Raw genomic sequence first — 576,716 nt, 5'->3', positions numbered from 1 at the left:
CTGTACTGGCCAAGAAACCACAGATTAAGTGCCACTTAATTTCTCTAAGCCTTAGTTTCTCCATTCATTTATTCTTTCGTTCATACAATCTTTGGTATTTTGTGAGAAACTAATGTTTTCCAGGTAGTGTTATTAGTGTTGGAAAATGGTTGCAGCAGGGTAGGGGGGTGGGGTCGTGGTGGTGGTGTGGAGACAGACTAGGATCCACTGTCATAGAAATTATACTTGAAATTGGGAGGGGCAGATAAGAAATATGTAATAATGGCACACTATCAGTAGTGATAAGTTTTATGAGGAAACAAAAACAAGGTGTCTAGGAGGATGGGGACCATGAGACTGGAGGTCCAAAGAAGAATTCATGAAGGAAATGATGTTTTAACTGGAATCTGAGTGACAAACAACAGCCCGTCTGACAAAGATGTGGCAGAAAAGCACACTTAGCAGAGGGAGGAACAATAGCTCCGGTATGGAACCCATTTTGGCACTGCCAAGGAACAGAAGGATGACTGTAACTGGATTAAAGGGAATTAGGATGAGTTATTGGAGATGAATATGAAGTAGACAGAGCAGATGCTGAAGGACCTGGCAAACTGTGGAAAATAGTACTCTTATTCTATGAGTAATGGAAAGCTATTGGAGAATTCTAAACAGAGTACTGTCATAATATGCTTTACTTAAAAAGAAATTATTGCTCTGGCAGGATGAATAGGAAGTTGAGTGTGAAAGCATGGAGACCACTTAGTAGTCTAGGACGATGGCTTCAGGGGTCCAGGACAACACAGCGGAGCTGGAGACTGGTAGTCAGATTCGGGATACTCTTTGCAGGTAGAACTGACAAGATGGACTGGAAACTGCAGGGGGTAAAAGATAGAATAGAGTCATTCAGGGATTGCTCCTAGATTTTGACTTGGGCTACATACATGAGGTGTCATTTACCAAGGAGAGACTAAACCCACACCCTGTACTGTCACAATCTAAGCAGAGGCAACCCTGAAAGTTGTGGAAGTGAAAGTTGCTCAGTTGTGTCAACTCTTTGTGACCCCATGGGTATAGTCCATGAAATTCTCTAGGCCAGAGTACTGCATTGGGTAGCCTTTGCCTTCTCCAGGAGATCTTGCCAACCCTCGGATTTGTGAAATCTGTATTTGTGAGGGATTTGAATGTGGTGAATAAGAATTTGAACTCTGGAGGCACACTTAGGTTTGCATCCTGGCTCTGCCACTTCTCAATGTGTGTCCTTTGACAAGTTTACTGACCTCTCTAAGGCCCAGTTTTCTCACCTGAAAACCAAGCAGTAGAGAATGCCTGTTAATTTGAGGATTTAATGATGATGAACGGAAAAGGCTGAGTACAATCTTGGGGCATTATGTATTCAAAAATGCTGGTGTGCCAGTCATTGGTGTCATCATCCCTTGGGCAGCGTTCTTCCCTTGAAGGAGCATCCCCCTCCTTAGGCTTTTCCCTGCTACCGTTGCTTCTCTCTGGTTCTCCTATAGTCCCTAGTGGTGTCACCCCTAGACTTCTCTCCCCCTCACAATGCTTTGTTACTCCTTATCAGAGTTTGCTTGTCCCACACAAACCCACTCCAGTATCCTTGCCTGGAGAAGCCCCATGGAAAGAGGAGCCTGGCAGACTGCAGTCCTTGAAGCTGCAAAGAGTTGGACATGACTGAGTGACTAAGCACAGCACATTTTGTGTAAGGGAAAATGCACTGAACTTGAAGGCAAACATCTCGTTCACTCACACATGAGCTGGGACTTCAAATTTTGATAAGCAAAATTAAAGAATTTAATAAATCCTTCTGAATTTGGAAAGCTGAAATATTAAGAATTTAGGAGAAATTTTGTTTGTATAAGGGAAGAGCTATTATTTACCATTCTTGTAGTGAAGTGAAAGTCGCTCAGTCATGTCCGACTCTTTGCGATCCCATGGACTATACAGTCCATGGAATTTTCTAGGCCAGAATACTGGAGTGGATAGCCTTTCCCTTCTCCAGGGGATCTTCCCAACCCAGGGATCAAACCCAGGTCTCCCGCATTGCAGGAGGATTCTTTACCAACTGAGCCACAAGGGAAGCCCATTTACCACTCTTACCATGCTAGACAATGGACAGGCAGCACAACCTTGAATACCAGTGAGACCAAAATGGCCCTATAAGCTAGAGCTTAATTGCAAGGCTTTATGCACAGCAGACACTGAGCAAATACCTCATCATCTGGTTTAAAGTAAATTTCTGTGAATGTTTTAGTGTCTCTTTGCACTGCACAATTGAATAATGATTGTAGAGCAGATAAGACTAGAGATATTCAAACAAGAAAGGTGACTTCCTCTGTATTGTTAGGGCAAATTTTATCCTCTTGCTCTATAATTTTAATTTTCTCAAAGCCTTGAGTCAACATTATTTAACATCACAGGCTTAGATTGTTTTGGCACATTCCCATAATGAATCACTTATCTGCATAATTTATAATAATTTTTACTGTCTTGAAAGAACAAATGGTAATTAAATGAGGTTCTATCATTTATCATGCTTTTGAGATTTGGTCAGCATGAGTGACAGTTAAGTCTTGTTATTGTAGCTACATCTCTGCTTACCAAAAATTCCACTTTAGTTCCACCCTGATCTAGTGACTACATCACAGCTAAAACAATTAGGCACATTTCTTGGAAGTCAAATGGGGCTTGGAACAAAACTGAAAACTCTTGGAATTTCCATTTGAATGTTAAATTCAAAATATAAATGATTTCCTTAGAGTAACTACCAAGAGTGGAGAATGACAGGAGAATTCCTTACCTAATTAGGAAATACTTTTTACAGCTATAAATTCTCTAGTTTTAAAATTAGACTGGTTGTTAACCTATGGGAACTGGTTGAGTCATGTGAAATTCTAATACAATAGAATCTGGATCTTTTCTTCTATATTTAGCCACACTCAAATACATTCTTTTTTATTTTTACAAGCATACAACCCAGCTTAGCAACCAGTAATTACTGGGTAGGATAAGAGACATACAGGGTTTTTCTTAGATTGCAAGAAGGGCTTTGTCTATACAATTTTGATTTTCAGCTAATGCGTTCTAAATGAAGTCAAAACTTGATACTTGACGTAGCTGATACGGTTCACAGTGCAAAAAAACTGAGCCTTTATGATCATTCACTTCCCCCTTAACCTTGATCCACCGTCTTGAAATTCACGCTGTTTCTCATGGCAGTTCACATTCTTTTTAGAGGGAATAAAATACCTTAGTGGGAATTTAAAAATATTTTTGTGACCTATAATTACTAGTGGGAGAAAATTTAATGCATGTGTCTTGATGAACCAATGGGTCTTTAGCTTTGTCTTTATATAAGAAAGATCTGAAACATGTATAATATCATATAAGAAATGAATTGCCAGTCCAGGTTCGATGCAGGATACAGGATGCTTGGGGCTGGTGCACTGGGATGACCCAGAGGGTTGGTATGGGGAGGGAGGTGGGAGGGGGGTTCAGGATTGGGATCACGTGTACACCCGTGGCGGATTCATGTTGATGTATGGCAAAACCAAGACAATATTGTAAAGTAATTAGCCTCTAATTAAAATAAATAAATTTAAATTAAAAAAAAGAAAAATCATGTATTTTAGGTAAAACTGAGATGGTCTTAGCTTCTATCAATTACAGAATAGATAGCAAATATACTCAGACATGGACATATACAATAAGATCTTTTTGAAAGAACCAAGCATTTCCTACTACAGTAAGAGTATAATTTAGAATTATTTAAACTGCTTTATGAAATGGCTGCATATTTATTCAACTCATTTATACTTCATGGTAAGGTAAGTTAGCATTTAAGGACAAAATATGATTAACGGTCAAATAAAGGAAATGGGACATGATAATATTTCCAGAATATAACAAAGTCTTCATGAAAGCTCTAAATGGAAAAATATATACTTTTGCATTTTAAAATAAATCAATCTTGATCTCATGGGCAAAATGTATTAAAATTTCATAAATGCTTTTTTTTTCCAACAAGGACAGTTGCTCCCTTGTTGATTCTCATCTAATTATTTTACTCAGTATTGACAGTGATTATTTCCCACCATAAACAGAGGCTCACATGTCTGTGACTAAATCTCAAATTTGGTAGCATTATGGAGAGCAAAATGGAAATGATCCTAAAATTGGGTGGCATGGAGAGTAATTCCATAAAACCATCTTTCAGCTTCAGATGGCCCAGAGAACAGATAGACTTCAGTGACTTTCATTCTTCAGTCAAATGAATATGCAGTTTGCTCATCAAAGATATTTCTATTACCTAGTCATTTAAAAAAGTGGGACTAGCATTGCTTGACACAAACTTGGGAGCAAAAGCCACCTTACTGAACAAGTAATGGTAATTAATTAAACCTTTTTAACCTGAGACACGACTGAGCGACTGAACTGAACTGAACTGAACCTGAGACATGGAGCCAGGGTAAACAGCAAGAAAAGGTTTTAAGAAGGAAAAGCATTAAAAAATATGCACTGGAAACAAAATCAATTCCATATTAAATCACAAGATAACTCCTTCAATGGAAAACATATTCTTTTTTGTTTTTCCTAGCTGGGAAGTATTATAGACCTTAGTTTATAAGTTATAGCTTATAGTACATTTCATCTAAAAGTGACTTATCTCTCGTTGACAAAGATGTTTTCTGTTTTCATTATCAATCTGTTCTTCTTTATAGGTGTGTATGTCCTTAAAATTCTCAGCCTTTAAAAAACTTTCTCAGGTTACTCAATCAGCCAGAAGGAAAAGACATTTCCAATAAGTTTCTTTCCCACCACCCCTCCCCACCTCAGCCCAGCTCTCAGTTCCTGGTACCCCTTATGCTGTCTTCGCTACCTGGGTTTTCTCACATTAGTGGTGCTCTCAACAGATCTACTAGCTTTCCGGCAGACCAGGAAGATTTCCAGGCCTGCTGCCTTGGAAGTTAGATTAATCTGGTTTCAGATATTGGTCCTGCCACATTTCAGCTCAGAGGCTCTGAATAAGCTACTTTTAATCTCTGTGCTTCAATTTCTTCCTCAGTTTAAGTTTACCTCACTGTAAACACTTTAAAGACTAAAAATATCTGACTGATAAATTTTAGCCATTTTAAGATAAGTTTTATTATTTTGAGGCATTTACCTGCTCCACCTAAAATAGCACCATATAGGGGAATAAATAATAATAATGATAATAACATTCATTGAGCTTTTACTATGTATTAAGCTGTTCTAAGTGTGTTAGGTGTTATTAACTTACCTAATTTTTATGACTCTTAAGTTGTTCTCTTATTATTACACTTATAGATCAGGAAAGTGAACCTCAAAAAAGTTAAAAACTTGCCCATGTTCACATGGTTAGTAAATGGTAAAGAATTAAGTCCAGGCAACCTATAAACTGCTGACATACAGAGTTGTGAAGTTTTAGACTAGAAGTCAGCAGACTTAGGGTCAAGCTCCAGGCTGGTTAGTTGTAAGCTATCTTCAACAATTCTGCATGTCTCTGCATTTCAGAATCCTCATCTCTAAAATGAGCATGTGTTCCTTATCTAAAGATTTAAAAAGGGCAGTTTGAAGTACCTGATTAGTTCTCCCAAGTGTAGATTGTAATTATTACTTTCAAGTAATGTTTAGGAAAGTGTTTCAGAAACTCTGTGAGAGCCATTTAAATGTAGATATGCTGCTGATGCGGAGAAGGCAATGGCACCCCACTCCAGTACTCTTGCCTAGAAAATCCCATAGACGGAGGAGCCTGGTAGGCTGCAGTCCATGAGGTCACGAAGAGTCAGACACGACTGAGAGACTTCACTTTCACTTTTCACTTTCATGCATTGGAGAAGGAAATGGCAACCCACTCCAGTGTTCTTGCCTGGAGAATCCCAGGGACGGGGGAGCCTGGTGGGCTGCCGTCTACGGGGTCACACAGAGTCGGACACGACTGAAGTGACTTAGCAGCAGCAGCAGCAGCATGCTGCTGATGATCACAATGATTTCCAAAAGGCCTGATGACTGCAAGAAATTGAGAAACAAATTCAGGCTAAGGTCATCTTAGCTCCTGGGAGCTTCAGATGCTGTCTTCTTTGTTAATGATGTGGTATTTGGGGATATTCCTTACCACTCAACTCAGTAGCAAAGAACTAAGGTTCCTGAGATCATTCCACTTAAGCCAAGATCTCTGTCTACTGGAAAAAAAAAAAAAAGTTGTCTGAGACATGTCTTGGTGTGTCAAGACATGATGATGAGAAGGTCTTTCTATGGGGAACTGTTTTATACATCACTATAACTAGAGTAATCTTGGCACAATGCAAATCTGGGTGCACCATCCCCCGGATTATTATCCTTCAGTGTGTTCCTTGTTTTGAAGATAAAATCCAAAGTCCACATTCTGATCTCCATGTTCAGCAAGGCTGTCTGGTTCTTCTTCACAGCACACTCACCTCCTCATTTTCTGTGGTAGCCACTCTGGGCTTCTTTTAAACCCTTTTCCCCACAGGGCCCTTACATGAGTAATTCTCTCTGCCTAGCACATTCTTGCCCCTAGATTTCCTTCTTTTAGTTAACTTAGCTCAGGTCTCTCTACCTCAGAAAGTCTCTCTACCTCTCTACCTCTCTGATCTTCCTGATGAGGTCAACTCCCCTGTTATAAGTTTTTACCGGACCTTGAAACTCTCCTTTACATTCTCAAAACAACTGTCAATTTATCAATTTATATAATTTATGTCTCTGTCCTTCAACAGACCAAATGTTCCAATAAACCTATCAAAGGACCAAGCCCTTTGTAATAAGTATTAATATGTGTCAAATGCACAAGTGAGTGGGAATATTCCTCCGCCTTTAGAGGTTTTTTCATTCTCATTTGAAAAACAAATAATTGGAGCCAAGCTCCCCTGCTTTTCATCCTCTTGAATATATGACTTTCTTCCTGGAAATGGTAGAATTTGGAAAAGTAAAGAAATATATACAAAGCTGTCCAGGATTTAAAAAAAAGAAGAAGAAAGCAGAAAAAGCAGAAGAAAATGGATATTTTTTCCTTTTGTATAGAAACAGTTGAGAGAGGAAACAAAGCAAAATGTTTAAAGAGAAGGTAAGTAGATTAAATTATAGTGACTTCCAAGAAGTTGTCAATCAAAACTTTGTTGTAAGAAGAAACTGGAACAAAGGGAGCCGTACACATAATGGGACTGTGGATTTTGATAAGAAAATGTAAGAGGAAAGAACCAGAGCTTAATTCTATTTTTTTTTTCTTTGTATGGCTTTTTAAATTGGATTTAATATTCTGTCATGGTTTCTGTGTTCCAGAAGAATGTCTTTCAGGAAGTTGTGTTTGTGTTTCCTTTGCTTTAACAGTGGCATCACCAGGAGGTTGTATGGCACAGTGGAGTGGGGGAATCAGGTCTATGGGTAGCCTGCCTGGCTCTGCCACTCACTAGCTACATGACTCCTGGTAAGCTACTTCCACCTCTGGAAGCCACTTCTTCCATCCACTAAATGGGGATAATTAATGTACCCATCTCATGCAGTTATTGAGATGCACCAGGGAGATGATGCTGCAGAGTCTTGGTACACTGTTTGGCACACAGTAGAAGCTTAATAAACATTAGATGCCACTATTATTGCTGGCAGTTCAAGACTGTCTTTTAGTATTCTCGTCTGGAAGCCTTGGCATGGTCTGGAGCGCATTGTGCTGCATGGTGGCCCTGGCTCCTATTTCAGCAAGTGAAGTGTAGAGCAATCAGCAAAGCAACATACTGTCTCACTCAGAAGAACTGAGTGAAATTTCTCACCACAACAAACCAAGCAGTTTGGATACAATGGAAGATGCACTGGTTTGAAAGGCGATAATAAAATTAAGAGCTACCATTTATCAAGCACCTACAACAGGCAGATATCATCCAAACCACCTGATATCTGTAATCACTAAGATTCACAGAAGGTGTGAATTTTCAGTCCATTTTTCTAGATGATAAAAGTAAGGCTCAGAAGTTAATAGATTTATTTTCCTAAGATAACATGACCAACTAGTTAGTGAAAGCACTTGAGTGCTGCCCCAGATGTGCAAAATCTTGAGCTCTTTTTTGTAATTTTCTCACTTTAAATGGACTTTGATATGCTCTCTGTGCCTGAATTGGACCATCACCAAGACCACCAATGATTCCCTCTTAAAGGTAAAGTCAACAATTTTCCCTTCAAAGTAGACTCATGAGCAGCGTGAAAATGTATTATTTTGACTTCCTTCTAGGAAAGTAAAATAGCCTAATATTTTATAAAGTTATGAGTTTAAAAACAGAAAAAAACCCAAAATATCATTTTTGCCCAGTTACTTGGAAATCAGGCAATTATCACATCATTGCTCAGGCTGGTAATGAAATTAAGATAAAGTTTCATCAAAATAGCATATGCAATTTTACAGCAGCAGCAGAATGGATATAAATATGAGCAGATGTGTCTGAGTCTCTGGGATTTATAAATACAGAAACATTGTTCCCATTTGGGGTAAAAAATCATTCTTCACTCTGAATATGAGAACAGTGCAGCTCAGGGCCCTGGCAGGGACCGAGCAGGTAGGGAGACATAGCTAAGCCTGTTCATTCCCTGCAGCTTCCAATGACAGACACTCTTACTTGCGAGAACCTCTTTATTTATGGTGGCAATGATATACACTGGAGAACTGAGGTCAAATGGTGAACCAAGTATCAAGCCAAACAGAGGGATTTTCTAGGTGATATTATACTTTGTTTTTTCTTTCTTAGGCAAACAAACAATGTCATGCTACCAATGTTTTGAGTTCAAAACTCAGATAGGTTTTGGGGATCCAAGTCTGTTCTATATCACAGAAAGGGTTGCAAATGATTTATCTAGAAATGATTTATCTAGAAGTGTGCTTTGCACCTCCACCCCCATCCCACCCTGCAACTTGTTTCCCTAGAAAAGAGTTATCTGCTGAGCCATTAGTAAAAAGCTTGGTTATGCTCTAACCGAGAAGGAAGGTAAAGAGAAAGAGGTGAGTTACTTATATCAGGACCCTTGAGGGAAGGTGCCAGGGGACCAGGAGATATCAGTTATGCTCAGAAAGGCCAAAAGCACAGAGGTCCAGAGCACAGGCTCAGAAGGACCATGGATGGCTCAGCTGACTACTTCTCCAAGCCATCTTTTCTCACCTCTAAGATGGCATTTTGTGTATCTGGCCCCAGTGTGCACTGGAGAAACAGGAGTAGTGTTTACACGGATGCCCAGGGATAAGGGGTGTGTGTAAAAGGTAGACTTCCTTACCAGAGAACATTCCCGCTGCAGGCAGTCTACCTTCCCTGTCTGGAGCCTCCTTCAACTCTCTTGAATAGGACTTTGGCAGAAGATCAGAACAGCTGAGTCATCTTCAAGGAGGAGTTTTATCACCACATACACTCTAAGGCTTCCTCCAGTGGAAAAATACCCAGTGCTTTCTGCAGCAGTCCTGAGTGCAGGGGTGGGAGAGTGGGGGCTTGAGTGATGGTGGTGGCTTCCTTCTTGTCCCCAAGCCCCAAATAAATAAGTCCCTTTCCCTCTGCTATGCCTGAAGTGAAGGGGAGCCAGGTCTGTGGTGGCTTGGCTCCAGGCTACAGGGCACCAACACAGGCACCTCCAAATTTGTCTCTGTCTTGCCTGAGAAGCATCATTCACCAGCCAGGCTTCCTATCCAGTCCTCTCCTGGCCCCTGCAGAGAAATGGGAGCTCCGGGAAGAACATGCCCTGCTAAGAATATAAGCCCTTGTAGGTCATGAAGAAGATGTGAGTGAGGTTCTCATCTCCTTCATGAAGACTCAAAGCCCCAGTGCTCAGGCCCTCACCTTCAAATTGAAATCTCTTGCCTGGCCCTCTTGCCTGAAATCCAGACTCCTAACAGCTGTCTCCTTGAATCCTCCACTGGATCGTCTAAAAGGTGTTTCAAACTTAACAAGCCCACCACCTCCTAATTCCTTGCCCCACCTCATGGAAACCTTCCTCTCATCATGCTTAGGTATGTTGCTTGCTTTGTCTAGTTGCTCTGGCAGAAAACTTCCTTCTATCCCTTTTTCTCTTCTCATCTCAGCACGTCTTGTTGGTTCTACCTTTAAAACTTTTCTAGAATTTCATTACTTTTTTTCAACTCCACTTTTCCCATTGTGATCAAAATCAACAGCATATCTCACTTGGATTCTGCCCTCGCCCCCTATCCCATTTCTTCCTCCCTCTATCCTGCATCTCCTAATCTACTCCCAACCCAGCAACCAGAGCGATCCTTTAAAACACATATCAGACCATGCCATTTTCATGTCCTAATCCTCCTATTCTGATTGGACCAGGAGCTAGTCTTCACCATGACCTATAAGTTCTTCACAGTCTGGCCCAGCCTTCCATCTATGGCCTCTTCTATCACCCTCAGCTGCTTACTTCCCTCAGTCACACGGACCTCCTTGCTCTTCCTGGAACACAACAAGAGCACAGCTTAGCTTCTTCTCTAGGACCTCTCCATTTGCTTCTGCCTCTCACAGAAACACCCTTGATCTTTTAACCCTTTCCAGCCTTTACTCAAATGTCTTCCCAGACCATTCTTCTCAAATCACCATATTTCAAATTGCAGCCCCCACCCTCAACACCCCTTACTTTCTTTTCCTGCTTCAGTTTCCAACACAGCACTAACCATCATCTGTTGGATAATGAATTTATTTCCTAATTTATTTACAGCCTCTCTATTTATAAATGAGAATTTATTTCCTTATTTATTTATAGCCTCTCTACCTGTCCACTGAGATTTAAGCTGAATGAGGGTAGGGCGTTTTGTCTTATTTTGTCTACTGCCATATTCTTGGCGCCTGGAACAGTGCCTGGCACGTAGCAGGCGTAGCAGACATGCAATGATTATCCCTGGAATAAACTTTTTAAACTCTATGAAGATACATTGCAAAGTGTAAAGTGCTATTACACGTGCAAAAGACTTTTGAATTCAGATGATTCCAGATCTATACAACTTATCTGCCCATTAACCTATCATCTATCTTTGCTTTCCAGCTTTAGGTACATTTATAATAAAAACAGTGTGAGTGAAAGTCGCTCAGTCATGTCTGATTCTTTGTGACCCCGTGGACTATACAGTCCATAGAATTCTCCAGGCCAGAATACTTGAATAGGTTGCTATTCCCCTTGTGGCTCAGTTGGTAAAGAATCTGCCTGCAATGCGGGAGACCTGAGTTTGATCCCTGGGTTGGGATGATCTCCTGGAGAAGGGAAAGGCTACTCACTCCAGTATTCCGGTCTTGAGAATCCCATGGACTGTATAGTCCATGGAGTTGGAAAGAGTCAGACATGACTGAGCAACTTCCACTTTATATTTTATAATAAAAATAAATATTCACTTATCACCTTGAGAGAGTTCCTCAAAGAGTCAGAAAGAGAGTGTCAGTGTTACTGGTGAAAGAAGTACCAATTTCCAGGTCCTAATATACAGCCCCAGTACTTTTTCTGGTGATGCTGTTGCTCTCTGTGACTCTGTAGATGATAAAACATTCTAAGAGGTTTGATTGTTGGCATGGTTGCTCTTCCATGAGAAAGTATGTGCACAGGACAAAGAACTTAGGAATTCAGAGTAACATACACCAGGCATCAAAATCTGCCTCAACTGTGCTGATCACAGGCATTTTACTGTCATTTTACCTCAGTGAAAATATAAATATAAGTATGTGAATATACACACAATCCCTGTGTCATGCATGGTACTATGTCAAAGTTTTCACACTAAAGAGGAAACTGAGGCTCAGACTTCAAACTGCAAGCTCAATGTGCTCATTATGTATAGACAGAAGAGCTGGGATTCAAACTCAGATGACATTTACTTCAGCACTTATTCCTTGTTCCTCTAAACATGCCACCCAGTATCCTGGAGAACTGACCAGCTGTGGAATCTTCAAGCAATTTTTACTGTTCTGGGTCTGTTTTCTTGACTATATAATCAGGGGTGATTTAACCCAATTAAGAAAACCTCATTTCTTAGGGCAAGTTTATAACTAGTATTCATTATCAGGACAAAGAAGGGAGATAAACTTGTCAAAAGGATTGACTATGTCTCTGTTTCCCATCAAATCTAGTGCTTGGCAATATCCAGAGAATTTCCAGGACTGCTCTTTGTGAATTCTTTATTTTCCCAGTTGGTCTTGGACACCAGATCAAGCCAAGCTGTCTCACTGTTGGGGGCAGACAGCAGAGGGGTTGCCTGCAACTCTGCAGTTGTGACTGTGGACGTGACCAGGCAAACGCAACCTTCTGCCTTGTTCCCTGCATGGCTTAAACTGTGGGCCTAGGCCTTATAAAATAATAGTCTTTAATGTCATCTGCAACCTTGAAGGATGGCTTTGCGAGTCTGAACTTCCTTTGTAAAGTCATAAAAATCAAGTAAGTAAATTTTGTAAACCAAAAAGAGATGTGAACAAGAGATTTGTAAAAAGAACATGTATGTCCTTTGGTACTTGGGCTTGTTGTCTTGCTTAAACTTAACAGCTTGTAAGTCTATCCCATTGGCATCTCAAGAGGAACTGTGAACAGAGGCTCCTGGGTCCTCTGTGGAGACATGTACCACAGGTCCTGTAGTGTGAGACTTAAAATGAACATAATGCCCTTCCTTCAAATCTGATGAAATAAGGAGAGTCTCTAATGGCCTCACTTTGCTACAGGGAAAAGGTCCTCTTCAACTTCCGAAAGTGGATTAAATGGACCAAATGCAGTTCCTGCTTCCCCTGAATGGTAGGTTTCAGTTTCCTGCCAGCCCATGGAATTACTCCAACTGGCCAATTACATCTTCTCATAGGAACCAGGGCCACTCCATCTTCTTGACACTACAAAGCCTGCCTCCTGTAGTCCCTGACTATTCACTCAGTCTCCAAGCACAGCTCCCACGTGGCCTGTTTGGCATATGGTATCTTCCACCCCAAGACTATAAACGTAGGAGCCTGAACTGCGGTCAGTCTCATCTGTCCAGCGTGGGGTGTCACGTCTTTGGTTATGACCATAACCTTTCTTTCACCAATGGAATCAAAAGAAGGTACACAAAACAGGTATATTTCATGATAAAATAATTCGTCTTACTAAGTGCCTTTAAGGACAAGGTAGGTTGTTCAAGTGTGAAATGAAGAAGTGTTACATGATGGCTTTGCCCCAAGTTAAGAAACAAATTCCTAGGCTCTCAAATTTATGACTTTCTAAACTATATTCATGAAATTAAAAGATGCTTGCTCCTTAGAAGGAAAGCTATGACAAATCTGCTGCTGCTGCTGCTGCTAATCATTTCCGTCAATGTCTGGCTCTGTGTGACCCCATAGACAGCAGCCCACCAGGCTCCCCAGTCCCTGGGATTCTCCAGGCAAGAATACTGGAGTGGGTTGCCATTTCCTTCTCCAATGCATGAAAGTGAAAGTGAAGTCGCTCAGTTGTGTCCGACTCTTAGTGACCCCATGGACTGCAGCCTACCAGGCTCCTCCGTCCATAGGATTTTCCAGGCAAGAGTACTGGAGTGGGGTGCCATTGCCTTCTCCTCTAGACAGCATATTAAAAAGCAGAGACATCACTTTGCCGAGATGGTGAAGGACAGGGAAGCCTGGCGTGCTGCAGTTCATGGTGTTGCAAAAAGTCAGACATGACTTAGCAACTGAACAACAAAACTGTATTTCAATATTGTATATATCCTGACTTTATGTCATTTAAAGGCTCTTTTCCTAGCTTCAGTTTTTCATGAATAACAGTAGAAGGGCTCAGGGTATCACTCAATAGCTTTGACAAACACACACTAAATGTAAGTCAGGAATCACTTGTGTAAAGTTAATTGAGTCTTGTTTGCCTGTAACACAAATACATTTGCTCGGTTTATAACTTCAGTTTTTGTGTCCAATAAGCGAGTCATTGTTCTAGATGGTAAGTCAGGCCCAATTAAATCGATTTAAAAAATACAAAAAGCTGGGTAAGTATTCCACTGATCTACTTAAATTCTTTCTTTGAAAGTCTTTCAAAAGCTATAGTAGTAGAACTATAGTAGTATAGTTCTTTATAGTGCAGCACTATGAGTTACAAGTACAACAAACAATCCCAGAATTTGTCAGCTAAAACCAACAAATATTTATTATCTCACAGTTTCTGTAGGTCAGAAATCAGGGTGTGACTGAATTGTGTGCCTCTGGTCCAAGGTCCCTCCCTCCCAGTTTGTAGTCAAGCTGCCAATCTGGGCTATGGTTGTCTCAAGACTGGATCCACATCTATGCTCACTCCCACTGTTGTCAGCAGGCTTCATCCCTTGAGGGCAATTGGTCTGAAGGCTGGTCACATGGGCCTCCCCCTGGGATGGCTCACAGCAAGGCTGTTCACTTTTCCCATGAGAGTGAGACAGAGTGAGCAAGACACTTTTTTTTTTTTTTATAACTTCACCCCATATATAGCCTCCTGTCACCTTGCCATATTCTATTCCTTAAATGTGAGTCGTTAGGTCTAGTCCACACTCAAGGGAAGAGGGTTACACAAGAGTATGAATACCAGGAAGGGCAGCGGTACAGGGAGTCATTTTGGAGGCTATTGGCTGCGAATACATTGCAGGTATAATTGCATGCACATTTATAGCATATGTGATGGCAAATAACCTCAAGAACTTTAACCACTCCAAGGTCCTTCTCTGGCCACAGGAGCAAGCCTGGCTCACAGATGGGACAGACCAGAGTGCTGGGGAGATAATGCCTCCAGGAACAGACTGCAACCAGTAAAGGATGGGAGTCATTGAATAAATATCCCAGGAAACTGGTTACATGGCTTCTTCGATGCTGGAAGCACTGAGCTCTAATTCCCCAGGGTGGTAACCTGTTTGTGAAAGCACCCTTTACTAGCTTCCAGGCATCGTCTCATCCCTCATCACCCACAGACCTATTTCACTATCTCTCCTTACTGGTACTTCTGCAGTCACCTCTCAAGTTACTTAATTCTAGTCCTTGTCTCTCGCACTACTGCTAATAACATTAAGAAAATCTTAAATGTTAAACTTTTCTTACACATTTCAGAAATACCAGAAGAAATCACTAAAACAGGAATCACACAGCTATTTAAGCTGTTCTTTCTTCCATTTAGTATTTATTTGTTGAGCAACTACCACACACGTACAACACGTACAATTGAGCACCCCAAATTTTAAAGTCAGTTCCTGCACTTCATGGCCTGCTTTGAAATGACAAAAAAAGGGAAATTATAATTTATTTTTAGTTCTTGTGTTAGTTATAGGCTTGAGAGAAAAATCTATAGCCTGATAGTGTTTATATTCACTAACTTGGTGGATTATCTATGTATCTGATAGGTATGTGTATATATCTTTGTACCGCCTAACACACATGTTGCAGGAAATACATGTAGCATTTCTTCAAACAGTTATTTGTTAATCTCAGCTTTCATGTGTGTACTCCCCAAGGTCCAATCCATTTCACTTCTGAAGAGTTTTTGGACAAAAAAGTAATCAAGGTAACCATTAGGGTCACCATGCTCAGCAACCTTTCTGCCATATCTGTCACCAGCGGAGAGCTGGTTATGTATAATCATGCCACTGGGAGCGCTAGAAATAAAGTGAATAAAGAAATGGATGGCCTGAATGGGAGTGGAGTTTAGGTATATTCTCCCCTAAATATACATACTCTGTATATATGATACAGATACATGCATATGTATGGCTGAGTCCCTTTTCTGTCCACCAGAAACTATCATAACACTGTTAATCAGCTATACTCCAATACAAAAAAAAAGTTTAAAAAAAAGAGATGGATGGATGGTGTCTGGTCTCAGCCTCACAGGATGAGTGACACATGCTAGAATGCTCTTCAGTTCTTCTGTAGGCAGGAAATCTGGCTTTAAAGCTTCCTACATCTTAATGGAGAATGTCCATGAGGAACTAAGTGGCAGGGATCTTCTTGAGTAACAGACAATGATCTGAGTCACATATCAAGGAAAGCAGTTGTCTCAGATAAACTATCATCACCGACAAACAATCTCCTCAATCAGAAATTCCTCATTTGTAAAACTTCCCAGAAACATCCTACCCCTATTCATCAACGCAAGAGGTGCCTGTGACCATTGCACTTGTCCACTCAAAAGACGATAAATAAAACTAAAATCCTTCAACAACTACTCAAAACAATTCTTAAAGCGAGATGTATTTCCTTTCAGCTCAATGTATGCCTATGTCAAGCTAGTTGTTTTGAGAGTTGGAATTTCCACAGTAACAGGCTCTTTGTGGAATGGAGAATGTCTGCTCTCTTCCACTTGCCTGACTCAACATGGCTGAAAGGATTTTCCTGCGAGGTTTAAAGAGCATCCATCCTTGAGCTGAGATGGAGAATGAGACATTTCAGTTTGAAGAGGGTAGCTGTCTTTTTTCAGAAGTGGCAGAGCCTCAGCTATCATGAAATGGCTTTTTCACCCATGTTTGGTGTCAATATACAAAGATTGCTCGTGTGTGGAGAGTCTCAGATTCATTCGAGTTTATGCCATCCCTTTTACAAAGCATTTCAAGTATGGAACAAGAAGCCAAAAAGGGAAGGATGTATTCATGGTGGCTGCCAAGGAGTGTGTTGGCTAATTATTGTACAGAAAGTATAAACTTTGTCATCTGATGAATTTGAACTTGAAGAACAACCGGGCCATATTTACATCTGCATTGCTTTGGCAATTCTCTCAAAGATGCCAAATGTCAATTTCCTCATCTGTAAAATGCTGATAACGATACCTACTTAGTGATACAGGCTATAACCTTTCTGTCCACAAGGGAAGCTGTCTCCAGATTTTTATATATTTATGAGAGATTTTATTAATAACTGGTCTGGAACATGCCATTCTGTATGTGGCCAGTCATATTACAGCAGCCTTGAAAAGAATTGATTAAAGGCAGTTTATCTGATCTAGTACATTAAAAATGGATTCAAAATGGAGAATGGCTTATGGAGAAGAAAAGATTCCTCTCATCATCCTATAGAAAAGTTCTCTGATTTCTACATGATGAGTCACAAGAAATTTGCCTGACTTGACTTTACATCTCAAGCCTGTTTTAACTCCTGGGGACTTGAGTGACCATCTGCTACTTTTGCCTTTCTGGCCCCATGCCTCCTGCAATCTGGTGAAGGCATCTCAATTGTATTTTGGAGACTCATCACTCTCAGACCTTAAAGGGCTTTAATTCATTTAAGCTTGGTTTCTCTTTCTTACACAGAGATTACTGTCTAACATCTGGATGATAATAAAGATACTATGAAACACCTGTCGAGCACTTTTTATGTGATATAGTTCTAAACACTTAACAAGTTTTATATTTCATTTATTCTTTACAAAATACCTATGAACTAGGAACTATTATTAAGTCCCGTATCCCAGGTGAGAGAGAATCAAGGTGAGGTGTCTTTAGGAAAACCACCCATGTCTATATGGTATGTAATAGAGGCAGAATTTGAACCCAGATCTGTGTGATTTCAGAGTCATGATATTTACCTCAACATTATGATTAGTAAAAGGAACAAATGTGCAAATACCTTCACATAATGGATAATTTATCCAGGATGTAAAGAATTACTCCAAACCACATTCTTTTTGATTTCAGGGGAAATTCCTAATTCTAATCTGAGTTTTTTCACCTAGGGTGGTCTTGTGGCTAATAGGACGAGAATGCTGGCAATTCTAGACTTTGGTCATCATGTGAGCAGAGAAAAACTGATTCTAGTTAAAGGCCATGCTTGAACTTCAGCATTCTCTTGTGTCTGTGAAAAAGGAAGCACGGGGAGAGAAGAGGTGGAGTATTTATGGGAAGATGTGGGCAGCTTGTTGAATTCTAGTGGTTTAAAAGCATTTGCTTTACATTATTGGGACTAATTGAAATAAAAGGTTCGAGGCTCCTGAGAGTTGACTCATTCTCATCATCCTAATATTAGATGAATTGAGTTCCATGTGGTTGATGGTCTGTACCAAATTTCTCAGTGTTGGCTGACAGCCTCAGAAAGATCTGTTCTTTTTTTTTTTTTTTACAACGTTTCAGTGAGTCATTCCACACACACTGTCGGTACTGATTCCCGAGGGGAGGTGGAGAAGGAAGGTTTCCAAGCTAGAGTGAAGGGCTTGGAAATTCACTGGGGAGCAGAAAACCACCAGCTGCACTCTTATCCAGAACAAACTTGGGGCACAGGGTCCTGCCTTTCATTACTGAGCACCATGTTTATTAGTCTGGACATTGTACTCTTGGAACAATCATACAAATCATACAGTCTCCAAAAGTGAAAGGAAGTGGGTTTCTTTTGTTAAAAATCCAGCTGATTCATCTTAACAAACCACACACACACACATTGGAAAAGACCCTGATACTGGGAAAGATTGAAGCCAAAATGAGAAGAGGGCAGCAAAGGAAGAGATGGTTGAATGGCATCACTGAGTCAATGGACATGAACGTGGGCAAACTCCGGGAGACAGTAAGAGACAGGGAGGCCTGGTGTGCTGGAGTCTGTGGGGTCGCAAAGAATTGAACATGACTAGCAAATGAAAAGAGAAGGCAATGGCACCCCACTCCAGTACTCTTGCCTGGAAAATCCCATGGACGGAGGAGCCTGGTAGGCTGCAGTCCATGGGGTCGCTAAGAGTCGGACATGACTGAAGTGATTTAGCAGCAGCAGCGAATGAAAAACGTGTGTGTGTGTGTGTGTGTGTGTGTGTGTCTGTATCTCCCATCCCCAAAACAGGTTCTTCCATAAATGAAAGGCAGTTTGGCATACTGAAAAAAGTAAGTGCTTTAGAATCAGACACTTCTGAATTTAAATCACAGCTCTGTCATGTATTATCTGGATTTAGACTGCTTAAACTCTTGGAGGCTCAGCCCCCCTTTTCTTTAAAATGGGGATGATCTTTACATTCATGTACTTTTGTGGACATTAGAAATAGTATACTTTAAGTACCCAGTACATAGTAGAATCTTAAGAAAGCAGCAGCTCATGGCATTTAGCTTCTCAGAGACCTGTGAGTATTTCTGACTCGGTCACTTATCAGTAGGTTAGATTTGGACAAGTTCTTTCACCTTCTCTCAGTCTCAGTTTCCTAGTCTACAAAATGAGGTAATAATACTCTGTAAGATTATTAGTGGATTGAGTGATGCATTATTAACTACTGTAATTACTGCCAGTAATTGTAAATCTCTTTAATTGTGTTAAGCCCTTTCATATAATGCATATAAAGCACTTGATATATTTCCTACCACATAGTAAGCAATGAATAAACATTAGTTACTATTAGGTTAAATAATATAAATTGCTATTATTCAACCATTTTGACCTACAAAGATGGCAATTTCACATGGCTCCACTGAATATTATTCCTAAAGGGTAGCTGTAATTTCCAAGATTCCGTGTCTAGTAACCTGGTAGCCAAAATCACTGCAGATGTAACTGCAGCCATGAAATTAAAAGACGCTTGCCTCTTGAAAGAAAAGCTATGACAAACCGCAACAGCATATTAAAAAGCAGAGACATTACTTTGCCAACAAAGGTCTGTCTAGTCAAAACTATGGTTTTTTTCCAGTAGTCATGTATGGATGTGAGAGTTTGACTATAAAGAAAGTTGAGCGCTGAAGAATTGATGCTTTTGAACTGTGGTGTTGGAGAAGACTCTTGAGAGTCCCTTGGACTGCAAGGAGATCCAACCAGTCAGTCCTGAAGGAAATCAGTCCTGAATATTCACTGAAAGGACTGATGCTAAAACTGAAGCTACACTACTTTGGCCACCTGATGCGTAGAACTGACTCATTGGAAAGGACCCTGATGCTGGGAAAGATTGAAGGCAGGAGGAGAAGGGGATGACAGAGGATGAGATGGTTGGAGGGTATCACTGACATGATGGACATGAGTTTGAGCAAGCTCCAGGAGTTGGTGATGAACAGGGAAGCCTGGTGTGCTGCAGTCTATGGGGTCACAAAGAATAGGACAGGACTGAGCGACCGAACTGAACCTAGTAGCTTATATGCTCTTGTTGTGTTTCAGCAGTAGAAACCTGGGGTTAATTACTACTTTTCTTTTCAATGCTTTGGGCAGCAATTGATTGAACTTCACAAGAATCTAATCAATTCACCAGGTTCTGGTGAACTTCTCAAGAGCTTAAGAAGCCAGGTCTCCCTCCTAGTGTTATGGGAGTGGGAAAAAAAACACTAGAAAGAATGGCTAAGCTGGAAAGAATATATGTGACCTGGCACCAGGTTATGTCAACTCAAGTTTCTTCAGCATGACACTCAGGTTCCTGACTCTCAAGAATTCCCGAACTTTGTCCTGCATGAGAAAAAAATCATTACACAATGCTTTGACCTATAGCTTGCAGTGAATAATCCTTGGTTGAGTATGATCTTCAAGGTGTCCAAAGAAAACTGTTGTGATGTTTGGAATCACTCTGTCTTTATCAGAACTGTCATATGATAATCAATGTAGGTCAACTTGGAGCTCACTTATAAGACTAGTTGGGGTGCTAGAAGACCAGGCAAGAGGTGATGGTGATTTGAACTAGGGTGATAGCATTGACAATAATGGAATAAGGTGTCATCATTATGCATCTAGGAGGTAGGACCAGTAAGACTTGCTGCTCATTCGAATATGGGCGATGAAGAGAAGAGCCAACTCAGTTGGGCATGGAGTAAATGGTGGTGCCATTTTCTCAGCTGGGAAAGACTGAGGGAAGGCAAATCTTGGAACCAGAAGTAAATCTAGAGTCCTATTATGGCTGTATTAAATTTGAGGTGGCCTACTGGAGATCTAGGGCTTCCCTAGTGGCTCAGATGGTAAAGCGTCTGTGTGCAATGCAGGAGACCCGGGTTCAATCCCTGGGTTGGGAAGATCCCCTGGAGAAGGAAATGGCAGCCCACTCCAGTATTCTTGCCTGGAAAATCCCATGGATTACGGAGCCTGGTAGGCTACTGTCCATGGGGTCGCAAAGACTCGGACATGACTGAGCGATTTCACTTTCACTTTCACTGGAGATCTAAGTGGAGACACATCAAGGATGTAGTTGAAGATAGAACATGTGAGCTCAAGGCATGTGTTGGGGCAGGGGTTTATGGAACACCACTCTGTTCTCCATTATGCTCTATTCTGGGAGAGAAACAAAGAAATATGGTCACAGAAAGTTTGATCAAGAGAGAAATAACAGGAAGAGAAAGCCAAGAGATTTATAGTCTGAGGACAAAAAGAAATAATTGAGAGAAAAAGACCAAGCATCCAAAAACTCTTGATTTGAGCTCAATGTACAAGGCATTGTGTTGCATGTTTTTACACACAATAGCTTATATAATGCTCACCAAAATCTATATTACTGCTGAGAAGACCAAGACTCATAGAATTAATTTAACTTACCTAAGAATCATAGCTAGTTATGGGGCAGAGCTGAGACTTTGAACAAAATCTCCCTGACCCTAATGCCTAGATTCAGTATAACTAAGACGTTCATTCCTCCTTGTCAGTGAAATACTTTGTTAACAACCAGTAAGGCTTCAGAAAGACAAAGATTTTCCAAGGCCTGCAGAATGCCTGTCCACAGATCATCATCCACTGGAGATCATACTCTTTTTGTCTGCAGAATACAAACCACATTCAGAGGGAGTGGGGAAAAATGTAAAAAGAAGACAACAATTCAAGGTAGAGCTGTTTGTTAAGAATAGGGAGCTGAGATTTATTATTATTATTATCATATGTCATCTCTATGTATTGTGTAACTACTTTTTGTTTTTATTTCTAGCAATGCTCCCTGTCCTTCCACTGAGAATTCTCTGATAGGCATTTGGACTAAAATTGTCCTTCCACCCATCCTAGGCAGTCAAATATAGTTCACATATAATTGCAGCATCATCTCAGCACATGGCTACTTCTTGTTCTGATTCTTTAGCAATATCTCTCTGGGAATTCATTGACTTACCTAAATGGAATGTTCAGTCTTTAAGGCACCATTGGGTTTGGGGATTAAATGGTGTTGTCATGGACTGGAAGACAACTGGCCATGTCCAGATCATATGCTTTCCCTTGCAAGTGTAAGGTAGGAAAGCTTCTGAGATTTACATTTCCATTGGTACCATATGGGGCAGGGGAGGGCAGTTTCCCAACATGAAAACAACAGAGATCTATTTCAGCACTTAGATTGGATGGAGGCCATTGGAGTTACTGTTGTGGTTACTAGTACCACTGCTGTTTTTATTCCAGCCCCAGGGCAGTATTCAAAGCCACACAATAAACCTGAGATTAGCAGTCAGTCCTGGTTTGATTATTGACATAAAGAGGGTTTTCTTTTCTTCCTCTTTTGACGAGTTACATGAAGCCTGAGCTCCAAGCAGCTCTGCAATCAGTTTCTGAGATCTTATCAAAAGGATGACAAATCAATCTGGAAAACAGACCCATTGAAATGTCTGAACAGATTCAATCTTCTCTATGACCTAATAATTCAACTTTCTTTTTAAATCCAAGACTAGAATTGTGGGGAGAAGTTGCTGCTTTTCCACTTGAGTCTAGGAAGGCAAAACAGATTTCTTTTATCTGGAGGATTTAGTGTTCACATAATAATTGCCTTTTGATACTTCTTATCTGGGTTTCTTACAAGACTAGCCTGAAAAACTAGGTAGTTAATTTAAGACACTGTTTATAACTTTGATACGCACAGTGCTCAAGAACTGCAGAACTGTAGCTCTTAGATCTGGCTTTGAAGGTATATTTTGTTTGGTATGCAAAATGTTTTACTAATTTGATGTAGTTGCCAATATTTTAAAAGTAGATGATTTCACAGTTTTTAAAAATCCAGATTTCTAGTTAATAGAAGATGTGGCAACAGCAGGTCCACATTCCCGTAATCAGTAGTCAGCAGCAGCTGACTGGCAGCTGCCTCTATAGTTGGGACATAGAGCACTTAGGGATGCATCCTGCTGCAAGTAATTGAAGCTTAAACCACAGGGACATCTATTGTTTGCTTAAGGCATCTGAAGAGCTTTGGGGGTTTTATTCAAGAGCTTTAACAATGCTATCTTTCTGGTATCTTTCTACTTCCTTAACTGTTTAAATAGGAGAATCATTCCTATCCCACCAGATTGTTTAAGAATTTAAAAAAAATCACGAATGTTAAGTCCTTAGTTCAGTGCCTGGCACAGTGGGAGAACTCAATTGGTATTAGCTGTTGCTAAAAGAAAGGCAATGCCAAAGAATGCTCAAACTACCACACAATTGTACTCATCTCACACGCTACTAAAGTAATGCTCAAAATTCTCCAAGACAGGCTTCAGCAATACATGAGCCATGAACTTGCAGATGTTCAAGCTGGTTTTAGAAAAGGCAGAGGAACCAGAGATCAAATTGCCAACATCCGTTGGATCATCGAAAAAGCAAGAGAATTCCAGAAAAACATCTATTTCTGCTTTCTTGACTATGCCAAAGCCTTTGACTGTGTGGATCACAATAAACTGTGGAAAATTCTGAAAGAGATGGGAATACCAGACCACCTGACCAGCCTCTTGAGAAACCCATATGCAGGTCAGGAAGCAACAGTTAGAACTGGACATGAAACAACAGACTGGTTCCAAATAGGGAAAGGAGTACGTCAAGGCTGTATATTGTCACCCTGCTTATTTAACTTATATGCAGAGTACATCATGAGAAATGCTGGGCTGGAAGAAGCACAAGCTGGAATCAAGATTGCCGGGGAGAAATATCAATAACCTCAGATATGCAGATGACACCACCCTTATGGCAGAAAGTGAAGAGGAACTCAAAAGCCTCTTGATGAAAGTGAAAGTGGAGAGTGAAAAAGTTGGCTTAAAGCTCAACATTCAGAAAATGAAGATCACGGCATCTGGTCCCATCACTTCATGGGAAATAGATGGGGAAACAGTGGAAACAGTGTCAGACTTTATGTTTTTGGGCTCCAAAATCATTGCAAGATGGTGATTGCAGCCATGAAATTAAAAGACGCTTACTCCTTGGAAGGAAAGTTATGACCAACCTAGACAGCATATTAAAAAGCAGAGACATTGCCAACAAAGGTCCATCTAGTCAAGGCTATGGTTTTTCCAGTGGTCATGTATGGATGTGAGAGTTGGACTGTGAAGAATTGATGCTTTTGAACTGTGGTGTTGGAGAAGACTCTTGAGAGTCCCTTGGACTGCAAGGAGATCCAACCAGTCCATTCTGAAGGAGATCAGCCCTGGGATTTCTTTGGAAGGAATGATGCTAAAGCTGAAACTCCAATACTTTGGCCACCTCATACGAAGAGTTGACTCATTGGAAAAGACCCTGATGCTGGGAGGGATTGGGGGCAGGAGGAGAAGGGGATGACAGAAAATGAGATGGCTGGATGGCATCACTGACTCGATGGACGTGAGTCTGAGTGAACTCCAGGAGTTGGTGATGGACAGGGAGGCCTGGCATGCTGCGATTCATGGGGCCGCAAAGAGTCAGACACGACTGAGTGACTGAACTAACTAACTAATAGTCTATCAACTATTGTGCAGTAATGCTGCATAAAAAGTCACCCAACTCAATGGCTTATAATACTAAGCATTTCTTTTACTGGCTCACAGGCCTGAGGGTTAGTTAGAATGGTTCTGTGTTACGCTGTCAGTTGACTGGGCTTGGGACCCTCAAGGTGATGGTTTGTGTTCAGTTCTGCTTATCCTCACTGGATCAATGCCTACCTGGGGATGTTTCTTCTTATGATGAATTACAGGAATGTAAGAAAGCAAACCAAAGCATGATATCATATAAGATACTAACTGCATATCCACTTTCTATTGGATAAAATGAGTTGCAATGGCCAGGTCAAAGTCAGTGGGGGATGAAGTGTTCCACTCAAAGCAGGGAAGTAATATTTGCTGAAAATAATCCCACCGATTATAATTTGGAAATCTGGCATCCAAGTAAAACAGCACTTTCTTTAAGTGTCCACCTAACTGTCTTTGCTGTATCCTTGTTTGCTTCACAATGGCACCACCATCCCTTCTATAGCACAAACAAACATTTTATGCCTTTTCTGAATGTGTTAATGGGATTTGGTTACTTTGAATTAATTCACACTAGGGGTTTCCTGGTAGCTTAGCAGTAAAGAATCTGCCTGCCAATGCAGGAGACGTGAATTCGATCCTGGGTCAGGAAGATCCCCTGGAGAAGGAAATGGCAACCTACTCTAGTATTCTTGCCTGGGGAATCCCACGGACGGAGCAGCATGGCGGGCTACAATCTATGGGGTTGCAAAAGAGTCAGGCATGACTTAGCAACTGAACAACAGACAATAAAGGCAATAGTATAATGTGTTACCTCCTCCCAGGAGTATTTGCATTTTAAGTAAGATCTAGTGCAAGGAAAAGGCAATGGCACCCCACTCCAGTACTCTTGCCTGGAAAATCCCATGGATGGAGGAGCCTGGTGGGCTGCAGTCTGTGGGGTCGCTAAGAGTCGGACACGACTGAGTGACTTCACTTTCACTTTTCACTTTGATGCATTGGAGACGGAAATGGCAACCCACTCCAGTGTTCTTGCCTGGAGAATCCCAGGGATGGAGGAGCCTGGTGGGCTGCCGTCTATGAGGTCGCACAGAGTCGGACACGATTGAAGCAACTTAGCAGCAGCAGCAGCAGCAGTGCAAGGAGAAGGGATAATCCCACGGAGTGAAGGGGTGATGCTGGTAAGTTTTGTTGCTATAACACCTGGATGTAGGAGCAGAGATATCTGTGGATTAGTGAGACCCAAGGCAGTGTGGCAAGGCCCAGCAATAGATCATACAAAGCTCCACTGCTGGAAAGCTATTCCTCTGTAGTGTTGCCAAAGAGGTAAACTGCTTACTAAGATAAATCTCCTGGGCTTCTTGGGCTGAGAGGAGTCCTTGAGAAGAATATTTATTTGTCATCTTTTGGTTTCTTATTTAATTGGAGTCACATATCTTCTCTAAAGCCGTTTATAAACTGTACCACATTCTACTGATGCAAATTCTGTACAGACACTAGTTCTGTGTTTGAGTTCACATTTATACTTTTCTATTATAAATTCAGGAGAATACTTTCCATGGAAATTAATGGGAAATTCTTGCCAAATAGCTGTCACCAGTTAGTGCTTTTACTGTGGTATTAGTAGTAATGTACGCTTTACAACGAATATGGTTCATATGATATTTTAAAATCACATGATGAAAAAAATCATGGAACTTTGACTTATTTTTATGCTCTGACTCTGTTTTGGCATCTCTGATGCGTTTTCTGGGGAACACTACATTATCATTATGAGATGCTTGCTTCAGTGAGCTGAACCATCTACTTGGTCTGATATCAATCCTGAAGTTCTCATACGTCACTCAGAGGATTATACAGTTTCACAGCACCGTATTCTGTAGCTCAGGTATGTTTTAAATTATTTGGTCACAGGCATGAATATTTTTTTGTGTTTGTTACAAAGCCAGACAGTATTTCAGGGGCTTTCCTCCTAAAAGTTTACTATTTTACTCCCCAAATATTTGTCAACTCTGCATTAGACCCTGGGTGCATATGGATTTAGGAGTTCAGTTATTTGTAAGTGACCCTGAAGAATGATATGATAAAGGAATTTTTAATTTTCCTAGGACAACAAATATGAGTTGAATATGGAATGAGTTACCTAGCTGGTAAATGAACCTCATTGAAAACCCAGCATATACATTATATTAAGGGGCTTTGTTATTCTCTATTTGGTGTTGCAGAAAGCAATTGCTTTCCTAAGATAATTTTTAAAGCCTTTTTAAAAAGTAGTAGCTAATGTATATTGAGCATTTGCAAAGTGCCAGACACTTAATCTAGGTACTCAAAATGAATTGTCACGACATAATTTCCCAGGTGGGGGAAACAAGACTTACTCAAGAGAGGTCTTGTCAAGTTCACACGTACTAAGTGGTGGAGCCTGGATTTGAACCTGGGAAGTCAAACTCTGGAGCCCTCCTCCTTCTAGCATTTGTGGTAGGAAGGAAGAGGTTTACACAATTCAGAGTTCTACTCTGGAAATTCCATGTATTGAAGCTATTTAAGAGGAGATGTTATATTTGGTAGTGAGGCAGATCTCTCCACTATTGGGAAAGCAAAATCGAGTGATTTGTGAAATTGTTTCAGTGAGTGCTCCAGCCAGTATTTATTTTAATAGCTGTGCAAATGACTTTAGTCCCATATTTATAGAATCATTAAAGACTGTGGGGATTATTTATAGTTTCTGTGCTATGCTTTATTGCATTTTGTGGGCAAAAATATAATTCACAGAGATATGCTTGAGAATTTGGTGGTTTTCAAAAGCCTCAGAATATATCCCACTGGACTTTCAAGGGCTGTTGTATTAGCATCATTATTTTTTGTTTGTTCGTTTTACACTATAGAGTTTTCCCACACAATGGTAAATATAAATGTAAAATTTGTATTTGTATTTTACTTAGCACAGGGAATATAATGTCAAATTTCTAGCACATAGCAGTTGGTCATGTATTTGAACCCAGAGATTCACAATTTGTGCCTCAAATGTGAATCTTTAAGACCACAGCATGCAGAAGTTGAGCAGACAGGCAGGGCTACCCTGTGTTTAGAATTTGGAGGGATAAATGAAAAAGAACAGTGAAGATTCAGAGCTTGAGGGTTCAAGACAGCTAGTGATAAAAAAGGGAGTGTTTCCAAAAGTGATGCCTCTCCAAAAAACTCTAGTGTTGCTGTGATAATTGTTAGGGCTATAAAGGAAGTATTGGACAAGGCAGAAAAATAGCAAGACCATGAAATAGTCAGACAAAACTCTAATACTGATCTTTTTTCTTTCTTTATACAAACTTGTTATCTCACTGAACATTTATCGATACCTCTAGCTCTTGCTCTATAGCCCCCTTCTTCTGATTCCAATACCTAAGTGTCTTCTGGGGAATGAGTTTTCTTCCACTGCACGCCAGTTCGGTGCAGCTGTCATTGCGGGTACACCACTCTCTCCTTGTCAGGGGGCAGACCTGTAGCCCAAATGTTCTAAATCTTTAATGGCATGACAGAAAGGCTACAAAAGCAGCTGGAGATGGTTCATTCCAGCTTCTTCAACTGATGAGTTTGTCCATTTGTTCCTGCTGTCAGGATTCTCAGAGCATCACTAGTTCCTGGCAGCCTTTTCTCTGTCTGGTTCCTCAGCCTTTCCCTTAAGTCTGAATGTTTTCCTCAGAACTCTCAATGGCTTACTTTGTGCTCAAGTTAGACAGATCCATCAAGTTCTGTTGCTTGCAAACTACGACTCCTAACTGAAATTGTTGGTTTTACTATAATTTAGATGTAGAAGAAGGGATTTAATGATATGCTTTCTTAACATAGCTAATCAATGGTTTCAGAAGAATAGCATTAGCAAATTCTCAGGCGAAAAAAATGCAGCACAATTGTTTTCAGGAGCTTTTCAACTGTGTACGTTCCTCTGCAATCCAATGGATGCCTAGATTCTAGAACTGAAAACACATTTCTAAATTGATCTCTCCCTGGTGGTTCTAGCAAGAATAGAATCAGATACTCTGAATGTTTCAGAAGAGCACTCTGAACCCCTCCTCTGCTATATATGTGTATATATTTGTTATACATTAACATATCCTCCAAACTTAAGGTTTTGTGTTCTTACTATATGTTCATTATTCAACAAGTATTTTTCTTTTTTCTCTTTATGTCAGGGAACAAATTATGATGCTACTGTTTATTCTTGGTTTCTTCTAAAAGTCCATGGATCAGTTTAGGGGGTGGTAATGAATAGAACACAAAATGGGATCATCTCTATTGGGCCATCAGATTGCCAAAAATAGACACATTCTGCAATTATCATCAGAATGACTTGTTACCATTTGAAAGTAGATGAAGAACAGAGATGCCAGTTATTCATCACATTCAAATCCCAAGAAACAGTTTTCTATGCATTCAATTTTGAGTAAATCATTGGGTCTGGGTGGTTTTTTCTCAGTTTTTTCTACTCCTTCCTCATTTCTTCTCTGCCAAACATCTAATCATGCTGAGATGCATCCTGCATAATAAACATACTCTTTGCACTTTCAACGACTATTTTAGTACAATAACATTTTAATATCAGTCTGTTCCTTCCCCACATCCTTCTTTGGAATAACCATATAGCATGATTTGGGCTAAATGCTGTTTTCAAAGTTAATGGTAAAAGTAGTAATAAGAGTAATAAGGTCTCCATCCTCTGCTTTATAGATGAGTGCATGTGTAATCATTCCCATGTCACATGTTGAGGAATCCATTGTAATTTAAGGCTTGGCTTGATTCCTTCAGACACTTGACTGGAACCCCTTCCTTGACGTAATCTGAAGGCAACTACTAGAAATTAGTATCTCAAACAACAATGAAAGGACAACACAGGAATTGTAGAATTGGACATACTTAAGTGTTTGCTTAGGGTTTCCCGGGAGGATGACTCTGATATAAGGATTAGAGTGCTGCCCATTTATAAGGAAAGTGATCACAGGAAACAGAGGAATAGGAAAGAAAGCCACTGGAGGAAACTTTCAAAAGCCAGTTACCTTGGTGGACAACTGGAATTTTGATACTTTGGGAAGGATCCTGAGAGATGGTGTAGAACAATGAAGAAGAAGGAAGCTGGGGTATGTATTTACCAATTCCCCAACTTACATTGGTTGAGGGCAGTCTTAGGAGCATTCATTCTCCAGTCTTGTACCTGGAGAAACCTGAGTGAAGTGTGTTCCCATGGCCAGGCAAAACCCCTTAGACATCCAGAAAAAACTATAATTCAAAGAGATACATGTACCCCTACGTTCATAGCAGCACTAGTCACAATAGCCAAGATATAGGAACAACCTAGATGTCCATCAACAGATGAATGGATAAAGAAGATACAGTATGCATATAGAAGGGAATACTACTCAGTCATAAAAAAGAATGAAATAAGGCCATCTGCAGCAACATGGATGCAACTAGAGATTTCCATAGTAAGTGAAGAAAGTCAGAAAGTAAAAGACAAATGCCATATGATATCATTTATACATGGAACTTAAAATATGGCACAAATAAACCTATCTATGACAGACTCAGAGTTATATAGAACAGACTAGTGGTTGCCAAAGAGGAGGAGGTGTGCAGGAGGGATGAACTGGAGTTTGGGGTTAGTACATGCAGACTACTGTATATAGAATGGATAAACAACAAGGTACTACTGTATGGCACAGGGAACTAAAATCCTGGGGTTAAACCATAATGGAAAAGAATACAAAATATGTATATATGTGCATAACTGAGTCACCTGCTGTACAGCAGAAATCAACACAACAATGAGAGAGTTTCATGCATCACGTGGAGAAGGAAATGGCAAGCCACTCCAGTACTCTTGTCTGGAGAATCCCATGGACGGAGGAGCCTAGAGGGATACAGTCTATGGGGTCACAAAGAGTCAGACACAACTGAGTGACTTCACTTTCACTTTTCAACGTTCATGCATTGGAGAAGGAAATGGCAACCCACTACAGTGTTCTTGCCTGGAGAATCCCAGAGATGGAGGAGCCTGGTGGGCTGCCATCTGTGGGGTCACACAGAGTTGGACACGACTGAAACGACTTAGCAGCAGCAGCAGCATGCATCACAGTGAGCAGCCTTCACTGTGAAGAGATAGGTACTATGGGCAGGGCCTTGATAGCATCATTTATCCACCGTGCAAAGCTCAATGCAAAGGAGGTCAGGGTGGATGCTTTATGAAAAGACTGGATTTAATACTGCTTATGCAGTATGCTTTGAAGGGAAAGGCATTCATTCTTGCTCCAAAATTTCTGTTTCTCCAGATAAATTCAGAGGTTTCAATATTCTAGACCTACAGCCATTAGAGAATAATTCTTTCAGGTTAAGCCAGTGGGACTCAAAGTAAGTTCCCTGAACCATCTTCAAATTTTCCTGGGAATGCTTTATAGAAATCCAGATTCCTGGTTCTTAACTTCCAGACTGAATCACATCTCTGGGTGTTGGAGAACAGAAAGCAGCTCCAAGCGATATTTATGAACTCCTCCAGTTTGAAAATACCTGAGTATTCCCCCCTTGCCTAATGACCTTAGCATTGAAAAAATGAAAATAGTTTATTTTTTACCTTAAAATATTAATACATACTCAAACCATATATATATATATATATATATATAAGTCAGACCTGTCTTATTTCACTTCTGCAGCTGCAATCCTTACCTAGCACAAGCTTGTCACATAGTGAATACACTACAGATACTAGTCAAATAAGTGAATTCTTATAATAGAAACTAGAATGCAAGCATTCTTGGTGATTGAGTGACTCACACCTCAATGTGTATAAATTTGTCAACTCTTTTCCTCTAAGGAAGGAGGAACAGATGCTATAATAGAACACTGAGAGCCAGAGGGAAGGAATTGATAAAAACAGAATAAGGATTAGTTTTCCAGCTATAAGATTATCCATCTGCAAAATGAGGATATTGTCAGCATCTGATATTCTTGTCTGTCTGATGTCCATTCCTTTGCTACTTGATCCTTTACCCTGATATTCCTTTGGGAAACTACTCCTCTTCCATATACAGTCCATGGTGATTACGAAGGTCTGTCTTCAGTGTGATCAACCACCTTTATTCATCTCCCAGATCACAAGTGATTGATTCAGGAATTGATTTGTGATTCAACTGAGATCAGTTAGATTTTAATCCAAATTGCCTCTTTAATTTCAAAGAGGCTTTCTTAATTTATAGAGGAGGGAAATTAAATACTTGTTAGCTTTGCTCAAATGGTAGGATGTAGGCCTGTAACTGGTGTTGGCCATCTTTATCATCACCTGGGAGATGCTACTTCAGAATGAAACCAAAAGAAAAGGAAATAGAACCAAGAGTTGGAGAGGGTCAGACTCACAAGTATATAGTTGGAGCTCCTGGATCCAGCCATGCCTGAAGCTCTTGCAATTAGTGTGACTTGCCACTCACATGAGCCAATGGTGGTTATGGTCTTGACACCTGAAACAAACAAACAAAAATTCCTTACTGAAAAGAGTTTGAGATGAACTGATATCCAAAGGAGTATCACCAGATTGTCACTGAATGTCTACAGTTGTCTGAAAGAGTTAGGTCTGAACCCATGCCCTACTACTTCTTATCTAGGTGAAATCTGAACTGTTACTTAAGGTCTTCAATCCTCAATTTCATCTTATTATAGAGAACTTGGGGTATTATTTCCCTCATTGGGTTGTGAGGATTATACAGACATTAACAGTAGCCATGAAAGTGCAAATAAATGGTAGAGTTACGAAAGTTCTTTTATAGGGATTTTTATCACTTTTGGACATTCTTGACCACCTTCAGTTACCTAAGACCTCCTGATAATTCCAAAAGCCTCCGTTAAATAGTATTAATCATGAATTAAGTCATGTTCCATAGGGAGGGAAATTTTTTTCTGAGAGTATTCAAGAGATTGGCTAAGCTCTTTTTCTCCTCATTGCCAGATCATTTGAGGCTTGAAGGGAATCTACTGGACTCCTGCAAGGCGTCTGATGTTCAATATGATGAAATGAGGAAAGTGTAAATGTGAAGATTGTAGCAGACTGTACTTTCCAAAGATTGACACAGCAAAATCTCTCATTATACGTGTTCTTCAGCCTTGTTAACTTGCTTGCCTCCATCAAGAGGTATAATCTAATTCCTCTCCCCTTCAATCTGGGCATTTCTTAGGGATCTACTTTTACCACAGAATACAAAAGAAGTGACACTGAAGCTGAATCTGAAGTCTGAAGTGAGCACTTGTTTTCCAGATGCTTCCACTTGGGATAGTATCTTACAGAACTGAACTGCCATACTGGGAGAAGCCCATGCCACATGGAAAGCCTACCATGTAGGTGCAGTTCATGGTCCCAGCCTTTGAATCATTCTGGTCCAAGTGCTAGGCACATGAGTGAAGATAGTTCTAGATGCCTTCAGTCTCTAGACAATGCAGTCATCTCCTAGCCCCAAAGTACTTTCAACTATGGCTGCAAATGTTGTAAGCACAAAAGAGCTGTCCCTGTTATCCCCTTTCCAAATTCTAGACTCGGAATCTGCTGTTTGTTTACACCACTAAAATATGAGATGACTGCTATTCCTTAGCAATAGATAACTAGAACATAAGGGACAGCATAGCCATCAAGGAGCACCCTGTACCTTGAAGATATGATGATGTTCATGATGATGCTCACTGGACCAAAGCTCTGTCAAACAGGACATATATCTATAGTGGAAAACATTAAACGAATGATAAATAAACTAACAAAATCCATTAGAATAGAACTCAGAACATTAGGTTGTTAGAACTGTTTGTACTTCTGATGATCAACCACCAGAACTCTTTCATTTATGAGAGACTCTCCCCAAGAATTGGTATTGTGATGGAAATATTTCCTGTTCAGGAGCCAAGACATACAAGTCTATACGTAAATGAATGATTTAACTAGCAGATGGTAGAGTATCGCCAGAGCCCTGAACTCAGTCAAACCTGGGTTCAAATATTTATTCCCACCCTAGTAGCTGAGTGATCTGTTAGAAACCTTTTCATTATACTAATTCATTCACTATACCTTTTCATTATACTTCAGTTTCCCCTATGTGCAAAGTGGAAGTGAAAGTCGCTCAGTCATGTCCAACTCTGCAACCCCATGGACTATACAGTCCACGGAATTCTCTAGGCTAGAAGTGGGTAGCCTTTTCCTTCTCCAGGGGATCTTCCCAAACCAGGGATTTAACCCAGGTCTCCCGCATTGCAGGTGGATTCTTTACCAGCTGAGTCACCAGGGAAGCCCAAGAATACTGGAGTGGGTAGCCTATCCCTTCTCCAGAGGATCTTCCCGACCCAGGAATTGAACCGCGGTCTCCTGTACTGCAGGCAGATTCTTTACTAACTGAGCTATCAAGGAAGCAGGAAACCATATATACTTCATAGACTTATTTTCAGCATTAAATGAGAAAAAGAAGCACTTAATATATTGCTATGTACATAGTAAACATACCAAGTCTTAACTATTAATGTTATACCCACTGTGTTGAATGTTGTGTTCAAAGCCACTTGAAATTTTTTTAATATATTCAACATGCAGAATTCTGTAAATGTTAGGTGTACACCATGTTACTTTGATGTATTTATATATTGCAATATGGTTGCTGTAATAATGATATTTATCACATTACATACTTATAGAGCAACATTACTGTGTATATTCAATATACTGTGCATTAGATCTCTATCCCTTATTTAGTGTTTGCTGCAAGTCTGTACCCTTAAATACCATCAGTCTTATCCTCTAACCCTTAGTAACCACCATTTTACTCTGCTTTTGACTTTTTAGATTCCACATATATGATATTTATTCACATACATATTCCAGTGTATGATATCATACAGTGCATGCATGTTATTGCATGTGGCAAGATGTCCTCCTTTCTCACAGCTGAATGATCTTCCATTGTGTGTATATAGCTCATCTTTTTTATCCATTAGTCTGTTGATGGGCATTTTAGGTTGTTTTCATTTCTAGAATATTGTGAATAATGCTGTGATAAACATGAGAATGTATATATCTAGTCAAACTCCTGTTTTTATTTCCCTTTGATATTTACCTAGAATTGGAATTGTTGGATTCTAAAACATAACTTATAGTAAATATATTAACAACTTTTTACAGATGACCAGAATAAGGACTCTAGCTAACATTCATTGATATGCACACATGCCATGAACTATACCAAGTTTCTTTACAAGAACTGCCTCCCTTAATTATCACAACAATGCTATCACTCAGGGACCATTACATTCCATCTAAGAGCAAGAAATTGAGGCATTAAAAGTGTAGGTACCCTGCTCCAGGTCACACAGGGATTAAATGGTAATCACACTGCAGACCAATAGCTCTTGATCACTCTGTCATATTACGTTCCCCTATTGGACACATGTCATTTTACTTTTGAGGTGAGGAGTTTTCTTTTATGTCAAGACACCACCATATTGCACTACCAGCATTTCCATGCTTCTACAGAAACTTGAGGTCTCTGTACTTTGCACTTTGCAGAAACACTGAGGTGTTGAGCAGGTAACTCCCTAAGGCATGCAACAGAATGGTCTGAAGAAAGGGAGAGATAACTGAACAGGGAATGAAGATAGATTCATTTGGGTTCCTCATGGGTGATTCAGCATTTTCAAGGTGAATTTAATATGGGAAATGTTGCCAGTTCCCATTCACTGAAGACTTGATGCCTGATGCCAAAACCACTTAAGTGACTCAGGAAAATCTATCCATATCATTTTGCATTGGATGTGCCTTTTAAGGATGGGATTGGTCTTTTGCTTTGATCTTTGGCATGCTAGCAAACATCTTTAATACTTTTTCAAGGATCTTCAGCTTAAATTCCATTTCCTGCCCTACAGGTGAAGCAGTTAAAAATATTCACCAGACTCTCCCTGCTCAAAGAGTGGTCCATAGACCATTGGGATCAGCATCTTCTGGAAGCTCTCAACATGCAGAATTTTAAGACACCCCCCCACTAGACCTACTAACTCAGAATCTGCATTTTAATAAGATACTCAGGGGGAGAATTCCATGGACTGTATAGTCCATGGGGTTGCAAAGACTGAACGACTTGCACTTGGCACTTTGCAAGACACTCAGGAGATTCATATACACATTTAGGTTTCAAAAACACTGTTCTAACACATATTTATTGAAAACCTATTTTTAATAAATAAATTTAAAAACTCTTATTGTTTTAGGCTTTAAAGAAGCTAATAAAATTTATGGATTCATGGGAGGGAATTTGTAAGAATCAAGTAAAAAAAAAAGTTTTAGTAAGAAAATAAGACAAGAGTAGCTAAGCCTCCTGTGAAACTTTATTTAGCATGACTGGGAAGGGCTACTCCAAAGATCTGAGACCCAAATGAATGGAAGAAGTAGATGTGTAAAGATAAGGGGGAAGAATACTAAGGCAGAAGATAAAAGCAAGTGCAAAAGCCAGGAGGGAAGAATGAGCCTAGAGTGTCTTGAAAACTGAAGGAAAGTCAGAGTACTGTGTGATTGCAAAAGCAGTAGGAGATGAGGTCACTTACTCACAAATAGTCACTGAACAACAGGCAGTGGTAGGAACTGTCCGAGGTGCTGGAGATGTGGCTGTCCACAAAACTAAGGCCCCATTCTAAAATGAAGATCACATTCTAGAGACTGAGCCAGACAAGTAACAAACAAATGTGAAAATACGTGACAAAAACTAAAGACGGGTATGGGGATAGGGAGTTAAAGAAGGAGTCTTATTTTAGAGAAGGGATTGACAAATTATATAACATGAGCCAAATCCAGATGTCTACCTGTTATTGTAAATAAATTTTTTTGGAACACAAGCATATTCATCATTTTATACATGTTCCATACATGCTCTCATACAACAATGAAAGAGTTGAGTAGTTGTTACAGAGATGATATGGTCCCCAAAGTCTAACATATTTACTGTCCAGACCTTCACAAAAAAAAGTCTGTTTTAAATGACAGAGTGTCTGGGTGGTGGGGTGAGGAGATGGCTCTCTGAGAAAATGATAGTTGAGTAAAGAGATAGTCAGGACCCAGGTGACATAGGGCCTTTTAGACCACAGCCAAGAGTTTATGTTTCAAGTATTACAGAATGTCATCAGGCAGTTTTAATGGGGGGTGGGGGGGGGTAAATAATCTAATTTATCTTTTAGAAAGCTCACTAGAAGTACACAGGTTCAAAACCATAGCTGGGATTCTGCCAAGTTTTCTCAACCAAGGCACCTGGAAATGAGAGCCAAGGTGCTTTCCCTCTGATCTTGGCTCTGTCTAGATGATGTGGATTTTTGACCAGAATAAAAATCAAAAGATGATTAATGCAGAGATGTCCCATTTCCCACCCTTGTGTTTTGTGACAGCATTATAATTAATAGGGCTTTGTACAGTTCCTCATGAATGACTGATTTGGAACAATTCTATGAAAGGGATGTGGTAATTTAGCACCATTGCATGTCTACAGAAGAACAAAGCTGCCCTTATTTTTAGCTTAATGCCACGATTACTTTTGAATATCTTGGCTGCCTTTATTCATTCATCTATTCAACAAATATTTATCAAGTGCCTATTATGGACAAGGCCCTGCATTTGGCAGGATAGATGAAAGGCCTACCTTTGAAAGGTCTTATTTAGTGTTTCCAGAAAGAAAGACGAGGCAGCCACAGGAAAAACTGCCAAGCGACTATTCCATTCAAAGGAATGAAAGAAATGTGGACTCTCTAAAAGGATTAGGGCTTTTCTATTAAAAAGAAGAGGTTGAAAGGGGGTATAATTGAAACCACTCCAATCCTGAAGAGCATGGACTTCAACAAATCCAGAGATGTTAAAATGATGGTCACACAACAGGATAAGATGCTAAGAGTTCATATATCTGACATTTAGGTAGCACTTAGTGATTTTCAGGTCCTGGAAAATGCATTCACTGATTTAAATCTCACAATAATTATTGGTAAGTATGATGCAACAAAGAAACAGAGAGCATAAGTAATTTACTCAAGATCATATGATCTTAAAAGCTCACTAGAAACCCACAGGTTCAAAACTATAGCTGGGATTCTGCCAAGTTTTACTCAACCAAGCCCCCTGGAGATGAGAGCCAAGGTGTTTTCCCTTTGATCTTGGCTCTGTCTGTGGTGAAGTGAGGTGGTGCTGAGGCTTGTAGTGGTGAGGTGAGGACTAGAAACCAGGGCTGCTTGACCCCCAAGCTGATATGGAATGTTCCTCATTCAGTTGTTCATATCGTAGGGAATACTGCTAGATTCAAGAAGTTTGGAGGATGAGGAGAGGGCAACTGGAAGTTTTCTATCTTTACTTTTTAAAGCTGATTTTCAGGAAGATAGCTCTCTCTTCTACAGCTTTCTTCTTGGTACCTTTAACAGGGAATGAATGTTGACCCCGTGTGGGAATCTTTATCCTGAGTGGCAAAGAGAATTTATCTGCGTACAAACCACTCCATTCTCTGGCTCAGCACTGAAAATCCTGAAATTCCTCCTACAGATCCAGTCTAAAGGTAATTGAAAGGTACATGTTGATTCTAAGCTTGATGAAGAAAGTTTGAGAAGGTGATGAATAATAATGCTAGCTAAAATGTGTTGAATGTTAAAATGAGGTTGATTTTGTGCTAAACTTCACATTATGCACATTATGTGCAACAATCCTATTAGTTAATTATTACAGTTATGCCTGTTTTATAAAGAATCAAGGATTAGAGGTGTTGACTGTAATTCTTAGGTGACAGAATCAGGACTATGTACTTCTGTCTGGATATAAACAAAGTGCACTGAAGCACTCTCTAGTGGATTAATGTAATTTTCTCTGTTGCTGACTGCATACATCATCCACAGACACATGTCAATGTGAGTTTTTAACCTTTAATTCAACTGACTTTCTGGTTCTCAGCAAGACAGCCAAGAAAGAACACAAATGAGAGCTGGTAATCTCTCTGATGTGCAACTCCTGATCAATAGCTCCTGATATGCCTTCTGCTGTGAACTGGAGCCATGCTTACCTTTCCATCAGTGACTTGGGAAATGTGTTAACCTGAATTATACTCCAGAGGAGGCAATGCCCATTGCAACTCCAGATAGAGCAAGACATAAATAGGTGAAAAACAGCTTAATAAATTCCAGTCCTACCATTTTTATTAGTGTTGAGTCACACAGAGAGAGAAGGGGCAGAGCCTTTCATGGCTTTGCTGTAAAGAAGCCACTGTAAAAGTCATTTCTGTAGACTCCTTTTTATCAGGATTTTATGCTATTGATGTAGTGATAGATTTGTCCTGATTGGCTGATTGACCCATTCATTCATTTATCCATCCAACTATTTTTTAAGCCTAACTGTGTTCTAACTTAATATTCCATTTATCAGGTCAGTGACCCTAAAAGTGTGGTCCCCAGATCAGGGGCCTCAGAATCACCTGGAAACTTGTTAAAAATGCAGAATCCCAGGCCTACCCTGGACTATCAGAAGCTGAAGGCAGGGTCCAGTGATTGTTTTAACAACCCTCAGTCTATGATGACATATGCCATTCATCCCTACTTCAGACAGGGCAATTTGGGATGTACTTTATCTAAAGCAAGAGAAAATCTTAGAGAATAACAACTCCCAACAATGAAAAAAGTAGCATCCATTCTTCATAAGGCTCACCTTTATTCATTTGTTCAATCATTTACTCAACAATATTTACTGAGCATTTACTACGAGACAGGTGTTGTACAAGGTGCTGGAAATACATCAGTGAATGAGACAAACAATCAGAAAAATAGATTAGTTGCAATTGAATTAAGTGCTGTGAAGGAAAGTTATACAGATTTTGTGACAGTTTTTAATCTGGGGACCTAAACTGTTTCAGAAGGTTCAGGAGTGCTGCCCTAGAAGGTAACTATAGTCTGGGATCTGGAGGGTGAACAAGAATCAGTGAAATAACGAGCATTCCCATCTGGAAAACAATTTAAGTGTTCTTGTCAGGATGCTTTATCTAGGTTACAAAGGAGGCATAGACGGAAAGGGATTTGTGCCCAAAGCAGAAGCCATTGGTAACTTCTCGGAGCCTTTTGCCACCTAAGTATTTAGATTCTGGTTACATCCATCAAGGGAGTAAGAACTCAAGGCAGGATTCAGGCCAAGGTTAGATCATCTTTTGTTTGTTTCTAAAGGCAAACCTTGGAATAATGACCATGGTCAAGTAATCAATAGCTAGGTTCTTAAAAGACAGAGTGTGCTGTGAAGATAAAGATGATTTGCTTTGACTTTCTGTGTCATCCGGTTCCTTGGTTATTGGAAGTGCCTGAGGACAAAGACAGGAGCTTGGAGACGTGATCTGGAAACACAAAGTCTAGATCATGCAGAGACATCGCTAGCTTTATTTATTTCAGAGCAAGAGTGTTGAGAGAGGAAGAAGAAAAATAAGTGGAAGAAACCCTAACTTTTATATACTGCTTGCAAAAGAGAGACCAAGAGAATGAGGATTATCATAATTTGTGTTCAGGAAAATACATGGTATTGACTAGGAATAAAATTGTCCCATTGGAAGTAGAATGATCCTTATGTCAGATACAATTGAAACATCAAGGCGTTCTAAATCTTTGTGCAAACTCAGCCCATTATTCTGCTAATTCTGTTACACCTGGGGTCAAATGATTCCCAGTGCAATCGTAGGTGACTAACATCTGTTGCAACTGAGCCTGCCAATGTGGTCATAACTAGCACTGTAATTACTCAGGATGGTCATGGGGCTTTTTCTTGCAGCTGGAATCATACTAACTTCACCTCAGTACCTTCACTACTAACAACTGTCGTGTAGACAGGGGAATCTTACTGTCAAGTGGCAGGTTGACTTTACAGACATTTAGTTTCTTAAAGGCAAGTAAAATGGCATCTTTCTCTCTGTATCTTTGTGCCTAGAACAGGGCTTGACACTTTGCAGCCAGAGAAATTAGGGAGAGGACGACTTGTGGGGATGAATCTGGGGAGAGAAGGAATTAAGGGAGGGAAGAAACCGGATCTGAGCTCTAGATAGATGGATTTTCAACTGGCTACTTATTAGACTCACCAGGAGTGTTTTTGGTGCATTTTAATTTTTTGCTGAATAAAACTAGCATAAAGAGAACCGTCCGCATCCTTAGCGTACACACATTAAGAAACAGAACATCATCAGTATCTCAGAAGCTCCTCCTATGCCCCTATTCAGTAATTACCGATGACAAAGGGGAAACATTCTCTGGACTTTCAAATGAGTTTTGGCTGTTTGGGAAATTTACATATTGGCATTTTCAGAATATACTCTGCTGTCTGGTTTCTCTCACTCAACATTAGGTTTGAGATACTGGTTGGTATACTCATATGTTCATGTTTATTATGTTCCTTTGTATGACTGCAAAATTTATCTAATCTTATTGGGCAATTGGTTTTTTGTTTTTGGCTATTTTGAATAGTACTGTTGTGAACAGTTTTGAGGATATATTTTGGTGTACACAGGGATATTTCCACTGAGATATACTTCTTTTAGGAGTGAAATTTCTAGGGCATATGGCATGTGTAAGTTCAGCTTTAGTAGCTATTGCCAAGCAGCTTTCCAAAGGAAGTATATCGCTGTTGTCCACATTCACCTGCAGTCTAGAAGTGTCTGGTTGTTCCATATCCTCCTCTACCCTTAGTTTTGGGCATCTCTGTCATTTTCACCTTTTTGGCAAGTATGTAGTCATATTGCTTTGTAGTTTTAAGGTGCACTTCCCTGATGAATAACAAAGTAGAGTCCTTTTACCTGTGTTTACTCATCCTTTATAAAACCACTGTTTCAAATTTACTGCTCTAGTCCTTTGCCTAATTTTCTATTGGGTCTTCTGTCTTTCTCCTTCTGATTTGTGGGAGCTCTTAATACATTCTGGGTATGAGTCACTGATAGATTTATGTATTATAAATATGTCCTTCCACTCTAGGGCTTACTTTTAAACTTTCTTGTTGCTCTGTTTTGATGAACAGAGTTCTTAATTTTAATAGTCCAATTTATTATATTTTTCTTTATGATTACTGCCATTTTATAGTGTCAATTTACAAATTTTTATCTACTCTATGGTCATAAATACTTGTTTCACTTTTTCTTCTAAAACTTTTATTACTGTACTTTCTTCATTTAGTCATGAAATCCATTTGGAATCAGCATTTGTATACAGTGTGAAGTAGGGGCCAAAATATATGTTGTTGTTTTTTTTCCATTAGGATATCCGGTTGATCCAGTTTCCTCTAACTTTCCCAACTCACTAGTCTTCCTTTGTTATAAATCAAATGACCATACATGTGTTAGTCGTTCAGTCGTGTTCAACTTTTTGCAACCCCATGGACTATAGCCCACCAGGCTCTCTGTCCATGGAATTCTCCAGACAATAACACTGGAGTGGGTAGCCATTCCCTTCTCCAGGAGATCTTTGCAGACAGATTTTTTACCATCTGAGCCACAAGGCTCCCCAGATGGCACTTACAGTAACAACAACAAAAAAAAACCCTGTTTGCCAATGCTGGAGACACAAGAGACCCTGGGTTTGATCTCTGGGCTGGGAAGATACCCTGGAGGAGGACATGGCAACCCACTCCAGTACTCTCACCTGGAGAATCCCACGGACAGAGGAGCCTGGCAGGTGACAGTCTATAGAGGGTTGCAAAGAGTCTGACACGACTAAAGCAACTTAGCCCGTACTCAGCACACATACATGTGTACGTCTCTTTCTGGACTCTATTTTGTTCTTCCTATTTGTCTGTCCATGTGCCAATACCACACTAGCTTAATTTTGATAGAAAACAAGATTTATTATGAGCCTGAGCGTAAGTCCTACATATTTTTTTCTTCAAGATAGTCTTGGTTACACTTGGCTCTTTGCATTTCATTACAATTTTAGCATCAACTTTCCTATTTCTACACACACATACACACACACACAACCTGCTGCAATTCAGATTGGGACTGCATTAAAACGTTGATCATTTTGGGGAAATTAACAACTTTAGAATGTTGTCTTTTTTTCTACTCATGTACAATGTGTATTTACTTCAGTTTTCTTGTATAGTGTTTAATAGTTTTTTTTTTAAATAGTTTTCAGTAATAAATAGTCTTGCAATCTTTTGTTAGATTTATTCTTTGGTATTTGTTACAGTTTGATGCTATTGAACATAGAACCTGGGCTATTTTTTAAACAATGCTGAGGGTAGGCCTCTATGTCTAGAGATGCTGATATAAAAAATTTGAGATGAGATCCCATCCTTGGTGTTTTAATATACAGCCAAGTTTGAACACCTGTGCTCCAGATCCAGCCCTCTGCCTGCTCTCAGCAGGCTGGTTAACCTTTGAGTCATTATTTCATTACTTGAAAACATGGAATAAGAATATTTGCCTCACCAAATCAAGAGTGTTCTGTATTTATAATTTAGTGCTCCACGTAAAACTCAGAAGCATAATTTGACCTAGATATTTTTAAAGGATGAATGACAAGATAAATTTTATTTACAAAATACAGTAAAAGCAAACTAATCTGAGGTTGATTTGATCACATTCTCCTGAGACTGACAAAGTCTCAAGAATGAAAATTTTCATCATCAAGGCAATGTAATTCTTTTCTTACTCACAGGAGAGCCCTTCACTATTTCATTTAGAACTTGTTCACTATTATGTTCAGAACACTTCTAACACACCAAGTGATCTGGATTTCCAGACTTTAATAGATGAGCAGAGAGAGGCAAGAAGAACAGACCAAAAGGGAAGACCACCAGAAATAAAATCATGGGCATCAAGGTAAATGGCATAAACAGCAAAGAAAGGTGAGCTCAAAGGACAGCAGGCTGAAGCCACTTAGTATAAGTTTAAGGGAAGCACGAGTCAGGAATACTTGTGAGTATTATTTTGTTATGCACAGTCCTATAACAAATTATCATTATTTAAGCTCCAACTCAGCACAAAAATGCTGTGGGCTTTTTTTTTTTTTTAGGATAGTAGGAAAATGCGTAACACATTTTAGAGGTTTTCAAAAAGAATGCTTAAAGTGAAAATTTGGCACTTTCGCTATCTGAAAATACAATGTATTTTAAATGTTAAATATTTATCTAATATTTAATCTCTTTGAAATATTAAATAAATGGTATTTTCATTGACTACTCCTCTATGGGCTTCCCTGGTGGCTCAGCTGGTAAAGAATCAGCCTTCAATGCAGGAGACCTAGGTTCGATCCCTGGGTTGGGAAGATCCTTGGAGAAGAAAACAGCTACCCACTCCAGTATTCTGGCCTGGAGAATACCATGGACTGTATAGCCCATGGGGTTGCAAAGAGTTGAACATGACTGTCCCTTTGGGGAGATTCAAATTTAGCTATTCTGTTCAGCTATGGGCAAAGGTAAGCACTTTTCAACCCTTTTCATTTTATTCCCCAGGGTATGGGGAAATGATATTAATTATCATCCACACAGCTCTGTCGTGGAGGAGGGGAGGGAAGAGGAGGGGCATCTCTGAAGTGGCTCCTTGATAAGTAAGTTTTCCAGATTTAACCTTTTGCTTTACGACCTTGTTTGCCATTTGGTTAGTTTACAGCTTATGGTTACAACCCTGCCTGACCCACACCTTTGATTTCCCTATGTTAACTTCAGGAGCAAATTTAGAAGCAAAACATTTCCATGGGGATTTGAATTATTCCTTTCTGCAGTTACATTGTACCAATTTCTGCTCCAAAACCTCTGTGCCCAATCCTAAAATAGAATGATCGATACTGCTTTTTATCTGTGAAAATAGACGATCAGTTCAGTTCAGTCGCTCAGTCATGTCCAACTCTTTGCGACCCCATGAATTGTAGCACGCCAGGCCTTCCTGTCCATCACCAACTCCCGGAGTTCACCCACACTCATATCCATCAAGTCCATGATGCCATTCAGCCATCTCATCCTCCGTCATCCCCTTCTCCTGCCACAATCCCTCCCAGCATCAGGGTCTTTTCCAATGAGTCAACTCTTCCCATGAGGTGGCCAAAGTATTGGAGTTTCAGCCTCAGCATCAGTCCTTCCAATGAACACCCAGGACTGGTCTCCTTAGAATGGCCTGGTTGGATCTCCTTGTAGTGCAAGGGACTCTCAAGAGTCTTCTCCAACACCACAGTTCAAAAGCATCAATTCTTCAGTGCTCAGCTTTCTTCACAGTCCAACTCTCACATCCATACATGACCACTGGAAAAACTATGGCCTTGACTGGGACAGACATTTGTTGGCAAAGTAATGTCTCTGCTTTTGAATATGCTATCTAGGTTGGTCATAACTTTTTTCCCAAGGAGTAAGCGTATTTTAATTTCATGGCTGCAATCACCATCTGCAGTGATTTTGGAGCCCAAAATATTAAAGTCTGACACTGTTTTCACTGTTTCCCCATCTATTTCCCATGAAGTGATGGGACCAGATGCCATGATCTTCGTTTTCTGAATGTTGAGCTTTAAGCCAACTTTTTCACTCTCCTCTTTCACTTTCATCAAGAGGCTTTTGAGTTCCTCTTCACTTTCTGCCATAAGGGTGGTGTCATCTGCATATCTGAGGTTATTGATATTTCTCCCGGCAATCTTGATTCCAGCTTGTGCTTCTTCCAGCCCAGCATTTCTCATGATGTACTCTGCATAGAAGTTAAATAAGCAGGGTGACAATATACAGTCTTGACGTACTCCTTTTCCTATTTGGAACCAGTCTGTTGTTCCATGTCCAGTTCTAACTGTTGCTTCCTGCATACAGGTTTCTCAAGAGGCAGGTCAGGTGGTCTGGTATTCCCATCTCTTTCAGAATTTTCCACACTTTATTGTAATCCACACAGTCAAAGGCTTTGGCATAGTCAATAAAGCAGAAATAGATGTTTTTCTGGAACTCTCTTGCTTTTTCGATGATCCAGCAGATGTTGGCAATTTGATCTCTGGTTCCTCTGCCTTTCCTGAAACCAGCTTGAACATCTGGAAGTTCACAGTTCACGTATTGCTGAAGCCTGGCTTGGAGAATTTTGAGCATGACTTTACTAGCGTGTGAGATGAGTGCAATTGTGTGGTAGTTTGAGCATTCTTTGGCATTGCCTTTCTTTGGGATTGGAATGAAAACTGACCTTTTCCAGTCCTGTGGCCACTGCTGAGTTTTCCAAATTTGCGGGCATATTGACTGCAGCACTTTCACCGCATCATCTTTCAGGATTTGAAATAGCTCAACTGGAATTCCATCACCTCCACCAGCTTTGTTTGTAGTGATGCTTTCTAAGGCCCACTTGACTTCACATTCCAGGATGTCTGGCTCTAGGTCAGTGATCACACCATCGTGATTATCTGGGTCGTGAAGATCTTTTTTGTACAGTGCTTCTGTGTATTCTTGCCACCTCTTCTTAATATCTTCTGCTTTTGTTAGGTCCATACCATTTCTGTCCTTTATTGAGCCCATCTTTGCATGAAATGTTCCCTTGGTATCTCTGATTTTCTTGAAGAGATCTCTAGTCTTTTCCATTCTGTTGTTTTCCTCTATTTCTTTGCAGTGATTGCTGAGGAAGGCTTTCTTATCTCTCCTTGCTATTCTTTGGAACTCTGCATTCAAATGGGAATATCTTCCCTTTTTTCCTTTGCTTTTCACTTCTCTTATTTTCACAGCTATTTGTGAGGCCTCCGCAGACAGCCATTTTGCTTTTTTGCATTTCTTTTCCATGGGGATGGTCTTGATCCCTGTCTCCTGTACAATGTCACGAACCTCCATCCATATTTCATCAGGTACCCTGTCTATCAGATCTAGTCCCTTAAATTTATTTCTCACTTCCACTGTATAATCATAAGGGATTTGATTTAGGTCATACCTGAATGGTCTAGTGGTTTTCCCTACTTTCTTCAGTTTAAGTATGAATTTGTCAATAACGAGTTTATGATGTGAGCCACAGTCAGCTCCTGGTCTTGTTTTTGCTGACTGGATAGAGCTTTTCCATCTTTGGCTGCAAAGAATATAATCAATCTGATTTCGGTGTTGACCATCTGGTGATGTCCATGTGTAGAGTCTTCTCTTGTGTTGTTGGAAGAGGGTGTTTGCTATGACCAGTGCATTCTCTTGGCAAAACTCTATTAGCCTTTGCCCTGCTTCATTCCATACTCCAAGGCCAAATTTGCCTGTTACTCCAGGTGTTTCTCGATTTCCTACTTTTGCATTCCAGTCCCCTATATAATGAAAAGGACATCTTTTTTGGGTGTTAGTTCTAAAAAGTCTTGTAGGTCTTCATAGAACCTCTCAACTTCAGCTTCTTCAGTGAAAATAGATCATATGAGACCATTATTCAGCACAAAAGAATTCAGAGCACATGTTACTCACTGAGACAAACCAGCCCCAGACAAGTGTCCTCCAAACATTTGGGGAAAGCCCCAGGATCCAGGTGGCAGATGTTGCTATTTGCTTACAGGCAAGTTAAAACATCTGTAAGAAGCCAGATCTTTGAGCATTTTTCAACCTGAGCTCAGCAAACATTTATTCTGTCAACAAACATTCATTCAGGCACTTGCTCTGTGTCTGCTGCTGCCGATAGTTGGTCAACAGAAAGGCTCTGACCTGCAGGCTTGTTATGCTGGGAATCTGATAACTTGTATTATTACTCTTTCCTAATATTAATATTATAGGGAAATTTAGTCAACATTGAAGTCGCTCTATTTTCTGACAGAAAGATGCTTAATGTATTAGGGGACCTGAGATATGGTTCCTCAAAAGATTTACCTAGCTGTAATTCGAGGTGGCCAGTGGTGTATAACTCAGGCCACCTGCGTTTTTGATGATGAGCCTAGACCTTGGGGCTTGACTTCTGAGTTTAGGGAAAAAAGTGTTGACTTTTCAGAGACTAGGGGTTCCAGTTTTGGATAATACTCTTACCTATCCAGACTGAAGTTACCTCATTTAAAATAAAGGTACTAGGTCAGATGCTTCTTCCATTTCCTGGCTCACATTCTCAGGTATTAAACTCCCTGTATTAATTCATTGGTACTTTAAATGATTTATCACTTCATCTATAGTGACCCTGGATAAATTTCTTCCCCTTTTTCTGACTTCACTTTTTCATTTATAAATCAGAAAAATATACTGGTGTTGCTATAAGAGTGTATGACTTAGAAAGACAGAATTCTGACCAAGGAAGTTCAAGGAAGGTAAGCCTTCTTGTTCGGTGGCTTGCATCCGGTACTGACTGAATCATGGAGCCTGTGGCCTGGTGCATTCAGCTCTGCCTGCATTGACTGGGTTTGGGCACCATTACAGCTACAGCTGTGCTACCCAGGAAGTTCAAAGGTGGTTAAGGGGGAAAAAAAACAAAAACAAAACACAAATCTCTTCTGTCGGCAGTCTGGCTAGACTTAGTCTGTTCTTGACCAACAGAGGTCTGAGCAATACCTAAAACTCTGGATAAGCACTCCTAAAGGGAGCTGAGAAGGGAACTTTCAGCAAAGATGCCACCCCTCCCTCTCTAAAAGGCTGAGATGTTTTTCTAAACAACCTGGTTAAGGTTTCTTCTTTCTGTCTCCTGCCCGCTGTTCCTTCTCAGGGTGTACTTGGAGCAAAAAAATGGTACTGAGGCAATCCAAAAACTAAGGGATCAAAAAAAGCCATTTTTCTGTAGAATTTTTGAAAAAGACTAGAGAAGACTCTTGAGAGTCCCTTGGTCTGCAAGGAGAACAAACCAGTCAATCCTAAAGGAAATCAACCTTGAAAAGGACTGATGCTGAAGCTGAAGCTCCAATATTTTGACTACCTGATGAGAAGAGCCCACTCATTAGAAAAGACTCTGATGCTAGAAGAGATTGAAGGCAGGAGGGGAAGGGGATGACAGAGGATAAGATGGTTGGGTGGCATCACCGACTCAGTGGATGTGAGTTTTAGCAAGCTATGGGAGATGGTAAAGGACAGGGAAGCCTGGCATGCTGCCGTCCATGGGGTCGCAAAGAGTAGGACATGACTGAGCGAGGGAACAACAAGAGAAAGAAAAAAACAAACCAAAACACCCCACAAAATGGAGGAACAGAAGGCCTTTTGAGATTCTCCATTCATTGAGGTCACAAAGTCCATGGTGTTGCAAAGAGTCGGATATGACTGAGCAACTGAGCGACACAAAGAAATTAATAAACAGAAACCTCAATTAAAACAGAGTCAAAAAGACAGAAGGGGACGCTCTCATGCACCACAGGAAGAAGGAAGACTTCCTCTTCTTGCCTGGCAAGAGCTTACCCAATGATAGACTGCCGCAACTTAGCCACTGAGAAGCCATTCTACTTCAAACTCTTCATTCCTCCAATGAACACTTTGCTTTCTGTCGCCCTCCCAACTTCCTTTCCCATTTTTAAAAAAGAGTTCTCTGCTGGGTGGGTTTGGAAGAGGTCAGGGTGGACTTCCATATGGCTCATGATTACAGACCTCAGACTGCAATTTTTTATTTATCTTGAATAAAGACATTTTTGCTGGTGAAATAATGGGCAGTCTATTTGTTCTAGAAATATTGAAATGACATTCTTGAAATGACAAAATTATAGAGATGGAGAACATACTAGTGATTGCCAGGGATAAGGAAGAGGAGAAGGGAAGGAGGTGGTTATGGTTATAAAAACAGCATGAGGGAACTTTATGATGGCACCATTCTGTATCTTGACTGTGGTACTAATCTTATGAATCTACACTTATGAAAGGATTGCATAAAAGTAACTATGCTGCTGCTGCTGCTGCTGCTAAGTCGCTTCAGTCGTGTCCGACTCTGTGCGACCGCATAGATGGCAGCCCACCAGGCTCCCCTGTCCCTGGGATTCTCCAGGCAAGAACACTGGAGTGGGTTGCCATTTCCTTCTCCAATGCATGAAAGTGAAAAGTGAAAGTGAAGTCGCTGAGTCTTGTCCGACTCTTAGCGACCCCATGGCCTGCAGCCCACCAGGCTCCTCCATCCATGGGATTTTTCAGGCAAGAGTGCTGGAGTGGGATGCCATTGCCTTCTCCGAAAAGTAACTATACACACACCCAAATTTGTTGTTTAGTCGCTAATTCACATCTGACTCTTTTGTGACCCCCATGGACTGGAGCCCGCCAGGCTCCTCTGTTCATGGGACTTCCCCGGCATGAATACTGGACTGGGTTGCCATTTCCTTCTCTAGGGGATCTTTTTGACCCAGGGATCTAACCAGTGTCTCCTGCTTGGCAGGTGGATTCTTTACCACTGTGCCACCTGGGAAGCCCCACACACACTCAAATAAGTATATGTAAAACTGGCAAATCAAACCTATAGATTGTACCAATATCAATTTCATGGTTGTGGTATGTACATAAGATGTTACTATTGGGGGAAACTTGGGGAAAGACTATATGGGATCTCTGTATTATTTTATACAACAATATGAATTATCTCAAAATTACCTCAAAATTAAAGGTTTTTCTAAGTATATTTATATTGTGTGGATGTATTTCTCTCCCCCTCTCTCTCTCTCTCCATATATACATACATATATATATATACACCCAACAAAAGAGTCCGAAATGCAGTACTTGGATGCAATCTCAAAAACGACAGGATGATCTCTGTTCGTTTCCAAGGCAAACCATTCAATATCACAGTAATCCAAGTCTATGCCCCAACCAGTAATGCTGAAGAAGCTGAAGTTGAATGGTTCTATGAAGACCTACAAGACCTTTTAGAACTAACACCCAAAAAAGATGTCCTTTTCATTATAGGGGACTGAAATGCAAAAGTAGGAAGTCAAGAAACACCTGGAGTAACAGGCAAATTTGGCCTTGTAATACGGAATGAAGCAGGGCAAAGACTAATAGAGTTTTGCCAAGAAAATGCACTGGTCATAACAAACACCCTCTTCCAATAACACAAGAGAAGACTCTATACATGGACATCACCAGATGGTCAACACTGAAATCAGACTGATTATATTCTTTGCAGCCAAAGATGCAGAAGCTCTATCCAGTCAGCAAAAACAAGACCAGGAGCTGACTGTGGCTCAGACCATGAACTCCTCATTGCCAAATTCATACTTAAATTGAAGAAAGTGGGGAGAACCACTAGACCATTCAGGTATGACCTAAATCAAATCCCTTATGATTATACAGTGGAAGTGAGAAATAGATTTAAGGGCCTAGATCTGATAGATAGAGTGCCTGATGAACTATGGAATGAGGTTCATGACATTGTACAGGAGACAGGGATCAAGACCATTCCCATAGAAAAGAAATGCAAAAAAGCAAAATGGCTGTCTGGGGAGGCCTCACAAATAGCTGTGAAAAGAAGAGAAGTGAAAAGCAAAGGAGAAAAGGAAAGATATAAACATGTGAATGCAGAGTTCCAAAGAATAGCAAGAAGAGATAAGAAAGCCTTCTTTAGCGATCAATGCAAAGAAATAGAGGAAAACAACAGAATGGGAAAGACTAGGGATCTCTTTAAGAAAATAAGAGATACCAAAGGAACATTTCATGCAAAGATGGGCTCGATAAAGGACAAAAATGGTATGGACCTAACAGAAGCAGAAGATATTAAGAAGAGATGGCAAGAATACACAGAAGCACTGTACAAAAAAGATCTTCACGACCCAGATAATCACAATGGTGTGATCACTGACCTAGAGCCAGACATCCTGGAATGTGAAGTCAAGTGGGCCTTAGAAAGCATCACTATGAACAAACCTAGTGGAGGTGATGGAATTCCAGTTGAACTATTCCAAATCCTGAAAGACAATGCTGTGAAAGTGCTGCACTCAATATGCCAGCAAATTTGAAAACTCAGCAGTGGCCACAGGACTGGAAAAGGTCAGTTTTCATTCCAATCCCAAAGAAAGGCAATGCCAAAGAATGCTCAAACTACTGCACAATTGCACTCATCTCACACGCTAGTAAAGTAATGCTCAAAATTCTCCAAGCCAGGCTTCAGCAATATGTGAACCGTGAACTTCCTGATGTTCAAGCTGGTTTTAGAAAAGGCAGAGGAACCAGAGATCAAATTGCCAACATCTGCTGGATCATCGAAAAAGCAAGAGAGTTCCAGAAAAGCATCTATTTCTGCTTTATTGACTTTGCCAAAGCCTTTGACTGTGTGGGTCACAATAAACTGTGGAAAATTCTGAAAGAGATGGGAATACCAGACCACCTGATCTGCCTCTTGAGAAGTTTGTATGCAGGTCAGGAAGGAATAGTCAGAACTGGACATGGAACAACAGACTGGTTCCAAATACGAAAAAGGAGTACGTTAAGGCTGTATATTGTCACCCTGTTTATTTAACTTATATGCAGAGTATATCATGAGAAATGCTGGACTGGAAGAAACACAAACTGGAATCAAGATTGCCGGGAGAAATATCAATAACCTCAGATATGCAGATGACACCACCCTTATGGCAGAAAGTGAAGAGAAACTCAAAAGCCTCTTGATGAAAGTGAAAGTGGAGAGTGAAAAAGTTGGCTTAAAGCTCAACATTCAGAAAACGAAGGTCATGGCATCCGGTCCCACCAGTTCATGGGAAATAGATGGGGAAACAATGGAAACAGTGTCAGACTTTATTTTTCTGGGCTCCAAATCACTACAGATGGTGACTGCGGCCATGAAATTAAAAGACGCTTACTCCTTGGAAGGAAAGTTATGACCAACCTAGATAGCACATTCAAAAGCAGAGACATTACTTTGCCAACCAAGGTTCATCTAGTCAAGGCTATGGTTTTTCCAGTGGTCATGTATGGATGTGAGAGTTGGACTGTGAAGAAGGCTGAGCGCCGAAGAATTGATGCTTTTGAACTGTGGTGTTGGAGAAGACTCTTGAGAGTCCCTTGGACTGCAAGGAGATCCAACCAGTCCATTCTGAAGGAGATCAGCCCTGGGATTTCTTTGGAAGGACTGATGCTAAAGCTGAAACTCCAGTACTTTGGCCACCTCATGCGAAGAGTTGACTCATTGGAAAAGACTCTGATGCTGGGAGGGATTGGGGGCAGGAGGAGAAGGGGACGACAGAGGATGAGATGGCTGGATGGGGCATAACTGACTTGATGGACGTGAGTCTGAGTGAACTCCGGGAGTTGGTGATGGACAGGGAGGCCTGGCGTGCTGCGATTCATGGGGTCGCAAAGAGTCGGACACAACTGAGCGACTGATCTGATCTGATCTGATCTGATTACACATCTACCTTAAGAAAGCAGGACATTATCATTCCTTTGATGGCCCTGCAGCTCTCTTTCTAATGCCAGTTTCCCTTTCTCACTTCTAAGAAGAAACACTGTACTTTGTTTTTTTTTTTAATCATTTTCTTGCTTTCCTTTATAATTTGAACCTATGGGTATATACAATAGAGACTATACCAGTACTGGTTGTAATAACCAAAAACTGGATATCAGTCCAAATATTCATCAAAAAGAAAATAATAAGTTTCAGTCAATTCATACAAATGGAAAATAAACATGATTGAAATAAATTAGTCACATGAATCAGCAAGATGATTCTCAAAAACATAATTTTGGCAAAAAACATGTAGCATTTAGTATGAAACTATTTATATAAAGTATAAGACCTATTTGAAGCCAAACTATATTTTAGGATAAACCAAATTACTATTTTACTTTGTAAACTGAACTATCAAAAAACCCTAAAGCTTTGGGAGAATACAGGAGAATTTCAATTGTCTCTAGGATCATCACAGCAGTGCCATATCAATGGCCTTTAGAACTTCTTTTGGTGACCCTAGTTCCCTTCTAGAATCTGCTTCCATTGCCTGGTGAATGATCTGAAGTGAAAATAGTGTCACTTCCCCCATTTCTGAGACATCATTTGAAAGATGGTGTTGGCTGCCATCTGACTGGTTCTGGAATAATAAAAGATCGCCTGAAATTCATCTCATGAAGATCTTAAGAGAATCACCTTATTTTGCAGAGTTGCTGAGAACCTATGTAACCCATCATGTGGTTTATATAAATAATCACAGTTATTTTTAAGTGGGCAAGGGCTAGGGAGTACCCATGCTGATACATGCAGATTGGTGCCATTTTTAAAAAATCAGTTGATTGATTTTTCCTTTCCTCTGAGAATATGCATCTATGTAGCCACAATTCCCCCGATGACTGATGATCTAACAGGAATACTAACAGAGCCCTCATTCCTTTCCAGGTACTGTTCTAAGACTTCAGATATGCTGAGTTGCTTAATTCTCACAACGACCCTGTGAGGGAAACTGAGGCATGAGGGGTTAGAGAATCTACTCACGATCACAGGACTGGCTTGGGGAAGAGTTAGGATTCCATCCCACGCAGTCCACATTCACAAGAACCATAGGCAACTATTGCTACAAAGCTGAAGATGTACATATTTGCATTTTTCATGTGTAGACGTATTTCAGAATAGAAAATGGAAAAAGTCAACCTAAAAGGTGAAAAATCTGAAATACATTTAAGGAGCATGGCCTTATAATTCTTTAGCTCAATAAACTCATTCTTTAAGTAGCATTTATACTTACAGAGATAAAACAGGAAGAATTGCTAACCAGGGCTATTTTCTTATGGGTTAGACTCTGGCTATATGTTAGGCTTAAGATTTCACCAAGGAGCAAAGAACCACACACACAAACACAAAATTGATCCTTAATAAGCTCAGGGAAAATAGTTTTCAATGAGTGTGTATGAGCAGAAGCAATAGTGGCCAGTGTCTCTATTTTTAATACCCTCCCTCCCCTTTTTCTCCTCCTTTCTTTCTTCTCCTCCCTCTCCCTTCTTTTCACCCCTCCACCCTCCCCACTTCTGCCCCCTCTTCTCCCAGTTGGTGCTTAAGTGCAGCCAGAGTTAAGAACACTGCACCATCAGTTAACTGTGCTTCTCGAAGAAGAGATCCCTGAGTTACCAGAATCAGAGTCATCTAAGATACTTGTTAAAAAATAACAGTCACGGGCCTCCTGGGTCAGAATCTCTTACATTTGAGCATCTCTCTTTCAAAATAAGCACTATCTTGAAGTGAGAAATAGTCCCCAGCTACGGGCAGGCTATATGCTGCTGCTGCTGCTAAGTCGCTTCAGTCGTGACCGACCCTGTGCGACCCCATAGACGGCAGCCCACCAGGCTTCCCCATCCCTGGGATTCTCCAGGCAAGAACACTGGAGTGGGTTGCCATTTCCTTCTCCAACGCATGAAAGAGAAAAGCGAAAGTGAAGTTGCTCAGTCGTGTCTGACTCTAGAGACCCCATGGACTGGAGCCTACCAGGCTCATCCGTCCATGGGATTCTCCAGGTAAGAGTACTGGAGTGGGGTGCCATTGCCTTATCTGGGGCAGGCTATATAGTAACGTAATAAAAACATTTCCTTAATTCTAGCTAAGATTGATTACCTTGTCCTATATTTACAGCCTTATGAATTTATTCACCTGAAATGACTGATAGTTTCCTAAACCAGATTCTAGTCATTGTTTTGTATTTTTCACATTAATTGGCAACTACTGTATATTCTCTATTTATTTAGCTTCTGGTAGATAATTATTGAGCACCGTACTGTAGCAACTGGCTGTTTCAGGTGCTGGGGATACAATCCAGTGAAACACATCAAGGTTGTATCCCTTGTGGAGATCTGTTCTATAGATGTTTGGGAAACAGACAATAAAGTGAAAAAGAAATGCTGGAATATTAGATTTTACTAAGTATATAATGAGAATTCTCCATATAATGAGAAAGTTACTAGTGCAAGAGGGAATAGTTGCTGTTCTGGAATTGGCCTGCACTTGCTTCTGTGAGCTGATTGTTAAATTTCAAGGAGCTTTTTAAGCTGGTTGTTAAACACAGCCTTTATTAAAATTTTAATTATACAAACTTTAAATTGAACTAAAAACAGAAGCAGTAAGTACTCAAAAACTTTGTTTCCTAATTACTGCATAACCTCAGTAGACCCAATGGGTTATGTAAGGTGTTCTGTCTTACTGACTCCACCTTCAGGACGCCATGTTGGTAGCTTTGAAAGAGGACAAGGTGAGAGAGAGTATGTAGCCCACAGAGACTGGCAGAGGCCATAAATCGGGGCTTTCTTTATTGTTTTGCTGATTATCTAAAACTTATGTTATAGAGAGAATATTAATAATGCAAATTCAGCTGAAAATGTCTTGAATCAGTAGCTGTTTCATTGGGTTAGCACCCAAAAATGGAACAAAATATTCTTTTCGTACAAGAGAACTATTCTCCAACTCCACACTTTCTGTTGACCAGGCCATTGGTATTTTATTCCCCACTCCCAAACAAACTCCTCCAAGTTCTGAATTCTTTGAATTATCAAGAAACAAAACTGAAACCCCTGGGGAGAAATGCTGATCAGCTAGGAACTGACCTCTCCTCATTTCTCTCTGCAGTCTCTCCCTTGGCTGGGGCTTCAGTCCCCATTATAGTTTAATAGGCTGGATCTGACAGAGCTCAGTGCTGACATCAACAAGACTTGGATCGTTTCCTGTTCCTGCCATCATCAACCCTCTATATTGGAGACTCCACCAGTCCTATCCAGTGCCTCCTGCAGATGGATTTCATTGACCACACCTGAAACTATCCCCTAGGAATGCTACATCTTGGAAGCTTATACGTGTAGAATGGATAGGCAAGGTCCCACTGTAGGAGTACTGTCCTACCCCACAGAGAACTATACTAAATATCCTATGATAAACCATAATGGAAAAGAATATTTTAAAAGTTATATGCATATAACTGAATCTCTTTGCTGAATAGCAGTAATTAACACAGCATTGTAAATCAACTACACTTCAATTAAAAAAAAAAAGAAGAAAAGAATGTTACATCTTGGCCAAATATATTGAGCTGCCACAGGACTTCCTCTCATGTTCTATCAGTTTTTTCCAAACTGTTCTCAATTGTATCTTTCAGGGAAGGTTTTTGTTTGTTTGTTTTTTAAATCTCTGCACCCAGGAGTGCTAGAACACAGGAAATCAAGACATAGAAACCAAGGTCTCTAATGTCAGGGGTTTTCAGGTTGGGTTGTTAGACAAGCTGTGTTTGTATATAAGTTCAAGATTATTCCAATGGTAGGATTTAGTAGGACCTATTAGAATTGTGGTTCAGAAAAGTGCCACTCTGAACTAAAACAATCAGAATCAGTCTAAATATGGATTTGATGAAAATCAGAGCTTCAATTGGAATTCACCTCCCTATACGTTTAGGAAAAATAGTCAAGCAAGAGAAACAAGACGTAATGAGCAGAGAGGTCATGAGCATGGCGTTGCTAATACCTGCATCCCTGCATATGATGGAGGGGCCATGGGAAAAGGGAGTCAGGAATGGCTCCTGTTCTCTAATCTTTTTCTTTGCCCCTCCATCCTGCACTTATTTCTCATCTTGTATTTCTGCTTCCTCAAGGCATCAAACAGGGGGAATTATTGTTGAAATTTACCTCTCCAAAATGATGAAAACAAAATAAATTTCCCTGAAGCATATAAATCATCTTCTTCCACTTCACTGCCCCTCTCATGCCAAGAGCATAGAATTTAGAGACAGATTCCAATCCAGGCCCCTTCATTTCCAGGCCAAGTGACCTTATGGGTGTTTTGTCTTCTTTTATCTTTCATTCTCTCTGTATCTCATATAACTTGCCTATAAACAGGGATTCAGAACACCTTCCTTGCAGAACTGGAAGGACTGAATGAATCCAAGTTATGACATCTATCATGTTACTATGTCTGTTATGGCTAACAGACAGTGGCCGCAAATGTCAGCTTTTCTACCATGATTTTTTCTATGACATTTATCTTTGAATTTATTGTTAGAGGCGATTTCCCTCCTGCAACCCCTCTGAGTCAGCTTTGTTCTTCCAAGTCTTGATTCTTTTGGTGTGGAATCTGTTAGATAATTGATAGATGGTCAGTTGACACTTGGTGAAGAAATGAGTGAATGGGTGGATGGAATAAGGACCATCCTGAGCTCTTGTTTCTGTAGAAAAGGTCCAAGGGAAAGTTGTGTGTTACTGTGCTTCATTCTTGGGTCCAGTTACCCCTTTGTCTTTTCTAAACTGTAAGATCACAGCAGGCCTTGATTACTATTCCTGCTCTAATATTGCAAGAATGGCTTCTGGAACACTGGCTGGGAGTAAATAGCAGAACTTGGCTTTGAGTTCTATGAATAAAGGAGTTCTGAGCACTGTTCTAACAGTATTCGATGACATTATTTCTCCCATTGTAGGCTGTTTCCTGCATCCTCAGCACTATGTATTGACTGAAAGAATCTAACAAGTGTATTGAAAAGAGAAAAATAAAATCATCGTAGGCTGGGTCTCCTATAGAGCATAAGCAGAGTGTAGGGAGGGCGGGCTATGTGGGGAAAGGAAGCAGATATGGAAGAAGGCAATTTGGACAAGGGAAAATAAGAATGAAAAGAAAAAGAACATTATGGTAGTGGGGATAAAGGAGAAATATGTGAAAAACGCTCTTTTGTCAATTCGTAGACTTTCAGGCCCCTAAGGGAAGTTCTGAAAGAACTCTTTTATCTGAATGTTAGGAGAAGACCTAACTTTACTCTGGACACAGAAAGGCCAGATGACAGAATTCTCGGGGTTGTAAGGAACTGTATGTTCTAATGGTGTGACCACCAACAGTGTGACAGAGTCTTCTCCTCTGAATCATTGCCTAATAGGAATCTGAGCTGAACTTGCTTGCCACCAAAGGTGTAGAGCTCACTACATACAGTAGACGCCCATTTCCTACTTCCTATGATTACTTGTCCTTCCCTCTGCTTAAGTGAAATTGACCTCTCTGCCATTTCCACATGCTTGCCTTGTAAGCAAGCTCCAACTTCCTGTTGTTGAGGGACCTTTGGAAAGTTACAAGTTATGAGTTTTAGTTTCTCTATCTGTAAGATCAGTATAATGGTTTTTAGTTTATCCAGTTATGGTAAATAAAAATAAATAAATAAATAAAATAATAGATTTAAACCAATGAGCATCCTCAGGTCCTTCCATGGTTTATCTGCTGTTTTCCAGGTTTCTCCCCATGCTTAAACTCTTTCAGCTGAAACATTATCCTTCAAGGTCCTTCCCAGTTCTCAGACTCCATTTTAATTATCTGTGACCATTTTCCTTTCTCCTCTAATGTTTGCATCTCCTATACAGATAACTCAGAATTTTAAGAATGTGAAAGGATTGCAGTTAACCTGCTCTATGAATTCAGATTCCCTCCTATTAAGTTAAAGATCTCAGAGCTACTTTTGCACTCTCTGATAGAGATCCCAAAATCCACAGAAGCCCTAAGATCCTTTGTGATACCCAAGACAAGCCTTGTAAGTAAGTTTCTTGTCTGCTAAGACCTGCCACCTACCAACCTGGAGTAGCCTGCCTCATTCCTCAGTCTCTCATCACCCTTAATGAGAGGGTTCAGTTTGTGAATCAACAAGGTCTAATGAATTCATAGTAAAAAACTGACACCAATAATGAAGGTCCAGTTGGCCTTTCCTATCTGTGAGTTCTGCATCCAGGGATGCAACCAACCACAGATGATAAATACATATATATATATATATATTTTTTTTTTCTAATTATAGAAGTTTCCAAAAAGCCAAATTTGAATTTGTGATGTCCCAGGAGCTATACACATAGTGTTTACATTGTATTGAGTATTATAAGTAATATAGAGATGACTTACATTATAGGAAAGGATGTGCATAGGTTTTATGCAAATACTACACTATTTTATATAAGGGACTTGAGCATCCATGGATTTTGGTGTCCTTGGGGGTCCTGGAAACAATCCCTCCATGGATAACAAGGAACAATTGTGTGTGTGTGTGTTCAGTCATTTCCAACTCTTTGTGACCCCATGGACTGTAGCCTGCCAGAGACTGCTCTGTCCATGGGATTTCCCAGGCAAGAATACTGGAGTGGGTTGCCATTTCCTTCTCCATGGATCTTCCTGACTCAGGGATCAACCTTGCCTCTCCAGTGTCTCCTGCTTTGTATCAGGATTCTTTACCACTGAGACACCAGGAAAGTCAAACAAGGGACGATTATATCTACATAAATGTGTTTTATGTGGATATAATACATAATCTGTATAAATGGGCTTATTTCCTCACCTGGTCTAAGATTACTAAATAGAAAGAACAATGCCCAGCTCAATAGATGTTAGCTACTGGGCTCATGGTCACTATCATGTGACTACTGTTGTTTTCTTGACATTGTCATCATTTTATTGTTTTTCCCAGTGGGTATCTGTGATGTAATTAAAATGGACTACTTGCTTTTTTCCTAACAGTATCCCACACCTCAAACCTCTACCTTGCTCGTGTTTGTTCTGTTTGTAATATTTTTCTCTTTCATCATCACCTGTCAAGATCTTTCCCAACCTCCAGGGTCTGTGTCATATAAACACACCCAATTAAGTTGGTTTTTAAGTCCTCAACTGCATAATCTATCTCCTTATCCTTTGAATCCCTAATAGCCTTCAGGACATCTCTGTCTGAATACAGTCATTTGTGTTCTTGATTTTGGATGTAACCCTTGAACAAATCCAAGGTTTGGGGGTGTTGATCCTTCTTGCAGTCAAAAATTCACATATGACTTTATAGTCAGCCTTCCATGTGGCAATTGTGCATCCTCAGGTTCAACTAACCATGGGTCATGTAGTACTATTGTACATATTTACTGAAAAAAAATTCACATATAAGTGTATCCACACAGTTCAACCCCATGTTGTTCAAGGGTAAATTGTGTTAGAACATAGCTTATTTAACTTTGAGGAATGTGTCTTTTTTATAATTACATTCCTAGCAGTGCCTAGCATTCTGACAGCTACGTCTTGGGTGTTAAATAAATGAGTGTAAAATTGAAGAGGTTAGATGCTAACAAGATACCATCATCTTAAGCCCCTTTACATACAATTGATTATTTATCACAAATAAACTAATTAGCAGGCAAATCATCATGGAAGGTAATTTACATCCCTGTTAGCAGAGTATGTTGCCTTTAGGGACTCTTGGTAAGGCATAGGCTCACTTAACAATCGTATTTGAGGTTGCCTTTAGGGAAATGTATATCCAAGAAGATAGATTTCTGCTTCATTGGCTTCCCCAGGGCTCGAAAATCATACTGCCTTCCTCCTCTCTTTTGGTCATGGGATATTTGCACTGAAAGATCCAAGATGATTTGCCACACAGAAGTGAATTAAAACTGTTTTTGATAATAATAAGGAGTCCTTGCTTGGGTAGGGGGAAGTTGAATTTATAAAGTGGTTTCATAGATGTTATTGTACACTATCAAATGCCAACTGAATAAACTGAAAATTGTAGTTTAAAAAAGAGATTAACAAAGTTTACCATTTCTATTGATGTATCAGATAGCACTGAGTAAAATGTTTCTAGTGGGTTATCAGTAAACCATCACTCTCCAGACCTAAAGACCATAGAGCCCAGTGGTATCTTGACTATAACTACAGTTTATCCATTTAAGTACTCATACTTATTTCTTACGCTTTGGCTGAGATGAAAGCCCGAGTGTGACTAAAGGATTGTCAGACAACCTCAATACCTAATGACTGATATTCATTCCTGAAAGCCAGAGGTAGGGATCATGTCTAATCCAGCCCTAAAATATGCTTTTTCACATTAATCTCCTAGGTCAAAGTTGTTTCTGTAGAAGTAGCTGACACACTGTGCTTTTTGAAAAGTCCAAAGGGAACACAGGGTGTTTATGGCTAGAAGCTCAGACCTGAATGGTACCTAAATTCTAAGTTCAGTTCTATTGTTGGATGATTTGTCATTTTCAGCCAGGTCCCACCAGGATCTGCTGTAGCTGGAGAAATTGCCATCAGATCAATACTCATGCTGCAGGGTTTCAGGCTGCAGTTTCTATAATCCAGGGAGAAGGAGGCTCAGAGGGTTTCTTAAGTCCCATTGAAGAGAGGGAGATCTGGAGAAGAGGGGTATAGCTTGTAGAGCCAGGAAGCCTTCTGACTCAGAAGTGGTAGACAAAATTCTTCATGCCTTCATATTAAGAGGTACTCTTTATGGATTATGTTATTATAAAGAAATGGATGAAATTCCCACCATAATATGCCTTCTGTTCCTCTGTAATTCAAGTAGACCCACTTTTAAAAATGATATGAACAGAGCCTTCAAGTACATTAGTAATGTTTTATTTGAAGTGACTTAGCATGCACGCACTGGGGAATAAGTACATAATTTTCTTTGTACTGTGTTTTCTATCTTTTGGTATATATTAAATGTCACAAAGCATATTTTAAAAGAAAAGGGAAAAAACTGAGGTATGGAATTCTGTGTCTGTGTGTGCTCAGCTGCTCAGCCATGTCTGACTCTTTGAGATCCCATTGACTATAGCCCACCAGGTTCCTCTGTCCATGGAATTCTCCCAGCAAGAATATTAGAGTATTGCCATTTTCTACTCCAGGGGACCTTCCTGACCTAGGAATTGAACCCATGTCTCTTGCACCTCCTGTATTAGCAGGTGGATTTTTTACCATTTAACCACCTGGGAAACCCAATGTATTCAGCTAGTAAGTGGTTGACTCATGATATTGCAATATTTTTTCCTTTATACATCAATTCCATTTCTGGTGATATGGACCCAGCATGGGATAGAAGTGAAGCCTGAGGGTCACTTAAAATTACATGACAATAAGGTTACCACATAGTTAGAGCAGTATAGCAACAAAATGCAGAGAAGACTATGGCACCCCACTCCAGTACTCTTGCCTGGAAAGTCCCATGGATGGAGGAGCCTCGTTGGCTGCAGTCCATGGGGTCACTACAAGTCGGACAGGACTGAGCGACTTGACTTTCACTTTTCACTTTCACTAATTGGAGAAGGAAATAGCAACCCACTCCAGTGTTCTTGCCTGGAGAATCCCAGGGACAGCAGAGCCTGGTGGGCTGCCCTCTATGGGGTCACACAGAGTCAGACATGACTGAAGCTACTTAGCAGCAGTAGCAGCAGCAGCAGCAGCTACAAAATGAAAAGAGGCTTATCTGTCAGCCTTGCGTGACTGGACCACATTGCCTGAAGTAAACCGAATTGTTAAAGTGAAGAATCATATATACTCATAGGTACACCACTATTGTTTAGAATCATGTGTTGGTATTTCATACACTGAGAGCCTTCCACTACTGGAGGAGTCTAGCCTTTCCTGGCTATAAAGGAGTTCCTGCTGGTGATCTACTCCAGTGCAGAGAAACAGAGTGAACTCAGAATGGAGAAAAAGGTTTTAGTTTCACACCCAATGGGACATGGCAGTCAGTTCTTAGAGCCCTCCTGTCTCTTCTAAAAGGTTCAAATGCAGTGAAATATAGGACTCTGATGAATGGGGGCTCCTTCAAGGTTTTAAGCATAATTTGTATATTTCAATGATGGCTAAAGCTAATTAAACCTTTTTTTCCTTCTGTTCCTAAGCTCTTTACCTATATTATGTCATTTAATTTTCCCAACAGCCATATGTGATAGGCCCTGTGATTGTACTTATTTTACTGAAGAGGACATCAAGGCTTAAAGTGAAGATGGCTACAAGTAAGTTCAGTCTTATATCCATTTTCAAGTTTGGGACTTGAATGCCTTATTTCTTATTTTTTTTTAAAGCAAAGTACAGGGGTGAGATTTTACTGAAGATATTGATTTGGCCTAGGTTATTTCTAGGCTAGGTTATTTCTAGGCCTATGTTATTTCTAGGCCCCATTTCTCTAGCTATCACTTTGTTTAAAAGAATAGGTTACTCTAGAGCTAGGTCTTTGCCCAGTTCCCCCACAAATCATGTCAGGTCAGTATAGGGGTGAGTGATTTCCTCGAAACAGTCTGAATATTTAACTAAAGATGGGGATTGATGAATTATGGGCAGACAAAACAGTAAGATACTACACATACACCTTTTCTTTAGAAAGATCTGTGCACTGCTGGGTACAAATAGGACTCATTCCCTTCCTGGGGCAGAATATACATTCTTCCAGAAGGGAGGCTTGCCAGCCATCTGATGGATGGGTCTGCTGCTTTCCAGGCTGTTTGGAGGTCTGCAGTAGCTGCTGATTAGAAAAGTCCCCTCTTACATAACAATGACACCTGGTGCACTCATGTAAGAGCACGAGGGGGAGTTTTCTTCCCCTTTCTTCTTCATCCTTTCTTAAGGATGCAATTGTTTCTGACAGGCAGTGTCATCTGCGGTGAGAGATGTCACTTGTGACTCTCAGTCCCAGCAGACAGCTGCACTCAAGGAGACTGCTAGCCTTTGATGATGCTACTGATTCTTACCTAGAAAAGCCAGAGCACTGAAATGTTAGGGTTCAAGAGATTTTCTGAGTGAAATATGTAAGTAAGGCAAGGGCTCCCAGTGCAATCACACACAACCCACATACTTTCCCTGTCACCAGGCATTACATGGTGTTCGACTCATTTGTTCAAATAATGTTCAATGTAAACTCCAAGAGGAGAAACTTCGGGTCTTGTTGTTTGCTCTGTCCTTCTAGCACAGTGCTGGGCAGGCAGTAGAAGTTTATAAAGTATCCGTTGAATGGTTGGGTGAATGACTGAACACAGGAATTTTAAAAGAAATTTTGCATTTGTGTGAGTACATTGTGTGTGTGTGTGTGTGTGTGTGCGCGCGCGAGACTGCAGTCTGTCATTTTCATCTGTTGCTCATATAGGAAACTGAGGCATAGCTGTTAGAGAATTCGTATAAAGCCCAACAAGAAATTAATACCATGGCTAAAATACAGGTTATTTAGCACTATTTTTGAAGTCTTTTATGGAAACTACTCAGCTAGTTCATATATCTTCCCTGTGTACAGGGCTTTCCAATCTATTTGTGTCTTAGGTCATTCAATATATACTCACTGCAGAGTTACTATCTTCCAGACATGATTACCTTATTATTTTGTTGTGGAAACTCACAACTAGTAGGTATTATTCTTCAACCTACAAAGGAGGGATATCCTACAAAAGAAGGATATATATTACCTTCACAGGTAATATGGCTTGTCCATCAGCAAGAAGAGCCAAGGACAGCCAAGCAGCACATGAGTTCTCCCGCTCCCAGGTCTGACGCTCATCTCCACTGGGAAATGGTACTTTGTGATCTTCTGAGTATGGGGTATTGTTTGGTCTCATGAAGTATCAGTAACTATGTCTAGTGAACTTGGTGTCTGACATGCCCATTTACTGGGCTTTGATGATGCATGGTTATAAAACAAGAGCAGTCAGGCACATTATTTTCCACAGTTATGACGGATGCTGGAACTCAGTCTAGACTTGGTGCTGATTTCTCATTCATCCTTTTCAGACATAAGTTAATGAAATGGAATAGAAAACTAAAGGTCACAATAGGCACAATTCTCTTTGGCTTTTGAGATCTGAGTCACAGTTTTTCAATGACTGATTTTCTGGCAGAAATACAACTTCTGATTTTGATCAGCTCATCAAAAATAAGGACAGGAGAATAACAATTTTCTAGTACAAAAAGGATGAGATTTCTCTATTAATACTGCATTAATACCTTCTCTATTAATACCTCATCTGAGTTTTTTTTTTTTTTCCTGATGTCTCAACCCTTGGGGGTCTGCCTTCTTAATCAAGAATATTAAGAAAAGTATTTTTGGACTCTGAGCTTCTGTTATTATACTTCACAAATTTTCTTAAATGTGTATGCTTTAGGGACTTTCCCAGTTGGCACAGTGGTAAGGAATCTGCTTAGAGTTTTAAATCATGAATGGTAGAAATAATACTGACAGCAACATGGATAAATAACTATAATTTCTTGAGTCTAACTAGTATCTTTCTTCCAGTGAGGTAAAAAAAAAAAACCCTATGACTTATTTTTCATGTACTTTGCTTATTTTCCATGTGAGCTAATTAGGATATGGAGCATTTGAGAAAATTTCAAAAGGACTCATTTTAAACACAGAGGCACATCCCTAGATTCCCATCATCTCTATTCTACAAGGCTGCTAGTTTTTGTTACACATTTTTGGATATAAGGAATAGAGTCTTAAAGAAAACAACTCAGATAAGGCGAGTGGTAAACTACCATAAGGGCATTTTTGGAGGATAATTAATACAACAAGAAAGATAACATGTAACCTCCATGGCTTAGATGCTTTGCTTTGTTTTATTTTCCATGGAGCAGGGGTCTTGTTTTCATTCATCACTATATCCCTAGTATGTAGAGGACTATCAAAATTAGAGACACAACATATATTGGAATGAATAATAAAAAAATAATAACTTGAGTGAAGAAAGGCTCCCATTGATTACTTCAGTTCAGTTCAGTTGCTCAGTCATGTCTGACTCTTTGCGACCCCATGAATTGCAGCACGCCAGGCCTCCCTGTCCATCACCAACTCCCAGAGTTCACTCAAACTCACGTCCATTGAGTCGGTGATGCCATCCAGCCATCTCATCCTCTGTCATCCCCTTCTCCTCCTGCCCCCAATCCCTCCCAGCATCAGAGTCTTTTCCAAGGAGTCAACTCTTCGCATGAGGTGGCCAAAGTACTGGAGTTTCAGCTTTAGCATCAGTCCTTCCAAAGAAATCCCAGGGCTGATCTCCTTCAGAATGGACTGGTTGGATCTCCTTGCAGTCCAAGGGACTCTCAAGAGTCTTCTCCAACACCACAGTTCAAAAGCATCAATTCTTCGGTGCTCAGCTTTCTTCACAGTCCAACTCTCCCATCCATACATGACCACAGGAAAAACCATAGCCTAGACTAGACAGACCTTTGTTGGCAAAGTAATGTCTCTGCTTTTGAATATGCTATCTAGGTTGGTCATAACTTTTTTCCCAAGGAGTAAGCGTCTTTTAATTTCATGGCTGCAGTCACCATCTGCAGTGATTTTGGAGCCCCCCAAAATTACTATGTGCCAATTACTATGCTAATACCCTTTCATGAATTAGTTTATCTTTATTACAATCCAGTGAAGCTAGAACTATCCTTATCCCACTTTAAAGGCAAGGAAGTGGTGTCATAGTAAATTTTAAAAAGATAGCTCAAGACTGAAAAGTTGAAGACACAGGCACTGAGCTGAGAATATAGTACCACAGAAAGTCAGACTCCCTATGACTAGTAGAATCCAAAACCAAGAACTGCTGAAGTTCAGTCTGGTGAGAAATGGAATTTGAAAGGCACTTAGTATTATCTCAGAGCTTATCTTTCTCTTCATTTTTCTCTCTCCCATGGACCACATGGTCTTGTTATTTTTGCTAATTTTCTGTTTGCCTTGCACTCTTTTTTAAATTTAGTTGCTTTATTGGAGTATAATTGCTTTACAGTGTTGTGATAGTTTCTGCTGTACAATAAAGTGAATGAGTCTGCCATATGTACACATATATCCCCTCCCTCTTGGACCTCCCTCGCACCTGTTCCAACCCATCGCCCTAGGCCATCACACAGCCCTGAGCAGAACTTCCTGTGCTTTACAGCAGCTTCCCACTCGCTATCTATTTTATAGTAAAGTGTCTTGTACTCTTGACTTGCTATTCCTTCCCTCCTCTCTGAATTTGTTTTCTGTATTTCATGACTTCTGCTTCCTTACGGATCCTGCAGCTTCATCACTTGTAATTACCATGACTCTTGCATCCTAATTCTTCCTTAGAGAACTAAATCTTCCTTATACCTTCATCTTTAGGAGGAAAAAAACTATTTAATACTATAAGCTATAGTTCCTATTGCCAACAATATTTGTTAATTCAGGCTGCTACCAAAAGTTTAAAAACAGGACCACAGATTGAATAGCTTATAAACATTGATTTCTCACAGTTTAGGAAGCTGAAGCCAGGATAGCTGAGTTCTGGTGAGAGCTCTCTTCCAGTATGGTGATAGCTGAATGCTTGTGGTATCCTCCCATGGTGGAAAGAAAGTAGTGAAGCAAACTGTCTTGTGATTCTTATAAGGGCACTGCTCCCACTCAAGGAAGTCCTGCCCTCATAATATCATCTAATCCTACTTACTTCCCAAAGGCCCCATCTTATAATACCATCACACTGAGGGATAGAGCTAAATTTGACATATTGTGAGGGGACACACACATTCAGTCTGGAACACCAACCATCTCTTGTTGAGTTTTATAATTAAAGCTGGTGACAGCAAGAATCCCGTTAATCCAGTTCACTGGCTACCTTTACATTCAGTGTGTAACCCAGGCCCTCTGGCTGGGGCTTGGGCAGGCCACTCACTATCCTTAGAACAGAGCTGGTGCCAGGCCTCTAGAGAGTTTGGGTGCTGTCTAGAAATTTACATGTCTCTAAGACAGTGTTTTTTGGGGGGTTTTTCATCAGTTGGGACTCTTTTAGCTGAATAGCACTTTTAAAAAATGCAACTTAAAAAGCCAGTTAAAAAATGAAAGCAAATATTTATGCTCGATTCAGAGTACTAGCAGTGTTATCCAGTGCCAGCATTTTTCTCTCTTTTGCTCTCAGCTCAGCTTTCCTGTTAGTGTCACTCACTCTCACGCATATAACCCATGGAAGCTGAAAGCTTACATTTTACCATTTCTAAGTTTAGCTAAAAGACAAACTATGCCTCTATCCTTCAACAATGCAAAAGCCCTAGCAAAAGGAACCCAGATTGTATCTTCATGGCTCAGGGTTATGGGTTATGCACACATTCCTGATCCAATCTCAGTGGTCAGTATGAGCATGGAGGTGATGAAATTCTCCAATAGGTCAAAATGAGTAATTTGCTAGAGATGAGTTATAACCATACCACATCGATAGGATGGACTCTAAGTGGATTGGGGGATTATTCAGAGGGAAATCAGGGGGCTACCCTCAGGAGAAGAGTGAACAAGTGCTGGGCCCACAGATTTCCCAATTACAGCTTAGGATGCTGTGCTGGGTTTTAAAGCTGAAAGGGAAGTAGTAAAAAATCCATGCTTTCTATTCTAGGTCACTAGTAGCCTCATCATGATTGAAATCAGGAGAAATAAAGAAATTTCCTCACTTCCCAAAGATGGTTGAATGGATTCTGCTGCCTGTTACAGGAAGAAAACAGGGTCCTTTAAGGGCAGAATTGTAAATCTCAAGGAAGGAAAGATAGAAGAACAGAAGGCTGAGGTATGAGAAGAGCCAGATCATCTGTAGGAAATGGATTTTTTAAAGTTCTGGTTTCATTCTTGATTAGTTGTGTGACCTCATGCGAATAACTTAACTTTCAGCATCAGTTTCTTCATCTGAAACATAATGGAATTGGATTAGTTGAGCGTTCTACTTATCTTTGAATTTAATCTGTCCTTCTTACTACTAGTTAATTGTAGAGCTTTCTTGTTTACTAATATAGGCACTGGAAACCTACATATCCTACTCTAAGCATTGCTGCATTGTTGCTGCATTGCACAAATTTTAATTTACAGTGCTGTTTTAATTTTACTTTATATCAAAATATGCTTTAATTTCCCTTGAGATTTCCATTTTGATTCATAGATTACTTATAAAGGTGTTATTTAATTTCCAGATAGCTGAGTTTTTTCTAGATATCTTGTTAATAATTTCTAATAATATTGTTGTTGTAAGAGAATTTCAATCTTACCACTGGGTCATAAAAAAGTCTCAATATATTTTACAATGAATGTGCCATGTGCATTTGGAAATCATATATTCTGTAGTTGTTGGATACAGTATTTTATAGTATTTTTTAAAAGATTTTTTTTTTATGGGGACCATTTTTAAAGTCTTTATTGAATTTGTTACAATATTGCTTTTCTTGTTGATGTTCTGGTTTTATGGCTGTGGGGCATGTGGGATCTTAGCTATCCAACCAGGGATCAAATCCTCACCACCTGCACTGGAATGTGAGCTCTAAACCACTGGACCACCAGGGAAGTCCCTATAAATATTTATTAGATATAGTTGGTTGATAGAATTGTTCAAATTTTCTCTATGCTTGTTGGATTTCTTTCTTTTTTTTTTTTTTTTGGTCTTTGTGTTCTGGTAATTCATGAGACAGGAATTGTCCATCTCTTTCCTTAGTTCTGTCAGATTTTGCTTTGTATATCTTAAAGTTTGGAATTGGATGCATTCAAATTTAGGATGTTTGACTTCTTGATGAGCTGACCTTTTTTAATTAGCTAATTTGCCTTTATGTCTGGTAATACTCTTTCTTGAAGTTGACCTTGTCTGATATTAATGTAGTCCTTACAGCTTTCTTATGCTAAATGTTTGCATAATCTATCTTTTTTAACTCTCCCAATTGGCAGTATTTCTTTTTCTCACTTTGCTTCTTTAAAAAAATTTTTATTTACCTTTGTTTTTTTAGCAGTTTAACCTCTCTGTGTCTTGTAACAAGTACCTTTTATCTTGCTGACTACATTTGTGGGTTGATGTTCATCAATCTTCAAATATTTTTTTCTGTCTTATTCTCTCTGCTTTTCCTGGGACGCCAGTTACAAATATGGTGGATAATCATTGATAGCAATTCACAGATTGCTCTCATTTTTTAATATGTTTTACATTCTTTTCCTCTTTAGGTCGATGTGGGTAACTTTTCGTGACCTATTTCAAGCTTGCCAATCCCTGCCTTTGTTGTATTTGGTCTTCTGTTAAACCCAAATGAATTTTCTACTTCTGACATCTTTTTTTTTTTTTAACTTTCTAACATTTCAATTTGGCTCTTCTTATAGTTTCTACTAAAATTCCCCATCTGTTCACTTACATTGTCCACCATATCTTCTAGATCTTTAATCTATTTTCATCATTATTTTAAATTTTCTGTCTTATAATACCAACACTTGGGTCATCTCTTTGTCTTATCTGACCATCAATCAGATGCTCTTGCTTCTTCAAAACTCCCACATTTTCTACTATGTCTTACACATTGTATGTAAAAGACCAGCAGAGATATAAGTAAATGTTTTTCTCCTGAAAATGTATGTTCTTTATTCTATGGGGCTAATCATGTTGAAGAGTTGACTCATTGGAAGAGACTCTGATGCTGGGAGGGATTGGGGGCAGGAGGAAAAGGGGACAACAGAGGATGAGATGGCTGGATGGCATCACCAACTCGATGGATGTGAGTTTGAGTGAACTCCGGGAGATGGTGATGGACAGGAAGGCCTGGCATGCTGTGATTCATGGGGTCGCAGAGTCAGACTCGACTGAGCGACTGAACTGAACTGAACTGAATCATGTTGGAAGCTGAGTCAATCTCATCTATTTAGCTTTGGCGTAACTTTAATTAACTACCGCATAATTGCACTCATCTCACACACTAGTAAAGTAATACTCAAAATTCTCCAAGCCAGGCTTCAGCAATATGTGAACCGTGAACTTCCTGATATTCAAGCTGGTTTTAGAAAAGGCAGAGGAACCAGAGATCAAATTGCCAACATCTGCTGGATCATCGAAAAAGCAAGAGAGTTCCAGAAAAGCATCTATTTCTGCTTTATTGACTATGCCAAAGCCTTTGATTGTGTGGCTCACAATAAACTGTGGAAAATTCTGAAAGAGATGGGAATACCAGACCATCTGATCTGCCTCTTGAGAAATTTGTATGCAGGTCAGGAAGCAACAGTCAGAACTGGACATGGAACAACAGACTGGTTCCAAATAGGAAAAGGAGTTCGTCAAGGCTGTATATTGTCACCCTGCTTACTTAACTTATATGAAGAGTACATCATGAGAAACGCTGGGCTGGAAGAAACACAAACTGGAATCAAGATTGCCGGGAGAAATATCAATAACCTCAGATATGCAGATGACACCACCTTTATGGCAGAAAGTGAAGAGGAACTCAAAAGCTTCTTGATGAAAGTGAAAGTGGAGAGTGAAAAAATTGGCTTAAAGCCCAACATTAAGAAAATGAAGATCATGGCATCTGGTCCCATCACTTCATGGGAAATAGATGGGGAAACAGTGTCAGACTTTATGTTTTGGGGTTCCAAAATCACTGCAGATGGTGACTGCAGCCATGAAATTAAAAGACGCTTACTCCTTGGAAAAAAAGTTATGACCAACCTAGATAGCATATTCAAAAGCAGAGACATTACTTTGCCAACAAAGGTCTGTCTAGTCAAGGCTATGGTTTTTCCTGTGGTCATGTATGGATGTGAGAGTTGGACTGTGAAGAAGGCTGAGCGCCGAAGAATTGATGCTTTTGAACTGTGGTGTTGGAGAAGACTCTTGAGAGTCCCTTGGACTGCAAGGAGATCCAACCAGTCCATTCTGAAGGAGATCAGCCCTGGGATTTCTTTGGAAGGAATGATGCTAAAGCTGAAACTCCAGTACTTTGGCCACCTCATGTGAAGGGTTGACTCCTTGGAAAAGACTCTGATGCTGGGAGGGATTGGGGGCAGGAGGAGAAGGGGATGACAGAGGATGAGATGGCTGGATGGCATCACTGACTCGATGGACGTGAGTCTCAGTGAACTCTGGGAGTTGGTGATGGACAGAGAGGCCTGGCATGCTGTGATTCATGGGGTCGCAGAGTTGGACACGACTGAGCGGCTGATTTGATCTGATCTGATCTGATCAGAACTTTAATTATATTTAGTTCACATGAATATAATATAATAAAGAAGGCAGAGCATCAAAGAATTGATGCTTTTGAACTGTGGTGTTGGAGAAGACTCTTGAGAGTCCCTTGAACTGCCAAGGAAATCAAACCAGTTAATCCTAAAGAAAATCAACCCTGAATATTCACTGGAAGGACTGATGCTGAGGCTGAAGCTCCAATACTTTGGCCACTTGATGCAAAGAACCAACTCCTATTGAAGATTGAAGACTGAAGGCAGGAAGAGAAGGGGATGACAGAGGATGAGATGGTTAGATGGCATCATCAACTGAATGGCCATGAGTTTGAGCAAACCCTGAGAGATGATAAAGGACAGGGAAGCCTGGCGTACTGCAGTCCATGGGGTCTCAAAGAGTCAGACACTGAACAATAACAAGTTCACCTGAAGGAATTTCCCTTCAGGAGAACTTGAGATCCGAGTACGGCCAGTCATCTTGAACCTCTGTTTTACAGTCTCTCTGAGCATTTTGATCTCAAGTAAGTTCTCTCTGTTCTCAGCACTGCGTACTTGGGGGATTTCTCTTGTCCCTCCTGCCCTACTCCCAGTCTTTGGAGGACCAACTTGTTCAAAGTCTGGGATCCTTTGAATGATTTTCTGTCAGCTCTCCTGCACGACTCCCAATCCTCAGCATCACCCCCTCCAGCATTTAGTGAAAGCCTATGGGAAAGAACTGATGGATGGGTGTAGAACTTCTCCATGGTTGAGGCCTCTTAGGATTCTCATCTCTCCTAGTAGCTCGCATGCAGCCAGAGGCAGTCATTAAAATTTGTTAGATGTTTGGCTGGTTTATCTTAATCCATGTTTTCACAGATTCCTCTCTCCTTCTCCCACAGTTCTACCAGAGATAAAATAACTATTTGTTTTCTTCTCTCTTAGGATAGTCTTATCACTTTCTGGAATTTTAGTTCATTAAATTTCCTTGCACCCTCAGCTCTGTGTAGCTAATCTAAGAAGTCCCTTTAGGGTCATTTTAATGATAGCTTTTCAATTCTGAAGACACAGGAGATCTGAATAAATGGTTGAAGACCAGATGAGCACTATCTATTTGTATCATCAGAACCTGTCTCATAACTCCCCTTTGGTGCAGTTTTTTAAATAGTTGAATAAAAGACTCAATTACCAACACAGCAGCCAATGGCAAAAAAAAAAAAAAAAAGAAAAAATGGTGATGGAAGGTGGCATACCAATAGTCACTGAAGGCAGTCCCAAGCTGGGGTTCAGCAATGCTGAAGCATATTGTGTGTTTATGCTACTTTATTTTTGTTGCTATTGTTGTTTTCTGCAATAAATACTACTGTATTTGAATAAAACAATGTCTTCCTGAAGTAACAGATGCTGAGATGGTTACTTTTGCTTTTTTAGAAAATGCATAGAAGGAAAATCTAAGCTACAGTCTGTGGAGAGGATGCAATTCACCAAATATCAAGTAGTCAGGTCATCAGTGGAGACAGTGTCCCTGCTGGGCTTCTTCACTCTGAGTCTAGCTGTTTTGGATCTGCTGTGATACTGATGTACAGGGAAGAAAGGGAAAAAACACTTTGTATCCCAATGAAGTGAAAGACAGAGGCTGGACTGAGATTTCAGTCTTAGTGAAGCAGTCTCTTGCTTACTCCAGAGCTCGCGCCACTCAGTATCCTAGGTCTAACTGAAGTTCCTAATACTATGCCCTGTCAAGTCCCCCAGTTTACACAGACATAAGGAGATTCCACTTACTTTCAAAAAGTCTCAGCTTTCTAGCACATTCTTACATCTCTCAATATTGGCCTTATATCATATGAACACTTAGGTCCTTAAAAAGTCTATCCAATCATCTACAAGTGCAAATGGATGATAGGAAGTACAAGGTGAGTTTGCAGTGGAATTGATTATTTGTTCAGCTGATATCAATGGAAATCTACTGAGTCTCTACTGCACTCATGAAAAACAGATCATGTTTGACAAATGTGACTGGATTATTTTTATACATTTCGTCTACTGCCTGATAAGTAGGAGTGAGGGAGGTGGAATATTTGTAAAGTGCATGACACTGAACCCACCCAATGGAATGATTCCTAAACCTAGCAACACTTCCTTTCTTGGAAGAGTGGAAGTCACTAGCACAGGGCTTAGGAATAGAGGCTTTGAAATTAGATTTTCCTGAGTTTGAATCTTGACTGTAGCATTTATTGGGGAAAATGTTTGTGCCTCAATTTCCCAGAGTAATAGAAGCACTTATTATCCACCTACCTCCTGTTATTCTCTTAAACACATGGTATTCATATACAATTCTCCACACTGCTTGGCATAGAGTTGGTGTTTATGAAGTGGCAATAACTATAATATATGAAGAAAATTAGATCCTTGACTTTGTTGTTGTTGTTGTTCAGTCACTAAGTCATGTCCAACTCTTTGAGATCCCATGGACTGCAGCACACCAGACTTCCCTGTCCTTCACTATCTCCCAGAGTTTGCTCAAATTCATGTCCATTGAGTCAGTGATGCTATTTAACCATCTCATCCTCTGCCACCCTCTTCTCCTTTTGCCTTCAATCTTTCCCAGTACCTGGACTTTTTCCATTAAGTCCACTCTTTCATCAGGTGGCCAAACTATTGGAGCTTTAGTTTCAGCAACGGTCCTTCCAATGAATATTCAGGGTTGATTTCCTTTAGAATTGACTGGCTTGATCTCCTTGTAGCCCAAGATACTCTCAAGAGTTTTCTCCAGCACCATAATTCCAAAGCATCACTTCTTTGACAGTTGTCTTTAAGATCCAACTCTCACATCCATACACGACTACTGGAAAAATCAGTAGTCGTGTTTGCCAGCTATACAGATGTTTGCCAGCAAAGTGATACCTTTGCTTTTTGATACACTCTCTAGGTTTGTCATAGCTTTCCTTCTAAGGAGTAAGTGTCTTTTACATGGCTGCAGTCACCATCCAGTGATTTTGGAGCCCAAGATCCATAATAGAAGGCCTCAAGAAAACCCAACAGGAAGTATGGTAATAATTCTGAAGGACTTTCTCCAGCTGTACTTGTATATTCATATTATCCTAACCTGACGGTCTGAATGATTATTTTTTCTGCCAGTACAATTGACTAGTAGTGATTCAGTTGCTCACAATCTTATTGTTCAACTCTGAAATTCATGGTAGGATTTAGCAGGAGTACATTGTTTGCTATTCTATTTAGTTTTTTTTCCACAATTCAGTATTAAATAGAATTTATACCGAGAGGGAAATGAGGATGAGAGAAATTCATCTCTAAAGTTCCCTGAGTGTTGCTGTGAAACTATCTGGAATTCAAAGTGTTACTGTGGATAACTGACAGCTGAATGTCTAAAGTTACAGAAATGGGAGACAAAGTCAAGTGACTTTTATTTCTCAGGAGGGACTTCCCAAGATCTCAGCTTCTCAGTCTAATATTTATGCTTAAACTCAGGTAGGAATGTTTCTAGTGTTTATTAGTAATGGATCTTACATAATCATGCCAAATAGAGCATACAAGTACAGTTATTAATCTTATCTCTGGTTATTTAGCTTATTTATTTCCTTACCTCTCCTTCCCGTTACCAAAAACAAGAGGTAAAAGGCAGAATAGAGTGATTAAGATAAGCTAAGAGGTTGAAGTCAGACAGTTTGGATTCAAATCTTGGCTCTGCCTCTTGATAAACACTATGTCTCAGATTGCCCAACTGAAAAATCAGGGTAATGCTTATTTCACTGGGTTCCTATGAGTTTAAAGGAGATAAAATATGTACAATATGGTGTTTCATATGTTTTGACTTATCCTATTAACTCAGAATTGAAAGCTTTAGCATATAGATTCTCCCTCTTGAGTCTAAAGATGTGTGAAGGTCTAAAAGTGAGGTGGGGTGATTGTGTGCCATAAACCACATTTTTAAAGGAGCCTCTATCTATCTTGTTACTTCCACCCATATATACAGGGTGGATGTCACTTGCTGCTGCTGCTGCTGCTAAGTCGCTTCAGTCATATCTGACTCTGTGCGACCCCATAGATGGCAGCCCACCAGGCTCTCTGTCCCTGGGATTCTCCAGGCAAGAACACTGGAGTGGGCTGCCATTTCCTTCTCCAATGCATCAAAGTGAAAAGTGAAAGTGAAGTTGCTCAGTCGTGTCCAACTCCTAGCGACCCCATGGACTGCAGCCTACCAGGCCCCTCTGTTCATGGGATTTTCCAGGCAAGAGTACTGGAGTGGGTTGCCATTGCCTTCTCCGGCGGATGTCACTTAGGGCTTGCTAAACAAAAATAAAAATGACCAATTTGGAGGCAAGTGACAAGAGAGCACTTCCTACTGTTTTTTGTTTCTTAAGTTCAGATTGAGTACAAGCCATGTATAAGAGCCTCAACACCTGCAAGATATCATGAATGTAAATGCTAGGATGAAATAGTGCCAACTCACTAGCAGCTGCCCTGGTTGAGCCAAATACTGATCATTGAAGGTTCAAGGCTGTGAGAGGCATGACAGGAGTTGCTCTAGGGTAAGAAAGTCATTGGCTCCAGAGCATCAAGTCAGCAATAGTGTGCCTATCCTTCCATCAGTGGTGCCAGGAAGAGCCAAGGGACCAAGAGACTACTTGTGGCAAATATCTACAATCAAGATATTTCACTCTGTGAGCCCTTTTGTGGTTCTTTATCATTTCTATACAATAAAATCCCTTACTTCAACAACTGAAATTTGGAAATACTGGCTCTATTGTGGTAGTGACATGAAAAGTTAGATGCCCAGAATGATAGAGTGGAGTCTTAATACTCATGTGTGTCTCATTTATCATTGTAGCCCTCTGAATTTAGCTTAAAGCTTAAAATAGGGGTGGATCTTTAAAAAAAAAAATTTCCATCATCTCTTGCATACTCCCTTATCTGTTCATGTATACAGACTATCCAATGCAATTTATAATGCCCATTATATAGATGGGGATATTGAGGCCCAGAGAGGGGAAGGGAATTGCTCAGGATCATATCCCTATTCAGTAGTTGAGCAAGACTGAAGTCCCTTGAGTGCAAGCAACAGCAATCCAATGTACTGACTTAAGCAACAGACACATAAATAGTCAGACAAGTAAGAGAGTTACTGGACAACTAATGAGCTGAAGGAAGAGGTGAAGATCCCGGCTTTGGGAGAGACAGGATCAAGTATCTTCAGTGGGCTTGGGGGCAGGAACTCAATAGTAGTCTCTCCAGGATTCTTCCATTGGGTCCTTCAGTCTTAGCCACCTCATTATATGTGGTTGCCCACAGTTCAAATTATTTGAGGGACAGACTTGATTTGTCATCAGTTATTGGGACTTCCACCTAAGTTGTAGTCAGGAACTCTGGACCCCATGATTGATTTCACACTAGAATGACCAGGGTCAAAGGCAGTGGAAAATTCCCAAAGGATACTGATAAACCAGAATGAAAACCATAATATGCATGAAACAAGTGTAAATTACACATTTAAGATAAGAAACTCTTTTTCTGAGGTGAAAAATTCAAAAATATATAATTCTTAACTTTCTAGAAAGTTTAAAACAGTTCCTTTCTTGGTATGAAATGGTTTCTTTAGTGTAGCTGCAGTTTGATGGATGCTGATCAAGGCTCTTAGGCCACCTCCAGCTTTTCTTCCTGGGACATGGCCTGTTTCTGTATTGGAAGTTAGGAAACTTACTGTTCCAGGACTTAACCTACATCTATAGAATGACTCAGATGTGGTGGAAAAGGCACTCAATGTATAATATCCTACCTCTTAATGAGCTTTTCAATCACTTGAAAAATTGCATTTGCAGGATTTTTAAATCATATATTGGACAGAGCAAGGGTCAGCCTGTAGTAGAACTGTGATGCAAGGAAAAGGCACCACTGCCTAAGAATACGGAAGACAGGGTTAGGATTCTATCTCTGACATTTGCTAGCTTGGATGCTGCTGGTTGACCTTCCTTGGCCTCCGCTTTTTTTTTAAACCTATGTAATGAGGATGTTGAAGTAGATACTTTCTAAAGAACTGGTAGAACAAGTGAATGAGAAATTGAAGAAATGTATTAGAACTTAATAAGACTGAACTCCAGGATGAGCCTTACTTTGATTCTTTCAAACACAATTACCAGATATGTAAAAATAAACAAGTTAGACATTAATCAAGTATTTTTAAACTTTTCTTCATTGCATTTTTTTCTGTCTCCAAGTTGTCTTTTGTATGAAAATCATCACTATGATATTACAGCCACTGTTGCCTACCCTGTGATGAAGGTGCGATTGTTTTGAATGCCCAAGTCATCTTGGATGCCCCTTCTTTCCACGAGTCCTTCCTAAGTTGTAAGTCATTTGGACAATCTGGTGGATTTGGACACCAGATGAATAGCAGACTGCCCCACCTCTGACCCCCATTTTAAAAATTACTTAATCAGGACAAGAAATTTTAGGCATTAATGGTTTTGGTGAAATTCCACTCAGATAACCAATCTTAATGGAAACATTGAACAACAAGTAAGCATATTTTCTGAACAAAAGAGTTTTTTAGAAGTATTCTGCAAATATTACACATTTCATTCCTTTTTTTATGTCTAATTTAATTTCTTTGCTGGAGCCCCAGACAGTTTAATAGCCGTATTTTGTTAATTTTATTCATACTCCCTGTAAGGCAAAGAGAAAGATAACCACATCATATGTCATCAGCTCCATGGAGAGTCTCCTTGAATAATCCAGGCACGCTACTGGACTCTAAATATAGAGTCTGGATCCTTCCTCTCAAGGATACCACAGATGGTAGGGTTGGGAGAAGAGCTTCTTTTCATTTTCCATTCAATGACTAGTTTATAGGTGTCATCAACACCTACCTGTGAAGTTGGCTAGAACCCAACTTCACCTCTGCATAATCATGTCCAAGTAGGAGCCAAAGTGCTGTTGTGTCAGCTGTCAAAATCAGGTTAGGGCAGAGGTAAATCAGATATAGGAGACAGATTTGTTGCAAGTATTTGTTATGTCTCTAAATCATCTGCAACTCTAAGAAAAGGATTCCCATTGGCCCTGGTACTAGCAAAAGAAAGTCACTCAAAATAACCTAATGATCAGGCTTATCTGCCAATTTGATATGATTAGACTCCAGAGGATAAATGTCTGTAACTATTGTAAGAGAGAATTATGGACCCTTTCTCTGTGAACCACAGTCTTATCTTCATCTTCCTTCTTCCAGGCAGTTCTGTTGAACATGTAAATATTCCCCCTGCTGTGATTATTATTGCAACTGAACAGAGATGCTCTATTTTCAAGATGCTGATACAAGAGGATCAGAGAATCAGGAGCAATGCACCAGGTAAGACCTCCCCATTGGCAGGTGCTCGTTCAGGAAGTAGCAGCAGTGGGTCTTGTTCTGGGGACAAAATTGAAATTGTACTTTCTTGTAGTCAAGGTTTATTTTCTGTTACAAAGAACACACGCAACCCCCTCCCCCCCTAAAATTAGCTGAAACATGAAGGGCATTATAGCACAAAGGTTCAGGAGCATTTTACGAAACACTGTGGTTTTAATTATGATCTAGCCTCTAGAGACTGGGCTCCTGTTGAAGCTGATGTCGTCAGCCAAGAGTCACAGCCTAAGCAGCACTGCCGCTGTAACCCATCATTAAACAAACCGTCTCATCAACAGACAAATCTGAGCTGTGATCACACCCTAGAAGCATCTAGAATAAAGGAAGTTCTTCAGAATTCATTAATTTTCTCTACCTAATCCCAATGTTCTATGCATTCTGCTATTTACACATCTTTCTAAGAAAGAAAAGTACCTCTGACATAGGGACTCTTAGAGTCTTGGGAATACACATAATACATAGTCTTTGGAGATGATCATGAAAGTTACCTTCCATGTTTAGGGGCTTCCCTCGTGGCTCAGACAGTAAAGAATCTGCCTGCAATGCAGGAGACTGGGTTCAGTTGCTGGGTTGGGAAGATCTCCTGGAGAAGGAAATAGCAACCCACTCCAGTGTTCTTACCTGGAGAATCCCATGGACAAAGGAGATTTGTAGGCTACAGTCCACGGGGTTGCAAAGAGTCAGGCACGACTGAGAGGCTGACAAGCTATACTTTGTTTAGCCCTCCACGCAAATAAATATCACTCTGGATCACCTCAAAGAAATAATTCTGAGTAACAGAGCATCACTGGAAGATGGCAGAGATCAGTTTCCTGAACTAGGATAAACAACTTCACTCTTCCCACCCATATATCTTCTAAAAATTCTTTATATACAGTAATGCAAATGAACTAAGAGCTATTACATATCCTGACTAAGTCTCACACGTAAATTGTTGAGCAAAAAATGCCAAACATGATAAAGTACATACTGCATGGTTCCATTTACATAAAATTGTAAAATAGGCCAAACTCATCAATGGAGATGGAAATCAGGATCCTGCCTGCTCCTGGAGCAGGGTACCAACTGCAGGGGATGCGACTGGGCTGGGAATGGGAGCATAGGAATGACCTTCTGTTTCTTGGCCTGGATGCTGGTCACATGGGCAAGTTGAGTTTGTGGAAATGCATCAGCTTGTACATGTATGAACCGAGCATTTTTCTGTACATATGTTCAATTCAGTTCAGTCGCTCAATCAAGTCTGACTCTTTGCAACCCCATGGATTGCAGCATGACAGGCTTCCCTGCCCATCACCAACTTCCGGGGCCTACTCAAACTCATGTCCATCGCATCGGTGATGCCATACAACCATCTCATCCTCTGTCATCCCCTTCTCCTCCACCTTCAATTTTCCCAGCATCAGAGTCTTTTCCAATGAGTTGGTTCTTCACATCACGTAGCCAAAGTATTGGAGTTTGTATGTATCTATGTATGTTTGTATGTATGTATGAAATATGTATGTTATATTCCATATAAAGTTTCAGAGGAGGTAAAATTCCTTTGTAGAAAAGCAGAAACTAAAATTTTACTGAGACCTTTATCATAGCCATTCTAAACTTCCACACCTAGAAAGAAAAAGCCTGAAAGGAAACATCCCAAAACGTTAACTGTGATTGGCTGACTCTAAGTAGTGAAAATGTGGATGGATTTTTTTTTTTTATAGTCTTCTATACTGTTTAGGTTTTTGGTAATATATGTGCTGTATTTATAAAGACATTGTCACCAAAGTTTTAAAGCTGATTAAAACTAAGTTTTTATACAGACACTTTTATATAAAAACAAATCAATTTTATTAAGGTAGAAGTAAGAGAACTCAGTCCCAGAAAATATAGGAAAAGAAGCCCTGTGCCTACAAATGTCCATTTTAATAGATATGTCAAAGCAAAAAGTGGCCATGAGAATTGAGGGACCTTGACATTCATTTTATGCCCCATAAAAACTATTTCCCAAGGGCAGCTTTCAGCTTCTATTGATATCTTGAGCAAGATTCATGAGGGAGAGAGACTCAGTAAGTGTGGAAATGATCATTTCATGAGCTTTGCAAACCAGGATACAAGTGTCCAAGGACCAAGTGATAAATTGAGTGATGAATGAGATTTTAGACCAAAGCTCAGAGATCCTCAACTCCAGGAAACTCATCTCATGTTCTTTAGTACTTTTAACATTTCTGACAGTAGTAAAATTGAACAAAACTATTGATGTGTCTGTGATTGGAATTTTAAGACATTCTTTCATTTCTCCTTGAAGTTCTAGAAAAGTGAAATTTTTCAAAACGGTTCAACATCTCAACATTTTTGACCAAAGGAGCAATAAAAGCTTCTCGAGAGTTAAAGAGAAAAAAAGGAATGGTGATCTGAGCCTCTATTCTGGTCTCTAACTATTTCCTGGGGTGTTGCCAGCCATGGACAACATCAAACACATGAAGAAAGAGGAGAAGCCACTGGGAAAGAGGGGCCAGTGCCAAGTTGGCTAGCCAGGTGCATATACTTTGCTGCATTTTGGAGACAATTTTTAAGGGCTTCATGGGTACATCCACCTCCCTTAAAAAAAAGAGGTAACTCTTCAATCAACAATGAGCTAACCAATAATACTTATATTCTGTACACACACACACACAAAGCAGTTCACGTGAATGTATATAGGAGCAGTTGCACAGCGTACCTGTGAGAACACAGGCTCTGGAATCATTCTCCTTGGATTTGAATCTTTATACATGTGTGATTCTGGAAAAAATATTTATCTGAATCTCAGCTTCAGCTATAAAATCTGAGTAACTTTTATTCCTTCCTTATTGGGGGATGATGAGGATTATAAAAAAACTACACATGTGCCAGTTATCCATATACTGCCTCTCAGCTCGCAATTCACCCTTCAGTACCCACTTTGTGATAATGGATGAAATTTAAGCATTTCTCCTTTACAGTGAGCACAAAATTAGGCTTTCTTAGTAGAGAGCTCTGGAGAGACTTTCAGGAGGAAACAGGCTCTCCTGATGGTTCTAACTGGCACTCACCGGTATGGATGGGCTGATACCTGGTGAGGTTCTGCCTCTGTGGTGAGCCTAGAATGTGTGTTCCTCAAGGACCTAGCAGCCCTAGTTAGCATCACCTTCCCTGGTCCTTGCCACGGGACACTGACATCTATAGTTTCTGCCCTCACCTCCCCAACTCCTTCTGCAAGCTTGCATGACCCGTTACTAGCTACACCCGACCTTGCCCCCAGAGTTGCTTCCTGCTTGCCCAACAACTATGGACCAGCGCTGGCCCAACAAACCAGGGAAGCTTCCTACCACCTGGTGAGCTGCAAACTAGACCTTCTCCAGTGAGGTCTGAACCTCAGCCTTGGGAAGGGGGCCAAGTCTGTCTTTGGACAGGTATTTTCCCTCAGCTCTCCTACCATATTCAGTTATTTTATATCTTATAGTTACTCTTTTGTCATAGGAATCAGCAAACTTTTCCTGTAAACCACATAGTGATTTAAAACAAGGAAGCTTAGGGTCAACAAAATACAACCCCAGAGTCCAGTGTCGGAACAGGCCTGTTTTTATACAGCCTGTGACCTATGGTTTGATATTTTTGAAGATTTTGGTAAAGAAGAGGAAGAAGAAGAAGAAAGGGTAGAGGAAGAATAAGGGGAAGAAGAAGGTCCCATGACAAAATTTCTTCTCAATGGATGTTTAACCTTCCCTGGATGTGTGTCTTTCTCTCTCTGTTCTGTGTGACCCACATATGAAACTCAGTTCTCTTTCCCTGATTTCCATGAAATCACTTTTGGGGTTTCAGTGGGCATGGAGGACATACTCAGACTATGTACGCTACAAGGGCAGCCAGCAAAAAGCAGACACAGTTAAGTGTGCTCACATGTATTCAGTCTATGTTGGGTTTGAACCTTTGATTAGTTGGCTCAGGTTAGCCTATCACATTGATCAATGTCCCCTGGACTCAAACACTGGGAGGGAGTAAAAACAGAGCCTTGTCAAACTGGGTAATTGCCAGGTTCAGTTGGGGCAGCTCCAGTTCTGTTATCCTGATTAGATTCATTTTCATAGACTGACTCTCTGCTGGTTGGATATCTTCTCTATGTTTTCTGGCTATATCTCATACTTTCTTAACTTTAATATATTGCAAGTTTTCTTAAGCTAAAATATGTAAAACTTGGCCATCTGAATGTACTTCAATGGGTTAAACAGATACTTGTAGTTAGGAAGCAAACTTTTTAGTAAAAGAACAGAGTAGTAGTCACTGAAGGTGGAAAGGGATGCAGCAGATAATTTAAAATTGAATTTCCTTTTCAGGACTGAAATTCTTTAAACATTTCTGCTAATTCAAACAACAAGCATCAGTCTTCAGCCTAATTTCTTGACTTTCTGTTTCTATTCATTCTTTACTTATTGAAATGGAAACTGAAGTCATTCAGTCGTATCCGACTTTGCAGCCCCATGGACTGTAGCCTGCCAGGATCCTCCGTCCATGGGATTTCCCAAGCAAGGGTACTGGAGTGGGTTGCCATTTCCTTCTCCAGGGTATCTTTCCGACCCAAGGGATCTTCCCGACCTTTACTCATTAACCTCCAGCAAATAGGAAAAAAAAAAGTCTCCTACTTTATCACAAAGTAAAGTTCATCTCTCTCTGAGTCAACCTCCAAATTCACTTTGGGATCTCTCTTACACATCTGGAGATTCATTATTGCTCTCTTTTCTCATCTAGAGATAAATTAATGTGTTCAGCCAACAGAGAGACTTCTTACCCAGATAGAAAAGCAACAGAGGCCGTGGCATACACGAAGATGCACCGCCCAGCTACTCTTTCAAGGAAGGATTTGCTGTCTAGCAGTGAGAGAACAGGATCAGCAGACAGCCCCTAGATTTTGGCTTTTTCAAGGTTTCCCTCAGTTGCAGAGATCTTTCCTACATGAGGTCATGTCCTTCCTGGGGAAGCCTGCTGAGAGTGATTCAGCAAGTTGGTGATATAAAGGGCTCCCATCTTGGTGATCAAGACACTCTGAAAGGCAAAATGTGCACCAAAACCTGCCAAGGCAAAACCTGCCAAGTTGGCAAGTCTTGTGAGACCTGCAACACAAGCTGACTTCTTTCTCTACCCAACCTGGACCTCTTCCTCCCTTGCAGTAGTGTTGTTACCCAATAAAAATCTTGTACCCCAAATTCTGACTCAACACCTATTTCTAGAGAACACAACCTATGACAGAAACTTATATTCCCATTAACACAAAATAATCCATATTTTACCAACACATTCTTGAGTGCCTATTATATGCCAGGCATTGTACTAGGTAGGGGGTTCACAATATGATACACAAAAAATGATACACTGTGGTTCTGCCCCAGGGAGCTTGAGGGCTTATGGAGGAAACAGACAAAACACAAATGAATGAATGTGCATGGGGTGGATGAACTAGAAATGTTTCAATTTATGTTGCAGTTCACTGGTTCATATTTTATTTACCTTCAGTAAATTGACCCAATCCAAATTACTTTGGATCTTTCAATAGAACTTGCTTATAGAATATTATACAGCCAGCTGTCACTGGGTTTTCTTTCAGTTAGGTGAGTTCTCTCTCTGCCTCCTTATTCTTTATTAAGAAAATCATTCAGACTGCAGCTTTCTGGTTTTAGACATCCCTATTGGCAACTGGAGCATCTATTTTAGAGACATAATTGAAAAGACTGAAGAATGCACTGAGTACCTTTTATTTGATAGATGTTAACAAATAAGCCAAGAGAGCTTGGTCAAGATTTCTGGAATGCCAGAGTTTCTAATTACAAGGGATGGTATTTATTTCCTGCCTTAAACAACAGCAAGGTTTTAGTCAAGGTGATTTAGAAGAGATTAGACAAGGAGGTAGATGCTTGGAGCATACTGAAAGAGAAAATTGGTTATTCTGCCATTAGCTTTTACTCTGCAAGGCTTTTAGCTTCGAAAACACTTTAATATTGACTTGGACTTTTTCTCCCCTGGGAACTGGGCAGGCCCTAGTACGAACACATGCAGATTGGTTGTACGTTTTCTCATTAAGTGTTATCTTTCTTAAGCTCCCTATTGGCAAATTAGTTAGGTTTGAAGAGTTATTGTATTCAAGCCATCATGGATGCTTTGGGATTATGATGTAACCCAGAAGTATTAACCCCCTCATTTGGGTACCTAGAGTCTTGGCAAAGCTTCTTAGCTAGCCAATGTTTGAAGTTAGTGTATAAAAACATTAATAGCTAATTGTTGAATGTTCATTATACGCTAAGCACTGGCCAGGGACACAATATACACATTTTGCCATTCCATCCTCACAAGTATCCTACAAGATAGGTATTATTATCATCTCCATTTTATAGATGATTAAAATGAGGCTTGGATGTGTTAAATAATTTGCCTAGAGACAAAGCTAGTACATGGTAAAGTCAATCTAAACTGCAGTGTGCCTGAATTCAAAATCACAATTACACTCCTAATAAAGTAAGGTCCAATTCATTAAGAAGCCTCTAAATCAAAATTTATAAGGTAACTGTTTCATATTCAAAATTCATGATATTCTGTTTACACACTACTTTCAATACTGTTCTAATCAGACCCTGTGTCTTGAATAAAAATGGCTTGGTCCAGTCCATTTTAATTCAGCTCACCAAAAGATTCATGGAAAAAAAAAATAAATAAAAACACTGAAATTGTTAGTCACTCAGTCATGTCTGACTCTTTGCAACCCCGTGGACTGTAATTTGCCAGGCTCCTCCATCCATGGGATTTTCCAGGCAAGAGTACCGGAGTGGGTTGCCATTGCCTTCTCCGTAATTATACTATAATGAACACCATTTCTTTGGGTATGATTCCATCTTTCAGGGGACACTGCGATGCACATATCCACAGAAATAAGCCACTAGTAGTCATTTTTGAATTGTATAGCCTTATCTGAAGATACAGCTGGTTAGTCAATTGATTGACATTAACCCAAGGTGGGCCAATCAGACTATCTTCCTTGGAAATTTTGTATATCCTATCTCTGTCCTTGTGAGTGGCTGAACCAGTAATATCTAAACTTGGGGACTATGGGGTGGCTGTAAATTTGTATGTAACAAGGAACAAATAAAATCCGTCTGCATCTAAAATACAAATAATACTAGCATACAAAGGAAAATAGCCATGAGAAATAAAGAGAAAGTCATGAAAGGTTTTAAATTTTTGGTTCCAGGCCAGTTTCATAAATCCTGGTTATATTTCCCAAGTCATTTCTTTATTCTCAGAATAAGTTCCCATTCTTGGTAAAAACCAGCCAAGAAACCAGAGTGGTTTCTGTCACTTGTCGTCACTGACACTTGACTATTAAGAGACCAAGCTTCATCTTGACCAGAGCTACCATATAATGGTGGTTTGCTGCACAACACAAGGGGGTAAGAGTCAACCAAAGATTGCAGTATATAACCACATGCAGTGGACCCTGATTCTCAAAGTCACTGAGTCCTTTTGACCAACTTATTTCTTATGTTCAACCCAATTCATCAAGTATTGATTGAGTCACATTTCTATGCCAGAGACTGCACTGGGCAGAGGATACAAAGATTCAAAATAAATTTGCCACAACTTAGGAAAGCAAACTGGAGAAGGCAATGGCACCCCACTCCAGTACTCTTGCCTGGAAAATCCCATGGACTGAGGAGCCTGGTAGGCTACAGTCCATGGGGTAGCTAAGAGTCGGGCACGACTGAGCAACTTCCCTTTCACTTTTCACTTTCATGCATTGGAGAAGGCAATGGCAGCCCACTCCAGTGTTCTTGCCTGGAGAATCCCAGGGACGGGGGAGCCTGGTGGGCTGCCGTCTATAGGGTCGCACAGAGTCGGACACGACTGAAGCAACTTAGCAGCAGTAGCAGCAGCAGGAAAGCAAACAGATAACAATCATATCATTTTGTGATGATACAGAATAATGTCTAAAGGGAAAGTCACTAACTCCCTCAGGGAGATCAGGGGGACTACGTGGAGGAGGAATACTCGGACAAGTTCCAGGTTGTGGGAACAGCAAGTGTGGAAGTACGAGTAAGTGGAAAGCAGAGTACATTTGCAGAGCTGTGGATGGTTTGCAGTTGCTGAAGGTAGAAGGAAAGTTAGGCAAGGGACAGAGCTAGAGGGAGGAGCAGGGGCCAAATCACAAGGAGCAAAGCTTGTACCTTACGCTGTAGACTAAGGCTTCTCACATTGTAACAACATACAAATCACCTGGGAATCTTGCTAGAAGGAAGGTACATTCTGATCCAATACCTCTGGGGAGTCTGCATTTCTAACAAGCTCTGTGGTAATACTCATGCTTCTGGGCCACAGACTACACTTTGAGTAGAAGCAATGAACACTGAAGGCAATGAAGTAGGGAATATTTGGGGATTCCAGAAAGACTACTCTGCAGTACCGGGATGGGCCTGTTAGGTGGGGAAGACTTAAGGAAGAGACCAGCTAGGGCGGTATGTCAAGATTCACATGAGAAATGGTGAAAACAGGAATTAGATTTACTGTGTCATGTGCTAGGAAGCAATAAAAACAGTTATTCATTTTCCTGATTATTCTGAATCAATGCTACAGAATGAAGAATTTTAGATTTACATCCTTAAATAGCACAATATGTCTGCTGAGTGTTTACTTCTGTATCCACGGCATTCTTAAACCCATTTCACAATATTTTTCATTTTAACCTGCAAAATCAATTCTACTCAATCAAATAATTTGCTATCAAGGGGTCCTTTCAAGTGGGCTGGATCTGGTGCTAAGAAATGCAAAGAAGATATGCTAAGATTTGTAAGGAGATGCATTTTTCACAAGGAATTGGAGGGCATTGTCATTTTAACCAGGCTCTATGCACTGCAAAAGTGACATGGCACCTTGTTTTGCTTAAGAATTATCTGCAGCACTTATTAAAAATGCAGACTCTTCTCCTATTCTTCACCTTCCCTCATCCTTATTTTAAGCAGTTTATGTGGATTCAGGTACCCACATTTTAAACCAGTACCTCCAAGAGAATCTGATGCAGGTGAAATACTCAAGAGAAATTAAGAAATGCCAATCTAGTTAATTTTAGGAAAAACTAATTGCCTTCCTATAAAATTGCTGTCATTACTTATTACTAATACCACCAAACACCCAAGATGATCGCTACCTCCAAGAAGTAAATATTCTCTATGAGTTAAGTGACCAGGAAATTGTATATTTCTCTACCCACCATCCTTATTCCCATGCCATGCTTATATAGGCACTTGTATCTGGCAAGATCCACACAGCATCACCATTATTGGTAACCCAAAAAGTAATTTCAAAGGTGTTATAATACTCATTACTTCCTTTGATTCAATGAAGTAGGTAATACAACTCCAACTCTCCACGTCTATGTAGAAAACCTCAGAGATAGTATGGGTCTTGTTCAGCATCACATTGCTGGTTAGGAGAGTAAACACTGCAGCAGAATTCTGTCCTATCTTCAAAACAAATTCAGGAATCAGAACTTCTTATGATCACCTGCCTCTCCATGCATCCAAGAAGAACTGTGGCTCTCAACCCTGGCTAATATCAGAACCATCCTTTGAGCTTTCATTCACCTTGATGCCAAAGACACACTCTAGACCCAGGTGGGAAACAGGCATCAGTATTTTTAAAGATCTCCAGTGATTCTAATGTGCAGCCACATTCGAGAAGCTTTGATCTGGAAACTCTGGCAGAGGAGGCTTTGCTCTGGTGCTAATGAAGCTTAAGTCTCAAGGATCTCCACCTCCATAAAGACTGTTTACAAAAGATGTGTATTTAAATTTGTATTCATGATTTATTTTTTTCTCAAAGAAGGCCCCTTGAGTCAGCTTGGGTTCTCTGAGATATGGACAGCAAGAAAGTTTACTGAGGAATGATAAAGGGGAGACACTGTTGGCAACCCTGATCCCTGACCTTGCAAAGGTAAATGTGAATGGAGTCTCTATGGACACATCGACACCACACCCCTCATCTATAAAGGTTTCACACCTCAAGACCTAGACCTGCCCCTTCCTTCCTCTGGATTCCTGGCTGAGTTGGGAAAGGAGTGAATTCATCCAATAGCACCAGAGTTAACATTGAGAATTTTCAGCAGCAATTCACAAGCCACATGCACAACCTCAATTTTTCTTTTAATTTTCTGAGAAAGCTTGGCTGTAATGTGCAAGTGTTTTCTCTAAAGTGAATAAACATTGAGTGAATAAACACCACCAAACGGTGATCAGTCTGCCAGTCTGCTGTCTTCAGGGACCTACCATGAAGAAAAACAGGTGATACTTGGATTTATTCATTGTTAGTCACATAACGGTTTTCATCAAGTGTTTTTCTATATTCTAAACACTATGTGATATATAGTGTTCTGGATTCAAGAGCTGGTTCCTGTTTTCATGAAGCTTATATTCAGTAAGGGGAGCTAAACCAAAAGCCAGTGACTGTGTAAATAAGTAAAATGATGACAGTTTGTAACAAGTGTTTAAGACAGACGCAAAGTGCCTTGATAGAAAGTGAGGGACTAGGAGCTGTCTTAGATAAGCTTGTTTGAGAAGGCCTCTCTGAAGGAGGGGATATTTAAATAGAGACTTGGATTTTGGGGATTAGGGTAGGATGAACACAGGGCAGGGGAATGCTCCAGGTAGAGATAAACTCTTGGTTTGTTCTAAGTGTTATTCTAAATCTGGGTTGTCTAGAGCACACTGAGCAATGTGATCCTTGGCACAGAATGAGTTTGGAGAAGTTTGAAAGTTAGACAGACCTTATAAACTATGGCAGGGAATCTGGACTGTATTTTAAATGTAAGGAGAAGTCATAGAAGGATTTTAGGCAACATGGCAGTGCTGTTGGGAATGAGGTAACTGGATCTAATTGCTGTCTTAAGGGGATGGTTTTGGCTGTTATGTGGGAATGCATAAGGGGGGCAAGGGGGAGCATAGAGACTATTTCGACTGCATCTTGAGATTTGGCATTGGGTAGATGACCTGGGGGAGTGGGGGGCATATTAAATGCTTCCTGTATCATTTTTCTGCCAAGTAGCTTAAAGAACAATATCAAAGGTTTAAATCTATTAAGACATCGATTTCAGAGTGTATTTGAGGGCAACTTTAACAAATGATATCTATGAGTTCAGCCATAGGACTGGAAAAGGTCAGTTTTCATTCCAATCCCAAAGAAAGGCAATGCCAAAGAATGCTCAAACTACCGCACAATTGCACTCATCTCACACACTAGTAAAGTCATGCTCAAAATTCTCCAAGCCAGGCTTCAGCAATATGTGAACCGTGAACTTCCTGATGTTCAAGCTGGTTTTAGAAAAGGCAGAGGAACCAGAGATCAAATTGCCAGCATCCGCTGGATCATGGAAAAAGCAAGAGAGTTCCAGAAAAACATCTATTTCTGCTTTATTGACTATGCCAAAGCGTTTGACTGTGTGGATCACAATAAAACTGTGGAAAATTCTGAAACAGATGGGAATACCAGACCACCTGATCTGCCTCTTGAGAAATCTGTATGCAGGTCAGGAAGCAACAGTCAGAACTGGACATGGAACAATAGACTGGTTCCAAATAGGAAAAGAAGTTCATCAAGGCTGTATATGTCACCCTGTTTATTTAACTTCTATGCAGAGTACATCATGAGAAACGCTGGACTGGAAGAAACACAAACTGGAATCAAGATTGCCGGGAGAAATATCCATAACCTCAGATATGCAGATGACACCACCCTTATGGCAGAAAGTGAAGAGGAACTCAAAAGCTTCTTGATGAAAGTGAAAGAGGAGAGTGAAAAAGTTGGCTTAAAGCTCAACATTCAGAAAACGAAGATCATGGCATCCGGTCCCATCACTTCATGGGAAATAGATGGGGAAACAGTGGAAACAGTGTCAGACTTTATTTTTTGGGGTTCCAAAATCACTGCAGATGGTGACTGCAGCCATGAAATTAAAAGACGCTTACTCCTTGGAAGAAAAGTTATGACCAACCTAGATAGCATATTCAAAAGCAGAGACATTACTTTGCCAACAAAGGTCTGTCTAGTCAAGGCTATGGTTTTTCCTGTGGTCATGTATGGATGTGAGAGTTGGACTGTGAAGAAGGCTGAGCGCCGAAGAATTGATGCTTTTGAACTGTGGTGTTGGAGAAGACTCTTGAGAGTCCCTTGGACTGCAAGGAATTCCAACCAGTCCATTCTGAATGAGATCAGCCCTGGGATTTCTTTGGAAGGAATGATGCTAAAGCTGAAACTCCAGTACTTTGGCCACCTCATGCGAAGAGTTGACTCCTTGGAAAAGACTCTGATGCTGGGAGGGATTGGGGGCAAGAGGAGAAGGGGACAACAGAGGATGAGATGGCTGGATGGCATCACTGACTCAATGGACGTGAGTCTGGCTGAACTCCGGGAGTTGGTGATGGACAGGGAGGCCTGGCATGCTGCGATTCATGGGGTCGCAAAGAGTCAGACACGACTGAGCGACTGAACTGAACTAATCTGATCTGATCTATGAGTTCCTATCACAAATTAAAAATGTTTTCATCATTGTATTAAAACTCATTTTTTGTTCTTGACTCTTTCCTAGTAGAACTTGAGTTAGACATTTGTAGTAAATATCAATTTACATTGCAGTATTTATAATTGCATAAGATATTTCCTTAGTTCTGCCTCAAACCAAAGAAAACCACTTTAATTTATTGAGCTCCTACTATATGCCAAAGCACTGTATGAAGATAGATATAGACAGACATAGAGAGATATATAGTTACCTTTTTGGATGAGGAAAACTAGGCTTAATTGACAACATGGCCAAGACCATACAACTTACATGGCACAGAGCTAGGACTGGAACCATTGTCTATCTGATTTCAAAAGCTTGCTTTGAACCACTAAATATACTGCCCAAATATCATGTTGTATCCATTTTTTCCTTGAACTATAGAAAGGAGGGCTTTTCATGTCAACATGGAAATAAAGTAACTCTTTAAAGGATTTCTCAGTCCAAAATCTGATTCTGTGTGTGTTAGGAAAAGTCACACTTCTGGGGGTGAGATGTCTGCCTCCATAAACTGGAATTCACCATCAGAGAATCTTACTTGCTAATCTTATCACACACTGGCTGCCTTCTGAAACCAAATCAACAGCCCTAGAAATATCCCTCAACATCCCACTTGTGAAAATGTGAGCTGCTTAAAGTTTACATTAAATCCTTCCCAGAGCTACATTCAATTAAAACATGATGGTTCACTTAAAACATGTTTCTTATTATTCCCTAAGTAAAATCATCTCCCTAAACATACCTTATATTTGTATGGTACATCAGCTTGCTTTATATCATTTGATCTTTTATGGACAACTAACACAGGGGTTGGGCTTACCCAGTGGCTCAGTGGTAAAGAATCTACCTGCAATGCTGGGTTCAACCATTGGGTCAGGAAGATCCCCTGGAAAAGGGAATGGCTACCCATTCCAGTATTCTTGCCTGGAGAATCCCATGGACAGAGGACCCTGGCCGGCTACTGTCCATAGCATTGCAAAGAGTTGGACGCAACTGAAGTGACTGAGCACGCATGCAACACAGGGGCTATCATCCTCTTTTTAACAGATGAGGAAACTAACTCTCAGAGTTGAAATGGTTCTTTAAAGCAAGATTCTAGATCTAAAGAAGGGTAAGAGACAGGAGGAGGACCCAGGCACTATGACTGACTTCACCACTTTTACAAATATTAAAAGTAAAGAAGTTTCAAAAGGCTCTAAGCCATTATTATTTAATAATGTCAGTTTTACATACAGACTTACCCCGTATCAAGAGGAACTTTAGACCTGCTGGGGAAAGGGCTGGCTGGAAAATGTCTTTTGGTATTTGCAAGAAGGGTATAAATATCATAAATGTGAGGCTTTTCTATACTTAGCCGCTTCTGGCAATATTACTATATTGATTTCCTGTCATTGTTTCCATCCCTTGTTCCTTTCATTCACAGCTGGCCCTCTGTCAAGGATTCTTTTCTTCCCATGCTTTAAATTCCATTCTGTTCAAAACCAGCTTGAATCAAATAGAACTATGAAAGGTGCCTTATGGACAATAGAGGCCATGCTGATGCTTTGATCTTCAGTGGAACACAGAAGGAGCTGAGGATGTTCAGACTGCAAAAAAGTCAGACAGGGTAAAAACCTATTATTCAAATAATGGAAGGGATCTCAAAAAGAAGTGGAACCAGATCTATTTAGTGAAGCCCCAAAGATGGTATCAAAAACCACACGGAAACCATTTCATTCACTGACCCGTCTAATAAACTGAGAGGAAAGAGTCACAGGATGCAGTATTTTAATATAATTTCAGGATTTACAAAAGATTGTCCTGAGGAAGTGACATTTAAACTGAGACCCGAAAGATGCCTTCATCACAGCCCTATGAACCGAAGGAATATGCATGTCAAGCAAAGTGAACAGTAAAGGTGGAAAGAATTTGGTACATTCAAGGACCTAAAAGGAAGTTAGTAGCCTAATTAGAAAGGCAGACACTTGGAGGAGAGACTGGAAGGAAGTGGGAGTCACACTCTGGAGATAGGCTGCGAGAGAGCAAATTGATTTTAGCTGAGAGTAAATAATAAAACTCTGTCACTCAGATCTGTCTGAAAATGAACTGGGCTACTGATGAACAAGGGTTGCAAGAAGCTGGGCGACCCTCAAGGACAACATTAGTTAAAGATGTGAAGCAGGAGACAGGGTAGAAGGCCGCCTATCTTTCTACAGTTTAACATGCAACAAACTTGGGGGTTTTCGATGCTGTAAACAACAACAAATAAATAGTGAGTGGGTAGATCCATGGTGGGAGGTGAAGAGGTCAAAATGAAATGGTGGCGGTGAAGATTAGGGAATTGAGGTCAATGCTCTTCACATGGGAGGCAAATTTCAGTTATGAGATACGGGCCCTGTAATATCATAGTCTGTGGCTAGGAAAATGGACTGCTGTCTGCTTCCTGCTGTAGCTGTATGCTTAGCGCAGCATATTTGCTGAATGAATAAATGAATGGAAGTCCCTGCAATGCTGGTATGCTTACTGCTGCCCCTTAGTTGTTACAATAGGACAATCACTCAAATTCTATGTATAAATTCCGGGCGATGCCTGAGAAAGGCAGAGGGAAGGGGGAGTTAATCAGCTCCTAAGTGTAGTCTGTCCATAAACCCTTCACTGCCAGGCAAGAAAAATCAGCCGTCCTCCCTTTTCACATTTCCCTGAGGCTCAGCTCTGGTCATTTCTTTTCCTTCAAGGCTGCCTGTGATATTCATTTGACCTGATTTCTTCTGTACAGCGTGGCGGTTGAGGATTAGTAGGCTTGTCCTTGCCTGAATTGGAGGAGCTGGCTGAGCCTTCCCTGATGGAGAACCCCACCTCCACCATGAACAGCTGCCTGCTTTATTGGCTCGGGCTGCAGACCATCACTGACAGGTCAGCTGCAGCTAGCAGACAGCTCTGTGCTAACCAAAGACCAAGAAAGAAACCCTGGGCAAGGAAACAGTGCCTGGCAGCACACACAGCAGTCTTCCTCTTCTGCGCCAGACCCCAGGCATTCCGGAGAGATCCCTGCATGATCCAGAGCTCCTAGAAATGGTCTGTTAAGAACAAGACTCACTGCCCAGTACACATTAGGGCATTGATAAGACAGTCTCCTCTGATGGTTTCCTGAGGTTCACCCTGTGTCTACTAGTTTCAGTTTGGGGCTCCCTGAAGCTGGAGGCTGCAGGGGATGAAGCTCCCTCATGGTTACAGGGAGAGAGATCACAGCCATGCTGTAGAGTGGCCTGGAGCCAGAGCCAGCTAGTGGCTCTTAGTTATTAATTGCCTATGAGGTGCCAGGCACATATATCATGATTGCAGTGAGCACCGTGATGAGCCACCCATGTCCCTCTGCAAGCTGTTGCTGCAGCTGCTGAAAGTACCCTTAGCAGACAGATTTCTCTCACCAATTCCTTTAGGACTTGCCTCAGCTTCAGAGAGCTGACTTCTCCAAGGTCATGAGCTTTCCTCAGTGATGGATCAAGGTGACTGTGTAAAGGCTGGACCAAGTCGGCCCAATGCAGGACAGCTTTGATGGGTCATTTTGTTTCCAGAGTTTCCTGTGGGGTTGGTCCAGGCTGGCACTGGACCTGTATGGCAGCTCCACATCACCCTCTGCCCAATTCTGCTTCCTTCTCCTCAACAGGGGTTTGTCCCAAGCACCCTCCTTAAAAATATCTCACATGTTCAACTTTGTCTCAGAGCCTACTTCAAGGAGAAGCCAACCCATGAGAGTTATAAAGGGTAAAAATGATTGATGAGTGATTTTTCTCCATCTTGCATTCCCCCTCTGCTTCTCTGTGACCTTCGCTATTCATTTAACTTTCTTGGATCCTGTGACTGAAAGGCAAATCTTAAATGCACAAAATACAAAAGAATGAACTACACATTCCCTTACAATTGTAAGATCCCCAATTTTTTACACAGTTAATAATTTAAAAGTTTTCTCCCATACTGTGATATGATACAATTGCTGTTTGTTTTACTATCTTAAGTGATGCCTACATTATATAGTTGGATCATCACTAGTTCTTGTAAAATATGCAGGAAGGTACTGTTTTCCAGTTCACATTTGGAGAAACTAAAGCTCAGAGAAATGAAGTCATTAGTGCAAAAATACTGATGCTTAATTTGCCCAAAATACAAACTTATATCTCCTGAAAATTCTCCTAATACTTATCTCATGCTATTACTCCAATTTTCTTTACTCTGGTGTCCTTATATCTATTTCTGTGTAACAAGTTACCTTAACCATTAGTGGTTTACAGAAACACACATTTGTGATTTCCCACAGTTTCTGAGGGTCAGGGAGAGGCCTGGATTGGTGGTTCTTGCTCAGAGTCTCTCCTGTGGTTACAGTCAGGATGTGGGTTGATGCCACAGGCATAAAGGCTGGACTGGAACTGGAGGACCTGCTTCCAACATAGTGGCTGTTGACTGGAGGCCTTCATTTCTCACTGGTTGTTGATAGGAAGCTTCCATTCTCCAGGAATAATATGATTCCTGGAGTCAGGAAGACCTGCTGGAGAACAGATAGGTTACCCACTCCACATTCTTGGGCTTCCCTTATGGCTCAGCTGGTAAAGAACCCACCTGCAATGCAGGAGACCTGGGTTCAATCCCCGGGTTGGGAAGATCCCCTGGAGAAGGGAAAGGCCTGTATTCTCCAGTATTTTGGCCTGGAGAATTCCATGGACTGTAAAGTCCATGGGGTGGCAAAGAGTTGGACACAAGTGAGTGACTTTCACTTCAGAAGTCACACATGATCATTCCTCCCATATTCTGTTCATCTGCAGGATTCATTCAGTCCAGTGAATCCTTTTGTTCAAGGGGAGTAGAATTAAGCTCCAACACTTGAGAGGAGAAATGTCAAGGAACTGATGGACACATGTTAAAACTGCCAGTCTTGCTGTTTGGTTGGTTTAAACATTACCCACTAACAGGGAAATTTAAGCCACCATAAAGAACCAGACTGTCAAAATTGTGCTGCATGAGAAGTTTTCTCAGGTTTCACATTAGGTGGCAATTTGATGACCTTTTATTCCTTGGCTAGAGTTGGATTTTTAAAAAAATTAAAATAATTTGATAATAATGCAATGATGAAGAATAACCACTGTTTTGCCTGTGCAGGATCAATTCTTTTTTCTAAATTTACTTGGGAACCCCCATTTACCTCTCCTGATCCAGGCAGAACTGGCAATTGGAATTCACTTCCTTTAGGTCCAGAGATAGTCATTGTGACCCAGGCCTGGCCAATCAGCATTTTTATTACCCTCCTCACACACTGTTTCTGGGACAGACACAAAAATCATGTGGGCTCAGTGATAGCCAATGTACAAATTTTGTTGGAAATATTGAAAGCAGATTTCTTTCTATAGGGTTTGGTAGGCTCCTGCCATCATATACAATGCTTGTTTGAGAGTGAAGTTGGTACCAAGGCAAAATGGTGCCAAGAAAGAGAGAAAGAGAGAGAGAGAGCGAGAGAGCAAGCTTCTTAATAATATCATTATTGGCATCTAGAAAGTCCAGCATTAACTCAAGCCTGCTCTATGCCTGGATTTTTAAAGCCATAAGCCAATAAAATACCTACTTTTTTTTTTTTTTAAGTTACAACCAAGAAGTTCTAAGAGAATATCATAACATTCATCTCTTAGAACCTTATATGGGACAACTGACTGGTTCAAAATTGAGAAAGGAGTATGACAAGGCTGTTTACTTGTCACCCTGTTTATTTAACTTATATGCAGAGCACATCATGACAAATGCTGGGCGGGATAAGTTATAAGCTGGAAATAAGACTGCCAGGAGAAATATCAACAATCTCAGATATGCAGATGATACCACTCTAATGGCAGAAAGCAAAGAGTACCTAAAGAGCCTCTTGATGAGAGTGAAAGAGGACTATGAAAAAGCCGGCTTAAAAGTCATTAAAAAAATCTAAGATCATGGCATCCGGTCCCATCACTTCATGGCAAACAGAAGGGGAAAAGTTGGAAACAATGACAGATTTCCTTTTCTTGGGGTCTAAAATCACTGCAGATGGTGCCTGCAGCCATCAAACTAGAAGATGATTGCTTCTTGGAAGGAAAGCTATGGCAAACCTAGATAGTGTATTAAAAAGCAAAGGCATCACTTTGCTGACAAAATCTGTATAGTCATGGCTATGGTCTTTCCAGTAGTCATGTCCAGATGTGAGAGCTGGACCATAAAGAAAGCAGAGCATCAAAGAATTCATGCTTTTGAACTGTGGTGCTGGAGAAGACTCCAGAATCCCTTGGATAGGAGATCAAACCAGTCAATCCTAAAAGAAATCAGTCCTGAATATTCATTGGAAGGACTGATGCTGAAGCTGAAGCTGTCATACTTTGGCCGTCTGTTGAGAAGAGCTGACTCATTGGAAAAGACCCTGATGCTGGGAAATACTGAAGGCAGAAGTAGAAGAGGGCAACAGAGGATGAGATAGATGGATGGCATCACTGATTCAATGGACATGAACTTCGGCAAACTCCGGGAGATGGTGAGGGAAAGGGAGGATTGGCGTGCTGCAGTCCATGGGGTTGCAAAGAGTTGGGCACGACTTGGTGACTGAACAATGACAGCAACATCTCTTGTTGAGTATTTATAATATGCTAGGACATATGCTAAGACCTAAATATCATTTCATTTATCTCCTAAAGTGATAACATTTTGAAGGAGATACTATCATTTTCCCTTGAGAAGAGGCTCAGTGAAGGTAAAATGTGTCAATCATCCTTCAAGGAATAAAGAAGTTGGAATTTAAGCAAAGACTTGTGTAACTAGGCAGCCACAATCTCATCTCTGTGCTGTCCTGACCAATTTAACATTGGGGGATTTTTAAATATTTACTGAACCAATTAGTTCAGTAAGGGTAGTAATTACCACTGATCACTCAGAGCTCAGTCTGTGCTAAACTTGCATGCATTGTGTCATTGCATCTTCACATTGACTTTAGGATGAAAATACTGCCATGTTCATTTCATAGATAAGGAAAGTCCAGAACAGTTTAGCATCTTGTCCAATGTTACACAGCTTGTAATCAGTAGAGATGGATTCTGACCCAGATATATTTGAGGAGAAGCCACACATACTCAGTTTAGTATCAGTAAAGATTTAACAATTAAGAGTCTATGGGTACTTTGGAAAGAACACTAGGGTCCAGTTTAGGATTTTTTGAAAGACATTTTCTCTCATTCTATTAGGGTGACCAACACATCATGGATTCTCCATGATGTTCTCATTTTAAAAACTGTGAGTTACACTGGTTTCACTATCTTGCAGAGGAGTGGCAAATGGGAAGACCAGGATGTTTGTTTTCGACTGGCAAACAGAAAAAGGGAATTGGGGCTGTGAGCTCCTTGCCATCCACTGTTCTTAGACAGAACAGACCCAGGATTCAGGGAAGGTAAGAAACCAGGGGAAACCTGCTACCTTAGCTACCCATCCATATGATAAGCTTAGAAGGCTGGACCTGGGATGTTCCAATCAAAGATGTCTTGAGCATCTGTTCCCATATACTCTGAGCCTAAAAGATAATGCTTTAGTTCCTCAGCAGTTTTAGTCCTAGCAGTCAATGGCCTTTGTCAGTAAACGCATCTTGCAAGGTGGGAACCTTTCTTTGAAAGAGTTGTGTGTAGTAGGCAGAGAGCAGGTCATGGGGTCTGGTGTCTTAGGTTTGCACCCAGCTTAGCCACAGCTCCTGTGCTACCTCTGGGCCTTGGATTACTTCACCCCTAAAATGTTGTGGGTAGTGACTATCTAAGAGTTTTGCAGTGTAGATTAATGAGTTAACAAGCTTTGTATGTTGAAATAATTCTAAATATAAAGGATGCTGTTAATGCTAAGTTTCATTATATATCACATCTCCTTGAAATCAGTTAATCTTTGTAGCTTAGGTTTTCATTTCTATTTTCACTACTCACACTACTGAAGGATTCTATCCAAAGACAGAATTTACAAACAGCTCCACATGATAGGCGGAAGGACGGTCCCCCCAAAACACTCATATCCTAATTCCTAGAATTTAGGGTTATGTTATGTTACATGCCAAAACTGGTACTCAGCTGACATTAACAAGTGTCCTTGAATGTGGAAGAGAGAGGTGGCAGAGTCAGTGTCAGGGTGGTACAGCATGAGAAAGATAGGATTGGTCATTGTTCACTTTGAAGATGGAAGAGGAGTCACAGCGAAGGAATATGGGGCAGCCTCTAGGATTTGAAAAAGACCAAAAAAAAAAAAAGAATTCTCTTAAGAGCCATCAGAAGCCAATGCATCCCTGATGACACTTTGATTTTAGCTTAGTGAGACCCATTTCAGATTTCTGACCTCTAGAACTGTAAGATAATACATTTGTGTTAAGTAAAAAACTTTGTGATAATTTATTATAGCAGCCACAGAAAACAAATAGACTCTAAAACCAAGATAATCCAGCAAGAAATATACATAGGGTTCTCACATGAAGTGAAGCAATTGTCCCTTGTGAGGTGGGTTATTTACTCATGTTTCTCTGGGCAGCCTGAGAGTGAGCCTTTTAAGAACTTAAGACATGGTGTTTGATGGATGTGTCTGCAGCATCTCCCCTGGGTTGTTGTAACACACAGGAAGACACAGAGGTGGACTCTTCAGAGGTGAAACTTAAAAAAATTTTTTTTGCCAATTTCACTTCTGTATATCTTTCCAAAGTCATCTAAACCGCTCTTGGTCCCTGTCTCTAGTTTTACTGGAATCAGTATTTGAAGATAAATGAAAAGGCAGCTAGTGTTTCTTATGGGTTGGTTTTTGTTTTTTTTTAGTTTTCTTTTTTATTTATTTATTTTTTAAATTTTATTTTAACTTTACAATATTGTATTGGTTTTGCCATATATCAAAATGAATCTGCCACAGGTATACATTTGTTCCCCATCCTGAACCCTCCTCCCTCCTCCCTCCCCATACCATCCCTCTGGGTCGTCCCAGTGCACCAGCCCCAAGCATCCAGGGTTGGTTTTTAATGAGATATTTTTTTCATTCTCTCTGAAGAAGAGGCAGTCCAGCAAAATGGCAGAAGGGCTGCAATTTGCAATTATACTGGCAAGATTTAAATCATGCCCCTACCACTTTACATGCTCTGTGACCTTCTGCAAGTTACAAAGCATCTCCAAGTCTGTTTTCTCATTGAAAAAACTGGGTTAATTAAGAGTAACTCCCTGGAGACTTAGGCATGTTCAACAGAATGATAAAGAATTGTGCATGGTGCCTGCCTCATGGTAAGTTCTCCAGAAATGTTAACTGCTACCATTCATTGCCCATTCCTGATCCAAAAGAAATGAAGGAAAGAAAGCAGCCCAGTATGCAGGGGAGGGCATGGAACAACTAACAAAGGCTGAGAGTGGAACTCAGAAAACCAAAGGGGCTGGCCAAACACTGACTCAGTTGTTGACAGAGCTTTGGGATTTGGCTGACTCACTCTTGATGAAACTGTGCTCACTCTGCCAGTCTTCCCAGACACCTCGAAACCTGTACTTAGAGAACATCCCACAAGATGTGTGTGTATAGTAAATATTCATCAAAACTCATTTGCCACCCTGGGTGCTAGTTTACTGGAGCACATATTACCAGAGGCCTTCACAGCATTAACAGGATCCAAAGGTTCTCTCTGGAGTTGCCTCATTTAGCGTGCAGGACAAGGGCTTTGAAGTCAAACAGACCTTAGTTGAAATCCTAAGTGGCTCTGCCACTTCTCAGCCGCCCTGTTTTCTTCATCTATGAAAGGGAGATGTTACCTTCCCCTCAAAGATGTTTTCAGGATGAAATGTGATATGCAAATGACAGGCTTGAATAGTCCAAGATGGTCTTTGTCGTAGTGGTTCATGTGCTATTGGTATGGATTATTTGGGTTCAAAAGACTTGATTCCAGCACTAGCTCCACTGCAAAATATGACCTTGGGGAAATCCTAAACCAATTTTGAAGTTGTTTCTCTTTCTGTACAAACAGGATAATAAAGTGATACATCTACTTTATGGGGCTGTTATGTATGTCAAATGAGATAAGGCTTGTATATAAAAGCCTTTTTTCTTTTTCTTTTTTTCTTTAAGTCTTATGTTTGGAGTCAGAATATAAATTTTCCAGGTTGTGCAAAAAGGTTCTGATGTGCCCCAGTCCTCTCTGTTATTGGTCAGCCTCCACAAATGGAATAGCCACCTCAGAGCTGTGCTAAAGTGGTGAGATTTTAGCACTTAGATCTTCATGGATAATGCCCTATGGGGTTGAGCTCAGTAGACACAAGCTGGGGAGGTCATATGAGGGTAGAGAGAGGTACAATCAACAGACAATTGCTACGCTTCTGTGTAAACCAATAGGATTAAGTTTCTGGATTCCAACAGTAGAGCAGGGGCCATCCACATAAGTAACACAAAGGCCAGAATATCCAAGAAACTAACCCCATAGGGACCAGGTACTAAGTCACTTATTTTCCACCAATAATCCAAGTTCATCTGCTCATCATCAACTCAATGGACCTGAGTTTGAGCCAACTCTGGGAGATAGTGAAGGACAGGGAAGTCTGTTGTGCTGCAGTCCATGGGGTCACAAAGACTCGGACATGACTAAGCAACTGAACAATAACAATCTACCCAACCACATGATCAAAGAGAAATCATTCTTCTGATTTTCTAGCAGAGAAAGGCCCAGAGATGGTAAAGCAAACTATCTATGAAAGAGCAAAGAGTAGATCTAGGATCTTGACCCAGATGTGTTCGGGCTCCAAAGCTGATGTTCTTTCCACACATTCATGTTGTATCCCTGGAGTCCCAGTGTGATGGTTTCATGACTCTTCTGATACCCAGGTCATACTGGACATCAACAGAATCCAGCAGCACAAACAGCATGCTTAAACAATGAAGTCAGAGGACTTTAGGGGACATTTGGAAACTTTGATCCTGTGGGAGCCTTGCGATAGTCTCAGAACTGCTTACTTACCAAGTTTCATTGATTGTGGTGTACAAATATTGACACACTTCTCATATGGCATTTCCCAAGGCATATTGCATAAGATATTATGTTATTAGTAACAATAAAACCCATAACTACCACAGGTAAACTGAAATTCAACAAACTACTACATTTAAAATTTACTGAAGGCGCCAGTTAAATGCTGTTTTAAAAACTATCATATTAAATACTGAAAATGTCCTTTTGAACTAGAAACTACTATTTTTATTTTATAGAAGAGGAAATCAAGTCTTAGAAAGGTAGATTATCATTTTGAAAAAAATAAGTTACATTCTCAAATATATTTTGGAATCCTTTAGTTAATCCACACTGTGCTGTTTCTATTTACTCCAGGACTTCTCAGGGCTTTTAATAGACTCTGAGAATCCTCAGGATGGGGATACTTATTCCGGGATTGCCAGATGTATTTGACACAGATTGCTTTCTCTACAGGACATCTCTTTGGCTGCCCTAGGACTGCTAGCTTGTCTGCTCCCCCTGGGAATCAGGTCTCCTGTGTTATCCTCATGCCATTCCTTATCTGATCATCTTGAAAAGTCATGAAATTCTTTTCTTTTTCAGAAGCTCTTCTTGTTTATGGACTCTGAGAGGGGTGGAGGGAGGTGTGAATTGCTTTTTATAGAGAACTGAGTCACTGATAGTTTGGACCTAACATATGAGACAGTAGCTGTCTGTTTTCCTGAAGAATTGCAGAGTTTAGTTCTGAAACAAGGAGATGAAGTCAGCTTTCCATTTTGCAAACTGCAGAAGTATTCATGGGTAAGAAATAAACTGGAAAATTTGGTTTGCAAAGGTTGCAATGTAAATGATGACAAAGTTTAAACCTGGAGGAAAAGTATAGGGATGTGTGGGGTTTTTATCCATTCTTAATTTACCTTATATAATATTTACCAAATAGCTAGGAGCAGTATGAAAAATAGGAGTGTGTGGGTTCCTTGCCCTGTAAGACCTTATGATTAAAAGTTTACATGCAAAAATCAGTAAGACAGGAACAAGATTTTATTTAAACTGCTTCCATTTTTAGTTTTGATATATTTCTAATTAATGTAAAACTTGGGGATTCCCTGGTGGCTCAGAAGATAGAGTCTGCCTACAATGTGGAAGACCTGAATTTGATCCTTGGGGTGGGGAAGATCCCCTGAAGAAAATGGCAACCCACTCCAGTATTCTTGCCTGGAAAATCCCATGGACGGAGGAGCCTGGCAGGCTACAGGCAGTGGGGTCACAAAGACTGTAAAACTTATCTCCTTATAAATCAGTCGCCTTGCCACTTATTAACTTGTAAGTCAACTTCCTCCTTTTGAAAATCACCCCTAAAATTCCAAGGAATACAGAAATACAAACTCGATCTTGGATTAAAACACCTTTAAGTTAAACATGTAACTCCCAAACTATAACATATGACAACAGAAGTTAGATGTAGGCATGGTAAATGAGCAAGCAGAGTAGTTCTTTACTCAGATGTCAGATTGCACTGAAGAATCTCTCAAAAGCTCAGGAATTGAAGGCACCTGGTTTTCCAGACTGTGGCAGTTGGGCAGTGGCTGAAAACAGGGACACATTTTGAAAGTTAGTATAAGAAGCAATTGTATCTGCAGGTCCCAAGACCTCTACCTTTAAGACCCTTCACAAGATGAAAGAATGGATGGGCCCTGATAGAAATGAACCAAAGAGGATTCAGACTTGAGGACCCTGGCTGCAGAGGAGTGTAAGATATAATTGTGCCACATTTGAAGGTAGCTTCCAGGGATATTTGGCTTATTCACACGTAAGCCAAATGTGCTTCCAAAGACAGAAAAAACAAAAAAACAAACATATCACTCATGGATAAAGTCATTGGAGATTAACAATAAGTACATTTACAATTAACATTAACAATTAACATTACATTAACAATAAGTACACCATGTACATTTCCTAGGACAACTTTAACAAATTACCACAAAACTAGGTGGTTTAGTGTGACAGAAATTTATTCTCATAGTTCAGGAGGCCAGAAGTCCAAAACCAAGGTGTGGGCAGGATTGGTTCCCTCTGAAGGCCGAGGGAGAAACCATGTGCCCCCTCTGAGGGACACATATGAAGAAGTTAAAGGGCAGTGCAAAGCAATAAGCAATACAGTGATCAATTAAAGCATAAAATGCACTGTTTAAAGCTTGGGCAGTAGAAAAAATGAATGTTATGAAATTTGCAAGGACTAGAAAACATGAGTATCCAGATTCAAAGACCCTACTAGGAATACATCACAATGGTGACGTACAGACCCATGCTGAGGTGTCATCATATTTCAGAAGATCAGGGATGAAAAGAAGACCATTAAATTATCCAGAGTGGGTGGGATACAATTCATATTAAAGAAAATGTAATCAGAAAGGCCTCAGGGAGAGTTAATAGACAATAAGAGAATAGCTTAAAACTTCTGACAAAGTTATTTTCAACCTAGAATTTTACACCTTCTTAACTATCAATCGAACAAAGTTAGTGACTATGCTTAATGACTACATTATTATTATTTAGTCTCCTTAGACTGTTTTCCTTTATTTCAGCATTTCTCATTTCTCAAACAAAGCTAGTGGAGGTGATGGAATTCCACTTGAGCTATTTCAAATCCTAAAAGGATGATGCTGTGAAAATGCTGCACTCAGTATGCCAGCAAATTTGGAAAACTCAGCTGTGGCCACAGGACTGGAAAAGGTCAGTTTTCATTCCAAACCCAAAGAAAGGCAATGCCAAAGAATGCTCAAACTACTGCACAATTGCACTCATCTCCCATACTAGCAAAGTAATGCTCAAAATTCTCCAAGCCAAGCTTCAACAATATGTGAACCGTGAATTTCCAGATGTTCAAGTTGGATTTAGAAAAGGCAGAGGAACCAGAGATCAAATTGCCAACATCTGCTGAATAATTGAAAAAGCAAGAGAGTTCCAGAAAAACATCTACTTCTGCTTTATTTATTGACTATGCCAAAGCCTTTGACCGTGTGGATCACAACAAATGGTGGAAAATCCTTCACAAGATGGGAATACCAGACCACCTGACCTGCCTCCTGAGAAATCTGTATGCAGATCAAAAAGCAACAGTTAGAACTGGATATGGAACAACAGACTAGTTCCAAATCAGGAAAGGAGTACACCAAGGCTGTATATTATCACCCTGCTTATTTAACTTATATGCAGATTACATCATGGGAAATGCCAGGTTGGATGAAACACAGGCTGGAATCAAGATTGCTGGGAGAAATATCAATAACCTCAGATATTCAGATGACACCACCCTTATGGCAGAAAGGGAAGAAGAACTAAAGAACCTCTTGATGAAAGTAAAAGAGGAAGAGTGAAAAAGCTGGCTTAAAACTCAACATTCAGAAAACTAAGACCATGGTATCCGGTCCCATCACTTCATGGCAAATAGATGGGGAAACAATGAAAACAGTGAGAGGCTTTATTTTTCAGGGCTCCAAAATCACTGCAGATGGTGCCTGCAGCCATGAAATTAAAGGATGCTTGCTCCTTGGAAAAATAGCTATGACCAACCTAGACAGAATATTAAAAAGCAGAGACATTACTTTGTCAACAAAGGTCCATCTTGTCAAAACTATCATTTTACTGGGAGTCATGTACAGATGTGAGAGTTGGACTATTAAGAAAGCTGAGTGCTGAAGAATAGATGCTTTTGAACTGTCGTGTTGGAGAAGACTCTTGCAAGTCTCTTGGACTGCAAGGAGATCCAACCAGTCAATGGTAAAGGAAATCAGTCCTGAATATTCATTGGAAGGACTGATGCTAAAGCTTAAACTCCAATACTTTGGCCACCTGATGCTGAGAACTGACTCATAGGAAAAGACCCTGATGCTGGGAAAGATTGATGGTGGGAGGAGAAGGGGACGACAGAGGATGAGATGGCTGGATGGCATCACTGACTTAATGGACATGAGTTTGGGTAAGCTCCAGGAGTTGGTGATGGACAGGGAAGCCTGGCATGCTGCAATCCATGCGGACACAAAGAATAGGACACGACTGAGTGACTGAACTGAAACTATCAATCAAATATAAGGATGCAGGGGTGGGACACTTTTAAGACTTTCCTCTTTCAGTGCACCCTTTCTTCTGTGTTCCAGCAAAATGGAAGAATGGACTAAGCTAGAGGAAAGGAATCCAGAAAAAAACCCAGATTAAGGAAATTTCAAGAATGTTACCTAAGAAAAATCCTGGGGTTCAAGTTGTGCTAGAGAGATGGCAGCATAGATTAAAATAGAATTTAGGGAACAAGTAGAAATGTCTTCAAGAAACTATTGAAACTAAGAGATTCTAAGTTTGTCATTTAAAAAAAATGTATTGAAAAGTGTTTTGAAGAGTTATTACAAAATGTGGAGAGATTTCTTCGATTTACATAAAACAGAGCAGTAAAAAGAAGTTAATTTTAATGCAGGTGAGAAAAAAGTGGGATAAGAGATTAAATGTAATTATGGTTACATTACTTCACTGAACAGTGAGAAATATTTACACAGACATAATGGTAAAAGCACTGAAGTGTAGTTAATCAAAATTGTGATGTAATCATATTGAAAGGGGTAGAAGTAGGGGAAATGAAATCTAATAGAACTAACATCATCCATCTAAAGAGGAAGTGAGTGGACAATGCTTGAATTTCAGAATTCAAGAAAAAGATGTGTAGGCATATTTTCTTTTTTAAAAATATAGGGAAATAAGCAGAAGAAACAGCTAAAGGTTTTTCAGTAGGTGCCCCTGGGGAGGAGATCAAGCGATAGTAAGTCAATGTGTCCTGGCTGTGTTGAGTATGTCCTGGTGATTTGGGGTTTCTGGTTTTGTTCTTTGAGTCCCTGCTCTTCTTCCAATCTGTGAGCTGCCTCAGTTTTCTTCACTGCCACATAATCCAAAAATTATATATTCTGTTTTGCATAATACACTTTGAACTGAGATTCTGTTACAACTAAGAGTCCAAGCTATCTCAGTGATAGAGGCGGATCCCATTAATGTATGCAACCTGATGACTCTTGTTAAAAAATTAGTTCTGATTTATGTCTAATGTACAGTCTATTCCCTGTCCTGAACAGACCAAGCCCTTATAATGATACAAAATTAACCATATTCTGCATCTTTCCCAGGCTTCTCTTGCATCGCCTCCAGTTTCTTGTCACACTTTACACACACTCAACTACTTTTAGTTCCCTACCATGTACTTCCTACCCCAACATGCCCCCAACCCACCCAGCATTCTCTTCTAAATTGCTTTCTCTAGAACCTCTTTCCTTTATATATATGGTTAATTCTTCTTCTTCAAGACTCAGCTCAACTGCTTCCTTCCATGGCCTTCTCTGGTTTAGTAGGTTGGCTTGGATAGTACTCAACTACACAGCTCAGTGTCAGCCCTTCAAACATTATGCTGTAATTCTGTGATTCTGATTCTGTATCCTTCTTTAGACAGGAAGCTACCTAAAGATTAGAACTGTGTATCAGTCATTGTGGTACCCACAGCTCTCATAGCAGTTGTTCAATATATGTGTACTGTACCAACCAGCTCTGCTTCTGTCTACATGGAACATAGATAAATGTGATTATCTTGGTGTTTCATGTGCTTAAAAACACCATCTCTGAATGGTGGCTTAAAACAACAACCATTTCTTTTTTTATGACTCTAAAGTTCAGTTCAGTTCAGTCGCTCAGTCGTGTCTGACTCTTTGTGACCCCATGAATCGCAGCACGCCAGGCCTCCCTGTCCATCACCAACTCCTGGAGTTCACTCAGACTCACATCCATTGAGTCAGTGATGCCATCCAGCCATCTCATCCTCTGTGAGCATGGCAAGTGGGTACAGCTTGTCCCTTTTTTATGTGGTGTTGGCTGAGATCACACATGTGGCTTCATTGAGCTAGGAATTCAGCAAGAGCTCAAACATTTAAGATTCACCCATGTGTCTGGTGTCTTGGCAGGGCTGGCAGGAATGGCTGGGACTAGCTGGACCTCTCTCTCCCCAAGGATCATTTAGTGGCATCACCTGAGCTCCTTGACATGGGACCTAGATCCCTAAGGAAGGAAAGGAAAGTCGCTCAGTCATGTCCGACTCTTTGCGGCCCCATGGACTGTAGCCTATCAGGCTCCTCCATCCATGGGATTTTCCAGGCAAGAGTGCTGAAGTGGAGCTGCCAAGAGTCTTAAAGCCTCATTGTTCATAATTCACCTTGTCGCTTCTGTTACCTTCTCTCAGTCAAAGCAACTTGTAGGCCCAGCTCAGATTCAAGGAGGGAGAGTAGGTTCCCAGGGGAGGATTGACATGACAAGCCTGGGAGAAACTGTTGTCATCCATCTTTACAGACAACCTACATTTTATAATTTAATCATTATGGGTAACTAATTTCATTCATACATTTCTGAGCAAAAACATTCATTTTTGTGGATAAGTGTCTCCCTAGAAAAGTCAAGAAGTGTGACTGGTGAGGAGGCACCTTGTTTTGCATATGTGATTTTAATTTCAAAGATAAAAATAAATGGTTCAGTTGTGATATTTGAAGAGCCATGCTCAGACATAGTGCTGATGTTTTTTTCTACAAATTACGAAGGGATAAGTTGCTTTTGTAGAAAAATAATGGAAGAAGAAGGGAGCTTATGTGGTCCTATGATAATAAACTTTTCAGTAAAAATGACCTAGATGATATTTCTGAAAATATTAACTGTCCTCAGCCAAAACTTAAAATAATGTTCATCTTTAAAATGATCCATTATATGTAGCCATTCTGTCTCGGGATACATTTTTGCACATCAGTGCTTTCAAGAATATGGAACTCTCAGAGAATAATAAATGGATATACCTGCATTTTAGACATGTCCATTACACTAATTAAAATCTAGTATGGCCACAGCTTTTAATTACTTTTTATCATTGTTGCAGTCAATGAAGCTCATTTTATTACCCACTATAATGTCTCACTTGTAATAAATCTTCATAAAACCTGAAAAGAGTTTTCATTTCTGAATTCCAGAGATAGGCCTTCCTGTCTAGCTTTGCTTGGAGCAGAATGCATAAATAAGCCTTATTTGCTTGTTACCTGAAAAGATAAACAATGCAAATGAGACTAAATGGAACTATGCTTTTTCCTATCTCTATTTGAATATCCTTTTCTACATTTCATTGTATTTTGAAATCTTTGTTGATAACAATTTATCCCTCAAGAGAGACAAGTCAAAGCATTTAATGAGGCTTAAGAGAGCTAAAGCAAAGATCAGAATTCTTGAGTTCCAGTTTTGGTTCTGCCACAACCTTACTGCTCTTAAGCCTTAAGTAAGTCCCTTAAACAAACAGAACCTTATTTTTTTTCCAGTTGTATCTAAGAGATGAACTCATCTGCTCTGCTTTCTTCACAGAAAAGACAAAGACAGTGAAAGAGCTTGGCAAATTATAAATCTCTAAGGAGATGATATGAGGAAACACATTGGTGAAACCATAAATGAGATGGCAGAGACCATAAAGACTGAAAGGTAGATTGAGTCATTCATTATTTACTCATTTAATATTTATTGAGTGGTAGGCACTGTGTTCAAGGCTGGAGATCAGTGGTAAATCAGACAGTTGAGGTTCTCCCCATCCTTGAGGAACTTGCAGCCTGATAGGAGAGACATATTGAACAAGAAAGCAAATAGTTAGTATCTCTGTAATAAGTGCTAGAAAGAAGAGGAATGGGACAGTGTGAGAGAAAGAAATAAGGACAGTAAAACTTCCTGCTAAGGGAAGTTGAGCCTGGAGGGTGAGATGGAGTCAGACTGGCAGATAAAGGGGTACACAGGCAAGTCCTAAGTAAAAAGCAACTCAAGGAAAACAAATATACCTAGATGATCCTGAGGAAGAGAAGAGAGGGCAGGCACAGTTAAGAAATATATAAACTATGAAGGGTTTTGGCTCCTAAGGGACATGGAAAGTGACTGAAGGCTTTTAAGCAGGAAAATGATGGGATCAGATATTATGCTTTACAAAGGTCCCTTCTGCCACTGGGTTGTAAGTGTCAAAAATGGAAAGAGGAAGTTCCCTCAGAGGGCCAGAAAAGTGAAGATGTAGCATAGTTCAGGGGCTAGCAGTAGAAATCTTGGGGATTAGATGAATTCGAGATATATATTGGAGGTGAAACTGACAGGATTTACTGATAGAATAATTATAATTAGAAAGGATTCCAAGATTTCTGGCCTGATCCATTAGAAGGGTGGTTCTGCTGATTATAGAAGTGAGGAAGCTGGACCAACTTTGTAAAGGAAATAAAAACATACCATTGTGGCATGTTGAAATTGACATTAAAATGGAGCTATCAAGGAGGCAGTTGGCTAAAAAAATCAAGATATGGGTTGCTGCTGCTGTTGCTAAGTCGCTTCAGTCATGTCCGACTCTGTGCGACCCCAGAGACAGCAGCCCACCAGGCTCCCCCCGTCCCTGGGATTCTCCAGGCAAGAACACTGGAGTGGGTTGCCATTTCCTTCTCCAGTGCATGAAAGTGAAAAGTGAAAGGAAAGTCGCTCAGTCGTGTCTGACTCCTAGCGACCCCATGGACTGCAGCCCACCAGGCTCCTCCATCCATGGGATTTTCCAGGCAAGAGTACTGGAGTGGGTTGCCATTGCCTTCTCCGAGATATGGGCTAGAGAAATACAAAAGTTGTGAGTGCAAATCCACGCTTGTAAATGACTAAGCATCTTCTGTCATAGAGTGGGTGAAAGGCCACCAATGCAGGCCATTGCTCTGCTGCCAAGCTTAGTCATGCCATCCTGTGACTGGCTGGGTAAGTGGTTTTCTTTTCAGGTCAGGATCAGGTCTTTCACATTTCCTCCTGGATATTCCTATTCAATCTACAAGTCCTATCCATATACAATTGACTTGAGAAGAGACAGTTATCAGACAGATGAAGTCACCCTGTTTGTGAAGGAGTCAACTGGTACAAGTTCTCCTACACTTCCTTCTTTCAGAACCCAAGAACACTGTGCTAATAAGTGATAAATAGTAGTTACTAGTAGTCCAGGCCTAGGGTCAGTTCTACTAAATACCTAGCTTAAAGCAGAGGCATGGAACACAGATGTCCAACATCCTTCACTTGTTTGGCCTATTAAGTCTGCATATTAGAGTGGTACATAATTATAACTTTCTGCATTTCTCTATCTATAGTTGGTGCTTTCTAATCTTATAATTAAGGTAAACAGAACTGATCTCAATAGGAATACACTATTGCTTTCTTTCCTCCTAATCTAATAACATTTGTACTCTCCTTTTCTTTATTATTGCTGATGACTTTCAATGATGAAACACTGTGTCTGATAGGACTCCTGTGAGCCACTCTAGACTTGACTCCAAGTGCCAGCACTTAAAAGCTCTCTGATCTTCAGCTTGTTACATATCTCTTGGTCTGAGTTTTCCCACTTGTTAAATGATGCCAACTACCTTCTACCAAGTAAATGAAATACAGCCTTAACATGATGCTTACGGCAGTGTTTTAGGGATTTATGATTGTTATTATTACTGCTGCTGCTGCTGCTAAGTCGCTTCAGTCGTATCCAACTCTGTTCAACCCCATAGACGGCAGCCCACCAGGCGCCCCCGTCCCTGGGATTCTCCAGGCAAGAACACTGGAGAGGGTTGCCATTTCCTTCTCCAATACATGAAAGTGAAAAGTGAAAGGAAAATCACTCAGTCATGTCCGACTCTTAGTGACCCAATGGACTGTAGCCCACCAGGCTCCTCCATCCATGGGATTTTCCAGGCAAGAGCACTGGAGTGGGGTACCATTGCTTTCTCCGTGTTACTATTACTAGACAGACCTAAAGCACTAATTAGTCTTGGAGCTGCACATCCCAGGGTCTTGAAGTTCTGGTGAGGAATACAAAATCATCAGATTAACAACCATCATTGAATACTGTAAAAGTGGGTTGCTATAGTGATAGAAGTGTTGCTGACCTTGGTGGGCATGTTGAGGAATGTTGTGCTATTCAGAGGAGTCTAGTTTGTGCAAAGTTTTGTGAAAATTTCTACCAATGAACTAATCATGAGGCATTGTCTACTCTCAAGAAGGCCCTAAGTATCTTGAAGTCAGTATTATTTTCTTGTATCTACAAGTTGGATTGGTGTCCAATTTACCATGTTACCTCAGTAGGCTACAGCCATGAGAGATGAGGATAGGTTTGGGGTTGAGGGCGAGGGACAGAAAAGTCTTGATACTTATATGCTATAGAAATAAATAACCGACAAGCAAAGAATATGTGACTGTAGCAAACTGCATTTGGAGACAGTAAAACGCTACCATAAATGACTTGCTTTGTGTTTTTAATCATGCCTTATTCTTGTCTAATGATTTTCCATACTTGATGCCATTTATTCATATAAGATCCTCAATCATTTCACAAATATTTAAGGAGCACCCATTCCATACCTGACACTGAACCTCACTCCAGCTCTGCTAGGTAGACAGGGAAGGTTGGGGAAACTGAGTCTCAGGAGGTGACGTATTTTACTTATCAGTGTCAGGCCTGTTGAGTGCGGTTGCTTGGTTTTACCCTCAGGAGCTATTTCTAATGCCTTTGGGACTTAGGAGAAATGGAATATATTGGACCCTTGGAATTCAAAGTTACCATTTCTGGCTTTGACTATTTGTGAACAACCTGAAGCTCCCTGGCTTGTAGCATGTGCATATATTTTCATTTTACTGAAGCACGAGCCTGAATCGCCGCACGGCTGCTGTGTGGGAGTGTGTGTACTGTACATCTGTTGTTTTTGCCTGCCTGGCTCCTATCCTCCATTCTTCAGTAACAGCTCTGGGTTTACTCTGAGGCACTGTGCCTCACTGTGCTGGATACTGCAGTAGAGGGAAGGTCAGCCAAGAACCCTGAGAAGGGTCTGGGTGTGTGACTCGAGTTCAGTCAGTTGGACTCTGTCTTCTAGGAATTTGAAACTTGAAATAAGAGATGTAAGGATGGAAAATAATTCCATTCCATCATGATATCCTGAAAATACTATCTATCCACTTCCATTATTTTAAGTAGGGATTACCAAGCTTTCTCTGTAAAAAGCTGGCTAGCAAATATTTTAGGATTTATGGGGCATTGTGTCTCTGTTTGGGCTTCCCAGGTGGTACTAGTGGTAAAGAACAGGCCTGCCAGTGCAGGAGACATAACAGATGCAGGTTTGACCCCTGGGTCAGGAAGATCACCTTGAGGAGGGCATGGCATCCCACTCCAGTACTCTTGCCTGGAGAATCCCATGGACAGAGGAGCCTGGTGGGCTTAGGATAGCAGAATCAGACACAACTGAAGTGACTGAGCACGTACACATGCATGTCTCTGTTTCAACCACTTGACTCATAGCTTTTTCTTTTTACTCTGTGATCTCCACACTTTTCCTTCTCAAAAAATTGTTTTTTTCTATTCCATGCTGTGTGTGTGTGTATGTGCTCAGTCGTGTCCGACTCTTTGAGACCCCATAGACTGTAGCCCACAGGCTTCTCTGTCCATGGAATTTTCCAGGCAAGAATACTGAGTGGATTCCCAGTTCCTACTCCAGGGGATCTTCTTGACCCAAGGATTAAACCCGCATCTCCTGCATTGGCAGGCAGATTCTTTACCACTGCACCACCTGGGAAGCCAGAGTTAACTTCTGTTGCTTGCTACCAAAGAACCCTACCAAGGAAGGTTGAGTCTCAAGGCTAATGAGTGAGCCTAGCTGGCTTCCCAACATCTACATACCAATTGAGCTTTCTCTTTATGCCTCCTATCAAGTTTATGGAATAACAATTGAGAAGAAAGAAAAGAATGCCATAGCAAAACGGTTAGGCCTGTTAACATAAATTAAAAAAAAAAGGGGATATACAAAAAAAAAGAGGATGCTTTGTCAGATGCTTAAGATAAGTTAAAAAACAGAACATTAAATCTGTCAGTGGTTCAATTATATGACTTGAAATAGCCTTTTATAATTAAAGAAGAAAAGGTGGGTTTATAACATTGTTTTAGTAAGGATTCCAAAGAGATTTTTTTTAATGATCATAGAGACATTTAAAATGTTTTTAAAAATTAACATATTTTTAAAAATATATTAAGGTGAGGTTTACTTGTGGTTTACTTGTTTATTCCTGAGCCTTTCATGCTGCAAGATGGTAAGTCTGTACAAAGCATTGTACATTGTGAATCTGGAGTTACAAGAGGATCTCAGAGTGATTAAGAGTGACAAGAATGCACTTCTGTCAATACTTCTTTCTGTCTCTGTCTCTTTCTGTTCTAACCCAAAAGTAAATATTGTTAAGCATTCTATTTTGATGTAACAGATAAAAATGAAGCTTTTTTTTTCACAGTCTGGCATTAGAAGGAATATAAAATGAGCACTGTCCTTGCCTTTAAATAACTGTCCCTCTAGCTGAGATGAGGCTATTACCCATCCATGAAATTTTGAGCAGTGAAAAGTGGCCAGGTCATTTCGACAGAGAACGAATGGGTCACTCAAGGTTTCTCTAACAGTGCTTAACTGCGGGATGCAGTAAACCTAGCTTCATCTCAAGCAACATTAGAAACCTCGCATCCCAGTTCCTTTGATTCCCACAGGAAACGTGAAGGTGCAGGAGAGCTGGGCAACTCTGTCTAAGGTCCTACTTCCGATCCTGGTGTCACTGCAATTAGCAACTGGTGCTCCTGATTCCCATTCTTAGTAACCTGAATGTATTTATTCAACCTCTCAATAATCCTACGACTTTTTCCAGGTTATCGATGAGGAGACAGGCACTCACTGCAAGGTAATTTGTCCAGGGTCACCCAGTTAGAAGAGGTAAAGGCAGGTTTCAAACCCAGGCTTTGTGTTCTAGAATACCTCTGTCAAAGTACCGATACCAAGAGTTTGAGTAGCAGTATATGATGCTGCCTATGACTAGACACAGTCAGTTTTGAGATATGATCTAGACAGAGAGTCTACTGAACGTAGATTCCCTTTTATTATAAAAATATTGTCCACTTTGATCGATGTCTATTAGTTTTATTTTATAGATACCTACTATGTGTGGGATATTCTGCTGGGTGTTCTGTAGACACTCTATTTGATTGTTGCAGTGGCCCTGCAAAGGAGATACTAATTTCCTCAGTTTGAGAGAAGGAACCTGGACTGGGTTATCTGAGAACACCTTAACAGTAAGTTGAAAAATATATATTCACACAGAACTCTAGTTGGTTCCAAAGCCTTTGCTGCCGTCCAAATCTGAGTCTGGCTTCTTTAATGCTATGCTCCAACTTACTGAGCATTTTCTCTACTTCCATCCTTATGCCTGTGTTCAGAAATGAGTCGGATATTCTTGCTCAACAAATTGCATCCTATTCTAGCCAAGTAGTTCAGCCCCTCAAGGTTCTCCATAGCCAAATTAACCAGTATTTGGAATGGAAGTCAGACAACAAACCCCAGGGTACTGGATTGAAAATTACAATCTAGCTGGGTTGGTGGCTGAAAAACTAATGCGAGACACATAGATAATAAACAGCAGGTTTTGGCCGGGGAAGTGAGGCATTAAATAATTGAAGCCAGTGAAAGTGGAATGTGGGGCCAAGTCTAAGCAGCTATTTGTGAAAGTGAGAAATGGAATATCGATGTTTGGTACCAGTACTGAGAGCTTTCCGGTTAATTACATTCCTGGGTGAAGTCAGAGACAAATATGATACTTACATTTTTCAGGGAACAAAATAATTTTCCTTCATTCACTGGGAAATTGGTTAACTCTCTAGCTCTCTTATTGTCTGTAAAATCTGCAACAGCATTCCATGTATTGTGAAACACTAGATTTGTGGCCTTGACGTATCCCACTTTTATTACAAATTTACTGACTTGCTGTGTGCCAGGCAAAGATGCTTCTCAGAGCTCTTAATAGTGCAACAGTCACAGGGACAACTAGTTCTAACACATGAAAATTACTAGACTAAGATCCCATTCTCTCCCCTATCAATTACTACCTTACACAGCTTTTTTCATAATATTCATCAGTACTGAAAATTATGTATTTATTCGTGTATGTGCCTGCTGTCTCTCAAAACAGAATATAGCACCAATGAAACAAGGATTTTGCTTCTTGCTCTGGTCCCAACATTTAGAACTGTCCCTGGCAGGTGACAGACATCAGTGCTAAGTGAAATGGTGGCAACCGAGGATGAGGTGACTCAGTTTGTCCAGCATGGGTTGAGGAAAGCACCAGAGTGGGCAGAGCCTCAGAAGGTGCACCAGGATTGATCTATGGAGGAGTAAGTTACGAGCATTGTGGAGAAAACGCAAGGTAGAAACAGATAGATGGGTGCATGAAACTGAATGATGTGTTTAGGCACTGAGGATACAAAGACTGAGTCCAGGAGAGTAACTAAATAGTATACAGTACGGACAGATGTCGCCATATACAACACACAACGATGATGCAATGGGTTAATCCCATTCATCTGCCCCACCTGGCTGAGACCCACTGACTTCACCTACTTCCCACTTTTGGAATCCAAAGGTACTTTCTCAATGAAGCCTTCAGCACCTCTGGCTGGGCTCTAGTGTGTTAACAAACCACGCAGCTCTCTTTAGCTATCTCCATTCTATTTCCTTCAAACGTGGATACATTAACTTGCTAGACCTATCTTATGGTTCTAGCAAAAGAACTTTTAATTGACATTCCCAGTGGCAGAGCTGAAATGAATCGCTTTTGATGGTGAAGGTTTTATTAACCTAAGATAATTAGGTAGTGTTTGAAAGGCTCTGAAACAGCCTATGCAGTCTCCAAATATGTCATAATCCATCATGTGTCACTTTTTGGCTTGCACTCTTTCTCTTTTTGCTTTTTCACCAGCACTGCTGTTTGAATGAGTGCCAAGCTGTTTAGAGTTAAAACTCTTCGTTGCAATTAACAGAAAACAACAAAAGCTCAAATTATAAAAAGGGGGAATTATTGCGAGAACACTGTGTTAATGTTGTGAGAACATGGAACTCCAGAGCAGCTGGGCCTCTTAAATGACTTGAAAAAGAAATGTGAAACAGGCAGTTTTAATCTCTTAATCTCTGTCTCTGTCTCGCTCCCAGCCCTCCCTGCTCTATTGTACCTTTGCCTCTGGCTGTCTCCTTCAATGCCTTTGTTTTTTTCCCTTCATTTCTTCCCTTTCCCTCTCTCTCTCTTTCTTTCCATCTCTCATTGTTTTCCCTTTCACTGGCTGTCTTTGTTTTTCCATGTTCATAGCTAAGTGTTCCTTACAACACTCCAGACTATACTTGTCCATTTAAGAGACCAGCTCAGATGACTGGTGAATTTCCTAAACCTCTCACGTTTCAAAATCCATACAAATGGGGATCTGATTGGTCCAGCTTGGTATCACCCATGGTCCAAGCAACTGTGAGTAGCCAAACAGTCACATGATACAAATATGCCTGGGGAGTTGGTGTGCAGAAGTCCTCCGAGGGTAGGGAGAAGAGTATTTCTCAGAGAAAGGGTATCGCCACACACTGAACGTATAAGGTGAAAGGTATCTGCTATTTCCAGGCACTGAGTCTGAATAAAAATTGATGGATAAATTCATATTCTTTTTACACTAATGCTGGCTGAACAAGAAAGATTGATGAGAGATTCTATTAATATAAGAAATTTTAAAACCTTGTGTAGACTGATTCTTCCTTGGGAAAGTTGATCAAACTTCTCAAATGTCAGGCCATTTAGTACATTGGTAGACTTCAAGTTCCTAGGCTACCAAATGCCAGAGAAGTGTCTTTAGGCAACCAGTTGCTTTAGTGGGAACAAAGGTACCCATGAGCTGATAAGCAAGTGTTCATGCCTAACAGTGTCTCTTTGCAAAGTGGTTTCTTTCCTATCTTTGGCTTGCTCATGTGAAATGAGATGCACAGATGTGACAATCCAAGTTCCCTTTAGTTCTGGTTTGCAGTGATTCCCAATGGAGGTAATAGAGGCCCCGCAAAGCCTGGGCTGCTGTTGGAAGGAGCTGCCTGCCTAACCATAGCTCACATATACACGTGTGCTTAGCCAGGTCCTCTGAATTCTCCTCAAAGCCACTGCAGCTGAATTTGGGATCCTGTTTTGCGTTTTGTTTTTTCCTCCTAGGTAGTCTAAAATTAGATTTGCCGACTTTGCAGCTCCTGTCAGATGTCTGCTTCTCAAAGCAGAGATTTTTCAGACTTTTAGCAAAAAAACGTTCAGCTCCCACGGACTGTGGTTACCTTTTCATCTCTCTTGGCAGAACTCTGAACGACACATGGTTCTCTGAGTCAGGACTCCTGGGTCTCTCCCCCAGCTCTTAACCATGGAGGTCCTGCACCAAAGGACCCAGCTCTCTTCTATAGGAGCTGTCAGCATGAGAACCCTGCACTGCAGACAAAGTCCACGCTAATTAAGCTGAGATTGGGTGTGAATGATTTTACCTGGAAATGACAGAATTATTCAAGTGTGGTTGTGATTATGCTCAGATTTGTCTGGGCATTTGGTGGAGGGTGTAAAAATAAAGATGAAAGAGTAAGGGTGCTGCTTTAGTGAGAAGACTCCTTTAATTCTCTTCCCTCCCGTGGAATGGTTTCTCCATTCACTCACTCACTGAGTGCCATGTGCGTTCTAGTTCCTGTATGTTCACCTAGTGCTCTGCTGGATGCTGGGGAAGCTGCAATGTAGACATGCGGCTCATCCTCCAGGAAAGGAGGACAGGCGGGCAAACACATGCAACATCAGTCAGGGGGCTGTGGTCAGGAGTATCTGGATTCTCTCCTGGTCTTCTCTAAATGTTTGGTGGAATTCACTAAGCCATCTGGTCCTGCTTTTTCTTTGTTGGGAGGTTTTTTGATTACTGATTAAATCATCTTGTCATTTGTCTGCTCAGATTTTCTATTTCTTTATGATTCAGTCTCATTAGCATGTACATTTCTAGGAATTTATCCATTTCTTGTAAGTTAACAAATTTGTTGATGTATAATTGTTCATGGCAGACCCTTATGAGCTTATTTATTTTTGTGGCATTGTAATGTCTCAACTCATTTTTATTTTGAGTCTTCATTTTCCTTAGTTAATAGAACTATGCATTTATCAATTTAATCTTTCAAAAACCAACTCTTGGCTTTATTGATTTTTAAATTGTTTTCCTATTCTTGATTTCACTCATTTTTGTTCCAATCTTCACTATTTCTTTCCTTCTGCTAACTGTGGGTTAGTTTTTCTCCTTGTTCTAGTTTCTAGAGGTATAAAATTCAGTTGTTTAACATCTTTCTTGTTTTTGTAATGTAGGCATTTATTGCTTTTCTCTTAGTACTGCTTTTGCTATAGCCTGTAAGTTTTGATAAACTGTGTTTTCATTTTTGATAAAATCATTAAAAGAAAATCTGAGAGAAAGCTTCATGATGACGGCCTAGGCGATGTTTTCTTTGGATATGATACCAAGAGCACCAGCAACAAAAACAAAAATAGGCAAATGGAACTACACTGAACTGTAAACCTTCTGCTCTGCAAGAGAAACAATCAACAGAGTGAAAAATGGACCCTATGGACAGGAGGAAATATTTGCTAACCAATCTGGTTAAGAGTTAATAACCAAAAAAACAACTCTTATAATTCAATAGCATAACAACAACTCATTCTAAAACATTGACAAAGGACTTGAATAGACATCTCTCTAAAAAAGAATATGAATGGCCAACAGATATATAAAAAGATGTTCAATATCACTAATTATCAGGGAAATGCAAACCAAATGAGCTATCATCTCATACCTGTTCAGATGCCAATTATCAAAAAAACAGAATACAGTAAGTGTAGAGAAATTGTAACTCTTGTACATGGTTGGTGGGAATGTAAAATGTTATGCTCCCTAGGGACAACAGTATCTAGGTTCCTCGAATGAAAAAATAGTACTCCCATACTGTCCAGCACTCCCACTCCTGGGTATATATCCAGAAGAATTGAAATCAGAATCTTGACGAGATTATCAGTATTGTCATGTTCATTGTTCATTATTCACAACAGGGAAGAAACAACCTAATCGCCCACTGACAGATGGCAGGGCAAAAATAAATTGGTATATACACACTATGGACTATTATTGGCCTTAAAAAAAGAAAGAAATCCCACTATATGTGACAATCTGGATACACCTGGAGGATACTATGCTAAGCAAAATTAGCCAGTCACAGAAAGACAAATACTGCATAATTCCACTTATATGAAGGATCTATAAAATAGTCAAACTCAGAAACAGAGCAGAACAGTGGTTTCTAGGGTCTGTTGGGAGAGGGGAATGTGAAATTGCTTCTCAATAGGTATAACATTTCAGTCATACACAATGAATCAGTTCTAGAGATGTGCAGTATTACAACATCACACCTACAGTTAACAATACTTTTAAGTGGTTTGCACTTAAAATCTGGTAAAAGAGTAGATCTCCTATTAAGTACTCTTACCACAATAAAAAAAATAAATCCATTTCCCTCCAAGGAAATAAAAAAGGATTTAATGTGACTTTCTACCACTCTTAATTCTTGGAAGCCAAAGGCCTCACAGCCTTATGAATGCTATTCTTCTAAGAAATGAAGGTATTCTTCTGGGAAGCTCAGGTCTTGCTCTTTGACAGATCTTTCTGACTATTTCAGGTTTTTCAAAGGCCCACGAAGAAACCAAGAAGAGCTCAGCTGAGTCTCCTAAGAGGCCCGCTTGTCATCTTTGAATTCAGGTCAGTGGCCCTTCCCCTTTGCCCTGTGGCATCCTCAGAGCCTGAGTGCCCTGCAAGATGACCCTTGCGTCTGCTCCAGGCTGTTATTCCAAAGACTTTCTTAAGGAAATACAAAGGCCTCTCAGAAGTACCATCCCTCCTCAGCGTGGTCCTGAATGCAAATTGCTTTTTAGGCAAGGAGAAGCTTCTGGCTAAAAAGGAAGAAGGCTCTGCATTCAGGACACCTGGACTCGGCGTCCCTGCTCGGGCAGCATAACCCTTGTCAAATCCTGCAGCCAATCTTGGTTTTCTTTCCCAGCCTGGGGCATGGGTGGTCAGCCCATCTCCTGAGCTTTACCATTGTTGGACTTTGATTTTAAACAGACCTGAGTTTAAATCCCTACTTTAACACCCTGGTGACTCTGGAAAATTCTACATAAAATTGTTTTGCCTACTTTCTATTTCATGTTAAAATAGTTGCATGGGTTTTCCACCAAATTTAGTTGGATGCTCTGACTTAAGATTTAAGACAGATCACATGATCACAAGAGCACACTCTATATCCAGGGTAAGAAATGACAAAAAGGACAAACTGAGAAGGTACTGTGCTCCACACACTGTACCGGGCACTTGATGTGTAGTGTCTCTTTTATTCTTCAGAAGCTTAGGAGATAGTTACTCTCATTATCTATTCTTTGCAGAGAATGAAGTAGCAACTGAGATTGAAAACCCTTGTTAGCACAGTTGTACAAGTTGGAAACTGGCCGTAATTATTACTAAAGCTGCCTGGTAAGTAACTGACTCTAATTATCACAGAAGAAATCAAATAGCAGCTGTCTGTGCAAAGGGCCATGATACAGTTTTGGTTTTGTGCAGATTCAGAGAAGACTTTGTAGGAAGACAATGACTGAGGTGAAACCCTAAGATGGGGTTTTGGGGCTTCCCTTGTGGCTCAGCTGGTAAAGAATCTGCCTGCAATGTGGAAGACCTGGGTTAGATCCCCAGGTTGAGAAGATCCCCTGGAAAAGGGAAAGGCTACTCACTCCGGTATTCTAGCCTGGAGAATTCCATGGACTGTATAGTCCATGGGGTTGCAAAGTGTTGGACACAACTGAGCAACTTTCGCTTTCTATGAAGACAAAGGTATTGAGGCATGCACAGGGGAGGGTGCCTAGAAGCAACAAGAACGGCAGAAGCAAAGACATCAAGGCATACAAGCGCAGGATATGTTTGGGGAAACAGAGCGATCCCAGATTGCTAAAGCCATTGCAGGGAAACAGCAGGAGTCCTGCCTGGGATGCCAGCAGGTCTCCCATGTTGGGGAAAATCTGAAATTTATCTTACGGGTCACAGGCCTCAAGCTAGTAGGCCTCTGGTCACATCCAGCCAACATATGTTGTTCATGTGGGCTACCAGAGCTATTTTCTCTTAAATTTTGAATTAATTACTAACATTAAAAAGATATGTTTTCAGATTTTATTTATCCCCATTTCTAGATTTTCCAAAATGGAAATATTTGACCATATTGATTCACCCTTCAGTTTGGGGCAATGTGGGGTAATTAGAGGTTATCTAAGAATGATTAATTATGTACTTATTGTCTACTCCTCTGCTGGAGCAAAGAAATGTATGAATCATTCCTGTTTCCTTTAAGGAACTGTCGCTCTAGGGCTGGGCTGACTAGTATGGTAGACACTTGTCACATGTAACTATTTAAAATGAAATTAAATACAACTTTAGTTCCCTCAGTCAACACTAACCACACTGCAAGTGCTTGGTGACCGCATGCGGCTAGTGATCATTATATCCAACAGTACAGATACAGACATTCCCCTTACAGCAGAAAGTTCCATTGGACAGCACTGCTCTAGAGAGCAGCCAGGGCTGACACACACGAAGTGGTCAGAAAAACATACAATATAAAATACCAACCAGCTTGGATGGTGCTGGAGAGGTTGGGAGGAGGTGGAAATTCTCATGGGCCGTATTGAGAAAGAAACTTTTTGGAGGGGGGTTGACTGAGGATGGGTAAGATTAGACTGGAAGAGAGAAACGGGGTAAGGTATGAGTAAGAATAGAAGGGGTTTCTATCTGTTAGGAGTACTTTGGCAACAGATGATAGGATGAACAATGAACAAGAATTTAAGTTTACTTTTCTTATATAACAAGACATCTGACACTGGTTTAGGGACCCAGTGATGGCAGGGCAGTGTCTCTGATATTCTCATGGTCTTAAGTGTTCTCATGGTTCCTAATTATTGGAAGTTGGATGTTGGAGATCTAGCTTTCATGCCTTTAATCAAGGTAGGAAAAAATGAGGAAGGAGGGTGTACCAGCCAACTTCCACTCATTGGCCAGAGCAGGACAATGTCATGTCACATGTGGAGGAGCACTGAGGCTTTAGGACAAAGAAAGTTGTCACTGGCAGTTCAATAAAGCCATCTGCTGTCTGCCACAGCAGGGGACTGGGGAGGCATGCTGAGGGAAAAGGCAGTGGGCTGAACCCAGATCATACTTCTAAACCTCCCAAATTTTATCCCTTTATGATACTTAAGGCCCTTCTTGAGGTGGCCCACAGTTCATGATATCATGAGATCTCTGAAGCCATCCTTTCATGCTAAAGTGAAACAAAAAAACCAGGTGAGAAATGATGCTGACTGTAACTCAATCACAATAGTAGATTGCACTAGCTTTCTATTGTTGCTAAAACAAATTACCAAAAATTCAGTGAATTAAAACAACACAAATTTATCACCTTACAGTTCTGTAGGTTAGAGATCTAACATAAGTCTCACTGGACTAAAATCAAGATGTTGGCAGGGCTATGTTCCTTTCTTGAAGTTCTAAGGGAGAATCCATTTCCTTGCCCTTTCCACCTACACGGTGCCCACATTCCTTGGCTCCTGGTCCCTTCCTTTATCTTTCAAGCCTACAAAGTTGCACCTCTCTCTGTTTTCCTCCTGTACTCACATCTGACCTTCTCTTTTGCCTCTCTGTTTTACTTTTAAGAAAGTTTGTGATTATGCTGGGCCCATCCAAATAATCCAGGATAATCTCCCCCTTTTAAAATTTATCTGAATAGCAACCTTAATTTCATCTACAACTTTAATTCCGCCTTGCTATGTAACCTAACATTTTTACAGGTTCTGAGATTTAGGATGTCAACATCTCTGGGGACTGGGAAGGGGGCATTATTCTGCCTGCCACACAGATTTTGGCACAAACTAATTGGATATTAATCCAGAAATTCCACTTTTAAGAATTGCCTAAGGATACAAGGAGAGGGAGATAAATGTATATGCATTACAACTTACTGTGCAGATATTTACAACAGCAAGAATTCAAGAGGAAAAGCAATGTCCATGAAGAGGCTGGTGTCAAATTATGGTCCAGCTGTAGGATAGAAAGTTCTGCAGTCATATATGTTTATCGATACAAATGGAGTCAATATGTCAATGTCAAGTGAAAAGCAGATTATAGAATAATGATACGGTATTAGCCTATCAATACTAAATCTATATGCACACAGAATGTATGTATATACATACGTTGAATGACTACTAGTGATTATTTCTAAGAGTGGTATATTTGAGAAGCAAGAGATTTTTACTATTTTTAGAATGATTTTTTTTAGAACGATAATATACATTCAGAGAAAGATTAAGTAATGTCTTTCTAAAGAGAAAAGCTTAATGTTGTAAAAAAAAAAACTTTTGTTGTTGTTGATCAGTTGCTAAATCATCTCCAACTCTTTGTGACCCCATGAACTGCAGCATGCCAGGATTCCCTGTCCTTCACTATCTTCCAAGTTTACTCAAACTCATGTCCACCGAGTCAGTGATGCCATCCAACCATCTCATCCCCTATCTCTCCCTTGTCTTCTTGTCCTCAATCTTTCCCAGTACCACGGTCTTTTCCAATGAGTTGGCTCTTCGAATCAGGTGGCCGAAGCATTGGAGCTTCAGCCTCAGCACCAGTCCTTCCAATGAACATTCAGGGTTGATATCCTTTAGGATTGACTGGTTTGATCTCCTTGCTGTCCAAGGGACTCTCAAGAGTCTTATCCATCACCACAGTTTAAAAGCATCAATTCTCAGATGTATAGAACAGTCTTTTGGACTCTGGAGGGGAGGGGATGATTTGGGAGAATGGCATTGAAACATATATAATATCATATAAGAAAAAAATCGCCAGTCCAGGTTTGATGTAGGATACAGGATGCTCGGGGCTGGTGCAGTGGGATGACCCAGAGGGATGGTATGGGAAGGGAGGTGGGAGGGGGGTTCAGGATTGGGAACATGTGTACACCCGTGGCAGATTCATGTTGATGTATGGCAAAACCAATACAATATTGTAAAGTAATTAACCTCTAATTAAAATAAATAAATTTTTAAAAAAAGCATCAATTCTTCATTGCTCAACCTTCTCTATGGTCTAAATCTCATATCCATAAGTGACTAATGGAAAAACCATAACTTTGACTATACAGACCTTTGTTGGCAAATTGATGTCTCTGCTTTTTAATGCATTGTCTAGGTTCATCATAGTTATTCTTCCAAGGGACAAGCGTCTTTTAATTTTGTGGCTATGCTGCAGTCACCGTCCACATTGATTTTGGAGCCCAAGAAAACGAAATCTGACACTGTTTCCACATTTCCTCCATCTATTTGCCATAAAGTAATAGGACCAGATGCCATGATCTTTGTTTTTTGAATGTTGAGTTTTAAGCCAACTGTCATCTTCAAGAGGCTCTTTAGTTCCTCTTCACTTTCTGCCATTAAAGCGGCATCATATGCATATCTGAGGTTGTTGATATTTGTCCCTACAATCTTAATTCCAATCAAGTTCTGGATGAGTTCTGAATTATTCACCTGCTGGATCAGTTCTGAATTATTCACCAGTAGGTACTTCTACTGATTCTTTTATTTGGGATTCAAACAACAGGGTCTAAATGAAAAATAAGATGTACATCTGGGAGCCATTTTGTTTGTCTACATTCAAAAATCACAGAGAAATCATTGCTACTTTAACTATCTCACTCTTCTATGTTTTTAAATAATCTTCCAAATGCTGTTCTCATTTGCTAGCCTAAAACACAGAAGCTCATTCCACTCAGAATCTTGATGTTCATTTGCTCATTTCTCACCTACAAGATAGACTGTAAACTTTAGGTAGCTTGATATTTTGATTTCCAGGTGTCTTCAAAGACGTGTTTACCATCTCAACAACCAAAATTTAGCAAGAGCCTACTATGTGCCAGTTGTGATGCTGTCATTTCTGGTTCATGTGAGATGTTCTTATTTTCTTTTCTTAAACCTCTTTGTTGCATGAGGTGGTTTGAATGTATTTCCCTTTGCAAAAGTACATATCCTAATTCACTTAGCATTTCCCAAACTTCATTGCTCAGTATGGGTGCTCTTTGTAGTATAATATATAGGTGCTCTAAAAATAACATTCATTTTTTCTCTAATATGGGTGCACACACACAAATATACATACTGCTGAGTCACTTCAGTCGTGTCCGACTCTGTGCGACCCCATAGACAGCAGCCCACCAGGCTCCCCCATCCCTGGGATTCTCCAGGCAAGAACACTGGAGTGGGTTGCCATTTCCTTCTCCAATGCATGAAAGTGAAAGTGAAAGTGAAGTCGCTCAGTTGTGTCTGACTCTTCACGACCCCATGGACTCCTCCGCCCATGGGACTTTCCAGGCAACAGTACTGGAGTGGGGTGCCATGGCCTTCTCTGAGTATATCATAATAAAAAGAGGTATGACTTGGGAAATGGTGTGCCATTCCCATGATCAAAAGGAACATGCAAGGTTGCATCCAATTCATCACTGCTCTTAACCTGTAAACTGATGCTTAAGACACACTTACCAGCTCACTCTAGACTGATATACCACTCTATTAACAGTCTCTGGTCTCTGTTATGTATCTTATGCCTTATAATTATAACATATTTGTGATATTTTATTACATATTAAACAGGATAATCAAATGTTCATTGTTTTCTTTCCATAGTTACTTCATCTGCAAGAACATTTTAATCTTGTCATGAATTCTAATACATAACCATCTGACAGTCCATCAATCCATTATAATTTTAAAGGAGCACGATGGTCAAATCTTGAATTGTTGGCTATAAATAAGAAGTGTCAAGTTTAAGAAGGATGATGATATATGTATGTATATGAGAGTCATGGAGACATTCTCATAACACAGTACAGTGGTATGCAAGCTTGAACACAGACTGGCCACACCTAGGCAACCTCTGCTAACATACAGATGCTTGGACTTTAGCTCACATCTAATAAGTGAAAGTTTTCCATGCAAGGAATCCTTGAATTTATATTGTTCAAAATTTCTCCATGATTCTTCCACAGTATGTCCTACAGTATGACCTTGTTTATAATCCACAAGTATATTCCATTTTATTACACTTTATAAAGGAAATTATGCAAGATGAAAAAAAAGATTTTTACTATTTTGAAGAATATAGTAAACTGATGAAGCCTTTTGAGTGAACAAATAAAATGTAGCTCTTTTTGGAAAGCACAAAAATGCTTATTAACATTACAGCATGTCTAATTAATACTTCTTATTGAATGGTATAGCCTACAACTTAGGCCTTAATCGAATTCTGTTTAAATTATCCCATGCAACTGACATGCACCCATCTCGGAAACAAAGAAAGAATTAATTAGAGAATATAATCTTTGTTGGTTTTATAAGTAAATACAGCCCCTTTGAAAAGTGGTTTGGCCTTGTGTACCAAGAACCTTAAAAATGTTTATTATCTTCGCATCAATAATTTTTACTGCTAAAAAGATCCCCTAGGGAAATAATCAGAGAAGAGGGCAAACATATTTAAATAAGGCAACTTCATTTGTAATATCACAAAGTGTGAAGTAACCAAAATGTATAAGTGTGAGGGGATATTTTAACAAATGATCATGTGTAAACATGCTAACACTATGCAGCCATTACAGTTATATTTATGACATTTGGTAACAAAGGAGAAAAATGCTGCACAATCTAATACTGAAGCAGAAGCTTTAACACTCAAGGGATGCCTAAGGCTGCCAATTTTGCTAGACATAGAAAAGATGTCCAAAAGAGCGGCTGGATTTTGTTCATTTATGTAGGAGGGGGGGGCATACACTAGAGAGAAAATGCAAATAGGTTAAATAAAATGCAGCGGGAAGGGAGGAAGGAAAGGCATTAGGTGAATAGAGGATCCAGAGGCCACCGTGCACCCTCATTCTATCACACACACAGGCATCTGAAGGTCCAGGCTGGTGTTTCTCAGCCTTGGCTGCACACTGGAATCATATGAAAATCCTGATGCTCAGGCACCATCAGGCTTCCCTGATGGCTCAGCAGTAAAGAATCTGCCTGCAATGCAGGAGACTAGGGTTCGATCCCTGGGTTCGGAAGATCTGCTGGAGAAGGAAATGGCAACCCTCTTCAGTATTCTTGCCTGGGAAATTCCATGGACAGAGGAGCCTGGAGGGAAACAGTCCGTGGGTCACAAAAGAGTTGGACATGACTTAGTGACTAAACAGCAGCAGGCCCTATTAAGCCTATCAAATTGGAATTTCTAGGAGTTAGGACCCAGGTATCCATATGTTTTAAGCTAGGTGATTCTGATGTATAGCCAAGTTAAGAACCTGATTAAAGAGAGTTCACACGAAGGATTACCCTTGTGCATTGTGAGGAAAGGGAGTAATTAGGTTACAGCACCTCAGATCTCTTCTCCTTCCAACCTCTTAATCCCTCAATAGAGCTTTGATAAAGTCCCCTGAAACTTTCAGTGACAAACTGCTTAAACTAGCATGAACTTTGTGCTGGGATAGACAGGAAGGAGGTATCCTGTAGCTTCCCCCTTTAGAAGAGACCTCCTTTCCTTGAGAACCCGAGATTGGATGTTGACCCAGGCAGATCTTCTCTACAGTCCCCTCCCAAAAGACAGCTGGAGACACACCCTGGGGATTTAGCCAAGCTAAAGGTGACATAGCCACCTTCTCCTTTGCTTTAGTAGAAGAACTGAATAAGACAAATGACCCTGGTGTCAGCAGAAAGAGATATTGGGAAGATGCCTCAGCCACAAATACCAAGGGAAGGAAAGAAGGAAAGACAGAAGGAAGGAAGGAACTAAAAATGATTTTCAAACAAAGATTCATTGTTTTCCTAAATTAGGATCTGCAAACTGGCATCCCTAGGCCCCATCAAACCCAAAATTATGTTGTGTTAAGCACACGTTTACAAAAAACTTGAATCTGAACCTGTTAAAAGGGGTGTGCGATCTCCAGCTCATCTGTCAGTCCTTACTACTACATCGAGGCCACTTCATACACTCGTGTCACACGCCTGGCCTCAGCACACTGAGTGATCCATGACCACTAAACTCTGTTCTTTAGCAATTTAAATTCTGGATTTCTCTTCAAAGGTTGACACGGAACACTGATCAGTGTGACAGAGATTTCAGCCAAGAACCACCTTCTGTATCCTCTCCTTGAAGGATCATGAACACAAAGTTGGATCAACTTGTGAATTATTGGCCAATGTTATTCTGAGAAACAGCTTTCCATTTCTGCAGAAACTAACCCAAACTAATTAGAGGATTCACCAGGGAAAGAGCCTGTGGCTCCATCTGATACCATGCCATCAGAGCACCAGCTGCTGAATTCTTCTCTTTTGGCCTCAAGAGACTGAGCAGCAGATCATCAACAACCATACTGTGGGGCTAAGACAAGAGAGGAGCTGGCCAGTGTTCAGGTCCCCTGCAAGGGGAGCCATCATCCCCCACTTTTTCCTTTTGAGTAGAGGTCCACAGTGAAAAGGAATACACCTTCCATTAAGTGACATGAAAGTTTGTAACTGTTTCTTTCGTTTTTTGGAAAATCCATAGAAAGGAAATGTAAAACTTCACTTTCTTATTTGCCCTTCATTCAATAAATAGAATTCAAAATAGATATTGTTTACAATGTTATCTTCCTACCAATCCCAGAGCACTGATTCATATATAAGAAGAATTCAAATATTAGCTGAATGAACGAATGAAGGAACCCATCCTTGGCCAAGCCTATGTAGTCAAGTATCTATACCTCAGGGCAACATCTGATATGTTCTGTAGCTGCTACAAATAAAATCTGCTACAAACAAAATCTGCTGGGTGTTTAGAGAAGAAAGATTCCTTTTTATTAAAGGAGGTTAGGAAATATTTTTAGAAGAAATAATATCTGAGCTGTTCCTGAAAGGATAAGGAAGATGCACATTCCATCAAGAATAGAGAAGTTTGGAATATTTTGATGTAGGAGCAAGAGCGAAAGGAAATTGCTATGTCATTAAAGGGAGTCCATTTCAAGTGGGAACCAAAATTTCCTAAGTAAATGAAGGAAAATTTGATTGGAGATTTATCTCAAAAATGAAACAAAAACTTAAAAAATAAGTAATTTATATTTTATGCTCTGTCAATTATAATCACAGCAGTTTGCTAAGTGAATAGACAATGGATTGGGGCTTCCCAGGTGGCGCTAGTGGTAAAGAAGCCACCTGCCAATGCAGGAGACATAAGAGATACAGGTTTGATCCCTGGGTCAGGAAGATCCCCTGGAGGAGCACATAGCAACCCACTCCAGTATTCTTGCCTGGAGAATCCCCATGGACAGAGGAGCCTGGGGGGCTACAGTCCATAGGGTTGCAAAGAGTCAGACATGATTGAAGTGACTTAGCTGAGTCAATGTACACAAGCAGATAATGGATCAAGGCTGGGGTGTGCATGTGATACTTTTGATACAATTATATGATATCATGAGATGACTGACCTCTTTCACTTTATACTTGACTTTCACAGATTGGCTATGAAGAGATCATATACCTTACAGCTTTGATTCCCTTTTGAAAGCATCACTACAGAGACTTTGATACATTCTCAAGTAATAAGGATCCCTTGTAGCTGACTTTGGGATATAAGAAACACATTGAGAAGTTGTGGGTAATAAGGATGGCCAGGTTGACTGTGGCCTTGAACACTGAGACGATAAAGTGGGGCTTTATTTCCTTAACGGACAATAGGGAGCCAAAGAAGGCATTTGCACGTGAAAGCAAACAAAGCCATTCTTCAGGAAGATTTGCCCAGCAGTGCTAAAGAAGATGGGTTGCTGTGGAGGCTACAGGTGTGCCTACAGTCAGGAGACTGGTGTCATCCATCAACACTCATGTTTCCTGATAGAATGTTTGTCTATGGGGAAAGGCAAAGATTCCTCGTTTATCAACGCTTTCTGTCCTCCTTTGACTTCCACTGCAATCGATGGCGATGCATGCATTCATTTATCTTTGTAGGATGAGAGACATTTTTCAGAGCCATTTGCATGTTTTAAGCATCCCACACAGAGATGAATGTGGTTGGCAATTTGGAACATATTGTTTGGATTCAGCTCCAGAATCAGGCCTGAGGGAAGAAGGGTTAAGTAAGAAGGAAAACAGCTCCCTCTCATCCTTTACCACAACAATGAAAACACAAAATTAATGTTTCGTCTTGTGATATTTGCTTTAGAAGGTTAACTAAATGAAAAGACTAGATCTCTATTTTAGGCTAAAGACTCAAGTAAGTCCCTGAGATGAAGAAGAACCACATATAGAGCTGTTATTTTCTAAACCTCTTTCTAAAGCAATTTATTTAATACAACTGCATGTTATGCTTTTAGGGCCTTGAATGGACTGACATAAATGATGTCCTTTTTCCAGAATGTTACATGGAAATATTTTCAACTATGGTAGTTTTAAAACTGTGAATATATCCATTTCTCCCTTCATTCTTTCTTTCAAAGCTCCTCAGCCCTCAAATACACACACACACACACACACACACACACACACATCCACGAAAGCACACACCTACTGGCAAAACGCAGGATATATTCTCAGAACAAGATAAATGGTGGTTCAGTAGAAGGAAGTTAACACCTTCCAAATAAGAATTTCAGAAATTAAGCTCTTATTCTCTCAATTATAAGTTCTAAACATGGGTACTTAGCCACCTATGAACCAAGAAAGGGTCTATTTCCTTCAGCAAATATTAACAGTGACAGTGAAGGGAAAACAGGGTAATTTCCCCTCTTGAAACATCAGTGTTTCAAAGGATATTGCTAGCAGGTAGAAGGGCCTCACATCTTTTGGCCCATCTCACTTTCTAAACCTTTCTGGGCTAAGAGATTTTGAAACAGTTTTACAGCCTCCCTACTACAATCAATACTAAATCTTATGAAAACCAGAAAAATCCTAAAATTGAACATAAAGATGATTTTTTTGTTTTTAATCAGGTCCTCTACCCTAAATGCTTAGCAACCTTTTCCTAGCAGGATGATGAAGGCAGAAAGCACATTTCCTCTCCCCATATCAGGCAGGCAATAATGGTATTGAGAATCTAGTGCATGTTGGCAATGCTCTAGCCATGAACCAGGCAGAGGTGGCTGCTCTCAAAATATTAACTTTCCTGAGGGAGGAGAAGAAAAAAGAAATGAATGCAGTAAATTTCATAGCTGCTAAATGCTGTGAAAAGATAAAAGCAGGAGCTACTTCCTGCCAGGTCATCTGGGTAAACCTCCTTGAAAAGGTGACAGCTAAGTGGACTTAATTGGGACTTGAATTTCTGTTTTGGAGTCAAAGTCAGGTTGAGTACATTGATCTAGGGTTTTTGTTTTCCCAAGATGAAATCCTCATTTCAAAAACCAGTATTTAAATTCTGTAACCTCACGTCAGAAGATCCAGGCTTCCCAGGTGGCTCAGATGGTAAAGAATCTTACTGCAAAAATGGGAGACCCAGGTTTGATCCCTGGGCTAGGAGGATCCCGTGGAGAAGGGAATGGCCCCTCACTCCAGTATTCTTGCCTGGAGAATTTCATGGACAGAGGGGCCTGGAGGGCTACAGTCCAAGGGGTTGCAAAGAGTTGGACACAACTGAGTAACACACACACAAAGGTCCATCCTTTCCACCTTCATGACATGGAGCAAACAGGGAGCTTGTGCTTTCACAGACCTCTTTGTAGGGTAAGAAACTCTCTTACCAGTTTTTACAGCAAAGGTTAAATAAACGAACAATGTTGTGGGATTTATTATTCCCATGTTATGGATGAGGAAATAGACTTCAGAAAGGTTAATGGCCAAAGCTTACATGCACAATAGGTAGAACAACGTTGGTAGCTTAGTATAGTGTTTCTTGAAGGTTCTAAAGGTTCTCTGTTATTTTCAGTTGCTCAGTTATGTCTGACTTTTTGCGAAACCATGGACTGCAGCACGCCAGGCTTCACTGTCCTTCACCATCTCCCAGAGCTTGCTCAAACTCATGTCCCTTGAGTTGGTGATGCCATTCAACCATCTCATCCTCTGTCATCCCTTTCTCCTCCCGCCTTCAATCTTTCCCAGCATCAGGGTCTTTTCTAATGAGTTGGCTCTTTGCATCAGGTGGCCAAAGTTTCAGAGATTCAGCTTCAGCATCAGTTCTTAAATGTTGATAATGTATTAGTTCTCTATTGCAGCATAACGAATTACCTCCAGTTTTAACAATTCAAAATAAACACTATCAGGGACTTCCCTGGGGGTCCAGTGGCTAAGATCTGCTCTCCCAATGCAGGGTCTGGGGTTTGATCCCTGGTCAGGGAACTAAATCCTACATGCTGCAATTAAAGAGTTCAAATGCAACAACTAAGACCTGGCACAGCCAAATAAATAAATAAAAATAAATATATTTTTAAAAAACCACTATCTTCCCTGTCTCTCTGAGGCAAGGCCTCTGACTTAGGGTCTCTCACAAAGCTGTGATCACAGTATCAGCAGGGCTGTAGTCACTTCAAGGCTTGACTTTGCTTCCACCACCACTTACATGGTTGGGACATCTCATGGGCGATTGGCCAGAGGTACCAGATCCTGCCATGTGAACCTCCGCACAGCACAGCTTGTTTCTTCCAGAGCCAGGACTCAGAGGGATGAGAGAGCTAGGATGGAAACTGGAGTCCAATCACGGACGTGATCTATTTGTTCACTTTTGCCACATTCTATTCATTAAATCTGAGTCCCTTAGTCTGATGCACGCCAAAGAGGAAGGGATTACACAAAAGGCGTGGTAACAGGGAGGGGTATTTGGGGGCTATTTTAGAAGCTGTCTACCCAAAAAAGTTATTTTCAAAGTAGTATATAGGTCAAAATATATTTTTCATTAGACAACTATTTAAAAATTCAATACTATGTTTAGCAGTACACAATTAAATTGAATGACTTATCAAACTAATGATTAGAGTTTAAGAAATAACTTTATTGTTAAAAAATGGAAAAAGAAAAAACATAAAATCAATAATCATTCTGACCTGAAATTGAAAGATTCAAACTCACAAGGGAAATTTGAAACCTGAAAATTATTTTTTTCATTATATTACATTTAACATCTTCAATTTAATTCCATCAAAATAAAATTATCCATCAAGTCATGTCAATTTGGATTGTATAGGTTGATTGTATTCGCTGCCTCTATTTATAAACTTCACAGCAACACTTCAGGTCAAGTTCTCAGACTGGCCTTGCTCTACAGCTGAGGGGGCATATGCACCAAGGTAGAGTGACTTGCTCAAGGTCAACATTAAAAGCTAGAGGTTAACAAGGGAAATCTGACACCAGAGCCAAACTCTCAACAGTTTTGGTGAGATCCTGACATCATAAGGAAAATAAACATTTTAGTTAACATAGGTTGCCAGCTCACTTGAGAAGGGACTGCGCCACCCGATATTTGTCGAGGCGCAATGGACCAGAAGTAGGTGCACTCCTTTCTGCTTCTACTGCCCTTTCGTCCAACAGAACCCACTTTGCTAGAGCTAAGAATTAAGGAAACATCTTATATCACACACGTATCCTACATCCAACCGTCCAACCATCCATCCATCCACCCATTTACACTTCCAACACTCCTGATTCATCTACACACCTACCCACTCATCCACCCACTCACCCATTCATTTTTCCAACACTCCTAGTTCATGTGCCTTAAATCTGTGTTTCTGAAACTGCAGCCATTAACACTGTGTTCTCAATATTTATGGTCATATCTACACACTAGTTTCTCTATTATAAGTAAGTGGCTCCTCTGACATTACTCTAACAGCTCTGAAACTGAGGGCTTTATATGCAAGTTTATTTTTCTTCAAATACACTTTAAAATAAATTCAGAGGAGTTAATTTTTTAAAAAGGGAGTAGGGAGTTTTACCTACCACAATTGCCTGACTTTGGGACTCAATTTGCCCCTGTCCTAAAGTGTTCAGAAAGAGCAGGGGGGAGTGGAGGTACCCTTTGTTTTTATTTCAGGACCTCCCCCACATAGGACAGAACAGGGGAAGTATGTGGATCCAAAGACCCAGCTAATCCTGAAGCTCCAGGGAGATAAATGGGGAGGGGGAAGGGGAAAGGATTCTCTCCCTCCCCCATCTACCTACCCTCCAGTCCTGTGCAACTGACTGGTTTGAAATGAGATTGTTTTCCTGAATACCTGTGGGACCATCCTTGAGTCAATATTTCATATTCATTAACTAATGAACAGCTGGACATGGGTAAGCGTTTCTGTGAAGCCCGCTTCCCAAGCTTGCTCAATCAATACCCTCCCTGGATGGTTCCCCTTCCAGCAGCGCATGTGGCTCCTTTCTAAATGTTCACTGCTAGGCGTGGACCTGATGCCCATGTTGGAGCCTCTCTGCAATATGTGTATTTGGGCTGTTGTGTGTATGAGAATAAAGGGAACATTCACGACTCAGATCTATGAAGATCTTTTTGAAGGCTTAGGAGAAGCTTCCCCCTGCCCCCTGTCCCCCTCTTTCTCTTGGCTGCCCTGTTCTGTCTCCTCACACCCTCTTCTCCATTTCTCCCCCCTTCCCCCTCCACCTTCTTTTTCTCCACGCCAGGATCCTATCTTTCCCTCTTCTCTTTATCTACATCTCTCCTTCCTCTTTGTTCTCAATCCGTTTAATTCCATGTAGTTAAAAAAAAAATAATAGGCCTGCTTATCAGATCTATCCTTATGAAGGAGACTATTTGGAACAGCCAGAAAAGGGGCTAGTTAAAATGATCCCTTAGTTACTGGAGTTGAGGGAAGGGAGTTTGAATGCCTACCTCAGAGTTGCAATACAATTTTTTTTTTTTTAATTAAAAAAAATTATTTTTGCTGCATAGAGAGGCACGTGGAACTTCCCCGACCAGGGATCAAACCCATGCCCCCTGTGCTGGAACATGGAGTCTTAACCACTGGACCACCAGGAATTCCTGCTGTATAATACTAAATATGTTCACAGACATATGTTTGGCATATAGAAAGTGCTCTATAGAAATTTTATTATTTCCTTATTCATACTCATTAAACAAAGATAACTCTCAGCACCCTTTTCCACTAAACCAGTGTGACACTTCGATTCGATTATTTGGAAATATACCATGTTTGACAGATACTAAGTTTTATTTTAGGCTTCGCCTTGTTTCTTAGAGATGACTTGGGCATTCCTGCTCTTTATCCCCAATCATGGAGATCTGTAGAATAATTTTAGCTGCAAAACAGACCCTGCTTTGCTTTCCTGTGTTTGAGAAAAGGCATTCATTGTAGTATTGTAAAGTGTGTTAGAGCGATGGTTTGCTGCTACTTAGATATTCTTAGGGTGCCCCCTTCTGCTCCTGACAGAAGTGCAGATAATTATATCTTAGTCTAGAAAGTCAGATGCAGTTATTCTGTATTAACAAGGAGAGGGAAGACAATATCCTTGGCATTCTAGAAGCAGAAGGAAATGTATACAGAGCACAGACTAATACATGGAAATATATTACCACTCTAATTCAAGTTGATTCCTGTTACTTAACCCTGAGTTCTACCTAATTCATGGATTTTTCATTGGGCGGCCTTGTGGATTATTAGTCTCTCCCACACCTGAGCCCTGATTCTAGTCTTGTTTTCTTCCTTTGATTTATTCTGGAAATTCCAGCAAAGAAGCTGATCTTTTTCAATAGTTTTTCTGCTGTTTCAAACAAGGGCATTTGTAGTGCCTAAGGCCTGGCAGGCATCTAGAAGCACAGGCCATTGTAAGAGGCTGGTTTCTCTTACTGGTACTTTTTCATATACGGAGACAGGGAGAAGTCTCAGGGAAAGAGAGTGCCCAGAAATCTGGGCAGCATCTGAGTTGAGTCAGCAACCTGCTGAAGCTAGGAAAAAACCCTGATATGGGGACCAGAAGTATCCAGCTGGGGCCTGGGGCATGGGGACTCAAAGGGGAAGAAGGAAAAAAATCAGGGTCTCAGGTGGGCAATTGTTGCCACTTTCACTGGTATTTACGGCTATAACTGAGGCTGAGAGCAGGTGATTTACAGCCTGGTCAGCCAGCAGTTAACTGCAATTCAGAAAGTCCTCACTTAAGCCACTTAGGTTGCTTCAAGAAGGGGCCTCGGCAATCCACAGCTATGTCTGAGCAGCTGTACTACATCATGGAATTTCGTTCCACTCAGATTTGTTTAAAATATTTGAGATATAATTTTGGTAGAGATAAATTTATCCTCTTTAGCACACTGTTCTATGAACTTTCATAACCACCACACATTCATGATATATAACATCTCCCTGAATTCTCATGCCCCTCTGTAGACAGATCATAACCCCACCCCTGGCCCCTGGCAATCACTGATCAGTTTTTTGCCTATTCCAGAAAATCAGATGCAGCCTGTTGACTCAAGCTTCCTTCACTTAGCATAATGCTTCTCAGAGTCATCCACATAGTGTGCTTTATTAATTTGTTCCTTTTTTCTTACTGTGTAGCAGTCCACAGAATGGCTATGCTACATTTCATTGATCTCTTCAGAGGCTGAAAAGTATTTGGTTGTTCTAGCGTTTGATGATTATAAATAAAGCTGTCATAAACATTTGTGTACAAAACCAACCCAGAGGCATTCTCATTTGAATCATAAATTCTATAATTTCACAGTACTCTAGGACTTCATAGTAGCCTCCTCAATATGTCAAATTATATATACACACACACAGGCACGCATGCTCAGTCACTTAGTCATGTCTGACTCTTTTTGACACTATGGACTGTGGCCCTCTGGGCTCCTCTGTCCACTGGATTTTCCAGGCAAGAATATGGGAGTGGGTTGCCATTTCCTATTCCTGAGGATCTTCCCAACCCAGGGACCGCACCTGCATCTCTTGCATCTCATGCATTGGCAGGCAGATTCTTTACCATTGCGCCACCTCGGAAGCCCTGTATACACACACACATAAACAAAAACATACACTTACTATTTAAATAACATGAATATATCCATATATGCCTGCTACTTAATATGTTAAATTATTAAAAGGTTTTCAGCTATTCACTCCTGGAACACCCAGTCCATGATTATCAAGAGCTATCCATTTGAGTTTTTGACCTCATTCATCGACTTTTTCCCCCAAATATTCTGTTCCCAACTGGTACTCACACAAAGCAAGTAATGTAGCAAGCACTCCCCTTCCTTTTCATCCCAAATCACACTGGTCTGGGCTGACTTGCTAAACCCCTGCACTGCTCTAGCCTGGGGCTGAGATGTTTCATCTCTGGTGTCATGATGATGAAGAACTTGCTGTCAATGCTTCCATGAAATAAAGAAAAACTGGCATCTTTCTTTAACTTTTACCCAGGAAACTACACATACATCTGCTGGATTTCTTTTTGAATACTTGCTGTTTAACACAGAGACCCAGATTTCCTATCTTTTTTAGATATCTAAAGAGAATGGGAAGTGCTGTTATTTCAGCTGTCATGCCAGCCAATTAGCTAGGACAAAGGCAAAAGCTTCCCCACTGGTAACATGATTAAGCTTCTTAGTTTTGTCCTAGAAGAAAAGCTGGCAATCGAGCTAAAATAAGCAGTTTCACAAAATTCACATCCCATGTGTGATGGCTGTAGAGTACGGACTTCAACTTACTGTCTGTTTCTTGATAGCCAGAAACAGTTCAGCTTTGTCCTTCCCTACTGACAGTCCCCATAGCACTTCCTGACTGCTTAATGGAGGAGGAACATTCACCAGAGAGAATGTTCTTTCGTATCTGTTCCCAAGCACTGGGTTCCTCTTATGCATTTTGGGGGACTGAATGGCTAAAGTCCTGATTACAAGTGAATCAGAATTGACCTTAAGTGTCTCAAGAAAAAGGAAAATAACATGAATAGCAATAATAACTGATAGCATTTATTGAACACAGGCTACTTGGCTGATGGTGGGCCGAGCACTAGGTATTCATTACAGTATTAATTACTCCCCAAAACAACTCCATACATTAAATACTATTATATTATCCCCTTTCTACCAATGAGAAAACTCAAACTCAGAGGTTAAATAGCTTGCTTAAGAATGGATACTTAGCATGTGGCAGAGCTGGGATTGGAACATACTTGTATTTGACTCCAAATGTATGCTGTTAACCACTACATTTCAATGCTCCTTGAGTCTGTCCAACATCCCCACAAATCTTATATCTATAGGTAATAGTGGAATAGATATGGCCTATATACTGGGCTGAAGGAGGCACAAGCTGGAATCAAGATTGCCGGGAGAAATGTCAATAACCTCAGATATGCAGATGGCACCACCCTTATGGCAGAAAGTGAAGAGGAACTAAAGAGCCTCTTGATGAAAGTGAAAGGGGAGAATGAAAAGTTGGCTTAAAGCTCAACATTCAGAAAACAAAGATCATGGCATCCAGTCCCATCACTTCATGGCAGACAGATGGAGAAACAGTGGAAACAGTGGCTGACTTCATTTTTCTGAGCTCCAAAATCACTGTACATGGTGACTGCAGCCATGAAATTAAAAGACACTCCTTGGAAGGAAAGTTATGACCAACCTAGATAGCATATTAAAAAGCAGAGACATTACTTTGTCAACAAATGTCCATCTAGTCAAGGCTATGGTTTTTCCAGTAGTCATGTATGGATGTGACAGTTGGACTGTAAAGAAAGCTGAGTGCTGAAGAATTGATGCTTTTGAACTGTGGTTTGGAGAAGACTCTTGAGAGTCCCTTGGACTGCAAGGAGATCCAACCAGTCAATCCTAAAGGAGATCAGTCCTGGGTGTTCATTGGAAGGACTGATGTTGAAGCTGAAACTCCAATACTTTGGCCACCTCATGCGAAGAGCTGACTCACTTGAAAAGACCCTGATGCTGGGAAAGACTGAGGGCAGGAGGAGAAGGGGACGACAGAAGATGAGATGATTGGACAGCATCATCGACTTGATGGACATGGGTTTGGGTGGACTCCAGGAGATGGTGATGGACAGGGTGGCCTGGCATGCTGCGGTTCATGGGGTCGCAAAGAGTTGGACACGACTGAGTGATTGAACTGAACTGAACTGAATGTTCAAAATTGGGCTGAACTGAACTGAACTGATATACTGGACTGAGTATTTTTATTTTCTTAAATTCTTATTCATGAACACAGGTAGTCCCCACTATGCCATTCTGTGGAGTCCACTTGCTGTCTGTTCTGTACTTTTTCCCCAATGCATTCTTTTAATGATATTGTCTTTAAGTCTAGATATTACAGACTCAGGATGACAAATGCCTTTAGGTTAAACTTTCACAAAGAACTTTCTTTTAGATAGTTTTAGACAGCTGGCATTTAATGTCTGAAGTTACATGGAGTTGAATTCTGAGGTTCCAAGGAGCCAGAGATGAGAAGGGGACGTACACATGCTGAGAGCTTTGATGTGCCAGGAACTAAATACAAATGTTGTCAAGCCTCAGTTCCTTTCCCAACAGTATTTTCAGTCAATATTATCACTCTTATTTTACTGGTGGGGAAACTGAAGCTCAGAATAAAGAATAAATTCACCCAAGGTCCCTCAGCAAATATGTAGTGGGTCCATGACTTAGACTCTTGCTTCTTTTTAATTTTTCCTTCTTGACCTACATTGGGCTTCTGCCTGAATTAGAAAAAGAATGCTGACTGTAACTTCCTCAAGGTGTTTATTGCCAGAGGAGTGGCAGCATTTTGTAGGCAGCTTTCCAAGCATTTTGAAAGATTTATCTGCTTTCTGAGATGAGAAAACATTAGGATCTAGATGTGCTTTTAAGATTGGTCCAAATAGGATGGAAAAACATGCTGTCTAAACAGAAGAAGCAAAATGGGCCAGTAGAAGGCAGATGGGCTTGAGTAAATTGAGATGTGTCCAGGCGGCATCTCTCCTATTTTATCATGACAAAATTTCATCTGGAAGTCTACATTTTGTGTGTGGATTAGGTTCTAAAACTAACTAGTAAAAGAGAAAATTGCAGGGAGCCCTAAATTATCCTTAAAAATTCCTGAGAAAGGAAAAATGGTTACTGAACAATCATCGTGGGTTCCCTTAGCTTGCTATGCTCCAGGATTAGAACAACTTGCTCTTCCTTGAGGGCAGTACAAGGCAGAGAAGCAGGTCTGTGTGAAGGGGCTGTGTTGCATGAACACTGCTTCTCTGAATGGCTGTAAGAAGTGCACACCTGGAGAGATGCCTGTGGGTGTCTCCCAGCTGAAACTCCTGCTCAGGCAGCACCACCTAGAGGGAGGCATCTTCCCTCCTGCTGTGCCCCATTACCTTGTTTGAAAGGCTGCGGTCTAGGTGCTGAGTCACAAATGCAGAACACGTATCTGTGTGGGGCAGCAATGACAGAATGAGTGGAAATTGACTTCCATAAAAGCAGTGATAAGGACTTTTAGCAGCCTGGATGGTAGAAAGAGTGTAGACAGCAGAACATGACTTTACTCTCTTAAGTGGGTGGTACTGATTAGAAGATACTTTCTATTTGCAACCAGAGATTGCAGAAGGGAAGGAGATGGAAGTAAAAAACCCCAAAGCAGGTATTTTCAAAGTCATTTTCTTAATATTTTCTTGTTTAAAGGAAAAAACTCCTTAACCAAGAACAGAAAACTTAATAAAAACGTCAAAGGGGTTATTTTGTGGTAATGAAGGAAACCATTTACATGGCACATGGGTAACGAATGAGAACATTAAACTTTATTGGGTGTTATTTTTAGAGTTTATTGCACTGATTAGCATTACTCAGAGAAGGTATGTGCTACAGAGACTCCTGAATTAGACTGTCTTTTTGGGGATCTTTATATTACTTATTAATGTTGGGATCAAATGCTGTGTCAGGAGTTTGTGTAAGCTTTTCTATAAGCCCCAGATGGCATATTTCAAGGGAAGGTGGGCTGAGAGTAAACACCACTGACCACCTCCTGGCTATGTTGTCCCTACAACTGTGTGGCTTTGGTGCTGTCTCTGGCTATCTGTGCCCTTGTGTGTGTGTGTGTGTGTGTGTGTGTGTGTGTGTGTGTTAGTTGTAATTCTCCAGGTAAGAATACTGGAGTGGGTAGTCATTCCCTTTTCCAGGGGATCTTCCCAACCCAGGGATCAAACCCAGATCTCCTGCTTTGCAGGCAGATTGTTTACCACTGCGCCAACTGGGAAGCCCAATGCCTTAGTTTATTTCTGAGCAAAATGAGCATTTTGTACCAAATGACTCCTTGAATCCTTACCAGGTACAGTGTTATTTGCCTTTGTAACGAAGGCCAACATTTTGAAGTTTGGAGCTACCCATTTCAAATTGCACCTGAACCCATTTGAAAAAGTATCAGAATTCCTTTGGTTCAGACATTTTTTTCCCACCCTCTGCTTGTAAAATTGCTTGAGGGCAGATTTCTCAAGGGAAGCTCAGATGGGAGAAAACAAAGGAAAGGAGATTTGAGCTTCACAGGTTGTCTGCAGCTATTCCCCAGCAGGCTACGTTCTCAGGGAAGAGAGTAACAGCAGAGCAAGCTTTTAACTTAGAATTGGGTAGAATTTCCTGGTTTCAAAAGTGGGTTGAGAGCATGAAAATATTTTTTTTTAAATCTCTCTGCATGTCCAAAAGTGCATGTATTAGGCTCGTAACAGGTAGTCTCACATATTCCTGGTGTTCGTTTGACCTAGGGGTACTGCATGATCAAACATATTTGGGAATTCGGGTTCAACTCTTTCTTTACTGTAGAACTTTCCAGAGACTTCAACATGTTAATACCCATTATGACTCTGCAAGAGGAAACACAAAGAAGCTTAGTATTTCCAAATCTTCTTGGACCATGGAACACTTTTAAAATGTGTTCTCAGAACTAGTGTTCCATGGAACACCATTTGGAAACAGGGGTTTTAGGTGTCCAATATTATCGAGCACAGAAAGCATGATTCCTATAATCCGGCGTAGCTGAAGGAATACACTGATTTATCTGGGTAGCTGTTTTGAAAGGTCAGTGATTTGTAATGTTGTCTAACTAACTCTCACATATTTCCAATACATTTAATGAAAAAAAATTCAGGTGGCCATAAAAGCACACTGGTTCTCACACAGTACCCAGTCATTATCGCCTCACTGCTTCAAAACGCTTATTTAACTCAAAGAGAAAGACCTTTAATATTATCTTCCAGGCCCAGTGTGCTCTGGCTTGATCTGAACTCCAACTGGTTAAACACCAGTCTTATTTCACATGCTGGTTTTCTGGGGCTGGCCATAACAAACCACCACAAACTGAGAGGCTTAAACCAACATAAATCTATTCTCTCCCACTTCTGGAGGCTATAAGTCAAAGTCCTGGCAGGGCCACCACCCTCCCTCTAAGGCCTGTAGGGGAGGATCCTCCCTGCTTTTCCACCTTCTGGGTGTCCAGGTGTTCCTTGCCTCATGGTAGCTTATCTCTAATCTCTAGCTCTGTTTTGACATGGCCATTTCCTCTGTGTGTCTGTTTCCTCATCTGATAATGACAACAATTTCACTGGATTAACTAACAACAGTTAGTTGACCTGTTTGACAGTTTATCAGCTTGACCTGTTTAACAGTCCAGTTTGACCTGATCTCAGCCAGTGACATCTGCAGTCACCCTATTTTCAAATAAGGTCACATTTTAAAGGTATTAGGGGTTAGGACTTCAGTGTATCTTTTTTGCGGGGGGGGATACAATTCAACCCACAACATCTTTCTCTCTCCTCTGTTAGGAGTCTTCATCAACTTCTTGAATTATGTAGACATGTCCCCCACACCCCACATCCCGACACCTTTTCACAGGGTCATTTCTCCATTTCCTAGCCTCCCACAACACTGTCCATTTCATTCCCGTCGTTCTCTATCTGTGATGACTGTCTTCACATCATCTTTCTCACCTTCCTTCCTCATGGACAGGGGCCATGTCAATTTTGCATCCAGGTGTTTCCCTAGTATGAACACAGTTTCCGGCACAGCTTAGTGAAAACTGTGCCTTCATATGCTTACAGTAATGTATCTGGATAGACAAGTGAATCACTGAAATCAATGCAACCGGAGCTCCTCTGAACAAACATTCCAGAGAGAAGCCTCTTCTCTCTTTTCGTGTATCACCGTCTAAAATGAAAGAAACAGAACCGCCCTTGGTGTGGTTTCTTCTCATTCACAGTGGTGGAGGGTATGCCTCTGGAATTCTGGAGTTGCTGTTAAGCTCCAGTCCTTGTTACACTCGATTCTTACAAAACAGTGAAATAACTGTCACACTTCTGTCTCTTGAATGCATACTACTGTCTGTAGCCCCTTTGTGGAGCATTTGTATGTTCTTCCCTTGACAGATGCTTGAAAAGGGAAGATGTATCATATTCATTCAGTGGATCTCTGAGGAAAAGTGAGCGCTGTCTGATTGCAAAAGCGGGCTTTGTATTTACAGACTGTATGAGCAATAGCTCTGTTTCCTGCCTGGCAGGAGTACATAATGTACTATCTACCGCAGTCAGAAACTCATCTGAAATAAGATGCTGCACATCTTTCAGAAGAATTACTGGACAAATCAGACCACAAGCCCCAAAAGCATGTTAAATATGGTGGTGACAATCCACTGGAAAGTTTGGTTCAGGAATAAGGGTTTTATGGTTCTCCTGATGGTTGAGAAAGTTTATATCAAGGGAAGGATTTGCCAGAAACAAGCTTGAGTGGTTTTCTTCTGTCCTCCCTGCCACTGAAGACCCTTCTCTTAAATTCATAGCCCCTGTTCCATTTTTTTTTAACTCTAAATTCCTGTTTTTTTCAAACTGTGGCCCATATACAATTGATTCACCTAGTGAGAGCATGTATAAATCTTAATTCCACAAGTACATTAGTTTTCAGAAGACAAGAGATGGTTGTTTTAATTAGCCTCACATCTAGAGTGATACTCTTCTTTGAATAAAAACTGCATCCAAATAGATGTCATACCAGGATCTAATTATTGCAAAACTGGCATGGGGTTTAAATTACTTGGAAAACATTAAATGACTTATCTCCAGAGTTGGTGTGAGGAAAGATGTGGGTTTCTACATTTATATCATGAATTCCCTAATGCTGCTCTCAAATCCAGCAGAGAAGGGGTTACCATTTCTCACTCTGGGGCACATATGGTCTTCTTCATTAGTTAAAAGGGGTATCCTACCACATGTCATCTAGTTTGTCCTTCTAAAAACAAGGAGTTGCCTGGCATTTTTTAAAGTATCTTTTCAAAAAAATTCAATCTAAGTATTTGGGGAATGACTAGTACTGATTCTTCTAGATAAGACTAGCAAGTTATTTCTTAAACAATGTCCGGGGATGCTCTGCTGAAAAAGTATTCTGTACTCAAGTAATCCTGGGAAGTCCTATAAAGGCTATTTTCCTCTTGCAGGATTACAGTCCAGGTTGCTGCATGAGGTCAGGGACTATGTCTTTCATAGTCATTCTATACCCCTTGGATCAGTCTGAGATTGACAGACAGTAGTTTGGCAAGAAATATGGATTCAACAGAATAATAAAGCTCAGAAATAGTTAGCCTACTATTTCCCCCAAAAGTTTGACCAAAGAATTTTCTTTAAAGGGAACACTGCAATAGAGGAAGAGCAGAACTAATACCATGTTGAAACTGCCTCCCTCATTTTTTAGGGGATCTATTCTATTACTTGAGCCCTACATGTCAAGAGTTAAACATCAGAAAACAGTAGAGAAATGTTCCTTGTGCTCAAGGAGCTCTGAAGAAAGTTCCCATCCCATGGTCCCAAGTTTACCGTTGCTGTTGTTTAGTCGCTAAGCTGTGTCCAACTCTTTGTAACCCCATGGACAATAACCTGCCAGGATCCTCTGTCCATGAGATTATCCTGGCAAGAATACTGGAGTGAGTTGCCATTTCCTCCTCCAAGGGATGTTTCTAACCCAGGGATTGAACCCACATCTACCACATCTCCTGCAATGGCAGGTGGGTTCTTTACCACCGAGCCACCTGGGAAGCCCTAACTGAATACTTATTTATTTGCTTAATATCCCTCTTTTGTATAGACTAGAAGCTCCACAAGACATCGATGGTATTGATCTTGCTCAGATCAGATCAGTTGCTCAGTCGCGTCCAACTCTTTGCGACCCCATGAATCGCAGCACGCCAAGCCTCCCTGTCCATCACCAACTCCCAGAGTTCACTCAGACTCACGTCCATCGAGTCAGTGATGCCATCCAGCCATCTCATCCTCTGTCATCCCCTTCTCCTCTTGCCCCCAATCCCTCCCAGCATCAGAGTCTTTTCCAATGAGTCAACTCTTCGCATGAGATGGCCAAAGTACTGGAGTTTCAGCTTTAGCATCATTCCTTCCAAAAAAATCCCAGGGCTGATCTCCTTCAGAATGGACTGGTTGGATCTCCTTGCAGTCCAAAAACCTGTGCTTGATGTTTGTTAGACATTTGTTGGATTCATTCAGATTTTGCAATTAAATGGGGCTTAGAAAATTCCACAGAACTCATGGTAGCTAACAAATGTTTTTTTCCCCCTAACAGGACACTGTTTTTCCTGAGGGGGAAAAAAAAAAAAAAGTCAAACATCACTGGGGAAACCATTTTACTAATTAAAATAGAGTCAGTTCAGTTGCACCTGATTCACTAGCGAAAATTATTTTCTTTATACGTCTCTGGTCAGCATTGGTTGTTAAATACTGTAGTCACCCACACTACCTAACTATACACTGGGTGCTGAGAATAAAGCAAAGACTATTTTTAGTGATCACTTTCCTTCAGGAGCAAGTAATCTAGCTGAAAGCTAAGTCTTCATGGAAATTAAGACTGATCAGGGCCAAGAGAAATTTCATTCTGTCTAAGGGAAACAGATTGCTGATGAAAATCATCTTATACAAGTTCTCTCCTTTGAATTCCTTATTTTCTCTGTATCTCAGGATCAGTTTTGAAGGTTGCTCTAAATCATGTTTGCTGCGACTAAAGTAGATTGATTGGTCTGGGTTCCTACAAACCTTACTTATTTTCCTCCCTCTTTTCCTTCCTTCTTAGTCATTTTCACAATCACCATTGCTGCCCTTTTAATCAGCTGTTCAGAAGACTGAACAACATGAGGTGGCTGAATAATGATGGAGAGAGGAAGGTGAAACCACTTAGGCTTTTGTTAAAAAGCCATCTGTCTTGATTTTCTGTAAGTTGTTTATTATTCCTTTCCCGTTTTCCCCCTCTTCCTTTTATTTCTTTTTAACCTTTGTTTCTTTCCATTTTTCTGTATGTGCTTCCTTCGAATTTTCTTAGTAAATATCTGAAACGTATTTTAGCTGGTGCCTCTACCCAACAATATACTGTTTTGTGGATTTTCAAGTGTTTATATGCCCAACAAATGATCCCAGCAAAAATTCACTGTTAAAGATGAATCATTAGCAAATTCATTAAACTAGAATTTTGTTTACATTTCATCTGACAAATCCCATGTAAGATTCTCTCTCTTCATCAGACTTTTTTTTTTAATAGAAAAATTTCTACCTAATACTGAAAGCTGTAATCAAGTCAATAGATCATCTGTTGTTGTTCACTTACCAAGTCATGTCTGACTCTTTGCGACCTCATGGACTACAGCTGGCCAGGCTCCCCTTTCCTTCAGTATCTCCCAGAGTTTGTTCAAATTCATGTCAATTGAGTTGGTGATGCTATCTAACCATCACATCCTCTGCCATCCCCTTCTCCTTTTGCCGTCAGTCTTTCCCAGCTTCAGGGTCTTTTCCAATGAGCAGGCTCTTTGCATCAGGTGGCCAAAGTACTGGAGCTTCAGCTGCAGCATCAGTCCTTTCAATGAATCTTCAGTGTTGATTTCCTTTAGGATTGACTGGTTTGATCTCCTTGCTAGCCAAGGGACTCTCAAGAGTCTTCTCTAGCACCACAGTTCAAAAGCATGAATTCTTCTGTATTCAGCCTTCTTTATGGTCCAACTCTCACATCAGTACATGACCACTGGAAAAACCATAGCTTTGACTAAGTGAAAAGTGAAAGTGAAAGTCGCTCAGTCATGTCCGACTCTTTAGGATCCCATGGAGTATATAGTCCATGGAATTCTCCAGGCCAAAATACTGGAGTGGGTAGTCTTTCCCTTCTCCAGAGGATCATCCCAACCCAGGGATCAAACTCAGGTCTTCCGCATTGCAGGCAGATTCTTTACCAGCTGAGCCAAAGGGAAGCCCAAGAATACTGGAGTGGGTAGCCTGTCCCTTCTCCAGCGGGTCTTTCTGACCCAGGAATTGAACCAGGGTTTCCTGTATTGCAGGCAGATTCTTTACCAACTGAGATATCAGGGAAGCCCTAGCTTTGATTAAATGGACCTTTATCAGCAAAGTCATGTCTCTGCTTTTTAATAAGTTGTCTAGGTTTTTCATAGTTTTTCTTCCAAGAAGCACGCATCTTTTAATTTCATGGCTACAGTCTCTGTCAGCAGTGATTTTGAAGACCAAGAAAATAAAATCTGTCACTTTTTCCCCATCTATTTGCCATGAAGAGAAGGGATCAGATGCCACGATATTGTTTTTTTTCAATGTTGAGTTTTAAGCCAGCTTTTTCACTCTCTCCTTTTACTCTCATCAAGATGCTCTTCAGTTCCTCTTCACTTTCTGCCATTAGAGTAGTATCATTTGCATATCTGAGACTGTTGATATTTCTCCCTGCCATCTTGATTCCAGGTTGTGATTTATCCAGCCTGGCGTTTTGCATGATGACAGGCTCAGGGAGGATGCATAGAAGTTAGATAAGCAGAACGACAATATACAGCCTTGTTGTACTCCTTTCCCGATTTTGAACCTGTCCCCTGTTCCATGTCTGGTTTTAACTGCTGCTTCTGAACCTGCATACAGGTTTCTCAGGAGACAGGTAAGGTAGTCTGGTATTCCCATCTTTTTAAGTATTTTCCACAGTTTATTGTGATCTACACAGTCAAATCACGCCAGTATTCTTGCCTGGAGAACCATGTACAGAGGAGCCTGGTGGGCTACAGTCCATGGGGATGCAAAGAGTCAGGCATGACTGAGCAACTGAACAACACAGTCAAAAGATTTAGCACAAGCAATGAGGCAGAAGCAAATGTTTTTTCTGGAATTCTCTTGCTTTCCCTATGATCCAACAAATGTTGGCAATTCGATCTCTGGTTCCTCTGCCTTTTTTAAACCCAGCTTGTACATCTGGAAGTTTTCAGTTCACATACAGCTAAACTCTAGCTTGAAGAATTTTGAGCATTATCTTGCTAGCATGTGAAATGAGCTCAAGTGTATGGTAGTTTGAGCATTCTTTGGCATTGCCCTTCTTTGGGACTGGAATCAGATTGATTACATTCTTTGCATTTGAAGATGGAAAAACTATAAATCACAGGAAATCTGTAGTCAGCAATAGATCATAGGAAAGTTGAGAAATTCAATGGAGAAAAAATGCTACCTCATATAAGAAAAACTATAATACCAGAAGGGAACCACCTGAGGGGAACTTTAGCCAGAGTTTGTTTTGTACTGGAAATACTCCCAGTTCTATAAATTCATATTTAGATTCTGGAGAATCCTCAAATCACCTAGTTTTGTAATTTTGTCTTTTTAAAGCAGTGGAACACATTTTTCAGAGACAGAATTAAGAGTAAGAAAACAGACTGGAGCTGCTTAGGCAAGGAGATGGGTACAGGACATCTGATATGCCCATTTTCCTTCCTCCATGTCCCCTTGGGAAATTATAAAGTTCAGCAGAACTCATTTAAAAAACTTCAACTTTATCCTACTTGTAGATGAACACCATACACAAAAATAAACTCAAAATGGATTAAAGATCTCAACGTAAGACCAGGAACTATAAAACTCCTAGAGGAGAACATAGGCAAAACACTCTCCGACATACATCACAGCAGGATCCTCTATGACCCACCTCCCAGAATATTGGAAATAAAAGCAAAAATAAACAAATGGGACCTAATTAAAATTAAAATCTTCTGCACAACAAAGGAAACTATAAGCAAGGTGAAAAGACAGCCTTCAGAATGGGAGAAAATAATACCAAATGAAGAAACTGACAAACAACTAATCTCAAAAATATACAAGCAACTCCTGCAGCTGAATTCCAGAAAAATAAATGACCCAATCAAAAAATGGGCCAAAGAACTAAACAGACATTTCTCCAAAGAAGACATACAGATGGCTAACAAACACATGAAAAGATGCACAACATCACTCATTATCAGAGAAATACAAATCAAAATCACAATGAGGTACCATTTCATGCCAGTCAGAATGGCTGCTATCCAAAAGTCTACAAACAATAAATGCTGGAGAGGGTGTGGAGAAAAGGGAACCTTTTTACACTGTTGGTGGGAATGCAAACTAGTACAGCCACTATGGAGAACAGTGTGGAGATTTCTTAAAAAACTGGAAATAGAACTGCCATATGACCCAGCAATCCCACTGCTGGGCATACACACCGAGGAAATCAGAATTGAAAGGGACATGTGTACCCCAATGTTCATCGCAGCACTGTTTATAATAGCCAGGACATGGAAGCAACCTAGATGTCCATCAGCAGATGAATGGATAAGAAAGCTGTGGTACATATACACAACAGAGTATTACTCAGCCATTAAAAAGAATACATTTGAATCAGTTCTAATGAGGTGGATGAAACTGGAGCCTATTATACAGAGTGAAGTAAGCCAGAAAGAAAAACACCAGTACAGTATGGTGCTGCAGCTGCTAAGTCACTTCAGTCGTGTCCGACTCTGTACAACCCCAGAGACAGCCTCCCACCAGTCTCCTCTGTCCCTGGGATACTCCAGGCAAGAACACTGGAGTGGGTTGCCATTTCCTTCTCCAATGCATGAAAGTGAAAAGTGAAAGTGAAGCCGCTTAGTCGTGTCTGACTCTTAGCAACCTCATGGACTGCAGCCTACCAGGCTCCTCCGTCCATGGGATTTTCCAGGCAAGAGTACTGGAATGGGGTCCCATTGCCTTCTCCACCAGTACAGTATACTAACGAATATATATGGGATTTAGAAAGATGGTAACAATAATCCTGTGTGCAAGACAGCAAAAGAGACACAGATATGTATAGAACAGTCTTTTGGACTCTGTGGGAGAGGGCAAGGGTGGGATGATTTGAGAGAATGGCATTGAAACATGTATAATATCATATGTGAAACGAATCACCAGTCCAGGTTCAATGCATGATACAGGATGCTCGGGGCTGATGCACTGGGTTGACCCAGAGGGATGGTTTGGGGAGGGAAGTGGAAGGGGGTTCAGGATAGGGAACGCATGTACACCCATGGCGGATTCATGTTGATGTATGGCAAAACCAATACAATATTGTAAAGTAATTAGCTTCCAATTAAAATAAATTTATAATTTAAAAAAAACTGACTTCTTGGAGTTTTTAATTGATTAATTCATTCTACAAATATTTATAGAGTATCTGGCAGTGCATTATTTGTTAGAATACAGACACCAATCCTGCTCTTATGAAACTTATAGTCTAGTAGGGGAGACATATGTCTAACAAGGAATACACTTACTTAAAATTCTGGCCTGTCCAGGAAACTGAAGTTTGGTCAATGTGTCCAGAGCACAGAGAAGGAAAGGGACAGCACAGAGTCTGCAGAGGTGGGAGGTCATCACATCATACTCGGCTTTATACGTCATGGAGAGAGTTTGGCTTTTGTTCTATTTGAAACAGAAAAGCTTCTGAAGGGTTTTAAGCAGCTACCCAGTGTAAAGTCTATTTTAATAGAACCATCTTGCTACTTGGTGTCAACAAGAGTGAATAAAATAAAGCTCTATCAGGACAGGTTTCATCTGGTTTGTTTACTATGATAATCAAAGTGCCTGGGTCAGTGCCTGGTGCATAAAAGGTGCTGCACAAACCTTTCTTGAATGAAAAAAGTGTCAGTAATTTGGAAGAAAGCCAGAGTGAAATTCAGAAAACCAGTTAGACAGATACTGCCAAAGTCAAGGTGAGAGGTTATAGAGCCTTAGATCAAGTTTACATTGAGAGAAAAGGAAAAAAGTCAACAAAATTAAGGACTTGTTTAGAGAGAGTAATATTATGTCTTCCTGGCGGACCTGCTGCTGTAGTTAAACAGGAAGAAAGAACCAAGGATAATTGAATCACCATGTGGCTAATAACTGATCGTTTGATTATTCGGTAATGGTCTCTCAGCTTGAAGGTCGCCGTTCTACATTCTGCCGTGTGGTTCTGGGGCTGAGACTGAACAAAGCACTTTTCTACTTTCCCAGGCTTTCCATCCAACTCTGCCAATAGCAAGTGTGACAGAAAGATGGAAGGGCAGGAAGAAAGAGAAGGGCCTGGGTCCTTCCTGTAGGTTTTCTGCTCCCATAAGTCATTGCAGCCTCCACCTTCTTGACCCCAGCAGAAGCTCTTCCTGCCCATGGCAGAGGCTAAGCCAGGTGGCAGCTTTTGAATACTCACAGAACCAGCCTCATCGCCCTCGCCTTGGAGTCACCACCACACCAGCTGGTACTCCCTTCTCTGGTGTCTGAGCTTTAACTCTAATTTAATGAACTCCTTATGGTAAAAAACTTCTTGTTTAATAGACATTGTGTGTCAAGCTTCTACCATTTTATAGAAAAACCTTTAAGCAAAATATTATTCCTAATAAAGGAAGTAACAAGGAACAGTTGTAAAGCATGGCCTTGGCTTTTCTAGATCAAAGAGCTCGACTCCTAATACAGTGTACTGCAAAGTCTTCAGATGATTCATGGCTCAGCCAAACCCGAAAGGAAGGTGATAAATGGCAGAATCCAAGAATAGAACAACATCATGAAAATTTAGAAAGATTGATCCAGAGGAAGGAAGAACTGATGTTATGCCTTGAGTTTGAGGAAAAAGGTCTATTTCAAATTTCAAAATGATTCTCTTCTCAAAAGCCTCCTCAACTTCTGTCTTGTGATTTTTAACTCAAGGGGTCAGGGGGCATCTACAGGTGGCTAATAAGAGACCAATCACATTTTTTTTATCTTGATGAGCAAAAGGCATTTCAAAATGAATACTGGAAAGTTTTTGTTGCATCTGTGTGGTCAAAACCCTGGGTAGGGCAGGCTAGCTTTAGGCATTGGTAATAACTCCCAAACCTCAGTGGTTAACACATAACAATGTATCTCTTGATGACACAAAATTTGCTGTAGATCAAGCACTTCCTCAGGCTGCTGTACCCATGTGATGACTTAGCAATCTTGTGTCTCCACTTTCTGAAACCTAGGCTCCACACAGAAAAGTAAGAGGCTCCGGACAAGCACAGGGAGGATTTACTGCTTGAGCCTGGAGAAGACACAGATCCTTTGAAAGTTAGACTCCCTAAGAAGATTCTTAGATGGTGATTAAAATGCAATAGGATTAACAAAATATGAAAAGTGAAAGTGAAAGTCACTCAGTCATGTCCAACTCTTTGTGACCCCATGGACTAAACAGTCCATGGAATTCTCCAGGCTAGAATACTGGAGTGGGTAGTGTTTCCCTTCTCCAGGGGATCTTCCCAACCCAGGGGTCGAACCCAGGTCTCCCGCATTGCAGGTGGATTCTTTACCAGCTGAGCCACAAGGGAAGCCCAAAATACTGAAGTGGGAAGCCTATCCCTTCTCCAGTGGATCTCCCCAACCCAGGAATTGAACCGGCGTCTCCTGCATTGCAGGTGGATTCTTTACCAACTGAGCTCCGAGGGAAGCCCCTAACAAAATATAAATGCTGCCAATAAAAACCCACACAGAGTTAGGGTCGAGTCTAAGAGGTGAATGCTGTCACTTAACAATCTTCCTAAAAGGTAGGAAAAGAGATTTTTCTGTTTGAAAGGGAAGATCTGGGATGCACAGCAGAGCACATCTGTACTGAATGGGATGAGTAGTAATATAAAAAATAAAATCAGAGAGACAGAATATTACATATTTTTTGCAACTTGGAACAAAAATCGGACAACAGTCACTTAACTGAATATATGTGTATTTTTATCACATTAAGAAGAGGTAGGTGGTCTAAGCTGGTATCACATTCCCTGCTACCAGGGCCTCAAGATACTTTTATCTTTTGCTTCTCTATATGGAGCATGTATCCTCATGGTCATGAAATAGTCACCCTCCCTGTGGGCATTCCATTCCTAATTAATGTAGGAAGAAAATGGGTAAGGGTGAAAGATGCATGCATGCTGAATTTGTCCTTTTCTTAAATGATGGGGGGAAAAAGCTTTCCCAGAAAGACCTCACCAGAAGTCTTCCCCTTATATTTCATTATCCATAAATTGGTTGTCTGGCTACTCCTAATTCACATGAGTCCAGGGAGTTGAGAGTTTGTGAAGAGCTCATGCTGTCACTGATAGCATCAGATTTCTGCTCATAAGAAAGAAGAGCCCATTGATAACAGCACTGGATAGCCAACCAGCATTGTATGTCACGGGCAGGGAGACACCAGATCACGGAGGACCTTGGCATCCACAGAAAGGAGTTTAGATTTTACTCTGAATGCAAAGGGTAACCACGGATGGATTTGAAGAACAGTGCACGATTTAGTTTACACAGGCAGTTAGAGAGAAAGAGAGGGAGAGGGGAGGCTATCTAGAAGGCCTAAGGTCTGAGGTCACAAGGAACATTAGATGGCTCAGGTGAGTGGCTCAGCAGTGCACATGGGGTTTATGATGAGTCTCTGAACTTGAACACATGACTGGCACCTTGGGCAGATAAACTCATTCTGCTTAGAATCTTCCTCCTGTGGGGAGAGAAAGGATCCTAATAGGTAAACAGGGTGTCAATTTGATCAGTCCCTTTAACAGAAACCTGAGCTGGAAGCTGGAAGCTAGCCTAAGTCATCATGCCCCACTTTCCTCCGGGCAGATAAGGAATCATTATTTTTATTTTACAGATGAGAGAGTTGAAGCTGTGAACGACCATTGTTGTTCTTGTTTAATTCCTTAAGTCGTCGTGTCTGACACTTTTGCGACCCCATGGACGATAGCTTCTGTGAGCGACGGAAATGAACTGGACCATAGCCAACCAAGTTCCTCTGTCCATGAGATTTCCCAGGCAAGAATACTGGAGTGAGTTGGCATTTCTTTCTCCAGGGGAATCTTCTCAACCCAAAGGTCAACCCACATCTCCTGTATTGGCAGCTGGAATTCTTTACCACTAAGCCACCAACAGAAGCCCAAGAGTGGCCATACCACCTCTTTAACTTATGATTAAAGGCAATTCCAATGGTGGGGGCGGTATGTGAGTTCAGTCCCTGGTCGGGGAACTAAGATCCCACATGCTACAGGGCACTTGAGCCCGTTCCACTAGAGAGAAGCCTGTGAGCCGCAACGAAGGTCTCCTCTGCCACAACTAAGACTCGATGCAGCCGAATATTTTTTAAAAAACCAATTACTTGAGTTTGTTTCTGAATCTGAGGTTTGTGACACTTTGCTAGGTATCACATTTGTTCCCTCCCTCTACTTTTCTCCTTATTTCCTTTCTCCTTTATTTTCTCCTCAGTTTACTACACTCTGAAGATTTTCAGATTTCCCATTCAGTACCTTTTTATGGATTAAACTCTAACTGAAAATACTTATAAACAGCAAAGAGGAGAGAACTCCCTGGTAACCTTGTAAATATAGAAGAAATAAAAAAAGTTCCTGTAAGTTTTTCCAGTTGAAAATAAACAAACGTAGGCCATCTGGCACCACCAAGTGGCGATTCGTGGAATTGCATGGGTAAAAGTAAAACATTTTTTGCTTCCTGCCCACCTGAGCCCTGCTGCGTGTGTTAGTTGTTCGGTCTGTCTGACTCTTTGCGACTTCATGGACTGTAGTCCACCAGGCTCCACTGCCCATGGAATTGTCCAGGAAAGAATACTGGACTGGGTAGCCATTCCCTTCTCCAGTGGATCTTCCCGACCCAGGGACGAAACACTGGTCTCCTGCACTGCAGACAGACTACTGTCTGAGCCACCAGGGAAGCCCAAGACCCTGCTAGGATACCAGACAATAGCTTGATTGCATACATCTTGGAGTGATGATACTTCATAAGCCTCCCTGAACTGTGGGATTCTCTCATGTAGATTTGGAGGAGAGGAAATAGTCTTTATAAGATGGGGGAAAGGATCATTGCTTTACATTTTTTCTTTGACTTGAAATATTCTTATTTCCATACATGCTGAATCCCAGAGAGCTTCTTTGATTTATCAAAGGTCCCATATCTGGTAAGCAGGAACATTAGGATTTGATCACTCCTTCCTGGCTCTTCATCCTGTGTTCTAATAACTAAGGTACCATAAATGATTGTTAAACATAGACAACATTGGCCAGAAGGAATCATGCACTTTGAATCATAAAATCAGTCCTGACAATAGGTTAGGGATAAAGATTGGGACTTCTCTGATTCCTGTATCATTCACTGGCATTCTTTAGTAATTAGTAACCTCTACATGATAGGAACTCTTCAAAATGTATTTTGAATAAATGCATGAATGAGTCTCCTTTCTTTTCCATCCATTGTAGCTGGAATGGAAGCAAACCATGTTCCGCTATTCTGCAGATGATCATGTCCCCAGAATATTATTAACTCTGTTTCCACTGGGCTTGTCTCACAGGTGTTTCCTTGACATAGGAGAACAACTGTGGAAATACCATGATTACAATGTTTGATTCAAGCAATCAGTCAAAAGCTTTCAATATCAGTCCAGCCCCTCAAACTGCCAGGTTGTTGGATGATGTCAATTGATGTTGCAGAAAAAATAAGTCTGAACAGTTCTGTAAGTATGGGGATGGCTGTCAGAATCCTGTCATTATCTCAGTATCTTAACTTTTGAGAAAGCCTTTTCAATAACTGGCAGGAGATTCAGTAATGGGACCTTAGCCGTAAAAATTTAATAGTCTCAATTCTGGCCTAATCCTAACATGGCCCACCAATGAGTCTTATATGATTGCATCGTCTTTTCTTTTAACCTCAGAGCCTTAATCTTTCTTCAAAGAAAATTCTGCTGACTTATCTTTCTCCTATGCTTATGTGTCTGTTTAGAGTTCTCCACTTTCATTGTATCAAACAACAGGGTAGCATAGTAGAAATAGGTGACATTTAGAACCAGAGAGTTCTGGATCTGAATCCTGGTATTGGGACCTTATGGATTTGTAGCTTTGGGCAAAAACCTCAACCTATCTGACTTCAACAAAAAATTCAGTTCAGTTCAGTTTAGTCGCTGAATCATATCCGACTCTTTGTGACCCCATGAACTGCAGCACACCAGGCTACCCTGTCCATCACCAACTCCCGGAGTCTGCTCAAACTCATGTCCACGAATCAGTGATGCCATCCAACCATCTCATTCTCTGTCAACCCCTTCTCCTCCTGCCTTCAATCTTTCCCAGCATCAGGGTCTTTTCAAATGAGTTCTTTACATCAAATGGCCAAAGTATTGGAACTTCAGCTTTAGCATCAGTCCTTCCAATGAATATTTAGGACTGATTTCCTTTAGGATTGACTTCCTTGCAGTTCAAGGGACTCTCAAGAGTCTTCTCCAACACCACAGTTCAAAAGCATCAATTCTTTTGTGTTCAGCTTTCTTTATAGTCCAACTCTCGCATCTATACATGACTACTGGAAAAACCATCGCTTTGACTAGATGGACCTTTGTCAGCAAAGTAATGTAAAACAAATTAGTGGTATTCATACACTGAAAGTAAAAACAACAAATTAGGAGTATTCATACACTGAAAGATTAAAGATGCATAATGTATCAAGCACAACATCTGATGTATACATACACACATACATTACATACCAAATACACAGGTGCAATTTAATCATTATTACCACTGTTATCATTAAGGTAATTTCCATCAAAAAGAGTTATCTACAAATCTACTTTTTTGAAATTGGCCTGGGTGCATAAGGTCATTAGAGTAAGTATGTCTCTTTTGTGTGCAGATATTTTAGGTCAGGTAAAAGATCAAGAGAGGGTATTTTCCCCTCAGTACTATCATGTAACAGGGGAACTAATTAGCTTCTATTTGTGATCTCTTGGGTCATCTTTCCGTGTTGTGCACAGTTGTAATTCTTCCACAGTGTGGAAGTTTAAACTATATTAACAGGGAAAATCTGCATGGATGTGTGATGATATAAAAAATATCAACTGTACTTGTAGTATCTGTCTGTTGGAGAATGTACATTTAGTTCAAGTATGTATGCATTCAGTAGCACTTTCATTGAATTAGTTCAAGTTAATTAAACTCATGATTAATCATGACAGCATTTTTATGTTTTTGTAAACCAGTCATATGCTTACCATTAGGAATGTATTGACTCAGTCTAAGTCAGTGCTGAGTACATGAGTTCTCAGATCCTTCATGGCAATACCAAGGTCTTTTATGTGTCCACAGTCCCTGGAAAGGCCTCTCCGATTTGGTCTAAACCTCACATTTTACAGTCAAAGCTACTCTGAATTAGAGGTGTGAAATGGCTTACCCCTGGTCATATGGTTGGTCCATATCAAAACCAGAATTTGGGCCACATATCTAAAGCCTTTATGATACACTGATTCTGCCATACTAAAGTTTCTCAACTTCGATCTCTCTTACAAACACCTTCAAAATTCTCCCCATATTTATCACTATTAATATTATTCACTTAATATTTTTGTTCTAATCAAATTTAAGATTGCTCACTCCTTAAAACCCAGACTTGTCCTAAGAAATATCCACTGGCTTTAAAACTGCCAGATTCCATCCCCCCCCCCACTCCAAAGACTCATTTAATATGTAAATATCAACATTTCTTTGTAAAAATGAGTTCATGTACCATCTTGCATCATCTCAGAAGCCACCTGTGGTACACTGACTACCCAGTACATAACTAGCCCAAATACATCACTGCCTCCTTGGAGTAGAAATTTCTGTTTCTCTTTCTTTTTAGTACTTTTTTCCCTCTTGCACATTTCAGTGAGCACTCTGGATAATTTTGTAAAGACAGAGCTTTAAACTCTTATGAATTGAGGCATATGCCTTCATGCCCCAGAAACGTAATCTAAGATATATCTGAAATAACACCTGTCTCTAATGTGAATACGCACATGTCTAGGTTCTGCTCCTTCTAACATATTTGCTATTTATTCTTCCTGTTTTGAGAGATTCTGAAGGAAGGATTCCAGTCTGCTACAGTAAATAGAGCATGAAAATCCAGTCTGGCTTGAATTTTATCCTAGACATTAACCCTATCTCAGCTTTTGCAGGCTATTCCTACTGGTTGTGAAAGAAAGAAAGAGTTAGTTGTTCTGTTGTGTTCAACTCTTTGCGATATCATGGACTATAGCCCGCCAGGCTCCTCTGTCCATGGAATTCTCCAGTCAAGAATACTAGAGTGGGTTGCCATTTCCTTCTCCAGGGGATCTTCCCAACCCAGGGACGGAACCGGGTCTCCTGCATTGCAGGCACATTCTTTACCTTCTGAGCCACCAGAGAAGGTGTGGCCAATAATTAACCTTTATTTCCCCTGCTAAGAACACCTTGCTGCTGCTGCTGCTAAGTCGCTTTAGTCGTATCCGACTCTGTGCGACCCCATAGACGGTAGCCCACCAGGCTCCCCCGTCCCTGGGATTCTCCAGGCAAGAACACTGGAGTGGGTTGCCATTTCCTTCTCCAATGCATGAAAGTGAGAAGTGAAAGTGAAGTCGCTCAGTCGTGTCTGACTCTTAGCGACCCCCATGGACTGCATGCAGCCTACCAGGCTCCTCCATCCATGGGATTTTCCAGGCAAGAGTACTGGAGTGGGTTGCCATTTCCTTCTCCAAAGAACACCTTAACCTACCCTTTATTTCCCCTACTAGGAACACCTTAACCTTAACGAGAGGATACATACATATCATGTTTCAACCTTAAATGGGGTTCTAAACATAAGCATTCACTGGATACATTTCTCTCTGTATTGCCATCCCAAGGGCTGTATATATATTCAGCATGGGAGAGCAGATTGGTGATGTGCAGGCACTTGTACTCTGACTGTCTGGATTTAGGTAAAGACTCATCTACTTCTATGCTATGCTATGCTAAGTCACTTCAGTCGTGTCCGACTCTGTGCGACCCCATAGACAGCAGCCCACCAGGCTCCCCCGTCCCTGGGATTCTCCAGGCAAGAACACTGGAGTGGGCTGCCATTTCCTTCTCCAATGCATGAAAGTGAAAAGTGAAAGGGAAGTCACTCAGCCGTGTCCGACTCTTCGCGACCCCATGGACTGCAGCCCCCCCAGGCTCCTCCGTCCATGGGACTTTTCAGGCAAGAGTACTGGAGTGGATTGCCATTGCTTTCTCCGGAATTATAGCTAAAGGAACTAAAACTTGATAATGCAGTATTCCCTTCTCCATCCTCAGCATTCCCAAAATTAAACTTTTTATAAGATGGTTTATAGAAAATGATGTTGAATTGATGGTCAGTTCACCTGGTTCGAGTCCTAACTCTACTACAACTATAGAGGCCTTGATCTAGTTTCTTTGGGGGGCTTATGTCCCTCATCTGTAAAACAGAAAGTATTATCACTAACATCCTATAATTGCATCACTCAGAATGACAACAAGGTAGCAATTTAGGGAATATTTTAATCTGAGCAAGTCATTTGATTACACTAGGGGAAAAAAAAAGAAGGCAAAACAGTTTCCCAAAGAAAACTTTTTCTCTTAACATTTCCATGTAGAAAAAAAAAAAAAATCCACATTAAAAAATGTTTTAAACTCTGATTCTCAAAAAAAAAAAAAAAAAAAAAAGACTGACATATATACACTACCAAGTGTAAGACAGACAGCTTCTGGGAAGCTGCTATATAATGCAAGGAGCTCAGCTCCACTTTGTGATGACCTAGAGGGGTGGGATGGGGATGAGGACAAGAGGGAGATTGATGACGGAAGGGAGATATATATATATATATATGTGTGTGTGTGTGTGTGTGTATACTTATGGCTGATTTGCATTGTTGTATGGCAGAAACCAACACAAGACTGTAAAGCAATTATCCTCCAATTAAAAATAAAAAAAAATCACACAATTTAAACAAGTTTTGTTCAAAACTCAAAATTTTGATTTACTACCCTCTAGTGGAGACTAAGAGCCAATGTTGTTCATTCCATTTGAAAGTACATCCATATCTTTGTGCATAGGACAGGAGTAAGGGAAGCTTTGTTAACGCTGTAATCATACACAGCCCACTTCAAAGTATAATCCAAAGACCTGGGTCTTCAGAATTAACCCAGCTTCCCAGAATCCACTCAAGAGCAACTTAACCAAACTCTTTGAGGCTGGGGTCCAGGGGTCGGCATGATTAACAGAGAACTCAGTTGATTCCTAAACTCACAGGAACTTGAAAACCGATGTTCTAGCTTCCTGAGAGGCATGGAATAGATGCGGGCATTATCATGAATCTAGTATATAGGTGGGAAGTGAATCTCTAAACCTTGAGGAGAGATTCAAATTAAAATTCTCTTTTCTTCCTCTCAAATAAGATGAAAATAAGTATCATCAGTTCCCTGTCAACTCCAAGGTAAGGATCATGTTCTTTTGCCCCTCACACAAGGCCTTACATGGTCCAGACCCTACATCCTCAGCCATGAAGACCCTGGTGATTCTGTTGCTCTTTGCCTCTGCCCCCATATTAATACTACTGCCACCATTAAATTCCACCTAGAACTCTTTTAAATCCTAAATAGAGTCTAGGAAATTGATTCTGAATTTTTAAACATGCTATTCATTCTACATGAAACATACCTTCCTCCAACTTAAATTTGATTGGAAATATCATACCATTTTTCGTTATCATCAATGAAACTGAAAAGGACAGTGCTACACGAAATTGAGATCAATGGCAGGAGCATCAAGAAGTTGTTCTGTGAACTTCATTTATTCTATCCCTTCTCCATATGCCATTTTTTTCCAAGCGTTTGCTGTGTAGGTCTGTCCACAATATTGTTGGCTAATGGCAGTGATTATTCCACTTCCCAAACATAAGGCTGACCTCAAGCCCCTTCTTTTTTACCTAAGTTCAGAAATATTTGGGAACTAAAGATCAAAATGTCAACTTTATTTCTGACAAAAGCTTGGTTGGAGACAGTAGCGAGATCTCTGGATACCACTGGAGGGAAGATTTAGGACTACAGAACCAAGAACTTCTGCCTTGCATGTTACAGGGTCAAAACAACAGAAGATGGAAGAAAAGAATTCATATTCTGATGTAGCAGTCTTTTAGTAGCTTCAGTTCAGTTCAGTTCAGTCACTCAGTCGTGTCTGACTCTTTGCAACCCCATGAATTGCAGCACGCCAGGCCTCCCTGTCCATCACCAACTCCCGGAGTTCACTCAGACTCATGTCCATCGAGTCAGTGATGCCATCCAGCCATCTCATCCTCTGTCATCCCCTTCTCCTCCTGCCCCCAATCCCTCCCAGCATCAGAGTCTTTTCCAATGAGTCAACTCTTCGCATGAGGTAGCCAAAGCATAGGAGTTTCAGCTTCAGCGTCATTCCTTCCAAAGAAATCCCAGGGCTGATCTCCTTCAGAATGGACTGGTTGGATCTCCTTGCAGTCCAAGGGACTCTCAAGAGTCTTCTCCAACACCACAGTTCAAAAGCATCAATTCTTCGGCACTCAGCTTTCTTCACAGTCCAACTCTCACATCCATACATGACCACAGGAAAAACCATAGCCTTGACTAGATGGACCTTTGTTGGCAAAGTAATGTATCTGCTTTTCAATATGCTATCTAGGTTGGTCATAACTTTCCTTCCAAGGAGTAAGTGTCTTTTAATTTCATGGCTGCAGTCACCATCTGCAGTGATTAGTAGCTTGGCTTGCCCCAATTTATAAAATGAACAAAAGCTGTCTCTAAGAAGGGTCTGCTCTATAGAAAGTCTGGAGCTGCCCCTCTGTGGAACTGTTAAATAAGAAAAGTCGATCTTCTAAGCTCTGAAATGTATTTTTCAATATCTATGCAAATGGTGACTTGCCTATAGTCAGAGTTCCTGTTAACAGAGTGCATTATGTTCTGCTCTGGGTCAGTTGGTCTGTGCTGATGGCTTGTTTCTCATAAAATATGCTGTTTTTACAGGAGAGAGTAAAATACGGTAGTTAAAATTTCAATTATTAATAGGATAATAAAAAGCTATTTCGTTTTTTAACAAAGTTTTTATTGATGTAATTGTAGGTTAACATGTACTTGTAACAAATAACATAGAGCAATCCTTAATTCAATTTGCCTTACTGTTTTTCCGGTTTAGTTTCTCTCTCATGCAGATTGGGTGAGTCCTACTGCGTCCTCAAGTTCACCACTTTTATCCTGTGTCATCTCTTCTCTTGAGCCCATCCAGTGAATGATTCATTGGTGCTGTTGTATCCTCGAGTTCTATCATCTCCATTTTAAAAATAATTTTATTTCCCTGCTGAAACTTTCTATTTTTCCATTTATTACAAGAGAATTTATAATTGATTGCTAAATCATTTTTATAATGACTGCTCTAAAATTCTGGTCAGATAATTCCAATTCTGAATTATTTCCATGGATGTTGCCATCTGTTGGTTGTCTTCTCTCACTCAAGTTGTGATTTTCCTGGTTCTTGGGACAATGGAAACAGTGAGAGACTTTATTTTGGGGGGCTCCAAAATCACTGCAGATGGTGACTGCAGCCATGAAATTAAAAGATGCATGCTCCTTGGAAGAAAAGTTATGACCAACCTAGACAGCATACTAAAAAGCAGAGACATTACTTCACCAACAAAGGTCTGTCTAGTCAAAGCTATGGTTTTTCCAGTAGTCATGTATGGATATGAGAGTTGGACTATAAAGAAAGCTGTGTGCCAAAGAATTGATGCTTTTGAACTGTGGTGTTGGAGAAGACTCTTGAGAGTCCCTTGGACTGCAAGGAGATCCAACCAGTCCATCCTAAGGGAAACAGTCCTGAATATTCACTGGAAGGACTGATGCTGAAGCTGAAACTTCAATACTTTAGCCACCTGATGCGAAGAACTGACTCATTGGAAAAGACCCTGATGCTGGGAAAGAGTGAAGGCAGGAGGAGAAGGGGACGACAGAGGATGAGATGGTTGGATGGTATCACCAACTCAATGGACATGAGTTTGAGTAAAATCCAGGAATTGGTGATGGACAGGGAGGCCTGGCATGCTGCAGTCCATGGGGTTGCAAAGAATCGGACACGACTGAGCAACTGAACTGAAGTGAACTGAACTGGGATGACATGATTTCAAGCTGTAACGTGGACATTTTGTCTACTATGTTAGAACTCTGGGTCCCATCGAAATCTTCCATTTTAACAGGCAGTCATCCATTCAGGTGTCATTTACAGGTCTTGGATTACTCTGTGGGTTGTGAGCCTTTGTGGTGTTACTTTGGTCTGCTTGGTTTATGTTGATATTGTCAACAGCACTCGTTTTCCACCTGAGGGAAGAAAAACCCTACCTGAGCTGCATTCTCTTGTTAGATCAGGGATTAGGATACAATGGGTCTGGGTCATCTGCCTCTGTCAGGGGACACCTGCAATTATTTTGTTCCTTAAGTCCTGAGAAAACCATCTCACCTTCCTCTTACAAGCATGTGCTATTTCCAGGGTTTATATTTCTGTGGAGTGGGAAGGAGCAAGGAGAAACTCTTCTACACATCTTGCCCTAACTCGAAGTCATTCTATTTCATTTTAAGAAGGAAAAAAGCTCCATTTAAACAAATAATTCCATTTTTTTTTCTGTGAGTCAGTTTCAATCTGCCACAGAGAAGAGGCAACATTATTTAGCCTTGCTGGTTTTGACCCTTTTACTCCTCAGCAGTTCCTTCTTTTCCACTCTCCGTCTCCCCTGACCTACCTCCCAGTGGTATCGAATGTAAGCATGCGCACGCACACACACACACACAAAACCTCTGTGTTAGGTTAAACACAAAGGCAGCTATAAAACAGGGAGTTTTAGGTACCAGCAGATTTGTAGTACTATTAAATGAATTCTGTGATTTCCAATAAGAAGAGATCTGACATTCATTCACTTAATTTTAGTGCTGATGAGGTTGTATGTTTCAACATTCTTAGAGGTTATTTGTATTTAATAGGGATCAAAGTGAAACAAAACAGACCCCTAAAGGCATAATTTCAGAGAGCAAAGGAGTGAGTATGTTATTTCACAACAGTGAGTTTTCAAAGGTGGTAGAGGATAATTCAGTATATTTGTATCTTGGAGGAAGTTATGGTATGTTTAAAGACTGGATTCTAAAATTATCACTGCTTTGTTATGTTTTAAATCATAATATTTAATTTAGTTTGAACTTTCAAAAAGTTTAAGCCTTTCAGAGTTTAGATGTTTAGGTGTGATCAAAACCAAGATTGAGAGACATTGTTCTAGAGAATCAAGGGAAACAGACTATCTTCCTATGGGACTGACCAAATTAGGCTGTGAAGTGTGGGCTCCTGTCCGTTGAGGGTAAGCTGTGGTATGTGTTTTCCAGCTCTCTATAGATGTGGACTCAACATCCGTCCTTGTGGACACTTTCATCTAATACTCTGGCACCTTTCCTTCAAATCCACCTTCTCTACCCCGTAATAGGTGTTACGCAGGTGTCTTACCATTGTTAAGCAATGGTTTAATGCTTTAAAGATTTATAGAAAAGTATTATGAGGGGGACTTAGCTCCTTAAAAACCTCATTTCTTTCCTTCTATCCCTATTGGGCTAAAGAGATTCAGTTTAATTAGGCCGGAGTCATACATACATGTTGTTGTTGCTGTTCAGTTGGTAAGTCGTGTCCGAATCTTCGTAACCCATGGACTGCAGCACATCAGGCTTCCCTGTCCTTCACTATCTCCCAGAGTTTGCTCAAACTCATGTCCATCAAGTCGGTGATGCCATACAACCATCTCACCCTCTGTCTTCCCCTTCTCCTCCTGCCTTCAATCTTTCCCAGCATCAGGGTCTTTTCCAATGAGCCAGCTCTTCACATCAGGTGGCCAAAGTATTGGAGCTTCAGCTTCAGCATCAGTTCTTACAACGAATTTCCTTTAGGGTTGACAGGGTTGATTTCCTTTAGGATTGACTGGTTTGATCTCCTTGCAGTCCAAGGGACACTCAGTCTTCTCCAGCACCAAAGTTTGAAACCATCAATTCTTCAGTGCTCAGCCTTCTTTACGGTCCAACTCTCACATCCGTATATGGTTACTGGAAAAACCATAGCTCTGACTATACAGACCTATGTGAGATGAGGCAGGCGTTTATTTATTCCATTATATCTTACTGCTTCACTGCTCATGAGTGTTTTTAAACTATTTTAAAAAAAATATAAAAAGGATTAAGGCCATATCTTGCAAAGCAATCAATACTGGCAAGAGAAGAATTTATTTATTTAACAGGATACAAACGTGCAATCTTATTCTAAAAATTTAACTCATTTATATTTTTCACTTTTTTGTATTAGAAGCATTCATCCCACTTTAACAGGGCACTCACCTCCCTAGTCTACACTCTAGGAGAAAAACAAATGATTTCCCTCATCACACGATAATGTTAAAGGGAGTTTTTCCTGCACTCATTGAAAGAGAAACAATTTTTCCTATGGCTTATGATTTGTGCTCTGGATGTATGGTCCCCTGAAGTCTAGAAGGAAATAAAAGAAGAGATAGTTTTTGTGTGGAAGGATAAACAAGATGTGGAGGTGGTTCTGGAGGTGGAGAAATTAAGTGAGGTGACTGATAAATACAAGTGACCTCACCATATGGCACTTGTTCTAGAAGGCACTGTCTGATAACCCAGGACATGTCCAGTGAGTGAACCAAGAGGAGGATAGTTGTAAAGGAAACATGCTCAAAGGTCCATGACCCACAGAGTCTTGGAGGCATTACTTGTAATGCAGGCCATGCAGCCTTTGCCAGTTGGGACTCTAGTTTGCACCAGATGGAAACCTTGTTCGTGTCCTACCAGTACATCACCAGCTAATTTTCCCACAGTGGTAGCATTCCCCTATGCCATGAGACTTTATACTGTCTCAATCCAATGATACCCATGCGTCCACCTCTAGATAATTCCAAGGACTTCTGAAAGATGAATTTCTAAAGCAGGACAGGGATGAGTATGGACCCTACTTAGCCCATGTACGGTTCAGTGTGAAGATGTTAAAACATCTAGGCTTTCCATAGGCTGTAAGGTGGTACTGATACGAGGTTTCATCATCACTCTTACAGGGCAGAGATAGAAACAGTGGCAGTGTCAAAGGTTGCTTGTGCCTTCGCAGGGCTGGGGCCGGGACAGGAAACAGGATTGGCAAACACAGGAGGAAAAGAGATCTGGACTTAATGTCTACTCGGAGCACCTGACCTTGCCTGAGAGCTATTTCCTGATCTCCAAGGTAAGAGATTTCTGATATTGTTCAGTTCTGAGGAAGACCTGTACTTCAGGGATGCCTGGACTCATACCAACCTCAAAGTCAGTCTAACATGATGTCTGCCATTTGGGGTAACTATTTCCCTTGCAAGTGATTGGTTTGAGAAGGAGCCTACAACACATTCCTAGTTAATTAGAGATGAGGGTTACACCACAAGGACTTCTAGAAATTCTTCCTTTGTTTTAAAAAGAGAGATCTTTGGAAGAAATAAGTTCCCTTCTTCCATTTCCTCCATCTTGATATATATTTAGGTGGACATGCTGGAGACTGCTGCTGTCAACTCATGATCATGCGGAGAAAGCAAGAGATATAAGAAGAATTTAAGCTGGAGCAATAATGAAGTCAAGCCACTGAGTTCACCCACTCTGAAATGGCCCCATTTTTAGTTCTGATATTGATAAGAAAATAAGTCTTTCTTAGTGTTTAAGCCGATTTTAGTTGAATTTTCTGTTACCTCCAGCCAAAAGCATACCAAATGAATTCATTATTGATGAGAAAATAAATCCTTTGCATCATTTCATGAGCTCCTTATGGATTTATGATCAGCTAAGTGTAGCATGGTCTTCTTTCTGGTAGTGGACTATTTCTCCACCCGCTTCCAGGTGGTTCTGAGACTGCATAGGTAACACTCTATGAAATAATCTTTCTGTAATCACCAAGCACTTTTTATTTCACTGCAGTCAATATAGGGAATAAAACTGAGGAAAGGATTCTCCACTCCCAATTAGATTCTGAATTCATAAAATATTATATAAGAAAGTAAAAGGTGCATACATGCAAATTAAAAACCAGAAGAGAGAAATACTCACTTTCAGAAATGCAAAGCAAACACAAAATCAAAGAAGTGATAAGGGGCTTAAGTGAAAATGTGTTAGGGTCTTATGAGAAGCAGGTACAGGCTCTAGTAGCTGCATGTGGGGGTTTGGATGCCTGTGCATAGAAGGTAGTGTAGGGCACAGATGCTAGTCACACACGAAACCAGAGTTTCGATATCTGCAACAAGTCAGCACTCACAGGGACAGGCAAACGCCATCCCTGCCAGGTGGGGGAAGGAGCAAGGAAGCTTGAGTTTAGAAGAAAATAACCCAGGAAATTCAAACCCATTATCACATGAATGAGCAGGTCCAAATTCATATCATCAGTGTGGAGCAGAAGTTCCTAAACGAGAAATTAACCCAAAAAATGGATGTAGAATAACTGAAATCCATGAATTCTCAGAAGAAGCAAAGCCAGCCTAACCCAACTAGGAGAATTCCACAGTTCAGGAGCGCCAGGATGCTGGGGAACTGAGTCTCTACTAAAGATGAGCACCCAGATGAAGATTCCATGGAAGGAAGTGAATTACTGGGATGGAGAATAAGATTATGCAACATAAAGAAAAAATTGTACATTAAGAACAAGAAATGATGGGCCTGTCTAAAAGAGGTTTTAAATAATTATTTTTTAAATGTTTACATAGGAAAAGTGAAAAGAGATAAAGCAAGCACAAACCGTATAGAAAACAGATGTGCAAAATGAGAAAGGATACAATGGAAATCTTTAAATGATCATCATAAAATCATCACAATTTTAAAAAATCAATTAACTGGTTGAACAACAGTACAAATACATACAGAAAAATAATGTATATATTGAAACACAAACCTAAGGAACTGACCTAGAGTGTGGAAGAGAAAAACAAGAGAAGTTGAGGCATGTAAAACAGGAAGATGGGCTCTAATATATGCTTGATAGAAGTTCTAGGATAAAATAACATGAATGTGGGAGACCCAAAGTTGCAAGAGAAAATGGCTGAGATTTTCCAGGATTGAAAAAAAAAATCACCTAAGGCATCCTAAGCCTTAAGGAGCATCCCAAGATCCATTTAGGACAAACAAAAACAAATTCATGTCTAAAAGAATCACTGCAATAAAACTTCAGAAAATCAAAGACAAGCAAAATTCTTATAAGCTGCTGCTGCTGCTGCTGCTAAGTCGCTTCAGTTGTGTCCGACTCTGTGAGACCCCATAGACAGCAGCCCACCAGGCTTCCCCGTCCCTGGGATTCTCCAGGCAAGAACACTGGAGTGGGCTGCCATTTCCTTCTCCAATGCATGAAAGTGAAAGTGAAGTCACTCAGTCGTGTCTGACTCTTCGCGACCCCATGGACTGCAGCCCCCCAGGCTCCTCCGTCCATGGGACTTTCCAGGCAAGAGTACCAGAGTGGGGTGCCATTGCCTTCTCCAGTCTTATAAGCTACCAGAGACTAAAAGACATATTCCTACAAAGGAATGACTATTCGACTGACTAAAGACTTTCAGTCAACAGTAAGAGCTAATATTTTCGAGTGGTTGCTGTGGGCTGGGCAGTATTTTAAGTATCTTTCATTTAATGTTCATAACAATCTGATGGGGAAAAAATACCCTTACTATTCCCACTACACAGATGAATACAGAACAATGCATTAAAGACAGTGGAATAATATATTCAAAGTGGTGAGGTATAAACAATTCAATCAGTAATTCTGTCTCTTACTACACCTTCTTCAAGAGAGGAGCGTGAAGGTTGTTTCTTTCCTGACATACATTTAATAATCCATAAACATTTGAAAGTTGAATAATAATACAAAAAATGTGTTAACTATAACCATCCCAGAAGTGTCATACTGGGATAAGTTCATCAGCGTTATATATATGGGTGGTGTGTGTGTGCAGTGGCGAGGCAGCAACTGGTGGTGAAGATATATTTTTAAACAAATCTTTGCTTTTTCACTGCCCGACCAGATTGGTTTAAAGAAGTTATGCATTAAAATATTTGGATTAAATTAGAACAGTATGTCCTCTCCAAATATCCTATAGCACAAAAGATAGTTTTCTATATCAGTAAAAAGAGAGCCCTTTAAGTATTTGAAACCAAAGGAATCGAGTACAAAGGACTGCTTACTCAGATGATAGAATAGCTAGGGAACCGATCAGTACTATGAAGCAACTCTGCATTTAGCAAAAGCAAGAGAGCTATTATCAGCCTAGGGCTGGAGTGAGAAAAGTAGGAGGTGGCTGTATCAGAGCTCAGGGTCCCTGGTGGGCCTTTCTGATGAGAACTGAGACCATGGAAGGAATGAACATCTTCCAGGAACTGGAGCCACACAGGTATTGCAGCCATCACTGGGGTTGCCACCTGAAACAGAGCAGAGGGGTAGGTATTTTGACTTTTTCCCTTCTGGTTCTCCATGCTTCCACATAGAGCCTTCCATTAGCTAAATCCATCCACAAGCTGAAAGCAAGACAGCCTGGGAAACGTAGTATCCTCCAACGCACAACCAAGGAGAGAAGGGCAGAGAATGAACAGATCTGAGAACAAAAGCCAAGGGATGGATTCAGCTCACCCAAGCTGATGAATTCAGGTTAAGTTGCTGCAACGACTTTCAGCATAAGGGCAGATAAGTGTCAGAGGCCTCTTTGGTGTCTGCAGTGCTCTCACACTCTCCCATCTGCCTGAGTTCCTCCACTTTAGCTGGCTCGTCAATACTGGCTTGAAAATGGCATGTGCATTTTGTATGTGAATGACTAAACAGACTCCTCTTTCAGGCAGAGGCATTGTTTCCTTCCAATCAGAGTCCTGTTCTACAAGCGAAAGGGAACTTCATTTAAGACCATCCATATATTGAGCTTTGTGTAATGCATATATCCTCTCAAACCTGCTATGCCTAGAAGCTAATAGCGGAATGTGAAAGTAGCTTTCCGGGTTGAAACGGCTTTTCTCATTTGTATTCTAAGTAACTCATTGAGGCAGACATCAAAACCTCCTCTTACTTCCATTTATTTTGCTCAAGAAAATTTGCAGTTCACATGACTGTTCTGCTTCAAAGAAATAAGAAATCATCAAAATACAAATTGCCTGAACTATCAAGGCAGGAGCTCGGAAAACCTAGCAGAAGGAAGAGAAATTAGGGCACATTTGAAACAGAAATGAAAAGGGTTTTTGCCATGGCTGTCTTCAACTAATACCTCCAAAGCCCAAGTAGAAAGAATTTTGAGAATTCCTTACTTCATGGAAATTTCATCCTTTCTGAAATTTCATTTTTGAGTAAGTGAACCAGAAAAGATGTCAATGTTAAAAAGCTGTATTCATTTGGAGCTGATGAATAGAAACTATAACATGATTTTTCTGGAATCAGAATTAAGCAATAACTAGTAGTCATCTTCATCTACTCTCAAAAGAAAAGCCTTTGAGTGAAGAATATGCAAGGAATCAAACAAATAGTGTGATTTTTTTTTAAAGATATTGGCTATAATTTAAGCAAAATTTTTTTTCCTGTTCATCTTTTGATAGAGGTGAATCATTTAATGAAATATCACTATTATTTCTGGTGGGCGTTTTGAGTGATAGAAAATATGCTACTTTTGGTGGTGATACAGTTAATTGTTAACTAACCTGTCCAAAACTGAGGTAGATTTTATAGTGTCCCAATTTTTAAAAACTTTAGTGCTATCATTAGGCAATTGTTTTTACTTTTGAACTGCCTGTGTTTATAAATTCTCTATTCAATGTTCAGTGTATAGAGTTATTATCACTTGATCACTTGTGTAAGAAAGCTTTGTTTAGTTTGTGTCTGTGTGTGTGCCTGTGTCCATACTTCATAAAGAACATTAGCACCCTCTTCTGGATGACTTTTGAGGCTATAAAAATATTCCTACAATCTTTTTTCATTTCTTCACAATGAACAGCTTAAATATTCATTAAATTTGCTCCTGATTAAAGCACAACCTCTAAGTAATTTAATTATACTGTATATTTCAGAAACACTGATAAGTACTAGCATCAAAAGACATTTCATCGCTAAACATTACTCACTAGGAATAAGTGTTGGCTTATGAAAAGGGAAAAAAAATGCTGCTTCTACATTTCTCAGAATGAGTATTTGCAATGATTTAAATATACAGAGCTATGCAAGGAAGAAGGGAACCAAGGACAGGCAAGGAGCGCAGACTGGTACATTCTTCTCCCAGCTGTCAGGGCTTGAAGAAAAATGGATGCCCTCCTGTGCTTTAATACCAGCCCCTGACACAATTAAATTTTCTTTTATTCTACTGGATGTTTTTGAAGACAATCAGACACCTTTTAAATTAGACTTCCTGGAATCCCCCAACTGCTCCTGAAAAATATTGTATGAGGCTGATGATAGAGATGTATCTGAACTTGTTTGACTCATTCATTCATTTACTCACTCATTCATGCTACAAATATCCTGTGAGCATCTCCTCCTAGAAGGCACTCTTCCAGGCACTGAAGATGCAGGGAACAGATTCAAGTTCCCGACCTCACAGAAATGACATTTCTAGTGAGGAAAGATGGCTACAATGCAGAAGTAAGTGCATAATGCAGACAGGCATATGTCTGATGATACATTCTATGAAAAAAAATGAGGCAGGCTGAAGGGGATCAGAAGTGTGGAAGTACAGTGGCTGGGTATTTTACAAAGTGGCTGGAAAAATACTCACTGATAATGTGACATTTGAGCAGACACTTGAGGTCAGTGAAAGTTTAAACCTCATGGATATTTAGAGAAAGAGTATCCCAAGAGGATGGACGAGTACAGGCAAGCCCTCTGAGGTTGGACCCTTCAGTTCAGTTCAGTTCAGTTCACTCAGTCGTGTCCGGCTCTTTGCGACCCCATGAATCGCAGCACGCCAGGCCTCCCTGTCCATCACCATCTCCTGGAGTTCACTCAAACACATGTCCATCGAGTTGGTGATGCCATCCAGCCATCTCATCCTCTGTCATCCCCTTCTCCTCCTGCCCCTAATCCCTCCCAGCATCAGGGTCTTTTCCAGGGAGTCAACTCTTCGCATGAGGTGGCCAAAGTATTGGAGCTTCAATTTAGCATCAGTCCTTCCAAAGAACACCCAGGACTGATCACCTTTAGAATGGACTGGTTGGATCTCCTTGCAGTCCAAGGGACTCTCAAGAGTCTTCTCCAACACCACAGTTCAAAAGCATCAATTCTTCGGCACTCAGCTTTCTTCACAGTCCAACTCTCACATCCATACATGACCACTGGAAAAACCATAGCCTTGACTAGACAGACCTTTGTTGGCAAAATAATGTCTCTGCTTTTGAATATGCTATCTAGGTTGGTCATAACTTTCCTTCCAAGGAGTAAGCGTCTTTTAATTTCATGGCTGCAGTCACCATCTGCAGTGATTTTGAAGCCCAGAAAAATAAAGTCAGCCACTGGTTCCACTGTTTCCCCATCTATTTCCCATGAAGTGATGGGACCAGATGCCATGATCTTAGTTTTCTCAATGTTGAGCTTTAAGCCAACTTTTTCACTCTCCTCTTTCACTTTCATCAAGAGGTTCTTTAGTTCCTCTTCACTTTCTGCCATAAGGGTGGTGTCATCTGTATATCTGAGGTTATTGATATTTCTCCCTGCAATCTTGATTCCAGCTTGTGCTTCCTCCCTTAATTCCCCTTAAATATTTCAAATGCAGTCTAGGGTCTCAGCACATCACAATAGTTAAGAGCCTGTATGACTTTGGAATTTGAAAACTGGGATAAGTTCTGTACATTAGCCACTGACAAATGACTTGAAATCTCTGAGACTTTCTTATCTCACCTATAAAATGGGGATTTATACAATTTCCTTCTTCCCGGTGTTACTGTAAAGCTAAATGACAGTGCAGACAAAGATTAATAATGTAATTGGCATTGTAGTGAGTTCAATAAATGTTAGCTATGACAGGGGAAAAATGCTTCTCAGGGACAATTGAGTTTTCTTAATACTTATGTATTAATATGGATCACAAATGTTGAACTGAAATTCTCTTGTATATATTAGTTCAGAATTATAACATGAGTAGAAAAAAATTGTTTCTGTATGTTCCTGGACAAACTGTTTTCCTTTATGAACCTTACATTTTGCAAAATGAGGAAATTATATTAAACGGCTCACTGCAGTCTAAAGCCTTCAGATAGTATGAAAGCTAATATCCCTGTTTGAAAATCCCTGAAAATGAAATTTTGTATTTACTTCTGATAAGGACAACAAGGGACTTGATGACCATCAGGCTTGCTTGAGGCTGAATTATGAAGCATGGAATTCGGTCGCTAATGCCACTGCCTGTAGAGTGTGACAGTCAAGCCAAGGTACTATCCCAGAAGGCTGTCAAATTCACACTTACGGAGTAATGCTTTCCTGAAACTCTTGTCCTTTAAAGATATTTTCAAAGGGCTCCATCATCCGGTCTAAATACAACATTTGGACTATTTCTAGGCTCAATGGACGTGAGTCTCAGTGAACTCCGGGAGTTGGTAATGGACAGGGAGGCCTGGCGTGCTGCGATTCATGGGGTCGCAAAGAGTCAGACACGACTGAGCGACTGATCTGATCTGATCTGAGACCCCTTCCTCCAGGTTAATTCTCTTTCCAAGTTTCCAAGTTCTTTTCATAAATTATCCTAAATATGATTAGTTGATGGGTTACAGGACTCTGGGGGCAGAAGGAGAAGGTAGCAGAGGAAGGGGCCCATCTATAGCCATTTCCACAAGGAAAATGTGCTCAAAAAATGAGTTGAGGAGTCAAGAATCCACTCTATTCCTTGCAAGGCATTTTTCTCCATGTTTGAAAAGCTAAGGGTCATACAGCTCAGGCTTCCTTATTCATCCTTATAATCTTTAAACGGGATTAAACAGAAGTAGTCAGAGCATTGAAGGGACAGAGGCAGAGTAATGTACAGAGAGGCCTTGGCATTGCTAGTGATTAAGTAGCAGATCCAATAAAATTTATTCTGAGAAATGCCATATCTCATAACACAAACGTCCTTCTTTTTCCTTTGCAGAATATATCAGACCTCCGAATCTGCTAATGCTGATTCTGCAACTTACTCAAAGTTGACTTTGGGCAAGTTTTCCAACCTCTCTGAGTGTTAGGCTCTATTTATAAAAAGGGGGTAATGATAATGAGCTAGCAGCACTGCCTGGCACATAGCATGGCTTCAGGACATGGTAACAACTATTATCAAGATAAAAGGGAAAGGTGGTGGTTGTACAGAGTTACTTAGATTGTAAGGTACTTTCTAGCTAGGAGACAGGATGCTGATTTTGTTAAAAAATAGTAAGTATGAAGCTGAAAGGGCTTCCCTGGTGGCTCAGTGGTAAAGAACACACCTGCCAATGCAGGAGACTCAGGTTTTGATCTCTGAGTCAAGAAGATTCCCTGGAGAAGGAAATGGCAACCCACTACAGCATTCTTGCCTGGGAAATCCCATGGACAGAGAAACCTGGTGGGCTACAGTCCACGGGGTTGCAAAAGAGCTGGACACGACTTGGCAACTAAACAATAACAACAAGAGCAAATAGAAAACCTAAGAAATAGAGGTGGAAAAGATCTGAAGACAAAGAAGTCAGATATTTTAGATGTTACATGATTAAGGTGTTGAAAAAATAATCACGCAGTTGGCAATCGGTCCTCATTCAATGCTCCTAAAATTCTTACATGTCTTACCTTCTCTGTGGAATTCTTACTGCGAGCAAACCTACTCTAATGGAAATTCTCTGAGGCAGTGACAACACGGGACATATGAAATGGATGTTCTGCAGCACTTGAATTGAGACCAAAATCCATTGTGCTAATTAGTTATTGGAATATTGCATAATGACATGCTCAAGGGCCACTCATCGGCTTTGTAAGCTGTCTCACATGACTCTATCAGGTAACCATTGGACTAAATGCCATTTTGATGAGAACTAGCTCTGTGTTTGCAGAGTGGAGACATCATAACATTTTTGGAGCATAATTATTGCCTCTGGGTTAGTGACTCAGTTTTTCACCTCCAGACTTATTTTGCTCCTAACCCTCCCTGTGTAATAGTGACTCAGTTGAGGTCAAATGCAGAAAAGACTGGGAAGCAGTAGCTGCATTAAATTTTATACAATCTGTCTCCCAAAACAAACATCAAGCAATCAATGTATAACTCTTGAAAAAAAATTCTACTTAAACACTTTAGGCTTATTTAACACCATCTTTTCATGTCCATAAACTATAAGCACTTGAAGGGATGCAGACTATTATATATATGATGGTTAAACAATAAGGTCCTGCTGTAAAGCACAGGGGACTATATTCAATATCCCATGATAAATCACAACTGAAAATAATATGAAAAGAATATAAATATGTAAAACTGAGTCACTTTGCTGTAAAGCAAAAATTAAATACACCATTGTAAATCAACTATACTTTGGTGTTTTTTTTTTCCAAAAAGTGAACAAATAGAAAAAATAAGCAATTGAAAGAACACAAGGTACAAAAGGCTAGAACATGTATGAGAATACATTCAATCTCTCTTTTAATTAGAGACATGGAAAATCATAAAATAAAGAGATAATACTTTCAGCTAACAGGTTGGGAAAATTTTAAATAGGTGATAAAAAACTAGTGGATAAAACAGGCACTTGTACTCAAGATTATGGTCTTGTAGCCTTTCTGGAGGCGAGATGTAGTGATGTCCATTAACGTTTACAACACACTCGCCCTTGCTCTTTTTTCCAGGGATTCCAGTGTTAGGATTTTTATTGTCAATATTATATTTGTACATACATTTTCAAGCTATACAGGCAAGGATATTTATTGTAGCTTGTAGCTGAGACAAAATATTACTACCTATAAAGAGTTATAAATACACATATATGAGATAACATTTGGCAATATTATCTCTTTGGGGAGGGCTATTTGCTTGAATTTCTTTCCTCTCTGGTGTACTGCATGCCTTGCTTCAGAAATCAAAGGGCAGAGTAGAATGAAATGTCAAACAAGTAGAACACATTTGGCTTTTGAGTTTCAAAAAGTTTCAAAAGCCTTGACCCTGATATTTAGAAGCTTCTACAGTAAATGAGAAAAACTTATCTGTCTCTCCATAGATAAAAAAACTTCCTGGTTTGGGAAAGTGAGGAAGTCAGAAGGGGAGCTTGAACATAAGTTGCTACATATTATATAAATAACTTATTATTTGTATAATAAAAAAGGTGGAAAGGAGCTTCCACAGAAGGATGAGTCTAGTGGTAGGAAGTAGCAAAAGCCAGATTACTTTGCTGAGTCTTAGAGAAAAGAAAATCTGCTTCTTAGGTAAATGCTTAGAAAAGACCAAACCCTTTCCCATCCCCATCTCCCTTTTAAGAGTATCCTGACATAGTGTTCAAAGAGTAAGGATGGAATGGCTGCCTGGTGCAACTAAAAGATGGGCCTGAGAGAGTCTGCAACATCTCCCCCAAACCACGGCATGGTACAATAATCCCTTATGTGTGAGAGTGGCACAGATGTGTGCAGGAGATTCGAAGCATCTAATGGGACTGGGGTGGGACTCAGGGAAGATCATCAGAGATCTATATGGATCAGAGATGGAGGACCAGATGGGACAAATACACCTCAGCATCTGTCAGCATGGAAAGTCAACAACCAAAGACAAGACTCTGTAGCCACAACCTCTGTTCTACATAAGCTTCATAGAACTCCACTAAATGTCAGACAGAATTGGCAAGGATTAAGTTTGGACTATGCAGGGGAATAGAATCCTAAAATAAAATGAAGCTGAACTAAAGAAAAATAAAGATAACCGAATGTCTTCCTTGTTTGAGTTACTGGGATGAGAGAGTCTCTCACTTAATACACCATGAAGTAATATGTATCTATTGAAAATAATGAGGCAAGTATATGCACTCTGATGTGAAAGATCTGCAAGATAAATTTTAAATTAAAAAAGGCAAAAGAAAGAGGATTTGAGCAGTGTGCATTCCATTAGCATAAAAATATTATATGTTCTAAATGTTCCCAGGATATTAGTAGAAATGATTAACTGTGATTTGCTCTAGAGACTAAAAATCTTCATCTGATACAATTATATAAAGATTTATTTTAAACCAAGAGCTTATATTATTTTACAATACATATTTATCATTTGTAATAAAATTTCCTTTTTATCTTTATGCCATGTTTTGTGATCCATTACATTTAATTAGAACTCCATTTATGTAGCCTTTATTTCAACAATTTGCAAATATAGGATGAAAGTATGTCTTCAATATCTTTTGAGTGTAGCATAAAGCTGTGAAAGAGAAATTTTTTTTCCAGTGAGAAGGAATGTTGCCATGTATCTTAAGGAAAATTACCCTCTCTCCATCATTTCTGTAAAAGTTGATATGCAAACTTTTCTCACCACAAAGCTACAGAAAACATTCCTAAAAATGTGTCAATAACCAGAATAAGGATGCATGATTCAAAGGGCTGGACAAAGTCACACATTTTCATATACTCTAGCATGCAGTCAAGCATGCAGGTCACAGACCCTGAGAACAGCATCAAAATTTACATATGTAGTTAAAGAATAGTTCTTTCAAAGTCATTTGAAGGAACAAATGACTACAGTTATTTTAAGCCATAGAAAACATTCAGTAAGTCATTTTTTGGGGGCACTGCATTCAGAGTTTATGGCACATGTTATGAATGTCCTAGACATTCAAATCATCACTCTTTAAGGATAAATTTAAGTATAAATTTTAATAGCAGTCAAAGGTCATTTGGACTCAAATATGGTGAGTAAGGCAGTCACTAGATTTAGTTAATAAACTTACAGTAAAAAAAAGAAGTGTGGTACAACTGCAAAACAACATGATTGCTCTATAATCTCTGAAGGAAAAAATGCCTAGTCCCCAAAGAAACTTGAATGTTTTAAAAACTAGGGCATCCTTTAAACAACTGCATTGCCTTCCTACAGACTACTGTAAATTAATTCTGATGAACACATTTTAGCCTGTTAAAAACCAACTTAATGACTTATAGTAGCATTCTCTACAGTTATTTTACAACATGGAACTACAAGATTTTTAAAGCTCTATTTCTAAATACATTAGATCAGCATTTAAAATGGGTCATGAAACTAATTTAGTGGTTGGAACCAACGTTAAAAATACAGAAGAGGAACTTCCTTGGTGGTCCAGGGGTTAAGACTCTAGGCTCCCAATGCAGGAGGCTCAGTTTCGATTCTTGGTCAGGGACCTAGATCCCACATGCCACAACTAAAGATCCTGCATGCCACAATTAAGCCAAATAAAAGAAATAGAAGACCACCACCAGAGTGTCTCAAATGCAGTTGGTGTAGATATGATTTTATCAAACTGTTTCTGTTATGTATTTTTAGACAAGCAGTCATTATTCAGCAAAAACGTATTCACCAAACACAATACACCTGTCAGCCATCTGGACCGCCAGCTAGTCCTCTCTCACCTAGATAATCTCTAAGGTTCCTTCAACCTTAACATTCTCTGGAATATTGAAGTGCAAGTTTAATCACCTTTTCTACATTTTTTTAGATAATTTTTAGTGATTACTGTGTGCTCACCTCTGCAAGTTATGTCAGTATTTCACTTAATATTTGTTCCAATTAAAACTGCTACATAACAAACCATTCTAAAACACAGTGGCTTAAAACCACAACAATCACTTACTCAACTGACCCGTTTTGAGCTCAATCAGCAATCAGCAGAGAACGTCCATGTCTGTTCCTTGGTGTGTCAGTTGGAGTAGCTTCCCCGGGATTGGGGACTCCACCTTCAGGATGTGTCACTTCACGGCTGGCAAGCTGGTGCTGGCGGCCAGTTGGGAGCTCAGTCATGGCCAAGGGCAACAAGACACCATTCATTTAATGAGTATCCAGGACTTCTTCTCGCCATGGTGGATGGGCTCCTAGAACAAGCATCCCAAGAGATAGTAAGTGGAGCTGCTAGTTTCTTAAGGCTCCAGAACCTGACATTGGTGAAGTGACTGTAAAGCCTAGATTAAACAGGAGGAGGGGCTTCCCTGATAGCTCAGTTGGTAAAGAATCCACCAGCAATGCAGGAGACCCCGGTTCAATTCCTTGGTTGGAAAGATCTGCTGGAGGAGGGATAGGCTACCCACTCCAGTATTCTTGGGCTTCTCTTGTGGCTCAGCTGGTAAAGAATCCACCTGCAATGCAGACCTGGGTTCAATCCCTGGGTTGGGAAGATCCCCTGGAAAAGGTAAAGGCTATCCACTCCAGTATTCTGGCCTGGAGAATTCACAAACTGATATAGTTCATGGGGTCGCAAAGAGTCAGACACAACTGAGCAACTTTCACTTAATTAAATAGGAAGAAATATTGACTTTAATCCTTCATGAGAGAAATGTGTAAAAATTGGGGGGGCGGGGATCATGTTTCAAACTGCCACATCTTCAAAAAACCACATAAGGTATATTTTCTAGTAATACATCCCAGTATTATAGATAATGCAACAGACACAAAGAGTGATTCAGTAATTTTCCCCAAAGTCACAGTTTTTACAGGTCACCTAAGACCTGAGCCCAGGTCTTTCAGTCTCTAAAGCCAGGATCCAGGTACTCCACTGTTTTGTCTCTTCCTGTGATTAGTGCATAAAAAACACTACATCCTTCATAATTTATAGCCAGAACTTGTTGCTTGAGGGTAAAAGGCCCAGGAGTTCCATGAATTGAGAAAAACATGGGTAGGGATTTGATCTAATAGTGAGTAGGTGAAAGGTGAAGGAACTCAGTGATCTCTGGAAGAAATATGGGAAGATAAGCAGGCACAGCATCAATACGATGCTTGAATTGAAGCATAATAATACATGAAAAAGTCACTCTTAACTTTATAACCTTTTTGAAAAAATTATTCCAAATAGAGATACACATGTCCCTTAAGCATGCATTGAAATTCTTTGAGCCTTTAAGAGGAAAAGTGCTCTAAGTGAAAAGTAATTTTATTATAAGCCAAAACAACCTATCAGCATATAGCAGGAGTAAGTGTGTTTTATTCTTGTTTCCAGAACTGAATACTAAACAGGGTCTAGTATGTTTTTTTCTGTGATGTGAGATATAAGTGGTACTTAGATATTCAACATGAAACTCAATTCCAACCTTTGAGAATAACCCTTGCTCTCTAACAAAAATACAAAAATATTTAAAATTCAGCAGAATGCAAGACACATTACTGTCCCGTTGACAGAACAAATTCCTTCCTAGAAGGAAAACACAGGAGTCATTCAAATTCATAGAAATAATTTAAATGTGTTTTCAAGTGTTCAGGGTATAGTGGCAGTCTGGTTTTCAATGACATTCTTTAACTTCAAAAGGTGTGCTTTCTGGTTTTGTTTTGTTTTTAAACTTTTTAACCTTAAGATACAATGTAAACACTGTTTTCATTTTTCAGTCAGTAATAAAAATCTTGGCCTCTGTGATGTTCAATACACTAACATGTAGAGAAGAGGACAATGTATTTGATCACCAGATTTTCACACTCCATCTGCACTGCTGGGACAATGCTTGTTGCATTCCTTCTTGCAACCTCAATATTTAATATTGCATTTATTTTAAGCATACATTTAAGATATAATTGTTAACTGAATAAGATATTCCATTTAAGAAACAATATTTACTCATAGTCTATGTCCACTTAATTGATTTAAATCAAATTCATTAATATTTAAAAATACATTTTACCTTGCCTCCCTTAGTTGTTATAGAGCAGCAGGAACATTAGAGACCATCTCTCCTAAACCTTTGTTACAAATGAAGAAATTGAGCCTAGGATCACAGAATCTATCAAATTTGGCCAAAGTGTGTAAATGCTGCAGACACAAACTAGGTAGAGCCCCATCCAAGTGAACAAGGACTTTTCTGTTTTCATTATCAACATGAAAGGGAAACATGACTACCACTTAGCAAGCCAAACATGAGCCAATGTTCTCCCAGGTGGGATGTGGCCTGGAAAAGAGGAGAATTTATCACATATACGAATTCAAGTGTTTGTGATTTCTTTTCTCTTTTTCTTTTTTTTTTTAGCACCATTGGCCTTAACATTATTCTCATTATCTTTACATCCCCCCCTTTTTTAGTACAACATTCAAGTATGGAAGAGATCAGGTATCTGTTGTGTTTATTACCATCGTGGCTGGTATCTGGTAGCATAATAGGAAAAAAAACAAATATAAAGTTGCATTGTTACAACATCTCTGCCCCTCAGTCTCACTTGTTCCAGATACAGTAAGTCCTCTATATACAAACAAGTTCTGTTCTGAGAGCACATTTATAAGTTCATTTTGTTTGTAAGTCCAACAGAGTTAGCGTAGGTATCCAACTAACCCAATTGGCTATATACTGCTGCTTTCACGTTTGCCTCCAGACATACTGTGCTTCAAATAAAGATACTGTAATACTGTACTCTATACAGTTGTCGTTGCTGAGTCGCTCTGTCATGTCTGTCTTTTTTGCAACCCTATGGACTGAAGCCCACCAGGCTCCTCTGTCCATGGGAATCTCCAGGCAAGAACACTGGGGTGAGTTGCCATTTCCTTCTCCAGGGGAGTCCTGACTCAAGGATGGAACCCACATCTCCTTCATGCAGGCAGATTCTTTACTGCTGAGCCACCAGGGAAGCCCCACTCTATAAAGTACTATAAAGTACACAAAAGCACAACCACCTGTAAAGGATATATGTATGTGACAATGTACACCAGACATGTGAACTAACTTATGTGATTAGACACGTGAACACACATTCACATCTTTCAAAATTTGCAACTTGAAGGTTCGTACATAGAAGACTTACTGTACTGGTTACATCTGTGGAGTATGGCTTCCCAAATCTGCTCAGGAAGTACAACACCTAGGGAACCATGAAGATAGTTTCATTTACTTTAAAATCAGTAGAAGAAAAGAAACACAATCCAGATTGAATTATATTCATCTTTATACCAAGAGAGTCACAAAATACAATCATTAATGTTTTTGTAGAGAAAAGGCTCATGAAGGCAAAACTTCCTGGGGTCCATGAAAATCCTGATGTGGTCCTGGGCTCTCCTGGCTTGCTTTAAGAACTGGGGATGCTATAGAAGTGCACCAACTTCACTGAAAATCTATAGGCAGGAACCTGGGGCTCAAAGGGTGTCCCAGCAGTTGGAAGAAGTGAGCTGACATCTGGCTCCCGTCTGAGAAATATCCTGGGTTACCTAACGGTGGAGAAGTTAAAGCCAGTGGTTGAAACCATGGAAACTTTTACTCAGTTTTGCCATTTTGATGATTATATGGGACCGACAAGTCTACATCTTGGAATGAAGACAATTACGAATGACCATCTAACATTTTATTAAAAGAGCATCCAGTCATGCTTGAGGTTTGTTTCAGGGGCCTGAGGGAACTCCCCACCCAGGCACCATCAAATAAACTTTAAAGGGGTTATGGGAAGGGAAACAAAGCAAAGCAAACCTCAGCAATTTGTGCAGTATCATTCATTTCAGCAAAAATATTCTGATGTGGTTAATAACTTTAGAAATGGTTTCACAAATTCAGATTTCCTGCCACTTGAATATTATTTCACACCACAGAATAATCATTCTTCATGAAAACAAACAGATAAAATGAGCACAGAATGTAACTCATGATTTTACATGTGAGTCATTAAGTAGGGGGAAAGAGTCCTCGAAGAGTTTTTATAAAGAGGAAGGTGCCAGTCAATGATAACATGAAATCCAGGCAGCAAAAGGAGTGGCCTGGGTGGAACTGAATAAATTTCCATTTCATGTTGTAAATTGCTAATCACATTAATCAGTCCATTCTTGATACATACAAGACATGCGTTTTATTGTGATCGTTTATACAAAAACAGTCATGGAAAATACGGAATATTTTTAAAATTTAGAGAACTTAATATTGGCAAGAGGAGCAGGGGGCGACAGAGGATGAGATGTTAGATGGCATTACCAACTCAATGGATTCATGAGTTTGAGCAAGCTTCAGGAGACAGTGAAGGACAGGAAGCCTGGCATACTATAGTTATGAGGTCGAAAAGAGCTGGACATGGCTTAGTGACAAAACAACAATACTGAACCTGTTTTAATATTGGGGAGTTGAGCAGAACTGTTTAGCACTCAAAATGAATGTCCCAAATATACTATTTTTTGAAATATCTTCACTGTGTCAATCTTCAATTTCTAGATGATTTTATTTGTGTGAAATATTTGTGAAAAGATTTTTTAAAAGGCTGGGAGACCCAGGTTCAGTCACTGGGTCAGGAAGATCCACTGGAGAAGAGAATGGCTCCTTATGCAAGTATTCTTGCTTAGAGAATTTCACAGGAGCTTTCTGGGCTACACTCCATGGGGTCAGAAAGAGTCAGACATGACTGATCAACTAACACCTACATCCACCCACACACACACACATAATAATACCAAATGACTAAAATCCATTTATATATTTAAATCTATTCTCCAATTATAAGAATAAATTCTATTTTCCTAATAATATAAAGACATGATTTGCTCATGATTAAGGAAATTAACTAATGATGGATTTTCCTCACCAATGCTTGACCACGGAGAGGTGGGTGTGAGTGTACAAGTTGAGATGAATATTCAAACAACTGCTTTTACAATATGGAAAGTCACAACTTAGAAGTTATAAGGCAGGCATTCCTTTATGGTTCATTTCTTTAATTACTGTCTATAATGATCATTTCTCAGATACAAAGGAATTTTAAAATATTTGCAGATGGAAACACTGCTGGATAAGCCTTTTATAAGGATCTTCTTGAGTAAAAATAACCAACTACTGTAGGCTGCAGTCCATGGGGTCGCTAAGAGTCGGACACAACTGAGCGACTTCACTTTCACTTTTCACTTTCATGCACTGGAGAACGAAATGGCAACCCACTCCAGTGTTCTTGCCTGGAGAATCCCAGGGACGGGGGAGCCTGGTGGGCTGCCGTCTATGGGGTTGCACAGAGTCGGACACGATTGAAGCGACTTAGCAGCAGCAGCAGCAGCCCTTCACAGAACTGATACTCTAAGTCTATTCCATCTTATTTGAAAGTATTCCATTCAAACTTAGTTTACATCGTTCTACATATATTTGTCACCTAACAGGTGCTTCAGTTCAGTTCAGTCACTCAGTCGTGTCCGACTCTTTGCGACCCCATGAATCGCAGCACGCCAGGCCTCCCTGTCCATCACCAACTCCCAGAGTCCCCCAAAACCCATGTCCATTGAGTTGGTGATGCCATCCAACCATCTCATCCTCTGTTGTCCCCTTCTCCTCCTGCCCCTAATCTTTCCCAGCATCAGGGTATTTTCAAATGAGTCAGCTCTTCAAGGTCAGGTGCCAAAGTATTGGAGTTTCAGCTTCAACATCAGTCCTTCCAATGAACACCCAGGACTGATCTCCTTTAGGAAGGACTGGTTGGATCTCTTTGCAGTCCAAGGGACTCTCAAGAGTCTTCTCCAACACCACAGTTCAAAGGCATCGATTCTTCGGCACTCAGCTTTCTTTATAATCCAACTCTCACATCCCTACATGACCACTGGAAAAACCATAGCCTTGACTAGACAGACCTTTGTTGATAAAGTAATGTCTCTGCTTTTTAATATACTGTCTAGGTTGGTCATAACTTTCCTTCCAAGGAGTAAGCGTCTTTTAATTTCATGCTGCAGTCACCATCTGCAGTGATTTTGGAGCCCAGAAAAATAAAGTCAGCCATTGTTTCCACTGTTTCCCCATTTATTTGCCATGAAGTGATGGGACCAGATGCCAGGATCTTAGTTTTCTGAATGTTGAACTGTAAGCAAACTTTTTCACTCTCCTCTTTCACCTTCATCAAGAGGCTCTTTAGTTCTTATTCACTTTCTGCCAAAAGGGTGGTGTCATTTGCATATCTGAGGTTATTGATATTTCTCCCGGCAATCTTGATTCCAGCTTGTGCTTCCTCCACCTCACCGTTTCTCATGATGTACTCTGCATATAAGTTAAATAAGCAGCATGACAATATACAGCCTTGAAGTACTCCTTTTCCTATTTGGAACCAGTCTGTTGTTCCATGTCCAGTTCTGACTGTTGCTTCCAGACCTGCATACAGATTTCTCAAGAGGCAAGTCAGGTGGTCCGGTATTCCCATCTCTTTCAGAATTTTCCCCAGTTTATTGTGATCCACAGAATCAAAGACTTTGGCATAGTCAATAAAGCAGAAATAGATGTTTTTCTGGAACTCACTTGCTTTTTCAATGATCCAGAGGATGTTGGCAATTTGATCTCTGGTTCCTCTGAAGCCAGCTTGAACATCTGGAAGTTCACATGAACCATGAACTTGCTGAACTCCAAGCTTGCTGAAGCCTGGCTTAGAGAATTTTAAGCATTACTTTACAAGTGTGTGAAATGAGTGCAATTGTGCGGTACTTGAGCATTCTTTGGCATTGCCTTTCTTTGGGATTGGAATGAAAACTAACCTTTTCCAGTCCTGTGGCCACTGCTAAGTTTTCCAAATTTACTGGCATACTGAGTGCAGCCCTGTCACAGCATCACCTTTCAGGATTTGAAATAGCTCAACTGGAATTCCATCACCTCCACTAGCTTTATTCATAGTGATGCTTAAGGCCCACTTGACTTCACATTCCAGGATGTCTGGCTCTAGGTCAGTGATCACACCATCGTGATTATCTGGGTCATGAAGACCTTTTTTGTACAGTTATTCTGTGTATTCTTGCCACCTCTTCTTAATATCTTCTGCTTCTGTTAGGTCCATACCATTTCTGTCCTTTATTGAGCTCATCTTTGCATGAAATGTTCCCTTGGTATATCTAATTTTCTTAAAGAGATCTCTAGTCTTTCCCATTCTGTTGTTTTCCTCTATTTCTTTGCATTGATTGCTGAGGAAGGCTTTCTTATCTCTCCTTGGTATTCTTTGGAACTCTATATTCAAATGGATATATCTTTCCTTTTCTCCTTTGCTTTTTGCTTCCCTTCTTTTCACAGCTATTTGTAAGGCCTCCTCAGACAGCCATTTTGCTTTTTTGCATTTCTTTTCCATGGGGATGGTCTTGATCTCTGTCTCCTGTCCAATGTCACGAACCTCCATCCATAGTTCATCAGGCACTCTGTCTATCAGATCTAGTCCATTAAATCTATTTCTCACTTCCACTGTATAGTCATAAGGGATTTGATTTAGTTCATACCTGAATGGTCTAGTGGTTTTCTCCACTTTCTTCAATTTCAGTCTGAATATGGCAATAAGGAGTTCATGATCTGAGCCACAGTCAGCTCCCAGTCTTGTTTTGCTGACTGTATAGAGCTTCTCCATCTTTGGTTGCAAAGAATATAATCAATATGATTTCGGTGTCGACCATCTGGTGATGTCCGTGTGTAGAGTCTTCTCTTCTGTTGTTGGAAGAGGGTGCTTGCTATGACCATTGCGTTCTCTTGGCAGAACTCTATTAGCCTTTGCCCTGCTTCATTCCGTACTCCAAGGCCAAATTTGCCTGTTACTCCAGGTGCTTCTTGACTTCCTACTTTTGCATTCCAGTCCCCTATAATGAAAAGGACATTTTTGGGGATATTAGTTCTAGAAGGTCTTGTAGGTCTTCATAGAACAGTTCAACTTCAGCTTCTTCAGCATTACTGGTCGGGGTGTAGACGATTACCGTGATATTGAATGCTTTGCCTTGGAAACGAACAGAGATCATTCTGTCATTTTTGAGATTGCATCCAAGTACTGCATTTTGGACTCTTTTGTTGACTATAGGGCTACTCCATTTCTTCTAAGGGAGTCTTGCCCACAGTAGTAGATATAATGGTCATCTGAGTTAAATTCACCCATTCCAGTCCATCTTAGTTCGCTGATTCCTAGAATGTCAATGTTCACTCTTGCCATCTCCTGTTTGAACCACTTCCATTTTGCCTTGATTCATGGACCTAATATTCCAGGTTCCTATGCAATATTGCTCTTTACAGCATCAAACTCTGCTTCTATCACCAGTCCCATCCACAACTGGGTGTTGTTTTGCTTTGGCTCCATCCCTTCTTTCTGGAGTTATTTCTCCACTGATCTCCAGTAGCACACTGGGCACCTACCGACCTGGGGAGTTCCTCTTCCAGTGTCCTATCTTTTTGCCTTTCATACTGTTCATGGGATTCTCAAGGCATAGGTGCTAGACACTGAGTTTAGCAATGAATGGGCCACAAATATGAGGAATCCATATTTTCTACCTTTAAGGAAATCCTTTATTCATGCAACAAACAAAACATTTCATGCAAAGATGGGCACAATAAAGGACAGAAATGGTATGTGTAATGGTATGTGTAATGGTAAAAGCAGAAGATATTAAAAAGATGTGGCAAGAATACACAGAACTGTACAAAAAAAGACCTTCATGACCCAGATAACCACAATGGTGTGATCATTCACCTAGAGCCAAACATCATTGAATGTGAAGTCAAATGGGCCTTAGGAAGCATCCCTATGAACAAAGCAAATGGAGGTGATGGAATTCCAGTTAAGCTATTTCAAATCCTGAAAGTTGATGCTGTGAAAGTGCTGCACTCAATATGCCAGCAAATTTGGAAAACTCAGCAGTGGCCACAGGACTGGAAAAGGTTAGTTTTCATTCCAATCCCAAAGAAAGGCAATGCCAAAGAATCCTCAAACTACCACACAATTGCACTCATCTCACACGCTAGCATTAGCTCAAAATGCTCCAAGCCAGGCTTCAACAGTACATGAACCATGAACTTCCAGATGTTCAACATTATCAAAAAAGCAAGAGAGATCCAGAAAAAAATCTACTTCTGCTTTATTGACTATGCCAAAGCCACTTACTGTGTGGATCACAACAAACTGTGGAAAATTCTTCAAGAGATGGAACTAACAGACCACTAGACCTGCCTCCTGAGAAATCTGTATGCAGGTCAAGAAGCAACAGATTGAACTGGGCATGGAACAAGAAACTGGTTCCAAATTGGGAAAGGAGTACATCAAGGCTGTATATTGTAACCTGCTTATTTAACTTATATGAAGATTACATCATGAGAAACGCTGGGCTGGAAGAAGCACAAGCTGGAATCAAGATTGCCGGCAGAAATATCAATAACCTCAGATATGCAGATGACACCACCCTTAACAGCAGAAAGCAAAGATGAACTAAAGAGTGTCTTGATGAAAGTGAAAAAGGACAGTGAAAAGCTTGGCTTAAAACTCAACATTCGGAAAACTAAGATCATGGCAGCTGGTCCCATCACTTCATGGGAAATAGATGAGGAAACAAGGGAAACAGTGAGAGACGTTATTTTTGGGGGGCTCCAAAATCACCACAGATGGTGACTGCAGCCATGAAATTAAAAGACGCTTGCCCCTTGGAAGAAAAACTATGACCAACCTAGAGAGCCTATTAAAAAGCAAAGCCATTACTTTGGCAACAAAGGTTCATCTAGTCAAAGCTATGGTGTTTCCAGTAGTCGTGTATGAATATGAAAGTTGAACTATAAAGAAAGCTGAGTGCTGAAGAGTTGATACTTTTGAACTGTCATGTTGGAGAAGACTCTTGAGAGTCCCTTGGACTGCAAGGAGATCCAACCAGTCCATCCTAAAGAAATCAGTCCCGAGTGTTCATTGCAAAGACTGATGCTGAATCTGAAGCTCCAATACTTTGGCCACCTGATACAAAGAACTGACTCATTGGAAAAGACCCTGATGCTAGGAAAGACTGAAGGTGGGAGGAGATGGGGATGAAAGAGGACGAGATGGTTGGATGGCATCACTGACATAACGGACATGAGTTTGAGTAAACTCCAGGAGTTGGTGATGGACAGGGAAGCCTGGTGTGCTGCAGTCCATGAGGTCGCAAAGAGTCAGACATGACTGAGCAACTGAACTGAACTATTCTGAGCTGGATCTCCTGTGGGAGTTGGAGACAAGAGTTAGAAGAATGTCAGCCAAAGTTTTGCCCATGTGGAGGTTGCACAGTCTAGTGTGAAAGCAAATACTGGAAAAGAAATTTAAGCATAACTGTTGCACAGAAGTACAAGATGTTATAAGAGCATATGATAGGGGCACCTAAGGTGTCTGGAACATGAGGTAAGGCTCTTATGTTGACAGCAGGCACTAAATTAATATCTATAATAAATCCAGAGGATTATAAGTGGTAAAAGAAACATTTTAAAGAACAAGGAACAAGAGTGACCACTTGTAATTGGCACATGACTAAAGATGGTAGAAATCTGAAAGCATTCCTAGAGTCAACATCATTTGAATTGAGCAAAGAAAGGCATTTTATTAGGGCATGGTTTAAGATAAACTGACAACTCCTGAAGCAAACTGCAAAACATAGCGATGTGAACAAAGTACTACTGTTACTAAAAACGCACGTCTGTGTGCCCTATGAACAGTGAGGCCAATCAATACCAAAACATTAGAAACTGGAAGAGAGAAAGGTGTACAGAGGGTCATGCAAGGAGATAGGTGGCTCATGTCTTAAAAACCCCAAACTCCTTGAAAACTTTCAGCAAACCCCTTTCATAGGAAAGGTGAGGAAGGAGGGTGGCTAGTTGTTGCCAACTTCTTGGTGTCAGAGCCTTTGTTCTTGAAGTCAGGTTACTGTCAGGTGACAATGTCCCCGTAAGCCTCCACCAAACAAATGTTATGCTCTGTTCTGACAAAAAAGGGCCAGGTCCCTCAGGTACAACTTTCACTCTCTGAGGTCCCGGTCCTGACTGAGAGGAGGCAGGTCTCAGCAGGCGGCTCCCTTAAGGTCAGGTCCCCAGATGTTGTCCAGCTATAATCACTAAAGGAACCTAATTGCCCTTGGACTCCTCAGTTCAGTCGTTCAGTCGCTCAGTTGTGCCCAACTTTTTGCGACCCCATGGACTGCAGTATGCATCCATCACCAATTCCCAGAGCTTACTCAAACTCATGTCCATTGAGTTGGTGATGCCATCCAATCATTTCCTCCTCCTCCTGCCTTCAATTATTCCCAGCATCAGAGTCTTTTCCAATGAGTCAGTTCTTTGCATCAGGTGGCCAAAGTATTGGAGCTTTAGCTTCAGCATCAATCCTTCCAGTGAACATTCAGGACTGATTTCCTTTAGGATGGACTGGTTGGATCTCCTTGCAGTCCAAGGGACTCTCAAGAGTCTTCTCCAACACGACAGTTCAAAAGCATCAATTCTTCGGAATTCAGCTTTCTTTATAGTTCAACTCTCACATTCATACATGACTACTGGAAACACCATAGCTTTGACTAGATGGACCTTTGTTGCCAAAGTAATGGCTTTGCTTTTTAATAGGCTGTCTAGATTAGTCATAGCTTTTCTTCCAAGTAGCAAGTGTCTTTTAATTTCATGGCTGCAGTCATCATCTGTGGTGATTTTGGAGCCCCCCAAAAATAAAGTCTCTCACTGTTTCCACTGTTAACCCATCTATTTGCTACAAAGTGATGGGACCAGCTGCCATGATCTTAGAGTTCCAAATGTTGAGTTTTAAGCCAACCTTTTCACTCTCCTTTTTCACTTTCATCAAGACACTCTTTAGTTCATCTTTGCTTTCTGCCATAAGGGTGGTGTCATCTGCATATCTGAGGTTATTGATATTTCTGCCGGCAATCTTGATTCCAGCTTGTGCTTCATCCAGCCAAGTATTTCACATGGTGCACTCTACATATAAGTTAAATAAGCAGGGTGACAATATACAGCCTTGATGTACTCCTTTCCCAATTTGGAACCAGTTTCTTGTTTCATGTCCAGTTCTATCTGTTGCTTCTTGACCTGCATACAGATTTCTCAGAAGGCAGGTCTAGTGGTCTGTTATTGCCATCTCTTGAAGAATTTTCCAGTTTGTTGTGATCCACAACAAATCAAAGGCTTTGGCATAGTCAATAAAGCAGAAGTAGATTTCTGGAATTCTGTTGCTTTTCGATGATCCAAGGGATGTTGGCAATTTGATCTCTGGTTTGTCTGCCTTTTCTAAATCCAACTTGAACATCTGGAAGTTCATGGTTCATGTACTGTTGAAGCCTGGCTTGGAGAATTTTGAGCATTACTTTGATAGCATTTGAGATGGGTGCTAGCCTGTGAGCTGGTGTCCTCAAGCCACCCAAATAGGCAGGGGCAGGTCCCACAGACTGCATTCCATGCAGACAGCTGCTACTAGGTCCCTAAGACAGGGCTGACAGTGATGTTCACTGCCGCCTCAAGACCTGGCCTGGACAGTGGGCAGTGGTAGCAAGGGCTCTGGAGCCTTGCAGAACACAGCCCCCAGCCATTTTCGGGGGGAGGCCTAGGTGAGAAGTGTGGGATCTAACTCTTAGCTCACTATCTGCCTGATGACTACCACTTCCCTGACTGCTGACTGAATCCTCTCACTAAAGTTGCTCCTTGACAGTTGGTAGCTTGTGGGTGGGGCCCACTGGAGCACTGACCAATGGCTGAGCAGGACCAGTAAGGTTCACTCCTTGACAGTTGGTTGCTGTGGGCAGGGCCAGGGCACTGACCAATGGCTGAACAGGATCACTAAGATTCACTCCTTGACAGTCAGTTGCTTGTGGACAGGGACCACTGTGGCACTGGTCAATGGCCGAGTGGGACTTGTTGCCTGGAAACTGTGCAGAGTAATGGCACATAGTGATGGCCATGTGCTAAGGGCTGTGCTCAGCTACACTCTGTTATACTACCTTGTAACACATCTAAGGTCAGACAACTCTATTATTTTCCAAACTTTACTTTCATCTCTGGCTCCATGGTGGCTGGCTGCTCCTGCTCCTGTCATCACATATGAATCTTAGCCAGCAGGAAGAGAGAAAGGAAGCAGACTGGTACAAAATGACAAGGAAAAGTGACCATGATAAAATTTTGGTTGTGTAACAATGCATATGGTATTATCTCATTTCTATAAAATATAGCATGTATACTATTTGAAATATATATAATGTGTATATTATGTTTTGGGTATATATACATATATAACATGCATATATGTTGGCTCAGTGGTAAATAATCCACAAAGAGTGTGTGAGTGCAGGCAAAGATGCTTCAGTTGTGTCCAACTCTTTGTGACCCTATAGACTAGCCCACCAGCTCCTCTGTCCATGGGATTCTCCAGGCAAGAATGCTGGAGAATCTGTTAAAACCGGCATCTCTTGTCTCCCACATTGGCAGGCAGGTTCTTTACCACTAGTGTCACCCGGAAAGCCACTAATGTAGGACATGTGGGTTCAATCTCTGTGTGAGGAAGATCCCCTGGAGAAGGAAACAGCAATCCACTTTAGTATTTTTGCTTGGAAAATCCAAGGACAGGGGATCCTGGTGGACTCTACTCCATGAAACTGCGGAAGAGTCAGACAGGACTTAGCAGCTAAACAACAACATGTATCTCTATACAAGAAGAGTGTATATTCCTCTGGGCAATGGAAGTAGCAGGCAGAAAAGAGGGATTTCTACTTTAAGTAGTTATATCTTGAGAAACGCTGGACAGGAAGAAACACAAGCTGGAATCAAGATTGCCAGGAGAAATATCAATAAACTCAGATATGCAGAGGACACCACCCTTATGGCAGAAAGTGAAGAGGAACTAAAAAGCCTCTTGATGAAAGTGAAAGCGAAGAGTGAGAAAGTTGGCTTAAAGCTCAACATTCAGAAAACGAAGATCATGGCATCCAGTCCCATCACTTCATGGGAAATGGATGGGAAAACAGTGGAAACAGTGTCAGACTTTATTTTTCGGGGCTCCAAAATCACTGCAGATGGTGACTGCAGCCATGAAATTAAAAGACGCTTACTCCTTGGAAGGAAAGTTATGTCCAACCGAGATAGCATATTCAAAAGCAGAGACATTACTTTGCCAACAAAGGTCCGTCTAGTCAAGGCTATGATTTTTCCTGTGGTCATGTATGGATGTGAAAGTTGGACTGTGAAGAAGGCTGAGTGCCGAAGAATTGATGCTTTTGAACTGTGGTGTTGGAGAAGACTCTTGAGAGTCCCTTGGACTGCAAGGAGATCCAACCAGTCCATTCTGAAGGAGATCAGCCCGGGATTTCTTTGGAAGGAATGATGCTAAAGCTGAAACTGCAGTACTTTGGCCACCTCATGCGAAGAGTTGACTCATTGGAAAAGACTCTGATGCTGGGAGGGATTGGGGGCAGGAGGAGAAGGGAATGACAGAGGATGAGATGGCTGGATGGTATCACTGACTCGATGGATGTGAGTCTCAGTGAACTCCGGGAGTTGGTGATGGACAGGGAGGCCTGGCGTGCTGCAATTCATGGGGTCGCAAAGAGTCGGACATGACTGAGTGACTGAACTGAGCTGAAACTATGTGAAATTTTATATGTATTACTCATAAAAATATCTGTAAACTAAAGAAAAGACAGGCTACCAGAAGTGTTAATATGCTTATATTTCTCTCCATAAACTTTTCATCAACACAAGCATACACATTAAACCAAAAAATGATTACCTTTAATTGATTTTTATATAGAGGTAAAAACCATCAGATAAAATTACATTTTTCTCTTGGTTAATTAATGATCATGCTAAGGAAAAAGTAATCCAACATTCATTTCAATAAATGAAAACTTTCATAAACATGCTCCATTTCTTATTCTACCAGTGAGCATAATAGGTCCTTGGCTAGAGAAGTAATAGTACCAAGTAATTATTAACATTTTTTTAAACTACAAGATGTCAACCAAGCATTGCTAGATCTATCATATTTTTAAATGAAGACTTATTTTAGAGCAGTTTCAGGTTCACAGCAGAACTGAGCAGAAGGAACAGAGACTTCTCATATACCCCCTAATCACCCCCCAACAAGCAGAGTCTTTCCCATTATCAATTTCTACTATCTTAGTGATATAATTTTTGCAATCAATGAAGCTATACTGACACGTCATAATCACCCAAAATCCACAGTTTACATTACGGTCACTTTTGGTGCTGTATATTACATGGATTTAGAAAAATGTAAAATGACATGTATCCATCATCATGGTATCATTCAGAGTGTTTTCACTGCCTTAAAAATCCTGTATATGCCACCTTTTCATCCCTCCCTTCACCCTAACTTCTGGAAACCACTGTTGTTTTTCCTGTTTCCATAGTTTCACATTTTCCAGAATGTCATATGGCTGGAATTATACAGTATATAGCGTTTTTATTGACTCCCAATGTTGAAATATACATTTAAGGTTCCTCGATGTCTTTTTATGAAACAAGAGCTCAATTCATAAAATATCAAGCATGTTCCTATCACATTATTATAGCATTTAATGTCCTATAACACTAAGATATCTTTTGGATATATTGAAAATAAACGAGAACGGTGCTTTTTTTGAAAACAAACGATGCTCCAAAAAATATTACTAGTAAAACTGAAATGAAAAAGACATAGAAAGATTGAGAATGTAGAATGCATAGGAATAAACTTAACCAAGGAGGTAAAATTATGAAGTGCTGCTGAAAGAAATCAAAGAAGACATACACGAATGGAAAGACTTATGTGTTCAAGGATTAGAATCCTTACTAAGGTTAAAAATGTCCACAGCACCAAAAGCAATCATACAATCAATGTAGTCCGTATTCTAAGCCCATGAGCACTGTTCACAGAAACAGAAAAAAAAGATTTTTTTTAATTCATATGGAACCATAAAGACTTTAAATAACCAAAATGATCCTTAGAAGGAAGAACTAAGCTGAAGGTATCACACTTTCTGATTTCAAAAATACATTACTAAGTTTCAGCAATTAAATAGTTGGTACCCACATAAAGACAGATGCAGACCAATGGAACAAGAGAGTCCAGAAGTAAACAAAGGTATACACATTTACCTGATCTTCAACAAGACTGTCAAGATTACATAATTGGGAAAGGGCAGTCTCTTCAACAAAAGGTGTTGGGGAGACTAGTTATCCGTGTGTTCTAATCACAATTTAAAAAAAAAAAAAGATGAGAATGCAGGTAATCAGTTTCCTAATATCTAATCAGGGAATTGGGGTTGATAATGAAATAAAAGGCTCATTAATATCTCTAGGTTCCAGTTATGGTCTGAAGGATGAATATACTTTGGGCATATATACTTTGGGCAATCAGAAGGTATAAAATAAGTTCAAACTCCTTAGAATTACTGGCTTCAAATTTGGCTTCATTTCCATTTAGTTGTATGAATTTGGGCAAGCAATTCATTTGTCCATGCTTTAGTTTCATTATTTGTGAAATATGCACAATAACTAACTCATAGTGTTATAAAAAGCTTATCATAGTGCCTGGAACCTAGGAAATGCTCAAAAGAAAAAACTTACAATGAGGCTGTGATGGTATCTGTTGATCATGGTTTGGGGGGGAAATGCATTCATTTTCTGTCTTCTCTCCCTCTTTCTCTCTTTTTTTTTCTTCCTTCCTTCCTTCTTCTTCTTCTTCTTTATTTTAAACCTGTCTTCTATTTCTGGCAGACAGCCTATGTAATTGTACCTTTCTTCTGGGTATTATTTGCCAAGCAGGTGTAAAAGTGCAGTGCAATATAATTTAGTAAAACCCAATTTTAGGTATTAGATTTGTGCTTCTCTCTGTGCGAGTGTCTCCAGCAGAATCCTCGCACAGCTGTCAAGCCATGTGAAAGAACGTAGGCCAACAGAGCATATGACCATGAAGGACCAAAGAAGTCAATTTTCTAATGTCTCATAGTTGACTTAATTTGTTTTTTACTTAAAGGTTTAGATTAGGATGGAATAAGTAAATGTATTCTTATAATTACTAAACAGGGTAAGGTTTTCTTTTGCCTAGTTCGGGGCAGATGCAAAAGCCATTTTGTCATATTGCAACACAAGGTCTAGAGACCATCTGGAGAATTTATGAAAATGGAAAGGATGTAGTACAATTTGGATTACATGCTTTTAATAAAGATATGAGAGAATCCTTCTGATCTTTACTATCTTCATCATCTGTAAGTTTTTTACATGTAAATATTTCTTTCTTAAAACAAGAATAAAATTATTAGAGACTGCAAACACTGCCAAATAAAACTATTTTTAAGAAAATCATAAATTCCTTCCAAAACTCCACTCACAAATATAAAAAAAATTAAAAAAAACACTTTCATATTGAATTGCTATTTTTTAGGAAGTATATCCAGAGAAGGCAATGGCAACCCACTCCAGTACTCTTGCCTGGAAAATCTCATGGACAGAGGAGCCTGGTGGGCTGCAGTCCATGGGGTCGCGGAGAGTCGGACACAACTGAGTGACTTCACTTTCACTTTTCACTTTCATGCATTGGAGAAGGAAATGGCAACCCACTCCAGTGTTCTTGCCTGGAGAATCCCAGGGATAGGGGAGCCTGGTGGGCTGCCGTCTATGGGGTCGCACAGAGTCGGACACAACTGAAGCGACTTAGCAGCAGCAGCAGCAGGAGGTATACCAGGAAGACTTCCCCTAAAAATGTTTTGAATGACCTGATATTTCTAACCAAAAAGAGAAGAATCTGAGTGAAAAAGAAATAAGAATTCTGAAAAGAAGAAAGAAAAGAGAAGAAAATGAATGACTTTTCTAAAATGCTTACTGTAAGTAGTGGTTGTATAATTACTTGAGGTACAAATATCATAGACCATCTCCTTACCACGGGGGTAGGTCATATTTCTTGGCCATTCAGCAGCTTTTGTATTAGATTCTTCTGCATGATTACCTGTGTTAACTCATTTATTCTTTCTTACAATGTGATGTGGGTGGTATAGATATTAACATCATTTCACAGATAAGCAAACTGAGTGACAAGAGTTGAAGGAACTTACGAGGTCAAGGTCATACAACTGGGAAGTGATTGAGCCAGAATATAATGAATTCAGTCGATCTGTTTTCAGAACTTGTGTCATTACCTCTTACACTGGATTCTTGCCTGGGGAAGAAGACCATAGGCAAAATGTGTCTACTCCTTGAGCTCCATTTCCCTCATTGAAAAACCGCAGTGAATGTATGAGTTTGTGGAAACAGGCGAGTGATCCGAGGAGAACATCAAAAATGATGAGCACTTTGGACAATACAGCTAATGATGAAAGATGAAAATAATTAGAATGACTGAGCCTTTTAGAGGCAAGGAATGTTTCTACTTGTGTTTGTGGAATACCAATAGTAGTAGTCATAGTAGCAGTAGACAATGGTGCCCATCTTTACTTTCTTTCTGCAGAGAAATTTTGTTTATGTTTCAGCAAGAAAAATATTTTTGCCTAAAGCCTGTGACTTTTTCAAATTTGCAACAGAAAACTGCATATCATCTTTTTCTTGAAAAGTTATGAGGTTGCGAGAAAAAATCATGACTCTGCTGTTTACCACCCATAAAAGCTTAGCTGAGATTTTTAATTTCTTGGAGGCTGCATTTTCTTATCTGCATAAGAAACAGTAGTACATACTTACATGGTTGATGAGGTTATTAAATGAGTTATGCTTATAGGGGTGCTTAGCATTCTGTCCAGAAACTGCTTACTATTTAACACACAATCATTATTATGATTACCATTACTATTAATTCCTGTGGTCAGTGAGGAATCCTTTGACATGAGTTTCAGTCCAAGCTGAGTGCCAAAGAATTGATGCTTTTGAACTGTGGTGTTGGAGAAGACTCTTGAGAGTCCCTTGGACTGCAAGGAGATCCAACCAGTCCATTCTGAAGGAGATCAGCCCGGGATTTCTTTGGAAGGAATGATGCTAAAGCTGAAACTGCAGTACTTTGGCCACCTCATGTGAAGAGTTGACTCATTGGAAAAGACTCTGATTCTGGGAGGGATTGGGGGCAGGAGGAGAAGGGGATGACAGAGGATGAGATGGCTGGATGGCATCACTGACTCGATGGATGTGAGTCTCAGTGAACTCCGGGAGTTGGTGATGGACAGGGAGGCCTGGTGTGCTGTGATTCATGGGGTCGCAAAAAGTCGGACACGACTGAGTGACTGAACTGAACTGAATGTGCATGTGGTAAAGCCTGGTCATACTGACACAGATACCTGTTTTTTTAAAACAAAGGTGGAAGTAGAAACAGCAAAAGCATTTTGTGATGTGAATCCACCTTGGCCATCTACCCTTGAAATTTTATATCAGTCCTTATTGTTAATTAAGAATGACTCCATTTGAAAGCTAAAAATTCCATAGGAACCCTATGGAATCTTATATTGTCATGAAGTTTTAAGCCAAATAGAAGCACACACATCATTAGATGTTATTGCAGCCATTTAAGACTGAGACATAAGTAAAGATGGTTTTACCTGATCATTGTGTGGAAATATAATCCTATATTTATTGTAAAATTAGAGATCTTGAAAATGTTTCCACACTGTCTCCGGTCCTGTGTACCAGTGACTCTATGCAAACCTAACACACCAACAAATGTTACACAGATATGCTATTGGCTTTTGCTTTCACTCTCACTAGTTAAGAAAAGATTTGGAAAGATCAGGTTAGCAGCATGAGCAGAGGGTGAAATATATAACAAATTTAATGACTTCCATTCATTACTTATTTCCAGTATTTTAAATATCATAAAACATGGTATTTCCTCCTGCACTAAGTTGCTATGGATAAAATTTTAAATTAATTTTTCTTTTTTGCCAGAGACATAGAATGATGAAACCCAGGTATGTTATTCCCTGAGGATGAGATTTAATTTGCCTGAATAACTCAAGTCCATCTACAGAAGTTTGGTACTTTGTAGGGTTTTGTTTTTGTTTTTTGTAGTTTTTGATTCAAAATTTACCCTCTTTGAGATTCAAAAAAAATTTTTTTTAATGTTATTTGCCTGTCTTATCAAATACTGAGCTTGCACAAACTGGGTTTATGGTTTCTCTCACTACAAGGTAAGCCCTGTGAAGGCAGGGATTTTGTCAAGCTGTTTACAGCTGACACAGAAATAATAACACAAGTTGGCAGGCAGTCCTTACTTGTCCAATGAATAAGTCAAGGTTTCTCAACCTTGGCAACTATTGACATTTTGTTTGATTCTTTGTTGCAGGCAGCTGTCTTCTGCATTGAAGGATGTTGAACATCATCTTTGGCCTCTACCCTCTAGATGCCAGAAGGTGCCAGTAGCAACTCCCCTCCCTAGCTGTGACAACTTCAAATGTCTCCAATTATTGCTAAATGTCTCCTGGGGGAGGCCAGGGCCCACAATGCCCTTTATCGAAACTACTGCAGTAATGAATTGTTTTGACATGTCAAAGGAAATCTTCATAACTATAGGTTCCTAGATGAAAGCAAAAGAAGCATTTGGAAGCTATTTGATTTGTATAATCAATGCTGACTGCTAAGTCGCTTCAGTCGTGTCCAACTCTGCAACCCTATGGACTGCAGCCCTTCAGGTTCCTCTGTCCATGGGATTCTCCAGACAAGAATACTGGAGTGCGTTGCCATGCCCTCCTCCAAGGGATCTTCCTGACCCAGGGATCACACCTGGGTCTCTTATGTCTCCTGCACTGGCAGATGAGTTCTTTAATCTAGTGCCACCTGGAAAGCCCTAATATAATCAATATAAGCCACTAAAATGGATCATTTATTCTCCACCAAGTTAACAGGATTGTTGGATCATTTCAAGAGATTTGTTATAGTAAAAGGGAAATTATTTTTCATCATCATGGGGCAGAGGAGAAGGGGTCACTCTCAGTTACTGACAGTAATACTGTGGCAGTCTTTTTATCATCTCTCCTATTGCTCCCAATCTTTAGTTCTTTAAGGAACCTAATATTATTTCCATATTTGAATATAGAGGTTCTAGCCCCAAAATTTACAAAGTATTTAACATTGTAAATAGAATATGGAACTCAGGGTTATTTTGGTGATGCAGCTGTTGGCAGCTCATACATTTCTGGAACGTGAGAAGCATCCTCTGACAATGTGCAATTGTTGTCTAAGCGACTACATTGCCATTTGCCATGATTCTGGTTTCCTTCACATGGTGTTTGGAGGACTTGGAAAATTTGCCACCATATTAGCAAGGAGGAATGTTGGGTGTGAAGAGAGAGGCCTGCGGGAATAGGCTCAGTGATCACACTTCATCTTCGCCAAGTTCTCAGCTCAAATGAAATGCAAGTGGGTGGTATTTTAAATAAATCAATCTCTCTGTCTGAAGAGATACACATGTTTATATGATTTTCTAACCTGGATATGCTATCCATAAAAGAGGGGATGGAGGTGATGCTAGATGAGGTATTTAAAGCACTTAGCACAGTGGCTGGCATGTAGTGAGAACTGAGTTGGTACAAGCTATTATAATTATCATCATTATTAAACATATGCAGGAGGCATTATACCTCATAAGCTACTTGACTATGACGGAAAGAGCAATGATGCAAGGACAATGAAGTCATACAGGATGGAATCTTGGTTCAGCTACTTCCTAGCTGTGCACACTCTAGTGTGCACTCAATCAGCATAATTACGCTGTATTGTATTAGCAGTAACAACAGACTTCAATATCTAAGTTGCTTGCAACTCTTAATGCCTTTCTTGCTCAAATCCACGTCCATCAAGGTCCAGCTGCAGCTCAGCTCTACATCAATCTTATGCCAAGACCCAGATTGTGAGAATAGCCTCTGTGCAATGAATACTTCAGATTCATCATGGTAGAAGGAAATTAAAAACATGGCAAATCATGAAGGGGTTCTTATGATTTCTGCTTAGAAAGGTAATCATAACTTCTGCCCACAATCATTGGCCAAAACAAACAACATGGCAACTTCCCAGTTCAAAAGAGCAAGGGTATATAGTGGAGGAATACTGCAGAGAGTACCAAGATGGTGCCACCATCGACCACCCTCTTACGTGGGCCTCGGAGGCCTCATCTTTGCTTCTGCAACAGTGTTAGCAGTTGGAAATGAAACTAATACACTTGGAGATGCTATGATGTGCCAGACTCTGCTCAAGATATACCTACAAAATCTCATAGAGTCCTCAAAACAACCAGTTACATTGACATCGTTGGTTCCATTTGACAGATTTTTTAAAACCAGAGGTCTTGAGGAGGTTAAGTAACCTCACACACAAAATCATATACAAAAACTGTAGGACCCAAGCTGAATATTTGCAGTTGCATAATCACTTATTTTTGAAATAACTTGTTTCTAATTGTTTTAGACTCTATCTGCACGTAGGAAGAGCAGTAGGAACAAAACTGGCTGGCTGCAGATGGTGCAACTAGCCCTTTGGAGCTCTGACTCACTAACTCTAGTTTTTCTCCAACAAAATCCATGGGCAGGGGTCATCTACCCTGGCCACTCTTTTTTACCCAGTTTTGGCCTGCTGCCTCCCCTTCTCAGACTCCAAGCTATTCATTTCCATCTTTCTCCTCAACTCCTGAAAATTAATTACTCTCCCTCCTTCTTTCCCCCACCCCAACTCCAAACCTTTTTGGCAAATCTTTGTAGTAAACAGATGGGCTATCTGTGTTGCTGGGAGACCACTTGATACATGGAACCCAGTCCAAATGCAGTGAGAAGGAAGGTGACGTATCACCTACAGGGTGGAATGCCTCAGAGTGCTCAAGACTCCTCCTCCTATTTTTTTTTTAACTGAAAAAAAAAATCTGGCCCCCTTGGGATCTCACTAGGGGTCTAACCCATGGCCTGTGGTGGTGGAAGGGCAGAGTCTTAACCACTGGGCTATCAGGCAAGTCTCCTTTTCTATTTTGAATTAAACTCTGGCTTCATTCTCCACATTCCCCTCATGGGTCTCAATTTCCTCATCTCTAAAATGAGAACAATAGTAGTTACTACTGCTAACTACTACTAATAGTAACTATTACTACTAATCCATGGGGGTTTTGTGAATATTTAATGAAATAATGTTTATCAAGCTCATAACACAACTTCTGAAAGAATTCAATTGTTTTGTTGTTACTATTGTTGGCAGGCTCAGCACACTAAGGGAGGAAGAGTGTATGAGGTGAGATGGGGAGCACGCAGTCCTGTTTATGATGGATTTGGGGAGCTTAATTTGAGGACTGTATTTTAGGCAGAGGATCTCAGTTGAAACAGCATGAGTTTTACAGAAACTTGAATTCCAATCCCTGTTTAGCATCTCATGAGCTATGTTCCTGTGTATAGTTCAGCCTGACGAAATCTATTTTCTACTTTTTTTTTTCTTTTTTTCTACTTCAAAATTACAGGCGTAGTAATTTGCTCCAGACCTGACACAGTGGCTACGGGACTACCTGCCCGGCGTACTGCCCCATATTTTTATAATTCATGCATTTCCAGTCTCCCCACCAGCCCCCTTCGCCTTGACCTGGCCCCCCGCTTATCCCTGAGGGAATGGGCAGTATTCACCCTATTCTTACATCTCTCCCGCCACCTGGCACTGCTGGGCCACGCGAACATTCCATGAAGGCTCCGGGGCACGACCAGGTCGGCGGTCTGTCCCTGGTGTCCAGAAGTTTCCAGAACGCACACACCTCTTCACTTACGGTGTGGGCTGCTTGTTTCTTACCTGGAACCCAGGTCTTCAGGCGGGGGACCATTCTGCTGAGGGTGCCAGCCGGGTTTTACCAACCTACAGCCCCAAAGTTGCCCTGGAGCCTAAGGGTACAGGGCGCGCCCGCGGCGACGCGACTCCAAGGTCGCCGTTTGGCCTCGCCCACCTTCGCGCCCTAGGGCCCCCGCAGCTGGCCAATCGCAGCCTCCCCCGGGCCGCGGGGCGGGCTCCCCTCCCCACCTCCGCCACTGCCCCGCGCCCCCCCTCCCCGCCGGCCCCTCCCACCCTCGCAGACAGTGCACGCCGCGCCCGCACACGCAGGCTTCCAGAACCCAGCCTCTGCGAGCCCGCTCGGGGCACTCAGCTCTCCACCGCCTCGCTCCCCGCGCCCTTTCCGAAAAGGGGCTTCTGGCCCTGGGCCCTGGGGCCGAGGACGGCGGTGGCCCTCGAACTTCATTTTCAAAGGCGCCGCTGGGTGAGAAGCCCGAGCGAGGCGAGCAATGGATCCCGTGAGCCAGGTAGGACTGACTGGGCAGCGCGGGTGATGCCGCGCGACCCCCGGGGTTGGATGCCGCGTCCCCCAGACCCTTCCTCATGCTCTCTCTCGCTCTTTCTCTCTCTGTCTCGCCTTCTTGGTCCACAGCTGGCGTCAGCAGGTACCTTCCGGGCGCTGAAGGAGCCCCTTGCCTTCTTGCGAGCCCTAGAATTGGTGAGTAGCGGGCTATGTGCGGGGAGGAACCAGCAGGTGAGGAGAGGTCGGGTGGGGTGCTCTCGGCTCGGTTCTGCTCCAAGCCTGGGAGGCCAGCCGCTTCCTTCAATCCTCCTCTCTCCTCAGGTGCCATTCCAGGATGGCGGGGACAGGATGGAGGGATCCGGCTTGGAGGCGGGAGCGTGGACGAATTTTTACAGGCGCTTAGACGAGGTGTCATCTCACAGGCGCGCAGGGGCTGAGGAGAGAAGCCTCCTGGGGAGACCAGGAGGAGAGCAGATGGAGGCGCTGTCGCTGGGCTCTGGCTGCTCACCTGCATTTTGCGGGGCTGAGGGCGTGAGAGGAGGGACCTGGGGCTGAGCGAAGTAGGAGACAGGGCTTGGCCAAGCTGGGAAAGTTGGTGAGCGCGGCAGCAGCTCTCCGCCCCGCCTGGGATACAGGAAGCGCTTTGATCCACGCTCCAGCGAGAGGGAAGCTGAGAAGCTGTGAGAGATAGTAGCGTTGAAGGCAGGACTTCTTCCTCCTGTCTCAGAGTTTCTCTACTCTATCCGCTCTTGAGGGCTTTTCGGATTTCTCCTAGAACCTCCCAGCCTTCTTTGGAGCTTTATTCAGCGCCTGGGTTTTAGGAAGTTGTATTACTCTCATGTTCTGTCCCCTTAAAAAAGAACTTGATAGTCCTAGGACAGCTTATCAGAGGAGTAAGGCGCAGAAAAGCTACCAACGGGGCCACAGGGCTTTGTTAGTATTGCCGGCTTGGATGATCGTTATTCAGAGTGAAATCTGCGGGTCACACATTCTCTCTTGCTAGGAGCTCTGAAAGGCAAGCGAGTCTATCTGAACAGAAAGTTCAAAGCCCGTCATGTAGCATTAATCACAGGCCCTATCAATGAGGAGCTAGGAAGTTATGTAAGAGCGTGTTCCGTCCTCCCAGATCTTAGCTCCAAGGGCCAGTATCCGGGTTTGGCAACACAACAGTGTTACATGCTTACATGGTTGATCAGGGTAATCACAGCTGCCTTGTTTGTAAACCTGTTTTAAAATGCATGAATCTATCAACTGGACATGGCATCAGGACAGCGTTTGGAAGGCTTGAACTAGTGGTTCAAGGATGGCTTTTCTTAAACTGTTTTCCTCACAGCCAGGTTAAAGCATGCAGGACTGATTCCAGGCAGCTTTCATTTGACTTTCTCAGACTTCTGTCCACGCTCATTCATTTAGCCATTCAACAAACATTCTCTGTGGAAGAGTGGGGTTTTTTTGCTCAGTGGAAAGGCTGCATTGTCAAGCCATTGTCTCTCAAAACAAAATTGAAAGACCTGCTATCATTTCTGACACAATCTCTCATGGTCTCACACTGTCGCTGTCACCCACCTGAAACATTAGTTTGTATTCCCTTCAGTCCTGTTACAATGTTATTTCATGTCACTCCCCCTACACACCCTCAGTGAGTGTATTTCCAAGTGTGAATGGTTTTGTTTTCAATGCACATTTCTGGAAATCAAATAAAAATATTGGAAAGGAGGGTGCCCAGAAATCTGCATTTTTTAGCAACTTCCTAGGTTCTTAGGCTCATTAAAGTTAGAGGACCACCACCCTAAGCTATACAAGGTCCCCCCAAACTCCAAAGCACCTTAATGTTCTTGTTATTTTTCTTCATACTGTATGGAGTCCTGTCACAGCCCAAGCCAAACACAAATGTTTGTCTTTCAACCTCAGCTTAAATATTACCTTCTCAGTGAAGATTTCTCTCATAATTGCTTCTTTCCCTCTCCTCTACCCCAAACTGAATGATTCACCCCATTCTTTGAGCTTCCATTACATCTTTTATTTTTTATTTTTATTTTTTTATTACATTCATTTATTCATAAGAATTTATAATCCTGTCTTATAGTTATCTTTTCTTGATGTGTGTGTGAGAGATATATTAACTTAATTTTTTAAAAATTGAAGTATAGTTGATTTTCTCTCTTCTTGGCCTCTAACTCTTTATGGAAGAAGGAATTTTGCTTATAAATCAATGATTAGCTCTCATTTGTGCTAGAGAACCTGAGTAAGGGAACAGTAAAACCTTGAAAGTTCATATACGTTAGTTGATTGCCACCTTTTGAATGAGCTAAGGTTCACAAATGAGAGCAGGGAGATAGAAGGTGTGGAAAAGTGTATCAAGGTGGAGAAAGGGAAATATCTCTTCCGTGCATGCCTTGGCTGAAGAATCACTCGCAGGTCTTTGTTTCCTGTGGAAAATGGTGACAGTGAGAGAGAGTTCTAGCTTTGGAAGAAAATTTGTTCTGTTTGTCTCAGTGTTCCCCACAGGTGCCTTTGTATGTGATAAGCAAAAATTGTTAATTGAGGATGACAAAGCACTAAAAACATCCCTGTTCCTCCTGTTCTGTGCGGGAGCAGCTTCTCTGTGGGAGAAGCTGGTAGTCTTGGATGTATTTGAACAACAGTCCTTTCAGTTTTCAATATTTGTGCTGTAAAAGTAAAAGTGTATGTAAAGATCTGTGTTCAAGCCTATTTAATGCAACGTCCTTTGTAGGGGAAAGAACAAAACAATTAGTAAATGTGTTAATAGGAAAATCATTAATATATGATTCATGCATGCTGTGGAATATTATACTGCCATTGTAAAGGTGAGTTCAATTAATATGTGTTGACCTGGAGGTCAGCATGTGCAGTTGTGTTTGATAAAATTATTAAGTGCAGAAAAATGAGTTTCATTCTTATTATTTGATGAAATTGCTATATGGAAAAAAGTAGCTTTCAATTTTCCTTCTTTTAATCAACACGTGGAAAATATATTCACTCAGATTTCAGACTAATGGATAGCATGTACTTTTTTTGTAAATATAAAAAAACAAAACATAACTTTGTGAGCATGTGTGTGTGTGTGTAATTTGTATAAGCATAACATTGATATTTTTTCCCCAAAGGGTGTAATTTGAGGTTCAATGAGGAGACGAGAGTGTGAAGGAAAGCTGTGTTCTGCAGAAAGAATCATGGACATATATCCCTTGACCACAGTTGTGTACATGAGTAATTTAAAAAATAATTCATATTTGAAATGACTTCCTATGGATTGACCGTGTGAAGCAATATTACTTCTAAAGACATCTTCCACTTTGAGATTTATTGCCTTGGAGAGAAGCATACACTTTATTGATGTGTCCTTTGCTTAGGAAGGGCTCATAGATATAGTAGATTTGAAGTTTAAAAACATAAAAGTCAAACCTTCAAGGAAGAAGCCTTAGCCAGTTTCAAAGACCTTGAGGCAAAACTTCCAAATCCTTAATCTCTACTTCAGTGAGGTCAAGGGCATTTTCAGTATCTTTTGAGTCAAAACCAAAACTGAGGACACAGCACTGACTCTGATGGTCTGTTTCATGTATTCTCTGATGATAAAAAAAAATTTTATTTTAAGATCCAGAAGAATCTCTTAAATCATAATTTGAAGATAGTAAAAACAATTTTAATTGAATTTACCTTATTTCTCAGACTTACTAAGTTGGTGTGAAATCCAGCCTTCTACGAATCACTCTTATTTTGCTACTTCAATTCTTTGCCAGGAGAACTTTGGCCTGCTTTTTTTCCTTTTAAAACATTTTTGTTGATGCATTCTTTCTTCTTTTTACCATTTGCAAGGTTCTGTATTTGCACCTGTAGATTTCTATGTAATGGCAGGTGAGGGACCCCAGCAGTTCCAGGACTAGAATTGGTGCAGATGTAAGAGCATCCAAGGTATTTCAACTCCCCCAAATAATACCTGATGGCTGGCAGGTCCAGACTCCGCCCCTTTAGAGTTAACTGCTGGGTCAGCTTGTTTGATTCCTCTAATTCTTAATCTTTTACGTCCATCCCCCATTTTGCTATATCATTTCTGCTACAACCCCTGGACTCCATATATCCATTCTGCCTTCCCAAAGCCGGCCAGCTAATCCAGAGATGCAATATGTCTGAATCGTCATTCCTGAATCTAAATTCTGATCTGTTTTCCTAACATCATACTGCTTGCTTGATATGAATAGCATTTCTGATCATGTTATTGATAATAGCACATTAAGCATGTTTATAACATAACATAATGTAATATGGTTATCATTTTAAACTCTTGAGAAGGAACAGTAGCTACCTCTGTCATGCAGGCTTCATATGAGGCACTGTATTCCACTGCTTTCCATGCATCATAGTATTGAATCTGCATGGCTTATGTTCTCATTTCGCCATGAAGTTAATAAATAACTCATCAAGGATAAAATAGTAGGGGGAAAAATAGTAGGAAATGGCAAAGCCAAAATTTGAGCATTCTCATTCCAAACTGTATTCTCTTAAATGCTACACTGTTCTGCTTCCTTCCATGTGACAGACACCTGCCATAGCTTATCCCTAATCCTCAAAGAAACGTAAAAGGCAGATGCTATCCTGTTTTGCAGTGTTTATCTCACCCACTCTGATATGTATTTAAAGCCTTTTCTGAAAATGCCACAGAGTGTTTATATTTAGAGATTAGCTCAACAGACATCAATTGTCTTTGATATTGTTTTATTCTCTATTGTTTTTAATTAACCAAAGTAAAGTAGGTTCTAATTAAGCATTAGTATCTTTTCATTTAAAATACATTGGAAAAGAGTTTGATTATAAAGCTAAGAATTTAATCTTATGGTCTTTTTTTCTTTTATCTTAAAAAATACCTGTGCATGAGTCAGACAGCTCTTTTTTTTTTTCCCTAAGCATAAACAGGATAGGAATTCTAACATGCAACTAATTAAAATTATGAGCAGTAATCTGCCATGAGGATGTGATGCAATTGCAAAGCTACATTAACTTGGATTTAATTATAACTTCTAGCCTCTCAATTAGTGACAAAAGTCATGTGTGCAGTTGGAATATGAATCAATAGATACACTTTTCATAAAAGAGCAACTCCCCAGTGGACTAATGAATTTATCACTTAATGTTTTTCTGAGTTCTATGAAAACAATTGATATTTGGCCCCACAAATACAGGAAAAAAGATAAAATTACTACTTATGGATTTGAATCCCTATTTTACCCTTTTCCTAGCTTGATAACCTGGGGCAAGTTATTTAACTTTATTAGGCATCGTTTTTCTCATCTATAAAATGAAACTGATAATAGTTCCTACTTTAAAATGTTGCCATAAATGACTCAATTCACAGAAACCACCTAGCACAGTGCTTGGGCTATCAGAAGTGCTCAATAAGTGATATTAAGATGACGATGATAGTGTGATGATGATAATGGTAACTGTTTGAATGATTATGGGATTGATGGAAAGGAGGAAATAGAAATCCACCAGAAAGTAATTTAGAGCATTATGGCAACCTCTTACAAGTTAGAGTCTTGGCAAAATTCTGACGTAGAAAATCTATCATACGCTTGAATGTGCCTCTTTTGAGCCCCTCTCCCCTTATATCATGATGTCCAAGATTTTTTCTTTTTTACCAAAGCATAAGTGACTCTGTAGGGCATTGTTCTTTGGAATATTTGCACTCAAAAAACTTTCCAGAGAGGCCAAGTGTGAACCTAAAGAAACAGGTCTCACAGAAGAATTGTAGGAACTTAGTTCTCAGGAATGTTTTGGTGAGGTGTGGGGGGACAGTTTTCCTGATCTTTCCAAAATCATAATCCATAGACATTGTTTATTCTTGAAAGAGTTACCTGTATCCAACTGAACTCTCCAAGATGTAGACACAGGTCCTTATAGTGTCAACCACGGGCAATTACTAACCAAACCATAATTCCCAGGTACACCTGGTCATTAGGCATCACCCACATAAAAATAGAAGAACCCTGCACTCATGCTCAACTGGAAACGTGACTTCCAATTCTCTGTTCCCCAGAAGATTCGCATGTCTTCCTGATACAGGTAAGAAAAAATAGTCTTATGGTAATAGAAAAAAATAGTGAAAAATCTCTAAGGAATATATCTACAGAACCATGACTTTCCTTTGAGTCTTCTTTTTCTGCAGGCATGTCTTTGACTTTGGCTGTGTGTGTGATTATTCTCATTCATTCAGTTAGCTTAGCCATCCTTTGAGAAACTCACGTCCTCACTGAATTTGGGGGAAAACACCCTTTGCCTACCTTTTCACAATTTTGGAAATTTTAAAGAAGAGCAAGCATGTAAAACACCTTGTAAACTAAAGGTCATCCAGAAGTAAACAATAATTGTGATCATGATGATGGTGATGATAAAGGAGTGATCTTTTCCAATCGGGTGACTCTGGATATCGTGAGATACATGGGTGAAGGTTGAGGTGTGAAGTGATCTCTGCTCCCTGAGGGCCTGAGCTCTTCCCTGCCACTCTGCATCCTTGAGCCTCTGCCCCAGTCTCTGTGGTCTCTCTGGAACCCACAAGAAAGAACGATGCTGCCTGTTGAAACTGATGCATCATCAAAACTTGGAGAGATGCCACCCTCACCCATTTTAGCTCTCATACTAAAAGCCTGTTTCTTGCTCTGCACACATTTCACATTTATCAGATATTTGTAGGGCTGGCGATGGTCTCTTGCACCTGCCACTTTTGCACATGCCACTTCCTTTGATTGGAACACATACAGTTTTCACTGAACCCTTTTTCACTGGCAAATTCCTCTTTTCAGGTGACAGCTTAGACATCACTTCTTTTGAGAGGGACTCTCTGAGTAGGGAAGTCCCTCTGGATGAAGTCAGCCTTCTATGGCTACCAGAGCACACTCTTCAATGACTTATATTTTTTGTTTTGCTCTTCAACCAGACTAAAGGTTCTGTGAAAACAAGGATCTTGTTTGTCTTATTCATAGTACGTTCTAAGCATCTTTATACAGTGCTTGACACATGATAGGAATGCCTCCAAAAACATTTGTAAATCCCACCAAACACCCAGACAGTAGATGCCTAGTAAGGCATTGGTTCGGGGTGAAGAATCTTCCTGCCAATGCAGAAAATGCAGGAGACACAGGTTCAATCCCTGGGTTGGAAAGATCCCCTGGAGAAAGAAATGGCAACCCACTCCAGTATTCTTGCTTGAAAAAAAAATAATCTCAAGGACAGAGGATCCCTGGTGGGCTATAGTCCATGGGGTTGCAAAGAGTCAGACATGCCTGAGTGACTAAGCGCAAAGCACAATGAAGGCTTGTTTGAAGGAAGGAGGGAAAGTAGGGAGGAAGGAGAATAGAGAATGAAGAAATGAACCCCTGAGAACATGTGGATGGGGTGTCAGTTACCTTTCATGATCTCCTGATCTTAATCGTTTTTCCATGTTGCTGCTGCTGCTGCTGCTGCTAAGTCACTTCAGTAGTGTCTGACTCTATGCGACCCCATAGACGGCAGCCCACCAGGCTCCCCTGTCCCCTGGGATTCTTCAGGCAAGAACACTGGAGTGGGTTGCCATTTCCTTCTCCAGTGCATGAAAATGAAAAGTGAAAGTGAAGTGGCTCAGTTTTGCATGTTACCTCCTATTAATAGTGATTGCTCATTGATCTTGAACTTAATTGGTTTCCCCATTGAAAACAGTAGGGGTGTATATAATTTCTTCTTAAAGTCATGTCCTCTTATTTCTAGTTCAGGTTTCTTTCTATCTCATGTTGTCAGAACACAAAGCAAAATTTAAATGCTCACCACCATAATGACTTAGGATGCCCAGACCTTCTTAAGGACCTTTCTCCTTCTCAAAAGTACTCCGAATCCCTGAGAAAATTTTTACTGATTTATGTATATTTTCTAACAAAATCTTTGTTTGTTGATCCGTTGCATAATGAAATACAGGTTTAGCAATGTATTGTTGAAACATACTTATAAGGAATTCTGTAGAATTCAGAAAGGATCTGGATATTTAGCAGCAAGATGAACCCTTAAATTCTTTTGGTTGCCTGATAAATTACTTGAGTCAGATTCCATCCTGGATGCAGGAAGAGGAAATCAATTTTGTCTGCCCATTTGTGTGTGTGTGTGTGTGTGTGTGTGAGAGAGAGAGAGAGAGAGAGAGAGAGAGAGAGAGAGAGAAAGCTCCCATCCTTTGAAATTGTTACTCTGAAGGATTTGTGTGCCAGATAAGAAGACATACCCCCAATGGCTTTAACAAGAAATGATCACATATCCATCTGGTCTGCCATGAGACTTCCTGGCTCTGCTTTCATGCCCTTAATTCACCTGATGGCTTTGCCCGCACCTTACAGACAGTTTGCATTACCCATGAGATCTTTCCTGAAGCTGAGATCCAGAAGAACTGAGAAGGCAGAATGGTTAGATTAGAGCAAAGAGTGATACCAGAAAATTATTAGGCACAGACCCATCTTCTGAGTGAAGACTGGAGATCTTGCGAGATGTTTAAGTTAGAAAAGAGAGTGGTTTGATGAGTGGAGATTGTGACTGTGATTGGGAATGTGTTGACTTTGAAGCCACACTTGCTTGGGTTCAACCATAAACCTTGAGTGTGTTCAAGCGCAAATCAACCTTACTGAGTCTCAAGTTCCTCAGGGATCTTAACATACCTAAAACATATGGTTACATATAAAAATAAATTCATTACTGAAACACCTGGGACATCCACTTTCTGTCCCTGACTCTCAACTTCTTGAATTGTAAAATGAGGATAACATCTAGAATACATAACTTGTGAAATAAGCTGAGCCAACATGTATAAAAGTTCCCATAAGAGGGCTCAATAAATATTAAATGGTCCCAAATCTAGAAAACTGAAGCTCAGGTATCTGAGGCCTCTTTACTGTAGGAGCAGTGCCTGATGTGTTACCTTTAATTTTCATCTACACCTGCCATTTGAGCAAAGGGGGAAGGCATATTTTCATTTTTCATAATAATTGACCAGACTGTGTATAAGAACTTTTGTCATCAGAATCATATCACAGATTCTATTTATGAAGCAACTGAAAGCAAAACATGATTATATGTGTTTGAAATCTATTTTAGAAGATGTATGCTTCCTTGTTCAGAAAAAAAAACAAAATCTAAGAATAAGTGTGAAACTGTAGCATTAAACACTAGGTATTCTGGGGGAAAGACTGTTTATTAGCAAGAATGATAAATTTGAAATACAAATATTCATACTTTTATTATTACTTTAAATTGCTGGCTGCTTTTTGTTTTATTTTTAATGCCTGGGCTTATTTATTACATCTCCCTCATTTAGTAACAGAAAGAATACCTAGATTTGAGCGTCAGCTATGACATTGACAGGCTATGTAATGTTGTACATGTTACTTTAACCTCTCTGGGTCTTTCATATTTATATGAGTAGAAATAATATTAATTAGCAGAAAGAATTATTGTGTCAGTTAAATGAAATAACACTTGCAAAGAGTGATGGCGCATAGCAAGCACTCAATACATTTGTATTTTCTTTCCTTCTTTCCCCCAGATTATGTTTTACTGCCAACGTAAATTTCTCAAGAATTTGTGAAATTCTGGAAAACTTCACGAGGCAGCCTTTTGGTTTCTCTAGGTGTTCCTAGGTGTTCTTGTGTTATTCTCTGTCACACACATGCACACACACACACACATTCTTTGTACTAAAGACATGAAGAGCACATGCATGAGACAAATGTATTCTAATGGGAGAGTATGCTTTGGCACATGTGGTTGGAAAGGAGAGAGTGATTAGACTGGACCACCAAGTCCTAGATCATTGTCCCAAGCACACTGGAGCCCCAGGCTGTCTACAGGCATTGGCCAGGTGACCATGAATTTGTGAAGCTTTTCTGAAAAGAATAACATACTTCTTTATTTTAAAGAAAGACAAAGCCCCCATAAATAGTGGGAGTTCCTTAAATGGTTGTATGTTGTTAGGTGCCAGTCTGTCCTAAATCAGTACTATGTAACTTATATACACAATTTCATTCAGACCTTACAATGACCTCATGAGGTTAACTTGCCCCAAAATACAGAGCTGGTAGGTGACCAAGACAGGATTTCAAGCCACATCAGTCTGACCTCCTGTCTTTTCCATGCCTTCTGTGACCCAATGATATTAAGTATCTTTGTATTGGGCAGTGGATTTCTTTTGATGTTCTATTTACAACCATTTTTATGCATAAACTAGTTGTTTAGTAATTTCAAATCATAAAAATATAAGCAAAAGTTAATAAATCAAAATTACTCAATATCCTTTTACTGAGAGACAACTAAGGTTAATATATCGAAAAATATTCTTTCAGACATTTTAATGTTAATGTACCTTTTTTTCCCCTGGGCGGTGGGGGTGGGGGGGTGGGGGGGAGAAATGACGTGTTAGATTGCTAGGACTGCCATTACTTAATACCATGAACTGGGTAGCTTTAACAACAGAAATTTATTGTCTCAGAGTTCCGGAAACCAGAGGTCTGAGATCAAGGTGTGAGCAGAGTTGCTTCCCCCCGAAGGCCACGAGGGAGAATCCGTTCTATACCTTTCTGCTAGATCCTGGTGGTTTGGCTGTCAGTCTTTAGTGTTCCTGAACTTGTAGATGGTGTATCACCTGAAATTCTGCCTCTATCTTCACAGGCGGTTCTCCCTGTGTGTGTGTCTGTGTCCAGACTTCTCTCTTTATGCAACACAAGTCATATTGTATTAGGGCCTGCCCAACGCCAGTGTGACTTCATCTTAACTACATCTGCAGTGACATTATTCCTAAATAAGGACACATTCTTAGGTACCAAAAATAAGGATTTCAACATGTGAATCTCAGAGGCATACACTTCAACCCGTAACAAATGGGTTCTTAGAATAGGCAAGGCTTTGTTTTCTGGTTTGCCACTACATAAAATACCTTCCTCCACAATTTTGATGGCTGTGTACTATTATATGCTGTGCCTTTACTAGCAGAGAAGGCGATGGCACCCCACTCCAGTACTCTTGCCTGGAAAATCCTATGGATGGAGGAGCCTGGTGGGCTGCAGTCCATGGGGTCGTGAAGAGTCATACACGACTGAGCGACTTCACTTTCGCTTTTCACCTTCATGCATTGGAGAAGGAAATGGCAACCCATTCCAGTGTTCTTGCCTGGAGAATCCCAAGGATGGTGGGGCCTGGTGGGCTGCCATCTACGGGATCACACAGAGTCACACACGACTGAAGCGACTTAGCAGCAGCAGCAGCAGTCTTTACTAGAAATTGTCTAGTTCTAACCTTAATAGTTTTTAAATGCCTATTATTTTTAAAACCTGCAAAGATTCCCTTCTTAAAGATAAATGTTTACTATACCTCATTATTGTTTACTTTATTTCTAGATGTAGAATTTCTGGTTCAAAAGGTTAGGCATTTTAGGTATTTGAAACAATTGCCTGATTGCCCTCTGATGAGGTGGTTCCATTGTGGGCATTTGCAGTTTAAAAGTTTTCCAATTTCATAGAAGAAAATGTAATCTTGATTAAATTTGTACTTTAGTTTTGCACTGAGATTGCATCTTTTTTCATAAGATGGTTTATGTTCTCATTTTCATTTGGAAACATTTTAATGGACAGAATGGATTTGTAAAGCAGTAGCTGAGACTGCCAAATTCATGAGGCTGCTCACGTGGACTTTTATATAAGCTGCTGCCTTCATCTTTCTAGGTCATTGTACTACTCCACTATTTGGAAATTATTAGATGGCTGTACTCTGACTTGGGTAGAGAGGGAAATACTGAGCCTTCCTTTCTCTGAATCATTATGTAAGAATAGATTTCTACAAGTTTTAGCATACCAAAGCTAACTTTGATGTTATGAATCCTTAATAATATAATTTTATAGTATAAAATTGCCATCCAAGTTGCATTGATTTGTAATATTAACTTTATTTATCATAAGTAACTTATTATTATTTTACCTTGAATGATGCTCGTAAGCATTGGTCCATACCCGGTACCTTTTTGAAATGTGAAGCTCATGTATGTGTATGTAGTGACTCATGCATACAGATTTATACCCTACCTCCTTTGAGTTTGAGGCACTTGAAACTTTAATAATTCTTTTATGGGAAAAGCAGAGTGGTTGGGTGTTATTGCATCACCTGAAGAATCCTGGGATGTATCTGGCCTGTGGTTATAGAAAGCCCTATTGATAAAATAAAATGAATTCAGCAGTCCCCAGATGCCAAGGGCATTTCCTGTATTTCTGGGATTACATTCCTGACCACACTTGCTATTAACAAGGATAACATTATGGATGCACTCTGCCTCTGCCTCACATATGGCTATATTGGGCCACCTTGGCCCCTTGGAATTAAAATAACAGTTGTTAACCATCATTGTGTACTTGCTGAGTTCCAGGCCCTGTGTGAAATGCTTTCAATAAGCATGTCATTTAATTCTAGCAACTCTATTACAAGGCATGCATCATTGTTTCCCCTTCTTTAGGCAAGAAAACTGAAGATTAGAAAAACAAGTTTAAGTGTATATGGTTTCAGTGCATATACTAATAACAGAAGAGCCGGGATTTTGAACCCAGATCTTCAGTGCTTCAAAAAGACCCACTGTGCTTCTCCTAGCAATTGTAGAGGGAGAAGATTTCCCATTCTCCCCCAGAGACTAGATCCCTGTGGGAAGAACCATTCCAGCCAATAGAGCTGCTGTCTGTAGCCCTAAGTGAACCGACTGCAGGACAGGCCCAACCATTCAGCCAGGCTGATGGTACCTACCAGGGCAAAATCTGCCAAGGTGGTGGTTTGACTGAACTATTAATACTCATTTGCCTCAGTTTGGTGGGGAATTCTGTTTGGGGGCAGCAGAGCAAAATTCTTGAGCTCTCTTTGCAGTTTAAAGGCAAGTATTTTTCTTAAGGTATTTCTTATACATTCCCTTGACAAAATGATAAATGAAAGGGTGGTTTTGATTTGCTTTGATTTATCTTATTTTATTTGTAGATATCAGAACCACAGTGGCCTAGGTAAACGATGAGGAATACTCAGAAAGAACCAGGGACTGGTTGCTCTCTGCCTTTTCAGTTTGTCAGGAACATCTCCACCACCTTTTAACTGACCACCATGTGGCTGTAAAAATGCAGCTCTTTGAGCTTGTAAACTTGTGTTTTATTGCTTTGTTTCTGGGCTACACTCAGTTTCCTCTCCCATCTTGGTTAGTCTGCCTTCCGAGGACCTGGGGAACATTCCCAAGGCCATCAGGCTGGTAAACATTGGGGCCAGAATGCAAACCAGGTCTGCAGTGTGTGAGGAAGCAGGAAGCAGGCTGTTGTAAGAGGCAACGCTGGTGACCAGAGATGCTGACGTTTCTGCCTATGGAAGCCAGTTGTTGCTGAGCAGGAGCACAGGCCAAAAGTGTCTGGATACTTCCTGTGTTCTTAAGAAGACAGCAATAAGGATTCTGGTGCCATGCTTGGGAGGTTTGAATGCTGCAACTGTCTTCTCTTTTTCAAACACCAGGAGGCCCAGCCTTTGGACAATACACAAAGCATGGCTGACTTCTGGATGTAGCCTGCAGTCTCCAGCTTGTTCTCACTGAACCACAGAATCCTGGCACCCTGGAGGCTCTGTCTCTGTGCCTCCATGGACCTGGCCTAGTTCGTCTTGTGCAGAAAGTTCTCAGGAGCCGTTTGATTGATGGATGAATGGGAACTTTGGTGTTCAGAAATTAACTCTTGCTTGATTTTTGAAATGATGGAATTAGTGTAAGGATTCCTTTTGCCATCTTTCAGATAGAATGAAAATTTATTTTCACTAGATATCTAGGAAGCATGGAAATATAGGGACTATGTCTTGGACCAAAATCATAGTGGGAGGCCATGGTGCATAGTAGCAGCATACGGTAAGTTAATAATACAGCTCTGGGTCCCAAACAAGCATTGAGAACTGGATTTCTCATTCAAGCCGTGTAATCTCAATTCTGTTCATAACAAGTACCATTTGATTGTTTGTAGTTTGAGGAATTATTGAATAAAGAATCCTAATGGGGAAGGATTCTGAAGACTTACGTAGAGTAGGACTGCCCAACAGAGCATTCTGCAACAATGGATATGTTCTATTCTTCACTGTCCAGTGCATCAGTCACTAGCCACAAGAGGCTATGGATCACATGAAACTGAGCAACTGAATTTTTAATTTATCTATAATTAATTTAAATTTAAAGAGCTAGTGGTTACCATATTGGACAGCCCACTTGCAGAGAATTGATCCATCTATCTGCTTTGCAAGGGCAATGTGCTAAACTTCAGTAGAATACTTAATAGGAACTGGCTACTATGTTGTGGAATATATTCACTGTGGCTCTGTCCTTTAAAACATTCTCTTTTTTTGGTCACACCACATGGGAAGCAGAGAGCCTTAACCATTGGGCTGCCAGGGAAGTCCTAAAAGATTCATTTTTACATTTATTTTTTCAATATTTTTTCATATTATACAGTCGACGGCAGTGAGTTTATAAGCCACCGTCTAAAAACTTACTGGGCCCTGAAATTTTAGAACTTTATCAGTTTTTTAGTTTGTGCTTTTTATGCATTTCCATATGTTTGTGAACTTTATACATCAACGTTATAAATTGAAATAAAAAGATGAGCTAATCATCTTTTCTGTTTGCCTCATGATAACGAAGCAAGATGACAGTTGTTAAAGTTTTTACTAATTTATTAGCATGAGAATATCTCATAATAATAGTTACTGTTTTTTTACTGAAGATATACATTTTATTTGGAAGCAGGCTAAAAGTGACATAGATTGCTCAGCGTTATGTGATGCAGATAAATGTATTTCTTCAAGGTTTCATTATTAAGAAATGGTGTTGAGACATTTATTTATCCCAAGATTAGCAAGATAGTCTGGTAATGTTTTGACAACGGCCTGTTGAGCCGTATAATTAGCATTAGAGGGTACCTTTAAGAGGAGTAAGAGCCTGGTAATGAGACGAAGGGAGCAACAGTGGCACAGGCACATCACAACTGTGGTGTCAGCCACGTGCACAAGACCTGGAAGTGAGCAAGTCCGCATGTCTCACACCCTTCACTCCACTGTACCAGTCACCCACAGATAGTATGAAATGTTCTAGCCTGCCCAAGTGCCCTAGTTTTACAGTGTTTTGTTTGGGTCCCCTTGACAGCAACACCTAAGTTAAAGGCGGCTGGGAAGGGATGCCAGGGAGCAGGAATGAGGGGCCAGGGAAGTGAAATGGAGATGGGAGATGAGTCATAACCAGAAATTCACAGGGCTTCCTGAGCCAGCATCAAGCGTGCATCTCAGAACTACCTTGGGGACGAACAGGGGAAATGCTAATCTTTTGGCTCCCAGCCCCCACTGCTCAAGAGTTGCCTCATGGAAGTTAACTCCTGTCTTAATTTGAGTTCCCCAAAGCAAACTCTGAAGTAAGGGTGACATAGTTTATTTGGGAGTTAATTCCTGCAAACACCAGTAGGAGAATTGAACAATGGGACAGGGAGTGGAATACAATAGAGAATACAGTGTTACCACCATTGGCGACTGCAGGTCAATCCCAATGTCAGATGCTGGCTGCTGCTGCTCAGTCACTTCAGACGTGTGCGACTCTGTGCGACCCTATAGACGGCAGCCCACCAGGCTCCCCCGTCCCTGAGATTCTCCAGGCAAGAACACTGAAGTGGGTTGCCATTTCCTTCTCCAATGCATGAAAGTGAAAAGTGAATGTGAAGTCGCTCAGTTGTGTCCAAGTCTTCGCGACCCCATGGACTGCAGCCTGCCAGGCTCCTCCATCCATGAGATTTTCTAGGCAAGAGTACTGGAGTGGGGATGCTGGAAACCAGTATAAAACACTAACTGGCTGTAACTTACTTCTGAAGACACTGGAACACATTGTTTGGAGATGGGCATGTGGATACCTCCAATAGAACTGTTACTAAAGAAGAGAGTGGGTCTTGAAGAGTTACCAATTTCTGACATAGATACTCAACAGATGTTTTCCCAACAGTTTCTGAATCCTCTACTTTACTTTGGCTAAGTTTATATATATATGAACTTCCTAGGTGGCACAGTGGTAAAGAATCTGCCTGCCAATGCAGGAGACTCAAGAGAAAGGGGAGTTCAATTCCTGAATCAGGAAGATCCCCAGGAGTTGGAAATGGCAACCCACTCCAGTATTCTTACCTGGAAAATTCCATAGACAGAGGAGCCTGGTGGGCTACAGTTCCTGGGGCCGCAAAGAGTTGGACACGACTGAGCGACTGAGCGCGTGCACGCACATATAATGTATTCTGATCCTTATCAGCGATCATTAAGCAGAAATCATTTGATTGCAAAGAATAGGAACCCATTCAAAGTGACTTAGGAAAAAAACATGGGATGTATTGGAAGGAATCAGGGTTATCAAAAGGCAAGATTCATCAGTCTTCATGAAAGAGAAGAGAAAAGGGAGAGCTGGGAGGTAGAAAATCCAAGAAGAGTTTTTCTCCACTGTCTTGCTACATCCTTGTTTCATCTGCTTTATGTGCCTTGTGTGTGCTGGCTGCACTTCTCTGACTTTTACCATCAGTATCTTGCTCTGCTTTTTGTATTCAAGGAAGACAGTGTCCGCCCCCAGCCTGATTCCAGCCACACAGTGCAAGCATCCAACACTACTGTTCTTGCACAGACTCTCCAAAGATGGAGAACGGCTGACTCAGCCTCGATTGTGGCATGGTCCAGCTGGGGTCCCATCACCAGATCTGGGGAGAGGAGTAGGACCATGTAGCATGCAGAGGTTGGCGAGTGTTGGAGGGAGGGAGATTCTACTAGAAGGGGCAATGAGTAGGGAGAAAAGGGTTGCCATCTCTACTTCACTGAGAGTGGCTTTTTTCAAGTATGAGAAAATGCAACATTTTTAAGAAAGCAGCATCCCAAGGCAGTGGGTAATCAGTGCTGAATCACAGGCTCCCCGGAGAATGGTGGTAGTAGTTTCCCAATAATTGAGAAATAAGCACAAATGAGGTGTCTCTGTGGGTGGTGACTGCCACTCAGATGTTGGGGGACACTCCTCTTCAGACCATCTCCTGTGTAGCAGGAACAGCCCCTTCCACGTGTTGAATGTAGCACTGTTGAATTCATTAATCATTAGAGGTGCTTGGTATTAAAATTAGCAGCAAATGATGAGTGTCCTTGATTGCAGAATTGGGATATGTTTTTCACTTGTGGTGCTCAAGAGTGATTGGGATATATTTTTGATAAGTGTTCCAAGTTTCCCTGCCAGTTTCAGAAGAACTGTTCACAAAAGAGCTGGTTAGGATACAGAAATGGAGTGTGGGAGAAGGAAGGGATATGACTCACCTTCAAGTGATGCCTTGCAAATCCTACTTTGGCAGGCAACATTTTATAAAATTTGTTGCCTAGAATGCTGCTTTAAAATGTTACTTGTGTTCTAAGTATGAAATCCAGAAGGTACATTATATCTCTCCCTCCCTCTTTCTCTCTCTCTCTTCATCCCTCCATCCATCTTCATTCTAAGGTAAGGTCAGGGTGAATCTACTGACTCAGATATCTTGGTTAAAAAAAAAAAATGTGGCATGGTGTTGGTATTCGTGAGCTTGGTACCAGCCTTCAAGTATGCTTTAAGGATAAAATAACCGCACCAGTCTCCTGCCCAAATCCCTTTACCATGCTGCACATGGCCTTCTTCCTCCCACAGCTGTTGTGACGGTTGATTGCTAAGTCATAGCTGTCCCTTATCCAGAAAATTGCCTTTGGCTGAATGAAAGCCACCAAAACTAGGAACTTATTCTCTGCACCAGGGGAAACCTACAGCTGGTAATAGTCTAATACTGAGATACACAAAAGACTGGGCCCCTTGCCTCAGGGTGGGACCGTGTCTGGCACAGTTTACACTTGAGAGTGCCTGGCAGGGTCAGACCGAAGCTGCCCTCTAGCTGACACCACGTCTTTGAGTAGCCCCTTCATCTGCTCTCTGCTGTCTCCTCTTCCACTTTCTGCTGTTTCCTGGAGAGTACTTCCCCAGTAAATCAAGAGCACTCCTGTCTCTGTCTCAGACTCTGCCTTCACGGAACCTGTTCAAAGATGGGGATGTTAACTGTGGTTGAACACTGTTGTTGTTGTTTTTTTTTTTTTTTTTGAAAAGCATATTGGCAAAGGAAGCTGTGGACAATTGGAAATAGTTCTATTAAATGAAGTGAAATATGACTTAGTGAGAAGAGAACCAGATTGGAAAATCCAGCCTTGAATCTCTGTTCCCTCATGTGACCTTAAACAAGTCAATTTCTGAGGCTCCACTCCCTCATTGGAAAGCCAGGAGTGTATACTGATTTTTCCTTCATTATCTCTGATGAGTCTGGTGTTTTGCAGACATAGGCTTGTTTTTCAGCAGTGTTACTGTGACAAGTTGGAGAAATAAATCTGGACGTTTAGATAATGTTTTGAATGACCTTTAGATATGAAATGTGTTTATTTTATTAGCACAGTACCTAATGTACAATGGGGCCCTCCAAGTGGTGTGAATTTTGAGCAATTATTTTTAAATATTTATTCTTAAAAAGGCATACATTTGTAACTATTGGTTAACTGAAAAGAGAGCTCAAGCCATAGAACAAAATCTAGAAAAGATTTCATTACAATGATTTAGCTAATTTTTTTTAAATTGTACTGGTAGAAAGAAGTGGGTAGAGGGCATGGTTTAACCATCTCATATTGAGTTTGATGAATATACCAATATTGACTAATTTGATAAATTTATTTCTATTCTGTATATATCAACAATTAAAATTTCCAACAGTATTTCTTCAGCAAAGTGACTTTCTGTCCTGAGGCTGTGGTATGAATCTTCTGGAAATGACATATTGTAATTTATACAACCCTTCCAAGTTTACTGCCGTAGGCTTATGCTTAAATACATATGATTTGTGGAGGAGAGTTGAACTATTTTAGAAAATTCTCCATAGAAGCTTAGCAGTAACCAGCAGATGGATGCTTTTGTCATGAATTTGTGTAACTTTTTGATGCCTCTGGATTTTGTCGCGTTCCCGTCTTGTCTTCACAGCAGCAGCTCACCTAGGTTCTGTCTAATGAATTAATTTCACTCTAATATGGAATGTTACCATAAGGTTCCCTGAAATATGTGCTCCATGAGGATAAGCCTGTCTGTGAACTTCAGCTCTACAATTCTGTTAACTAGCGCTGGACCTGCTTCATGGTGGACACTCAGATATTTCCTGAATGAATGGATGTATGAATAAGTGAGCTAGTCATTTTCTCACCTGGAACACTTTTCCTCTCAGCATCCCTTGTTTCATCATTTTCTCCCCTCTTGTAATTTTACCCATCTGTATAGAACCATCTCAGAGTCTCAGTTTGTTTCTTTTATTTGTTTGAAGTTTCATGAAAGAAATGTCTTCCTCTGTTTTGGGAGGCTTGTGGCTTCCCTGTCTGCCCTAATGAGTTAGGTTGGTGCTTCCCATCATAAACTAGGCTTTGTATTCATAGCAGAAATCTCTTTCTATTATTATTCAAATACAGTGAACATGATGTCCGAAGCCACGGGACTGTAAGTTATTGGGATAGAGTTAAGTCTTATGGGTCTGACCCCAAGTTTATTATGCAGTGATTTATTTCAGTAGCCTTGAGCTAGTACATATAGTACAGTTTTCAGTAAAAGATGACTTTTTATCAAAAATTTTAATGTATTGGTTTTCATTATTGAAATAAAGCATCAATAATATTCAGCAGCCACTGTGAATAAATGTGCATAATTTAACCTATTCCTTTAAACTTATTTTTATCTAAATGTGAATGTAACAGATAGTCATCATCCTAAACTTAGAAATTAACAGTGAGTACAATAAAGAATTCACTTTCAAAAATGTATATTTTCAGAAGTGAAGATCATCAAGTATAAAAAGCTGAAAAATCTTCATATAGTAATACGGGCTTTATGGAGCAGGAAATGGCAACCCACTCCAGTGTTCTTGCCTGGAAAATTCCACGGACAGAGGAGTCTGGTGGACTACAGTCCATGATGTCGCAAAGAGTCAGACATGACTGAGCAACTAAGTAACAATTCAGATTAAGGTGATTTCAAAAATAAATAGAATCTGTGGCTGATTCATATTGATCTATGGAAAAAATATATAAAAGAAATACGGGCTTTGGAAATATTTCACCCTGTAATTCTGAACTCAGAAAAAAAAATCTGAGAGTAAAATGTTCTGTATGACTTTATAAACATCACTGCCATTTCATCCCAATTTCTGCATCTCCACCTGCCATGCCTCGACCAACATTCAAGGCCCAGTTCAGGTGCCATGTCTCCATCCCAGATAACTTCTCAAATTCCCCTCTTTTATCCTAAGTGCCTTTAGATTCTCAAAGCGTGTTTCCTTTTACAACATCTTATGAAAGTAACATTTGTACCTTCTTTATCCTTTGTAAATTCCTGGAGGCAAGAACTGCTGTCTTACTGATCTCATAATTGAATGTCAGGCTTCTTGATTTGAAGTGTGGATTCAAGAACAGGTGCCAGCTTACTGCAGCCCTGAAGAGCAAACCTGTGGGGTAGAGAAGAAAGCATTTTTTGTTAGTGAGGTTTCTCACTATGCTCCCTGTCAGTATGTTTGAATGTAAAGCAATCCTGTCTTCCTTACTCTGCAAACAGTAAATAGGCTGCTGTTATGAATAGGATGCTGCACCAAAGGCAGGTGACTTCTTTCCTCACACCTGATGATTCCTTGCTGGCAGAGCGGACTGACATTTTCCTGGGGACTTACACCTGGCCCCTGTCTATCAGATTTACCAAAGATGAAAAACAATATAAAATTAATTTGCAGTTGTCCCTTTAAAATTTGCCAAGAAGTTAATTAAAATGATAAAGATCAAAGTAGCAGGGAACTCAATACGCTTAATTATGACTTCAAAATGCAAAGAAATCCATCAACGCTCTCTCCCTCATCCTTGAAAAGGATTAGGTTCTCTCTGCCCAACTTCAGATAGATTCCATACAAAAGGAAGACTGCACTTAGGGGACAGGTAATTTTAGTCACAGGCTTGACGTCAACTCTTTCGACTTGAGAAAGGCAGATTCATTCAGTTGATCTGGGGAAAAGAAGGAGGCTTTTCTTTTCAACTGTCTTCATTTTTATTGTGCTTGTTCTCCTGAAGCATAAAATGTACACTCTCCATGGTGAAGGCAGAATAACCAAAGGACATTCCTGGGCAATAATAATAATTGTCATAATATTGAATACTTAGCCTGGCTAGGACCTGTACTAAGTGAGAATGTCTATTTTGGGTGAGGTTTCTCATTATGATCCCTTCGTGAATTTAAAGTTGTCTTGTGCTTTATCCATTGTTGTCTGTTTTATGCAACTGAGTTTTCCCACTAAGACAAAGGAGGAGATAATTGTTACTGTCTCCATTTTACAGGTGAGGAGATAAGAGGCTCTGAGATGAAGTGATTCACCCTGTGTCACACACAAATTCCACAAATGTGCCAGGATTCAAACCCAGGCAGTGAGACTTTCAAACCCATTCATAGTCACTGCATTATGCCACTACCACCATACCTTCTTAAATAAGGAGTTTCTGTTGAAATCAGTTTTCTTCTTGACAAATCATTTTAAAAATGGTTACTAATACATTAGTTAAGTGTCACTTTAATTCAAAGTTCACTTTAATTCACTCTAATTCCTTCATTTCTTGATATGTTTGTTTCCTGAGAAGTAGAATACTAATTATTTATATTTTCTTCTTGACTTGACGTGTTATTTCAGAAATGTTTCATCCTCTTCTCTCATTGCCCTTTAATTAGCAGCTTCCTCAGCCCTCTAGCTGACAGTTTTGCAGTCTTTCCTTTACCTGTCATCTCCTCACTTGAGCCTTTCTGCCAATAATTTTTTTCTAAGTTGAAGGAATTCTTCATGAAAATCCTTTCTCATGCAGATAATCAGCCTTCAATTTACAAGTTCTGTAAATTTTGCTTTTAATATATTAAACTGTCTTAAAAGAGGTCGCACATTGAGATGAAGTGAGACATCCTGTGTTGATAAGATTGCTGGTGAAAGTCTATTTAGAAAGTTCACTTTCAAGGGGGGAAAAAAAAAAAAACTAGGCTCTGGTCTAATTGCAGTTGGTATTAAGGGACTAATAGAGATCTGATAGCACATTTGAGAAGGGCATGGTTCATGGCTCACATTAGGGAAAAATAATAAGGATTTTACTTTACTTCAAAGTAAAGGACTTTGAAGGACAAAGGGAAAGGGAAGTTTATCTTCAACAATATATTAAAAAATATTAAAGAATATGAAGAATGAGGGCCTGCCTATTAAATATAAGGAATAGTAGAACTAATTAACGGAGAAGGCAATGGCACCCCACTCCAGTACTCTTGCCTGGAAAATCCCATGGATGGAGGAGCCTAGGAGGCTGCAATCCATGGGGTCGCTAAGAGTCGGGCACGACTGAGCGACTTCACTTTCACTTTTCACTTTCATGCATTGGAGAAGGAAATAGCAACCCACTCCAGTGTTCTTGCCTGGAGAATCCCAGGGACGGGGGAGCCTGGTGGGCTGCCGTCTATGGGGACGCACAGAGTCGGACACGTCTGAAGTGATTTAGCAGCAGTAGCAGGACTAATTAAATATAAGGAATAGTAGAACTAAGAAAACATTGGTATGATTTATGTCAGAGAATGTTTTGCCTGTGTTCTTTTATAGGAGTTTTATGGTGTCATGTCTTATACTTACGTCTTTAAGCCATTTAAAGTATATTTCTGTATAGAATGTGAGGGTGTGTTCTAACTTCATTGATCTACATGTGGCTGTTCAACTTTCCCAGTACCACTTGTTGAAGACACTATCTTTTTTTCCGTTGTATATTCCTGCCTCCTTTGTCAAAAATGAATTGACTGTGAGTGTGGGGGTTAATTTTGGGCTCTAGGTTCTGTTCCCTCGATGCATGTATCTGTTTTTGTGCCAGTACCACGCCGTTTTGATTACTGTAGCTTTATATTATTGCCTGAAATCTGGGAGGATTATGCCTCCTGCTTTGTTCTTTCTCCTTAGGATTGCTTTGTCAATTCTTTTATGGGTCTTTTATGGTTCCATATAAATTTTAGGATTATTTGTTTTAGTTCTGTGGAAAAAAAGTCATCAGTCCTTTGATAGGGGTCACATTAAATCTGTAGCTTGTTTTGAGTAGTATGGCCATTTTAACAATATTAATTCATCCAATCCAAGAGCGTTCTGTTTCCTTTAATTTTTCATAATTCTCAGCATATGTCTTTCAGTTATACATATGTATCCATTCTTTTGTTTATTATTTTCCATTAAGGTTTATCACAGGATATTGAATATAGTCCCCTGTGCTATACAGTAGCACCATGTTTGTATTTGTTTCATATATAGTGGTTTGTATCTGCTAATCCCAAACTCCTCATTTATCCCCATCACCCCCTTTCTTCTTTGGTAACCATAAGTTTGTTTTCTGTGTCAGACAGATTCTTGCTCACATAGTCAAGATAGCTAGGCAGCCCCAGCATATGTCCTCTCGGGTCCAAGTCCAGTGGAAAAAAGATCTACTCCTGTTCTAACATCTTAACAAAAGGTTCCTCCTGCCCCGTGGGGTCTGATGGATTCACATGCCCAACACTGCGCCAATCCTAAGGCTGCTGTGGGAGAACCAACAGAGGAGCCCTATGTGAACCACATGGCATGAATGTCATTCATTCCTGCTTCAGGTAAACACATTCAGACCAGAGTGTTAGAGGGGCAGCTGCTGGGCTGATCCTGGCACTCTCTGGCCTGGCTAGCTCCAGGTCATCCAGCATACACATACACACATTTAATCAGGTGTCCTTCCCACATGCTGCCAGAAATCAGATGTGTACAGTGGAGTGTGCACATGTGAAGACAAGCCAAAGGAAGGTGGTAGTATTTTTGTTGTTTTGTGACTTAGTTTTATTAAGAAATCTTTTTGCTTTCTTTGTGTTTTTAACTAACTTCTGGCTTTCCTCTTAACATCTTACTATAAGAAGAAATGAGATAAATTATATTCGTAAAAGAATATCAGTTGTTTGAGAAATTTCATCTGTTACCCTGACAACCACTGACTGACAGTGGGGAAAATGATGGTGAAGAAATCTGATCAACTTTTCCTTGGAAGTCTCCAGTGCAGTAGCTGTAAAAATGGGTAATTTCAAAGGTAAAAGTAGATGATGTACGTAATGCAGTCCAAATTTAAAGTTGCATATATGTATGTGTGTACATATATATGTACAAATATATGCACATATTCATATACATATATGTATACTGTGAAATATTGTCATCAAGCAGCATATTATATTAGTAGAAGGCATATTGGTATCATTTAAAAATTATTGAAATATAGTTGATGTACAATATTATATAAGTTAAAGTATACAATATAGTGATTTGCAATGTTTAAAGAGTGCCGTCTACAGTGCTCGTTGCTCAATTGTGTCTGACTCTTTGTGACGGCATGGACTGTAGCTGCCAGGTTCCTCTGTCCATGGAATTCTCTAGGCAAGAACACTGGAGTGGGTTGCCATTCCCATCTCCAGGGGATCTTCCCAACCCAGGGATCAAACCTGGGTCTCCCGCATCGGAGGCAGATTCTTTACCATCTGAGCCACCAGGGAAGCCTACTTTTAAAGGTTATATTCCATTTATTATTTTTATAAAATATTGACTGCTTTGTAATAGCCCATGACCCATGTTGTATAACTTATTTTATACATAATAAATAGCATTTTTAATTTAAATGACAGCTTTTTTCTCAAACTCAAGTGACACACTTGTTAAAATTTGGAAAATATAGAAAAAAAAGTGGAAAGTAAACATAAGTCATAATTACAACACCCAAAGATAAGGTCTATTTTTAGAACATACAGTATATATATATTCTACAAAATTAGAATAATGCTACAAATATTGTTTTAGAACCTTATTTTTCCATGTATTGTGAAAAAATTTTATGACATTAGGAATATTTTTAAAACATTACTTTATTAATGGCATAATACTATGTTAATATTGCTATGTCATAGTTGGTTTAATCAGCCTTCAATTATAGGAAAATTGGGTGCCAGGAGAAATCTTAATAACCTCAGATATGCATATGGCACCACCCTTATGTCAGAAAGCAAAGAACCAAAGAGCCTCTTGATGAAAGTGAAAGAGGAGAGTGAAAAAGTTGGCTTAAAGCTCAACATTCAGAAAACTAAGATCATGGCATCTGGTCCCATCACTTCATGGCAAATAGATGGGGAAACGATGGAAACAGTGAAAGACTTTATTTTTGGGGGGCTCCAAAATCACTGTAGATAGTGACTACAGCCATGAAATTAAAAGACACTTGTTCCTTGAAAGAAAAGCTATTACCAACCTAGACAACATATTAAAAACCAGAGATATTACTTTACCAACAAAGGTCCATCTAGTCAAAGCTATGGTGTTTCCAGTGGTCATGTATGCATGTGAGAGTTGGACTGTAAAGAAAGCTGAGTGCTGAAGAATTGATGCTTTTGAACTGTGGTGTTGGAGAAGACTCTTGAGAGAGTCCCTTGGACTGCAAGGAGATCCAAACCAGTCCATCCTAAAGGAAATCAGTCCTTCGGGAAGGGCAGATGTTGAAGCTGAAGCTCCAATGCTTTGGCCACCTGATGGGAAGAACTGACTCACTGGGAAAGACCCTGATGCTGAGAAAGATTGAAGGCAGAAGGAGAAGGGGACAAGAGAGGACAAGATGGTTGGATGGCATCACCGACTCGATGGACATGAGTTTGAGCAAGCTCCAGGAGTTGGTGATGGACAGGGAAGCCTGGCGTGCTGCAGTCCATGGTGTCTCAAAGACTTGGACATGACTGAGTGACTGAACTGAGCTGAAACTGGGTTGCTTTTACTTTTGCTATCTTATAGAAGGCAATGGCACCCCACTGCAGTACTGTTGCCTGGAAAATCCCATGGATGGAGGAGCCTGGTAGTCCATGGGGTCGCCAAGAGTCAGACACGACTGAGCGACTTCACTTTCACTTTCCACTTTCATGCACTGGAGAAGGAAATGGCAACCCACTCCAGTGTTCTTGCCTGGAGAATCCCATGGATGGAGAAGCCTGGTAGGCTGCAGTCCATGGGGTCACAAAGAGTCGGACACGACTGAAGTGATGCAGCAGCAGCAGACAATATTATAGTGAACGTCTTCAGATATACATCTTTGTGCACATTTTATTATTTCCTGATTAAAAATGCTTAAAGTGGAGTTAACAAGTCAATGGGAAGTCAAAACAGCTAGGCCTAGTTATTTTTAAAGGATGTCAAGGTCATACAGAAGGAAAAAGGATCTCATGTATGGCTACCATATTCTTTGAAAATATTCCTGTTCATTCAGAGAGATATTTGTAGATAAAACTAAAGAATATTATATTCAAACTTTCTATTACAGAACACCGTAATAAAGTCACACCCAAATAAAAAAGAAAATAATACAGAGAAATTTGAGGTCCAAGAACTTACTCTGTATTTCTGCATCTCTAGATCAGGAAGGCAAGATCCAGGTATAGGTCCTGGTTTGTATTCACAGAAGTTAGAAAATTTCCTGGCACATAGCAGTAAGTCAGGAGATGGCTAGTGAATGACAGTGAAAGTGAAAGTGAAGTCGCTCAGTCATGTCCGACTCTTTGCAACCCCATGGACTATAGCCTACCAGGCATCCTCTGTCCATGGGATTTTCCAGGCAAGAGTACTGGAGTGGGGTGCCATCGCCTTCTCCAGGAGATCTTTCCCATGAAGGAACCATTATTACTGGATTGGTGTAACAGAACTTATAGACTCTAATAGCTCATCTATACACTTCAGACATTGTAATTACTAATTTTTTACTGACTTTCTGCATGAAAATAGCATCACTTTGAAAGACAGAAAAAAATTTTTTTGAGAGACAGAAATCTTAATAGTAGTTTTGTGCTTTACTCTGTGACCTTGTTGTTCTCATTTTTCCCCTCTGTAAAACGAGGATGCCATAATTGGTTTTCCAGACATTCTTGCCATTTCAAAGCAATTGTAATCCAAAAGCCAGGAGCAGTAACAGTGCTAGAAAACAGGTATTATGGAAAAGTCAGGAGAATAAAGGGCATTTCATGGATAAGTACACTGAATATAGATTGTATTCTTAACTCAGAATAACCTAATTACTTAGATTACATTTAGAAGTTTATACCCATCAGAAATTTATTTTAGTTATAGACAAGATTTTACATACTTTGGATTTATCTTTTAATATCAATATTTTATATAGTCTTTTCATTTGCTTAGAATATGACTTCATTTCTGACCTATAAATATTATAACACTTTTATTTATCATCCTAGTATATAAATAAAACATATTTTATTGCAGAAAATGAGGGTCCTGGGGAAAAGTTCAAAGAGGAAAGTGTGGTTTGCTCTCTCCCTAATCCTGCTGTATTGACAATTGTGGGAGTCACATATTTCCATTAAGGATCCATTTCTATTTCTGGAGTACATCAATGTGATTACTGTTAAAAAGATTATGAAAGTCAAGTTGTAGGCACAGAAAAAGGAGCAATTAATATTGAGCCTCTGAAGGATTGAGTACTTTGTGTGTCCAAACCTCCTGTGATTTTGCTGGTTTCTTAAAAATGCATATTCTGCTCTGCCTGTCGCCTGAGTACCCAGTTCATTACCTAGCACATAGAGGTGCTTGGGCTTCCCAAGTGGCTCAGTGGTAAAGCATCTGCCTGCCAATGCAGGAGACATGGGTTCAATCCCTGGTCGGGAAGATCCTCTGGAGAAGGGAATGGTAACCCACTCCAGTTTTCTTGCCTGGGAAATCCCATGGAAAGAGGAGCCTGGTGGGCTACAGTTACATGGGGTCACAAAGAGCCGGACATGACTTAGCAACTAAACAGCAGCAGCAGGTGCTTATGCTTGATCACCTGGAACAGGAAGAAATTTCCTGTTTCCCTTTTAGGGAGAAAAGTTTAAATTTCTAGCCTTGTGTGTCTACATGAAAGTTCTCTGTGTATTTACAAACATGTCTCCATATGGGTAGCCAGTCTGAACACAAAGAAAATTCCCCTTGAACAAAATCAGCTGCAGGTTTCCTGGTGCCTTACGTTAGAGAGCTCCCAGTGAACCCTCTGAGGTTTCCCTGGAAGGGGTCTGCTGGAAGCCATCCTGCCAGGTTGACTGCCAGGGAATTTGCAGTTCTCAGCTTGAGGAGGTTGAAGTTGTGGCTTTTCCCGTCACCCAGGGAGTCCACCGTTGTTACTAACCCAGTAAGGTCTGTGACACCAGTCAGTGGGGTGGGGGTGGGGGGGTGGCAAGGCTGCCTTGCAATGTCCCTGCTTGGCCAGAATACTAGGAAAGACTTCCTAATGGAGGAATAGTTAGCAGACCTGACACTGGTTGGAGGTGCTCTTGGAAATTCTCTGTCTTCAGTGCCTAGAGGGATATAGGGTTCCCATGGTTTCACCACAGACATCTGTGTAGATGCTGAAGATATGAACACATAGAAACAGAGGGGATGGACATACAATTTTGAGTGCTGCATATGGACCGGTTACTGTGGTAGGCACTTTACTTTCTTTAACTCACTGTTTTCCTGTAGATTTTCTGGTAAGTGGTGGTATTTCCACTTTTCAGATGAGAAAACAAAGTCAGAGAGGAGATGCACTCTCCTGAGGTCACACAGTTTGAAGTGGATAAAAGAGAGCTTGGATCTACATCCGCCTGGTCCCCCTAAAATCTGTGTGCTTGACCACTGGTCTGTACTGCCCCTACAAGTAGTAAGTGTATTTAGAAATATTACATTACTGTTCATATAAAGGCTTTTTTATATAGGTCTTTAGGTCTTCAGTCCTCACACTGATTCTGTAAGTTAGGTGACCCTGTCCCCATTTTACAAAGGAAACACTAAAGTGCTAAGAGCTAAGTCACTTGTCCATGACATTCCACATCTTGGGTGTTAGAGCGTAGGTCTGTGTGAGGTCAAAAGCCAAGCCCCTTTTTCACTCAATTCCAGTGTCTTCCCTGCTCTTGAGCAGCTTGTCACCAAGATGAATAGACACAGATGTAAAGAGATTTACCAGTCCTCATCTAAGATTTACATGCTCCTTAAGAGTGATCTTTTCTGGAAGTGACTGCAAAGACACAGTAAGGGCCATCTGTCCACAGGGCATTTCTCCTGCACAGTCATCCCCTTAAAGAATGGGGAGAGGCCACTCATTGAGGATGATCCAGTAAGAGCTTGCTCAGGTAGACACTGCAAAGCCAGGAGCGGAAAATAGGACTTTTAACCTCAAAGAGGCCTGTTTTTGAAGATCCAAGAAAGGCTTGAATAGGAGGACATCGGTAGAATTTGAAGTGGCATGACTAGCTGCACAGCCACTGTGCCATTTGTCAGGGCAGAGCTTTTGACATTGGTTCCTTTTGAAGCAACAGCAGAGCTTTTGCATCCTCAGCAAGCTTTCTTTTGAGGGCAAAATGCTCAAAAGCTGTCTCCAGAGGAAATAAGAAAGGGCTAAATGTGTACTATAGATTGACTTAAGGATTAGCAATGCTCACCTTGCAATGACAGCCCAACACTTTTCTCTTCATGTGGTTTCAGTGTCTAAACTTCTGAGTCCTTTGGCAAAACAGCTGGGAACTGGATGAGCACAGTCAGTTCCATGAGCATTTACTGAACTCCTACTGTGGAGGTGATAGGAAAAATGAAATTAAGTTTCTGTTCTCAAATATGATACATAGTTCAGTGTCAACTAAAAAAAAAAAAGCACAACCTAAAAGTTGGCAAGTATATTTTGTTCCTGGACCTTATTGAGGACTATGACCCAGGAGACAGCCTCTCAGAGTGCTCTGAGGAACTATTCACAAGAGGTAAGGGAGGAGCTAGGATATATAGGCATTTTTGCTGGAAAACAAAAGCGAACCAGAAACCTTGTAGTCAGAAGATTACTGCTAATCACAAAGAAACAGACATCTCAAGTTAATGATTTTAGTGCTTTTTTATGAATGGGAAGATGCAGGAGTCTGGCCTCATTGAAATTATTTCTTTGATGTGCATCTTAACTATCTAGAGGGCTTCCCTTATGGCTCAGCTGGTAAAGAATCCGCCTTCAGTGTGGGAGACCTGGATTCGATCCCTGGGTTGGGAAGATCCCCTGGAGAAGGGAAAGGCTACCTATTTTGGCCTGGAGAATTTCATGGACTGTATAGTCCATGGGGTCGCAAAGAGTCTGACAGGACTGAGCGACTTTCACTCACTTGAACTATCTAGGACTGGTTTCCTTTTTTTTCCTCCTTCTTGCATCCCCTCAGGGTCCATGGTCAGGGCGGCTCCAGTGGCTGAGGGCTTGATGGGGGAAATGGCAGGCAGCATTCTTTGTCCACAAAAGAATGCCTCAGTTCTGTTGGAAAGGACTTATTTATACTCACAGAGTAATTTATTCCTGGGGTGATTGCCTGCTAAGCCATTAGGGAAAGCTTCTTGGAGGAGGAAACATTTGAGTATTTAATCTGGATTTAAAGACTGTAGGACCCGATCAGCTATAAATAGAAGGATGGTTCTAGAATGGGGGGAGGGGAAAGGCAAAAGATGCAAATGAAAGAATGTATGTATGTTCAAAGAGAGTTTATTAAAGTTAAGTTCAAAACAGGACAGGAAATAATACTTGGCTTTTCTTCAGCACTTACTTTGTTTCAAAAATAATGTTAAGTTTTTCACATGCATTCACTCATTTAATACTCAAAACCTCCCCGTGAGACTGGTATTAGTATTTTCATTTTACTGAGGAGGACAGTGAGATCCAGAAAGATTAAGTAACATTCTCAAGTCACACAGCAGATAGCACACTCATCATTGAAGCCCAATCTAACTGCAAAATCCTTATGCTTAACCACTTACAGTATTCTGCCTCAATAGGTATTCCTTTTTGGCTGGAATATCGGCCAATAGCAAGAAGTAATACTACTGAAAAATTAATTGTAATCATCACAACTATCACCTGCCTCCAAGGAGCATTTTCAGTATAAACGTATAGGCAGATTACTTTGATTTGACTTGATCTCTACAACAGTTGTATAAGTATCACTAATTTTATTTTAAGATGAGTAAACTGATAGAGCACCTAACCAGAAAAGGATGTTAAGGAAGTAATAGATCTGAACTTAGAAACAGTATCTGTGACCTCAACCATTACATTGTGTTGCCTCCTAAGACTGGGACCAGATGATAAAATCCTTGATGCTAAGCCAGGAAGTTTGCATTTCTCCTCTAGCTAGCATGGAAATACTAAGGTTTTTGAACTAGGAGTGGATGTGGCTTGATCTGGGCTTTTGAATGATTAACGTGGAACTGGCTTTGATATATTATAGACTGGAAAATCAGAACAGAGGGAGCAGTTATAGGACCTACTGCACAACTCCATTTAAGAGGTCCTATCCAGGTGAGATGTGTGGACAAGGCAATTGGTCCTGAAAGCTCAGAGGAGACTCCTGAAAGGAGAGACAGGAAGCATATCGTATTGGGTTTATGAATGATTAGGGTGCTGTTCAGTGCCTTGAAATCTGGATCTCTTGCTCAAGAGGGAGGCTGCCTCTAGAGAATATGCTGGGAGCTATTTAGTATGGAGAGAACCTGGAGCTGTGATTACTAAGACTCTGGGTTGCAGCTGCAGCCACCCAGAATTAGCCTGGCCAGATGGTGATGGGTAACTGGCTGTTCTCCATGGACCTCGAGAGAACACAACAGATACCACAAGTGAGAGGCACATGGCTTCCCATGGACTCAGAAGACTTGCGTTGTGCATTTCTGGGTCTCTCAAGGTATTTTTCCCCATGTTATCTCTGTGATATGAACTCAGGTTTATAGCAGTGAAGACTGTTTTATACAAATCAGAATTTTTTTTTTAACGAGGCCACCTGGTAGGTTGTCTGCATTTATATACCAGTAGCCACAGCAGATTAGAAGCTGAATAATTCTCTGCCTGTACAGTATTAGTAGAAACTATGTATAGCATGACAGACTAGCCACTGCAGTTATGACTCAATTCTTGGGTGACATGAGACAGGATGTTAACTAGATCTCACAGATAATAGTAATGACCATTGACTAGTACCAGGCATTTCTCTTTTTTCACATGTAATAGGTATAAATTCTCAGCATCGCTCACTTGGGGGTATAAAGTGGTTAGAACATTATCCACAAACTTCGAAGAAAGATATGATTCAGAAATTATGTTAGTCAGTCCAGGATTGGAATTCAGTCATGTTGAGAATCACCCTATCTCCAATTTATTCCTCTGTTGACCCAGGGAGGGTGCTAAACCCAGGAGACCTTACTCAGGTGCCAACCTGGTGACAGTAGGGAGTGGGTGCCCACCATTTCAGATGTGCAGACTCTCTGCTAGCCTCCCATGCTCAGGGTAAATTCATTTAGTCAGATCTTCATTCACCTGCAAATTGAGACCAATCTGCCGGTACTCACTGGTTCTCAATAGACCCCCTGGCTCTGATAACCTGGTGAGGTGATGGTCATTCCTCCTATTATTCCCCATGGGCACTGTCCACACAGCTAGCATCTGGCACTTATCTCCTTGTGCCCATGTTGGGACCTTTTATAGGTCCATTTACCTCTCCTTCTCAGCCAACTTTCACTTCCCCCCTCAATACCCAGGGGAAATTTTGCAGTTCCCATCCCCACAACACTTTAGGGCTCTGAAGGTCTTGGGGCTATAAGAGGAGATTCATTTTGTCTTCTTACCCCTGTGTGTCTGAGATGGAACCAGAAGTTGAGAAATTGTCATTTTTATTCATTGATCCAATTCTGAGGACTCCAACCTCAGGACAAATAGTGACCCATGTCTCCCCAACTGAATGGGGATGAGGCAGGCTAGAGTAAAGGAAGACACTGGAAAAGACCTTAAATTATGATTCTGCCAGACATGCATGATCTCTGATCTCCACAGCCCCTCTGGGTAGTAGAAACAATGACTTTAATGAGAAAGATGAGGTTTAGAAAAGGTAAGGGATGTGTTAGAGGTCCCACTGAAGCCAACAGTGGTGCAGGAGTTCGGGCAGAGCTGTCTGATGCGAACAGTGAGCTCTCACCCATCATTCCACAGGTGGGAGAGGTAGGGGTTTTGCTTTGTTTACTCCAGATCATTGAGTGGCTGGTCCTGTGATATCCTGTCATGGTGAAACTAAAGGCTGGAAGCCTAGATTCTGGTCCTTGGTCTTTCCCTTCTCACAGTGAGGCCCTGAAACCCATGTGTTCTTCACCCCCCATCGGTGTCTCACTCTGTTAAATAGCACCAAGAAAGGGAGTTGTGGTGGTTACTAACTTTGAGATCTTCAGAAGAAAGCAGAATTGGACTCAGTAACTCATGGAAGTAATTGAAGGGCTGTGCTTGTACTCTATCTAATTAAGTTTACATTGGGTTAGTTCTAGGAGTTGCAATATGGAAATATCTTGAATTTAAATGGCTATCAGATCCACTTCCCTTCTTCTAAATCAGACATAAATTAATAGTAATATTTTCTCAGCCCATTAGAAAATTAAATTCCTTCTAGAAATAAAATGAACCATTGACATTTTATTTTTAGCATTTTGTTTTCTTTTTCAGTGACTGGATATATATTAATTACTAGCTATGTTAAGGTTGTGATCATCTGTGCAAATTGGGAGGAAGAAAATAGCCACTGACTATGACGAATGGAGATAAATACACACTATAAAAGGAAATGTGCCCCCCTGAAATGACTAAAATGAACTAAACAATGCAAAGAGATAACATGGATATGGAAAAACGAGTGCTTTCTTACCCTGATGGTTGGGGGTATCAATGGAAGTAAGTTTGGAGAACTATTTAGTAGTATCTAATAAAGTAAATACATATGTAGGTTCATGTGGAATGTATGTAGGAGTATCATATATGCAATATGGAATTGTATGTATGTGTATATTATATATTATTATTTATATAATTATATATAATGTAACTGTGATTCTAAATTATATGTTCCCCAAAAGATACAAAGAAGTATATTCATAACAGACCATTTATAAAACCACAAATGTTCATAAGTAGCATGACAGGCAAATCCTTTGTGATGGATTTATCCACTGGACTGATTACAGCAAGAATAACGATCAGACTATAAGTTCACACAACATGGATGAATTTCACCCAGAAAATACTGAACAAAGGAAACCAGATACAAAGGAGTATATAGTAGATAATTCAATTTTAAAAATAATCAGTGGTCTCTGAAGTCATGAAAATAGCCGACTTCGCTGGAAAAAGGATGGGGTGTGACTTCTGGGGTTCTGATAACATTCTTTTTGTTGATCTAGGAATTGAGTCTGTAGATGTGTTCACTCTGTAAAAATTCATTGGGCTCTTTCGCACTTTTTTGTATGTATGTAATAGGTCAAGAGATTTGCTTTGAAAAGGGTGGTCTGAGAAAAGGACCAGGCGAGACCCAGATGGAAAAAATAGAACAAACTAAATATTGTTAACAAATTTAAAAGATATAAATTGTGAAATGTTATGCAAATGTAGAGTGTCATGTGTGCTGAATCTAAAATCGGTTTTATTGGGCCCAACACTAGGTGTTAGCATTACTTTTATGAAAGTCTACAAGTCTCATATCTGTCATAAGACCATATCATTCAAGATGTTCTCAGTTCTAAGCCATAAAAAAAAAAAATACATAACCTCAGAAAAACTGAGATAGAAGTGGAAGGGGAGTTCCTTTTCACTTTCCCCATTATGCCCAGTGTCTAGAAGCTCAGAGCAACCCTCTCCGTCTCTGGGTCCATCCAGAATCTCTTATTCAGGCTGCACATTTCACCACAATTAGGTGACCTGTTTAGCATTCCTAGCCTGAGTCAGCCCAATTCATATCAAATGAAACTGGTCTATATTTAAAAGGCGGAATTCATAATGTATCAGCATGATCTAAAAACTTAATCACTGGGTTGAGAGCTCCCAGCCCCAGTTCCCCTAACATGTCTGTTATCTCTAGCTTTGACTCACAATCATGTGTTTTTTAAATGGACAAGAGAATGAGCATAAAAGCAAAATTGCTGGTGACTAAGAATAGTAGCCAGCGATCCTGGGAAGAATACCATGCTCCAGGGCTGAGCAGGAAAGCTGTGGGGCCTTGTGCACTGTGATCATGCGAGCCAGCATATGACCGCAGGACTGAGGTGACCTCTGAAGAACTGAATTCCCGAGAGCTGGAGTCTGAATCCACCATGACTAAATAAACCTGTGATGTTAGTTAGTGGCTTGCGACACACGAGAACCAGATGGCTTTACATTTTTTCCTACCTTTTACTTACTAGAATGTCCATGAGAGGCCAGGACCTGTATTTACAAACTTACTGCCATATATTGGACATTTATCAAATAAGATGTACTATAATAACTGCACATTATATTTCTTATTTGTATAATTTGAATACAAGTCAAATCCAACCTGCAGATGATCATAGCTATCCCAGTTCTGGAAAGTAGGGCCAGTCCTCAGGTCCTTAGTGCAAAAGTAATGACTATTATTAGTGAGACTGTTGAAAAACAGAAAAATACACTGCCTGTTCAAGCAAATAAGTGAAAGACTTGACCTGTGCAGCAAATTGACTCAAGAGCTCTCAATTCACAGTCAAGGGTTATTTAAATGTTAAAAATAATAGCTAATAATAATTAAAAACTTACTATGTTTTAGCCACTAGCCACTTATCCTACATTGCAATTTTATTATTACAGTAACCCAACAGTAGCTACTCTTCTTAGGCCTGTTTTACAGGTGAGAAAACTGAGACACAGAAAGGTAACTTGCCCAAAATGGCACAGCCATTTAGTGGTCAAGCCAGAATGTGAACACAGGATCTAAAATCTATAAATATATCTAAAATAGTCTAATCCTTTAACCAACCTGCTCTGCTAACCTTTACCCTGGTCATCATGGTGTAATAATTTGGAAAATGAAATTAATTTGTTCTAAATCCAAATTATTTCTTAGATCAGGTCTTCACTTGTAATGCAATACATATCTCAAGGAGAGGGCCATACTTCCCAATGACTCATAAGGTTGATCACAAGTCTTGGGACTGTCCTGGTTTACTCCTGAGGGCTGGAGCAATTCACAGCGTTCCTTTTTCATTCCTAACAGTGTCTTGGAACAAAAAACTGTATGGTTACCCTAGAATCATATATGTCTTTGCCAAAAATACCCAAATGTCTCAATTAAAACTCAAATGTCTATAATAGAGACTCAGTCAGGGATAAGACCACTTTTTTTTCATCTGAGGACTTTTAGGATCCAGACCAGGATACTGCTTGACTTAGAGACAAGCTGTCCAAGCACCACTGGATTTTACTCACAAAGGCGACCCTTGGTTGGCCAAGCAGCCCCCTGTCTTACCTTCCCCTTATTAGAGCAGGGAAGTAACAGCACAGCCTTCTGAAATCAGATGCCTGTCGGGGGGACCATGTAACAACTTGTTTCCAGGGCTGTGGGCATCTGGGCAGAGATTTTCAGCATCACTTTGTGGCTCAGCTGGTAAAGAATCCACCTGCAACAAAGGAGACCTCAGTTTGATTCTTGGGTTGGGAAGATCCACTGAAGAAGAAATAGGCTACCCACTCCAGTATTCTTGGGCTTCCCTGGTGGCTCAGACGGTGAAGAATCTGCCTGCAATATGGGGGGCCTGGGTTCGATCCCTGGGTCAGGAAGATCTCCTGGAGAAGGGATTGGCTACCCACTCCAGTATTCTGGCCTGGAGAATTTCAAGGACAGAGGACCCTGGCGGGCTACAGTCCATGGGGTTGCAAACAGTCGGACATGACTAAGTGACTTTCACTTTGGCATCATTTTGGGCTGGCTGGGCATCCTGTGGTCTGACACATGTCAGCTCAGCTGTGTCTGGTGTTGTCAGAAAGCTCAGTGACCCTTTCTGTGCTGTAAAGTACTTCTCAGCCCTCAGGAGCCTTTTAAAAATATATCTATTTATTTGGCTGTGTCGGGTCTTCATTGCGTCGTACAGGATCTTTCAATGCAGCGTGTGGATTCTTTAGTTGTGACATGGGCTTAGTTGCTCTGTGTCATGTGGGATCTTAGTTCCCTGACCAGGGATCAAGCTTGCATCCTCTACATTGCAAGGTGGACTCTTAACCACTGGACCACCAGGGATAGCCCTCAGGAGCCTTTTGTGCAACTCATGTGCCCTGTGGAAAAGCAGTCTGGGGCCCTGTCAGTCCTCGCTGGTGGGACTGGTCAGTCTCCTCCAGGTCCTTTGGGTGCATTCTTCTGAAACACATGATTTCAGGAACAGACTTCTGTAGAAGAGTAAAACATCCCTCATGAAGTTGTGAGGACTCTTCTAATTGAGAGAAAAAAGGAATATATATACCTTAAGGTTTTAACCTTAATATGAAAATGAGACTGACATTTATTGAGCCATTATGATTGCCCAAGGCTGCTTCTCTCATTTCCTTGGCATATAGGTTTCATCATCCCTATTTTATAAATTAGAGGTCAAAACCTAGAAAGGTTTTATAACTCCCCTAGAATCACTCTGTTATCAGGTGATGCACAGAGGATTTGAAACTCAGTCTGACTCCAGGGTCCTTCCTGGTGTCTGTATCATTCACGAGTAGAGTTTCTCACTGCCCTGTTGACGCTTTGGGCTCCATCATCCTTTGCTGTCAAGGCTCCCTTGTGTTCTGCAGGTTGTTTAGCAGCATCCCTGGCTTCAACTCACAGCTGCCAGTTGCACCTTCCCTTACCACCACTTCCAAAAATGTTTGCAGACATGACCGGGGCCCCCAGGGAGACAAAATCATCTTTGACTGAGAATCACTGCGTTACAGTAATAAGCCATGTCCTAAAAACAATGTATTGAAATGCATGCTTTCTCAAAAACAGGTTTTTTCCTCATCCTTTTGTTTATTCTTGCCTGGAGAATTTCACAGATAGAGGGGCCTGGTAGGCTACAGTCTGTGCGATCACAAAGAGTTGGACACGGCTGAGCGACTAACACTTATGCTTGTCTTAACCTTCCTTTGCTGAATTTTAGCCAAGAAAACTTTTAAATCTGGTGAACTCTTAGCTGGTTCCACTCTCTCTCTGGACTTTTCAGAAACTTGACAGGTAGTAAGTTCCTACTGCCCCCACCTCAGCCTGGTGTCATCTTTGAATCAGAACAGCAACGTGAATGGCCTCAATTTCAAGGGCGGCCAAGCACAAAGTGATGGTTCAGACCAAAAGAGGGAATATCTGATTTACTATCAGATTTTCTCTGTTTCATTCCAAGCAGTTACTAGTCCAAAGACAGTTATAAGATTAAATCTGGAACTAAATTTTGTCTTTTTCAGCTAACTTATTTTGCATGGTTACTCACATTGAGTGCAAAGGTGAATTTTTTTTAAAAAGCTCCAATGTTCCCCAACACATGTATACCTGTGGCGGATTCATTTTGATATTTGGCAAAACTAATACAGTTATGTAAAGTTTAAAAATAAAATAAAATTTAAAAAAAAAAAAAAAAGCTCCACTGTTTTACTAAACAAACTCTATTAAGAATGATGTGATTATCTATAGTAACAGAGAAATTGGTGACACATGGTGGTGGATCACATGAAACTTTTTGGAGTTTTAACAGGGTTATTATTACTTTTTTTTTTTTAAAGAATAATCTGTGCTATTTCAGTCAAGTACTATAAAGTATTTTTGGCTCACAGCTGTTTTAATGAGGAGGGCAGGAGTATATAATTACAAATGGTTTAGCAGTGGAATTCGGAATAGCTTATATTAATACATCTTTTTTTCCAACATTTAAGAGCCTCATGCGGGCAGGAACAGGGGTCAGAGGCAATCCATATGCTTGTAAGACCTCACCCAGAATTGGCTTTGACTCTTAAAATCAGAAAGTTAACCCTGGGTGACTGTACACGGCCCACCTGTAAAGGAGATGGGTTAGGCATGGTTGCTGCAAGGGAGAGTCTGGGTGGAATGGGAAATGAATGCCATTTGCCCAGTGTGGCAAAGGAGGTAGTCAAGAGAGGCCAGGTAGGTACACATAACACCCATGGTCACAGCTATTGGATTGGCCCAAAAGTTCTTTTGGGTTTTTCCACAACGTCTTATGGAAAAACCCAAACGAATATTTTAGCCAACTCAATACTTCTCATTAGCTCTTGTGTTAAAGTTTGGCCTGTAATTTCCAGGCAGTTTTCTTGTGTGTGTGTGTGTGTGTGTGTGTGTGTGTGTGTGTAGGCAGAAGATGGTGTTTAGAGGTCCCTTCACTCGTCACAGGCACTCAGAATGAAAGTTGGCTGTCTCAGAGGGAAATGCTTCTATTGCTTCTATAAACCTGTTGTTCAGACTTTGAATCCTGGGCTGATTCACAATTGCTATTTCCCTGCAGTTGCTCCTGACCCAGCTTCTTATTGATGAGTGTTTCCTTTGAATTCTTGTAGCTGCTGAAATTAGTTTCACTAGAAGGTGCTCAGAAATCCTGCTACTGAAGTAGTTTAATTCTGGAACAGAGACTGAGCCCCCAGTATGGGCCCTGCACTAACCTCTGGGATATAAAGCCAACTGGAAAATAGCCTGCACTAACCTCTGGGATAAAAAGCCAACTGGAAAATAGCCTGCACTAACCTCTGGGATAAAAAGCCAACTGAAAAAAAAAAAAAAAATGCTCAGGGACACCAAGTCCAGGGGAGAGAGTGGTCATGTTTGGGTTGAGTTTGGTGCCATGGAGGCAGAGCAGCAAGTGCATGTGGGCATGAAGGAGGGCTGGGCCAAGAGAACCCACCACACCCAGAAGTCCAAGAACTTTCTGCCTTCTTTGAGTTTGGTTGACCTGTGCCCTCAGAGTGGTCATGCCTTTGGAAAACTACTCCTCTGAGTGTTTCTTCTGAGCTCAGTAGGCTGTATTCTTCACTCAAGTGTTCTCTTGGTTCATAAAACTCCCTCACCCTTCTGACCTTGTACCTTCTTCTAGGCCACTGCTCTCTGAAGAGCCTTCTGTTTGCCTGTTTCCTAGTCATCTTTAAAGGTCACTTTGCTGACTGCACTTAGGTTCACAATAGCTTCATTTCTTATGTCTCACTTATCAACAAATAGAAATATTGCAAACAACCTAAATGTCTGACCATTAGAATTTGGTTAAGTATCTCATGGAATAATAGACAATGACCTAATATGATGATATAGAGAGTTGCTTTAGAATATATCCACAATATTTGGTTAAGCAAATTTAGATTATAAAAGAGTGTGTGTAATATATCCCGGTGGCTACTGCTACAAATTCCTGCTTTAGAATGAAACCAGAAATTGTCCCAAGAAAGCACTGAGTGAGGATAAGGGGCTGGAGGGGTAGCGATCATTCATAATAGGGTTCCAAATACACAAAATGCATGTATATACACATGAAGTGGAGTAAAAGACTGATGAAATATTCATCAAAATGTTAACAGTGATCACCTCTAGGTATTCATAAACATTTAATATTTTATAACCTAAAAATTTTATTTTTAAATCTAGCCTCCAGGCAATCCAGTGGAGAAGGGGTAGTCTTTTTATAAATGGTGCTGGAACAGCTGGACATTTATGCAAAAAAAAAAAAAAGAAACTAGATACTGATACCTTTCACAGAATTCTAGTCCAAATGGATCAGAGACCTAAATATAAGATCAGAATTATATAACTTCTAGAAGAGGGCATAGGAGAAAGTCTGGGTGACTCTGGGTTTAGTGACAGCTTTTTAGATACAACACCAAAAAGTATGATCTATGGAAGAAAAAATTGAAAATTGGACTTTATTAAAAGCTTGTGATTTGTGATATGTACTGTTAAGAAAATGAAAAAACAAGTCACAGATTGGGAGAAAATATTCATAGAACAAGTATCTGATAAAGGCCTAGTAACCAAGATGTATTTTTTTTTAAAAAGACCTTAAAACTCAATGAAAGACTGTGTGGACACCTAGCTTAGGAAGATTGTAAATGGAAAATGAGTGTATGAAAAGATGCTCAACAGTAGATGTCCCTAGAGAACTGAAAATTAAAACAGCAGTGAGATATCACTACATACCTGTTAGAATGGCTAAAATGCAAAACAGCAACACCACCAAATGCTGGTGAGGATGTGGAGCAACAGGAACTCTCATTCACAGATGGTTGTTGTTGTTCAGCCGCTAGGCCATGTCCAACTCTTTGTGACCACCCCCCCGGACTGCAGCACACCAGGCTTCCCTGTCCTTCACTATCTTCTGGAGTTTCATTGGTGGTGGGAATGGAAAATTCTACAGCCACTGTGGGAGGCAGTCTCTATTTATAGTCTCTACTCCAGAAAGCAGTGTGTTAGTCTCTTACGACGCTAAACCTAGACTACTCTATGATGAAGCAAGTGTGCCCTAGATATTTACCACATGAGTTAAAAACTTTTGTATATGCAAAACACAGTCCACAAATGTTTATAGCAGCTTTATTCATGAATGCCAAATACCAGAAGCAACCAAGATATCCTTCAATTATTGGATGGATAAACAAACTGTGAAACCTCCAAACACTGGAATATTATTCAGCAAAAAAAGAAATGAGCTATCAAGCCACAAAAGAGATGGAGGAGCCTTAAGTATATACTGCTAATTGAAAGAAGCCAGTCTGAAGAGGCTATATACTGTGTGGTTCCAATTATATGACGTTTTAGGCAGGGGAAAACTATAGAGATAGTTAAATGAACAGTGGTTGCCAGCGTCTCCAGAAGGATTAAGGGAGGGAGGCATGAAGATGTGGAGGTTAAGGCATATTTAGGGCAGTGAAACTATGCTGCACAGTGTATTGTAGTGGGGTATATATGACATCATGCATTTGACAAAATCCATACTATATAGTAACACAAAGAATGAATGCTAGGGTTAACTATGGACTTTAATAGTCAAGAATACATCATGAGACACGCTGGGCTGGAAGAAGCACAAGCTGGAATCAAGATTGCCAGGAGAAATATCAATAACCTCAGATATGCAGATGACACCACCCTTATGGCAGAAAGTGAAGAGGAACTCAAAAGCCTCTTGATGAAAGTGAAAGAGGAGAGTGAAAAAGTTGGCTTAAAGCTCAACATTCAGAAAAGGAAGATCATGGCATCTGGTCCCATCAATTCATGGCAAATAGATGGGGAAACAGTGGAAACAGTGTCAGACTTTATTTTTTTGGGCTCCAAAATCACTGCAAATGGTGATTGCAGCCATGAAATTAAAAGGCGCTTACTCCTTGGAAGGAAAGTTATGACCAACCTAGATAGCATCTTAAAAAGCAGAGACATTACTTTGCCAACAAAGGTCCATCTAGTCAAGGCTATGGTTTTTCCAGTGGTCATGTATGGATGTGAGAGTCAGACTGTGTAGAAAGCTGAGTGCCGAAGAATTGATGCTTTTGAACTGTGGTGTTGGGAGAAGACTCTTGAGAGTCCCTTGGACTGCAAGGAGATCCAGCCAGTCCATTCTAAAGCAGATCAGCCCTGGGTGTTCTTTGGAAGGAATGATGCTAAAGCTGAAACTCCAGTACTTTGGCCACCTCATGCGAAGAGTTGACTCATTTGAAAAGACTCTGATGCTGGGAGGGATTGGGGGCAGGAGGAGAAGGGGATGACAGAGGATGAGATGGCTGGATGGCATCACCGACTCGATGGACGTGAGTTTGAGTGAACTCCGGGAGTTGGTGATGGGCAGGGAGGCCTGGCGTGCTGCAATTCATGGAGTCAGAAAGGGTCGGACACGACTGAGCAGCTGAACTGAACTGAACTGAATGTTGGTTTACCAGTTGTAACAACTGTACCACATCAGTTGCAAGATGTTCATAATGGGGGGGAAATGTCTTTTAGCATGGAGGAGAGTGGTAGAGAGAGGGTCACTTTTTATGTAAACCTAAAACTACTCCAAGAAATAAAAGTCTATTATAAAAAAAAAAATCTGACCACAAATAAATGCTTTGAAAGCTCTCTTCTGATGTTTAGCCCTATGGCAAACCAATCTAGCATCTTATCCGCTCACTACTGTGTGAGAATTTTCATGAGAGTGCAAGTCATAAGTGTTGGAAAGTCTAGGACCTGAAAGTGACAGTGTCTGGCTTTCTTGATCATCTTCTCTTCTATTTTGAACTCTTCAAATAACAAATCAAGTTGATGGCATTAGAGTAAATCTCCAAGTATTGAATCTGCCTGCCTCTGGACTCAGATGCATTCTGAATATTTTTCAGAGGCTCCAAATGTGAGCTTATCTCTGTCAACGTCTGATATGTGAGGCCATTAGAGAGCCATAGACCAGATCCTAATCTGAGAGTTTTATACACACAAGGGTAGTGTTATTTATTCCACTGATACCTGAGAAGAGCTGTAGTGCAAGGAGTCTGAGTAGTTAGCCCCAGGGCACAGAACTGGTGAACACACACGGAGACACTGAAGGGACCAGTGATGATCATCTCTGCTCTGTTCAGACAGGCTTCCCAGAGGCGGGAGCATCTCAGAATCCCACCACGTTCCAACTCATTTTCTGGCTTCACTTGCCTCCCTCAACATTGCAGCTCCATTGCTGTCCAAAGTGGGGTGACCACACCAGTGAATGTCGGGGCACCCTCCTTTCTCCCCCAGTAGAGACACTATGGATGATTTAAGGGCAGGCAGACAGTCCCTCTTCTAGAATCCTTGCCTCATGCTTATGTTTTTAATTCCCTGAAGAGGATGACTTTTCTTGGCTTCGTCTCTGTAATCTGGTACGCTGTCGGGTGCTTGGGTAATAAACTCCTGTTGAATGAATGAATGAATGAATGGAATAATACCTCTATCCTAACAGTCAGTTCATGCTAACATGTTGTCTTGTAGTTGATTAAACACATTTTTGTGAAGCACCTGCTGAGTTCTAGGGATCCACAGTGGGGCTACATCAGCAAACACAACACGCAGTGCCCCTGCTCATGTGGTGCTTGCTTTCTGCCGGGAAGAGACGCACAGTAAGCAAATTAACAAATTTTGTGGAGTGTTTAATTTTTTAATTGAGTTTTTGTTGAGATAATTGTATGGTAGATTCACATACAGGTGTAAGAAATATATATCCCAGATATTGGACAGTGCAGGGCTCATCCTGGGGACTCAGTCCCTGTTCTAGGATTAAACTGTCTTCCAGTATCAAGATTATAGTACAGCATCACAACCAGGAGAGTGACACTGATACCGTCAAACACAGCCCTCCTCACTTTTTGAGACTTCCCCAGTTTTCCTTGTACCTGTTTGTGTGTGCGTGTGTCTACACTTCTGTGTGATTTTATCACACGCAGGCTCGTGTATCCACCACTACAGTCAAGATAGAAAAGGATCAAGGATCTTTTGTATTGCCTTTTATAACCATATTCACTTCCTTCTTCCATCTCATTCTGAACCTCTGACAACCACTCATTTGTTCCTTTTTTTCTATTTTTTAAAAATAATTTTATATAAATGGAATCTTAAGAGTATATAACCTTTGGGATGTGGCTTTCTTCACTCAGGTTAATTCCCTTCAGATTCATCCAGGTTGTTCTGTGTATCAGTATTCAGTCCTTTTAATCGCTGAGTGGTACTCCATAGTATAGCTGGAGCACAGTTTGGCCAAGAATTCACTCCCTGAAGAATAACAAGCCTGTTTTCAGTTCATGGGTATTAGGAATGAAACTGCTGTCCATATTTGTGTATATAGGTTTTGTGTGACCATAATTTTTCCTCCTCAATATTTTATTATAAAATGTTTCAAACATATAGCAATGTTGAAACAATTTTGGTGTTCTACATCCATATACTCACCACTTAGATTCTACCATTAATTTTTAAATTTTCTTGTAAAGACATATTAGGTTTACAGAACAGTTGATCAGGTAGTGTGAAGAGTTCCCATATGGCCCTTCTCCTTGTACAGATACAATTTCCCTGTTATTAATATATTGCATTTTTGTGATGCATATGTTACAGTTAATCAACTAATATTAATCTTATTAACTAAAGTCCATAGTTTACATTAGGGTTCACTCTGTATTGTAATCTTATGAGTTTGGGCAAATGCATAGTGTCATGCCTTTACAGTATCATACAAAATACTTTGAGGACTTCTCTGGTGGCTCAGATGGCAAGGAATCAGCCTGCAGTGCAGGAGACCTGAATTCGATCCCTGGGTTGGGAAGATCCCTTGGAGGAGGGAATGGCTATCCACTCCAATATTCTTGCCTGGAGAATCCAATGGACAGAGGAGGCTGGTGGGCTACAGAGAGTCCATTGGGTTACAAAGACTCAGACATGACTTAACCTCTAACACACACACACACAAAATAGTTTCACCTCTTAAAAATTCCCCGTGCTCCACCTGTTCATCCCGCACTTCCTCCCCTCTGGGATCCCTGACAACCACTGATCTTTTTACTGCCTCTGAAATTATAAAGTATGTGCCCTTTTCAGACTGGCTTCTTTCACTGCCCAATATACACTTAAAGTTCCCTCCATGTCTTTTATGGCTCAGTGGTAAAAGAATCCACCTGCCAATGCAGGAGACACAGGTTCAATCCCTGGGTTGGAAAGATCCCTTGGAGAAGGAAATGGCAACCCACTCCAGCATTCTTGCCTGGGAAATCCCATGGACAGAGGAGCCTGGTGGGCTACAGTCCACAGGGTCCCCAAAACAGTCAGACACAACTTAGCAACTAAACAACAGCAATAACAATGTCTTTTGTGGTTTAAGAACTCCTTTCATTTTATTGCTGAATAATAGTCCATCATTTGGCAGTGCCACATTTTGCTTATCCTTTCAACTTTGAATGATATCCTGGTTGCTTTAAGTTTCTGGCAGTTATGAATAAGGCTGCTATAAACAGTTATCGGCGGGTTTTGTGTGAACACATGTTCAACTTGTTGGGCTGAGTACCTGGAGACATAGTTGTTAGATTGAATGGTAGATTGGGTTCAGCTTTGTGAGAAACTGCCCAGCTGTGTTCCAGCTTGGCTGTACCATTCCATATTCCCACCATCCGTACCATTCTGTATTCCCACCATCTGTACCATTCTGTATTCCCACCATCAGCGAATGAGAGCTCCTGTTGCTCCTCATCTTCATCAGCATTTGGTGCTGCGACTGTTTGAGTTTTGACCACATGTGGGTGTGTAGTGTTGTCTCACTGCTTTACTTTGTAATTCATAATGACATTTGCTGTTGAACATCTCTTCATATGCTTTTTTGCTGTCTGTGAGATGTCTGTTCAGACCTTTTCCCCATTTTTAATTGGATTATTTTGTACATTTTTATGGTTGAGTTTTCAGAGTTCTTCATATATCTTGGATACAAATTCTTCATCAGATAGTGTTTTGCAATATATTCTCCTATTCTGTGGCACACCTTTTCATTTTATTAACAATGTCTTTTGCAGAGCAAACATTTTTGAATTTTAATGTAGTCCAACTTATCAGTTATTATTTTCTTTCATGGACTGGCTTCTGGTGTTGTATATAAGAAGTTTTTACCAAGTCCAAGGTCAATTAGATTTTCTCTGTTGTCTTCTAGAAGTACATAGTTTTGCATTGTATATTTAGCTGCATGATTCACTCAAGTTCATTTTGTGGAAGCTGTAACATCCATGTTCAGATTTTTTTTTTTTTTTGCATACAGGTATGTATTTGTTCTAGCACCAGTTGTTGGAAAATGCTGTTCTTTCTTCATTGAATTGCCTTTGTTCTTTGTCAAAATCAGTTGACTCTATTGACACAGGTCTATTTCTGGGCTTTCTAAACAATTCCATTGCTCTAGTCATCTATTCTTATTCCCGTACCACAGCGCACTGATTATGGCTGATGTTCTGTACCGACCTGAACAAGTTCTTCTTTAGTCCTAGTTTGCCTAGAGTTTCTAATCATAAATGGCTGTTGGATTTTGTCAGCTGCTTTCTTTGCACTGATTGATATAGTCATATGATTTTATTTGTTTAGTTTGTTTATGTGATGAGTCACATTGAATTTTGAGTGATGAACCAAATATACGTACCTAGAATAAATTCCAGGTACACACTTAGTCATGATCAGTGACCGAGTAATAACCAGGTATACTTGGTCATGGTGTATAATTCTTTATCTACATTGTTGGACAAGTTTCTAATGTTTTGTTGAAGATTTTATACATAAATTCATGACAGTTATGGGTCTGCAATATTTAGTTTTGTGATGTCTTTGTCAAGGTAATGCTGGCCCCATTAAATGAATTGAAAAGCGTTTCCTTCTCTTCTGTTTTCTGAAAGAGATGGTGTAAAACTGGTGTTAATTATTTTTTAAATGTTTGGTAGAATTTCTAGCAAAACCATCTGGGATGATGATTTCTTTATTGAAAGCTCTTTAATTATAAATTCAATTTCTTTAATGGTTATAGCGCTATCCAGATTGTTTATTTCATATTGATTGAGTTTTGGTAGCTTGTTGTTTTGGAGAGTTCATTCATTTCTTCTAAGCTGTAGAATTTATAAGCATAAAATTCTTTGTCGTATTCCCTTATTATTCTCTTTCACTTGTTTTTAAATAATGATAAGTGTTACGAATAAGGAAAGGCCTCTCCAAGGAGGTGATAGGTAAGTTAAGATCTGAAGGAGCCAGCTGTGGATGATTGGAGAAAGCATTCCTGGCAGAGAGAGATGTCAGTGCAGAGGCCCAGAGGGCAGGACAAGCTTGGCATGTTTAAGGAAGAGAAAAACAGCTGGAGTAGGAAAAGCAACAAGGAGAGAGGCTGGCATTGAACCTGAAGAGAAGGACAGGGGTTAAAGAATGTGGTGGCCTTGGTCCTTGGGAAGGACCTTAGATGTTATTGTAGAAGAAGTGGGACATCTTTGCATGGTTTTAAGTAAGAAAAACCATGCTTGGATTGATACTGATAACAGATCAGTGTGGCTGCTGTATAGGGGAACAGATGCTAAGACAGCCATGAATCAGAAGACAAGTGATGAAGAGTTGGCAGTGTTCTCCCCAAAATGATGGTGACTTGACTCCTAGGGGCAGCTGAGAAGATGGAGAGTTGGAGCCGGAGTGGGAACATGGCTTTAAGACACTTTCTCTTCCTCTTTGTGCAGCTGGTCTGAACACCTTCTCTAAGGGATGCTTTTTTGTTGCTCTTCCCACAAAGCTATTTTTCAGACTATTGACGTTCACGAAGTTTAAGTAAAGTTTAATATCATCTCAGCTATATTTTGAATTTTCTTTTTAGTCCATTCAGGCTGCTGACACAAAACAAACTTAGACTGGGTGGCTCATAAACAATAGAAATGTATTTCTCATAGTTCTGGAGTCTGGGGAACCCAGGATCTAGGTATGGGCAGGTTTGGGGTCTGCTTTCTGATTTATAGCGGTCCATCCTCTTCATGAGTCCTCACATGACAGGAGGGGTGGGGAAGCTCATAAAGAGGCTGAAGTGGGTTGCTGTTTCCTTCTCCATTCATACCTTCATCACCTCTCAAAGACCCTCACCTCCAAATACCATCACCTTGGAAATTAAGATTTAATGTGTGAGTTTTGCAGGGGACACAGACATTCAGCCTGCAGTTTAGGCCCTCTAAATCCGTCAAGTTTAAATAAAGATCAGACAATCAAAAAACAAAGCAGTGATATTTGGGGTGTATTTCTACCGTGTAAATGACCCTAAGATTTTTGGACAGGCTCGTGATTCACAGCCTCACATTAGAGGGTTTCTGGAAAAGACTTCAGCCATTTGTTTTGTCAGAGCTGTAGGCCATTGTTCAGTGTTGAGAGATAACAAGAGTACAGTTTAATGTGCTACAGATGTCTGGGGACGGTGACTCAGGCTCCTGGCGGAAATCCAAGCCAGGAAACCTGCTGTTGCAATTCGTATTCTTCGTGTCAGTGCCGGAAACGGCTTGAGCTGTAATTGCAGAGTTTATAGTGATGTAAATGCAGCCAAACCCCAAGTGAAGCCTCGCAGATGTACATCATTAGGAAAGCTCTCTGCCTCGCTCCTACGCTGTTCAGAGGCAATTCATTTGCAATCAGTTTCAAAGACTCTGTGGACGAGAAGAATGTTCTCTCATATTGTCTAGCTCTCTTTAAAATCTGCCCTCCTGACACTTTGATAAAAGGTAATAACCAAACTTGTTGTATTCAACAGAATGTGCTTATAATAACAAGTCCAACATTAAAAAAAAAAAAAAGTATCACCAGCCCTTTAGATAATATACCATTTTCCATTTGACCCAATTGTCCAGTTGTCTCCAGCCCCTCCTTTCTCCTTACCTATCTTATGGCTAGTAAGGAGACAGCCACTTAACCTCCCAAGTCAGAATGCCCTGGATCCTCATTTTAGAAGCTCTGCTTTATTTTTCTTCTAATATTAAAGTCCCCTAAAATTTCTTTTGGTCAGCTTCATTGTATAAACTTTTTGAAATAGAGAGGAAATTGTTAATATGTAATTATAATGTTAAGTAAAAGTGAAAGTGTTGTCTGGCTCTTTTGCAACCCCATGGACCATAGCCCACCAGGCTCCTCTGTCCATGGGATTTACCAGGCAAGAATACTGGAGTGGGATCTTCCAGGGGGTCTTTCCAACCCAGGGATGGAACCTGGGTCTTCTGCATTGCAGGTGGATTCTTTACCGTATGAGCCACTAGGGAACCTCATAATATTAAATATTATCATATTAATATTTAGCTTAATTATTTCTTTGATATCTTTGGATCCCAGTGGGAAACAGGTACAGAGTCAAAGAAGATGGTTCACTATGAAAGAGGTATTCCTAAGAGTGTAGCTGGGAGTAGAGGGACTGCATGGGGCAGGGCAGTTGCCTGGGTTTGTAGCCCTGAGAGGGATGCAGGATGAAGCACCTGTGGAACCTGGAAAAAGGGAGTTCTGGTGAGAGGGCGGTGACCTCCAGTGAGGGGCATAGCCTGCTTCAGGGGCCCTTGCAGGGAACAAGGCTGAGGAATCAATCACTCTCCCCTTCTTCCCCATCCTTTGATCTCGTGCTGGGCTCCCATTGGCTGAATCCAACCCAAACCAGAGCCCAAGGGAACACATGCTTGTGGTCTACCTGGGAGAGAGAGGTGGAAGTGGATCTGGAGGGACAAATTCATATGTTTTATAAAAGATTTTTATCCTAACATATGAATTTTGAAATATTGCCTTTGCCAACTGTATCATTTCCTGAGACCATTTTATTTGAACTCCATCGATGCATCAATTTTGTTCTCATCAGTAGAGCTGTCTTTGAATCACCTAATAGAGTTTTAAGAGATCTTCACTTTTTAAATATAGAACTTCTAAATCTTTCTATGATCCTATTACTGGAATTTTTACCCAAGTCACAAATAGACTTTCAGCTATTACTATTTTTATTCTTCTTATAGATAAATTATATTTAAATATCAGTACTTTGCTATGTAACTACTTACTGTTTTACTTCTAAAAATGACTTTAAGAAGTTATTTTTAATGGTATTTGTTCCTTATACAGAAGAAAGAAACTGAAAGTAAAAGTTGCTCAGTCATGTCTGACTCTTTGCAGCCCCATGGACTATATGGGCTGTGGAATTCTCCAGGCCAGAATAATGGAGTGGGTAGCCTTTCCCTTCTCCAGGCGATCTTCCCAATCCAGGGATCAAACCCAGGTTTCCTGTATGGCAGGCAGATTCTTTACCAGCTGAGCCAGAAGGTAATCCCATACTGGAGAGCCATATTAATAGAAAGTATGATTTAAAAATGGATTAAATTTCTTTGCTTCTCTTTTGACCAGTTCTATCAGCTTGCCTTAATAAGTGTCCAAAAGCACAATTGATTGAGATCACTTCAGAAATGTTGTTGGATCATAGAAAAAGCATGAGAATTTCAGAAAACATCTACTTCTGCTCCATTGACTGCACTAAAGCCTTTGACTGTGTGGATCACAACAAACTAGAAAATTCTTCAAGAGATGGGAATACCAGACCACCTTACCTGCCTCCTGAGAAACCTGTATGCAGGTCAAGAAAAACAGTTAGAACTGGACATGGAACAATGGACAGGTTGGTTCCAAATTGGGAAAGCAATGGGCAGGCTGTATATTCTCACCCTGCTTATTTAACTTATATGAGGAGTAGATCATGTAAAATGCCAGGCTGGATAAAGCACAAGCTGGAATCAAGATTGCCGGCAGAAATATCAATAACCTCAGATATGCAGATGACACCACCCTTATGGCAGAAAGTGAAGAGGAACTGAAGAGCCTCTTGATGAAAGTTAAAGAAGAGAGTGAAAAAGCTGGCTTAAAACTCAACATTCAAAAAACTAAGGTCATGGCATTCGGTCCTATCACTTCATGGCAAATAGATGGAAAAGCAATGAAAACAGTGACAGACTTTATTTTCCTGGGCTCCAAAATCACTGCAGATGGTGACTGCAGCCATGAAATTAGAAGACACTTGCTCCTTGGGAGAAAAGCTATGCCCAATTTAGACAGCATAGTAAAAAGCAGAGACATTACTTTGAAAACAAAGGTCCATCTAGTCAAAGCTATGGCTTTTCCAGTAGTCATGCGTGGATATGAGAGTTGGACCATAAAGAAGGCTGAGCACCGAAGGATTGATGCTTTTAAACTGTGGTGTTGGAGAAGACTCTTGAGAGTCTCTTGGACTGCAAGGAGATCAAACCAGAGAATCCTAAAGGAAATCAGTCCTGAATATTCATTGGAAGGACTGATGTTGAAGTTGAAACTCCAATACTTTGGCCACCTTGATTCAAAGAGTTGACTCATTAGAAAAGACCCTGATGCTGGGAAAGATTGAAGGCAGGAGGAGAAGGGGACAACAGAGGATGAGATGGTTGGATGACATCACTGACTTGATGGACATGAGTTTCAGCAAGCTCCAAGAGATGGTGAAGGACAGGGAAGCCTGGCATGCTGCAATCCATGGGGTCTCAAAGAGTCAGACATGACTTAGTGACTGAACAATAACAACAAAATTAACACAAAACTGAGGACATAGTAAGTGCCCACCTTCATTTGGCTTATGTTAATTATTTGTGAAGTTTCTCAATGACCCTAAATAATCCATTTTTTTTAAAGAACTATCCTGACTGATGATTACTCTTATTCAGACTAGTAGCTAGTAGATTAAAGGTGAAATTTGGCAATAATGAAATACAAGCATGTGGCTGAAAAACATTTTTATGTGGTTGCTCTAGATAAATTCCAACATTTCCAGTTTGAATTTTGGCAGGATGCAGGCTAGTTTTGGAGAAGGAAATGGCAACCCACTCCAGTGTTCCTGCCTGGAGAATCCCAGGGACCGGGGAGCCTGGTGGGCTGCCGTCTATGGGGTCGCACAGAGTCGGACACGACTGAAGCGATTTAGCAGCAGCAGCAGCAGGCTAGTTTTAGGAAGATTAGAGTTGGTTTATGAAGACCTATTTATCTTCTGCCTGAATTCCACATCTACCCAGTGCCTTCTGTAAGCACACTATTGCTGAATCTACTTGGACCTCTTCATTGACCTGAGAACTGAAGGATCTTCTGCCTCTTTTTAAGCAATTCCTTTGTCTGGTAGGTGGAAAAGCATAGGTGAACCAGTTGTACCTATCTAAGTACCAGATGATGCTGTTTTGCCTTTTTTCTGATACTTGTCTTTTAGTTTCACTTTGGCTCTTTTTCTTGTCTTTCTCGTAAAGATGAAATCCAAAAACTGGAATAAGCCTTTGAGTTTGTCCAATTATATTTAAGCTAATGAAAGCTTAAACTAAGCTGTTCTTAATACCCTGGCATTCTATTTCTAAAAGGCACATCTTTTGTAGTCCCTTCATGCTGAAACTGGTGAGAACAGCTAACATGTCATGATTTTCCATTTCAGTAGCCCTTCTACAGCACTGTAGGAAAGGAATCTTAAATATCAGAAGGCACTTTCCACATTTACAATTATACTTAGTACATCCAAATATTAAGAGGAAGGGAAAATACACGGATTAATCCCCCATCACACACGCTAACTTCTGAATGGAGAGGGAGACTTTTCCTTACAATAAGGACCTGTTTCACTATAGTTTCTCATTAACCAAATCCACTACAAGGCCTGGGGATGGGAGACAAGGGGAGTTTCATTTAAGGTTTTGAGGGTTTTTGTGTTTTTTTTTGCAAATGGCAACAGCAGAGTATATCATGGTAGAGGGAGAAAGAAGGTCCATATTGCTGAAGGGGTGTGTGTGTGTGTGTGTGTGTGTGTGTGTGTGTCTGCGTGTGTACATGTGCTTTGGGGTGAAGAAGAGAGAGAAATGGTGCACCATTATGGAGAACATCCCAGAGTCATCAGGCAAACATGTAAAGGCCTCAGGCAGGTCACGTGATGCAGGAAGCAGGCTGGCTGTGAGAAACCCACCAGTGTGCTAAATAGAAATGACCCGTGCACTCAGTAGTGACATCACAGAAGTGTGCATGTGTGCACACAAGAGACGACGTGCTGGAGCAACTTGGAGAGCCCTCGCCTCTCGTGGTTAATAGCTTACTCAGCAACGTGTGGGCCAAACCAGATCTGTAACTTGCAGCTGCCCTAGAGCCTATCAGGGAGTGATTTCTTGACTTCTCGTTGAGGCACAGCTGCTCGTGGGCATCTTTTAAACCCTGCTGTTTGAGCAAGGAGGAATTTGTTCCCAGCTGGGGTTCCCTGAGGTCAGCTTCTCACTTTCTTGACTGTGTGCCTCTTCTGAGAAACTTTGCTTCCTTCTTGCATATTTTTCCCTCTACTACTTAATCCTAATGGTTTCTTAGATTGCCCTGAAGTGACTAGTTATCCCTCATCTTTGTTGATTTTACAGGAAGACATATGTTCAGTGTCTCACAGGCCAGAATTCTGAGTGGTCTCCTTACTTGGTCTTGGGGAATTTTAACCCTCAAAAACAGATAGGCTCATTTATTTGTTGCAGGTCTTGGTCTTTTCATCTGCTTACTTCATCTGGTTTCAGGGGTAACAGGACACTCTGTGCCTAATGGGTTTGACAGTTTGAGTTCAAGCTGCAATAATACGTACTTCCACTAGAGGGCAGGTGTGCTTTTCAAATCAAGTGTGAGTGAGCAGTAGCAGGGAAATCATTTTAGCTGGCTTTCCTCTCTCTGATGCTTCAGGGAACAGGAATTCTTGGTCATTCGCTGCCTTAAGGAAATTTAGGCCACGTTTGTCTTAGCTGAGAAAATTTAAAGTAGACACTGGATTTTTTTTTTTTTTTTTGCACTTTTAGGCAATAAAGATCAAATTTGGGAGCGGTACATGATGTACTGAGAAATATTAAACTGAGGTGACAGATTTCTAAAGGTAAATGTGACATTTGGTTTTGTTAATGCCAGGCTAGTTTTAGAGTAATGTCCTGTGTAGCATAGTATTCAAGAGATTTCCTTTATTCAGCAATAATTGGAACTTGAACTAAGAACTTGCTATGTGATAAGTAATATTCTAGTCACTGAACACATACACTGCAGAGAAAGGAAAAAGCTCACCCATGTGGTCATGGAGGGGACAGCAAGTAGGAAGGTCCTGGGGTGGAAAAGAATCAAATGCCAGTGAAGCTGGAGTGAGGTGAGCTGGGAAGAGAGAGGATGAAGTAAACTGAAAGAGGTGACGAGGAATCTTGCATCAAGACCTGCAGGTGTAGGCAAGGAACTGCTATTTGTCAGACTTCTAGTGTTGTACACGTACAGTGTCATACATCCTGCTGTTCTGGAAACTCACAAAATAATCTCCTGAGGAGCCTGTCAGAGAGGCAAAGTCTGCAGAAATACTGATTCAAAGGTCTAAGATGAGGCCTATGGATCTGTATCTTTAAGCTCCAAGGACTAGAGATGCAAAGGGTCTGTGGACCACATTTTAAGAAAACGTTGATTTGTTGGTTAGGGTTCTTTGCAAGCAATGGATTTGAACTCCAGCTAAGTGAAGTAAACAGAGAATTTATGGAAAGCAGCTGGGGAGCTAATGGAACAAGGGGAAGTCAATTAATAAGACCTACAGATGCTCTAGGCAGCTAGATTTGCAGGAAAAATGGGGCGTCTTTTTAAGACATTGCAGTCTAGAGATCAACTCTAAGTCAGGTTCTGTGCCTCCCAGTGCAGACTTTAATTACCACATAGTTATTAAGCATCTACCAAGGGTCAGGCATTGTGGTAGACACTGGTGATACAGTGATAAACAAGAGGCCTGATTCATTATACCTGTTTAATTAATTATTTATTTATTTATTATTTTTGGCTGCACTCTACAGCATGTGGGATCTTAGTTCCCCAGCCAGGGATTGACTGAACCTATGCCCCCTGCAGTAGAAGCTCAGAGTTTTAAGCACTGGACTGCCAGAGAAGTCCTCATTGTGCCCTTTTAAAACCTTAACTGCCTTTCTGCATGTACGTTTATTTGTTAACTGAGCAAGCATTTATTAATCTCTGCTGTATACAAGGTTCTGTGGGTGAAATAGAAATCGATAAAGAAGTCTTCATCATAAGGAAACATACAATCAGAGAAGAAAGGCACAAATTGATTGTTGCTGCTGCTGCCGCTGCTAAGTCACTTCAGTTGTGTCTGACTCTGTGCGACCCCATAGATGGCAGCCCACCAGGCTTCCCGTCCCTGGGATTCTCCAGGCAAGAACACTGGAGTGGGTTGCCATTTCCTTCTCCAATGCAGGAAAGTGAAAAGTGAAAGTGAAGTCGCTCAGTCATGTGTGACTCTAGTGACCCCATGGACTGCAGCCCACCAGGCTCCTCCGTCCGTGGGATTTTCCAGGCAAGAGTACTGGAGTGGGGTGCCATTCTCCGAAATAGATTGTTAGGCGAATCCAGATAAGTATGAGGTTGCTATCAACACACAGGAGTTGAGATATCTTCCCAGGAATGAGCTGAATCATCTTTATTCATCTTCCTGGACATCGAGGGAGACTTCGTGAGGCTGCCTAGAATTAAGAATGCCATGGGCTTCCTGCTGAAATGAAACCTCTGACTTTGGCCCTGAGCCTCTTGTGGATTAAGCAGCACATTCCAGGTTATTTGACATTTGTGATGGATTATGAGTCCTTGCTCATGCAGCACTGGGTGGAGATTTGGGGATTAGCCAAGAGTTGGATCACGATGCAGACAGATCAGTTGGATGATTCAGGCCCTCAGCAGTCACACTGTTGCCTGACTAACTGATGACTCCAGTCCTCCTCATCACAGCTTCACTTGAAGCAAACCATCCCCTCCACTTATAAATGTTTAACATCACCCTAAGCTGTGAATGCATCCAGCCAGGTGCCTGAGGCTGGCTTCTTAATACTGGGGGTGGTGATATGGTAGGAATGCATTCTCATAGCCTGAAGAAATCTGATTTTTGTGTGGATTTTGATGCATAGAGTGCTGTGAGGTCCTCAGTTTTCACTTATTCGCTCTTCAGGCTTTGTGTTGTTTATTTAACAAAAATTATTTTATATTGGAGTGTAGTTGATTTACAATGTTGTGTTAATCTCAGGTGTACAGCAAAGTGATTCAGGTATGCATATACCTATATCTATTCTGTTTTTAGATTCGTTTCCTATTTAGGCTATTATAGAATATTGATAGAGTTCCTTGTGCTATACAGTAGGTTTTTTTTGATGATCTGTTTTATGTATTCTGTTTGCAAAAACCAGCTGACTCTTTATTTGAAGGGTTTGGCTTTCTTATGAGGTTATGTATAGGTTCTGCAAGTCAGGCTGCCTGGGTTCAAATCTCAGCTCTGACACCGTGAGAACTTAGGCAATTTCTGAGCTTGTCTATGCTTCAGTTTCTTCATTTGTAGAAATGAGCACTAATAATAGCCATCATAGAGAGTGCATCAGTTAGCAATTGCCATAAAAGTGCTGCACAACAGGCCACCTTACAACCCAGAGATTGAGCTGTATACATACGTAAGCGAAAATTGAAGGTCAGTGGATCCAGCTGGGCTAAGAACAGCTCAGCTGGCTCTGCTCCCTGCTGCAGGTTACGGTTTGTTCCTCCCTGGACCAGCAGACTAGCAGCGAGTGCACGGTCCATGGTGCTGACAGAGTCCTTAAAGAAGCGCACGAGGCCTTTTGAGACATAGACTAGGCGGGGATTAGACCTGTGTCTCAGCCCTGTCCCTGGTTGCGCCTGGTGGGTAAGCAGCCCTCAGCTGTCCTCCTGCTCTAAGACTCTTACCCACTCCCTGTTTCCTGTCTCCTGGTGCGCTTTCCCGACTGAGACGCAAACATCCCTCCTGCTTTGGACTGTGCTTGTCAACCTCTCTAGAATCTCCATTTGACTCCTGGAGTCTGACTGGGCTAGTTTCTGGCTGAGCTCGGATGGTAACCAAGCAGTTTGACATTAGAACCACTGAAGGAAAGCACTTTACCTTCTACCCCTCCTTCTTCAAGAGTCTCAGAATTCCTGTGATACCGTTTACTGTCCTTCCATTCATGTTTTATGATGCTAAGGATTTTTAAAGCCTTCTGTTTTATATTAGGAAATTCCAAGTATTTTCCATGTTTTCCTTCAACATACACACATTAAACTGCTGAGTACCCAGCGCTGTGCAGGGCGCTGAGGAGGACATGCATGAACAAGAGAAGCACCCTTCTCCTTGTTCTATATAGTAACCTAATGAAAGTCTGGCTTTCAATAAGGTATCCATAGGACCACATCCTCTATTAATGCTTCCTGTAGATGACTTTTATCAGATTCTCCCGGCAAGAGAATAAAACCACTTCTGGCTATTTGAATGTGAATTCAATGTCTCTACCTGGCCACAGAAAAGTAGCTTTCCCCCTTCCTAATAATTCTGTTAGGAAACTTAATCCCCAAGTTGAGTTATTTGCACTTTGCGACAGAGGCTCAGTGTCAAATCACAGTGTGGTACCAAAGGAGGAAGAGCCGACTCCCTGTGGCTTTGAGATGCCTCCCGAAGTTTCAGGTTGGCAACTGCTGGCTCTCCCGGAGAGATGCTCTCTTCTATTTGAAGCTGTGCCTCTCTCCAGCCCCTCCTCACCCCCAGGAAGTCACTTTGAACATCACTGTTGGCTCTAGGCCTTTGAAGGTGTCTTGCTAAAGAGACCATGCGGCAGGAGCTGTGTAATAGTCTGACTTTAGAGGGGTGGCTATCTTACAAACACACCTGGCTTCAAGTCCCAGCTCTTTGTGACTATCTTCGTGATTTTGGTCAAGTTTCCTGATGTCTGTGAGCCTCACTGTCCATATTTGCAGAATGGGGATAATGATAGTACTTATATGCATCAGGGTCTTTTGTTGCAAGTGACAGAAACTTATTTTCATAATTGGAAGGGGAAACAGGTGGAGAACTTATTTCAAGATTGTGGAGTAACTTGTAGATTTGGTGAAAATACTAAGAAGCACACTCGAAGAATAAGAATTAAGCAGTCCTGGGTATTTATGAATTAAGGATGAAGAGCTAGTCTCATCAGATTGTCAAATATATATCCCAGTTCATACCTCTCTTCTGAAATCTGGACTTATATATCCAATTGCCATCTGAAGTCTCTGCCTCGAGTTATAATAAGCATCTTAACATTAATATTTATAAAATAAAATATTTATAGTATAAAATAAAATCCCTGCTACCCCTATTTTTGTAACCATATTGCCTTTTATCCAATTACCTTACCCAAAAATCTTACAGACATCTTTGCTTCTACTCACACCTCACATCTTGTCCGTCAGCAAATTCCTTCATGCCTTCAACCTATACATGATTCTGATGGCGTCTCACCTCCCACATGTCAGCACAGACCATGAAGCCCCCCGTCTTAGCTGGACCATTGCAATGACCTCTTCTCTCTTCTCTCAGCTTCACTTTTGCCCTGTCCCAATTATGTACTGTGCTAAGCAGCTAGATTAATTATTTAAAAAACAAAATCAAAATATGTCACTCATACTTGAACCTCCCAGGGGCTTTCCATTTCATTGCAAATAAAATCCAGCATGTTGTGTTCAGTCCTATAGGACCCAAATTTATCCAGACCTGGCTGCATCTCCAGACTCACTGTGTAGCTCTCTCCCCCTTGCCAGGCACATTAGACTCCTTTAAATTCATTGAATAGACTATGGGTTCAACCAATCTTGGTTCAGTATATTTGAAAAAAAATAAAAGTTCAGAGAATTCCAGTAATCAGAACTTGAATTTGCCGTGTGCAGGTAACTATTTAAATAGTATTTGTGTGGCATTTACAACTATTTACATAGTATTTACATCGCGTTATTGTTTAGCTGTTAAGTTGTATCCGACTCTTTGCAACCCCATGGACTGTAGCCCACCAGGTTCTTCTGTCCATGGGATTTCCCAGGCAAGAATAGTGGAGTGGGTTGTCATTTCCTTCTCCAGGGGATCTTCCCAACCCAGGGTCCATTGTCAGGCAGACTCTACCATTGAGCCACCTGGGAAGCCCATATTTACATTGTGTTAGATATTATAAATAATGTTGGTATGATTTAAAGTATACAGGAGCATAGGTTATATGCAAAGAGTGTGCCATTTTATATAAGGGACTCAAGCATCCATGGATTTGGTGTGGCAGCCTGGAGAAAGGTGTCTTGGAATCAGTCTCCCTTGGATATGGAGGGATGACTATATACTGATTCTGTTTTCTGAAACCTGTCTCTTTCAGTCATTTGATTCTAAAAATTGCTCTATACCTTCACCCTCTTGCTAGACAAGGAAAAAGACAACATTTCATGGAGAGCCAGAGCCATTGTCTGAGTGATTCCCAAGGAAAGTGACTGTTGACTGTTAGCACCAATAGAATTACCTGAATTCCAAACAGTTCCCGGAATATGAAGACTGGATTGTAGTGAGTATGACACAGAAATTTCTACACTATTCATGTTTCACTCATCTACATGGTAGCACATACAGCTTTTGGTTTTCATACCATCCAAAGTAATGCTGTTGTGTACTTAAAATATAGGAATATAAAATTGTTTCACATAATTATTACTTGTTTTATAGCTATCCAAGTGCTGCAATTTAAAAAAAAATTTCCTTTGCACAGCCTCTGTGTAATAGGAAGCAATATCCACTCCATGACGTTTACATATTTAGCTATTTTCTCCTAAAGAAGATCAGAGATATAGTAATAATAATAACAATAACAACAATAATAATAATTTTTCATGTTTAACGTTTTCTACTTTTGAGTGTTAAAAAAGATAAGCAGAGCCGGCAACTTTTTTCCTTTCTTTTGAGTGTGGATATTAAGACTCTGGAAATTTCTGAGACTTTCCCAGGAACTATAGCTGTTAGGGGACTGAAGAGCCAAGTAAATTCAGTTCTCTTGAAACCATGGCTTAGAGACGAATGAGGTGTGTTCAAGAGCTGGCAGCTGAAATACATGGGCTTAGATTGTTGCTCGTACATTGATTTCTCTCTCTGGTCTTAGGCAAGTCACTTAACCTTTCTGAGCCTCATTTTCCTCATCTAGAACATAGGAAATGATAGCTAACTCCAGGGACTATTATAAGGATTAAATAGGGTGCACTGCTTCATACTCATGTCATCATTTATTTACTTATTCATTTAAGTATTATTATTTGAACCCCACTCAGTGCCATGTAATGTCTAGAGACTCATAATACAGCCCTGAGTAAGACTGGCTTTGCTTTTACGTAGCATTGAGACTAGTAGGTAATAGTCAAGTGCTTTAAGGCTCACATAGTAATATTTCCTTCTGCTCTCCTTTTTATAACCTACTCTATAGAATCATTGCCTGCACCAATTATGAAAATTGTGCAAGATAATGAGAAGGACTTTAAATATTAAAGGAAATTTATCACCACTAACCGTATTACTACTGCTGGCATTATTACCCCCAGAAGCAGCAGGTTCCCGGTTTGGAAGGATGAGAAAATGTTAACATGACAAATTTAGTAACAATATCTGCAAAAGCTTTCCCGTATTTAGCTCCTCTACTTTTTACCATTTTCTCTGTCAAGAAGAGTGAGCATCTGTCTAGAAATGTAAAAACATCACTGCTAAGGATATGACATCTACATAGAAGTGAAATGGCAGAAATCTAGATGAGTCTGTGTGTGTAATCTAGATGGGGTGCACTTTTGTGCAAGGTAGTAAGTGAGCTTCTCTGTTTGGGTATTGGTGATGCTTTTTTTTTAAAGTGATGGGAGGGTAAGTAGATAGTATGACTTATAGATTCGGGGGTTTAATGTCAATCCACTGGCAAACTGTATAGAATCCAGTAGATAGATGGTTTATGAGCACATAGAGAAGGAAGCAGGTAAACTAGAAGCACGGACTTTACTGCCTCTTCAAAAATGTAAGGTTAGATTTTAAACTAGCACATTTGAATGGATATATCTGGATATAAGTAAGGTATTTGGAAAAATCAAGAAATTCTTGTTGTCAGCTTAGGTTACAGAGTCAGTGAATTACTTGGTTGAGCTGTCAAACATAAGCTGTGGCTTTAATGCAATCAGAGTTCAGATGGTCTCTGTCCTTGGTCCTGACCAGGCACTGCCACCCATGCCTTTTAAGACTTCAAGAAGTGGTTCCCAAACATTTGAATTACCAAGGACACATGGGGGAGAAATTGCTGCTTGGATTTAATGTTGGAGATTATGATTCTGTGGGCACGAGATGGGAACTGGGATGCTCTGCTTTAAAGAAGGTGCTTTCATAAATCTTGTAAATGACATTAGCTTAAAGGATAAATGAATACATTAGGTGGTTGAATTATAATCTGAAGTGACCTGAATAAGATGAAACAAGGACCAAGTTTAATGAAATGACATTTGAAAAACAGGAGTAAATTCAAGCGTTTACTTTCGAGAGTCTGGAAACCCATTGGCATAAGTTCATGAAGAGGGGAGTAATAGCTTAAGATTAGTCATTACAAAAATTATTTAGAGGTTAGCTGACTGCAAAGTAAGCACATGCCAGCAGAGGGCTGTGGTTTCCAACCCAGCAACTGTGAGCTGAAGCACAGGGTATTTGCCAATGGATGCGAGTTCAACTGTGCAATTTATAATTTCACCAAATGACACCCTGTGTGTTCGACAACCAGAATGTCCTAGAAAAATAGAATTTAGAGTTTGGAATGATCTACAGCCATCTAGTTTGAAGGTACTCAGAGTTCTGTGGATCTCAGGGTTCCACAGGGAGGCTTCCTGACCTGGGGGTTGTGGTGGGAGGTGGTTGGCAGAGCTCAGCACTCCTGCCCTAAAGGGAGCTTCCACCCTAGAAACTCTGCTGATCTCTGTTTTACATGTTAGGTGTCCAAATTGAGGTTTGTATGAGAAATTTATTTTTAAATTTGCGTGATGAAAGTTTACGATAGGGGAATAAAGCTGGAGAATTCCTGACAAGTATGTCAACCTTACAATTTGCTGTTAAAAATATCAGCAGGGTATATTTTCTCCAAAAGATGCTGAAAGAGGAAAGAAACATACACAGTGCTCTTTTCATTAATTTGAGTAAAAACTGTTACCCAGGGCAAAAATGCCTGCCATTATCTATGTACCTACCTATCTGTCTTCTGGACAAAATTTCCTTTTATTGCATTTTCTGTTTAGCTGAAAAGAAATGCAAATGTTTTGACCCTTGGTGCCACTTCAGTGTGATGAGTCTGTAATAGGGACACAGATCATTCTCCGATTGTTTCTCACATAAACGTGGTGAGCAAATGATCTGTGAGAAGCTTTTGATGTTCTATTCCCCGATATCCTTTGTTGCAGCAACAGCTCTTTGCTATTTTAAATGATATTGAATGTTGCCTGTATAATTCATAAATATTTGCATTTAGTAATTATATCAATAAAAGATTTGGAAGACAATTATGCTGAATCCATTTTATTTTCTGCAAAAGAGGCAGAATCTTAATTAGTTTTACTCCCGGCACTCATTAACCCATATATAATCTCTGATTATGTATTGAATTCAAGGAGAATTTAAATAAATCTTTTCAAGGCTTCCCTGGGACAAAATTGAGGGTTTTCTTTTTTCCCCTATAGGTTTCTTTTCCTTCTAAAATGCTAATTTTATCTGGGAGTAGGGTGAGAAGAAGAATATTTATTGTCTTGGATAAATTTAGACAATCTTTATCACTACAGTTATCCAGCTGGAAGAAAGGAATGAAAGGAAGAGGGCCAAATATGATATAAACCACAGAAGTTCATTCTCAGAAACTTCTGGATCATGTTTTCAAATTAAGAGTGTGTACCTTTATAGAGAACATTGTCACCGGGTGACTCATTCATTGTCATTCACTGAGCAAGGGTTTCTTGTGCTTTCTATGTGCTGTTTGCTACTATTGGGAAAACACGGTAAATAGAAGACACAGTTCCTTTTTGCTAGCAGCTCATCAGTCTAGGCTAGGAACTAGGAGATGGACACAGCTGGGACATACCTAGTTTTATGACCCCATCCAGGATATGCAGTGAGTGATGCTGAGTAAGAGTCGGAGGACCATTGGTGAGAGCTTACTCTGTGCCAGGCACTGTCACTCACATGTATTATCACAGTTGCTGCTTACAATGCTCCATTTTGAAAATTAAAATAAAACCCACCCAAGCCACAGAATGGTTAAGAAACTTGCCCAGTATCACACAGCGAGTGTACAGAGGCAGGATTAAGTGAGATACTGAAGAGTAAGCAGGAATCACAGAGCCTGGCTCACAGTGTACTTCCCGAGCATCAGCTTGTACAGCACGTGGTGGCGGTGGCGCTAGTCATAGCATCTGCTGACGTCCTTCCTATCAACCCCAGGAGCTCCTTTGCAATTTTGATCCTAATATTTTAGATGAGAAAGAGCCCCGGTGAGGATAAATGATTTGCTTGGGGACGCCAAGCCTGGAAATGGCAAAGCAGGAATTCAAATCTGTCCTGTCTGTCCAGCCTTTCCAGCTCTGGAGTTTGAATTTTGTTTTTCAGAGGGCTGCTATAGTCACTGAAAAATTTCTGCAGGGGGTGACAGTGACGATACTGGTGGTTAAGGCTGGTGTTGTAGGGATATTCTGGAGAGACTAGGTGGTAAAGATCAAGTAGAGATTAGAGGTGTGTGATCACATCTATCAAGTGGGATGAAATTGATGTAATGAGAAACAAGGTGTCAGGATGTGGATTTTGACAGCATGGAGCAGTTAAAAAAAAAAAAAAAAGAGGAGATGAATCTGAGTGATGTGTAAAAGGAAGGAAGGATCTCTGGAAATTAATGGCAGGCTATGGGACATGAAAAAGAGGGCTGGCTAGACCAAGAGCAGGTGAGGGCTGTGTCTCTTCAATTCACTTAATGTCTGAATTGCTTGGCACAGTGTGTACCTCCCAGCAGGGATCTCCAAGCACTTGTAGGATACATTCAGGAAAGACGAAGATAGTGCCAGGCTTCAAGCCTGCGTGTTCTGCACAGAAGCAAAGAGAGTGCTGGAAAGGGTGCTGGTACGAGGGAAAAAGAAATGTGATTTTGCAGATTCTTTTTTAAAAAAAATTATCGGAGTATAGTTGATTTACAGCATTGTGTTAGTTTCAGGTGTACAGCAGAATGATCCATGTACACATATATGTATGTAGAATATTGAGTAGAGTTCCCTGCGCTATATGGTAGGTCCTTGTCGGTTATCTTTTTTATTTACAGTAGTGTGTTACAACAATTGCAGATGCAGAGCCTAGCACTGAATGTAAGAGACTTCAGCTTGGAGGCAGTCCAAGTCTGGGGAACTCATTTCAGGGCCACCTGTGTAGAAGGTGATGGCTGCAGTGAAAAGGGCAGAGTTTTCTTAAGGAAAGTGAAAACAGAGCAGACTGAAAGAATGAGGAGCCCTTTGGCATGCAAAGTCACGATCCCCAAAGGAAAGAATGTGCTTCTAGAAGGAGGCAGTGCTAACAGTGTCCAGGGCTACACAGTGAACCAGAGGAAGCAGGATGGAGAAATGGTCTTCAAATGCAGCCAAAGGACTTTATCAGTAGCTTTGGAAAGAGCTGTTCTATTTCTGTGGTGTTGCTTCCAGTAGATTGCAAAGAGTTGCTGCAGGGACTGCAGAGAAAGGTGATGGCCATACATCGACAGATACTCAAAGCCCAGACCTGAGCAGGGAGACTGCCTTCTCAAGTCTAAGAAACTTCAAGGCTTTGTGAAGATGCTGTTATTTTCAAGATTAGGAAAAATAATGCACCCATGCTTCTGGTCTGTGCTGTGGGCTGAATATCATCACCCCCAAATTCACATGTTGATGCCCCAACCCCCAGTAACTCAGAATTTAGCTGTGTTTGGAAATAAGATCTTTAAACAGTTGATTGAATGAAAACGAGCCATTACAATGGGATCCAAACTAAACATGACTGGTGTCCTTACAAGAAGAGAAAGATGCCAACGGTGTGTGTGCACAGGGGGTGACCATGACCACATGACAAAGCAGCAAGAGGAATGCTTATCTGCATGCCATGGGGAGATGGCCACATTCTCTGGGACTTGCGGCCTCTAGAATTGTGAGAAAGTCAGTTTCTGCTGTTTAAACCCCTCAGTCTGTGGCATTCTGGCAGCCAGAGTTGACTAATGCAGTCTGCAAGGTAGTGCTGAGGTTAAGTGTACCAAGAGGGACAGCTGGTTTGGGGGAAAATCGATGGAAAAGAGCTTTGTACATACAGAAGCAGTATACAGTCGGTTGGGAAAATAAAACAATCACGCGCTGATTGCCAAATAACTGACCTATGTGATATTTCTTGATTTTTACTTTTCTTAAAACATTTCAATTCTTGTCTTTTCCCATTGAATATACCCATCCATTCCTTTGAAATTTGGTGTTCAAACTCCCTAAGGTTTGATCTCTTTTTCTATTCTACTCTCTATTTGCAGTTGTTGTTATTTAATAAATTACTACCTATTGGTGTGAAGGTTAGCGAGAGAGATGTTGCTCTCAAGGCATTCTATGTCATTGCTTTAAATTTGCTCATAATTGGGATATTTCTCAGTCATCTAGTACTATAGTTTACTTCTTGCTTTAAAGCATCTTTTAGACTGTCTTCTTTCTCTTGAAATATTTCTTTAGCTGCATCAGATCTTAGTTGCAGCACGTGGGATCTTCACTGTGGCATGCTGGATCTAGTTCCTTGCCCAGGGATTGAACCTTGGCCCCTGCCCTGGGAGTGCAGAGTCTTGGTCACTGGACCATCAGGGAATCCCTAGATGCCCTTTGTGTTTCTTTATCATTGTGTGAAGTTCCGAGGTTGATGCACGCCAATGAAAACTAAATTGCTTTTCCTTCCCCATCCACAGCATCCAAAGATTCAGAAACTCAGAGCTTGTCCAAGTCCTTTTCTTATCCCCTGAGATTTGTTATAGATGGGACGTTAGTGTATTTGAATTTTCCCTATGTGAGGCAGAGGATAAAACTCAAAAGTGGTTTATGTGGCTTCATCCTTGGGGTTTAGTCACATTCTTTCTGGCTTGTCCACATGATAAGCAAGTGGCTAGAGTTGGAGGAGGACTGTAGACCAGTGGTACATCTGTGGATGTCATCATGAAGTGGGTGTGTTAATCCTTCTTTATCCTCTGAGTTCTCTGTGGGAGAAGCTTTCCCCGAATCTAGACCAAGATGAGAACAATGATATTTTAAAATACTTGGCAAAATTTCATTTAGAAAAAGCTGGCCCTTGAGAATGTTCTGAAGGGACTGACTCTACCTATGTCTTGGATTTCTCTAATCTTTTGATCATCGTTTAGTTAAGTTAAAAAAAAAAAACAAAACATTGATAAGCTATCTAGTTTACCAGTAAAGAATCTATTGGACACTTGATTTTAATAGGACTTCATAATCTTCTCTAGAGGTCTGAAAACAGAAATTTGTACCTATCCCAAGCATTATCCTGGAACTTTTTTTTTTTTTTAATCCTGGAACTTAACTTTGCCCATTTCACGCTGGGATGTTTAAAGTGGACCGATGCCACATCACTTTTTCTGTATTATTTGTGGGCATAGTTGGAAGTTTCTAGGTCAGAGGTGGGACTGCAGGATGGATCTCTTGGCACATTTGGGGTTTCAAAACAAGGGAAATTTTTCAAATTTTATGTGTTATACTAGCAGGTTGAGTTCTGAATTCATGAGTGAGAACTTTGTAAAAATTTAGTGTTGAGTTGAAGAATCCTGTATAGAATGCATTCAGAAGCTCTGAAAATACCCTGCAGGCCACATTGTTGAATAAAAATTTAACTAATCTCATTTTGTTTGCATTAAATTAATTTGATTAAAGCAGTTTTATACCCTGAGTCTTCAAGTCCTTCAGAGTTTTCTGCTACACTTATATGATATTTTGATTATAGTTGGTATAAATGGAAGGTCCTACCATCAATTTTGGCTGAAGCCTTAGGTTTACAGTTAAATTATATTCTACACATATATCCCTGAAGTGATATTTAATGTTAGTATAATAATTTCCTTGGGAACTACTTTAAAAAATATTATCTAGGTGCCAGTGTGTCCAAAACTCCTATCTCCAGCCTTGAACTACTCTTGCAACTCCAGCCTTAAATATGTAATGGTCCACCAGACATGTGCACTTGGATATCTTAAGGCATCAGGAAATTAACATGGCCCAAAAGAAAGTCTTGGTTTCCACCTTAACACCTGCTCTTCTAGAATTCTTCTCCTGTTAGGACATAGCACCACAAACCTAAGAGTCAATCTTGGTCTCTTTCCTTTTCTCCCCATTTCCTTTCAAATTAATCAGCAAATCAAATCAAATCCAACTGCTTCACTACGCCTACCCTAGACCAAGCCATCACCATCTTTCAAGAGGGATCCTGCGATAGTCTTCTTTTTTGTTTTTTGTGATTCAGTATTTTTATAGATTTTACCCCATTTATTGTTACTATAGAATATTGACTCTATTCTCCATGCTGTACAATATATCCTTGTAGCTTATTTATTTTACACAAAACATTGTTATTGCTTAATGCCTAAGTTGCAACCCCATGGACTGTGGCTTGCCAGGCTCCTCTGTTCATGGGATTTTCCAGACAAGAATACTGGAGTGGGTTGCCATTTCCTTCTCCAGGGAATCTTCCTGAATCAGAGATCAAACCCATGTCTCTTGCATGGGCAGGTGGGTTCTTTACAACTTAGCCACCAGTGAAGCCTGGAAAGAGTATTTTGTAGTTTTTAATCCCATACTCCTATCTTGCCCCTCCCCTGCATGAGTCTTCCTACCTGAACCTTCTAGTTTTGCCCTTTAAAATCCATTCTAGTAAACAGCTGCAGGAACGATCTTGTTACAGTGCAAATAAGTTCATGTCACTTCATTGTCAAACCTCTTATGGTTTCTCCTTATACTTAAGATAAAATATGAACTCTTTCTCATGGCCTCAAGGTGCTACATGATACAACCTCTTGCCCCTCTCTCTGCCTCAATATACACCTCTCTATAACTTAATCACTGTTCTGCCTTCACCTTGAGCCTCTTTCTGTTTCTGTGAATGGGCAAAACTTCCCACCCCAGTACCTTTACACTTGCTGAATATCAGCCCAAAACAATGCTCTGCCTGCCACTCCGCTTCCCTTTCATTTCTTCACTTGATTAGATCTTTCTCCTCATCAGGCTTTACCTCAAGTACCAAGTTATGGGAGTGACCTTTCTTGGTCATCTCATCTAACGTAGCTGCATACATTCCCCCTCTCCTTTTATCACTTCCCTTTTATTTGATTCATACAACTGGTTACTATCCAGAATTCTTTCTTTCTTTGTTTATTGACTCTCTCCTCCATTACAGTGTAAGCTTTACAAAAGCAAAGACCCTACTTGTGTTATTTTCTATTGTATTCCTAGTGTATAACATAGCCCCTGGCACATGAGAAATGCTTTGATGAAGAGTGTTGTCAGTATTATATCCTCATTTTAATGTTTTTCATGAAGTCATGCCTTAGACTACTTTCCCTTCTTATCATTCACTTTTAAATGTCCCCCTTTCCCAACTACAGCTTACTTAGCTCTGTATGAGTTGAGGTGATAGCTCATTTTTAAATTGTCAATAAAAATTTTGAGGAAAAACTGGGACTAATAATGTTTATAGTTTTTAGATTCTGATGCTATATAATAGAGATAACATTTATGAAAAGCATCTGCTGTTCAATGACTTCAACATTTATTTAACAAAGAGCACTTGAAAATATTTAAGCACCAGAAAAATGTTTTCTTATTGAGTTAGCTGCCCAGAATGTGGCATTTTATTTTCAACTTTTTAGCCAATGGTTCTCTAGTTGTCTGAAGCTTAAACAAAGGTAATGATTCTAGGTTTCATGGGCAACTTGCTCCCATGTTAGAAGTCACTTTCAGGTAAGAAAAGAAGTCTTATTTTATAAGTATAATTATCAGGGTTAAGTGAAACTGATGGCCTGGAAAGGTACAATAAAACAGCTTCAGGACAATAGCAAATTTCAGCAAGGTAATGTCAACTTATCATCTTTAATGAAATCACGTACTTTGAGTTAAAGTCTATGTTTTAGTATACTGTAAAAATAAAAGATGAAAAAATTTTTCAAAGAATCAAACAGCAAGGATGAAGCAAACCAAATGAAATACATTTTAGATGCTTTTAAAAACCTTGCTTCATGAAGTCACAGTGCTCCAGAAAATTGGAATCTATGTTATTAAACAAAAACACTAATTCCATAATTTTATACTTAGAATATAGCATTGTAGAGTTAGTATACAGAATGTTCTATGTATTCTGATTTTTTTCCCTTACTGCCACGGGAATCTTGAATCTTTTAATAAACAAATATAATGGAAATTAGAGAAAAATAAGATAAAGGCTGTTAGAATAAGTAGGCACAATATATTAACAGATCAGCTTCACTAAGAAGTCTTATTAGTATTGGTTCAGAAAGTAAAGAGTAAAAGGTTCAAGTTATGATTCTTCAGAGTTGATTTATGAATCTATATTACATTTACTATAAAAATAAAATCAAACCTTTTATAAAAAATTATATAGTCTAGTAGAATATTTTTAATAACAGCTACATATGTATTTTGTATATAAATTACAGATATTTATATTAGTATTATAACTGATATCTAATATAGTATTTCACAATGTGACTTTACATTCCCAAAAAGTCATAGCATTAAATAACATTAAATCACAGAGTGGAAAAGGTTTTCACTTTCAAATTCTTTCTCTCTTCAAAGCTAGTATAGAATTTTGCAGGCACACACAAAACAGAGAATAGTACATTCAAGATTATGTCTCTTGCTAAATTTAAGAAATTTTCAGCCATAATTCTTTTGAATACTTTTTCACCTCTGTAGCCTTTCTTCTTTCCTTCTTGGACTCCAATGATGTGAGTGTTAGATCTTTTGTTTTAGCCCCACAAATCCTTCACATCAGGAGATGTGGAAGACACTGGAGCACTTTCAGAGAAGTACAGATTTATCAGAGGGCTAAGGAGTTGTTGGCCTTACTCATCCATTAAATAATTTCCTATCAACTTTCTCTGAAGACTTTCAGATCAGTTCACCTTTGGTTCTAATAAAATAGCCCACTTTTTACCCACCGACATTCTGAACAAATTGATCATAAAATCCAAGAGTAGCAAGCACATGAAGACCATTGAAGGACTGAGCTGGGGAGAACAGCATAAAATGAGACTCAGTAGCTCCCAAGAGAAAGGAGTGGGCCTGAACCAAGATTTTTTTTTATCCTTCACATGTTTACTAAGCAGATAAGTCAGGCCAGCTCTCTCGGAGCAGCAGAAGCAAAGGCCCAGAAGAGGCCGTGAGTGACTCTAGGAGGACTCTCTCCTGTCTGTAGGGACAGCCCTCCTCCCTGCAAGAGCTGGATGCACGTCTTGGCTTCTTGTCTTTCTCCTCTCATGCATATGCTCATTCTCAGTCACTCAGTTGTATCCAACTCTTTGTGACCCCATGGACTGTAGCCCACCAGGCACCTCTGTCCATGGTATTTCCCAGGCAAGAATACTGGAGTGGGCTGCCATTTTCTCCTTCAGGGGATCTTCCTGACCCAGGGATTGAACCTGCATTTCCTATACTACAGGCAGATTCTTTACCACTGAGCCACCAGGGAAGATCCGTCTTTCTCCTCTATGACAGTTTAGTAGAGAGCTGGTGGTACAGTTTTACTAAAGTTTAATAAAATGTTTGTTTTTCACAAATGGCTTCCACTTAGGTTATAAGATACAAGCTTTTAATTATGATAGTAAGAGAAGGTTTCTTTTAAAAATAAATGTATTAAAATAAAAAACATGAAATAATATAAAAGTAAAGAGTAGTATGGTGAAATACAGCTATGACAATAATTATAACTAAGCATTATGTAAGTTCTTAATATAAATGTATTTATTTTAATTGGAGGCTAATTGCTTTACAATATTGTGATGGGTTTGTCATACATTGACATGAATCAGCCATGGGTGTACACGTGTCCCCACCTCCCTCCTCATCCCATCCCTCTGAGTTGTCCCAGTGCACCGGCTTTGAGTGCCCTGTTTCATGCATCAAGCTTGAACTGGTCATATATTTCACATATGGCAATATGCATGTTTCACTGTTATTCTCTCAAACCAAGTTTTTTTCTCAAATCAAATCGATTTTTTGTTTGTTTGTACCACGCTGTTTTGGGAAGCATTACTACGAACAATGCTAGTGGAGGTGATGGAATTCCAACTGAGCTATTTAAAATCCTCAATGACGATGCTGTTAAAGTGCTTCAGACTGTACTTTTCATTCTAAGAATGTGCCCCACAGTTTGAAGATGATTCGTTAAAATTCTGAGAATTTTTTTAAAAAAATCAAATGGAAGTATGGAAATGAAGTCACTCAGTAAACTGGAAGTTTCTTTTCGAACTCCTCTCTTCCCAGTGAAGAAACATAAACGGATAATCTGGCCAATAACATTGATAACACCTCTAGCTCTCCTCTCTGCTGCCACTAATTTATATTTTTCCAAAAATTATCTAGAAAATGTTTTCAAATGAGATAGTGGTTGAGAACTGGGAGTATGTGGTTAGACTTTCTATGAGGCCAAGTAGAAGAAAACCCTCTATTGCAATTTTGGGGAAATATAGGTGATTAGCTGGTTAATGCTCTTTTAAGTAGGGAGTCAGTCAATGACTCCTTTGAAGCACATGGTATATGTAAGTGAAAAAAACTCTGGAGAAAAAGCAAATATGGTTCTTAACCTCATAGAGCTGAAAGTCTTACATAGACTATCAAAGCTGAGAGACCCAAGGCCAAAAGTTAGCCATGTCAACATCATAGAAGATGAATGCCAAGTTACATCTTGGGACTAGCTAGATCATTCACCTTTATTTCATCTTGTTCAACACCTCTGGGGTCCCTATAGTGCATCACGTCTATGGTCTGTACTAATTATTGTGGTGGCATACAGCTAGCACATGGAGAGTACTTATTACAAATGGAGCTCCATGGTGGGTGGCTCCCCACGTTTCTCAAAACCTGTTATTAATGCATATTTTATAGATAAGAAGTGAAGTCACAGAGTGTGCCTCTGCTGAGGGACTGAGTGGCATTTGAACCCTGGTTTAATTGACGCCTTGGCTTCCACCTTGGCTACTGAGCCTGATTATCTCACCCCAAAAATAAAGAAAGCAACTTCTCCTCTCCAGTAGGAGTCCACGTGTTCCATTGTGGCCTGCCGTCTTAGAAGGCATGGGGCAGTGCTGAGTTCTGGAGTAATGACAAGGTGTCTGCCTTCCTCGTTAACAGGCTTTGTTTGAATCTTTTCGATGGCGTCCTTAATGTCCCTGAAACCTGCTTTGTGTTTGTTTAATTATAATATAGCCTGGCACTTTGACGTTTCATTTTCTTGTTTGGTTGTAATTATCTTCTATGAGAGTAAGAGCAGAATTGGATTATATTTACTTCCTTTTTCTCTTTTTTTTCTTAACATGCAAATCCAACTGTGACTCACTGTGCTCCAGTGAGCCTCCGTTCTGGGTGACTGACCTGGGCTCAGCCTTAAGGGATGCAGCAGCCAGCCAGCCACGATCAACCTGCTGGGCGCTGGGGGCTGGGCTTGTGGAACACAGCTTGGGTCTGCCCAAGTTCAGCACATCAGCTGTGCCATGGAGGATAGCTTGCCGTCTGCATCCATGGCTGATGGTGAGCCTCGGGCCACAGGAGAACCTCGACAAGACAGCGGGGACCCTGCCACTGGCCTCTGCTCTTCTTTCCAGATAATTAGGATTTTTCAAAACAAATGATCTTGTCCTTCAAGACCCCCACTTCTCTGGGGTCAGGTTGTACCTGGCCTGAGAGTCCTTTTAGGAAAACTGCCAACTCTCTAAATGGGAACTGTCCTTTAATAGATCATGCAGTATTTGATAGAAGTCAGCAGATGTCTGCCACTCAAACACAGCATTATGCTCACATAATGATTTGACCCAATCCTCACAACAGCTTTCCCCACCCCTAAAAAGGGTTCCTCCCATTTAGTTATTTGCATACCACCTTTAGGGCTTCCCTGGTGGCTCAGACAGTAAGGAATCTGCCTGCAATGCGGGAAAGCCAGGTTCAACCCCTCAGTCAGAAATATTCCCTGGAGAAGGGAGCGGCAACCCACTCCAATGTCCTTGCCTGGAAAATTCCATGAACAGAGGAGCCTGGTAGGCTACAGCGCGTGGGGTTATAAGAGTCGGACATGACTGAAGCAACTTGAGCACGCAAGCATACCACCTTTACAATATTCATTATATACATGTCCTTCCTCGTATCCAAGTAAATGACTTTTTTTCAATCACTGTTTTTTTTTTTTTTTCATATATGACATTATACACGTTTATTTCCCCCACACAGTTGTGTTAACAAAACATTTAGAAGGAAGGGTACAAAATATGTGATTTTCTCATAGGAGGGCTTCACATCTCTTAACCTTTAGAATTTTCTGTTGACAAGTTCAACTTCATGATCTCTAAATGCCATCATTCACTGCAGCCCCCACCTTTTTTCCAGACTTAAGTTTACCACTATGTTAAGAGAACTTTAGCATTGCCATGATCCTGTGTGGTTAGATCAACTGTTGGTGCGTTCTCCTAAGTCTGTCTCATCCAGCTAAAGAGTCCTGTTTATCAGCCCAGCTTCAGAATTGGAGTATAAGTAGAGAAAGACAGAGTGGGAAGGAATATAGGAACACAGTCATAATCAAAGAGGCCAGGTTTATCAAAGAGCTGGGCCAGAAGGAGGAGCAGGAAAAACAGGAAGAAAGGGGCGGGGACAGGACTACCTGAGCTTGGGGTTTGAAATAAGAGGTATGGAAGCAGCTGTGGAGTGTGAATGGTCGAGCAGAGAGAGGCAGCTTGGAGATACACTGTTGTGTGTGAAAGGTTAGGTTTCCTAGAGTCAGACACTAGTACTCAGTACGTCAGAGAGGACTTGGGTCCATGCTTGGGGGGAGGAGTAGAATGGGGCAGAGGAAGAAGGTGAGCCACAGTGTCGAGAGAAAGACTTCAACAGAGCCTGCAAGAGACCTGAGAACAGAATGACCCTTCAGATCTGTCCCGTCAGTAGTCAGCTATTGGATGTGGGTCATCCTAGGGAGAGGGAAAGGACTCTGGGCAGGGCTCCCCTCTACATCTAAAGCCATCCCTGAAGGGCTTCAAGTTGGGTGAGCGAGCTGCATGCTGGCTCACTTCAGTCAGGTGTCCAATTCTGAGCCAACCGCAGAGCTTGGAGGGTAGGGAATACTCGTTGGCCAGGTAGGTGCAGTATGCCACCCTGCAGCCAGGACATCCCATCAGCCCCTCTGGAACCATGTGGATTGAGAATTCAGGAGGGATGATTCCCAAAGGAAAGTCAACATGATGTCCACAAAACAAAAAGGAGTATATGAATGCCAGTCAGATAAAAGTACATGACATCTACCACCCTTTCAGGCCAAAGTGAAAAAATCCCACCTTTGCCACTTTTATTTGGCAAATTGCTTCCATTCTTCCCGCCCAACCCCCCGCCCCCTCCCCCCACACTGTTCTCATATATAAAATGGGGCTGATAATTCTGACTTGGCAGGATTGGTGTTATGATAGTTGTTGATATGTATATAAAAGCTCTTTGGAACATAGTGGGTGCTCATTAATTAAGAACTCATTACAGTTAATGGCAAGCACACTGTGGGCTGTATGCTGTTTCCACAGTATTACTCACTTTCCATTAGGAACCTATGAAAGCCTTTAAACTGGACTAAGCACTAATGACTTCCATCTTTTCACAGGATAGTTAATGCTGTCCCAGCACCATGAAGAGAGAAGGCTGTGACATCTAAGCATTTTCCACTCTGCACACAAATTGGCAACAGGGAAATAGTTCTGTCTCTAAAGATTGTGATCAACAAATATGTTTTGCAACCCAATTTTGAATCTTAGTGAAAAGATTGAACAGAACTGGATAGAATTTCAATCAGGCCTTTCTCTTGATGGTGCATTTGACAAATCAGAGTAGCAAGAATACATTCTCCAAATGGTACCCAAGTGGCTGTTAAATACCTCCAAGACAGGAAACCCGGAAAGGGATGAATGACTATGAAATTCAAGTGTGATGGGTTTTGATGTAACTGAAAGGTTAGAGACAAATGTGACTGTGTACCTAAAAGAAAGGGATCTGGGCTGCTCCCTGAAAGAGAATATGGCGATTGCTTTCTGAGGACACGTATCACTGTGGGAATACAATGCCAGCAGCACCACGTGTGGGGAGATAGAGCAGTGTTGTGGTCCGACAAGCGTGGCAAACATCCCATGTGTGAACTGGGGCAAAATGTCTTAATACCCTAGCCCACAGAGTCCTCATCCCTTCATATATTCCTAGTGATTCTCTGGCTCCAGCTTGATGTTTTTTTGTAAATTCTCTTAAAAAAGTGCTTCTCCCCAGTGCCTTCTCTCACAGTGCTCTCTCTGCCTGGAGCACTCACCTGTAACTCCTCCCAGTTACTCACCACGCCTTTCTCCTCCTGGAAAGTTGTGTGCTCCCTGGGTTTCCTGGTGCCTCCACAGCTTACTGTGTTCCTCCAGAGTCCTTTGCTCTCTGTCTCATGTTTCCCCTTAGCCTCAGCCTGTGGATCCAGGAATCATATCTGCTAGCTACCAGGTATATGCTTAGTGCCACGGATAGTACTAGGCCATACTAAGTCCTCAGTACTTTTTGAACATTAAAAGTAAAATAGACTGAATTTCATCACAACCCACCTGCTTCTAACAATAAGCTTTTGGCCTGTTTATGGGAGAAAACATCAAGGGTGGCTCTTCCTAGGCTTCTCTCCATCTCTGTTGAACATTCCAGCCAGGCTTGAAAGTGCTCCAGTGGAGCTCCAACCTTCCACCCATCCCTTCTGGTCCCTCCCTGGGGCCCACTGTAGGCCACTGCAGACTCTGCCTCACTGTGACACGTGAAGTCCATAAAACTGGCATCAGTGTACTTTTGTGACTCACCATTTCATATAGGCATTTATTTTGGCTTTCTGAGGACATTTGTATCTGTTTAGTCATTCAAGTAATGGGCCTCTGCTGAGTACCACTTTTCACCTCTCCCTGAATGTAGCAATCTGGCCTCATGTTTATCTGAATATGAAAAATTCTCTTTCTGAAGGTCGTTAGTAGCAATAGCACCATTAGCACCATTTATTGAGGACTTGCTATATGCTGCATACTCATAGGGCAATAATCATAATTTCAAACTCCTGTGAGAATTTATGTGCCACATGTACTATATACATGGGAGGGATTGGGGGCAGGAGGAGAAGGGGACGACAGAGGATGAAATGGCTGGATGGCATCACTGACTCGATGGACATGAGTCTGAGTGAACTCCGGGAGTTGGTGATGGACAGGGAGGCCTGGCGTGCTGCGATTCATGGGGTCGCAAAGAGTCGGACATGACTGAGCGACTGAACTGAACTGATACTGTATACATATTGACGTGTGCATGCGTGCTGTCTCTTCAGTTGTGTCTGACTCTTAGTGATGCTATAGGCTGCTGTCCACCAGGCTCGTCTGTCCATGGGATTCTTCAGGCAAGAATACTGGGGTAAGTTGCCACACTGTCCTCCAGGGGATCTTCCTGACCCAGATATATATCTGTGTGTGTGTATATATGCATACTGGCTTAATTCTCACAACAACTTTATGAGGTGTTATTACCTCTCATAAAGATGAGAAAAGTTAGACAAATAAGTGACTTAGTGGCAATCACAGGGAGATTAGTGGCAGAGCTGAGATGGGAACTCAGATGAATGGGATCAGAGTCGTAGAGTCTGTTTGAACTACAGATGAGGAAACTGAAACTTATAAAAGAAAGTTTATGTACCCAAAGTCTCATGGCTGGAAAATAGCAAAAGCAAAATATTAATAATAATTCAAGTGTTCCCAACTTCTGTGGTGCTTGAGGACCACGTCTGTGGCCCTTTCTCAGTCTGTGGTGCCTTGTATCAGATGTGAGTGATGAGCAGAGCCTTGTAAGTGTGAGCTCATGTTATCAGTCATCTCCAACTCCATTAGGACTAGTGACTGTACTGCCTAACTAAAATGCACCATCAATAATTAATATATGTGTAATGATAAGTTTATCATGGAGAAGAAGAGATACAGAATCAGTCCCAGTAATGGTACCACAGGTCCCTTCTTCAAGGTCTTACATTAGTATACTCAAAGTGGAATATTAGATTACCTAATTCCAGGCTGCTGCTGCTGCTGCTAAGTTGCTTCAGTCGTCTCCGACTCTGTGCGACCCCATAGACGGCAGCCCACCAGGCTCCCCCGTCCCTGGGATTCTCCAGGTAAGAACACTGGAGTGGGTTGCCATTTCCTTCTCCAATGCATGAAAGTGAAAAGTGAAAGTGAAGTCACTCAGTAAGTGTCCAACTCTTCGCAACCCCATGGACTGCAGCCTACCAGGCTCCTCCGTCCATGGGATTTTCCAAGCAAGAGTACTGGAGTGGGTTGCCATTGCTTTCTCCTAATTCCAGGCAGTAAGAGTCCATTTTTCAGAAAAGATTGCTGTTCTCTGGTTTCAGAGGCAAAAATCAAATAGATTCTCAGGTTACACCACTGTACACAAACTCTCCAGATTACATTTTCCATCCTGCATTTGCCCAACCAGAAGGATTTCCATATACACAGAAGGACCCTAAAATAAGGTTCTTCATGATCCTTGAGGAAATGGCACAGTGTGTGTGTGTGTGTGTGTGTGTGTGTGTATGTGTCTGTGTGTGTGTGTGTGTCTGTTTATGGAATCTTAGAAGTTTGTTTTTTTCTCTGTGATCTTGACCATCGTCTAGGGAATGGAGCAGCATCCTTATAAGGCTGTTGTGAGGCTCCAGGGAGATAATGTATTGGGTAAGTACTTTGAAAACTGCAAAGTGCTGGACAAATGGAAAGTGGTATTATTCATCATCATCCCAGGAATTCAGTTACAGCTCAGGTGCCTGATGGTTCAGCCATAATATCCAGCCCAAATGGAAACTCTTCCTGGAAAGTGGTGATGAGCTAGGTCTCCATTTTCTTCATGCTGTCACTCAGTAAGCAACATTTTCTTTTTATTGACTTTTCTTAACACAAATAATGTATGAATGAATTATTCTTGGAAAAAAAGCCATACTAAAATATCATAGGTATTTTTCTTGATTCACATCCCACTTCCCATCTGGCCTCCTTCCTCAGAGGCAAGCACTGTAGTGAGTATATTTTGATTTTTCTAGACATTTTTTTATGCTTTTCTATATGCATATGTCTATGTGAAACTAAATGGTATGAGTGGGAGTCTTTAGCATAAATGATATTCTGTATGCATTGTTCTGTATCTGGACTCAACTATAAATCACTGAAAAATATGTGTTGAACATTTATTGTTTTGTTACATATGGACCTAAATGATTTGTTGGGAAAGCTGTGTGATATTGAACAGGATCAAATATCCCACCATTTATTTTATCCTTCTTCTTACTGATAAATAGCTGGATTCTTTCTTTCTTCCTTCCTTGCTTCCTTCCTTCCCTCCTTCCCCCACTCCCCAATTTTCTTTTTTTTCTTTTTTTTTTTTATCACAGCAAAACCTCTTACCTTTAAAGCAAATCATGATCATGTTCAACCTTTTTGGATCAAAGGAGGCTTTTAGTTTTATTCTAAAAAGAAAATGCTCCCCAGAATTCCTTGGGCAGTAAGTACGTTAAATTGCTATAGGCCACACTGCCAAGATCTAACCAAAGAAATCTGAACACCAAGTCTCATTCTGTTCAGATTCACTGCTCCAGTATTTTAGCTCTGAGAGAATAAAAGTATGTTCAAAGAAATAAAAATGTCTTAAATAACGATGCTTTAAACAGTGCATTAATGAAAAAACAATATTAACCACTAGAGCAGTTCTTCTGAGTGTTAGCATCAAATAAAGTTTGCAGTTATCTCATGTTTATGGGGCAAAGTTTATTTTTAAAAGTCTTCAGTTTAAATAGGCATCTTTGTCAAGATATGGATCTAATAGTTTATACCACCTTATGAAAAGCAGTGTGCTATTATAACCCACACACGTGGGTAATAATAGGTTTAAACCAGACTTGCTTCAGGGCTTGACTACTGATTATCTAACCCTTCTGATGCTTGAGGGGAAAATCATACTGGATGCTGGCTTCTGGCCCCAGTTTCCATGTTATTCAGAATGGTTGGAGGTCCATGCTTTTTTGCCTAAACCACAAGATTATTGAAGTTGATGCTACCAAAGGCAATTTTCCTGTTGCTTCTTAACTCTGTTGAATTATTTCTTTATAATAAATTTCTAGAAGTGGAAATAACCTCTTTATGACTCTTAGTATGTGAATTTACTCAGTTGGTAAAGAATCCGCCTGCAATTCAGGAGACCCTGGTTCGATTCCAGGGTTGGGAAGGTCCGCTGGAGAAGGGATAGGCTACCCATTCCAGTATTCTGGCCTGGAGAATTCCATGAACTGTAGAGTCCATGGGGTGGCAAAGAGTTGGACACGACTGAGCAACTTTCACTTTCATCTGAATTTATCCTCGTGTTCCTCCAGAAGCATGGAACACATTTTCAGTGCTGCTGGCAAAATATATGCAATGATGGTAATAACAGTAACAAAATGGCTAGCTTCTGTTCTTTGAGTGTTTATTGTGTGTTGGGCACTGTGCTAAGTACTTTACACAACAACCCTGTATGCTAGGTACAATAATGATGCCTATTTTTGAAATAGGGTGATGAGATTCAGAGAATCAGAGAGGCTATTCAAGCTCCCTTAAGGTCACCCAGCTCATAAGTGTTGTCTCTCCATTACATGTTAAATAATAATAGTAATAACCAGCAGTAATAGATAACAAGTATTGTATGTTTAATCTATACCAAGTATTACATGTACCGACATTATATTATTTATGTACATTATCTCTTTAATGCATATGCTTTATCACTGTAGCTTTATCTGCAATGGATGCTGTTGCTGCTGCTGCTAAGTTGCTTCATTTGTGTCCAACTCTTTCCGATCCCATGGACTGTAGGCCTCCAGGGTCCTCTGTCCATGGGATTCTCCAGGCAGGAATGCTGGAGTGGGTTGCTTTGCATTCCTCCAGGGGATCTTCCTGACCCAGGGATCGAACCTGTGTCTCATGTCTCTTGCATTGGCAGGTGGGTTCTTTACCACTAGTGCCACTTGGAAAGCCCATCTGCATTGGATATTGTACTTCAATTTTTCTTTCTTTTTTCTCTTTTTCTTATTTGGTAGATACAAAATCATCCCTTAGGATAAAAAAAAATGTTTCTTAATTGTAAAGATGAACATGCCTCCTATTTTACAGCTTCAGTAATTAAAACCCTAAAAATGCATTTGCATCTTTCTAAAGCTCTACCCTCTGTCTTTTAATCTTGCTTTACCTCAATTTCCTTGAATTTTGTAAGGATTTAATAAATGAAAACAGGGAAAGCTTTGAGAGCAGAGTGCGGTCCATAGTAAGCAGCCTAATAAAGTTAGCTATTACTTAAGAATAACCTAATAATAACCACTCAAGCATAACCAGCCATCTATGGTTGAACTACTGCCCAGAGACCAGCTGTTGCTGGCTGTATATTTACCCCATTGGGGTGATTATACCCCCACATTGGACAGTCCCTTGTATGATGTCAGATCCCCAATTAATTAATTCTGGGGCTGGCCTGCCTTCTCCATGACAGGACTCTCTGCCCTTCAGTTCAGTGATTCATCATATCACAAGACTCCTCAAGATCTTTCTTTCAAGAAAAGCTATTAGCCTAAAAATGAAACTTCGAGAGCTTCCTCTCTGACTAAACAGGTTTTTATAGAAATCCAAGGAAGAAAATGATAAAACCAACTCTGTGGGCAAGTCAACATCCCCCGTCTAGAGGGAGGGGGCGTGGGAGAAGTTTTCAATCACCTTTTCCCGAGACATCCTAAATCAGCTTCTCTTTCAGAAACAATATTAGTTCAGGTATCGCCTCTTTTCAACCAACATCTTCAGTTCCTAGGCTGACAACATCCTTTTTTCTTAACCCGCCGAGAACACTCCTGGTTAAATCTCCAGGCTGTCAGGTCTTAAGTTTGAAAAGATATGTGATAGGTGGGAATTCTCCCTCCAGCTCAGGGACCACCAACACTCAAAATCTGACAAAAAGGCAAACGGTAACATTTAGACGTTTCATACCTGTTTTTTTTTTTTTTTAATTTTATTTTCTGTAAGTACTCTCTGCTTATGATTCTCTAATAATAGAATAAGGGAACAGTCTGAAGCCTTAAGGACTTGAACATGAAAATGTGGTGGGGTGGGTTAGCTCTAAGAAGCTTTAACAAAGGAAGAGAAGGGAAGGTGTTTCGTTGGGTGACAAGGTATCTGGGAGTAGTCTTGCCATTGCTGTTTGCTGAGGCTTGGAGCCGGGGCTTCCCAGGTGGCTCAGCAGGTAAAGAATCTGTCTGCAATGCAGGAGACGTGAGTTCAGTCCTGGGTTGGGAAGATCTGCTGGAGGAGGGCATGGCAACCATCTGCACCATCCCTGTAGTAACATTCTTTCCTTTGAAAAGAGTCACATAGTTTAGCCTCCACTTAAGGGGAAGAGAAGTCAGCTCCATCATTCAAAAATAGGTGTGTCAAGGGGAATAGGGACAGATTTTAAAGCTCCACTGGCAGATACTAGATTAGGTCATTGTTGAACAAAATGCAGAACAGGTAGCTCCCTAAAATAGAATAAGGGAATTCCCCCAAAAATATTTGAGTAATTCCCCCAAAGAAAATACTATAGAGAGGGAAGTGGAAGCAGAGCAGTCAAAAAATAAACACAAAAGGAGGAAATGTCATGAAAAGTAGGCTTAAGAACGCTCTTTATATGACCGGAAGAGAAAGAATAGGGCCATGTGTATAAGAGCTTCAGCAAGACAGAATGGCATGATACATTGTGAGGGATGAGATGAGCTTGTGATGTGATGAGCTTGTTCAGAAGAAAGCAAAATTGGCAGTGGGGTGACCGATGGCAGAGGCAAGATCAGGGTACAAGAACTAGATGTAGTACGCACAGAAGGCTTAATTATGATGCTGATGAAGAAGAGATTCCAGCATGAGAGACAGGTTTATAGAACCAGCAATGCTTTAAAACCTATATAAGACAGATGGATAAAGGAAGAAAGAAAGATGGAATTCATGTACTCATAAAGGTATGATGAAGACGTCTGGGAGGGAGTGCCACAAATGAAAAGCAAAGCAAGCACAAAGAAGCTGTTGGATTTGCTGATGAGTGGCCTGCAGGCATGCACTCAACGTGCATGCCAGGAATCAAATAAAAGGCTTGATAAGAGCCATTCCATTAAGAGCATGCCATTGCAATGGTGAATTAGAAGTAAGAAGAAAAGGATGATAATGCTCCTGGGGCTTACCACCAAGTGGAACTTTACCAAAGTGAGGCCTAATCATGGTGTTGGGGCTCTAATCATGGGTGTTGGTGCTCAGGCCTTACTACCTCCCACCATGTAACAACTGAGCTGGCTTAAGGACAACAGCAAGAGACTGGGGGGAAACAAAGCATCGTTATCCGCTCACTGACTTACTCAGGTTGTCAGTGTGGAGTTTGAGTGTGTGAACTGTAAACTTTATGTAGAGAGTCCTGCATCTAGTCCAGAGCACTACAAATTGTGGGATCAAGTCAATCTTAAAGACTTAGCTGTTCCTTCATGAAGGGATAGCACAACCCTGATACTGTGCCTGCATTCATGGCAGACATCACTAGTTGATTACACTTTTTTTGGAAGTCTGAATGTGGCCATGGGAATCCTTATGAGAATCAAAATGGTGCTCCAAACAGACACTACAAATTGATCAGAGTTGTAGTGCATGGTGAGCCCTATTCGCCACCCCTAGATCAGTCTGTCAAAGTGGGTGAATTCTTGGTCAGCAGGAGATAAAGAAAGTAGTATCCTTGGCAAAGGAGATGCCAGAGAACACAATATTCTCCAATCTGCTCATCCTCAGAGACACACATTACTCTCTTGAGGCCTCTGCTGTTTACCCTTAATTTCATATGTTGAAGTGTGTCAGCTGGTGAAGGAAGAGGACTATTGCAGAGGAAGAGACCAGTACTGTCCTAGTTAAAAGTGCAGTTGGAAGCAGGGAAAGAGGTTTGAAGAAGACCACCCTCTAGGTCAGGTAATATTGGCATTTCAGATCAGATCAGTCGCTCAGTTGCGTCCGACTCTTTGCGACCCCATGAATTGCAGCACGCCAGGCCTCCCTGTCCATCACCAACTCCCGGAGTTTCCTGAGACTCATGTCCATCGAGTCAGTGATGCCATCCAGCCATTTGGGGCTGGATAATTCTTTGTTGCGGGGGCGGGGGGTTGGCAAACTGTACATCATGAGATGGTTAGCAACTTACTGACGCCAGTAGTGCTCCCCATCAAGTTGTGACAGTCAAGCATGTCTTCACACGCTGTCAAGTTTCTGGGGTGTTTAAGGGGTACAGAATACACTTCAGTTGAAAATCACTGCCCTCAATGATAAAAATCACAGGATCAAATTCCAATATGAGTTCCAGTTCCCATCTCAAAAAAAAAAAAAAAAAAAGAATTTTGTAATACTTCTGTCCATGATGATCAGAGACCTGATGGATTCTATAAACTCTGGCCAGTCCTCATTTTTTTTTTTTTTTTTTTGCATTAACTCCTCTGGCAGGTTCCCCTTAACAGGAGAAAGGGCAGTCTGTTTGTAGGTGTCACTGGGGAGGTGCCCTCCTATCTGATGACTTCAAGACATCAGAAGCAGGTGGGGTGGCTGCTTGTACATTCACTGAAGGAAAGGGAAGGAGTAGGGTCACAAGTCTTAGGTCAGTCCCACCTTCAGTCCCACCTTTGCTAGCTGTTCCCTTTGCCTGGAGCTCTCTTTCCCACAGGTATGCATATGGCTGACTCTTTTTGATTAAACAGGCCTCAGTTGAAATGTCACTTTTTAAAAGACCACCCAACTAAAAATAGTGCTTCCTGCTCAATCATGCCTTATTTCATTATGAAACTGAACATGTTAGTCACTCAGTCATATCCAACTCCTTGAGACCCTGTGAACTGTAGCTGAGACCCTGTGAACTGTATCCATGGAATTTCCAGGCAAGAATACTGGAGTAAGTAGCCATTCCCTTCTTCAGGATATCTTCCCGACCCAGGGATTGAACTCAGGTTTCCAGCACTGCAGGCAGATTCTTTACCATCTGAGCCACCATTATAGTGTTGCATTTTTTCCTGTAATATTTAAGCTCTGAATTTGTTTCTTAGTTTGAGCATGTACTCATTTCCTACTTCCAAACACTCATCAAAGTGTGAGCCCCATTGGAGCAAGGATCTGTTTCATTCATTGCTGTATCCCTCTGTTACTGGCACTCAGTGGCAGCTCAAACAGTATGTTTTGTATGTGTGAGTAAAGCGTAGGGTACCTGCCGTAGTCATTACAAGCATGATGGTGTAACGGTGTGCAACCAAATATGCTGCCGTCACCATGCACTTTTACCCTGCACCGTTATTACCAGGCAGCAGGTCCCATTCAGCCATTGGTCGGCACAGCAGTAGGCCCCGCCCACAAGCAACCAGCTGTCAAGGCACAACTGTTAGTGAGGGCATTCAGCCACCTGTCAGAGTGGTGGTCCTCAGGTGGAGAGCAAGATAAGAGGCAGATTCCGGCCTTGTCCCCAAAGCCCTGCAGCCTGTCCCCTGGCCTTAGGCTGGCGGGTGAGCTGGGGAGCCTAGGGAACAGGTTGGGGGTTGTGTCCTGCAGGGCTCCAGAGCCCGGCTCAAGGCCACTCACTGACCGGGCCCAGGCCTTGAGGCGATGGTGGACCTCTCCCCCATCCCCACCTCTGGGACCTGATGGCAGTGGCCATCTGCTTGGGTCAGAGGCTGTGGGACCTGGTCCCCCCTTGACCCACTGTTCAGGCAGCCTGAGGGCAATTGGGTTGCCTTCTGGCTCCCTCAGCTGGGCGAGGCCTGGGGACCTGGCCTTGAGGGAGAGCCAGTTGAGACTTACCTCCTCTCAGCCAGGACCGGGAGCTCAGAGGGTGAAAACTGTACCTGAAGGATCTTTCCTTCTCTTGTCAGAACAGAGAATAACATTCGTTTGTTGGAGATTTACAGGAATATTGTTATCTGACCATGACCTCAAGAACAAAGGCTCTGACACCAGAATTTGCAACAACTCACCACTCCCCTCCCTCACCTTTCCTAGAAAAAGGGCTTTGCTGAAAGCTTTGGGGGAGTTTGAGGCTTTTAAGGTATGAGTCACCCATCTCCTCGGGTGGCCCTCGATACACCTGTGTTCCAAACTCCAGTGTTTTGGTATCATTTGGCCTCACTGTGAGTCAGGCACCTGGACTTGGGTTTTGTTAACAATGGTAAAGCACATATGGAAATACAGGGAGCAGTGGGAGTGAGCACAGAGCTTGGAGACCTAAACTATATCATAATATGAAGGAAAAATGGCCTCAGATCTGAGACCAGCAGGCTCTGGCCAGGAGGAAAGACTAAAACAGTAAACCGCTATATGTATGTTCTAGAATGTCGCTATTAACTCACTCAGTCCTCGCAATAACCCCATGAAGTGGGTACCTTTGTTGGGTACCACTGCCATTTAACAAATGAAAAAGCCAAATGGGTACCCCAGAGGCAAAGCTAACTTGCTCAAGGTGATACTGCTCATGGTATGGAGAGCCCGGATATAAAATTGAAAGTTCTAGTGTTAGACCTACACCTTGAGCCATCACACTAATGGAGGAAGACAGAGGAGTAGCATGGTTGATGTCCCAGAGGAGAGAGACAACAGGATGTTAGAACCTGGAAGGAGTCCAGGCGGATCATGAAGAGAGAACAAAGAGGGTGGCAAGGGGTGAAGTAAGCCAGATAGGAGGTGATCAAGGGAGGCCTCATCAAGAGACTACACGTTAGCAAACTCTGGGAGTCATTCTTAATCAAGCACAACTCTCACATTGCAGCTTAACATCAGCCATCCCTTAACCCATTGGATGGGTTTAATTTCTTATGACCAGGTCCAGTTTATCAGTTGGTAATATTTAGAAAGGTGTTCATGATAGCTGTCCTCACTCCAACCACCATTTAGAGAGAGAACAAAAACACTGAGCCCAGGTGCTTAGCATCCTGGTTTGTTTTATTTTTTAAAGAAAAAGCAACCGAGAATTAGTTTTTATCCTGGAATAGATGGTTTGTCCAGCTGTAGATGCTGTAGAAAGGAAGCTGAATGTTAATTAGATGTCAACAGTAATTATGGTGATTATGTTTTTTGAATAGCTATTGGGAATAGCTGGATCCACATCGAGAATACAATGTGAATGACATTTTAATAGTTTTTAAGAGAAAAAGAGAGCAGCCTGTTACTAAGGAAATTACAGTGAATAGAATTATAGTAAAATAGATGTCTTAACAAAGGACTGTAACAATGATAATAGTCACACATGAAGTATATGGGATATATTGAAGAAAATCATGAAAAATAGTTTTTGAGACAGAATCTCGTATTTAAAAGAAAACCAATTATCTTAAATCTCTGCCTCAGGGTTTCATTGGAATGTTTTAGACTGTATCTTTCTGATTTTTCTTAGAACTGGGTCATATCACAGATTTTATAAACCTATCATTTTAATGGTATTTTAATTACATGCTTTTTATGTACTACAGGGACTCTGGTTCTGCAATAACTTCTATGATCATTTGCTTCATAAGACATTTTTATTTAATTAATTTATTTTTAGTGTTTTTTATAGTCACAATTTGGAGTATCAGTATGTAAAGCAGATATTTATATTTATTTATTTTTTTTTAATATTGAAGGAGCCCTCCTTTTTATTTAAAAAAAAAAGTCACTTGATTCTTTTAAATAGAGCATCTGCTTTATGTATTTAACACATTTCATATAAACCTTGGGGGTAAGGCAAGATTAATCTGTCTTCTCAAGCCAGAATTTAAAAATCTGGAGAAGGGAGAGGCATTGCTCTAATTTCTTGGAGTCCCAAATTACTAGTGAGCAGTATTGACAAACATCCTAGCATTTATTTAGTTGTTTGTTCAACAAATATTTGCTGCAGACCTACCAGGTGTCACATATCAAGAAAGAGGAGTAGGCAGTAATCCACACGTTATTTGGTAACTTCCCTAAGAAAAGGACATATCAGCATTGGTGTTAGTGGCTCTCTACCACAGCTACTGCAGTGTGGGTGACCCCTCACCTCTACCAGTTGAGAAATGTGGCTGACATACAGTGATGAAGAAGAGACACTCAGACCCTGTCCATGACCATCTATGGGAGGTCTTCAGAAAACAGTGGGCACAATCAGTAGTCTACCAGAAGAAATACCTGAAACTATCTATCACATGGATGATATGCAACAAGGATTAAGGAAACATTCTGGGAAGAAATGAACTATTGACTAATAGGAAGGTGGTACCAAATTCAAGGGGCACGAGTGAACATCTGATGCCGAGCCCTGAAGGCAAGAAAGTGGTACCCACCCAAGGAAGTGAAAACAGTTCTGTTAGGCTAGATCGTAAAGGATGGAGGAGGTTTTGTTCAGTGTCCAGTTCAGATAAGTTCAGGACCCTGTGAAAGCCAGGAGTTTTTCTCCAGAGCAATCAGAAGCAGATAAAGGATGTTCGGCAAGAGTGAAGAGATTGGATTAACCTTTGAGGAGGCTCTTTCAGGCTGAGTGGTTTGGTAAGACCAAGATTGTCAGCAGGGAGAGTGGTTAGGTCGTTCCTTCCTGTGAGATGCTGGGTAGAAGATGGGGGTGGCTAGCGCTGAGGGATAGAAAACAATAAATGGGATTTGAAGAGAGCTTTAAGTAACAGAAACTGCAAAACTTGGTTCACTATAGCTTGAATCCTGTGTTACTGGGGAACATTTTGATGTGCCAAATTCAGCAATAATAACAAAGTTAGGTGGCAGGGCTGGGGTTTAGGCACCAGCAGTTTGACTCCAGAACTCATGTCCTTGCTGGAAATAAATGGAAACCAATAATGGGATTCATATAACATCTGAGTCTTGAGGTATATGTGTTAATAGTGTATTTTTTTTTTTTTACTACCAATACTCTGTACTTGTCAGGACCAATATCCTTGTGTTTTCAGTGAGATTTATTCCTTTTGCTATGGAGAAAACATATGTTTAGGATGAGAAGGAGAAAAAGGAGGGACAAAATCAATTATTTTACGGCAAGAGTTAGGTATCTAGTACTTTACCTGTGCCAGGTACTTTTCTAGGTGCTTCATTTTTATTCCTCACCCTGCCAGTTGCAGGGGATATGTTATCTTTAATCTTTCAAGCAATTCAAGGAGGCAGACAGTGTGTGATGGATTCAGAACCTGGGATTGACCATGATTTAGCTTTATGTGGCTTAGGTCTTTCCTCTTGGACAGGCCAGAGCCCAGCCTGGCACTTGTTCTCTTTTCAGAGCATTCTGCTGCCTCTCAAAGAGAAAAGGAAGACAGATGTGCAAGGCAGGTAGATGGTGGGGCAAAAAGAAACAAGGATACAAAAATCAGAGAAGAAAAGGAAAGCTTTATTGAGTGTAGAATTTGGAACTGGGTAATCTCACAAGCAGGTCTCATTAGAATAACAGAATTCTTTCTTCAAGTTGGTGCCAAGTTCCTCGATAGAGGGGTAGTGTGTTCTGTTAGCTTTAGTGCTCTGCTTTGAACTCTACAATTAAATGTCAGGACCAACACAGAAGTTCCAGTCTAGACATTTTTACTGCTGGTAGAAATGGTTGGTGCCTATGAATTGTTAAAGATCAGTCTTTGTTGAATAATTGAGAGTCCAAGGAATGTTAGTTTGCCTCTGTGTTTCCTTGGAGTAGGCTATATCTAGACTCAGTTCATCTGTTCCTAGTCCCAGGATCTTAAAATTGGAGGACTGAGCACTGACAGTTTAAATGATTTATTTACTTATTAAGAGTTACACATGTCCCTGGTGGTCAAGCTTACACAAAGTTGTCTCTGTTGCATCTTGGCTTTCCGTGGAGCTCACCAGAACTGTTCACAGCTGCAGCAGCAATCACCCATTGCAGCACAGACTAGGGTGGTTCATGAGTAGCAATGCTATGTCTGGGTGGTTTCTTTATCCATGTGATTATTAGAAGGTATAATTTACAGTAAACTCTCAAAAAAATGCTTGGGTGAATGAAAGGTAACAAAAATGATGAGCAGTTTATCCTTATAGGTAGAGAGGTGGTAGTCATCTAGTGCTCAAGGCTCTGGATGCTGAGGTCAGATTGTTTGAGTTTAGATCACCCCAGCTGCCAGTTTGGCAGTTAGCTCTCTTGACTTCAGTTTTCTCATCTGTAAAGTGGAGATAATACTATTGTAAGATATTCCACTGAAAGTGCTTAATAGGGCCTGATGTACGGTTAGTGCTCAATGTGTTAGTTATTACTTACTTGTCACCTCTAATAACTTACGAACGAAACGCCTTACTTGATAATTTTACACAATTTTGCAAAAATACCTTTGCTCAAGAGAAAAAAAAAAAAAAAAGGAATACACATGCATAAATCATTCTTTTGAGAGGTGGATCCAGTGCTGCAGTCTAGTCTTGTTGGGGAGCAAAACCAATGAAATGAGTAGAAGGGGTGCCTTGCTCAGTCACATCCGACTCTTTGCCACCCTGTGGATTGTAGCCTGCCACACTCCTCTGACCATGGGATTCTCTAGGCAAGAACATAGGAGCGGGTTATCATTCCCTCCTCCAGGGAATCTTCCTGACCCAGGGATCAAACCCATGTCTCCTGCAGTTCCTGCATTGGCAGCAGATTCTTTACAGCTGAGGCACTTGGGTAGAAGGGGTACTCAGATGCTAAACTGTCCCAGCCAACTACAGATATTAGGGCTCTCCTGTCAACAGCACCTGTCTTTCAGAAGGTCAGAGTGCCCAAGTCCATTTGAGGGTGTCCACTTGGGTTGGGGTCTGCAAAGACACTGGACATGCTTAGGGTACCTTTCTATTGAGTGATTCACAGGCACTTTTAGCAAACTGGCTCACTGGTCTTCTGAGAAAGGCAACATGATGCACTCACAGAAGTTCATAGGCTTTGGCTTGACTTCCCCTCAGCTGCCCACAGAGAGCCTCTGCAATCTCCCCGCTTACCCCACCCGCTTCTCCTCTTCATGGGGTCTCTCCTGTGTGACTCTGCCAACCTCCCTTAGACTTCTGAGCCCCTCTACTCTCTCATCTACCCCCTGGGGCTGAATGACCCTTAGTCTGTCTCCCTACAGATGAATCAATCTGCAGCTTCCTTTTTTCTTGTTCACATAAGGTCACAGCATAAACCCCATCTCCTTCCTTCATTCCTCAGAGGCTTCCATTTTGATTCTCAAAAGCCCTTCTCTCAATAGCATTCCTTACATATCAAAAGTCATGGTTTCAGAGCTATTGTTTCTGATGTTAGCTTGAAGAACATATTTTGGAATTCAGAAACACTGAACATCAATTTTTTGTTGTTGTTGCTCTCTTTACATTTATGCTGTAACTACACCAGTTCTCCTTGAGGCAATGTGGTTCTTCAGATGGACATAATCAAGGGAGGGAATAAAAGCACAGTGATTGGTGCTTCAAGATCATATCTTGCTGTATTATATCCACGCATTCTGAGTCCCACTTTCAGTTTCAGCAAGTTGCCTCCTCTCTTTGACTCTGTGTTGGCATTGATCCCTGGGCTCTGCTGTGTTACCCCCCTAATGAAGATGTAAAACAAGGACCAGGGTGATGGGAATTCACTGAAGTTCACGCTCATTTTTTTCAACATCTTTTGGTCCTTATTTTACAGATGAGGAAACTGAGATCCAGAAAAGTCTAGGCCATCATTTTCGCTGTTTATCATATATTTTCAGCTTCCCTTTTAAGTGCTGTTCTACTCCCTTGGTATTAAGTATATTTACATAATTTACTTCAGTAAATAAATTATGAGAAGTGGTACATGTTATGTATGGGTGGAAGCTCTGAGAGCCAATGCACAATTTACCACGCTCTCTTTCTTTGTGCTTCAGCATCATTCCAGGTGATGGAAACTTGATTCAGTTAAATGCTAGAATAAGGATGACATAGAGCACAGCCCTGTCTAACCTTCAGTGAACAGGTAGCAACATGCAAGAAAGAAAACTTCCTTGTTTTAAGCGACTGGGTTTTCAGTTTGTTTGTTAACCCAACTTGACCTTGATCATCCTGATTCATTTAGATGTCATTCATTCATGCACTTATTTATCCAACAAATAATTAGTGAATATAGACTCTGCCAGATATGGGCTAGATACTGCAAAAGAAAATCATGGTCCTTATTGTTATAACCTCTGATACTTTGTCCACCAAAGTCATGCAGTTAATAAAATAAGTTGGGTTTCATACTTAAACCATTGGATTCCAGAGTTTGTACTCTGAAATGCTGCATTCTACTATCTCAAATAGAAATTTCTAGAGTAGTTTGCAACTGACTTTAAAAAACATCTTTCGGGGGCTAGGTCTTGTCTATCTTAGCATAGTAGGCTAAATTCTTAATGTGTTGTCAGTAGAGTTGTAATGGACAAAGTAAATAAACTTAGACTTACCATCAAACAGAGACTGAACAAGATGCTGAAATTTTGGCCTTGTTTTAGGGAGATGGCATTCATCATGTTTTCTGCGTGTCTAGCATCTTTTAAATTTGCTATTATGTTTACAGGATTTTCCTACTTGCGGGTTCTGTGCAACAAGAATACAGAAACGTATAATAACTCTCCACCAAGCACATTCACCCTCTCTAGACCGCAATTCAGAAATGAGCAATCAGTGGGAAAAGGCTTACTGTGGAATCTGCTTAGCTGATGAGGGGAAACAGAGAGCTCCCTGGTGTTGAGAGCAGGGCTGGCAGGGCTGAGTGCCTGCCATGTGCGTCACATCTGTAATGAGGCTGCAGTGTTGAAAGTAGCTCATTCCTTAGTACTGGTGCTAGAGGAAGCAGCGTTCTTCTCATCAGGCTAGTTCTGGAACATGATTTGGGACATTATTCCTAGAAATTTGGCTTTAAGCCCAGTTCTCTAAACGTCCCAATAATTTTGTGAGCTACCCGCTATCCTTTAATGAACTTGTTTTCTGCTTAATCAGCCACAGTCAGCTTCTGCTTCTTGCCGGGAAGAACCCCAACTGATGCTGTGTGGAAGCTGAGTCAGAAAAGTTTCAAGCCAGATCCTGAGGAAGGAAAGCAGCAAATGACTAACCTAAAGGTGTGTAGATGGGTGGAGAGTTAAAGTCTAGGAAATCTGAGATCAAAGGTGGGAAGGTTGAAAAGGAGGTGAGCCTCAGGTTTCCCATGAACAAACTGGGTTGAACAGCATCCTTCTCCAGGCCTATGGCTCTTAGACCTGTTCATTCAGTCACTGAACAAATATTTATGGAGCACATACTGTGTGCCTGACCCCTGCTCAGGACGGTGGGAGATGTAATGCTGGATAAACAGCATAATCCCAATAGTTCTGTGTAATGGGAAGGCTGGCCCTAATCAAATGACTGCACTAATGAGCAAATACATTATTACAAAAGGATAATAAAATGATGTGATACTCTGTGCAAATAGGGAGAAGGCAATGGCACCCCACTCCAGTACTCTTGCCTGGAAAATCCCATGGACAGAGGAGCCTGGTGCACTGCAGTCCATGGGGTCGCTAGGAGTCGGACACGACTGAGCAACTTCACTTTTACTTTTCACTTTCATACATTGGAGAAGGAAATGGCAACCCACTCCAGTGTTCTTGCCTGGAGAATCCCAGGGATGGGGGAGCCTGGTGGGCTGCCATCTATGGGGTCGCACAGAGTCGGACATGACTGACGCGACTTAGCAGCAGCAGCAGCAGCTGTGCAAATAATAGGATGATATGAGCAAGTGTGGGAGAGCAGAGAAACCTTCCCGAGGAAGTGATTTTGAAGCTGAGATCAGAAGAGTAGAAACAAGCAGTGGGTGGGACACAGCAGAAGAACATTCCAGGAGATGTAAACAGCATGTGCCAGAGACAGGCTGAACATGGTCTATCTGAAGCACTCTAAAGCTGATGAGATTGAAGGGAACAGGAAAGGTGATAACGGAGTGAGATAAAGCTGTAGTAACATAGCAGAGTCAGGGAGGGCACTATAGAGTTTGAAAGCTCAATTAAAGATTTTGATCTTTTCCCTGAAATCAGTAGGAGGCTGTTGAAGAGTTTTAGGTTGTGGGCTGACACTGTCAGATTTGCATTCTGAAATGCCATGCTGATTATAGTGGGGACAGTATATGTGGTCCCAGAGTGGTTTGAATATGAGCAAGTGAATTAGGAGCCTATTGCAATCATCTAGGCATGAGCAGGTTACTCGATCAGGCTGGGGCATTGGCAGGAGACAGGGAAAAGGTAGAGTAATGAGAGAGGTAAAGAAGAGGAGAATCAATGAGCTACACAGTGAACTAACATAATGTAATTTGTGGATCTCAGCTTTTCTGACTTGGACAATTTATGAAGAACCATTGGAATGACATAAGTTTTGGCCACAAAAGAGCAGAGACAGTACATGCTAAGATAGGGGTGTCTTTGTAACATTCAAGGGAGGACAGGAAGTACATAGACAGTTGAATATGCAAATCTGAAACTTTGTGAAGAGTTTTGCATCAGAGATATCTCTCTACTCATCTTAAAGGCAGAATCTTCTCTTAATCCCATATCCCTAATTTGTCTCCCCTTCTCTCTCCCTTTTGCTAACCACAAGTTTGCTTTTTTGCGTCTGTGAGTCTATTTCTGGTTTGCATATACATTCATATGTATTAATTTTTAGATTCTACAAATATGTGATACCTTATAGTGTCTGTCTTTCTCTGTCTGCCTTATTTCACTTAGCAAAATACTCTCTAGGTTCATCCAAATTGCTGCAGATGTCAGCGTTTCATTCCTTTTATAGCTGAATAATTTTTTAAATATTCCATCGTATATATTTATAACACATTTTCTTATCCTATATATAAAATAGATAAGGAATAAGCATATACTGTATAGCACAGGAAATTATACCTGTTATCTTGTAATAATCTGTAATGGAATATAATTTGCAAAAATACTGAATCACTATACTGTATACCTGAAACTAGCATAATTTCATAAATAAATTATACTTCAATTAAAGGTAAATAAATAAAATTTTTAAAACCACACAAAACTGGGGAGAGGAAAAACAGAATCTTCTGAAGCTACTATCTGACTACATCCAGACTGAAAAACCCATTTATTTGATGCAGGGTTTTATTTATTTATTTGGCTGCACCAGGTTCTAGTAGTGGCATGCAGGATCTAGTTCCCGACCAGGAATCCAACCCAGCCCCCTGCATTGGGAGCATGGAATCCTAGCCACTGAACCACCAGCGAAGTCCCTATTCAATGCTGTCTTATCGAGCATAGACCTAGTACCAAGTGTGGGCATACAGAGAAAGAAAGGGTACACGCTGACTTAGAGGAGCGTATAGTGTAGTTGAGAATTAAAAGGGTCAAGACGCAAGCATAATAAAATGTAAGCAATGGAGGTATGGATAGAAGTCTTTGAAAAAACACATTTGGAGGTGTATTTTAGGGTTGAGGTATAGGTATGAGTAGCATTCTGGGACTTGGGGACAGTGCTGCAAATGCTTAGAGACATCTGACAGTACATTGTTCTTAAGGAATCACCAGTATTATTAAGTAAGGCTGAAGTACGGAGAAGGCAATGGCACCCCACTCCAGTACTCTTGCTTAGAAAATCCCATGGATGGAGGAGCCTGTTAGGCTGCAATCCATGGGGTTGCTAAGAGTCGGACACGACTGAGAGACTTCACTTTCACGCATTGGAGAAGGAAATGGCAGCCCACTCCAGTGTTCTTGCCTGGAGAATCCCAGGGCCTGGTGGGCTGCCGTCTATGGGGTAGCACAGAGTCAGACACGACTGAAGTGACTTAGCATAGCATAGGGGGATTGGGGACTGGGCAGTAGTAGAAAATGAGGCTAGAGATTTAGGCAGAATCCTGATATCAGCCACCCTATAAAAATGTATAACTGTAACCTAAAGATTGCCAGGTGTCACAGAATCATTTCAAGTATGGGAGAATGGAATCCGATTTGTGTCTTACATAGATTACTCAGCCAAAGTCTTGGTGGACGGCTTTAGCAAGAGATGGATCTGGAATATGCAGACTTGCTCTCTGCCTCATTTTGGTAGAGGATTTTGTATTTATTAGTGCCTTTAGGGTTCCAAGTGTCTATATCATCATCTTATCTCATTTGAATCAAGGCAATGAGAAAATGCTGCAAATCAGTGTACTATTATACTTCATCCTCTTCGTGGTTAAATTAGATAATGATCACAAAATGACATTGGCTTGCTCACTTGTTAGACGCCATAAAATAACCTTCCTCATTAAACAACCATTTTCTCATCACAAAGGAAATTTGGAAGAAGGTACAGCGTGTCTTTAATCTCTCTTTAATTGATGTGTATTACCTTCTGTCATATGCCATGATTCACGATGTCTTGACTGCAGTGACAACTATAAAGGCCCTTTATCTTCTGCCACAATTTGCCAAAGGCTCAGAGGGTAGCTTTTGGAGGTAAAAGTTTGGATTTGTTTGGTCTTAATTTAAATAATGAGTAAATAATTGAGAACAAATTCTAAGAAGGAGTCCCTGAAAGCTTATGTAATGTCTTATTGGGCCCACCAATAAAGTAAGATAGAAAATTAAGTTTTGTTAGTTACACTAAAGCCGTTTTCTAGTCCTTCACTAATACAGGTGATGAGGACAAAAATTAAGACAAGATACTTGGAACAAATAGAGCCCAAGTACCACTTCAACAGAAAACAGCTCTGCTAAACTAGAATTTACAAGGGCAATACTATGCATGTTTCTGGCTTTCGCTGTTCAAATCACTATGAGCTCTTTTCTTATGTATGTTGTTACATGTTAAATTGCTGGCAATTGCTGCTCACAGAAATTTCTGCTTGGGAAAGAGCTAAGGATCTAAGGGACTTGGGGGGGAAGATCAACACCAAGTGTGTTTTCCACTCTGCTCTGATGCTAATGGCTCTTGTGCTATGAAGTTACGGGGGACTTGAACATTAACAAAGGAAATGATCTTTTAAAAGCAAGGAGCTGCAGTATCATCAAATAAAGACATTTCTTAATTTATTCTTTTTTAGTGACAATTGAAGATGAGAATACATTCCAAGAGGAAAAAAAAAATGTATCTCAGAAATAAAAACAAAGACCCATCTGTAACTTGAGTATCTTGATTGACAACCTATGTTATGAAGCCGATATTGTGAATAATGATTCTTATGTGGGAAGAAAAGCAAAGGAGGCTTACAGTGGTTTACTAACAGCTTTCTGCTGGCTAAATAGCTGAAAAAATATAGTTGACAGTAATTAGTTTTGTGTTTCTTTTTCTCAAAAACATTAAACATTTAACACCTTTTTAACAAAACACACAATAGAAACCCATCTGATGAGTTCTTTAGTCTTTGGAGTTTCATTAAGCTATGAATGTTTCACCTCAGCCTGGGTTCTGAGTCTGTTGATTTGGAAGAAGTGTAAAAGGAGACTTTGCTTGGCAAATCTGCCAAATGCCTTCATCATGGGAACAGTGATAATAAGATGTCAGCAGTGCTGGGGTCGGGGGAGGGAAACAAAAAACACAAAACCTATTTCTGCCTCTTCATTATTGCAGTTTAGAAATATTGTGAATATTAAAGGTGATTACAGAAACTTTCAAAACCATCTACTACTAATGAAAAACTGGAAAATTTATTCACTAAATATTTTGAAACAGTCAAGATCAAATCCACCTGTTATTGAGGGGGTTGTTTTTTGAAGTTAAAAGAAAATGTTTTTTGGGGTAGAGAATATGAGAGTCTGGTTGCTGAATGTATAAACAGCAGCTTTTCAGGTTAGATATATGGTAATTCAAGCAGTATCATTTGCACATGACATTATTTAGCCAACATGTTCACGCTTAACTCTTCTCCTTATGTATATGTGTATATTTTGAAATTTACCACTTTCTAACTTACAGTGAGGTCGTTAAGTATTTTCTGTCTAAGCAGTGACTATTTCCTAAACTCAGTGATGTGTGCAGGAGTCTTGTCCTGGTTCCCAAGAGCCAATGGTCAAATTTTCAGGGACTTTGTGAGCTGGTTGTTATTTTTAAACATGGTCATTTTTTTTTAATTAAATCATACAGACTTAGAATTGAGTAAGTTATATTGGATGGGAGGGGGATTGGGGGAAAATCGAGATATATATATATATGTATGGCTGAGTCCTTTTGCTGTTCACCTGAAACTGTCACAACACTGTTCATTGGCTATACCCCGGTAACAAAATAAAAAGTTTGTTGTTCCGTCACTAAGTCATGTCCAACTCTTTGGGACCCCATGAACTGCAGCACGCCAGGCTTTCCTGTCCTTCACTATCTCCTGGAATTTGCTCAAACTCACGTCCATTGAGTCAGTGATTCCATCCAACCATCTCATCATCTGTTGCCCCCTTCTCTTGCCCTGTCTTTCCCAGCATCTAGGTCTTTTCCAATGAGTTGGCTCTGTGCATCAGGAGGCCAAAGTATCGGAGCTTCAGCTTCAGCATCAGTCCTTCCAATGAATATTCAGGGTTGATTTCCTTTAGAATTGACTGGTTTGATCTCCTAGCTGTCCAAGGGCCACTCAAGAGTCTTCTCTAGCACCGCAGTTCAAAAACATCAATTCTTTGGTGCTCAGCCTTCTTTATGGCCCAACTCTCACATCCATACATGGCTACTGGAAAAATCATAGCTTTGCCTATGTAGACATTTTTTGGCAAAGTGATATCTCTGCTTTTTAATACACTGTCTGGGTTTGTTGTAACTTTTCTTCCAAGGAACAAGCATCTTTTAATTTTGTGGCTGCAGTTACCATCCATTTAAGAAATAATAATAACAATAAATAAAAATCTATTGTGTCAAAAAAAAGAACTTAATAAGTTATATTAGAAAAAGAATAAACACTTAAAAGTCACCATTTTCTAATTATTTCACTACCTCTTACTGTAATCTGTACTCTTAGAGTTATTCTTGTGTGTTGTATTATTACATTTCAGTTCACATGACTATATGTAGTAAGAAGCTTGGCATTATATTATACTTCATTCTACTTTATATGAGTGTGTGTATGTCTCGCTGCATAGACACAATCATACTCAGGATATGTATCAAACATGCCTAAAGTATGAATGTTGTCACTGTTCTCAGTCTTTCCACCCAATAATCTGGAAAATCTTATTACATTTACCCAGACTTTAGGCCCATGATCCACTAAGATTTACTGGAATAGTTGGTTTCAGTTCAGTTCAGTTCAATTCAGTCTTTCAGTCGTGTCCGACTCTTTGCGACCCCATGAATCGCAGCACGCCAGGCCTCCCTGTCCATCACAAACTCCCAGAGTTCACTCAGACCCACGTCTATCAAGTCAGTGATGCCATCCAGCCATCTCATCCTCTGTCGTCCCCTTCTCCTCCTGCCCCCAATCCCTCCCAGCATCAGAGTCTTTTCCAATGAGTCAACTCTTCGCATGAGGTGGCCAAAGTACTGGAGTTTCAGCTTCAGCATCATTCCCTCCAAAGAAATCCCAGGGCTGATCTCCTTCAGAATGGACTGGTTGGATCTCCTTGCAGTCCAAGGGACTCTCAAGAGTCTTCTCCAACACCACAGTTCAAAAGCATCAATTCTTCGGCACTCAGCCTTCTTCACAGTCCAACTCTCACATCCATACATGACCACAGGAAAAACCATAGCCTTGACTGACGGACCTTTGTTGGCAAAGTAATGTCTCTGCTTTTGAATATGCTGTCTAGGTTGGACATAACTTTCCTTCCAAGGAGTAAGCGTCTTTTAATTTCATGGCTGCAGTCACCACCTGCAGTGATTTTGGAGCCCAAAAAAAAGAAAGTCTGACACTGTTTCCACTGTTTCCCCATCTATTGGCCATGAAGTGATAGGACCAGATGCCATGATCTTCGTTTTCTGAATGTTGAGCTGTAAGCCAACTTTTTTACTCTCCTCTTTCACTTTCATCAAGAGGCTTTTGAGTTCCTCTTCACTTTCTGCCATAAGGGTGGTGTTATCTGCATATCTGAGGTTATTGATATTTCTCCTGGCAATCTTGATTCCAGCTTGTGCTTCTTCCAGCCCAGCGTTTCTCATGATGTACTCTGCATATAAGTTAAATAAGCAGGGTGACAATATACAGCCTTGATGTACTCCTTTTCCTATTTGGAACCAGTCTGTTGTTCCATGTCCAGTTCCAACTGTTGCTTCCTGACCTGCATATAGGTTTCTCAAGAGGCAGGTCAGGTGGTCTGGTATTCCCATCTCTTTCAGAATTTCCCACAGTTTATTGTGATCCACACAGTCAAAGGCTTTGGCATAGTCAATAAAGCAGAAATAGATGTTTTTCTGGAACTCTCTTGCTTTTTCGATGATCCAGCGGATGTTGGCAATTTGATCTCTGGTTCCTCCGTCTTTCCTAAAGCCAGCTTGAACATCAGGAAGTTCATGGTTCACATATTGCTGAAGCCTGGCTTGGAGAATTTTGAGTATGACTTTACTAGCGTGTGAGATGAGTGCAATTGTGCGGTAGTTTGAGCATTCTTGGGCATTGCCTTTCTTTGGGATTGGAATGAAAACTGACATTTTCCAGTCCTGTGGCCACTGCTGAATTTTCCAAATGTGCTGGCATATTGAGTGCAGCACTTTCACAGCATCATCTTTCAGGATTTGGAACAGCTCAACTGGAATTCCATCACCTCCACTAGCTTTGTTCGTAGTGATGCTTTCTAAGGCCCACTTGACTTCACATTCCAGGATGTCTGGCTCTAAATGAGTGATCACACCATCATGATTATCTGGTTTAATAGCACCTTAATAGTTTATATTCATGTTTTAAGACTTTTTTTTTATGTCAATCATTTTTAAAGTCTTTGTTGAATTTGTTACAGTATTACTTCTGTTTTATGTTTCAGTTATTTGTATGCAAAGCATTTGGGATCTTAGCTTCCCTACCAGAGATCAAACTCTCACCACTTTCATTGGAAGGCAAAGTCTAACCTCTGGACTGCCAGGGAAGTCCCTTTGTATATATTTTACATTTCGTCTTGAAGGGCAATGTTTTTGTACCTATACATTTTTTCTACTTTGTCTAGAGTTCCTCCACATGCATCCTGAAAAGGAATTGTACCTCAGTAGTATGTCACCAGAGAAGGCAATGGCACCCGACTCCAGTACTCTTGCCTGGAAAATCCCATGGACGGAAGAGCCTGGTGGGCTGCAGTCCATGGGGTCGCTAAGAGTCGGACACAACTGAGCAACTTCACTTTCACTTTTCACTTTCATGCATTGGAGAAGGAAATGGCAGCCCACTCTGGTGTTCTTGCCTGGAGAATCCCAGGGATGGGGGAGCCTGGTGGGCTGCCGTCTATGGGGTCGCACAGAGTTGGACACGACTGAAGTGACTTAGCAGCAGCAGTATGTCACCGGTCAAACTCTTATTTATTGGAGGCCTTATGGGAGGGATCCCAGCCTGCCCCTCAGAGGCTCTGTAAGTAATTAGACAGTGTAAGTAGTGGTAAGCCTACTGGATGTGGACTCAGCCCATCTAAGTTCTAGGTTTGGTCTTTTCTCTAGGTCACTGAGTCAACCTGGAATAGACGTTCCCCTGCCTTAACCTCAAAATTGCTATAACCATCAAAATGGAAGTAGGACTAGACAAACTCTGAGTTCACTTACAGCTCACACTCTGATGTCTGATATTTAGAGGTAGAAAGTAATTACCAGGCACATTTTTTACTGCCCTGCCTACTCTCATGGGCTCAAGGAGTGTGGTGCAAGGGAGGAGAGTTAAACTGAGAGTCTTGTGGGGACAGAGCCACCCCAGAGGTTGAAAACTGGCAGCCCTCATGTCATATCAGGTCTCAAGCCTGATAGTTTGTCCTATATAATGTTTATTTAGATGGTGACTGCAGCCATGAAATTAAAAGACGCTTGCTCCTCGGAAGGAAAGTTATGTCCAACCTAGATAGCATATTCAAAAGCAGAGACATTACTTTGCCAACAAAGGTCCATCTAGTCAAGGCTATGGTTTTTCCTGTGGTCATGTATGGATGTGAGAGTTGGACTGTGAAGAAGGCTGAGCGCCGAAGAATTGATGCTTTTGAACTGTGGTGTTGGAGAAGACTCTTGAGAGTCCCTTGGACTGCAAGGAGATCCAACCAGTCCATTCTGAAGGAGATCAGCCCTGGGATTTCTTTGGAGGGAATGATGCTGAAGCTGAAACTCCAGTACTTTGGCCACCTCATGCGAAGAGTTGACTCATTGGAAAAGACTCTGATGCTGGGAGGGATTGGGGGCAGGAGGAGAAGGGGACGACAGAGGATGAGATGGCTGGATGGCATCACTGACTTGTTGGATGTGAGTCTGAGTGAACTCCAGGAATTGGTGATGGACAGGGAGGCCTGGCGTGCTGCGATTCATGGGGTCGCAGAGAGTCAGACACGACTGAGCGACTGAACTGAACTGAACTGAACTGAAATATTATTTTCCTATGTTTAAAAGTCAAAATTTCATTTCAAAGTTCGGATTGCCAAGTTTTCTTGAAAAATGGAAAGATTTAAGAACCTTAGTTCCCACATTTCCTGATTTCAGTGAGATCAGGTGTGTAGGAGTAGCTGCTCCCGTTCAGCAGGTCAGGGACTTTATAGGATATCCATACTTTGAATACTGACTATAAAGGCTGAGTTTTCCAGGAAAGACAGATGGAATTCTCATATAAGGATCACAGCAATCTACTTGCTAAACACAAGATAGAGAAAAGATCTTTGTAGACATCAGTTTATTAATAGTACTAGGAGTAGGTTCATTTGCTTTGTTGAAAGCAGTCCACTTGGTGAAATTCCAGTTTCTTCACATTAAAACTTTCCTAGAGAAATAGCTATAATGGTTTGCATAAAATTTTAAGGCTGTATCTACATAGGAATAAATCTAACAAAGGAAGTATAAGATCTTTATGGGAAAAAGTGCAAAATGTTATTAAGACATCTAAAAGAAGACAGGAGAAATTGGTTAGATTTAAAAAAATGCCCATGGATGAGAAGACTCAATATTGTAAAGATGCAAATTTCTCCAAATTGGTCTATAAATTCAATGTAATTCAAATACAAAAAATGCCTCAACTGTTTTTAGGTAAATTTATTCTCCATTTTATCTGAAGAAGTAAAATCCAGGAAAGGCCAAGATAATTCTGAAAGAGAGGGTAAAAGAGGAGCTATGGTTATAAATGTCATATGAAGCTTATTGCAAAGATACTATAATTAAAACAGTATCTTAATGGTTCATTAATAATCAAATACACCAGTGCATTGGAATAGAAAGCTTAAAAATAGACCCACGTTTATATGGGAATTGCTTATCTGACATTGAAAATCAGTGGAATAAAGATGAACTATTTGATAAGTAGAGTTAAGGAAATTGGCTTTCTTTAGAGGAAAAAATAATTCTATTCCTATCTTCCTTCATACAAAAATAAACTCCAGAAATATTAAAGATGTTAATGGGAAAAAACAAAACTCTAAAACTATCATAAAAGATTAGAAGAACATCTTTTTAACAGGTCTGGTAGGGGTTTCTTAAAACAAGTAATAAAAACAAACTTTAAGATAAATTACTTGGGCTTTATTAAAATTTACATTTTATATGACAAAGGATATCTTAAAGGAGACAGCTAAGGAGAAAGGAGAAAGTAAAAGGACAAAGTTAAAGGGGAGCAGTCACCTTCGAAAAGACATTTTCAACATGTATAACAATAAGCAAAGAACCTGCCTTCAGAATATATCAAGAACTCTTACAAATCGGTGAGGGAAAAAACATGAAATAACCCAACAGAAAAAAGAGAGAAGATGGTAGGCAATAAAATATGCAAAGATAATCACTCTAACCAGTAATCAAGAAAATTCAAATTAAAATAAGCGAAATAAAAACATATTTCCACACAGGACTTGTGGTTTTGTAATTGCCCCCCAAAATGGAAACTAACCAAATGTCTCCTCATGTATAGACAAAAGGTGGTACATCCATCCACTGAATAGGGGGGAACTAAGTATTGAAATACAACAAAATGAGTGAATCTGAAATATTTTTATGCTGAGTGAAAATCCAGACCCAAAAAAGCAAATATATTTGGAATGAGTCCATTAATTTTTTTAAAAATCTAGAAAATGCAAGCTAATCTATGGTGAAATAAAGCAGATCAACCTGATACATTCCTTTTCCATTTCTGCAACACAGTTATTATGTCACAGTTCTCGTGGGATGGCAATTAGCTGGGTTATCTGCTTAGGCTGGAATCAGAGCTGCAAACTCTTCTGAGGCTCTGGGCCTTCTTTCAAGCTCTCTGGCTGCTGGCAGAATTCAGTCCTTGCAGCTGTAGGATTGAGGCCCTAAACTCTGTAGGGAAGCTGTCATTATCTGTGATGTGGTCTCTACAACACTGCAATTTGGTTCTTCTTGTCTGCTTTTTCCAATCTCTGTGACTTCTTTCTCTGATCTTTTGAACCTCTTGCAAAGGACTCACATGATTAGATCAGACCCAACTGGGATGACCAGCTTAATCAGGTTAATCAACTTGACTGGAGACCTTAAGTCAACCGATGAGGAACCTTATTTATATTTTCAAAATCTCTTTACTTTTGCCACATAGGTAATCACTGGAGTGATGTTCCATCTTGTACACAGGTCCCATTCACATTCAAGGTAAGAGGATTACACAGCATATGTAGCAGGGTTGGGGACACGAGAGCCATCTTAGAATTTTATTACATGATGGTGGTGGGGGGTGGGGTGCAGAAGTTGATACATGCAAAAAGGTACATATTACTCCAATTTTATTGTAACTATTATATTCTTATTTCCTCAGATGTGTTTGTATCAGGTAAGAAAACCAAAGTATCCAGAATCCTTATATATTTATTTTTCTTAAAGTAAGTTTGAATTGTCTCAGTTTAATACACCAGTGGCCCAGGACAGGTTTATAATCCCCTTATTAACAAACATAAAAAAACGTACACAGTGGTAACAGTCCCTTTGACAATATGAGACTCTGGAGAGTGAAGGGATATCCTAAGGTATACTAGACATTATGCTTATGTGGGAGAATTTTCTCTCCCACTCTTCATAAATCCAAAGCCAAATGTCATTATACCACCCTCTATCCAGTGAGAGAGATCAAAGGGAAAAAAATGTATATGCTGGTATCATCTTCCTTCAGCTGAATTGAGGGAGGGAGCCAAGGAGAAAGCAAGAGCCCTGGGTGTAAATATTTAACACAGTGATATTTCTTACTAGTATATGTGCAGGATCCCAGTCGCATTAGCTCCATCCTCTTAGGAGGGAGGAGAGGGAAAAAGCAGAGTCTGCCTGCCTCTCTCTGTGGTTTATCTATAAAATGAAATGATATGCCATTTGAAAGTCCTGTTTTCACAGGCTAGTACATGGAATGGGGGGATACTTAGGATATATATAACCATCAGAAGAGGAAGGCATGATTAAATCCTATTTGCAGAGTAATCTACCTTTTGGTTTAAAAACAAAAATAGTAACTATTAATTTGCATGGAAGAAAGGCTGGAAGGAACAACTTCATCAAAGGAATAGTCATCTTAATGGTGGAATTCAGTGAATACTTTTCTGCATTTTTCAGACCATAATAGACAAAATTTGAAAGAGAATGAAAAGAGACAGGTGTAAGCTAATTTATTATTATAGGTATTTGCACTAGGAATCATTAAAGGCAAACATGAAGGTAGCTTGCAGCTCTAGCAGAGGCCTCCCCACATAAATAATTCATTTCAAGGTACTCCTCTGACAATTAGAACCACCATTTTTGAACTCTTATTGTGTCCAAGAACAATTCCAAGCACTTGGTAGAGAATATCTTATTTATTCTTTGTAGCAACTTCATAAAGACCTATTCACTCTGGCCTAGTTACTATATGCTTAGGTTCCAGAATCATCCTGCCTAGTTTCAAATTCAGGCTTTATCCCTCACTGCTCATATGACCTAGATGAGTTAACCCCTCTGAGCCTCAGTACCTGCATCTGTAAAATGGGAATAATAATAGCCCTTGCAGCATAGAGTTATTGTAAGTAGTAGACGAAATAATGGAAACAGAGTCCATAAAATATCTCGGCATATGATAAATAAGTGTACTGCAATTATTCCCATTATATAGATGAAGACATTAGGGCTCAGAGAAGCTGAGTTATTTTCCAAGTGCACTTGCCTCGAAGGAGAGAAGCCTTCAAACACTTGTCTTCTCAAGTGTTAAGCTTTTAATCATTATACTAGGATTTACTTTCTTTGCTGAGCCCATGGAGCTTAACATTTTGCAGATAATTAACTTGGGCTGGAAGTTTTCTTTTTGTCTCTGTAAATAATTTGACTTGCTTTGAGCTGGAAGTCAACTTCCAAATTAATTTAAAATAATGTTTTAAACAACTCTAAAACCCTATCGAGCTTTCTAGGTCTACCAAAATAAGTATTCTTGTTGTGATATCTATCTCAACAGCTGCATTTCATAAGGAAACAACATGACAAAATAATGTCTTCCCAAGCCTCATATTTGGAAGACCAAACAAATCTTATGTTACTTGTTTGAAAGGATAAGTCATATGGAGCAGTAAACTCTTTATCTTAAAACAAGAGAAAGTATTACAAGGTTTCAAAGAGACAATAAAATTTAAAAGAATCTGCTATCTTGATTTTATTTACTGCTTTAAAAAATAAAAATAAAAAAACACTGAGCACTGTATTGATATATAAGATAAACCAGTTCTTGATATATTTCAACTTGTCTGAAAGTCAGTTACTTTGGTTGCAGTTCAGAGAATATATTCTCAGTGAAGAATAAAAGATATATTCACATTAATCATTTCCCTAGTGTATAACGTTATGTATCAGCAAGGATGAGGTAGAGGCTGGCCTTGGGAAGAAAAGTAAGTGCTTAGAGCAAGAGTCTCAGCAGATTTCTGTCCTTTGATGAACTCAAGGTTACTCTCCCAGTTGTAAGACATATGAAACAGTGGCTAAGAAGTCCCAAGGCATGAGTTCCAATCCAAGCTCAGCCATTGCTTGACTCCTTCAGGAAATTTGAGCTTCTTATTTCATTTGCTCTGATCTTAATCTTCCACCTGAAAAATGAGGAGGGGGTGGACAATAAGGCAGTGGTTCCCCAAACTGGCTGCATAGCAGAATCACACCAGCAAAATCTTAAAATTTACAGATTCTTGGGCCCAACTTCAGACTTGCTGCATCAGAATCTCTGGCTTTCTGGCTCTTGAGAATCTGTATATTAAATAAGTTCAATGGCTCACTCTTGTATACCCACTTAGTTTTCACCAGGCACTGGTGTTTGGAAACCACGAGGCTGCTGATTTCTGATTTACAAGGTCCAGGACAGTTTGACTGTTGTAGAACACTGATTCTTGCAGTGCTTCCTCATCTCAAAAATAGCTATATAGATGGAATGAATGGAAGCTGAGTAAAACCATAATTCCCTCTAAGCACTGGTTTCCTCAGATCGATTGTTGTCTATCTGCTTATTTATATTTAATATGTGATATTGTGATATCACAAGAAATACATGTTCTGGTCTTCATCTTCAGTTCCTTATGTAGATCCTAAAACCTTGTAAATTTCTGAGTGATGGGGTAATCGGACTGTCTTACACAGAGCTCCTAAATGCCTTGCAGTTTCCTTACTGATAGGAATGAATTTTGTTCTCTTGAGGCATTTTGGCAAGTTCTGAGATAGCTTCAGGTTGGGGGCTGGTCACCAGAAAAATCAAATCTTGATGAGAAGCTTGAAACTTTTAGCCCCTCTCCCCAACTTCCAGGAATTGGAAAAGGACTAAAGATTGAGTTAATAATTCATCATGCCTGTGTGATGAAACCTCCATAAAAATCCCTAAATGATGAGGTTTAAAGCACTCCTGGGTTTGTGGCTGCATCTACATGCTAGAAGAATAGCATACTCTAACTCCACAGGAATAAAAGCACCTGTGCTCAGCATCTTCCCAGATCTTGCCCTATATACCTCTTCATCTGGCTGTTCACTTACATCCTTGTTAATATCCTTTATAATAAACAGTAATGGCAAGTGTTTCTCTAAGTTCTGTGAGCTATTATAGCAAATTAGAAGACCAATAACGTGTTCTCATTGCGTTGCATCATTGCCTCTCCTAAGTAACGGTAGACAATTTAAATATCCAGTAATAGAGGAAATATTTAAAGAAATTTTGTATATCCATTATATAGACTATCAGAGGACCATTAAAAAGCATGAGTTATAACATGATTACTACTAGATCAACTCTGTGCATGCATATTTTGTCAGCTATTGCTACATAAAAAAGTACATAAAACTCAGTGCTTAAAACAGTAGACGTTTATTATTTCTCATTGATCTGTGGCTAAACAGGCTTGCTGGTGATCAGCGGGGCTTGCTCTTGTGACTGTTGTCAGCTGTCAAGTCAGCCAGAGACTCACAAGTCTAGAACGACTTCATGGCCAAATTTAGTGGTCAACTGGCTGTTGGCTGGGCCATGGGAGTAACTAGACCATGGTCTTTTCCAGATCATTCATCAAGTGATCCCAGCATTATTCACATGCTTGCTTGGAAAACTTCCAAGAGAGTGGAGACTGAGAATAGGCACCACTTCACTCTACCACATTCTATTGGCTGCAGCAAGTTACTGGTGAACCCAGACTCACACAGCACAGAAATGAACTCTATTTCTTACATAAGAAAAGCTGCAAAATCTCATTGAATGAGTGTGGGTGAAAGGAATAAGCATCACTTTTTTGGCATTAGTGTACCACAAATATGAACAAGAACTGGACAACCTATTTAAAAAATGCAAAGAACTAAGGTGTTGATGAGTTAGGGATATGGGCTTTTATTCCTTTTCCTTTATATCTTTGTTATTTCATGTAGGTAATTACAAATTGTTGAAAAGCAAAAACACAATAAGGAGAGCCAAAGTGAAAGTAAGATAAACCATTTCATTACTCACTATAATGAGAGACCTGGGTCCATATTTTGCACATCACAAGCCAATCAGTAAAGCCTTCTGTAATGTCTACAAGTGGGTAACAAAGGAAAGATCCTGAAATTGCCAAAGCAAAGTAACTCTCTAAGATATATCCAATGGCCTTGATCTCAAGTGGAATTTAGCCATGAAATTTCCAGTTATTCTTAGTACTTCTGCACACTCTGCATATTACCAAGGCTGGCACTGTCTCAGGTCTATAGCAATCTCTGGAACCCCTAGGGAAGTATTCTTTCTTAATTGCTGTGATTTCTGATGGTTGAAGTTTTGCCTGTTTAAGAACCAAAATTTTTGTTCCTTTTTTTAAAAAAGACTATTTTGACCAGAAATCTTTAAAAGTATAAGTTGTTCATGTCCTTGTGTTTTAAAATGGAGTTGATAAAAACCTTTTGAACATAACATAGTTTTTGACAGTATTGTTCTTTGCCGTAGTGCAATGACATCTTCAGAGCTTTGTGGAGCAAAGTAGGGTTTCTTTGCCCTTAATATAAAATATTCTGAGAATGTTATGCTTTCAAATTCTTGTTTACATCCTTTTTATTGTTTCTGTGCTGTCTCTTGCTCCCATGGGCTCTAAGTGTGCCTGCCTTTGACAGTTTGTTCCATTTTACTTGGCTTCTTCCAATATGCTGGCATCTTAGAAAAACCCGCTTTATTAAGATTGTTCATCGAAGAAGAGTAATTATGCTCTGAGCAGGGACCAGGAAACCTCTAACCTGAGTAAGGTACATGAACCTTAGTGTACAGAAGCTTGGTGGCATGTCCTTGGCTGCTTTTCTTGGTCTTGCCTCTATCCAAGAAAAGACAAGAGCCAGATTCTGAGAATCCAAGGCACATTGTATCCAAAGCACATCATCAGGTGCCAAGGAGGTAAAGATATGAGTGACCTGAATGAATAAATAAAATACATCTAGATGGGCTCACTGGGCTTAGGATATTAGCATTCCACAACCCTGTTTTGCCAAAGGTTAGTACTTTTTCAAAGCATTGTGAAATATTAAGGCAAGTATCATAACAGACATTTCAGCCACTACAGAAGAAGAGAAAATGGAGACAAGAAAAGATCCCACTAGATCAATGTATCCCTGTAAAATGTGGTGGATAATATCTAACCGACAGGTTTATTGTGAGGGTTCATTATAACCCTGAGTTAGGACATGTAAACTCAAAGCTTATTATGAAAATAATCATATATAAGGCAAGACTTGGATTCAGATCTTGATTTCATCACATATTAAGTAGGTTTTTGCTTAGCCCCACTTTTCTTTTCTGGAGAATGAGGCCAAAGCCTGCCTTGCAGTTTTGTTGGAAGAATAAAATAAAATAACCTCAGTGCTCCACACAGTGCCTGGAAATAGTAAAGTGAAAGTGAAATTGCTCAGTCATGTCCGACTCTTTGGGACTCCATGGATTACCTGCCAGGCTCCTCTGTCCATGGGATTTTCCAGGCAAGAATACTGGAGTGGGTTGCTATTTCCTTCTCCAGGGTATCTTCCCAACCCAGGGATTGAGCCCGGGTCTCCTGCACTATATGCAGACTCTTAACCATCTGAGCCACTTAGGAAGCTCCTATAATACTGAGTGCTCCACAAATAGCAGCTTCTTTCTCTTTTTCCTCTTCACCTAAGGGTTAACAAATAAGCTAGGTTTTGAAGGATGGGTAGAAGTTCGCAAACCAACTGCTACTGCTACTGCTAAGTCACTTCAGTCGTGTCTGACTCTGTGCGACCCCATAGACGGCAGCTCACCAGGCTCTCCTGTCCCTGGGATTCTCCAGGCAAGAACACTGGAGTGGGTTGCCATTTCCTTCTCCAATGCATGAAGGTGAAAAGTGAAAGTAAAGTCGCTCAGTCGTGTCCGACTCTTCACAATCCCATGGGCTGCAGCCTACTAGGCTCCTCCATCCATGGAATTTTCCAGGCGAGAGTACTGGAGTGGGGTGCCATCACCTTCTCCAAATAGCAAATCCCCAATAGGGAAAGAGGCTTTTCAACAAAGAATATGGGGAGATTTGCTTCTGGAAGTAGCCGGTGATAAATGAAGATGTTGTCCTTCTTGGCAGAGCCAACAGTGTTTCTTTTATTTCTCACTCTGTCTCCAGTGGTGCTAGTTCCCTCACTAGTGGATCTGTCACCTCATCTATACCACCTCCCTACTGAAACATTATTTGAGCCCTCATTGCAATCAGACAGTATTTGGCCTTCATGAAGGACAGAGAGGAACATGCTAGAAATCCATAACACTGAATGAATTAACAGAATTTTGAAATTGTACAAAGAGGAACAATATATCCCTTCCACTATCATATGCCCAGCGTCTGAAGGTAAAGCATAGGGAAGAAGCTTCAAATCGCTATATTTAGAAGTTGTCTGTCCATCCATTTAAAATACAGGCATTTAGTGAGCACTCCTCACTTGTAAAATGTTGGATTAAAAGGGAAAGACAAACATGAAGATGGCTAACTGAATTAAACCAAAGGAAATAAAGACTATCAATGAAAAAAACTAAAATGGGTAGCAGAGGCAATTGCATTGGTCTCTGAAGAGCAAGTAGGGTTGTGTTTATCCAGGAGAAAAAGTGATGGCATTTTATTGGAGGCAACAGCACAAGCAAAGGGCTGAGGCATTAAAGCAAAACACTTGACAAGAGAAGCTTGGTCAGGTCCATAAATCACCAAGCCCCTTAAAAACCAAACATAGAGGAAAAAAGCATGCAGGAAAAACAGACCCAAAACCAACATAGTCTTTCTTTGATTCCCTCATAGAATCAGGAGCTGCGTTAGGCATTACTGACAGTTTCCTTCTTCCCTTTTATTTCCTTTCCTGCTGGTGACTTAGGCCTTTCAAAGATCCCCTGCAGGCTCTGGAGCAGTCAGTGTCAAGTCCACACCCTATCCTCGAGCATTCACTGCTCCAACACAGGCCCTTGGCCTCCTCCTTCAAGGACCCAGCTTCCCAGCCTGGGGGCTTCAGCCCCTCCAGTGGGATCCGCAGGGGATTTAATGCTTGCGGGAGCCGGAAAGGGATTGGAAAAAAGCCAGGCCAGCCTCCTACACCTCATTAATGCACCCTTTGCTAGCTGCCTTCGCCTCCCCAACTCAGTCCCTCCCTGTCTTTCCTGGAATCACCTTCTGAATAAACTTCTTGCACTTAGAGCATTGTTTCAATAGAAAGCTTGATGGAGAGGGCAACCAAAGACAGCTTGTTCTGGAGAGGGTTGGGCCTGTTTGATGGGAGTGGGCAGGATCCAGGCTAATTCTGGGAAATGGCTCAAGGCACATTTTTGTTGATTGGAGGACTTTTCTTTTTTTTAAAGTTAGTTGTATTTTCAGTTCAGTTCAGTTCAGTCGCTCACTTGTATCCGACTCTCTGCGACCCCATAAACCGCAGTACACCAGGCCTCCCTGTCCATCACCAACTCCCAGAGTCCAACAAAACCCATGTCCATCGAGTTGGTGATGCCATCCAACCATTTCATGTTCTGTCGTCCCCTTCTCCTCCTGCCCTCAATCTTTCCCAGCATCAGGGTCTTTTCCAATGAGTCAGTTCTTCACGTCAGGTGGCCAAAGTATTGGAGCTTCAGCTTCAACATCAGTCCTTCCAATGAACACCCAGGACTGATCTCCTTTAGGATGGACTGGTTGGATCTCCTTGCAGTCCAAGGGACTCTCAAGAGTCTTCTCCAACACCACAGTTCAAAAGCATCAGTTCTTCGGCGCTCAGCCTTCTTCACAGTCCAACTCTCACATCCATACACGACCACTGGAAAAACCATAGCCTTGACTAGACAAACCTTTGTTTACAAAGTAATGTCTCTGCTTTTGAATATGCTGTCTAAGTTGGTCATAACTTTCCTTCCAAGGAGTAAGCGTCTTTTAATTTCATGGCTACAGTCACCATCTGCAGTGATTTTGGAGCCCAGAAAAAAGTCAGCCACTGTTTCCCCATGTATTTGCCATGAAGTTGTATTTTAAGAAGGACAAAATGAGTTAATTCATATGGAATGCTCAGACAAGGGCCTGGCACACAAGTACCTGCCATGGTCATTGTTGTCATTACATTTGTGGTGTTTTCCCCTCTTGTCTTTTTGGGTGAGAGAGTGCCTACTGAAAGAGGAATCCTTAAGACAGAAAAGAGGTATGAGGAATCCCGTTCCCCCCTCCATGACACAGGTTCCAGAGGCAGTTTTTCATTCTGGAGGTGAGACTCCTCTTCCTTCTCAGAGTCGTGGTTGAATATGGATCTTTCCTCATGGAACAAGCACCGTGGCTGATGATAATTTACTCCAAGCACTGGCTTCATCCACTGTACAGGGGTCGCTAACACCCATGCCTTATCAAATTCCCACTGGGGAGAAGGAGATGGGGACCCTTCTGATTTGTGATTCAGGAGGTCTGAGTTTGAAACAGGTAATTCCTCTTGTTACCTGAGCTGCTTGTGTCCAAATGCATAGCTGGGTTTAAGAACCGCACTTCTCAGTGGCTTTGATCCCCAGGATCCACATCCCAGAGTGTTGTGGTATCCTAAAAGAAAGAGTAGACTCTTTTTTTTTTCCAAATAGAATATGAGGCTGATTTCTGCTATACTTCTACAGCTAATGTCAGAACAAGTTGTGTTTCTTGTCTCTTACAGGGAGTTTCTGTGCTCATACTTCCATAGAGCTGGGAGGAAAAGGGCTGCTCTTAGACTTGTGATAAGTGACATTCTGGAAATATCAGAATGTCCTGTTCTTCAGCTCCACTCTCTTAATTTGTATCATTTAACAACTCAGGGATGTTTACGAAGAAACTAACATTTTAAGGGAGACATTGGTAAAGCAGTCTATTTTAAAAATAGATGCACAGCTGAAAAAGAAAACCGGTTTCTCTTTGTGTGAGTGCACATGGCATGTTGAACTGTTCTAAGCAGGCTTGAAATAATAAATAATCAAGTAATACAGGAAGTATGGTTGTGTATTGCGTTTCTGGAGGCAGACACTGAGCACAGACAGTAAGGGTTACTCTGTATAGTGTAAATTTCAGTTCTCAGAGTATTTTCATCAAAAAAGTCTTGTGTTGGCACCACGGCTGCCCTGTGGGATAGCCAAGGCTGCAACATCTTTCATGGTAGTCCTGAATCCAAGGAGTTGGGTAAAATATAAATTAAGATTGCAGGAAGCATCCCCAGAGAGGGGGATCTTTTTGGTTTGTAAAATTTTAAGAGATTGACCAAATGAATTGGCCAAAAAGACCATTTGTTTTAAGTCAAATGGCCAAATTCCATATCAGAGTAATCCAGAGACACTTCTGGCAGAAGATATGCTCAGGCCAAAGAGAGAAGTTTTTCGAAAATTTCAGAAGCCTTTAAATTAAAATAATGCCTCAGGTCTCTTTGATGGACCCCATTCTCTTGCTGTACCTCATGTAACCAGTCACATCCCCAAATTGAGGCGGGGTTGGGAAGGTGGGAGCAGAGTGGGGAGAATAGTTTCAGATAGAATCATAGGCAGATAGCTCATGACTAGAATTTTTGGAACTTCTTGGCTCTCATGTTACAAATTCTACGTTTTGTAAAATACGCGGAGTAGATGCAGACATCGTTCTCTTTCATACCGATGCCGTATTTTATTAAGAGCTGGAATTTGGTGTAGATTTTGGAGGCATGTTTGTTGGGAAGGAAAGGAAAACCAGAAAGCCGTTTTGCAGGCATTTAATTCTTAAATTTCTCTGGCCTTTAGCATTTGCAGCGAGAGAGAGTACACGACACTTGTGTTCTTATAATTACCATCTGGGCTTCCTTCCCTGTTACTTAGAACATGCTAGCATCATCACTATTATTCCCATTTTACAGGTGAAGAAATTGAAGTTTAGAAAGACTAAAAGGGGCCCACAAGTGTACACACTTGGCCATGACGCCTCTCTTTGTGGGGAACCCATCAGTGAAGTCATGTGTCTCATGACCTGGTTTACTATCCATTTCTCAGTGGACTGTGCAAGAATATTGAAAATGGTCTCCATGTTTTTAATTCCCTCCCTCTTATGACATTACTGACAAGACTCATGTAAAAAATGGACCTCAGGGATTCTTTCTGATATAAAGTCTTAATCCTTCCTCATAGCAACAGGTATCCATCCTGTGGATCCACACGAGGCTTTAAGTAATATATGTCAGGAACAGCCAAACTTGTAAGCTGACAGAACTCTCTCTATTATTTAAAAAAATGGTAGGAAAACACAGAGCTGAGTCTTTGCTCTGTCTGGTTAGAATTATGAGTGTGGGCTTAAGGAAGTTTATTCATTTTCTCTTCTTGATTTAGCAAAGATGTATTTAGTACCTACAGCAGTAAAGAGTCCTGGAGAAGGCAATGGCACCCCACTCCAGTACTCTTGCCTGGAAAATCCTATGGACAGAGGAGCCTGGTAGGCTGCAGTCCATGGGGTCACTAAGGGTCAGACCCGACTGAGCGACTTCACTTTGACTTTTCACTTTCATGCATTGGAGAAGGAAATGGCAACCCACTCCAGTGTTCTTGCCTGGAGAATCCCAGGGACGGGGGATCCTGGTGGGCTGCCGTCTATGGGGTCACACAGAGTCGGACATGACTGAAGTGACTTAGCAGCAGCAGCAGCAGCAGTAAAGAATCCACTTGCAATGCAGGAGACACTGGAGATGCAGGTTCAATCCCTAGGTTGGGAAGATCCCCTGGAGTGGGAAATGGCAACCCACTCCTGTATTCTTCCCTGGAAAATTCCATGGACAGAGGAATCTGGCAGGCTAAAGTCCATGGGGTCACAGAGAGATGGACATGGGTGTGCATGGGTGTGCACACACACACATGCAAAGCAGTATTGGGTACTATGCAATATTAACAGGAAAAATGATTCTGCTGTCTAGAGGTTTCTGGTGAGACTATTTTTAAACATCTACACCAGAACAGCTTCCCTTGTGGCTCACCTGGTAAAGAATCCGCCTGCAATGAGGGAAACATGGATTTGATCCCTGGGTTGGGAAGTTCCCCTGGAGAAGGGAAAGGCTACCCACTTCAGTATTCTGGTCTAGAGAATTCCATGGACAGTATACTCTATGGGGTCGCAAAGAGTCACCACTGAGCAACTTTCACTTTCACACCAGAACAGCAGGTATTATCATCAGAAATTATGCCATTAAACTACATCATCACTTTTGTTTTCCAGTAAATATAAGCTCAGTCAGAGAAATCATGGTCAGCTACCCACTTTGTATGTTTATGCTAAAATTGCACATATTAGCAAGGCTGGTAGTAAGATTTACAGCTGGAACTTCTGAGTCAGACAGCCTAGGTTCAAACTCTACTTCTATCAGTTTTTAGCTTTGCCTATTTGGGTAAGTTCTGAACTGTACTAAACATTAGCTTCCTCATTGATAAAATGAAAATAACAATAGATTCTAGGTCAGAGAGGTGAAAGCTAATCAATCATATGAGATCAGGTATCTGTTGTGTTTATTGCCATCGTGGCTGGTATCTGGTAGCTTAATAGGAAGAAAACAAATATAAAGTTGCATTGTTACAACATCTCCGCCCCTCAGTCTCACTTGTTCCAGATACAGTAAGTCCTCTATATACAAACAAGTTCTGTTCTGAGAGCACATTTATAAGTTCATTTTGTTTGTAAGTCCAACAGAGTTAGCCTAGGTATCTAACTAACCCAGTTGGCTATATACTGCTGCTTTCACGTTTGCTTCCAGACATACTGTGCTTCAAATAAAGATACTGTAATACTGTACTTGTGTTGTTGGAAGAGGGTGTTTGCTATGACCAGTGTGTTCTCTTGGCAAAACTCTGTTAGCCTTTGCCCTGCTTCATTCCATACTCCAAGGCCAAATTTGCCTGTTACTCCAGGTGTTTCTTGACTTCCTACTTTTGCATTCCAGTCCCCTATAATGAAAAGGACATCTTTTTTGGGTATTAGTTCTAAAAGGTCTTGTAGGTCTTCATAGAACTGTTCAACTTCAGCTTCTTCAGTGTTGCTGGTTGGGGCATAGACTTGGATTACTGTGATATTGAATGCTTTGCCTTGGAAACAAATAGAGGTCATTCTGCCATTTTTGAGATTGCATCCAAATACTGCATTTTGGACTCTTTTGTTGACCATGATGGCTACTCCATTTCTCCTAAGGGATTCCTGCCCGCAGTAGTAGATATAATGGTCATCTGAGTTTAATTCACCCATTCCAGTCCATTTTAGTTCACTGATTCCTAGAATGTTGACGTTTACTCTTGCCATCTCCTGTTTGACCACTTCCAATTTGCCTTGATTCATGGACCTAACATTCCAGGTTCCTGGCAATATTACTCTTTATAGCATCGGACCTTGCTTCTATCACCAGTCACATCCACAACTGGGTATGGTTTTTGCTTTGGCTCCATCCCTTCATTCTTTCTGGAGTTATTTCTCCACTGATCTCCAGTAGCATATTGGGCACCTACTGACCTGGGGAGTTCCTCTTTCAGTATCCTATCGTTTTGCCTTTTCATACTGTTCATGGGGTTCTCAAGGCAAGAATACTGAAGTGGTTTGCCATTCCCTTCTCCAGTGGACCACATTCTGTCAGACCGCTCCACCATGACCTGCCCATCTTGGGTGGCCCCACAGGGTATGGCTTAGTTTCATTGAGTTAGACAAGGCTGTGGTCCGTGTGATCAGTCTCTATACAGTCAGCAAAAATAAGACCAGGAGCTGACTATGGCTCAGATCATGAACTCCTTATTGCCAAATTCAGACTTAAATTGAAGAAAGTAGGGAAAACCACTAGACCATTCAGGTATGATCTAAATCAAATCCCTTATGATTAGACAGTGGAAGTGAGAAGTAGATTTAAGGGCCTAGATCTGATAGACAGAGTGCCTGATGAACTATGGATGGAGGTTCGTGACATTGTACAGGAGACAGGGATCAAGACCATCCCTAAGAAAAAGAAATGCAAAAAAGCAAAATGGCTCTCTGAGGAGGCCTTACAAATAGCTGTGAAAAGAAGAGAAGTGAAAAGCAAAAGAGAAAAGGAAAGATATTAGCATCTGAATGCAGAGTTCCAAAGAATAGCAAGGAGAGATAAGAAAGCCTTCTTCCGCGATCAATGCAAAGAAATAGAGGAAAACAACAGACTGGGAAAGACTAGAGATCTCTTCAAGAAAATCAGAGATACCAAGGGAACATTTCATGCAAAGATGGGCTCGATAAAGGACAGAAATGGTATGGATGTAACAGAAGCAGAAGATATTAAGAAGATATGGCAAGAATACACAGAAGAACTGTACAAAAAAGATCTTCATGACCCAGATAATCATGATGGTGTGATCACTGACCTAGAACCAGACATCCTGGAATGTGAAGTCAAGTGGGCCTTAGAAAGCATCACTACGAACAAAGCTAGAGAAGGTGATAGAATTCCAGTTGAGCTATTTCAAATCCAGAAAGATGATGCTGTGAAAGTGCTGCACTCAATATGCCAGCAAATTTGAAAAACTCAGCAGTGGCCACAAGACTGGAAAAGGTCAGTTTTCATTCCAATCCCAAAGAAAGGCAATGCCCAAGAATGCTCAAACTACAGCACAACTGCACTCATCTCACACGCTAGTAAAGTAATGCTCAAAATTCTCCAAGCCAGGCTTCAGCAATACATGAACCATGAATTTCCAGATGTTCAAGCTGGTTTTAGGACAGGCAGAGGAACCAGAAATCAAATTGCCAACATCTGCTGGATCGTGGAAAAAGCCAGAGAGTTCCAGAAAAGCATCTATTTCTGCTTTATTGACTATGCCAAAGCCTTTGACTGTGTGGATCACAATAAACTGTGGAAAACTCTGAAAGAGATGCAAATACCAGACCACCTGACCTGCCTCTTGAGAAATTTGTATGCAGGTCAGGAAGCAACAGTTAGAACTGGACATGGAACCACAGACTGGTTCCAAATAGGAAAAGGAGTACATCAAGGCTGTATATTGTCACCCTGCTTATTTAACTTATATGCAGAGTCCATCATGAGAAACACTGGGCTGGAAGAAGCACAAGCTGGAATCAAGATTGCCAGGAGAAATATTAATAACCTTAGATATACAGATGACACCACCCTTATGGCAGAAAATGAAGAGGAACTAAAAAGCCTCTTGATGAAAGTGAAAGTGGAGAGTGAAAAAGTTAGCTTAAAGCTAAACATTCAGAAAACTAAGAACATGACATCTGGTCCCATCACGTCATGGCCAATAGATGGGGAAACAGTGGAAACAGTGGCTGACTATTTTTTTGAGCTCCAAAATCACTGCAGATGATGATTGCAGCCATGAAATTAAAAGACGCTTACTCCTTGGAAGGAAAGTTATGACCAACCTAGATAGCATATTCAAAAGCAGAGACATTACTTTGCCAACCAAGGTCTGTCTTGTCAAGGCTATGGTTTTCCAGTGGTCATGTATGGATGTGAGAGTTGGATTGTGAAGAAAGCTGAGCACCAAAGAATTGATGCTTTTGAACTGTGGTGTTGGAGAAGACTCTTGAGAGTCCCTTGGACTGCAAGGAGATCCAGCCAGTTCATTCTAAAGGAGATCAGTCCTGGGTGTTCTTTGGAAGGAATGATGCTAAAGCTGAAACTCCAATACTTTGGCCACCTCATGCGAAGAGTTGACTCATTGGAAAAGACTCTGATGCTGGGAGGGATTGGGGGCAGGAGAAGAAGGAGAGAACAGAGGATGAGATGGCCGGATGGCAATCCTGACTCGATGGACATGAGTTTGGGTAAACTCCGGGAGTTGGTGATGGACAGGGAGGCCTGGCTTGCTGTGATTCATGGGGTTGCAAAGAGTCGGACACGACTGAGCGACTGAACTGAACTGAATACTATACTGTATACAGTTGTTGTTGCTGAGTCACTCAGTCATGTCTGACTTTTTACGACTCTATGGACTATAGCCCACCAGGCTTCTCTGTCCATGGGATTTTCCAGGCAAGAATACCGGAGTGGGTTGCCATTTCCTTCTCCAAGATTCCTGACTTATGCAGATAAATCAGAAAGATCCTCAGAACCTATTGGCAGGGACCATGTTTATCTTTTTCACCACTTTATCCACAGAACTTGGACTAACCGGTGGCTCAGTGTTAAAGAATCTGCCTGCCAGTGCAGGAAACCTGAGTTTGGTCCCTGGATTGGGAAGATCCCCTGAAGAAGAAAATGGCACCCCACTCTAGTATTCTTGCCTGGGAAATCCCATGGACAGAGAAGCCTGGTAGGCTACAGTCCATGGGATCACACAAGCGTTGGACACAACTTAGCAACTAAATAACAACAATCCACAGAACTTAGCACACACCTGGCATTTAGCACTCACCCCATGAACAATTTTTGAACTGAAATTTTTAAAATGATGAATAATTGCCCTTCCTTTGGGAAAATATCAAAGTTCTCATGTATTTGAGATTATTCTTTCCTATTGAAAACATGAGCCCTGAGTAGGCTTTAGCTGTGATATGTAAAACCTGAGTCCCCTTCCCTCCACAGTTAGTTTTTCTGGGATATTGAAGAAGTTTCTAAAGGTACTCAATCCCTCTATTGGCTTGAAGTATTTGATTAGAGTAGGAATACAAGCAGAAGTTACCTAGCTTATAATAACACTGGAGTTATTGCCTAAGGTCCAGGAGATCATGGTTGAATATTGGGGAATTCCTAGTCTGCCCTCCATGAAGTGTCAGTAGGAAGCAACTCTCCAAAATCCTGCTCTATAGACTGAGTAGATTGACCCATTTCCTACGAATATTCAGAAATGCAGACACTCAAAGCCAGTTCAACAAATACTTACTTACTTTACACTTTATGCCTCAGTTTCACTCCTATACCTCCTTCATATTCAAGAGAGGAAAATCTGGTAAGTCTTTCTGAACATGGCATGGGCTGTCCTTTCCTTTCTGAAACGTGACAAGCTCTTCCCTCTAGAGGAAAAATGCAAGAGCCAGGCGATAATCTCTATAAAGCAAACAGAAGCTGGCAAAGAGTATCAAGATGTAAGTGTCCCCACATTGTTAGATATCATATGTTTGCCCTGTATTTACACTCTGCATGCAATAGTTTATAAGCACTGGATCTTACAGATGATGGAGAGTGAAAACGCTACGTGGAGTAAGGGACAGAATGGAACTCGGATCCACCTGTTTGTATAGTCAGGTTCTAGGTAGGAAAGAGCTGGCACACTCAAACTGGGTGATTAAGGGGAGTTTTGTTTTTTAAAGGAGGAGGTTTTTTTTTTTTTTAATATATATAGTAAAAAAAAGGAGTAGGCAGAACTTAAGTAAAAAGCAGTGGTGTCTAGAGGATAGCAACTGAAAGAAGCTGTTAGCATCCCAGGCCTGAAGGATCAAATGGGTATAGGGGACAGGAGGGGAGAGACAGAAAGAAAGAGAAAGTGTGTGGAGAAGGCAACTTCACAGCACCTGTAGCATTTGCCAGAGAGGCAGAAGCAACTTAGATACACATCAGTAGGGACCAAGAGAGTAAGTACCCAGACCTCAGTTTCCTTTCACCCTCTGACTTCCTGGCAGCGCCTCCCATTGGCTGCCCCTTCGAAGCCTCGGAGATGAGCACTGATCCATGTGGTCCAGTTAGGTGGACACAGAATGGGTGGGAAAGGGGAGCTGGAGGGACATACAGAAGCTGTCCAGTACGGTGTCTGCCCCCAGGTCCTCTGTCCTCCTGCGTTCAACAAATCGCCTTTGCTTGGCTGCTCTGTGCCGGGCATTTTGCTTTGGAGGATACACAGATGAATATGGTGTGATCCTGCTTAGATGCATGGTCTTCAGAGACTGTGTCAACCATTTTTCACTTGCTATTTTTTGTTTTATTATTTTTAAAATTTATTTTTACTGAAGTACAGTTGATTTACAATGTTTAAGGTGTGCAGTAACTTTAGTTATATATATGTGTTTGTGTATATACGCTTCCCTGGTGGCTCAGAGGTTAAAGCGTCTACCTGCAATGTGGGAGGCTTGGGTTCGATCCCTGGGTGGGAAGATCCCCTGGAGAAGGAAATGGCAACCCACTCCAGTATTCTTGCCTGGAGAATCCCATGGACAGAGCAGCCGGGTGGGCTACAGTTCATGGGGTCGCAAAGAGTCGGACATGTCTCTCTATATGTATGTATGTGTGTGTGTGTGTGTGTATATATATATATGTAGAGAGAGAGAGACCTACACAGATTCTTTTCCATTATAGGTTATTATAAGATATTGACTATAGTTTCCTATGCCATACAGTAGGTCTCTGCTGTTTATCTATTTTATATATACTAGTGTGTATCTGTTAATTCCAAATTGCTAATTTATCCCTCCCCCTCCCTTTCCCCTTTAGTAACCAGAAGTTTGTTTTCTCTGTGTTTCACTTGCAGTTTTCACTATCATTTGTGGCCCTTATCCTCCCACTATCATTTGGGGCTACATTTCCACCCAAGCATCCAAACACTCCTCAGACCTTATTCTACTATATTTCTTAGCTTTTTTTGTTCCCACACACTTCTCATCTGTGTTCAACTTCTTTCTGTTTGGCAGCCTTAAACTTGGCTGAGGAAAGCTAGTAACCTAATAAATGTTCAAATGTTACTGATATTATTTTATTGCATTAGGTATTTGAAAAAGAAAAAAGATAAAGTTGGAAGAAATCACTCTTTTTCCTTCAAGAAAAAATTTTAAAAAGAGGTCTAGAAATTTCTCCCCTGATCCTCTCTACATCCACATCAGAATAAATAAATAGCTGCATTTTACTCCTGCTAGGAGCTGTTTGCAGTCAGAGTAAGGAAGGCACAATTAAAGATTTCAAGGCTGTTCCATGAGTGGATTGGATATAAGTGCTCTCCTTGCTATAGTTCAAAAGGTTTGAAATTGTTTTGGGAGCTAAATGGAAGGAACTCAGCTAACACCCTGGGCCATTTATTAGTGCGGCCAGAGCAGCCTTCTTGTCTTTGATTACCTTGCTCCTCCCACAGCAGCGGAAGGAGAGATTCTCCTGGTGCTGGAATTTTCCTCTCAGTGTTTGCTAAATGCTTAGAAGGCTAGACCTCCCACTGTCTAAACTTGAAGCAAACAGGCCTGAAAGGACCCCTTCTGAGAAGCCAGATGTTTGGAAATAGAAGCTGTTAGGAAAAAGAACTGTTGCATTTGCCAAGAGGCATGTCCACCAAAAGGGAGACCAGCATTTCAGTTCAGGAAAAAAAAAATCATTTGAAGTTGTCTGAAGGCCACACTCAGTTGAAAGATCAGAGTTGAAGACCTGACCATGTTGGAAATTAGCATTGCTAATGATGTTTGCAGAGAATCACGGATTGTTTTCATCTATTTTACTTTCTCTATAAATGCCCAACTTAGAGAACACTGCACTATTTTGAACAGTCTAATAATGATAAATGTTATTTTTAAGGCAGTAGTGACAATATTAATATCACTTTTTCAAAATAAAAACTATCAAACAATGGCATATTGCTTTCTTCTTGTCAGTTCCAGTGGCATGTTGGAGAGAGTGGTAGCCGACTGTCTCAGCTGTCTGCTAGAATGGAGGGAAGGGCAGTCTAAGTGGCTGGCTCTCAGGACTGTTTGTTTTCTTATGACGGTCAGGTATGCAAAGATCCATGTGAGTCTAGAAGAATTGAACCCTGGGCACCCACACTTCTATAGAACATCTGCTCAGAATGCTTTACAGAAGGAGCTCTCCATTATCTTTGACATGGCCTCCACTTAAATCAACATAATGCAGAAGTCCACAACCTTTCAAGAAGATTCCCCATATGAGGAAGTACAAACAGTGTGTCCATTAATATGAGTAAATCAGTCACCTCTGTTCACCTGTGTTACATTTCAAGTAAGCTCTTTTGAGAAGCAGGTTTCTTTGCCTCCGTGTCAACACTGAGTTGTTCTTGTGCTGATTAATCGATCCATGCATGAGACGTTATTAAACATCTCCTACTTGCCACACATTCTCTTAAACACTGAGAATATGGTGTTATGCAAAACAGACTTCCTGTTTTCTCAGAGGTTATCTCAAAGAAAAGAAGATAATCAATAATTAAACAAGTAAATAAGAACAAATCAGGCAATAAGAAGTACAAAAACCCGTATTTCACACATACACACCCCAACCCCACCATCACCGCTACAACAAAAATGAAGGGCACTGTGAAAGGGAGTGACTGGGGAGACAGAAAGGATGTTTTTACATGTGGTGGTTAGGGAAGAAGGACCCTCCGGAGCAGTGGTCCCCAACCTTTTTGGTACTAGGGACCAATTTTGTGAAGGAAAAATTTTCCGTGGAGTGGGCTGGAGCGGAGATGGTTTCGAGATGATGGAAGTACATTACACTTATTGTGCACTTTGTTTCCATTATTATCACATCAGCTCCGCCTCAGGTCATCAGGCGCTAGAGTCCGGAGGTTAGGGACTCCTGCTCTTAAGAGTGGACCGTCGAACCAACTATCCAGTGACAAAGGAAGAGAGCAGGCAGAGATCTGAGGAAAGAATGTTCCAGGCAGGAGAAACGGCAAGTGAGAAGGCAGTAAAGGCTAGTGTGACCAAAGAGTAGGGAAGGAGAGGGTTGGAAATAGATAAAAACAAAAAGGCAGGTGGTAGCAGGTCACATCAGGATTTGAAGATGCAATAAAGACTTTGAGTTTTACTTGAAGCCTATTGGACAACAAAGGAAATTTTTTTTTTTTTTTCAAATGAGTGATCTAATCTATATTCTTAGTAGCTCAATCTGGACAACATGGAGAATGATTTCGTGGGATAGGAGTAAAGACAGGGAGGTCAGTTAGGGATCTATCACAGTAGCCCAGCTGAGAGATAAGTGGAGGGAAGAGGTGGCAGGGGAGCCAGAGGGAGTGTTGATGTTTTATCTGGAACAAAATAGGAGGCATGGACAGCTCACCCCAGCAGTAGGATAGAATGAAACCCTTAGTCTTAGAACTTTATCTAGTCAACGTTGACCCAGAAAGCCCTTTAGAGATTTCAGTGGAAACCCTTCCATTTAACTTGAGAAAACCTGAAAGATGGGTAAATGAAGGCACATACCCAGGGTCACTGGACAGGCCACTGGCAGTCCCGATACTGGGCCTTGCGCTGTCCATTTGCCACGGGTTAAATAAGGTCCAGTCCACACAGAATGGAGAGCCCAGGTTGGGGCTTTGGCAGCTTGGTAGACCTTCTTTCTATTCCTGGGCTTCCCATTCTCTGTGGTATGAATCCATGTGGTGGGAAGAGTTGTGGAGTCATTTCAGGTCCAGGAATCCATGTGTGGATTCTGCACACCCTGGACCCTGAGTGAATGAAAGTGTAAATGCCACAGTGTGGTGTCTGTAACAGAGAGGTTACAGATTGGCACCTGGCATTCAACTGGCTTCGAACCGTGGCTTTATGTTATTGATTGTTGCCTTTGGACTTAATTCTTTGCATCTTGGTTTCCTCTTAAAAACCAGAATGAAAATTGTAGCTCTTCACAGTTTTGTGAGGCTCACACATGATAACCACTTAAACAGAACAACAACAGAACCTTAGACTAGTTCCTGACACAAGTAAATACTTAGGAAATATTTGGCATTGCTATGTGGAAGACAAAACTTTTTTTCTTTTCCTGGAAGTAGGGCTCTTAATATTCAAAACGCTGATAAAAATGACTCACTGTCCACCCGAAGAAACTGGAAAGTGTGCTTGTACCCCACAGGTGGGTGGCTGTAACTGCGTGTCTTTAACTTATTGGAACACTGCTGGTCACCAGCTGCCTGGCAGGAACTGTGGCCTTTAGCAAAGGGGCCTTATTCCTCAGTCAGCCTTTCATTCATTCATTCCACAAATGCTTACTGAAAGCTAATGGAAATGCCAGGTGATTCTCAGTCTTTTTTTTTTTTTTTGGCTTGCGTTTTCTGGGTTCATTTGCTTAGTTTACTCCCTGTGTGACTTCTCTTCTTGAAATGCAGTGGTTTTTCAGTTGGCAGGTAAGGTGTGTCAGTGAGGAGAGTACAGGTGGGGGTGGAATGAGTTTCCTATCAGAATTTCAGAGGGGCCACCTACAGGCTGAAGCTTTCATGCATCTCCTGGAGGGCGACCTGTGAGGAGCAGACTTACCTCTGGAAGAAGTGGAGACAGGCGGCTGGAGGATGCTGAGCCCAAGTTGTACCTGAGTTGAAATACTGTAGCCATTTTTCATTTGCTCCCCACTGCCCTCCGCTAACAGCTCTGTGAGGTGTGAGTGTGCCCATTTCAAGAAGGGCAAACTGAGGCTTGGAGATCTCAGATACTTCCCAAGTTACAGAACAAGACAATGGGAGACTGAGGCTGGAACCCTGACTCCTCATCAGGTTTGGTTGTCTGGTTGGTCCCCCGACGTCCTCGAGCTGTTATTGTGTGTTTGGAAGAGGAAGAACAGGAGGCAGGAGATGATGAGTGTCGTGATGCTTGTTGCCATGCTGGTGCCATTGTGTGTGAGGCAGAGAGAGGGACCCAAGGAAAGACTCAGGATGGATTCTGAATTAATAACCACCAATGAAAAGTCTAGCCAGGTGAAGGGAGCTTCACACAAAAGATGAAGCAGAGATGCCTGGGCCAGCCTAACACTATTCTTGTCCCCAGAGGAATCCTGAAGTAGGGAACTTGCTGGGAAAGAGGCTTATGGGTTTCTCCCTCCTTTGCTGTGGTGCAGACCCCCGAGAGAAGGGCCTCAGGAAGCTGGTGTGGAGAACATCTAACCTTTGGGAGCCTCCCCACGAATTCACTACCAATACCCCCCAATATGCTGTCTTGGGATGATGTGCACACTTTCTGGGCCAACCCCCTCCCGCAGAGGCCCATTTGTAGATAAAGCAGACCCAGGTCACACCGAAACCTTTCGAAACCTGCCAAGGGAGACTTTTAAGTCACACTCCTGGGACAGAAAAACCACCAAGTCACCATTTGTCCCCAGTAGCCAGAGCCTGAAAAGCCTGTCTTCTGGTGCCATCACCTTCCTCATTATTTAGGGTTGTGGTATGAATTTCCCAAAAAGGGATCAGGCATCACATCCAGACTTTTCCATAAAAACAGAGGCAATTTTTAAAACAAATACCTACCCATTTCCCTAATCTATGCAAATCTATTCATAAGGATTTTCTAAAATCACACTTCCCCCATGCACCCCAGACACAACAAAATCCCAGCTCCTTTTGATTTCCCAGTTTGTTTTTAAGCACTAGGTGAAGGAAGGAGGGGGCTTGCAGAGTCAAGGGGGAGCCCGTGCTCCCTGGGTGATGCAGGCGGCTTACTCAAAGCAGCCAGTCCCGCACTTGCAGTTGGGAGCAAAAAGCCAAGTGTGGGATGGTAACCACCTCCCACAAGCAGGCAGCCTCTCACCAGAGGGAAGTATCAGGTTGCTGTACTTCGGCTGTGGGTTGTCACTGTCTAATAATATGACCGTTTTGCCATCTCTCTGCAAATAAGGCAGAAGCTGCTACCTGATTGGTATAACATCTCCCTTACCCTCCTCATTGATTTTCTCGTTCTCCTCCTTTGCTTCATAAAAAGAGGGACCAGTGGCTGGTGCTGTGGACAGAGAAGCTTGATTTTTAGTATGAGACAGCCTCTATTTTGTTTCAGGAGAGGGAAGTTGGATTATCAATTCTTTTGTAAATGTGTATGGTGATATTTGCTCCGGTAAGTTTCTATCTCTCTTGATTTACAGCTGGCTGTGTGTGTGTTTGCATAGATTTAGACTGTACAGTCACTTATCTTTCCAAATATCATTTTTTGACATCTTTAGTGGTAACACCTTTTTTTTCTCTTACTGTGCTTGCTTGTATTCATCTGTTTAAACCAAAGAGCTGTGCTGTATGGTAGTCTGATGCTTATCTTGGTTGTTCAAGAATGTGTTGGGTGTCTTTGAACATAGTAAGGAAACTATTAAAGCAAACTTATATCTGGCTTCATAAAAATGTAATGTCATTCTGCCTCCCACCAGGAGTGTTTAATGTCTTAAGTATATTCACTGTGCCATAACCTGCCTGCATACCGTTTTAATTAAAGTTTCTTCCTTAGTGTCAGAGCAAGAATTTCTTAAACTCCATAAATAGCTGATAAATATTGTGTGCTGTGCCAAAAGGGCTATGCTGACTTCATGAGGTCTTAAACCAGAGTAGGCTGGATGAGTTTTCTCTTAAGATCAGGTACGTGCACCTTGAAAAGAACTGAATTTATGAAAAGTGTTCAGATCATTACTCCAGAATTCTGTGAAAAGATCTAATCGTTGAGTGGCTGTTGCTTCTCTTCCGTCTTTCTTTGCACTGTGTATTTGTGCCACCATCTGTCAGATGCCCAGCCCTGGCTCTCCTGTTTCTATATCTGATGCTGATCAAGAGAGAAGTTGCTGTTATTAAATTCATACCAGTGCAAATCCATGACCTGCTCACCACTGCTGGTTATGGTTTTTACAAGGCATTACCTGGTTAACTGCTTAACTGCTTTTTTTTTTTTTTCTTTTTTCCAGAAAGTGTTAAAGGATCTGAATTCTTTGTTGTTAATTCAGAAGTCTGAGAGAAAGTCTATTAATATAATTATCCTAGACAGAGATGATAAGATGATTAAGTAATTGCTCTAATGGAAACAAACTGAGGCTTTCATCTTCTCTTTTTGTTACACAGACAACAAATCTGCATTGTCTTTTTTTCATGGTGAAATGGATTAGAGAATACATTTATAATGAAAGTTAAAGCATCATTGAATAAGAAGCAAAAGGGGTAGTTCTATTTTCAGAGATTTTGAAAGTAAAGTTGGGAACATCATGTGTGCATAGACCTCTTAGGCATAGAATCTTTTCCATAAGAGCCATGATTCAGATCCTGAGGTTGTCTAGGAGCAGCTCATGGAAATAGTGTCTAGGAATCTGGAAATGTGGTCCTCCCATCTCCTTCTTTTGAACATTCAGCCCCTCACACACTCTTTGCAAGCTGGAATGAAACTACTCATTCTGACAAACAGATTTTTAAATTTTGGTTAATTGTGTTCAGCCTCAAAAATCCTCCAATATTTTTTTTAAAAGCTATTATATATTTTTTAAAAATCCTCCAAACCCATATGAACTTACATTGCCTCTTATTGATCAAATAGGCATGTTCCCAGTGTCAACAGTATTAGATGGCATAAATCCTCACGGGAACCAAGTGTTCCTTAGCTGATAATTTGTTGAAAAAAGAAAGCTTTAATCCTTGGGCTGTTGGCATTCAGTACTAAGTAAACTCAACAGCACTGAACAGCTGTCCTCATCTTCCCAACACCCACTCCCCTAATGGATCCCTTAATATTTTTGTCATCTTTCTCTTTATGTGGCTGTCGTAACAGGTTATGTACAAAATTGTTAGGTGTAAAAAGAGTTGATTGTCCTCTGAAGCTGTTCAGTAATAGAAATGAATGCAGATGTGAGGGGGTGGCACCCTGCAGGTGAAAGCATCTTGTCCTCTAGGTTACCAGTTGACATAAGTGTTAGGGCTCCAAGCAGGCTCACATCCACTGACAGAGGAAGAGCAATGGGGCATCTGTGTCTTGAAGACATCAAGACCTTTTGTGTGACTGAGGATTAGCACGCATGGTCTTAAAAGCATCCCTTTGGAGAAGTCCAGAATGCTATATCCCTCCAGTAATGTAATCTCTTCCAAGGACTAGAAATTTGTGCCACATTGGGAATAACAAAGGGAATTTTTCTTTCACTATGAGACCATTTATTCTGTTTAGCAAGATAAAGAATGCATCCGTCGTTTCCATTCGGTAAGTGCCTACTGTACACCTGGCACTGTGCTAAACACTTTGCATGGCTTGTTTCCTTGAATCTTCACAGCCATCCCAGGATGGAGATCATATTACCTCCCCGTTTTACAGATACGAAAACAGAGACAGAGGGCAAGTTTGAGGTACAAACACAGTGATAATGATGAAACTCAGAGCCAGGCAGACTCATTCTGCAGTCAAGCTCTTCATCGTTCCCCTCAGTCAGAGTTTCACTTCCTCAGTACAATCTACAGGCAGTCTGCAGTGATTTGCAGGGGCTTACAATAACACACCATATTTTATTAGTGCTTTTTTCTCTTTTAAAACTGCATAGCCTCCTTCTCAGGCTGTGCTTTTGTGACTACAAGCAAATTATGTATTTGTAGCTGGAGAATGTGTATTGTATTTCCACTCAACTACAAAGATGTGGATGTGACGAAAGGGAACCAGCCTAGGGAGAGCTATATGCAGTAGTAGCTAAATTAAGGTAGCTTTTAAAATTGATCATAAGAAATCCATCTCTTTGCTTTTCAATCTTTCGAACATAGAGTCAAAATAAAGATGCAATGATAATATACATATCAATACTTCAAGGCATCTGGTTTGTCACTGAGGGAAAATATAAAAAGCAGTTGCTGCTGAATTGATGTATTTGTGGAGGATTTGTAGAATTCTCACCTTTTTTTAATTCACCCTCAGCATTATTTTCTTGCACTTTGTGGTCAGCTGGAAAGCATGGAGGTGGCCCTTCAGGTAGAATATTGCAAAGCATCTATACCACCTGAGTAATTAAAAAATGAAAACAGCTGCCGATAAGCATGATGAGAAGCGTGACAAAGTTGAAATTCAAAGGTCCCAGATGTGTTCTTTTGCACCTGAGCACTGAACCCCCTATTTGAAATTCATTTAATGCAATAAAATTCAAATGGATCTTTTGGGAGGAAAATGCAACTGACATAGAATCAATATGTTTGAGAGTTCTCCCCCACTGGCAGTTTTCAGGCTAGAGGCAGGGCACACCTTTCATAAGGTGAACCTGTGAAATGCTGCATTTTTTCCCACAATGAGAGAGATTGTGATTGATGAAAATGTTGCTAGAAGAGAGAGAACTGAGCTTAGGACACTCTTGCTCTGTTTCACCCAAAACCAGAGGGATCTAAAAACACAAGCAAACAAATAAACAAAAACAACCCATCACAAACTGGGAGGATTAAAAGTCCAGTTTTGAAGTGTTGACACAATATTGACTTCTTGGTCAATATGGACTGCCGCATCTACTAGTGATAGCTTTTGAGTTATTTCTAGTGAACTAAGAGTTCAGAGTAAAGTACCCAATAAAATGTTTCCAGAATGACTGTTATTTTTGTCAGAGGCAAGGTTAGTAACTATCAATTCTCTATTACCTCTTTCCCTTGCTCTTGAAAAATAATAATTGTGTGGTTAATCGGGGTGTTGTATTATAGTCAGTGAGGAAAAAGAAATTTAAATCAATCTGCTTTTTCCAACAGCATTTAAGAGTTTTCAATATATGAACAATCATCACATGAGCACTTTTAAAAACATAACATTGTTTTCATCCACAGTGTTCATCAGATATAGGCTTACCCCTTCACACTAAACTTAGAGACAGTTTTATTAAGTGTTATCATATGTCAGTCTTCATCTACAAGATAGATGTTTCTTCCCAGAGGTGACCAAATCCAATATAAATCACATAGAGATTGTATTTCATCTTACCTACGTTCCCTTCTGCCTTTTCTTTGGCCGTGGATGTGTGTACTTAATCATGTTGATCCTTAAGAGCTTAAAAACGATCTATTAAGTATGGAGGAAGCATCTGGTGTTAAGACATAATGTGTTGGATGAGGCTTGAATTTGTCATCAAACATTCTAAGCTAGTGTACAAACAGAGCTGGTGGTCCTGTTCCATACTTGTCTAAGAAAATGGAATCAGGGAGAATTTTGAGCCTGAAAGGAGCACATGAACTATTCTCTCTTTCAGAAGAAGCTCTTGGTCATTGGTGTGCCTTTAAATCTTTAAAAGACTAAGGTTGAATTGAAAATGGAAACACCTCAGTCTCTCTACTCTGCAGACTAATGGATCTGCATAATTAATTTATTTTACAGTGATCATTTTTTAACACAGATTCTAGCCAAAAGTCTTAATGGGAAATGGTTCCTGGGCAACTTCAAACACATTCTCCTATGGCTTCTGGAAAGCTTATTCCCAGCACAGGGCAGTCAGTTCACTAGGGAGCTCTGGGTTGGCCAATATAAGTGTGTAATCATGTCATTAGGGTTTTTTGGGGGGACTGGCAGGTTGGGGATAAAAAGTTTCTATTGATAGTCACCATGTGACTTCCTCAGCCCTGCTTACAGAATGTTTAAATCCTCCCAAAGTACCACACATTGTCTCCATGTAGGCTTTCTGGCAAAGACATGACAAATATTTTAGGCTTGTTTTATTTCTGGTAAAACATGGCCTTAAGAACATTCATGCCCAATATAGATTATTATTGTGAGCACTGTTTAAGTCGCCATGTTGACGGCCACATCTCAATGATGAACCCATATATCTTTATCTAGTTTTGGATAAGGGAGGAAAAGGGATATAATTTTTCAAAACCTATGACCTTCAATTTGCCTTCCTATGAAATTGAATGGTTGAGACCAAAAATTTTTTTTTAGTTGAGGGCAGATTTGAGGAAAGGCTTGGAGTGTGACTTCACCAGGCTATTCTTACATTCAGCCAATATTTAAGGATGCCTGCCACATGCCAGGAACCCTGCTAGGCATGGGAGATACAGTGATGAACAGATAGACAAAATATCTGCGCTCCTAGAACTAAATGCCTTCATTTTCCATTTTCTCATCTAAACCTAGTTTCTCTTTCATGGCCAGGATGTGTCTTTCTAAAAGCATAATTGAACTGTTCTGGGAAGACATTTGCAGGAAAGATGTGCTTTTGGTCCTATGTGTTCGGGCTTGGTGAAGGAACGACGGTGAATGCGTTTCTTTACTGATGTGACGACTGTCCGGCTGAAAGGGAGTGCTCTGAAGGGGGTGGTTGGGGAAGGCCTTCAGTTGTGCCTTCTAAGCATTATTTATAGCTCCCAGGTATCCTCAGATTTGATAGGCTATTCTTACTCTTACCTGACTTTGGAAGAGAAAAGAAACGCTCTGACAGAACAGAAAAGTAAAGAAGCTAGAGGAGTAGACAGAGAAGGTGCCTAGAGGATATAAGATTTTCACTGGCAGTATGAATTAGTTCTGTCTGGCATTATTGAGTTCTCTGTGGGTGTTCATTCGCATGTTCATTCATTCAGAAAACATGTATATATATATTGGGTGTCTACTTTATGCCAAGTATAGCTCTAGATGCTAGAACACAGGAATACATAGATACACTAGCTTCTAAAACTCATGCAGGATTTCTCAACTTTGACACTATTAACATTTTTGGCCCAGATAATTCATTGATGTTGTATGTATGTGTGGCTGTTGTATGTATTACGGGGTGTTTAGCTATATCCCTTGCCTCTACGCACTAGATGTCAGTAGCCAGCTGCCCCGCAACACACCACCAAGTTTGTGAGAACCAAACATCTCCAGGCAATGCCAAGTGACCTCTTAAAAGAAACTGAGTACTCACCACCAGTGTTGATGGAACCTTCCCTGAACATACCTACTTTTCTGACTTTCAGACACTCCGCTGCATGGTTTACTCTAAGATTCTTAAGTGGTTTTCCCCAAATACTCTGTGCAACTTGTCTAACAAAGATAAGTAAGGCATCTCTAAGTCTTTCTTTTAACTACTATATTCCTTTTTTCTGTATAGCACTTTACCACCATGCTGACTTGCCTTACATTGTCTTATTGAATTTCAGAAATCAACAAAAGAGGAAATGGAAAATATCATAACCTTTTAATAGATGAACAAATGGACATTTAAAATCATTTTATGCCCAAATGCTTGCAACTGATAATGGACAGAACCTAGATTCACACTCAGATGTCCTGACTCAAAAATCTAGAGTTTTTCTACAAAATTATCTTGATAAAATTTAGTGAGAAAATAAAGGTAGGTATGTCTAAAGCACACAGATTCTCTTTGAGGTTGTTTGGGAAATAATGGCAGTGTAGCAGCAGATGGAGGTCCACAGGCTTACTTCTTACTCACTATTTGTTAACTGGGTGGTTTTGCCCTCAGTGCACATAGTAAATAGCAGCCTCCCTTCCTCATCCTCATCCTCAGTTGCCCAAGGAGTGTGGAGTGATACATGGCAAAAGCCACAGGAAGCCTTAGAGATCAGTCTAGCAGAGTGGTTGGAGGACAGGTTTTGAAGTCAGATATACCTACTTTGCAGAGAAGGCAATGGCACCCCACTCCAGTACTCTTGCCTGGAAAATCCTATGGACGGAGGAGCCTGGTAGGCTGCAGTCCATGGGGTCGCTGAGGGTCGGACATGACTGAGTGAGTTCACTTTCACTTTTCACTTTCATGCATTGGAGAAGGAAATGGCAACCCACTCCAGTATTCTTGCCTGGAGAATCCCAGGGATGGGGGAGCCTGGTGGGCTGCCATCTATGGGGTCGCACAGAGTCGGACACAACTAAAGTGACTTAGCAGCAGCAGTAGCAGCAGCATACCTACTTTGTGAGTCAGCATCCCAGCAGGAAGAGATGACATCCTCAAACCATCTGACAGTGACAGTAAAATACTAAACCTTAATTTCTTTAAGTCAGAAAATTGAAGCCCTGTAAGGTGAGTTGCGTTTCTCCAGGCCCGATGGTGAATTCAGTGCAGAAAGGTGTTAACAGCAGAGCTCAGTTGTTCTTCCAGCCCAATGAGCTGAAGAATCATTTCAGATGCAGAAAGGCCAGTTTATGGACCTGGTACATATGAAAAATGTATGTGTTCTGAGTTATTACCAAATGTCTGGGTGCCTGAGATTGGACCCCAGTTTTTTTATTAATTGGGTATACCCAAGAATTTGGGGGGTTAGTTTAGCCGTATTTCAGCCTCTTTAGAGGCTACAGGAAACATTGAGCTAGACATGGAGAGCACATCAAAGACAGGTAGTAGGTTGCAGTGGTGCTCTTCACATTTACTCATCAGCTTGGATCGATGTAGGGCTTTCCCAGATGAGGGAACCTGGGCCCACATCCTTGCTCATCTGATGACTAACTGTTAAAAGATATCTGTCACTAGTGAGACCCTTGTCACTTTTGCCAAGATAAAAGGCATTCCAAGCATATTGCCCTAGTAAAATGCCCATCAGGAAAGTTGTCTTCTGCTTACATTGTCTTAAAGAATTGAACTTAGAAGGAGAGGAAGTATTATAGATCCAAATCTTGGCTCTGCCACTTACAAGTATGCTTGGTCTTAGACAATTCATTAGCCTTCCCTGAGCCTCAGTTCTCTTCATCTGTGAAATGGGAATAATAGGTCCCTTCTCTGGAGTTCTGGAGAGGATCGCTTTCATATATGCTATGAGAAAACCCTTTTGAGACCACACAGACTAGACAATAGTATCATTGTTTCCTTCCCTCTCTAATCAAAGTCTGCTCTGCTGCCAGTTTTCACTAGGTGCCCTTGATGAGTGCAAGAGGTGAGAGGGGATGTTTTCCCCAGTCTACCAAGAAAATGACTGCAGTAATGGGATGGGTCTAAAGTAGCCTAGATATGGTTTCCTGGGTAATTCCATCTCAAGGGGAGATTTATGTTCCTATTATAAATTGCAGAGACAGAGTATCTTCAGTGAAGAATAACCATAATAAAACCAAATGCAATATGGATAAAGCAATTCCCTATGATCAGCTCAGCTCAAAGAATTCTTTTGTATTTCCCTTTCTACTTCCTCGAAACCCTTTCCCTGCCATCTGTTCAGGCATAACCCATTCATTGTGAGAGGTTGGAAAAAGGGGGGTTCACACAACCTCTGACCTAGTAATTGTGTGGCCTTAACCCTCTCCTCCCTCCACATGATCCCAAAAGTCCCTCGGACAAACTGCCAGATCCCAGTTTTTTCCTCTGTGAAGATAAAAGTTCAGGAAAGCCTCTTGCTGCCTTCTCTGAGTTTCTCATTGGCCCCTGTTGTATGAAGTTCAAAGGCTTCTCATTTGTCATATTTTATTTCATGAAAAAAAATGTTATTGGAGTATAGTTGCCTTACAATGTGTGTTAGTTTCTGCTGTATAGCAAAGTGATTCAGCTATACATATACATATATCCCCTTTTATGGATTTCCTTCCCATTTAGGTCACCACAGAGCATTGATTAGAGTTCCCTAATCAATACACTATTGATTAGAGTGCTATTTACTAGGCTCTCATTCGTTATCTATTTTATACATAGTCTCATATTTTATTTACCTCAAAGCATCTCAGGACGTATTTTATCTGAAAACTCAGTTAACTCGTATTTTTTCCGGGAACATGCTCTGACTGATATTTATAAATTCGTCACTCTCCAAGGAATTTGGAAGACACCCCCTCCAAACCTCCCCCAGACCAGGTTCCCAACGTGGTTGCCTTTTCTCTCTCCCACTGCTTCTCTGCTCTAAGAGAGTGTTTCTCATCCTTTCTCCTCCCTGCGGGTCTCTTCAAGAAGGAAAGAATGTTTTCTCTATCATTCCCTCTTTCATTTGTTCATACACTCCTTCATTTATGTTTCTGTTGTATTTATCGAGCAGCAACTGTGTGCCAGGTGTGGTGTTAAGATGCAGGATACAGAGGTGACTAAAGCAGATGTCATCCCTACTCTCCTAAGATTCACTGTCTAATGGGGGAAGAGGTAATTTAAAAGCCCCTCAAAAGTGACTTAATTATAATTGTAGTGAGTGCTAAAAATAAAAGCTAAGCCATCTTGGGTGCTAATTATGTGACAGGCACGTCTCCAAGTGTTTCATGCATATTAATTCATTTAATCCTTATAATGACTCTTTAAGGAGGTTCAAAGAGGGAAGGATTAGAGCCCACAAAATTCTGAAGGGCATGGACTCCTTTCATAAGTCTAGGAATATCAGAATGAGGGTCACACAGCAGTATGCTAAGAGTTCACGTATCTGACAATTAGACAGCGCTTACTGTTTCCCAGGCATTGTGCTCTGGATCTCACACAGTCTAATCCTTCCCAGCAGCATCCTGAGGGATCATTGTTAGTGTTTTCAGGATAGGGTAAAGGAGATGTAGATGTAGCTACTTATTCAAGATCACACATTTTATAAGTGGTAATTCTGAAACTATAAGTTGGTGTTTTGGACCCCAACCTGGGCTCTTAAACACAGATAACCTGTGAAAGCCTGATTAGGACATTCCTCATTTGGTTCATATTCTAGAAAATACTCAACAATAGGGACAGAGTAAGAAATACAGTGATCCTTCTTGGAGTAAATTAAAGCTTGTGGGACCAGGAGTGTTGCATCCTTAAATATGTTTAAATCCTTGGGCATGTTTCAAAAGGGACAGCCAGCTGCTTCTGCAGCTTCCTATTCAAAGGGTGGGATGGGGACAGCAAGCATTGGCATTGCCTCGGAGCTTGTTAGAAATGCAGAATCTCCAGTTGCACTTCATACTACTGAATATCACAATCCACATTTTGATGATGTCCACAGGGTTCACATGTACATTTACATGGTCCTGGCTCTAGAACAAGTTAAAACACTGGGCTTCCAGCTCTGGTTGTGATGTGAACTGACCAGTTGTTTGATCTCCCCGATTTTCATTGTTCTGTGTCTTCAGTGGGGATGACTTCAACCCTCCACATGGATGGAATCAAGGATCACCCCATAGAGGAGCCTGGAGCTATTAGGAAGGAAGGTTCTCTAGAAGCTCTAAGTCTAAGCTCTAAGCTCTCTTATCTCCAGAATTGTTTTTTCTAGGCATGGACCACCTACATCAGAATCACCTGGGAAATTTATTTTAAATGATGCTTAGATTAAAGGTAGACTCCTCAAAGCAGCAATAAATGCCAAAATATGTGATGTAACAGTGTCTTCAAACACGAAGAGAAAACAACTGTCTAATTAACACTGAGTATCTTTCCTAAGGTATTTATCCAGAACAAAGATGCAGTAAAAACATCGTCAGATAAACATTAAATCACATTTAATTTTTACATCTAATTAATCTTCTTTGGGGAGAAACTATCTCTGTGGAATGGTCCATCTAAACCCTGGTTTCAAATTCTGGCTCCCAATCCCCACTAGCTGCGTAACTTTTAATTAAGTGCCTTCTGTTAGTGAGGAAAGAAGTGAGGAAAGAATTCTCAGCATTGGTAGGGGGAGGGAGGTGTTATTTTGAGGTTCTCAATAGAATATATAAGTGTGTGACATACAGTACTACACTAAATAGAATATAATTATTATTGTTGAGTGAAATTTTGTAAGATCACTACCCTAAAATTATCTATATAATCATGACATAATTATGAAACTAAAGGCTAGTTGTTATAAAGGAAAAGCTACTTTGAATATTTTTAGAAGTGATGTTTAGGTGATTAGATAGCATCACCAGCTCAATGGATATGAGTTTGAGCAAACTCTGGGAGATAGTGAGGGGCAGGGGAGCCTGTTGTGCTGCAGTCTATGGGGTCACAAAGGCTTAGCGACTGAACAACAACGGTAGCTTCTCATAAAATTCATTCATATATTTATTCATTCAACAAACATTTAAGATTCTACTAAGTGCAAGTAACTTCCACAGACACTGGAAATGCCGCAGTCTAATGTGTTACTCAGCAAGATGGAGATGGGGGACAGAAAGGAAAGAAAAGAAAATGTTAGGTCATGGAAAGAGCTGTGGAGAAATATAGATCAGGTAGAGAGGCTGAACTGTTCTTTCAAACCGTATTTTTATAAATCAAACTAAGCAATAAATGTATCAAGGGAAACTTCCAGAAATGTTTTAGAAGTGTACGTAACTATTTTTCACATTTGTGAATTTTAGGATTTTTCTCTTTAGGTTTTCTTAAAAATGGAGAGTCAGCCTCTTGGAAAATCTTAAATCAGTTCAAGACTTGATGACCAGTGGTACCACCTTTCCATCTTCCTAAAACTTGACAAAGTCATGCATCATTTCATGTGATACTACAGTAACCCCAGGAAATAAATATATTAGCTATATATTGAGTTTTCTATCAAGGTAGGGAAACTATGGCTCAGAAAAACCATTTCAATTGACTAGAGATTTACCTCTGGTACATGAAGATACACAGATCCTCTCTCCTGAAATTCAACATGGACTCTACAATAAGACCTCTCCTTATTTGACAATCTCTGCAAAACCTTATAAAATAAAGGTCAGGGCTCTAGGATATTGAATGCAGTGTAGGGACTCATTGAGGTTATTTTAAGTTTAAGGTCTTACCATTGTCTAAATATGACAGTGCTGAGAATGAAAATGAAATAAATAATATAATGGCAAATGGAATTGATGAGGCATGGAACATCAGCTTCAAAACAATTTGGAACAAAAGGCATTTGTCAAAGCAACTTTACTTAAGTTTTAGAAAGGGCTTTTAAAGCATTTTATTCCTAATACCTCTCCCTTAACATTTTCTGATTAAAATTCAGAAACAGTTTATTTTTACTGACTCGAAATTGTAGTTACATCCTAGTGAATTCTACCAGCTGAACATGCAAATGTACCTTGAAGATATAACATCCCTCCTTCTTATTCTGTTGCTGTTTTACAAACAATGCTACAAGAACTGTAGTAATAAAATATTAGACATAATATATTAAAAGAGAAATATATTAGAAATGGATCTAACTTTTATATTAACTGCTTCAGCTTAGAAAACAGTTGGGCTCCATTGGAACCCTGTTCACCTCTGGACTGTAGAACAGCCTCATTAATTTTCTCATCTTATAACACTGAGGTTAAAATTCACATTACACTGTTCAAACTCTGCTTGCAGCTATTTCTCTAATGAAACAATGAAATTTTCTACAGTCATAATTGGTTATGTTTCTGTTACTCACACACACAGTGCTACATTTTCCCCCAACTACACATGGAATATGATTCAGGAAACAATAGGAAACACCCGGTGTATTCAGCCGTCCTTGATGGCAGAACGATATAGTACACAAGGTTTGCTAATGTGTGTGGCCCTGGGGTCCTGGCAGTGCAAATATTTATCCAGAAACGTGTCAACTTAAGTGTAAGTTAAGATAGTCAGTTAAAAAGAAATTGGTTCATAAATAATGCGGTGTGATTGAAGGGCGATTTTCCTCATAATAATGATTTTAAAGACAGTGATGTTTTGAAAGCTCTTTAGCCTCTTTCTTCCAGCTCCTCAGAGCTAAGAGCTGTATAGTTCATCATGATGAGCCTTGATGTCTGCCATGTGCAGATGGGTTGGTGATAGAAATTAGAACATATCAAATGTAGGGAGACCTGGGCATAAGGTTTCCATCAAGTTAGGTGAATAAACTCTATAGAGCTGCTGTGCAACATTGTACCAGGGTCAACCATTATATTGTAAACTTAAAATTTATTAAGAAGGTAGAGATCATATTAAGTGCTCTATCCACAATTTAAAAATAGAGTAGAGGGACCTGACGGTGTTAGAAAATACTAATATTTTATATTTTGCAAACACAGTAGAAACTCACTCGTAAAAGAAACTCACTCATTGCACTTGTTGGATTTATCACTGTTCTTTTTTCCCTCTTTAAAAAAAAAAGTGTTAATTTCTATACATGTTGAATTCTTGTGGTAAGTTTGTACAGCCATGCTCTGCTGAACCCACTAACTGATTTGTATATTTATTCACACAGTAAGCTAGCTGTACTAAACCTCAAAAAACATGCCCCCATTTTTTTCTTATTTTGTTTTGTATATAGTTATGTGTGTGTGCGCATGTGTCTGTATCTTCAAATAATGTCAATATTAAATGCCAATTGTTTTATCCTATTCCCATTTAATTGTTTACTCTGAAATAGACGTCGAATAGCAAGGCCCTGTTCTTTTTACTGTCACTCCCTCATGTCTGAGTCATGTTGCTTGGCCAAGAGTAGACCCTCAGTAAATGTTTGTTGAATGAATAAGAGACAACCATGTAGAATTTGCTTTCTCAGCAGGTACATTCTGTCGCATCAGTACTTTTACAACTCCTCAGGTGAACCCACTCTCCAACCAGCTGATTTCTCTTTGTTCTTTGTGTGTGTGTGTGTATGGATTGGTTTGCTTTTGTTTATCTGTTTAACCATGTTTATTTTTTATTGAAGTATAGTTGATTTACAATATTATATTAGTTTTAGGTATACAGCATTGTGATTCAGTATTTTACAGGTTATTCTCCATTAAAAGTTATTATGAGATAGTGGCAATAATTCCCTGTGCTATACAATATATCCTGTTGCTTAACTGTTTTATCAGAGTAGTTTGTATCTGTTATTTACCCCATATTTGCCCCTCCTTCTTTCCCTCTCCCCTTGGTAGCCACGTCTCTCTTTGGTTTTGTTTGTTTGTTTTCCCCTGCCTTGAGGTCCTTTTCCTCAAGTCCATCCTGAAACCCCTCTCAGCTCTTATAAAATTGGGGCTGTCCACCCCAGATGAGAACCAATGCTGCTTGGATTTTCTGCCAAAATTGGTAGACCCAGGTAAGCTTCCCTCTTTGCTGGCGGGCACCTCAACAGCGGCCTCCTTTGGGCTGTGTTCACAGCCAGCCCAGCTGGGGGTTCAGCCAGTACTGTTTATTGCCCTGAGCCTTTGCTCATTTTCTTTATCTGCAGTTATCATTCTTCCAGCTAACGATGCCTTCTCTAGCTTGCCTCAGAGTACTCTCCAGGAGTTACCTGAGGCTCTGATACGCACCCAGGCTTTCTTGTTTTCCCTCTCTGAGCACAAGAATTAGCCTCCTGAGATACTCCTCAGTGTTTTCTCTTTATCTAAACTGTGACTTGCCAAAGGTAATTTAGAACTCCAGTGAAGTTTTTTTCATTCTAGTAACTTCATTCTCTTGAATTGATATTTCCACTTAAAATGGTTCTTTTTTTATTATTTCATTTTTCTTCCTTAAAGTCCTAATAGGTCATTGTTTTTCCCCTAAGAACTTAAGGACATGTGAGAACTCACCAGATCATAGCAGGAGAAACACAGAAGGCTCATTTTAATGAGTTCTGCAGTGAAGTTTCTTACATCTGCTAAAATAAATTAGGTCAAAATAAGATTGAAGAGAGCTTCAAGTGCCCCGGCATCTAACAAACTGACTTGATTAGCTAGAAAACAGGAAGAATAGAAAGAGCTTGTAGAATAAGAAAGGCATTAAATTCCTACACTTAATAAAGGGTCAAAAATCTCAGTGGAGCAAATTCAAATTTGCATTACCTTAGAAAGAGAGAAAAGGTTCCCTGAGAAATTACACAAGCCCATAGAGCTCAAACCTGTTTATGGGCACATTGACTATTTGACTGGCATTAGTCCAGGAAGGGTGAAGTCTTTACTGCTTGGATAATGTTCATGCCTGGCAAGTGGAAGGTTACATAATTAGATGCTTTAGATATTACTAAGCACAATAAATTTTGTATTCACTTGCCTGTCTTGTCTTTGTTTACTCTAAGTGGAAGAAATTTCAACAGATTTCTTATGAATCATTCTCTCCTTTCAAGACCCTCAATATTTTCCTTACCTGGTCTATTCCTGATCCTAGATGTGCATGCACCTTTTGTGAAAATCATGGTATTTGGGGCCCTAAAACTTGGTTTTTGATATATGATAAGGTAGTTGACTTGTTACATTAAAAATGCTGCATAAAATCTACTAACAAGTTTCAATCCTCCTTGCATTTTTGTGATTAACTTCATACCACTCCCCTCTATTTTTGTCTTTCTTCTCTCTCTCCTCCTCTCTCCTCCCTCCACCGTAGAGTTTACGTATCAGTTAGTTTTGTTGCATAACAAACCACCCCAAAACTTCATGGCTTGAATCCTCACTGTTTATGTAGTTCACGATTCTGTGGGTCAGCAAGCTGGCCTGAGCTCAGCTGAGTAGTATGTCTACTGGTCTAGACCAGCTCACTCATCGTGCATCTGTGGCTGTTGTCTAGTTAACAAGCTGGTTCTCTTTCTAGAGAACCCTTCATCCACTTTTATACCTTCTTCAGTCAACTCTATTTTGGGGGTGATTTAATTGATGTTCATTCTTCCATCAAACTGTAAGGTCATTGAAGACAGAAAGCCTCTGCTTTTGCTCTTCAGTGCATTTACTAAACGTAAGAGTGTCTGGTGCATGTTAAACACTCAATAACTAAAATATTTGAATGAGAAAATGAGTGAACAAATGCATGCATGAATGAATGAATGGCCATGTATTTTCTAGACCCGTGCTCATGGATAAATATGCAATAGATGTGGTTTCTGCCTTTAAGTATTTAAATCCTTGTTAGGAGGAGATATTGATATGTAAATTATAAAGTGTAAAGAGTCCGTTAGAAACTTAAAGATAGGAGGGACAATTTTCCCTTGTAGTGAAGGGAAGGAAGGACAGGGAATGTGTACTAGTTTCCTGCTGCCACAAGGACCACAAATTACCACACACTTTATGACAAAATAACTGAAGTTTATCTTAGAGTTCTAGAGGTGAGAAATCCTTAAAATCAAGGTGTCTTTGGGCTGCATTCCTTCTGGAGTCTCTAGGGAAGAATTATCTTTCTTTGCTTTTTTCCAACTTACAGAGTCTTCTCCTGCATTTCTTGTGGCCCCTTCTTCTAGCTTCACACCTAATAGCCTGGTTCAGCCGTCTTCACATTCTCTCTCTCTCCCTCTCTGACCTCTGCTTTAGTCATCACATCATCTTCTCTGACCTGACCTACCTGTCTCTCTGTTACAAGGAGAGGGAGCTTATGCTTGCATTGAACCCACCCAGATAATCCAGTATAATCTGCCCATATCAGGGTCCTAATTTAATTATATTTGCGAACTCTTTTTTATCATGTATGATAATTATGTGGTAGGAGATTAGTATGTGGATTTTTTTTTTTGGTGGGGGGTCGTCATTCTGTCTACCACAAAATTATAAAGGAGTGCTGTAGAGACTTCCCTGTCAGTCCAGTAGTGAAGATTCAGTACTTCCAATGCCGAGGGCAGAAGTTCAGTCCCTGGTCAGGGAACTAAGATCCTGCATTCTGCATGGCATAGCCAATCAATCAGTAAAGGAGTGATACAAGAATAGCTTCATGGAGACAGTGGCACTTGAACTGAGTCTTTAACATAAAAATAATGAAGGTACTGTAGGAAAAGACAGACATATATGAAGGCTTATAGGCAAAGAATGGCTAATAATTCGGTAGCATGGGTTGTAAGTAGGCAATGGCACCCCACTCCAGTACTCTTGCTTGGAAAATCCCATGGACGGAGGAGCCTGTTAGGCTGCTATCAACGGGGTCGCTAAGAGTTGGACACGACTGAGCGACTTCACTTTCACTTTTCACTTTCATGCATTGGAGAAGGAAATGGCAACCCACTCCAGTGTTCTTGCCTGGAGAATCCCAGGGACGGGGGAGCCTGGTGGGCTGCTGTCTATGGGGTCACACAGAGTCTGACACGACTGAAGTGACTTAGCATAGCATGGGTTGTAAGTAATTTGTTGTTCACAGGAAATAATAAGAGATGAGGCCAGAGAGGGAGGCACAGGCCTGAAGATAGAAAGCCTTGCCTACTTTATCCAGTATGCAAAAAAGGGCCATTCAGTGGTGATAATGGGAAAAGGGAGGCAAGTCAAACTTGCATTGTGGAAAGATAGGCCTTGCAGCAGAATGGAGCCTAGATGTCCTGGGGCGAGACTGGAAGCAGGTATAGTTGATAGGTGATCACACCGTTACTCTGAGCCAGTGGTGATGGTGGCCTGGAACAAAGCAGGAGCAAGTGAATAGAGAAGCTCTGGTCAATATTCAGAACCGACAAAGCCAGGTGACTGAATGGATGAGATGAAAGAGGAATACAGGAGGGTTCTCAGGTTTTTTACTTTGATGATGGGACAGAAGGAGGTACCATGGGCGGAGATGGAAAATATCTCAGAGGAGACCATTCCCCTGGATTTTAGGAGTCACCTGAAAAGGAACATAGCCTTTAAATACTCATTAAACCCAGAGTCTTAATGCCCTACCAGGTAAATGGATTTGTTGTTTCACTCCCAGTGTTTCACTGAACTTGTAGCATTAAGAAATGAGAACATTATGATAATCATGATCATTAGATATCTGCTTCCCATGAAGCAAGCTCTCTATTATCCAGTTCTTTCTATTAACACTTCCCTCTGGCATTTGTCAGCCATTTCTTCCCAGGGAACATAAACACATCAGCCGATAAAAGCCATATGCCACAGCTTACTCCTTTTACTTGAGCAAATCTGACACCTTTTTACATCTTTGTTCTGACCTTTTCCTGGGCTTGTGTCAAAACGTCGCTTCTCATCCTTTGGTGAGAACCCCACAGACCATTGGTTCTCTTAGGATTTGGGATTGCATCCCAACATCTGCCAGATATGATGGAAAGGTTCAGTGAGATCAAAAGAGCCAGGGTGCCCCCAGGTTCTCGTCCAAGGGCAATTTCTGCTTGTCTCTGATAGCTGAAAGGTAGAGATGAAGTTCAAAAGGAGAATGTCCATGGATTTGGCTAAGAATTCAAGTCAGACAGTCTGGGGTTTGACCCATGGCTTTACCAGGTACTCTCTGTATAATATAAAAATCCCCATGTTATGACCCTCAGTTTCCCCATTGCAGAACCAGGATAGTACCTACCTTGCAGGCATGTTGGGGTGATCATTTGAGATAATGCATCTAAAGCACTCTGTCCAAGTCTGGCATGCAGGAAATAAATTACTTGGATAAATAAAAAGCAGATGTCATATGGTAAATGCAGACTCCTAATGAAGACCTGCCTGGTCCTGCCTCAAGCCTCATCTCATACTATTCCTCACACAAGACAGCTACAACAGCTTCATTTCATTCTTCCAATATGCCAGGCTCTGGTCCTTCTTGTAATCTGCCTGGGATGCTCCCTCCATCTATCTGTAACTGCTCCCAAGGTGAGCTTCTATTTAGTCTTTAGGGCTTGAGTGTTCCTTCCTTAAAGAGGCCTTCCCTGTTCACCTTATCACCTAAGAAAGCTCCACAGTTATTCCATCACTGTACCTGCTCAAGTCTTCATTTCCTTTATTACAATTTAGGATGAGTTTATTCATTTATTGTGTGTTGCTCCCATCGTAGTTTAACCTCCAGGAGAACAGCATCAATATCATCAAGATGTGTCTATCTCTCTATCTACGTATCTCTAGCACCTACACACCTGGCACTTAGTGGGTAGACAATAAATATTAAATTTAGAAATTTTTTTTTTATTTTAAGGAAAATATTCACAGACTTCTGATAAAATTGCCTTTGATAAAAGATGGTTCCAAGAAAAGCCATATTTCAAATAAAACCTCCAGTTCAGTGCTGTGAATTTATACTCATTAACATCTAATTTAGGTTGCTGAGTTACCCTTTTTTCCCAGATCATAGGGAACCAGATTCCTTAGAGTCACTGGTAACAGAGGTCACTGAGCTACCGTTCCTGAACTGTGTGTTGATGAGAAATGAGCTGGGACTTGTCTCTTTAAAATGATGATATCCTCTCACATTTATTATGACCAGGAAGAGATGAAAACATGAGACTAGGAAAGGATATTTCTTGCATACTTCAGTGTGCACCCATTAAAATATGCATTTCCAACCAGTCTCTGCTGAGGAAGCCACGCACTGTAAGGCTCGATGCTGTCCCGTTGGCCTCTTGGGCATGCCTTCCAGTTTCCTGTGAGGGAAAGTGTGCCAGCGGGCAGCATCTACATCCAGTGCCATCAGGGAAGTGGGTGGAGGTCATGGTCTGCTGTTCCTGCCGGGGTCCTCTGCTCTGCAGACGCAAAAGCTCTGCTGCCATGGCCACTGCTAACCACAGTCCTCAGACATCAGCTTATTCCATTAGAAATCAATTCCACGCCACACAGAGTCACCGAGGTCTCCTGTGTGCCAGTAGGTTTCCCGAAAGGATTCTGCCTCTTCTAGAGTTGAGGGAATAAGAGGAAGCTGCTGGTTACTGTGGAGCATCGTATACTTTACAGTGAATTGATTTTCTTTCAGGTTAAGCCCCCTTCTAAGAAGCAGCCTGTTCCCCCTCTCCCCTGCCTCAAATAAGTCTAGATCCAGCATTTTCATAGTAGTCAGATTTCCGGTGCATATGGAATTAGATAAAGACATAATTCTAAAAGAAGTGATTTATGATGAGTGTTGGGGAAATTTGGAAGAAGTGGAATCAGAAACCTCAGTTGGCAGGGGACGGGGGAAGGGGGGTGCGTTGGAAAGACAACTGCTGAAAGAATGTGAAGGCCAGGTTTTAGTAAGAGGTATAGATGGTCTGTCACCAGCTGTGGCTCCTGCTAAGTTGTGCTTCTCTTTAAGAGCCTGAGATCCTTTATCACTGGATGTGGTTTATTAGGGAGCCTCAAAGGGTCTCTGAATGCACAGATTCTATATGATAATTTTTAAATACATTTGGAGATGAGAATTTCCCTGCAAAGTAAGTCCATCACCTTCAGTAGGTTCCTGAAGAGTAAACAGATGTCCAGCACTGCTCCTCAGGTATTCCCCTGGTCATCCCATCAGGTGACCTTAGATGACCGCTATCACCTTTTTCCCAAAACAGAATAGGAAATTATCTTATTCCAGCTTCCAAGATGATCCCACACCTCAGAATGTTGTCATTTAATTATTATAACTCTTAATCTACTTCTGTCATAGTTTCTGCTTTCTTTCCCTTATCACTTCAAATTTGATGTGGATGGATTTTCTTCTAACTTATAGTTCTACTTATTTCTCTTCAGACTCTTACTTACACCCCTTCTGGTGGATACCCTGCTCCCAACCAGGTGCTTTAGTATAAACTTGTGTGCTCTGCCCTGATTGGAGGGAGATGAGGGATGTATTTCCATTGTTCAGTAAATTTCTCTGCAATGCCTACTATGACCTAAGTATTGTGTTTACCCTGATGACAGTTCTGACATGTTCTTTATCAAAGAACTTTGACTCTGCTATTCTGTCCTCCTTTTTAGCTTCTTTCTGTGTGTATCTCTAATGTCCCAGAGGTGTGCTCTGGCTGTACTTGCACGGATTGAGGAGATTATTTAATTTACAGACATGATGTGGGTACTGCTACAGTATAAGGGATGCGAAGATAACCAAGAGATGGCCTCTGCCCTCACAGGGCTTCTTCTTGGCAAGCAAGGCAAGTAGCATCATGGCATTGTGCCCTTTTTTAATTCTCATTTTTAGTTCATTTCTTTCTGCCTCTTCAGTAGGTAGTCAAACTTCTTTTCCTAGTTCCTCAAATTCCTAATCTCCTCCTTCACTTCCCTTCAAAGTTTGCTTTCACTTATTTATCCATCTGCTAAGAAAATTAACGCCCTTCTACATAGGTCTGCTCAATTTTCCTCCTTTCCAACTCAGTGTAATTCCCTGGCACCCCATCCAGTGACTACTTCCTGTCTCTTAGAGGAAGAACTATCCCTCACACTCATAAAATGTTATTTTATTGGCATCTACTACTGGCAAAGCGGTTTTTACTTACATTTCTATTCCCACATCTTCCAGTTTTCTCTAGCCCATGAAAATCTCTTCTTTTAGGAATGTGTCACTTTTTTTTTTTTTTTCCTGGCATAACCATCTTTGTGTCCCATGAACAAATAAGATGACTGTCTGCTGGTATTTTAACCTTGCTAGATGTGTTAAAAAGTAACTTAAGTTTAACTTGGGAGCCAGAAACTAAAATGTTTAGAAAAGGTCACTCTGTCTTTTAGTTCCACACTCACTACATGGCTACATATTTGCAGTCCTGGAGTTGGGATAATATTTCTGTTTGTACTTATGGGTGTGGTCTGTATGAACTCCACTTAACAACTTTAGTACTCAGAAACTAAAGCCAATCTATTGAATATTATGTATATAATATTTTATGTATTTTATTACTTTTTGAATTGAATCAATAGAAAGACATTATTGAATGATGTTGGGAATTTTTGTCTTGTTGTCTAGGAAATAATGTCCTTTACATGGAATGTATAGTCTTTTAGGCTGTGGTGATCTTCTGTCTCATTAAAACATAATGAAATAAAGCTGCTCTCTCATAATGGGGCTTCTGCCCTAAATGGATTCTGTCCTAAATGGATTCTTGGAATAATCAATAAAAGATTATTAAGAAAGAAAAGGGAATGTATTTTCCTCTAAGTCCTGCAGTATTATAATAATAAATGGAATGAGACTTCCTTACTTTTAAAAATGATCCTCTCAGAAATTTTAAGATTATTCTTAAATACCCTTTAAAAAAACCTTGAAAACTGTTCAGGTATATGTTAGATTATTTAAACTATTGAATTTTGACTATATACATCAACATATATGTTTAGTTTATAATATGGTCTCAATTTGTAAAAAATTTTGGTAATGGAAAATTTCAAACATATAAAAAAACAAAATAATATAATCATCCTCCTTTTCCTCATCACTTGAACTCATAAGTAACAGTATTCTTTTTATACCCCCAATAATTACCCTCTCCCCAACCATCAGATCATTTAACATATAATAAATTGGTATGTGTCTCTCAAAGGTATTGAAAATAAAAACACTAAATACCATTTCACCTATCTAAAAAATGAGCAATAGTTCAGTGTCATCAAAGATCTATAAATTTCCAAATATCTTAATCTCATAATTTTTTTAAGTTTCCTGAAATATGGATTTTTGATATATCTATTAAGACCTTTTAACCCATAAGTTCTTCTCTCTGTGTCTCCCCTTCGCCTCTGTACATTTTTGTAATTTGTTGCTATTGTTCTTGAACAAATGGATGTTTTCACCTGGAGAGTTTCTCAAGGTCTGGATTTTGCTCATTTCATTCTTGTGATGTCATCTTACATGTGTCCTTCCCTTGCCTGTATTTTTTATAAATTGGAAGTTGGACATAGAAACTTGATCAAATCCAGGTGGTTTTTGTTGTTGTTGTTTTTGCAAAGAATACTTCAAAATTGGTGAGATCCTCTCCTGTGAGAGACACATATCTAGCTGCCTCTCTTTTGTGTTCTCAGTTATCATTGCTTAGATTAATTCGTTAAGAGTTGTGTCTTAGCTTGGGCTGCTATAACAAAGTACCACAGGTTGGGTGACTTAAAAATTAGAAATTCATTTCTCACAGTTCTGAAGGCTGACAAGTCCAAGATCAACATGCTTGCAAGGTAGATTTCATTCTGAGGCTTCTTCTCTTGACTGTAAGTGGCTGCCACCTTGCTGTATGCTCATATGATCTTTCCTAAGTCCAAAATGTGATTTTTATTTAATTCTTTAAATTTTTTAATTGACGAATAATTGCTTTACAGAATTTTGTGGTTTTCTATCATACATCAACAAGAATCAGCCATAGGTATGCCCATATCCCCTTCCTCCCAACCTACCTCCCATCTCCCTCCCCATCCCACCCTTTAGCCTGTCACAGAGACCCTGTTTGAGTTCCCTGAGTCATTCAGCAAATTCCCATTGGTTATCTATTTTACATATGGTATTGTAAATTTCTATGTTACTCTCTCCATACATTGCTTCTCCCTCCTCCCTTCCCCCATGTCCATAGGTCTGTTCTCTCTATCTGATTCTTCATTGCTGGTGTTTCTTCTTTTAAGAACAGTAATCCTATGGGATCAGAGTCCCACCCTTAACCTCATTTAACTCAAATTACTTCTTTAGAGGCAACAACCCCAAATACAGCCATACTCCAGGGTTAGATATTCAACATATGAATGCTGCTGTTGTTGCTAAGTTGCTTCAGTCATGTAGGACCCTGTGCGACCCCAGAGACAACAACCCACCAGGCTCCTCTGTCCCTGGGATTCTCCAGGCAAGAATACTGGAGTGGGTTGCTAGTTCCTTCTCCAAGGAATGCATGCATGCTAAGTCGCTTCAGTCGTGTCTGACCCTGTGCGACCCTATGGACAGCAGCCCACCAGGCTCCTCTGTCCACTGGATTCTCTAGGCAAGAGTACTGGAGTGGGTTGCCATGTCCTTCTCCTGACATATGAATGCTGCTGCTGCTGCTGCTGCTGCTGCTGTTGCTGGCTAAGTCGCTTCAATTGTGTCTGACTCTGTGCGACCCCATAGATGGCAGCCCACCAGGCTCCCCCTTCCCTGGGATTCTCCAGGCAAGAACACTGGAGTGGGTTGCCATTTCCTTCTCCAATGCATGAAAGTGAAAAGTGAAAGTGAAGTCGCTCAGTCGTGTCTGACTCTTAGCGACCCCATGGACTGTAGCCCACCAGGCTCCTCCATCCATGGGATTTTCCAGGCAAGAGTACTGGAGTGGGGTGCCATTGCCTTCTCTGACATATGAATGGGGTGTATGTAAATATTCAGTCCATAATAGGTTGCAAAATGGTGATATTCTATTACCCCTTCTTCATTATTAGGTGAATAGTTCTATGAAAGGAAACATACTCTTCTCTACTGTTAATAAGGTCACATACTAGTAGCATTCTTTTTAAAAATTATTTATTTTTAATTAGAGGATAATTGCTTTCCAGTGTTGTGTTGGTTTCTGCTGTACAACAACGTGAATCAGCTATAAGTGTGCGTATATCCCCGCCCTCTTGAGTCTCCTTCCCGCCCTTCTCAGTCATTACAGAGCACCGAGCTGAGGTCCCTGCGCTATACAGCAGATTCCCACTAGCTACTATTTTACACATGATAGTGTATATATACCAATCCTCCTCTCTCAATTCGTCCCCCTCTCCTTCCCCTGTTGTGTCCACAAATCTGTTCTCTATGTGTGTGTCTCTATTCATGCCCTGCTAGCATTCTTAAAGAAAAGGCAAGATAGAAGATTGATGCTTCCCCTTCAGTGACTAGTTTCCTTTAAGTAGATTTGTTCACTAGTATCCTCTAACAGTGACCAATTAGATTTTTATGATTAATTGTTCTTTTTACTATAGTTTTGAACTCATGGATGCAAACTGTTATTCTCTAGGTAGCCTTGGATGAGTCATTTAACCACTCTGAGCCATGGTTTACCCAGCTCTGAAATGGGGCTGATGATGATACCTACCTCACAGAGTTATGAGATTTTAACAAAATAATGTCTGCAAAGCATATTGTAGTCATTAAAGACAAATGTATTGCTGGACACAAATAGAAGCCCCTAGATAGCAGCAGCAGTTGTGTTGTTATGATTAGGATTATAATGGGAAAATGTTACTTTAGAATATACTTCCAACTGTTCCTCTAGAACTTCTCCTCTAATATTTTGGGTATTTTTCAAATTAATATATGCTACCTTTCAACTGCCTATTTCAGGCTTGCTTCTTCATATATAATCAAAATAATACATGGTAGCAAGTTCCCTGTTATTCCAGAGGTGATTTGATGATTATGCATTATGTTTGGGAGGTCAGACATTGATTCCCAGGTCAAGAAAAGGAACCGTCAGAACTTCACAAATACCTTGAAATATGAACAGGAGAGAGTTGCAACTTGTAAGTGAGATGTGCAAAGCAAGTAAAATGTAGAAAGACCTTCAAATCTTTCTACATAGTTATTTGCATGTTTTAAAATTCTGACAATAAAAGGTTTTATGACCATTCTGGGTTTCTACCTTTTAGTTCCTGAACTTAAATATGATGCCTGTTTATATTCTTGGCTTGTACTTTGTAAGCCCTGAATTTTATTTAAAATAGCCACAAGCACAAAACATGCAAAACAAACAGAAAAGATCAACTCTTACTGTCGTTTTTATGGGACCCTGTGCTTGTCTTTCATTAAAGTGAAGATGCATTTAAGACAAATTTTTTGTTGTTGTTGTTGTTCTAATTTAAGGAGAGGGGATGAGAGAAACTTTGAGCCATGCAGTCTAATGAAAAGAACTGAATGTGACCAATTAGTTATGGATCAAGATTTTTCTCCCCCCACCCCCAAATCCTGCATTATTCTAATTTGCTTGATGGATATAAATATAACTATAGTTCATGAAATGTTCAGTTTTTAAAGAAGACACATCAAATACACTGAATTCATTCAGAACAGAATCCAAACTTGACTTTTAGTTTCTATTTAGAGATCTGTTAACTAAAACCTCCTCTTAAAAAGAAAAATGCACTTAAAGTATTGCCACTTTAGTTTGTTTGTATTTTTTTAAATTCTAAATATTCTACATTATCATGAAAGCATGGCTTCTGGCAATGAATCTTTCATGCCAGCATGTTCTATACATGCTATTGAATTGCAGAACAGTGACAGTATTCCATGCGTTTATCTGGCTCTAATTTTCCTATCAAGCAAAAATGTGGAATTAAGATATCTGTCAGTGCTTTTCTTTAGTGATCTAAGATCAGATTTCTCCAGAAAATGTCAAGTTCAAATACACTACAATAGGCAAGAAATTAATTCATAAGACTCTCAAATCAGCTGTCAGAGAAATTGTTTTATTCTAGGTGAGAAGCTCTAGGGACTTTTCATTTTTTTCTTGTTATTCTATTATGATGGATTATGAGAGAATTGGAGTTGATTCCTTTAAACACAGTGACCATCACTGAATCTGATGAAAGATGAGTTAACACTTTTACTCAATAAAGTTTGACACATATGTAACTTATGTTCCCATGGCATATTTTGAAATATTCTTACCTTGATTGTAGACAGTGATTTTTTTCAAAATATTTTAATCAATGAGCAAGTCAAATATGTGATTCCACTGACATTTTCTGTAAAAATAAATAACTTTTTAATAAAAGATTCTTTAAATTCTGTTACTTTATAATTTTCAAATTTCATGTATAGCATTTCATACAATCCCATAATCACTCTTTCCTCACCTACCCTTATATTGCCCCCCCAAAATATAAATAATTTGAAGGTATTATTGAAGATAATTCTGAAAGAGAGTGAATTTTCTTTGATTTTACAATTTTTCATCAAAATGAATGTTAAAAACAGCATAGCCATCTAATGACAGGCCTGAATTTACTTTGCTCAAGTTATCCAGAGTCTGTCTAAATTTACAGTTTTAATAAAATCTTATTTTTGATTGAAGTATATTGATTTATAATATTATGTTAGTTTCAGGTATACAGCAAAGTGATTCAGTTGCATACATTTTTTTCAGATTATTTTCCTTTATAAGTTTTTGCAAGATATTGAATATAATTCCCTGTGCTATATAGTAAATCCTTATTGCTTATCTATTTTATGTATAGTGGTTTGTGTATGTTAATCCCATACTCCTAATTTGTCCTTCCCACCCCTCCTCCCCTTTGGTAATGGTAAGTTTGCTTTAATAATATATTTTTTTAGTTATAAAAGTTACACATGCTTATTAGAAGAAATTGAAGCAATGTAAAAAGAATTAAAAATGAGATTCTGCTTCCATCATTCACCCCTCAGTGTTAACAACTGATGATACTACAGTACAACCTTTCAAAACCTTTTCAAATCCATTAAAAATATGCATATGTATAAATACTTCCTTTTACAAAAATGCAATGCACATGTGTCATACTTAGCAATTTGCCTTTTTTTTTTTTTTGCCTTTCATGAGATTACAGATAATTTTCTGTATGTATACTTTTCATACTTTTTAACTATCACATAATAGTTCATTGAGTACCTCAAAATTTATTTGGTTAAATTGTTAACAGGCATGAAGATTGTTTGCAATTCATTTTCACTATTTCAGTCATGTGTTTTACTTTAAAGATTTGAGTCAGGCTTTATGTGAGAAAGTACAATTCTAACAGAAATTTACATTTCATTTCATGGACAAGTGTTAAATTTAGCTTATAAGATACACAGAAAGAACTCTCTGGGTACTGTCCAGGGAAAAGGAAATAACTGGATGCTGAATGGGCTTGACTATGCTATCTTGCCTTTATAAAATGCCATGAATGCTTGTTTTACTTCTGCGTTTTTCTCCTATTAATTTCTGGAGCAGACAGTGGTGACAGGCTGACTGAACAACCGTTCCCAGTGCTTGTACCATTGCCGACCTCCCCTCTGCAGCCCAGGAAAGCTAAATATTCACTTCCTAGGCTCCCATGTAGCTAAGGATGTCTCTAGAAATGCAGCAGCCAATTTTTGGTGATGAGGCGGAGACCACAGGAAATAGAGATGTTGGCTCAGACATCATCATACCAATAGCCACCTAGTTCTGGACTTCTCAATATGTATGAAAAACAAAGTCCTTTTTGTTTAAGCCACTGTACATTAAGATTTCTGTTACCTGTGTGCAAATACTGTACTAACTGATCCGTCTCCAGGTTGCAGGTTTATGAAAATGAAAGTGGAAACTTCTTATGCTATATCGATAATTTTGGATTCTCCTGCAGGGTCTTGACTGGGAAATTCCATGAACAGAGGAGCCTGGCAGGCTACAATCCATAGGATCACAAAGAGTCGGACACAGCTGAGCGCATGGGCACACACACACACACACACACACATCTGCAGGGCCTGGTCAGAATTCCTCAGGTGATAGTATGAAATACCAGTTTTATGAGGCTGCCTTTGCTTGGGAAGATTTCATATAAATCACAAAACAGCTGGAAGGGCATAGTATCCAATTTTTGATATGTAGCCTAAAATGGAAAGCAGCATGGAAGATATTGGAGCTGGTTAAGAACACAGATAGTTATATACAATGACAAGAAAAAGCATACAGCTCTATAGGAGAGAGCTTTTCGACAATGGTTTTCAGTGCTTCCAAATAAGATAGAATTATATTGTCTTCCAGGGATGACCTGCAGTTTTTATCTTCACAGGAAGGTCTCTTCTGAGGTTTTACAGGGCTGTTCACAAAAACCTTCTGGGTCAGAGTGTTGCGATAACCATAAACCGATGATCAGAGTAGGTACTTGGTCAATTTCTTTGGAAAAATCCAATTATCAACAGAAGAAGAAACACTAAAAGAAAGAAGAATCGGGTCAAAATGAGTAGAAATGGAACATTAAGTTTTAGAGGTGTTCCATCAGTCAGCTAAGGGCCACCTGGGCAGCCCATGGGGTATGAGGGAAGTCACAGTTAATCAAACACTCTTTCTGCACCAGAAAATATCCTGCCAGTATGTATTCCTTGCTTTTCCAGGTCTACTAGAGAATAACCAGCTCCTTTAAACAACTGTGTTCTCAGAAGTGCACCTAAGGGGTGCTAAGGACCAGTGGCTCATCAACCCAAGACAGATCATAAAAGGAGAAGGGACAAGAGGGAAGGGTTCATCAGAGGGAGTTGGAGAGGCAGGAACTGGGTGTCTTTAACTTAAAAGCTGCTGAATGATGGACAGGAGTGTGAGGGACTTCCCACCCACTGTGAGTAGCTGACATTTAGGAGGAAAGTCTTATTCAATGTAATTGGCAGAACTACTCCTGGCAGGCTTCTCCAGCATTCTTACCATCCAAGATTCTCAGTCCTTCCCCCATGATGACCTGTGACGCTGCAGAACAAAGTCTTGTAATGCCAGGCAAGATCTGTGAGCTACCACTGGCATCCATTTGTATGATCAGGGCTTTGTCTTACAAATGCTTCATTTAGTCCTCATTTGGCTTTCTAAGCACTGTTGGCCTTAACTAGCCCATGATTGATTTTAGTCTTTCTATAGTCTGCTCCAGCCAAGTGAGACACCCTTCATAGCCCTGGGAGAGTTGGGACAGATGAATGTACATTTTAGAGAAAGGCAAATCCAAGTTCAAACCATGACTACTTCACGTACCAATAACCCATGTAATCTTGGCATGCTGTTTGACCCAGTTTCCTCAAGTGTAAAATGAGGGATTATGTTTCTTTCCACTTCAGAGGGGGTTGTTGAGAGGATTAAATGAGTTCATATAAATAATGTATTTACTGAAGGGACTGGCCCAGAGCATCAAGTGTGGTTGATTTTTTATTACTATCATCATCATTTTCATGGCCATCATCGTCACCATCACAATGTTTATTACTCTGGATACACATTTCCAAGCCCTCCATCCTCTCAGCTTCTCTTGCGCCTTCACTGGGTGTTCACTCACTTGACAGCATTTATGAGCCACCTACCATGTTTTGGCACAACAAGAGTACAGAGAGAGTTGAGCAGTAGTCCTGCTGACATAGCGTTTGCAGGTTATCTGGGGACGTAAGCCAGTTACTCGTCTTCTAGCACCTAGACTTGCTCTCTCTCCATCCACACGCTCAGTCCAACCAGTGTGGCCTTTCTGAAATTCCTATTGATCATACTCCTCCCTGGCCAATAACCCAGGCCCCTCCTAAAACCCCAGTTTCTCCTGGGTTTCTGTAAGGGCCAGATAGTAAATAGGTTTGCCTTTCAGACCATAGGGTCTCTTATACTCAGTTCTCTCGTTGAAACCTGAAAGCAACCAAAGACCGAATGTGTGAATGAATATATGTGGCTTGACATGGCCCAGGGGCCATAGTTTTGAGATCCTTACTACATCAGACCTGGCACAACCCTGCCACCTCCTGAATGGAGCCTCAGCTTTCTTCTCACCTTACAGTGTCTGTTCCCGTCCTGTCAGCCACACGGCTCAGATGTGCCTTACTTGTTCACTTGAGTGTCGTTGATTTGCTTCTCTCTCTACCTGAAACTGGAGAAGGCAATGGCACCCCACTCCAGTACTCTTGCCTGGAAAATCCCATGGACGAAGGAGCCTGGTAGGCTGCAGTCCATGGGGTCGCTAACAGTCGGACACGACTGAGCGACTTCACTTTCACTTTTTATTTTCATGCATTGGAGAAGGAAATGGCAACCCACTCCAGTGTTCTTGCCTGGAGAATCCCAGGGCCGGGGGAGCCTGGTGGGCTGCCGTCTATGGGGGCGCACAGAGTCGGACACGACTGAAGCGACTTAGCAGCAGCAGCAGCTACCTGAAACACTCATTTTCTCCCCCTTACCCAGCTACACCTGGCATGCTTGCCTGACATCTGCTTAGCTGTCCATTCCTCGAGATTCTACTCCTCATGTCCCTCCACTCCTCTGCAAACACACTCCATGTTTTCCTCTAGGGGCTCCAGTGACTGCCACCACCAAAGGCACTGTCACCATACCTGTTCATCCTCTTGTCCACATTCCCAAATAGATAGCAAGCTCCCTGGAGGTGGCAGTGTGCGTCCTTCCAAGTGGACAGAAACATTTCCTTGGAGAAGGCAATGGCAATCCACTCCAGTACTATTGCCTGGAAAATCCCATGGACAGAGGAGCCTGGTAGGCTACAGTCCATGGGGTCGCAGAGTCGGACACAACTTCACTTTCAATTTCACTTTCTCTTTCACTTCCCCTGGAGGTGGCAGTGTGTGTCCTGCTAAGTTGCTTCAGTCATGTCCAACTCTTTGCGACTCTATGGACTGTAGCCTGCCAGGCTCACTGTCCATGGGATTCTCCAGGCAAGAATACTGGAGTGGGTTGACATTTCCTTCTCCAGGGGATCTTCCTGACCCAGGGAATCAAACCTGCATCTCCTGTGTCTCCTGCACTGCAGGCAGATTCTTTACCACTGAGCCACCAGGGAAGTCCAGAGGTGGCGGAGGGGAATATATTTATATATTTTAGTCAACAAGTGTTTAGGGAGCACCCACTTCATGCCAAGAGCTAAGATTCATCAGTAAAGACAAGGGTATTACCTTTCCTCAGAGAAGCGGCCAGGCAAAACCTAAACAGGTGAATGCATAATGCCAAACACAGATTTTTAAATGTCTGCTCAGGTAAATAGCAACAGAAGTGAATAATGACCGTGAGAGTGGGGGTAGGCTGGGGCCAGGTGCCCTTCTCTAGACAGCGTAGTCCAAGAAGACTTTCTGTTTGCAGAAGATCTCCACTTATTTGGAAAGGGCTGCAGAGATGAGAGTGTGTCTAGCTATAAGCTGAGGGGCATGAGCTAAGGTGTGCTGAGTGGTACCTGTCCTTTCATTAATAACAGTCCCAGGGCCATTGCAGTGCTTGGAGAACAATTGGTACTTGGTCAGTGTTTGGTAACTATCTCAGTTGCATTTCCCAAAAGCAGATCCTGAGACTTGCTTTTGAGAAATGGAGGAATGTAGGCTCAACAAGGTGACCTGAGAGATCATGCCAGGAACACAATGATGAGTGAGGAAATAAGAGAGGAAAAGGAAGACTCCAACCACAGGTGTCGTTCATGAGCAGATTTGCTGTAGGCTGCTGCTACTAAGTCGCTTCAGTCGTGTCCGACTCTGTGCGACCCCATAGATGGCAGCCCACCAGGCTCCGCCGTCCTTGGGATTCTCCAGGCAAGAACACTGGAGTGGGTTGCCATTTCCTTCTCCAATGCATGGAAGTGAAAAGTGAAAAGGAAGTCGCTCAGTTGTGTCCAACTCTTTGAGACCCCGTGGACTGCAGCCTACCAGGCTCCTCCATCCATGGGATTTTCCAGGCAAGAGTACTGGAGTGGGGTGCCATTGCCTTTTCCGTTGCTGTAGGCAATAGGGCTCAATCCCATTGGAAGAAACTGTATTAAACACACCTCAAAATTTCCCCACAGACAGAAAAGGACACTTGGGGGATTTGTCCACCAATTTCCATCCCACATTGTTTGGAAACTGACATGGAATTGATCCCCGGAACCTTGCACCATGCCCCAGTCACAAGCTCTGGCCCTGCTACCTGAGATAGCCCTCAACAGAGAGAATTGAATGTTTAGGGAGGAACCTTTGATGCATATGAGGACTGTCCCGCTGACGCTGCAGGTGGCCTGTAGAGAGTGCAGAAGGGATCCTAAGCAGAGCATCAACAGCTTTTCCTACAATAACTAAATCAGTAAGTAAATAATAAGTGATTGAATGTATACAACAAATGAATGAATGAATGAATGAATAATTGAAGTGAAATCAGTCAAATAAACCCAAGGAGAGTGATATGAAATAAGAGGAAATATGAGATATGGAATAAGAGGAAATGTGAAATAAGAGAAGTGAACCATTGAAATCAGCCCTGAGTTCTTGCTCCAGGGGAGAGTCAAGAAAAGTCCTTTGGTTGCTGTGGTGTGCTCAAGTGTAGCTGACTCTACGGTTCTCTTCCCAGTCAAGTTTCAGAGATGTTATTTTGGTGGCTTAGAATTGGCCATGGTGGAAGTATTTACACCATAGGAATTGGCAAATGCTGTATAAGTCAAAGCTGTATCTGTGGAGCTCTTATTGCCAGCACACACAGCTTCGTGGTAAGAGAAATGCCACTACTTGGTCCCAATCACCTAATCTCTTTCTAGCCAGGCTCCTTACTCTCACTTATTTCTTCCAAGGGATCTTTCTTGCCAGAGACTGTGCATGAGACCTTGGAAGATGTCCCCTCCCTGACTTCACTGAAGACCACAGTCCCCATGAGAGTCATTAATCAGCTTGATTTCCTGTCCTCCTCCAACCTATTGCTTTCCACTATGCCTTGCAAATTAACCAGAAGGATTAATAGCAGCTTTCACTGATATTCCTCGTGTGGTGCAGTTAATTCAAAGGAGGGAGCCGCTTGCAGTCTTTCCAGGGGAAAACTTGTGGTGGTGTTAACTGTGTAAAGGTATTCCTGCTATGAGGAATTTTGGTTTGTGGATGTTTATTAAGCCAGAAAGTGCAAGGCAATGCTTCTGTTCTCTTTCACCTGGATGTATTCCTAATTAACTGCATGCAAGGGAAATCTCTGCTGGCTAATTTCATCCATTAGAGAGTAATTTTTGTTGTTAGGAACAGAGCCATAGATCATCCAAGACAGTAGTGAAATGAGAGTTCATCGTAGGAGATTTGTTTTACTCTCCTGAACTAGAGGGAAGTGAGTGATTGGGCTGGTGGTTATGATATTGATTATCTGAGGTTGTGCTGGAGGCTGAGGTGTCTGCTCTATTTGAGGAGAATTGGAAAGCTGGCAACACAGAACTATTTTTTTATTTTTTAATTTTCATTGAAATATAGTTGTTTTATATTTATAATATATTTATAATATTGTGTTATAATATTGTGTTAGTTTCAGGTATATAGCAAAATGATTCAGTTACATATGTGTTGACAATATATATATAAAACATATAAGTTTTTAGATTCTTGTCCATTATAGGTTATTACAGCATATTGAATAAAGTTCCCTGTGCTATACACTAGGTCCTTGTTGGTTATCTATTTTATATATAGTAATGTGAACATTTTAATCCCAAATTCCTGATTTATCTATTCCCCTCTTCCTCTTTGGTAACCGTAAGTTTGTTTTCTATGTCTGTGAGTCTATTTCTGTTTTGTAAATAAGTTCATTTGTATCATTTTTTAAGATGCCACATATAAACAATACCATGCAGTATTTCTTTCTGACTCAGTCTTTCTCTTTCTGACTCACTTCACTTAGTATAAAAATCTCTAGGTCCATCCATGTTGCTGCAAATGGCATTATTTCATTCTTTTTTATGGCTGGGTAATATACACATTGGAGAAGGCAATGGCAAGCCACTCCAGTACTCTTGCCTGGAAAGTCCCATGGATGGAGGAGCCTGGTGGGCTGCAGTCCATGGGGTCACTACGAGTCAGTCGTGACTGAGCGATTTCACTTTCACTTTTCACTTTCACACAATGGAGAAGGAAATGTCAACCCACTCCAGTGTTCTTGCCTGGAGAATCCCAGGGATGGCAGAGCCTGGTGGGCTGCTGTCTATGGGGTCGCACAGAGTTGGACACAACTGAGGTGACTTAGCAGCAGCAGCAATATACACATATATACAATGGAATATTACTCATTTATAATTAATATCTTCTTTATCTATCCTTCTGTTGGTGGACATTTAGGTTGCTTCCATATTTTGGTTATTGTAAATAGTGCTTTGATGAATATTGGGTTACATGTATCTTTTCCAGTTATGGTTTTCTCTAGATATCTGCCTAGGAGTACACCCACTGGATCATATGCTAACTCTGTTTTTAATTTTTTAAGGAACCTCCTCATTGTTCTTTATAGTGGTTGCACCAGTTTACATTCCCACCAACAGTGTAGAATGGTTCCCCTTTCTCCACCTCCCCAGAATTTGTTATTTGTAGACTTTCTGATGATGGCCATTCTGAGTGAACTTTTATAATTTCACTTGATTGGGGTAAATGAACTTTTGCCCCTGGACTGTGCCCTTGATGTCTAGGAAGGTGAGTAAGTACATTGCATTACCAAAAAGAAGGCACAGGTTTGGTTGAGGATGAACACAGGGCCCAGAGATTATAGAAATGCATACATGTACACATGCACACACAGAAACACAGTGTCATTAATCTGTCATCAGGTTGCATATAGCCTAGAGAGCTGGCCTCAGATGGAGTTTTTCTCTCAGACTCTTTGCCCCCCCAAGCCTTCCAGGGCCCATCTTCAATTCTCCCTCCATCCTGGCTGCATAACACAAAGTTTTCCATCTCCCAAGAGAGGATATCATCTGTCTTAGGAATCAGCATTAGTCTCTCAGAGTCTAACATCTACAAGACATAGGGACCATCCTCTCGCTAATATCCATGGCCTCTCTAAGCAACACTTGTCGAGCTGAGAAAGTCTATGTTCCTTTACAACATCTTCCACAATTCTTCTTCTAAAATCCTCCACCCCCACCAAGGGTGAAAAGAGGAAAGAAGGGAGGGAGATAAGAGAAAAGGAAGGGAGGGAAAAAAGGAAAGAAAGAAGGAAAGGAGAGAGAGTGTATTACCCATCCTCCTTAGCAGTAGGTTTGCAGTATGTGTTTGTGAGTCCCTAATGAGCAACATCGGAGAAGGCAATGGCAAGCCACTCCAGTACTCTTGCCTAGAAAATCCCATGGATGGAGGAGCTTGGTGGGCTACAGTCCTTGGGGTCGCTACAAGTCGGTCATGACTGAATGACTTCACTTTGACTTTTCACTTTCACACAATGGAGAAGGAAATGGCAACCCACTCCAGTGTTCTTGCCTGGAGAATCCCAGGGATGGGGGAGCCTGGTGGGCTGCTGTCTATGGTGTCGCACAGAGTCGGACACGACTGAAACGACTTAGCAGCAGCAGCAGCAGCAGCAATGAGCAACATGGAAAACCTCAGGCCACTGCAGCACCATGATGCATCTCTGGTCAAAGAAGTATGGACCATTTGACAATCCTCTATCCATGTGGTCAAAAACTGTTCTTCCTGTTATTCTAGAGCTAATTAGAAGACTGCTTACTGAAGGAATTTACAGACCAGGATTCTAGTTCCAGCTCTGCTCTTGCTGAGTTTAAGGCAAATGGATTTTCTTCTGTAGTTCTCAATTTCTTCAACAGTGTGGTGATAGCGGAGGGTAGGGGAAGGAGAAGGAAGAGGAGGGACACACTCTAATGGTTTATTGAGAGCTCTGAGCCTGATGCTTTGCATGTATTCTCTCAGTTGACATACCCAAATCCACATGAGGTAGATTACTGTCAACCTCAATTCACCATCCACCTGCCACATTGACCTTCCACTGGGTCCCTGAACTTGTCAAGCCTTTCCTTCCTTAGCGCTTTCACAAAAGCTGTGCCCTCAGTCCCTGGGGCTTCTCTCCACACCACCCTCCATCACCTGTGGCTTTCTCACTTTCATCTTCAAAGTCTTAGCATAAATGTGACATCCTCAGATATAACACCCTGGTCTGGAAGATGTCCCCCAGAACACAATTTGTAATTATGTTATTTGTATGTTCTTTTAATTCTGTCCCAACCCTCTTCCAGCATTAAACTTCAGAGGCGGCAGGGACCTACTTTTTCTTTGTCTTTTCTCTAACTTTTTACCTTTCTGTTTCCCATCATCTGGCACCTGGTAAATACACCATTAAACAGCTGCTGAATGAGCCAGTGAATTAGTCCTGATTTAGTGGCTATAAGAATGAGGTTGGGAGAAGTTAAATATCTTGCTTGGTGTCAGGCAGCTAGAAATTGGACTCAGGCTCAGGTCTGCCTAACTCTGGAACTGCTCCTGTCTACCACCTAGCGTGGAGTTGTTGGGTGGACTTCCAAGATTTCCAAAGTTCCATCTGACTCTACATTTCTCTGCAACACTAAGAGAATTTCAGATCCCTAAAGGACTTCCATTTCCCTCTCCTCACTCTGTCCTGATGTATCCTAATTATAGGACCAGGTTCCTGGCTGATATACTGTGAAAGAGTTAATTTCATTCTCCCAGATATTTCACTTTCAAAACTATCCCTATAATATTATTCACTCAGCAGGACCTGACTCTTCCGGTGTTGTACAGACATTATCTGTTTAATCCTCACCAAACCCACGTGAGTTTCGTATCAGTCACACAGTATGATTTCTCTTTAATCAGTGAGGACTGTGGGGAATGCAAGGTAACCCGAAAGCCCATAGGTATCATATTTAACTCAAGTTCAATGTCTTACATTTTCAGAGCTCGATAGACGTTAAAAGAAAAAGTAGTGGTGTGTGTGGTTTCAGTACTCTGATGCCTTCCTCTACATATCAAATATTTTGAGCTAAATATGTAATTTTAATACATAATTATCTTTCCATCTTAAGTTCATTGCATGGTAGTATTAATAATATTTTACTGTATGTAAGGTGCTTTAATATAAGATGAAAAGCCAAAAGTAGTTTCTTTACAGCCATTAAACCCTGAATTTAAAGGATTTATCTTTGGGTCTTTTACCTCTAAATCACTCCAGTTTAATGTTACAGGGGATTTTAAAGAATACTACTGTTTGAAATCCTTATGCTATCCTGCCACACTTTTAATATAGGATTATTAAGCTTCACACACAAACTGTTGCTGTCAAAAGGAAATATGATCACATATGCTAAGTGCTGGACACGATAGCTAGCCCATTGTAGGTGCTTAATAAAGCCAACAACAGATAATTCCTCCTAACCTTTTCATGTACAAATGTTGATTGCACACTTAGGACTCTTGCCTGAGAGAAGTACACATGTGTAAATACCACACAAATCTGCATGGATTCAGAGAAGACTGCACATAAATACATGCTCCATCTCATTTCCTTCTCTCAGTGATTTGGGAGGACACCGAGGTTATTTCTGTTGTACAGACGAGGAAAGGGCAATCTCCACATCCTACCACAGGGCTCTGGACCTTGCTACTCCATTTTTCCTTTTGGAAGAAATTGAACTGAAGACGCTGTCATGACCTGGCACACAGGACTGTGCCATCCAGTGTTGTACGATGAAACCTAGATTTAAGCATTGAACAATTAAAACCATGCCCTCCTCATTCCTACCAACACTAAGAGCTGACAGAAGAGAACATCTGGTCATGAGCAAATCCATATCACAGGGACACAGATCTGAGTCCTGTCAGCCTTGGTGCTCTGAGTGGATCATTCTCAGATTTCACGATGGGTTGGAGTACCTTCTAAATGTCTCTGCAAGTCCCATCAGTGATATAAACTAGGAAAGAAAGCTAACAAAGGAAAAAGATAAGGTTTTCTGGAGTGCTTGTATGTTGGTTCATTGGGGCTGATGGTCATATAGATTTAGCTAGGGAGGAAGTCTAAACTTCCTATTTTATGTCCTACAAGATCTTACCAAAATCTCATACACATTTATTTAGAGTGATATCTCTTGTTCACATTTATTAAGTGCTTTTTCTGTACCAGGATCTGTTCTAAGTGCTTTACACACATTAACACAGATAAACACATTTTGCTTTTACTACGTCTATAGTATCATTCGGTCAAGTTGTTTCTATTTTAAATTACTGAATTTAAAAACCAATAACTTGGTGGATTCTGGATCAAGATAGCAGAGTAGGAAAATCCTGAGCCCATCTCCTTCCACAGGCACACAAAATCTAGGACTATCTACAGAACAACTATCACTGAGGATGACCTGAAGAATAGTAGAACAGGTTTTCTAAAACTAAGAATCTATAAGGAAAAGGCCTCATCAAGTTGGGGCAAAAGAACAGAAGCCTGAGCTAGTCAGAACCTACCCACAGAGGGAGGAATATCACAGCTATGGCAGTTTCCTCTGTGGAGCAAGGGCTTTGAGCCCCACGTTGAGCTCCCTAACTTGGGGGTCCTGCTCCAGGAAGACGAGCCTCTGTAACATCTGACTTTGGAAGCCAGAGGGGCTTATGGCCAGGAAAGCTGGAGGGCTGTTAGAAACTGAGACTCTGTTCTTGGAGAGTACACACACACACGCTCATTGCTCAAAGTCTCAGCACAGGGACAACAGCTTAAAGAGCACCTGTGTCACAGGAGAAAGAGATTCACTGACTAAACTTAGGACATGTGCTGGAGGGTAGAGATCTGGTGGAACTTCCTCCAGGGACAGAAACACTGGCAGGTGCCATTAAAAAAAAAACAAAACTCTCCTTCTCCCTAGTGGGCCCAACCCTGGTGTGTACCACTTCTGTCACTCTCCATCAACTGAACTAATACTATGTGTACCAGCCTGGTATATCCCTGAGGATATATCCTTGCCCATCCCATCTGCCCCAGCTGGCTCCTCCAAAGCAGCTGCTGTCACGTTCCACCAACAGGCATTCCCATCTGACACTGGCACCCCTCCAAGGTGGCTCCTGCTCCAGGGGTCCAGTCCTACATACCAGCAAACCCACAATAGCCTCACTTGGGCCTTGAAGCTACTTCAGAGTTAAAGATACACACAGAAAGTGAAGGAATGGGAGAAGATATTCTATGCAAGTGGAAACAGAAAGAATGCTGGAGTATCAATACTTATATCAGATGAAATAGACTTTAAAACAGACTGTAAAAGGGGACAAAGAAAGGCATTATATCATAAGAAAGATCAAAGGTAAAGCAAATATTAACAGACAAAAAACGAGAAATTGACAGCAATACAATAATTGTAGGGGACTTTAACACCCTATTTATGCCAATGGAGAGATCATCCAGACAGAAAATCAATAAGAAAACATTGGTTTTACATGACACATTATAGCATATTGATTTAATATATAAATACAGATTATTCCATCCCAAAAGAACAGGATACACAGTTTTCTCATATACACTTAAGAATATTCTTCAGAATAGATCACATTTTAGACTACAAAACCCTTACACAGTAATTCCTTAAGGCAATGGCACCCCACTCCAGTACTCTTGCCTGGAAAATCCCATGGATGGAGGAGCCTGGTAGGCTACAGTCCATGGGGTTGCTAAGAGTCGGACACGACTGAGCGACTTCACTTTCACTTTTCACTTTCATGCATTGGAGAAGGAAATGGCAACCCACTCCAGTGTTCTTGCCTGGAGAATCCCAAGGACGGGGGAGCCTGGTGGGCTTCCGACTATGGGGTTGCACAGGGTCGGACACAACTGAAGCGACTTAGCAACAGCATGCAAAGTGAGCTGGTGTTGCTAATGAGAACCCAAGCTACTATAAGAAGGTGAATTCCAAAGTTAAAATAAAACAACTGGAGGTACTACAGAAATGAGCAGGACATCCTTTTGAATTTAGCCAAGCTAAGTGAGAAAGTTTGGTATTTGTTTTCTTCCCATCTTAGGGCAGTCTCACCCTCCCAGATATATCTTCTTTCTCTGGAAGACTTCTTTGAGTTCCTGCTTCTAATTTTCACTGCCTGATTATCATAGATGCATGTTTTATGCTAGGATAGACTGATATTAGTTGGTAATCAGTTGAACCTTCTAATAGTTGACTCTTGAAAGAGCAAGTAAAACAGAGATGAAACCACCAAGGATGCTTTGAGGTTGACATATATTGAGATGTTGTGCTCCAGAATAGCACATTTTAGGCCTGGAGAATCCCAGGGACGGGGGAGCCTGCTGGGCTGCCGTCTATGGGATCTCACAGAGTCGGACATGACTGAAGTGACTTAGCAGCAGCAGCAGCAGCCACTTCCTCCACCCATCAACCCTAAAATTCTTTGTGCATTTTTAAAAATCTGTATTATTCCAAAAGACAAAACATGTGTTTTGCAGAAAATACAGATAACCAAAAAGAAGGAAGCAAGGAAACATCTGAAATTCTTCCCACATGGAGATATCTATCATTAATCCCTCAGTGTGTAGCTTTCCAGAGACTTTGATGTAAGATTACATCTCTACCTTCTGTTGTGTGACAGTTCTTTACACAGATGCTGTTGTTCACTCACTAAGTTGTGTCTGACTCTTTGCGACCCCATGGACTGCAGCAGACCAGGCTTTCCTGTCCTTTACTATCTCCCAAAGTTTGCTCAAGTTCATGTCCGTTGAGTTGGTGATGCTAACCATCTTTACACAGATATTTGATCTCAAATGCAGATATTTTGTCCTTGTATTTAATTTTTCTGAGCAAAATTACTCCAGCTTTCCAGGCAATTTTTCACACCCCACAATTCCACTCTCCATCATCATCCTGGCCTTCATTCCAGCCTAAACCATATATGATGCCATACTTGGATGGTCATACTTGCCATCATAACCTCTCTCAATGTAGACACTAACCTCCTGTTGACATATTTCATGAGATCAACACCATTCTAATAGCTGCCTTCTCTATTCTTTCTTTGTTCTCTCCAGCTTTTTGCAATCTTTGCATTTGCAACATGCGGTGGTTATTCTGGAGGCCTGCGGCTGAGTGTGGACTGTGCCAACAAGACGGAAAGTGACCTCAGCATTGACGTGGCGTTTGCCTACCCATTCAGGTAGGGAATGGTGCCCTCTTACAGAGAGGCAGGGAACTTTGTTCCTTCTGTGGTTTCTTTTAAACCACAGAAATTTCTGGGTAAAAAGAAAGGATTCTCCCTGAGCCTGCAAAATGCCCAAATAAGTAAAATGCCCATCCAGCACCCTACCCTGGGAAAAGTTATTCTCTGGGAGTTGTAGCTTTAAACCAGAATGAACTCTTCTCCCCTACCCAAACTGCTACAAATGGCCCAATGTTGGAGTCTTATCAATATGGAAACCTCAATTACACAATTCCTTCCTCCCCATCCATATTTTCATGAGTTCTTTCAAATTCTCTCTAAAATTGTGTGGTCACCTTTCATTTCATATCAACTATGCAGTCCTGGCTGATAATATGTTTAATGGTATTAATGGGGAATAGTGTTTCCATCTGCTAGACATTGTGCTTAGCTTTTCACCTGTTTCATCTCATTAAGTCATCACGGTGACCTTGTAAGGGGAGTACAGGTGTCATCACCATTTCAAATGAGGAAACTGAGGCGCAGGTACATTTTCCCAGCTTCCCTTGGTCGGTAAGTGGCAAAGTCAGTATTTGAGCCTACCCAGGGTATGCCCAGAACTCACATCTCTATTCCGATACTTAAGTTGCTTGAGATAATTCTTTCAACCTCTTTATAAGTTCATGATGAAAGATAAGACCTGTCTATAAAATAACGGCTATATACCTATCAAGATTTGTCCCAAGTCAGACATCTTGTGGTTATGATCCAAAGTGGATTAACTGAAATAAAAATCTAAATGATTCGTTTCTGTAAAACTACCAAATGCTTGGTACCAAAAAACTGGTGTGATTTTTGAGAACAACTTTCAACATAATATTTTGGCTTCTTATTAATATACTCTCCTGTGTGCACTTCAAGTTAGCAAACATTTGTCAAACAGTCATTTTGTGCCAGATACAGTGCTGGCTCTGTAAATGCAGAGAAAGGTAGAAATTTGCTCCTAAAAACTTTTCTTAAACAGGTAAGTACAGTGTTTTCCAAAATCTTTCCCATGGAACCCTAGATATTTAATGTTTCTAAAAAGAAAGGAAGAGAGAAAGAAAGTAAGAGGAAAGGGATGAAGAATAGGAGGGAGGAGAGGAGAAAGAGCTGGAGAATCATTAAATGATTTGATAAAATAAGTTTAAGAAATACTTCTTAGCACTTTGCCCTTTTAATACACATTTTGAATCACCAAGAACACAATGTTTCTCCAAATGTATTTGACCACAGAAAGCCTTTCTCACTGAACATCTCAGAAGATTAATATATCATGGAACACATCGATCTAGTAAAGTTCTCCTAGTCCAAAACAAAAGTGTCTCAGTTCACAGGCAATGAATCACACAGACATGGCATTTATACCAATGTATTAAACGGTTTTTAAGAACTGTACAGTAATACAAGTTACAAACACCTCTGCTCAAGTAGATGCTCTCTTAATAAACTAATAAGAGAGTCCAAAGCAGAGAAATACTAACCGTAGAATGCCTGGTAATTTAGTAATAAGAGTTTCCTATGCCAGTGGTCGGAGAAGGCAATGGCACCCCACTCCAGTATTCTTGCCTGGAAAATCCCACGGATGGAGGAGCCTGGTAGGCTGCAGTCCATGGGGTCACTAAGAGTAGGATACGACTGAGCGACTTCACGTTCACTTTTCACTTTCCTGCATTGGAGAAGGAAATGGCAACCCATTCCAGTGTTCTTGCCTGGAGAATCCCAGGGACGGGGGAGCCTGGTGGGCCGCTGTCTATGGGGTCGCACAGAGTCGGACATGACTGAAGCGACTTAGCAGCAGCATGCCAGTGGTAGTTGGGGTAGGAATGTCTGACATGTCTGAAGGTTCTGGAGGAACTCCTTGGCTTTTGTGTCGAATAACTGAGGCAATGTGTGCAAACTGCTCAACAAAGGGGATCTAGGAGAAGAGAGAATTGCCATGATCATGACTGAATAGGGGGAAGGGGTTAAAGAAAGACAAAGAGAAAATAATAGGGGAAACCATTTTAAAGTGAAGACGATAAATTTGGGTTTGATCATGCCAGGTTTGAGTTATTTTCTATCAAGAAGTTTCATGCTTAAATCCCATATAAGGAGTGGGAGGGAAGCCTGCAAATGGGGCTCCAAGAGTCATAATCATGGAGTGAAAAATATGTCCTGAACAAAGAGAGGTCATCATGAGAAATAGAAGTGTAAGCGCACAGGGCTAAGCAATGGATGATGTTCACATATAGAAGAAATGACGAAGGAGAGGAATAACTGAGGGAGAACAAGAAGAGCCAAAAGAAAAAGAGATAGGACTACTAGGCACGTGTAGGCTTCGTGGAAAATAGGGATATGTCATGCATGAGTGATACCACTCAGCACTTCAGAGAAGTGAAGAAGTGAAAATTAAAAGGCCAGTGGATGGAACAAATGGTAGTCATTAAGGAATTTCATGAGATATTTCAATAGGAAAGAAAGCATGCCAGACTGTTGGAGAATGGAAAATAGAATTTGGTATTTTTTCCTCAAATAAGTAAAATGCAAAATGCTAAGGATCAAACCATTTTTACTTAAGCCCTGGTGGCTTAGACAGTTAAAGCGTCTGCCTGCAATGCAGGAGACCTGGGTTTGATCCCTGGGTCAGGAAGATCTCCTGGAGAAGGAAATGGCAACCCACTGTAGTACTCTTGCCTGGAAAATTCCATGGACAGAGGAGCCTTGTAGTCTACAGTCCATGGGGTCGCAAAAAGTCGGACACAACTGAGCGACTTCACTTCTGTATGAGATGATGTTTGTGAAGAAAGAGAGCAAGGTTATTAATGACCTTTTTGTAGAGAAGGCATTCACCTCTGCTTCTGGAAAGTAATCATCTCATTCGATGGCATGGTGATAAACTTGCCACCTTGGCTAGACAGCAATAAAGTTCTCCATAATAAAGGTATAAAAATCTTCCATCATTTGAGAACAACTGAATATAGAGACTAAGAGCAGATTCATCATAAAAATAAATTAAGTTGTTATGTCACTTTTATGTCTGGAGACACCCATCAGAATAAAAAAAAATTAAGTTTTCCACCAATTTCAAGCATTCTTATAGATATGGGATTGGTAATCCTTGCTTTAGATAATTAACAAAATTGTCCTTGATTAATTTATCCGTAGGCACCAGAGATATAGAGAAAAATATGTGCATGAAAATATTTATTGTTGAATTATTCTAAGTACTTCAAAATTAGAAATAACTTATGTGTCCCCAAATAAGGAATCAGTTAAATAAAATGTGATAGGCAAGCAATAAAAGTCATTTTTTCAAATAACATGTAAGGACATGAAATGCTCCCAGCATTTTATTAGGAGAAAAGCAGAATACGAAACTATATATATATTATTATACGAAACTATATATATATAAAATATATGTTTCAGTTCAGTTCAGTCACTCAGTCGTGTCCGACTCTTTGCAACCCCATGAATCACAGCACACCAGGCCTCCCTGTCCATCACCAACTCCCGGAGTTTACCCAGACTCACTTCCAACAAGTCAGTGATGCCATCCAGCCATCTCGTCCTCTGTCGTCCCCTTCTCCTCCTGCCCCCAATCCCTCCCAGCATCAGAGTCTTTTCCAATGAGTCAACTCTTCGCATGAGGTGGCCAAAGTACTGGAGTTTCAGTTTTCATTCCTTCCAAAGAAATCCCAGGGCTGATCTCCTTCAGAATGGACTGGTTGGATCTCCTTGCAGTCCAAGGGACTCTCAAGAGTCTTCTCCAACACCACAGTTCAAAAGCATCAATTCTTTGGAGCTCAGCCTTCTTCACAGTCCAACTGTCACATCCGTACATGACCACAGGAAAAACCATAACCTTGACTAGACGGACCTTTGTTGGCAAAGTAATGTCTCTGCTTTTGAATATGCTATCTAGTTGGTCATAACTTTCCTTCCAAGGAGTAAGCGTCTTTTAATTTTATGGCTGCAGTCACCATCTGCAGTGATTTTGGATATACACACATATATGTATATATGTATATAATGTATATATGTGTGTATATAATGATTCCAATTTTGTTTTAGTTTATACTGGCTGATCATAGGACTATAGCATATATATAGACTATATATGAATATATATATGTATATATGTGTATGTATATATATATAATGATTCCAATTTTGTTTTAGTTTATGCTGGCTGACTACAGGACTGTAGCTTATATATAGACTATATATATGTATATACATATATATGTGTATGTGTGTGTATATATATAATGACTCCAATTTTGTTGTTTATACTGGCTGACTATAGGACTATAGCAGATACTGACATTGCCCATACCTATCAGTCAGTCACAATTCACATCCATACCTACACTTTTTATTGTAAACCCATGTGGCTGTTAAAGGGCTTTCTCAAGTCACAGGAACCTGCTTGGTTAGTATGCAGGGCAGGCCAGAAATGCTGGGGAGTTAATGACTCCTAGAGCTGCTCTCATCCAATGACAAGTGTGAGTTGGAGGATAAATATCCCAAATTCCTCACCTGTCATGGGCTACCACACTAAGCTCTCAGAAGTACCCAGCAGGGTAGCTCCACCCTGTGTTCTTTAACACACCTCTTCTTACCTGTTTTCCCTTTCCTCTCTCAGTTCTCCACTGCCCTATTGGTGTTTCCAAAGATGAATCCTCCAAATACCAGTTGCACTCAAATCTTGATCTCAGGGTCTGCTTCCCAGTACCAATCCGCCTAAGACAGTACCATTATGTGAATTATGTGGATGGGTGAATGGGTGGGTGGATGGATAGATAGAGAGGTAAAGATAGACGATAGAGAGATCCCTGTTTCCTCCCACTGTCAATCATGTTGAGCACTGCTTCAAATTGGTCAGAAATCAAAACCTTTAGTCCATAACATCTCCTTTAGTGGTTTTCAGTTCAGATTTCAAAGTTGAAGTCACCTTTGGTTTTCTTCATTCATGGCATCTTATCACGCATGATAGGTCTTTTCCAAATGACAGCCATAGTACATGTACTTCAGCCTTAGCTTATGAAAATGAAATGATTGCTGAAAGTTGGGAGGTGATCCATTGAGATCCCCCAAATGAATTCTGCCTAAGACAAACTCTATAATCAGTCCACTGCAAATGTATTCTCCACATTTGGTGATTAATCACATAGCTTTTCATTTGGGATAACAACTAAAGCTATGTCATATTTATAGAGATTCTGTCACGATCACTGTATCAAAATGTTCATTTGTTTCTAGGTGGTGAGATTATGAGTACATCAAATATTCTTTGTATACTTGCCCACATTTTCCAGATTTTCTGCAACAAGCTTTATGATTTTCTATACTGTGAATCTACTGAAGCAACATAATGTAGCTTGAACTATAGAGATGGAACTTTGGAATTTACTTACTGTCTTTTTTAAGAGTATTACTTACTCTCTCTTTCCTTATCTATAAAACAGAGACAGTGTTACCTGTTTCATAGTGGTGTTTCATGAAATGAATCATGTATAGGAAACGGTTTAAGCAAGGCCTGGCACTCACAAAGTTCTCTTTTAGTGTATTGTTTTTACTTTCATTATCAAGAAAAGGTAATTAAAGATAGAGAGCTGAGGAAGATAATTATTCTAGTTAATTTGCAAAATTACCCTCAGACAATATGTTGGTTATATTTTACCCAGAATGAAAGCTTCCCTGTCTCTCTCTCCCCAAATATGCAGACATTAAAAGAGTGAGTACATATTGAACTATTTCACATTTATTAACTTGCTTTAACTCTTTGATGCTTATTTGGGTTGCCCTCGAAGGTATTCTTCTCCATCCTCTTTTTTTTTTTTTTTTCTCTCATTAAACTAATGGGAGCATGAAAGCCTCCCAAAGTACAGAACAATGGAAAAGGCTCACTGGCACAAGCATGATTTTCCCAGGGTTATTTGGCATGAGCAGAAGGGAGAATGAGACAGTGAACTGGTCTTTGTGATCCTTGAAACAGAATCTGATGGTGGGTCTTCTGTGTTGAAGGAAAGGCTCGTCCAGACTGTTTGCTGACCAATGGCTGCCCAGCGCTGTACGGAGAACAGAAGCACTCTTTATGACTCTGGCCACTTGCTCTGATTCTCATTCTTCTTTGTGGAACATAGGGTCAGATGGAGGTTGATGCCAGGAAAGCTGTGGAATTTAGGCCATTATCTGGTAATGCTGGCTCTATCATGGGGAAAAGCATTTTCCTCCTAAGATCTTCACCCTAGAGCAAAGGTGATAAACTTTTTTTTTTACACCATGAGGGCCAAATTGGGAAAAATAAAAATGTTAAAAACCATAATTTTTTTATATCTTGTGTTTAGTAAATGCTGCATTTGCAATTACATTTAAACATGTTTTTATTGTTTCTCATTACCAGATGGTTTCACTCGTTTTTGACTAAAATTTCAGAAACTTGATCTTCCCCAATGGTTCAGCTGGTAAAGAATCTGCCTGAAATGCAGGAGATACAGGAGATGTGGGTTCAATCCCTGGGTGGGGAAGAGCCCCTGAAGGAGGAAATGGCAACCCACTCCAGTGTTCTGGAGAATTCCATGGACAGAAGAGACTGGAGGGGTCTTCTTTCAGCCCATGAGGTCACAAAGAGTCAGACACGACTGAGCGACTTACACACACACTTCAAAAACTTTATAACTATAGTATCTCATGTTAATTTTGTGCCTTACAGTAAATTGTGGATGTGATGAGACCTGGGTGGTGGGGGGTGGGGGGGGGTTGTCTCTGAGACAGAGAGTTGGGGAGATTGAAAGATGGTACAGCCAAAAAATTAATGGTGGATCTCTGGCCACATCCCTGGCTTCACATCCAGACTCTGCCACCCAGCAGTTGCAGCAAGTGATAGCCTCCCTGGGCCCAGGGTTTCAAACTCTAAGAAAGAAATAAGAGGACTTTCCTTGTAGTATGGTTGCGACCATTTAAGTAGGTCGGACAAGTTGTATAACAGAGTCTTGTGCACATCAGGTATTCACTGAATTGTGTCTTGTCCTTGTTAATTTTATCAGTAGAATTTGGTGCAGGGAACTGGCCCAGAGTACAGTTACAGACCAGGGACAAGGACAGTCCTATTTGGAGATATCTACAGTAAAGAGAGGAACTATCATTTATGGGGAATGTCTGTCTACAGAGTTCACAGAAAATGTGGCTGCTGCCATGAACCCGGTTAAATTAAAACATCAGAGAACTCATTCACAAACACACACACACAATCCCATCCCACGATTCCCCTGGCAACCTGAGCAACTGCTAGATGGGAAAGTTTTTGTTGCAACACTTCTCCTAAAGGATAGTGGTGAGGGATTCCATGGAAGGATGTGTTAGTTTGGGTTCTCCCAAAAGCGCATGCTGAGACAAGGATTTGTAGTTGTCTTGGCGTATGATCCCTGGAAATACCAGTAAGTCATGGGGTAGTGAGACAAGGAAGGGAAGGAGATCAGTGAACACTGGATTAAAGAGCAAGGTGCTCTGGTGGTCATCTGGCACAGCAGAGACTTGTAAGAAACCATGAATAACATGCTTCGCTTCTGGCAAATGGCAAAGCTGGGGATAGTTGTCTAGCAACTCCTGTTGGCCATCAAAAGCTGCCCTTATAGGCATTAACTCCCCGGCACTGCGTGCAGACCAAGCATGCACTTGCAGCCCCTGAAAGCCTTCAGGTGGGGGTCATGATGCTTACTTTAGAAAGCCATCATCATATACAGAAATGGTGAGTACCAGAGAGATGTGGGTGGGCAACCAATGGTCTCTTATACAGTGGGGCCATCTCATCTCTCCCAGGTCTGTGACTGATCGCACATTGGATCATTTATTCATTCCCTCCATAAATAGTTATTGAGCACTTACAGTGTACAAGGCCCTGCAGTGTATAGGCACTTGATATGTATTGGTTGGTAAAGTGGACGTAGCTCCCTCCCTCATGAAACTGACAATCATTTGGGAATGGGAGAAAGACAGTAAAGAGGTAGACAGAGAAAGCACATCCTCACTCACACACACACACACACACACACACAGTAGTGCTGGTGCATAAGAAAAAGTGAACATTGTACAAAAAATGTGAAATGGAGAGGGCTAAAGCACACCTACCTATATAGAATGATCCAGAAGGACCTCCCTGAGCAAAAGGCATTTAAACCAGTCAAAAAAGGAGAGGAAGAGGGGTGGCAAAGGAAGGATTTGGGTTTAGCAGATGCAAACTATTATATATAGAATGGATAAACGGCAAAGTTCTACTGTATAGCACAAGGGACTATATTCAATCTCCTGTGATAAACCATAATGGAAAAGAATATATATGTATAACTGAGTCAGTTTGCTGTCCTGCAGAAATTAAACCCAACATTGTAACAATTTAAAAAAAAAAATTTAAAAGACTCACAGAATGGAGAGGAAGAATGTTCTAAGTCAAGGGAACAGCGTGGGCCATGCTGAAGTCATGACGATGAAGTGGACAGAAGGAGAAGCTGAGCTATGTTAGATTAGCTGGTTAGGGAAACTCTGTCCGATGAAGTGACAGAGGAGTGCAAACCTGCAAGAATTAAAAGAGAGAGGAAGAGACAGCTGCTCACTCCTTGGAGATCCCCGAGGGTGTCTTCCAGGGACAGGGAGAGCCAGTGCAGGGGCCTGATACCTGAGTCTGGGAAGCAGCGAGGACACCAGCACTGCTAGGTTGGAAGGAGGAGAGGAAAGGAGGCAGGAGACAGGCTTGAAGAAGTGGGCCGCAGCTGGATCACACAGGGTCAGGAGAGAGAGTATAACAAACTGCGATTTTATAGTGTGTAGGATGGGAAGCCATCGGCGGTTTTGAGCAGTGGAGCCATGCAATTTATATTTTTAAAAGACCTGGCTTGCAGCTTTGAAAATAGTCTTAAGGGAGTGTGTGGCAGGGGTGGGAGTCAGGGAGGCTGGTTGGGAGGCAGCTGCAGGCAATCAGGGAAAGGACAGTGGGGGTTTAGACACAGGTGGAAGCAGTGGGGAAGGTCTGTGTGGTATGTAACACATCAGATTTGCATGGTCATCCATGCCTTAGCTATTATGAAAATTTGCATCTTCAAGCCAGCCTGGTTTGTCAGCTTTTCGCAGCTTTTTTCATCACTTTTGTCAGTGATGTTGGACAGCATTTGGTCAGTAGGAGGATCAACTTTAACATTTTTAGTTTCTTGTTCCCAACATTAGCTTGAGCATCCCCTTGGGAGGGGTCACTTGTTTTACAACACTGCATGTCATCCAGGATAGTCAAAACATAGGTAGGCAGCCAGCAGAGTTAACTTGAATGGAAACGTACACCATGCATTTCTGAAAGCAATAAAAAATATATTAAGTAGATAACAATTCCACTCATGGAATACACTTTGAAACAAGTTATTGCCCATATACAGTCAGGAAAAGAGACCTCGTGCCAAGTGATTCAGTTTTTTTAAGTTAATATAGGGAACTAGAGAGGCAGGGCTTTTATGATCATATCAGGAGGCAATTCACAGATTATAGACTAGGAATTCACTACAACCCCTAAGACTAGAGCGTGGGTGGCAAAGTTAGGCCCTTGAGCCAAATCCAGCCAGCCTACAGCCTGCTTTTACTTAGTTCATGAGCTAAGAATGGTTTTTATATTTTTTAATGATTACATTTTAAACATTGTATGTGTACAGTACCTACAAAATATCTTTGGTTTTCCCTGTTGGCCCATAAAGCCTGAAGGATTTACTATCTGTCTCTTTGAAAAGTTTACTCACCCCTGGGCAAGAAGCTATAATGGGAGAAGTTGGTCTTATTAGAGCACAAGATGGGTTACCCGAGTGAGCAAAAGCTGGGACCACAGATGGAGGAGGTGTTCAGAGGAGCATGAATGAACCAAGGTGGAGATGCAGCCACTCTGGACATGCGACCCAAAGCAGCAGGAGAAAGGGGGCTGGGGGGGGGGGGAGGTGGATGTTAGGTGTTAGGAATGTTAGGTGTCTGCTCCAGGGTCCCATTAACCTCCATTTCTGCTTCCTTCTGTTTGGAACCGGAGGAATATAAGAGCATTCTTTGCATCCCCCAGAACTATCAAGCAGGTGGCCAGATATTCTGGCTTCTCCCTTGCTCCTGTCCTCTAGCTTCCCACCAGATCTTCCCATTGGCCCAAACTAACTTGAAGCCAGTGGGAAAGGAAATCTGGCCCCTGAGAATCAGAGCAGAGCAGGCTAGGAGCAGGTCATAGAACTGAGAACAAACAGGCAATGGCCAGCAAAGAGTTCCCCTCTGAACGTCAGTTTCATCTACAAAATGTGCAAATTGGATTGAAGCTTTCTTAAGAGAGTTAGTTAGACCTCTGACTCTATGAGAGCAGAAATACACTCTCCTAACTTCCATTCCAGAGGAATGGTTATACTTGACCTCGGCCAAGAACCTGGGTAGCACCCCAGCCACTGCTGCTTCAGAGAGAGCAGACAGAGATGTAAAAATTCAACAAAATTACTCTTTGTGTCTTTTTCTTTCACCCTCACAGGGTTCTGATATTTGTCCTATTCCCATAAAATCTGAACAGGGCTTTTTAAAACCTAGATTTGGGCATGCATTGAAAATAATTGTAGGTTATGTGATGAAGGCTGTTGTTTCTGTTGAGCTCCCATAGGGAGGTGACAAGTGGCAGAGATTAAATCAGTGTATGCTGGGTGAGCCTTTTATGTAGCTTTCGGTCTTCTTGTGTGTCATTTTACAGAGCAGGCATGGGGGAGTGTGGTGGGCAGAGCCTCATTACCTGGGACAAGCCCTGCTCCCTAGAAGAACTCACACATTGCTTTTTTTCGAAGTTACAAAAAACAAGTTCCAGTTCTTCCTTTCAGCTGCTTCCTTTCCTAGGATTGGAGGCAGGAGTTGGGGGATTGGGGTTGAGTTGCCTAGAAAAGGATAAAGGAATTTAGCTACAGCAGTAGTCTAGGAATGTCAGAAGGAAACATCCCACTCATACCTCTCTGTATGTTTATCAGGAATGTTAGGTGTCTGCTCCAGGGTCCCATTAACCTCCATCTCTGCTTCCTTCTATTTGGAACCAGAGGAATGTAAGAGCATTCTTTGCATCCCCCAGAGCTATCAAGCAGGCGGCCAGAAGTCTCACAGTATACTTTAGGATGTTCAGCTGGTGTCAGTCCCTAGCCCTACCCATCCCTAAAAGAATGGCATCTTAATGAGCCATGAGAGGAACTGAATTCTCTGGGGACTACGGGGTCAAACAAAAAGGAGGCAGATGCTCAACTGCCTTACTTGCCAGATGCTGGGCAAACAGAGCTGAAAAGTAAATGCATGGGAGCCTGGGGCTGCAAATGGTGACATCTGTGAGGCTAGCATTTGGATTCCTGATTCCTCTTCCAGGACCCAGCTGTGGGACTTCAGAGGCCTGGACTTGAGTCAGGACTGAAGACTGTCTCTCAAAGTCAGGTTCACTTTTCTAGATTCCGCATATAAGCAATATTATATGATATTTGTTTTTCTCTTTCTGACTTAACTTCACTCTATATGACAATCTCGAGGTCCATCCATGTGTCTGCAAATGGCACTATTTCAATATTGAAATATTAATATATGTACTACTTACATAGCTTCCCTGATGGCTCAGCAGTAAAGACTCTACCTGCCAATGCAGGAGAAGCAGATTTAGTCCCTAGGGTGGGAAGATCCCCTGGAGAAGGAAATGGCAACTCACTCCAGTATTCTTTGCCTGGAAAATCCCATAGACAGAGGACCTTGTGGGCTACAGTCCATGGGGTCACAAAGATTTGGACACCATTTAGTGACTAAGCAAAAACAGCAACAACATTACTGTATATAAAATAGATAACTAAAGAGAACCTACGTTGTAGCCCGGGGAACTCAGTGCTCTGTGGTGATCTAAGGGAGGAGGAAATTTTTAAAAGAGTGAATATGTGTATACATAGAACTGAATCAATTTGCCATAGAACAGATACTAACACAACCTTGTAAAGCAGCTATACTAAAAAAAAAAAAAAAAAAAGTCAGGTTCAGAGACCTCCCCCCACCCCTTCAGTCTGCATTCATGTCATGTAGAAATCTTAAAATGGAGATTCCAAGATCCTACCCAAGGCCTACTTAATCAGCATGACTGCTGTACTGTACTCCCCAAATGAGTCTTAGACACACAGAAATTGGAGAACTGCTGATCCAAGGAGAAATAAATAGGTGGAACTTCAATTTTATAATTGCCTCACATTGTGTGATAGTTAAAAAAAAATATTTTGGATTTACACTGTGATTTAAGCAACACTTCCCTTATTTATTATACTTAACAGGATAAAATAGAAAAAAGGAAAGTACCATGACTAAGCAAATGGATGTTTCTGTTTTCTGTTATTCCCAAATTTTCTGTTGTGACATATATTACTCTTAGAATGAAAAACAATGTGACAAAAAAACAAACAGTAAGTTAAATTTGATAGTAATGGGCAAACCAGCCATTTCACTACCTATCCCCCCATAATGTACTTTTGAGCATGTCCTCCCAAAAAAGGGCTGAAGTCCTAGTTGCTTTTCCTCCCTAGGCCAAGTAGCAATTACAAAGTAGTAGTGTATTTTATAGATGTGGGTATGTGTATATACACACACCTGCACATGTATATATATTTCCATATATATAAAATGATGGACAATTATTGGTAGGGTCATTATCCCCTTGACTGTCCCAATGGCACTGTAACGGAGGCAGAGCTAGAGTATTATTTTTCCCCCTTTTTGCAGGTCAGCACACAGAGACTTAAAACTTTGTTCAAGGTCACACAACTAGTAAAACCAAACCTGGAAACCTGTCCAAGTCTTGAGACTTCCACGGCTGCCTCAGTGGAGACACCTACTTGTAGGTGTCTGTTACCATCTACTCGAACCTCTGTTTTAACAACGATGATAGAGATGACGATGAAGGTAGTGATCATCAGCAACGTCATTATCATCAAACAAAAGCCACTATTTTTTGGTCATTTTACCATATGTGAGAAGCTATACAGAACTCATCACACGTACTGTATGCTCTAGTGCTCAGAACATCCCTATGAGGTGGCTAGCTGAACTCCACTTGACAAGTAAGAAAACTAAAGCTCATTGAGGTTGAATAACTTGCCTAAAACCACACAGCTGGGAAGTGGCAGAACCAGACATGAGGGGTTTGGCTTCCCTCAGAGGTCAGACTCTGCACCATTCACACTGTGGGGAGCACCCGTGATGTCCTTGAGGTGACAGACCACCACGTTAGTGAAGACTCTCTCCTCACTCCTAAATTTTGAGCCTGCTCCCCACCAGCCCACAAGTTGGGCAGGCAAGAAGGATGTAAGGAATGATTGTCAGGGATACCGTGTTCCTTGGGACTCAGAATTACCAGCATTTATTTCCCAGTTGATTTCCCAAGCCCAGGAATAAACTCTGAAGGCAGAACAATCCCATGCTGGGGCTATTATGATCCCCCTTTTTCCTTTTGTAGCTGGGTAGAATTTGAAAGAAATGAGCTGTTGCTCATACCATTTGTAGAATGTTTTACTTTTTAATTTGAAAAATTGGATGCCAAAGTAGCAGCTGTCACTGGGAGACTGTTAAGGAATCATATAAGTGACAAGGTTTTCTAAGAATGCCATTACACTCAAGAGTTTAATGCTACAGCAGATTCTTGTTTCCCTGGCAAAGGCTTGGAAGCAGGATTTGGGGAGTGGAGATTTTCCAGATATGATCGAGGGAGTTGAACATCTTTGATCACAGTGAAGGCACGTTAGTTATGATGCTCCTTAAACCTAGTCCTGAGAAACCAGAAATAAGGACAAAGTGCAGAGAGCCATTCTTCTGAAGGGCAGAGTTGAGATTTTCTCCAAGATGGACTTGCTCTGGGTTTCTTTAGAAATAAGCTGAGAATTATGCTCAACAACCTCTACATAAATAAAACAGGGGGTTCATTTCCCACCCTTTCTTCCGCCATTTGATAATTAACCATCTGACACTTACATTCTGTTATTTATAACCACATTTTTAGATATCTTTTTTATTAGAAAAAGAAACACATTATTTTTCCTATTCTAAAAATCCCATAGTACAGAAATTAATGAAGTAGAATATCAGAATTCTCGTAAATGTAACTTCTCAGAGATAATCACTTTTAAGAGTTTCCTTTCATGTGTATCATTTGAGACTTTTTCTTTGCATGTACTCATTTTCATGCAAACTGATTTTGGTGTAAATATTATTTGCAAATTTTTATTTTAAAAAAGAAACAATTGTAATATCCTCCCACATCAGCTTTTATGGATCTACCACATTATTTGGCCTCATAGCCATACCATAATTTATTAAGTCAAGCACTTAGTGTTGGACATTTAGATTGCTCTAGTTTTTCACTGATACAGTGTGCAATGAACAGAGTTTTATAACTTCATTAGTAAAATAAGTTCTTGAGACATAAAGGTAGAAAAGTCTTAGATTTTTAGAAATTTTGCCAAACTCCTCTCCAGAAAGCAGTTTAGATGTTCACCAGGAGGATATGGTTCTTTGCATTCTCACCAACAATGGAATCCTATAAAAGTACGTACTTAATTATTAGTGAAGATAAATACATTGTTATATAATTATTAGGCATTTATATTCTTGGCAAAAATTTTTGAAGAGCCATATACTCACCTTTCTTTATATCTGATATCTCCGTAACATGTGTACCTGATTCCACCCCCTGACCCCTTTTGCCCCATGAAATCAGCGTCCCTCATGGCACATTGATGAGGTTTGCTAATCCATGCAACACTCACTATGGCCCAGGCATGGTGCTAGACAATGATGGAAATTTAAAAATGAAAAGAGAAGAGATTCTTTTTCTGTGGAGCTTAGGCTTTTAAAAGGGTACTTGACATGGATGAAATCAAGACACAGATTACATGGCTTGTCAGCACCCTAGCAAGTCCCTGATTTTACAGGAATCTGCACTAATGTCCCTGAAATCCTTCCCCAATATCACCGTCACACAGAGTCACAGTGCAGATAATTAGAATCAAGGCCCTATTAATCTTTACTAGTGACAATGGGGTCCCAAACAAATTGCCTAAATTGACAAGTTAATATTTACACAGTGTGATTGAGTTTTTTTTAATAATCCGTATATCAAATTAATTTATGGCATGGTGCTCATCTTAACCAACCCTCATTAAATGTTGGCATTGAAAACAGTCTGCCCAAAAGTGATTGCAAAGAGAACTCGTTTGCCAAGCCCTGGTCCCTCACAGATACAAAAATACCATAAAAGATTTTGTCTTTAGGGTTAATTTTTAAGAATTTAGTCTTATTTATCTGTATGTTTAGTTTATTGCTTGTCAAAATGAGAAAGGACTGGTTTCTCTGATCTTTTTACCAGTCATCATAAGCGATTATTAAGAGAGAGTGAATGCTGTCAGTTGTACCCCATTAAATATGATTTTTTGTTACTTAAGTCATCGTTTTAGACTGACTTTAACTTTACCATTTTGAAACCTGAAATTACTACTCTGATTACAATGGTCTTTAGAAATGGAATTTGATCTCTCTGAAGAGTGAGTATTCTCTGGAAAAAAAAAAAAAGAAGAAGTTGAAATTTTAGCATTTCCTTTATGCAGATTTTAAAAAAGTAAAGCATAAATACTCCATATTGGAACAAACAGTGCCATAGAAGAAAATGAATGTAAATGCCTTATGTTGCACAAGACTAAATGAAAATGCAATGTGAATTACTTTCTAGCTCAGGCTCATCACTAGTACCCAGATGACTGTATTTCTATAGTTTTAAAAAATCACTTCAATTTTCAACCAAATACTACTAGCCAAATAAACAGTGTGTCTCTATCACTTTTTACAGTGCTTTTTGGAAGAGATACAGACAATATGGGGAAAACAGTAAAGCATACTCAGCTCATCTTTCAGAATCTCACTGTATGTCACCAGGAGTCCTCAGAGACTTGTTGAACTTTTGAACTTGTCCATTTACTCATCTGCTCAATCAGTGTAAGCTGGACATGAATGAACATGATGATTATATGAATGAACATGATGAGTATAGAGTGCTTGTCTTCTGCTGCAGATCCAGCCCAGACTCAGCCATGTTTGGGTCCTAGGGGCCCCACCCATCCCAGCTAAATGGATGAGGGGTAGGCACCAAGTGATTAGTTGATCAACCATCTATAAAGAGTTGCTGCAACAAAGAGAGACACATTCATTCATTCAGCACATCTTAAAATTTTAACTTTTATTTTATATTGGAGTATGGTTGATTTGCAATATTGTGTTAGTTTCAGGTCTATAGCGAAGTAATACATATACATATATCCATTCTTTTTCAGATTCTTTTCCCTATAGGCTATTATAGAATATTAATTAGAGTTCCCTATTACAATAGGTCTTTGTTAATTATCTCTTTTACATATAGTAGTGTATATATGTTAATCCCAAACTCCTAATTTAGCCTATAAGTTTGTCTTCAAAGTCTGTTTCTGTTTTATAAATAAATTCATTTGTATCATTTTTTTTTTTTTTAGATTCTACAGGTAAGTGGTATCATATGATATTTGTCAACTTTCTCTGACTCACTTCACTTGAAATATAATCTCTAGGTCCATCCAGGTGCTGCAAATGGTATTGTTTCATTATTTTATATGGCTGAGTAATATTCCATTGTAAATGCATATGCACCATCTTCTTTATCCATTCCTCTGTTGATGGACATTTAGGTTGTTTCCATGTCTTAGCTGTTGTAAAAACTGCTGCAGCAAACATTGGATTGCCTGTATCTTTTCAAATTATGGTTTTTTCTAGATATGTAGCACATTTTTGAATGCCTACCCTGTGCCAGGAACTATTCTTGGTGCTGGAGAGCAAGTTACATTGGGTCCTTCTTCTCCTGGAGCTTAACATCGTAGTGAGGGCAAGGACTAGAGAAAAGAAACATGCAAACAAGCAAAAAACCAAGATCATGTAGGACAAACACAGTGACAAAAATGAAACAGAGTGATACAGTGGGTAATAACTGGGAATGGAGTTGGCAAGGTCTCTCTTGTGAGGGGACATTTAAGCTGAGATGTGAGTGACAAGAAGGGTAGACCCTGGGAAGATCTAGGTGAAGAAGGAACAGCAAGTACAAAGGCAGGAGGGAACCTGGTGCAGTAGAGGAACAGATAGAAGAATAGTGCAGGCAGAACCCAGGGGATAAAGAGGAGGGTGGGGTACAGTGAGGCATGCAGGGGCCAGTAAGAAATAGGGCCTTATGGGCCATGTAAGACACTTGAATTTTATTCTGGATGTAGTGGGAATCCTTTGCTTAAGACTAAAGGAGTGACATGATGTGAATTGTTTATTTTAAGAATTATTTTAGCTGCTGTGTGCAAAATATATTTTTCATTTAACATACGCAAGAGATGATAGTGGCTTCAATAGGGTTTTAGTGATTGAGAGGGAGAAAACTGGAAAGATTTGGGATACATTTTAAGAGATGGTACATAGAACTAGCTTTGAGAAATAATATGTGGGGAGAAGGCAAAGCAAAGAAGGAATCAAGGCATGGGGTCCAAAAATAGGGAGGATGGTACTGGGAGATGGTGGGACGTGGATCAGTTGTTCCATTTTGGACATGTAAAGTTGAGATACCTATTAGATGCAATAGTTGTTGTTTTAAAACAAATGAATGGCATGTTATAGAAAGCTATGGTAGACCAGTCAGATTCCTTATTTTCAGTAACTGCAATGAGAAACTGGAGAGAGGAAGGGAGTGACAGATGAGTCAAAGCCAGAGAGGCCATGGAGAGCTCTCTCTGAGCCAAAGCTCTAAGGAAGCAGAAAGTGAATCAAAAAAGGAAGCCAGTTGCAGGAAGGAAAGTATCCTATCAAAAGAGTTAAATACATCTTGAGGTGTCATCAGGGTGCCTCACCCCAGAGGGAGATGTGAGTTGAGCTGTTGCTCCCTAGGCCTGCCTCTGTCTTTCTGACTTTCTAGTTCTGGCCATAAGTTCAGTTCAGTTCAGTTCAGTCGCTCAGTCCTGTCTGACTCTTTGCGACTCCAAGGACCACAGCACGCCAGGCCTCTTTGTACATCACCAACTCCCAGAGTTTACTCAAACTCATGTCCCTTGAGTCAGTGATGCCATCCAGCCATCTCATCCTCTGTTGTCCCCTTCTCTTCCTGCCTTCAATCTTTCCCAGCATCAGGGTCTTTTTAAATGAGTCACTTTTTCTCATCGGGTGGCCAAAGTATTGGAGTTTCAGCTTCAACATCAGTCCTTCCAATGAATATTCAGGACTGATCTCCTTTAGGATGGACTGGTTGGATCTCCTTGCAGATCAAGGGACTCTCAAGAGTCTTCTCCAACACCACAGTTCAAAAAAATCAATTCTTTTTTTATAGTCCATCTCTCACATCCATACATGACCACTGGAAAAACCATCACCTTGACTAGATGGACCTTGGTTGGCAAAGTAATGTCTCTGCTTTTTAATATGCTCTCTAGGTTGGTCATAACTTTCCTTCCAAAGAGTACGTGTCTTTTAATTTCATGGCTACAGTCATCATCTGCAGTGATTTTGGAGCCCAAAAAAATAGTTTACCACTGTTTCTACTGTTTCCCCATCTATTTGCCATGAAGTGATGGGACTAAGATGCCATGATCTTAGTTTTCTGAATGTTGAGCTTTAAGCCAACTTTTTCACTCTCCTCTTTCACTTTCATCAAGAGGCTCTTTAGTTCTGCCATAAGGGTGGTGTCATCTGAAGAGATTATGCCTTTCTGCCATAAGGGTGGTGTCATCTGAATATCAGAGATTATTAATATTTCTCCCAGCAATCTTGATTCCATCTTCTGCTTCATCCAGCCCAGCATTTCTCATGATGTACTCTGCATATAAGTTAAATAAGCAGAGTGACAATATACAGCCTTGACGTACTCCTTCCCGATTTGGAACCAGTCTGTATGTACCTTCCCCAAAATATGCTGTTTTCTTGATACAATTCAGGTGGATTGCTATTTCTTTCCAATAAACTAACCTAGTTGAAATAAATAACTCAACACACTGAGGACCACAAAGATAAGTCAGATAAAGTCATTCTCCTCAATGAGTTCACAGCCCAGTAAAGAAGATAGTAATATAAAGAATTGTTATATAAAGTCCAAATGGAATGCTAAGAGTGTTAAAATGTTATTCATCTGACATTTAGTATTACATGTTTCTTAAAAGCAAGCAAAAAATTCAGTACAAGTTGTCTGTTGGAATCCACATCAAGTAATAGAAACTGTAAATAATGATTTATATTAGGAAATTTATGGCATTGTATAAAGTGCAAGTTTCTTATATTTTGATCATGGGTTTTCCCAAATGTACATCCCACCTGGGACTATTATTTACGTAATGTTTTCATGTAATTAAACTCACTTTTGTAGCTGAAATACATACTGTCGCATCATCCTAAGCTACTATGCAGTTCTGGGTGAATCAGTCTCTTTCCTTCAGCAGTAAAATGAGTGTATACCTTCCCTGCCCATCTTACAAAGTGACTATATGGATCATATAAGCCAGAGTATGTTGCAATGCTTTGTGAAACACAAGTACCTAACAAATTGCAGTGCTTATTAAGAATGTAGTTGTGTAATCTATAGATTCAATGCAATCCCTATCAAGCTACCAACAGTATTCTTCACAGAGCTAGAACAAATAATTTCACAATTTGTATGGAAATACAAAAAACCTCAAATAGCCAAAGCGATCTTGAGAAAGAAGAATGGAACTGGAGGAATCAACCTACCTGACTTCAGGCTCTACTACAAAGCCACAGTTATCAAGACAGTGTGGTACTGGCACAAAGACAGAAATATAGATCAATGGAACAAAATAGAAAGCCCAGAGATAAATCCACGCACATATGGACACCTTATCTTTGACAAAGGAGGCAAGAATATACAATGGATTAAAGACAATCTCTTTAACAAGTGGTGCTGGGAAAACTGGTCAACCACTTGTAAAAGAATGAAACTAGAACACTTTCTAACACCATACACAAAAATAAACTCAAAATGGATTAAAGATCTCAACGTAAGACCAGAAACTATAAAACTCCTAGTGGAGAACATAGGCAAAACACTCTCTGACATACATCACAGCAGGATCCTCTATGACCCACCTCCCAGAATATTGGAAATAAAAGCAAAAATAAACAAATGGGACCTAATTAACCTTAAAAGCTTCTGCACATCAAAGGAAACTATTAGCAAGGTGAAAAGACAGCCTTCAGAATGGGAGAAGATAATAGCAAATGAAGCAACTGACAAACAACTAATCTCGAGAATATACAAGCAACTCCTACAGCTCAACTCCAGAAAAATAAATGACCCAATCAAAAAATGGGCCAAAGAACTAAATAGACATTTCTCCAAAGAAGACATCCAGATGGCTAACAAACACATGAAAAGATGCTCAACATCACTCATTATCAGAGAAATGCAAATCAAAACCACTATGAGGTACCATTTCACGCCAGTCAGAATGGCTGCGATCCAAAAGTCTACAAGCAATAAATGCTGGAGAGGGTGTGGAGAAAAGGGAACCCTCTTCCACAGTTGGTGGGAATGCAAACTAGTACAGCCACTATGGAGAACAGTGTGGAGATTCCTTAAAAAACTGGAAATAGAACTGCCTTATGATCCAGCAATCCCACTGCTCGGCATACACACTGAGGAAACCAGAAGGGAAAGAGACACGTGTACCCCAATGTTCATCGCAGCACTGTTTATAATAGCCAGGACATGGAAGCAACCTAGATGTCCATCAGCAGATGAATGGATAAGAAAGCTGTGGTATATATACACAATGGAGTATTACTCAGCCATTAAAAAGAATACATTTGAATCAGTTCTAATGAGGTGGATGAAACTGGAGCCTATTATGCAGAGTGAAGTAAGCCAGAAAGAAAAACACCAATACAGTATACTAACACATATATATGGAATTTAGAAAGATGGTAACAATAACCCTGTGTACGAGACAGCAAAAGAGACACTGATGTATAGAACAGTCTTATGGACTCTGAGAGAGAGGGGGAGGATGGGAAGATTTGGGAGAATGGCATTGAAACATGTAAAATATCATGTATGAAATGAGTTGCCAGTCCAGGTTCGATGCACGATACTGTATGCTTGGGGCTGGTGCACTGGGATGACCCAGAGGGATGGAATGGGGAGGGAGGAGGGAAGAGGGTTCAGGATGGGGAACACATGTATAAGTGTGGCGGATTCATTTTGATATTTGGCAAAACTAATACAATTATGTAAAGTTTAAAAATAAAATAAAATTTAAAAAAATTAAAAAAAAAAAAGAATGTAGTTGTGGACTATAATGATTATACCTATGGGTGTCACTTGGGCAGTGGTGGCATTTAAAAACCAAAAAGTATCTTTTCTCCTCTAAGCTGTGCTCCAGAATCTTCCAACCCTTTATATCTGTTTTCACTTATTATCAGAACCACACAATTTGGACTGTGCTCAAAATAATTTCCTATTATTTCCAACAAGCAGGCCTTGTCTTCCCAAGTGTATAAGGGAACCCCAGAGAGGGCACCTTCTTTTATCAGATGAGTTCATTGTAAACAGACTATACATTATAGTATATAGCATGGCATAAACAAAGATTTAGTGCCACTTCTTGCCTACAGTCTTTGAAGCTCAGAGTCTATTTCCTAACTTGTAAAATGGAAATAATGATACCTATTTTGTAAAGGTTTTGTGAATTTTAATGACATAATGACAGTTAATTGCTTAATATAGTGCCTGAGCCATAACAGGCTCTAAGTGAATAATCAGTCACTATTATTTTTACTGCATGAAAGATGAGAATTGCTATTCACATTAGTGACACCTATATTAGGAGTCTATGGTTCCAAGTATCATAGTACCTACCTTGTAGGATTATTGTGAGAAATAAATCGAGTTCTCACATATAAACAATGTGTGGCACATATAAGCTGCTTATAATAAATGTGAGCCTTTGCTGTCCTCATCAGCTTCTGTTATCTCAGTACTTATTACAGTACATCTTATTTTGGATAAAATGGAGTGTGATGACAGGATTCTTAGTTGTAGAAAATTCAGTGTTAAATCAGAATTGATTGTCAATGTTGTCATCTCTATTCCTTTGTTCAAAAAATACTATAGGAGTTTAACATAGCCTTAGAAAATAATAGGTTTTCAAAAGATACTATGTGATAAACAGGAAAGATGAGCATCATTTCATTGATTTGAATACCTGAAACTTTTTATTAATAAAATTTTAGACTTGTGCTATTATACAGTAACTGCTTGTGGCCACAAACCCTTGAAATGTGGCTAGTCTGAATGCAGATATGCTGTAAAGTATGAAATGCATACTAGATTTCAAAGGCTTAATATGATAAAATGGTTAAAAGTTCATTAGTAATATTTTATATTGATTAGACATTGACATGGTAATATTTGGGGTATATTGGTTTGAACAGATTATTTTAATTAACTTTACTTGTCTCATTTTACTTTTATAAGGAGGCTATTAGAAAATTTAAAATTAAGCCTGTGGCTCCCATTGTTGTTTGCATTATATTTCTGTTGGACAGCACTAATCTAAGCCACTTCATAGTTCAAATGTTGACAAAATATCATGGCTCATCTTACAGTAGCAATGTTTTTTCAGAATTTCAATGTAAATTATTTTTGTACTATTAATTTTTGTACTAATAGTTTTTACTATTACTATTTACTATTAGTACTATTATTTACTAATAGTTTTGTACTAATAGTTTTTATCTGTTGAAGTCACTTTCTAAACATTGTTTTGTAGAAGGCCGTGATTTTAAGTGGGTAGAGTTGATCATCTAGTTCTGTAACTTGCTTAGATCTTAATTCTAGAGTATTTAAAATATATTATTTTGTGACATCCCCTGGAGGACAGCCTGGCTACCCACTCATTATTCTTGCCTGGAGAATCCCGGGGCCGGAGGAACCTGGCAGGCTACAGTAGGGTAGCAGAGTCAGACACAAATGAAGCAACTTAGCACACACACATTTTGTGACATAAAATTCAAAGCAGTCGTTTCCACTGAATGAAAGATCTGAAAAAGTGACACTTTACCTTAAAACTAACAAAATAACAAACACAAAAGTGACTATTGTTATAATTATATAAATAATCCTGAAGGGGTTTCCGTGGCTGAAATTAGGTGATGAGTCTGAAAATGGTGGATTGTTCATATATTGGTAGTATTTTGATTAATTTATAATAGGAAAATATTGCTTTCAGTAGTTCCATTATGGGCTTCCCAGGTGGCTCAGTGGTAAAGAACTCCCCGGGGAAGCAGGAGATGCAGATTCGATCCTTGGGTTGGGAAGATCCCCTGGAGAAGGAAATGGCAACCCATTCCAGTATTCTTCCTGGGAAATCCCATGAACAGAGGAGCCTGGTGGGCTACAGTCCATAGAGTCACAAAAAAGTCGGATGCGACTTAGCAACTAAACAAGTCCCGTTATGCCCAGCAATACTGTAGATTAAAACCAATTACCATGTCCTACATAATATGCCATATTAATTTGTAAATACAGTGGGTTTTTACTGAAAATAATCTTGTATAACATGCAGATCCCAAAGTTCTATCAAGTATACAGTACACATATGACAGGGAGACCTTTTAATGAGTTAATTTAGTTCACTTTTAAAGTGAAAACATTTTATAAAGTAATATGTTGATAACATTTAAAATCTCATATGAATCTACCAACTGTAGGTCTGGGTATTCAAGCTGTAGGAAGGGTTCTAAAATGAAAAGCCCTTGTCAGTGAAGGGCAGAGAGAAGCTGTTTTGCTTTATGGAGATCTTCTTAACAACATTCTAGAAACTTTCTGAAGCATCCAAAATAATGTTCTGAAAAGAGGTTTAGCTTAGAATTCACACTTCACAAAATAAATGGGATAGCGCAGTTTCTGTAATCCAGTCCACTGCACCTTCTTCCTTTGTTCTACAGGATTTTAATAACGTGTGCGTCTCCAAATTTACGAATGATTTGTTTTCCCAAAGTTTCTCTCCAGTCATCCTCTTGCAATATAGAGAGTGTTGAGTTCCAATTCTAGTTCACTAAAGCCACATGTATAGCTAACATGATACACATTTACATTGGCCACAGCAGATGCAAAATAATTAATTAAAAGAGATTCATATAGAACTAAAGAACATCTTTAAAAGGTGTCTTGAAGATCCATGCATGAAGAGAAGCAGTTTTTAATTAGCAACTGAAAAATGAATAGGAAAGACTTCCATGGACATCCTGAAAACTGCATAGGCAATGTTCAGGGACCATAGACTTTACTGCAGAGGTTCTGGAATCATCAAATAGTATTTCTACTTGTTGTCTGTTCACTGACGGGAGTACATCCCCCTCCTGACTCTTCCACTCAGCCATGGTGAGCTGCTCTCTTGGTGTAGGTAGAGAGAAGGTTGTGGGGGAAAGGACAGAAAAAGAGTGGGATAGCATAGAGAGATTTCTATGGTTGAGATGGTTGAGAAAGAGATGAAAGCTGAAAAGGGGGCATATTTAAAGAGAAGGAATGTGAGTGAAAGATAGTAACTGAACTGGGGGAGAACTTGGAAGAGAGAATGTGGGCTTCGCTTTGTGCTCAGTGGTAACAGCTCGTTTTCTGAGCTCCGGCACTCTTCCAGGATGTGCCATGTGCTTGACACACATGCAGTTGTCACAACTAAAGGCACTGTTAGTCCCATTTATAAACGAGGAAACCAAGGCTCAGAGTCTTAGATGTTACATGGAACTCTATGAAATCACCAGTATTTTGCTTACTGCTGTTGCCGCTTAAGTCACTTCAGTCGTGTCTGACTCTGTGCGACCTCATAGATGGCAGCCCACCAGGCTCCCCCATCCCTGGGATTCTCCAGGCAAGAGTACTGGAGTGGGGTGCCATTGCCTTCTCCATATTTTGTTTGGCATATGGCAATTTCATATGGTTCAACCTAATACCTTTCCCAGGGACACAGAATTAGTAAATTGGAATGAGGCTGCAAATGCAGCTCCACCTGACCCCCAAGCACTTCATCTTTCCCCCACTTTCCATACAACAACATTGAAGGGAAGAGAAAACACGTTATGGGGGATCTTACTTCAGACAGGACCCTCTTCTCATCGTGAGGGTGCTGACACCATGGGGGGAGGGATGACTGGAGTTTCTCACAGCAAGGTTGAGGGTTAGGTATAGAGCAGAACCAGTCTTCTGAACGCACAGATTATTTGTATCTCTGCTATTTGTAACTTGAAAGTTGTCAATGTTAAATAGTTTGTATCTGTAGAAAAAAGTTAATCCACAGAGTAAAGGCCATTTTTACAATAGCTTATATTATAATATATTTTAGATACTGGACAGACATTGTAATCTCCCCCTCAGCGTACAAAAGCATGGTTTTATCAGTTCTCAATAGCTTGCATCTTATGCAAATTACTACATTCCAATTGGCTGTACCTTTCAGTGAATAGCATTCCAGCAGCTAGAGGAGTTCAATCAATGATAGCAATATCTTGTGAGGGACTTTCTTTGTAGACCTTTCTATTGATTTTTATATTTTCACTTCCCCGAAGATTTCATCCCTGAGTTGAAATCTCTACCTGTCAATAAATGCACCTCCATCTGTTGTTCTGGGCTTAACTTGTCATTCTTTCTGGATATTAACCCAGCACAGAGATTATTCATGTGCGTAGTGTTTCCTCAGACTTAGGATCTAGATCTTCCTCCCTTTCTTCCTTCTCTCCTTTCCTGCCTTCCCCCTTCCCTCTGTGTTTTTCCTTCTTCCTGACTGACCCTTGTAGAGCAAATCCGTGGAGGCATTGATGACTGGACATGGGTCCGGTACCCTGAGGAGGCAGTGGGATAGGCTGGAGGTGACTGATGGGGGGCACCTGCTTCTTTCCAAGTTTGCAGTTCCTGTTTCTCAACAGTGTGCCACCAAAGCAAGCATTTGCCAGTGGAATGCTACAGAAGGTCCCAAATGTTTTTTTTCTGAAATATTTTGAGAAAACCTTATTTGTCTCAGTAGGTGGATAAGTTTGGCCAGTGATCCCCAAAGGGATTTTTGAGAAATGTTGGTCCTATGAAATGCTCTTCAAGGTAGGAGTCACACTGTCTCCAAGAGATATCTGCCCTTCATGTTCATTGCCCCATTACTCATAATAGCCAAGATATGGCAACATCAACGAATGAACGTATAAAGAAACAAATCATATATATATATTCATATATATATTATATATACACACATATATGATATAATCATATATAGATAATATTCATATATATGTATACTTATATTTCACACTTTATGTAGTATGTGTACATGTGTATTTACATGTGTGTATGCTTAGTTGCTCAGTCATGTCCGACTCTTTGCAACCCCATGCACTGTGGCCCACTGAGCTCCTCTGTCCATGGGATTCTCCAGGCAAGAATACTGGAGTGGGTTGCCATTTCCTTCTCCAGGGGATCTTCCTGACCCAGGGATCAAAAACCAGTGTCTCTTGCACCTCCTACACTGGCAGGCAGACTCTTTATATGTATTTATACATGCAAATATTATTCATCATTTCTGACTCTGTGCCACCCTATGACTGTAGCCCACCAGGCTCTTCTGTCCATGGAATTCTTCAGGTAGGAATACTGGAGTGGTTTGCCATGCCCTCCTCTAGGGATAAAAAGAAAGAAGTGTTGCCATTTGTAACAATGTAAGTGGCCCTTGAGGGCATTATGCTAAGGAAAATAAGTCAGACAGTGAAAGAAAGATATTATATGATCTCACTGAAGTATGGAATCTAAACAAGCCAAATTCAGAAACAGAGTTAGGAGGATGGTTGCCTGGCGATGGGATACCAGTCAAAGAGTACAAACTTCCAGTTGTAACATCAGTAAGTTCTGGGGAATCTAACACAGATCATGGTAACTATAGTCAACAGTACTGGTAATTATTTTGAAATTTATGCTTGCATCAAATCATCACATTGTACACCTTAAATTTACATGATGTTTTATATAAATTATTATATCTCAATAAATCTAGACAAATAAATAAATAATAATGGAAGACTAGGTTGGTCATAACTTTCCTTCCAAGGAGTAAGCATCATTTAATTTCATGGCTGTAATCACCATCTGCAGTGATTTTGGAGCCCCAAAAAATAAAGTCTGACACTGTTTCCACTGTTTCCCCATCTATTTCCCATAAAGTGATGGGACCAGATGCTGTGATCTTAATTTTCTGAATGTTGAGCTTAAGAGGGTTTGGGTGAACTCCGGGAGTTGGTGATGGACAGGGAGGCCAGGCATACTGCAATTCATGGGGTCGCAAAGAGTCGGACATGACTGAGCAACTGAACTGAACTGAACTGAATGGAAGACTGGGAGGAAAATAATTTAAATGCTTTTAAGAGCACCACTTACTGGCCCCCTCACAGTGTACATTGGAATAGTGAAGGCTCTGAAAAGTCCTGCAAAAGAGAAGCCTGTTAACCAGGCTTCTGTTAACTCTGCTAACCCAACATTTCCCTAACTCATTTGATCATAGAAACTTGTCTTTAAATTCAACATCTAGTAACACTGCATAACTAGCCTTATACAAAACACACTTTGGAAATGTTGAGTTAGACATTAGTGAAGTTTTATTCCAAATGCAAAAGAGCTATATCTCTTTAAAAGGATCATTTAAAAATAAAAGTTAAAAGTTTCCATGTTGCCTCAGGCCCATATTCTTCCCAGTTTATGAATCTGTCTTTGATGATGGTGGAAATGATGTTTTGTGGGTTCAGTTCAGTCACTCAGTCATGTCCAACTCTTTGCAACTCCACAGACGGCAGCACGCCAGGCCTTCCTGTCCATCGCCAACTCCCGGAGTTTACTCAAACTCATGTCCACTGAGTTGGTGATGCTATCCAACCATCTCGTCCCCTGTTGTCCCCTTTTCCTCCTGCCTTCAATCTTTCCCAGCATCAGGGTCTTTTCAAATGAGTCACTTTTTCACATCAGGTGGCCAAAGTATTGGAGTTTCAGCTTTAGCATCAGTCCTTCAATGAATATTCAGGACCGATCTCCTTTAGGATGGACTGGTTGGATCTTGCAGTCCAAGGGACTCTCAAGAGTCTTCTCCAACACCACAGTTCAAAAGCATCAATTCTTTGGCACTCAGCTTTCTTTATAGTCCAACTCTCATATCCATACATGACTACTGGAAAAACCATCGCCTTGACTAGACAGACCTTTGTTGGCAAAGTAATGTCTTTGCTTTTTAATAAGCTATCTAGGTTGGTCATAACTTTGCTTCCAAGGTGCAAGCGTCTTTTAATATCATGGCTGTAGTCACCATCTACAGTGATTTTGGAGCCCCAAAAAGTAGTCTGTCACTGTTTCCACTGTTTCTCCATCTATTTGCCATGAAGTGATGGGACTAGATGCCATGATCTTAGTTTTCTGAATGCTGAGTTTTAAGCCAACTTTTTCACTCTCCCCTTTCACTTTCATCAAGAGGCTCTTTAGTTCTTCTTCACTTTCTGCCTTAAGGGTGGTGTCATCTGCATATCTGAGGTGATTGATATTTCTCCCAGCAATCTTGATTCCAGCTTGTACTTCATCTAGCCCAGCATTTCTCATGATGCATATAAGTTAAATAAGCAGGGTGACAATATACAGCCTTGACATTGTCCTTTCCCGATTTGGAACCAGTCTGTTGTTCCATGTCCAGTTCTAACTGTTGCTTTTTGACCTGCATACAGACTTTTCAGGAGGCAGGTCAGGTGGTCTGGTATTCCTATCTCTTTAAGAATTTTCCACAGTTTATCGTGATCCACACAGTCAAAGGCTTTGGCATAGTCAATAAGTCAGAAATAGATGTTTTTCTGGAACTCTCTTGCTTTTTCTATGATGCAATGGATGTTGGCAATTTGATCTCTGGCTCCTCTGCCTTTTCTAAATCCAGCTTGAACATCTGGAAGTTCACAGTTCACGTACTGTTGAAGCCTGACTTGCAGAATTTTGAGCATTACTTTACTAGCATGTGAGATGCGTGCAATTGTCTGGTAGTTTGATCATTCTTTGGCATTGCCTTTCTTTGGGATTGGAATGAAAACTGACCTTTTCCAGTCCTTTTTTGTGAGTTAACACTTTCGAATATAAGTTGTCCATTTATTAGTCAATGTGTTATATTGAGCACTAACTCTGCTGGCCTGACTTAGTGACGATGCTGAAAGTGATTGATGAAGATCTAAAGATGACGTGTCTAATGTGACTAAAGTGTCAATCAAATGCAAGTGGAGGGGGAAGACTATCAAGACATCAAGGATGTCTCGTGTGATTTTATCTTGGGTGGCCAAGTTTATAAATTAGAGATGTGTCTTAATCATGCTGTATTTTCCTTGATTATAGATAGATAGTTCATGAGTGTATGGTCAGACAAAATTTACTAATTAGTGGAGGTCCCAGTCTTATACCCCAGCACTTCATCCATGAAAAATCACTAGACTTTACCACCTTTGTCCTCCTTTCCCCTACCCTCTGAAGAGAGAAAGTACAGAAACTGAATTGTGACTGATACAGATGAGCTCTTCTGAGCAGTCAAATAAATGTCTCCCGGGAATAAGAAGACAGTGGGATTTGTATCAGGAGTTGCTGTTGTAGAACCCACTTAATACTTAAATTATTCACATCAATGATTGTAAGTCTAAGTAAGCTACACTCTGTGATATAAGTGATATAAGACAGTTCATGAACACTGGGCTAAGAGAACCTCAGCTGCATAGATAATGAGCCAGTTTCAAGGAGGCTGCAAACTCAAATACCAGCAGTGCCAGGCAAGTACCATCAGTGATGAAGTGGACAGGGCGTGAAGACATCACAGTGCAAAAGAAATGGAGAAATAGCCGCTTCCACTCAGGTCTAAGAAGAACCTCAGAAATAATGGGATCCTCACTGACAGATGCTAAAAACAGGGCAGGGAGGTTCGAGGAGAAACTGAATATGTGTATAATTTTAAATATTTCTCCTAAGAGATTTATAAATTACAAAGGGAAAAATAATAAAGTTTACAGTGGAGAAACCCAGTAGACACCACCTTAACCAAGGTTAACATCACTAGAAATACGATAGCATGGACCCCGTGGTGAGATCAGAAAATTGCTTCTGTGGCCCTTCTTGATACAAATGCATAGCTTCAGTCCAATCATGAGATAAAAGGAGGCAAACTCAAAATGAGACATCCTGTGAAATAACTGACTAGTAATTATCAGAAGTGCCACAGTCATAAGACTGGGAAGAACGAGAAGCTGTCATCAGTTGAAGGAGACTAAAGAGGCATAATAACGAAATGCAGTGTGGGATCCTCTGCTCCAGAACAGAAGAAGGATATTAAGAGAAAAATGATTGAAATTTAAATAATCTCTGTAGGTGAGTTGAAAATATGAGATATTAACATTCAGGGAAAGTGAGGAAAAGATATACGTGAACTCTCTATGCTGTTTTTTTTGTTTGTTTTTTTTTGCAAAATTTCTGTCAGTCTAAAATTAGTTTAAAAGAAATAAGTAGAGCAGAAAAACAAAGAAAAAGAAATGGTGAGATTCAGAAACCCCAACACAGCACTAGCCTGTAGAAATACAGTGGGAGACATGAATGTGAGTCAGACATGTCATTTTAAATTTTCCAGTAGCAAATTAAGGTAAGAAAAGATTGGTGAGATTAATTTTAGCAATTTAACCCACTATGTCAAAAATATTATCATTGCAACATGTAATCAGTATGGAAAGTTACTGATCTTTTATATTCTTTCCTGTTCTAAGTCTTCAAGATCCAGTCTCAATTGAGACTAGCCACTTTGCCAGTTCTCAATTGCCTCATGTGGCTAGCGGCTACCATATTGGACAGCACATTTACCACCATCAAGACACAGTCTGTTTGCATCTTTTATTATATTTCTGCTTCTTTCTATGAGGGTTTTATTCTTTCCTACTATAGACTCCTCTTCCTTCCCTCACTTTATGAGCATGTATCTGTTCCAGGCATTATTCTATGCACAAAATTGACAAAAATTTCCAATTTTCTGGAGCTTCCATTCTTGAGGAAATGATTGACTTAAACAGTAGCTATAGTATATTAGTAAATTATACAGTAATTAGAAAATAGTAAGTGCTATGGAGTAGGAGTGTGGGGGGCATGGAGCTGGGTAAAGGGACTCTGGTATGCTGGGGGTAGAAAAAGCTAAAAGAGGAAGGATCTAAACCAAATCCTGATTACCTATGGCTTCATTCTGGTATTTTCCATTGTTTAGTTTCAACAGACAGTTTTGAATGGAGGGATTAATGGAAAAGTTAAAAAAAAAAAAAGTGTTCTACTTTGACTAATTTAGGACTTAATAAGGTCAAATCCAGCTTAGTCATAAAGGGCAACACCTGACTGCTATTTTCTATGTCTGGTTTAAAGAAGTTGATAATGTCCCAAACGGCCAGCTCTCTGACTAAACAAAGCAGAAATATGCAGGAGCTACCCTGTAAGTACTAGGATATCTCAAGAAATAGAGGGTTTTGAAATTATGGGCTTCCCTTATAGCTCAGTTGGTGAAGAATCTGCCTGCAATGCAGGAGACCCTGATTTGATTCCTGGGTCAGGAAGATCCACTGGAGAAGGGAAAGGCTACCCACTCCAGCATTCTGGCCTGGAGAATTCCATGGACTCTATAGTCCACGGGGATGCAAAGAGTCAGACAAAACTGAGTGACTTTCACTTTTTGAAATTATGCAGCCCACTGCAATTTCTTGACATGAGTCCAGAAAGGTTTGATCAATAGTTTGATTCTTTACTGCCCTGAAATTTGAATACTTATAGCCTGGTGAAATTAACATATTCAAAAAGTTGATTTCTTATCTCTAGAGGATTGTGAATTTTGTTTACTCTCCTTGTGATATAGTAGGAGGTTCACTGTTTTGTTTTGTTTTGTTTTGTTTGTTTTTAACTTTTGGTCTGTAAGAGTTACTCATTGAAATACCTCCCAATTGCAGTTGGTTCTGTTCTGGGATATGAGAAAAGAGTGGCTGCAAGAAATATGTGTTAGGAATCCTGCAACCTCTGCTTTTCCAAGTCTGAGATACCTAAAGAAGTAAAAAGGCAGGAGTTGCAACAGAAAGAAAAAGACTGTATTGTGTGTGTTTGTCCTGCGTCTTATTATGTGAGGAGCTTGTTGGAATATAGAATTTTGGGCCTAACCCCAAATCTCTAGATTCCAGATCTTTGGAAGATGGAGCCTGAGAATCTGGGTGGTTCATAAGGTTCCTGAGTAATTCTTATGCCCACTGGGTTTTGAGAACCATGGGTCCTGGTGTCAGAAAGGCCCAGATTTTAATGCCGGTGCCTCTGCTCATTGGCTGGGATTTTCAGAGGGTCTGTTCTAAGGAAAGGATACGGAAATGCCTCCTGTGTGTTGGGTTCTCAGTCCATCAGGCTGTGTAACAAGAAGACCAGGGGATTTGGATCCAGCATACTAACCCCTACTGTGCTGGGTCCAGCAGGAAAATTCTTCAGAGCTCTTAATTGTGATATTTTAACAAACGATTTTCTTCCTGTTTAATGCAACTGGCGTCAAGGCTGCTTTTATCGCTTTGTTTTGCTAAGGGGAATGCAGGCATTTGTTTCTGCTTCTTTTCTTTTCACTTGGTGTACTATATTGCACGTATTTATAGTCTGAGGAGGCAAGAAAGAGAACTAGTGCAGACTTGTGCTTTCAAGGCCTGCCATGTGGACCTGGGCAGAGACATGTCAGGCCTCCAAAAACGAGCCAGCAGGTTCTTTGTTTGCAAGTGGTTCCCATCTAAATAGCTCTTCTTAAAGGATAAAGCATGTTATCAAGGCCTAAGAAGTAATTATGAGCTCTCGAATGGACTCAGGTACTGTTTAAAAGCACCAAATGAAAGAGAAACTTAGAAGGCTTGTGCTCTTTAACTAGACCTTGGAGCCCTGGATAAACTTACTTTTTATGTTACAGCCTCTTGTTTTTACTTCATTTTTAAAATTACAGAAGTAATAGCTGCCCATTGTACAATATTCAAATAATATAGATATACTAAGGAAAAAATGAGAGCTATCACACACCAGTCAATCCGGTTCTATCCTGTGCCGTTCTTTCAAGACTTTGTTAGACATATGCAAATATCCGAGATCTTTAGATTGCAAATGAGACCAGCCCAATGCAAAAAAGAAAATGAAAAATAGGAGGAATCTCTTGGCTTATATACTCATACTTACCTGAGTTGTACTAGCTTCAGGAATGGCTGGACCCAGGGTCTCCAGCAGGGTAGTCTTTGTTTCTCTCATCTCTTGCTCAGCTTGTCCTCTTTCTGTGTGTCTGTCCCCTCAGTTGGCTTTCCCCATGTGTTGGGAAGGATAGCTATCTGCAGACCTGGATTTGCTCCAGATTCAAGACAAAATACTGTCCTATCTCCCTTCAAAAATGTATAAATCCTAATCCTCAGAACCTGTCAATATGTTGTCTGACATAGCAAAGGAGAATTAAAATTGCAGATGGTATTAAAGTTGTTCATCAGCTGACCTATTGGCTTCCCTGGTCACTCGGAGGGTAAAGAGTCTGCCTGCAATGAGGGAGACCCGGGTTTGATCCCTGAGTCGGGAAGATCCCCTGGAGAAGGAAATGGCAACCCACTCCAGTATTCTTGCTTGGAGAATCCCATAGACAGAGGAGCCTTGTAGACCACAGTCCATGGGGTCACAGAGTCAGATACGACTGAGCAACTTCACTCACTCACTTATCAGCTGAACTTAAAATAGGAATATTATCCTGCATTATTAAGGTGGACCCAAAGTAATCACAAGGGTCCTTAAAAATGAAAGAAGGGTTAAGAAGTGTTAGAGTCAGAGGAGATGTGACCAAGACCGTGAGATCAGACAGAGAAAAAAATGTGAGAAACCTCACCCAAACATCTATTGCTGGATTTGAAAATGGAAAAATGGGACCATGAACCAAACAAGTGTATGCCTCTGGAAGCTGGAAAAGGCAAGGAAATGGATCACCCCCATCCACCCCAGAATCTCCAGAAGGGAACACAGCCATATTGATACGATGAGACTTTTGTCATATTTCTGATCTACGTAATGATAAGATAATAAATCTGTGTTCTTTTAAGCCACCAAGTATTTGGTGATCGGTTCTAGTAGCCATATAAACCTAATATAGGGCCCCAAAGTCAAGATTTTGTTTCTTCTTAAAATCCAAATTGTTAAAAATCCATGGAAGACTTCTGACTAGCCTAGCTTGGTTTTCAGGCAACCTCCATCCCTGTCACAATGGTCAGCAGAACAGGATACTGTGATTGTCTAGATCTGATTATTCTTTATGGCAGGGAAAAGGGATCGACACTGGCAGCCCAGAGAAGAGATCGACTCAGAACTGCAAAACTGGCATGGGAACAGAGAAATTCCCTGAAAGAAAGCTTGTGTGGGTTTGTTGTTTATAGCTTGTTCTTCAGAGTGGATTTGTGAGATGTATTTTGTTCTATAATTTTCTTAATTCTCTTTACAACATAGTTTGGAGATATTTCTGTTTCAATTTACTTAAATCCTACTTTGTTGTCTTTAGTAGCTGCCTGTTATTCCATTGGATAGACAAGTCAAACTGATTTAACCTAGTTTCCTGTTGATGGACATTTAAGATGTTTCTAATCTTTTCTTCCAAAGACTGAATGTACTGTCATTCCATGTATCTCTGTGCATGTTATTGGACTTACTTTGTTTTGTTTTTTTCCCTCAACATTGGTAATGTGACAGTGTGATGAAGAATAGAACAAGGATAGGTGTAGAGGGTAGAATAGTGCCCCCCCCCACCAAAAAAAAAAGATGTGCAAGCCTGAATCCTCAGTATTTGTGAATGTGAGCCCATTTGGAAGTAGAGTCTTTGCAGATGTAATTAAGCATCTTGAGATGAGATCATTCTAGATTTAGGGTGGGCCCTAAATCCTGTGATGAGCGTCCTTATTAAGTACAGAAAAGGAGAACACACAAAGACCATGGAGAAGGACATGTGAAGACAGACGCAGAAATTGGAATGATGTCTCTACAAGCCAAGCAATGCTAAGAATTGCCAGCAGCCACCAGAAGCTGGGGGAGAGGCAGCACTCTCTCACAGAGCTTCTAGAAGGAACCAGTCCTGCTGACACCTGACTTCTGATTTCTGACCCTCCAAATTGTGACAGAATGAATTTCCGTGGTTTTAACCCACCCAGTTAGTGGTAATTTGTTATGGCAGCCTTAGGAAACTAAAACACAGGTTGTGAAGGCAACTAGTTCTCCCGCTCTCCTTTGTTTGGCTTGTGGGCAGCTGTCAATCACCTGGGAAGACAGGAATGATAGGTCAGATCCCAAAAGCCATAAAGCACACAGGGATTATTTCGATGTCTATTTCTTGTGAATTTGCTTTGTGATCTTTATCTTCCAATGCCATTTTGTTTAACTTATGGAATTAGTTTACACTTCAGAGTCAGCTTCCAATGAATGTGTCGAAGAGAGACAGACCCAGTGTGAAAGGAGTAGCAAAGTAAAGGCTTAGGCAGAATCCTCTCAGGTGAACTATAGCATCATAGATTTTTAGTGGTTTTGCATAAAGGGAATTAGTAAATAGAAAGAAGGGAAGGGAGAGAAGGAGGGAGGAGAAAAAGATAGATAAAGTAGACCCCGTAATGAGGACTAGTTGAGACCTTTGAATGCCCCACTTGTGCTAAATTAAGCCCTTTATATTTAATTCACAAACATGGCTAAAAATGCTCATAATGTGCTTGGTGTCCACTCCAGTGACACAAGCTGGCCATGCCGCCACTCTCACTACCCCCACTATTTCTCAGATATTGAAATGTAATGAGCAATATCCCAGGCAAAGAGCTAGGAATCTGATTCTTTTTGATCAGTAAAGCTCTAAAGCCAAAACCAAAAAAAAAAAAAGTCAATAAGGCATACAGGTGTAATCACAGTACACAGGTGTGTTTACTGCACTGAACCGACATGTGGGAATTACCTTTGGGCAAGGAAGCTCCTGCTTGGTAATTGTCAGCTGTATTTTCAACTGCAGTCTTAAATGTTTTAGGGGAAAAGAAAGAAAGGGCAGATGTTGATATGCTTGTCTGGGGGCGGTATAATGTATCACTGCCTGTCCTTAATCCTGCTGAAGGAGACAGAGTAAGTCATGGAAAAAGGAACAACTCTAAGAAATCTCTGCCTGTGGTACCTGCCAGACTGGACATAACGCCTGTCTTTGACTTGGCTTTTCAGCACATACATGGCCTTGGCTCCTGCCACTGCCTCTTTTGACTTTTCCTCCCCTCATCAAGGCCCATTGCAAATTCTACCTGCCACCTCCCCCCACCTCCCTGGATATATCTTCAAGGGAACAGATTATAAATCTTATTAAATTGTAATAACTGATATTTATTGTAGGATAAAGCCACTAGGGACCAGTAATTGAATGAAGATATAAACCAGTGTTAGTAAGAATCAGACCAACCAAGAATTGCAGCATCCCAAATAAGCATTTTTCTATTTTAGCATTTCCTTGAGCTTCTGATGAATAACTTTCTGCTCTTCGGATGCCTGAGACTTGCTCTTTTTATAGCCTCTGATGTGCTTGTTTTCTCAGTGCATTTAAATTGGGTCACAGGGCAGGAACTGGCTGTGGTCTAAAGCTTCCTCCAAGAACATGCATCTGTGATTGTGTTTATAATGTTTTCCCTGGTACAGAGATAAATGTCACCAGGGATTCTGACTGGCAGGCCCAAAATCTAATGCTTTTGGAATTATGTGAGTTCCAGGGTTGCAGGGATCATCCTGCCTTCAAATATATAGAAAGCATAATTAAATAGATTAATGATGTAAGGTTCTAGAAACAATGTAGTGGTATTGAATTTCCCTGCAGCTTTCTACTAGTTTCATCATTCTTTTCCTCCTCCCTTCTCTATTTTTTCAATTTATGGTTTTTGCTTTCAGCCCTCAAAACCTCTGTGAGCTTCTGATACCTCAGACTCTGCACTGAATTTCTCATTTGGCCCCTCTTGTTACTGCCCCCTCTGTTAATTTCTTCTCCTCAGTATCCAAAGGCCCCCTCATGCTTCTTAGATTAAATCCTCCACTGTTGTCATTGTCCTCCATACTTTGCTTAATTAGATAATATCTGAGACAGCTTTGAAGATGCGAGGTGCTGTCCCAGTGCTAAGTGGGATGGTTGTAATTATTCTCTTGAAGCCTTACATCACCATAATCAGCTTCTTCTCTCCCATTCATTTCCTTCTCTTAATCATCCGGATATGAATAATGAATGCAATCTTTCTTTAAATGAAAGAATGGAAATATAGCTGAGCTCTTTTTCCCAGGTTTCCTGTTTGCAGAAATTGAGGTATATCCACATGCTTTTGGCCTGGGAAAAGAAACAGGGAAAGTTGAATGTGAATACTAGAATGTGAACTGTGAGTGATCACTGTCTTAAAGATTTTTTAAATGACTTCAGGTGTTATTAGCAAGCCAACAAAAAATTGCTGCAGAGGATTTGGATAATTCAGATATATCCATGTGCTTTTGACCTGGGAAAGAAAACAGGGAAGGTTGAGACACTATAATGTGTATCATGAAAGATCATGGTGTTAGAGATTTTAAAAATGACTTCTGTTTTTATTACCAAACCAACAACACAAAAAAATTGTTGCAGAGAATTTGGATAATTCAGAGAATTGGATAATTTGGATAATTCAGAATTTGGATAATTGTTTCACACAGATGAGAAGACATATGACATGTGTTCTCATATTCCAAATTTTGTGTGAAAATATATCCATATTAATCTATTTCCACACACAAAATAAACTCAACCTGAGCATAAATATTTTCTAACTTATGCTTAAATTTAATGCACTGTGAACATTTAAATTATATTTTCTTCACATCATCATGACTGTAGGATCCCCCTATTACACGGACCATATAGCTTGCTTAACCAGTTCCCACAGGTGACTGATTAGTTGGTTTCCAATACAACTAGTCCAATAATTACTTGGACTAAAGTAAACAGTGCTGCAATCAACATCCTTTACACGTTGCCAGCATAGTTTTTTTTTAAATAATTATTTATTCAACAGAAATTTCTAAAGTTGGATTTGCTGCTCAAAGGATATGACAGTTTGGTTTACCATTGAATATTTAGAAAGACACCAAGAAGATGGTACTAACTCATGCTGCCCATCTTAGATGGGTTAGAAAAAGACATCCCATTTCAAAGCATCTCTTTCCTGGGCTTCCTAGGTGGCATTAGTGGTAAAGAATCCACCTGCCAGTGCAGGAGACATGGGTTCGATCCCTGGGTTGGGAAAATTCCCTGGAGCAGGAAATGGCAAACCCATTCCAGTATTCTTGCCTGAAAAATCCCATGGACAGAGGAGTCTGGCAAGCTACAGTCCAATAGGGTCGCAAAGACTCGGACACGACTGAGTGACTGAGCATGCACACACGGTCAGAGTATTTCTGTCCTGTCTTTCCTTAGCTTGGACAGCTAACACTGGATTAGTCTTTCTGGATGGACATGCTTGGAAATGTCAGTTGTATTCTTAGACTGGTTCTAAAGAATGATCCAAGGCTCCTTGCATCACTCATCAGTAAGGTCCTGTATCCCTGGGAAGTCAGTTGTACCAGAGGCACATTCATGTTTAAAGAACTGCCCACTGGAGGTGGTGACTCTGGCTTTTTGACAGGTTAGAAGAGAAATTCTGAAGAAGGAAGAAAGAATGTTAATGCTTAGTGACCACCTATACAGTGCTTTGTTTGCTCTTGACTATCCTATAAGGTAGTGAAGTTTCACTTTCATTTTATAGTTGAGCTAGATTCAAATCCATCTCTGCTGCTGCCAAGTCGCTTCAGTCATGTCCGACTCTGTGCAACTCCAGAGACGGAAGCCCACCAGGCTCCCCCGTCCCCGGGCAAGGCAAGAACACTGGAGTGGGTTGCCATTTCCTTCTCCAATGCATGAAAATGAAAAGTGAAAGTGAAGTCGCTCAGTCATGTCCGACTCCTAGCAACCCCATGGACTGCAGCCAACCAGGCTCCTCTGTCCGTGGGATTTTCCAGGCAAGAGTACTGGAGTGGATTGCCATTGCCTTCTCCAAATCCATCTTTGCTGCTGCTGCTAAGTCGCTTCAGTTGTGTCCAACTCTGTGTGACCCCATAGACGGCAGCCCACCAGGCTTCCCTGTCCCTGGGATTCTCCAGGCAAGAATACTGGAGTGAGTTGCCATTTCCTTCTTCAATGCATGAAAATGAAAAGTGAAAGTGAAGTCGCTCAGTCGTGTCTGACTCCTAGCGACCCCATGGACTGCAGCCTACCAGGGTCCTTCATCCATGGGATTTTCCAGGCAAGAGTACTGGACTGGGTTGCCATTGGCTTCTCCAAATCCATCTCTGCTGCTGCTGCTGCTAAGTCACTTCAGTCGTGTCCGACTTAGTGTGACCGCATAGAGGGCAGCCCACCAGGCTCCGCCATCCCTGGGATTCTCCAGGCAAGAACACTGGAGTGGGTTGCCATTTCCTTCTCCATGCATGAAAGTGAAAATTCAAAGTGAAGTCGCTCAGTCGTGCCCGATCCCCAGCGACCCCATGGACTGCAGCCTACCAGGCTCCTCTGTCTATGGGATTTTCCAGGCAAGAGTACTGGAATGGGGTGCCATTGCCTTCTCCAAATCCATCTCTACCTGATGCCAAAGAACATGGTCTTTCCTCCCCTCTGTAACTCACTTTTGTAGTTTAACTGCTCAGAGCAGAGTTCCAAAAGCCATGAAGAGTCTGACTCTCACTTAGCTCTATTTATCGTCTGTCAATTTTTTCTTTTTCTTTAAATATCAGTTTGGCACATATTTAGCTTTTCTGGTGTTAGAAAGCAACATTTCTCTTGTTTTATATGTAGGTCATGTTTTCATTAGAATCCTTGATGTGTTAGAGTACTCTTTTTCTCTTTGCCCCAAAATGTAATATATATTCATGAAGGCTTTGAATAGTGTTATATATGGGATGTCATTTAACCTGCCTGGCAATGTCTGTGTATAAAAGCAGGAGCTACTACTTGGAGGATATTAACATCCTGAGTCAAAGGGAACATAAACTGTGAGCTTTAGAGTGATCTTTCAATCTATGTATTGACTGAATGCTTAAGGAAAATTCTGACATCTCTAGCTGCAGATGTTTGGTAAACCAAACAGTGAATTAAACAAGCTTGTTTCCATAAGCTGAGGACTCTAGCAAAGATGAGGACTACATAGCATGGGGTTATCAGCACAGATTGGCAGCTTTGGGACTGATCTTACTTCTCAGTCTCAGTTTCCTTTGCTGTATTATGGAGGATAATAAGATTTACTTGGAGAATCACCCTAAAGGTTAAATGAGTTAATGTGCTTTCAAGTACTTAGTAGGGTGCTTGGTACCTGGTTTCAATCTTCATGGATCATCATAAAGGAAAAGATGTTTTAAGAAGCAGAAAAAAAATCATACACTAATTGAATTTTTACTGGAAAAGAATTAAAGGGATGTAAAAATGGACTCTCTTTATGTAGAGGTCAAGATATACCATCCCCTTTTTCTTTCTTATAAAAAGTGCTATGAAGAGCTCAGAATTACTTCATAAATGTAATTTATTTAATTATAGGAGAAATTCTTTACTTCTTTTGGAACCGTTTCCCCTCCACCCCCTCCCCAATTTGAGAATCTGATGAAACTGTGAATTCTCCTTGGAAACAGTCACATTCATGTCACATTTTGCAACTTCAGGGGCACCCATCTATTCTAGGTTAAAACTGCTCCCAAAACATAGAAGTTATAGGATGCATTTTCATTTATCTGAACAGGGTCAGGAGAAAAAGGTCTCTAGTTGGGAATACTCAACCCCAAAGCCAGAGATTCTAATCATTGCTGTGTGCTGGATACATTCTGTGCCCTTGAGCATTCATAATGTAGGAAAGAAGACAACAGGGAATGAATGAGTGCAGTGCAATGTGGCAAGGGTGACAGTAAAGTGTATACTGTAAAGAATGATTTCATGATGCAGACTGGGGAGGGAAGGGCTGAAAACAGTATGAGAACAGTGTTTCCTAGGCAGATTTCACAGATGTAGCAGTGGTCCAGGGCCTTTCAGAATCTTGGGAAATTCTATGGACCATGTGGCATATATTTCATCAAAATCAAAGTTCCGGATCACAGGTAACTCAAAGAATCCCCCGTGTCCTCTCCCATTAAGAGTGATTCCCTTCTCTGGACCATAGTGTCTGCTCCCTGCTGGGCTCTCTAAGCCTCTGCCTCCACATGGTTACCCAATTTGCTCTTTTCAGTCTCTGCTTATATATTAACCTCCTCAGAGAGGCCCTCCCTGACCTCTTTATCTAAATAGTACCCTGATTCCTCTCCATCTCTTTGCCCTGCTTCATTTGCTTCATAGCTTTTCAGTTCAGATCAGTTGAGTTTACTCAGTCATGTCCGACTCCTTGCAACCCTGTGGACTGTAGCATGCCAGGCCTCCCTGTCCATCTCCAACTCCCAGGATTTTCTCAAACTCATGTCCATTGAGTCAGTGATGCCATCCAACCATCTCATCCCCTGTCACCCTCTTCTCCTGCCTTAACTCTTTCCCAGCATCAGGGTCTTTTCAAATGAGTCAGTCCTTCACATCAGGTGGCCAAAGTATTGGAGTTTCAGCTTCAGCATCAGTCCTTCCAATGAATATTCAGGACTGATTTCCTTTAGAATGGACTGGATGAATCTCCTTGCAGTCCAAGGGACTCTCAAGAGTCTTCTCCAACACCACAGTTCAAAAGCATCAATTCTTCAGCACTCAGCTTTCTCTATAGTCCAGCTCTCACATCCATACATGACTACTGAAAAAACCATAGCTTTGACTAGATGGACCTTGGTTGGCAAAGTAATGTCTCTGCTTTTTAGTATGATATCTAGGTTGGTCATAACTTTTCTTTATAGCTTTTAGTATGGTATATTTACTGTTCAGGAGTTCATTTTCCATTTTCCCTAATAGAATGTGAGCTCGTAGAGGTGGGACTGTGTCTCTCTTCCTGATTGTCGTGTCCCAGCTGCTAGTCCAGTGCCTGATACAGAGTGGATGCTCAATAGATATTTGTCAAATAATAAATTTAATAAGGTTTTATTCTCACTGTATTCATAGGTATGTTTACCTTGTATTAAGGGCAAGTAATACCAGACTTCTCTTTTTAATTAATTTATTTTTTATTGAAGGATAATTGCTTTATAGAATTTTGCGGTTTTCTGTCAAACCTCAACATGAATCAGCCATGGATATACATATATCCCCTCCCTTTTGAAGCTCCCTCCCATTTCCCTCCCCATCCCACCCCTTAGGTTGATACGGAGCCCCTGTTTGAGTTTCCTGAGCCATACAGCAAATTCCCATTGGCTATCTATTTTACATATGGTAATATAAGTTTCCACGTTACTCTTTCCATACAACTCACCCTCTTCTCCCCTCTCCCCATGTCCATAAGTCTATTCTCTATGTCTGTTTCTCCATTGCTGCCCTGTAAGGAAATTCTTCAGTACCATTTTTCTAAATTCTGTATATATGCATTAGAATATGGTATTTATCTTTCTCTTTCTGACTCACTTCACTCTGTATAATATAGGTTCTATAATAGGTTCTATAATAATCCACCTCATTAAAACTGACTCAAATGCATGCCTTTTTATGGCTGAGTAATATTCCATTGTGAATATGTATCACAGCTTCTTTATCCATTCATCTGTCCATGGACATCTAGGTTGCTTCATTGTTCTAGCTATGGTAAATAGTGCTGCAGTGAGCAATGGGATACATGTGTCTCTTTCAATTTTGGTTTCCTCAGGGTATATGCCTAGGAGTGGGGTTGCTGGGTCATATGGTGGTTTTATTCCTAGTTTTTAAGGAATCTCCATACCGTCTTCCATAGTGGCTGTATCAATTTACATTCCCACCAACAGTGCAAGAGCGTTCCCTTTTCTCCACACCCTCTCCAGCATTTATTGTTTGTAGACTTTTTGATGAGAGCCTTCTGACTGGTGTGAGGTGATATCTCATTGTAGTTTTGATTTGCATTTCTCTAATAATGAGCAATGTTGAGCATCTTTTCATGTGTTTGTTAGCCATCTGTATGTCTGCTTTGGAGAAATGTCTATTTAGGTCTTTTTCCCACTTTTTGATTGGGTTGTTTGTTTTTCTGGTATTGAATTGTATGAGCTGCTTGTATATTTTGGAAATGAATCCTTTGTCAATTGTTTCATTTGCTATTCTTTTCTTCCGTTCTAAGGGTGATAGTTTGATTATAGTTTCCTTTGCTATGCAAAAGCTTTTAAGTTTAATCAGGTCCCATTTGTTTACTTTTGTTTTTACTTCCATTACTCTAGGAGGTGGGTCATAGAGGATCTTGCTTTGATTTATGTCACTGAGTGTTCTGCCTATGTTTTCCTCTAAGAGTTTTATAGTTTCTGGTCTTACATTTATGTCTTTAATCCATTTTGAGTTTATCTTTGTGTATGGTGTTAGGAAGTGTTCTAATTTCATTCTTTTGCATGTAGCTGTCCAGTTTACCCAGCATCATTTATTGAAGAGGCTGTCTTTGCCCCATTGATTTTCTTGCCTCCTTAGCCAAAAATAAGGTACCCATAGGTGCATGGGTTTATTTCTGGGTTTTCTATCTTGTTCCACTGGTCTATATTTCTGGTTTTGTGCCAGTACCATACTGTCTTGATGACTGTAGCTTTGTAGTCTAATCTGAAGTCAGGAAGGTGGATTCCTCCAGTTCCATTCTTCTTTCTCAAGATGCTTTGGCTTTTCAGGGTCTTTTGTGTTTCCATGTGAATTGTGAAATTTTTTGTTCTAGTTCTGTGAAAAATGCCATTGGTAATTTGACAGGGATCACATTGAATCTGTAGATTGCATTTGGTAGTATAGTCATTTTCACAATATTGATTCTTCCTACCCAGGAACATGGAATATCTCTCCATCTGTTTATGTCATCTTTGATTTCTTTTATCAGTGTCTTATAATTTTCTGTGTCCAATTCTTTTGTCTCCTAAGGTAGGTTTATTCCTAGATATTTAATTCTTTTTGTTGCAGTGGTGAATGGGATTGATTCCTTAATTGTTCTTTCTGATTTTTCATTGTTAGTATATAGAAATGCAAGTGATTTCTGTGTATTGATTTTGTATCCTGCAACTTTGCTAAATTCACTGATTAGCTCTAGTAATTTTCTAACACTATCTTTAGGGTTTTCTATGTACATTATTATGTCACCTGCAAACAGTGCAAGCTTTACTTCTTCTTTTCTGATCCCGATTCCTTTTATTTCTTTGTCTTCTCTGATTGCTGTAGCTAGGAATTCTAGAACTATGTTGAATAACAGTGGTGAAAGTGGACACCCTTGGTCTTGTTCCTGATCTTAGGGAGAATGCCTTCAGTTTCTCACTAATGAAAATAATGTTTGCTGTAGGCTTATCATATATGGCCTCTACTATGTTGAGGTAGGTTCCTTCTATGCCCATTTTTTTAAGAGTTTAAGCATAAATGGGTGCTGAATTTTGTCAAAGGCTTTTTCTGCATCTATTGAGATTATTATAAGGTTTTTATCTTTCAGTTTGTTAATATGGTGTATCACATTGATTGATTTGTGTATATTGAAGAATCCTTACATTCCTAGAATAAACCCAACTTGACCATGGTGCATTAGCTTTTTGATGTGTTGCTGAATTCTGTTTGCTAAAATTTTGTTGAGGATTTTTGCATCTATGTTCATCAGTGATATTGGCCTGTAGTTTTCTTTTTTTGTGTTGTCTTTGTATGGTTTTGGTATCAGGGTGATGGTGGTCTCATAGAATGAGTTTGAAAGTGTTCCTTCCTCTGCAATTATTTTAAAGAGTTTTAGAAGGATAGGCATTAGCTCTTCTCTAAATGTTTGATAGAATTCTCCTGTGAAGCCATCTGGTCCTGGGCTTTTGTTTTTTGGGAGATTTTTGATCACCGCTTCAATTTCAATGCTTGTAATTGGGTTGTTCATAATTTCTATTTCTTCCTGGTTCAGTTGGGAAGATTGAACTTTTCTCAGAATCTGTCTATTTCTTCCAGGTTATCTATTTTATTGCCATATAGTTGTTCATAATAGTCTCTTATGATACTAGACTTTTAATTCAAGATAAATGGTCTGCTTTTTAAATGAGTTGGTATCAGGAAAAGAGGAATCAATTTAAAGAAGGATATTAAGTAAATGAAAGCATAAGTGGTCTACAGATGTGACTCATGAGAGTGATGCCAGTGACTTGTGTTTGGGAAATACTGGTCTAGAAACAGATCAGGAAACAAAGAAAGAAGCACCAAGCCTAGATGTAAGAGGAATATTATCTTAAATTCACATCAGCATACTGAATGGTAAACTTTGCCTGCCCACAGCTGTAGTCTCTCTTGCAGTGTTGAGGTACTGTTCATCTGGCATTTACTGAATATCAGCTATGAGCTCAGCGTGGAGGGGAGTAAGTGTGATGAAAAATCCAACCCCATCTTCAAAAGTAAACCTCAGAGATAGAGACATGGACACTATGATTGTAAAAATCAAAATGTGATCAGTGCTATAATAAAGGTCCAAAGAAGCCATGGAAAAGTAGCATTTGTTTCTCTGAAGGTAATCAGGAAACCCTTCTCTGAAAATAAGAAATTTGAACAGGGCTTTGAAGAATGGGTAAGATTTAAATCAGCAGAAATGGGGGCCAGGGCACTTCCATGGTGGTCCAGTGGTTAAGACTCTGCAGTTCCAATGCAGGGGGTGCTGGTTCAATCTTTGGTTGGAGAACTAAAATCCCACATGCCGCGCAGTGTGGCCAAAAGATTTTTTAAAAAAGAAATGGGAGCCAAGGCATTCCAGACAAAGGGACTGCTGAAATAAAGCCAGGCAGAAGAGCAGCAAATAATATGGGGACATGAGCTCACAGGGCACCATGAAAAATATTTCTGTGGACTTCAGAGGAAAACTGGTGTTAGCACTTCCAATCTACCTGCTTTTATCTCTTTTTGTAAAGCTGATGCCACATACATTGTCTGAAAAGTATTCCAGGTGATTGTGTCCATGTCTTCACAGAAAGGAGCTTCATGGCTCCCCTGGTGGCAGTGGTAACTCTGATCCGGGGAGATCCAATATGCCTCAGAGCAGCTGAGCCTGTGGTGCACCCCAACTATTGAACCTGTGTCCTCGAGCCCAGGAACCACAACTACTGAATCCCCTGGCAGCAGCTTCTAAAGCCCACACACCCTAGAGACCATGCTCCACAACAAGAGAAGCCACTGCAATGAGAAGCCCACACACCGCAACTACAGATTAGCCCCTGCTCACCACAACTAGAGAAATGCCCACGCAGCAACAAAGACTCAGTACAACCAAAAATAAATAATAAAATTATTTTTCAAAAGAAGAAAGGAGCTTCAAGAAGCCATGTGTGCTTCCAAATAACCAACCTCAAATCCCTTCTTTCCTGAAAAGAAAATACCTAGGAAACCCCATCCTTTGTTTCCATTGTAAGCATGCAGGTAATGATCAATCATGGCTTTGGATTTGCACTAAAGGGATGCCTGTCTGACTAGAAACTCCAGAAAACGGGGGCATCACTTGCCAGAGCCCTGAGAAGCTCTGTGGATCAGGAGCTGCTCTCCATCAGCACCAGGAATACAAATAAATCTACCCATGAAACTATCAAGAGTCCACATCAAGCACGAAGGCTCTTAATGAAGTCCTTCATCTCAAAGGGGAAAAGAATCCTTGAAAAGAGATTTCCCCTGGTAGCCAAATCTTAAGCCTCCACCTCCCTCTCCCTAGAAACCCCCTGTTGGGTAATTAATGTCTTTTGCATGGCTTTATCCTGCTACTTTGCAATACCACACCCACCATGTGTCAAGCTCATGACCTCAGTGATCATTTTTTAAAAGTTAATATGATCTAATCTGCCACTTTATCTTCCCATTGTGCTTCAGAGCTAACATCCTACTTAATTTTATCAAAGGTCTTTGTCTCGAGTTATAGCTTGGAACAGAAGATTCTAGGAAGGATGTTATGATGTTAAATAATGCATAAAGAAATGAGCCACTCTTCCCAGTGGTTCAGAAGCTCATGCTGATTCCTAGCTCTTGCCACATGCTAATATCTCATTTTGAGAAAACTTCCACTTTGAAGAATAACCACAGGAGAGAAAGCTCTCTCTCTCTCTCTTTGTCTCTCTACCTCTGTCTCTCTCTCAATTAAAAAGCAATCCATGAAGTGAATCTCTCTCTTGATCTCTTTGTCATTAACATCTCATTTTAAACCAGAATGCCCTTCACAGAATGTTAATGGCTGTTACACCATGTTAATTCAGAGTCAAATAAACTTTAGGGAAAACTGAGTTAAACCAAGTTGAGTAGGTATATTTACTGAGGTCATGGGATAAAGCCTTTAATAGGTGCTCTCCACCACTAATGTTCAAGAGGGCTGTGTAATTTGCATCATTTCTCAAAATGAGCATTTCCATGGAACTCTTTTTTGATAGAGTATCTGGAGAGACACACATTCATCCGCTAACTGTTAAAGTAGCAGAAGAAAAAGAAAGCTTATGTTGAAAATAGATGCTCAGATGTCCCTCTGAAATTCCAGCTTCCTGGGCAGATACCACTGTTGCCTGGAAAACTACCGGGTAGGCCAAGTAGGCATTGTGTTGAACTGGGCAGAGAGGTGGAAATATGGGAATACACCCTGCATTTCCCAATCTAGCTTCCCTCCAATCTTCTCATTCATGTAATCGGTTAATACCTTCCTCACAGAACTGCTAATAGAATTGTCAAAATGACTAATCTGGAATAATGTAAATAAAAACACTCAGCTAAGCAGCCGATGTGAAGTATACATTCAGTGAATGTATGGTATGCTGGTATGTCAAGGTCCTCTAGGGTCAGCTTCTCAAGTATTACTATCTATGCAGTCTCACAGGCACTTGTTAAATGCAGATTCTGATTTCGGTATGGGATGGGTGCTAAGATTCTCTGAATTTATTCTCCTAATTTGAGAACTGTATTTTGAGAGGCAAGCATCTCAGAGATGTAAAAGGAACCAAACAGAGTCTCAACTTTTAAAGAGTTATAATAAATTACTATATAATAAATAAAGCTACCTAAATGGCAAGCAGAGTTCTGGTACAAATGATTCACTTTGGAAGACACTGTTATTCTCACTCCCTTTAGAACGATGGGTGACTTTTCCCCTTTAACTCACTTTGAATGATGAGTAGACTTTGAGCAAACTTTGGGGTCACAGGTTCTGGCTGTGCCAGGAAGGTGGCACACTCCCAGAGGTGAGAGACCATATGGGGAACTTAGGAGATGCTCAGGGAGTGGTGAGGAGGAGGCAGGTATAAAGTGGACCATAAGTTTCTTAGTCACAAGTATCAATAATATACAATCTAGGTGAGTTCTGAGCAAATGTATGATTTTCTCAGGGCTGCTATAACAAAGTACCACAATCTGCATGGCTTAAAACAACAGAAATGTATCATCTCACAGTACTGGAGTCTAGAAGTCTAAGATCAGACTGTCCATAGGAAAATTTTTTGTAAAGTGTCTACAGGGCCATGCTCCCTCTGAAACTTGCAGGGGAATCCTTCCTGGCCTCTTCCTGACTCCTGGCAGTTTGCTGGCCATCCTTGGCATTCCCTGGCTTATGGCTGCATAACTCAGTCTCTGCCTTAGTCATCATGTGGCATTCTCCCGTGTCTCTGTCTTCATGTGGCCATCCTCTTATAAGGGCACCAATCATATTAGATCAAGGGCTCCCCCTACTGCAGCATGGCCTCATTTTAATTAATTACATCTGCAGTGACCCTTTTTCCAAATAAGGTTACAGTCTAAGGTACTGGGGGTTAAGAATTAAGCATAACTTTTGTAGAGGATTCAATTCAACTCATAATAACAAATACATCTGTACTCATTGGGCCCCAGCAATCTCCTGTGTCCTGTCAGATGAAATTCAGAAGTGACTCTTTTCCACTGAGCACTGGAAACAAAGGAATGTCCATAGAGCTGAAGACCTCTGCCTTTTCTGTCTTCACCCCTTCCCAAGTAGGAAAAGATTTTCAGGACATCCTAGGGGTCATTGAACTAAGCTGAAAATTCAGGTCCCTGAGGCTGGGAAAAATCAGGGCAGCATTAGAATTCCCACTGAAGCCTTATTTCTCTTTTCTGCCAACTTCTGCAGGAATGTTATGTCATTCCCAAGGAGCTTCTGGTAGTGTATCCCCCAGAAGTACCCTCCCTAATGTGTTCACACAGCAGGGTCCAATAAAATAATGATGTTACAAAGTCTTTCTCCCTGGACTCTGTGAGAAACAATGGCCAACTGTTTTTTTTTGTTTTGTTTTGTTTTGTTTGTTTTTTCCCCCTTTGCTCTTGTCCAGTGGAAGCCTAGTGAGAACACTGACCACAATGTGAAGTTTATAGGTAGGTGAAAGTGGGTACAGGGCTACTTATATTACCAAATTGAATTGTTGTCTTGAAAAAATGGGATCTTTAAAGAAAAGAAGTGACTTTATCTCTTTTAATTATATACTTTCTGACTTCATAGATGAATTCATTGTCACCAAGGTATACAACATTTTGTAGTCCAAATAACACTGCTTCCTAATGTCTGAGGTTAGCAGTGTGAAAGGGGCATTTCAAGTAAACCCCCTGCCAGTATGGCCATGAGCAGTAATAAGTTTTTCAAGCCTGTTCTGTCAGGTCGATTGTCCATCCCAGGTTTTTACAGAGCATCCATTCTCTGTTAAAATGAAGAACGCTGGCTGCATTATGTGGACAGAAGAAAGCAGTAAAAGGACATGAAAGGAATATCTGTTTTCAAGGCAGCTGAGAACAAGTTGCAGGCTTGGTGTAGCCGCTGTCCCCATTTGAAGAAAATAAGCCCAAGTGGCTGTGTGGAGGTGGTAGTTCATTTTAAGCCATATTTAAAGACTGCTTAGAGACACACTGGCCCCAATCCAGACCATGGTCAGTCGTCTCTTGGTCCCACCAATTAAAATGAGGCAGACACTAGGCCCCGGACATATTAGGCACAGACCAGCAAGGTTTGACATCCTTGTATTCTCAGTCCCTGTCCTAAGCAATTTAGTACATTTCCCAAGAAGGCATAAACCTTGGAAACTGTAATATGCCATGCTAAGAGAAAATAAACGATCCTCTGTGGGCTAGGCTTAATTTTGCAAACTCCATTTCCTGGAGATAATTGGCCACTGGACACTTGCAGGAGGATTAGTCGGCTGAAAGTTTCATCTCCTCCCCTGAAATCCTCCCCAATCCTTCCAGCCTGAATTAATCTCGCCGTTGTGCTCCTGTAGCCCTTGATCTCTACCTCAATTGTAACTCTTATCACAGCCTCTGTTGGCATTAGCACTATTTCTGTGTGTCTTATCTCTCCTACTAGACTCTAGGCTCTCTAAGGAACAAGACTCAATCCTAGTAATTCTTGTATTTATAATATCTAGAACAGGGCAGGTATGTCCTCATTAAATATTTATTGAAAAACTGAAGGATGGATGGGAAGAGGATTTCGTGGTTTTCTCCATCATTATCAAATGTCACTTTCTCCTATCACATGTGGTTTCAGTCAAATCCTTTGGAGGAAAGGTCTGGAACACTTGAAAGATTCTGAAACTTTAAAGGAATAGGAGATCGAGAATGGACTTGTGGACACAGTGGGGAATGCACAGAGTGGGACAGATGGAGAAAGTAGCATCAACATATATACGCTATCATGTGTAAAATGGATAGCTGCTGAGAAGTTTCTGTATAACACAGGGAGCCCAGTCTGGCACTCTGTGATGTCCTAGAGGAGTGGAGTTGGGGCAGGGGAGGAAGGCTCACGAAGGAGGGGATATATGTATAATTATGGCTGATTCACATTGTTGTACAGCAGAAACCAACACAACATTGTAAAAAAAATTTTTAAGTGGGAAAAAAAGGAATAAGAGAATTTCAAGGGAGTTTATGATGAGTCTTTTTGAAGATTAAATGAGTTAACAGAAACTGGCTATAAGTAGCTCTGCTTCTTTTGGAAGGTCTGGGAGTACACAGGGGCTGGAGTCAGACTATGTATGCCTAGGAGTTTGGAGGTTGCCAGAATACGATTTGCCTTTGAGCAACAAGTGAAGTAATTTATTGGAAGGTCTTAGGGAAGTTCACATAATGAAAGGAAATACTGAGGAATTGGGCTCCAGAAAATACAGGAAATGGGACAACTCAAGACATATATACGGTTGAAACTAAGAAATGACTTTAATTTATAGTCAAATCTGTGCATTGCTTTGGAAATTATTCAACTCAAGCCCTCATCCCATTCTTATATAATACCACTCAAGAGCCTAAATCCAGAAAAATAATCTATTATAGTTGTCTAAGTTAGACCACACACACACACCTTGGCTTAGAAATGTTCCTTTTGAGGAAAAAATGCGGTCTCTCAAAGAGATGTAATTCCTCAAAAGAAACTAAGGTGCTACTAATAAGACAAAGAAGAATAAGTGCTTGTCAACCAAAGCACAGCTAATGCCCATTAAAGTTTACCTTGGAAAATGTGCAAATCAGAAAACCACTATAAGGGATGAAACTCCCTTAGAGCTAATGGGAAAGATGAAACACTAGAAAACTTCTACTTGTTAAGTAAATTAGACTTGAAATTCCAGTACAAGACGTTTGGACAAGTGCTTTCAAATAGATTATTCATCATTTGTGTTGCCCACATATTTCAGGAGTTTGTTTTTTTTTTCTTTTTTTTTTACCTATTACATTTCTTAGGAAGCCTTCATTTTTATAGAAAGATGAAAGGGCCAACCTTGAAAGAAGTCATCAAATAATGAATAAATCAGAAATTTGAATTGATGGGAGCATTAAGGTAACAAAGTCTGTCAATGTTTTTCTGTTTTCTCATGTGGGTATGGGACCAAGTTACAGCTAGGAGGAAAGATGAGCCAGCTGATTTTGTTTAGTGAAATGGAACTTTAGGGATTGCATTATTCCATTTCCAATTTCTTTAATTAACATGTGAAAATTACATTTTGTTGTCAACAGATACTCACAGTGTATCACCTACTAATATTCTCATGGTAAAAGTAAATAGAAAAAGCTAACATCTAAGCCTTTGAAGTACTTCTGTATATCAGATACTCTACTCAGACCTTTTACATGCATTTCTCATTTAATGTTTATAAGAACTCGGTGAAAAGAGGTACTCTAAGTGTTAGGAAAATAAGAATCAGAAAAATTATATAACTTGCCTAAGATTATACAACTAAGTGGCAGAAAATAAAGTAATAAAGTAAAATCAGAAAATACTGATGAGGAAAATGAATACACTGTATATACGTTAATACATATAATTATAAACATGATTATTAGCTGCAGAATTTATTTTCTGAATTGTTTAGATGAAATATACTTATAATATGCTGCTGCTGCTGCTGCTGCTAAGTCGCTTCAGTCATTTCCGACTCTGTGCGACCCCATGGACGGCAGCCCATCAGGCTCCTCTGTCCCTGGGATTCTCCAGGCAAGAACACTGGAGTGGGTTGCCATTTCCTTCTCCAATGCATGAAAGTGAAAAGTGAAAGTGAAGTCGCTCAGTTGTGCCCTACTCTTAGCGACCTCATGGACTGCAGCCTACCAGGCTCCTCCGCCCATGGGATTTTCCAGGCAAGAGTACTGGAGTGGGGTGCCATTGCCTTCTCCATACAATATGCTACTTATGTGAAATATCTAGAATATGGACATTTCTAGAAACAAAGTATATTAGTAGTTTCCAGGGGAAAAAGAATGGGAGGATGGAGTGTGACAGCTCATAGGTAGGAGACTTCTTTGGGGGGTGAAGAAGATGTTCTTAAATCAGACAGTGGTATAGGCTGCTCTGTGAATATACTAAAGGCTATATAAATATTAAAAGCCAGGATGAATTTTGTGGTATTATATTATGGTTAATTATGTTTCAGTCAAGCTGATGCTTAAACATAAAAACCACGATCAGTCATTATCTCCCTGAGATGGTAAGTTTGTAGAGCAACTTGTAGTTCCCCAAACTTATTATTTTCATGCATTTCTATAACTTTACTCTTTGTCTACAAAATTCTTCCCACTTTCCCACCCAACCCCTTTCCTGCCTTGTAAATTTCTTATTCCTCTTTAATGAACTGACTTAGATTTCATCTCTACTAGGAAATCTCCCTGAATCCCTAGTTCAACCATGAGCTGCATTTATCTGAAGGTTCACATTTTCTTTCCAGTAAAGATCATATTCCATGGTAATTATTTGTTTATGCATCTGTGTCCCCACTAGTGTATAAGTTCCTTAGGTATTTGTGTTTTGAGGCATGTCTGGCAGGTAATGGGTACTTAGAAATGTTTACTGAATAAATGAATGCATGAATGTTTAAAGATAGAAAATTTAATGTTTCCAGCTTGAAGGATTCTGTGATATCAAGGTATTTTCTGATATCAGAAAGTATCTTGGATTTAAACCTGAAATACTTGGTATGATGAATTGAGATTACCTATGGAAATTCATGCTACAATGAATAATTATTTGCCTCCTAAATGTGAGATGCTAGCTCAGTCCTCACATGTCCCCGGATAAGCTGAGCTCCCTAAGAGAAACAAGTCTCCCTACCTCATGGAATTTGTGTGTGCATGCTCAGTGGCTCAGTCATGTCTAACTCTTTTGCAGCCCTGTGGACTGTAGCCTGCCAGCCTCCTCTGTCCATGGGATTTTCCAGGCAAGAATACTGGAATGGTTTGCCATTTCCTTCTCCAGAAGATCTTCCTGACCCAGGGATCAAACCCATATCTCTTGTATTGCAGGCAGATTCTTTGCCACTGAGCAACCTGGGAAGCACACCACATGGAAAATTCTTGTACAATCAACAAACTATGTTGCAGGACTCTAAAATACTTCATTGGAGTAATTAGCCTTGGTTGTCAGTAATCTAAGATATTTGAAGCTTTGAATCCTGGGTCTCTTGTGGTGGGAAATAGACCGTTTGATGAATAAATTTTATCCAGATTACTGTGCTTCCAGAACAATGTCTCAGTGCTCTGCTACTGAAACATCCTGTGGTTTGAAACATTTGAACAAAGTTATCTCATCAACAAATGTATTAGGAGTCTGCATACAGACTAGAGAACAATACAGTCCAGATGGCCAAAGGTGATCCCAAGAAACCAAATGGCAAGATGTCTGCTTATGCCTTCTTTGTGCAGATATGCAGAGAGGGACATAAGAAGAAAAACCTGGAGACCCCTGTCAATTTTGCTGAATTTTCCAAGAAATGCTGGGAGAGGTGAAAGACCATGTCTGGGAAAGAGAAGTCTAAATTCAATGAAATGGCAAAGGCAGATAAAGTGCAGTATGATCGGGAAACGAAGGATTATGGACCAGCTAAGGGAGGCAAGGACCCTAATGCCCCCCAAGAGACCACCGTATAGATTTTTCCTATTCTGCTCTGAATTCCGCCCAAAGATCAAGTCTACAAACCCTGGCATCTCTATTGGAGATGTGGCAAAGAAGCTGGACAAGGTGTGGAATAACTTAAATGACAGTGAGAAGCAACAAGGCAGCAAAGCTGAAGGAGAAGTATGAGAAGGCTAAAGGGAAGTTTGATGGCACCAAGGGTCCTGCCAAATTTGCCCGGAAAAACGTGGAAGAGGAAGATGAAGAAAATGAGGAGGAAGAGGAGGAGGAGGAATAAAAAAATTGTTAATCTTTCGCCTTGTGAATACCTTCGAGTAGGGAGCGCCATGATTGACACACCTCTCACCCAAGATGTGTCTGTTGCCATCATTAGGTTTAATACCCAGCTGGCTCACGATCATATCGTAGTCTCTCAAAGTGTTCTAGCAATTGTCATTGGTTTACATGAAGTGGCCATGGGTGTCCAAAGCACCTGGAAACTGTATCAAAGTTGTACATATTTCCAAACATTTTTAAAACGAAAAGGCTCTCGTGTTCTCCTCACTCTGTGCACTTTGCTGTGGTGTGACAAGGCATTTAAAAATGTTTCTGAGGTTTTTTTTTTTTTTTTTTTAATTTGTAAGGTGGTGTGTTAATTCTATGGTCATTGGCTAGAAATCCCGAGTTTTCAACTGTACGTATCTATAGTTTGTAAAAAGAACAAAGCAACCGAGACACACTCTTGATTCTCCTTGCTTGGTATGGAGGCTGTCGGGGTGAGGCCTTCCAGAGGGGCCGTAGCTCAGGGCATGCACTGTGGGGCTGGACCCGTGGACACTGCAGTGGGCATGCATTTAGCTTCAGGTTGTCTTGTTTTTGTATATAGCGATATAGCATCCTGCAGTCAGCTGGCATGAGAAGTGTTTTGGATCCTTTTTAGTTGAAGTGTGGTAGTTTTAAACTGTTTTTCTTTGAATAAACCATAGAACTCTTCATTGTCAGCAAAGCCAAGAGCCACTGCACCAATAAAGTTCAAGAACCTTCTGTACTAAACATGATCTGCAATGTTCTTATTTTTTTTGTATGTTTAGAATGTTGAAATGTTTTTGAAGTTAAATAAACAGTATTACATTAAAAAAAAGTATACATACAATGAATTTTGATCAATAAGATTTTTGAACTCAAATCTTACATAAGCAGCTGGCGGCATCTGAGAGATAAGAGATCACCATCAGTGAAGAAAATAGACCCTCAAAACATTGCCTTCATAGAGTTTATATTATCGAAGTGGAAGAAATGTAAGGGGAAATAATTTCAAGCAGAGAGAATAATTAGGATAAAGGTGATGTTTGATAAGTCGAAGGAGAACAGGATAACCGGGGCATAATGCACATGAGAAAGCAGTGTGATCATTAATATTATTCCCCCAGACAGACTTACTGGTCAAAATTATTTGTCCCCTTCTCCAAACTAGTTTTTGCAATGTCAGTCACCATGGTCACATGAGACAGAGTGTATTTTCCTGCCCATTGATGTTTAACTTGTTAGGTGACTTGCTTTGGCCAAGGGAATGTGAGCAGAATGGTGTGACATTGTCCAGATGAGTCCTTAACAGACATGGCATATTCCTGTCTGCCTTCCTGTGCCTCTGCCATCAGCAAGAAAAGGCCCGCAGGTAGACACGCCCTCGCTTCATCCTGAGTGCCAGAATTAACATGAATCATGAAGCAGAGATACTCCAGCCAGAAACACAAGGGCAGCAGTAGGTGGTGGTTGTTACAAACCTCTGAATTTGGACCTGATTTATTATGTAGACTTTACAGTGGCAATGGTTACCTCATGCAGTCTTCAAGACTAACTTTACACATTATTAGTATACCTTTGTTTCTATTTTTTCACTTTAAAAAGAACATCATTTATTGTGAAAAGGGGGCAACAGAGGATGAGATGGTTGGATGGCATAATCATCTCAATGGACATGAATTTGAGCAAACTCCGGGAAATAGAGAACAGAGAAGCCTGGCGTGCTGCAGTCCATGAGGTCACAAAGAGTCGGATATGACTGAACGACTGAACGAGAACAATTTATTGTTCATATAATCTACAGTTGCCTAAACATTTCTGAAAATAGCAGTAAGTCATAAATAGAACAAACATGAGCCTAGCTATTTTATTGCAAAGAATAAACCTCATCTGACTAGACCCCTAATTTCTTCTAGCCATTTGTTTAGTAGAAGGAAAACAAAGGCCTTTTCTCTTTTCCCCACTTCTGTTTATACCTCTGCACCAGGACATCTGCTTTTTCAGTTTCAGAATTTGACAGATTTCCGTTACTTAAGAAAAAATACACAATTCTAGTTTGTAGTGTATATTTTGACATCTTTGTATGTTTGTACTAGTCACTCAGTAGATCAGTGATCCCTCAACAAAGTAAAATCCACCACACAAGTGTGAAGTTGTTTTTGTAAATAAACCCAGTTTATGGCTCATTTTCACAAGTTGTAGTTCCTAGGCTAAATTTTCCAAAAGGGGGTCAAGCTTTCATACCTATATATCCCAAACTTGAACCATATCAGGAATACAAAAAGAAAATCAAACCTATCAGCTCTGGTGAGAAAACCACAGGACTTCCTTCTCTTGAATCTAAATACTAAAAATTGTCTCACAATATATCAGTTATTCAGCAAGGAATTCTGTGGTGTAGGTTCACAAAACATGTCTAGCCATAGAGATGTGAGAGGTTTGGGAAAGGCAAAATGAGTGAAGGTAGTCAAAAGTTACAAACTTCTAGTTATAAGCAAGTGCTGGGGATATAATGTATAGCTTGGTGACTATAGTTAACAGCGCTGTACAGTATTCTGTATTTGCTAAAAAGCTTTCATCATAAGAAAAACATAGTGACTGTATGTGGTCATGGATGTTGACTGAACCTATTATGATAACAATTTTGCAATATATACAAAAATCAAATCAGTATATTGTATACCCTAAAACAAGGTTTTATGTCAATTACATCTCAATTAAAAGAAAAAGAATTTGATCTCTGCTTTAAGTAAATATACCCTGAGAAATGAGAGCTTCCCAGGTAGCACTAATGGTAAAGAACCCAACTGCCAATGCAGGAGACACAAGAGAGGCGGATTCGATCCCTGGATTGGGAAGATCCCCTGGAGGAGGAAATGGCAACCCACGCCAGTATACTTGCCTGGAGAATCCCATGGACAGAGGAGCCTGGTGGGCTAAAGTCCACGGGGTCACAAAGAGTCGGACACAACTGAAGTAACTTAGCACACACACACTGAGAAATGACTTTAACAGTTTAAACTGCTGGGAGCTGTCTTACTTTGGGCTCCCCCCAAGTCAGGCCTTTTGACAGACTTGGGCACAGGGAGCTCCTGTGTGAGGTGATCCCAAGAGGCACAACGAACGAGTGAAGCAAGAGTGAAGAAAGTAAGGAGGACAAGCTAAAAAAATTTGCCTGCTATATTTAAAATGGATACGCAACAAGGACCTACTGTATAGCAACAGAGAACCTTGATCAATATTATATGGCAGCCGAGATGGGAGGGGAGTTTAAGGGAGATACATATGTATCCAAAAGGCTGAGTCCTTTTGCTGTCCACCTGAAACTATCACAACACTGTTAATCAGCAATACTCCAATACAAAATAAGGTTTAAAAAAATATATTTTTAATTACATCTGTGTGCAGGTTACCACTATGGGCAACTCACACCCAATCCTGCTGGGATCCTCTGAGAAACTGTGTGGAACACACCCAAGAATCCTAAGACTAGGCACCAGGGAGGTTGGGACTTCTATCCCCCAGTTATTAAAAGCTGCATACAAGAGAATTAACCTCGTACCTTCTACTTCCAACTACCCCTACTTGCAGCAGAAAAGGCTTCCTCAGGCTAAGGGAAGCCCTCAGTCAGAGAAGAAAGCATAACGTAGGTTTATCAGCATCTACAGCAGCTGCCTGAACTCAGTCAGATAGGCCAAGGAGACATGGTGCAGGACACCACCTTTGTCTGCTACAGGGCACACAGCTATTTGTTCCATCAGCTAGAATGGTATTCAGTATTTCCTGAGCACTTACTCTATATCAGGCACAGTGGCTAATGACCTGTGTATCATATCATTTAATCCTTGCATCAGCCTCTGAAAGGTAGATACTATGATTCACACCCTCTATAGACAAAACAATTAAGAAATTTGCCAAGATGACAAAGCAAGTAAATGGTGGAGGTTTAAACATGGGTAGCATGATTCTAGGGCTCTTTACTCGTGAAGGGCTAAGTGCAGAAATCAGAAGCACGGGTAACTCAAAGATGGGAAAATAGTGAGGCATGTAATCCTCAGAAAAGGCTTCATTGTGGAAATAGACTTGAGGAGTACTTTAAGTAGTAGTTTAAGTGGGAAAGTGCAGAAAAAGAAATGAGCTTGTATATAATAAGAATAGGAAAAGATGAAGGTAGAAGGGGCTATAACGTGATGAGCATGAGTTCAGCAAAATATCCTCACTGGAGAGTACACAGAGTTGATCCTTATTATGGAGTGAGGCACATGTAATATTACATGCAATTCTTATGTATTGAGCATCTGCTTAATACTGGCCATTGGAAGTACAGAGATTCTTTTTTTTTTTTAACCCAGACATGCTCTGCGAAGGAAGATCCCCATGCAGTAGATATTTGTTATTTCTGTTTTTCAGTACTGGACTCTATCTTTCAGTGAATAACCCATTCATGAAGGTCACATGAAGTTCTATTCCATCTCCTTTTACCACACACACACACACACACACACACACAGCACATGACTGTAGCCTGGCCAGTTAGAGCACCCAGCCTCTTGGCTTCCGTGATTATATTAGAAATAGACTATGTTGTGCTGTGCTCAGTTGCTCAGTCATATATGACTCTTTGCAACCCCATGGACTGCAACCCACAAGCCCATCAGGCTTCTCTGTCTGTGGAATTTTCCAAGCAAGAATACTGGAACGGGTTTCCATTTCATATTTAAGGGAATCTTCCCAACCCAGCATCAAACCCACCTCTGTTGTGTCTCCTGCATTGGCAGGCGGATTCTTTACCACTGTCCCACCTGGAAAGCCCTTTAGAGATGGACACATGACTTAATTTAGATTTTTCATCTGGAGCACGGAGGGATGTTTGCTTCTGGTGATCAGGGTTAATGAGTTGATGAGGTGTGGGTATGAAACTGCCATTTTGCCCACCACTAGGAAAAAGAGTAAAGTCAAGCAGAGGCAAGATTTGAGAAATGATCAGTCTGTGCCCTACCAGTTTGTGTGTATGTGTGTATGCTCTTGGACTCAGTGATAATAGTAAACAAAAGATAAATCTCATCTCAAACTTCTCAAAAGAAGCCCTGCTAATCCCATAGAAGAAGGGAGTTTGGTTGGTAAGCTTTTCTTAACATGTTTTCTTATTCAGTTCAGTTCAGTTGCTCAGTCGTGTCTCCTTCTTTGTGACCCCATGGACTGCAGCATGCCAGGCCTCCCTGTCCATCACCAAATCTCAGAGTTTACCCAAACTCATAGCCATAGAGTTGGTGATGCCATCCAACCATCTCATCCTCTGTCATCCCCTTCTCTTCCTGCCTTAAATCTTTCCCAGCATGGGGGTCTTTTCCAGTGAGTCAGTTCTTTGCATCAGGTGGCCAAAGTATTGGAATTTCAGCTTCAGCATCGGTCCTTCTAATGGATATTCAGTACTGATTTTCTTTAGGATGGACTGGTTGGATCTCCTTGCAGTCCAAGGGACTCTCAAGAGTCTTCTCCAACACCGCAGTTCAAAAGCATCAATTATTTGGTGATCAGCTTTCTTTATAGTCCAACTCTCACATCCATACATGACTGCTGGAAAAACCATAGCATAGTCTTCTTATTAAATTCAACCAATTGAAGATGTCAAATTATAGTACACTGGCCCACTCATCACAGACGATTAGACCCACTGAATATTTATATATGTGGAATTCTAAAATAATTGTGTAGATTTTAGATGAAAATCTAAACTTTAGGTTAAGCTTTCCTTGATTGAAGGAGCCAAATTGAGTACTGAATCCTAATTATAATCCTCCTTTTATTAAAAATCTTTATTTTCTCACTCACTTTGGTTCATGTTCATTGGCTTGATATCCAGACTATTAGGGTTGTCATAGGTTGGCCATGTGTGGAATTTCTTTCACAAGATTTAAGAAATTAGAGAAACTAAACAGAGAAATGCAAAACTAAAAGTACTTTCAGAAAAGAATGTTCTTGATTCATGGGACATATCCTGATTTAAAACAACTACTTTCTCAAGAGGATGCTTGGAATGAAAATAAAAATCTAGAGAAGTACTGCATGGTAGTGCAGGAGAGAGGTTCAATAGAAGAGAGAAGAAGTGGATTTTATCAAACTTTGAAATGCCAGGGGGTATTTCTGCAGTTGATGCCTATTCAGGATAAAGAATTAAATTATTTTATTTATTAAAAATTTTTTATATGAGATGCTTCAGTCATTTGTTAAGAAGCTAAATTAAAGTCAATTGAATCAATATTTTTGAGCACCTGCTATGTGCCAAGGAATGCTAGGAACACAATCCCTAAATCTAGGGGACTAGAATCCTTTTCTCTTTCTCCACATATTTTCTTCTGTATTGGCCTCATTGTTTTCAAGTAGGATCCAATATGCCTGTCTTAGGTCTTTAAGTCCAGAGGAGGAAATATGACAATTGATCATGTCTACATCTGACATTTTTCTGGGCTCCAAAATCACTGCAAATGGTGATTGCAGCCATGAAATTAACAGACACTTACTCCTTGGAAGGAAAGTTATGACCAACCTAGACAGCATATTAAAAAGCAGAGACATTACTTTGCCAACAAAGGTCCGTCTAGTCAAGGCTACGGTTTTTCCAGTGGTCATGTATGGATGTGAGAGTTGGACTGTGAAGAAAGCTGAGCGCCGAAGAATTGATGCTTTTGAACTGTGGTGTTGGAGAAGACTCTTGAGAGTCCCTTGGACTGCAAGGAGATCCAGCCAGTCCATTCTAAAGGAGATCAGTCCTGAGTGTTCATTGGAAGGTCCGATGTTTTGAAGCTGAAACTCCAATACTTTGGCCATCTGATGTGAAGAGCTGACTCATTGGAAAAGACCCTGATGCTGGATAAGATTGAAGGTGGGAGGAGAAGGGGACGACAGAGGATTAGATGGTTGGATGGTATCACCAACTCAGTGGACATGAGTTTGGGTAAACTCCGAGAGTTGGTGATGGACAGGGAGGCCTGGCGTGCTGTGGTTCATGGGGTCACAAAGAGTCAGACATGACTGAGCGACTGAACTGAACTGAAGCAAAGCATCAGATGTCTACTCCATGGGGACACTAAAATAAATAACTCTTGATCTCATGTTGCAAATGTCCCCATTCTTGAGGCCTCAGTCTGTGACTTCCTTTCAGGGAAGAGATAAAGGATGGACAGGGAGTGAGTGCATTGGATAATCATCAGAGTGGAACATCTAAGTCTAACCTCTCTTTTCCTACCTGTAGCCTAAGAGGCCATTTGAGGTAGGATGAAAATGAAATGTCAAAGACCAGGGAGGATTCATAATCTGAGATAAAGGCATATGCCCTCTAGGTGAGGCATGGACAGTCAGTGGGACAGAGGATATCTAGGTAGTATCATCTGCAGTTCTCATGCAAGAGCCCTTTATTGAGTATTTGCCAAGGACAGGAAGCTGATAGATACTCTACACACTCATTGGCTGATGACAATACAAACGATTGCTTAGTGTGATGACATGCATATGATAGGTACTCAATATCAGACCATGCATGTCCATATAACTTGAATATCAGAAATGGACATAAGAAAAATGAAGATTTGGGGGAAAGTAAAAAATCATCATTTAGAGCAGCTATTCTCAAACATTAAGTCCCAGACCCCTCTACATTCTTATAAATGAGGACTACAAAGAGCTTTTCATTTGTGTGGAATATGTCTGTGGATATTTAAAAGATTACCAAATTAGAAATCAAAGCCAAGAAATGTATAAAATATAAAAATATGCATTTTATTAGCCATCAGAACAACAGCCACCTCCTATAGCAGTTTTCCTTCTGGAAAACTCTATCATATACTTGCAAGAGAATGAGATTGAAAGTGACAAATAACATATTAGTATTATTGTGAAAATAGTTTTGATCTCATGAACCCCCTGGAAGGGTTTCATATATCCTCAGGGGTCTTTGAGTCACAGTGTGAGAAGTTCTGCTCTAGAGTTTTCATAAACATTAAGTATTTCCAGGGAGCTAAATAGAAATATTGAATATGAAATTACTTGCAAGAATTATTTGCAGCATATGTTCACATGGTTTAGACCTTGGTTTCTAATTATCAGGGGAAGAAGCAGGATTTCACTTCTGTTCGCTTCCGTTTAAACATTCTGTGAATCAAGGGAAAAAAAACACACACACATAGAAGGGTTTTGAGTTTGGTTTTGTTTGAAATCTTTCCAATAACTAACCACTATTTTTTTCCTTTTGAAGACTTTTGGGACCCTTCAACGAATAGTTTAGTATCACTGGCCTCATTAAAATATTCAAAGTTTTTCTGGTAGAATCTTTGCTAGATTTTGTATACGATGGTCTTTCATGGGCGATTGGTTCAAATTGAGGTGATGTATTTGGGAAGAGATGTCCTGGAGGATGGCTTGGATAAGCCGGAAAGGATCAAGCAGGACATAGTCAAGGATTCCCTGAGACCACAAACATGAATGTGGACTAGAGTGGGTGAGGAGAGGAAGCTACCTCATGCCTTTTCCTGGACAGCGTGAAAAATGGTCTCTTTTTCATTGTTAACTTCAGAGGCACAAAATCGTCCCCAATAATTCTTTTCCAGGAATAGACAGTGTGGGATCACCCTGAGCGTCTCTCCATTCATTCCCACTAGAACTAAATATGCAAGAAAGCCATTTTCCTTGCATCTGTGTTTTGCCTGTGATTTGACTTGGTGCTCCGTTATAGGTAGCGAAAATAAACAGGATCCCTGCCTTCATGCTACTTAGAGCCTAGGAGGAGAGACAGGCAAAACACAGGTTCACAAATAAGCAGTGTGGCTTCAGACAGGCACTAGAGCAATAAACAAAATAAATTAAGCAGTGAAGCGGGATAATGGATGGACAGGCCCTTTAGATTAGGTGGTCAAGGGAGGTCTCTCAGTGGTGGTGATACTTGCCTTGAGAATCTGAATGAAGAGAAAGCTGACGGTGGACAGCTTGAAGGCCAGTTAAGAGGCCCCAGTGGGCGGGGGAGTTGTGTTCCAGGAAGAGAAAGTATCAAGTGGGTGTGATGATAGCAAACAAGTGGGCAAGATCCAAATGATGTCAGACCTGTAAGCCACGATGAGGTGTTTGCATCTGGCCCTGAGTGGGAGGGGAAGCCTTAAAGGAGAGCTTTATGCCATAGAGTGACATGCTCTGATTTATGTAAGAGATTTCTGGTTGCTATGTGGAAAATGAATTCTTAGATGTCATGTTTCAAAAGCAACTTGAAAAAAGTATGATTAATCCCCTGTTGCTGGCAAAGCATCAAGAACATGGATGACATTATATTTGCTGACAATGAAAAGCAGTTTCCATCCTGAGCTGATAAATTTATTGAACAAACTGTGTTTAGTTAACTAAGATGAACAGCGTTTCCTTATGCCTTAGACGTTTTTTTTGTTGTTGTTTTTCTTTTTTTTTTTTTTCCCAAAAAAAGAATTTGTGTATTTGTGGTAATATTAACAACCTGAAGAACTGGAAATTTACAACTTCACGGCCACTTGACAGGGCAATAGCTTTTCAGTGGCTTAAAGGAGATTGCATTATGTTCTATATGTATGAACGATTCCTGCTTATTTTATTATAATCTGGCAGATATATTGAATTTCCTTCCCAGCAAGGATTCTGTTAGTTTCCCTATCCTGAACATTCAACGAGGTCGTTATTATGTGAAGAATGAAGTGACAGCAGGCAGAAGAAGAAAATGACCAAATAACTGCTGATAAGGGTGACTTTTTGACAGAGCAGTATAGTAATAGAACGCATTGTATTTCTAGGTCTTGGAATTCTTCTTTTTGAAAGCATTTGGATTTTTAAAAAATCAACTTTAGTAATTAGACTTCTGCCTTGAATTTTGAGCATTGGAAACTGTTTGCAATTCACCTAGTAGTAGCAACTGCAATTGCCAGTTACATGCAAGCATTACAATAAAGCTTCCCTGGTGGCTCAGACAGTAAAGCGTCTGCCTACAATGCAGGAGAACCTAGGTTTAGTCCCTGGGTGGGAAAGAAGGAAATAGCAACCCACTCCAGTATTCTTGCCTGGAAAATTCCGTGGACGGAGAAACCGGGTAGGCTACAATCCTTGGGGTTGCAAAAGAGTCGGACACGACTGAGCGACTTCACTTTCTTTCTTTCTATTACAATAAATGTAATATATTATCTCATAATGTGAGTGTGTCTCATCCAGTCAGTTGAAGATGTGATGAACAAAAACTGAGATTTCTTGTACAAAAAAAAGGGGTGGTTGGCGGAGAAATTCTGCCTTCAGACTGCATCATAGAAATTCTGCTTTTCCAGGCTTTGGACTCAAGTTCGTGACATCACCTCTTACCTAGATCTCCAGGCTGCTGGCTTGCCCTGTGCATTTCAGACTTGCCAGCCACCACACTCACATGAGCTAATTCCTTAAAATAGATTCCTTAAATTCCTTATAATATGTATCCTATTAGTACTGTTTCCCTGGAGAACCCTAACTAATAAACTCCTTTCCCCAGCAGTTCTGCTTCTAGAAATTTATCCAAAGAACATACAGATATCCAAAGATACATGTTCAAGGCATTGTTTCAGTGTTTAAAGATGAGAAATAAAATTTCCACCACTGGAGGACCATTAAGAAAATTATTATGCGATATGCACTAATATAGAACATTCTAAACAATATGATAATTCATATATCCTCTAGGTATATTGGGCTTCCCTGGTGGCTCAGACGGTAAAGAATCTGCCTGCAATGTGGGAGACCTGGGTTCCGTCTCTGGGTTGGGAAAATTCAACCCAGGGATCTTTAGGTATATTATTAGACTTAAGAATATGGCTGCTGCTGCTGCTGCTGCTGCTAAGTCGCTTCAGTCGTGTCCGACTCTGTGCGACCCAATGGACGGCAGCCCATCAGGCTACCCCGTCCCTCGGATTCTCCAGGCAAGAACACTGGAGTGGGTTGCCATTTCCTTCTCCAATGCATGAAAGTGAAAAGTGAAAGTGAAGTCGCTCAGTTGTATCCGACTCTTCGCGACCCCAAGGACTGCAGCCTACCAGGCTCCTCCTCCCATGGGATTTTCCAGGCAAGAGTACTGGAGTGGGGTGCCATTGCCTTCTCCAAGAATATGGCAGATCTTCCTAAAGAAATAAGGTATTTGCTGGTCATCTTATTAGGTAATAAACAGCAGTTTAAAGACCCTGTTTGATTTCTGTCTTTTAAGTTGTTAATACTAATTGAAATTATGAGAAACCTTATATTTTCCTTCTCTAATCATTTCTGTATTGATTGAACTTTTATACATAGCATATTTTGACTGTTAATAAATCAAATCAGTTTGACCTAAACTCTAAACAAAAGGTCAGCTCAGACAGATTTCTGCAGTCCTCTCCCACGTGACCTGTATGTGTTCCAAATATAAAAATCTTTTAGTTGAAGCCTTTAAATTGTTTATTTGTGAAACATTTCTGTACTAACTAGATAAAATGGACGGCGAGAGGCAGTTGCCTGGACATTCAAGTGTAAAGAAAAAAACAAACAAAACTCTGAGACTTGTTTGTTTCATAATTCACTTGAGTATAGCACCATAGTTCAGGGAAGGCAAACAAGAAGGGAAAAAAAAAAATTTCCCTGAAATATACAGATAACGACCTCATTATCTATTTTAATTTGACAATGTAGAGGCAGTCTGAGTTCCCTATGACTCAAACTCTATTTGAAGAAACTAAAATTAATAAGTCATAGCTTATGAGAATGGCAGTGCCTCTTTGCAAGTCATTATATGGTTTCAGAGGGTTTTTCTTCTTTCAGTGCTGCTCCAGGCCATGCCCTGGCTTCCACAGATCCATTTCTTTTTAATCACCTTGGAGTCTACCTTTTTACCTTTTTACTTTGAAATGTTTATCTATACAAATGCAAACTTGTGGAGGGGGGATGAAATTTGAAAAGATCCTACTAGCACAGTGCACTTTCAGTAAATTTGATAAATATCTTTCTGGCCCATGGAACTGACATGCGCATACTAGGGAGGAGAGCCAGTCATTTTCCAGCCTTATCATCATATGAACAAGCACAGCAAATTGCATAGAAAAGAGTATTCTTTGCAATAACCTTAATTGCATTTTCCATGTCTAGCTCAGTTCTCTCTGCCCAATATTCTCCTTAAGAAAAAAAGTATCTTCCCTAATGGTAAGATAAAGAACAGAAAAAAGTAATAGAAAGTGCCTCCCATGGAAACCAATAAGCTTTAGTTCATTTAATGCAGAATCACATCAAGGAGATAAGCCCTTGTGTTTAAGAGCCGGAATATATACAGAGTTTTTTCTTTCCCTTAGTTTTGTTTTCTTTTAGGAAACATTTTCTTTTAGGAAAATATTTTTAGTGAATGCCTGATGTGCTTTGGTTGCAAGTCTTGGAGATGAAGCTGATTTTGATTCAAACTTAGGGCAAAAACATCTGCAAAAGTGATTCTGGCTGCCTAAGCACTGCCTTTTACCTGAAAATAAGGAAGCTGGAAATCAGCTCTCATGTGTAGCAGACAGGAGTATAGGTACCACCTCTGAGTCCACTGACCTTCCTGGTAACAGAGAGCATCATTAAAATCCCTGAGGTGCTCCTCAAAGGATATTTGTAACCTGGATTGTTTTCATTTTGCCTAGTAATGACCCCTTTTGTCCACAGAGGCATTTCAGGTAAACGGATCCTTTTCAGCTTCCGATCAGTGAGTCCTATGTCTCAGACAGAGTTTCTCCAGGTTCCTTTGCAGGATAAGGACTTCAAACTTGTGTCCAGCTTTAGCAACCAGAGAGCAGATGTTGGAGCCTTCTCTCACCTCTCAACTGCAATTGGCATGTTTCCCAAGACTCTTCTCAGTCCTCACACTGTCCCCATTTTCTGCCTTTTCCACCCTAAATAGATCCTATACCTAAGGCTCCATGAAGTCAGACACTCAGATTTTGACCACAGCAAAAAAATACGCTTTAAGAGGTGCTGGTGGCATAAAGGAAATCCTTGCTATAATCAATGTGTGAGTCTTGAGAAACAGTTTGAAACCACCCATGAGCCCAGGAAATGTGGAACAAAATATCACAGATCCCAGACACTCCGACATTCAACCCATGACCACTCTCCTGCTAAGAAACAACCTAAGGTGGAGATTAATAGAGAGAGGGAAAGTGAAAAGTGAAAATCACTCATTTGTATCCAACTCTTTTCAACCCTGTGGACTGTAACCAGCCAGGCTCCTCTGTCCATGGAATTCTCCAGGTAAGAATACTGGAGTGGGTAGCCATTTCCTCCTTCAGGGGATCTTCCCGACCCAGAGATCCAGCCCAGGTCTCCTGCACTGCAGGCAGATTCTCTACCATCTGAGCCATGACTGACTGCAAGAAGTTTCTCAGAAAGGGCAGCCTTGTAGTGGGAAGTCAGTAAATAGGTGAGTGATAAAAACAATGAATAGTATTAAATACTATATTTTTTTCATGTGGGAGGTTAAGAGTAAAAGCTTTGGGGTCATATACACTCTGTTTTGGGCTTACCAGGTGGTGCCAGTGGTAAAGAAGCCACCTGCCAATACAGGAGATGTAAGAGATGCAGGTTTGATCCCTGGGTCGGGAAGATTCCCTGGAGGATGGCAGTATGGGTCCCAATATTCTTGCTGGAGAACCCCATGGACAGAGAAGCCTGGTGGGCTAAAGTCCATGGGGTTGCAGAGAGTTGAACTTTACTGAAGCAATGCAGCACACACACAGACTTTGTTTGAAGGCCTTTGCTTCAATAAGTTGAATTACCGCTGTGCTCCTCACTTTCCTCTCCACTAAAAAGAAGGGAAATAGTACCCACTTTATCTAGTTTAAAGGTATGAGATAATACATGAAAGTCTTTGGCTTGGTGCCTAGCCTAGTATGTACTCAAAAAAGTTGTCAGTTGGTGATCAGCACCCAGCAGTAGCAGAGGTGGGCTCACCATCACTGTCCTAAGTAGCATCACCAAATGCATGTTTCAGGTTCAGTAAGAAAACCAGGGGAAATGGCAGTCAGAGGGGACTTGTCCCTTTCAACCTTCTGTATAATCTTCACTCCCATTCCTCACAACTCATTGCCATCCCGTCTTAGCTTTTCTCTAATGACTGGTGCATGGGGCTCAATAAATCCCTTGTGAATGAATAAAGGACTTGAGTATGGCAGACTTTTGCCTCTTCTCTTTGCCATCTGTGTGATCTTTGGTGATTCTTTCAAGTTGTCTGACCTCCAGCTTTCTCATCTGTAAACGAAGAAGGTTGCTGGGAAGAGAAAATGAGATGTGTTTAAAAGTATATGTAAACTCACAGGATCTTGTAGTCATTTATGTTGCAAATCATACAGGCTGAGCAAGTAGAGGTGTCTGCAAATGCACACGCAGATGCACTCATTATACACTCACATACACACATATGACTAGCAAAGGAAAAGACAATCTAAAAACCAGACCAATGCCAGTATTTCCTGGTGGGAAGAGAGAAAGAAGTAGAGCAAGAGGATTTGAGTCTTTATCAACTGGTGCAAAGATTGAAACAGGGGCTACAGAAAATTATCTTGTGAGGAGAAGCATGTTCAGCATCACGATTTGCCAGTTGCCTTCTGATCTCAGCTTGGCCACTTTAATCCTGGCTGTCAGAAATTCTGTGGCAGCAACTTTCTCCCCAATACCTTAATGCTTCCTGCATTTACTCCTAGGTGGGGTCGTCACCCTTGGGATGTGTCATTACTGTCTTGCACTGAACCACTCCCAGGTATAATGTTAGGAGCTTAAGTCCTATTTTGTTCCGCACCCGGTGAAACATACTGTCCACAATTTCAAAAGTCTTATGACCAGATGCCCTTACTGGCACAGTGCTATCTGAAGATGAATCTGTGCTGTCCTTTACTCTCCTTCTGTGAAGAACCACAGATGCTATGATGATCACACTTTCAGTACCTGAGGCGGTCAGGTTCATTGCCCTCTGCTTACTTATAAAGCAAATGTTAGGATAACCCAGGACAAAATTTGGAAACTTGGATGCTTTTAATGACTTCCTATTGGTTGGCCTAAAGGGATTCAACTCCATCATTGCTGGGTACCTTGAACGATGCCTAATTCAAGTGCTTCGAGGTGGAAGCAGAACGAATGTTGGTTTAGAATCTTAATCAGTGAAAACTATCCATCTACCATTAGATTAGATGGCATGAGAAAGCTGGCTCAGCCATTTTTATACAAATATTTGGCTGCAAATCTAAGGATGCTGTAATTTTTGAAGCAGAGAGGCAAGAAAGTGTCATACTTACTAGTATAGCTCCTCCTAATCTGCTTGCATCCAAGACTCACCTCTGCCCTTCACTACCTATTTGACCTCCAATAAGCTCACTGGCAGTGGCCACAGGACTGGAAAAGGTCAGTTTTCATTCCAATCCCAAAGAAAGGCAATGCCAAAGAATGCTCAAACTACCACACAATTGCACTCATCTCACATGCTAGTAAAGTAATGCTCAAAATTCTCCAAGCCAGGCTTCAGCAATACGTGAACTTCCAGATGTTCAAGCTGGTTTTAGAAAAGGCAGAGGAACCAGAGACCAAATTGCCAACATCTGCTGGATCATGGAAAAAGCAAGAGAGTCCCAGAAAAACATCTATTTCTGCTTTATTGACTATGCCAAAGCCTTTGACTGTGTGGATCACAATAAACTGTGGAAAATTCTGAAAGAGATGGGAATACCAGACCACCTGATCTGCCTCTTGAGAAATCTGTATGCAGGTCAGGAAGCAACAGTTAGAACTAGACATGGAACAACAGATTGGTTCCAAATAGGAAAAGGAGTATGTCAAGGCTGTATGTTGTCACCCTGCTTATTTAACTTCTATGCAGAGTCCATCATGAGAAATGCTGGGCTGGAAGAAGCACAAGCTGGAATCAAGATTGCAGGGAGAAATATCAATAACCTCAGATATGCAGATGACACCACCCTTATGGCAGAAAGTGAAGAGGAACTAAAAAGCCTCTTGATGAAAGTGAAAATGGAAGTGAAAAAGTTGGCTTAAAGCTCAACATTCAGAAAAGGAAGATCATGGCATCTGGTCCCATCATTTCATGGAAAATAGATGGGGAAACAGTGGGAACAGTGTCAGACTTTATATTTTTGAGCTCCAAAATCACTGCAGATGGTGCATGCAGCCAAAAAATTAAAAGACACTTACTCCTTGGAAGGAAAATTATGACCAACCTAGATAGCATATTCAAAAGCAGAGACATTACTTTGCCAACAAAGGTCCGTCTAGTCAAGGCTATGGTTTTTCCTATGGTCATGTATGGATGTGAGAGTTGGACTGTGAAGAAGGCCGAGTGCCGAAGAATTGATGCTTTTGAACTGTGGTGTTGGAGAAGACTCTTGAGAGTCCCTTGGACTGCAAAGAGATCCAACCAGTCCATTCTGAAGGAGATCAGCCCTGGGTGTTCTTTGGAAGGAATGATGCTAAAGCTGAAACTCCAGTACTTTAGCCACCTCATGCGAAGAGTTGACTCACTGGAAAAGACTCTGATGCTGGGAGGGATTGGGGGCAGGAGGAGAAGGGGATGACAGAGGATGAGATGGCTGGATGGCATCACTGACTCAATGGATGTGAGTCTGAGTGAACTCCGGGAGTTGGTGATGGACAGGGAGGCCTGGCATGCTGTGACTTATGGGATCTCAAAGAGTCGGACACGACTGAGCAACTGAACTGAACTGAATTGAACTGAAGCTCACTACCTACCTCAAGCCTATTTCCTCATCTGTGTAATGGGGGCAGATATTACCTACTTGAAAAGGCTGTTATGATCTTTAAGTGAGACACGAGCAGTAAAGAAGCTAATACAATGCCTGGAGGTTGAAAAATGTTGGTGGTGGTTGACAAAAATATTTTTATTAATAAAGTAACACCAGCTTGCTTAATACTTTTTCAGACCCTACAAATAGAACTAAAAACTGTGGGTGCCCAGCAGTTCCTTTAGTTTAATTGAAGCAGGAGTGAAATGTTTAAAAGGCTCTGTTTAAGTGTTGGTAAATTTTTAAAAAGAAAAAGGAAAAATCTCTTCTTACATGGAGATTTTTTGTGGATAGGCACAATGTAGTAAAACCCAATGAAATTGAAGTACCTCTTGATTGAGTCAGGCTAGCCGAGAAGGGCATAATACATTTGAAATCAACAAATTGGATTTGGCCCTTTTGCAGTCTCAGCGATTGCTTCCTGACTAGTCCCTCACAAGAACAAAAGTAGGCCCATCAGCTTCCAGATTCCATCGACTAACACTATCTGTACAGAAGAGGTTTCCCCTTGTTTAGGTTCTGAATGAATAATATTTGCTTCCAAAGTTATTATAGCTGATAAACACATGGTGACTCTAAAATCTCTCTCTCTGAAATAAAGCATGCAAATTTATGCATATGTATGTAACTATTGCCTAGAAGAACCTTTCTGGTAAAATATATGTGTTTAGTAATAAATACCATCCCATAGCATTCAAAGTGTTTAGTGACATGAATTATTATGCTCAGACCATTTTCAGCTGACATGCTCTTCCTTTACAAATGATGCCCATTCCCTTCCACGGAACAGGCACCGTAATACAGCTGCACTTCTGTTTCCCCTTGGTCCTGATTTTACCCGTGTGGCTTCAAGCTAAGTACCAAGCTATAGATAATTGGTATTAATAAGCACAGGGAATTTGTTAGTGATTTTTTTTTGTCTTGTGCTTAAGCACCATTAACATTTACTGTAAATCAATACAATAAGTTAGCAATGAGGAAAATGTTGGTATTCAGCTGATTGCATAGAAAAAAAATTATTTTGTTCTCCCCCTCCCTGCTGCTCTCTGTGTACTCAAAAATTGCAGACCCAATCTGTCCATGTGAGCTGAGGGATCTGGTGCGTTAGAAGCGTTGCAGATTCTGACACCTGGACAGGAGGTGTGCATGTTTCTAAATAGTCGCCACAGGTGATGTGGTCCTGCCTGTTGTTTTTGTTTTACATGTTGTTTATTATAAGGGAATCTTTCCAGTATTGGTCTTCAGATAAAGATTCAGTCCTGAGTATGTATCCAAAGAAAATAGTAATACAAATAGAAAAGATATATGCACCCTCATATTCACTGCATCATTATTTACAATAGCCAAGATATGGAAGCAACCTAAGTGCACATTAATAGATGAAAGGATAGAGAAGATGTGTGTGTAATGAAAAGTTAGCCAAAAAAGAAATGAAGTCTTGACATTCTCGACAACATGGATGAACCTACAGGGTGTTATGCTTAGTGAAATAAGTCAGACAGAGAAAGACAGATTTCCACTTATGTGTGGAATCTAAAACACAAAACATGTTCACACATAACAAAACAAAAACCGAGTTATAGATACAGAGAACAGGAGAACAATCAGATGATTGCCAGAGGGAAGGAGGGTGGGAGGAGGAGAGAACTAAATGAGGGAGATTAAGAGGCTGCAAAAAAAAATGAGTGACAGGTATGAAATGTACAGTGTGGGGAATATAGTCAATAACTATGCAATATCTTCATATGATAATATCATGACTAGACTTATCATGGCGATCATTTTGAAACGTGTAGAAATATCAAGTCACTTTGTTGTACAATGGGAACTAATACAGTGCTAAAGGTCACTAACACATCAAAAATGAACAAACAGATTCATAGAAAAAAATCAGTCAGATTTGTGGTTACTGGGGGTGAGGGAGGAATTGGATGAAGACATTCAGAAGGTGCAAATTTCCAGTTATAAAGTAAATAAATACTAGGGACATAATGTAAAATAGGATAAACATACTATATGTTATATATGAAAGTTAAGGAAATAAACTCGATAGTTGTCATCACTAGGAAAAATAAAGAAGATAAAAGACCCGAGTCTATAATCTGACCCACAGGACCCAGCACTGAGGGTCTCTGGCTACTTTTCCATCTCATCCTACAACATTCATATTCTTTCCTGCCATATTCCAGTTTCAAGCCATCATTTCATTCATTCATCATTCATCATTTCACATGTGCTATGCTCCTTGCTTTTGTGGAATCTTGGTACATGCTCTTTCATCTCTATTTTTTAACAGTTTTAATTGAAATATAATTCACATAGCATAGCCTTCATTCATGTAGAATGTACTGTCGAATGACTTGTAATGTTTAACAGCATAAGGCTCTATCACCATAGTCAATTCTAAAGTGTTTTTGTTACCCTCAAAAGAAATCCTGTACCACTTAGCCATCATCCCCAATTCTCACCAACCAGCCCTTGGTGAACACTAGCCTGCTTTTTATTGCCATAAATTTGCCTATTCTGAACATTCCCTTTACATGGAATCATGCAATCTATGGTCTTTTGCGACGGGTTTGTTTCACTCAGCATAATGTTTTCAAGAATCATCCGTGCTGTAACATGTATCAGTACTTATTCCTTCTTATTGATAAATAATATTCCACCCTATAAGTATATACCACATTTTATTTATCCATTCATCAGCTGAAGATGTTTGATTGTTTCCACTTCGGGGCTATTATGAATAATGCTGATATGAACATTCTAGTACAAGTTTAGTACAGACAAATGTTACCATTTCTCTTGGATGTGTAATAGGTAGGAGTGGAATTGCTGGACCATGCCATAGCTCTAGGTTTACCACTTGAAGAACTGCAAGACTGTTTTCCAAATTATGGAATTTTCTGCTTTCTAAGGAATTTGCTATTCTAATCCTATCCTGTTATTCCAGTCTAATCTCGCTAACTCATTCCAATTTTATAATCATTTTGATTATAACCATCCTACTGGGTCTGAAGTCATATTTCATTGTGCTTTTTTCTCAACTTTTGGTCTGGACAGTTTTCTACTCACTTTTCAAGTTGCAGCTTAAACAATCACCTCTACAAGGAATCTTACCTTGACCACCTCATCCCCAAACTAGTCTTGGGGTCCTCTCAGAAAAGCCATTTTTTCCCCTCTAAACTCAAAGTTCAACATGTGCAGAGACCAGCCCATATAGCTTTGTTCCCTACTTTATCCCCATAATCTAGACACTGTGTGAACTACAGAGCTTCTTGTTAAAAATGAGTTGAATGAATGATCCATTACATAACAGTGAGAAAAAAAGGGGAGGGGGCTCATTATCTGAAAATCACCTCTATCAGAATAATTGGCATGGTTACCTTTTAAATTTATTTCATTTTTCAGCATTCCCATAGACTCAACTACTGAGAAATATTTTAGTATGTCTGGCAAGGGAAAGAAAAAGTCTCTACAGTATAACCATGATGAATGCTTCTATTTCTCTGAGTTTTACTGCAGCTGTACACTTTTCTGGTTTATAAGAAACAGGAGGAGGCTCAGTATAAATAAGCAAAATCAAGTGGACAATGTAAACAGTTTTTTATTTTTTAAAGTCAAACAGTAAATGAAGAAGAATAGATTTCTGAGACATAATGGGGACTGGCGTTTCCTGTTTTGGTTGTCAACTAGGCTACTTCTAACAGTTTCAATTCAGTAGCTCTGGGACAGACCCCAGAATAAACATTTTTAGCAGGACTTATAGTTGTGCTAGTTGTCCATGGGCTCCACTTTTTAAAAAATTCATCCTAGTTAATATTTTCAGTAATCAACAGAAGCAAATTAACATAACAGTTTAAAATTTTCTGGCCCTATTTACTAGCCTTGTGGTTTAGCACAAATCATTTAATCTTTTTAAAGCCTGTATGTTCTTGTATAAAGGGGGAATGGACAATTAAGTGCCTACCTCATAAGGCTTTTTATGAGCATCAAATGAAATAATACATATAAAACGTAGTGTCTGACACATAAATTCTTGGGTATGTTAGTTGTATTGGTATTATTCTTTTATTATTTCGTATTATCCAGGAGAATGTACACAATAAATCTGTTTAAAGGAATTAGCTTTTGCTTAGTAAGAGAATACTCCTTAAGCTTAAGTTGGGAATTTATCAGGTTCATCAATGGTTTTATTATCATGTTACTTTTATAGGTAATTTTTCCAGATGGTCCTTTACTGATATTGCTAACGCTTGTTCATTTCTATTTCCAAGTTCTTTCCAATACTTAAGAAATGATTTAGGCATTTCTGAAGAAACCTAATTTTGGCTCCTATACTACTACCCTCCAAAATCTTATTTTTCTCTACTAAGTAATAGAGAAAGGGGAGGAGAAGAGAGCAACAGAGGATGAGATGGTTGAATGGCATCACCAACTCAGTGCACATGGGTTAGAGCAAACTCTGGGAGATAGTGAAGGATTGGGAAGCCTGGCATGCTGCAGTCCATGGAGTTGCAAGACGTCAGACATGACTTAGCGACTGAACAAGTCACTATGACCCTGAATGCTATCCTGATATATCTTATTCTCTAAAATAGAAATTCTCAAAGTTCAGTCAAACTAGAGTCTATCAATCATCTTACAGAATCAAGAATGTTCGTTTACTTATCCAAGTCCTGTTTACTGAGTATCTAATTAGTGTCAGGGATTCATGATTTACAGAGAAGAAAATCAAGATCCCAAATCCAAGGGAGACAGAAAAAACAAAAACAAACAAGAAAATACATCACCAAGGCAATGTAGCTGGTATTGAGTGCTATGAATGACATTGAACAGGTTGATGTCATAGAAATGTCTAAGGGAAAGGAGCTATTTTAGATTGTCAGGAAAAGACTCCCCCAGGAGATGACATTTTGAGTTGTCACTTGAGTGCTGCAAAGGAACCAGCCATGGGCAATGTCAGGGAAGAGTGAGGAAAAGAGAAGAGCCAGTGAAAAGACCCTAAAGCAGGACCTGCTGGGTCATGTTTAGGAGTTAGGGTATGAGTCCAAGGATGGTGAGAAAGCACTGGAGAATTTCAGGGAGAAGATGTCATATTCTAATCCGTCGTCGATTTCAGGTTCGCTTTCCCCTTCCCTTCTTGTCTTTCATGTAACAAGCTACTGTGAAGCCCGGTGGGATGATGTTTAACTGTAGTATCACTGCCACAGTCCCAACTGCAACCTCTGTAAGTTCTCGTGTCACAGAGGCATGCCATGTAAGGTCCCAAATCAAATCTCACTTTAAGGTTTCTTGATATGAACCATTTTTAAAGCCTTTATTGAATTTGTTAAAATATCACTTCTGTTTTATGTTTTAGTTTTTTTGGCCCCAAAGCATGTGGGATCTTAACTCCCCAACCAGGGATCAACCCCCTGCACTGGAAGGTGAAGTCTTAACCACTGGACCACCAGGAAAGTCCTCAGATCTCACTTACTGGCATTCTCGCTTTCTCTCCTTGGCGTGTTAATGATTCCCCTCTCTGGTTTCTCTGATACTGTAGGTTACACCAGGTGACCTTTGAGGTGCCCACCTGCGAGGGGAAGGAGCGACAGAAGGTGTCCCTGATTGGTGACTCCTCGTCCTCGGCAGAGTTCTTTGTCACCGTCGCCGTCTTCGCCTTCCTCTACTCCTTGGCCGCCACTGTCGTTTACATTTTCTTCCAGAACAAGTATCGAGAGAACAACCGGGGTCCACTCATCGTAAGTGGTTTGCTTTATGAAATAATTTTTTCTGTCGTTTCTAATTTCTTTCTTCCAATGCTTAAAGGGCTTACCCGAGTCCTCAGGGCAGGTGTTTGAAAAGCAATCATATTCTTTTTCATCCAGATCCCTTAGATCTAAAATGAAAAAATGATGCCTGTCATTCTTTTGTGCCCCTGTACTGGAGAAGTATCATTAGACTTGCTAGAAACTCTTCTGAAATAGATGGTTGGAAATCTCATGAGGTCATGGAAATAGTAGTGAGGCTTGCTGCAGATTTATTGGTAATCCCAGTATTATGGAGTTAATCGACCATTTTTTTCTCACTGGTTGTTTAGACAGTGTGACTTGTACTTACTTGAAATGTGTTCTTCCTCTAGGATATGATAGACTGGTCATAGAGTGGTTTAGTTTGAAGATGTAGCTCTCTGTCTCTGAATTTCAATCTCTCTCTCTCTCTCATCTTATCTCTTTCCACCACCAACCCTGGTGACTCAGATGGTAAAGAATCTGCCTGCCATGCAGGAAACACCCTGGTTTGATTCCTGGGTCAGAAAGATCGCCTGGGGGAGAGCATGGTAATGCAGTCCAGTATTCTTGCCTGAAGAATCCCATAGACAGAGGAGCCTGGCAGACTACAGTCCGTGGGCTCGCAAAGAGTTCAACATGACTGAACCGACTTAGCATGCATATACCACCAACCACCGCTACTTCCTGTTTCCTTACACAGTAGTTCAAGGACTCATCTGGGTGAAGCCAAGCTAGCGGGTGAGAGACTATAGACACCTAGGGGGATGCAGCAACTCCTGGAGGGGTACATGGTGTAGATAACTTTAAAGAAATGTATTTCTCAGGCTTCACATGTACATTTGCCTAAAATTTATCTTACTGAGAATGCCCTGGTTCTGAAAATATCTTTCTTAATCACCTACTCCCCTTTTATAAAAGAAAATATCCTTTTTTTCAGTTCAGTTCAGTCACTCAGTAGTGTCCAACTCTTTATGATCCCATGGACTGCAGCACTCTAGGCCTCCCTGTCCATCACCAACTCTCAGAGTTTACTCAAACTCAGGCCCATTGAGTCAGTGATGCCATCCAACCATCTCATCCTCTGTCATCCCCTTTTCCTCCCACCTTCAATCTTTCCCAGCATCACGGTCTTTTCAAATGAGTCAGCTCTTCGCATCAGGTGGCCAAAGTATTGGGGTTTCGACTTCAGCATCAGTCCTTTCAATGAATATTCAGAACTGATTTCCTTTAGGATGGACTGGTTGAAACTCCTTGCAGTCCAAGGGACTCTCAAGAGTCTTCTCCAACACCACAGTTCAAAAGCATCAATTCTTCAGCACTCAGCTTTCTTTATAGTCCAACTCTCACATCCATACATGACTACTGGAAAAACCATCACCTTGACTAGATGGACCTTTGTTGGCAAAGTAATATCACTGCTTTTTAATATGCTATCTAGATTGGTCATGACTTTCCTTCCAAGGAAAAGCGTCTTTTAATTTCATGGCAGCAGTCACGTGATTTTGGAGCCCAAAAAAATAAAGTCTGACACTGTTCCCACTGTTTCCCCATCTATTTTCCATGAAATGATGGGACCAGATGCCATGATCTTCGTTTTCTGAATGTTGAGCTTTAAGCCAACTTTTTCACTTTCCTCTTTCACTTTCATCAAGAGACTCTTTAGTTCTTCTTCACTTTCCGCCATAAGGGTGGTGTCATCTGCATATCTGAGGTTACTGATATTTCTTCCAGCAATCTTGATTCCAGCGTGTGCTTCATCCAGCCCAGCGTTTCTCATGATGTGCTCTGCATATAAGTTAAATAAGCAGGGTGATAATATACAGCCTTAACGTACTCCTTTTCCTATTTGGAACCAGTCTGTTGTTCCATGTCCAGTTCTAACTTGCTTCCTGACCTGCATACAGATTTCTCAAGAGGCAGGTCAGGTGGTCTGATATTCCCATCTCTTTCAGAATTTTCCACAGTTTATTGTGATCCACACAGTCAAAGGTTTGGCATAGTCAATAAAACAGAAATAAATGTTTTTCTGGAATTCTCTTGCTTTTTCGATGATCCAGCAGATGTTAGCAATTTGATTTCTGGTTCCTCTGCCTTTTCTAAAACTTGAACATCTGAAGTTCATGGTTCATGGATTGTTGAAGCTTGGCTTGGAGAATTTTGAGCAATACTTTACTAGCGTGTGAGGTGAGTGTAATTGTGCGGTAGTTTGAGCATTCTTTGGCATTGCCTTTCTTTGGGATTGGAATGAAAACTGACCTTTTCCAGTCCTGTGGCCACTGCTGAGTTTTCCAAATTTGCTGGCATATTGAGTGCAACACTTTCACAGCATCATCTTTTAGGATTTGAAATAGCTCAGCTGAAATTCCATCACTGCCACTAGCTTTGTTCGTAGTGATGCTTCCTAAAGGCCCACTTGACTTCACATTCCAGGATGTTTGGCTCTAGGTGAGGGATCACACCATCATGATTATCTGGGTCATGAAGATATTTTTTGTACAGTTCTTCTGTGTATTCTTGCCACCTCTTCTTAATATCTTCTGCTTCTGTTAGGTCCATAGGTTTTCTGTCCTTTATTGAGCCCATCTTTGCATGAAATGTTCCCTTGGTATCTCTAATTTTCTTGAAGAGATCTCTAGTCTTTCCCATTCTATTATTTTCCTCTATTTCTTTGCACTGATTGCTGAGGAAGGCTTTCTTATCTCTCCTTGATATTCTTTGGAACTCTTCATTCAAATGGGTATATCTTTGCTTTTCTCCTTTTCTTTTTGCTTCTCTTCCTTTCACAGCTATTTGTAAGGCCTCCTCAGACAGCCATTTTGCTTTTTTGCAATTCTTTTTCTTGGGGATGGTCTTGCTCCCTGTCTCCTATACAATGTCACGAACCTCCATCCATAGTTCATCAGGCATAGTTCATAGTTCATATAGAGCTTCTCCATCTTTGGCTTCAAAGAATATAATCAATCTGATTTTGGTGTTGACCATCTGGTAATGTCCATGTGTAGAGTCTTCTCTTGTGTTGTTGGAAGAGGGCATTTGCTATGACCAGTGTGTTCCCTTGGCAGAACTCTATTAGCCTTTGCCCTGCTTCATTCTGTACTCCAAGGCCAAATTTGCCTGTTACTCGAGGTGTTTCTTGACTTTCTACTTTTGTGTTCCAGTCCCCTATAATGAAGAGGACATCTTTTTGGGTGTTAGTACTAGAAGATCTTGTAGGTCTTCACAGAACTGTTCAACTTCAGTTTCTTCAGCATTACTGGTCAGGGCATAGAATTGGATTACCGTAATACTGAATGCTTTGCATTGGAAATGAACAGAGATCATTCTGTCATTTTTGAGACTGCATCCAAGTACTGCTTTTCAGACTCTTTTTTTGACTATGTTGGATACTCCATTTCTTCTAAGGGATTCTTGCCCACGGTAATAGATATAATGGTCATATGAGTTAAATTCACCCATTCCAGTCCATTTTAGTTCTCTGATTCCTAAAATGTCTATGTTTACTCCTGCCGTCTCCTGTTTGACCACTTCCAATTTGCCTTGATTCATGGCCCTAACGTTCCAGGTTCCTTGCCGGGGTCCAGCCCCGGCTGATCCAGGGTATTCAAAGCGGGGACGGTGTCGGCGAGGATCAGGATACAATAGCTTCAATTAGATATTAATTAAAAATGTAAAGAGTAATAGAATGAGGATAGCTCAGTAGGAAAATTCAGTGGAGAAAAGAGGCTGAGTAGCTTGGTTTACGCGGGAGACCAATAAAACTTCAAGACAAGAAGCTTGCACCACTTACGTAGGCCGCAGGCATCCTTCCGTTCTCCCGAAGGAGAGGAGACACTGAGCCCCCCCGCCCCCGGTCGGATCTTAGAAGCCCAGGCATAATTAGTAAGCATGGCGGGTTCTGCGCTCCAGATGGAGACTCAGCCAGAGTGAGAGAGAGAGCAACATAGGGAGACCAGTATTTCGAGAAACTGATCCCAATTCTTTATTTTCCATGGTCTACTTTTATACACTGAGATGTTATGCAAAAGTCATGCGGGGTCAGCAGTCCTGACTTTTATCAAAGTCAGGTGCTTCATACAAATGTATACAGAGGTCTTAGGGGTGTTACATCATCTTCTGGCCAGGGGGCCTGCTGACAATTTATGACCCTCTCCTTGTGATAGCGGTCAGTCAACCAGGACACTTATTTCTCCAGGGGTGATTATTCTTAAAACAGATGCTACCCAAATAAAGTTACATTCCTATAGGGTGAGGGTGTAGTGGGTTTTAGTTAAGGAAAGAATTTACTTAGCCTAAGGTCTAACGTGATTAATATCAAAGGTTAATACTTATTTCTTCTATATATTCATTAATGTGTGTAAGGGCAGGGGATATGGAGACTTAGCAACAAACATTGGCTCAACAAATGAAAAACTCTTCACCAATACAATTTCTAATCAGTCCACTATACTTATACTAATGGTTTTCTAACTTTTCTAAGGAACCTGTTTTTAGAAGGTTTAAAGCATCTCGTGCCTCTCACGGTTGGGAGGCTGTGAGCAATCACATGTGGCCGGACAAGCCTGTCAGGCAGGCTAGAGAACCTTCAGAGGAGTTTGTAGGTTAAAACACTCTTGTCACACCCAGGAGTTTTTATTAACTGGAGCTCTAGGTTAACTCCTTCTCCAAAAGAGGTGGTGGGGGACAGCCCCCTGTAAAGTCAGAGGTGTAGGTGGGAGCACAAAGTAGTAAAGTAGGCAGGCTCTGGTTATGGGGGTAGATGCTCGAGGATTTCCAGGGGGACTCCTGAGGCTCGATCCCGCCTTTGCATATGTCAAGCCTCCTTCCTCATGACCTTTGCCACGGGCCGAGGGCCTCACTCTGGCCCCCAACAGTTCCTATGCAAAATTGCTCTTTACAGCATCGGACCTTACTTCCATCACCAGTCCCATCCACAACTGGGTGTTGTTTTTGCTTTGGCTCTGTCTCTTCATTCTTTCTAAAGTTATTTCTCCACTGATCTCCAGTAGCATATTGGGCACCTACCGACCTGGAGAATTCATCTTTCTGTGCCCTTTTTGCTGTTTCATACTGTTCGTGGGGTTCTCAAGGCAAGAATACTGAAGTGGTTTGCCATTCCCTTCTCCAGTGGACCACATTTTGTCAGAACTCTCCACCATGACCCGTCTGTCTTGGGTGGCCCTCCATGGGATAGCTCATGGTTTCATTGACTTAGACAAGGCTGTGGTCTATGTGATAGATTGGTAGGTTTCTGTGCTTGTGGTTTTCAGCCTGCCCTCTGATGGAGAAGGATAAGAGGTTTATGGAAGCTTCCTGATGGGAGAGACTGACTGAGGGGGAAACTGGCTCTTGTTCTGATGGGTGGAGCCATACTCAGTAAATCTTTAATCCAATTTTCTGTTGATGGGTGAAGCTGTGTTCCCTCCCTACTATTTTCCTGGGGCCAAACTATGGCGAGGTAGTGAAGATAATGGTGACTCCCTCAAAAGATCCCATGCATGCACTGCTACACTCAGTGCCCCCAACCCTGCAGCAGGCTGCCACCGACCCACACCTCCACTGGAGACTCCTGGACATTCCTGGCCAAGTCTGGGTCAGTCTCCTGTGGGGTCACTGCTTCTTTCTCCTGGGTCCTGGTGCACAAGGTGCTGTTGTGCCCTCCAAGAGACTATTTCCCAGTCCTGTGTAAGTTCTGGCAGCTCTATGGTGGGGTTAATGGCGACCTCCTCCAAAAGGGGTTGTGCCATACCCAAGACTGCTGCACCCAGAGCCCCTGCCCCTGCGGCAGGTCACTGCCACCCTGCACCTCCACAGGAGACCCTCAAACACAGTTCTGGCTCAGTCTCTGTGGGGTCTCTGGGTCCTGGTGCGTCCAAGGTTTGTTTGAGCCCTTTGAGCATCTCTGGTGGGAATGGGGTTTGATTCTAAATGTGAATTTGCCCCTCCTACTGTCTTGCTGGGGCTTCTCCTTTGCCCTTGGATGTGGGGTTTCTCCACATGGCCGGTCCAGCAAAGCACAGCCGCTGCTCCTAACCTTGGATGTGGGGTATCTCCTCACGGCCACCACTCCTGACCTTGGACCTTTTACATCCCAAATTTTACACCCTTCTTTTACATCCCAAATATTTCTACATGGTACATTGTTAGGTTGCAAAACATTGGAGGCACTGAAAAAAAAAAAGGACAATTTGAAGTATCGGTGTTGGTATTGACAAAAGTGACTGATTCAAATGCCTAGGTTATGTATCCTTTTGCATGTAAGAAGGTTTCCAATTTTTTCCTTCAATAAAATAGAAAGTCTTAATCTACCGATGAGCTGATAGATCATTAAAAAATAGTTTTTGATGACAGATCACTATGTGATCTGGAACATATTACTCAGAATAAATTCAGAGAAACTAATGGCATCATTATAATAAAACCCCATTCATTCTCATCTACTCATTTATGCCAGCAAGCCTTCTCAACACATCTATACCAACAAAAATTAAAAAAAAAAAATTTATGCTGAATCATGTCCTATATTAGAGGTAAATAATATGTCCCTCAAAAATGCATAATCTTAAAAAAATTCATAAACTAGTAGAAGAAAAAATAACCCCATATAATTCTAGTAAAAATTTTACTTTTAAAATTTAATAATTATTAACATTTATAATATGTTTATGTTGTTTTGGATTATTATGTGCATTAATAATATTTTTAGTGATTGCCCAACTCAAAAGAAATTTTGATACTTAAAGCATTAGGGTTATGGGTAATCAAAAAATAATTTAAATTTAGATATGTATTTTTGTTGCAAAGAAATATAACAGGATGATTGATAAAATCTTTTCCAAGATAAAAAAATAAATAAATGTTATATGAGGCTGTGAATCAGTGTAGGAAGTATAATGCAAATACAAGTTCAAAGAGAACAAAAAGAAATATAAAATTTCCAACTGTTAAAGAGGTATTTGTTTATTAAAATTTAAATGGGTAATAAAGAGTATCAATTAACAATTTATCTAAAAATGGATACAATAGAGGATATTTTTTTAAATATCATTATTTATGCCAGAAATTGCATTCTTGCAACTGTTTAGACTTTTAATAAAAAGAAAATTATATGTCAACTTCATACAAATAGGAGTTTTTACAAATTCTTTTAAGGAGTATGTGAGTGAAATTAATTTTACAGATGTCTCATCTATATATTTGGAGAAGGAAATGGCAGCCCACTCCAGTGTTCTTGCCTGGAGAATCCCATGGACAGAGAAGCCTGGTAGGCTGCAGTCCATGGGGTCGCACAGAGTCGGACACGACTGAAGCGACTTGGCAGCAGCAGCATCTATATATTAGCGCTTCCCAGGTGGTACAGTGTTAAAGAATTCACCTGCCAATGCAGGAGACACAGGTTCAATCCTTGGGTCGGGAAGATCCCCTGGAGTAGAAAAAGGCAACCAACTCCAATATTCTTGCCTGGAAAATTCCATGGATAGAGGAACCTAGTAGGCTACAGTACATGGGGTCACAAAAAAGTCAGACACAACTTAGCAACTAAACACCAAGAATCTGTATATTATAGAGACCAAAGCCTTAAAATAAATATATTTTGAAGGGTCACTGAGAGAAACCCCTATTTGTAAAACATCATGATTAACTTTAAAGGACTGGGGGAAAGATCTATAGCACTTCGGTATGTTACTGTGGAAAAAGAAGGGTAAATCAGCAGAACTTGAGCCCCTGGACAAATGTCTCCCTGTACCCAAATTGGAGCTACTGGTCTTAATGATTTAAAAATATCTCTGACAGTATCACCCATCTTGGGCTTATTCCTCCCTGATGTGCAGGTAGATACACCAAAGAGGTCGAGGTGTGTGTGTGTATATGTTTGCACCGTAAAACTAACATGCGTGCACCCATTCCTGGATACATGTAGACACTCTCAAAGAATTCTAAAGTCTAAGGAAATACTCTTGACTTCCAGAGAGAAGAAACTGACTCAGCTGGTTTGCCCATAAAGTGGGAAAAGATCTGTTTTGCTATATAAAACTACATTCTCCTCATACGAAGTGATCTTGGTGAAGCCATGCTATTTTATCTCTGTGTAAATAGTCTTTCCCATCAAGCAGGATATAATGAAATCCTGAATTGTGTACTACATTGAGTAGGCTTTGTTTTATTAGATTGTAGAAGAAGGGGAGGAGTGGAGAGATAATTCTAGTAATAAAAAGGAAAAGGCTCCTAGGTGAAACTTCGGTGATATTAAAAAACCAATATGCTCATTACTTAGCAGATGAAAGTTAATTTAAAAGTTAGCCCAAATCCTAAGAGTCACAGAGATGAAATGAATGTAGACAGTCAGCATGAACATTTGCAGCTGCAAATGGCAAGCCTTTCCATTTCTAATCCCTCCACGACAGGGCCTCACCCTTAACGGTGAGTCAGCTGATTAAGGTCAATCCACAGTGTGAGCAGAATCTCAACAGGGTGGTTCATACCTAAGAAAACCTTCAAATACTGAGCTAACAGTAATTGTACTTCTTAAAAAGCCAACCCTATTTATTCAGAAAGAGAGTTCCTGATCAATACTTGTTCCTCTCTGATCTTGGTGCTATTTTTTGTTGTTGTTGCTGTTGCTTTGTTTTCTACGAAACACATTTTTTCGCCCTTTATTCTGTAGTTTGGGATTCTCTATAATCCTCTAGGACATGACAGGACACAACATGCATAGATAAGATTGGTGGAAAGTGATGGGGATGGTGATGGAGTTTATAGTAACAATACTATCCACTGGTATTGATTGATATACTGTTTAAAGTTGATTTAATACTCAAAGCAACTGGTTTGTATTGTTATCCATTTTTATAGATGAGGAGAGGGAGGCTTGGAGAAGTTACCTAATTAACTCTCCCAGGTCACATCACTAATAGTCAGAGGGTAGTTTGAACCCAGGTCTCCCCAGATCTAGGGTCCAAATTCACAACTACCATGCAAGAGGTCCAAAATCCTAACAGCCAGTGTGCTACCAATCTAGAGGGGCATAGGTGGGTAAGACAAATTGATCTATACACCTGGACAGCTCCTGTTATTTGCTTGCTCTGGCTGTAGAGACACCAAATCCTAGACCCCCTAGAATTTTCTGCTCATTTGACTGTCATAGAGGATTTTTACAATTTGCCTTCAGAATCCATGTGGAGTTATAGAATGACTGCCATGATGCAAGGATCACGAGAGTGTTCTGCTGTTTATCTCTGTTGTACATGGAGGCTGTCAATAATAGGAAACAAGCATTAAAATGCCAAGATCAATGGCTGTTATAAGTCAGAGACTTATCAGGACTGATTCCTTTACATTTGCAAACAGTTGTAAACAGTTTCAGGCAGACTGGAGCCAAGTTATCAATGGCTATTTTTTAAGGTATCTTTTTCTACTGAATATGCTTGACAAGATTGCCCACCTTGAAGTGAAAATGAGAATAGGAATATCTTTAGAAGAAACATAATTGTTAATGACACAATAGCAAGAAAATCAGACCAAAAGAACCAGCCAGCTACTCTATGTCACTACTGTCAGTGCCTTTGCCTTCTTGTACAGATGAATAAATACCATTCTCAGAAAGCAGAAGTGGCCACCTGAATGGTGCATGATTGTGGAATTGAATTGTCACCTCTGGTTATATCATTTTGTCATGTTTCCTACAGTACAGGTTTAAAGCCAATCTCCTGCCTATATTTCTGAGACAGGATGTTCTGAACCATTTTCAGATCTCACATCAAATAGTGACAATGTGAGGCTTTAGGGTTTCTTTGTTTTTGTTTTTAATATTAATATAAAAGCGGTTAAAAAAACAACTTAACCTTACAGGGCTGACAAAGTGCTCTCGGAATGAGCACCTAATAAACACCACCCCACATTTTGGTGAATCCTTGTCACGAGAGATTCGGTTTAATGTTAAGGAGAATCAATATTCACCTGAAGACTGTGAAAAGGGAAGAAGCTGTGTTGTTCAAGGTCTCCTTTTCCCATGAAGGAGACCAGGTTGACCGGAGGTGGTTTATGGGACTAGAAATGTTTGCTGGCATGCAAACCGTGACTCACTTTTGTTTTATGCCTGATGCATTTCTAATGTTTTCATATTTTCCATCCAGCCCTCAAAGAATCCTGAGAGAGAAGTGGCATGATTACAATCAGCCTCATTCTTCAGATTCCATTTAACTCCTCTTTATGTAGCACCAGGCATGAGAAAATGAGTCTCTGGGAGATTAGGGACCTTGCCTGTGGTCAGGCAAGTTCATGGCAGAACAAGGACTCAAATTCTTAAGCCAGCGATCTTGAGGGTAGTGACTAAACTGCAGCATCCTGGATTTTAATTCCCCTGCATGACCTACCATTGATCAGTTGAAAGCCTGGAACTGTATCTATAGGATGACATTAATAATAACACAAGTCACAGGGCTGCTGTAAGAAAGGAAAGAGTTAATGCCTGCAAAGCTCTCTGCAAAGGGAGAGGCACACCAGTGCGTGATGGATCCCTGGTATCTAACTGCAGCACTGTTGTTAGCCTTCATTTTAATTTTTCTCCTGCCCACTACTAAGTGGTACCTTAGCCTCATAAAGGGGGATTACAAACAACTTCCTTTCATGGCTTGCAGCCCTCACAGTTCTTTCCTCCAGTCCCCCTACCCCAGGCAGTTTCTTCTCCCCCGAGTCTCATAGGATCACATTTGAATTAGGACTATGTCTAAGATGCAACTGCTAGGTTGAGCCATCCAGTTAACCCTTCTGTTTCTGGAACCCCACTCTACTGGATGATTGGAAGGTTTATTTTTTTAAAACCTCCAAACAAAATAAGGGTCTTCTTTGTGGGATTCCCTTGTGGCTCAGCTGGTAAAGAATCCGCCTGCAATGCGGGAGACCTGGGTTCAGTCCCTGGGTTGGGAAGATCCCCTGGAGGAAGGAAAAGCTACCCACTTCAGTATTCTGGCCTGGAGAATTCCAAGGGGTCACAGTCAGACATGACTGAGTGACTTTCACTTTTTTGTCAAATACAGGCTGAGGGCATCACTGAGAGAACAGGAAGCAAGCACAGAGCTGGATGCTCAGAGTATCCAGCACAGGTTCCCACCATCAACTTCAGCTTTCTTGGCCATCATCAGACATGAAAGTCATAATTACAGTCTCCGAGATACTCAGAAATTGTGGAGAAACCCCTGTCTCCTCTCCTCTTTTCTCTCCTCCCATTTCCCCTTCCTTTTTTCCTCTTTTCTTCTCTCCTTTCTTCTCTTTCTCTTCTCTCATCATATTAATAATTAATATGTATGTTAATAATGCTTCACGTCTAAGTGTATTTCACTTAAATATTAATAGTATATCTTCAACAGGCCAAGCCCTATGCATATACAGGTGAACTAAAAGCATTCAGTCTGGTGAGGAAAATTACTTAATAATTATGATTCTTCTACTGATGGCCTCCTAGAAGTTATGTAGATGGGCTCTGGTGACCTAGAGGAGGAAGCATACCTCCATTTAGAAGCCAAGGTACCCCCTCCCAGTTGGGTTGGGCTAATATTAGAGACAATTCCAGATCATCTGATGCTTGTTGAGAGGATAAATGGAGATTGTTTTTGAAGTTCTACTCTAAGAATAATGTATTTGATATAAAAAAGAACAACATCATTTGAAGGCCCCCAAATGTGTAACTTGTTAGGGCTTCCCTGATAGCTCAGTTGGTAAAGAATCCACCTGCAATGCAGGAAACCCCGGTTTGATTCCTGGATTGGGAAGATACCCTGGAGAAGGGAATGGCTACCCACTTCAGTATTCTGGCCTGGAGAATTCCATGGACTGTATAGTCCTTGGGGTCGCAAAGAGTTGGACATGACTGAGCGACTTTCACTTTCACTATACCCATCAGAATCTGACACTGGCTTGTGAGATGTATGTGTGCGTGTGTGTGTGTGTCTAGTTTCCACTTCTCATTCTTTGAACCAAGAAGTGCTGGCAATACCAAAAGGCATGGACCTAACCTTAAGTGAACTGCTAACCTCATCTACTGTGTATTTTGCATCACAAATACATTGTTCCAGAATTAGCACCACAGATGAAGGCAGATAAATTAAACCACTTTAAATGTTCCCAGCACACGGTCTACACAGTTCGATCCGATTTTATACCCTCAGGTCTTTCCCCCCCTTTCTTATGATTAGTGGATTCTTAATTACAATTTAGATGAGGGTTAATTCCCACCGTATTCGGAAATACGCTTCTCCGGTTAACTAATTAAACAAAGACATGAGCTGTAGTCCAATAGCCTTAAAAAAGGCAGTGAACTGCTAATGGAATTAGAGTGATTATTCAAGAGTCCAGAGCTCTTCCTATCCTGTGTTGGAGCCAGTGACTTCAGAGGGCTAGCAGAGAGTGTTTGTCCAAACCCTGTCCTTTTTTGTCAGATTTCCTTGCATTCCAGGGAGCTCATCACTCACTCAGGAAAATCAGGACCTAGTGGAAACTTGACAAAGCCCCAAATGTGTCTTTCCGGCGTGCTTCTTTTTGTATGTTTAAAACAACATGGAGTGGGAACTGTGTCTGCTCCGTGGCCCAGGATACCCAGAGGAAACTGCACAGTTGGTCTTCTGTGTCCCCTCTCTCGGCTGCCCCCAACACACTCACATAGACACACACACAATCTGAACATCACAATGTTGTAGCCTTTTTCTCCAAGCTCTGCCTTCTGTCTAGCTGACATACTGGAAAGGAAAATTGTGCCATTGCCCAATTCTTTAACCAATTTTAGATGTTACCTCTGAAAGAATGCTTGTATTTTCCCAGAAGACCTCAGGTGCTTTTATACTGCTCCTGAATCCATCTCTAACTGTGACATTAGAGCCAGTTTAAATGTTTCCAGGCAGCTCAGGGCACTAGTTTAAACTCAGGGCTACAAATCATTTCAGCAAGACTCCCAAAATAGTATAAAATCAGGAAGAAAGGGAGCTAAGATATTTCCCTATTCATTTGAGAGCTATCTACATTAAAAAAAAAAAGTTTTTCTTGTTCTAGTTTTCCTTCTAGTATGCTCAGATATTTCTGGGTTTTAGTTTTTTGTTTTTCCAATCAGGCCAAAGTTCATGTGGTTTTTCCTTTTTTGATTACAAGACAAAGCTCTTCCTTGGATTCAAGAGTACTGATCATGGCTACCTAGGTCCTGCTGGATCCCAGGCACTAAGGACACAGTGCAGAGGAAGACTTAGCTCCTGGCCTCAAGCTCCCTGATTAATCCTATTACCCTTCTCATGGAAAGACAGTAGGGGACCAGCAGTTACGAACTCAGGCTCTGTACCGAGACTGCTTGTGTCCTCATCTCAGTACCACCATCTGTCCCCTGTGTGATTTTGGATGCGTTATAGAACCTCTCTGTACCTGCCTTTCTTCACCTGTGAAATACAGATAACTTGGTTCCCAGCCTGTAAAGTCGTTGATCAGATTAAATGCATGATTGCATACAAAGCAGTTAGGACAAGATCAGGCGCTCATAAATCAAGCCATTATTTTCATCATCTACCCTGGTGTCCCTACTGTGGTTTTCTGTGTAGCTAGAGTTCATTACATCTCAGTGCACTGATTAGCTGAAAAACAAGTGATGAGTACAAACTCCACTATCACCTTGAGAAATGCTTTGGAAGGCTTCTTGTTGCACTGTTGACATCAAATGCGCTTCTGTATTGCTTTTTTGCTCTTTAGAGCCTCCGGCTTCAGCATGAGCTGCTGTCATTAGAGGCAGATGCAGTAAGCCCTGAGATGGGTCACCGTCATTGCTCAGTGCCCCTCCCTTCAGCTCTCCCACCACACCCTGCCCCCCAGCACTCAGATCTCATACTTTAGGGAAAGAAGGGAAAGAACACAGTTCCATTAAACAAACCAGGCTCCAGAGAACAGGTGCTTGAATCCCTTATCAGCTGGCAAGTCTGAAAATAGCAGAGTGTGAAGAGCACAATAGTGTAACAGGAAGAAACTTGGAAAATTTGATTGTTTGGGAGCATCCAACTGAAAAACTAGGTTCAGACTTTTACCCTCCTCCTATCAGTTTTGGAAAGTGGTAAAATATCGCCCACCTCACCCCGCCCCCATGATGGCAAAAATATCCTACTCTTTGCTAAGTTTATTTTTTTGATTCTAGAACGAGCAGACTCTCACACATGCAGCTCTGGATTCACTGGGGCTTTCAACAGTTCAAGAATGTCTTGTACTAATACCCACAGTTCATTAAACTTTCAAATAATTGGCACAAAGTCCAGAGCTTGGATTTTTTTTGCAGCCCTTTTAGCCCTTTCTCTCAGCTGGGCATCTTCATTTCCATTGCTTATTAGCAGGACTCTAATCAAAGCCACAGAGCCATGGAAGGCTCTGTGCTTCAAAAGTGCTCCAAATTTGCCCTGGGAACACAAAGGATGTGATTCAAGGTAAAACTGGCTTGGATCCCTTATGAGGGACATGATAAATTGAAAATACCTGAGAGGTTGGCTACGCTGTGAGTCCTGCTTCACTCAAACACCTACTTATCTGATATGTGCAACTTAGAATCTGTCTCCATTTATTCTGAAATGTCCAAGAAACAGCTAATTGATCCATATACTGTTTCAACAACAGCTCAGCCTGTACTACAGTAAGTTTTATTTATGACCCAGTGGGTCCACTACACAATTGACCAGCCACACCTATAGACAGAAAAGTATGTAAATAATGACAATCCAGAAATTACAAGACCAAAAAAAAAAAAAAAATTATTATGATGGAAAAAGAACTTAGAAAAATTGCAGTTTAGGCGAGGGAGATGAAGGCTAAAATGCCATTATATGAGCTGCCACTTACTCCTGAGCACTTTCCAGAGGCCAGAAATTAAATAATATAGTAGTTACCTTGTTTAATTCACCAAACGCTTTTAAGGCAGGTATTACTGTGCCCGTTTTACAGACGCTGGATCATATTTACAGAGGTTAAGAAACTTATACCATGATGCACAGAAAGTGAGGCTTCAGAGACACACTCTTGACCATGGTATGCTGCTACCACCCTGGTTTTACCTGAAAGTAAGAAAATTAAAAACCAAAAAAACCTATCAGCATATTCAGCATCCACTATATTCAAGATCTGCAGGGACTGTAGTGACATGAAATACTCAAGCCTTCATTGTGGTGGAACTGACGGTCAAGTCAGTAAGACAGGACAAAGATGCACCATGATAAAAGCACGAGAGAAGTGTGTTTTATTATCGCCAGTGATAGAGACATCATGTAGGAATCAATGGGAAAGAACAAGTGCTGTTTATTGGCTTGAGTGATCGAAAAAGGCTTATGGCGTCTGTGAGACTTGACAAAGAATAGAGACTAGCTGGATGGAAGGGAGGATTTTTTGACTAGGGGAATGGCTTGAACAAGAATGTAAGGATAAATAATATGATAGTAGACAGTTTTGTTGGCCTTCCAGCTTCCTTTGTTAACTCATACAGACCTACTGAACTGTCAGTCATGGTGCCTCTGCTGATAACATAAAATGGTCAGGGGACTCAACCCAGGCAGTCAGAGTCTCCTCTGGGATTTATCTGTTAAATTCTTCCTCTGGAATTGCTAGGCTAGAAAGATGTGAGTTTAGTTGATAGCGGTTACATTGCCCACAGTGTAGAAGAAATGTGTGAAAAGAATAAAGTTGAGTAGAGATAAGCAGATCCTAGATATGGAGAGAAAGAAAGGTGGAGAGAGACAGAGTGACTGGACCAAAAAAAAAAGAACACCTGGATTTAGCCATACCTGAAGCCATCACACTCTAGAATTTGCCTTTGTGCTTGCTAGTTTTGGATTTTTCATACTTGCCAATGAAATAATCTTGACTCATACATAATTTCTACATCCTCTATTAAAATAAAAAAAGTTTTAAGAACCTGTATGTCAAAGATATTGACTAAGATTAAACAACAAATGTCTAGTATGATGGTTAGGTGCTAAGCACATAGTAAATGCTTAAAAATAGTTTTTTTATTCATAGGACCAAGAAAGAATAATATAGAATAACTCTGACAGTACTTTGATATTCATCATTATCTAACTCATTATTTCCATTTGTAATGGTTGCATAATATTCCATTATCTGGAGATAATATTAAATATTTAACCTCTTATTGTTGGATTTTGAATTATTCATGGCTTTGAATTTTTCCTCTCAAGCAATGCTGTGATAATCAGGTGTGATTGATTGTATTTCAATCTTGACATGTATTTTAAATCATTTCTTTAGGATAAAAACCCAGAAATGGATTGTTTTCCTGACCTCTATGGCAAAAGTTTCTATATTTTAAGTCCATATAAAATACATCCCTAAGAACCTCTGATCTGAGTGAAAATTTTAAATTCAAGATTTTAATTTTGCCATAGACCCAGCAGTCTCATGCTGTTGGAGAAGAGCTCTCCCGAAAAGATCTACAAAGAGAATATTCTCTTCTAAAAAAATAAATCAAAGAACAATTTGCCCTAAGGAGGCTGCCACTGAAATATTTGCTTTGAAAGTTGGGATACTAAAGGAACAGCAAAAATTCAATTCAAGCCAAGTTTAAGTATGCAGAAGCTCAGGCTTTAATTACTGGGGAGAATCCCCACGATGGACATTAACCTGCATGACAGTATAAGCCTGGCACCGGAGCTGGGCTCTGCGTACTGTTCGCTTTGGCAGTCTCCTTTCTCACTGAGGCTCAGTAAGTGAAATTTAAGATCACTAACTGCTCCTCTGGCCACAGATGGAAGAAGAAAACAAACATACAGAAGTCACATGTAATGATTTTTTAAAATAATGAAATGCTTTATAGTTTTATCCTGGCATGTCTCTTATGCCTGCAGTTCTGTGTGTGGCAAGACAGCAGATGGTTGGGGAGCAGGAGGATCAGCAGGCGTGTGTGTCCATCCCTGCCAGCTGCAGTCCCTCCCAAGAGTTCCTGCATAAATCTGGTGCCTTCTTTCAAACCCCAATTAAGCTGTATCCCACAGCCTTCCTTCCCTTTTTACCCCCCTACCCATTCTGTAAATTGTTGACTCAGGATTGAAAAAAAACAGGGCCAAACTATATGGGATTCATGTCCCTGGTTAGAAGATCTGGCTGCTGAAAATTCTGTTCTGAGCTTTACGAAAACCTCAGACCAAGAGGACTGGCAGAGTTATAGGGAACAGGTGGCGGGGGAGGGGGTTAGGTGAAGGGCAATTTGTATTAGGTGGTATTTGTGGAGACTCTCCATGAAGTGGTCCTCTACCTCCTGACTTCCGTTTTTCCAACCATCACTCCAAACACAGCTGTGTTGATGCCATGGGCCATCTCTGGCTCGTAGAAAGACTGTCTTCTCACTCCAGCATTCAAGACCCTCCTAAACCATGACCCTTCACCTATTCTCCAAAACCATCTCCTACCATTCCATATACCCCATGATTTTGCCAGACTGGACAACTCACCATTCCCTAAACATGCTGTTTACAGGCTTATTTCTGAACAGTTAGTGAAAACTTGCCACCTTGAAGGTTCTCCTCTCCTCTTCCATCTCAGTGTATCAAAATCTGACTTATCCTCAAAGATCTGGCTCCAACACACTCAGTTCCCTGCAGTATTTCTTCATCATTCCCATCCTTCCTCCGGCAGGTATCTGAGTTCTCCTTCCTCACACCTCCATACTTTTATGTGAAATCTTTCTCTGTATGGAAAGCATTACTGCTTCGTATTTGACTTAGATGTTGTTTTGTCAAATTCCACGACTAAACATCAAATATCTGAAGGGCATGGGCTATTTCTAACATAGCTGTGGTTCTCTAAAGTTGGTATGAAAGTGAGATTAATGATCTTGCAAGTTGGTCCTCAAGAATAGGATCTATTGTGTGCATTACTTCAACACGTATTCATTGAGAATCCCTACTGTGTGCCAGGAATTGTAGTTAGTAGTGGCTGCATACAGAAAATATGTATTTCAAGAGAAACGCAGGAAGAACTGCCAGAAATATAGAATATGCACTATTGAGATCGGAGTCTCTAGATATTGGAGGTATCCACTGGGACTGTTTTACATTTCAACAGAATTTTAGAAATCACAATAAGCATCATTGTTACTAAGACGGCCCCTCAGCTTAGAAGAAACTGAGCTAGCTGTTTCAAAATATTGGACCCTAGCTCTTCTCAGATTCCACCTACAACATGAATACTACAATGTACAGGAAGTCTGCCCAATCAAAGGATCTTAAGGTATCTCTGCCATTTATTTTCCTCTGATTAGGCATTTTGTAATGGAATCAAAATATTGTACACTAGCATCTCTATTATCTTGTTCCTTTCTGAAAATGTTAGATTTAGCCTTAATTCATACCATTCATTTAAAAGCAGTATTTATCATTGTGTGTCATCAGGCAAATTCAAATTTATCAACATTTGAAGCATCCTTTCTGCCACTGGTTACCAATGCCTATCTGCTTTGTGCTTGTGGGGGATTATTTGGGAAATGTGTAATCAGAAAACTAAAGAATTGCTCTTGAATAATAGCGATACTCTTAAAGAGTCAGATGCCAAGTCTCTCCACAAGAAGTAGAGAACTGGTGATATTCTATCTTCAGAATTCAAATCATTTCCAAATGCTTATAAAATAAAAGAAGTGTCTTGTCTCTTATGCCTAACAAAATAAAGCTAATTCAACAAGACTTTTAATCTTGCTGATTTTAAAGTAATTTGGTGATAGAATATATATGAAAGGATTACTGGGGTCAGTGGAAATTAAGTCAGTTTATTTCTCTGAAACAAATGAAATTCCCTGGAAGAGAACTTGTCCCTGGCTGGACAGGGAGACCCTGTCCACATCTCTGATCCCAGGACAATGCCACATTTTCAGTTGTATGCTTCTGTGTAAGTTTCCTATGCTTCTTGAAGGTAGGACTGAGTTTGTTATCTCTGAAGAACCAGCATTAACTGGGACAGAGCAGGAATTTAGTAAATGCTTATTAAAGGAATGAACTCCCAGCTCTGATGTGTGTTTTCATGGTCCTTTAACTAGGATGCCAACCCCCATATCCACTTGTCTGTCACTTAAAGGCAACCATACATCTATCTGAAAGTTCTCTGTGTTACCATAGGTCCTGAGTTAGCAGAGCAAATGACTCTTTTATCGTAATTCAAGTCTTTAAGTCTTTCCAGTTGGTGTTTTTTCTACTTGCTGAACCAAATCACTCCAACAGGCCTTCGCTTTAATCAGAATTCCATTTCTAACTATGCTTTCTTTGTATGTGCTCTTAACTGCCTCATTGCTCTGAGATTATTCAGCCTTCTCTCCTGTCTTGCACATTGTTCTTGCAACAAAGATTAGTGCCTGCTGACTTTGAGTAAAGCATTGTGCTGGCACCATCACCTAAGCCTATGTCTCTCCTTCTCCTTTGGCCTCTCAGTTAATAGTTTATCTCTCCAAAACAGAAATACTTTCCTTCCCTAAAGCTCTCGAATTAGGGAAAGAGGTCAGAAATTAAATGCTACCTCATCACTCTTGTTTAGACTCACAGAATCCTATTGGTTTGTGACAGTGGAAAATAAGAACACATTTTTCCCATCTAAAAATGAACAACAGCTAAGTAGAAGTGAAGGGATAGATTTGAATTAGAAAGACTATATTAAACAGCCTAAATCAAAGCCGATTTGACTCCAGGAACTGTATGCATGAAAAGGTGTAATTATAAAAATTTGATATTCTGCTGCCTTTATGCATATTCAGTTTATGAACTTAGACCTCCAGAAACCTCCTAGGACTGCTTCCCCATTTTTAATAAATATTGAGGATGAGGCACTCCCTAAAGGAATTAAAGGAAGGAGGAGGTTTTTTTTAAGCTTAGCAGCAACATTAAAACAAAAAACAGCAGCTCTTCTGCTGGGTTTTGTATATGCTTCAAGAATGCTATGAATAAAATGACCCTTTGGGGAGTCAGCAAAGAACTGATGGTTTGCCCACTAGGTGGACAACCGATTCCTCTGGGTGGGGGAGTAGAATGTTATTAATTGCAGTTTCTAAATAGCATCAGTGGGTCTTGTTAGAGTCACTGGGAATATTTACGCTGGGAGAAGGAAGAGGTTTCAGAAAATTCCTAGAGATTTGTTAGCCAAAAGTCCATGGCTACCAGCTGGATCCTGTTCTGGTGCATGGGCACCATAATGGTCAACTAGGAGAGAGCTAGGAGCTTGCTCTGAGTGACCAAGTCCTAATGCCCATTTATTCTCTGTGGCTGCCATCTTCAGAACTCTGTTCCATCACTGTTTTTAAATTTATTTTTATATGATATTCAATTATAGTTGATTTACAATATTGTGTTAGTTTCAGCTGTATAGCAAAGTGATTCAGTCAAACATATACGTATATCCAATCTTTTCCACGGAGAAGGCAATGGCACCCCACTCCAGTACTCTTGCCTGGAAAATCCCATGGATGGAGGAGCCTGGTAGGCTGTAGTCCATGGGGTCTCTAAGAGTCGGACACAACTGAGCGACTTCACTTTCACTTTTCACTTTCCTGCATTGGAGAAGGAAATGGCAACCCACTCCCGTATTCTTGCCTGGAGAATCCCAGGGATTGGGGAGCCTGGTGGGCTGCTGTCTATGGGATCACACAGAGTCAGACACGACTGAAGTGATTTAGCAGTAGCAGTAGCAATCTTTTCCAGATCCTTTTTCCATGCAGGTTATTATAGAATGTTGAGTAGAGTTCCCTGTGCTATACAAAAGGAACTTATTTATTGTTTGATGTATAGTAGTATGTATATTTTCGGAGAAAGCAATGGCACCCCACTCTAGTACTCTTGCCTGGAAAATCGCATGGACAGAGGAGCCTGGTAAGCTGCAGTCCATGGGGTTGCTCAGAGTGAGACACGACTAAGTGACTTCACTTTCACTTTTCACTTTCATGCATTGGAGAGGGAAATGGCAACCCACTCCAGTGTTCTTGCCTGGAGAATCCCAGGGATGGCGGAGCCTGGGGGGCTGCCGTCTGTGGCGTCACACAGAGTCGGACACGACTGAAGTGACAGCAGCAGCAACAGCAGTGTGTATATTTTAATCCCAAACTCCTAGTTTTCCCTCCCTATCACCTTTTTCCCTTTGGTAACTGTAGGTTTGTTTTTGAAGTCTGTGAGACTGTTTCTGTTTCGTAAATAAATTCATTCATATCATTTTTTTTATTTCACATGTAAGTGATATCATATGATATTTGTCTTTCTCCAAATTATTTATGGTAATCCCTACGTCCATCATGTTGCTGCAAATGGCATTATTTCATTCTTTTTATGCTGAGTAATATTCTGTTGTTAGAGAAGTAAGGAAGGAAGGAAAGAGAAGGAAGTGGCAACCCACTCCAGTATTCTTGCCTGGAGAATCCCATGGACAGAAGAGCCTGGTGGGCCCCAGTCCATAGGGTCTCAAAGAGTCAGACACTACTGAAGCGACTTAGCACAAATGCAGTATTCCATTGTATATATGTACCACACCTTCTTTATCCATCCATGTGATGATGGATATTTAGATTGCTTGCATGTTTTGTCTGTTGTAAACAGTACTGCAGTGAACACTGAGGTGCACGTATCTTTTCAAAGTATGGTTTTCTCCAGAGGTATGCCAAAGAGTGGGATTGCTGGTTCATATGGTAGCTCTATTTTTAAATTTTAAGAAATCTCCGTACTGCTCTCCATAGTGGCTGCACCAGTTTACATTCCCACCAACAGTGTGGGAGGGTTCCGTTTTCCCAACACCCTCTCCAGCATTGTAGATTTTTTGATGGTGGCCATTCTGACCAGTGTGAGATGATATCTCATTGCAGTTTTGACATCACAAGACTGTTCTTAAGGAAGGGTGTCAGGACAGTTGATAGGCTGACTTTTTGACATTTCTTCCCCACCCCAAAAATCAAAATTAATGCTGTGAACCTCTCAATTCCATTAATCTTTAAGGATGTAAAAGTATAAATATAGTCTTAACGATTGCTGTGAGCAGCTTTGAAATCACTGCGTTCTGTGCCCTCTGTCTTAACAATAGAGGCTCAGAGACATTGTCACTTGCCTGGAGTCACATAGCTTGTTCTGGAAAGCTCCACAGTTGTTCAGTATGTCCAAGTCCATGAAAACAAGTCAACATATGGATCAAGCTTGTCTTGCAGATCAGCTGTGCTGTCCCATTATTACATGTCTGTCTGGGTGAGGGCAGAGGCTGTGTGAAAGGAATATGTGGGTTGTACTGTGATTTTTTTTTTTTTTTTTTGGTCCTCATTTACATCAAAACAATCACCAACTAGGGGGACAAATGCCTCAACCAAAGTTGGGACAGATTTAACTGTATTTTGCAAAGAACTTTTACTTCCAGGATGCAATTGGTTTCAAGCTACCAGGTGGGTGCGTTAGTTAATAAAGTCATTAGTTGAATGTCAGGGCTTTTTTTCCCCTTCTTGGAATCTGGGTTCTTTTCTTTCCCTGCTGTGGCTGATGAAATCTAAAATATTTATATGGCTTTATAATGACTATTTAGCATTTAATGCACCTGATATTTGCTCAAGTGCTTGACAATCAACATTTATTAACAGGAAAATAACTGCTTGAAGATCTGCCCTGTGACATTTAGGGAGCCAGTCCCTTTGGGGCTACATAAAGGTGCTTCTGGGGATAGTGTTGGTGCTGCTGATTGAGTGAAATTCATCAGTCAAATTCTGCCTAAGGTCTCATACCTAAACACTGTCTAGCTTACTAGACTTCATTCCAAGAATCCTGAAGGGTAGTGTGGTGTTATGCATTCTGCTCACTCATCAAGCCCTTATTATAGATTGAAGGGGTGTTGAGGATGAAAAATTAAGACTCTGCCCAAGACTGAGTTAGGTACCCCTGCCATTTAGGACTAGGCTTAATGGAATGAGTGATTCTCAAAGGTAGGTGCTGGGGTGGGACGGGACAAGGAGGCTAAAGAGGGTATGAAATCTGGCAATGTCTGATATTTTTGCTTGTCACTATTGGAAGGGGTGCTACCAGCATCTAGCAGTCGAGGGCCCGGGAGAACATCCTAGAATGCACAAGACACTGTGACACAACTAAGAATTATCTGGTCCCAAATGTCAGCAGTGCCAACGTAGAGGAACCCTGTGGTGAGCCTCCTATCTCTGGTTTGTAATAGTTCAGTTACATATCAAATATATCAGCCTCCTTCATCATATTGTACGAACTCTGAGGGCAGAAACCACTTCTTATTTTTCACTGTATCCCAGCACCTGGCACATGTGAACCAGAACTCTGTATGTAGTGTTGAGTGAGTTAACAGAAACAGTATCCTATTCCTAAAAAGAGCCTATGATCTCAGAAGTGGAGATCAGTAAACAGACAATTCAGGGATACAGTGTGTCTGATCTTCAAAGTAGTCAGATAAGAGAGCTATCTGGTGCGACCTTACAAGTTATCCTCCAAGCAGGTACACTTTTGAGAATGGAAGGGAGCACCTTCAAATATTTCAGGCAGGGTGACAGGTGAAACTCTTCATCAGGTCTACCCTACAACATCTGGCACCTTCACGGGAAACACTAGCTGCAGCCCACGTGTACTGAGAACCCACCAGGAAGCAGGTACTGATGCTTCACAGAATCTGTAACCACACACCTGAGTGAGGGATGCAACCTATGGAAGATGTTGTGAGTTGCTGGAGAGGTTTACAATGCATGCCACACAAGAAAAAGTTAATACAAATACATAAATAAAATCTTTATCAGAGGCTTGGTCTTCATTCCAGGCCCCCATTTCTTGCTCACCCTCCGCTGGGTGCTCTGAGTCCAGCACCTGTCTCATACATTTCTTGAACCTCCCCTACCGGCCACCCCAGCCTTCCATGATCCCCCTGGTCTCCTTTTTATCACAAACATGTAGCTGTCTCTCAGCTTGCATCTGCACACCCATTAGCCTTGCTCAGTCACCGAGGGGTCCTCTCTGCACAGGAAACCATTGGAGGTCATAAATAAAAGAACCTTTCCTATTGTGGGAGGGGGGAGAGAAATTAGGAGGTTGGGATTAACATACACACAGTACTATATAAAATAGATAATCAACAAGGACCTACTGTATAGCACAGGGAACTCTGCTCAGTACTCTGAAATAGCCTATATGGAGGGCTTCCTTCGTGGCTCAGGTGGTAAAGAATCTGCCTACAATGCAGGAGACATGGGTTTGATCCCTGGGTAAGGAAGATCCCCTAGAGAAGGGAATGGCAACCCACTCCAGTATTCTTGCCTGGAGAACTCCATGTACAGAGGAGCCTGGTAGGCTACAGTCCATGGGATCACAAAGAGCTGGACATGACTGAACAACTAATACAGACTACATACAGCCTGTATGGGGAAAGAATCTGAAAAAAGTAGATATATGTATATGCATAACTGAATCAAGTGGCTGAACACCCAAAACAAACACGGCATTGTTAATCAACTATAATATAAAATGATTTTTTTTTTTAAGTAACTTTTCCCAGATAAGATGTGGTTCTCATGACTCCAAGATACAGTTGGGGTTTCTGCCATACTGTGGTTATGGACAGAAGGGCAAGGTTAACACTAGCTAGGATTGAGCTGGTTGAGGTAGGGAGCTTTAGAGAAAAAGACCCCCTGGAGTAGGAAATGGAAACCCACTATTCTTACCTGGGAAATCCCATGGGCAGAGGAGCCTGGCAGGCTACAGTCCATGGGTTTGCAAAAGAGTGGGACATGACTTAGCGGCTAAACAACAACAATAGTGTTCAAACAGACTCTGTTGTCAGTTTAATCAAAGAAAATTTAATCATCAGACCGACATGACAAAAGATCTGGGCCTCCTGCTTTCTGGGTGAGTAGAGTTATCTTGAGCCGTAAGCATTCTTTGTTGAGAGATCAGGAAGATCTTACATAGAAACTTGCTGAAGAGTCAAGTAAGTAATGAGTTTAGTTTGTGATTTCTCAAAGCTTAAGCTTTGAAAGAAAGACACTGAGGCTTCCCATTAAATTTTTATTTTGGTTTTATACTAAACTCTGGTTCAATAAAAACAAATTGTTTATAATTTTTGGTGCAGTAATTATGAAAGTGAACACCTACTTTATTGTGATCCTAAGTGTCATAATAAATACCAGAGCAAATATTAGGGACAATAAAGTTACTATCTTTGGGACATCCTGGCAGTCAAGTGGCTGAGACTTCACCTTCCAATACAGGGGGTGCATGTTCAACCCTTGGTTGGAGAACTAAGATCCCACATGCCTCACAGCCAAAAACCAAAGCGTGAAACAGAAACAATGTTATAACAAATTCAATTAAAAAAAAAAAACAACTTTAAAAATGGTCCACATCCAAAAAACAAACAAACAAAAAAATCTTAAAGAAAAAGTTACTATTGTTAACTTTAGGTGAAATCACTTCCTTTATTCCATCTGATATATGACTGTGGTAGAGAAATCCCTACCTGAGACTGTAATGCACTGCCTCTTCCTGCCTTAGATTAAAAAGATTCTCTTTGACACAAAATCAACAGCAGCCATCATCCTTGTACAGATTTAGAGATTTCACAACTTTGTATCAGGTGGACCTTTCACAATAAAATGTTACTGGCAGTTGATATCCTCTGTTCCAGTTGGCTTTCCTGAGTACATGAAACAAACACCAACTGGTAATTTGTATAAAGATAAGGGAATTGGTGCTAATTTTAGAAAGTTCTTGGCCATTTCTCTCACCCAAAATTAGGAAGGGAATTCTCAGTTGAAATGACTTTCCAAGTTTCAAAAAGCAGCTGTCTGATTTTCTTAAAACTGTGCTATCATTATGCCCAACAGTATGTCAGGCCAGATCGTAGTATTCCATGCATAGAAAACATGGGATGTAAATTTTCTTCGCAATCATTAATAAACATATTGACCAAGACAGTGGTGCGCTTCAGAAACCTGTGACCAGTTTGCGCATTCCCTCTATCCCTAACCAATACCCTTTTTTCAGAGAGTCAAACTGGATGAGCCAGTTTTTAATCTCTAAAGTGTCAAGTGGCAAATATCACCAGACAGGCTCACTGGTGGGGAACTAAATGTAAGGTGTAGTGATGCAAAGACTGGGTGAATCCGGGCCTGTTGGCAACGTGTAAGACAGATGGCTATGCAAATAGGACTCTCACACTCACTTGTAAGGTAAACTGTGAACCAGGGAGCAGCAGGTGGCTGGGGAAACGGCAGTGCTTAAATGCTGTCTGGATGTTTACATTTAGCTCTTAGAAGCTGAAATCTTCCTAATTGAATTCAACAAACAGTTATTGGGAAATCGTTATGTGCAAAACATTGTGCTAGGTTCTGAGAAAGTTGAAGTATAGAGAATCCTGGCTTTAAGGCTCTTTGGTTCACTCTGCCAAGGGCTCTGATAAGGAGAAAGTAAATGAGGGAAAAGCAATGGAGAAGATAGAACGAACAAGGGATTGACTTCAACCAGACAAACTTGGGAAGTTGTCTTTGAGAAGTGGGTCAAAGCAGGGAACAATGGTTGGTTTCCATGAGTGAATACAATGGGAAGCTTCTTCCGTGAGGAGACAAGTGGAGTGAGGGAGCAGACACAGAAAAGAGCAGCCAGGAGTGTGTACGTGTGAGGGTGAGTATATTTTAAAGTGTGGGTTAGTAGGACATGAGGTTATTAGAAGTGGGACGAGCCTAATTGTGGAGCCTAGATTTATCAGTCTATAAAAGAACTTCCCCCTCCCTAACTCCCCCAGACATAGAATGAATTCTCATACACTTATCTGTGCAATTGAAAGTTTTCAGTTGGAGAAAGGGATTAGCAAACCTGTGTTTTAAAAAGTTTATGTAGGTAATTTCCTGGTGGTCCAATGTTTGGGACTCCATGCTTTCAATAGCAAGTTCCTAGGTTCAATCCCTGGTCAGGGAACTAATATCTCACACGCCATGCAGGAAGGCCAAAGAAAAATAAATAAAAGGTAAAAATTTGTAAAGAAAAAAAAAAGTTTGTTAACAATTGAATAGCAATAAGAGTCTAAACATAACATCAACTCTTTCCTGAGCAACTTTTCTTGAGTACCAGACCTAAAATCAAGGGCTTCACATGCATGACTCACTTAAAGCTCACAGAAATCCTGAGCTAAGTGTTTTTATTCCCATGTCGAGAGAGACCCAAGGGTAGTAATGTGGCAGGTGAATGGCTGAGCCAGGAGTGAAACCAGGTCTGTCTGATCCAGGGCCTGGGCTGGCAGTCCCCAACCCCACACCATCTAAGGAAGCCAGGAGGGTTGGTTAGGGAGGAGGAGCTTAAGAAGGCTTCCCCATGTAACAGGAGATTCTGCCTTCAGCCAAGCTGATACCTGCAGATGGAGAAATAGGTTTAGGGAAAGAGACTTGAAATTCATCTTTCAGCCAATTAAATTGGAGGAGTGTAAGAACATCCATCCATCTGTGGAGAGTAGCAAAGAAACGGGATATGGATCTGAAATTCAGGGAAGGTCATGACAGTGGATAAGAATGAGGGGAGTGAGAAGAGACGGTATGACCTTACAAACTCCCTTATTTTAGGGATAAACAAGAAAAGGGTTCTCAAAGAGAACTCTCAAGAACTTAAGGTAACAGAACTGACCATCCGAAGATCTCCCATCTGAAAGATTTTGCAATGAATAAATAAGAGGTTTTTTCTGAACCATCCCTATTCAAAGAGAACATTTCCAAGACACAGTGATACTTTTTCATGTACTTTTTATGGGGTAGACCAAGCCCAAACCTGTGTCTTGATTAAATGACCATCCAAGAGCCTGACTTGCCTACCCCCCTGAACATATTGAGTCCAGCAGGGTAGGTCCACCAAGCCAATGTACTGAGCTGGTAGAATATGTGAAATAACCTGGAATCAGAGATTCTCAGGGTTGAATCTCCAATAAATGGACTTCTCACCTTTCCAGCCTGAAACCTGGCTATCTTCTATGACACTTTCTCTCTACCTCCAAATCAAATCCCATTAAATCTATCTCCTGATTATATCTTGCTTGACTCCAACTGCCACTCCCCAATCCAGACTTAGGTCAGTCTCTCAGTCATGTCTGGCTCTTTTGCGCCCTTCTGACTTTAGCTGGCCAGGCTCCTATGTTCATAGGATTTTTCAGGCAAGAATACTAGAGTGGTTTGTCATTTCCTTCTCCAGGGGATCTTCCCAACCCAGGGACTGAACCCACATCTCCTGCATCACAAGTGGATTCTTTACCCACTGAGCCATCAGAGACTGTTGTCACAATTTTTGAAATTGTGACCACAATCTCCTACTGCTCTTCCTCATCCTTCCTCCAGATCCAGTTTCCCTGGAGCCATATATGTACATTTGTTATCACATCCTTATAAAAGGTCTCTGACCCTGAAAAGGTAAAGAAACCACGTTCAAGTCATTTCAAGCGAATGAGCATGAGCTTTCATTTATCTAGATTAACCCACCAGGCTCTCTCCCCTCTTTGAGCCCTTGTGCCTGCTCGTCTCTTTGCCTAGAAGAATCTACCCAGATGTCCACATGCCTGGTTCCTTTATTCCCTTCAGGCTTTTACTTGTAGCCTCCTTTCCTAATAAGACTTTCCTGGCCATCCCTGCTAGAATTTCAGCATCTACTTTCCCATCACATCCTTCTTCCCTGCATTATTTTTGCTCCAATAACACCATTATCCAAATTACTACATAACTTCACTTACCTTGTTCATCGTCTCCTCCATAAGAAAGCACACTCTACGAAGATAGGTATTTTTGTCTACTTTTGTCCACTCCTGTATTTCCAAGATCTAGAAGCCCACTTTGCACATGGTGGCAAGTAAATGAATAATCAATGATGTTTACTGATTTTCTTTTTTTTTGGTTCTTTTATTGTCCTGGATTATTTAGCTTTAGTTAATTTTCCTAGTTCTCATTGGAAATGAATAAGTAATTTCATTTTTATTATTCAAAATTATTTTTGTGGTTGTTTTCTCATATCTAGCTACAAAAACAAATGGAGCATTTATCTGTTGTTGTAAGGAAGAACACTCTGCTATTTCTCTTTAGTTTTGAATGCCAAACCTGGTTGGCATGGGATGGGGTTGAGGACTGTTGCATTTAAAATTATGGAAAATGAATTAGGAACTTTCATTTGCAAGGTCTTCCTATTAATTAAATTCATAAGTAACTATTATATGACCCAATGGAGGTAGGTTCTTGAATAACAGGTGAAATTAGTCCTCGCATCCATTTTGTATTTAGAAATGAAGAAAGTGGTGAATATTAGAAAAAGAAATCTATCTCATACTTTTTTATGAGTTCATCAAATCCTCTTTAGGACAGAATTCACAGTTGTGAGAATATTCGCCTTGTGGAAAGTATGTGTATTGAGAAAATATAGGTAGCTTAGCAAACACAACAGTATCTGTAAGAAAGATTGCATTTCTTCCCCAGATTCATGGAATTAAGTGCCCTGGGGCAACTGATAATGTGACTCAGAAAAATAATAACTATTCTTTGCCCATAGCATTACAAATCCTAATTCAGGCATGGCCTGTGGGGAATTAAAAGGCAGAGTTGTTCTCAGTATAAGGTGGAAAAAAATACCCACAAAAGCCAGGCACATGGTGCAGTACAGGCGTTTCTGAGGGAGGAATTCAGCTGGGCATATGCTGCTGATCGTCCAAGAAACTGAAGTCAGTGTCAGCCTTTTCATTCAGGTGGTGTCATGGACTTCCCTGGGAATCTAGTGGTTAAGACTCTGCCCTTCTACTGCAGGGGCCACAGGTTCCATCCCTGGTTGGGGAACTAAGATCCCATATGCTACGGTACAGGCTAAAAATAAAATGGTATCAAAACTATTTAGATTTAGTTAACACTCAGTCTCTAGTCTTGAAAGCCAAAGGGTGGCTCTAATTCTGGTTAAGTGGGTTGGCATCCAGCATCCACAATCTCACTTCCAAAATTCAGTCTTGACAAGTGGGTCTCCTTGTCAAGCAATTCTGGCCTGTGTCTAGTTTACCTGGAAGGGATAATTCTAACAATTATTCTTTATTCAGTAGCTACAGAAAGTCAGGCGTCCTGTGATGAGTGTTTCATGTGGGACATCTCTTTTAATCCTCACTAAAGTTTTGCTAGACAGGTATTGTCCCGTTTTACAGATGGGAAAACTGAGATTGAGAAGGTTCAGGGATCTTGACTAAAGTCACACAGTGAATCTGCCATGAAGAATCCAGAACTGGCTTCAGAACTATGGCAATTAACCCCTGCTCTCTCCTGCCCTTTTAAAGAATGAAAACTAAGGAGATGGGGAAATGGTAAAAAATGACCTCTAAGGTCACTTGGCTCCAAGCTGATACTTCACAAACTGTTTCAAGGGAGCACTAAGTTGAGATTTTGAAACCTTTGAGTAAGGTAGGGGTAGTGGGTTGTCACTATAGCAGAATCAAACAACAAAAAAGGCCTGATGGCCATTCCAAGCCCATAACATAGTAGAGAGCACTGTTCATTCACTTGACATAAAATCATTCCATGATCAATTTTTCAAAAAGGCAGAAACTAACAAAATATGTACCTATATATAAGAAAGATATATATAAAAACATAGAACACATCCAACCTGTAGACACTTAGTCTGCCATTCAACCAGAAAACATCAACACAGCAATATACTGCACCTCACTCCCTCCTGGTCCTCAGTGAGAGTTTCTCCCTGAACTGAAGCAATTCCAGGGCTCACATGTTTCATACATGCCCGCCAAACACAAGCCCACAATCTTATGCATACACAGCAGCAAGGACACTGCTCAGTGTGGGAGACTTGAAATGTTTATCAAAGATTATTTCTACTCTTGGTGATTTTCTTATTACAGAAAAAAATCTTAGACCCCCATCTCCAGTTATGCATGATTCAACTATCATATTTCCACCACATTTTAAAAAGTTAGTATTGCCTCTATGGATTTCTCTTTACCTTCAGCTGCACATAGTTAATTTTACAGGTACTGTAATTTTCCTTTCAGGCTCTCCAAATCATCAGTCAAGTACTTGCAAAATGTTTGTTTACCAACAGTTTTCCACTAGGTTCAATACTGTTTGCCATGGTGTATAAATCGAATGAGGGTGGTTCCTGAAATCTGGAACCAGGCCATCGTATACTTACCTCCAAAACAGGGGGCAGCTTTCTTTGTGCTCAAAAAAAGGACTCTGTTTGGTTTCATTTTTTTAATAGTGAAGATGAGGTTTTCCTTTTAAAAAAGAAATGATATTATGAGTGGCACTTGGGACAGCTCTGCAAACTGGTATGAGATTATTATATCTTCAGCTAATTTCTGCACAGTTGTCTGCAAAGGGTCCTCTTTGTGACTAAGAATATCTTATGTAGAACCTTCACTTTTTTAATAGTTCATTTCTTTCTCTCATCAACAAGATACAATATGGCATATAATGAGATCTCATTATAACAGATTTTAATATACCGTAGGTCAAATGGTGCCCACATAGCTAACTGCTCAAGACCAGATTCTAATAATATGCAGTTTTAGCTAAATGCCTATTATTGGACTTTTGTCTGATAATGTTAGTCTTAATCCCCTGATACTCAGCTCCACAGATTTCATTAAGCAGTCAGTTTGGGGAGAAAAAAAGGGAAAAAAAGCATATGTGTTTCTTCTTTATTTGTATAATAGATTTTGCTCTCCCTGCTTGCATCTATTAAAAAGAACACTGGACTCGGTGAGGCAGTAGTTATAAAAATATATTCAACAGTTTCAGTAAGACATAATCTAAGCAGAACTATAATGATTTGAGGGTTCAGGCTCTAGAGTCAAGGTTGCTGGGTGACATTGGGTGATTTATTCATTTCACTGTGCCTCTGTAGCCTCACTTACTAATTGATAGGAATAATGTGTGCTGTGCTGTGCTAAGTCACTTCAGTCATATCTGACTCTTTGCAACCATATGGACTTTAGCCCGCCAGGCTTCTCTATCCTTGGGATTCTCCAGACAAGAATAATGGAGGGGATTGCCATGCCCTCCTCCAGGGGATCTTCTTCGACCCAAGTTGAACCCACGTCTCTTTATGTCTCCTGCATTGGCAAGTGAGTTCTTTACCACTCTTGCCACCTGGGAAGCCCAATGGGAATAATAGTACCTACCTTAACACTGATAATTGAATGAGGTTAACACTCAGCACTGTGCCTACCAGATAGAAATTAATAAATGCTAGAAGAGATAAAATAAGAAAGTTATCTTAAAATCAAACTGGGAAAATGAGACCTACCTATGAAAATGTGACAGGGTGGCAATGTGTGCAAAATAGTGTGGGAAAGCCCTTGAGAACAGGAGTGGAGAGCAGTGGATGCTGGAGTGGACCAGGACGCTTTTATAGGGCAATTTCCACATAGGCTAGGGTCTTCCTTCTCAAAGTTTGTCCCTGGACCAGCAGCCCTGGTGCCACGTGAACGCTTGTTACAAGAACAGACCCTCAGACCTACTCCAGACCATCTGAACCAGAATCTGCAGGTCAGCTAGATGCCCAAGCAACACACAGCACCTCAGGTGCAGAAGCCCTGCTCCCAGGCACATCTTGCTGCTCAGAGCGCTCAGCCTTGTGTGCTCTTTTCTCATGCACATGGGCACTCAGAACAGAATAGCACCAGGGGAAAGGGAAGCTCTCCTCTCCAAAACCCCCACTGCTAAAATCTTCGAGTGTTACATTCTAACAATTCCATGTTGGGAATATGATAGAACTGACAAAAATAAGTAGAATCAGCCAAATAAAGCAAGAAACATAAGTTATGATCCATTAATATTTATGCCTCAACAGGGTACAAATCACAAATATTTATTTCCTCCAGACTGGAAATGAAAACCAAGAAAATATATGATGACTCTTTGGGGGAGGGTTTGGGCAGAAGTTCCTGGTCCCCTCAGGTTTACAAAAAGAACGGGGATTCCTGCAGAAGGCAATGACATTTCAGTTCCATGCATCTCCCTCTTCATTCTCCTCACACACACCCCAAACAACACTGTGTTTCCACAAGTTACACTATGCACATAGCACACATTGCAGACAGACACACAGACACATCTACACCTTGCCACTTTTTCTTGTTTGCCTTCCTTCTGTCCTGAGGCACCTGCTCAAATCTTGCTTGCCAGAGACACAGACTCTTCAATCTGGAATAAACTTATGGGAAACAGGAGAAGAGCAGAAGGAAGAAAGAACCGATGGTAAAAATAATACCTGTTATTTATTGGGTACCTAGTTGTACATGATATTGTCTCACCAATTAGCCATTCTTTTTGCAGTTCGTACAATAATTCTCTAAGACAGGCTATTAACTGTCTACTATTTCAGCTGAGGAAATAAAGACCCACAAGGGCAAATAATCAGCCAAAGGCTATGCAACTGAGAACCAGCATGACCAAGACTCAAATCCAGGTCTGTCTTCTTTCCAACTGACACAGTGAAGCCAACATCGATGAATCCAATAACCATCTTTTGAAGAAATGGCTTTAATTTGTAATGCACATGTAATATTTTCCTTCGCTTCCATTTTGTATGATGAGCAGGCAAGTGGCAAAGGAATTTTCTAAAGTCAGGCTGAATTTAAGCTGTGGATGGTGAAGTGCAGGATAATTTCCTCCCTGGTATTTTAGAAGTTCTTCGTTTTAACCATCTGTTGCAGGCTGACAGATGGGTTGATATGTGACAGAATAATAGGTCTTCAATTCTAGGAAGGCAGAAGGAATGCTTGAAAAATAGCAGCTCTTTTCATGAACCTAACTGTGCTAACACCGCTTGCTCACTTGCAAAAAAAAAAGAAAAATGTCGGTGGGAGGGAAGTGTGAAATATAATCATAATCGTTCCCCTAAACAGAAAGTTTCTCACAGTTGCCGAAGGTCAAATCCAATAAAATATGCCTATTCTAAAATGATGCTAAAGTTTTCAAATTCAGTTATTTAAAAGGGTATACATGAGGATAGATATAAAGAAAAGTAGTAAAAAAACAAACCCCCAAACCTTTCTTCCAGTCATTTAATTTTTTATAGGCAGCCAGTGTTTTGAGTTTCGTATACCTTTGAAATAATTTATGAACTGTGAGATTTTTGAAACCCAAATGATTTCCACTCTGCCAAATGTGAAGCCCCTTTCTTCTTGTCTTCAGTGGATATAAGAGAAACCATGCCAGACGTTTGGCTAGGCACTGGGACACAGGTGGTTAAGATTGTTCCGTCCCCAAGGAACTTACATTCCAGTGAATGAGGTCAACATATGAACAGAATTTAAATAGCTTGTATTATGTGCCTTCTGAGAATGTAGCAAAGACCAACATGTCCATCAATCATGGCAGTGGCTCACTGTCCAGGCAGAACTTCTTTAGATGGCCCTCCATGTCTTAACACAATTATCCCACTTCTTTTCAATCATGCATTGTCACCAGATGAAATGTACCCCCCCCCCCCACACACACACACATATTCCTGGATGTTACCAAATAGGTTTGATGCTCTCCCCACAAAGAACCACTGGCCCAAAGTTTAGGCTGTATTAAAAAAATTTTTCGACTATATGAATTTAACCTCAGCAGGATGAATCTATTTTTAAAAGAACACCAGAATATAGAGTAAAAAAAAAAGTAAGTCATTATTGCTGAACTCATTGTCAGCTGTCATTGACCATGACAAATCAAGCCATATCTCTTGAAGGTTACATCCTCTTATCCAGGGTCACTATCTCAACTGTTAATGCATCTGAAAATGCATTAACTGAAAATACTGCAGTCCCCATGATTAACATTTGTATTTATAACCCTCACACCAATCTTGTAAGTCAGGCACTCCTCTTCCATGTTACAGATATAAACACTGAAGCCCAGAAAATTTTTAAATCTGTGATTAGGTTTTCTTCACTGTATTATTTCCAGCCATGCATATCATGTCCTATCTGGAGATTTCAGTAGTGTAGAATAGTAAGTTAATAATAGGATTATGTTTTCAAAGGAGTATTTGACAGCCTGGATTTATCTCGTCGGCAGTTCCTTCCCACTCTAACTTATGTAATTCTGGAGAAGGAAGGTATGCATGTGTTTCCAGCTTCAAGAAAAGTGATAGCAAGAGAACACAGAGCAGAGTTCAAAGAGGAACCTGAAGGGTTCAGAAGGTGGCCCCTAAAAGGTCTGCTGTCATTTTCAGAGTCACCATTTCTCGGTGTAGCTTACTTGAAATGATTTTCTAGAAAATGCATCCATTTTTAAATATAGGTTGGTGAGGGGGCAACTTAAATTTACTTAGACCAATTAGGACATTTCTTTGGATTGCCTGGTATTTTAAATATTCATGTCTCTACTGTTTGTCATTGTATGGAGGAAAAAACGTAGTTGTGTGTTATCTGTTTTTTAAACAGTGTGTGTGGTGTGTATGTGTATGCATACACATAGAAAGAGAGATCTATTTATCTATGTGCGTGCATGCTCAGTCTTTCAGTCTTGCCCGACTCTTTGCAACCACATGGATTGTAGCCCATCAGGCTTCTCTGTCCATAGAGTTTTCCAGGCAAGAATACTGGAGTCGGTAGCTATTTCTTCATCCAGGGGATCTTCCCAACTCAGGAATCAAACCCACACCTCTTGCCTCTCTTGCATTGGCAGGCAGATTCTTTACCACTGTGCCACCTGGGAAGCATCTATGTATATACATGTATATGTATAATTGTGATGGAGTGGTTTTGTTACTACAATGTAAGAACATTGTAGCCCAGGGTACATGTGAGTGGTAAAGTTCAAATATGGCTGCTCTTGACTTCTAGATCTCGCCATATCTCCTATATACTGTGTTTCCTCCAGATGTTTCATCTATATGCTGCCTGACATCTGTTGTTTTCTGAAATGTTTACAGAACCCAAATGTTTATTGCCAAGTAAACAAAGCTGGACTGGAAAAGGTCAGTTTTCATTCCAATCCCAAAGAAAGGCAATGCCAAAGAATGCTCAAACTACCGCACAATTGCACTCATCTCACATGCTAGTAAAGTAATGCTCAAAATTCTCCAAGCCAGGCTTCAGCAATATGTGAACCATGAACTTCCTGATGTTCAAGCTGGTTTTAGAAAAGGCAGAGGAACCAGAGATCAAATTGCCAACATCCACTGGATCATGGAAAAAGCAAGAGAGTTCCAGAAAAACATCTTTTTCTGCTTTATTGACTATACCAAAGCCTTTGACTGTGTAGATCAAAATAAACTGTGGAAAATTCTGAAAGAGATGGGAATACCAGACCACCTGATCTGCCTTTTGAGAAATCTATATGCAGGTCAGGAAGCAATAGTTAGAATTGGACATGGAACAACAGACTGGTTCCAAATAGGAAAAGGAGTACGTCAAGGCTGTATATTGTCACCGTGCTTATTTAACTTATATGCAGAGTACATCATGAGAAACGCTGGGCTGGAAGAAGCACAAGCTGGAATCAAGACTGCCGGGAGAAATATCAATAACCTCAGATATGCAGATGACACCACCCTTATGGCAGAAAGTGAAGAGGAACTCAAAAGCCTCTTGATGAAAGTGAAAGTGGAGAGTGAAAAAGTTGGCTTACAGCTCAACATTCAGAAAACGAAGATCATGGCATCTGGTCCCATCACTTCATTGCAAATAGATGGGGAAACAGTGGAAACAGTGTCAAACTTTATTTTTTTGGGCTCCAAAATCACTGCAGGTGGTGACTGCAGCCATGAAATTAAAAGACACTTACTCCTTGGAAGGAAAGTTATGACCAACCTAGATAGCATAGTCAAAAGCAGAGACATTACTTTGCCAACAAAGGTTCATCTAGTCAAGGCTATGGTTTTTCCTGTGGTCATGTATGGTTGTGAGAGTTGGACTGTGAAGAAGGCTGAGCGCCGAAGAATTGATGCTTTTCAACTGTGGTGTTGGAGAAGACTCTTGAGAGTCCCTTGGACTGCAAGGAGATCCAACCAGTCCATTCTGAAGGAGATCAGCCCTGGGATTTCTTTGGAAGGAATGATGCTAAAGCTGAAACTCCAGTACTTTGGCCACCTCATGCGAAGAGTTGACTCATTGGAAAAGACTCTGATGCTGGGAGGGATTGGGGGCAGGAGGAGAAGGGGACGACAGAGGATGAGATGGCTGGATGGCATCACTGATGGCATCACTGACTCGATGGATGTGAATCTGGGTGAACTCCGGGAGTTGGTGATGGACAGGGAGGCCTGGCGTGCGGCGATTCACGGGGTCACAAAGAGTCGGACACGACTGAGCGACTGAACTGAACTGAAACAAAGCTGGTGGTTAATTGTCTAAACCTTAGACAAATTTCATCTAGCTAGTTCAATGGCAGGTCAAAAAATATTTTAGAAATGCTAAACAATACAGAAAAATTTATTTTAAAAAAATTGGCAAGATGCTCAGTAAGCATCATTTCCACATTTCCAGACTTATCCTTGACCAACTACAGATGTGATTTTTCCCAGTTATTTTTAACACATCTAAATTGATTTCAACAGTTGCCTCATCTGCAGCCTAAGACTTAGGCATCTTACTTGTTTCTGTACTTATTGGTAGATGTGTCAAAACCAGTATCCAATTATTTGGAAAGAGTGTCATTTTCTGCATAAGCTAGCAACTCACCTAGAAACAGTAACAGCCCTGGTTGTTTCCCTAGGCTTATAACCCTGTAGAGTGCAAGGGCCCAGAAAGGCAGGACTACTCTTCTGCCAACATTTGGATACATAAACAGACCCATCTCAGATCTCTTTATCCCGGGTCTCACTCTGTGTATTGCTTGGCTTTCTTAGAGGGAGAGAGTTACAAGTGCAGAGAGCTGATAGCCTCAGCAGACATGTGGGCCCCCACAGTCCCCAATAAACAAGCTTCTTCCCCTCACACTTCAGCTTCCCTCTTGGTCCTGATCAGTGTCAACATGTATCCTTCTTGGGCCTAGATTAAGCAGGTAGTAGAGAGAAGCCCAAAGCTTTCTTTGCATGCCAATTCATAGGCCTTCCAGATAAGTCATTTCACAGTGTGTTTATTATTCAACATGAGTCTGCTTTGAGAAGCACCCAAGGGACAAACCTGAAAGAATTCTGGATATGACCAGGTCTGTGTAGCTTTTCTTGTCCCCCACTAAACTGATCAATGCCCCATCTGCATTTTTGTTTGTTTTAAGAACACCAGGTCCCTTTCCTGAAAATCCATTATCACCATTTTCAATTACAAATTCTTCTGTGGTTATGTAAGGTTTCTCTCCTCCAAAAGAATGGATACTAGGATGATGTCTGTTTTTGTTAACTATTGTATTCCTAAGACCTGGCATCTAGTCAGTTCTTACTCGAGATTTGTTGAATAAATGAATGAACCACTTGATTTATTTGACAGTCAAAATCCACTGGATAGCCATCTGTATGTCTTCTTTGGAGAAATGTCTATTTAGTTCTTTGGCCCATTTTTGATTGGGTTGTTTATTTTTCTGGAATTGAGATGCAGGAGTTGCTTGTATATTTTTGAGATTAGTTGTTTGTCAGTTGCTTCATTTGCTATTATTTTCTCCCATTCTGAAGGCTGTCTTTTCACCTTGCTTATAGTTCCTTTTGTTGTGCAGAAGCTTTTAATTTTAATTAGATCCCATTTGTTTATTTTTGCTTTTATTTTCAATATTCTGGGAGGTGGGTCATAGAGGATCCTGCTGTGATTTGTGTCAGAGAGTGTTTTGCCTATGTTCTCCTCTAAGAGTTTTATAGTTTCTGGTCTTATGTTTAGATCTTTAATCTATTTTGAGTTTATTTTTGTGTATGGTGTTAGAAAGTGTTTCAGTTTCATTCTTTTACAAGTAGTTAACCAGTTTTCCCAGCACCACTTGTTAAAGAGATTGTCTTTTCTCCATTGTATATTCTTGCCTCCTTTGTCAAAGATAAGGTGTCCATAGTTGTGTGGGTTTATCTCTGCACTTTCTATTTTGTTCCATTGATTTATATTTCTGTCTTTGTGCCAGTACCATACTCTCTTGATGACTGTGGCTTTGTAATAGAGCCTGAAGTCAGGCAGGTTGATTCCTCCAGTTCCATTCTTCTTTCTCAAGATTGCTTTGGCTATTCGAGGTTTTTTGTATTTCCATACAAATTGTGAAATTATTTGTTCTAGCTCTGTGAAAAATACCGTTGGTAGCTTGATAGGGATTGCATTGAATCTATAGATTGCTTTGGGTAGTATACTCATTTTCACTATATTGATTCTTCTGATCCATGAACATGGTATATTTCTCCATCTATTAGTGTCCTCTTTGATTTCTTTCACCAGTGTTTTATAGTTTTATATATATATAGGTCTTTAGTTTCTTTCAGATCAGATCAGATCAGTCGCTCAGTCGTGTCCGACTCTTTGCGACCCCATGAATCGCAGCATGCCAGGCCTCCCTGTCCATCACCAACTCCCGGAGTTCACTCAGACTCATGTCCATCGAGTCAGTGATGCCATCCAGCCATCTCATCCTCTGTCGTCCCCTTCTCTTTAGGTAGATATATTCCTAAGTATTTTATTCTTTTTGTTGCAATGGTGAATGAAATTGTTTCCTTAATTTCTCTTTCTATTTTCTCATTATTAGTGTATAGGAATGCAAGGGATTTCTGTGTGTTGATTTTATATCCTGCAACTTTACTATATTCATTGATTAGCTCAAGAAATTTTCTGGTGGAGTCTTTAGGGTTTTCTATGTAGAGGATCATGTCATCTGCAAACAGTGAGAGTTTTACTTCTTTTCCAATTTGGATTTCTTTTATTTCTTTTTCTGCTCTGATTGCTGTGGCCAAAACTTCCAAAACTATGTTGAATAGTAGTGGTGAAAGTGGGCACCCTTGTCTTGTTCCTGACTTTAGGGGAAATGCTTTCAATTTTTCACCATTGAGGATAATCTCCAAAGAAGACATACAGATGGCTAACAAACACTTGAAAAGATGCTCAACATCACTCATTATCAGAGAAATGCAAATCAAAACCACAATGAGGTACCATTTCATGCCAGTCAGAATGGCTGCAATCCAAAAGTCTACAAGCAATAAATTCTGGAGAGGGTGTGGGGGAAAGGGAACCCTCTTACACTGTTGGTGGGAATGCAAACTAGTACAGCCACTATGGAGAACAGTGTGGAGATTCCTTAAAAAACTGGAAATAGAACTGCCATACGACCCAGCAGTCCCACTGCTGGGCATACACACTGAGGAAACCAGAATTGAAAGAGACACGTGTACCCCAATGTTCATCACAGCACTGTTTATAATAGCCAGGACATGGAAGAAACCTAGATGTCCATCAGCAGACGAATGGATAAGAAAGCTGTGGTATATATACACAATGGAGTATTACTCAGCCATTAAAAATAATACATTTGAATCAGTTCTAATGAGGTGGTTGAAACTGGAGCCAATTATACAGAGTGAAGTAAGCCAGAAAGAAAAACACCAATACAGTATACTAATGCATATATATGGAATTTAGAAAGATGGTAACAATAACCCTATATGCTAGACAGCAAAAGAGACACTGATGTATAGAACAGTCTTTTGGACTCTGTGGGAGAGGGAGGGGGGGATGATTTGGGAGAATGGCATTGAAACATGTATAATATCATATAAGAAACGAATCGCCAGTCCAGGTTTGATTCAGGATACAGGATGCTTGGGGCTGGTGCACTGGGACGACCCAGAGGGATGGTATGGGGAGGGAAGTGGGAGGGGGGTTCAGAATTGGGAACATGTGTATACCCGTGGCGGATTCATGTTGATGTATGGCAAAACCAATACAATATTGGAAAGTAATTAGCCTCTAATTAAAATAAATAAATTTAAAAAAAATAAAAATAAACTGTGGGAGGTGATAGATGCAAAAAAAAAAAATCTACTGGATAGTACCAATGGACTTTTCTAGGCTGCTACATATTCAATTATTACATATAGAATATGTGTAAATTCATTGAGAGCTTACTGTGTGTCGAGAACTGAGCAAAGCATTTTATTGAATTAACTCATTTATTCTTGACAAAAATCCTATGAAAATATATGTCACTATTGTTCCTTTTTACAGATGGGAAAACTGAGGCTTAATAAGGTCCCAGAGCTACTTAGAAAGAGTTGAGATTTGAACCCAGGGCTACCTGATTCCAAAGACTGTAGACTGTACTACTAGGTGATACTTTTTTCTCTAAAAGTCTCTATATAAGACCTACCTCACAAGTCCTTGGTAAAGATTAAGTGGAATAATGTTTGTAAAGGTCTTAGCATGGGGCCTGACTTACAGTAGGCACTAGATCAATAGCATCTATTACTAGTAATGTTACTATTATTTCAAGTAATTTATTTAAAACAGTAGTTAATTTTCATATATTACTATTAACTTGTTTGGAAATGTTTGTGCTGTTTGTAATGAAAAGCTTAGGCTGAATCGATTAGAAACCAGAGCAGGTTATAAGGAGTGTTTTTAGCGTATGATTTACAACAGCATTGCAGCAAGTTACTGAAGACCTTCTTTCCATTCCAAAAATGCCAAACAGCCAAGAATACCTCTTTCTTGCCACCAGATTTTGAAATCAATCGTCTGTAACTGAGCTATAGGGAGGAATGCAAGAGATCTTTTTATTTATTTATTTTCATAAGAAACATTTGAAACAAGAAGAGGCAGGAAGCCTCAGTTCCACATCTGAGCAACCGCATAAAGTTCTCTGGGAACAGACTGAAAAAGTGCAGTATGTCAATCATAATCAAATTTAACTTAAGAGAAAAAGAAATGAAATCCTACAGTGCTTCTCCAGCATAAGCCAGATTCTTCGCACATGAAACCAGATGATTGATTGTTACCTACTTTCCATAACAGAACATCCCCACCCTCTTCAGCTTTCTTTCTGCACAGTTCTGATTAGCTGACAGTGTGGCGATAGTGTATGGTCACAGTAGTAATGTAAAACGACCCAGATAGTGCAAGGCAAAGATGAAACCACTGGTGGGCCAAGAACAGGTCTTTGGCTGGTGTGGAGCCTGGTGGGCTATAGTCCAAAGGGTCACAAAGAGTCATCCATGACTGTGTCACACACACACACACACACACACACACACCCCATTTTTAGAACAGAACCCAGCCCACAGTGGGAAAATAATAAGTATTGAACAGATGATTTGAAGAAGGGACAAGTAAAATGAAGGACAAATGAATGAATCCATTGAATTTGGAGTTAGAGCTGAGTTTGGGGCCCAATTCCTCTAATTACTTACCTTCTCTAAGCTTCTTCATCTGTAAAATGGAAAAGCTGATGCTACTTCATAAGGTTGTAGTAAGACTGAACTGAGGTGAGACGTGTGAAGCACATCAACAGCATGCCTGACACATGGTGAGCCCCCCATCACAGCTGGTCTGGAATATAATGAGGTTCAACTTCCAGGAGGAAACACAGACTGTGAAGCTCAACAAACCGTAGTCGCAAGCAAAACTTAGCCAGCTTAGTGACTGAGAGATCTCCAGCAACTGACTTGGTCTCTCAGAACCTCAATTTTCTCATTTGTCAAGTGGAGTCAATAATAGCCACCTTGAAGTGTTATTATGAGAACTAAATGAGCTATACATGGGATACACGGTGTCTGGTACATAGTAACTGCTCTCTAAATGACAGCCATAAGTATGAATACTGCAACTTAATTTTTATTATGAGTAAATAAAATTGTTGGTCTTTAAAAGCAACAGAGTGCTTTTATAATAGATTAGGAACACAGATTCTGGAGCCAAACTCCTTGGGTCTGAATCTTGGCTCTGCATCTTTCAAGCCAGATTTAAGTAATATATCCCATCTGTAAAATGGGACTTTTTACAGTAAAATGGGACACTCCTTGTGTCATCCCATTTCACCAGCCACCATATTGGCACATGTCTTGAGAATAGAGGGGTCACGTCAGACTTTGCCCCTACACTGAAGCTGAAATGTAGCTCCCATTTGGCAGGGCTGTTCTGTGGTCCGTCTCTTCCCTTGACTGCCAGTATCGAAAACCTAAGGCTCCCTTTGGTCATTGGTCTGCCTTCAGACCTCCATCAGACCACTGAGGCAATATTTCAGTCCATCATATCAATCCCTGTAAGAAATCCTATAGGCCAGGACGGATGCAAAAGGCATGCTGGCCTTGTAAAAGCTAAGCTAAAAAATGGCTTCCAGTGCCATCTCAGGTTCAAGTTCCAAGAAAAGTTGTGACATCGGTGACCCAAAACAAAACAAAGGGCATCACTGTCAGTGGAGCCTGAATGTAAATGTGCTTCCACTTGTTAACTGCAGACTGGAGTTAAACGGTCCCATTGCACATTGACTGTTGAACACTTGAAAAGTGGCTGACACCAAAGTAAGATGTACCGTAGGTATCCATTACACACCAGATTTCAAAGACTTAACACCAAAAAAAGTTAAATGTCTTATCTGTAATTTTATAATATATGAAATGATAATATTTTTAAATATTGAGCTATCTTATATTAATACACATAATGTATTACTATAATTGCACCAATCTCTTTTTGCTTTTTTTGGAAAAAAATGTGGTCACTAGTAAACATAAAATTACATATGTGACTCCCAACTCTGGCTCACGTTCTATTTCTATGAGACAGCACTGGGCTAGAATCTCCAGTGTTTCCAGTGTTTCCAGCCCAGGATGGGGCCGTGCAGTTCTTTCAAAACCTCAGGCATTCTCTGCCCCGCTTCTGTCATGTGGGCCACAAGTTATTTACTGTTGTTCTTTAAATTAAATTATTTTTTAACTTCAATAAAATCTATTTTTGAAGAAAACTCTGTACCACTCCTGAATATAGAAGTCTAGTGTTATTTGACATAATTAGAAGATAAACCCAGAAATGAATCAATGGAAAATAAAGAGTACTGTATTCCAGCCAAGTATCATTGTTTGCCTGAAGGCTCTGAGCCTGGGGCCAATTTTCTTTGATAGGTGGATATTAAGTTTATTAAATAGGTATTAGAGACATATTAGCAGCCATCTGAGACTTTCTTCTTTACCATCCATATAGAAAGAGAATTGTGAAGGAGAAATAATTTTTTTCTTTGTGCTGCTGCTGCTGCTGCTGCTAAGTCGCTTCAGTCGTGTCCGACTCTGTGCGACCCCATAGACAGCCTCCTACCAGGCTCCCCCGTCCCTGGGATTCTCCAGGCAAGAACACTGGAGTGGGCTTCCATTTCCTTCTCCAATGCATGAAAGTGAAAAGTGAAAGTGAAGTCGCTCAGTCCTGTCCGACTCTTTGTGACCCTATAATACTGGAATGGGTAGCCTTTCCCTTCTCCAGGGAATCTTCCCAACCCTGGGATCGAACCCAGGTCTCCCGGATTGCAGGCGGGAGATGGTAAAGTTGGATTCTTTACCAACTGAGCCACAAGCATCTTCTGCCATAGCATGTTAAAAACTAGACATTCTCCAGAAGTCAGATGTCATTTTTATTAGTGTTTCAAATGAAATAATGAAATAAACCTGTGAGAGAACAGAAGCTTATCCTATTCAGCCCACCGCTCGACAATTGTCTCTTCAAAGACAAGTCCAAAGCTCTTCCCTGAACGGAGCTTCTCTCATGGTGTTTGATTTTTGTGTTTCCTAATTCACAGGTTCATTCTGGGAGTCCTGAAAGCTGACTTAGAAAAGTGAATCCAGCTACTCTGAGGATGAGGGTGACTCACTGGATTGCCCAGTTTCTAGTGCAGACTCTCGATGTAGGTGTCAGCCATGGTGAAAAGAGCAACGCTATCAAATAGGATAGATAATTAAGGCATTGGAGTTGACATATTGTGAATATTTGCTAACAGAAGTGTGAAACTGACTATGTTTACCAATGTCCAGTGGAGCTGCAGTGTGCCATCAGCGGGGAGAAATGGAGATAGGTTTTTGTTGTTGATTGTTGTTTAGTCCCTAAGTCACGTCCAACTCTTTGCAACCCCATAGACTTTAACCCGCCAGGCTCCTCTGTCCTTGGGATTCTCCAGGCAGGAATACTGGAGTGAGTTGCTATTTCCTCCTTCAGGGGATCTTCCCAACTCAGGGTTCAAACCTGCATTTCCTGTGTTGCAGGACGATTCTTTACCACTGAGCCGCCAGACAGGTTTACCTGGTTCTAAAATACCCAGTTTTCTGTCACCAAAGATGATTCCCTCTTATATTCCTCAGACTGAGCCAGGACAAGCATCTTTAATAAATTACATTCTAGTACAAATGAGCTTGCTAACAGTAAATTAGGAGAGCTGGGGGCAACAAAAACACACCCAACCAACAAAATGGAAACAAACCACCCAGGCAGCATGTAGCCAGGCTGCTCCCTCTGCTGAGGAAGCTGTTTTCTTGGATCATTGAGCAGATTCTTAACACATGCTGCAGAAACACAACCACATAGCGTGTCCGTGTTCTTTTGGAACAGTGAGACCAGGAGCTCAGAACAAAATTTATAAACCACTTAATGGACCATGGGCACATCATTCAGCCTTCATGGTCACAGTTTCTTCATCTACAGTATGGAGCTAGTAATGTCTGCGCTGGCTACTTTTTGGGGTCTTATGGGGGTACATACATACATTGAGAGTTTTGGGGAAACATTAAAGCACCTTTTGAATGGCAACCCCTCCTTTCTATGAGAGGAAACAGCACAAGCAAAGGTAGCAGAAGATAGCTTTTATGTGCATCCTGGTAACTTAATGGTAAATGTTACAAATTTATGTCTTGAGTTTCTTCCATGCATACTTTATCTCTGTTAGATAAACGAGGTGTAGCATTTATCTCCCCTGGCACAGAAGGTTATTTTAGGTGGACCATTAACATGGCATTAAGTAAGATGAGTGAAAAGTTGCTCCATATTTAGTTTAAGCCTTCTAATTAGGTCATGCTAGTATTTCTTTAATATCCTTTTAACACTCATGAATCTCCTTTTTAACAGAGATCCTAGAACCCAAATCCTTGTGCAAACATCCCCAGCTAAAATTTGAAGTATTTTCACTGTATAGCCTTTATGTTTGCTGTTTTCTTCTATCTATAACAATTTGGTTGGTTGAACATTTATTGGACACATATAATTTCCTTCTAAGATAACCTTACTTATGTAAAAAGGATAATTTGCTGTAAATGAAATGTTGAACAATAACACAAGAGGTATGCACATAAAATCAGAATTGTTCAGGTAATACCAAATGACTGAAACTTAGCATCAACTAAGATAGCTATCTACCTAAAATACACTAAAGAAAGCTCATGATATGGCATAGTAGTCAAGTGAGGCACTAGTTATAAGGAAAGCATTTGGCCTGTCTGTTCTTCAGTTTCCTTTTAAAAGCAGGACTAACCTAAGGACCTCAGCTAGAAGGTTACTGATGTCTGCAAGTGGTTTAGCAGAGTGCCTGGCATACAGGAAACACTCTGAATGTGCCAGCACACAGGTGGCAACAGCAGTCTCCTAAGAGCCACTAGTTTGGGACAGTTTTTAATGAGCCCTCTGCCCTGTCTACTATGTTCTGTGTCCAGGAGGTGACTAGCATGAATCACAGGGAGTTCCAGGCAGGTTTGGCCAATTGGAGTGAAACCATGGTTTAAGTCCATTTCACCTACCTTCCTTAATTACAGTTATTTTAAGACTTACCTGTCCTCCGAGAAGAAGGAAACTGGAATCAGCTGTGTTTAGTTCCAGCTGATCTGATGAAGACGGAATAGAACCCACAACCTTCAACTGGGTATGATCAGTGTCTGCTAGTTGACCTTCTGACATCAGTGGGCCAGAAAAACTCCAAGCGCAGAGACCTGTTAGGCCTAGTTATGCCTGTGCAGAACGAGGATTCTTGCACTTTCTTTAAATCACCTTTCCTCACCTTTCCCCATACTCCCTTTGCCTAAACCAGCTCTGCTGCCTTATCCCATAAATTTCCACCCCTTGCCTTCCAGCAGGCAAATGTGAGATTTGTTTTCCTATCTTCTCACTTGACTCTCTTGCAAAAAAATCTTTTCTTTGGTGCACTCCTAGGCTTGTCAGGATTTTGGCTTGCTGAGCATTGAGCAAAATGAACCTGGTTCAGTAGATTAAAGCAGCACTCCCCAACCTTTTTGGCATCAAGGATTGATTTCATGGAAGACAGTTTTGCCTCAGGGAGGGGAAGAGGGATGGGGGAGGGGAGGGGGGGGAGGAGAGATGGTAGTGTGGGGTAGGGGCAGGGAAGGTTTTGGGATGATTCAAGTGCATTACAGTTATTGTGCACTTTATTTCTATTATGATTACATCAGCTCCACCTCAGATCATCAGGTGTCAGATTCTGGAGTTTGGAGATCCCTGGATTAAAAGATGGGAAGAAAGTGGGGATCAGGTTTGCTCCCAAATCTCTCCCTGAATGTAGCTTCAAACTTAGATTACACCTAAAGTCCAAAAAAAGTTCAGGCTAACTGATACTCGCGTTAGAATTTTGAAATAGTCTCCCAATTGTCACACTTTGCTTAGTTATAGAAAACCTGACTTGAGGCTGCTTTTTTTATTTTTAATAGAAAAACTCCATTCTAATGACATTTTTTGTTTGGTCTAATTATAAATCCTGGTACAAATAGGGCACCTGAAGTTCTGTCTGGGAGAGCTATTGATATAATCAATCAGTGCCTTGATGACATTGCCATGCTCTTTTTATTTTATCTAATCATAAAATATGTTTAAAAACATACAAGCTTACATACCACCTGGTAAACTCCTATATAAAAGTTTATAGAACCAAATTGGGACCATTTTGTATGTTCATTTATTCTTTCTTTCTTTCATTCTCTCAGCAAATGTTGCTGACACCTCTTCTGCCAAGACCCAACAATAGGCAAGGTAGACAAAGTACCTGCCCTCATGCAGCTGACATCTTGTTGTGGAAAATAGGCAGACATGCACGTTTTCACTTCTCACAACCATCCAATGAGACAGATACTGTTGTTAGCCCAATTCACAGAGGGCAAAATTCAGGCTTCAAGTAAGTCAAAACATCAGGATTCAGTCCCAGGTCAATCTGAAGACAGACTCTGAGCTTATAATTAATATTGAGATACTTTATACAACATACTGATCCCTATTTATGAAATGGTACTGGGGGGAAAGGGTTGGATTAGCTCCCCAAAATAACTCCAAGGACATAGGTCCTGACTTCAGCCAGAAAGTTTATATCAAAAGCGATTCATTACTGCTTTTTAACTTTCTTAATGCACTTGTTTTAAATTAAAAAATAAATGTTCCTGGGACTTCTCTGGTGGTCCAGTGGCTAAGACTTGTGCTCCCAATGCAGGGGCCCAGCTTCCATCCAGGTCAGGAAAGTAGATCCCACACACTGCAACTAAAAGTTGGCATACCACAACTAAGAGCCTGCACAGTCAAATAAAATTTTTTTGTAAAGAAAGATTAAAAAAAAAAAAAAAAAGTCGGGTATTCCTTAAAGCAGACATGAAAACCTATATAGGATAGTCAAGCTCTCAGGTTCTGGAAGCAGACAGCCAGGCTTAGAATCCTGGCTCCCCCTTACTAACTCTTGACTCTGAGAATTTTATTTAACTTTCTGGGCCTCAGTTTACTCAACTGTAAAATGAGGACAGAATTAGCATCTATTTCATAGGTCTGTTGTCAGGATTAAATGAATTAATACACGTACACTTGGAATTAATACATGTAAACTTGGAATCAATACATGTAAACTTGGAATCACATGATAACTGCTCAGTAAATTTTAGGTAGTATTACTGTTATTTTAATGCATAAGTCTAAAAACTTTATTATTTTCTACAATTTCCAACTGAGAGTTTTCACATGACTCTGTTCTTCAGCATTTCCCTATCCTGACAGCCTTTTTAAAAGTCTGTTTCTTGCATAGCACAGGGAGCTCAACTTGGTGCTCTGTGGCAACCTAGACTGGTGGGATGAGATGGAGATAGGAGGTTCAAGAGGGACAGAATATATGTATACATATAGCTGATTCACTTCATTGTACAGCAGAAACTAACACGACATTGTAAAGCAATTATACTCCAATAAAACTCTATTTCTATTTATGATGAGCATAATGCCAGCTACTGTCTTGGAATTACAGAGTGTCTATGACCACTAATAAATATGTAATGTCAAGAGAGCGAAGTCCATATTTTACATTTGTAAACCCTTGTAAGACCTGGTACATGACTCAAAAATTATTGTTTGAATAAATGGAGGAGTACTTGAATAAAGGTACCAGATTGAACATGAAGAGAAGTTGTATTTGATACAGTCAGTCTGGCTTATTTATTTATAACTGTTCCTCCAATTTCTAATTCAAACCCCCAATCCTTGAGTTTCTCTATTCCAAATGTTCTTTCTGATTTGAAACACCTATAGATACTGTATTTGTTTGCCTTTTTGTTTATACTCCCATCTCTTTCCAGAAACAACTTCAAGTGACTTAGAAGGACATATGAAACTCAGGATGAAATTAATTAAAAATGAGATGGAAAGAAGACAGGAAAGGCAGGATGGGTATATAAAACACAGTTCAGAATGGGGTTTAAATAGCCAGGCTTTATTTAAAAAAAAAAAAAAGCACATTATAAGTGGGTAACAAATTGGCCCTAAGTTTTCTAAAGGCAACATGAAATGGTCAATTGGTGAGTTACATAATTTACAATGACCCCTGGATGGAAAGAGACCACTTGCTCAGAAGATTCAGTCTTAGCAGTGGGCCCTCTCCAAAAGCCACACCTAACAAATATCCACAACAGCATCTTTAGAATGTAAGTGCTCCTCAGGATCTTGATGGAAAGTAATTCAGTCACAGCAAGAGGGAAGGCTAACCAGAGTAAGTGATATCACCATGGCCTCAGATAAGAAAGAAACAGGTTTTCTACTTGAGGCGTTTATCATTTAAAATAATTCCTGTTGCTATATTAAATATACTATTTTCCTTCCCAGGTCAGTGTTTTGTTATCTAGGTAAATAGGATGCAACATCTTTCTAGTAGACAAACATAAATACAGTAAATCTGAGCAATTGTCTTATGTTAGAACATGATCTGCTAAAGTCTTGGGAGTGCCTCCCAGTCCCACCCTCTTTAGAGAGGGAGGGTCACAAGGAAGGTTATGACAAGTAGCCCCCCCATCATCAGAAACACAGTAATCATTCATCAATGTTACTATTATTATTTATTTTCTAGAAATTAATATCACAAAACTATTATTCATTTTTCAGCATGGTTCCAATGCTATGGGATCTTGGAATTTTTCAAAAGGCAAACCAATTGATTTGTTTCTAGAACTCACTTTTCTCTTCCTATTTTATCTTTCTGTTTGTTCCTGTAGGACTTCATCGTCACTGTAGTCTTTTCGTTCTTGTGGTTGGTGGGTTCATCAGCTTGGGCAAAAGGACTGTCTGATGTCAAGGTCGCTACAGATCCCAAAGAAGTATTGTTACTGATGTCAGCTTGCAAACAGCCATCCAACAAATGCACAGCTGTCCACAGTCCTGTGATGTCCAGCCTAAACACTTCTGTGGTATGTTTCCCTCTCAGATCTTTTTTTGCCAATCATGGGAATCAGAAAAGTGTCCCAGGAGTCATATGGGAAATGTTTTGCCTCTGAATGGAGTCCAGTCTAAAAGGTGATAGTTCACTCTATGGCCTAGATGATCCTTTGGCCTTCAAGTTTTCTATTGTCAGAACCCATAGACTTTAATGTGTCCAATTACAGAGTTCTTAACAAGAGCCCGGCAGGTTCGGGCAGCTTTTGCTTGGATGACGGTCAAGTCAGAATTCTAAGGCAGAAGCAGATATAAAATCTGAACTTTAAGACTGAAGTCTGCCAGAAGTTAAAAGGAATATTTGATAGAAGCCACACATAGAATATACCCTGTTGATTGTCTAGAGAAAAATATGCAGACACAGTAGGGTACAGATAGAAATCAGAGAATTAAAAATAACTATAATAGTTATGGTAATTTTGTAATCTTCTCCATGCTCTTGGTTTAGTTGCTTGATAACTTCAGAAAAGCAGTGCTATATTAGTTGAACAAAGTCCAGTATTATCATCAAGTATATGATTCTTGCCAGGAGACAGGACATCTGACAGATAGCAGAGCCACTAAATTGGATTCTTATTTCATGAGTGTAAGAACTTGTGTTATTCCAAAGAAGGAAACTATATCTGAGAGACAGAAGCTATAATGACAGCAAAAAGTAGTAGTTACAAAGAATAGAAGGGCCAGCAGTGTTCAATGAAGGACTGACATTCTTTAGCAACCTTTAAAAAATAATTCTCTTTCCCTCAAGGTTAACTTATGTTTCTACAGCTTTCTGGAATTTAAGAAGGCATATGAAAAGGGAAAAAGATTGGCTCATCGGCTGCTGATGATTTGACTGTGAATCTTGCCTTAGTAATAAGATAATAACATTGAAATAAACTATTATTAAGATCTCACAGTAATTTTTACCTATTTCTAGCCACACTTGTAGATGAATACTTTGAGGTATATGTTAAAATATATTTTACTACTGCTTCTATAGTTTGTTTACAGGCAGTGCTTAATGAAAATTATTATCACCCTGATCTCGGAATCTAAGAGAGCAAAGATGAAATCGTTCAGTATGTTTGTTAGTTCTTTTAGTAAATGATGACATCCTCCATAGTCCATTTAATCCCGCTTCTGATGTCTCTTCCAACAAGGCGTTGCAAGTTTTGAATGAGAAACAATGTGACATACGTCTTAAAAACCAAAAGAATAATGGATGGAAAGCAGATCGTGTCACGTGTGTGGAGGGGTGGGTCTGGTGCTGTTGTGAGTTATCCATAAGTTATCCATGTCAGTGTCCTCCAGTTCCTCGTGGCAGAAAACTCCACCTAAACTGGCTAAACCAAAACAATCTCCTGATCGGTAAAGTCTGTTTTTTGTAGCCCAATTCCGGTACCAGTGTCTATATGAGGTGTAATGATTGGGTTGCAAGTAACAGAAAGTGACAAATCATCCATAATTTCTACTTCTGTTTCTCCACCAATGCAATCTTGATACATCTTGTCAGATCATCTAAATGTCCTCTCCCATTCTTTCTCATGCTGTGTAGTCTCTTTCAGCCTCTCTCTCTGTTGTCCCACATCTAGGCTAGGATAAAAATACCGACTCTGATTTCAGTTGCAACAAAATGGCAAGGAAAGACTCAAGGGCCCATGTGCCCCTAAAATGTGCCAGCCACGAAGTCTGTGATACATCTGTGATGATAATAGAGTAAGACACCTATTACAATAGTGATAGACGTCTACCTCTATGAAGTAAGAATAAGACATCACCACTCCTTAAATAGGCCCATGGCAATGCCTTGTTTACATGCTTACTTTAAAGCTGCATTCCCCTGATTTCTAGGTTCTTTTCAGGCATCCCTTTTTTAGAAATGAAGTAGCATCAGGGAAAGGGAGTGATCAAAGAATAGAAAACAGATAAAATTATAGTCCTGGGTAGAACCATCCCTTCATATCTGAAAAGATTCCACGATAGTTTTTTCTGTTCATATCAAACTACATTTTCAGAGGTGTAATTTAATCAAGATCTCCCCCTTGAGGGAAAATACCCTTATTGTACACATGGTTAAAAGGTCCTGTGTGTAAATTAGATTGTGTCAGTGATTACCTAATTCATTTTGATCATGCATCTATTATACTATAAATACCTTATTTATGTCTTGTATCTCCCTTAGCAAGGAGCCTAGAGCATGGCACACAATGTTAAATAAATCTCAGTTAACATTAAAGGAAGAAAAAAGGATGGGATGGGGAGAGGGATGGAGGGAGGGATGGAAGGAGGGAAGGGAGGAGGGTGAGAGGAACGTAAGGAAGTCTGGATAAACTGATTTTCAGTGAGATCTTTTAGGAAGCGGTATCTTTTGTTTAGTTTTTTAAGATTTGACTGTCCAATCATATTTTTTAAATAGTGCCATCAGTTTATTTTATTTCATTTTTGGCCACGCCACACGGCACTTGAGATCTTCGTTCCCTGACCAGGAATCAAACCCACAACCCCCTGTAGTGGAAGCACTGGAAATGGGAAGTTCCTAATTACTGGACTGCCAGAGAAGCCCCTAGATGCTCAGTTTTGATCTTGATACCTTAAGAACATGGCCTCATTATCAAAAAGCCTGCTTCAGTTTATGTCTCAGGAAGAGTCAAATGAATACAATTCATGGAAATATTTTAGAAAGTGATTCAAAGCATAATTTACAGATCAGTGCCCAGCACTGTCTAGCTGCTTTACACACGCCCTGTTTGATCCTCACAACTATCCACCAAGGAAGGAATAATTGTCTTCATTTCATAGGATTTTATAAATGCTGAAGTTCAGAGGCTAACTGCCTTGTCTGAAGTCATAAAGCAATAAGTTGCAGAGCCCAGGCCATTCAGATTCCATTCAGATTCCTTTCAGGCCATTCAGATTCCATTCAGATTCCTTTCAGGCCATTCAGATTCCATTCAGATTCCATTCAGATTCAGATGGCTCCAAGGCTGAGATTCAAATAATATGCCCTGATCCACCTGCTGCTAAAATAATGAAGCTTGGAGCTGGTGTTCCAAGCTCCCAAGATCCCTCATCTTCACTCCCTAACCCGCTACTTCCATCCCCAGGTCACTCTGTGGTGTCCCACCATCCAGCAATTAAGGGATAAATTACTTTGATACAGCAAAGAACTTCTGGAAGCCCACTCCAGAGCTGTGACTGCTGCCCAAGTTCATTCTGATTGGTCAGCATCCTGCTGGAATGATTACTTAATATACTTTAATGTCATCACAGCTTTGTGTCACATACTCTCATTGTCTGTCTCTAAGAGGGGGCTGCTAAAACTGGCTGCGCTTAATTCGCAGTCAACTGATCCACTTTGGAAGAGGCTGCAAAACAACTGTTCTCTTTGGGCCTCTTACAGTAGCAAACAGCTCAGTTTCCCTAAAACACTTAGGACCCAGGGAAGTGACACCCAGTCCTCTGGCTCACCAAGGACATGCTTCTGGAGAGTGAGAGGAGTTTCCATAGGCAAGTCTCACATTCAGTTATTGAGAAAACATTTCATACTTCTCTGAAACCTGGACTTCAGAGTATTGTTTGGGCATTCACTTCTGACTGTGAGAGGCACAGAATATACAACTATTCAAAGAAGCACAACTGTGTACACTGCCATGCATGTGCTTGTCTGTGTACCACCTATACCATTGCTTCCTCCATGCTTTTTAAGTTGACTCATTTTATTTCTGACATTTCAATAAATGCGAAAGTAGTATCTCTAGCATTGAAGTAAAGGTTACCTTATAAGTTAATGGTCCATCATTAAAATGAAAATAACCCCACATCCCCTAAAGATATTTTACACCATTTTACATCATTTGGGGAGATAGTGGTGGATTAGATAGAGGCTCAGACTCTGGAAAGTCCCATGAATGGAGGAGCCTGGTGGGCTGCAGTCCATGGGGTCTCTAAGAGTCAGACACAACTGAGCAACTTCACTTTCACTTCTCACTTTCATGCATTGGAGAAGGAAATGGCAACCCACTCCAGTGTTCTTGCCTGGAGAATCCCAGGGACGGGGGAGCCTGGTGGGCTGTCATCTATGGGGTCTCACAGAGTTGGACACGACTGAAGCGACTTAGCAGCAGCAGCAGCAGCAGCAGCAGCAGCAGACTGTGGAGTCAGGTAGAACAGGTCTTATCCAAGGTCTGCTACTAACCAGTCACGTGGCCATAAAAAAGCTCCTTATCTTTGCTGCACCTGTTTTCACGTCTTTAATATGAGTGTAATAGCACCTTCCATGACTAAATGAATAGACACACATAAAGCCCTTCTGTTGTTGTTGTTCACTCACTAAGTTGTGTCCAACTCTTTGTGACCCCATGGACTGCAGCATGCCAGGCTTCACTGTCCTTCACTCTCTCATAAAGTTTGCTCACACTCATGTCCACAGAGTCAGTGATGCCATCCAACCATCTCATCCTCTGTCTGCCTAACACATAGTAAGCTTTCATGAAAGGTCATATATTCTAAATGAAACAGTGACTTCAACACCAGAAACTGGAAGAAGCCTCTGCATGGAGATGAAAAGTGACCTTTTGCATTTGAGGGATTTTTCTGAAATTGAGATTTTTCTGAGCTTTCTCTCCAGTCTATCCACTCACTTGCTTTGATCCTCCTTCAGGTCTTTGGATTCTTGAACTTTATCCTCTGGGCTGGAAACATCTGGTTTGTTTTCAAGGAGACCGGCTGGCATTCCTCGAGCCAGAGATATCTTTCAGACCCCATGGAGAAGCACTCCAGTAGCTACAACCGAGGCGGGTACAACCAAGACAGCTATGGGTCGAGCAGTGGGTACAACCAGCAGGCGAGTTTGGGGCCATCCTCAGATGAATTTGGCCAACAGTCTGCTGCCCCTGCTTCTTTTACCAATCAGATGTAACAGGGTAGTTTTGGCATTCGTCTGAAGATTGTTTCTCCCCATTCTATGCCAGTGGCAGGAGAATTTTTTAAGAGTTTCAATCAATTATTAATGTGGAGAGTGTTGAATGTAAATCAGAGATCTGTCGTCCTCATTAAAGCAGAAAGGCCTGGGTCGTGATAAATGGTACTTAAAGATGACATGAGAAGATATATTATTCATTACAGATGGCTAATTGGAGAGTACCTTGTTATATACACATACTTTTATGGTTGTTTTGTATGCGTGTTGAGATAGTGGAACCATTTTGTAGCTTAAAGTCTCTAGTATGTAATATGCATAAAGTAAATTAAATAGCATTGAATTTTCTTATGCTTTTTGATGTGAAAAATGTTTTAATGATTTCTCTAAGACAATTTGGTGCATCACAATGTGCATGTATTATTATTTTTTAGTTGCAGGCCCTGTAGGATTGTGAAGTCTCTAAGTATTGGTTTCAGACAATTATTCTGTATTTTTTTTAATTTGATGAATCAATGCTCATATGATTTAGTGCATGAAAGCATTTTCTTACAAAATGAACATTTGAACTGTATGAAAATTTTCCAGTTTGCATCACGAATTTGTTAAATGGACGTTTAAAGAAATATATTCACTACATTGTATATTTGCAGGTTTGTCTCTCTGGGTTTATCTAACCCTGAATTCATTGTGAGTAAGGTTTGGAGTTTTTTTCCTCTGTGATTAGCAGATATTCAATGTTGTAGATGATGACTGCCTGACATTTATTCTATTTAGTTAGCTAAATATTTACATTCTTGTAACTTTCTATGGTGTTTTGTGGCTTTTATTCTATGGGCCATGAACAATGGGCCCACTAGCTGTGAGTGTTGGTGGAGTGCTGTTTCCTTAGAATGATGGAGATGTGGGTGTCAGACACCACAGTCAAGATATTGTGCTGACATATTAGTTTATCAAGGATATTCTGGAGAACGTAGAACACGAGCTAAATGTTTAAATCCTACTTATTTGTAAAGTTAATTAAGTCCTAGATCCAATTACTAAGAATTCTCAAGTCTCAGCTCAACTTACAAAGTCTGATTTGTATGTTACCCATAAATTAAAAATGACTTCCACGAAGCAGTCTGTCATCTCATTAAATATTCTGCAGGATGTATGCATTATCAATCTTTGCCTCTTTGTTTTAACTCATTGGAAACACCAAGGCCCCACAGTGAAGGCAAGCTGAGCATCTGTATCTCCAGATGAAAGTCGTTATTGATGTATAAACTCATTGTGTGATCTGTGATGTTGGAAACATTTTAGTCCAAAAGAGCCGTGTGTCCTAGATGATATCTGTAAACTGTTTCTGGATCCTGTTGGATAAATCTGTATGTGATATCTCTTTGACCTTAATAAAGTTATTGCATACAATGCTGGCTGGAAAATGGAGAATTACAGCAGTAGAACCTGCTCTACCATGTCCGACACTCAGCGACCCCATGGACTGCAGCCTACCAGGCTCCTCTGTCCATAAGATTTTCCAGGCAAGAGTACTGGAATGGGGTGCCATTGCCTTCTCCGGAACAATAAGAGAACAAATGGTAAATGCACAGTCTGTCCAGTCTCTCACCCTGTCCTTATTTTGTGAGCTCAGGGCTATTCATTCATTGATTCCATCGTTCTAGGACCTCCTGTATACACTCTTCTATACAAAGCATTGGGGATAGGATAGAAATACAGATGCATGCCCCAATTCAGGAAGCTTACACTCTGTTTGGGGTGTAAATAGAGTGAAATAATCACACAGAGAGTGTGTAATCACACATAGAGTAAAATTCTCACACATCATCTACACTGTGTGTGAGAAAGAAAGGCTCAGGATTCCACAAGAATGCTTATCAGAGGGACTTGAGCTGCTTAGGGGAAAGTGAACAAGCTTGAACTGCCTCAAGACAGTAAAGTTTCATGAGGACAAGGTGCGAGGAAGAGTATCCCAGGCAGAGAGTAGCCTTACGGAACTCTCAGATGGCAGGAGGCAGGATGGATTTTTAGAGCGAGACGTGTGAGGGGGGCTTGGAGAGGGGTGTAGCTGCTGATGGGTAGAAGGCAGCGGGAAATCCCACCTGGGGGCCATGATCAAGAATTCTGTCTTTATCCTAAAGAAGCTAAGGAAAAGCACTGAAGTATTTAAGCAGAGGAAGGACACAATGAGTTGTTGTTTTGTGTTTTTTTTTTAATTCGGATTTAGTTGCTTTACAATTTATTTAGTCTCTGTGCTCAGTTGTGTCCGACTCTTTGCAACCCTTTAGACTGTAGTCTGCCAGGCTCCTCTGTTCATGGGATTTCTCAGGCAAGAATACTGAAGTGGGTAGCCATTTCCTCCTCTAGTGGATCTTCCCGACCCAGGGATCCAACCTGCATCTCCTGTGTTCCTGCATTGCAGGGGTATTCTTGACCTGCTATTGTGTTCGTTCCTGCTGTACAGCAAAGTGAATCAGTTATATGTATACATATATCCCCTCTTTGTTAGTTCAGAGCATTGTGTAGAGTTCCCTATGCTATACAGTAGGTTCTTATTAGAACCTATTTTTTACAAAGTAGTGTATATGTGTGTATATTAGAACCTATTTTTCACCCAGTACTGTATATATGTCAATCCCAGTCTTGGTTACTCTAGGATAGAGCAGAGGACATCCTGCAGATAGGAAATAGCCTTGACCTAGCACCCATTCAGAGAAGGCAATGGCACCCCACTCCAGTACTCTTGCCTGGAAAATCCCATGGACGGAGGAGCTTGGTGGGCTACAGTCCACGGGGTCGCACAGAGTCGGACACAACTGAAGCGACTTAGCAGCAGCAGCACCCATTAGGCAGTGGGCTAGGAGAATGGCATGAATTCTCCCCACATCCACCTCTGATTTCCTGAAAGAGAAGCTCGATTGGACTGCTTTCTTCAGCTCTGTCCAGAGGGACAGAGTGACCTCTGATTCTTACACTTCCATGAATTCTCCAAAGTGGAGAAATCCTCAGAACCAGCCTTTGTTGTTCATGTTGTTTTACCAACCTCAACAGTCCCAAAATACACTGGGGCACTGATCAATGGAAAGCACTGCCTGCCCTGGTCCAGGTAGAGACATGCTTCCAGAGTCCACTGCAGATTTACAGTAAAATGCTGCTGTAATCCAGTGGGGATTTCATTAAGCTGATTTTATTCCTTCTGGCTTTAAGAAAAGAGCAGTTAGATCTGGCCTTTTAAAAGGAGAATAATCAGTGTGGTAGGAGACCTCAGGTCTCCAGTAGAGCTCATTTGGCATAGCAGTGTCTCTGCTCACCTGCTGTATTTCAAGATGTGACTGCACATTCCTGAGCTTTCATTTCCTTGAGAGGAGGTAACGCATCCAAGTAAAAAGGCTGGGCTCTGAGATCCCGCCACCTGCTGTCTACTCACCTGTCCTTTTCTTCTGTACCTTCTCCAAAGCCTGAGGACTTATCTGAAGCCACAACCTGAAGGCATGTGCTTCATTTGACTCTCCATAGAGATGCTGGGTCTCTTATAGATATAAGGGTACCTTTTGGCAGAACCATTTACCAATATGAATAAAATCAACTGAATTCATTGAATAAGTTAATTAAGTCATGAAAAACTGTGAACAGTCTAGTTGAATGAAGAATTATTTTTTAACATGCTTGACTTGGGGTCTAAGGCTTTGCTGGCTTTTCAGGCTTAGTTGAATCCTCTTCAGAGCCCATTGGCAGCAGGTACTTCTAAGAATAACCCTGGTTCCTCCTGACCCCCTGAACCTCCATGAATCGTGGACTGCTGTGCTGTTAGTTGCACCGCTCAGTCGTGTCTGACTCTTTGTGACCCCCACGGACTCTAGCCCATCAGGCTCCTCTGTCTATGGGATTCTCCAGGCAAAAAAACTGGCGTGGGTTGCCAGTTGCTTCTCCAGGGAATCTTCCCAACCCAGGGATTGAACCTGGGTGTCCCACATTGCAGGTAGATTCTTTACCATCTGAGCCACGAGAGACGCCATGGACTTTGGACATTAAAAGGCCAAGATGAAGATAAAAGACTTCCTGAAAGTCCTGTGTTGCTGTGGAAAATATTTTAAGTCAAGTGGAGTATTTTCCTTAAAGGGCCAGGCCCCCTGGTTTATCAAACAAAACTCTTGACGGAGGTTGTAATGAGTCAGATATGTTTCCTGGTGGCTGAAAAAGGATTTGCCTTTGAGCCTCTGCTATTTTATTCATATTTTCATTACCTGACCTCTTGGGGCTTAAGAGTCTAATTGGCTTATGCTGTGAACTAGAGTCACTGGCTCATACAAACTCAAGTCATCTCCCTGCTTACTAGGAACAATTTCATGTAACATTGCTTATTTTGGTGAACGAGACAAAAACAAAAATACAAACTCAGTAGTTCTCCTTATTTCGAGTATTTTCCCTTCTTGCCTGTGAACTGACATTTCTCCTGGATGTTTTCTCCCCTGGTCTCTTCAGACTTTCAGGTCTCTTCTGATTGATTTCCACTGTCATGGTCCTTCTAGAACGTCATACATTCCTTAGCTTACATGTTGTCCTGAGTGTCGCTGCTCTTTTATTTTTTACAAGTCGGTTGTTAATTTTGCACTCTCTGAGTTCTTAAACCTTCCATGAAAATTTCACAGTGAGTAATGACATATGTTTCCACAGAACTTGGCAGCATGGAGCCACACACTCACTAGGAAAGTGTTTTCAAGCACAGCTGTCTCAAATGAGACCTGAGGTTCATATCTGTGTCTTAGGAGCTAAGACCTAGTTCGCTTCTTAGGCACTGATAGATGTTGCCATTAGTTTTATCAATGTTATTTGATTGTGTAAACTCCAGCAGCAAGTGTAAGCATCGGTTTGTAGTCAGATAGACCTGAACTCCTTTCTTGGTTCTATCACTGAAACCAGGCTGTGTGATCCTGGGAAAGTGCCCCAACATCCCTGAGCCTCAGACTGTGATCCCTACAACTGGAGATAAGGATATCTATCTCTATGTGTTTTCTCTGAAGGCTGAAACAAGTTACCACAACTTAGTAGCATATAAAACACAAATTTATTATCATATTATTTTGAAGGATAGAGAAACCCAATAGAGGTCTCCTTGAGCTAAAATCAAAAGGTTGACAGGATTCTGTTCCCTGCTGGACGCCCCAGGAGAGAACTCATTTCCTGTCTCTTCCATCTCTTAGAAGCCATTGCTGATGGTCCTCTTTCTCCATCTTCACAGCCAGTGGCAGCAGGTCAAGTTCTTTGCATGTTGCATCGCTCTGACCTCCTCTTGGCGCCCCTCTCTTTCACTTTTTAAGGAAGTTTGTGATTGCAATGGACCAACCTGGGTAATCCAGGATAATCTCCTGACTTTAAGGTCAACTGATTAGCAAATGTATTTCCATCAGCAGCCTCAGTTCCCTTTGCCACAAAAGCTAACATATCCATAGGTTCCAGGGATTAGAATTTGGGCATCTTGGGGGTAGTGAGGAGAGTAGCATTCTACCTACCACACTGTGCCACCAGTATAGAGTAAAATGATATAATGTAAGCAAATTTCATAGCAACTCTGCCTAGTCAGAGTGCTCAGAAGCTGATAATAATGATTAAAACTGATAGTTGTTCCAATCAATAGCCTTAACTGTGAGAAAATGACCCAACCTATAGCACTAATATGGGGTGAACAATGGCTTGTCAGTGCTCATGTATAGAGAGACCAACTTTGACAGCACTCCCAGTCAGGTAGACAATGTTTATCACATTCCCTGCTAAAGTGCCCGAAGAAATTAAAATGCATCATTTACTGTTGGACTCTTGAGGTACCAAAGGTTCTTTCAGTCCAGCGGATGACTGGAGAAACAACTGAATAAATACAGTGCGCCTCAATGTACTTACAGCGCAGTGGGAAAGATTACATAGAGACCTGAAATTACCTTATGTATTCATTTCTTTACTTGTACTTTAAATCTCTCCCGCTTGAATATAAACTTCATTAAGGGCTGAAACTTTGTTTACCAGATTGTGCCCACCTGTGTCTTCAACACCTGGAACAGTGGCTGGAATATACTAGGCACTCAATAAATACTGGTTGAACAAATATGTGATACGTTATACAGACTCTTATGTTAAAGATTGTTCATAAAATATGTAAACTTACAGATGATAAAACATATCGACTTGCCAGGGATGAAAAAGAATCTTAACTCTCCTTTGAAAAATGCCCAGCATATTCACAGATAGCTCACAGTGAGCCCCAGAAAGGGCTCCCTGAAACCCTTGACCTGTATTGACTCATGTTACCCTGTTTGTAGCACCCCCAGATCACAAGCCGGGAAAGGCCTGAAGCCCACATGTGAAGGACTATCCATTGCATCATCATGTCCCTCTGCAGCTCTTGCCCCCCATTAAGTAACAAGTATGGAGAAGGCAATGGCATCCCACTCCAGTACTTTTGCCTAGAAAATCCCATGGACGAAGGAGCCTGGTAGGCTGCAGTCCATGGGGTCGCTAGAGTCGGCCCGACTGAGCGACTTCACTTTCACTTTTCACTTTCATGCATTGGAGAAGGAAATGGCAACCCACTCCAGTGTTCTTGCCTGGAGAATCCTGGGGACAGGGGAGCCTGGTGGGCTGCCGACTATGGGTCGCACAGAGTCGGACATGACTGAAGCAATTTAGCAACAGCAAGTAACAAGTAAGCAAATTGCAGGTATTGATAAGCCACAGAGGAGATGAAAATGAGGGATGGAATAGAAGATTCCTGGAAGGGTGAGACATTTATCAATATATGAAAACTATAGGTGACCACAAAAGGCCCATCGAAGCATATTTTGTTAGGGAGATTAGAACCCTCCAGATAGATTCTTCAGTGTATTAATATCTTCTGGGCTCAACATTGGCTATCTCTGTTTACAACTTGGTTATCTTTATTTGTATGTATCCAATTTCAAACATGCTCCTTGGAAACAAGAATCTCTTCTAATTCATGCAACTATAAAGAAATGGTCCCCAAATGTGTTCCTTTTGAAAAGTAACACTTGTCCTAAATTATATATTTGAAAAGAAGCAATCTCAGAGAATATGAAGAGATAGGAATTCTTGCTGATCAGTGGTATTGGTGACACTCAGGTGGAAGTTAACTGGGGTTTCAGCTCATTTTTATTGGGTATTATTTTTAGGTCTACTCTGTGCTCTGTGAATCCTACAAAGGGCCTAGCAACTTAAAATTGGTAGTGGGATTTTCTCAAGCAGAGGTGCCATGTAACAATTTATCATCATGACAGGTGTTAGGAGTTCAAGGCAACTTGCTGATGCCCCACTTCCCAAAGTCAGAGCCAGGAGGAGATAGATTTTGTTACGGAAATTAGAACCCTCCAAATAGATTCTTCAGTGTATTAATATCTCTACTGGGCTCAAGACTGGCTATTTCTGTTTACAACTTGGTTATGCTTATTTGTATCTGTACAATTTCAAACATGCCACCAGGAAGACATATTGCCAGCTGTTTCAAGTTTTTAAAGGGAAGTTTTATCAGAACCATATATTTAAACCCCTATACACACTACAGTGAGAATGTAATCTAAAATAGAATAAAACAAAAGTGCTAAAAGAAAATAGATCTTGCTGGGATTCTGGGAACCCAAGTCTCTCCAGGTTAAATCACATTCTCTTCAGCACAGAAGCAGCAATAGAGATTTATATCATATTCTATTTTACTTCTTCAGTGCAGATTAGTCTCAAACTCTGACACCAGGCTAGAAAAAAACTTTCACTGAATTTGAAAAGTCACGTGCTGGAGACATAAGCTAAGAAAAATAAAGGTCTGAATGAAGGCCAAGCCCTCTAGTTCCCTGGGGGAAGACAGGAATAGATAAGTAAGCTATTATAGATAAAATGGATAAACACCAAGGTCCTACTATATAGCACAGAGAACTAATATCCTGGGATAAACTGATGAAAAAGAATACTTGAAAAGAATGCATGTGTATATATATGGATAACTGAATCACTTTGCTGTACAGCAGAAATTGACACAACATTGTAAATCAACTGTACTTCAATTTTTTTTAAGTGGGGGAAAAAAAAATAAAGGAAACAGGAGAGGACAGTCTAGATCCCCGTCGGGACATTAGCAAAGGCTCAAAACACTCCCATTTATTGAGCTGAGCAATTCTATGACTTCTCCCACTCTCAGAAACACAGAAAGTGGCTTGTTAGAAATCAGGCAGCACACAGCCTCCAAAAGATCCACAGTAGGGACAGAAAGGGGGAAACATCAGTCTGTCATGTCTCCCTGGGTCCCTGGTTTTATAGTTCAGGATTTATGTCCTCGTTTATTCTATAGCTGGTCCGCTAAAGGATGTGAGACAGTCTCAATTCTCTATGAGAACCACACATGCAACTTTTCTGAAACAAACAAACAAACAAAAATTCAGACATTCTAACTAATTCAGATGGAGGTGGCTATAAGGGAAAGGAAGAAAAAAACACAGGGTAAATGTGGCACAGAAATAGCAAGGAAAATTTCACTATATGCCTTGATATGTTTAGTTTAAAGCCTGAAAATGTGATACTTATTCAAAAATAAGTTAAAAGTTTGAATGTATATCATTAAACACTTTGAGATGACTTCAAAAGCCAGCCTTTTCCTCACATAAGTTACCATCTCAGGAAAATGCAAGCAAGCATTTCATCTTCAGGGTGAACAATCCTTCAGTCTTTCTGTCAAACCTCTTGAAACATATTTTCTGGAGCTGAGCCTTCTCGCCTGATTTCTTCCCCCTGTGGGCATTAAAATCCTAAATTAAGAACCTGAGGATTAACCAAAGAGATTAGAAACCCTCTTCATCAGTGAGGGATTTCCAACAATCACAGAGCTTAAAATCTTGTTTAATTAAAATCTGTGTTAATTGACAGGATAATAAGCATTGATTTTACATGTGTGTGTCAGCCACATCACAGCAATTACCTGGCATGTTTTATTCATGTGGGGGCCACAGACTGCTCCAGTGCCACCAGAACCAATCCCCCCTCCCCAACCTTAAGCACACATCAGAAAGGTCTGCAAAATGACAGTCGCCAGTGGAAAATGAAAGGTTCTCGCTCTTTCTCCCATTACATTGTAAGATAATTAAAGCCCAGACCAATAAAATGTCCAGCATTCTTATTCTGAAATTCAATTTCCACTACATCAGGACAAGCAGTTAAATGCTTTAAGCCATCTGCTGGCAGCTTCACCAGCCAGGCCCATAGCAAAGCCACACTTTTTTTTTTTTTCATGTGGTTTTGCCAACAGTGACCAGCCAAAGAGAAGAAAAGAGTCTGACAAGGGAGCCCCTTGTACTGTCAGCAGTCTAGGGGCCCCAGTGCCTGCTGGCTTCTGGATAACAAATCCAAAAGAACCATTTGATTGAAAACAAACCAAAAAGATATCATGTAAAATATGTAGCATATGAGGGTCAAATTCTGCTATGTACTAATAGTACTTTCAAGACGCTTGAATCTCTCCCCATCTGCGGGAGTGTGTGCTGGCTGTCAGCATGAAGGTTTAGTGGCAAGGTCCCATTAGAAAGATAGGACCATCTCAATGCAGGCCATTATGAGGTTGCAACAGCACAGACATACACACAAAAAAAAGTTAACAAAATGTAGATATAAAAGTTATTAGACGGGCAAGATAAATGAGGAACCATCTACACAGTATGTGGAAGCACGGAATTCCATCAGTGTGGGTGCCACTATAGGCTGGGAAGCATGGGGAGGGTGTGTAAACCGTAGGTTTCAAGTCCGAGAACAGGATCCTTCGGTAAGTTACTTAACCACTCTGAGCCTGTTCATAATTAGACTGCAAGTATTAAAATCAGCTAATGTTTCTAAAATTACTCAGGGACTTCCATTTCTGGAAGGATAGAGTAGACATATCTTCCCTAATCCTCCTGCTTAGCACAACTGAAAACCCTGGACATTATACATAAAACAAACAAGTCTAATAAATGGACAGAACAGAGACTGTGAGGGACTTCAGGACACAAACCACAAGCCACCGAATTCCCTAGGGTTTCTTTTTCCCTCATATATCCCACGCTAGGTGCCACCCACCCAAAACACCAAGGGCACAGATAGTAAGAGCCCCAACTAAAGCTTATCCTCTCTATACACAAAGGGACAGGGAAAAGACAGCCTAGCCCGACAGAAAACATTTAGAAAATAACTATTATTCTGCAGCCAAGCACCATTACAACTATGCCCCACTCACACCCACACCAACAAAGATCAAGTGATGAACTTAGACTCCCTCCCTCTCCAAGCTGTAATGAGGGTCCCCAACCACCGCATCAGGGGATGTCAGAGGACGCTGAGGAGTAGGCCAGGACCTTGATCCTCCACAGGCTGTAATAACTCCTCTTACCTGCCGTGGTGTTGGTTGGTTGAGACAGTGTAGGAACCCTGGGCTTGTGCCTCACCTGGAGTCCTGAGGCGCCCTCCCCTTGCCTACTAAGAGAATTTGTTGCCAGCAGATCTGCTTTGAAAAAGAGTTAAAGGAAGCTCTCTAAACATCATGTATTCTGTATTTGACATTTTTATCTTATTTATTGTGTGTTTTCCTACTAGAATGTGTGCTGTTAGGAGGCCAGGGCTCTTTGTTATGTTTTTTCACTCTTGTGTCTTCATTACTTTTAATAGTGTCAGACTAACAGATCAGATCAGTCGCTCAGTCGTGTCCGACTCTTTGTGACCCCATGAATCACAGCACGCCAGGCCTCCCCGTCCATCACCAACTCCCGGAGTTCACTCAGACTCATGCCCATCGAGTCAGTGATGCCATCCAGCCATCTCATCCTCTGTCGTCCCCTTCTCCTCCTGCCCCCAATCCCTCCCAGCATCAGAGTCTTTTCCAATGAGCCAACTCTTCGCATGAGGTGGCCAAAGTACTGGAGTTTCAGCTTTAGCATCATTCCTTCCAAAGAACACCCAGGGCTGATCTCCTTCAGAATGGGCTGGTTAGATCTCCTTGCAGTCCAAGGGACTCTCAAGAGTCTTCTCCAACACCACAGTTCAAAAGCATCAATTCTTCGGTGCTCAGCCTTCTTCACAGTCCAACTCTCACATCCATACATGACCACAGGAAAAACCATAGCCTTGACTAGACAAACCTTTAGGGCTCAGTAAATATTTGGGGAATGAATTGCAAGTAAATTTTTCTGTGTGTATTGCACAGTGCTTAGTTATAAAGGTAAGTTAATGACACTTCTATTCCATATTATTATGAAGATATGAGTATATACACAGCTTTCCTAGGATATATAAAGAACTCCTACAATGCAAAAAGAGAGAGAGAAAGACAACAACCACCCGACTTAAAATTAAGCAAAGAACTAGAATAAATACTTCTAAGAAAATATGCAAATGCCCAATAGACACATGAAAAGGCATTTAACATCACGTACTTAAGGAAATGCAAACTGAAACCACAATGAGATAAACTTCATTAAAATGACTACTATCAAAAAAAAAGAAACAGTGGGGCGGGAGGAGAAAAGAAAGTATTGGCAATGATGTGGACAATAGAAACACTTGTGAACTGTTGGTAAAAACATAAAATGGTGCAGCTGTCATGAAAAACAGTATGGTATTTCCTCAGAAAGAGTTTGGTGGCTTCTCAAAGAATTGAACATGGAATTACCATATGCCGCAGCAATTTCCCTCCTGCTTATAAATCCCTAAACAGTTGAAAACGAGGACTCAGGCATGTATTTGTACACCATATTCAAAGCAGCATTATTCACAACAGCCGAAAGGGAGAAGCCCCTCAAGCATCCACTGGTGGGTGCATGGGTAAACGAAAGGTGGTATATACTTACAGTGAGGGAAAGGGGAAGTGGGCAGGTATTGCTCAAGGGGGAGAGTTTCATGTTGTAAGATGAAAAGAGTTCTGGAGATGGATGGTGGTGCCGGTTGCATAAGAATGTAAATACACTTAGTGCCACTAAACTATACGTTGTAAATTATTAACATGGTGAATTTTATGTTAGTGCATTTTACCATAATTTTATAAAATAAAAACATACCTCCGTAGATAACTAATGAGAACCTACTGTAGAGCACAGGAGACTCTACTCAGTGCTCTGTGGTGACTAAATGGGAAGGAAATCCAAAAAAAGAGGGGATATATGTATACACAGCTAATTCACTTTGCTGTACATCAAAAACTAGCACAACAGTGTAGAGCAGCTATACTGCAGTAACATTTTTTAAAGAAATAAGTGAGATAGATTAAATTTTAAAATAAATAAAAATGTACCTCGCACCATATCAACAACATAGTAAAGACTCATTAAATGGTAGAGTACAGAGATGGAATGTAAAGTTAATAGCAGAACCACCTGTGTTTCTTGTCTATAATTATGGCTAACAAAAGAAGATCTGGCTATAGAAGTAGGTCTCTCAGTTTTCTTGTACCAGCTTGGCAAATTCAACCAAGAAAAAGGAGGGTGGCAAAGGCTGCAATGATTTTTCCATCTCAAAGTTAGATTGCTATTGCCTGGTTACATAACACACTGTCTCAGCAGGAAAGAAAGTAAGTTGCTGGTCTCCTTTTACTGCAGAAAAAAGAACAGAGCTAGCTATAGAATAACAGAATTGGATTAGGCCTTGAAAAAAAATCAATATCTGTTATCCCAGTGCCCGAGGCCTAACTCTGTAGTTTATTTAACAGAGTTTGTGACAACAAAATTGAAGAAGAACTCAGTAAACTAAATTATTCCCATCAAGTTCCTATTGAAAAGGAAAGGAGCATCTTTACTAACAGAAGTGATGACACATTTAGTTGAAGGAGTAAGTTCTTAAGAATGAGAGTCTTCTTGCCTAGTGGGAGAAGTGACAGTGCTCGAAGATAAGAGCCGAGCACCAGCACTCAATGCCAATGTTCCCTTAGCTGGGGGACCGCAGTGGTGTGTGAATAAAGAGTACCATCAATGCCCTTCTCGATAGTGGCTGCAAACAGAGGCCATCCAAGTCTCCTGAACCCCATCTTTCTCGAATAACTCATTTACCAAACACTTTAATGAACTTTATTAGAGTAGAATTTTGTTTATGTATACACCCAGGTGACTCCCTCCCAGATCAAGATATTAAATATTTTCATTATCCCTGAAAGTCCCCTCAAGCTATTAAACAATCACTGTCCCTTTCAGAGGATAGCCACTATTTTATGTTTTAAATAAACAGTTATCTATGTTTTAACTTTTATATTTTTGTATAATTTTAATTATAATTACCACAATTAATCATTATATTAGTATATTAATTATTATATTATAATAATATAGTATTAATTATTATAATTATTATAGTTAATTTTGTATAATTTTTAAAGGCCACTTTACATTTATAGTTATTACAAAATCTTGGCTATATTCCCCCTGTTGTACAGTACATCCTTGAGCCTGTCTTACTGCCATTAGTTTGTGCCTCCCACTCCCCCACGCATATATTTTAACTTCTGTCACCATAGATTTGTTTTTCTTGTTCTTGAGCATCATACAAATGGAATCCTACGGCATATATGTTCTTCTTGTGTCTGGCTTCTTTATTCAGTATGCGGTTCTTGTGCATATTTGTAGTTTGTTCTCTTTTTATTAATGAGTAGTATTCCAAAGAAGAAAACCCAGTAGCCAGTAAGCACTCAGTATTATTAGTCATCAAGGAAATGCAAATTGAAAGTTTCGAAAGAAATAAATTTTAAAAAGACTGGCTATGCCAGGTGTTGTTGAGGATGTAGAAAAACCAAAACTTTTGGTGGTGGAAGTGTAAAAGGAAACAATTTCTTTGGAAAAGTATTGGGTAGTTTCTAAGAAAATTAAACATAATCTATCCTATGACTAGGAATTATATACCTATACTCCACTCATATACCTGGAGGAATGAGAGTGTATGTGCACAAAAATACTCTTATAAAAATGTTTATGGCAGCTTTATTCATAATGGTCCAAGACTGGAAACAACCCAGATACTCATCAGTTGGACAAATTGTGATATACACTGATGAATCATTTTTAAGGGCCTAATTTGCCTAAGTGCAAAACACACTCTGTTTTTGTCATTTTTTCTTTCAGTGGGCTTGACACCCTCTCCCTGGGGATTTCATTTGATTCTCAGTTTCCTGAGAATGAAGCAAGGAGAGAGCAAGTAACACTGTGGACCTCCCAGTACCAGATACCTGGTACTGCTGCTTTCCCCAGCAGACATCACATTCCAGATTCTGGGTCACACAGTCATTAAGAGATGTCCAATTTCATAAACATTTCCTGAACATGATACTAGACCCTGAGAGGTAGATACAATGATAATTAAGACATAGTCCCTGTCCAGGGAAGCGTGGTGGGGAGCATGATTCCAGTTCTTATTAGCTGTGTGCCCTCAGCAAGCCCTGATCTCCTCATCCATGTAAGGCACTGCACAATGCAAGCCATAATCTGCCAAAGAGCGTTCTAAGAGATGCATGGGAAGTGCAGAGCACAACGTCTGGCACTTACAAGGTTTTAAATCAATGTTATTTATTACTTTTATTGTTCTATTGTACTGTTATTACATTTGTTCACAATTTAGTGAGGAGGAGAGACATCAACTAATTACAAAGACCATTAGAGACATTTGAATAGAGGTAAACTGAGCTTTGGGGATACAGAGAGAAAGAAGCTAATATGAGCTAGAAAATTCTGGTAATATGTCTTTTAGGATTTATAGAGAGTTGGGTGTCAGCTCAGGAAACAAGATCTGCAGCTCTAACATTAATGATGAAATAATACAATGAGAGGCAACATGATATAATAAAAAGAACATCAAGATTGAAACCCTCCTGCCTTAAGTTTGAATCTAAGCCCATCCATTTATTAACCAGAGGATTTTGAACAAGTCATTTAACCCCTCTAAGCTTCAATTCTGTCACTTATAAATGATGACAATTCCTATTCCTAATGGTTATTGAGGATAAAAAATGTATTTATCACACACTTAAGGCAATACCAGTTACTCACTACACAAATTTTCACAGTCGCATTAACTGAGTGAGAAATTAAGGTCCCACACACTGCTCTTCCTGGAGTGAGGCTTTGGGTTCTTTTCCAAACGGCCACAGCAGTGACCACCCTGGGGCATTTGCTTATCGTCATGACTTTTACAGTGATTATGAGACTCAGGGACTCTAGCAGCCCGTTCAGCCAGGAAAATGCACACCTGAATAAAAACTGTGTGTGCTCCAAGAGGTTCTGAAACTCCCAGAATGTAATCCCTGGAGTTGCTGAACTTCCAGAGCCCCCAGTGAAGAAGTGACCCCCTGAAAAGACCATAAGCTGAACCATCCAAGGCAAATGTCTTAGAACCTGACTTCCATGACTTCCTATTTAATTGGGGCTCAATAAGGAACAGGAGAATGGAACAAAGTGTGAGAGCAAAACTGGTTAAAAAAAAAAAAAAAAAACTCTCCTGTGATTACATTTTTTCTCACTCAGGGAGTTTACCAAACATCACCACCATTTATAAACTGCTAATCTGCTGACGCAGCCGCTGAGCCCCGTGGCCACAGCCATCAGGCAGGTGGTCTGGGGCGCTACTCATTAAGTCCTCATGGAGTCGTTTGTCAAACTCCTGCTTACCAGCCACACTTTTCCTTTCTTCGAGCTGTACCTACTCAAATGCCATCCTTGTATGCCAAAGGGTCCAACTGGCCATGGGAAGTTTTGTAAATGTTTTTTTTTCTCCAGATGTTTTGACACTATGTGCAAATAGCCTAAATGCTCCACGATATTGTGAGATTCGAGTCAAGGAAAGAAGATATCTTATCACCTGAACTGTCTGTAGATACTGCTATGTTTTGTTTGTTTTGAGAATCCTAAGTTTGATTCAGTCCTGAGAAGAAAGTTATCAATAAGCCTGATTCCCAGTACTTGGCCTCCATCAGCACCATTGTCATGGTCATTGTCATCGTGCTTCTTGCCCATTCATTTGCCCTCCCCTCCTATTCCAGTCTCTGCCCTTCTCTCTGCTCCCAGGAGGCTAATTCCTCAGACTCCACCTTCCAGGCTTCCTTCCTACTGGTTTCCTGATTGGTTTGGTCACTGGGAGACAGAGGCTGGAGATGAGAGAATGCAGTGGGAGGTGGGGGGGCGGGGGGGGGCGGAATATTTCTTCCCTGTTCTCTCCCTGCTTTGCCTGATTTGCAGCCATGGCTGCCTCCCTTCAACCAAGCATTCTGTCCAATGGCCCCTGCTCCAGGAATCTGGCTGTGCCTTGGCTCCATCATCCTGTGTTCCTCTCTTTGCCCCTGTAAGATAAGGGTGGTAAGCCTCCCGTTGTTTCTAGTCTCTGGGTGCCTCGATACCCATGTTTATCTTCCTAACCAAGTCATCCCTTCATGGGTGTCTCTGGTCCTGCCAGGACCATGATGACACATCATCTTCATGTCATCTTCTCTGTGACTATTATTTATGGATTGTTCCTCATGTATCAGACGCTGCTCTATCCAGAAGGTAAGTATTATTTTACAAATGAGAAGATAGACTTAGCCATCTGAAAGATCTTATCCCAGGTAACACAGCTAGTAAGTGGCAGAGTCGGAATTCAAACTATTCTAGAGTCTCTTTTTAAACCACTGCCAACAGTTCTCCAATACAGTCCACATCAGAATCTTCCAGTGTGTTTGCTACAAATCCAGATTCTCAAAAACCTTCTCAGAGCTCTCTGCTGAGGAAACCAGCTGTCTGTTTTAATGTGGGCAGTGAAGCTGGCATGGGGTCATCACCTAAACCAACGGAGCTAATCACATAGGTTAACTGACAACCAGTGGAGCAGGCTGGCATTAAAACTCTGACCAGCATGGGCAGCAGTAATCAGGGAGGCCAATCAGACTCTCTCTCCCTCCGCTCTTTAATTGAAAAATGCTAAGGAAATTAGTCAAGAGGTAGAGGGATCAAGCAGAGAAGGCAATGGCACCCCACTCCAATACTCTTGCCTGGAAAATCCCATGGACGGAGCTGCAGTCCATGGGGTTGCGAAGAGTTGGACATGACTCAGCAACTTCACTTTCACTTTTCACTTTCATGCATTGGAGAAGGAAATGGCAACCCACTCCAGTGTTCTTGCCTGGAGAATCCCAGGGACGGGGGAACGTGGTGGGCTGTCGTCTATGGGGTCACACAAAGTCAGACACGACTGAAGCGACTTAGCAGCAGCAGCAGCAGCAGAGGAACAAGAGAGAAAAAAAATACATAAAGAGAAACAGGCAGTGAGTGAGTGGCATGGCCATAAGGTGGAGCAGTGACTAGTGATGCAGTAATGGCAGCAGTGTCCCTGGAGCCAAGAGGAAGCCGTAATAATGACTATTCTTAGCCTCTTTTGAGATCTAACTCCTCTCACCCATCAACTTACCAGTGATCTCAGTAATTGCTGGTCATGTCTTCCCTGACCCAGACTCATTTGACTGAGTTGACATCCCCCAGCTTTTACAGAAGGAGCTCTAAGCTAACACAAGTGAAATAGCCTCCCTACTGAGCTTCCTGAATTGACTCTGTTCGTTTCTCTAAACCATTATGCACAATGAAGCCAGAATGATGTGTCCAAAATGTAAATCTAAATTTATCAGCTTCTTTGCTTAAAGCTCACAAAGGGTTTCCTAGTCTCTTGACATAAGGTGAAAATTCCCTACCGTAATCTGTCACTTCCTGTGTAATCTAGCAGCCATGCCTTCTCTTCATCCTTACCTGGAGCCTCTCTCCCTGTCAGCTTCTTTGGTACAGTCATTGTGGCATTTGTTCAGTCCTTCCTGATCACCACCATCGTTCCTGCCAATGGGTTTAGCACAGGCTCCCCCGTCTGTCTATAGCGTGGATCCCCTGCCCTTTGTCCTGTGCTTAGTCGCTCAGTCATGTCTAACTCTTTGCTACCCCATGGACTGTAGCCTGCCAGGCTCCTCTGTCTATGGGGATTCTCCAGGCCAAAATACTGGCGTAAGTTACCATGTCCTCCTCCTCACTCCTACTTGGCATCAACCATCAATTCCTCAGGGCTGCCTCCCTGACTTCCCTGACTGATGCCAATCTCACAGAATCCCGGATGCACAGTAATGTCATATGTGTGACTTCTTGTGTGTTACCTGGTTAATATCAGTCTTTCCCACTAAGCTCCCTGAGATCAAGATCCATGTCTGAACTTTCTCATTATTGGGTCCCCAGGACCTTGCAGGGTGGCTGGCCCACTGCAGGCACTCAAATATTTGTTGACTGCATGCATGGTTTAATGTCTGTTAACAAATAAACAATAGAATACAGCTCTTCTACAGGAGCCACTGTTTAGTTGTCATGGAGTGAAGGACACTGGCAACAGTGGCCAAGCAACTGTTGCTTAGGAAGGGCCAACACACAACAGGAGACCAGAGTATGTGTGGCTGCGTGCACAGTACTCAGGACCAAGCACTCCGCTTGGAAGGGGAGCCCAATCCTCCTGCAGCCCCAACATCTACTTTAGCACCTAAGAACATGCCCAAAAGGTCAGTTGACTCTCCTTTATTGGGTTTCACCTAGGCTTGCAGGTATATTTCCAAAGAGTTATGTCCATGACGTGGTAGCCAAGATCATGCAAGCGTGGTGCTTATTACCCACTTCAATACATCTGTAAATTGAGTTGGAAAATTAAAGGGAACAAATTTGTAGTGTTGATTGCAAACTGAAAAGGTGATAAAATTAACACAAATGTCTTTGATTGCTTCTTGGAAAACATTCGTAAATCAAAATTGGTAATGATTTTGCTGTATGACATATTGTTTCAAGTATCCATGAGAGAAGGAAATGATTTCAGATCATTCAAATCTATAGAATTATGGGTAATAAATGAAAAAATATCTTCCTTATGTAATTCCCTTAGGGAACCCACTTTAGTTGAAAAAAATTTTGAACACTTAATAGGTGGCAGGTATTCCACAGGGCCAAGGGTAGAAGATATGGAGAATCTGCAGAACTCTTTGTTTTCAAGGGCCTCAGAAGGCAATGGCACCCTATTCCAATACTCTTGCCTGGAAAATCCCATGAACGGAGGAGCCTGGTGGGCTGCAGTCCATGGGGTCGCTAAGAGTCGGACATGACTGAGCGACTTCACTTTCACTTTTCACTTTCACGCATTGGAGAAGGAAATGGCAACCCATTCCAGTGTTCTTGCCTGGAGAATCCGAGGGACGGGGGAGCCTGGTGGGCTGCCATCTATGGGGTCACATAGAGTCGGACATGACTGAAGCGACTTAGCAGCAGCAGCAGCAGCACAGACTTATGGAGGAGATCTTGACAAAAAAAAAAATAATAATAACACGAGCCATATTGCAAGTGTATGTTGTACAAAGTATACATAGAATGAAGGTCACATATCTTATGAAGGGGATAATGATGGTGCAGAGTTTTTAGAAAATCAAGAGTAGAAAATCTTGGAGGGTCTTCTCTGGTGGTCCAGTGGTTGAGACTGCCTTTCAATGCAGGGGGTGCCAGTTCGACCCGTGGTCAGGGGCCTAAGATCCCACAAGTCTTGTGGCCCAAAAAACCAAAACATAAAATAGAAATGATATTATAACTAATTCAATAAAGACTTTAAAAATTCTCCGCAGTAAAATAAATTATAAAAAAAGAAGAGTATCTCATAGAGAAGACCATAAAAATTCCAAGATATTAGAGTCCAGCTTCCTAACTTTATAAGTCAGAAAATTGAGGCCTCAAAGGTCACAGTCTCATGACTACTTACTGCCAAATTCCTTTCAAACCCTTAAGTTTTACAGAAAAGAAATTATATTTTTTTTTCTTTTTCATGTGACAGTTCAGAGTAGGGATTCCAAGTCTGTGGCAGTTTTACTCCATGCCACCATGTAGGGCCCCAGGCTGATGTGGCTTCAAGATGAGGCTTCCAAGGTGCTCCTGATAATTTCTGTGTTAATTGGCTAGAAACAGGAAAGGGCACAGAAGAGCCTGAATAGAAGGTGGTCAGTTCTCTTTTTTCATCAGAGGGCATTTGCTCACATGTTTACAAGACTACACAAAAGACTAGGCTATGTAGGCCAGCCATCACCAAGTACTTCTTAACCATGTGACAGGGGAGAAAGGATTTTGAAAGACAGGCAGGTGCTTCGTCAGAACGCTCAGTGCAAATTTACTGAAAATAATCTTTAAATCATTGTATTACCTTACTTTTGATGCTGATATCAATACCCAAACTCCCTGAATCATTATGTTTCTTTTGTTTTGTTGGCAGCATTTCAATATCCAAACAGCTGGCTTCAATAAAAGGTAAGGCCTGGGGTGATGGAGATGTATGTGTTGCTTCTCTACCAGGAGAGCATGCCAAGGGTTAAAATTAATAGGGCAGTGATATAAGAAAACTTACAGATAAAGCATCAAACATTTATAATGTCCTTTTTAAACATTTGGGAACTGAGGTCCAGTGACAGGAATTAACTCACCCAAATTTAAAGGCTGAGCTATAATAGGTATATGGATCCGTGACTCCTAATTTAGTGTTCATCCCACGTGGCCAGATGGCCCTCCATAGGTGGCATCCGCAGTGTGTCCAGAGCAAGACCATCAGCCTCTGATGCATGAATGTTCAGTGGTACTCAGGACAAAGTCAATCCCCAACTGCCTCTGTTGATTGAGCAAAATATAGTGTGCCAAACTCCTGAGGTGTAAACATTTGCCTTTAGAATTTCACTTTATAGGTAAACTATCTTTAGAGAGAACAATATTGTCATGGAAATAACAATGAAAGAAAAGATGCACTCATATAGTTGGATCATTATCTTATTCCAAAACATGTGGTTTGTTTACAGAATAACAAGTACAGCTGGATCCCACTATATTGTAGTTATTTTCCCTCTTAGATGGCTGTTCTATTTTTCCAAAGGAGACACTTGATATTTTTATTTAAATAAATCTTCATCTTGACAAAAATATTGTTTTTACACCATTGTAGCACAAGTTATCCATGATTTCTGTTTCACAACTTCAGGCACTTTGATAATTGTCAGTGACAAAATATCATGTCCATGACATGATGAATGTACATGACATTTCTCACATAACAACCCCCTCTGGGAGATTGAGGGGGGATCATAATTCTATCATCCACACTGCCCTCCAACACACACTCACACACACACACACATATACACACACATCATTCCTAGTATCAGACTCCTTACATTAGACCATTGGGTCACATTTATTCTCATGCTTTAAGAAAACACAGGATAAATAGGGTTCATCTTGCCAGAATTTGTTTTATTCATTGGTAATTTTAAGTTTTATTCGGGGAAATAAGACAGGGCTAGATCATGGAATAGAAGTCAGCACCAATCCACATTTTCTCTTCCTGCTACTTATGTCCTTGACCTTTTGGGGGAGGTAGATGGAATGACGGTTGAACACATATTTGCCTCTGGCATCCAAAGTAGATTTAGAGTCGAAAATTTGAGAAGTGCTTGAGTATTGGGAAAACTATTGATCTGGCAAGAAAAGAACAGAGATCAGTTTTTAGTTCTCCCATATACAACTGATGCAGACTTAAACAAGCCACTTTTCTCCTGTAGATCTTCTTCATTTGCAAAATAATAGTAGGAGTTCTAAACTAAGGTCATTCTGATCCCTTGTAGAAATGAGAGTTGTGTTTCTACTACACTAAAATATCAGGAACTCACTAAATGAAATATTTCATGTTTAGGGTTCCACGTTCCAGAGCAGCTGAGGCTAAAGAGGCAGGGATGGTTCTCAAGTTCAAGTCAGTTCAGTCTGGCACACATGTGCTAAGGCCTACAACATGCTAGGGCCTGGGAATGACTGCAAGATAAATAAGATGCAATGACTGCCCTCAGGGAACATATACTCTAAAGCTGCACTGTCCAATATGATACCCACTAGCCACCTGGATATGGAACACTTGAAATGCAATTAGTTTGAATAGAAATGTGCTATAAGTGTAAATTACATATCAGATGTAAGAGACTTAGTAGGGAAAAAAGTGTAACATCTGAATACTTTGTTCATGTTGATCACAGGCTGAAGTTATATTTTGACATATTGGGTTAAATAATATATTTTAAAACTAATTTTATCTGTTCTATTGTAATGTTTCTAATGCAGCTACTTAGAAAATTTTTAATTATAATTGGGGCTTGTATTATATGTCTTTTGGACAGCACTGATGTAGAAGGAAATTGAGACCGATGAACAGAGTGTTTCAATGTGAGGGTTCAGACAAGTTTATGTTTAGGGAAGTAGAGCGCAAAGGAGGGGCATGTAGCCCAATTCCAGGGTTTGAGAATACACTGCCTGGAAAACAATGTCTAGAGACTGTATGCATCATGGTGAGGGGCCAGACTGCTGTGTGACCTGAGCAAGCTGCTTAACCTCTCTGTGCTTCAGTTTCCACATGTATAAAGCAGAGATGATACTGGGGCCACCTGAGAGGATGGACAGATGTAAAGATTAAATGAGTCAAATCATATAAGTCCCATAAAGGAGTGGCTGGCATATAGAGCATGGAATTCATAATCATTCATTACTATTGTCCTTCAGAACTCAAACTCCAGGATTGTTCTTTTAATATTGCTTACTCCTCTCTCCCCAGAACTAGAACAGAGCCTGGCAGTAAGAACCTGTTGGGAAGATAGGGTTATAAGAAACTATGGGCAGATTAGTATCATTAAAGGGTAAAAAGTGAGATGGAAACTAACAGGAGAGATGGGCATGAGTGCCTGGTTTAACACCCTCTCCACCACCTCCACTCCAAAGGCAAGAGCTGATAAAAGACGCCAAAAAACAAACGTCGAGCCTTTGCATTTTTAATAGCACTTCACCCTTCACAATATGCTTTCACATATTTGCTCACAACTCAGTGAGGCAGACAGGACAGGAATCAGGAGGCAACATGCTGAGTATTACTAAGGAAAGAACTCAACCATAAAAACAGGAAACCAGAACGCCTTGCAAAGTATCACCAGTATTGGTAGGATAACTGGAGCGCCTTGTTATCTTTTATTTTTAATGTTTTTCTTGTTCTGTTTTTACCACGAGCATATGTTATTTTGCAGTTAGGGGGAAATCCATGCTGTGTTTAAAAGAATGGAGGAGAAGGGAAAGAAGTGGGCTACTCCAGATGGAGTCTCCCTCTCAAATGCAGGCAGACCTGAACTTCATCAGAGGATTGGGAAGTGTCTGGTTTCCACACCCTCTGTGACGATGCTCTTAGAAGGACTTATTCCAAACTGGCAGATCTTTCTGTGGCCTTTGAAGGCAGACAGACTTTGAAATCTTGCCCCTGCCACTCCTGAGCAGTGTGACCTTAGATTCTTAATCTCTCTATATGTCAGTGTCCAATAAGCAAAATTGAGACGCAAATAGCACCTACCTTTATGGCTTTACAAAGCATTAAATAAGATTGTGTTAGAAAGACATCTGGCACATAGTAAACAAGAAAAGTGCCCGTCATTATTTTCAAGCTCACTCACAGCTTGGAAATTCACCCACTGCCTGCCAGAAGGGCACATTCAGGAGAGGAAGAGGTTATTGTGTCCCCTGGGAAGTCTCAGACCCAGTAGAACAGCTCGTATTAAAGCCCTCTCTAGTTATTATGAGTTATTAATAAAAAACTCAACTGGCAAAAATTACAGAAGGGATATTTACCTCTTAAGGAATTCAAATGTTTCCTCTAAACAATTTGTTTGTTAAAAATAAGACTATTTATACACAGAGTTTATTTTTTAGCCACTTAAATTCAAGGTTACCATCGTCCAGCTCCCCACCCACTCAAACACATACACCTCTGCTGAGGAAAGGCAGACATGAGCTACAAGAAATATGCCATCTCCTTTGTGTGTTGATGAGCAGGAAAATCTTGGGTAACTGAGGACAATCTGAGTTTTAAATACGGGTTTCAAGATGTGGCAGAAGTGAAGGGAAGAGGTGAATAAGGATGGGAGGAGAACGAGCTCAACATAGAGCCCAAAGACACAGAGAACTTTCTGAGACTGGAATAGTAGGCTAGATGAAGGGCCAGCCACTGGATGAGCAGACAGAAGCCGTAGGTCAGAATGAGACTGAGGATCAGAAGCCAAAGAGGAAATCAAGGCAGAAGAGGCTGAGGATACAGATTCCACAGACATTTATTGAATAAATATTTGTGAAGCACTTCCTGTATGCTAGGCACTTCTCTGAGTGCTGAGGATTCCACAGGCAAAACATCCCTGTCTTCACGAGGCTTATGTTTTCAACATGAAATCAGAAGCCCTGTCACTTAGTCGTGTGTCCTCAGCAAGATCAGATCCTGTCTTCATCTATAAAATGGTATAATGAATGGAAGGACATACTGTGTTCATGGGTTGAAAGTGTCAACCTCATGAAGACATCAGTTCTCCCCAAGTTGCTCTCTAAGTTCAATGAAATACCACAATATTCAGGTTTTTTAGAAAACAGATAAGCTTATTCTAAACTTTATGTGGAAAAGAGAAAGCCCTAAAATAGCTAAAATAATTTTGGAAGAGAAGACAGTGGGAGGAATCTTCAGTGTCAAGGCTTACAAGATAGCTACAGGAATCAAAATAGTATGAGGCTGACAGAGGAATAAATACACAGTTAAGTGAAACAGAATAAGGGACCTAGAAATTGACTCACGCTAATATGCTCAACTGATTGTCGACCAAAATGTGAAAGTAATTCAACAAAGTAAGGATAGAGATTTTAAGAGTTGGTACTGAAACAACTGGTCATCCACAGGTTACAAAAAATACACCACTACCCAAGTCTCATATCTTACACGCAAATTAACTGAACATGGATCATGGATTTAAATGTAGAACACAAAATTATACAATGTTTAATTATACCTAGGGCAAAATCTTTCATAAGAGGAAAAATTGATAAATTTGTCTTGATAAAAATGAAAAAACTTCTCCTTCACAAAAGACTCCATTGGAGAATAAAAACACAATATAATGGCAGGGAGAAAATATTTGCATATCACATATCCTAGAAAAGACTTGTATCTTGAAAAATTTGAAACTCTCCAACCTCAAAAAAAAAAAGTTTTTAATTCATTTAGAAAGTGAGTAAAATCCATAAACAGATCTGAACAGATAAATGTTTCACTGAGGAAGATATACAGATGGCAAATAAGCACATGAAAAGACGTTCAGCATCATTAGCCATTAGGAAATACAATTTAAAACCACAGTGAGACGTCACTATGCACATATCAGCATGGCTAAAATAATAAAGAGTGACAACCCTGAATGCTGGCAAAGATAAAGGAAAGCTGGAGCTCTCATACATTGCTGTGTGTGTGCTTGGTCGCTCCGTTTTGTCTGACTCTTTGTGACCACATGGGCTATATATAGACCACGAGACTCCTCTGTCCATGGGGAATTCTCCAGGGGATCTTCCCAACCCAGGGATCAAGGCCAGGTCTCCCAACATTGCAGGTGGATTCTTTACCATCTGAGCTACCAGGGAAGCCCAAGGGCCTGTAAAATGGTATAGCCACTATGGAAAACAGTTTATGGTTTCTTAAAAACAAGAAATGGGCCCATTGTATAACCCAGCAATTGTATTCTTGGGCATTTTTTTCCAAGGAAGTAGAAATCATGTCTGTATAGAAACTTGCATACAAATGTTCTTACAAGCTTTATTTATAATAGCCCAAAACTGTAAATATCCAAGATATTCTGCAGTTGAAGCCAACACCTTGATTTAGAATGCTTTGGCAGATGTTTATGGACAGAAATTGTAGCCTCACCATTTGGTCTGAGTTCTGTTCAGAGATACAGTAAAAACTGAGAAGGTTCACACACGCTTTCCCTTCACCCATTCCTCTTAACTGTTGTCCTTCCATTTAACTTTAATTAAAAAAAAAAAAAAAAAAAAACTAAAATTTTCCATGCCTTCTCTTTAACCATTGAAGAAAATCCTGATTCCTTTCCATCACCTAGGAGTTCAGCATGGCCTAGCCCCTACCCACTTTTCTAATCAAACACTTTCAGCTTCTAGACTCCAGTCACAACTGTTCTTTCAGCTCCTCCAGTGTGCCATGCTCCTGACCTGAGTCTTCACATATGGGGCTTCCTGAACCTGGACTCTGAACACCACCCTTATCTCAGGCTGATCCGTTCCACCCTTTACTGACAGGTCCTTCCTCTCATATTGGTCTTAGCTTAAATAATAATCTACCTAGAGATGCCTCCAAGACCACCTATATATATCAGTACTTTTTCTCCCAGATCCACTCTGTCATTTTCTATTTTTTCTGTCTTTATACCTTCTTTGCCTCATACATCATGTGTTATAAATGTGCATCATACATGTGTATATACAGAAACAATTATCAAAAAATATATATATAAAGCAAACCCATATGTATGCATCCATATCCTGTTGATTACTGTTTCTTATCCCACTAGATTATGAGATCAATGAGGGCAGGGGCCACTTCTGATTGTGTCTGAGCAGCTCAGGAATTACCAGGAACACAGTAAGTGCTCCATACAGAAGTCAGTGTTCAGACTGATCATCTTTCTTTGAATCCACGATTGTTGCACATTACCTGGGCAGAAAGCTATTGGATTTTGTTTTTCTCTTCATTTCTTCCTGTTCATTCATTCAACAGTGTTTAATGGCACCTGCAGAGAAGACTTTTGAGAGTCCCTTGGACTGTAACGAGATCAAACCAGTCAATCCTAAAGAAATATAAAAATATATAAAGGATATTAATTGGAAGGACTGATGCTGAAGCTGAAACTCCAATACTTTGGCCACCTGATTCAAAGAACTGACTTATTTGAAAAGACCTTGATGCTGGGAAAGATTGAGGGCAGAAGGAGAAGGGAATGACAGAGGATGAGATGATTGGATGGTATCACTGACTTGATGGACATGAGTTTGAGTAAACTCCAGGAGTTGGTGATAGACAGGGAGGCCTGGTGTGCTACAGTCCATGGGGTTGCAAAGAGTCAGACATGACTGAGCAACTGAACTGAACTGAACTGATGCTGAAGCTGAAGCTCCAATACTTTGGCCACCTGATGCGAAGAGCCGACCCATTGGAAAAGACAATGATGCTAGGAAAGATTGAAGGCAGGAGGAGGAGGGGGCAACAGAGGATGAGATTGTTGATGGCTTCACCAATGCAATGGAGTTTGAGCAAACTCTGAGAGGTAGTGAAGGACAGGGAAGCGTGGCGTGCTGCAGTCCATGGGATTACAAAGAGTTGAACATGACTTAGCGACTGAGCAACAACTACATAGCAGGCATTTTTGCTGGTCACTGGGAGTATAGTGATTTAAAAAAATGTGATCTGTGGCCTCATGGAGCTTGCATTTCAGTTTGAGAGAAAAATGGTCAAACATGCAATAAGTATAAAGTGGCAGAAGTTCTATAATAGAGGATGTACCGAGGGCTGAGGGAACAGAGAGGCTAAGAGTTTTCTTCACTGAACCTTGAGTAGTTCTCAGGTGTCACTGTGTGTTCCCCACTGGAAAGGACTGAGTTAGCAGCACACTTTAAACCAGAGAAACCAGCTGGAAAGATCACTGTGACTGAGGCCGTGATTCAAAGAGATCCCTTATCTATCGTGATATCAGAGGACTTGTCTTGGATGTCATTCTCCTTTACCACACTGGCCTGTGTGATGCTCTGACACAGAATATAAACTCCACAAGAGAAGGACTTTGTCTTACTCAATGAAGTGTCTTAATGCCAGGGACTGAGCCAAGCACATAGTAGATGCTCTGTAAATATTTGTTGACTAAATGAAATCACACATCAGAAAACCAAGGCTTAGAGAAGTCAGGTGTTTTCCCAAGGTCATATGGCAAGCAGGGGCTAAATCTCATCCTGATTCTACTAATTTTATTTGCTACTGAAGGGACTTTGGTTTTCCATTGTTTAAAGGTCCAGGATCAAACGCTGGATGCGTTCCACCCTCTGATAGGTGGCAAAAAGCCAAAGGTCAGGATCACATTGACACATACCTTCCCGTGCTGTTCCCCAGGTTCCCCTGGAAGGAGGAGCCTGATGGTTGGGAGGATCAATTCTAACCTAGGCTACACGGTTGTACATTTCTTCTCTCACAGCTCTACGCAAGGGCTCAGATCTGGAAAAAGCCATCGCCACGGCTGCTCTGGTTTTCAGAAACTCTTCTGACCCTGATGGTAAACTCGGAAAAGCTACTGCCAAAAATCTGCTGCAAACCCAGTTTAAGAATTTCGCAGAGGTAAGACAATTAACAGGCACCAAGAAATGTGAGCCACACCATAACTGCTGGCATGAAAGAGTAAAACAGAGGGACTATTTGGGGCTTGGTGGTCAAAAAAGACCTGGAAAATTAAGGTATAGTTATGATCTGAAAAATGAGATTAAGAGTGATCTAGGGGTGAGGGCTGGTGGGGAGTGGTGGCATTCCAAGTAGGGAATCTGATGTAAAGCATGTCAAAGACATCTGAGGTCCAGAAAGTATTAGTGAAAAGTGGGAGGGAAGTAAAAGCAGTGAGGGAGGAAGCCAGGCAGGTGGTAAGAAGTCGTGTCTTACAGAGGCATAGCCTGTGGGCAGGAGGAAGCCAGGGATGGTTTCTTAATTCCTGAGGAAGAAATTACACCAGCTGCAGTAGGAGATGAGGCTCCATGAGGGTGGGGAGTGAGGCAAAGAAGAGAGGAACTGTGGGGAACACAAGAAGACGTTGGTTTGGGCTAAGGTGGCAAGTATAAGGGGCCTTTGGAAGGTGGAATGAACAGGATCTGCTGTGACGGTTGAAGAACAGGAGGGAGCAAATAATGATATGTCAGTTCTGACTGTGGGAAGAAATGGGTGGTGGATCCATTTTCAGAGAAGAGAAAGACTGGAGAAGAATCAGATTGGAGGTGGGGTGGGAGGTGGGGGCAGGTGATGAGTTCTGTTAGCTTGTGTCAAGCTTAAGGTGTCCTTGAAACTTTAAAGTTGATAAACTCAGACAGCAATAGGATATGTGAGCAGAATGGTCAGAATAGAGATCTGGATTAAGCGAGTGACCAGAGGGAGGGACCTAAATCATCTAGAGGCATCCTTCTCAAACCTCAGTCACTTGATGCTATCTTCAGTACTTTTTTTTAAAAGTATTTCTTTATTTATTTGGCTGTACCAGGTCTTAGTAGCAGCATGTGGAATCTAGTTTCCTGACCAGAGATTGAGTCCAGGCCCTCTGCATTGTGTGTGTGGAGTCTTAGCCACTGGACCACCAGGAAAGTCCCTTGTCTTCAAGGTTTTTCCTGTATCTGCCTATAGCCTGTATTAAAATTTACTTAGAACTTTTTAAGTTAACACTCTACTTAAAATTATTTTATAAAGAAACTTGATCACTATTCTAAATGTAAATTCAGTGAGTAGAAATGGAAGATAGTAAAAAACATAGATGACTGTACATTCTTATCTAATATTTATTTTCACATCACCTAAAATCACATTACATTCTATCAGCAGTACGTGTTCAAACTTCAGAAAATTGTAGCCTTGGGACAATAGGTAGGAAGAAAAGAGGGCCTCATGCTGAACCTAAACCACCAGTATTTAATGGCAGGCAGAGAGAGAAAAAACTTAAAAGGAAACAGTCTCTCAGGTTCTATGTGTATTCTGAAATACATAAAAGAGAAATATTGTAGTTCCTTTAAAATATAAATATGTGTATGGTTTTAGCGTACTATAGTTACATAAGGTGCCATCCACTGGGGAGTCTGGGTCAAAGGCACAGCTTCCTAGGATTATTTCCAAAGAGCAGGTGTGAAGTGTTTTTTGTTTTTTTGTTTTTTTATTCCACAAAGAAGTGACTTTTTAAAAAGCCTGTTTCATAGAAACAGTGAATATAATGGTGGTTGCCAGGAGCTGGGGGAAAGGGGTGATTTAGGTCAAAGGGCACACATTTCCAGCTATGAGAAGAATAAGTTCTGAAGCTCTGATCCACAGCATGATGACCCTAGTTAGTAATGAGGACTGCATACTTGAGAGCCTCTGAGAGTAAGTCTTAAGCATTGTTACCACACACATACACACACGTTAATTCTGTGCGAGGTGATGGATGTGTTAATTATCTTGATCTTCGTAATCATTCCACAATGCATATGTATCAAATCATCACATTGTACACTTTAAATACATATGGTTATATTTGTCATTGTTCCACAATAAAGTAAAAAAAGAGCTTGTGCACGTGTGTGTGAAAGAGAGAGACAGACTACCATGTGAGACACAGAAAAATGACTGAAAAGAAATGTTAATAATAGTTAGCTATCTTTAGGTAATAGAGTAAAGGGTTATTTTTACATTCTTCTGTTTTTTTTTTTTTTCTGTATGTCCAATATTAAACACGTATTGTTTTTGCAATACTTTTTTAAAGCTATTTTTTTTTCAGCCAGAAACATCAGATAAGATTTGACAAGCGATCCAAAATTCTGGGGAATCTTTACAGAGAGGGTGGGAGAGCAAATCCTATATCATCAGTTTGCATCAGAGGCCAAAAAAAATGACAGATCTCAGAGAGAAAAAGAGCACTGCATGTACTTGGCAAGTCCTCAGTGAGCTTTTGACAAGTGTGAGAACGAGGACCTAGTGGATGAGTCTCATCCTGATGTGATCCACTATCTCTCTGAGAACATCAGAGGAAAAGAATTAAAACCAAAGTTGCCAGAAAGACATCTCAGCCTCGTGCCCCTCAGTGTAGACTAAACCCAGGAAAGGCAGCTGATTCCAGGCTCTCTAGCAGCAGACTAAGCCAGATCACAGGGCAATCCCGCCCTCTCCTCCAGAAGAGAGTAGAGACGTATTTCAGGAACTTGGGGGGATTGCTCAGCCCTACCCGCCTCAGTCTCAGTGGTCCCACTGAGCAGTCCCACTGCCAGACACGCAGCGTCATGGCAGAATGCTGTCTTGGACCATCTTCCCTGCTTTGCCCTGCGAGAGTGCCAAAGGCAGGTACAGTGAGTGTAAGAGTCTCCATAACCAACTGGGCTTCCTCCTAAATCCTCACGCAGGGTTCTCTGGGAAACTGAGCTGGACCTTCTGGCTGAGTCCAGGGTCTGAAAGGAACATGTCCTTCCTCATAAGCCTAAACGTAATTTGGGGGATCTTATTTATCCCCCTATAGTCAGTCAGAGATAACAAAACTGAGCACCTAAATGCACTGCTAAGAAGATACAAAAGCAAGATGGCAGGTCAAGCCCAAAAAGACTGGACCTCCATCAGCTCCATGCTCTTAAAATGCACAGCAAAAAGAGAGGAGATAGACCTCCAGCCATCTCTGACCTGGGGGCAAACAGTGTGCTTCACACTTGTCAAGGGCTGCTTGCTCTGAGGGAGGCAGACATAGGTCCTTCCACCTTCGCTGGCAAGTGTCACCTCTTGAGGAACAGCCTAGAAGACATGAAAGGTCTTCAGCCTGTGAGAGGAATGTATCATCACTGCTGAAGTGCCTTAGTCATGCTGCAATGAGCTTTTTTACAGCCAGCACATGGGTGAGGGTTTGGGGTTAAACTAAATGCAGTGAATCAAATGACCTTAATGCTTTTTTATGCCACTTGGGAAGATAATTCACAAGCTGAACTTGGAACTGAAAAGTTTCTCCATTTATGTGCTTTTCACAGGTTTTCCTTCAATCTGTTTCTGAGATTTGATGAACTTTGGTTTGATTTATGATCAAGCTAAGTGCTGAACAATCTTTCAAAGCACATACTTTCTTTTAGCATATTTTACTGCATTTTTCTGGATAATCAAACTCTGTAGATCACATAGTAGATACCTCCAATGACAAAGGGATTGTAATTTGAAAATCAGAATGCATAACAGTAACTGTATTTGTAGAGAGGTAGTATAGCTTAGCAGTTGCTCCAGAATCAGGTAGCCAATGCAATGAATCCTGGTTCCACGCTCATAGCTGTCTGTGATGATGTGGTTGTAGTTGCTCAGTCATGTCTGACTCTTCATGACCCCATGGACTGTAGCCTGCCAGGCTTCATCCATGAATTTCTCCAGGCAAGAATACTGTAGTGGATAGCCATTCACTTCTCCAGGGGATCTTCCTGACACAGGGATCAAACCTAGGTCTCCTGCGTTGCAGGCAGATTCTATTACCATCTGAGCCACCAGGGAAATTTGGGGCAAATTACTTTATTCTCACTGAGTCTCTGGCCTTCCACTGTAGGGTGGGAAAATAATACATATTCAATAAGGTCACTGTGAGCACTCAGATAACCCATGAAAAGATGTAACACATTGCTTGACTAGTAGGGCTGGTAGCAACTTGACATGTTGTTAATAACATGTTTACTATTGCTTATTATCTATAAAACCAAGGCAGCACAATGAATCAGGCTTTTTACTTTTCATTCTTACAGGGACAAGAAACCAAAGCAAGGTACAAAGACCTCCTTTCTGAACTTGACGAACACACAGAAAATAAGCTGGATTTTGAGGATTTCATGGTCTTACTGTTAAGCATCACTATAATGTCAGATTTGCTCCAAAATATATGGAGTGTAAAAATTACACAATAATCAGCTTTAAATAAATAGTTAGGCAAATTAATGGCAAAATACAATGTTAAATGATTTAAAATTTTTTCATTTTATTTTTGATCAACTGAAAGTACTGATCATGCACCTGGGGTTGCCTAGGGTGGGTCTGATTGCTAATATTCAGACCCTTTGTCACTACAGAAATCTATGCACACTTTTCAGGAATGTTTGAATAACATGATATAATCTCTGATGCTTTATAATATAATAGGTTTGATACCACCAAATATTGCATTGCTTCTGTTGTGTCAGTAGTGTTTTAGAGCACTTCCCTTAGAGTCACTGAGCCCCTCACTCATTCATCCATCAAACAATGTGTATTGAGCTTCTACTTGATGGTATTGCTAAGGACAAAGTAATGAATCAGCCAATCTCTGCCCTCAGACATGCCTACCAGAGTCTTAGCAGAGGAGACAGACTGTGAACATTTTATCAATCAATTTCTTATACAGTATAATTATAATTGTGATAAGGGCTACAGGTTGCTGAAAGAGTTGTTATCACGTGACTTGGGATCAAAGGTCAGAGAAGCTCTATTGGCTTTCTGCAAAAGGCGAAACTGTAAGAGGAATAAAACAGATCTGTGGCTGCCAGGACTGTGGGTAAGACATGGAGTTGTCCACAGATGGGCATGAGGGCACTTTTAGGGGGATGGAGATGTTCCATAGCTTGATTGTGGTGATGGGTACATGACTGCACACATTTGTCAAACTCTTAGAACTGCACACACAAAAGCGGGGGTGGATTTTACTTTATGTGAATTCTGCCTGCATATTACTTGTGTGAGTCACTCAGTCGTGTCCAACTCTCTGTGACCCTGTGGACCGTAACCCACCAGGCTCCTCTGTCCATGGGATTCTCCAGGCAAGAATACTGGAGTGGGTTGCCATATCCTTCTCCAGGGAATCTTCCCAACCCAAGGATTGAACCCAGGTCTCCTGCATTATAGGCAGATTCTTTACCAGCTGAGCCACCGGGGAAGCCCTATATATGACTTAAAACCCCATAAATCCCAATATCTTTGTAATTTCTGGCCATGATTTAACCAACAATTCCTTGACAATATGATCTAAAAATGGTCATGTCCTCAGGAAACACATTCCCTGTGGCTATACCTGAATTCCTGAGTTTAAATTACACACACACATCAGTCAATGCCTAAGTCTTTGAGATAGACTTTCACCAAGATTTTAATTCATTCCAGAATTATTGTAGCTTCCTAAGTTACCTCCCTCACCTCCCCTTTTCCTTCCAACCCAACACTGTAAGCCTCAGAGGCACATGTTAAGGGATCCTTTCCGAAGGAGAACCTCCACCCCTGGTCTGGAGAAGTGTTACCTCACCTGTGTGTGTGTGTGTGCAGGCGTGCATGTGCCTGTGTGTGCTCAGTCATGCCTGACTCTTTGCAACCCCATAGTCCACTGGGTTCCTCTGTCCATGAAATTCTACAGGCAAGAATACTGGAGTGTGTTGCCATGTGTCTCGTCCATGGGATCAAACCCATGCCTCTTGTGTCTCCTGCATTGGCAAGCAGATTCCTTACCAGCGCACCACCTAGGAAGCCTGTTATCCCATCCTGTAGTGTTCCAAATCCACCAAGACCAGATTCCTTAGCCCTCCTTACTTTCCAAACCTTAGTCTAAGTTCAAAAGTCTACACATTTTCCCCGTCAGGGAAAGTCCCAGACTTTACCCTCTGTCACCATTTTCATAGAAGGAATGTGCATTCAACAGGACTCGACTCATGTGCCAGGCACTTCATAAATATTAACTCAGTTCCCATCATAACCCTCTGAGGTTGGTATTAGTATTATCATCTCACAGATGAGGAAACCGAGGTTTTGACTTTTCCAAAGTCACACGGCAGGCAGATTGCTGAGTTCTCTGCCCTCCTTGAGGGCATTGTCAATTTTGTTTTAATATTAGACTTCATCGTGAGCAATAATATTACAATTCAACAAAAATAACTGTGCACATTTCAGGCACTGTGTGAGAGAGAGTGTGGTACCAGCTGGGGCCTGGAGAGCCATTTGGCATTCCTCAAATAGAATCTGTGGGATGCACTCCATCCAAGCCCTTTGTATCTTTGTTGAAAGTAGCTGAATATGGCAACCTTGGTGACCAATCAAAAGGTCAACTAATTCACACCTTTCAGAGAAGGAAAAAAGAGACCCTGGCCAATGCTGTGAGGAAGAATCTTGGAGCCATTCCAACCCCGGGGCTCCCCGTAAGGATTTTTGAAACTCCATTCCAGATGGGAAGTTACTATCCTCTGAGGGGAAAATCATTTATAGAATCTATTTTAGCCCAATGCAAGAAATGAAAGCAGAGCAAAAGCTTGAGAAGCATCAGTGACAGACAAATTGATGAGCATTACCCTAAGACTTTGGAAGGACTGAAGCTGAAGCTGAGGCTTCAATACTTTGGCCACCTAATGGGAACAGCCAACTCTTTGGAAAAGACCTTGGGGCTGGGAAAGATTGAGGGCATGAGGAGAAGGAGATGACAGAGGATGAGATGGCTGGATGGCATTACTGACTCAATGGATATGAGTGTGAGCAAACTCCATAGTAAGGGACAGGAAAGCCTGGCATGCTGCAGTCCATGGGGTCACAAAGAGTTGACACGACTTGGCAACTGAACAACTACGCTAAGACACTGGATCCACAGAAACCTCACCTCTTGGTTCTAGTTCCAGAACCATGATCTCTACTCTCAAACAAAGGTTCCATCTTGAAAATATTACATCTTGAAAATAGGTGAGATTATGGATGCAAATCGGTCATGAGATCCCTTGGTTGCAAACAACAAAGCCCACGGGAATTACATACACACATACATGTACACACACACAAAGGAAAATGGCACAGGTTGTATTTATCTACAAAGTCCAGTGGCAAATAAAGAAAGGGCAGAGAATGCAACGAATGTCTACAAAATACTGGAAACAGCAATGGAAAGCAAAGTCAAGGTTTTGCTTTCAGTGTATCTTAAATGAATTGGTTTATCTCTGCTTCTGTCTGCATGTGGTCTCTCCCTCATCTCTACCTCTACCTCTGTTTGTATCTCTACTTCTTGACTAGCCTTTTTTCCTGATTCTTGGCCCAAAAGCCAAACACAAAGTTCCCGTCACTGACTTGACTTCTTTCTTTAAATGTTCAGCCAACACTCAGTAGCATCTCAGAAAGCCAATTCCAGTCCCCAGGAACAAGAACTTGATTGGCTGAATTCAAGTAGGGGCCACTCCAGATCAAGTTGTTTGTGGCCAGGGATGAAAGTCACATGGCCACTCAGCAGGGCCTGTGGGAACTCTCCCTGCAAAGTATATGGACAGGTTCTCAAAGAAGGGAGGGAGGAGCTGGGGATGAAATGACTGACAGAGGAAATTATAAGAATCTCTGGTACAAAATCCATAACTTGGATGACCAGAGCAGTGTTATTTGCTTCTCAGGCACAGGCTCAGCAAACATGAGAACTGATGGAATTATCTCCTTTGTTATTCCAAGTGAAACCTTTCTTGAATTGTCACTGTGTAAAAGGAGGTAACCTGAGCCTCCCTGGGAAGTTTTCTGTGATTAAATATAGTTAAGATCTTCCTGTACAAAAGCTGTGAGCACGCTTGCAATTTGGTGAGCATGACAGAAACATACCCAGTCCTAGAACCCCTAATTTTCTTTATTTCAGCATCTAAAAAAGGGTCCCAGTATGAGATCAGGAATTGTGCTTTAAACAGTCCTTTGTGAGAAAGGGGGAAAGGGCTGGAAGGAAACCAACAGGCATCCTGAACTTCGGCGCTGGTAGAGCTGAAGAGAGTTCTTAGCTGAATTCTGAGCTCTGAGAAGGGCCGGGAAGGCCAGTTTCCAGAATCTGGCAAAGGTCAATCCAGCCCATGGACAAGGGGCAACCATAACCCAGCAAATTCAGGCCTGAAAGACATTGTGCCAGTTTCCTCTAATTTCAATCTAGGACACATGGCTTCAGATCTCTTTGGTCCTTTGGTGGGGGAGAGGGGTTGCAGTTTTGAAATAAGCGAAGCCTAGTGTAAAGTGGGCTCTCAGCGTGGTTTCCATTCCTGTGCACGAGGACTCCATTCCTGCCCCATGTGTTCAATACTTCATCCACAATCCTGAATCTAAGAACCATGAACCCTAAAGTTTTTCATACTCATTTGGTGACAAAACATGAGCTGTAACTAACTAGAGGCTGTTCGTGGTTTTGATTTTTTCCACTTCACATGAGCTTCAGATGGTATGGGTGGGAGCTCTATGCCACGGAGGAACCGCTAGCCTGGAGAAGAGAAAAAGGCAGAGGGCTGGACTCTGGCCCCAGCATTGCCATCACCAGCCCTGGGGCCCTGAGAAAACCCTCCACATTTTCTGAGTGAGCCTCATGTTTTTTCAGATCTAAAGTTGGGATCCAAATGGGGCCTGTTTTCTTAGACAAGTCACTGTGAGAGTTAAGGAAGCACATAAATCAGGAATATAAAGTGGGCCTGTGTATATGTCTCATATCCATTCTAATTTGTCTCATTCTAGACAGATGGTTATTATCATTATTCTTGACCATGGCTGCCCCTAATAGAGCATCTACTACACTCAAATATTTCTAGATGGCCTTTTACTTAATTCCCTAAATAACTTTAAGAGATTGGTATTATTATCTCCATTTCACCAAAGAGGATGAACTTTAGAGAGGTCAAGTGACTTACCAGGGCCACACAGCAGTAAGTGGCAGATAAAACTGAGGTTTCCAACCCACATCCCTCTTGTGCAGCAGTCTGGCTCCCTTCTGTAATGGTGAGTGGATAGAAAACTACCCAAAGGAGAGCATCGCCGTGACTCAAGGCTTACACGTGGTCACAGTATGTTATTCTCCAAAATAAGGAGGAAGAGGAGGTAGAGCAAGAGAAGCAGCAGCGGCTCACAGTTCCGGAATCCACAGGGAATCAAGCAGCATTCGGGGGGAAGCAGCAACAATATAACTTGCTTTTCCTTGCCTTTCTATGTCATTCAAGAAGGGAATTTTTCCTTTGGGGGAAGGCAGTTGGATTTTAAAATCTGTGTGACCTTTAGCTCGTGGTTTTGCTTGAAGAAAGTATAAACGACAGGAGGGAGGCCGTGGAAGGGAAAGGGGCTGTTCCCAACATGCACGTGTAGGTAGAGGAATAGGGATGCTGATGTGGAGGGCAGAACCCTGAGTTTTCCTCCCAGGTCTGCTCCTGCTCGCCTCCTTCCATGTCTCAGATTCTTCCTTACTTAGTGAAAGGGCTCTGTGACTAGATGTTTCTCAAATCCCTTCCCATTCTGAAATAATCTTTTGTATTAACCAAGACTTAAAGAAAATCATAACACGTGCCAGTGAGTATATGGACAAAGTTTAATCACTTAAAATCCTATCTCTTCTACTTCTCTTTTCTAACTTTAACCTTGGCAGGCTGTGGTATAAGCCCAATACACAGAGGGCTAAATGTCAATAAGCAGGAGGTATCCTAGAGAGTAAGAAAAGAAGAAAAAAGAAACACTGATGGTTTCTCAGTGCTTTGTAGATTTAAAAATCTGTAGCTATGATTTATATCAGTTTTGAAAGTGCTACGTAAGTCACACAATTCACGTAGCCATTTACTGACTTGTCAGTAACATCTTTAAAAGCAAGAGCCCTGCCTGTCTTATATTGTATCTTCAACACCTGGAATAGCACTGAAGAGGTGCTTGATGAATATGAAGTGAACAAATTAATGAATGAATGAGTCCTTCTCAAACAGAAGAGGTAGAAAAGGGGAACATTAAGATGTTTGCTTGGACACAGGTTAATGTCTTGCTGAAGAAAAGAAAGCATGATGTGCTTTCCTGGCAGATGAGCAAACTGGGTCTTATTACAGACTGCTACTTTTACTAATAAAAATTGGTAAGAATGAAGATCTACACTCAGTTTCAGATTGCTTTTGCTTTAATTTAGCTCAGAACCAGAAAACCAGCCATGCAAAGAATACTCTCAAGATCAAAGACAGAGTGAAGCATCCCCACTATCTTGGGGCCAGTGGACCCCACATTGGACAGTCCAACAAGACAGAGGAGCTCAGACCTCAGAGCCACCTCCAGCTGTGATTATCTGGGGGCAGAGCCACACAGTGAACTCCAGACCCTTCTATGTCTTACTGACGTGGGGACCTCAGCCATTTATGTGCATGCTCAGTTACTTCAGTCATATCAAACTTTTTTCCAACCCTATGGACTGTAGCCCACCAGGCTCCTCTGTCCATAGGATTCTTGGAGCAAGAATACTGGAGTGGGTTGCCATTCTTTTCTCCAAGGGATCTTCCTGACCCAGGGATCAAACCCAGGTCTCCTGTATCTCTTGCATTGCAGGTGGATTCCTTACTGCTGAGCCACCACGAAGCTTTTTTTTTTTTTTAATAAGATAAAGCATTTTCAAAATTCAATAATTTATATTTATATTTTCAGCAACTTCACCTGCCTCATCTGCTTTGCATTGTAGTTTCCTGTTCTTTTTTTTACTGAAAGGCTATGCTTTGACCTGAATCAGATTTGCAGCCCACAGTGGGACCACTTAAAGCCTTCCCTGGTGACTCAGATGGTAAAGAGTCTGCCTGCAATGCAGGAGACCCAGATTTGATCCCTGGGTCAGGAAGATCCCGTGGAAAAGGGAATGGCAACCCACTCCAGTATTCCTGCCTGGAGAATCCCATGGACAGAGGAGTCTGGTGGGCTATAGTCCTTCGGGTCACAAAGAGTTGGACACGACTGAGAGACTGAACAACAGGTTAATCCCAAGTAACCTTTGCCCCCTTCACTGGGTAAAGAGCAGAGGACCTCAGGAGCAGGACAGTCATGAGACAGCAGCATCTCTAGCAGTCTCTGAAAGCTGGAAACTGGCTGCTTTCTCTAAATCTCTCTCTTTGAAGGGAAGAAGGCTGGAGGTACTGGGGGCCTCTGAAGGGCTTAATGAAAATCAATAATAAAAGTGAGAAAAGCAGAACTTCGGTTTTCCTGAAACTCTGGTCTTCAATGGAGGAGCTCTGACTGCCCCCTGAAAAGCATGTGTGGAACAGTGAAAACATTAAATGCCAGAGCAGTGTGGCTCATCGCTCATGAACTGTCCACGCTGGACTTCCTCCACCCATGCCCTCCCTGAAGTCAGAAAGGGAGGAGAGGTGAAGAATGGAAATCACTTCTAATCTCTGGGAGAGCACGTAAGAATGAACTGAGAGCTTGACTCTGGAAAGCCCTCTGGAATTAAGCTAGAGGCAGGTGATTGGGCTCAGAAGAAAGGGAGGCTTTTGTCAGCACCTTGAGCCTACACATAAAGCCAGCTTGCTCACGATGTCAGTTCTGATCTTCATTTCAACAGGCCTGAGCTGCCCCCAGGCTGATGCCAAAACTCTGGAAGAGGATGTCATCACAGAAATCCTATTAGCTGTACCTGGAGTACCTCAGCCTGAGAAGTGAGGCTCTTACTCTTGTCTGTATCCTAGGAAGATGGGTTGATTGCACTTATTGGCATGTACACAACCCATGTTCACAACCAGCATCTATGCCCATTGATCTAGGCAGATGTCATATGAGTTATAGACTTTGAGTGTCACTCGGTAGCAAATGATGCTTATGCTAGGCATGTGTCTTCCTAGTACACATGAGTTCTTCTGTCACCTTAGGGGATAGTAACATCATTAAGAATATAGCGGGATCAGAAATTGAAAAAAAAAAACGAGCTAAGTAGGGGAGACTTGAGAAAAATTAGGCTGGGAAGTTGGGTAGAAGCCAGATTTAAAAAAAAAAAAAAAAAAAAAGCCTTGAAGGCCAAATTAAGAAGGCATGTATACACTTACTACAGGACTTCTCAGAGCCTTTAACTGGTAGATATCTTAGTTTGAGTTCCCTCAGAAGCACAACCTAAAGATAAGAATAGAATGAGTTTATTTGAGAGGTGATTTCAAAGAACTGCATTTGGGGTCTTTAAGAGAGGCCCATCAGTAAAGTGTACATTTATGAACAGGTTGACCCCTGTGGGCAGTGGGGACTTGGTCCCACAGATGGGCTCTGGGATTCAGTGTAGATCATGTCTCAAGAGTTTTCACAACAATAGGCAAGGAAGCTGAGAAATTCTCTCCCTTATATTGTCCATCATTGGCTGAAGTCTGCTTTCAAGGTCATTAATTCTCCAGTACTCCTAATTTGTCCTGCTCCCTGAGTCAGGAGGCAAAGACAACTAATAACATAACAAGAGCCACAGGTGTGTACAAAAGTCAGAGTGTGCAGTGCTTGTGGACACAGTGTGGACAGGGGCTGTTGCAGTAGGGTTTTGGAGTTTGTGAAGTTCTAAGAGGGGAGATAAGGTTCATGCGTTTTCCCAATGTATTTGACCACAACATCCTTTTGAATAGAGAGTCCTGGAAGACTAGTAGCACCCACATTATACGTTGTGAGCGTTTCTTGTCTAGATCAGTGGTCGATACATTTTGTCTATAAAGGACCAGACAATAAATATGTTTGGACTTGCAGGCCATATGGTCTGTGACAGCATCTTCACACTTGTACCTTGAAAGCAGCCATAGACAATATGCAAATGAATGGCCATGGCTACGGTCCAGTGAAACTTCATTTACAAAACCAGGCAGCCGGCCAGATTTGTCCATGACTATGGTTTACTGACCCCCAGTCTGGATCATTCCTATAGCTCCTTCCAGCTCTAAGATTCTAAGACAGGATTGTGGCTGTCCTGCTGAGCCAAAAGGTCTGATTGAGTGATCTTAGCAAAGCCTTCGCTCCCTCCTCCCTATGTGGATCCATGGTAAATGTGACTCAGATCATTGTATCTAGTCCCTCTGGAACCCATTCAAACCAGCCCTCTGTAGCAGCAGCCTCTTCATCCCGTTTTGCCCACAGCCTCTCTTCTGGGGAAAATCAACTGAGCCTGAATTTAATTATTCTGCTGGTGAAATAAAAATAGTGCTGCCCTGAGGCTGTCTGATGCCAAGAATTTTTCATGGCACAGGAAGAGAAAAAATTAAATAGCAGCTTGAAATAAATAGGTCCTACCCACACTTGATCAAGGGCCTAGAGAGGTGTGAAGACTGGGGGAAGAAGGGAAGTGGTCCTGGTGGCAAGACCCCACGCCCCCTGCTTTACTTTTGAAGTTGAAGGAGGTAGGACAATAGTCCCTCCTGATATGCCCACTTAACCTAATTTATTGACCTCCTAATGAATGCCAGGCATTCATTCTTTCATTCAGTGAGCACATTTTAAGTGCCTACTTTGAGCATCGATTATTAAGAATTCTCAGTAATTATTAAGAATTTCAAAATGGTGACAGCGGAGCATTAAACTAAATAAGGAAGCCTTCTACGTATTATGCGCTGGGTATGTCACACCCATGAAGCCAGCCCTGGTACTTGAGGCTGATGTTATAAAGATACATGTTTGCAGCATAAGCTCTGGGAGGGCAGAAACCAGGTCTGTCTTGCTCACTATTGCTCCTTTAGACCCGCAGTCTAATACCCAAGCAACTGATACATATACAGTGGATGGATGGACAAAAGGAAGGATGGATGGGTGGGATTGGTGGCCTCTGGTTGTTGCTGTTAGGAAAGTATCTTAACTTTGATTTTCTAGCATCTGTTTGGGTAAAATCTTTCATTCATCCTCCTATGACGTTTCTCAGGTTCTTATTTTGTCCTACAGCTGAGTGTCAGAAGTCTCATTTCACAGAGTAATTAATAGAGTCATATTTCTTCTGAAAAAGTTGGAATCTCTGAGGCTGTGTGTGCTCTTGGCAGAAAAGAGGATACTGACAAGAGGATGCAGTTGCCAAAAAAGAAAAAAAAAGGAAATTATGAGAGGCATTTTGCAGAGTAAACATCGTTAGGAGGAAGAGAATGATGAAGCTAAAATAAATGTTTCCTGTGGAAGCCTACTTTGTATCACAAATCATGAAGGGGCTTGATTGCATCGCCTACTGGTGATAAATAGCTTGCAATTCATTTCTTTCTCCTGCTGACTTTTGGCCAACACACTGCAAGATTCATGCAACTGTTATTTGACAACCCCTTTCTACATGCTGGGAGGAGATGAGACACGACTCTGCCCAGAGAAACACCTGGTTTGGGGAACCAACTCTACTGCACACTCCCCAGCACTGGACATGCTGTTGTACCAATCAAGGCTCCCCACATGGCACAGCTAACACACACAAGCAGGCTAGCCGAGGAGGCATTACCAAAGGAACCATTTACAGAAGTGTGGACAGGGTAAGAGAAACCAACAAGGGGTGATGTAGCACCCCAGACCGAGTGATAGTAGGAGCTGCTGGAACCACTTCTAGAGCAGACAGACTGTCCACAATATACAGGTGAGAAAATTGGAGTGGACTCTCCCAGCCAGGTGGTCCAAAGGCTCAAAGGAGAAAACATAAGTGATAGCGTTTGGAAAACTGGAATTATCTAAACATTCTACTGCATCATTCCCATGATCTGACATTTTGTTTGTTTTTCCACTCACTTTTTTTTTATTTCGGTTTTTGCTCTTATGATTACAGACAGATCTCATTTTACTGTGCTTTACTGTATCACAGTGGATTCTGTTACTCAGGTACAAGGAATGGATGGATTCTGGGAGACAGCTCACAAAGTCTGCTGTGGATACATGCGCTAGATATTTGCTTTAGGGATGTTATGTTTGTGGTGTGTTTGTCTTTGTGCTCACCCCACTGTTTTCCTCATAGTCTTCCATTGCACTCGGCGTTTGTACCTGTTGAAGCAACAAGTGCCATTTTATAACTCTGCGAAGCACATAATTAAGAGATACACTTCTTGAGGGGAAGGTGATAAGAGGACTTGCATTGTTCCCAAGTAGGAAATTTTTAACCTCAGTGAGAGTGTGAAGGAGATCATACAGAAATCTAAGCCCAGGAGAAATACGGCCACAAAATGCCTAAAGGACCCACACAAGTCCCCAGATGAGCTAGTCAACCAAGGATGCCAACTTAAACCAAAAAACTAAAACATGAGGATAGGGTGATATATTTTTATGTATTTATAATTATTTGTATATTTATATGTTACATATGTGTCTATGTGTGGCATATGTATATGATGTATGTATTTATATTCCATGCTTTCTCTTGCTATATATATGTATTCTAAACCAAATAAGTGTTTGAACTAAAAACAGCTTTCAGCAAAACCTGTCCCAGTTTGCTTGTCGTTGTTCCTTATATATCTTGTCACACTAATAATATTCAACAAGTTTTAGATTGTTCTCACATGACTCTGTTCTTAACAGTGATTTTCCTACCTCTTCAAGTACTCTGTCAGGCAGTCAACAGATTGGTGATGAGTCTGTTATTCCAACTGCATTTCTCTAGGTAATTATGAACCCTAGGACCCGGTGCTGAAACAGTCGCTCTAGAATCTTTTGGAAGTGCCAGCTGCTTCATTAATCTCCCACCTGTTGTCTCACACTTTATGATGAAATGCCACTGTCCAGCTTTATCATCCAGACCTAAACACGCAGAGCATAACACTAGGTTTACATGCAGATTTACCATCCAGGATGTCAGACAAATTAAACATGGTTAAGTGTCAATGACCTGATATTAAATTGCAAACAGCTCTGGCTTTATTTGGGTGAGTGGGTTGGGCTAAATGGAACCTGAAGCTCTGAAATATAATTCACCCACCGTTTCTGCTTAACGATTATGCCAGCTCTTTTTTCCCTTGAAGACTGGAGGCTAGTTATGGAAATCGCATTTGTGTCTCTTCTAAATATGCAGACTCATACTCCAACCTCTCACTTGTGATTCTATGATAGAAAAAAAAAGAAGAAGCTGAGAGAAGGGAGGACAACATTCGCATTTCTGAACTTAATTTGAAGCTGGCTTAACACACTCTGAGCCACAGATAAGACTAAAAGCAGTTCCTCCCTACATACCAATTAGAACAAACCTCTCTTACCATGATGGGGTGGAGGCTGAGGGGATCTGGTTATTTAGATGGATTAGTAGAGTCAGTGTTTAGGGCAAAGGTGAGAGCTGTTTTCCCCCTGAAATTTTGGACAAATTTTTTCTAGTTCTAAGTATAACAATATCTAGCATTTACTGGAAACATGTTAAATGCCAGGTACACTGTTACACTCTTCATTTATTCCTTTAAAAGCATTCTTCTAAATTAGATGTCATTTCCATTTTTACAGATTAAGAAGCAAAGGCTCAGAGAGGTTAAGTAATTTTCCCAAGTCACAGAGCTTCCAACTGGACTTCAATTTGAACTCTGGTGAGCCTGATTTACTTATCTTTTCTTAATTTTCCTTTTAGAACTTTGAAATGTCTTTAATCCATCTGGGATTTATTTTGGAACATGACATGAAATGAGACATCAATATTTTGTTTTCTACAAATGTACAAATATGCATTTTCTGCAAATGTAGCCAATTAAGCCTGCCACAGCTTAAAAAAATTTTTTTTAGCAATTTAAAGACAAGGGGAAATGCTTATGATGAAAGTTAAGTAGAAGAAAAGGAGGAGCACTAAGCTGTATATACAGTGTGTGTGTGGGTTAAGACTCTTCAGTCATGTCTGACTCTTTGCGACCCTTTGGACTGTAGCCTGCCAGGCTCCTCTGTCCATGGGATTCTCCAGGCAAGAATACTGAAGTCAGCTGCCATTTCCTCCTCCAGGGGATCTTCCCAGCCCAGGGACTGAACCCGCATCTCTTATGTCTCTTGCATTGGCAGGAGGGTTCTTTAACACTAGCTCCATCTGGGAAGCCAGGTGTTACAGTGTTAAGTAACAACGTAAACATATATATGGCCATTAATGTAATATCTGTTGAACAATGACATGGAAATACTACCCTGAATGGTGTTGAAGATTTTGAGATATGGCTTCAGACTACCTGGGTGGATCTAAATCCCTCATCTACCTCTTCCTCCCTCTGAGCAGCCTCCTGTAAATTACTTAACTTCTCTGTCCCCATTCTCTCACCTATAAGCTGTGGATAATAATAATAATATTATCATTACTAGATAATAATATTTCTCATCGCCTGAGGTGACTAAAAGGATTGACTGTGCCAACCATGTATCCATGGGTAGTGCTTGGCACCAAAAAAAGACTACACATATAAACATGCCAGATCCTATATCGATAGTGCTGCCATCATATACATTTTAATTTTTTTCAAGTTGTCTATGTTTTGTAGGCTATATCCAAAAAAAAAGTTTAATTTTTTTAGGAATCCTGAGTCTTCAGAATTCCACAAATGCCAAAATACTCTGAAATCAAAACAAGTCGGCCCCTTACAAATTCTTTTTTGAGATACACCCTCACTGGACGAACCCTATGTCCCCCTAGCAGACAAAAATCTCCTTATTTCCATAAGCTGATAACACAGGGAGCTTTGGCACAAGGATTCGTTTTTTTTTTTTAAATCCTTAAATAGGCAGTATTCGGCATTAAGAAAAAAAGAAGCAATACATGTAAATAACTCCCAGGCAAATCATCTCTTCAAGTCCTTGAGATGCTGTGAAACCTGAGAATAGGTTACATTGCATTATGATTTATAGTTGGATCTGGAAGTCTGTTCTGTAATAGGTCTAGTAACAGGGGTAGGAATTAATCCTCCATTCACACTGCATTACATTGCTGGGGACTCCGCTGAACTGGACTTCGCATGAGCCAGACCTCCCTGTATATAAATCAGGGGCAGACACAGGAATCTAATCCGGGTACTTGCTTGCACACAGAGAAATGCTAAGGCAGAAAGCTGGTTACTCAAAATCACGCAGTTCTCCGGCTAAACTTCCCCAGGCTTCAGATGAAGCTAATGAAGTAGAGATTGATCTCTGTTTCTTTCGAGATGATTGATGGAAAAATCAGCTGCAAATAACTGGGAAAACAATTGGGAGAAAAGCTTAATATGTTTCCTCCAGCATCGAGCCTGTCACAGCTATGTAAGTGCTACTGTTCAGAAATTCAATGTATAGCAGAAAAGGCTAGGCAAGTAATCGTGCTGCAAGTAGTTCTAGAAACCTGTTATTCTTCTGGGAAATGGGGACTATACATTTCCTTCCAGGTGGTTAACCCCCCGCCGCAGCCTTTGCCTTTCCACAGAGTCCTTAGAAGGCTGAGAATGCTCAACAGTAGTTGTGTGACTTTGAGCTCATTTCTTGACCTCTCTGAACTTCATTTTCACCATCAGTCCAGTAAGAATACTTACGTTGCAGTTCTGTGAGGACTCCAGACAATTCGTTTAAAGTGTTTCCCTGGAGGCTCAGATGGTAAAGAATCCACCTGCTCCATAGGAGACCCAGGTTCAATCCTGGGTTGGGAAGAGCCCCTTGAGAAGGCAATGGCTTCCCACTCCAGTATTCTTGTCTGGAGAATTCAATGGCCAGAGGAGCCTGGTGGGCTACAGTCCATGGGGTCGCAAAAAGTTGGACACGACTGAGCAACTAACACTAGAACCTGACACCTAGTGGGCACAGTAAGTGTCTGTGTAACACCAGGGGTTCTGATTTCAAGGGAATTGGAAGGGTCGCTGGGTCACCTGCTCCCCCAACCAATATGTTCATATCTGAATCCCTTTAAGGGGAGAATGTGAAGTCAAGCGGGCCTTAGAAAGCATCACTATGAACAAATCTAGTGGAGGTGATGGAATTCCAGTTGAGCTATTTCAAATCCTGAAAGATGATGCTGTGAAAGTGCTGCACTCAATATGCCAGCAAATATGGAAAACTCAGCAGTGGCCACAGGACTGGAAAAGGTCAGTTTTCATTCCAATCCCAAAGAAAGGCAATGCCAAAGAATGCTCAAACTACCTCACAATTGCACTCATCTCATATGCTAGTAAAGTAATGCTCAAAATTCTCCAAGCCAGACTTCAGCAATACGTGAACCATGAACTTCCAGATGTTCAAGCTGGTTTTAGAAAAGGCAGAAGAACCAGAGATCAAATTGCCAACATCCGCTGGATCATGGAAAAAGCAAGAGAGTTCCAGAAAAACATCTATTTCTGCTTTATTGACTATGCCAAAGCCTTTGACTGTGTGGATCACAATAAACTGTGGAAAATCCTGAAAGAGATGGGAATATCAGACCACCTGACCTGCCTCTTGAGAAACCTATATGCAGGTCAGGAAGCAACAGTTAGAACTGGACATGGAACAACAGACTGGTTCCAAATAGGAAAAGAAGTATGTCAAGGCTGTATACTGTCACCCTGTTTATTTAACTTCTATGCAGAGTACATCATGAGAAACGCTTGGCTGGAAGAAGCACAAGCTGGAATCAAGATTGCCGGGAGAAATATCAATAACCTCAGATATGCAGATGACACCACCCTTATGGCAGAAAGTGAAGAGGAACTCAAAAGCCTGTTGATGAAAGTGAAAGAGGAGAGTGAAAAAGTTGGCTTAAAACTCAACATTCAGAAAACGAAGATCATGGCATCTGGTCCCATCACTTCATGGGAATAGATGGGGAAACAGTGGAAACAGTGTCAGACTTTCTTTTTCTGGGCTCCCAAATCACTGCAGATGGTGACTGCAGCCATGAAATTAAAAGACGCTTACTCCTTGGAAGAAAAGTTATGACCAACCTAAAGCAGAGACATTACTTTGCCAACCAAGGTCTGTCTCGTCAAGGCTATGGTTTTTCCAGTTGTCATGTATGGATGTGAGAGTTGGACTGTGAAGAAAGCTGAGCACCGAAGAATTGATGCTTTTGAACTGTGGTGTTGGAGAAGACTCTTGAGAATCCCTTGCACTGCAAGGAGATCCAACCAGTCCATTCTAAAGGAGATCAGCCTTGGGTGTTCTTTGGAAGGAATGATGCTAAAGCTGAAACTCCAGTACTTTGGCCACCTCATGTGAAGAGTTGACTCATTGGAAAAGACTCTGATTCTGGGAGGGATTGGGGGCAGGAGGAGAAGGGGACAACAGAGGATGAGAGGGCTGGATGGCATCACCAACTCGATGGACGTGAGTTTGAGTGAACTCCGGGAGATGGTGATGGACAGGGAGGCCTGGCGTGCTGCGATTCATGGAGTCACAAAGAGTCAGACACGACTGAGCGACTGAACTGAACCGAGGGGGAGAATTGGCTTTTATTCCACGAATATATGTCAGGCTTGCCTATAAATAAATAGGAGGAATAACATGTATTTAAATTTATACTAAGCTAGAAACAATCCTGGAGAAGGCCATGGCACTCCACTCCAGTACTCTTGCCTGGAAAATCCCATGGACAGAGGAGCCTGGTAGGCTGCAGTCCATGGGGTCGCTGAGGGTTGGACACGACTGAGTGACTTCACTTTCACTTTTCACTCTCATGCATTGGAGAAGGAAATGGCAACCTACTCCAGTGTTCTTGCCTGGAGAATCCCAGGGATGGGGGAGCCTGGTGGGCTGCTGTCTATGGGTCGCACAGAGTTGGACACAACTGAAGCGACTTAGCAGCAGCAGCAGAAACAATCCATATCAGATTCTGGCAGGTTCTAAAGGGCTAGAAGAAAGACAGAAAACACATTGCTTACTCATTAAGCATTTATTTAGCACCAACTGCATGCTAGGTTTGCACTGATCACTGGAAGACAGAGGCCAGACAAGCCTATGGACATTTAAAGTGTCTCTCTCTCTCCTAGCTCCTGTTTCTCATTCTTCCTGTCTGCTCCGCTTACCTGTGCACTTTGCAGGTTATACAGACACTCAAATCCTGCAGTATGGAATCCAACATTTCACCTTCTCTAACAGGATCCTTCATAGAATGTGATGGTCTTAGACCCCTTGCTCAAAGGTAGGACATTGATGTTTCTTTGTTTTAACCAAACTCCTGACCCCCTCCAGGCTGGGTAGAAATTCCATCTCAGTCACCATTGAGCATTTACCTCTCTGGGAGTCACTTTAAAATCCAGGAGACCTTTATGATACCCAGAAGATAGAAAAAGGACCCCAAACTTCCCATCCCCCATGGCCATCACCAGTGTCCTCAGGGTCCATGCTCACAGTGGTCTCTTTCACTCTCAGAAGTGGTCAGCTTCTCTGAAAGCCAAGAACTGGGATGTTTTCGGTCTTGCCACCCAATCAATGTCCGGTTGCCCTGGGAGATATAGCCACTCTGCCACGTAAACATCCCACTGTTTCCCACCCTCCTACCCTGGACTCTGATCTCTTCATGAGTCCAAGCAGCTCCTTCTGTTCTGGGGCTCTGCAAACAATTTCTGCAGATGGCCAGACAAGAAGTACTATCAGCTTTGCAGGCTGTGCCACGTCGGTCACAACACTTAGCTCTATCTTAGCACTAAAGCAGCCCTGAAAAGTGAAAGTGAAACTGAAAGTTCTTTGTGATCCCATGGACTACAGAGTCCATGGAATTCTCCAGGCGAGAATACTGGGGTGGGTAGCCATTCCCTTCTCCAGGGGATCTTCCCAACCCATGGATTGAACAGGGTCTCCTGCATTGCAGGTGGATTCTTTACCAGCTGAGCTATCAGGAAAGCAGCCCTGGACAAGGCATAAATGGATGAAAGGGGCTTCATCCCCATGACCTTTTACTTATGGACTCTCAAACTTCATTTTCACAAAATGTTCGTATGTCACACGATTTTATTCTTCATTTGATTTTTTTTTAATGAATTTTGAAAAACCATTCTTAGTGTTAAGGACATTAAGAAAGAGCAAAAACAAATACACAGACAGCAGGCCAGCTTTGGTGCATGGCCATTAGCTAGCCAACTGCTGTTCTAACCGCTTGTCCTCAAAGAAACTTAATGCATCTTTTCAGTGAGGCCGGACTTATGGAAAACAGAAGTGCTTTATGCATTCGTTTGTTTGTTTAGCAAGCTTTGTAGGGTGACCAGCCATTCCAGATTCCTTGGAATTGAGGTTTCCAAGATGTGGGATTTTTAGTACTACAACTTGGAAAATTCTAGGCAAGCTAAGACAGTTGATCTCCCAACCTAATAGGTACCAGGCAATGAAGGTTCCAAAGTGAAGAAAACAAAGTCTTTGTTTTTATGAGGCTGGAATGCTCTTCAGGAAGATGGGTGCCTTTACCCATAACTCTTGTTCTTGACTCAGGGTCCACACTATCACCCACCCACCTTTAACCCCACCCCTGGCCAGAGGATACAAAAAGGCCTTCCAAAGGGCAACCAGAGAAAATGCTTGGGGAAAAAAACCCCAAACTAGCAATTCAGCAGATTTGCCTAAAAACAGTGAAGTAGATAGTGTTTAAAAACAAAATTCAACTGAGTAAAATTTCAGGATATCATTGACTTTATTCAGTAATTCATGAATCAAGCAACACCAAATCTAACAGAAAGTCAAAATATTTTATAGGCAGAAGGGAGCAAGAACAGGGAAGCTATACTAGGCAAAAAGCAGAAGGATTATGGCAGGGTTTCTTTCCTTTAGGGGAGGGTAGGAGTCTATAGGCAGATGACCTAACTGAAACTGATCTGGCAATTTCTAATTGACTGGTTTAAGATTCCATTTCTGAGAGAGACAAACTGAATTAAATGAAGTCTTGGTTTGGTGAGTGGTGGCTTAGGATAAGTGACTCCATTTTGGGCCTGTTGTCTTTAACAGTAGTGTTGGTTCCAGGATCAAAGAAAGAGTACAAACAGTCAACAGAGCAAATTTCACTCTAATGCAATGTGAGTACACCCAACACCTAACCACACCCCTACCCATTTCGCAGGATGGAACTTGGACTGGCCATCTAAGCCTGGGGAGCCTTCCAGAGAGGCTCAAACCTCTTTCGCACCTAGAGGCATCTATTGTACTAGAAAATGGAAACTTCCCAAACCACATTATAAAGACTGTGAGCTATCTTATTGTCCAATTCTGTGCTATATTTAGATACTCAATTGGATTTCATGAAAACAGTCTAAATTTGAGGCCCTTTGGAAATGTGAGGTCCAGGCAAAAAAATTCTCCTCTTCTCCCTCACCTCTGCCCCCAAATCCATTTTCCTCCATGATAGAGTTTGACAAAGTAATACAGCCTCACCAGAGCCCCTGTGAGCCTGTTCAGAGCCTTTATTTAGTATAGCAAGTTTCCCACTCTGGGACTACAAGCCAGAGGGGCGAGTGATGCACAGACTAGAGCCCGTATTGGCCCCTCCACCAGGCAGCTTTGTGCAGTGTATAACCTGTGCCGCCATACAAAGCCACCCTAAGACAACTGTCTGACCCTTAGGGGAAAAAATCAAACCCTTTGTCTGGAGTTGAAGGGATAAAAGAGAGGGTGAATCTAATTACATCAGACATCTTAGGCCCCACTGTGCCATGTGTCCAGGGTAACTGGGATCCAAATCATCTCTGACTCGAGAGCAGGAACTTGCTTCTTAAAGGAAGTAATTTCTGTCTTCCAGTCACTTGTGTTTTTAACAGCTGGCTGTTTCTTGCCTTTTGTGTCCTCCTATAACTCTGCTTACAGAATGAGCCCGCAAAGGATGGGCTGAAGCTGGGTTGGGAAAGCTTTTGAAAGCAAGCCAGGCGGAAACTTGAAGACAAAAGGTCTTCAAACAGATATTATTTGCAGTCTTGGGTTAAGCAGCTGCTGGGGGTGGAGGAAGACAGTAAGAAGTGCGCCCTAAATGAAGCTTCGAAGGGGGACTTGTTTAGCTTGGTAGGGTGGGGAGGTTGAAAGAGGCCATAGGACAAGGTCTTTTTTAAAAATCTGCCACTCCCCTCCCCAAGCTGAGAATTGTTAATCAGGTATGGGTGGTAAAGTTCCCTAAATGTGCAGCCTGACAACACTGCCTGACAGCTGGTAGTCAGGTTGCCATGTCAACAGGAAGAGACCCTATTGGGGTTTATATTTACTCATCACCAAGTTCTCTGAGTAGTTCTCTTTTTAAAGATTTATTTATTTATTTATTTGACTGTAGTGTTCGTTGCTGCACCTGGGCTTTCTCTAGATGTGGTGAGCGGGGGCTACTCCTTGTTGCAGTGCATGGGCTTTTCATTGCAGTGGCTTCTCTCGTGGAGCTTGAGCTCTAGAGCTCAGGCTCAGTAGTTGTGGCCCACGGGCTTAGTTGCTACACGGCGTGAGGGATCTTCCCAGACCAGGGATCAAACCGGTGTCCCTTGCATTGCAAGGCATATTCTTAACCACTGGACCACGAAGGAAGCCTCTGTATGAGTAGCTCTTACCTATGGATAAAGCTAAAAAAGCTGATCTCTGACTCCCAGATTGCTTCCCTAGGCAATGGAATCATTTTGACTGCAGTGGGGAAGATTGGGATCCTACAGAGGCACCCAGCAAAGGTGGGTGGGAGTGGAAGAGGGATGGAGTTCCCATGAGCATTCTGTTTCCCTGACAGGGAAATTCACATTTATGGTGTGTCTCCTATGTGTCTGATATTCTGCTATAAGCTGCACAGATTAGGTTTTATTTCATTCTTTCTCACAACTATCCTATAGGATTGCTATTAGTATTCCCATTTTACAGATAAGCAAAGAGAGGCTAAACGGCCAAACAGCAAGCAGTAGTTAACCAAAGATAGGTCCACAAGATGGATTATTATGCAGCTATTTAAAACTCATCTTTCTGAATATTTTTCTTGACACATTCTCAAAACTGCACAATACAGGCTACCTATATGATAAAATACACATGATGAATAAATAGCCATAGGAAAAGGTATGGATAATAATATTGTTGTTGTTCAGTCACTCAGTCGTGTCCAACTCTTTGTGACCCCATGGAATGCAGCACGCCAGGCTTCCCTGTCCTTCACCATCTCTCAGAGCTTGCTGAAACTCATGTCCATTGAGTCGGTGATGCCATCCAACCATCTCCTCCTCTGTTCTCCCCTTCTCCTCCTGCCTTCAATCTTTCCCAGCATCAAGGTCTTTTCTAATGAATCAGCTCTTTGCATCAGGTGGCCAAAGTATTGGAGCTTTAGCTTCAGCATCAGTCCTTCCAATGAATATTCAGGATTGATTTCCTTTAGGATTGACTCATTTGATCTTTTTACAGTCCAAGGGACTCTCAAGAGTCTTCTCCAATGCCACAGTTCAAAAGCATCAGTTCTTCAGTGCTCAGCCTTCTTTATGGTCCAACTCTCACATCCATACATGACTACTGGAAAAACCATATCTTGGACTATATGGACCTTTGTTGGCAAAGTAATGTCTCTACTTTTTAATATACTATCTAGGTTTGTCATAGCTTTTCTTCCAAGGAGCAAGCATCTTTTAATTTCATGACTCCAGTCATCATCTGCCGTGATTTTGGAGCTCAAGAAAATAAAGTCTATCACTGTCTCATTGTATCCCCATCTATTTGCCATGAAGTGATGGGACTGGATGCCATGATCTTCATTTTTTGAATGTTGAGTTTTATGCCAGCTTTTTCACTCTCCTCTTTCACCTTCAACAAGAGGCTCTTTAGTTCTTCACTTTCTGCCATAAGGGTGGTATCATCTGCATATCTGAGGTTATTGATATTTCTCCTGCCAATCTTGATTCTGGTTTGTACTTCATCCAGCCCAGCATTTCACATTATATACTATTCTATTAAGTTAAATAAGCAGGGTGACAATATACAGCCTTGATGTACTCCTTTCCCCATTTTGAACCAATCCATTGTTCCATATCCAGTTCTAACTGTTGCTTCTTGACCTGGAAGCAACAGGTGTGTAAATCACCAAAAGCTACCCAGCCATGAACAAGCTAAGACCACATATTCAGAGCTTGCTGTGCAAAAGAGTTGGCCACCATCATTTGCATGTGGTAGAAACTGAAAGGAAGGCAGAAGGAATGAAAACTTTGTAGCTGAAAAAAGGAACACTATGGGCATGCCTGATTGGAGGCCACTGGCACAAGGAAGATAGAAATAAGGCTGCCTAGGAGCAGGACATCCTGTGTGATTAATTAATTACCTTGTTTGGCTTTCTCTGATTGATCCTAAGATCCAATTACATGCTGCCTACAAGAGACACACTTTAAATATAAAGATCCAAATAGATTAAAAGTGTGTGTTTAGTCAGTCATGTCCAACTGTGGAAAAATATGTGCAGTGGCAATAACAGCATATTAAGGGTTGCTGCTGCTCTTTAGTTGCTTAGCCATGTCCAGCTATTTGTGACCCCATGAACTGTTGTCCCCAGGCTCCTCTTCCCATGGGATTTCCCAAGCAGGAATACTGAAGTGGGTTTCCAACTCCTTCTCCAGGGAGTCTTCCTGACCCAGGGATTGAACCCACATTTCCTACTTGGCAGGTGGATTCTTTACCACTGAACCACCAGGGAAGCCCCCATAAAAAAGTAGAGTAGCCGTATTAACAATAGATTAAAATCAGTTCAATATAAACAATATTATGAAAGATAAAGAGGGATGCTTCATAATGATTAAAGGACTTTGATTCATTATCAAGAAGACACAATAATCATGAATATGCTAACAACAGAACTTCATAATAAACTAAGTATAAAGTATGGTAGAGTCCCTGCATATACAGTTTTTCTGTGGCCTTGGTGTGAGCTGAGGATGTTTCCCTATACTTTGGCCATCTGACTTGCTTTGGCCAATGGCATGAAGGTGGAAGAGGCAGTGTGCCAATTCCAACCTCAGACCTTAAGAGGCATAGCAACTTTCTGTTTGATTTCTTGTGCTTCTGCCTAACCCAGGAGAGGAAAATGCCCCAGCTGGCCTACTGGTCCTAATATGATGACAGACACACAATGAAGAATTACCTGACCAATCAGCAGACTTGCAGCTTGGACCTTCTCAGCCTAACCCAGAATTAGAGAGTATGATGAACAATTCTGTGGCTTCCCCAATAGCTCAGTGGTAAGGAACCCTCCTGCCAATGCAGGAGACGTGGGTTTGATCCCTGGGTTGGGAAGATCCCCTGGAGAAGAAATGACAATCCACTCCAATACTCTTGCCTGGGAAATCCAGTGGACAGAGGCGCCTGCAGGCTACAGTCCATAGGGTCACAGAGCTGGACATGACTGAGCATGCCTGTACTACTACTACATGAACAACTTTATGTCAACAAACATAAAAACTAGATTTAGGAACATTGCACTCCAAAACATAATAAACTTCCATTGTCCAGGACATTGAAACTGGCTACTGCAAAGAGGAATGTTTTTGGGGAACTCTGAGAGGCACCACCAAGGTTTCTCCAGACAGTGTTTTTAATGTATGAATCCCAATTTCAGGAAACCCTCTAAATTGGCCACACTGCTAGCTCAGAAAAAGTGAGACAAAGTATGTAATATAGACGTTTCCAACTGAGTTAGGTGCTTCTTTTCCTTCTGAAAATTAAATACAGCCTCAGGAGTCCCTTCACTGTAAGTGGGGTGATCAGTGATGTGGGTAGAGGAGTGGGGGAGTGAGACAGGGAATGGAAGATAGCAGATGAGGGGTGTGTTGCCAAGCAGATATCACTATGAGAGTGGAACTCGGTGCTGCTAGGGGGCCATGGGAGACCGTGTCACAGATGCTTCAGTCATCCCAGCTGCAGGGTGAGGAAGCTGGAGTGTCCACCCACAGGCTCCCTGTCCGGCACTGATTGAGAGCCCCTCCTGAGATATTAGCTTGATGGTGCCTTTGGCTTGTTCAGGGCCAAGTGAGCTCCCACAGCCTGGAAAAAACCCTCAGGCAGAGACTGTAGATGCTCACAACAGTCAGGATTGTTCTGTGTGTAGAGATGACTGCTGAGAAATGATGGGGGACAGGGGAAGTAGGTCAGGTACCGAGAGCATCCGCTCCTATGTTGAATGAAGAATTGGATTCTAATACACATAAAGAAGCAAACAATAGAAATTTCAAATTTGTTGTGTTTTTTGTTATTTCATTAGAAGTTCAGAATATCTAGATAATCCCAAGTCTATTTCATTTTTGAACCAATATAGTTCCTTGTTGGGAGGCCTTTTTCAAGATCCCAGAGCAGAATGACTTGGTAAAGAAGAGCTGGTGATGCCTCCCGGTCACCCTTACATTCTTCACTGGAGGTAAAGTGAGGCAACCTATGTTCAGATCCCCAGTGCACCCCACACTAACCCTGGCATAGTCACTCATCCCACCAAACCTCAGTTTCTTTATCTGTGAAATGGGTATGATGTCTGCATGCCTTCTAACTCTGAACAATGGTTACTCAAATCCGCTTTACCTGCCTTCACTAATCAAGGTCATTGTTAGACCTGCATGCCCTCCAAATAGCACATAGCCTAAACAGTGTTTGCCTGAGTTATTTTCCAGAAACTTGGAGTCAGCTATGTCTAATTTCAGTTGAACTGGTTAAGACTGGATAGGATCACTGACCCTCCAACTGGGCATGTGGCAGTGCCCACTCCTTGCGTGACCTTTTGGCATCAGAGGGCTGATGTGCCTCGTTCTAAGTGCTTCTGATTGCCTGTGCAGAGGCCTGTGGCAGAACGAGGATTCCTGCACTGTTTCCCAATTGCTTTTCCCCACGCTGCACCTCAGATCCCACCCTGATGCTTCATTCCTCACCCCATAAATGCCGTCCTCCTCCCAGCTCCTTGCCTTCCAGTGGGATGGGGGTGGAGATTTGTTCTCTGGTCTCCACCCGTGGTCACTTTACAAAAAGTATCTCTGCCACAAACATCAGCATCTCACCATTTTGGCTTGCTGAGCATCAGGCAAAATGAACCTGGCTCAGCAACATCTCTCTCTGACTGTAAAGCTTTTTTCACAAGCCCTAACTTCCTGTGCTACAGCTAGGAATCTAAAGATAACTGAGATAAAGCCCTTGTTTGAAAAGTTCTTCCTATCTAGTAGAGAAGACAAGTAAGTAGGATTACAATACAGTGGGAATGGTGTTATAGCAAAGGCAATTGCCTAAGGCTAAGAGAACAACAGAAATAAATAGGCTGGGAAAGAAAGAGATTACACAAGCTTGATCTCAGTGGTGGTCATGCAAACGTCCCTTAGAGACAGACCTCCACTGCAGGGAGGGTAGCTGACCGAGGGCTGCAGCTGCTGCTGCTCTGAAACCCATCCCAGCACAGAGACCAAGGCCATGCTCCCCGGCCTTTGACTCCCCACGACCACTGAGTCTTTCTTAGACAAGGTGGCTGTTCAGTTGCTTCCATTCAGCCTTCTCTCCCTGTCTCTTTGCTTTGTGGTCAGACATCTCTCCCAATTTTTTCCAGCTTCTCCCAATTTCTTTTCATTTGGACATTTCTCCTTACAAAAAAAAAAAATTATTGAATATTTAACTCTATATTCGCATCAGCTTCTTGGAGGACCCAAACTCATCGTCTTGAAGGATAAATAGGAGTAGAAAGGAAGTCAGAAGCAAGGGCATGAACACAGGCAAGGAGGCAAGAAGCTTACAACTACAGGAAATGGAGACACATACAGAACCTGGTGGGGCAGGAGGGAAGGAGATGGAAGGGGAAGTTCCTTCCCGAGTGTGTTCCCAAGAGGGGACTGACTGGGAGGTCATTGAGAAGACCACTGCTCAGAGGTCAGTGAGCAATTATTAGGGCCTCCCCTGGATAGGGTGAAGTGATGGAGAAGAGAGAAGAGATAGATGCAAGGGATATGCACAAGGTAGAATTGTTATTAATAGAACTTGGACACTGAATATGGAGGGTGGCTGAAAGTAAGGAGTTGAGGAAAATACCCAGATTTCTAGTGGGAGCAGCATAGTATATGGAAGCCACCAATTCATTGAAAACAAACTCATCAAGAAGCACACACACACACATGCATTCATGAAGCTCTATGCCATTCACAGCTTGGAATTCATGTGAAATTTAAAAACTCAAATAAGCTGTCCTTCCCCAAAAGAAGCCCCTTAAATCCTCAAAAGCCATTGAAAGTGTCTCATGCAACACACATTGCTAGAAATGTGGTTTCATCAAATCAATCTGGCCAACCAGTCATGTCATGAAGAGCGCCAGGGACGTTGGAGGTCCCTGGAGTCTGGGTAGAGCTATGCCTCAACCATAAAAGGACGTGAAGGTTTGAGAGTCCTTGGTATACAGGTAGAAACTGAAGTCAGGAGGCTTTCAGTGGGTGAGCATGCTCTGAAAAGGAAGAGCAGGAGCCAGTTTATGAGTTTTTTATTGGTGCTATAACAAAGTACCACAGTCATGGTGGCTTAAAGCAACATGAATGTATTGTAACCGTTGGTTTTTGAGGTCAGAAGTCCAAAACGGGCCTGACAAGGTTAATATCAAAGTGTGGGCAGAGATGCGTTGTTTCTAGAATTTTAGGGCCACGGTCCCCAACATTTTTGGCACCAGAGACCAGTTTCATGGAAGACAATTGCTCCATGGAGTGGGTTGCTGGGTAGGGATATGGTTTCAGGATGATACAAGCACCCTGCATTTATTGTGCACTTATTTGTATTATTATTATTACATCAGCTCCACCTCTCATCATCGAGCATTAGATCCCAGGGGTTGGAGACCCCTGCTCTAGGTGAAAATCTGTCTGTGCCTTGCCTTTTCTTGCTTCTACAACTGCCTGATCCCTTAGCTCATGGCTGCTCCCCAGCACTGCCTGACTTACCTCTTTTTTTCACTCATCATAGTTTGTTCTCTGACTCTGACCTTCTTGCCGCCGTCTTTCACTCATAAGGACCCTTGTGATTTCATCAGTCCTGCTCAAATAATCCAGGAAAATCCCCCCATCTCCAGAACAGTAACATAATCACATCTGCAAAGACCCTTTTGCCATTAAGGTAATATATTCCAGGCTCTGAGGATTAGGCCATGGATATTTTTGGAGAGCATTGTTCTTCCTCTCAAGGCCAGGGACTAAATCCTGGAAAACATGACTATTTATGGAACAGACAAAACCTTGGAGCAAGTTGGATAAAGAACTAAAAGCACGGATAACTTCCAGGCAGCCAGTTACCAGTGATACTTTCAATTCCAATTTATCTCCTAGTTAAAGTTGCTGTGTTGAAAAGTAAGATTTAGTGTTTCTTGTTTGTTTGTTTGTTTGTTTTTCCTCTATCTCTCTATTCCTACCTGTGACCTCCTTCAACAACTCAAAAGTAAAAAGCTCTTTGGGGTGGAATATAAGCCCTTCAGACAGCACTCAGGTATGCACAGTAAGCATACAGGCCCAGAGTACGATCATCATTATTATTATTGGTATTATTATTACTATTTACTTATTTATTTATTTGGCTGTGCTGGGTCTTAGTTGCAGCATGCTAGATCTTTTCGTTGTGGCACATGAGATCTAATTCCCTGACCAGAGATCAAACCCAGGCCCTCTACATTAGGAGCACAGAGTCTTAATCACTGGACCACCAGGCAAGTGCCTCTCATTATTTTGAGGCTACTCCTCACCAAAGGGAAATAGGCCTCTTCTGAGAAGGGCTGGTTCCATTCATTGGAAGGACTGTGGCTTTATGGGATTACTCCTGATTGTGGGGTAAATCTGAGCTCTCTGTAGACCCCCAGAAGCCTGTGAAGCTCCTAGCTCAGTCCCTCTCTGCCTTTGAGAGGTCACTTCTCCATCTCTGATGATGCAATGGCCCTACGGCAAAGGCAAAATGTCACACCCTCCTTCTGACTCAGGGTTGAAATAAGCAGCCTCTCACTAACTGTTTGCTTGGAAGATGCAGTGTTAAAGGGTCACCCTGCATTTTCTCCTCTCCCAGCCTCAAGTAGGATATCTGGACCTCGGGATTCCCTTGCCTTAAGAATTTTCTGTCACATATGACAGCATAATTCAACAATGTGATGATGCCAGAGATCATGGGTTGTCGTAGGTCAAATTCCCCAGAAGCAAACCCTGAGACAAGGATTCATCTGCAAGTGAGGTACTAAGGAAGTGCTCCCAGGAGCGCTGGGGGAGGGAACAGGGAAAGCGAGAGAGGAAAGAGAAAAGGCTAATTAGGCTGCAGTATCGCGCAAAGGTGCAGCCTCAGCCTGATCCCTCCGGAAGCCCCAGAGGGCAGAATACACCTTGGAGTCTATCCTGCTAAAAGCAGGGGAGCTGGGCATCCCTAAAGCAGCACTGTTGGGGCACTGACTATGGGCGACCTCTACTTCCAGCTCTGCGCACATCCCCTGAGCAGAAACAGTGCCCAGCACAGAGGAAGTGTGATTCTATCATGTGACACCAAGCTGCTAACTAGCCTCTCGGCCTAAAAGTTCAGGAACACTCAGCACTCTACAAACCCAGAGAACCTGGAGGGCTTTCAGGGGATAACAAATTCTTCTCCTACTAGACTAAACTTGTGACAAATCTAATTGAATGCAGGGAGCTGCCTGATAGTTTGTGATTTGCCCAGGATGAACGGCTCTGCTTGTCTTCATTTCAGAAAGCATCACTTCTTGCCTATGACACATGGCCCTAGAGAATGTGAATTCTTTCCCCAGAAAATCAGCAAAATCTAATTTCCAAAATATTTCCTACAATCCTCCAACACACAAGCTCAGCCAAATGAAATTAACTTCTACCTTTTCTTGAAGTTGAGTCTTTTTTTCAGCGTGAGCAATAGAGTCATGTTTCATTTCAAATCCCCAAACACTGAGGCTATTGATCTTGTTAAATGTACAGATTAATATTTCTGAAGTGTCTACATGGAAGGAAATATCCAGACAATTACAAGTAACATCAAATAAAGAAACATAATAAATATTGAACAAGTTGAAGGAATTACCAATACAGGAGAAGAGTTAGATCAGAATGTGTGTATGTTTGTGTGGAGAGAGACAGAGACAGAGCAATTACTACTCACTACTCTCTCTCAACTTATGTTTTTATCAGGACAAGGTCGAGTCCAGTCCTAGCCCCAGAATTTGTACTTCTCTTTGTACTTCTCTTTCTAGTCTCTTCTATTAAAACTTAAAATTCAAACATAGGATGAGAAATAAGGATGGAACACCTGCATTTTCAGTGAAAACCATGGCCCTAGGAGCAAGCAATGTGTTATCAAGAAGGAAGATCTTCATTCTAGAATATATACAGAATAAGAAATAGGCAAAATCAGATTAGAACTGATGATGTTCATACCCTCTGAAATGTAGCAGGTACCCAGGAAGGGAAGGAGGATGAGGTGTGGGAGATGATGGAGCAGAACAAGGCCAGGAGCCTGGAGGGTGGAGAACCTTGTGGAGCCAGAGTTAGTACCCAAGCCATGGATGCCCTGCCTCCTGTGACTGGCAGCCAAACATGACTATTAACTCAGATAGATCTTGATTCCACTTTAGAGAAATCTGGAAATGTTGCACATGGTTAGGAAAGAAGTTCATGTGACTTAAAAGGTTAAACATAGGCATACAAAAAAGTATCGTTAGATTTGTTGTTCAGTCATTGAGTCATGTCTGGTTCTTGAAACCCCATGGACTATAACCATACAGGCTCCTCTGTCCATGACATTATCCAGGCAGGAATACTGGAGTGGGTAGCCATTCCCTTCTCCAGGGGGTCTTCCCAACCCAGGGATCAAACCCATGTCTCCTGCATTGGCAGGCAGATTCTTTTACCAATGAGCCACCAGGGAAACCCAAGGTTAGAAACAGGCATATGAAAAACATCAATAGAGTAACAAATTTATTCAATCTGCCAAAGAAAAAAGTCATGGAAGATTATGCCAAATTGCTCTGTTTTTCAAAGAGGTGAGACAAAACTCCAATCCTACAAAAAATGAGATGTCCTCACATACCTGGATTCAAAATACTTTCATTCTTACTGAAAGTAGCCCGTACATTATTTTATATTGAGATGGCTGGATGGCATCACCGACTCGATGGACGTGAATTTGGGTGAACTCCGGGAGTTGGCGATGGACAGGGAGGCTTGGCGTGCTGCAGTTCACGGGGTTGCAGAGAGTTGGACACGACTGAGCGACTGACCGGACTGAACTGAACTAACGTGCATTAACAAATAGCAGCCCTATCAGTTACGTTCTGTTATTACCTCCTCTTTATAAGTGAAAATCAAGGCTCTGAAATGATGCTGCTCGCTAGACTGTTTGAATTTAAATCTAAATTTACAATAAAAACTCACTTCCTCAGTCGCACGGCCCAACAGACAACACGGGTCTAGTGGCCACCACACTGAACAGCACAGATCTAGAATATTTTCATCATTACAGAAAGTTCCAATCACTGAAAGTGCCCTAATGGGTGAAGTAATTTACCCAAGATTCTATGGCTATTAAGAACTTGAGGAGGATCCCCGGTTCCACCTTACAGAGTGTGCATCCTCTCCCTAGGCAGTGCATTAGGTTCCTGTTGCTGTTGTAACAAATTACTGCAACTTAGTGGCTTCTACCACACAAATTTATTTCCTTACAGTTCTGGAGGTCACACATCTGAAATGGATCTCACTAGGCTGTATCTCTTCTTGAAGCTCCCAGGAAGAATGCATTTTATTGCTTTTCCTGCTTCTACAGGCTATTCTGTCCCTCAGCCAGCATCTCCTTTCTCGATCTTCAAAGACAGAAATGTCAGTCTGAGCCCACCCTGGCTGCCTCCCACTGCCCTCGCTCTGGCTCTCCCTCTTCTGCCTCTCTCTCTCCTCCACTCATAAGAACATGTGATTACACTGGGCCAGCCCAGACAATCCAGGATGATATCTCCTTGTTGTGGTGGTGTAGTTGCTCACTTGTGTCCGACTCTTCGCAATCCCATGAACTGCAGCACGGCAGGCTTCCCTGTCCTTCACTATCTCCCAGCGTTTGCTCAAACTCATGCCCATTACACTTAACCCATGTCCTTTTCAGGATCTTTTTTTTGGGAGTAGGCAAAGCATCCAGCCAGGGGCTTTCAGAGGACAGAATCACAACAATGCCAAGGACACTATGACAGAGATAAATGGACTTAAAAGAAATCTGGGACCCTCCAAGGAGGACAGATGAAAAATAAAACCACATTTTCCCAGTGTGATTTATCTAAAATCATTTATGATAAGACATTTCAGGGCAAACAGGCCACATCAGAGGTGCAAATCTCTCAGGGAAATTCAACCACCAAAGAGGACGAGATTGTTTCTGTCTAGCAAAGCCTTTAAATGCCAGCCAACTGCTTCATCTGTGGCTAAATATGAGAGGGGGAAAATTGCTTTGTAGCTTTTTAGACTAAAATACTACTGAGTACACATAGAGTCATGGTTTTTTGACTCTCTATTGATGATTTAAAGGATTTTCAAGGGGTGATTTTGACCTACACAGTTTCTGCCTTATGTGCCAACTTTAAACCCTAACTCCCACATAAGATACAACTCTCCTCTTAAGTCTTTTAGCACCTGCGGGCTCAAGAATCATTCATATTACATGAGTTTCTTGAAAGGCTCTCTGATTCTAATTGAAACTGGTCCCACTAAATCCTAGTGCTCATGTTTGCTTTTAAACAACTCACACCTTGCTGTAAAGTGTAGGAGCTCTCCCCCATCTCATTTGGGGCACTGGGAGCACCGGCCCCAAGGAGCTTAGGGTCAGATGGGCTTTGCAGTTAATTATTAAAGCAGCAATTATACAAGTAAGAAGAGTGAAATTGGAAATGAATCCAGCAGCTGATGGTGGGTTGAGTTTAAGAGGACTGAGAGTCACAGACACAACAAAGCAATCAACCCAGGGTTTACATAACCAAATGACAAGTAGCATCATGTGCTTTAGGAAATAACTAAATGGACCTTTCTCTGGATTATTTCCATCTTTGTATCAAAAGAGTGAATGTACTTCTAAAACACTGCCTGGGCTCTGGGAGAGAGAGGATGACCCTAGAAGGAGGAAGACCTCGGCTTCAGACAAATCTTTCAGTCCAGCACCTGGGAGACCTTGGCAAATGACTTCATTTTCTTATATAGAGAGAGAAGAGAGTCTTCTCACAGTGTGTTCCATGAAACACCACTTGTGAACAATGTTCCATTTTGTAAAAAGATTCTGCAGTCAAGTAAGTCCAGCTTGGCAAGTTTCCCTTGCCCTATACCCCCTCTTGGAAATTTACAGTGTACATGAGCAAATTAAAGTCTCTTGAGAAGTCCTATAATAAAGAAACTCTGCTTGAATTCAATCTGTCCCAAACATTCTTGAGCATAGAATAATATTTTTGGTAAACTATGAAAGTGTGTTCCAAGGAACCCACATGGAGAGAACTCAGAAATTTCACGTAAACTCTGACAGAGTAAAAGCAGGTCTACTTGTGCACACTGCTCCTGGTACAGAGTAAGCTAGGGGCTGCCAAACTGTGGCCAGTTTGCCAAATCCAGCCCATGAGCTACGTATGTTCTCACATTTTAAGTGACTGAAAAAAATTAAAAGAAGTGAAAATGATATGAAATTCAAATTCAGCATTCTGAATTTTAAAGTATAGCCATACCCACCTGTTTCTGTATCTTCTGTAACTGCTTTTGAACTACAGTGGCAGAGTTGAAGAGTTGTGCCAAAGAATGCAACGGCCCGCAAAGCTTAGATAGCTCCCTCTCTGGCCCCTATGGTACTGATTCCCAACCTTTTAGGCACCAGGGAACAGTTTTGTGGAAGACAGTTTGTCCACAGACCAGGGTGGCAGGGGGTTGGTTTCAGGATTATTTAAGCACAAAACATTTATTGTGCACACTTATTTCTATTATTATTAAATCACCTACACCTCAGATCATCAGACATTAAATCCCAGAGGTTGGGGATCCCTGCTTTACAAGAAACGTGTGCAAAGCTCTGCAGTAGACAATTAAATTGTACAAATGAACTAAAGTCTATTCTTGCCGTTCTCCATACAAGCTGCCTCATTTTCTGGGGAGAAGATTAAAGTTATAACAAGCTTTAGAATGAGATCTTCATTTTTTAAAAATAGTCTTAATTATCTTTTTTTCTGGTCTCTGCTATAGCTTAGCAATGACTTGAGCTGAGCCACTACCACTCAGATTCCAGGTCTTTCCATCACTCAAATTGTCTGTAGTTTGCTTCACACGAGTCTTTTCCCCATAATAGTTGTATTCAGGTGGCCGATTCAGGAAAAAGATGAGGAAAGAAGGAACATAGAATTTAAAGTTTGGGTGACTTTGGCTGGGATATTACTATTTGCAAAAGCATCATCCACCATTTTTGTGGGGAGGAGAAAGGGCTGAACGTGGGCAAATGGAGGGGGGATAGGAAGGGGTACTTTGCACTTATTTGTAAACATTCTGGTGAAGGACAGTGGAAGTCAGCCTCTGAGAAGACAGGAAACATGGATTCAACCCAAGAAGCACCTCGGGCACTGGAGTCATTCAGACCATGATTTGAATTCTGGCCCTGACACTTAGTTACCATGTTGCCATGCTCCACCCTAGGCAACAAGCTTAACTCAAGGAGAAAATGGACAGGATAGAGTCATGGTGAGAATTAAATAAGACGTTTTTTATTTAACAACCACCGTTGCAAGAATAGGGTCTCTTAATCCTCACCACAACCCTGAGGAAGGAACTATTCTTGTCATTCCTATTTCACAGATGGGAAGACAGACACAGGTCACATGGCAGAGCTTGGCTTTCAACCCAGGAAGTCTGGTTATAGCTTCTTTGCTCATGCTCAGTGGACACCACTGACTGGCACATGGTAAACATTTGATGAATGTCAGTTTTAAAATGCCTCTTAAAATGAAAAAACAAAACAAAACAAACTTGTTATTAGCCTGCTGTTTCTCAATATGTGTATGGACTTCCCAGGTGACATTAGTGATACAAACCTGCCTGCCAATGCAGGAGACGTAAGAGATGCCAGTTCAACCCCTGGGTCGGGAAGATCCCCTAGAGGAGGAAACAGCAATCCACGCCAGTATTCTTACCTGGAGAATCCCATGGACAAAGGAGCTTGGTAGGCTACAGTCCAGTCCAGAGGGTCACAAAGAGCTGGACGTGACTAAAGCAACTGATCACACACATATGAAGAGCAGGGGCCTCTGGAGTTAGACCAACCTATGTTCTGAGTCTTGGCCCACCAGTAACTAACAGCATTCAGTGAATACTTACGGGAAGATTAAGCCTGTTACTTAACAGAGAACATGAAAATTTGGGGGTGCAGTAACATGCTGAAATCTGAAGGAAATCTCCACGATGATGGGAGTCATAGATATCATTTTAGAAGTTCTTACAGCAAATTTTTAAAAAGTGAAAAGCAGATAAAATTAAGTGTACTAATATATTTTATTTAACCCTACATCCAAAATGTTACCATTTCAACATGTTATCAACATAAAAAAAAATTATTGAAGATACACTTTAGATTTTTTTCGTGATAAGTCTTCAAAATCTCATGTTTTTTCACAGCTACAGCACAACCCAGCTTGAACCCGCCACATCTCAACTTCAGTAGCAATGCATGTCTCGTGGCAGTCGTCATAGACAGCTCAGCTGCAAGCAGTAAACTCCGAGGGCTCAGAACCACAGCAGTCTTCCTGCTCTATCCACAGCACCAGACTATGCTTGACTCAAAGTAAGCCAAGTATTTGATATTAAAAAAAAAAAAAAATTAAAGGAATAATTGTACAGAAGAAAGGGAAGCCCAGAGAGAGGAAGGGATTGACTCCAAGGTCATAGCACTAATGAATAGGAAACCACTGCCAGCCCTCATCTGCAGCTGTATAGCCCCAGCACCTCCTGGAAACTGTAGGCATCACTCAGGCCAATCTTCCCCACTGGGTACGTATATGCTCCACAAGGTGAGCCCAGCACACTTTTCTCTAAAACTTGACCTTAAAAGACAGGAAGTTTGGTTTTGTGAGAGAAGTTTTCTTTCTCTTCCCTTGTAAATCCTGTATATGGATAGGTATTATGTAAGCGGCATTAACGTGCGAGGCACTGACTGCTGGAGATGGTATTTTGAAGTCCTCTGAACAGCTCTTATATTATCAGTGGAGATTTCCTTCAAGATTCAGCCTTCAATTTCTTCAGGCAAAGCTGCGAAGTGAGTCAGAGTTAACACTCCATCCCTAGGTTCAACTGGAAGGGCAGGGGAGGCAGAGGTGGGGAACCCGTGGGTAGGAGTGAGATGACAGAGAACGCAGTCAGAATAGCTCATAATCCTAACCCTTATTTATCCCTCCAAAAATCAGAATTAGCATCCTCCTAAGAAAAATCTCCCTCCCTCGGAAATTTTCATTGTAAATGAAAGGACAGTAATCACCAAAAAAGAAAAAAGAAAGAGTGGAGATGCAGAAAATATTGGCTCAGCCTTTATTTATAAGCAGAACAAAGAGAGTTACATATTACAATATCCTATTTTCATTATGAAATTCATATTTTATCTATTTATAAGACAGAGATCTGGAATATTACTTTTCAAAATCTTAATTACAGTTATCACTAGTAGTAAAATTACAAGTGATGTTTCTTTACTCTTGGTTGATCTATAATTTTTCATTTTCTTCAATGGATGTTTAGTATTTGGGTAAGAGTGAAAAAAATGAAAACTTAAATAAGTTTATGCACATATACATACATTCATCTATGATTTCAAATGTTTCAACAATATTTAGGTGATAATAACTTTTGGAGGTTCCCATGAAACCCATATTTTTAGTTTTTAAGTAAACGATTTTGCCCTTCTCATGCTGAAATTAATCCTAGAGATAGAAAACCAACGATATCAAAGGGCCTTAGGAATGCAGCCTCCCTCAGTGTGTAAACAAACTGATACCCACCTACAGGCTACCTGGAGTGAGAGGCTATTCAAGGAACAGAGTGAGGGGGTCAGAGGCTGGGTCTGAGATTTGGCACAGCAGGCTTGTCTGAAATTCAACCTGTTAACTAGGAAACACAGGAGTCACCCATCTTTCTTCTGGCTTGGTGATGACTTAATCAAAGAGCCATTGCCCCCTCTCTCCTGAGAAAAGAACTCAGCTTGGCCATCAAGGCCCACAGAGAAGGAGTCATTTGAAACATGCAGCAAAAGATGAGATGATTAAAGAGCATTACCGGCTCAATGGACATGAACTTGAGCAAACTCCGGAAGATAGTGGAGGACAGGGAAGCCTGGCGTGCTGCAGTCCATGGAGTTACAAAGAGTTGGACACGACTGAGTGACTGAACACAACAAGGGTTTCATGTCCCTTATTTGGAGGCTGCTTCCTAAGGTAGAACTCTGAAACCAGTGGTTCTCAACCAGGTAGACTGTGTTCCCTGGGAGGCATTTGGAAATGTCTGATGACACTTTATCTGTCACAACTGATGGGAGGTGGCTATTGGTGGCATTTAGTGAGTGAAGCTAAGGATGCTGTTAAACATCTTACAAGCACGAGAAAGGCCCCTACAACAAAGAATTACCCAGCCCCTAACGTTAATAGTGCCACAATTGAGAAACCCTGTCTCAGAAAATGAAGGATGTTATTTGAATGCTTTGAAGGAAGGCATGAGTTTTTGCTGAAATGAATCAGATCAGCAATAACTAGCTGTATCCTTCATGTCCTGCAGGCCAAAGAAGGATTTGAACTTGTCTGTTTTTAAAGAATTATTGGAATGTTCTGAGTATCTTGATCGTATCACCAGTGAACACTGGCCTTAGAAAGGACAGGCACAGAAAATGGACTTAATTCCACATACCAGCTCTAATCTAGTGATGGCGCCTGCCAAGTTGGGGTTTCTGGAAACAGACCCTGAAACCTTGAGAGTCTGGAGTATGAGATGTTTATTAGGGGTTGACATTTATGAGGAGAAGGGAAAGAAGCAGGATTAGGCAGAGGGAGAGAATAAAGCACAAAGTAAGCCTGAGAAAGCCTCAGCCAACTTCCAGTTGGAGATGAACAGTGCTCTGGAGCTGGCATTTTCCATCAGAGATGACCAACAGAGCACTGGGATGGCTGGGCCTTTATGACCACACTGCCTTCCCCCCCCAGCCACTTACATGGCTCAGTCGCTAGGTGAAAGCTGTTCCGGAAAGAACTAGACTTCCAAGCAGGGGATACTCTGCAGCTGAAGCTAACCTCAAAGATGCTAACAGCTGGAGTGTCTGCTGACCAGACTTCCTGCAGCTGGATGGCAGATCCATCCAGAAAGGGAATCTGGATGGCATATCTCCATGTCTGCCATGGAGTGCATCCACGCTCAACAAAAATGCAGTGCTGCAATCCATTAGCGATGTCTGCCATGGTCCATGTGCAGAACAGCAGCATATTTGCCAAATATGTGAGACATATTAGTAATAGGAGCAATGGGTAAGGCCTATAATTGCAAATCATGGTGATACCCCAAAATACACTGGATGTGGAAGAAAACCCTAAAATGGAACCTGCCTGCTGTGTAGTTAACTATCAATTAGCCCAGATTTAAAAATTATTTTGGTTTCTGATAAGAAATCTCACCTCCCTCTGTTTATTCCACATGCACTTATTAAATACCCACTGTGCCAAGCATATTGCTTAATGCTAGAACACAACAGAGAAGAGCTAGCCATAAATAATGGATGATTTTAACCCCTAAGTCATCAGGCTTACACTTCTTGCCTGCTGACTTTGGCTTTTATCCAATTAATTGTTTGTGCCATCAGCCCATGGGTTTCTTTAGTCTCTACAGCCTGAGCTAGGAGAGCCCAGCACTACTATAACAGGGCCTTTGGGATTTTTCCTGGCCCTCTTCACCAAGTCTCCACAAGCTTTTGACCTCTGAAGTCAGCTAAAAAGGTTTATTGTCATAGTGAAGTTATTTCTTGGACCAGATTAAAACAGCCCAATTCTGTCTGGAAAGAAGAGAATGCATTGCTGGTAGGGAAGAGTTTAAGGATCCAGTATATTGTGTGATGATCTAGAAAGTTCACAAAGCTAAGAAAAATCACAGTACTA

At 40.8% G+C, this 576,716-nt stretch overlaps 2 protein-coding genes and 1 pseudogene across 4 annotated transcripts; all 3 read left to right on the top strand.

Moving 5' to 3' along the window:
* Nucleotides 1-204,692: 204,692 nt before the first annotated feature.
* On the top strand, nt 204,693-507,810 carry SYNPR (synaptoporin). 3 transcript variants are annotated; one of them, XM_044934017.2, is made up of 7 exons: nt 204,693-205,191; nt 205,317-205,382; nt 243,018-243,157; nt 373,258-373,382; nt 450,684-450,882; nt 501,267-501,458; nt 506,126-507,810. In XM_044934017.2, exons 3-7 carry the CDS (start codon nt 243,089-243,091, stop codon nt 506,381-506,383), a joined length of 843 nt encoding a protein of 280 aa, XP_044789952.2. In that variant the 5' UTR covers nt 204,693-205,191; nt 205,317-205,382; nt 243,018-243,088; the 3' UTR covers nt 506,384-507,810. The 3 variants fall into 3 exon arrangements, with proteins under 3 accessions (XP_044789952.2, XP_006069780.3, XP_006069781.3); XM_006069718.4 differs by lacking the exon at nt 243,018-243,157 and having other exon boundaries at nt 205,022-205,191; XM_006069719.4 differs by lacking the exons at nt 204,693-205,191; nt 205,317-205,382; nt 243,018-243,157 and adding an exon at nt 332,282-332,638.
* On the top strand, nt 427,335-431,185 carry LOC102405798 (annotated as a pseudogene).
* Nucleotides 507,811-523,554: 15,744 nt separating the features above from the next.
* SNTN (sentan, cilia apical structure protein) lies at nt 523,555-540,346 on the top strand. The gene is made up of 4 exons (XM_006069725.4): nt 523,555-524,927; nt 526,667-526,701; nt 534,531-534,670; nt 538,813-540,346. The coding sequence occupies exons 1-4, from the start codon at nt 524,818-524,820 to the stop codon at nt 538,969-538,971; spliced, it is 444 nt and encodes a 147-aa protein (XP_006069787.2). The 5' UTR covers nt 523,555-524,817; the 3' UTR covers nt 538,972-540,346.
* Nucleotides 540,347-576,716: the final 36,370 nt, after the last annotated feature.

This window comes from Bubalus bubalis, chromosome 21 (genome assembly GCF_019923935.1).
Source record: "Bubalus bubalis isolate 160015118507 breed Murrah chromosome 21, NDDB_SH_1, whole genome shotgun sequence".
Classification (NCBI taxonomy): Eukaryota; Metazoa; Chordata; class Mammalia; order Artiodactyla; family Bovidae; genus Bubalus; species Bubalus bubalis.
This window is presented reverse-complemented; position numbering and strand designations above follow the sequence as displayed.

Excerpts from the sequence above, each read along its gene's own strand:
- SYNPR (XM_006069718.4), top strand. Across the intron at positions 205,383-373,257 it reads TCTTGCGAGCCCTAGAATTG|CTTTTTGCAATCTTTGCATT; the intron begins GTGAGTAGCGGG and ends TGTTCTCTCCAG. Across the intron at positions 450,883-501,266 it reads ACAACCGGGGTCCACTCATC|GACTTCATCGTCACTGTAGT; the intron begins GTAAGTGGTTTG and ends TTGTTCCTGTAG.
- SNTN (XM_006069725.4), top strand. The coding sequence starts at position 524,818 with ATGTGTGGCTGCGTGCACAGTACTCAGGACCAAGCACTCCGCTTGGAA. Across the intron at positions 526,702-534,530 it reads ACAGCTGGCTTCAATAAAAG|CTCTACGCAAGGGCTCAGAT; the intron begins GTAAGGCCTGGG and ends CTTCTCTCACAG. Across the intron at positions 534,671-538,812 it reads AGTTTAAGAATTTCGCAGAG|GGACAAGAAACCAAAGCAAG; the intron begins GTAAGACAATTA and ends TCATTCTTACAG.